Here is a 507,542-nt window from a genome sequence, read left to right as displayed (position 1 = left end):
TGTGTGTGCGTAAAGGTGTGGACTCACCGGTGACACAGATGATTGAGAGTCAGGATTGGGAGTAGCCATAATTTTGTTGACCGCTACGCTACGCCACGCCACGCCACGCCACATATATTCATTCATCACCTTATGTATCCGTTTAATCCGCTGGTTTTCATCTTTACAATAATTCATCCTTGCTGCGCTGTGATAACTCTGTGCGGTTTGTTCAATAAAAGCAACAAAAGCATATCTTGGATCTCAGCGTAGCCTATCTCTTGCCATAAATTAGTAGCGCGTCACAAATTAAGGAACCTAAGGACCCAACCTCAAACTCTGAGCGGCAAAAGGTTTGTGTTGGAAGCCGCAACATTTGTCAACAAAATCTGGCGCAAAAGAAAAAAGTGAAAATCATCAAGCCGCTCCAAGGAACCAAGGAACCAAGTCACCACAAGCCAAACAAAGGAGCCACAGCTAAGTGCCACACCACGCCATCCATTCACCTGGGAACAGGTAGGCCTGAACCTGTTAATTGTTTGTGGATTAAGGAATCCGCTTCGATTGGAATGCATTGTGTGAAATGAGGACAATGTATTAAATGGATGTTACGCTGGTTGCAAGACGCATTGATGGTGGCGCAACTTCTCCGTGTTTGATTGGATTTTGATGTCGGGACTTGGTGGCATAAGTGGCGGCTGATGTTGTCTAAAGGAAGGCCAATTGCTTGTTGAAATTGCTTGGATCGAATCTGCACTGTCAATGAATTTAAAATGCAATGTCTATGGATGGATTTAAATACGCTCTTGAATGAATTGTGATTGTGTTGCTTCATACAAAATACAATCTAAAGGAAATGAGTCAAATAAACGCTGTTGCTGAAAGTTCAAACATGGAACGTGAAAAAAGGGAAAGCAAACTGACGGTCAAAGCTTTGGAAAATAAAATCGCACGGTTGCAGCATGAGCGCAAAAGTGCCGTTAATAAAATCAAGGAGCTTATCCCGCAAATAAAAGCGCACATGAACTCAAAAGAAAATGTAACTGGAATCTCCTCACAACTGAATAACTTGACTGCACTGTGTAAAAAGGCTACACAACTGCACTGCGAATTATTGCCACTACTTCCTGATGATGAAGATAAAAAACAAAATGAGTGGTTTTCAAGTATTATGGATTACAGTGATGCATTCAAGGAACAAGTGGAAAAATGGATAAAGGAAAATCCGCATGAAAAATCAAATGAATTACCACTACAGACAAATACTTCTGAACAACCAACAAAGGAAATAAACCATGCAGTACAAATTCCTGTCGGAAAAAGCAAGGATTTGTCTGTTTCTGATCCTCAAGATGAACTACAGCCCTGTGACAGCATCTCAAATGCAACCAAGAAATCACGCTCATCTGTTCGCTTAACAACGGAAACAAATCTTGCAGTTTTGGCAGCAAAACAAAAGGCATTAAAGGAAAAGCATGCATTGGATGAAGAGGAGTTAAAGCTACGCAAAAGAAGAGAACAATTTTTACTGGAAAATGAAATTGCTGAGGAAATGGCAAAACTAAGTGTTATAAAATCACAAAGCGGTGTTGGCAGTAAAGCAAAGTCAAAGGTTTCAGATGGGATGAACTCATACTATGATAGGACATGCTCAAAACAACAGCTTAATGTCAAAGCCACTGAATTTGTTCCATCACTGCCAGTTAAACTAAAACCCAATGCAATTGAAACCACACAGACAGCTGTGAAGCCTAAAGTCACTCACTTACCTGAAATAAAAGATCTCCCAGGTCCTTCGTACATGCTCCAACGATATCTAATGGCTCCTGAAGATCCTATGACCAATGTTACACAAACTGATGCATCCCAAAATGACAGTGTACTGGACATAATGAGGAAACAAAATGAAATCTCAACACTTTTAATGCAACAACAATGCCTTTCAGCACTTCCAAAAAGGGAAATTCCCATTTTTGATGGTAACCCACTCAAGTATCATTCGTTTATTAAAGCTTTTGAAAATGGAGTTGAGCGAAACACCAATAACAACTGTGACAGACTCTACTTCCTTGAACAGCACACCAAAGGGCATGCAAAAGGGCTAGTGAGGAGCTGTCAGCACATTGAGTCGGACAGAGGTTATGTGAAGGCAAAGGCTCTCCTGAAAGAGCACTACGGCAATGAGCAAAAGGTGGCAGCAGCGTACATGGAGAGAGCCTTGTCATGGCCCACTATTAAAATGGAAGATGTGAAGGCCCTCCAGGAGTACGGCCTCTTTCTGCGTGGATGCTGTAATGCTATGGAGGATGTGCAGTATTTAAATGATCTGGACACACCCACAAACATGTTGGAAATCATCAGAAAACTGCCGTACAAACTCAGAGACCGCTGGAGGTGCCACGCATGTGACCTACAGGAAAGTCACAACAGAAGAGCAAAATTTGTGGATATTGCCAACTTTGTTGGAAAACAGGTGAAAATTCTGACTGACCCTGTGTTTGGAAACATTCAGGACACTGTTATAACAACTAAACAAATGAAACACAAACCTCACCCTCGCTCCAGCATCAGAGGAACCAGCTTCGCTACCACAGTGAATCGTGTGGAGACACATGTGAATAAAGTTACAGACATACAACCACCAGCCAAGAAGATTTGTCCCTGCTGCACTGGAGGACACACATTGGATGTGTGTGCGCGGTTGGAAAAAATGGCACACAAAGGGAAAATTGACTTCCTAAAGGAAAATGGTGCTTGTTTTCGCTGCCTGTGTATAGGACACATCAGCAGAAATTGCCAAAGGAAGATTTCCTGCTCGAAGTGTGGCCAAAGACATCCAACTGTGCTCCATAAGGACAGTGTCACTGCAGAACCGTCTGAGAGAAGCACCAAGATTACAGTGGACGACACCTTGGTATCCAGTGGGCTTACAGGGGCTGGTGAGATGGATTGTAAGCTTCCTATTGTGCCAATCCAAGTGAAGGCAAAGAAGGGCAATAAAATCATTCTCACATACGCCTTTTTGGACCAGGGAAGTACTGCAGTGTTCTGTACTGAGAGTCTGAAGCAGAAGCTCAATTTGTCTGGGAAGAAAGCCAACATTCTTCTCAGGACCATGGGACAGGAAAAGGTGGTCAGTAGCTACATCGTACCAGAGCTGGAGGTGGCAGCACTTGAAGAGGACAGCTTCATTGAGTTGCCAAAAGCGTACACTCAGTTATCAATGCCAGTACACAAAGCAAACATACCCACAAATAAGGATCTGACAAGGTGGCCATATTTAAAACACATCTGCTTACCACAGATTGAGGCTGGAATCGAGTTGCTGATTGGAACGAATGTCCCACGAGCCATGGAACCGCTGGAAGTCATCCGCAGTGAGCATAATGGACCCTACGCTATAAGGACAGTGCTGGGCTGGACGGTAAATGGACCACTGACAGGAAACGGTGGAGGGGCCAATTACTGTGAGCAGTCAGTAACTGTGAACCGTGTGTCCATTGTGAATTTGGATGAACTGTGGCAACAGCAATTTAAGATGGACTTTCCAGAATCAGCTGTGGAGGAACAAGTGGGTCCGTCCAGGGAAGATCTGAGGTTCATGGACATGGTCACAAAGTCAGCCAAACACCTCAATGGTCATTACCAGGTCGCCTTGCCTTTGAAAAATTCAAACCTCAGCATGCCAAATAACAGAAAAGTGGTGGAACAGCGTCAAAACCATCTGAAGAGGAGGCTCCAGAGGGATCCAGCATTTTACAGGGAGTATAACACCTTTATTGAGGATCTACTTGGCAAAGGCTATGCTGAAAGAGTTCCTGATTCAGAGCTGGAAAGAAATGATGGCAGAGTCTGGTATATACCACACCATGGTGTTTACCACCCAACAAAGAAAAAACTCAGAGTTGTGTTTGATTGTGGGGCCAGTTACAAAGGACAATCTCTGAATGAAGAGCTGTTGCAAGGACCCAATCTAACCAGCTCACTAATTGGAGTTGTGACCAGGTTCAGGAGGGAACCTGTGGTCATCATGGCTGATATAGAAGCTATGTTCCACCAAGTGCAAGTGCCCCCAGATGATGCTGATCTGCTGCGATTCCTCTGGTGGCCACAAGGAGACTTGAACCAAGCACCATGTGAATTTAGGATGAAGGTACACCTTTTCGGAGCTACATCCTCTCCTAGCTGCGCCAACTTTGCCCTCAGGAAATGTGCAGAGGATTTTGGTCATGAGCATGAGGAGGAGACGGTAGACAAGCTGCAGCACTGCTTTTATGTGGATGATTGTTTGGTGGCAGTGGCAACCGAGGAGGAAGCACTGACCCTCAGTCATGAGCTCATGTCTCTGTGCGCTAAAGGGGGATTCTGTTTGACCAAGTGGAACAGCAACAGATCTGAAGTGCTCAAGACCATCCCAGAGCCCCACAGAGCTAAAAGCGTGGAGCAGTTGGACCTGGACCGGGAGTTTGTGCCCATGGAAAGAGTGCTGGGTGTAGAGTGGTGCATCAAGTCAGACACCTTCAAATTCAAAATTGTATGGAAGGACAGACCACTCAACCGTAGAGGCATCCTTTCAACTGTAAGTTCTATTTATGACCCTCTGGGTATGTTAAGTCCCCTTGTTCTTATAGCAAAAAGGATTTTGAGGGATTTGTGCAGAAGAGGAGTTGATTGGAATGACCCCATACCAGAGACTGTCTCCAAAGAGTGGCTTAAGTGGGTGCAAGGGCTTTACCTTTTGGACAACTTTGAGCTACCCAGATGTCTAAAACCTCTGGAGTTTGGAGATGTTATTACTGCGCAACTACACCATTTCTGCGATGCTTCTGAGGAAGGCTATGGTACAGTCACTTACCTGCTGTTACAGAATGAGCACCTCCAAATGCGCAGCGCTTTCATTATGGGAAAGGCTCGTGTTGCCCCACTGAAGACAGTTACAATTCCAAGAATGGAACTGATTGCTGCAACAATGGCCAGCCGCATGAATGTCCTGTGGGAGAAAGAGCTACACATGAGTCTTAAGGAATCTGTATTTTGGACTGATAGTGCTTCTGTGCTGAAATACATTAACAACGAAAGCTCCAGGTTCAAGGTGTTTGTTGCTAATCGTGTTTCGGAGATACTGAAATCATCTCGCCCTGCCCAGTGGAGGTACGTGGATACAGCTTCAAATCCAGCCGACGCAGCATCCAGAGGTGTCAAAGTGGAGGCATTTCTGAAGGACAGACTCTGGTTAGCGGGACCTCCGTTTCTTTGCCAACCTGAAACAGAATGGCCTGTGAACCCTGAGCCTGTGAGCCATCTCCCCCAGGAAGATCCAGAGGTGAAGAAAAGTGCTGTTGTCAATGCTGTACAAGCTGGAGAGGATCCCACTACTCACCTGATCCATCATTATTCCTCATGGATCCGATTAAAGAAAGCTGTGGCGTGGTGGCTGAAATACAAGGAATGGTTATGGTCCTGTAGGAAGAGAAAAGGCCTGATAGTCAATCACAGTGAAGAGAGCATGCGGCAACAGAGAATAATGGAGAAGGAAAGGAGCAAAAGCGCAGCTGTCCTGGGAGCTCTTACAGTGGAGGACATTGACAAGGCTGAGCTGGCCATAATTCAGTTTTGCCAGAGGAGAAAGTTTTTGGACGAGCTTTCGTGTCTGGAAAAGGGACAAAATGTCAAGAAAAGTAGTCACCTGTACAAGTTGTGTCCAAGGCTGGAGGATGAAGTCTTGCGTGTGGGAGGACGACTTAGTAAAGCAGCACTGCCTTTGGAGTCTAAGCATCCTATTATTCTCTCAAAAGACCTTCATATTTCTACCCTGCTGCTGAGAAATATACATCAAGAGGTAGGACACAGCGGCCGCAACCACATGTTGTCCAAGCTCAGGGAGAAATACTGGATGACAGGAGTAAGCACTGCCATTAGGAGAGTTCTGTCCAAATGCACCATCTGCAGAAGACTTAATGCTACTCCAGTTTACCAGCAGATGGCAGATTTGCCCACAGACCGGCTCAAGCCTGACGAACCCCCATTCACTTGCGTGGGAGTTGATTATTTTGGACCCATTGAAGTGAGGAGCAGGAGGAGTACAGTGAAGAGGTATGGTGTCATATTTACCTGTCTTGTATTGAGAGCTATTCACATCGAGGTGGCACCTTCTCTGGACACTGACTCTTTCATAAATGCACTAAGACGTTTTGTAGCCAGAAGAGGACAGGTCCGTGAGCTGCGTTCGGACAATGGGACAAATTTTGTGGGTGCAGAACGTGAGCTAAAAACAGCAATTGCGCAGTGGAACCAGGCACAGGTGCATGATGTGTTACTCCAAAAGGGCATTAAGTGGACGTTCAACCCCCCTGCTGGATCACATCATGGAGGAGTGTGGGAAAGGCTGATAAGATCGGTGAGGAAAGTCCTGAACTCCACCCTAAAGGTACAGCGCTTGGATGAGGAGGGACTCCACACAGTTCTATGTGAAGTGGAATCCATTATTAACAGCAGGCCCATCACCAAGGCCTCTACGGATCCTAACGACCTGGAAGCACTGACACCGAACCATCTGTTACTGCTTAAAACCCGGCCTTCATTACCACCTGGAGAGTTCCAAGCAGCAGACCTGTATTCACAGAGAAGATGGAGACAAGTCCAGTACATATCTGATCTGTTCTGGAAGCGCTGGACAAAGGAGTACCTGCCTCTGTTACAGGAACGACAGAGATGGACTGGGGTCCAGAGAAACCTTGTCGCAGGAGATCTAGTTTTGCTGATGGACAGTACAGCACCTCGTAATTCTTGGATTATGGGACATGTTTTGCAAACCTTTCCGGATCGAAAGGGGTTTGTGCGTCAAATTCGGATTAAGACAAGAACCAGTTGCTTGGACAGACCAATATCCAAGGTGTGTCTGTTGCTGGAGAAGGAGGAGGCAGCACGAGGATGTTGCTGACCTCTATGGATTTTGTGTTTTCCGGACTTGAACTGGACTTTGTACTAATCGGTCATAGAAATGACCAGAAGAAGGAATATTTTGTGATGGCTTATTCATGGACTTGAGCAATTTATTAGTAATTTTTTGTACATTTTCTGAAAATGATGTGATTTATTATGTCCCCTATTGTGTTTGAAATGGGAATTATTATGTGTGACCTAATAATTCGGGGCTGGTGTGTTAGGGACATATAAGGTTAAATTTGAGGAGCACAATTAGTTTGAGTGTGTATGTTGCAGAGGGGGTGGTTCATATGGGAGTGGGCGTGTGTGCGTGCGGAGGTGTGTGTGCGTAAAGGTGTGGACTCACCGGTGACACAGATGATTGAGAGTCAGGATTGGGAGTAGCCATAATTTTGTTGACCGCTACGCTACGCCACGCCACGCCACGCCACATATATTCATTCATCACCTTATGTATCCGTTTAATCCGCTGGTTTTCATCTTTACAATAATTCATCCTTGCTGCGCTGTGATAACTCTGTGCGGTTTGTTCAATAAAAGCAACAAAAGCATATCTTGGATCTCAGCGTAGCCTATCTCTTGCCATAAATTAGTAGCGCGTCACAAATTAAGGAACCTAAGGACCCAACCTCAAACTCTGAGCGGCAAAAGGTTTGTGTTGGAAGCCGCAACACTTTAAGTAAGGCATCCATATTTAGTAAGAAACCACAATGTGCCAAGTGATGCTTATCATGGGCCCAAGTTTTGCTTCTACTGTTGTTTTTCTGCTGTTTTTTTCTTTCTTCTTTGAGGACAATTACCTTGAGTGCAAGTTACAGATACTTTCAAGGGTTTTTGGCAACATTGCCAAAGCAGCATCACAACGCGGACAAGTACAACACACACAACAGAAACCACTATTCCCATTATTAATCATTTTGAAAAAATCTATCTATCCATCCCATGTATCCACTTGTATCCTGTTGGACGTTGGAGAATATCCCTGGAGCAGATCTCCAGATCGCCTGTCAATCACAGAGCTGACACAGAACATCTATGGCTAGTTTAGAATTACTATGCATCGTTTTTGGCCTGTGGATCGAAAACAGTGCACCAAGAGAAGACTCGGGTGGGAGGGCATCAGTATAAATAATAATAATAATAATAATAATAATAAATCAAATTTGTAACGCACTTTTCATTAGCAAAAATCTCAAAGTGCTACAAAGTACAACTAAAATCAGGGATAAAATCAACATCATAAAAATCATGTGGCGGCAGAATAGGCTTGCTTAAAAAGAAAAGTCTTTTAGCCTCTTTTGAAGTCGCCCAGTGGTTGCGGAGCTCTCAGATAGACCGGGAGAGAGTTCCAGAGACGGGGGGCTGCCACAGAGAATGCCCGATCTCCCATGGTCCTTAATCTGGATCGAGGAAGGTGGAGGAGGTTGCAGTCTTGTGATCGTAGAGATCTGGTGGATGAATGTGGAATGAGAAGGTCCTTCAGATAATCTGGTGAGGTTCCGTTTAAGCATTGATGAGCTGGAACTACATCATTTATAATGATGAAACACACAAAAATAACCAAAATCACCTGAAAAACACTTTTCCCTGGTCAGCAGATTAATATAAAAAAAAAAAACAATAATTAAAAAAGCACAATGCTCTAAACATAACACGAACACGATCCATGTCAGCAGGTTGATTATTAGTTTAGTGGAAGGCTGTTGAGCTGACTGTTCTACAACAGCCTTTTTCCTGGTATGGCTGCAGTGCTTTTAGTCTTTGTCAGTCACCCACTCAGTGCTGGAAATCTGACAGCAAAGGGTTGCCATTTATGATGGAAGTCTAAACTTTCCAACATACATCTCCTCAAAGAGTTTGAAACAGTCATGGCAAGGCAGTCAAAGTCAGACATTTTTAAGTACAGGCAAAAAGAAAGAGGTGAAACGTCTCTGAGCTTCAGGTCGATAACATATTGAGAAAAGTGAAGAGGCAGCAGCAGCAGTGCTTCTTCTCTACCTTCACCATCTCTAGTGAGCATAACTTAATTATGCATTGTGCAGTTTGAAAGAGAAAAAATACTTCAAATGGCTTCAACTCTTGATGTAGAGACACGGCTTAGAAAGCAGACATTCCTGCGATTTGTAGGCACGTGGGCTTGGTAGAAAATTATGTCGATAATCCTACTGATCCATTTAGAACAAATGGAAGCAATTTTGTCAAAGTCATCCACACTTATTGACAGCTTGTTTCTGCAAACACACATCTCAGAATAGCGCATTCAGCAAAGATCCAACTATTTCTATAGATATGAAAGAAAGAGCATCAGGTAGAAAGACATCAGAACGTAAACCCCTTTAACAAGAGTATGTGAAGCTGCTCTTCAGCAGCCAAATGCCAAACTACAGTAATTTCCATCCATCCATCCATCCATTTGCTATACCCGCTTAATCCGTCGGTCGGGTCGCGAGGGGTGCTGGAGCCTATCCCAGCGGTCATCGAGGTGAGAGGCGGGGTACCCTGGACAGGCCGCCAGTCCATCACAGGGCCACACAGAGACAAAGGAGACAAACGACCACACACACGCTCACACTCACTCCTAAGGGCAATATTAGAGACACTAATTAACCTAACATGCATGTTTTTGGACAGTGGGAGAAAGCCACTTAAAAAGCTTTTTAATAAATTGCTTATTTTATGCGATGAGAAGTAAAAAAAAAAATCCATTTGTAGAGTCGAAGTTGAGAGGTTTATAGGTTTACCTTTTTTTTTTTTTGCCAACTCTTTTGAAACTATGGCTGCTAAACTGCGCATTAGTTGCAGCAGGATATATTCACACTAGGCCTAAATGTGCAGAAGGCCTGAGTATTCATAGTGCCCTGTGGCTATTTTAAAATAACATACATTTATTGCAACAATTCCATCTTCAAGCCTGATTACCTGTCGCACTGAAAAACAAATGCGACAGGTAATAAAAAGAACAGATAGCCAAGGCAGTGCTGTTTGGAGAGCACCACAACCACTTTAACTCCTCTGATGATTTATTACATCCAACATATGATGAATGTTTATTGCATTGCCAGGCAATTTGCTCACTAAGGATGGCCTATTTAACCAGCAAGGAGCGTGCTTTGCTTGATATTAGTTATCAATAATGAATTAAATTTACTAGTGCATTCTAACAGTCCTGAAATTATTCATTGGATTCCAGAGAGTTATTGATGTGGTAGAATGCACCCACAGTCCATCAACGCGGCATGAAGCGGACCCTTTTATAGCCTCATCAAGAAGACACTGCGTTGTCTCAGTTTATTTTAAATCTGAAACCATACACAGGGGGCAACAATGTCGATTTTTTTTTTCTCGTGAAAGTCATTTTGTCGTTTTAGGAGACGAGCATTTAGTGATCATACATGTCTTTCTTCAAAGCACTTCAACTGTGAACGGCGAAATAGTCAGGCTTTGTAGTTTAGGAATATTCTTTCAAACCAGCAGATCATCTAAAAAAAAGACATTTCTAAAGCTTGCATTTTTTCAATACAAGATATTTAATTCACAGGAATTGTCACACAAATCATTTCACAGAATTTGTGAAGTTTATCTTGGGTTTCTTTATTTCAAAACATAGTGAGTTTTAATTGCATTATAGACCTGCAGGGAGTTCAGTTCAGTGGTTCCCAACACAGTGGACCATAAAAATGCAAGGGGACTAGGGATGATGTTCGGAAGCGTATTGCTGCCACTCTACGGAATAAAAAAAAGGCTCCGTATCGCGCAATTCCGTGAAAAGGTTATTGTTATAACAATATCTTTTTCACGTTTTAACAATATATTTATCAAGTTATAACGTGAAACTATCACGTTATTTCAAGATACAACCATTTCACGTTATAACTTGAAACTATTACGTTATTTCAATAAACAAATGTTCATGGTATAACGCGAAATTATCACGTTATAACGTGATAAATATATTGTTAAAACGTGAAAAACAGTGTGTAAAGTGTGACATTTTATAAACTAACCCAGTATTTAATTTCTAATGTCGTGCAACATAGTAATTTGGTAAAAGCTTTTTAACTGCAGAAGATTATGATGCCGACACCAGCATGAGAATATTTAGTCCAAAAAGTAACTATAACTATCAAATAATGTGGTTAAAGGTAGAAGTAATATGTAACTAAAGTTCCATCCATTTTCTATATCAGCTTAATCCAACTGTAGGATCACAGGGGGCGGGGGAGGGGGGGGGGGGGGGTATATCCCAGCTGTCATTAGGCAAAAGGCAAGGTGTGCCCTGGACAGGTTGCCAGTCCATCACATCACGCCTCTTGCTGTGAGGCGACGGTGCTAACCGCCACACCACCGTGCCCCATACCTAAAACTCACTATATACGATATTTGAATAAATGTTCCAACATATTTAACACCAGTTTTGACTTATATTTGTCTTCCAGTGTTTTACTTCAATAATGGTCACGTGATTCTTAGCATTAACCGCAAAACCCAAAGAAAACTGACAACACCCAGCTGTCAGGGGGGATGGGGGCAGCTCGGCCACTCTGGCCCTGAACATTGGAACACTACAGGCGTGCATCCCCAGTCCTTTCCTCTACAACCTCTTCACATATGACTGCTCATCTAGTCCACCATGCCATGGCCATTGAAAACTTTGCTGATGACACAGCGGCAGTAGGACTCATAATCAGCAACAGCGAGACAGCCTAAAGGGAGGCAGCAAAGATTGATAAACGAAAGGAGATGAAGGTACTCTCCCCTCTGGATCTGTAGAGACGCGGTAGATGGTGGACTACTTCGTGGACCTCAAAGTCTAAATTTTAATTAACTTCACCTGGTCCATAAACATCTCACATTCAGTGGGGAAGACCCAGCAGAGATTAAGGGTCTATTACCTCAAAAAGTTGAAGCAGGCTTACCTTCTAGCTGAAAGCAGAGGAAAGGAAGGACCTTCTGTGAGTGGCGGGGATGGCAGAAAGAGCTTTTTGGACCAAGTTACCCCACCCCCAACCCACCCTTCACAATGACATACGCTGCCTATCATAGTAAAAAACAATGTTTTCTCAAGGTCCTCACCCACCCCACATCTGAAATGTTTATCGCCCTCACCTCAGGAAGCAGATACAGGGCACACACAAACACAAACAGACTACAATACAGCTTCTAGCCACAAGAAAAAACAAATGTGTGAACACCTGACGCGGTCACACAAGCTGCTTTTTTTCTTTTTTGCTGTTTTTTTTAACAATGACAAAAAGTCTAAGACACTATGCGGTGTAAAAAAAAAATAAGCCAACAGGATTTGGACAAAAAAACATGCCTACAGGCAATAAATGCCTTCTAAAACATCCTAATGGGTGAGATGGTATGCCCGTTCAGTGGGAGCCTGAGTGGGCCTCCTTTTATAGTAAGACATAAATCATACATGAAGTATGAATAATATAAAATATATTTTCGATAGTCATGCAACATGATGGGTTCTCTAAACAGAGCGGTGGAATACTATGACCTACAAGATGGGCTGAGCTTTTTTCTTCAACTCTCCCCCTTGGAATATAATATCATTATCTACTAATGAGTGGCTGCATCACTAAACAGGATACTTAACCAGTGTCAGTCCTTAAGGCTCAGATGTCTCTTAATAAACAGGATTAAATCACTCAGTAATGTCTGGTGTTGACATACACAGTTTACTTTTAGAGATTAGACTATCATGTTCAAGAATATGGAATCACTGATTCAATTATTTAGTTGTTTGGGGGAGGTGGGGTAATTGCATTGATCTCACCCTCTTTGAATAACGCATCTTTAAAGAACTTCAATGCATTCTTTGTTCAGGATATGAATATGTGAGGAAGATTTGCGTCTCTGCAAAAAGTTCCAATTTACAGCAGTTCATATAGGTTTATGCCTATGTCCTACTTTCTGTTGCTTCATAGAGACTGGCACAGTACGTTAATTGCTTGTGGTTATCTTAGCTGCGCCCTAGTTGCCTTTGTGTTGTACCACAAAGAATAACGAAGCCTCTTTAGATTCAAAAGAGTGTCATGATTATTTATTCTTTCAGTTTTCAACTTGTAGCTTGTTGGATCAAGTTAATTACCTGACGGCAAAAACAATTTTTGTAAATCTGTCTGACATTGCATACCATCATATTCTTCGTAGAAGTACATGTGTTTATATTCCTGGAGTTTACAGTAAAAGTAGATGGATGCAACATAACAACTGAAATCAGATTAATAAATCATAATGTTTGCGGAGACCGAGAAATATCTACAGCTCAGCAACTTTCTAACTTTGATGGTATTTTATATTCATGAACTGATGACACTTGACTGACATGCGGATTGTAGGGAAATTGTGGTTTCCTTGTTGTGGTTGTGGGTTTATTTGCTCTCACTGCATTTGCTCTTCTAGGTCAAGCTCTTTCCACTGATGGACTTGGACATGTTGGCTGAGAACACAGCTCGGGGTTATCTTCTTTCAAGGGGCTAGCTGCCAATGGACCCTGACAAGATGCTGAGTCCCACTAAGGCTGTAAACTCCCTTCTCCAGTCAAGTGAGAGAGGTTGCCAAGAACCTCTATCTGTGCGATACAAGATGTATGGGCAGCTCCGGTAAAAAAAAATACATCAAATCGTTTGCTGTTAAATTTGGGACACTCATCAGTTTGGGTTACAAATGAAATTGATGTTCTGTTAATCTAAAGATGTTTCTAAGATTGCTGCAGAGAAAATATTATACTGCTCAAAACAAAGAAACTACTGCAGGACAGGATTTGAATAAATTTGATTGCATCCAGGTGATCAGAACAGTTTATTTAGATTTGTTTATATGAGGTATATTTGCTGGTTGTGATAGGATGGCACAAAGTGTAGATTCGTGACAACATGACATGAACGCATCATGAGCTCAGCTCCAACTTCAACTTCAAAGCAGACCAAGCTTACAAGCCTGCTGTGAAGTGACAGTGGACTAAAAAACACATTTTCGCTGTTGGAGAGTCATATTTGCATGCAATCACACGGAGATTGGCTACCCAGAAATGATTTTTTTGAAAACTGAGCTTTACTTGGCCAACATGCAGCCGAGTTGTGGTCTAATCACACGTTTCACAGCTGGTATCAATACGCAGCCGAGAGCTGTTATGTTAAACTCTGGGTCTAGTTTTTGGACCAAAAAACAAAGTAAACAAACATCCATACACTCAGGATGTAATGGCACGACCGCTGACGGGAGCCTTAATAACATTTATAATGTTATTCATTCATTGGTTTTTCCCATTGTGTTTGACAGTTTTTTTGTAGTTGTTTTTGTTGAAATTTTGTTTTAATATTCTTGTTTTGCTAAACCTTTGTTGCTTTGAATGTGCTATAAAAATATATCAAACACTGATGTAACACAGTTGATTCTGTGCATACATTTAACGTCAGCAAATCAAACTTGAAGAACATCTGGTAAGTTAGTATTGTAGGATTCATGAGCCAGGGCAAAATGTCTATTTTGCATTTGGCAGGTTTTGGCAATTGAAAAAGAAAGAAAGTGACATAATAACGACGTAATACACCACTACCAAGCTTGCTATCAGATTACATGACAGCAATGAAATCCAACTGGGGAGGAGCTGTGGTGGTTGAATGGAGAAGTCTCAGGACTCTCCACTAGGAGAAAAACATAGAATGTAGGTAAACATAGTTCGAGCTGGTTAAAAATGTGAAATCACCAGCCAAACTAAGTCAAAGCCAACCTGCTTTGAGATGTGTAAGCAGGTCTGCCTTTACCGCAACGGTTACATCATCTCACCTCTGAGCTACCAGCTCACACCGGGAGTCGACCAGAGCCTCGGCCCCTATGAGCTGCAGGAGGTCAAACGCTACTTGAAACAGGAACAGGAACTTTGGGTCAAGGGAGTCGTCTCTGGGAAATCGCTGGTGAAGCTTCATGTGAAAATATTTCTGGGTCAAAGACAAAGGATAAGACTTCTGACCACACTTGACCAGCAATTTACTGTAAAAAAAACACAGAAAAGCAAATGAGATAATGTCATGAATGGACCTTCTACCTCTTTCAGAACAGTATTGTGTCATCCAACAGTGGTATTTGTTCACAAATTACTTTCTTAACCACGATTCATGATAGCTTTTATCATGTGCCTTGAATGTTGTATTTATTTTGGGGCTTTTTGCAGTTATTGCTGCATTAACTTCAAGTAGCGCCAAGGCCTATTTGCGTAAAAATTGGTTGCAAAATGCTTTCACAGTTGTACTTAAAAGCTGAGCGTTACGACCGTGAGAAAGTGTACCGCTGATGGTATTTTTTTTTTAATGTTCAATGAGTGTGACATTTTGATGTCTTTGTAAGTTTTAAGTGTGCTATGGTCTGTCGTGTAAATACGCTAACGTGGATTTTGATGGAGGAAATGAAGCATTAAAATGTTTCTTCTCAACAAAACATTTTTTATTCTTCGTGCACTTGTTCCTTCTTCTTGGGCTTCCATTTTTCATTTCTAATATAAAAAATGTCCGTTCTTCAGGTGGATAAAGCTACTCCCTGTTCAGCTGAGATTCGCTTTCTTGTGTGGGGAGTTTCCAGCGACAAAGCGTAATGTTGGTTCTGATTCTGACAGCCTACCTTCCACATACCATTTTACGAGTATTCAAATAATCTCATCTGGCTCCTTTTAATGCAAAGGTGCAGCATCGCTTCTCTGAGCTGTTGTTGAACTCCTCATTTTGTTTCTATAGCAGGATTCACACTTAGACATTTCTGCCTTCCTTCTCGTTCAGTGTAAGAAGCAAACAATTTCATTGTATTGAATTCAACTTTTTCCAAATGTCTAATAAGTGTTTTAGTGATGGGTGAATCCTCCCTGAAACACCTGACCTCTGCTCCCTTCAGGGAAGGCCAGGACTGAGGTATTCCTCCCTCCCATTGTTGAGGTCAGCAACACTTCATCCCTCGCTGTGTAGGTTGAAGGCAAAGCACTCATTACTACTTTTACATTACTGGCTGTTTTCCAAAATCTCTTCAGGGCTCAATGGATTTCATGCTCAGTAACCAAACTCTTCCCACACCTAGTTTAATTTCTGCTATCTGTCTGAGAGTTTTCCTTTAGCTCTACCTCTCGTTACCACCGGTGTCCACCACCAGCTGTGGGGTTTGTTGTGGCTGCAGGCCCTGACAGCGTCCTCAGCTGAAGGCCCAGAACAACATCATTTTGACTTACTGTTCTTAAAATACAGCAGGGGTTTTAACTAAGATGAGAGTTGAAATACCATAATCCTAATTATATGAGGAACTCTTCCCAAAATTAAGCTAAGTTTTCTGGACTTTTACTGGCCAAAGCTGAGAACAGGACATGCTGACAAAGGCATACATTGAGGATCAATTAAACTTTAAGAAGCGTCTCACTGTAATGAAAACCTTTTTGTTATTCTTTGTTGTACAACTTCATAGCCTTAGAAAACAAAAAGACTCCCCGGCACCACCTGTGATACAAAAGGAAATACATGCTAGAATCCTGCATGCTGAGCAGTGGGGGTATACACGTAAGGTTCAGTTAGCGCTCAACACACAAAAACTACAAGTTATAATCCATTTAAAACACTGTTAGTTATTCTGTGTGCAACTGTGTCAAAGCTGTGGAAAAGATGTGAATTCCTTCCAAGCCAGTAAGATGAAACCACTTTCCACAACCTTCAATTTGGGCCTTAACATACTTTGAAATATCATCCAGTGTATACATGTTGCACGGGTCTGCTGTTGAGGCTGTACTTGAAAAACATGAACAGAAATTTATATCTTCAAAATCTTAGTATGACAGGAAGTCTGTGCCCAGGACCGCTTGCAGCTGCATTTTCAACTCTGTGCCCTTTATATCATCTGACAGCCCTCACAAAAGTTTCTGTCTCTTAACATCACTGTTTCCTCCAGAAGTTTGAGTTAGCAATTAGCTGCCACCGCCCATTATACAAGGCTATAATCAGATCACCCAACTTCAAACAGATTATTTCATGCCCAAAATAAGCTTAAAGTTTCAATGAAGAGGCAGGCAAAGTCAGTTTTCAAATTTGATGTAAAAAAAAAAAGAAAGTAGGGAGGCTGAACATCAGTTTTGATTGGTTATTTGATCTTTTTTGTACTAAAGAAGTTTGAGTTGTGATCTTCTTTGCACTCGTGAACTTTGGAGGTGTTGAAATTTACTTTTCCACTTATATTTCTCTACACCTGCCTACCTGCTGCTATTTTAGGTAATCATCTCTGCAGAGAAGTTGCTTAAAGTTAGAACGATAGAACATATATGCAAAGAGAAATGTGAACAGCCAAACTAGTTTTACGAGTTATTGGAAAATATGTAACCGTCATCAAAAATAAAACATGCCTTGCCTCAGCAATGCATTCTGTTCTTTGGAGGCAGGTGTCAGTGAGAGGCTCTTATCTCTTGCTCTTTTATGATGGATGATGAACTTCTGCTAAAAAATTGCAAGTTTAGAAAGCAACCTTACATAGACTGTAAAAATCTGACATTTTCAATTGAAATTCTACATAGTTAAAAATATTTTTGGTTTCATGATTTATTGTAGCTGCTATGGAAATTAACTGCCCTGTTCAGAACTGGAATGAGTAAAAGTAGGTCATTGTCTGCATTTGGAGGTCAGAAGGGTTTGGGGGATGGAGTTACATAAACAACTGAGTTTGAGTCATGTCCCAACCACTTATGAGTTAAATAAACTCTACTCTACAAACAAACTACTTGGCCAAGATAATATTAAGTTTCAAAATAGATATGAGGGGTTGCATCATTTCCTATCACTAAATGCTAAAATGGACATACCACTAGGCAGAGTCACATAGTTGATTGACACTTTCTCAAGTCCTTGCAAAAAAGGAAATCAACACTGGCTGCAGCTAACTTGATGAACACTTTCTGTCTCGGGATGTCTGCGCTGGATTTAAATCAACATGGCAGTAAATTTTTAAACTTTCTACTAGGTTGCAGAAATTGTTCACCAGCATATGTTTCTGAAAATGTGAAAGGCCAAAATTCAGCTCTGCGGTTGCTTAATCTGACTTTATAATCGATTAAAATAATCATTTTCCCAGGGTTTCAAGACAATGTAAAAAAGTCCAAGCTGAATTCTCTTCATTTAAAAAAAGTTCTCCATCTGAAACAGTAATATATGTTCATAGCCTTTTAAAAATACATATGATTTTGTCTTGTAAGGCACAGCCTCAACAAATGGCATGCTTACAATGGAGCAAAGTATGTATAAGGAAGACAATGGGGTTGTTAGATGGTGCAGCTAAATGCTGTGCTTTTAACCATGGACCTTTGTAAGATAAGAGATTAATACCAACATACCTTTCGTGAGCAGCATGAAAGCCCTTCACTACAGCACATCTCTCATTTCCTAGCTGATTTTTGAGCTAAAATACATTACTATTTTACATGCAAACACAACATATTACAGTGAAACTATGCTACTTCCTGGTTAGCTTTAGGTTGTATCATGTAAGGATTAGAAATGGATCATGGTTAAGGCTCAAATACATTCTTTTTACAAAGTGACTCGCTGTCATGGACGACAAATTTACCCTGCATATGCATTCGCTCTCAGGTCCACAAGAGATCACATATTCTTTGAACATCATTGTAATCCGTATCTACCGAGCTACACAATGAGCCACATGGGCACATTTTGGGAAGGAGGACAGTCACCTTTAATTTGCATAAAGTAACCAAGACCTCAGTTCATACAAAGGAGCAGGGAAATCTGCGGTGTCTCAAAATATAGAGCTTCTGACTCAGACAGTGTAAAGGAAGCAGGAAATGGAAGTGTGCCAGCTAAACGGTTCTATTTAATTGTTTAATGTGCGTGGAAAACACAAAGTGTCGTGTTTTAAGGCAAACCGTATTCTTTTCCTAACCCTAAACTCCTTTCCCAAGTAGTTTGATTCTTTCAATGGAAGCTCAAGAACAAGCTGGAGGAATCTCAAGTTAAATAAAGTGTTTATTGGTAGTCACACGTCAAGCCTATCAGCGCTGTGGCTCAGTGGAACAGAGCTCCCGCAGGAAATCCGTCAGACTGAGCCTCGATTTCCGGGTTTCATTTGCATTTATAGCCTCATTGGTTGGACTCACACTCGACCGAGTATAAGTGGACATGAGTAGGTTCATCATGCTTATTCTCTGGATCAGCCAAACATGTGTGTGTGAATCTGCACCTGCTTTCCCAGGCTAATTGTTTTGTATTCCCATTCCTGGATCACTTTAGGTCATCGTGGAAAAGTACAGACACTATTTCATTCATAATGTCTAAGAACAAAGCCAATTTTAACATAGTTTTGGTTCCTAAACCAAAATATATTTTTTTGCTGACTCAATCTAATACACAGTAGTGGACAAGATTGCTCCTTATAGTTGTCTCATGATTCAAAAACTTCTAAATCCACTCAACTTTCAGCATTTCTTCCAACTAATCTTTTTGACTTGCTCATAAAACTTACCAAAATGACAGGTGTAATGAATGACAGGAGTACCTAGCATCACCACTGTCTGTGTCGAGGCAAAGATGGCAGACGAAAACTTGTGAGAATCACTGAAATGTCACCAGCTGTGTGAAAGCAATCGTATCTAGAAGCTTATGGCAAAGAAAAGGTCGAGTACCTCTCCCAAAAGAGTATTCCACTCTGTGGAATTACGTCATAACTTTGTCATAGTCCAATGTTCACTATAAGAAAGGAACAGGTGATTTACGATAAAAAAAAACAGCTCTGACAGAGAAAAGTAAGATATATCTGACTTTATATGCAGAGGAAATCACTGTCGGTAGGACAAGTTCACCATCTTTACATAAACTTTGTTGATAAAAATAAGAATATTCCCAGACATTAATACTTTAAGTAGCTTTTTTGAGAATTGAATCAGAACCTAAAACAGACACTCGATAGCTAGTCTAGATCTACAATGGCATAATTGATTTGACGTGTCTGTGAAAAATAGTTGAAGCAATAATGGTTTGTTGTTGTTTTGCTGCATATGACAGAAAAAAAAAATCAATTTGCATCCCATGTGAGCCTTTTGATGACTGTTAAATGCATCTGTTTGTGTAGTGTTGGTGCTGTTGAAGGTATAAAAAAACTGCACCGTGACCTTTCCATATCACACGTGGAGGGTGCTTAAGCTGGGATTGTGGGAGGTAGTAGGAGTACTGCTAGCTATTCTTCTTGTATTTGCATATTTATTTTAGATTACCAAGACGAGAAGGCACAGAAAGAAGCAGCGGTTTATACATACACTGTCCTACACTGCATGAAGGAAGCTTATAGCAGCTGGTGACAGGAGCTACAGTAACACCCGCCCCCGGCACTTATGCAAGTGGATGAAACATGGCAGCACCCTTCCGACTAGGTTGTGTTTTCTCTATAAAAAATGATGTCTGCTTAGAAAAGGCTCTTGTAAATCTTTTATGGGCGTGTTTATCACCTGATAGATCTCAAAGTGTGGGAGCAAACACACCCATTAGAGAGATAATGAAGAAAAAGAACATGTGTATTATCGTAATATGCCAATAAACATTTATTGCATGAGTTCAATTATTATGAGTCAAACAATAGCGCTAAGTTTTATATTACATACAAAAAAATGTAATTATTTTTTAATTCTAAGGTTTTATGTAGCAGGACATTAAAAGGATCATGTTCAGACCAGGTAAAAACAACCCCAGAAGCTCATATGAACAAGAACGCATAACATATTACACTATCTTGTTACTTATTTAACAAAGACTAAGCAACAATTCATAAGCACTTTGTGAAAAACTAACCCACGATCCAACAGCTTGTAGAACCACCTTTAGCTGTAATAATTTGAATTAATCGTTTTCTGTACAACATTATGAGTCTCTCACATCATTGTGGACAAATGTTAGCCCTGTTCTCTGTACAACGTTGCTTCAGCTCATTGAGGTCTGCAGCATTTTTTTTTTATGCACAGCTCTCTTAAGGTCCCACCACAGCATTTCAATCAGGTTGAGGTCTGGACTCTGACTGGACCATTGCAACACCTTGATTCTTTTCTTTTTCAGACATTCTGTTGTAGATTTGCTGCTGTGTTTGAGATCATTGTCCTGTTGGTGAGCCCGTTTCAGCCAAGCTTTAGCAGATTTGACTCTAGAATATTTAGGTAAACAGAGGAGTTCTTGGTGGACTCTAATGATTGGGCTGCAAAGCCCCAATTATCAGCCCTCCACCACTGTGCTTGGTAGTTGGTATGAGGTGTTTGACCTAATATGCTTCGTTTGGTTTTTTCTCAGAACGGGCTGCTGTGCATTATGACCAAACATCTCCACTTTGGTGCAGAATACAAGTATGAGTCTCTGCGGTTTTCTTGAGTATAACGACAGTTTGGTGGAGCCATTTTTCACTTCCTTGTTTTCAAGAATTTCCTTTGTTTTGGAAAAGGTTTACTTTCAATTGCTATTTGGTTATATGTAGGAACCGTCCATAATCAGTTGATCGGGTTGGGAAACAAATTGGAGTTGTATTTTAAATAAACATGTTTTAAAGTTAATGCAGTTGTCAGATAATGATAATACACCATTTTATTTTGTCTACTGTTAGAAAGAGACCTCAGGAATCCGGACAAAATGGCGAAATACACTTGGCAGGTCAGTTAATGTTGAGACTGATTGGTGAATTTTTAAAAAAAAGACTATACTACTATTTTATTTCTTCATAGTTTGTTCATAGACAGTTTAATTTTTGTTGTCTGAAAATACAATACTCTCACGTTAGACTAAAAAGTCCCAATGAATGGGAAAGATCGGGGGACTGTAGCTTTGGTGGGACGATCATCGTCTGCCATTGGAGGGTCTGCAGTTCGAGTCCCGGATTCCCGGGCCAACCACAAGTTGAAGTGTTCCTGGGTAAACTCCAAGTTGTCTCTGATGCCTCCTTTGCTGTGAATGTGTGTGGTAGAGAAAAAAAAAGCCACTGTGTTGGCTTTAACACTGTAAGAAGTGCTGTATGACTGCGTGTGTGACACATTTCATTTGTTGCATAAACGCACGTTTATGCAACAAATTAAGCTATAATTAGAAAGAAGAGAAAAAGTGAATTACCCTAACTGAATGTGTTGTGGTGAAAAGAGTAGAAAAGTCGGACTCACCTTGGTAGCCTCTAATGCGGAATTTATTAACAGCATAGAAATATTCCATGGCAGCACACACGGAATTCCCAAAGACAGTAGATTGTGGTATTCTCTTATACTTCCTGATAACATGTGGCCCAAACCCAATCTCTATCTGACACCACTGTGTCTTAGATTTCTACAGGCATCTTCTGTTGTTGATCTCACCAGAGACCACCCGGACCCTAAACAATATGTGGTGTGAGCAGTTTGTTTGCAGAACTTCATTTATTTAGTAGTTGTCAAAAGTAAGTCAAAAATTTGCACAGATTTTTCTTTAGTTTTTGAAGAGTAGATATTAAAACCTAAGAAGTGACAGAGGGTGTGTCCTTCCTTTCACATGACTGTTTATTGCCAAACATTGACTATAATGACAAAGTGAATAGAATCTTGCATCATTTCTTTTCAAATTCCTAATTTGACACACATCACTATATATTTTTAAAATCTAAACGTGTTACTGCAATCGCTACGTTTTGGGAGACAGATGCACTGAAGTGGCAATAATCTGAGAAGCAGCTGACACCATGGGTACACTTAATTTGTGAATGTAAAAATTTGAAGTGTTTTTCCACTGGAACACTTTCCTTCCAGTGATCACAGGTCGGTGTCTACACAGTTCCATAAACCCACTTACGCCTCCCTGACAACCAGCGTGTCCCTTACCTGAGTTCAAAAGGCTTTGATCTCAACTGCCCATATGAAGTGATCTAAAGGAGTAAAGACTCCAGACTTCAATTAAACACCTCCAACTATAGATTTTGCGGATGAAAGCTTCTCACAGAATCTTCACACTACTGCAGGAATTGTCAGCGGATATCATGGGAGGGCATTCAGACAGAACACAACGAGGGGTCAAAAGCACTGATATTTATACATCAAAAACCCGCAGGACTTCAGCCAGGATATATGCTCAGTGCTGGCAGACACATGAGCAAATATGCAGATGAGAGGGTTTTTACGATATTGTTAAAAAAGAAAACTAACAAGAGAAGAAAAAAGTAGGAGCTGTTACATAATCACCCTCTTTGTTTGTCTTGGAGATCTTGGTTTTGTCAATAACAAAAATTCCATCTTTTTTTAAAAATTATGACTGGAAGTAAATGACAGTTAAAGAAGAACAAATAATGATGTTCACAAAATTTGTGAAACTATTTGCTTCATGTTGTATAAATGAAATATTTTGATGTGATTTTCAACCTCCTTATGAGACATTCAATTCCCAACGAGCCAATATGATTCAAGGTCAGGACCATAGATGAAGCTGCATGAGGCTGAGTTCCTGACATAATTCATTTTGACACGCTGAGGACACTGGGCCGGAACATTAATTGAAGACTATTGTTGCTGAAACACTTCAAAGTTAAATAAAAATGACATGTCACAAGTGTATTGCATTTTCTTTAGTACTTTACATATAACAGGAAAATACAAGGGCTTGTTTTCAAGAGAATACAGGAAATTTAACAGTGCTCTGTACATTACAATAGTATAGTCAGTGTGGGGGTTACGTAGCTCAGCCAACTGAGCCGTGCATGTCGTGCACAGTTCACCGTGGGTGGGCGTGAGGGGAGGGGGTTATGATTCCAAATCTTCATTTACATGTTGTAAGAAGTCTCTATTAGCAGCTCATAGAAAACACAAAATGAGCAACATGTGAGCAAAGTATTAATACCACAAAAAAGACACAAAATGCACAAGAGAGAAGAAGTAAAATGTAAAAAAAAGGGTTTTAAAAAACAAATCAACATGTTTTAAGAGATGTTTTATGTACTAGGAGAACTATTAGATACTTACTCGCTATCTGAGAGGTCAAACAAAAGAACAAAACAGCCAGGATTTGTTAGACATTTTTACAATCATCCCGAGATACCACAATTTGAAGGTAAAAGAGATAAACTCACAGCTGGCTGCCATTTCTCTCAAATTTATAGCAGATCTCGTTGATGCTGTGGTGGAACAGTGACAGGTTTGGACTGTCAAAAGTAATGTCTCATCATCTGTTTAACAGTTAAAACAGACTGAATGTATTTAACACTAAAATCAGGCTGTGTAATAATAACCCAAATCTCTAGTCCCAGTCCAGGATTTCAGTTCATTATGGGTCTATATACATATACAGTGTCCAAAGGTATGTGTTACTGATGGCAGATAATGGCTACTTTCAAATATGTGAAGAATCCTGTGAACAAATTGTTTCACCTTCAGATTAAATTTACCTTTTGCAAATGATCAATTGTTTAATAAGAAGCTCACTTAAATAATTTTGTCAATATTCATAAAAATGACTTCTTTTAATTCAGTAGTTTTGTCCCATATGAAGCTAGTATTTATGAATTGGGTCTGCGCTAACACTGCGGGGGCTGCGAAGCTTGTAGGATGGCAGCAAAATACATATAGAGCGTCAACTCTGAGTGACAAGTGGAGCTGATGCTCATTATCACCACAGAGGGAGAGGGAGAGTGACACTTGTTTGCTAATAGGATCTCGGAAAGCAGTCAGTCAGTTAACATGAAAGAAAAATCAAACCATCAGGGAGCACAGTACAGAATTAAAGGAAACTCAGTCAGAAAGTCCTTTTTCATCTCCTGGTTGTCTCATTAGTCCAAAAAAGAAGTTGTATCCTCTGAGATCAGGGTTGGAAAAACATAAACCTTCAAAAGTCATCTCTAGTTATCCACTTCAAAACAAAAAAAAAGAAGCATATTCTACTCAAACAGGCCAACAGCACCCTGCTGTGTGGCTGCTTTGTGATGTTTTGTTGGAAATCTCTGTTGTTGAGATTTCTTAATACGCTTACAAATTTCATCTTCAGCATCAGTAACAGACCGGAATTAACACCGTCACACTTGTAAATAACATCCACAACCACACCCATATCAACTGTTCAGCTTTTCTGTCAGGGACAACATTGTTTTTCTTCTCCCAGCAGGAGCTACGGGACTCTGGCCCTGTTCATGTCGTTTAGTTTCAGGCAAATTCGTGACCTCCAGATGGATGGATTAACAAAACAGGGAATTTGTACATAAAACAATGAAAACATGAAGACAGCATGGGTTGGCCATGATGTACATGATCATGGTCAAAATCAATAATATATTACCGCAACCTTCTTTAAGGGCATTTCCTTCAAAATTCAGATGATCTTGTGCTCAGTGAGAATGTTTTTGACCGGTATATTTCTACTCTCCCAGAGGCTGGGGGCCAGCTAAACTCGGGGAAAGGAAATTAAAACCATCCTGTTACAGTTCTGATGCATAGCTAATCCACATGTTCAACAGTCAAATGTGATATGGGTGTGTTTAAAAATGCACACTGCTATTTGAGAGAGAATCTTCAACCCACCACAAGACTATAAAGTTTCCAAAACTTCAACAAGCTCTCCACTCCTCCTCCTTGGAGCGAGGAACTTGTTGAGGGTTTGTGCTGGAAATGACTCCAGCTCCATACGTTATATACATACACTATAGTGGAATGTCTTCATGTATGAAGGCTGAACATGGCATGCGTGTAATGCATGATAACATATTTAGTTTAGTAATGTGTATGAATAACTATATAATTACAATATAAACATTTACAAATTTTGGAAAAAAAGTGGCTGATTGTGCCTCAAGATCCTGTATCATGCAAAGACTCAAAGATCCTCACAATGCTCAAGCTCTTCTCACTTAAGACCTCACGCTGGGGAGCATTTGTAGAATTTTACATCGATGCTCTTACTAACACTTTCTCTAGCCTGTTTGGTGAGAAAACAGGGTGTCCATGCTGATAGGAGCAGTGAACTATAACCGCTTTTATAAGGCATTAGATTCAGCAGAACCATCAGGACTATTAGCAGAGCACGGCTTTCAACTACAAATGCAATGTAGAAATTGTAAGGAATGAACATGAGTAAAAATTAGGTGTGTGCTGCACCAAGAACAACAATGACGAATGTTTTGCCACTAAAAGAATGATTTTCCTACTTTGGCAAAAGCTAAATGAATTTTAACACATCTTTCACAAGAGTCTTTGACAGTTTTTTGTTCATCAAAGGCCTCTTTGTTTGGAATAGGTACAGTACCGTCGAGTCCCGCTTCTGCAGTCCTGTGCACATCAGGCTTTCTCTAGAGTCACATCCTGAACATAAGAGAGCTGGAGCAGCTCCCATGTGTCCATGGCTCAGCTCCCCAGTAAAACATGTTTGCCATCGCCAAGAATTACAGATGTCTCGAGAGACTGAGATCCTCTGGTTCAGTCTTTGGCTTACTTGCTTTCTCTTCTGTGTGAGCATGTATGAAATTACAGCACTGTGCAAACTAAATGGAACAAACCCTAACCAAAACAACATTTGGCCTTTTAGTCTGTGAAAGTTACCTTTCACTAAGGTGAAAAAGAGAAAAATATATAGAAAGAAACATTTGTTTTAGAAAGCTGAGAGTGGCGTCTCACCATATACCTCCTTACTCAGGCTATTTCTTTTATTCTGCGCATGTAGTTATGCAGTTCCTCTGGGTCTTGGAAACCCATATCCTGGCAGACCCACTGAATGTCTTCTTCATCTGCTATGGGGATGGAGTTGTAGGGCAGCTCCTCAGTAGGAAGGGTGGTAAACGTGGTAAACTTGACTCTCTTGCGCTTGGAGGTGGGTGAACTGGCCTCCTCGCCATTCTCCTTCGTCGAGCCACCGGAGCTGCCATCGCCCCGTCCGTGCACCTGACTGTGAACGCTGGTCTGGGAACTACCACTGCTGTGGTGGTCCCCATGGCAACAAGTCTGTACGCCTTCCAATGGGTTGCTGGGACTTTCCACCTGCTGTGGTGACAGATCACACTGGGCCCTCAGTGGCTGGCCGTTTCCCAGGAACACCCAGTGATGGGAATGGTCCATGTTGGCCTGCCCCTCAGGTGGGATGCGCTTATGGCGGTATTTGAGCACAAATACGATGCAGTTGATAAGAAACACTAAGATGGCCAGGCAGAAGACTCCCAGTAGCGCATACATGCCAATCTCAAGGTCCGTCATGCTGCGAGGTGAATGCACAAATTCATCTCCATCACTCTCAGTTGGTTGCTCTTGGTTGCTAATTGTGGGGAAATTGGTGTAATCAATGGGAACGCTGGCAGGCTGCTCATTAGATGTCTCATAAATTCTTCCACTGACATTGGGATCAATCACCGACCGCCTGGTGACAGGCACAAGCTCAATGTCGCTTTCTGTGGTTGCCTCCTCCTCAGAGTCTTCCTCTGGGCCAAAGCGGACCTTGACATTAACTGCAGCAGATGCGATGACACTTTTGCGTTTGGTCTTCTGGCAGGCCTCACAGATGGTCATCTCCACACGCACCATTTCGCCGGATCCCTCCCCTTCTGCTACCAACACAGGCCAGCGCTGTTGAGGCTCCTGGGACACAGACACGACTTTATCATCCAATGTGGAGGCGTTGAGGTTGTAGTCTTTGGGATCAAAGTAAGTCAGCGTGGCAGCTGTGTTGTCACTGAAAAGCATCCAGACAGACAGACTGGCCTCCTGTCGGACAAAAAAGAAACACACACAGATTAGATATCTGTCTACAAAAATAACTAGATAACTGGTTAGGCTGGGCTGTTAGTAAAAAAAGCACCTAAAGATACAATTTACAATTTAAAATTGGTTCTTTATTAAGATGTCTGTTGTGTGTACACATAACACCACAGAGTTAGGCTACTTTTTCATAATTGAATGTCAAAAAACTTTAAAAAACCTTTAATGAACTATTGTTTGTGAGCACTTAAAAATTACAAAAAAGTCTAGCTGCTTGGGGTGCTGTTTAGCTTACTGGGATGAGTGGGCACACCATGTAAAGGGGCTCTTTGTCCTGTCACAGCCGTCCTGGGTTCAAGGCCTGTGGCCCTTTGCTGGATGTCCTTTTTCAAATAAAGGCCACTAAAGCCGACAAAACCTTTAAAAAAGAAAGTCTGGCTGCTAGAAAGCTAAACAAAGACTTTTAAACAGGAAGCCAGTACGCATTCGTAGTTGTGCCTATCACAGAAAAAACAATCCCTTTAAAATTTTTAAAGATCCCCCTTCCATGTTTTCATAATGGTTTAGTCCACTGTCTGCCATCCCAAACAGCCCACATTTGGCTCTCAGAGCAACTTTGCAAAGATTATTCTTGCAAAAATTGTAAGGCATAGTTTTATTCTACAACTTTTATAATCTTTTTTTTACACCTTTATTGGATAGGACAGTTGAACATAGACAGGAAACAGGGGGAATGACATGCAGCAATGGCTGTCCAAGACAGGACTCAAGCCAAGGCCAGCTGCAGCAAGGACTATAGCCTCTGTACATGGGGCGCCTGCACAACCCACTACACCACCGACCGCCCCAAACCCAAAAATATACGGGGATTATAATTTAAAAATGTTTCCTGTCAACAAAGCAAAGCACATCTATAACTGCTGTGTTTATATCCCTCAAAACAACATTTCAGTATAACATATCACACTTTTTTTTTTGCAGCAATGACCGTGATTTGCATATGTTCCCCACTGCGCCTTTGAAGTCCTGGACTTGCTCCAATCCCTGAATCTCCAGAGTGTTTGTGAAGCATTCGCAGTATCTTACTCAGTACAAGCCCCGACAAACACGGAGACAGCCTGCCTCTGATGTACACGCGTGCACACTGCTTTCAAGCATGGAGGAAGAAGGGGTAGCAGAGGAATGACTGTGCTGTCCTGAAAGCTACAACACAGGCTCGCTCTACAGCACAGACAGATAAGGCACACAGCAAGCAGTGTGTGCTTCGAATGATGAGTTTGTCTCTTTGTATTTACTCTGCGTGAAGGTCTCATTTTGTATTTTCTGTCACTCTTCACCCTCTGTACTCCCCTGTGGTGGGATTGGATGAAATGCCTCAAATTCCACGTGGTGGTTACCCGACATCATTTATCTGCCGCAGACTGAACCACAACATCAGTATCCGTGTAATCAAGGCAGTCTTTTTTCTCCGCAGTTTGTTTAAACATCCCCTACCAACCATTTGGCCGAATGACAAAGTGGGAGCATTTTCTTTCTGCAACAGTCCAACAGTTTTCAACAGTTTCAAACAGATGCACACCCACTTTGCTCGGGAGGAAAAATCCCTTTGGTTCAGGTTCAGCAGAAGACTACTAAAATGTGCCAATATTTCACCAGGAGGCAAACCTCTGTGATCTCAGCATGTCTGTATGAAGGCAGCTCTTGATAAGAATTATACACTAAATCAGCCAGGAGTAGATGTAATGCATGCATTTTCTATAAAATACGTCATGTGATAAAGATTAAGTTTTCTGCCTTTGATTTCACTGCATTTTCTGATTTATGCTTAATGGGATCATATGTAAACTGAACCCAAACAGCTACGATGATAAAAAATTTGCATAAGCAAGGTAAAACATTCTTTTAAAAAAGAAAGTATTCAGGTTCAAAACTATCTTACAAAGTTGCTCATTTAACCCCTTGTGCGGTCTTAACATTGTGTTTACTCTCCTTGTCCTACAGGTCAAAAATGACCCGCCCTACCAAAGCCCCAAAATAAAGCAACTTAATTGAATTTTAAATCCAAAATCTATTTTGTATGATGAAACCACCTGTTATTTATCTATTCAACTCAATTCAATACATTTTTATCATGTATTTTTTGTTACACAATACAAAAAGACAATCACCAGTTTTCAGGATTACACTTTTTTTTTTAAAACCACAAACCAGCTGTCAGTTGGACCAACAGTTTTCTTGTTTTCTCAGTTTTCTTTTACATAATAAAGGTTTATTATTGCTATTATATAAATGTGAAGTAATTACTTCTGAATTAATTATATTGAAAGGGAAAAAAACAGTGAACTTTTTTCTGGTGTTTAAATGTTTTTATAATTCACGGGTCAAAAATGACCCATAAGACAATCTTTGTCCCCTAGTGGTGTACAGCCCACATGGAAACATAAACAAAAATAAAGTGTGACTTTTTCTAATGATGGGGTCCCTTTAGGAAAAGTCATAAAATTTCAAGTTGGAAAAAGATAGTTTAAGGTATTTTTTCTACAGCTAAACATGGTAGTGGGTCACTTTTGACCCGCAGGGCAACAGGAGGGTTAAGCAGCCGCAATGAGTTGATGATGGCAAACACAGTTGGTACGTACAGAACTTCCAAAAACTGAAGACTTTACGTTTGAAAACGACTGAACCTCGTCAAGGTAATAAAAGAGAAAATGCAGACATGTTGATTGTAAAACGCCACCCATCATAGTTTATGTGTTTCATTTGTTTCTGGAGTAGTAGAGGACATTTTGAGAGTTTTTTCCCTGTGAAACAGAATCAAATGGCTTTAAATAGCTCCAGTGGTCCTCTGAGAGCTTTGCCGGCGGAGGAATTGGCTGCCTTTTATGGCTCAGCCTTGGAGAGCACTTAGGACAATACATTACAATAATTAAATTTCAAGGTGGCCAAGAAGCGGAAAGCAGGAAAAATTGGAATTTAACGCTCGCTTCTCTCTCACTCATGCCTGATGTAGCTGTCGTTGCATTTTTAGCAACTTACAGGCCAGTAAAAGGGCAGAGCAGGAAAAGCACTCAGATGAACACATGCACACAGTTTCCCTGCAGGTCTGCCATTTTGTTCTTTGTACAGATTCTCTCTGTGTGAAAACAAAACAGCAAAAAAAAAAATTACAGATTTTTTTCCCCCACACAGGCATCTTCTCGTCTCTGGCTTGAGCAATGAAATTCATTCTGGGAAACGCATTTGGACATATCAGGAAAGTTTAATCAGGCTTGCTTGAAATGGGGCTTGGAATAAAACAGCACCACGGATACTAGTTATTAGTTCATCTCCGCTGCCATTATCTGGAGTCTTTCTCAACAATGCCGGCTGCAGCTTAAAAGATTTAGATTGGGAATCATTTTAGTATTCAAAAGTGAAACTAGTGCCTGTTTGTCAATATGAGCCGGTGAAAGGTTTCGCAAATAAACATAATTTCCCTGCTCTAAGACAGAAATAAGGAAACCCATTGACCACAAACTGTTAGTGGGACATCGGGAGCAGAGCCCCTTAACAGCTGCTGCAGTTAGTTCTTGATGATTGCTCTGTTGCCATAATTAAATGATACCACAGTGACATCTCAAATGATTTATATATAGTGGTGCTTGCTGTACACATTTCACTTCAAGCAGTAACGACTGAATGCTACTGAAGCATTCTGAAAATGGACATTATATAGATATGAGGAAGGGGCTAAAAGAAAGGAGGGATGATGAGTCTGGTTATTACTATGGGATGTCACATTATCAGCATGTGAAACATGGCAAACATGTCTTGTTAGGGTTTGTGGTTTAATGGTCTTCGGTTTTGTTTTTCATGTCTTGTTTTTTTCTGGGTTCATTGTTTCGATCTGTTTTTTTGTTACTGAATTATTAGATTCAGGATTCATTCCATTTGTGTTTATAGTCTTCAGTTAGCACCATCGCCTCACAGCAAGAGGGTTCCTGGTTTGAATCCCATCTGGGGCCTTTCTGTGTGGAGTTTGCAGGTTCTCCCTGTGTACAGTATGTGCGGGTTCTCTCCGGGTCCTCCGACTTCTTCCCACCACCCAAAAACATGCATGTCAGCTTAATTGGTGACTCTAAATTGAACCTAAGAGTGAGTGGGAGTGTGGATGGTTGTCTCGTCTGTCTCTGTGTGGCACTGTGATGGACGGGTGACCTGTCCAGGGTGTACCCTGCCTGTCGCCCAGTGACAGCTGGGATAGGCCCCAGCCCCCTCGCAACCCTGATTTGGATTAAGCGGGTATAGAAAACGGATGGATAGTCTTTTGTTGTCAGTCATAGTTACGTTCATGTTTGTCCTTGACATTTACATATCTTGTCTTGGTTTATTCATTCTCCAGTTTCCATGGCCTGGTCATCAGTTCCACTCATTCACCTGTGTTCAATAGTCTCAGCTGCATCCATTTGCTCATCACGCTCCCCACAGTATTTAAGCTCCCTGTTTTCCTTCAGTCAATGTCAGATACTTGCTGTTACAACCTCTCGTTCAGTCGCTGGTTAAAGTTTCATTAGCCTTCCGATTAGTTTTGTCTTTTCCAGTTTTGTCAGTATTCGGGTTTTTCTCTTTCTCCAGTTTGGTTTTGTGCATTTCCTGCTCCGCCATGCTTTTTCTTGGTTAAGGAATAGATGCGTTGAAGAGGGTGCGGGTACTGGGCTGGACTGTCTGCAGTCCTGACTACACGAAAGAATGTTGGAGAATCTTGAAATAAAAAACACAACACCAAAAGCATTGTTGCACACCTAACAACTTGTCAAGAAGAATGGGACAAGATAACACCTGAAATGCGTCATCACTTGTGTTTCTCAATGCAAGAATGTCTCCAACAGTTTGTCTTGTGAGTAGGAATGATAAACATCACAAAGAGGTAAAAGCTGTAGGGGCCTAAAAAGCAAAAATGGAAGCATAAAAATAAAATGGGAAATATCCTGGGTTCATATCATTTTAATTTGTATCTTCCACATTGTCGCCACTTTTTCTGATCAGGGGTTTATACAGTATGTAGTCTCTATATGCGACACTTCTTCTGTTCTCTACAATCATATTGATACTTTCCTAACAGAGCACTTCGTTCCCAAACTGCAGGTTTACTTGAGGTTCCCAGAGATTCTAAAAGTAGAATGGGAGGCAGAGCCTTCAGTTATCAGGCCCCTCTATTGTGGAATAAGCTGCCAGTAAATGTCCGGGAAGCAGACACCCTTTCCACTTTTAAGACCAGGCTTAAAACTTTCCTTTTTGATAAAGCTTATAGTTCAGGTAACCCTGAACATCCCATAGTTAAGCTGCTATAGGCCTAGACTTCTGGGGGCCTCATCTGTCACACCTTTCCTCACTTTGCTCTCTTTTTCCATATTTCATTTCTAAAAGGATATTATGCACATGTGACATTGTAGTCATTAACTCGTGTTTCCATGTTCCAACAGATATCCTTTGAATGGTGTTACAGTGTTTTTTTCCCCCCTCTTTTCTGTCCACTCTGTTTCTTCCTGTTAAAAGGGAGTCGTTCCTCTCAAAAGGTCGCCTCAGGCACGCTCAGGCCGGGAGATTGGACTGAAGACAAGTTTCGGTGCAATCTGTTGGATTCATTAGCTAAGAAATTGTTTTTCAATTGGCTCTATATGAATGAATTGGATTATTTTGAAATGAATTATGATTACAATGAATTGAACTCCAATTGGCTTGAATTGGACTTTATTATTTAAGTGCCTTCAGATGACATTTGTTGTAATTTGGCGCTATGGGAAACGGAAAAGGTTTTTTTGGGGGCCTTTGTTTTTTTTGTTTATTTGTTTGGGTTTGGGTTTAGGTTTTTGTACACACACTTTCACTTCTAACACACACCCGCATCCATGCCGCACTACATACTGACGACTGATTGCATCTTTTTCTGAGTTCAATAAATACTTTTTGTTAAGCTCAATGCCATGCGTGGTCTCCACCTTTTGTCCAGGTTCCTGGAACACGGAACATAACAGATGGTATGGGGGTGCACTGGAAACATGCACATCTGGAAAGACTCCATCATTGTTGAATGGTATACAGGTTTTAGAGCAACATATGCTCCCATCCAGATGATGTCTTTTTCCGGGAAGGCCTTGGATATTTCAGTTGAACCACATACGGTACTGAATTTTAGTTTGTGTTCCAGTTATGCTGAAGAATAAAAGTGCTAATACCAAAAAATGACTTTCAGGCTCTTTAGAATTGTACAAACTGTTTTCGAAATCATGTACTCTGTTTCCATTCACGTTTACACATATTTCAATAAATAACTGCACATATTTCCTATTTTCCTTGTAATATTTAAAGAAAAGTCTCAAGATATTTGCCCAGAACTTCACATTTTGTGATTCATTTGTATTTAACTTACTAACAAATTCTCAATGATCCAGCTGCCATTTGAAAGACTATCATATCAACTTGCAAATTACTTCCAGAGCAACAATAACAAACATGCATTGTAATACTAAGTCTTTTTTTTTTTTCTAGTCCCTGCTTAGGATACATTTTTCCCATACAAATGGAACAGAGAAGAAATCATTTACATCCGTTGTACTGTCTGCAACAACCATCCAAATTCGATAAGTTTGACAATGTGTTTGCATTTTCTTGGAAATAAAAAATGTCATGGCTTGAAATGGAGGGGACACGGTGCTTTGGAAATAACATTAGCTGCTAATGCTCGTTATTAATAAATGTAGAGTGCTGGTAATTTTGCTGTCAGCGCTCACACAGCCTCGATGAATACGCAGCAAGATTTGTGGGACAACCTGCATATCTTTATGATACAGGTGTGCACTCTGAAGGTGAAAATATGGTGTAAATATTTGTGACCGCTTACAATAAATACTGACACTTCCTTTGAGCGTGGAAGCTTTTCGAGGAGAAATTAACTGAAGGTAGATATAACACACATGTGCTTTTCTATGAATTATAGTATATTTTTCAGTAACTGATACGTTTTAGTTGATCATTACTTCCTTAATATGAAGCAGTTAACAAACGACAAAGCTGACTACCCGAACAGTTGGTTAAATTTCTGCACAGAATGATAAAGCAGGTTGTACCTGTTTCAGAGAAGTGAGTGTCTGGAGGCCGGTTGCCTTGGCCACCATGGTGTGGCTGTTGCCAGGGCTGGGCTGCAGTGACAGTGTCAGGCCCGAAATAGCGTGAATACGCAGCTCCGTTATGGAAACCTTGTCATCTGTGACTGAAAACGGCGCCTCTCCCAGAATTGCATCCACTGCCAGTGGAGACTCCACCTGCAGAGAAAAAAAGAGATGTGCTTTTATTGCATCTCAACATGGCAGAGGGGCATCATTGACGTCCAAAACTGTTTTATTGTCTTTTTGAAGCTCATAAAGTCCATGACAAGCCAATTTTGGATGAAAGTGCTTTGAGCTGTTTGTTCCAGCTCATCCCGAATCCATGTGTCAACGCCTCTCTATCAAAGTGGAAAAAAAACAAACAACAGCAAAATGAAAAAAAAAACTCACTTGAGACGGACTCACTCGTCTACCAGACTACAAAAATCTGAAGCTGTGAAGGCACGTCTCAAAGTGAAGGTTAGCAGACAACACTTGTGCCCATCAAGTGTCATCACACAAGACGCTAAGAACCATTTGAAGAATGTTTTATCACTTTGGGTAATCCTGGGACTTTGACAGGCATCTTGACCAAGACTTTTTGCTACTTATGAAATATCGTCCTTTCACTTTACTGCCGCAACTAAAGGTCAAGAGGGACAGGTAAACAGTAAAGAGCCATTCACTGTAGAGGGAGTCGGATGGGGAAATCAATCTCACCTTCATCTTAAGTGTTCATCTTAAGTGAAGCTGCAGCAGTAAAGGACTTGATGTCTGACAAGCTTCGCTTATCAATTCAACTCAATTCAGTTTATGTCAGTTTACTTTTATTTATTTGTAGCCTAATTACAACAAATGTCATCTCTGGGCACTTCAAAGATACAGTCCAATTCAAAACAATTAGAATCCAATTAATTGTAATACAATCACAATTCAATCAAATCAAATGAATTAAATTCCAAATAAGTCCAATTCATTCAGAGCCTATTAAAAAAAGGTAGCTTAGCGAAGTTAGCCGACAGATTTCACCGAAACTTCACTTCGATTCGATCTCCCATCCTGAGCGTGCACGAGGTGATTGTGGAAAGAAAAAAACAAACAGGAAAGCACCATGACACCAGGCCAGGAATCCCTGCTGAGAACTGAGAACATTACTTAGAACCTTTTTGTGCTTCCAAACAGCAACATCCAGCTGCCTGCCACCTGTCTGATCTACAATCTGAATGTTTAAAGCAGACAGGTGGGCTGACCGATCAATGATAAAGTGTTGATTAGTTTTACAACCTGAAGGATTCTTTCCATATTTCTCTTTTATTTTTTTTCCCTTTTTTCTGCTGTTGGGACAGATTTAAGTTCCACATAATTAAAGCAACAACTTGCCCTGCATAATCTCCTGCAGAACAATTTAAATAACAGCCCCTGGTTTCTTCTGTAAATCTGTAGCAAAGGAAATCAATTATGTTTTTTATTTGGTCCCATCTCCTTTATTGAATATTCTGAAGACAATAATGGGAGGTGATAGTGTTGCTGTGTTCACCATTAAGGAGCACACAGCTTTGTGATCAGTTTCAGGTTGCTATGTGTTACGTTCATCTTCTCTAACAATCTCAACTGAAGCCCCAAATGTTATCTTTTTTTCTGGAGCTTTTCAACCTCCATCTGATTATCTTTACAACCACATGGAGACGTTTCAGTCCTCCGTCTTACATGTTCTAAAGCTTTGGATCCATGTGAAAGTTCAGGTGTTAAAAAACACCCAGGACCAGGACCAAAATATGCCCTGCTCCTGATCTGCCTCTTTTGGGGTCCAAGCTTTTCTTCCTTTACTTTTAACGACAAAACCATGAAACACAATTGCACAGTGTAAATCTTATGGTTAGTGTGGCAAAAAAGAAATAGTAGTTGTGTTGTTTGACTGAACTTTTCAGACCATAGACTGTTTAAAACACGTGGATGTATAACAGCCACTCTGTTCTTTCCCGATATGAAGTATTTTCCCTTTGTTGTGTTGCTCTTTTGAAACTGGATGTCATGAGGCAGCGGTGGAGCTGACTGAGAACAGTGGAAACTAGGCCCTCCCATTGGGTAGCGACTTGTTAATGACAACACAGCCATGCCCTAATGAATACCCTGCTTTATTGTCAATTTTATCTTAAGTGCAGCCATAACATAACATGAACACAGCATGCTATTAAGTACAATTTGCAAACAGTAATTAAGACTTAGAACCAAAACCATTAAGAAATTGTTCACTGAGGACACAAATTAAGTGAGAAGTAATCTGCTTTCATGCACGCATTGGTGTCCTGAAATGTTCTAAAGATTTTTCATCCGGCCCCCCAAGTGAAATCTCTGGAATGTTAGCAGTTGGGACAATGTATGAACGTCTTGGCAAATATTCCGGAGCATTTGCTGCTGCTGTGCAAGTGAACGCCTGTGTGCTAGTAAGAGTTTGTTCTATCTATTGACCTGCATGCGGCCTTGCGCCTGCTCCCTGATATTTTGGATATGTACAGATACATGCAGTACTCATATCAACCCAGTAGGGAGCCTCGTCCGCTATGCTAAACACGTTGTAAAGAAGAGATTTCTACAGTGACACATTGCCTCTTCTCCATTCTCCCGCTTGCTGGGACATAACCTTCAACACTATTTTAAATACAGTGAACTAGGGATGGGAATCGAAAACCGGTTCTTGTTGAGAGCCGGTTCCCAGTGTTTAAATTCCTTGGAATCGTTTGGCAATTTTGCAAAGGATTCCCTTATCGATTCCAGTGGGCGCTAATAACGTCACCACGCAACGTTGCGTGGCGAGTCCAGTGCAACCAGCAGCCAACAGTAAACATGGCGCCCAAGTGGTACAAACGCTCGAAAGTTTGGTTACACATCCCTAAAAAAGACGACAACAGGGCAACTTGCAAAGTGAATATTTCACCAAAGGGAGGAAATACTACCAACATGCAATAACTATGAATGAATGTCGCGTTTTCGATCTGCTCCGGACTAACGTTGGTGAATCTGAACCCAGCAACGTTAGCAACGTTAGCATGTCCTCGGCTAACACTGCAGGTCACTAACTAACTAACAAACACTGCCTATCATGTTAGCGCCATTTGCCTCGTTGTAAAAGCTGCTGTTAGTAACGGTTAAGGTTAAATGAATGCCTTCTCAGGCATTACATTTAGATGAAATCATGAGAGACAGAGCCTGACTGGCTCAGAGCCAGAGGCTGGTGGTACTACCCCCAGTTCACCTCTACCTCCAGCTTCTCCTTTCACCAGAGCAGGGAAGAGTTCAATTACCCAGGCCAGGATAGACCAATGTGGACCTCACTGTTGTTGGGTTTGTAAGGTCATGACTCGTGTTACTTCTAAACTAAACAAAGTTGATGCTAATCAACCGGTTTGTTGTCCTTTTTCTCCAAATGAGAATCGATAAGGGAACCGATAAAGAACCGAATCGTTAAGCAGAACCGAAAATGGAGTTGGAATCGTAAAAATCTTATCAATTCCCATCCCTACAGTGAACAGATGATGCACCTGTATGATAAATTTCATCTTATTAATCGGGTCATAATGACATCTCTTGCTAAATCCTGTTGAATCGCCCCCCCCCCACCTCTCTACACTTCAGTCTCAGGTGGTAGGGACAAAGAAGAGGGAGAAGTAACAAGGATGTACAAACTAAGAGAGGGGCACATTCTCTCTGTGTGCTTTGTGAATGGCCTTTGTGGTGCTATTCAGTTTCTCATCCAGTCTCCAACAGATTGTTCAGTCACCCAGTGTGGTGCTAAAGTTATGGCCTTGTAGCTCATCCACAACTCATCCAGCCTATCACTCCCTGACCTGCTTCCCAACTCTGCCTGTTCTGCTGGCCTTCAGCACACTTGCCGCCTACTCACCAACCTTGCTCCCTCTTCTGTCTGCTCTCGCCTCTGCTGCTGCGACATCAGCTTTCCTCAGCCTTCTGCCTTCACCCACCATTACCTCCACTCCCTCCCCTGAGCTTTTGCAATAAACTGCTCTTAACCTTTGCATTTCTGATTCTGCGTCCTGCTCATGTCTTCAACCAGTTGAATGTAGCACAAAATCTCAAACCACTATTACCAGCTTTAAGGAACAAAGTCAAGCATTTACCCCGTTAGATGTCCTTATAACTCTGTCCCTTTTGCGAAGTATGTAAGCTAACTTGTCTTGTTGCAAATGATTTCATATTAAACACCATTGAGTCTCAAAATAACACACATGAAAATAAGAGACCAAAACATATGAAAACAAATACTGTAAGAGGTTTTCGTTATTTAGTGTTCAGTATGCATTTTTTAACCTACAGTCATGTGAAAAAGAAAGTACAGTACACCCTCTCCTAGTGCTGAGGTTTTATGTATCTGGACATCAGGGAATTTCAGACTTTCTGTCGTAGATTTGCTGCTGTATTTGGGATCATTGTTCTGTTCATGATAAAGTTTCAGCCAAGCTTTAGCTGACAGATGGCCTCACATTTGACTCTAAAATTCATTTGTATCTAGACAAGGTCATGGTTGACTCAATGATTGTAAGGCGCCCTGGTACTCTGGCTTCAAAACAAGTCCAAATCATCAATAATGCCTTTGCTTTTTACACTGTCACAGCACTGAACAAATTAGATTTAAAGCTAATGTACTGCACAGTTCCAAGAAGGATGTAGTATCATGTTCTTGGCTAATGCCTTCTTAACATACAGAAGTTAATGGCTGAAAACCATGCTGCTCTGTGAAAGTGTCATGTGTTGTTGCACATACTACATTATACGATATATTAATGCCACAGTAAAATCTAAAGTTACCATTATATCATTGGATATACTAATACATACTGAGAAAAAAATTGCAACTACAATTTTTTTCAGTGAGTTCCACCTCCATATGCATATTGTTCACTTGTGATGGATTAATGTGCCAGAAAGAAGAGTTATGGTATACTGGGCACAGCACAAGCATGTGCACATGCAGTCAAACACACACATACACATAGGTTTGTGTGAGTGCAAAAACCCTAGGCATGATAGTAAATGGATAAATAAAATAAGCCCTGAAGTTTTCCAGAGGAAAATGATGGATCACTCTGCAGGAGATTGTCTCACCACAACAGATTTAGCTTAAAACTTTATATTTCTAGGGAAAAGATTCAGTTTATTAAGAAAATACAAAACAGATAAAGCTACTAAGTGTATTCATGAATACTGACAGAGAGGTGAGGCGTGTGTCTGGAGCTAACAGAAGTCGGTTTCTGTGTAAAATCATAAATCCAAGTGAGGTCAGATGGAGTATGACTCTGCAAGAAAAAAAGTGTTTGCTTACAATTGATTTTCTGCTATTTCACGTTCCATTCGGCCGTGGCTGATATTTTCAAGGGCCAATTAAAGCAACTAAAAAGAAAATCTAACACTGTTAAAAATCAATATTGGCAATGATGTCCAAATGTCAAAACAAATTTTGAAGATATTCTACATCGCGTGCGTTGATTATAAAACTAAGAAATCTAATCACAGAAACCGATCTTGTGTAAAGTTGTGATTTTTTGCTTGAACCCAATTTTAAAAAAACAGAAACTCGTGTCACAACAGATTAGACTAAGTTTAGTGTCTCACTTTGAACCTCCCATAGTTTCTGTTTTTGGTTCTTGACATTGTCAATAGTCAAGATAAATCCTTAAAATCAAATAAACCTCTTTAATGCATGTGATGAAAATATACAGGACTGTGCAAAGGTTCTTATCCAGCCCTCATTTCTTTGTATTTTGCTCCAACAGCCAGACATACTTGTAATATTTTAAAGTCGTCTTGAGCAACAGTTCTCCAGGCAACGTTTCGCTTTGGACATTGGCTGCCTTTTCACTCATTTTCAGAGAAATATGTTTGTTTGTTTGTTGAGCCAAACCATCATTCAAGCTTAAAAAGGCACCTAACTCAAGGAATGAACCAGTGTTGTGTCTACACATAAAAGACTACTTGGCAAAAAAAATCATGTTAAATTGTATCTTTAGGCACTTTAAACAGCCTGTCACAAAGACACATCATTTGTATAATTTTTCTTTGGTTGCATCTACAAAAAAATGCCAAACACAACACATTTTGACAAATACCCTCTGGGCATAAAGACCTACTCTCCTCTCTGTCTGCTAGAATATGGAAAGTGGCTCATAAGGAGCAATGGCTGACACTGGTCTTCTGTGAATAATTGCCTATGCATATATGTAGGTGCTTTAATCACACAGTATCTCACTTTTTCCAGAACACTTCAGCTTCGTATTTCTTCCTAATACAGCTAACACACACATCCATACAAAATGCATATTACTGACTGACTGACTGGCAGCAGACTTAGTCACGTTTGCCTGAAATTAATCTATTTTGATAAGAAAAGTCCTATCTGGTTTCCACATCTCTGTCAGCCAGATGGTGCATAAAAGTTCATTTTCATAGTTTTCTTCACACATTATTTATTTATCATCCTTATTGGCTGAGTCACATTACTATTATTGGTATCAAAGAACAGCTACTGAAGGGCCATCTACTCCTGGATGCATATTTGAAACAATATGAATGTCATAATCACGCCTTGTGACTAAACATACTCTTTATCCATTATCAAAGAGTAATTCGATGTCAGCTGAAGCTATTCCTGCTCTCCTCAGTTCTTAATGAGTTAGAGTAATGCAGGATGTCGCCAGCCAATTGTAAAAGTGTCTGTGGTCAGAAATGAGACTGTCCATCATAACTGAATGATGAAACAATGCTTTTGAGCTCGGTGTTAAGTTTATCTGGTGGAAGTGATTCCAAAAAAAGAACCTGAGGAAGTAATCTGGCTGTGATTTGTATCAGTCTGTTAACACCCTTTTCTTCATTCAAGCAAATTTACAAATTAAATGATCAAATGATTGTGTCCACTCTTTGTTTTTTTGTCCAACACCAAGTGGACTAAAACACATTTGTCTTGTAACAAATTGTATGAGGATGAGCTCTTTTACACAGTCCAGCTCATTTCCTTCTGATCAAACGAAATTAACTTCAGATTCTTGAGGGCAGTTTAATTAAAATGAGTTAATATTTAGTTTCAAATTAATATGTTAATTGTTTGAAGGCAGAAAAAGTTCATTTGCTGGGTGGGATAGATTTAGTGGTTAACTTACTTCAAATTGTCAGCTTTAAACTTATAAATAATTGGCATAAATATCAGTTAATCTTCAATTCAGTCTGTTTAAATATTCACAAGACCAGTATTCACCAGTGGTTAAGTATCAAACTAATCATCTGGAATGGCAAAAGTGCTTTGGTGAATTTCAATATTCAGTCTATTGGCACTAATTCAGTCTTTGGATTTTAGAATAATACTGGGAAGGGAGAGCTGCAAATTTCACTGGCTGAAATTTAGCTTCAAATGAACATTTGATGCATTAAAAATTAAAACTAGGGAGAAAGACTCCCTCCCCGAGAGCTATCAATTTGTTTGCGATGTATTCCAAAGAGCATGTGCTGAGTAAGTGTAGCAATTTGGTTTTCATTTTCATCCAAATTGCCTCATTTTCTTTTACCCACAGTTACTGATTTCCCATATTCCCAACAGTGTCTCTGAACCCCCCCCCCCGAAGAATGTTTTGGGATTTGTTGCATCTGGTGAATGTAAGTGGAGGAAACATTGTGGATTGTGATAACATCTGAATAAATACTAAGATAAAATCGAAATCATGACACCAAATTAAACAGAAATGTGAGGATATTTTAGTTGGATTATTTTCTTTCTAGTTGTGGAAAAAACTGCATCGGCTTTATCTTTGACAATATCAGAGACATTAAAGTTCAAGTAGCGGAAAACAACCACAGAATCATTCAGTTATCATTGGACCGCCTGCATTTGCATTTCCAAAACAGATACCCTCACAAGCCTGGATACAGTAGGTAAATGAGTCTGCAGTTAAGAGGGAGTGTTTGTAGATTTGAATGAGCTGTTGCACCTGACTGATTGACAGGAAACACGGACTATGTTTCCTGTCAACAAAAGAGTTAAAATTACAAAACTCACTCAAGAAGGTTAATCAGTTTGGCATTTGGCAAAAGATGCTGATCGTTCCCAGTCAGGTGTGTCTAAAGTTTGGATTAAGTACAAATAAAACGGGAATGTTGTAAAAGGGAAACATACAGGTTGACTGAGGAATACCAAAACCAAAACAGTTCAGATATAGTGAATGCAGCATGATTTTAACTGGATGTTGCATGGAGACGTAGACAAGGAAGTTGCTGCTCTGATATGAACCCGCCCGCTGAATGACGGTAGAAAGGTAGCTTTAGATACCAAAAAATATATATGCTCTCAAGCACAGGAAAGGAGATTTTTCTCATGTCCCCTTCAATGCTTTGGTTGTTTTTTTTATTTTTATTAAAAAATCTAATTGCACGGGGAAAAAAGTGAGTGTGTCCCTTTGATTTTGAAAATGCTGAAATTACAATTTCATATTGTATGAAAAGTCTTCAAACCCCCCACCATAAAGGAAGATACTGTAACGAATCAGGAAATCAATTAATGCTAATGTTTGTTAATGTTTATGCATTTGGCAGATGCTTTTATCCAAAGCGACTTACAGGTGGACAGGTAGGGTAAGGGGGTCTTGCCTAAGGACCCCTACTAGAGGTAGTACCTTTCATGCAGGGGATTTAAACCCAGGTCACCTACATGAAAGGTGGCAATCTTACCACTACACTATCCAGTCATTCTTAGTTCTTAACTCCACTGAGTAAAGGTCCCAATAGTCCCAAGAAAACACTGAGTAATGACCGATGACGGGTCATCTACATGCCTGTCTGTCATCCAGGTGAGATCAGCTGCTTCCAGCCCAGCTCCCTGTTGAATTCGTCACTGGAGCGGCAGAGGACATGAAGCAACCCAGAAACACTTTATGTGGTCTTAAACGAGCAGCTTGCCTGTCACTGTGAGAAGCTGCGCTTGGCGTCATGTCTGCTGCTGAAGTTGTGAACCGAAGCCGTGGCAGTATATTACCGGTGCTGGTGGCAAACAGAGGATCAATGATGAGACCAAGCAGCAGACTGCGATGACCCGCTGAGTCTCTTCACTGAACATGGACGAATACTCCCTCATGCATCTGCATATGACTTGCCGCCCACTACATTATTTTGTCCTCATGCCCCCCTTCTGCACTTCTCTCCCGACGAGCTTTCAATAAATCACACCTGGGGTGTAAGGTGCAGCAAAACATCAGTGGGAAATTTGTTCATGCAAGCCATGGTCTTCATGGGTTCTTACCTTTGAATGTGGCAGGAACATATGAGGAAAGCACCTTTATGGCAGTGACGCATCATTACACATCTATTGAAACATACACACATCAGTTTTAAAGTGAAGGTCTAAACAGACCGTGAGAAAGGGTCATTATTCTCCACATTCTTTTTTTTTTTTTTTTTTACACACTCAGAGCTAGGCCATTTTATTGACGCTGATAGTGAATGATTCCTCAAGACAATCTAAGGCTACGGCTACACAAAAACGAAACGAGGTTTTTTTTGAAAACGGGTACGAAAATTCTTGCGACCACATGGAAACGCGCTGCTGTCCAAACGAGAACGGATGAAAACGATGAAACGATGCAATACACACGCCGCTGTGTCACGCCACGCTGTGAGACAATAGAGAAGTGTTAAAATTGGCTCCCAGCGTCAACGTGTGACTGACGCAAAAACGTTTTAGCTGTAACAATGGAAACGAAACGAGGCCGTTTTCAAACTTTCCCACTCTGGAACCCGTTTTCAAAAACTATCGTTTTGGGGTAGTGGGAACGCCGGCTCCGTGTGGCCGCGACAGCGAAACGATAAGAAAAAGTATCGTTTACAGTGAAAAACGTTTCCGTGTAGCCGCAGCCTAAACCTCCAGTTGGACTTTCATTAGTTTTTTTTTTTTACACTAAAAGAAACTCTTGCTAGTTTAAATTCTCAATTTTAACGATTTACGGCAAAGGTACATCCACATCATCAAGTTGAGCAGCAGTACGAGCATTCCATACACACTAATTGTGACACTAGATTCCTTCTATATACTCCAAAATAATGTATTTTGCCTGATTGGAAGACTAGTGGGAAATCTTATCAAACAGAATTGGACATGATATAAACCCAGAATACTGAAAGCACTTTATATTTTCTGAGAGTCAAACTGTTTTTTTTTTTTTTATTGCTGCCGCTTGGGACTCCCCCCGAGTGCGCAGATACGGTTTTATCTTAGTTTTTAATGAGCACGAATCCAGCTGGAAGTGTAAGTTGTACTGTGAATGCGAAAATAGAAAGAAATAGAAAACCCATATTTTTTAAGTCAAATGAAATGTTGTGAAAGCTAGAAAAAATGATTTTTCTATTTTTGAAGTAAAGCCCTGTTTCAAAAGGAGTATGGGTTCTGTTTAAAGTAAAAAGAAGAAAAAAAACTGAATCTGACATTTAAAAAATCATCAACAACTGAAAATTCTATGACAGAGCAAAAAAAAAAAGACAAAAACATTAGGGCATCTTATTGAGCATATTAAAAGCAGTTCATAAACATTGGGTGTAACGCATTGGGTACAAAATGAGAATCCCAGGGAGGCTGGGTCTTAAACCTCTGTTAACCTTTTTTATCAAAGACTTTACTGGCAAATTATTTAGTAGTTTTCAAAAAAATCTCAAATTAAAAGTCATGAACACCATATGATATCATTAAAATATTCAGAAAATCTTGGGAAATATAGAGAAATGGCCACTGGTGACTAGACATGACCATTAAGCAGCACTGCATTAAAAACAGACATGGTTCTGTAGTGGATATTACTACGCGTGATGAGTAACATAACTTTTACCAGCAAACAGTTCATAAGCTGGCATTCTTGATTTTTTTAAAGACGTTTTAGAGCAAAAGGCCTGGCGAACTCGTGTAGGAACCAATAATGCTTTCATGCTACATTCATACAGATTTGTTTTTCTTGTGAGACCAGAATGATTTGCAAATAATTGTTTTTCTACTTTTATTGACATTCTACAAAGAATTATAACTTATTTTTTTTGCTTTGGAGAAACAGTCATAGAAATTGCGATAAGAAGTCAACCTAGAGCAGTAAGTATGGCGTAATTAGCCTTACATAACACAGCACATGCTGTATATAGATCATCGCAACGTTTGTGTCCCTTTTTCTTTGCTACAATAGCTTTTCATGTGAAGAACACAAATTAAGCGTGTAACAGCCTGCATCCATTATCTAAATATAATATGAGAAAAGGCACGGCAAAACTTAATCAAATATTCAGAAGGTCTGCCAAAGTTAGACTTGCTTCATTTTTGTGGATTTAGATGGCAGGCCAATTTAGTCTGAGTACACTGTGACTACAAGCTCCAGCCTTCATCTTGAAAGAAATGATGGGCATTTTCATTATGCTTTCCATCAGGATAATTAACGCTGACAAGCAAAGAGATGCATCAGGCCTCTTAATGCTTGTTTGCACAAAACATGGAGCGATTCACTTCTAAGAGGATGAACTGATGAAATGCCAATGTAATACCTCTCGAAACATAGTGAAAATAAATGTTTTACCATTCTGTAAACTTTGAGATAATCACAAGACTTCCCACACTGCAAAGTATGAAGAGGCAGCAGCTGCAACATAACCCCCCCCCTTGCCTTCTTGGCGAAAATTCCCTCAACAGCAGCAGAGCTTTGCAGCCAAGCAGTCGACTCAGTGTCCCTGAATAACACGACCTTCTTGGGACACTTTCGAATTTATTGGTCAGATCAGAGTTTATAGCCACACAAAGAAGAGGTATGACGCTCCATGAATAGCAAAGAATATGGGAGTCTGTTCTCAGTTATATGAAATGATAATTATTTATATGGTTTCAGCTACAAGTTTCTAAGAGCGACACGCCAACACACCTACTTCAATATCTGAAAGGGTTAGGAAGTTGATTTTGATGCATCTTTTCACTCGTATAAATTATGCTTATGTTTTAAAATCACATATACTGTACATACTTACACACACACACACACACACACACACACACACACACACACACACACACTATATACATCCAGACTTACATATATATATATATATATATACACACGTGTGTGTGCGTATGTGTGTAGGCCTAAATATTGAGGGCAGAATCAGATCTATTGTGATTGTATAACATAAAACATAAAAAAATGACATTTCTTTGATATGCTTTCATCATAATAACACAGGCACTACAGCAGCTTATTTTTCACTAATTAATTTACTCGATTCAAGTGGATCATGTTAGGACGTGGCGTGACCCCTTTGACTCCACTCTGCCCTGGAGCACTTATCAGTAGCATCAGCTCATACATTTCTTATTTAAAGTGAACTATATACAGTACCTACAGATGAGATTTGATGTCTCAAGCAAAGCAAAAAGCGAAGAGCAAAGATTGTCAACATGCCACTTCTGAGCCACAGTGAATGCTTCATCATGGGAAGCTGAAGCTCGGTGGAGATACAGAAGAAGGAGGCTGGATCGCTTTGTAAACTGATATGAGTTTAGCCTACAAATCTGGTCGTCTCACTGAATGACACGTTGGGGCCCAAAACTAAATGCCAAGGTTTGTCTCTTTTCTTAGTTTGGAGTTGGCAGTGATCTCGGGCAACCAAATACATGCTTTTTTTTTAACATTCTGCAGATTAGACTAATTTCATTTCTCCATCTGTGATGACAAAATGTTTGTGGATATTAGCTAAATAATCTCTGGTTTAATGGACCAGCAGTGAATTCTGTCTGGCTTTTCAATTCCACAGACTTCTAATGTTCAAAAATCCTTTGGATTAATTATTCATCTCCTACCAGGTTTAGTGGATTGTTAAGAGTCCTCATCTTAGTAAAGAGACATTATTTACACCTGCTGTATGTGGAATTGAACTCCTACTGCTCAGTCATTTAGTCATTTATAAACTTTTATCTAGACCTGCGATACGGTATGTAAAATAGAAAGACTTATGTGCAGTGCTGCAATCATGGGACACACTTAAAAGAAGAGAGATCAAATGAGTGACTGAAATGTTGCACTAAGTGAAGCAAAGCTTCCTCCTGCCTCGATTCATATTCATGAGCTGGTGAACGATTTGAATGATTTTGTGCAACTGTTAGAAAATCATGTCCCTATTTTCCAGAAAATGATTGAAATTTAAGTTTGATCTGTCATTCATACTAAACGGACATCCTTTGTGGTGTTTGGACTTGGATTTTTACACTCGCTTTGCCCTTTTCAGACATTCTTTGACACCTGCAGGGCCTGAGCTGCAGTAGGTGATGTTTTGGAGCAGCTTGATTTTTTTAAATTTTGTTTCATTAGCCACTGATCACTTGACTAAGCCATAATGATTTCATGTCCTGATGGGAACTTTCACGTACGACTGAGTTTATGCAGAATCACATCCACCTGTTTACCCAGAGAAACCGTCCTTAGTTTTATTGGCCACATAGACTGTGGGACTTGACAAATGACTGTGTTTGTGAGTCCTTTACAGACTATTTCTCTGATACGAACCAATGGGTAAATGCTTTTCGCTTATGCAGATAAACACATCAACTTTTGATTGATGCTTTAGCACAAAACTTGGGCTTTCCGTTCCCCGATGCTGAATGTTGTAAACTTGCTTTAGGTTTTACATCAGGGGTTTGAGTGAAACATCAACAACTCAGATGGATTGCTGTGATATTTGGTGCGTGCTGTAACTCGGGTCCCCTCAGGATAAAAATGAATGACCTTTTAACTTCTCATCTCGAGCCGTCACCAAGTCAAACTTCAACCTGTCGAATACTTTCAACCACTAAACAGTTGTAAAAATGATGCTATTTTTTTCATCCTCAGTTTAACTTCAGCTTTTGTACTAACTGCAGCAGTCTAACGTGCTGACAATAGAATTAAGTTTAAAATGTTCTCTCGGCTCTCTCTGCCAAGCTTAGGTCCATAGAAATGAATCCTGTTGATTTTTCTTAAAGTCATTAAAGTCCTCCACTCAAAAATATATTGTTATTATGTCTATGCCTACTGAAATATCTGACATTGACTATACTGACCTGTTTTTGTGCAGAGTTTATCTCTGGAGAAGGGTTTTCACATTTGTGTTCTGAAGTGTTAAAATTTCTCGAAAAAAGCTTAGATTCAAAAGTACTCCAGCTAGAGTTGGTACCTAACATAACCAGCCGCTATTAGTGAGTCTGCATTTTCAAAGTGAAAGTTCTGAAAGCAAGCCACAGCCACTCACAAGCTAACTAATGATGCCAAGATCCTCGTTCCATTATACATGCACAGAAGGGCAGTCCATTTATTAAACAAAGTATATCCGACACCGTGGACTGGGTGGGAAAATCATCAAGACATTTTGTGGCTTCTAACGTTCTCTGCAGTGGAACATCGTAAATGTAAGTATAGCTGACTTAACTGCACAGACTTTGTCTTTAAGTTGCTTGAATGGTGTCTGCCATGAAGGCGTATGGGGTACCCTGGAATCAATCGGTGCCAGAGCACCCCATGGAGAAATGGACTGGACCAATACAGGGCTCTAGAGGGACAGTGACATGCATTTATAATTCCTTACTTCAACACCACTCTAAAGGTCTAGCAGTAGAAAGGGACTTGAACGCATTTGAACTGAAACCTTTATGGGAAAATGTATGGGAAAACTTAAGTAGTGCCTCCAAAAACCTCGCACATCAACTCATACACTTCAAATTAATACATAGAGCATATGTCACCCCATTAAGGTGTTTTAAAATGAAACTAGTCTCAAGTCCTAACTGCACGGATTGCCAAGATCAGGCACTTGGCACAACATTGCACATGTTTTGGGAGTGTGTGCCAATCAGACAATTCTGGAATGATGTATTTTCAACAATTTCATTACTACTTGGAACTTACATACAACCTTACCCTGCCCTCTGCCTTCTTAATGATGATTCACAGTTATTATATACTCTCAATCAGCTTCGACTGCTCCTAGCAGGGCTCACCGCAGCGAAAAAAACTATACTGAGACTTTGGTTCCAGCCCTGTCTGCCCTTAAAACAGTACTGGCTAACTGCCTATCAATATAACACTGTCATATCATCATCATTATTTGCCTTAATAAAACATGTTGATAAAAAACAAGTTGCTTGAATGGTGATTGTGTCAGATGACACTGCGGTTATAAAATAAGGATTTTATTAGAGCAGAGTGAAAGTTTGGAAAATGTTTTAATCAACCACAAGCAGTCAGACGCCTTTCACAGTCTGACAAAAAGAAAAAGAAAAAATATGCGAATGAGAGAAGCTTCACTAGGAAGTTTCATATGGTTTCATTCAGACTAATATATTTACATACAATTTAAAAATTCTGCTATTAACCGGACCATTACAATAAAAACTTTTTCTTTATTGTAGTGTCATGTAAACATACTGATTGGCTTAGCTAGGAGATGCAAACTTCTTATTGAGTTTTAGGCAAACAGGAAACACAATTATTTAGCTTGAGTAAGGAGAACATTGTGGTTTGGCATTATTATGCTACATTATTAATCCTTTTGATGTGATGACAGTTTTTTCTAAAATACATCAAGTCTAAAGGCAATGATTGCTAAAGGTTTCCTTTTCTGTGTTAAAATGGTAACACCAAGGGATCCCGTGAATGTAGTAGCATACATGGAGGCTACCTGAGGGAGAAGGAGATGATGACTCCTCATCTGAGTACGCTTCCTATTGAGGCTCAATAAGCTGAATTCATAGTTTCAAATTACTTAAAAATGGGAACGTGCATCAAGCACCATCATAACGCATGCTACTTGTGAGGGTTTGTGGATTTTTGGACTTTGGTTTTGTTTTTTAAGGTGTTAGTTTTTCTGTTTTTTTCTTGTCTATCATTTACGTCTTTGATCGTCATTAGGATTTATTCTGTTATCTGTGATTTGTGCATTCATTTCTCCTTTGTTGCTCTCTGTTCTTGCTCTCAGTTGGTTTTTTGTTTCTGCTTAATTTGTTTGTGTCCTTGAGTTATTCTGGGTTTCTTAAGTCTGTATGTGTCTAGTCTTTAGTTGTTTATGGTTACACTCGTGCTTTGTCTTTGTTAGTTTTCACTTTGACTTGCAGTTACTCTTGTCTCGTCTTGTCTCAGTTCCGTTTTGCTCTTGTTCCTACCTTCCTTCAATAACTTTCCTGTTTCCCTGTTTTGGTTTTGTCTAGGATTTTGTCAGTTCTTTTAGTTTTTTCTTGTTTGTGATTAAGTCGTGTTTTTTTTTAATTATGTTGTGCTCTTGTCATTAGTCTGGTCTTGATTCAGCTATGTTAGTTCCTGTTCCATTCGCTCACTCATAGTTAACTCAGTTTCCATGTCCTGTTCATTAGTTCCGCTCATTTCACCTGTGTTCCCATTGTGTCAGCTGCAACAATTCACTAATCATTTCTCGGTATTTAAGCTCCCTGTCTTCTCGTAGTCTTCGTCAGATCTCCACGTAACAATCTCTTGCGCTGTTGCAAGTGTCCTGGCTCTTGTTTCTATTCTGGTCAATCTAGTCTTTTCAAGTTTAATCAGCGTTTTGATTTTGTTTGCTCCAGTTCAGGTTTGATGTATTTCTGGCTTCACCGCGCCTTTTCTTTGTGACAAATAAGTTATTTTGACCTCCGGCTTTTGTCTGTATCAGTACTCAGTACCAATCAGTACTCCCTGATTGGTTAACCGTACCCAACCCTATGGAGGGTGGGTGAAAATCTGAAGAACAATATCTGAAAAGAACATCATGTAATACGTTTAAATAATATTCAGAAAGCAGCATATCTTTTATATCTAGATAACTTAAACCCACTTTCATTAGTTTTGATTCCAACCAAGACCTCTAAAAGACAATAAAAGTATAAGATCACTTCTTAACACAGTCTATTTATTCATTACAGCTGAGTCACTGTGGCAAGTTGCATCTGTTGGTAAATTGATGGGTAATTATTCATACCCTTCGCCACGGTATAAACGATTCAATTGCTCATTTAAAATGATTGATGGGTGACTTATAAGTCTCCTCTCTATTTTGCTTTCTACAGATGCATCTATCAGGCAACAATTCTTTTTTCTGACAGGCTAAAACTGTGATCCTTCACGGTGATCAAAACTCTCACCAACCATTCCATCTCTGTGTCCCCATAAATGAGCAGTGAAGCATCCGTAAATCACAGCCCAGGCGTGATAACTTGTGCCACTTCCTTCATAAGGACCTCTGAACCTGTCTCGGTTGATGCATTTACATGCACTTTATGTCAGGCGGCTCCTTCACTTGAGAGGAGAGAACATCAACAGCAGCAACTCTTACAGCAAATAGGTTTTTGTTTCATAATAGACATGGACAAGATGCTAAAAAAGGGAAGACAGAATATAAAAAAGTGGTACGGTTGTGAAAAGATTGAATAAACTTCACGAGTAGATCTTGCTTTTTTACAACTCTGTTTCCAACAAACTGCTTTTCATGCCATCCCTCTCAATTTAAGTCGGAACACTTAAGTCACCAAGTTAGCTCCTGAGATCAGAACAAAAGAGACAAAAGAAAATAAGCAATCAAACATGGTTCTAAGTAAAGAAACAAAAACAAGGGTGAATACAATAATTATCTCCCAAAATGTGTGTTGCAACCATTCTTCACAGCTTATCGACTGCGTTCCGAGTTCAACTTTAATCTCTCGTAGCAGATGATGTTTGTGCATGAGTCTTCCTCAGTAATGAGAGAATAACACAGACATTTCAGGTAATTTCATCAAACTGTTGCTTATTTTTTTTAAACCACTTTAACTGCTTACTTGTGTCGCCCTGTGTAACCTGTTGCAAAATCACTTTGTTCAAATATATCAGGTGGTTGTGTTAAATTAACCGATTGAGATAATGGCCAAAAGTACAAAACAAACCCGCATTTTCCATTCATCATGGGTCCAACAGCCTTCAAAAGGATGAGTCTTTCATTGCCTAAACCCCTAAAAGTCATTTCTGTTCAGCAGAATTATTCATTTAGAGGATTTTTTTTTCAGGAGAATGCTTTTAGTTCCCCTTAATGGCTTACAATAGCTTCGATGCAGTCCTACATCTTTGCCTTATTTAATATGCACACATTGGTTCTCCACTGCTGCAGCTGCTCACCTTAAACTCTGATCAACACTCGACCCTTAGGCATGGCGATGTTAACAAACAGCTAATAATGCGACGCTTATGTTTCTGATTAACAAGTCTCACCCTGCGAGTTGACAGGACTGCTTCCTTAAACTTGTTACATATCACATCCTGGCAACTGTTGTTGGAAGACTGAAGTTCCGAGATGAAAGTGCTCAGCCATGGTGTGGCACTGATTGTTTATTTCACTTATAACCTTGCATATGAAATACATCACACGGTGACATTAACAAAGCCAAAAGGCAAAAGGCATGATTTTCAAAGCTTTGACTTTAAGCTTGAAATATTTCATCCTCTTTTCCTTTCATCAACCTTCATTTTGTGTGGGCTCACTTGGAATGCATTTTCAAGGAGCACTCTGCGTGTGCTCATGCTTCTTAATTAGATGCATCATTTGTCATCCCCAAGGTTCTCCACGTTTCACTGCTGATTTATGCAAACTCTAATCACAACGTGTTAAGTGCTTTACCTTGAGTACAGTCGATCCCAGCTCCAGTCCCACCAGGATCGTCCTGTCCACCAACTCTGCGATCCTGGGGTCGACCACCTTCAGGGAGTCCTGTACCAGGTCTGTGACGTCCACCTGCCAGTCTGGCCCCAGCATGGTGATAACCTGGTCAGTGCCCTCTGTTGATGTGGTGTGGAACTGGGTCAGCACCTTGACCAGGGCCCGCTGGTACTGAAGGGTGCAGCCTCGGCTCATGCGGCGCTCGTCGTCCTCATCGTCTGCGTCACTGTCTCTGGTGCTCCTTTGGCAGACAAAAACAGAGACGTGAAATTCAGATGGAAAATGAAGATGGGAGAACCTGAGAATCTAAGCCTAATAATTCCAATTTGTCTAAATGTGTCCACAAGTTCTCATCGTTATAAAATGTGAGCAGCCGATAAGAACATTAAATAAAAACACCCTCAATCATAACTTATTTAAACCAAGCAACTGCTGCTACATATGCTCAGCACTGTGTCAGGATACTTTATCTCAATTTGTGCCGTCTGTTCTTAAGGGTCTCCACTCATATTATAATTTGACATCAAAATACTGAGGAGAAACTCGGCAGCACTCCGAACAAATCAATTAGATAGTTCTGATGCAGTTTTGATGAGGAAAAAAGTCCTCCAATCCAGCAAAGAAGGAATGATAATCACTGCAAAGCAGTTATTGGATGGATTTCCTTCTTATTTCAGAGGAGCCCGAGGCAGAAAGGTTCAACTTGCCACATACATCTCCTACCAAACTCAATCCGCTCAACAACAAGACGTATGACTGACCCAACTTCCTTCAGCAGGCTTGACAATCTGCCAGTTCCTCCTTAAAAAAACACTTTTCTTTGCTCTAAATGAATTGAGATTTGGGAGCAGGGTGGGCTATCGGCCAACAACTGAGTAAAGGATTTCCCATCCTGAATTCAAGGAATAATTATAAGCCAGTGTCTCACAAATGCTTTGAATAGACTCCCTCAACAACATGATGCATTGCTCTGTAGACTTCCAGACACGTTCCACTTATTGGGTTTGATTATTAAGTCATCTGCTTCTCCACACGCCATCAGTCCCCTCAGTACTATAGCACTCTGACTGTAACTTAGCACTGCCGGGTTACCTGATGTGGAAAACACAAAAAAAGCCTCCCATCAAGATTTCAAAAGTCTTTTGCAAATATGTGCTCATAAGTAAATCAGAAAAGGTGGACTGCCTGTGAATCCCAAAACAACTTCTGAATATTTGACAGAAATGAAGGTTTGTAGGTAGTCATGTCTGGATGTGGCAGAGGGGAAGGAGTCATTGCATCAGGACACTTGGGGATGTCTGTCCTGCGTCACCGTTACTGGATCATGGTTCAGCTTAATCTGTTTTGATACTGTGTCTGCTGGGTTAGGTTCAGACATAAAATCTACTTGGTTAGATAAAACACATATCTGAAATGTCTCCTATCTGTAACAACCATTTACAAAATGTGGGGTTACAGTGATGACACTACTGCATCTATGGAAAAACACAAAAACATCTGTAAGTTGAACCCACTCAAACAACTGCTGTGGTTGGGTGAATTCATTCTCACTCCAATCCCATCATGTACTGACGTTTAGTTAGGAACTGTATGTATACACAAAGGCAGAAATCTACACGAACATTATTTTCTCTGGACTTATAAAGGCAAGAGTACATATGTTTTTTTTTTAATAAATAAATCTCATTCACTGTAAAAACTATACACACACACAAAAACCTGATTTCCGCTTCCGTTTTCCTGGATCTTATTTCCGGCATAAAATACGTTCATCTACTCATTGATTAAAATTTTTGGTTAAAGTCGGCGTCCTTTGGACGCTATTTAGATCACTCGAGATCCGTGTATATCCATATAACGGGAGTGAACGGAGCATAGACAATACAGCCTCTAAATAAGGCATTATCTGTCTTTATTTCAACTGCTAGACTACTAGACTATTTTTTATTGACCTCATATCAAGGTTGCCAAGACTAGATGACTAAACTAAACTACAAACTGTATGTGGGGTCAGAAAAATCCAAACAATTCAACAGGTCTATACTTTCAACAAGCTATAGTATGGCTTGATTTCATCGTAGCGATTTCAGCAATTAATGTGACAATCCTACCGGTGGATTCTGTCTGTAAAGTTTTTGAGGCCATTATTAGAATTCTGCACAGTGGCATTGTAGGCCTCTACCGACTCTCCTACAAGACTCAAATCTGAAGTCCCAATTATTCACACTTGAAAAAGGTGAAAATGTTCAAAGCAGTTCAACAGCGTATAATATGAGCTGAGATGTAGGTGACCCAACCCCTGTGTAACCCTGCACTAAACAGGCACCCATTTTTCAGCTTTATATTTAAACATTTCACCATAGCGTCACTGTTAAGAATACAGAGAAATTTATCAGGATTATACTCACAAACTTGAAATGCGTTTTGATTCAAAGGACGCTAAAACAAATATGGAGCAGAAAGCCAGCCAAAATCCCCACGTGTTAAAAAAGGCCAGAATCATTGCAGAATCAAAACAGAAAATGGGCTATGAAGGTACCTTATTTGCAAATATTTGCAGGTCGATTTGAAGATCATTCGATTAAGATTTGCTCACCACGAGGATCACGGTTTTAACTGTGAGTTATATATCTTCTGTGGTACTAGAGGAGCTTTGTAAAGAGAGTAAACTCTGAAGATGTATTCGCCTTACCGGAGGTTGGGCTTTGAGACCACTAATGAGACTACTACAGCCGAGCCTCTGCATTGAAAGGTACAGAGAGAGGAAGGTTAAATAAGGTGAAGGTACTTTGAGGTTATTGTTATCTAAAGCCTGCATAACTAGAGTGAACCTACTGAAAAGCAGAAATCTGATGCACCTAATGTCCCCGCTCCGAATGATCATACTGTGGACCTCTGTGTTCTGGAGAGTGTAGCTGCAGGATGTGGGATTCTAACTCACACTCTGTTACTCATTCATTTTAAAGGCAAACAAAAACCCAATGAGACAATCAGACTCACTCTGTCTCTGTCAAAAGAGTTTCTCAACTTCAGGTCAGGGCGAGTTTACCTTCCAGAGTCTGTATTCGAAAATAAGGTTGATATTTTTTTTTTCTTCCCAAGGAGAACATTGTCCACTCTTATTAAAGTCTCTGATACAGGCATAGATGCTGAAGCTCCAGTGCACGTGGACTGCTTGCTTGATTACACTTTCCTTTTTTAGAACACGTTGCTGGATAACACGGCCAGTAAGCAATTCTGCTGCACTGTAGCAAAGACCCACTGCAGGCCAAGCGACCCTGCTGTATTCAAAGGTTAACAGTGTGTCACTTTGCAAGGAGTAAGGGGATGTAGGATTAAAAGAAAACAACATTAAGGGATGGGAGAGTAAAGAAGACGGGAGTGTAGGGAGTCAGATGCTGTGTAAAGGGGAGCCAGAGTTTTGGTGAGACATGGAAGCAAACGTGTTATAATAGTGAGTGATGGGAGGACTGAGATGAGTTAGAGAGAAGACAATAATTCAGTCTAATAAGATAATCATCATGATTAGGTGTTACTGGAGTGTGTTTGGGCTGACTAATGAGATATTACATTGTATGAGAGATCTTGTTTTTTCCGTCTTATGTCCAGGGGTTATTTACGGTGCTTTGTTAAGCCTTTTGTAAACATCAACTAATTCATTATCACGGGACACATCATGACCGATGTAAATAAACGAGGCCAAGGTCAAGACAAACACAGCCTGCTTGCTCATGCCAGAGGTATTGTCAGTGCTGGCGTAACTCAAAAAATGATTTCTTGAAAATCCTGTGACTGTCTCTTCTGGCTCAGCCTCCCTGGCATCTTGGCACAATCAAGTTTGCCAGAGTTGTAGAGAGCTATTGGCACTTCCCTTGTCGTGTTTATGGCACGTGTCCAGAAGATTGTTGTTTTGCAAGTCAAAAGATGTTTGAAAGTCTTCACACTCAAGTCGAAGTCAATTCAAAGTGATAAACTTTGGGATTGAGTCAAAATCAGCTCATCGGGTATCATGCGGTATGAAGACCAGAAATGAATAGCCTTGAAACAGACAGAATCTGACTTCATGCAAGACGTTGGCACAGCAAATTCAGCTATACTTACATGTACAATGATCTCATACAGAAAAGGTTAGAGGTGGCAGAATGTCAACAGTGTCACAGGGTTTGTCATACTTAAGTCAATAACTCGAATTCCCTCCAGTGCATGTATACTGGGACATGGAGAGTGATCCAATGAAACGGCAGAGTTAAATTACAAATGTAGCCCAACTCACATGTAACTGTTCTGTATGTCTAAAGTCATAAAAGCCTATCAAAACCAAGGATAAACAAGCTCTGGGAAGCATTACTCTGGGTGAAACAAACTCAGTGACAGTGACTGCAGGACATTTAAACATATTCTGTTTATGAGATTAAACTTTCACCAAATGTAGACATTTTTAAATCCAGGTTAAAAACATTTCTGTTCTCATGTGTCTATGCATGAAATCTGCACGCTATCTTTGAACTTATCTAGACTGTTGCTTGTTTTTAAATTAATTTGAATTATTTTATTTGTTTCTTTCTCTTTATATTCTTTTATGTATTTTAATGCTTCTTCCACTCCCTGCTGCGATGCTTTTATTTTATGTAAAGTACTTTGAATTGTTTGTACATGAAATGTGCTATATAAATAAACTTGATTTGATTTGATTTAGAAATCACAGAACTATAGCTGGTAAACTGACTGCAGAGCAAAATCAACATCTTCATGTATGTACAGTATCAACAGAAAACACTACATCTAGAGCTAAATACAACTATTCTTTCCCCAATCAGCATTAAAACATAAAATGGTGCAAAGACCACAAGAAGTAGACTCAAGTTTTTCTTCTTATTTAGGGTGAACTTATTCACGGAGGACCAAAGAAGCCTTTCATACTGATAGGTTGAACCACTGATAGTGGATAGTGAAAGTTATTTTTGTCTTGTAATAGCATAGCATGGTAAGGTTAGTGGTAAGGAGTATTTGTTTCACAGTGGTGGTGCCATTTTGCAGAGTGATGATATGCAGAATCACACAGCTATAATAGTTCATAATTGTCTTAGTTAGCTCAACAGAGATGTGGAACACCTTTATAAGTCAACATATTCATCAGATCTTAACATAATCAAACATCTCTGGGTGTGTTTTGGTGCAGCAAATAAGGAACCATTTCCCTTTGACAGGATCTGCTTGATGAATGCATTAGAATTCTCACAGCAACTGTCCAAAAATTGTAAAACATTATTCCTCAACACGTTTAAGAAACCATTGCAGCCGAGTATTGCTCCATATCAATACCAAGAAAAAAAGATATATCATAGTGTTTCCATTATCTTTTCCAGCCCAAGGTCCAACCCATGTGAAAACTTGTGTCTATATGTCAAATGTTCTAAACAAAGGCTTTTTTTCTTTATTTTTTTCCAGGCTTAATCCATAGTGATTTATGCACAAGTACATTACCATGAAATGAGATGTGGGCTGTTTTTTAAAACAAAACATATGCAACCCAATCAATCATTCAAGGAATGCAAACATAAGCAGGAATTAATTTGCTTTCCGTGAAATAACATGTCTTTACAAGCTAAAGTCATCAATGTAAGCTGTTGTGCAAACTACGTGGGTTTAGTGTATACCTCTGGGTTATTTGGCAACAACTCAAATTAAACTGATGATTATGTTTCAAAGTAAAAACATTGCATAGTTCATATCTAAATACAGTAACAATTTGGAGCCTGTCTGCTGCATCAGCCAAGTGAAAAATAAAACATGCAAGGTTACATAAAAAGATGTGTCCAACATCATCAGCTGGATATCACTGAAAACTCAGAAGTGTCTCGTGGGAAGGCTTTTCTCGTCAGTGTCAAACAACCTCAATAGTCTGTATGTGGCACTTTCTAAAATGATGCGTGCCGACTTTGTGTGTCGTTTCCTGATGTGGCAAAGACGTCATCGGAATGGGAGCAAAAAACACGTCTGCAAGTCTCAGCACATCATTTCCAGAAGTACAAGTTGCCATTTCCACAGGCACGAAAGCATTCCCATTTCCATCAGAGATACAGGCTTCTGAGAGCTGATAACAAGCTGGATGGCCCCTCTCCTTTTTAGTCCTGAGGATATAACGTCGATGATTTCCAAAAAAATATTCTCATTTAAATTCGGTTGACCATGCAACAATTTTCCACTTTGCTTCAGTCAATTTGAAATGTGCTTTGGCCCAGGGATGACAGTGGCACTTCTGGATCATGTTCACATATTGCCTCTACTTTGCATGATAGAGCTTTAACCTGCATTTGTAGATGGCACTGTGAACTGTGTTCACAGTCAATGATTTCTGAGTCCTTGCAGTTATTTCCATGACAGAATCATGTCTGTTTTAAATGTAGTGCTGCTTGGGGGCCCAAAGATCATGAGCATCCAATATTGATATTCAGCTGTGTCCCTTGAACACAGAAATGTCTTCAGATTCAAATTTTTTATGACTTTATGTATTGTAGATGTTTAAATATTCAAAGTCTTTGCAATTCACACTGAAAACCATTATTCTGAAATTGCTCCACAATTTGTAGACATGATTTTTGCAAAATTGCTGAACCTCAGAGAGGCTTTTCCCCTCTATGGTGCTCTTTCATTACGCAATCATGATACTGACTCGGTGCCTATTATCCTAATTAGGTGCAACTTGTTCCTCCATCTGGTTCTTTTCAGTTCCACTTTCAGCCTTTTCTTGCCGCCACCAAATTCGAGATGATCAAATATTTTTTCTCAGAATACTAAAATGTCTCACTTTCAACATTTGATATGCTTTCCACTTTCTACTGTGTGATGAAATCACATGAAGTTTGACCAGACCTCAAACAATATCCAAAATAATGTGGTGTAACATCTCGCAAATCTGATTCTGAAGTACATTCAGAAGGATTCTTCATCTGCTCACATGCCACTTTAATAGGCTGCTAATTTTCCAAAAATCAATGAATGGTGTGCTAAAGTGGGCATTTAAGACACATTTTGAATGGCAAAGTAATATTAGTCTGTAGCCTATCATAGCCCATTGGGGATAATTAAAAAAATGATTATATGCAATATGTTTTTCAAGTATGAGGCTTATTTGGAATTCCTTCATTCCTCAACTACTCTGTAAACATGCCATTTGTATTCAGGTTGGATAGAAGTGGAATAGGTCTGTGTTGATGTACTCTGGCAGCTACGATAGAAGCCGCCACCCATGTGAGTGTTAATGCCCCTATTAAACATTTGTTGTGGGGTTCCGGGATTGTTTGTTACTGCCCCACACACAACAGGAATGCTGGAATATTCTAATGAGTCTAGCTCCCTTAAACTCAGAGCATATTATTTACTGGGGTCCTGCCTCCAATAACCTCAATCTCCCACTGGTGCAATTCCACCACGTCTTTTGGTGTTTTAAAGGATAGATGAATTCAAAAAGATTCTATGATATTGACAAAATGGACACAACATTGGCCTTAGTTGTATATAATTTCAGGAATATAGATATAATAAAAGAATAAGCACAGGCAAACATATTGCAGTGCAATATTCACAGTAAAAAACAACTGCTTCAGCAGTGTTGGAGCTTCTCTGAGGGTAAACTGTGGCAAATGCTTAGGTTTAACCTTCATTCTGGCTGTCAAATAACAGGTATATAACTTCATTCTTACAGTTGTTTAAGAACCTCATTATCTCCCTGGCAGATCAACAAAAATGTATCCTGAAAACCTTTGCGTCCTCTTAAGTCACAGTCAAATTAAGTCTGTATCTTTGCCTTGTTGTATGAAATTGGTTCAGATGGGACACATACATGACAATCAAACAAAATGCACTTGAGAGGTTTGTTCTGCACGGTACATTTATGCTTTGTACCTGAGGCAGAGCATCTAATTGGACCAAAACAAGCAGCTTCCCGTAAAATCCTGGAGAACAGAGAGGAGGCTGGAAGACTAATTTGGAAGACTGCAGAGCTCTATGCACTTTAGATAATGAGTCCTGTGCTAATCACGTACAAAAATAAGTTATCCAAAATACATTCTGTTCTGCACTGAATGCTTTCTGGCTTTGCTCCTTCTACTAGAGGGTTTAGATCAGAGAGGAAAAAGAGAAGAGGCTTCAGATTCCTCTTGTGAAACAAACTGTTACATATCATTCATATTTAGGGAAAAGTTTTGGTTGTCTATACTTTGGGTCGGATCATTGTGTGCATGCACATGTAACACTCACTGATGTGTCCTCTAAATTCATTCTCAGCATCATTAACATGATCACAAAATATCACAAGCATTACTTCCTGTTCTGGTACTGCTGACACTATTACTATTGCAACTACTACTACTTCCTGTTGCTTGTCCAGTTGCTGGTGGTATTTAACTACTGCAACCACGATTACAGCTCTTTCTATTAATGCAGCATGTTGTAAATGATTATGAATACAGCAACTCTGGCTAATTTCTAATCTCTTTTGCATTGTCAGTCAGAAAGATTGATAAGAACCCACACAGGTTAGCCAGATTATGTTATGTCAAAACTGTGTGCGTGCAACAACAGTTGTCAGACGTGTCAGATGTTTAGTTACTCCTCTGCCTCCTTCAATAATGGTACATGTGACAAATGTAGCCTATTTGTAGTTTTGCAGGCGAGGTTATCCGAATTACAAGCTTGGCTTTGCACTGTTGAAAACCACCCCATAGCTGGCCAGGTCCCTTTAGTCAGTGCGGAGCCACTTAACGTATCTAACCTAATTAGCTGCCCCCAAGCAGAACCCGAGCAGCCGGGACCCCAGACTGGCTGGGTGGCGTTCAGGAAGAGAAGAAGAAGGACTTTTATTTATATAGCACCTTTCATAGATAAAAATCACAAAGTGCCTACCACAGTAAAACAAAATTACAAAGAGAAAACAAGTTCATATATAGATACTAACAGTGACATCGGGCCAATCAACTAAAAGCCTGTCTAAAGAAGAATGTCTTCAGCTGCTTCTTAAAAGAATCCACAGACTCCGCCTCACCAAGGGACACAGGCAGCTTGTTCCATAATTTAGGAGCAAAAGCCTGGAAAGACAAGAGGAGGCACAGCCCTAAAGTCAAGCCTGGGACACTTAGTGACACAAAAGCTGAGGAAAAAACCCTGGTAATTGGCAGCTCTATAGTCAGAAACGTGGCATTGGAGACACCAGCGACCATAGTCAAATGCATTCCAGGGGCCAGAGCGGGCGACGTAGAATCCTATTTAAAACTGCCGGCTAAGGATAAACGTAAATGCGATAAAATAGTTATTCACTTCAGTGGTAATGACACCCGGTTACACCAATTGGAGGTCATTAAAATTTATCTTGCATTGGTGTGTAATCTTGCCAAAACAATGTCGGACTGTAGTTTTCTCTGGACCCCTGCCAAATCTGACCAGCGATGACATGTTTAGCCGCATGTCGTCCCTCAAGCGCTTGCTGTCTAGTAGGTGTCCAGCAAACAACGTGGGCTACATAGATAATTGGCAATCTTTCTGGAGAAAACCTGTTCTGATGAGGAGAGACGGCATCCATCCCACTTTGGAAGGAGCAGCTCTCATTTCTAGAAATATGGATGAATTAATTAGTCATCCAAAAGCATGACAAACCAGGGCTCAGACCAGGATGCAGAGTTGTGGTCTTACACACTTCTCTGCAGCTTCCCACCTGCTGCTGCCCTCACAAAACCTCATAATGACTGTGTCTGCTGCCACACCACCCAAATTAGATAAATCAATAAACACAATAGGAGCAAATCCAGAAATTAAAACAAAACAATTACCTGAACAAAAACACAAAACTATTAAATGTGGTTTGCTGAATATCAGATCTCTCCTTTCCATGTCTCTGTTAGTGAATGAGTTGATTTGTGATCATCATATTGATATATTTAGTCTTACAGAAACCCGGTGGCAGGAGGGGGATCATGTTAACATGAATATATTAACTCTCTCTGACTATCTAAATGTTCACGTTCCACGAACCACAGGCAGAGGAGGAGGAGTGGCAGCTATCTTCAGATCAGGGTTACTAATCAGTCCCAGACCCAAGATTAGTTTGAGCTCTTTTGAATCTCTGATTCTCAGTTTTTCCCAAAGTGGAAATCCCAGAAACCTCTTGTGTGTGTTGTTGTGTAGCGTCCACCTGGCCCTTATTCTGAGTTTCTGTCTGAATTCTCATTGTTTGTATCCCAGTTAGTGCCGAGTACAGATAAAGTCATTGTTGTGTTCATGTAGATGTTGAAAATGATAGCCTGAATATGAACTTTAATTCTATATTTGACTCTATTGGATTTTCTCAAAGTGTTAATCACACCCTTGATCTTGTGCTGACTTATGGCATTGAGAGTGAACAGTTAACAGTGTTCCCTCATAACCCTGTCTTATCTGACCATTTTTTGATAACTTTCGAGTTTACATTAGTTGACTATACAGCTTCTGAAAAGAAATTTACATATAGAAGGTGTCTATCAGAGGATGCTGTAACCAGATTTAAAGAGTTAATTCCACCCTCATTTCCTTCACTGCCATGTGCAGATATTACAGAGGACGGCAAACTAAACTTTACTCCAGCAGCACTTGACTCTCTTGTTGACAGCACTATAGTTTCAATCCGTACAGCACTGGACAATGTTGCCCCTCTGAAAAGGAAGGTAATCAGTCAGAAGAGGCTGGCTCCTTGGTATAATTCACAGCTGCGTGCTTTAAAGCAGAGAGACAGTGGCATTCCTCTAATTTAGAAGAGTCTCAATTAGTCTGGAAAGATAGTTTGATAACATATAAGAAAGCCCTTAATAAGACTAGAACTGCTTATTATTCATCATTAATTGAAGAGAACAAGAACAATCCCAGGTTTGTTTTCAGCTCTGTTGAGCCAGGTATTCCTTTAACTCTCAGAAGTGATGATTTCTTGAGCTTCTTTACCAGTAAAATAGTTTCTATCAGAGGACATTTGTTGTGTATATAAAAAAAACTGAATGGAATTGTCATGGTAATTGTATTTTCAGTTAGTCTATGATATTTGGGAAACAGTTTGGGTATTCTTACACCTATAACCTGTTTTATCCTTTCATTATTCATTTTTGCTCTATCAAACTCCTTTAATGCAGCGGTCCTGCAAACACAAAAAAATCAGAAAACCTGTTTTTGGAAGTGTTTTCTTCCCCGTTCAGTTATCTGAAACGTAAAATGTTATTATCTACTTGCTTCTAAAGTCTAATGACTGCTGCTTTATATGTGTGTTCTGAAAAGTAGTTTTTTTTAAGCTTAAGCACAAGTTCACCATAAAGATCTGTTCTCTCCCACTCTGTCCCTTTTCCTTTAATGACAATGTTGCTATTGCAGCAGGTCTGTTCTCTTTATCACTTCTGCTTCTCTGCGCTGTCAAAACAACTCAAACCTCAATATTTACATCTATCTTCTGAACAAATTGTCTCATAGCCTGATTTTTCAGAGCCAATAAGCTTATAGCTCTCATTCTTTAAACATCAAGGAAATTCTGTCACTCTGCCTCCACGACCACCTTTTTGTGCAACCCTCCTTTTCATCTCTTCCTCATCTGGGTTCACTGGGGTGTTGTCTAAGCCATCTGCTGCTGTGCCACCACCAGCGTCTAGGCTCCTTGGGGTCCTGTTCTAATCTTCTATCCTCATCCAAGACATCAATTCTCATATGATGTCATTGCTTATTAGAGTCTAATAACCTAATAGTCGGAAAAGGGTGGAATGCTCTCTTCGGGTCGGGAATGAGATCCTTCCCCAAGTGGAGGAGTTCAAGTATCTCGGGGTCTTGTTCACGAGTGAGGGACGAATGGAGCAGGAGATTGACAGACGGATCGGTGCGGCGTCTGCAGTGATGCGGGCTCTGCACCGGCCCGTCGTGGTGAAGAAGGAGCTGAGCCAGAAGGCGAAGCTCTCGATTTACCGGTCAATCTATGTTCCTACCCTCACCTATGGTCACGAGCTGTGGGTAGTGACCGAAAGAACGAGATCGCGAATACAAGCGGCCGAAATGAGTTTCCTCCGCAGGGTGTCTGGGCTCTCCCTTAGAGATAGGGTGAGAAGCTCGGTCATCCGGGAGGGGCTCGGAGTAGAACCGCTGCTCCTCCGCATCGAGAGGAGTCAGATGAGGTGGCTCGGGCATCTGGTGAGAATGCCTCCTGGACGCCTCCCCGGTGAGGTGTTCCGGGCCCGTCCCACTGGGAGGAGGCCCCGGGGAAGACCCAGGACACGTTGGAGAGACTATGTCTCTCGGCTGGCCTGGGAACGCCTCGGGGTCCCCCCAGAAGAGCTGGAGGAAGTGGCCGGGGACAGGGACGTCTGGGTCTCTTTGCTCAAGCTGCTGCCCCCGCGACCCGATCCCCGGACCAGCGGAAGATAATGGATGGATGGATGGATGGATGGATGGAACCTAATAGTCTTTATTATGCATATCTGGATTTCCACTTTCTTTAAAACATTTTTTTTCTACTTGTATGTTTTCTTCTCTTTTGCAGTGTTTTATGGTTTCTTAGTTGTCTTTTTAACGATGTCTTGTTTTCAGAAATGTTGTGTAGTAGTGTCACTCTCATATTAATGCAGTACAATGCTAACATTAAAGATGATTAACAAAGGAAAAGTTACAATAATAAAGCCCACGTGGCATGTAACTGTAATGTCCTCCTAATGTCACTAGGTGTGGTAACCATATGGAGTCGTGTGTGAGCTGAGCCTCACCTTCGGTCAGGCAGAATGGGAACCCTCCAGCCTTTGATGAAGCTCAGATTGTTGTCAGAAAGTTCCACCTGCAGGGGAAGTTTTGGAACCCAAACGGTGAGCTCCAGTGGTGCGCTCAGGTGCTCGTAGCTGAAGATGACTCTGGCATTCATGGAGCCCCGCGTCTCCTTTCCATTGACAAACACGTAGTCGCAATTCATGGATACCTAGGAAAGATCACGGTCAGGAGTCAGACCATCTATATGATAATGGCCATGTCAGTGGTAGAGAATCTAAAAGAAATAAGATGATGTATGACAGAGTATGCAGAGTCCCTTATACAATACATAGCTGAGCATTTCAAGGTACAAACTTTAAGCAGAAAAAAAAGCACTTTGGCCTGTGAAAAGTGATGTCAAACACTGCATATCTTCACTCAAAAGTAATACAATGCACTCTGGAGTTGAGTAGATTTTCCTTGGAATTTCCATATTTTAAGACTTCTCTCACTATTACATATCTCTTTAACCTAAAGGGTCAGTTTTTTTTCAACCTGGACCTTATTTCTGGCATAAAATACGTTCATCTACTCAGCGATAACAGTTTGGTGAAAGTCGGCCTCTTTCGGACGCTATTTAGATCACTGGAGATCCGTGTATATCCATATAACGGGAGTGAACGGGGCATTGACAATACAGCCTCTAAATAAGGCATTATCTGTCTTTACTTCACCAATACTTTAAGACCAACGAATGAATGAACGCGTACTATTGCACTGTTAGTTCAGAGCTGCCGTGTTGTTGTTATTAGATTAGATAGATGAATGTAAAAAAATGAACTAAAGTGGATATTTTTTTCCATTGTGTTCATTAAAAAAACTTAACTTGAGAAACTCAGCCATGTTTTTTAGCTATTCTCGATAACCCTGGAACAACTTTATCATAAAGAATCTGACGAAGAGTCTGGATTATCAGATGTAATAGAGGAAAGATCTGGAAAGATTATGTGTCCACTAAACAATTTAGTGGTGTCTTTTGTTTTCCAGTGCCAAAAGTGCTGTAGTCAATTTGCCTTCCACATATTGAAAGACAACACAAAACCTATAGCAAACCTAACTTTCATTGACTTTGATCCTGCTGAAGATGCAAGAGAAAATGGTTCTCTTGCAAGGTAAGTCTGTGTTTAGCACAGTATAGACCTCATTTTCTTAGCTGTTTGTTAGTTGAGGCTCCAGTTTGCGGGATTTAATTCCATCCAGGACAACATCAGCTAATTTCAATCAGCTAATTTTAATAACCTTGATAAGAAACATGGAAGGAATGAGTGAAAATCAGCTGTTGCATTAAGTCAGAATGAAAAATGAAAACCCACAGGCTTTCCAGCCTAAACTCAATTTCATCTTGATACAGTTAAATTAGTGCTTCCGAGTAAATAAGCATTCAAATCATGCCCCAAGCCCACTGCTTCACTTGCACACCCTCATCATTATGATATGTGGACAATTACATGTAATATGGCAAGAAAAGCTTTTAGGCAAACATGTCATTCAGCTGACATTTCACATGAACTTTGCTCATAACACCTTATGCTCATAAATAAACATATTCACACATTTCACCTTTCACATGACTTTCTTGTAATGCGATATAATTCGTGTCATAGTCATGACACTGAATTCAATATGTGGGATTCTCTAAATTTAACTTGAAACAATTTTTTAGCTTTTCCATCTAGTCAAAAATCTCCAGCTCCATTTGAATTATCATAAATACTTGTCGCCCTCCATCACTAAATTATTAACTGCAACGGATCTGGAGGGCTTTGCTTTTGGGCTCCCACTGAAGATTTATCTGGTGTTGGGAGGTAGCTGGCATTGTAATCAGAGGATCTAATCTCCCGCAAATGGAGGTCGGGCTGGCCAGTCTTCTCAGGGCTGAAGATTCATCATAACTGGGAGGAGGTCTGGGTAATATAATTCCCCACATGCAGACAGGCTAGAGAGGGGGACAGGGGAGGGTGGTGGAAGAACTGCTAAAGATGACAATCTTTCTTTCTGGTTCGGTTAATGCAATTTTTCAGTTTGACCTCATGGGCTACAGCAAAAATCCAGTACTTGTATGTTATTGTTCTGCTTGCTGACTTATAATCTTATCTGTACGTTCTGAGTTACAAAAGAAAAAGAAGTAACTCGACACAACAACCCCAGCCACCTTTTATTGATCACAGCTGGTTGAATGTGGAGTTGGCAACATGTGCCTCCCTTCTACCCTAAGGGCAGACAAACACACATGAAAAAATGCCCGAGAGGCAGCACCACTTCAGCTCCAGCAGCTATTGCTGCTGATAAACTTTGCTGGCTAATTGCAAGTCAAAAGCTGTTAGCGACTCTGGGTATCAGTGGTCCTGTGGGGACTCGCCAAGGAGGGCTTTCACACACTGAGCCACCACATGCCGTCACACTGCTGCTAATGCTCTGTGGCATCTTCCATGGTGCCAGCAGATTGCCTGGGTGGCGACAGATCGTCAGGACAAGTGCAAATGCTGCCTAAGTTTGGTCGTGCACTGGTCTCGTGGTGCAGAATGAGAGACTGGTTGAGTTTATAAAGATGAGGACACCTTTCGCACATTTTTTCCATAACATTAACTTAATCAGTTTCCCTAGTAAAGGCAGCAGTGTCTGCCCTTTAAGTGAGTAAAGCTTTTGTAGCATTTTGTCGTCATGTGCCCACTTAATCAAGCAAAATCCTCTGTTCATCCACATGTATTAGTATTTTAATGCATTTGTTTGCACAGCCAGCTTGAATTTTGATCAAAGTAAGCTGATCTGGTGTCATCACTGAAGTTGCTTTAACAGTTTTGCAAAATGCTTCTTTGGAACCAATTCATCGGCTGAGCAGTAATGAGTGAAAGGACCTGTAGGGACTAATACTGGTTCAGATTGGTTCAGACCGACCCATCTCTCTCACAGACATACATTTAGACAGTATTGTGTCTGAATAAGATGAGCAGAAAATCAACAAGGCACTGATACAAGCAAGTACTTGCAATCATAATGAAAAAGGCCCAAATCTTGTTCCATTTTGATGTTTTCTCTGGGTTAATGTTGATGGGGATGGTCACTGTGTGCGGTCACTACGACTGTACTGCACATTTGGCTTTCAGCATGAAAGGTTGCTGTGGTAAATATTAAAGTCACGTGATCACCTCGAAGCATAACACGTAAGACACCCAAATCAAAGATGAAAACTGGATTCAAATGATCAAAATGTTGAAACGTTCAAAGTCATTTCTGTAGCTTCTGTTCCTGTGTTGTATCTGCAAGTGATGCTTTGCTCCTACACCCTGATTTCCTGTAAGTTTATCCAAAGACTACAGAGAAACAAGTGATTTTCACCTCCAATGGCACAATGTTAAATACTTAACGAAGAGAGGACTGGTACAGATGAAAACTAGAGCCATCCTGATGGTGCTTGCATATTCATGTGTTTCCAAACAAAACTGACAATTATCCCAGACTTTATTTTCAAATTCAATTCTGCACTAAATTAATTGCCATGACATTCTGCCAAATGGGGGCTCCATCTAGAGATAATGTATGTGTTAAATCAGCTGACATATGGCTAGCTTTGCTGGCACTGTGTCTTGAAGTGGATTATGAATTTTTTTCTTCATGTGATGAATGTGTGCTTGCTTCAAGAGCAATGCAATGAATGAGTTCATTTTGCTCTGTTAGCTAAATGAGCCAGCCCCCATTAGCCTGTTGTTGGCAGGATTGATGATGATGAGAACAAAAATGATCTGTTGTTCTGGGAAGCTGGGAGTTTGGGGCCCTTTGTTTAGATGTAATTAAAAAAAAAATCATCATGTGATAAGGATACATGAGTTTTCAACCTAATGTGCTGTGTATAGAAAAAATATATTTTCCTCATATTTCCTACTGTGCAGGTTTTAAAATGAACGAATCAGAAATATTTGCAACCTCAATTGTGAGGAGGAGGCAAGATGGTTAAGATAGCCAAACTTAACTGGATATCATAACTGCCGCCAAGTCCCTGGTTTAACCTCTGTCCCACAGCTTGTCCCACTCTGACAGGATCATAGATTAGTGTTTTTTAGGTGCACTGTAAATTGATGGAAAGGAAGCTTTTCATGTCAGTTTTAGGCTTCATTATCCAATATGCTGGATAAAACATGTGAAGGAGAGTATTTCAAATGAAACCCTGATTCTTTCCTAACCAAGTAGTTTTGATATATAAAGTGAACCAACTTGCTTTACTGCCTAAACCCAACCAAGTAGTTTTGATGCCTAAACCTAATCCAGAAAAGCCCGATGAACTAAATAGTTCATTATAGAGAACTATCTTGGAAGTCTTCTGTAAAAAAACAGCTTGTTGCACATTGTTGTTGGGGGGGGTAGATTGGAAAACAATGTGGTCAAACATTTAGCTGCCTCATGCTGGTTTTAAACGTAGGTTTCAGGAGGTGGTGTGACTTTCCACCCCCTCCCCTCCAGCCTCTTTACAAAAGCTTTTGCTGTCTGCATGTAATACTGCTGCAGTTTTTGCATTATGGCACCAACACTAAAGGGCACCTTGTGGGAATCTCATAGGGCCTTTGACACAATCTAATATTTGATACAACGGGATAAGACCAGGTTGAAGTTAATTGTGGCAGCAAAAAGTACATTAATGAGGAAAAGCATGTTTGAGGACTAGGGATGGGAATTGATAAGATTTTTACGATTCCAATTCCATTTTCGATTCTGCTTAACGATTCGGTTCTTTATCGGTTCCCTTATCGATTCTCATTTGGAGAAAAAGGACAACAAACCGGTCGATTAGCATCAACTTTGTTTAGTTTAGAAGTAACACGAGTCGTGACCTTACAAACCCAACAACGGTGAGGTCCACATTGGTCTATCCTGGCCTGGGTAATTGAACTCTTCCTGCTCTGGTGAAAGGAGAAGCTGGAGGTAGAGGTGAACTGGGGGTAGTACCACCAGCCTCTGGCTCTGAGCCAGTCAGGCTCTGCCTCTCATGATTTCATCTAAATGTAATGCCTGAGAAGGCCTTCATTTCACCTTAACCGTTACTAACAGCAGCTTTTACAATGAGGCAAATGGCGCTAACATGATAGGCAGTGTTTGTTAGTTAGTTAGTGACCTGCAGTGTTAGCCGAGGACATACTAACGTTGCTAACGTTGCCGACGTTAGTCCGGAGCAGATCGAAAACGCGACATTCATTCATAGTTATTACATGTTGGTAGTATTTCCTCCCTTTGGTGAAATATTCACTTTGCAAGTTGCCCTGTTGTCGTCTTTTTTAGGGATGTGTAACCAAACTTTCGAGCGTTTGTACCACTTGGGCGCCATGTTTACTGCTGGCTGCGCTGGAGTCGTCATTCGCGCCCACTGGAATCGATAAGGGAATCCTTTGCAAAATTGCCAAACGATTTTGAACATGTGACGAGTTCAAAATGAACAAAAAGCCATCATTATAAAATGTTCCATAATACGTTCTAAGAAGCTTAATTCTTTTTAATACCCGGATCCCTTCAAATTATTTTCAAAGTTAAGTTGTGTAAGCTCACAGCTTACATGCCATTAACGTATATCTTGTATTAAATGCTAAATTTGGACTTGTACAAAAGGTAAATTTGTCACATCAATGTGGAAGTGAAACATGCAGGAAAGAGTCTTCGGGAAGGTACAGTATGTATGCAGGATAACTACAGGCATTAGATGTGGTGTGCAGGAACGGAGCCTTATCTCTGGTTTTAGTTGGGTGACATGAATCATAACGCCACAGGAGAAGATGATCAGTAGGGAATGGTCTGTGCCTTCCGTGATGACCGTACATACCCCCTACCTCATGACACACTGTCACACTCATTTGCTGTACTTCCGACCGCGTACAGCTAGAACATGTACACACATTAAGGCACAATCTTAGACAGACAGGATTAGCGGATCTTCTAAAGGGTCCTCATGCGCAATGCAGCTTTGGTATTTACAAAGAAGAAAGAACTACATAAATAAATATGACAGCAAAGAAAAATGACAGCGTCTCACCTATTTCTACCCTTAAGAGTTAGAGAAAAAAAATGCAGCAGCCTTGAAGTTGGCAAATATCCAAATGAGAATGCCGGGCTCAAAATAAAGCTTTACTCAGATAACTTTTTTTGAATAATTTTTGTTTAAATATAGTTTTAGTTGAAGGCTTCTAAAGAGCTTTGTACCAAATGTATTTTGCACCAGTCCCCTGGATCTCGCTGCAAAAGAGGAAAACAGTGACAATAAAAATGTGATTCGAATAGACTGACATTACATTTGCCACGAGAGTAATGTGACTGTGGCATAAACAATAACAACAAAACAGTGAGGTGTTAAACCTCTCGCAGGTTCACTCTGACTCTCATTCCTGCATTCTGGGGGTCGTTTTATTGAACTGTCACGACTCATGTATTTCCCGGGCTTGAAGGACTCATTTTAAATTAGCAGAGAAAGTTCAATGGTAGGATCGGCGAAGCAAGCTCACTCAATATCACACAGTCTAGCACCTTATCTTTAATGGACCATGAAAAATGATGAATGACGTGCTGAGGCCAGCCAACCCAGTGCAACCCTCATCTTTTCTATTGACAGTGCAATACAATGCAGCACAGCTGGAGCTCCTCCCGCCCTGAAGAAACAAATCTGTACAGGAAACGTATTGACCTGAACTCTGCTATAAGTCTGATTTATAATTCAATTTGTTCTTCCCCAAGCATCTATGTTATTAATTGGTCTAAAGTTGTGAACAAGATGGGAATGTGAGCTAACATCAGGGTTGCTCCACCACCAAAGAGCCAAAATATACCAGACATATGCTTGGCTTTTCAAAGAAACAAACAGTGTCTGGTAAAAGCTGATGGCTTTCTGGCACTGGTCTGTAAAGTCCAATAATTGAACAGCTGCCCTGTCTCATATGACCTTCAAGAGCTGCTAAGTCACTCTAAAAAGATTTCCTTGGTCTGTCTTGATGTGATAGTTGGAGAGAACAGATTCAATATTCGTGAAATAGAAGAAATGCACGTGGTAAAATTGAAAGATTTCAGTAAGTGGGAGGCAATGAAGAGCCTGACAAGTTAAAGCTGATGACACTGTGACCTCCCAATCACAGATGAACGTTTCCATCAGGTGCTACTGTGTTCAAAATGTTATGGAGCCTTGGAATGAAAAGCTGGAGTTTGAAAAATGCAGAAGCAGAAACTGGCTGAGGAGAAATGTTAATATTGCTCGACGAAATTCCCTGGTTAAGGCAGAACTTAAAAGCTTGAATGAAAATAACTTTTTGTCATATTTCCTGAAACCATCTGTACACCAGAGACAGCAATAGATGAGGCATCTAGTCTGTGAATTATATCGGGTTCCGCTGGGTCCTCCTGGTGCTTCGAATGCAAGAAACCACAATAAATAAAAACAACCACTAAGAGCCAGAAGGGAACTAACTGGTGGCAATCACTTCTACCTCTATAGTTGCTGTGGTGGCTGGCGTGCAGTTGCACGACAGCCTCCTCTGCAGGGAGGGGTTTTGGAGGCTGTTCAATATCTTCTCAAAGGTAACAAATCTGGCTTTATGTCCACTGCTATACAGAAACATAGATTAAAACACCCATAGTGTATTCTGATTAGCAGGGTGACATGATGCTGTTTGAAACACTGTCAAATTATTCTATTTTTCATGAAACAAAAATGGAAAAAGAAAACCATGTCTGAACTATTCAAAGCAGCGTTTGATATATATTTCCAATATACAAGATCTAATATAATGAAAATGTATTTGGGACTTTGTATTTAAAGGAGAAAGATTTGACTTTATTGCGTGATTAAAAAAAAAAGAGATTCTTTATGCCTATGAAATTAAATATATTTTCTGTTTGGGATTAATACAAATCTCTTTGTACAGTTTGTACAGGTTTTTCACCACAGTCAGTAAGACAGTGTGAGTTTTAACAACAGACTTAGTGCAATATTAGGCTCACGTGGTTGCTGTTTTACATGTGCCTGTCTTGTCCTAAGTTGGGGGAAAAATGCTAGTGAGCATCAAGTAGCAATTTCCGATTTTTCCTGTGTGGTTATTTTGTTCCTATTTGTTCAATGCTTTTGTTGTTATTTAGTCTTAAGTACAAGTATAGTGGCGATTGCTTTGTCTAGAGAGATTGCCATTGTTGGTTGAAAACTATTAACCCATCTCGACTGGATGCATCATACGCTGGCACACATCTCCATTTGAAGCCTGATTTCATATGATATCATCATTTTCAAGACATGCGATATGAGTTCAGATACAAACCTCATTTCCAGAAAATCTGTCAAATTGTTTGAACTTTATTAAACAGACAAGACAGACAACTGCAGAGGAAATTATTTTCAACATTTCCTGCAAACAACTTGAACATTGTTTTTAGGAAATGCAAACAAATGTAGAAGCTGTTGGCTGCAATACACTAAAAAAGTTGTCATACAGGTATAGAAAGAAAAGTTTATGGAATACACAAGTAACACAGTTGTGGAAGATTCTAGTCATCAGATTAATTGGTGACAGGCGAGGGTGTCAGGACTGGGTATAAAAGGAGCATCCAGCAAAGACTTTCTAAGTGAAGATGTGACTTTTATCTCACAACAAGTTCAGAGTCTAATATTGTGAAAAGATTAATGGAGTCCGGGAAAATCACTCTGTGCGCAATGCCACCATGATCATTATAACTACAAAAGCTGATGAACAACTTACTATAAGAGACTAATGTTTAAATCGTCAAACCGTTAAATTGTTTCATGTTTCCATCTGTATCAGAAGCTATAAAATGGAGGTTAGAGAGGGCATTGACGTTCTGTCAAGCTTATTAGAAAACGTTTAGGAGGATGTTTTAAACACTACTTCGATTTTAGAATGATTGAAAAAAAAAACTTTAATAATCAAACAATAGGATCAGGTGTAGCCTGCACTGTTGGCACTATTGTATATTTAGATATAACAAGACATATTATTTGCCATGTACTTCCTCTAAAGCCAATTCTGCCATTTCACAATCATTTTTATTATTATCAACACTGTAAAACAGTACTGACACATCACTTTGGGGCCTATACAGTTGTGCAATCAGCCTATGGAGCAATCAATTATGACTGTAATTGGCTGGAGTAAATAATATCAGCGCAATCACAGCATCTAATGGCCTCTGCAAGTTGTGGTGATCACTGTTTAATATATCTAATCAGCAAACAAGACTGGAGCTTGCACTCTGTCTTTGGAAATCTTTTTGACTCATATCTAGAAGCTTATCTACATCCACTGATTTCATCTAAGAGGTAGGAATCTAATCACTAGTACATATGAAGAAGGCCTAAATGTATTTCTATGCTCTCCTGATGATATGACTGTGGTTCTGTGGGGATTTAAAGGGATTACATTTGCCAGAATTACATCTTCTCCCAGATACAGGGATTGAGGAAATGTGGTTTTCTGTACCTTTACAATGTCTTCATTTGAGGACTTGCACTGCACAAAGGCTGAGACATCGGTGACTGCCCCATTCATCTCTATGGAGACCATTTTCACAGGAATGGCCACAGTGCGTCCAGTCAGAATGGCCGTGTTGATAATCTCAGTGTCCTATGGAGAGAGGAAATAGACGTGACATTCACGAAGCAGTTAGAGGTAGAGAGTGATTTTCTTTAAAACCATTACCATGTGCCAACTAGGTGACACTTAGTGACAAACCAGAACTTATTTCTGTGTTCTCAAATGTCTTTTGTGGCATTTTCTTTAAAAGTGCACTTTTCTTCAAATGAATGTGTGGAAGTAACTGAAATGAGGATGACAAGGACAGAAAAGTAATATCCTGTACATTAAATCATTCAGGAGACTCATTTGTGATCCTACACCAGGCTTAAATTTCAGGCCATATAAAAGGCAAGACGTTAGCTGTAGCAGCTGTGATGTAACCTTTGTACAATTTGTGTTTTAGCACTGTAGTGTCAAATTAGCCTTTGATGCTTCAAGTCCCCATTTATAGTGGAAAATGCAGGAGGACGTGTTGGCCTCATGATGACATTCAAGAGTGTATTGTTCTTATAATTGCAATAATGATAATTCTGTTCAGGGCATTGCATAAAGTTCATTTTCAAGGGGAGTAGTGTCTCAGATATTTACAGTGTTTATTAGCATCAGTGCTGAGATATTTCTCTTGAAAACTGCGGTTCAAATACCATTTGATAACATTACTTTCATTTCACACTCTCTTTGTTAAAGTTAGACACTGATGCTACTTGGATAGAGTTATGAAAATGTTGTGGTTTGGTTTTAAATACACTATGTAACAACATGAATCTTGAACCTTGGAAGAAGACAACACTGGGAATGGTAGCTCAACTGGATGGCAATGGCATGTCTCAAACAGTGTTCTTCGTGCAGCTGTTTTTTTCCCCATTCCATTTAATAAGCTGTAGAACTATTGTAGTTAGACACAGTATAACAGCCTTGCTTGCCCTTGCAAATGGTCGCAGCAGTCGAAACCCGGAACAGAATGAAGTGGGTAGGAGGATGGATGGATGGCTGGGTGGACAATAGTAATGACACAGTATTCAAGAGAAAGTGGAGGCTGAAGAATAGTTTAAGAACAGCGATAACAGTTCACAATGAAAGCTTATCATGACTGGCTAATTAAGGAGAAAAATGACCGCAACAATATAATTTTCCTTTAGGATAAATAAAGTAAGCTTTCATATAATTGAATTCAATTTAGATAGCGTCAAATAGGCATGTGATAGTTGAGGTTTTTGTTCATGAAAACCCAGAAAATTCAAATTATTTCAATTAATGAAAACTACAAATGAAAGAATACTCTTTCATATATGCACACGTAAATTTGTGTGACAATTATCCATGAAATTATAGACATTTCTACCTTTTTTTGTTATAGCACCTGAGCATCAAAAAAGATTAAATAGTTCTTCACACTACATTTTTACTTCATATGCACTGGGAATGTACTCAGCCAATTAGAAATACACACAGTATAACCCAAGTGACTTCCTTTTTATTATTTTGACAATGCAGTTAGAATAAGTTTTCTCATTTATAGTGAGGAAGTAGCCCTGGAGAAAGACAGTAATCATGCAAGTCTCAAAAAAAAAATAGTATATTCAAATTTCTGCCCAGACCTCATCTTACAGCCTTAATGAAAGCACAGAGCATAAAGTATGAGACCGTCTCTCCTCATGGGTTCTCATTCTGAACTGCAAGGCTCAGAATTCTTTAGTAATCAAGGGAATATTATACACCAACACAGCAGGGAGTTTTGTCAAGGCACTTATTCTATGCAGCTTAACACATGAAACTAACACTATACAACACTTGTAATGCTTTTGTTAAACTGGGGATTGATGTCTACATCATAAAATTGCACTCTCATCATCTGCAAACATTTGATGGTACCCAACTGTAAAATAGGCACCGCCTACTGTCTAACAGTGGTGGAAAGAAATTTGCATTCATTTGCATTTTCTTTCTGCAGAGTTAAACTTTAAAATGTGCGCTACATTCGGATGGACAGTTGGCTTGCGCCTACAGGCTCGTATTCGCTTCACGGACTACGAAACATTTACAAGATTTGCAATCCCATCAGATAGCCCGGATAATCCCATCAGATTTTTTTAGTCTACATTTGCACACGTGGGGACTTCCATCAAGGTTCACTTCAGAATCATTTATGTATTAAGCATAGAATAAAAGATGAAATAGTACAGAACTCTAGAGAACACCGACAAGTCAAAAATCAAAGTTAGAGCTGTAGCACATCAAGTTACATTACATCTATAATGCAAGACACTCATTTATTGATAGGCATCTGCTTGAGTTTTCTTCTGATAAAAAAACTAGGACTCACAGATCTGTTTTTTGTCCGGGGTATCATTCATTCTGCAACAGGAAATATGCTAATTCAAAACTGATCATTAGGAATCTATCAAAAAAAACACAAAGATTGAACTTGTCATGTATGAATTTTTTACTGAGCATCTACAAAAAATGAAGTTGACATGGCTATTGAAGACATCTGTTGAACAGATCTGAGAAATACTGAAGGAGCACTGAGTGGTTGCATGTTGGGGATACATGTAGTGACGCAGCGACTTTCAGAAAATAGACATGTTGAGCGTCCACAGGTTTTAAGTCTTCCAGGAGCTCCATCAGCAACCACGTATTTTTTTTTTCCCACATCTGGACAGCAGTGGGACAGTCGATAAAAAGGAGTCAACGGAGAATGTGGCTGAAACTGAAACGTATCATTCATAGGTTGAAGCTTTCTTTACATCCATCATCGTTCCAGCTCCAAACTCTTTCCACTTGAAAGTCCAACCAGAGATTGGTTCAGTAAATGTATCGGCTTCTACATTCAGTGAACCGGTGTGCATGACACCACACATAAGTTTTTATGTCTGTTAGCAGATCCATTTTTATCTGACTGAACCAAAAAGACTAAACCAATCAAATCCAATAAGTTGTGGATCCGTTCAACAAATGAATGCTTTTCGTAACTACGTCTAAGGCACCAGACGGGATCAGCAGTTTCTTTCTCGTTTGATTCTTTTCTTTGCCTTTAGTTTTCACAAAGTGTGGACAACTTCCAAGAAGCAAAGCACAGCGGACCCTGTGGATAATTGACTGGACTCAGGGGTGAAATCTTAATTGAAAGACATCATCCCTAAGCTCCCCTTGCTGATTTTGGCATCTGGCATGCATTCACTTCGACACTTAACAATTAAATGTGTGCAGCTTTGGGAGCTCTAATTACGCTTTCTTGAATGCAGCTTGGAACAAAAAACATTCATCACTGCTCACAGATATCATTTCACGTAATTATTGTGCTCTGTTGGAAGCAGAGAAAACATTAATTAAATACTATGTTTAATAAAAACACAGAAATTAAACTGGAATTGCACATATTTCTATTTAGCTACTTGAATGGCTTGAACCACACTGTCGAAAGGGAACCCCGTGGCAGTAATGTGGGAGTGCCCGTACATATATTTAAAAATGCATGAGTTTTTTTCGTTTATCTTTCTTAAAAGAAAAGCGACAGGCACTTCAACACTCAAACTCACCTCTAGTCGAAAGATTTTTTTTAAAATCTCTCTTTTTTTTTAGTTGAGTCAAACTGATAATTCATTTAAAATATGTAAAACGTTTTCATTTTTACATTTGAGAAATTTGTGAAAATATTGTCTGTGTACATGTTTCACTCGTTTGCAAATGATCCCCTTTTAGTCTAAACCGTTCAAAGATTAGATTTGCTTTTAGTTATCATCATCCCATTTAATAAAGCCCATTACTGTGCACTGAGGCAATGTAACCACAGCCCTTTTACACACAGCCGTTTCACTTCCTATTCGCCCCATTATACAAAATTTGGCTGCAGTTCAGTTGATTTTCTCTGGGGGCGCTGGCGAGCGAGTGCAGAATGAGATTGGCCATAGCTGGCGCTAATAACTCAAAAAATGTCCCCGCTAGCGGCTGAAACCTGAAAATATTACTGTGATTTATGACAGAGGGATGTGGATTTATAGCAAAAGTACAATAACCTGGGAGTTATATCTTTCTGTTTTCTTACAGGTCTGGCATTTGCGAGTCAGTCTCCGCTAACATCTAGCTAACGGAATCTGAAGAACGCACGGCTGATTACGACCGGCTGCTTTACGGCACTCGTCCACTGATCCTGAATGAACATTAGCTTCCCGTGCAACCGACCAATCTACAACTGCCAACTGCTGTTCTTTATTTCTATTATTTGGGGGGGAGGGGCCCTTGGACGTACTTATCTTACCATATTGTATTGTAAAACAAAAATAAAGATGATTATCTGTAACTATTTGAGCTAACACCTCTCTGCTAGCTCAGCGCTAGGACTGACCATGCCGTAAAGTGATGCCACATGCGTGACCTCACTCGTGAGGCAATACTGACAATGAATGTGTATTTTAAAAAAATCTAGTGAGTCTAAAAAAATCAAACCAAGTGCCGTTTGAAAGGATAATTTATCCTGCCTTTAAAATTTAAATGAAAAAATATAAAAAATTCTATCCAAATAAATCTAAGGTCTGCATCTAAGGTGGATCTCATAGTACCACATTCATTCTGACTGCTCTGCACTGCTTCGTTGGCGCCGCCCTAGAGTGCAGTACCACCCGGAAAAAGCCGCCAGCTTTCTCTCTCCCAATACATAGAAACTCTCTGATGTAACTTTGTGTGTCGCTCACTTCACCTGCTGCAGTCTCCACATGCTGTTGAACATTGAACACCATACATTTTGCCAGATGTGTATCTTTATAAAGGCAACACAAAACATGATTTCTCATTTAACATCTGATAGTTATGGCCCAGAGAAGCTAATGGAATTGGGAGTTTGGCATGACCGGTATCTGCTGCTCTGCATCAACTACCCTACTTTCCTGCTTGTTCAGCTCTCTTCTCAAAGCAAAAGAAAGTCCTATAAAGTCAATGGTTTGGTGTTAATAGTGGTCTAAACGGTGCAACAGGCCCCTGGGTTGATTGAACCATACCATCTTGGGATTCTTCTCCAACATGGTTCTCTGAATCTCCAACAATTAAAAACCATTCTCTTCACCCGCTTCCCTTTAACTTTAGCAGCTCTTCTTTTGCCTGTTCTCTCTCCATCTTCACACTTTCCTGAGTCCAAATCAAACTGTGGGGGTTTCAGTGGAGACATTCATCACTGTTGCTTTGCAACAGGAAATGTGTCATATTTCAATTGTGCAAACAGATTTGGCCCCCTCTTCTCCATATCAGCAGTTTCACAATGTGCTGATTTGCTGTACAAGCTGTCAGCGGGTGCACACCACCAATTGAAAATGCTGTGTAATTTGCATCTGTCTTAATCTCACAACAAAGAATTTTTAAGACACAAGTGCACATTTGTATCTTTGTGAGATTCATTTTTGTGAGAACACTGTTCCTTATTCCAATGTGATGTATTTTGGCTTTAAATGTTAAAAAACCCTTAAAAAAACCCAGAGACATGATTTGATTTCAGAAATACACAAAGCTTATCTTGTCTAGGGTATGTCATTACAACAGTTTATATAATGTCCGGTGAAACAGACTTGTGCATTTTTTTCATGACACTGAGTTCCACTTCCTAAACATATTTCAGTTTGGAAGTTTTATTCTTACTTGTAACACAACTGTGTCCTTCTTTACAGATGGGGCAGGACCCATCAACTGGAAGGGCTACAGGAAAGAAAGATTTGGTATACATTGTTGTTGATCAATTCCTTGCTAATGCCCCATTATAAAACAAAGTAATTTCAATGCCTAAACTTACAGCAAAATAAACCAAAACTGAAGTTTAGTGCAAAAAAAGCTTGGCCTCAACTAGATGAAAGCCAATTATAACTTCATTGCCACACCTTCCAACTTAAAATTACAGACCTTTTTATTTGTTAAAACCCATGAACACTTCTTACATGACAGTTCCACAAAACACTGACGGACAGGGATTGTACCCCTGTACACAGTTTTAGTTGAGAAAAAAAAAGGAGTTGTGTTCAAGAACACAAATCAATAGACTTGGATGTCAAGACTGCATCAAATCTCCTGTTGGAGCAGCTGGAACTTTAGTATAATTTCACAATCTGTATTAAAGGAGCACTAGGTAGCATTTTCACCTAAAATTATAGCCTTCAGGAGTTTAACAAAAGTTAAACAAGTCAATGGTATGCGAATGAAGCCTGTCTCGCTCCCAACAGGGGTCTGTATGCTGAAAATCCCACATGTAACTTCGGCAGGAGCGACCCGCTTCTGAAGTGTCGTGATGCGCGAGAAGAGTCGTTTGTGTTTACGGCACTTAGCTAGGTATGCTAGCTGTAGTTATAGCTATGTGTTCGCTTGCGTTGAAGAGCCAACACCAAGCGTTTCATATTCTGCCTTTCACAGACTGAATATGAAACGTTCGATGTTGGCACTTCCCATCTTTGTGAAATTTCTCCAAGCGTAATCTTGTTCATGTACCATAGTGATCTGCGTTTTAGATTGCAAAGAGACAGGTGATGACGGTGCTCTAATTCCTCCTGAGTTCGAGACGTAGCCTAGCTTCAGAAATACACGGACTGACCTAATTAGAATAAGAATAGCGTTTTGATCCGAACAAGAATTGTTATCTACAAATGAAAATTGATTAATTTGTGATTGTAATCGGAATAGTGTAGAGCTAGTCTGCGTTTATTGCGGCGTGTGTTGGTAGTGCCTGCGCACATCTGTCTAAGATGTAACTTTTGTAAGTGTCTGCTAATACAAAGGAATCACTCCACAAATACACCATGATGAGGGAAGAATCCCATTCAAGATCAGCAACAGTCCATCCATCCATCCATACATCCATTATCTTCTGCTTGTCCGGGGGTCGGGTCGCGGGGGCAGCAGCCTGAGCAGAGAAACTCAGACGAGCTGTCCCCGGCCACTTCCTCCAGCAACAGGATTATAGCATATTATCTTGAGTTCTCTCTTCAGAAAATCTCTGATTATAGTATCTTACGTGGGCAGTCTACACTTGTGAATCAGATGACCTAACTGCACTGACTAAATAACACAACGGCAGCATTCGCCACGATGTTTAGTTAGTGGGTGTGTACAGGTGGGCATTTTTACGACAGTGTAGAATTTCAGTTTGACCAATAGAGATCGCTATACTGCCGCTAAACTACTTTGTATCCCTTTAAGGAAATGATTAATCAAATCTTTTTTTTCCAAGGAGAACAAAGTGAAAACCCACAGTAAAGCAGGTCGATGATGACATCTTCAAACCTAACCCAAGTAGTGGTTCCTGAAAGGTATTCACTTTAACAGTCTGTCTAGGCCAGGGCAACTGTATTCACTGGGGGCAGATGGATTAGATGGTTTAGGTACTGAACAAGGTAAATGATGTCTTCCACAGCAGTGGAACTTTCTCCAGACTCAAGCTAAGTTTGAAGAGGTGCTGTAGAATCCTTCATAGCTGTTCTGCACAGGCCCTTCAGGAGCCTGGAGCTGACACCATCAGGACCTTCAGTCTCTCCAGCTGTTTTTACAACTGACTCCTGGTGACACACAGGCTTAAGGGGTACATAGAAAAGATCTAAGGGTGTACTGTTGTGAGAGGAGATCAGAATCAGAATCAGAATTCGTTTTTATTGCCATTGTTAGTGAACAGTGTTCACTAACTAGGAATTTGCTGCGGCGTAAGGTGCAAACATGTAACAGGGATATAATGATAAAAAATAAAGAATAAAAATATATGAATACAAAATGTACAAGGTGTGTACAACAATACACAGTAACCAATATACAGAGCAACAACAGTGCAGTTTCGTTAGTGCAATTTTAATGATGGTAAAGTGAAGTAAAGTGTCTGTGGCAGGTTATGAAGTGATTATGAAGTGTTTATAAGTCTGACTGCAAGGGGGAAAAAACTGTTTTTGTGACGGGAGGTCCTAGTCCGAATGGACCGAAGCCTCCTGCCTGAGGGGAGTGGTTCAAATGGTCCATGTGCAGGGTGAGAAGGGTCAGCTGTGATCCGACCTGCTCGCCCCATAGTCCTGGAGACGTGCAGGTCATGGATCGATGGGAGGCTGCAGCCGATCACCTTCTCTGCGGAGCGCACAACTCGCTGCAGTCTGTGTCTGTCCCTGGCAGAGGCCCCGGGATACCACACCGTGATGGAGGAGCAGAGGATGGACTCGATGATGGCCGTGTAGAACTGCACCATCAGCTGGGCCGGCAGCTCGGCCTTCCTCAGCTGTCGCAGGAAGTACATCCTCTGCTGGGCCTTCCTGGTGAGGGAGCTGATGGTCGGCTCCCACTTGAGCTCCCGGGTGATGGTGGTGCAGAGGAACCGGTGACAATCCGCAGTGGTGATGGGGGTGTCAGTGAGGGCGAGGGGGGGCAGGGGGGCTGTGGATTTCCTGAAGTCAACGACCATCTCCACTGTCTTCTGGGCGTTGAGCTCCAGGTGGTTGCTGCTGCACCAGGTCACCAGCCGGTCCACCTCCCTCCTGTAGGCAGTCTCATCGCCGCCTGAGATGAGTCCGATGAGGGTGGTGTCGTCCGCAAACTTAATAAGTTTAACAGAGTCATGGCTGGAGGTGCAACAGTTAGTGTACAGGGAGAACAGTAGAGGTGACAGTACACAGCCCTGTGGAGATCCTGTGCTTAATGTCCGAGTTGCAGAGGCTGTTAACCTTCGTCTTGTGTTAGGGTCGGCACCGACCCGTTTTTAGGTTTTAAATGCATAAAATAACTATATAAATTTGCTTATTGCATCAAGGCTATATGACTTTGTCAGGAACCTCTATTTCAACAAAATAAAACAAAAAGATTGTTGTTAGGGTCGGTTTCGACCCAGTTATAATAAAAAAGATTATAAAGCAATAATTAGAGCCAAAACTGAAATCACAAGTTCACTGTCAGCCAACACACTGACAGCCAGCTCCCAATCATGTGAGCTTTAGGGGATTCTCATTTTGCCTTGTTTTAAACAACAAATGAAACCTAACCCATTTTTTTTTTATTGAAATTGAGGGGTATACTGACAAAAACAAGGCCCAGGGGCCCACACCAAAAATATTAAAACCAATAATTTTATGGATAAGGAAGCCTAACAAGGTAGCCAAGAGATGAGAAACAAATTGGATGATAGATCATTGTTTTTAGTGTATTTTACAACTAAATTAAAACACGGGTCAAAACCGACCCGTTAACATAAGGGATGGTAACAGGGAACTAACACAAGACGAAGGTTAACATTCCCAATTGAGAAGGATGACCTTATGGGTGTCTGCAATGGGAGCTGTGGGTACAAGTAGGTGGGAGGTCTGTGGAGCTGGAGGCAAGTGAGGAGCATGCTGAAAAACATGTTCAGCTAATTTGCTCCGTCCAGACTTCCATCGGTGTGATCACTCTTCACCTTAAAGCCTGTGGTCTTTTTCCATTCCTGAACACATATCTCTCAAGTATTTCTGCTGGAACTTGCTTTCCAGCTTTTTTCCTCTACAGCTCCTTGCTGGCTTATCTTATTTTGAAGCTACTTTTGAGCAGTCCTTAATAACTCAATAATTCTCCCACCCCGAAGGCATTTTTTCTTCACATTCAGCAGCCTTTTCAGGTCATTGGTGACCGGTTTGTTACAGAGGAAACACCTATCTGTTCGTGTGGCGATGTGTTCTTCACACAGCAGTTAAAGTCGTCCGTCACATTAATGTGATCTCCGGGTGGGTCACAGAGTGCATTCAAGTCTGTAGCCAGAAAGCATCACCACGGATCATCTTCAGCATCCTAAGATCCATTTTTTTCGAAGTCCATATGGTTCCCACTGAAAAAGTGGCAAAGTTGAAGGTGAGGAGAACCAGATTGTGGCCTCATTTTCGTAACAGAGGACAGGCACATGAGCTGCATATTTTACATTTGAATCCATGTTTTCATTTTCTATGGTGGTGGAATTTACAAACTGTTGAAAGGTTTGAAGTGTAGCAGAGAGGGAAGAGCAGCTGAAATCAAAAGAAATTGGCAGGTATTAATTAAATTGTTATGTTTGTTGCCTGCAACAGCTGAGCTGATGATGTTAGGGACAGTGTTGGCAGTGGCCACTACCAGAATAACACAGGTGAACTTTCTCGGTAGATAATATGGATGTAGATTCAATGACAGTTCAAGATCCTGGGTATTGATCCTCTCCTTCACAGTGACATATAAAGAATGATACCATCTGTCGTTGACAAGCACTGCAATACCTCTGCCTTTGTTTTCGCCACTGCTCCTGATTTCTCTGTCTGCCCATATTGTCTGAAGGCCAGGGAGAGAGGCATTGCAGCCCAGTACGTGCAGGTCATGTCTCAGTGAAACACATAACACTGCATTCTTGATATTCTTGCTGTTCTCATGAGAGCCCTTCCATTTCATTTGCTAGCAATCTGACATTTCCCATCAGTATCAAAGGATAAGTTGGTTTAAACGTCCTCCACCCATTTGTTCCGTCTTGCTCCTGCCCGATATCCATGGTGTTTCCTCTTCATATTGTCAGGGATGTGGGGTCTTTTTGGGCTTTAGCTGGCATTTGTTCACATGGTAACTCATCATAACAGAGGTTGAAAAGTGTCAGAAATATGGGGAGGATCCACACAAACACCACAGGTTCAGAATCTGCACAGAACAATCGCTGAAAACTTAATGTAACTGTGGCGTTATTCTTTATGTTCTATAACGCTGTTACGTTCTATAACATCTTTAACATCCAATATGTTTATATTAGCTGATTGAAGAATAAAAACACTATATACAGTAATGTAGAACATTCGGTATTTATTTGAACTCAATAGATTGCAGCCTGCCATATGATGCATAGAAATAAAAACATAAATATTAAATATAAAATGGTGATGGTGGTCACCTGTTTCTGACCCGAAAAATCAAGTGTTGTTTGTTTTTCGAGTAGCTCCGCCTCCTTCGCTGGGGCTCACGCTAGCTGCATTTGGGCTTGGGGTTGGGTTAGCTAGCTGCATTTGGGCTTGGGGTTGGGTTAGCTAGCTGCATTTAGGCTTGGGGTTGGGTTAGCTAGCTGCATTTGGGCCTGGGGTTGGGTTAGCTAGCTGCATTTGGGCCTGGGGTTGGGTTAGCTAGCTGCATTTGGGCTTGGGGTTGGGTTAGCTAGCTGCATTTGGGCCTGGGGTTGGGTTAGCTAGCTGCATTTGGGCTTGGGGTTGGGTTAGCTAGCTGCATTTGGGCTTGGGGTTGGGTTAGCTAGCTGCATTTGGGCCTGGGGTTGGGTTAGCTAGCTGCATTTGGGCTTGGGGTTGGGTTAGCTAGCTGCATTTGGGCTTGGGGTTGGGTTAGCAGCTGCAGAAGCAACAAGTGCTTTATATTCGCATGTGTTGATGTAAGGTGCTTCATTAGATTTGAGTTACTTGAGGCAGACGTGGATAAAGTTTTTTTTCCCTGGGCATTGCGTGCATGTTACATAAACATTCTTTCCTTTTATCTCCACGAGTGAGAAGTAGTGCCGGCACTTCCAGTTAGAGAACGCTACCTTTGAACTTTCCTAGCTCGTCGCCATTGTCGCTGTCTTGTGTGTGTTTAGTCGTAGTCGTCAGCGCGTCCAGTGAGACAGCGTGAGCAGGGCATCCGCCCACCCAGCCAATCATCATCGCATTTGCAACGGTGTTATTATCCCCACCCCTGCTCTCTCCAGGCAGCGTGCAGCTGATGTGTAGCCGAAAGCCTACAACCAAATTGTAGTAACGCGCCACTTTATATTCTCAATAACGATAACGGCGTTGTAACGATGGGAAAAGTAATTAATTAGATTACACCGTTACTGGAAAAATAACGTTGTTATTCTTAAACGCTGTTCCTCACAACACTGAAAACTAAAAACTGCAGCTTGAAACCACTGAAAAACAACACATAAATATACAATAGAAATTCTAACAACTATGCAATCTCGAGTGCAGGAATAACAAAAGCTTGCTTCAGAATGTTAATTTTACAAGGCAAAGTCGCACGGGCACATATATAATTCTGTAGCTCAGCACGGCACGTGGGTACAAGATGCATGCAAGTCAATAATGTCAAGAGGACAAGAGATATTAATTGAACCTTATGCTACAGCAGATGTGCCATACACAAAGTCATAACTGCAGCTCAAGTATATTTAATGGAGCTTTAGATGCAGAGCAGCTGTAATTATGCAAATGCATAACAGCCAACCAAGAGTTATTATTCTGGCTGAACTATCAGGCCTTGTAAATTGTTGGCATACACAGATATAGAATGTATATGTAGCACACAGAGATAGTACACATCAGTGAATGTGCAACCAGCCTTACTGCCTTATAAGAGTCAAGCTGCAGTGACGACCTTTGCCCACTGTCTACACAACAAAGCTCTCTTATGAAAAACTTTTCACCAATTTCTTGAAGTCCACTTTTACTGTACATACCACCGACAGACAGTCCTTCACTTATCTACTGTAAAACTGACATCACTCCCGATTTACAGTCATTATAAAATGACTTAACCAAGAGAGTAGGTATGAAAGCAAGGAACGGTTGAGTATATTTAGCATTTTTTGCTTGATTAATGTCCCTTTGTTTGGTTAATCTGTTTACCCTGCTGACTAATTGCCCCCTTTCTCAATGCAAAGACAAGAGATACTTGGACTTGTAACAATCAGCAGCTTTCTCAGACTGGGTCCGATGACTAATGTCTGTCTGGCTTGCACTTTGCATATGTCACAGTACACTCCAGAAATACTGCATGACTAAACTGAATAATTCCCTGGCTTTACGGCACAGCTTTTATTTCAAACAGTTGTATCGACATAAAGTAGTGTTGAGAAATGCTATAACACCAATTCTTAATGTAGTATTGGAAAACAACGTGAGATTAAATTCCACTGACACTTATACCTATGTGTCTCCTCAAAACAGCTACAGACATTGTTGGTTCTCAAGCATGTTTTCAAGTCTAATCATTACACTTTTTTTAACTATGAAACTATGGCATCATCTCACCAGGCCACACTCTGACCTGCCTTGCAAGGCCAATGGATAACCTCCACTGGAGAGGATAGGTTTCTCTGTGTTTCATGTCTGTTTGACCTGTGCTTAACTGCTCCATAACTGATATTTCGGTTTAATGACACAAATCAAACTGCAGTGTCTGCAGAAAGTGCCCAAAGATGGGTCCTGGTTGTTGGATTGCATGGCAGAGTTCCTGGAAAGAAATCACTTGTATACCTCAAAATGAAGAAGGGACTGAATTGGGCCACAGTCCACCAACAATGGACTGAAGATGATAACAATTCATGAGAGGTCCTGCTTACATTTGGGCCAACACATGAAAGCATACACAGATATTCACAAACGGGTATTCAGGCTGGTCAGATGCCAAATGATTCTTTTTCCATGTGTATTTTGAAGGACGAGCAGCTAATAAATACAGTATTGTTTAGGCATGTCAAGCCCCACTGTGCGTTACTAATGTCAGTGTAGACCTACTGCAAATTGAGTGTGCACATGGCAGCTGTAATTGGCAGGAAAATGACAGGTAACACTGTAAGACAGCCTGTAATTTACATAGTAACTTTGCTGTATGAATCAGGTACCTTTCTAATATCTTTCTTACAGTTCTCCACAGGTAGAAAAATGGAGGTACAAGTAACCAACAAGTGCGGACACATGATTAGGATGTTAAAATGCTAAATAATATTTCCGAAAATTAGGATTAGCTCATGATATAACATTTATATGAAAGAAGGAGCAGTTAGCTTTTAGACCAGGTGAGGCATTTGTACATGCGTATGATGTAGCTAGTAGCCACAGAATGGTAGGATTAAGTTTTTTTGAGATCAGAGCTATGGATTAGCTATGAAAAAAAACAAAACGTTTGATCCTCTCACCGTTTGTCCTTCATTTTGAAAGCTTTGAGCAAAATGGTAAATGTACAATTCTGTTAATCTGTCTGTTAGCAGAATTATGTAAAAACTACCAACCTAATTTCATCAATCCTGGTGATGGAGTGGAGCATTGGCATAGGAAGAACTTTTTTTTACATTTGGAGAAAATGGGGATTAATGTCCCAATGTCAAAAATGGAAATTGCAGTTGGCAGTATGTTAAACGGTCATGAAGAGTTAACCATTTACTTCAGATTTGGAACCAACATTTCGATACAAGATAACTATGTAGAGCAATGCAGTCGTATGGCATTTCATGTTACTGTCATGAAAGTAGTACTTGAAGTTTTAGCAGGTGTAGAAGCTGCTACAGCATGTGAAGGCTTGATCAGGGGAGTTAATCTATGATACACCACACCAGTTTTTTTAAATGTTTCAAATATTTGTTTTTGTGCTCAGATCAGCCTGCTTGGTTACTAGGTTGAGAAGTCCCACCCAGAAAGTGATGGCAACATCTGTGTGTTTTCTTTACTATCTACATGTAATATCATTTGGATCATATCCCTCTGCTGTGTTCCTTTATAACATTAAATCATTTAGAAATACAAGAATTTAAGTAAATTCTTATTACCATGAATCTGTTTTTGTTTTTTTTCCACTCACCATAGCCAGAGGGATGATGGCCTGAATATCGCGCTGCACTACTGTCAGCTCCGTCACGACCTTTTCAGAATCAGGCGGTGGGTTCTGTCCCTTGTAGTCAATGTTCCAGTTGATTCTTCTGGTCACCGAGAGGCTGGTGAAGTTCTCCATTTCAAAATCCAACTGCATCACTTCGACATTTCCCAAGAAATCCCTGCCAGACCATTAACACAAACAACAAAACAGAGCCAGGATGGAAAGTAAAAAATCGGCTCCGGCAACATATTTATGACAAACACGGCAGACTATAAGAAGACATTACAGTAATGCATTCATTTGTGGAAGTAGAATAGTTGACTTGGTACATTTTAAATATTAAGCATGCCATTTAGTGAGCTGTCAACACTCTTGAGTTTTCCTCAAGTTACCCTTGAGATGAAAAGGGGAATAATGTATTCATAACATATGAGGCACTGCAGTGGAAAAACTTCAGAGCAGATTGGATACATGTCAGTGGCACATTTTCCGTTTGTTCCTCATTCAAAGGGATATTCACATATCTGAAAGCTGGTCCTTTTCTGGAGCTTCCATTACAGTGACTGCACTTGCATATACTTATATACTGTTTAGTATGCGCACCTTAAGAAAGAAACATCGTATTTTGTTTAATTAAAGCATAGATGATCTGCACATACCTTTAACATAGTTTTAAAACTGAGTATTGCAGTTTGAACCAGTCAAAAACCTCTGCATAAACACTAAGCTCCAGGTCTCGGTGCTGTAGTGAAATTACTGTTATGCATTCAGCAAAGCTCACAGAAGTTGTCAGACACATTTAGGGAGGACATGTATTGTAACTGTCCACTCAGTCAACAGTAGTATAAACAACTCTTCAGCTTGAGCTCAGACTTCCAGGCAGATACAAGGCTGCTGATGTTGTTGTCGGACTGTAAAAGGTCACAGTGTCGTCATCGCAAACTGAGGAGTTGGGGGCTGTCTTCCCTTCTGAAAATGTAACCTTTTGCTAACAGAATTTTGACTGAATGATCAGAGATTTTATTAAAACTAAAGGAGTCGTGATACTTTTTAATGTCAACACAAAAACCATCAACAGAAAATACAGTTTCAGTTCAAAAGGTGAAGAACAAGAACAGAAACACTCTAAACCTAAAATTGAAAGTTTGGTGCCGTTATTGTTTCATAGACTTTCTTTGTCAGGTCAAAAAACTTTGACACTGATGTTTCTAGCAATTGCAGCAGTTTTTCAATAGAGGTTAAAACATTATTCGAAGATAGATTTGTCCCGTACCCATTTCCCTACACACACATAGCTTTCATGTTGTAACCTGAATTCAACACAAACATCTAAATATGTGCTGATGCATGATGACCTTTTCAAAGCACATCAGGAGGTAAAAGCACATGGTTTTGGGTAGAATGAATGTACACGTAGGGTTAGATGCTAAAAACACATGAACACAGTTAGAAAAGTGCTTTGTTGTGGGTTACACATTCTTATATTTATCGGTAAAGAATCTTGCGTGACGCTGATGCTGCCTCGTACAAAACAAATGCCACGAGCCATGTTGCCATTTCAGTTTTTTTTATCTCCCATTTGTGACACTGCTACATTTTGGACATGTGGACTATTACACACTGAGGTTGGGCTGCTTGCCACTGTTGTTTGTACAGCTGAGAAACAAACTTACAGCCATTTTACTCTGAAGATAAGGTGATATTTCATCCATTAGCAGCCAGTGCACTGGAGATTTCCCCATTTTTTCAAGGTTTTGTTACGTTTATGAAACGTCATTAAATATTCAAAAGTCAAAGCACTGGACGGAATGCACACATTTGTTAAATATCCTAAACAAATATATATATTTTTTAATCCCACCCATCCACCTCAACTTTCTACATGACTTCTGTTTCAAGGTTTTGACTTAGGTGGGCGGCTGTACTTTAAATTCAGAAAGAAGTCACATTGCCTTCATCAAAATGTCATGTCTAAATGTGCTCTGAAAGCGATCTGGCTGGGTGATTTTGTTGATGTAACAGATAAATCGTCTTGCGAGCCACGATGGTTAATTCGTGCTTTACATGAAAAAAGTCAATCTGACCTTTTTTATTCATTAATCTTTTAATGTGTCCTGCATGAGGCTGTTGAGAGGTGACAGTTTTCTAATGGCCTCCCTGCTCACTTTGTTGAGATTGTCAAATACCATGAATTAGTCAGTGATTGTCTTTAAATGAAAAGACCTTCTTGTCAATAAACAATCACTGCTCCTTAACATGGTTTCTTATTATAGCTTTCTTATTCTGCTTTAGGGCCTCTGCAAGGAGGTAGAGATTTTTGTTCTGCCTCTCGCTTTCGAATTGCATGGGCTGATTTTCTTGCACCTTTTTGGTAGGCATCCTGATTGCTCTCATTGCTGTGCACATAAAACATTTGATTTTTGTCTCATTTGCTCCTCCATGCAGACTAAAGATGGTTTTCCTTCATTCTTGCTTTTACAGTTGGAAACATGCCAGTGACTGAGGAGCGATAAAAGCCAACCTGTTGTGAAATTCCTACATGGCGGTCTTGTAATCCTCAGGTTCAACAAGCCTAACATTTAACTGTCACACTGGATGGCGAAGGGGCAAATTAATTCTCTCTCCACCCGTGACGAGAGCCGGCCTGCCCAAACCTCACCTTTAGCTGTGAGCGAAGCGTTCGCCGTCTCTTCACAAAAGCAGAAACCCACCCCTGCATTCAGCCTGAGAGGCTTTTAATGAAGGCAAGATCAAACTCTTGTGTAATCCTCCCCCCACTAAAGGTTCCTCTCGGGAACATTGTGATGAGATCTCTGCTTATTTGTTTCAACATCACTCACTGAAAACAAACACCCCCGTCTCCCTGTGTCACGCTAAAGCTGTCATCAATATGGCCCCACCGCAGTGAGCGCAGGTACAGCCGCTCAATACGGCGCTGACAGCCACCACGCTGGGACTGAGGGACGGAAAATGATGCTGACACTGCTACCATTTGGGGCTGGGGGACGTGCTTTTTTTAAATCTGAGTGACAAGTAAATTGTAGAATGATCAAAATAAGTAGATGGTACATGATTCTCCTGCTTTACACTGAATTCAAGGATCTACAGCTAAACTTCTCAACATGATTTTTAAGGTTTAAATTGAAAAGATTTCAGGAAGTATGACCTGAAATCTTTTTTTTTTTTAATCAAAATCCTGATAGATTCTTGAGGTTATTCTTTAGCTTTAGGATATCTGTTTCTTAGCATTGCCCATATGTGCACAGTGACCAGATGGAATTAGCCTTTTTTAGGTCATGCTTTCTTCTACTTAAACATCTTGGTCAACACATGAGGCATACTAGATAATATCATACTAATGATGATGATAAATGAATCTTAATAGTTGTTCTTTAAAATGACAATTATCATCCGCTGCAGCCCATTGCTTTACTATTTTTGGAACATCTGGTATCACAGTAATATACCTGATTTAGTATTTTGATGAGAAGGTCATCCTGCAGAATGTTTGCTACTTAATCTCTCGTGTCCAGGTCCCATGGTTTCGAACAAAGAGAGAAAATAAACTATTCTTAAATCATCTTTCAAGGACAAAGAGAGAAAAAAAGAATTCACAACAAAACCACCGGGACCTTTCATTTAATTAAATGTCAGATTTCTGAACAACTAATTTAAAGACAGTATTACTGATTGGGCAAGTAAGAAGTTAACCTTAAAAAGCAGTGAGTCATCAACAATTAAATGAGTGATTTTAAACCAAAAAGCTCCAGAAAGCCCGGTCTTGTTTCCACAGAGTATGTCTTAAAGGTGTACTGTGTGTAGAGGACAAAGTGTAAATTTTAAAAGCTGGGCTTAGGGATTTTTCAGAGCTAGGAGGGATTTCATTCTTTGATCAGAGGTCTGTTTGAACTGATTAACAAGGAGAGTTCAAGGGATCAAAGCACTGCGGGGCTACAAAGAAGAGGAATAAAAATGGTGAACAAAGAGGTAAAAATGATACATGTTTAAGTGTGGGGTTAAGGCTAGAGCTCTAAGGCATTATGTTCTCATTTACAGGCTCATAATCTTGTTTGGTGTACATGCTATTGCCATCTTTACAGAAGAAAAAATGAAATAAATGTCTGAAAGGGCGTTAAATCTCTGGACTTGGACTGCTTGAAGTGCCTTTTTCTGGAGTCCAAATTCTTCTCCCTTCCTTAGTTTACAATTCATCCTAGTTTTGCAAACAAAGGCACAGTTTTGCCCTGGTGCAAGTGGGCAGCTAAATATTGGTTGTGAACGCACTCAGGACGCTTTGAGGACACACTCAAATCCAAACACTTCTGGGCATATTATTCTAAAAGTGTGAACACAAATCTGTGCTGGGCCAGAAAGGTTCAAGACTAATTAGCATTTACTCGTCTGTCTGGTGAAGCCTTAGCTGATTTAATTGGATTCGCTTCTTTAATTTTGGGTGGAAAACATCAAAATAAAAAACTGCAGTATGTGCACCATGAGTCATGTCAGGGGAGGAGCTGGTGTAATGTGCTGCTGCGTATAACTATGCTGAAACAGCCCAAAAATGTATCACAAGCAGTAAAAGTTACTTTCTGTTTGTTAAAAGCTCGATAGTATGTGACTTCCAGCAGAGATTCACTCGCACAGAGCTCTGCGACATCACAAGTATGCAAAAAAAAAAAGTCAACAAACATTAACAATAAATGCGACGCAGTGGACCTACCGAAGCACTGTTTGCCTCTGACTCTGCGATGTTCGCCAGGAGTTCCTTTATAACTGACTCAATCACAAGTAGTTTTCCAGTGCACACGTGTGGAAAAGTTTCAGACCCAGGCGTGAACCTGCAAAGCTAGAGCTGTCCAGTTGGAGTCAGATCTCCCAGGACACATGATAATATTAAAAAATCCGAATAGCAATTAAAATGTGGAATGCCTGAAACAGACAGGAACTAAGATTGAGTATTTTAGCTATGTTTATAAGTTAAATTTTTTTTTTAATTTAATTTAAATGAAAAATTGACATGCTTTAATGCTTGAATATCTATACATATATATATATATATATATATATATATATATTTCATTAAGGTATATAAATCTATTCTATTAGACCTCAACCCTTTAAGAGCAGATATTCTTCCAAAAAAGTTATGAAGGCATTACTTTAAAAAAAAAGTTGTTGGTTAGGAATTAGTATTAGGGTTTAAAAAAATAAATAAATCCTGACTCTTTTTGTGCTTTTTTTTTTTGTTTTCCAAAAATCCTATTAAATCAGTCACTTTTCTGTGTTCTTCACCGTGACATTAATCTTTCCAGGGTTACTGTTTATTCCAAGGTGACTGACTGTAATCAATAATGCACTGGTTCATGCAGTGTTGTCTGTAAGAATGGGGCTGCTGCAGATGGAGGGTTACGGGGAAAATAAACATGTTGAAAAATGTCTAAATGCTCTAAAGTTCAATTTAATGAGGAGAGAATCTAAGGACAAGGAGAGAATGATAAAGAGAGGAGGAGGATGAAGAGATCAGCAACAAGCCCAGAAGGGGAAACAGTCACTTCATTTCCTCAATCTTTGGCAATTTAAAGTGAGCAGAACCAGATGTTCAAACTTAATCAGAAGGCTGATGTATTCATCAATGAGATGCAAAAATTATGCTGATGTGTGTCTGTTTGGACTCTTTAAAGGGACTCTGGCTTGATGTATGAATTTTGGCGGGTGGGAGGGATGAAGAGGGGACTAAAGTCAGTGGCAGTTAGTTTTTTTGCTGTTTTAATGTAGCACAAAGAGACATATGAGAACAATTACTGAACTTAAAAACCATATTAAAATTATACTCACTACTTAATTTAATGGGGTGATTAGGCAGAGGACTGTTTTGAGAATTTATGTATTTGGCTCATTACAGGAAAGTCTTTGAGCATTATGCTGATCCATGTTTATTTAAAATCTGAAAGGGAAATTTCCTTCAGCATCCAGCTAATCCCTTCAGAAACATAAAGCAAAGAAGAAAAATGATCAAATAGAAAGACACAGGGAATTAAATGGTTGAAGTGTAACGGATAACCAAGACAAACAGGAGTCGTTCTGAACCTTAAAAACACATGTAACACAGTTCTTTAGTTTGATGTTTCTCTTTCCCGAAATGAAAGAAGTAACACCGATTTAATCAGCCAGGCATCACCAGACAGACGAGCAAATGCAAATTAGTCTGGAACCTTTCCGGTCGATTTTTCAAACATACAGCAGGTGGAAGAAAAAGGCCCAGCCAGAAGAGGCCATGTTTTCTGCTGAGCTGCAGACTGATACTGGAAACCAGACTCAAATGAACTAAACCGAATGATCCCAAAAACAAAATCACAGTGTTGCAGTATAAACAAAAAATATTAACAATAATCATAAGCTATTATCGGACAAAGTGGCCCTTTGAACTTATCATCTACGTAATTATGAGGTAATTTTCTATTTAAAGAACTACCAACACACGGATCAGAAGAACTGATTAATGACACAACTGTATCCAATGAGACAAGTCGGGTGGGGATGGGACTCTACGGGATGTGAGAGATGTTTTGCATCGAGCAAACACGACCGGTAACGCAATAAATTGATGTAGTCTAAAATGCTTCGAGACTCAAGTAGAACTTCAGCCAACAAAACAAGTGATGCAGCACTCAACAGCATACCTCAGAATGATCTAAACCAGTGGTTCCCAAACCTTTTTGGCCTGAGTACCCCCTCACACATACAACGCGTGCGATGATTCTCCAAAAGTAGAGCAACACAGTGGTCATTACATGAAAATCATTTTATTTAATATCCTTAACTTGAACATAAAATTCTCAGGCTTTCTCTCTCTTTTTTTTTTAAACCTCAGTTGAATTCAATATAAGAATAAAAAACATTTTCTTGAAATATAAATAATGAACCAAAATAGCATAAATACTAAATCAAAATAATCTTCCTTTGTTATCTAACTTAAACAAGTGACATTTCTCTTTTTTTTTTTTAAGAATACATTAACAGGCCTAACTCATGTAACATTCATCACAAAACTGGAGTCTCCTTCATAAACAGTCCTCCATAAAAGTGTGACGCCTTAATAAATAAATAAAAAAAATTAAAAAAACTCGCCGCGTACCCCCTGCAGTACCTCCACGTACCACTAGGGGTATGCGTACCACAGTTTGGGAACCACTGATCTAAACCAATCAAAAGCTCTTACATTTGTCTTGTTCCCAAGCTGCTAGTTTTGTTTGTTTGTTTGTTTGTTTGTTTGTTTTTAGCAATTTTGCAGATTTTTACAGATAGTGTACAGTATTTGGGATGTTTAAGCTCAGGATACAAAATACAATATGTAAGATGAATGAATGAATGAATGAATGAATGAATGCCCTTTAGAGTCATTATACAAAGAAATTGTAGAGCTTCTCCTGTGCTCAGCGCAAAACAATTGAAGTAAAAACAACAAGTAAATAAAAAGGGCCGATTTGCAAAATAATAATATAAGAATAAAAAGCATAAAAGCATTTAAAACGTATTGCACACAGTGTTCAATGAGAAGAATAGCAGCAGTTTTTATGTGACTGTACATATTATTTACATGTGCGAGCTCAGGGTGTTGATGGCTTTTGGAAAGAAACCGTTTCTCGGTCTGTTTGTCCTTGCTTGTAAGCTTCTGTAGTGCCAACAGACAGAACTGGGATGTGAACTGTCCTTGGTGATGTTGCAAGCTCTGCTGAGACACCGCGTGGAGTGGATGTCCATCAGGGAGAGGACAGCCAACGACCCTCTGTGCTGCTTTGACTGGCCTCTGAAGCCTCGCTCTGTCTGCCTCAGTGCAGCTCCCGCACCAGGTGGAGACAGTACGGCAGCATGTATATTGTTAGATACTGTTCCAATATTGTCTGTACTGACACCTCTATGGAACATATCTCTGACTTTGGCAAAGAGGAAAGGAAACGAATGTGACTGAAAGGTTAATTAGAAATGGCCCCCTTCTATGGCAATTTAATTATAACAATATATTTGTTTTTACAAAAACAGCCATTTATTGTTGGAAAGATTTTATAAAAAAAAATTTGTGAAACATAGGAGAAAATAAATAAATGAAAGCTTTTTGCCAGTCACTCCCTTGTATTTCAAAAACATATCATACCGATGTTAAACTTTCTAGAACACTGTTGCCATTTTGGTATAAACTTTCCAACAACAACCAAAAAAAATACAAAAACTGATCCAATTTCACAACATTTTCCACATGGAAATCCCATGCCCGTTGTATAAAAAGATTTCAGGCTTACCGTAAGTTTAATCAAATTGATGGGAATGAAGCACCGAAACAGGAAATCTTCCATGACTTTAGATGCCCATTGTTCAGCTGTTTTGCTTTAAGGTGGTCCAAGAGTTGACTTGGTTTTTGACAAAATGCAGCCTGACAGCCCGTCCATGCTTGACCCCCAACTGGACATTTCTCAAATGTTGACAGGGTGGCAAAGATTACACGACATGGGTCACTAAATATGGCAGGAAAGGCTGCCACTCAGGGTGTGAAGGAGCACACAACAGAGACATTTTGGGCTTTTATTTTCCAGGTAAGTTGAAGTCTTTGTTATCTTTGTTATCTTTCCTTGCTTTTCTCCACAGGGATGCCAGTATGTGGACCGGCAGTTGCCAATGTCTCCAGCTAAACTCCCCGTGCTCCGGCTCCTGATGAGATTGAAGGCATCACATATTGTGATTTATGATTGCACATTTTTAGCTGCTTACCCTCAGTGACTTTAGCTCAGAGACAGGGCCGACTGCTCTTTTAAAAACCCACGAGCAAAATGTAATGGATTTTCTCAGTGTCAGTGTACAAGCACCTGCTTACAGGGTCTGTTCACTAAACTTTTTTTTCATACATATTGCTGCTATGTAATTCTAGATGAGCTATTATTTTTTTTCTGAAGGAGTAAAACGTGTCACTTTTTGTGTTTTCTATGCGAGTAAAATATTGGTTTACGAGATTTGCAAATCATTGCATTCGGTTTTTATTTCCACTTTCCACTTTATCCAAACTCTTTTAGGAGTTGGGGTTGGGCTTACTACCTCAGCAAAGTTTCCAAGCAAGCTGAGTGCGTAATATATGGTGACTTTAAAACACAGCCTTGCACTCACTTGTAAGAGCAAATTGTCAGCTGTGGGTTTAACAACCACAACACTACATCTGCGCCAAAGTCCTGCGAACACTTGGACACTCCCTTTTCTACTGAAGGAAGAAATCGTTCGTGTGTGTGCATGTATTTGTTGACACGGATTGCAAAATGTCAAATGCAGATATTTGATCCGTGTATGTATGTATCGATGTATGGATTAACACATGGCTTCTTTCTTCTTCTGCTAACTGAAAGTAAGCCGTGCAAGAGAGCAGTTCCCAATGTTTGCTACCATGTCTGTGCTAAAATCCAAGCTAATTGTATAATGTAAACCGTACATGTGTAAAGTAGCTGTATCATTGGGCACACTATCAATAAGATGAGAATATTTAGTCTCACCCAGTTTGGCTTTAAAAAAGAAAAAAAAAACTTATAGATGTATTAATTAATCTTAAATAGTTTACACGCTTGCGTCTGGTCAAACTCTGCCCCCTTGTGGTGATAAGTTTCTCATGCCCCAAGTTACCAAATCAACCTTTAAACCAATGAATCTCTTAGAAACTGCAATTTCGCTATTAGTTGCATTTTTTTCACAACGTCTGGCAAGATGGTACTTTACTGACCTGACTAATGCTAAAGGACTATCATCGAACGTGTTTACTGTGTGGCAAAATTACTGCACTTAGACAAGAACTCATCTCAAAGGTATTTTTACGCCAGTAGCAAACTAATCCACCTCTTCTTTCCACATAAACTAAATCGACAGCAGATGAAGTAAGATCAAGCAAATCATCTCTATAGTCGTTTAACGTAGTCCTAAAAAGAGGCGAATGTTTTAGTCACTGCCTATTTTATCATTACATTTCATTGTGCCTTTAAAAGCTGTCTGTAATCAGCGAACTATGACTTAAAAAAAAAAAAAGACCTGTAGACCTGTGGTCCGTTAAGTAAGACAAATATCAGGGTCTTTGTGTAGCAGTAACAGAGACAGACACATACACAGAGGCCGAGGCGGACCGTGTGTTTAGGCCCCAGGTTGTTGACTCACCCCTGCTTGACTCCTTTGCTCTTGTTCACATTGATGGTGGTGATGGAATGCTTGGCGCCGGACTGCACCTCCCAGTCCACCTTCCACTGGGCGTTCTTCGAATTGGTCTGCAGCAGGTTCACCCCCTTTTTAGCTTTGACCCTGCAGGAAATGGCAAGGGAGAGAAAAAGAATGGAACGAGTCAATTTTACGAGGGGATGATTTATATAGAAGGTCAGAGGTAAACGCCCTCAGTGTGCAGCGGACCTCCTCTTTGTATTGCGTCTTGGCAAAAGCAATTCCACAGATGGATCAATAACGGAGATGAATGAAGATGACGGTACAGTGATACATGAGAGCAGTGGGCTGAGACTGCTCCAGGTCACGGTGTTGAGTAACGCTTCCTGCAAAATCAAATCTACAAAGCTTAATACTGAACCAGCTGGACATACTGGTTACATTTGAAAGCTTCATTCGTATGCTGTGACCGCTTTCACACATGATTAAGTTTGCATCACTTTTCATTCGAATGCCAAATTAAAGAGTTTTCAAGTTCCAGAAGTTAAAATATTATTCAATTCAATTCAAAATTTATTTATATAGCACATTAAAACAGCCTCAGCTGACCAAAGTGCTTCACAACAGCAACTGCATCACAAGAGAGTCATCAATAAAAGCAATAAGAAGGACTTCATCACAGATAAAAATTAAATTTGAGATAAAATTTGCAATAAAATAACAATAACAGTAACAATAACAATAAAAGTAGCAAGCTAAGGTGAACATTATGTCTGATTCTGAGGAGAAATCTGCCTTTCCTAACCCCTTAGCCCCTCAGGGAGAATATCCTGTACAGGTGGGTCAAGGTTACAAACGGCACATAAGCCCTGCAGCTGAGCCAGACACTTTTTTTTTATTTCAAGCATGCAGCAGAAATGAGAACGTTTGGCCCTGAAATCCTGGCCTGTGCTGCCTCTTAACGTTCAACGAATTTCCTGTTAAATAGTCCGGGCTCTTAAATGCACCGAGTGAAATATAGTGAACACTAAGAATGTTTTATTGCCACAAACATGGCTTTTAAACCCAGTTTTGGATTTAAATTTTGTTCCAGAATACAGTAGTTTAACGTGTGAGGCTGATGCGATAAATGTTACATACATATAAGAAAGCCAATTAGTGGTTTCATACTTTAATCTCCCAGAGACCAGACCAGAGAGAAATATTCACCATTAATATAACGTTGATACATATGCTTGTATCCAAACACCAATAAACGTGCTTACGAATCTAAACACAGTTGCACGCATGGATGCACCGACCGATTTACGCACACACAAACGTGCGGTAAATTCATTAGTTTGCCGCCTCTGCACAGATTTGTCGTGCTCACACACTAAACCACAGCGCACACACAGGCATCACAGACCTGTGCGTAAATCTGTGGTATCGTCACAAAGATTACAACACTTTCATGCTGCACCCAAACAAATACAAATGTGTCTCAAACATCTGCTCCCATACAGTGTGTGTATGCTCATGTGTACGCAGCAAACCCTGAAAGAGGGAAGGGGGGAAACCTCATCCCGGGGAAAAAAAATGTTTACATCAAAGTCAGAGCGACTAGGGTTGGATATCATGTTATACTGAGGCTTTGAGATATAAAATGGCTTTGAATTGAATAGCTAGTCTACAAATATAGATCTATGAAACGGTTAATCTGTACATTTGTTCACAGTTTTTCTTCATGAAACATATCTAATGATGCTCTCTAGCCCACAAAACTGTACTGAGATGTCTATTTGCAGTGTGCTGATCACCGTGCATTTAGGTTTTAGCAAGTAATGTAAGGTCAAAGTGTTGCTAGACGATCAGTATTGAATAAATTAAATTTTATATAGGATTAACACAACCTATGAGAATCCTCTCTACAGTCTTCTTTCCATTTAGATGGCAGCATTTCTCTTTTAAACCAAAAAGGGAGTTCCAATCATTGTCTGGTAATTTGAGACTTTTTCGTTCAGGTGGATTACAGACCAGCTCTGGCTGGCAGACGTCCTCTCTGACTTTACTGAGACGTGCCCACTGACAGAATACCAAACAGCGGAGAGGGAAAATAAGAGCGGTCTCCTCCCGGTGATTGTGATTTTTGGTTATTTGAGCACAGAGCCACAAACAAATGCTTTCAGTGATGCATCATGAAGAAAAAAGACTCGCAGACATACAGAGACAATAGAGATTATTGATTTCATGGTTTCGTTTTCATGAAATACAAAACAGAAATAGATAATTCAAACGTTGTTTTTTTTTGTTTGTCTGCCTGCTTTCTGCCTTTGTCTCCGTTTATTACTGGCCTTTAGAGTCAGCTCAGAAACAGCGCTCACGGACTCTGTGAAAATATTTAGAATTCTGGATTAAAGACAAAGTGACACAGACGTGGACAGTTTCCGACAGTATTGGTCACACAGTGATCACTCTGGCTGTGAAAATGCAAGTGTCACTTGCTGCTCTCCAGCAGGGGCTCTTAATGGAACCTAATATATATTATTATATATATATATAATATTCTCCCTGACAAGCAACAGCTTTTTCTGGACAAACTCTCTTAGAACATTACCTAAATCATATTTTCTTTTTTTTCACTCATGTGGAACTCGGGAGCAACATCCATTGCAACATCTTTATGTTTGTTTAATCTATTTCTTAGACTTAGATTAACCTGCGAAAGAGACGACCACACATCCATGATTCGTGGAAGTAATTGGCTTTCAGCTAAAGTTGCTCCCCCGCTTTAACCAGAATAGGCACACAGCTCATATAGAATAAGTAGCAGTTTTTCTGTTTACAGCAAACTCATGAATAAAAGAAAAATACAACTAATTAAAAGTCTTTTGTCATTTTCCTATTTCCTTTCACCGATAAAACATACTTCATAGATGGGAAATGGCTCATTCGCTTCCCGTCACAGCCTTTCAAAACTATGCACACGAACTGCACATAAATATTTATTAATTTGACCTTTGACCTTTGTTACGGAGACACAAAACTTCTTGGTTAAAATGTGACTTCAACCATTTTCAACAGGTTGCTGAAATTTTTTTCCGTCAAACTCTCTTTGGCATTTTCATATATAAGGTTGCGGGGGCCTGGAGCCTTAACCACGCTGATCTAGGAAGAGAGTTCGAGCAGATAGTGGACAGGTCGCTAATCTATCACAACGCTCACACGGAGACACAGAAGACCACATACAATCAGACTTATTCATAGGGAGTGCATCGATATGAAGCAAATGAAACCCTTCTTTCACCTTCATGATACATTAAAACTAGGAACATCCTGTCTCAGAGTGATGCAGAAAAAGTAGTCCATGCATTTGTTACTTTAAAAAAAACTAACCCTAATCCTTTATTATTGGGCTGTCCAAAAAAATTCTCTGAAAAGCCTCCAGCTGATCCAAAATGCTGCAGCCGGAGTCCTGATGAGATCTAACAGGAGAGATATATATCTCTCCAGTTTGGCTCCCTGTCAAATTCAGAATAGAATTTAAAATTCCCCTCGCATACAAAGCTCTTAATGACCAAGCTCCATCATATCTTAAAGATCTAATAGTGCAATATTTTCCCAACAGAGCATTTTGCTCGTGGCTCCCACAGTTTCTAAAAGTAGAATGGGAGGTAGAGCCTTCAGTTATCAGGCCCCTTTCTTGTGGAACCAGCTGCCAGTATGTGTCCGGGAAGCAGACACCCTCTCTGACTCGACGTAAACACAACATTGTTGTTGTCATTAACTCGTTTCTCTTTCTCAGCGGGTACATTTGGCCTGGTGTTATGGTGTTTGTGTCCCTCTTTTCTCTCCTCTCAAACCCCAGCTGGTGGAGGCGGCTGGCCACCGTTCCTGAGTCTGGTTCTGCCAGAGGTTTCTTCCTGTTAAAGGGAGTTTATTCTCTCCACACTCGCCTCATGCACGCTTAGGATGGGAGATTGGATTGAAGAGAAGTTTTGGTGCAATCTGTTGGTTTCTTTAATGAGGCTACTTTTTTTTTTAAATTGACTTTGTATGTATGAATTGAACTAATTTGGACTTTAATTAATTGGATTTGATTGGATTATGGACGTATCCTTGAATAGCATTGAACTGACATTTCTTATAATTTGGCGCTATATAAATAAAATAGAAAAATTCCAGTTCATAATTCATTCATAAGCATGTTGTGTTGACATGTGTCTACAGAAACCAAGCAAATTTGCATCCCTCAAAAGAAGAATGTGCCCCACCACCCCAGAAAACTGCTCAGGAATACCTGATGAGAGGAGCCAACAGCCCTGTCTTTGTGTCTAAACTCCCCCAATCCCAATCCAATCAAGAATTTGCTAGAAACCTGATCCATGGAGCCCCCACCATGCAACTGAAAGGACCCACAGGTTCCACTGCCTTTGTCTTTATGACAAGGACCCACAGGACATCCAGAGAAGCAGCTTGACCACAGAAGGGCTCTACACAATGTAAGGTAAGTGGTTTTAATGTTGTCTATACCAGTCTATACCATGCCTGTGGCTACAGTCATGCTCTTATCAGTGGGATTTTACATAAAACTTTTAAACATGTTACACAGACATGCTTATATCAACCGTTTCCAGTTTCCTTATTCCAACGAATAGATGTTCTAGTTCAGATTTGACATGTCTCTGAGGTGTAAAACTTTAAGTTAAACAGTATGTGATACCAACTGAAATATTGACTAAACTTATAGTTAGCCTTAAGGAAACTTTTCTGTTTTCTATTTTAAACAGACAGCATCAAGAAGGAATCCTTACATCAAAGACGGTAACTCTACATTCACTTTTAAAACATTCGTCCTTGTGATTGCAGCTCTTATTTGGTTCTTCTCACACATTAGAGAAAATACCGTAATTATCTGAAAGAGTGTGTCAAGGGAAGATGAAAGAGAAATATGTAACGTTTAAGGAGCCGTCCTGATCAAGTGGCATTGTCTTTGATGTGGGTTGAAAAGGGGAAATGTAATACCCTCAGACGATCGCTAAATGAGGTGACCCAGTTGCTACTTGATTACTGTGGCTTGTAAAAATACAGATCATAAAAGATGATAATTGCGCATTATAGTAGGGCATAACCATTTCCACTGTATTCCCCAAGTTAGGATGCAACCCTGATGAGTAGTACTTGTATTTGTATTCATTAACTCTGCTCATCAGCAGCTTATAAAAGCCACTAAATATTCATCATCATCTTTTGAGAGATCCTGCAGAGAACCAATGCTTTTAATCAGATGGTCCTTTTCACAGAATATGCTTCATCTTTCCACTGCAAATGAGAGGGGATGGAGCACTCCCCATGGGATCACCACATGAATTGGGCTCCCCACGGAAATGTGTTAATTCTGATTAATGAAAGAGCATTGCTAATGTCAAAGCAGCGAAAATATATGCCCAGAATCTCAGAATCTCTGCAGGTCCTGCAGCTGCTCCTGTGCAGGGAGAGTGGCGAGGCAGTGTGAGCCACTTCAGCGAAGACGGAGCTATTACTTACTCATTCCACACAGATGCCTTCTGCCATGGCAACACCTATTACGCTCTGAGTTAGCTGACGGAATGCTAAACAGGAGAGCTTTTGGTCAACGCATTCCAAGCCAGATTTTCTGAGCTGCCTGTTAGATCCCCCTGGAGTTAGCAAGCTTTGTATTGTATAACAGGGTAAAACGAGGACTGACTTGAAACCTGAAATGGCGACAACAAACTGATCAGCCGTCAATGCCACAGCCTACAGAGCATTAAAGTTTGCAAGAAAAACTCTTCTGGAAACGTGTTGAACGTATCTGTCACAAACTCTGAAACAGTGCTATGAATATAAAGACGAAGAAACTCAGCCGAACTTTGAAATCCCTTTTCTTCAACACATTTCATAGTCTTCTCTCCTGGTCTTGTCTTGCCTTTGCAACTTGCACTCTCCATCATTTGTTGGATGTTTCTCCATGTCCCTTGACACTTGCTGCCAGAACTCCTGTCGACTGATTTGTCACACTGTGCAATTTAATCTAACTGGCTGCTGTTAATAAATAAAATATGCAAACTGGTGTTGAATTAAATCATAGCTCCCAAATCTTTAATTTTTCCTTAATGGCCCCCTTAAAGGGCATTTGTCAAATATATATTGGAAGAGAACACCCCAACTGGCAGAGCAGCCACAAAACTAGACGTTTTTCTTAAAAATCACTTTTAGACTGTAATCACTTCATTTTTTAATATTCTGGATGGGGTTTCTCTGGATTTCTATTTTTAAAGGGTCATTTGGCACACATCACACAAATGCAGTCTATGAAGAAGCGGGGATTTACTAATTCAGGGAGCAAACATGATAAAAGTGCTGCTCTTGCAGTGTTGTAGGACAGTACCGCCCTTGCATGTGATGATACATGACACGCATACACTGAGAGTATCAGGAGTGTGTGCCTTATTGTGTGTGATGAGGCGTATGTCCTAATTATGGCACAGCCCGCGCACGCAGAATCTTAAAGGTTGCCAAGAATTGAGAGCATGGAACTTTCCCATCTGTACTCAACAATATGTTGGATGTCACACACATCCCTATTGGAGAAGAAAATATTGACCTACATACATGTTTGGATTAGAATGTGCGATGATGTGTGTTAAGAGATCAGCCTAAACATGGAAAAATGACACAGTACATCCAGGTCATGCTTCTGTGTTTCTTCTGTATAATTTAGTATGAAAAAAGTTTATTCTGGGAACCCATTGGCTATAATCTAGACTCTCGTGCTTTGTTTCCTAATCTTGGCCCTGGGGATCCACTCCTCTGTTTGTTCGAGAGTTTAGATCTTCTAAAACATGAAAGCAAGGCAGTCACCAGGACCAGGACTGGGATACACTGAAAATGACAGTTCCCTCTGGAGGTAACACCCAATAATTCTGGCGTTCCAGTGGAGCTATCTGATTATCTATATACCTTTTCTTGAAAGCTGATCAAAGCAAAATCATTGTCAGGAAATAGGATACGGTGTTTCGACTGTATTTTGGCGAATATTTTTTATGGTATGTGACCCTGCTGGCTGGTGCGAGCTTCCACTGATGAAAAAGTGCAAACTTGGCTCGCTACGGAGGCGGACAACAAGGTGAATTAACTAGCAACAAGTAACACTGGCTAGTTACTCATCTAACATTTCATCAAATATTACTTTACGTTTTTTCAACGTCATGCAAAGCTGTCAAAAATCCTGACATCTTTTATCACAGCCTGCTGACTTTCTGGTGTTTTTCTGACTGGTATGCCGAGCATATGTGTGTATCTCTGTGTGAAATGAACACACAAGCAGACACACTAACTTGTGCTCTTTCTCGCTCCTAATGTGTATGTCGGCATCAACACTGATTGCGTAATGGAAATGTTTATTTTTCATTTTTTATTTTTTATCCAGACATCTCAAAATAACTTTCCTTATCTTATTCTTATTCATCATTCTGGTTTTTTTTCTGTAACGAGGGCACTGCAAAAAAGGAATTTCCCGCAAGGGATTAATGAAGTAATTCTGATTCTGATTAGTTGTCATTTCAATACTGTAATACTGTCAAAGCATCATATTTTTTTGATTGAGATTATCATACCATCGGTCCCTCACACCAGCCCATGCCCAGATCAGAGCCGGTTTGAACTCAACTGACCAATACAACTTGAGCTACAAGCGATTGCAGATTTTGCATATTCCTATTAAAAATGTTTATAGTAGGGCTGTACAATTAGTCAATTGACTCTTGTATTCAATCAATATATGACAAATAGATTTAACTGTTTGATCTTTAATTTCCCTCAAATGATATGCGGTGGTGACGATATGAAGAAGGTATGGAAAATATATTAATTCAAATTTGCTCTATTCAAATGTACTTCCCCAGTTTCATTCTAGGATAACATCAAACCAGTACAAAAATGAAATCACAGCTCAGAGGTGGAAACAAAGAGCCCATTGATGAACTCCCTCTGTCCTTCGGTGTGTAAGCAAATTTTCAGCTATGAGCCAGACTTCAGGAAACATACTCTATGGTAAAAGACTAGAGTTTATGTAAAGATTATCATTGTTAAGTAACTGGAACATGACTGTTACTTTGATGGTACATGCAATGTTGTATTTTACTATGTAAATCATTGCTAATGCTGCTGGTATTCAGGATCTTATACACCAAATCAACATCATGGCCAAGTGGTGACAAAAGTTTGTGAGTGTGTCACAAGTGACTGGCTGGGACGCATCATTTAACTCTGCGCAAGAGGACATGACTCCCCAGAAAAGAAGGGGGTGGTTGTCTAAGTATAAACCCAAGGAGAGCTGGAACCCAAGTTGATCGGTTTTTTGATGATTATCACTCCACCGCTGCTAAATCGCAGTAAAAATGTGTGTGTAATTTGAGGATACAGGGAGTAGGTGAAATCATGGATTCTCCAGCTACACTGAACAGCCAATCAGAATAATTTCTTCTCAGTAACAGATCCCATTCTGATCCAATGCCGAATCAGCTGAAAATAACACGGTCACACAGCGAAGATGTTGACCTGTTATAATCAAACTCTCAGTTTTTTTTTTTCTCTTTCTTTCTTTGTATAGAATTATATTGGCTTGTATTAATGGGATTTATTTTCTTGACAGGCATTAAAGTAAGATTCTGTTATCCCATGAAATCTGAGAGAAGTAACGTCTAGAAATGTAACATTTTGATAAACTGAAGCTTAAACTGTTGATTCATCATATAGGGTACAATAGTTACTACTGTATTTTGCAGACTGGTTTAAGGTCAGAGTAAGCTGATCGTTCCTAAAATTAACCTTCATACTCATTCAAAAGTAATCCCTTTAAATCATGTCATGCAGTATAAACTACCCAAAGTGCGTGGTGTTATATCTCTCTGACCCTCGCCCTGTATTTTCCCTGTTTCTTTATACTTACCACTTACTTTGTAAGACTTTAGAATTAGGAAATAAGTCCTCATATTTAACTTCATCCTCATCTTTTCCCTTCTGGGTCTGCTGATGGTACATGAGTTTAGCCAGAAGACCCATGGACATAAACCAACCTGGATTTGGATGTGCGAGAGGAGCCTCTGTGCCACTGATGACTGATAACAGAAAAAAAAAAAAAGATTTGGCGGCTTTATGAGCTCTTATTTCCTAATCATATTTTTGGAGTAAAGGAAGAACCAGAGAAAAAAAGGCCTCACTTTGTTCATGTGAAACGTTACAGTGTTCTGTTTTAAAACAACTCCTCTCTTCTTCTTTCATATTTTCAATGAGAGGGAGTGCATGCACTGCATGGACTTAATAGTGATGAAAACCTGTTATTACTGACGTTTGCACCTGGTTGCAATTCTCAAACTTTATTCTTCTTTTATAATAAACTTTAGCCCACTGAGTACAATTACAGTAAATGATGTGAAACTGGACACAGGCAGTTTCTTCTGCAAGTCAAATTTTTCTCCACTGGCTACCCCAGGGCCTTACATCTCACTTATTCTCCCTAAACGCATCAATAATTACTTACAAATTTCCCTGGCACCGTAATGCTTGCTTCCTGAAGACACCAACTCTCCCGTGACAAATATGGCTTCTCCCCTTGGAACACGAGCAGCAATCTTATCAAGCATCTCAAACACTTTGATATCTATGATGTTTATCTTCACGGGTAAACAGCTTTGAGGCCTTCTCGGCAGCATCACAAAGACGTACAGCTGGAAAGCCAGACGGCAGAGCCAACCTGCCAGGAACAGGATTTTTTTTTTAAATAGTAGGCTCAGTTAGTGGTTAGTGGGATTTGAGAAGCTGGGGGAATATCACAGAGCAGATAACAAATTTGAACCTGCAGCTGCTGGTGTGCACACGCTGAGTTGATTTATCTCCTGTATGTGAAAATGACTAATGTGTTGTGCGTGTGATAAATACCAAATAGTCAACAACAGAGCATTCCTCATTATTTACTCCACATTATTTTGTTACAGAACAAGCAGACCTTATGTTCCAAACACAACTAATGCTTTTCAAGTAAATCAGCAGTGCTTTGTTATTATGCATTTCTCTAATTAATATGAGACAAGCAAACAAGATACTAATGGCAGAGATCCGACAAAAATGATTAGGTAAGATTTCTGCAACCTTAATACTGATATTATAAAATTGCTCATGAGTCACAGAAGGAAGAGTTCTATGGTACCAAAGTCTTCATTCTTTCAGCATTTGAAAATGCTTATAGGTGATCAATATTTTAGTTACCCTGCAGGGTTCAAAGGATGAAGAGAAATAGAACAACTGCCCTCAGTGATCAAAATCCCAAAATCATACATATACAGACTCAATACAAAGTATGCATAAGATGTAAAGCTAAATGAAAGATAATATGATAAAGATTTCATTCTAACAGATGGCAAAGTTTGGATTGGATGGCAAAAACAACTAAATAATAGTTGCTCGTCCAAACCTTTAGGGCACTCGGGCGCTCACATATCAATTCACAATGTCTCCCTCTCAAATGTTCAACAAGTAAAAAGCTATGGATAAAGATAGATTTGTGTATGTGGGCCCCCAAATTACAGTGGCCTTATTCATTGTAATGTTTTTATTATTATTATTATTACAATGGGGCTCTGTCCTATAGAGGGAAATTGTGTAAGCTTTGGTCACAGAAATAGAGAATTCTTGCAGAACTAAGACATCAATGGTCTTTTCTTAATTACAGAATTTAATAACACTGATTTTTCCAAGGCAAAACCTTTGCTGCAGTCATCTTCAAATCACTTATTAGTCATTAAAGCCATCAAACACAGTACATACTGTACAGGCAGGTAATAGTGAAGATGTCAAAGATCCCTTTTTGTATTTCCCCATTCCTTCCGTGTCTTATGTAGCTTTTAGAGCATGTTAAAGGTCTGCCAAGTTACAAAGTCCATAAGAAGTTACTCTCTTCCACAGCTAACACTGCTCCTGAACTGCCTAAAATGACTCCTTTGTAATACAGGCTTTTTTTCCCCTTTATTTTATCATATCACCATCATGGAACACATTTGCATAATGCCCAGAGGCTAGTTTGGCTCACCTCAAAGACCAATCAGAGCAGACTGGGCCTTTTGGGAGGCAGGCATCAAAGAGGCAGAAACTAACACGAATCCTTTCAGAAAGGAGGTGACAAGAGGCGCCGCACCACTGTGAAGCATGAGAAAAAAAAATTTTTTTCATACTATAAAGCTTATAACCTCTTCTAGTGGGCCACCAAAAGAGAATTATGAACTCGTAAATGAGCTTAACATGAGCTCTATAAAAATCTTTGCTGGCCCCTTAAGTATCTACCACCTGATATTACAGCTTGCGTCAGGGTGTCAGTGAAAGCTTTCACTGGGCCTAGGGGACAATAGAAACATAAAATTAAGTATACTGTGACACCACATGCCTGAACATGGGCATTACCTTTCTGTTTCATCACCACACTCTCAGGCCGCCTCATCTCAGGCAGACATACTCAAGGGAAGGACTTCTTTTTCCACTGGATGAACCACCAGCTGGTCTCCAACATTCTCTCACTGTGACTTTGAACTACAAAGATGCTCCTTCTGCATTCACCATGCAAAGCTTGGGCTCTCTTACTCTGAGGACTAAGCCATGATGAAAAGTTCCAGTTCCTCCTTCACAATAAACCTTTGCTTACACCCCACCTATATATAAATATATATATATATATATATATTTATACTGTATATACACACACACACACACATATAGACACAGAAGGGCCCCAGTTGGGATTTGAACCTGGAGCCGTCTTGCTGTGAGGCGTCGGTGTTAACCACCACGCAGCCCACCAATTGAAGTTTGAATATTTTAAATCAATTACTTTTTCAGAACTCGGGAACTGCAAAAACCAGTCTCTGCCAAATAAGACTCTATTTATAGTAAAATTCCAGGGGGAATGTGAACAGAAGGGAGCTCTACTAGATGTTTGGAGAGTTTGAGGGATTTTGAGCAGTTTGAGATTATATTTACTTTATTTATTCAAGTATTATTTTTGTTATGTTATAGAGAGAGTCTGTTAAATAATAAATACAGCACTTTTTTTTGTAAGTTTACTGAATCAATATTTTGTTTGTTATAGATAAATAATAAACTTGTTTCGCATTGTCATTATGGGGTATTGTGTAAAGAATTTTTGAGGTAAAAGATTAATTTAATCTATTTGGGAATAAGTCTGTGATGTAGGATTTTGTAGAAAAAGTGGAGCTTTTTCCGGATGCGCCGTAAATGAGCAGGAGTTGGAGTTTCACCTGGGTCCCAACTTAAGGGAACATAGTTTGAATCAGAGTTGTTTTTCAGCTGCACTAAACCAGTGATATAAGAGCTAAAGAGAACAAAAAAGCTTGGAACTTGCTTTACTATTTAAAAGGTTCTCATTTTTGCCTCTACTGCTAAGATACCCCCACAGATTCCACATAGAGGGGTCCCTGTGCCAACCACGGCACCACTGTCCTGCCCAGCTAAGATTTAATTGAAATTGTAACTGAAAAAGAGAGTAATAATGTGCTGCCAAAGGGTTCTGTTAAAGGATTTGGCCATCGCTCAGTGTACCGATGACAGAGTACATATTGAGAATATGTCAGCCTCGCAGAAAAGAAGTCAGGGTAAAATGATGGATTGTCACAGTCTACTTTCAGTTTAAGTTCAGATTTCTGGCCTCATTGGAAATCTTTGTGGTCATGTCACAATCCTGTGCTCTCTGCTACACCAAATGTAATTCTCAGCTCATGTTTGTGTATTACATTGTGACTTGGCTGCAATTCCCATGCAAAATGATCAAATGGCAAGACCGAGACCTTCTTCTGCATGCATTTGGCATTCAATGCGAGGCTTGTTTTGTTGCCGACTGGGACGTAGTACGGTAAACACACATTTGATCATGGATGACAACAGTGCACAGAACGCCATGTAGCGCCACCGTTGGTGAACAAAGCACCAATGGATAGAGTCAAGCTTCACGGCTGTCCCTTAAGTGATGCACAGATGAAGGCAGAAAAGTAAATAAACATCTAAAATGTCAGTACTTGAATGTCTCTGAGGCATTAGCTGCACTCCCTCTTGCATCACAGCAGAAATGGGGCCTCTGCTCAACAGCTAAATTTGGCCGGCATAGACTTTTACTCATCTGTGGGGGCTTAAGTTCCTTTAGTTCCTCTGAGGGGGCACTTTACAGACAACTATGCCACTTGTGCTACTGCACACACAACCAGTTCCATTCCACGAAGGTATGCATAATTCAAAATAAGTGCAGATTTTTATCTGTCCTTGGTCTGTTGTGGTGCTTTCATGTGTCCAATGACATGTGATTTAATTATTTACTCCGCTGTGCACAAAGTTTCAGCCTCAGCAGGTTATGCCGTGTCCAAAAAAGCAACTCTAAAAGCAGAAAAAGGTTTGCTGCTTATTTGTAAAACTTCACTGACCTATTCAATCAACCACATATTTAAAAGAAATACACCCACTGCAGCACCGCCTCCAGTTTTTATTTAGTCACTGAGCACATTAGTTTAACATTGAGCTGGGATAACTGATACGGAATATGACTTTAACGTTCTGTTTTGCAGTGGTGAAGAAAAGAAAGACCCTCTGAATGTCACCTTGGCAGCCAATTAGTGAGCAAACTAAATACATTATTTGTGCTTACAATCTATTAAAAATAAAAACAAAAAAAATTAAAATATAACAGTGTAATCACTCGAAAATTTTAAAATAAAGATATCACAGTAATTGCTGAAGGACTGTGACATTTCAAGAAGTTCGACAGTTGATGCGGTAAAGAGACACTGCTGTGATTAGCTCTTTGCACACATGACAGATAAAGCTCAAGAACGAGACGCCAACCACTTTTTTTTCTACTGTGAAGCTCAACAATTACTCCTCTAGTGTGCATGCCTGATGAAAATTCCTTGCACCTCTTGACTCCCCGAGATCCCCTAACAGCTCTGCTAACTCCTACACGAGCACACAGCCCCAGCGAAAAAGCTAATGCACTGCGCTCCTAATTATGTCCCTGCGACGGGAGAGGTGTCACAGTCAATATGAGGTCTGCACAACATTGTCAGTCATGAGGACCAGATGAGCAATCTGCACAGATGTTCATTTGGGCGAGCAAAGCTCAATGCTGCAAAAAGAGCTAATGCTCATTTTCAGAGGCTGATGAAAGAATGCGCCTTTAACAGTAAACATCGAGGCCAAGGCCGCGCAGTAGGGTTCAGCCAACAGGGACGCTATCAGCAGACTCAGTAATTCAGTCATTTCTGTCCGCAAAAAAAAAAAAAAGAAAGAGTCTGCAATGTGCAGCTCACCAAGGCCCAGTTGTCAGGTTATGGCCCAATCTGACAATTCACTGGAGGAGGAAGAAAAAGAGAGAAAAGCAGAAAATAATTCTGTTGTTTTGGAGATTGGTTTTTATAGCTGCACAGGCCGACTCTGAATTGCTGATCTAATGAGCCTCAATTTAGATACGTTTTTATTCATGCAAAGATATCAGCGGACGACCCTGAGGACAGGAAATGTTATGTTTTGAAAAAAAAACCTCTTGTTACCACGCCTAGTGAGGTCCATTGCTATGGAAAACATAAAGACAGCATAATTACAGTGCACAGAAGATGGTTTTAGGAGGCTCATATTTTTCCTCTAAAGTTAATGTATCTCAGAAGTTTAAATCTCAGTCATGTTCCTGCTTGCTTTGACTGGATTCCGGCCTCTTGCTGCAAAACTTAATTACAGGCCTTAAACAGGGGATGTTTGTCTCTGTAGCAGATGAAAAGGGGTGTTGTGTTTCCGCTCAAAACGGCTGATGTGTCTTCCTCTGCAAATTCCACGCTGCTCTGCAATCTGTGCATGCGGACCTTAAGCAGAGTGGGTAATCATTTGCAGCATCTGTCATCACTAATTTTCAGTTTCAGAGAAAAAAAAACAAAAAACATTCAATAAGACAAATACAAATGTGGTAAAGTGAGGAAAAAAAGGGAGAAAAAACATTTGTTTCAACCCATGTGACTGTCCAGCATTTTTAAATTCATTCATAATGCCAAATACCAAAGTTGGCATAGCACTCCAAAGTCTTTCCCCAGTGGTCAAAGCGCACAGTCTAGTCTAGTCTGAGGTCTGTTCACTGCAGAGCGACAACAAAAACAAACAAAAAGCTTCATAATAGCTGATATTAGCCAACATGTCGCTTCAAGCTCTTTTAGTAGTCAGGCAGTCTGGAGGTAAAAGACATTAGACATGAAGCATGTTTAATTCAACCCTGAGGTAAGAGTACAGCTAAGCCAACCACAGGAGAAAAGCCTTGGAACTGCACATTTGATTAAGCTGATTGACCAGATTGTATTGATGTCTTTACCCTAAATTCAAATGCACTGAAAAGTAGAAGACCAAACTTCTTGTTTAAAAGCAATTAAAGGCAAAAAAAAAAAATCAAAAATCAATCAAATGGGTGAATAAGTAAAGAACAGCATATAGATGTTCTCGCCTGTAACTAACTCGTGTTTTTTCTCTACGGATGACTGCTTCCCTGAGGCCAAGGTATTCTGTCTTCACACTGCCTTTTTCATTTTAAAAACACACTGTTTTTTTCAATGTAAAGTGCCAAAATGTTACTTTTTTGTGAAAGAAAATGTATAGAGAATGGGATGGTCCATAACACTGTGACGGACGCTGGGATCGGAGCACCATCTTGGTTATGACGAGTAGAAATGGACAGAAACATGGTTTTAGAAACCAATCCTACAGACTGAGCATAAAAACAAGTTCCAGAAGTTAGAATTCAGAATTCAGATACCCTCAAAGCAAATGGGCATACAGTATGGTATCTTGTGACATATTCTGTCTCTTTTGAGAATGTGGTACCAAACTGCGACACGGGACTGTCAGCTTTGATCTCAAATAGGCTACTACATTCTTTTTAGGTTTATGCACCGGTCAAAACTCACATAATTATTTTTCCATCACATAACATAACATAAACCATGGCTTCACTGTCGCTCCATTCCTCAGGGTTTGAATTTTTTCAAGGCTAATGTTAAGAACTTTTGCTGGAAGGGGCTTCTTTTTTACCTAAGATCCTTCTAGTCTAGGCAGAGTATCTCATGGTGCAATTACTGACAAAAAGGAAAACAAAATGTCCAGCTTTTCGTCCAGAGAAAAAAAAGAGCAACAATTAGAAGCCAGATGTCCTTCTAATTAGACAAAGACCTGGTAGATCATTACTGGCTTTACTGTTTCTTCCTTAAGCTGATGAGAATTGATATTAGTAGTCAAACAAAAAGTAAGACAAAAGGACTTTTGACTTCCTAGGTACAGCAAACGGAGCATGATTTCAACTTAAAGTCGTATAGAGATAAAAATGACAAGGCGAACTAAATCTACTCTGAGCTGGGAATGCAGAAATAGAAATCCACACCTGGTATAAAAAGGCTTTTCCAGTGACCCTTGTTGTTTGTGCAGAGTCGTGTTGGGTGAGAAGATGAGAAGAAATATTTGTTTTATTGGTACATCCCAAGTACATTTTCACATTTCACTGTCCACTGACATCATCGGATCACTCAGGGTGCATGTGATCATTTATTCCAGCCTGAGTAGTGAATAGTCCTCTACACGAAGAACATACTCATTTTAAAGTGTAAATCCTTTAAACACAGCTCGTGCAATTTTGGGCCGTAAATAAAAATTAAAGCAGATCTTTCAGATTTACTGGCAGTTGCGCTTCAAATAGGAACCCATAATTACATACTCTGAGAGCTAATAAAGTGATCGCCAGATGCAAACTCACTGCAGATGACATCAGTGGAGAGCAATCCTCATCCATATTGCATGAACTTCTCCACATTCCCTGGAACTATATCGTCTGTTGTATAGATCAAAGCAAAGGCAACAACATACTGCTACAGCTGTCATGGCAAAATATGTTGCTGCACAACAAATACATTTAATCCGCCCTCTCAGTGCTCCAATGACACAGCTTTGGCAGAGGTGAACACGGGTTGAACAGAAATTGTGACACATAACCGTAGAGGTGGTAGTATCTCTTATTCTCCTCCCTTAGTGAGCCAAAATACACAAAATACACAAGCAGCAGTGTGGAGGCGACAGCATTGGATTGGAAGCATTCTTTTAGAAGAAAATTATGCTAAGTAGCTTTCCCATCAGCCAAAGCCATGAGCACAAGACCTTTCGGTGAGCCAGAACCTTTCTGAGGAGGCAATCGGGGAAATAACTACTGTCCAATTTATTTGATAAGGGAAGTGGGACTCAGACTTGCCAACAAATGTAGAGGGGATGAAAACTGGGGCCTTTCTGCAACCTTGTTGAGGACTTTTATTTAGCATTCATATCACTAATGCGTGGTGATTATATCTATATTTCAGCCAAGGTTCAGGGTAGATATTTAAAGTTCAGAAAGCTATGGATGACTGTTGACTTTCTGTATACTCCACTGACCAGGTGATCAAGCAAAATGTGTGGGTTTGCTACTACTCAATGGAGCATGAGATAGCAAGGCTGCCGCTACTCTGCAGCAGTGATTACAACGTAGTAAAATTGGGTAACTGTCCTTCCTTTCAAGGTACAGACAATAAGAGATTAAATTCAAAGATCCTTTCAGACAGGGTGGTGATGTCAGTGCTCCTGGTGTTCTCAACTTTTCCCCCTGAGGAACTTCTATTTCAACTTGGACAGCTTCGAGTAAAACTAGCTCTCTCTGGGGATCCTCGCCCGCTCAGAAGCCAGAGTAAAAGAAATGCCATCCTTCTCTGGGGACACACATGTGCACTCGCGCAGTAACAGAAATGATGCCTCATCTATAAATAAAGAAAAAGATTACAAAGAAATGGTTTGCACCGTCCCATCTCATAAAGCTTTAATAATTGTCATAACACATGGATTTAACCAGTCTTTAAATGCATTGAGGTCTTTAAATGCATTGAGGTTTTTAATAAGAACCACCCACGTACCTAATTCTATGCAATGTGCATCTTTATTGGAGATTAACTTAAACATTGTTGCTAGCAAATAAAGAATTCAAATGTCTAGAATTTCCAACTTTCCTATTATCAGGACTTACAATATCAAAGAACACAAGCATTTTGTCACATAATTGGCCAGGGCCCAAAGGTTTAAACTGTTGGTTAACCTGTAAAGTTCCTATATATGACATTTTAATCCTTAATGTAGCATAAAATGCCTACTAGATATGTGAATATGTAAGTATATGAGCCTCTCTCCCTCTGCGTGGCTCATATTTCCTGCTTAGTTTACACTCGCCAAGCAGGCCATGGAGACATGTACATGTGTGTGAACATGCATGTGCTTCTCTGTTGGAGTGAGCAAAGTTCTTCCTTTTCCTCAACTAAATAATAGATCTTTCCTGGTTGTAAAGTGGCTCCCGAAAAGAGAGGGAATAGGTCCAAATTAGCCGGTTTTATCTAAGACAGAAACATTTATAAGCTGCTTGAAAGGCTGTACCTTAGGGTTCACTTTTGGGTTTGTCTGTGTTTGTTTTGGTCTGAGTTGCTGATACTTACAGTAGTTTCCTAAAGTCACACTGTGTCATACAAGTAATTTTCTCACTGTGCAGGGTACATTTTTAGGCATTAGGTAGGTATTGTAGTTGCTTACAGCTTCTAACTCTATTGCAGCAGTTGTGCCTCAGCAAAGATGTCAAAATATATCTGTATGATGACGAGACACCAGAGGCTTTAATTAAAAAAAAGCAGTATTTGATGAACCAAGACTCAGTCCAGGAGAGAATTAATTCAAATAGGATTTTCAAGAATAATTTATTACATAATAAAGGCTATAGGCTTTTATCATAAACTAATGAACCACAACATACTGTTGACTCTGCAGTAGTTGGGTATATCAATGATGGCCAAGAGGATAAGTACAGGGAACTGGTCAGTCACTTTGTGGCACGGTGTGGGAACAATCACTTCATCTTAAACACAAACAAAACAAAGGAGATGCCCCTGGAGTTTTAGGAGCGCCAGGAGTAAGACAAATGTGTCCCCGTCCAATGTGAAGAGGTAGAGTTTAATGCGTCTTCAGCTGTGATGCAAAAAAGAAAGATACAGGGTTTCCTTCCTGCCATCAGCAAAAAGTATTAACAATGAAAGCTTATAACGATTACATTATGAATAAATAAAAAACAGAACCTGCAGCAATACAATTTCCCTTGGGGATAAATAAAGCATTTTTTAATTTCATTAAAAGCGCTGATAGCTTAGGTGAATATCATTTCATTACAATGCAGTGTTGTGAGGAAAAACCTGAGTTGTGACAATCATGTGGACCTTACCATAAACTATAATACCCACCTCAATATTGTCAAAGAGTCAAAGCACATCACCCCATGCAGTTTTATCACTTCTGGAACAACTTAAAGAATACAAAAATGAACAGTCAGATTAAATCTGCACCAGAACAAGGCCAGACCCCTTCTCACAGTAGCCTGACTACGTCATACTCACGATTCTAGTCAGAATGTGAGTCTGATACCGCTGGATAGAGTTTTGAGTATGGGGCGTGTTTTAACCGAACCAGGAGAAAAAATGCCTCTTCGCTCAATTGGATAGACCTACAACCAATCAGAGCAACGTAGTATGTGACGTAGATTAAGCAACACACACTTGTTGTAGGAAGGACGGCAAAAACATCTTTTCTATCGATAAAAGCCTTTATCGCGTTCCTCTGTTCGTCTTTCAAAATGAATGCAATGTGGAGATCCTGTAGAACAGACTCGATGGCAGAATCTACACACCCTAGCTCTCCAGCGGCAGCCATGTTTGTTTCAAACGAAGTCAAACCAAGCGCTCTTTAGTGACGTAGTCGATAATGTCCCTGTTGATCCGTCCATCATCGTATAAAGCCCGCCCTGGCAATCTGATTGGGTCGACCGATTCTTGGTCGGGCATAATGATTTCCCAACTGAGCAGAGCCAGACCGAACTTCCCGACCAAAACTTTTATGGGCGGGGCTAAGTTCGGCTGGCACCCAGGCTACTCTCACAGAGCCAAATGAGTACATTGCTCGTGTCCCAGTGCCAGATCCCATGGGAAACAAACTTTCCTTTTACCTTTTGGCAGCCCAAGAGAGGCTTGCACATTTTTAGGAAAGTTTATTCAATGTTCTGGCTGATCAGTTTATGTTTGCAGTCACCTTTAAAGCACCAAATTTCCTGGGCTGTTTTGAACATGATCTATCTTTTCATATCACATAATCATCAAGTAAAACATACACACTGTAAGAGTGAAATACCCTGACAGATTTTTAAGTTCCATTGAAATGACAAGTAGCATAAAAAAAGACCTGTAATTGGGGCCAACTCAGCTCATTTAAAATGCAAAATGCCTCTTAGACTGAGTAGATTAGAAGAATAATTAGACATGAGAAGAAGTGTCTCTGCATTGTCATCCAGGAAAATATCTCCAAGATGTCTGGATATTCTGAATGGTAAAGACGAGTTATCTGTTTCTGAGAGAGAATTATCTGTCTTTCCCTGGATACTTAACAAAAGTTAAGTAAAGTTTAATTCACGTCTTTAGCTGGATACTTAACAAAAGACAACGAAGAACTGCTGCACATTTTTAGTGGACCAAGTAAAACCGTTTTTTGATTTACAACAACAATATGCAGCTTCCATTTATGACCTCCACCTTAAATCGATTTTCAAAACATCTTCAGGAAACTGAGGCAAGCACAACTCTTCCAACACGGTGCTGGCAGCAGCCCCACAAATGATGTCAATTATCCTGCAACAAATGACAGCAATACACCTGAAAACAGCTCTAAGCTATCTGACATACTCCTACCTTGCAAATACAGCTCAAATCTGCCTTTTATTTTCCCTAGGAACTCCTACCTGTACACCAGAAGTATATCAAATAGGTAGACAGACAGACATCGTTCAAGAAGATGTGCTGAAGAGTATCCAATAATATGCCCAATGGGGGGCTTGAAGAAATGAAGCAAGGTGTCCCCAACAGGAGGAGTTAAACCTTTCAGGAATTAAAACTCAAAATCAGAGACATCTTAAATGTGCTTTTCAAAAAGATTACACATTTAAAAAAAAAATCACATCCCCATATAACTGTCCTTATTTTTCAAATGTGTCCGTGGTAGATAGATACGTGGAAATAGGTTTGACCTCTCAGTTGACCTCTAAAATCAATGGATTACTGCATTATCTATATAAAGGGTCAAATAGCATGATACAAATTAAAACTACTTGACCTCTATCCCCTTAAGTTCACCAAAGGGTTAACAAGCCCTTACAGTACAAAATGGGTGCTTCTTCTCTGGAACATATGCACAAACAGGATGACATTCCTGTTCTTCCATTCATTTAAACTAAAACTTAAGGGAGGGACATTTTTCTGTCTCTGTTGCTAAAATCTGTGTTTAAGAGAATGAGCATTAAATACAATACTTGAGTACTTTGCCATTTGGAATCGGCCATGTGAAACGATCCCTGCTTTCTGCTATCTAAGATGACAGCTCAACAGGTGTTTGCTTCCTTTCGCTCGGTCAAAGCTAGCAGTATCTGCCCCAGCAAAATGTCTTCCTCAACAGGCAGTTTTATCAGGTTTGCAATTTATTCAGTCCAAACATGTGCCTAAAGGAACATTAAAACTTGGATAATTGATGAGGCAAATGTAAGGCAAAGTGCAGGAAACATGAGAAACACCCTCTGGCGTTTTGGAGAAACGATTCGTTGACTGGAAAATCAATCAGAGCCATGAAATCAAAATTAACCCAACATCTAAAAAACAGTCTAAAACAATAGCGTTTTAATCCCATATCACATTTTTAACATGCAGGTCCTGGTCAGCATCAGAAAACAGATATTTTATCGTCTATGCCTCCATCTGAAGTTATCATATGCTAGTTAAAAAAGATTTATATATTGAAGTCGATGTAGAAGCCTGGATTTGATCAAACTACCAGCAGGTGGCGGTTTATGAGGCCCATTTCTGTAAAGGTCTACCAAGACCTGTTACGTGATCTGTTGCCTGATGCCGAGTTTGTTATTATCCATCTATTCTATACACTAGAATATAGGATGAGGTTGAAGCATATGGCTTAAGTGCACCCAAAGAATGACCAAGTATCAAAATCAAAAATCAAAAATGGATGAAACATTTTCAGCCACTGTGATCCACACAGAAAAACGTTACAGATTATCATTCCCAAATCATCACATATTCAGGTTTGGTTGAGAGACCTTTGTATCAATCTTCTTCGCACAGGGTAGTTCCTTTATAGTTCCTTTCTGACACACAGGGAACTACCATACAATGCCAGATAATCCCTTTGCAGCATTAAGAGATGCATCTTCGGCAGCAATTACAAGCAGCTACAGGAAGTCATCATTTTTCAACAAGTGACACGGGCCGCATAAGGTGGCTGGACAGCAGATAAGGGATTCACACCCGGCTTTCAAACATGAGTGCCTCATGCAGGGGCACTCTTTTGCACATCCAAGAGCAATCCCTTAAAAGCAATGCACCAGGCTTCAGACCAAGTGTCAGTTTAAGTGAGAACAGGTTGAAAAACATTTGGGTCGAACAATGAGAAAATTATGAAAAGGGGAAAATCGGAGCCATCGAGTGTACACATTTCTCTTCTTATTCCATATTCATTGTCATAGTGCTTATAGAGAATTATCAGCTATGACACAGCAGACTATATTAGCACTGCTGTCAGTCTAAGTGAGTTTCTTGACTTCAAACTATATCATATGGTGTCCTTTACCATTGCAAATTTAAGAAAGAATCACGTTTCTATTTTTTGTTAATTCCACAATTAACTTTAAAGAACATTAAATCCATTTACCAGCCAAAGACCCACTAATCTACCCTTTATCTTGTGCCCTTAAAGCCCACTCATCCATTAGCTCAGTTTACTGCTGCTCTAATGTCTCTTGAAAATGAGCTAATATTTAAAGTGTGTTGTGCTGAAATAAACCCAAATTGCTAATCAGCAGAACGAAAATTACCTTTCTTTAATTACAGTGTTCTCTGAGCCCAAAATGATATAATGATACAGACTTCCATGTATGAAGTAATAACTACGAAGGAGCACAATCTTCCTTTAGTGCATTTCCACAGTTAATAAATAAATAAATACTAAATTCATACCAAAGCACCATGCAAATATGTTACACTAAAATAAGTTATTTTGGATGAAAAAGCCTGACTGTAAAAGACCACCTCTACCACTGCTGCTGCCGGGGCAATTAGTTTCATGGATTGCTGGAAGGTTAGCAGCAATCTATAACTTCTAACTTCCAAAGTCAATTAGGGACAAAGCAGCTCTCACATGCAGTGTACAGGCTGCTTTGGATGACTCCCTGTGGGCATCTCATTAAAATGCAAATGCTGTGATTGCGCACCACTATCGCTAAAAAAGGCACTGTGCTTCTCCTCTCCTTTGCATTATGGTAACAGGAATCATGCGTAATGGCAGAATTATCTGAATCATAGTGGGCTTAATGCTACAAAGACATAGGAAAGGCCGTTAGCTTCTCATCCAGCAGAAATCAAGGTGTATAATATTCACAGGCTGTGGTTAACTTGAATCTTAACTCGAATAACTGAATCTTGCTCAAGAGAAACATAACTCACTCTAAAATATTCTGACTTTACTACTTTAGGTACGAGCTTCTATCTAGGAATTTATTGAGAAAAGTTAGATTGTATGACCTTTGAGTGGATTTAATAATGCATTCAAACGTGCCGCACGTAACACCGATAGAACAAAATCAAACAAATGATCTGTTATGTTTTTCTGAGAGTCTCCATAAAAGATGAGCGTTCTTGAAAATTAAATTACAAATTTTTCACACAGTGATGAAGACACTCACAGACATACTTTCTCTCCCATTTTGTCTTCTCCGGAGCGCTCGCTCTTCTTTATGGAGGAGCATTTTTGTGGTTACGCCATTGGCAAATTGCTCATTCTTCTTCTGGCACTGAGAAAAAAAAACTGAATTGGCAGTGTAAGAACATCACTATTTTCTTTAGTGCAGCGAATCAATCTTTCTTTGTTGTTCTCGCCCTCAAAGCAGACTTCCTACCAAATCTAACCTTGTGGCACAAATATCTAAAATATGGAAGAGGGTGACAGTTCACTACAGGATAAATGTGGGTTTGTGATGATTACACAAATGTCAACCTTAATGTTCCTATTGATTCAATGATGTTGTAACCTGAAATGTAGCGCGAGTTTCAGTGTTTTTGTTTGTTTGTTTGATTCATTTTTGCAAGTGAGCATTAGTTTTATTCTATATGTGTTTCCACTCAATCTGCATGTTCCATCTCACAAACTCGTATAGCAGTCTATCTACTCAGTTAAATTATTCTGTAGCTGCTGTTGACAGTTGAAAACAGGACTGCTTCTTCATGGCAGCTACAGGTGATGAAAATTGGATAGTTTTTTTCTGTGTGTGTGTGTGTGTGTGTTTATATAACTCCTCCATCATTCTTTATGTGCACTCTCGCTTCCGTGCCCTTTCACCAGAGAGCAGAGACAGTGATGCCACATTAATTTCAAGAAGATATAAATGTCAGGTTGAGAACTTTTTTCGAAATCGATGAAATATCAGATTCTCGCCTTTGCATATAGAACAGACAGAGAGGTAGAAGATCACCTTGGAAGAACAAGAACATTTTCTTTGTAAGTGCTCAAGTTTTTGATCTTTTTTTTTAGTTTTTTTTTTTCAATCAGCACGAACGAAAAGATAAAATTCTGATGTTTTGAAGGAAACTAATCAAAGACTAATGCTATCAAAAAGAGAAATAAAAATAAAACTTTTTTTTTGCGTGCTCCTGACCACAAACCTGTGTGTTTACACGGGACTAACAACTCAAAAAACACAACCCTGTCCTCTTGGTTGGGGGTCTTAAAATGACGTCAATCAGTACCCTAAGCTGTTCATCCACAACTGCACAAGGAGACATGGCTCACCTGTGCACCTACGTGAAAAAGCCAAACACAGCACGATGTACTTGTGTTTTTTGTGTACTGTCACGCAGAGCGGGTGTCATTCTTAGTGAGAATGCTCTGTTGGTCCCCTTTCTTCACTCTTCATGGCCATGTTGTTGTTTCTTTGGAGAAATGAAGATGACAGACGAGGAGACACTATGCGTGACAATTTCAGTTAACGGTTTGCTCTCGGTCATCACTACCACCTTCATTAACTGCACTCATTTGCTGTGCTTAACAGCTAATAGATGATAGCTAATGTCAACAGAGTGCAACAATGCCTGCGGTGGCGTTACACACCAAAAATAAAAGACAGATGTTCAACGATGCTCCAGATGTGCCTGACAGTTGACTGCTGGCTTAGTGTATGAGAGTCCTTGGGGTAAAAGTTTAGAGCAGGCTGTCGTTTCTCCAGAGTACATGTCATAAAATTGAATACAAAAAAGCAAAACAAAAAGAAAAAAGAATGATCATAATATCAGGCGACATGACTTGCCATGGAAACCTGGCTGTTATGTCAGTGAATTTTTGCAAGGAACTAAGAGGTTCTTACATGCTCATATCTTCATATGTTGCTGTTCCCAACTTGGTCCGCTGATGTATCAAAAAGCGACAGATGTTTCTACACGCCATTATTGTGTCTGACTTTAACACAAAATGCTTTCCTCCAGTCCAATCGGTGTCAGTAACATGAAAAACCTTTAAATGCATGTTTCTGTCTTAAAATGCTGCTGGACTTCATTCTCAGATTAAAATTCGGAGAACCTGGACATCCACGCACAATGAGCAAACCGCATACATCGCTCTGACTTTTTATAAAAACAGTGGATGAAATAAAGTGCTGCAAGTACACAAATAATCAGACGTGTTCAGCCCTGCAACCACACCCCTCAATAAACCCTCAGAACTTCACTTAGACACGTGTCACTGCGGTCAAAACATTTCCCCAAAGAAAGGTTTTGGATTGGAAAAGTCTAAAAATCGTAAAAGTGTTTCACAATAAGATTAAAGAGCCTTTAGTTGCTCTTTTTCAGTCAGTTTTGTCTATCAGTTGCACTTTAAAACTTACGGGGCTGCTGAGTGGAACAAAACGTGTCATGTCGAGAAAAAAAAAAGCAACATGGCAGCTTTTTCTTCTATATTTTCCCACTTATGCCACCCTCACTGTCGTTATCCTAATGTTTCGTCAGTTAGTAAGTTTTGATTTGCTGCGGGAGCTGTTGTCGAATGTGAAGAACACACAAAAAGAGAGAGTAAATAATCTCACAGGCCACTGAGCGTGTAATCACTGCAGCCGTATTTCTATGACCTTTTTATGCCTGGCTTTAATACTCCACGACCTGTCCTCGTGTCAACCCCACCTTAATGTACTTCCCGAGGCTCCATTTAAATCAAACCGCTCAACTCCCCCTCCAGACTCTTCCTCCTTTCCCCTTTGTCCTCATCTTGCTCGCCCCCCCTCCCCTTTCTGCCTCCCATCCGCAGCTCTAATTGCCTTCCTCTGCCAAATAAGCCAGCCAGTTGTGCCCCCAGTTAAAAGCTGACGAGGATTCCGTCCTTTCCGGCCTTCCAACTCGCTGGGCTTGGGAAGCTAAAAGGAGAGAGGGAGGGAGGGGGGGGTTGATGCTCATTGCTCAGCTCAGAGGCACTGACAACCACTGTCTGTGTCAGACAGAATACATATTCCAATACCCAACGAGAGTCACATTCCCGACATCCACATCTGTGCTGTTTTGAACTTCGTGTCAATGTCATTTTCACGGATCAACTGACGTGCACACTGGGTTACTGATACCGAGGGGAGAAAGGAGCGCTTTCTTTTTCTGCCTTTTACTCAACTCGGAGCTTTGAATAAATTCGACAGGCTCAAACAGCACCGGAGACTGCTTGCGAACAAACAGCGAGGAAGGAACAGAAAGGTTGACCCTGTTAGCCCAACAGGCAGAATTTGATGCCTCCATCTCTCTGCAGGGTCAGAAGCTGTGCAACTCGTCCCCACTCACATCTCCAGATGTCGGCTGATTATGTTTGTGTTACATTTGCATCGTGTTGTCTGAATGCTACTCTGTACAAAACAACAGGTAAAGGAAAGCATTACCATCCAACCGTTTCTGTGCCTTTATTGTGGCATTCTGGAAATATGAGCAAAAGCACCTCCGACATGCTCTTTTGTGAGACCAGGTGGATCTGTTTGATCATGCAGCAGCTTCATCGAAGATCTGCTCATCTCTTAAAAACTTTCAACGAGCTATTGAACACCCACCTTTCCTCAGAGCTAGACACCTTGATTTAATCATTCATGACTGTGCTCCATCCTGCTTTAGCGTGAACGTTATTTTACTGCTTTTGGTCGATTGTGTTTATTATTTATAGATTCCACCTATATTCCACCTAATTGGGCTTTGCTGAGCTGTTATGGAGTGATATTTTATGGCTCTTAGTTATTGATGGCATCGTTGTGGCCTCTTCAACATGACAAAAAATTAATTTTCTCACACAGATTTTTAATTTTAAATTGACTTTACAAATAAAATTGACATCGACAACTGCCTTGGTTAATATTAGCCCTGCTCTTCTGGCTCACACATGCCTCCACTGTTCAGTGTTTATCCTTATCTCTGTCCTCTTTTAAAAGCAGTTACATATACTGTGTGTCTGGGAGGCACATTGGAAACACTCCAGAAACATGACATCTGTCGATAGTTTACATGTGAGATGTCTGCCAAAGATTACTTAATTAGAGAACTTACTGTGACCAGCTCTCCAAGGAAGGGCAATGTGTGTCAGGTAAAAATAGGAAAAAACTGGAGCCATAATATTGTGACTTATTGCACCTTGAAAAGTTTAAGCTAAAAGAAAATGGAACCCTCCTTAGACATAAGGCAGCAACATTACTCTTTCCTTTATCTTTTTCTAACTAATGCAGATTTTCCTTGCTATAACTTGCACACATTATGCTCAAGAACTATAGGTTTAATTTCAAGCATGCAAAGAAAAACTTACAGAAGTTTCACATCACCAGATATCAGTATCCAGTGTTTTGATATCATCACCTGGCATTTATAAGTATAAATCCTGTTTCTATCTATAATTACTAATCAACCTCTGGTTTGTTTAAAATACCGTTTCAAAATTGGACTGGTGATATTAACGCCGCAGTTTGTGGGGAAAATGACGAACAGTGTGATCTGCTGTTTCTGTAGATAAGCTAAGAAAAGATAAGACGAGATAAGATCAACTGTGTCCCTGCACTGTGGTCCCTCCTACAGGAATTCAGAATACACTAGAGTCGGGTCAAAAACGGGGTTATGAGAGATATTTAGCATGATGAAATGATATGGTGCTTTTGTGGCTCTCTGGCTGTGAAAAACCAACGCAGTCAGAGCTAACTTATTAAATTGGCTCTAGCACCATCAGTGAAGCAGCACTGGAATTGCTTTGGTCAAAAATGGGTATAAATGAGTGTGGAGCACAGAAAACTCCCTTCATCCAAATGATTAATTTATCTGACTTTAATCCAAAAACTCTAAACATAAATGAGTGTATTTTGGGCAAAATTGGAACTGGATTTTCATTATCTTATGGGTACATTTAATCACCCATTCCTTTAGTGTCCTTTCAGCATGACTTATTAATTCTAAATTTGTCTGTATGAATTTGCCAAACTGATGCAGATTTCCCTTGCTACAACTTACACACATCCAAGCAGCAGCTGAACCCACTTCATCCCGCTGAGGTGTCCTCCTTTATAAAGTCATGCTGGTGGAAACCCTACAGCTACAGACTAGCTCATGTGCAGGTGGCTACTGTACACAGATTTTCAAAATGAGACCATAAAAACGCAGACCTGGATTCCTCACGAGAATATATTGAGCAGTTTTCACAGATGGAATGCTTCAACAAATATATTCCCTCCTGCTTCGGAATCCAGTGCCATCAAAGACAAACGCTAGCTTATTGTTGATACTGATCCGACACTACAGTGAACCTCAAACATTGATCTTCAAATATTGGTCTAATGGAAGAGGTGCTTTGTAGAAATCTGTAAGGACGCCCTCCTGCTCTCTCCACAGTATCTGACCGCAAACAGAGAAGACACTGCAGTCTGCATAGAATTTACAAAAAGATGCTCATATGGGCTAAAAACTGAAAACCACTGAAATGTGAAAGAAACAATGTTAATCTCCTTTTAATGCAATGTTCAGCTGCGAAACCATGGATCCAGTCATCTACATGGATTTTTCTTGCGGTGGATGAACCACCCACCTAAGCATTGTGTCAGACAAGGTAATTCCCAGATGCCGGGACAATCAGCGCTGCCACACAGCAAACAATGCTCAGGCTTGGTGTCCAGGGCCCCTACAAAGAGCCCATGGGGGAGGCATCACTGTGTAACCCCCAGAACAGAGAGGATGTCCTGCCAATACTCCAGCGCTGAGTACCAGAGGACATTCCCAGAGTACACAATGACACACATGCAGATGGTTTTAATGTCATGCTGATTAATGCAGGGGCTGATCAGGCCATGATTCATACATTTTCAGCAGAACCATGGACTGTTATACTGCTTATCACAAAAAAAAAAAAGACCAGGTGGCCTGTTTTAGGTTGGAGAAACATGCAGAAACAGCAGAGAAAGAGAGCAGTGTGTACAATACAGTCTCATAAAGTATAGTGCAGTATGTCCATTTGGAATACAATCTGGCAGTAAGAATGTTGAGAAACTACCTCGGGGAAGTGAGTACAACGGGAAGCTTTTAAAACTTGTGGATGCAGTGCCTTGTGGTTTAAAGAAGAGTAGCAACCCTGTAACTGTGCTGGATCCAAGTGATGAAATTGATATTGATCTTTTCATCAGACTCTGGACAACAAAATGGTGCGTTTAAAAAAGATTGTTGAGCTGTTCCTTTAAAAATGGCTTGAAGATCAAGGAGCCTTCACTTGCTTTAGGGTTGATTGAATAAAGTACTGTTTGGTGTATAAGTGCATCAGTAGCACGTAAACGTATGCAAGGCTCATCGTGTGTTGAAACTCCCAACTGTGGTGCAAGTATCGCAAGGCTGAGGTTGCATGTGGGCTACATTCATAGTTGTGCAGTATTAAACAAGTCCATCAAGGGAACCATATATGATGTATGCATCCTCATGCTGTGTGTATATGTATGCAGCTGTGTGAAGTATATTAAGCAAAGCAAAGTGTTTTCACTACCACAAGCTTGTCTTTCACTGCAGTAAATCGGGGTCAACCAGGTCTGACTCATTATTCATATCCCTTTGGTTTCTTTTTAACGCAACTGATGTGAATATGCTGTTGAAGGACATGATTTGTCAGACAGCCTCTGGTGTCAAAATAACTACGTTGTGTTTTCTGTCACACATGGAAAAAAGAGGAGGTGATTACTGGATAGATTAGAGGAGAGGAAAGGAGATAGGGGAAATGGTAGGCAGAGGGTGAGTAGAGTGGAAAAGCAGAGTGGCGAAGATGAGACAGGTGAGGAGTAATGTGTAGCACACTGATTTATCGAAAAACCTTTGCAGTTTTGGACAGTCACTGCCGCTCGGAAAGTGCACGCAATTTGGTGTTGATAAATGTGAGAATTTGGGTTGGATACAACACAAAGAGGGAGGAACAAATGACGATGCTTCTGAGAGGTATGCTGTCCAAAAACCTCTCCTTAGCAATGAAACTAAATACGTCTGAGACTGTTTTCTTCATTTGTTGACTGTTCATGCAGGGAATAACAGCCATCATTACATTACATACATGAAAAATATGCAGGTCACTCTCATAGCTTCTGGTTGTGAGGGTGACTGCAAGCAAGGTGTCAAAATTACGTCCATTCAGGTGATGATGGAATAGTAAAAAGAATGTATTTTAGTTCTTTTTCAACCCCTAACCAAGAAGTTTTATTGCCTAAACACAATCAGGAAGTGAAAAACAGTGTTGTCTTAGCATGTTATTTAGTGTTGAAGTGTCACAGACAACAAACAAAATGGCATTCGGTAGCATAAAGGTGGCGTCAAAAAACACAACGTAATTTAGCCTGCAGGATGATGGCTTTCATCCCCTAACCGGGTGGGTTTAGGGTTGGTTTTAATTCTTTAACTCAAACCTAGCATTGCTGTTGCCTCAACTCAACCTGAAAGAGACAAAACAGCTTTTTGTAAAGTGTTAAAGGGTCATTAAGCAACCCGGCGAATCTTGAATCTTGTCTCAACTTCACTCCCATGGACGAAAACTTTGCATGGACCTTGTGGAATGTGAACAGATGCACCTAAGAATGATCTCTGCTCTGAAATGGAAACATTAGAGGTCAGCCATAGGGTTCATATTTAAGGGTATGAACTCAAAATCTGAGAGGCTGTATGGATCTGAGGACTTGTTGGAATAAAAGCACTTGTCCAAATCCACCTGCACGAGCTTCCATTTCTCCTTGTTCAATATATGTTAAATTTTAAAAATCAACATGCAACAGTAGTCATCGTTGACATGGACAAATATATAACAGAAAAAAATCATTTGGGAGAGTGTAGAGTGTTGACATGACGTGTGTTACTGTTTATTCATAAAAAAATCATGAAGGATGACGAAGCGGGACCTCTCGATATATAACAGCTGATATTGCTGTTTTGTTTCAACTGTTATTGTCACTTTACAGCGAGTCTGAGTGCCTCCTTTACAGATTCAAGGCCAAATCCACAAAGGTTACAAACAGGGGCAGTCGTGTGCTGAAATGTTCTGAGGGCTCGACTATCTGAATTTCAATCTCTCTTCATAATTTCTCATCTATAGTCATAGCAAATGTAGTGAGCTCTGGAATTCTAAAGCAAAAGGATCCCAGAAGCAGCAAACCAAGTCGCAGTTACTTGAGCACAGGCAAAATGTATGTAATTGTGACTGACCCTGATGATGGAAGTGATTGCTGGTCATTAAACCGTAAAATACCTGGCAGGGTAGGAGATGATAAATCTCAGATAGGAACGTGAAACTCAGCAAAATCCACCGAGGCCACGACTGTAACGGCTGGGGTTTAGTGACAGACCAGACCTGAATTTCAATTGTTATCTGCCCAAACACTAAACGCTACACCAGAGCCCGGGAACCCATTTGCTCACACATGCAGAGATTTGGAGGGGATCTGTTCCTTGTTCTGTTATTTGTGCATAAAGCACGTCACCATTAACACGGACAGTAATAACAGCTGTGAGTCTCCCAACTACTTCAAAGCATGAAAACATGCAAGCGGTGACCGGAAAGAACACACGGAGGGAGTCACAGCAGAACAATCTGAGGTCTGTGTTCCATTAAGAATTCGCCAACCGTATATATGCGACTGTACGGTTGGCGGCCCAACGTATACTTCTCACACTACAAGTTGCATTATAGTATACAGCAGCAGTGCGAAAAAAATAGAGCTTATATTCTTTTGGGTATCCAAGACTTATACCAGAGTCAAGTTCGCAGCTCCTTTTCTTCCCACCCACACAAAGCACAGCCGAGGTGAAGGCAACTGAAGATGAAACTGGAGTTTCCGGGCACACAGCCACAGTGTCTGCATATGGCATGAATACGCGTCCATTGTTCAGCTGGACACTTGCATCTGAGGCATTCTGTGCTGTGAATGATGGTACAAAAAGGTAACACACGGCTCCTGGCATTTCAACGCATGCCAGGGCTGAGACGCCATGCTGGTGTCTGATCTACATAAAAAGGTGGCCTACTAAAAGGAATGCCAGACATAAGAGGTACACATTTGCCATTCATTTAAATGTATAAATTACAATGAGCAAAGTATTTGTTTAGATGGTTCGATTTGGTTGATTTTCTGCTCAGCTGTCTCTGTTGGCAAGGATGTTGGGTGGGATTGTCTGCAGTGGGTAACAACCAGCAGGAATTCAAATGCTAGAAAGTCAAAGCAAGAAGACAAAAGGTTCATAAAAATGCTTTCTTGTTCTCGAAAACTTTCTTTGTTTTTGTAATAAAGGTACATTGGTATTTGAATGGTGAGTGTTTAAAAATCTGCTGAGAACCAGAGGAATCAAAGAGATAAAATAAGACTAATTATTTCAACTCAGAAGCCGAGCCGATAAATCATCATTCAAGCCATGATGCTAACAATAATCATAAATCTATAAAGAGTAGATTTATGGCAGGCAGCGTGCGCTTAGTGTAACAAAACATTTATTCTGGCAACACTTAAATGCGACAGACCAATATTGGTCCCTGCAAATAGTGCAACAGATCTGTGCCATTAGTTTCATCTGGCACTGCAACACTTAAATTATCCCCTTTTAAAAACTTTCTCCTTTCCATTAATCTGACGGCAACTGAGTGTGCCAACTTTTTCTCTGAATAAGCACCCAGAGGGTTGAGCTAATCCACTATAGCATCTGCTAACAAGATAACATAATTAATATATTGCAAACAGCACTGCTTAAACGTTTCTACGCCATCATTTTCTTAACAATTATCAGGATCAGCACCAAAGTATTTCTTATACAACAACTGTGTCAAATTTACTACTTATTAAATGTTTGCAACCTTTCTTCTTCTTCGTCTATTTGTCTGAGCAAAAGACAGTGGTGGAGACAATGAATCCAGATTAAATTAACCTTGTAGCACCCGCAGTTGCAGATATGCAACAAGCTTATTTACATTATTTATTTACATTAAATTTTTATTTATATTTTTATTTACATTACATTATTTGATTTTTTAAATTTACATACATTATTTACATTCATGTGTAATATTTTTTTACATTACATTTTATGTGCCAACAGTTGTCACTCTGCTTTGCGGTGGTCTGTTCTAGTTGGTTCTGCTCTCGTTTCGAGTGGTCTGCTTTGTCCACCTTTCACAGCGGTAATGGGAGCTCAGGTCTCCAAATTGTATTATTACAAAATTAATGAGGAAAGCCCACAGTTGCAAATATGCAACATCAAAAATAGCCCAATTCCAAAAATTCCAAAAATATTGGTTTATTCCCACCCAAAAAGATGCAAGAAGAGCCAAAATTATTTTTTTCAATGATTATTCATATGCTTGGGTGCTACAAGGTTAAAAACAAGTTAAAAATGAACTGCACTCATTGTTGTAAGTACAATAAGACCTGAGTAAGAAATCTTCACATGTTATCATATTGTTTTCACCCCCACTTGTTCATTAAGTAAAGTGGAATTGATATACTTTCAACTGCTTCCACTGCTGGAATGGTTTACATGATGGCAGCAGAGTAATATTGTCATGAGAATATGACATTTTATTGAGCAAAAATCTCATGTCAATAGCAAAAAAGTACAAATATCCATGATCTCCGTCATCCTCGCAGTGTGAATGAACCTGTGATAAACACTAGAGACCAACGTCAGAATGACAAAATGCTGTTGCATTAAGGCTGATTCTTACTCGGCGCGACCTCGCTCATACTAGCTGGTCGCAAATGGCGCAAACGGTCACGTGACCCAAAATTCCGCCACGCCCCCCTTCGCAAGCTAAAAAAAAACCTCGCGCGTCGCAAGGGCGCGCACACAACTTTTTTTCTGACTTCGCGCGCGCTCAACCGGAAACAGCTGGCCAAGAAAAAGAAAAAATGAACACTGCAGAGACCGCGGTGACCGAGACGGTGCGCCTCTACAAACATCTGTACGACACGTCTGTGAAGTTACACTGGGACAACGTTGTCCCAAAGGACAACGTTTGACAATGTTTGACAAAGTTCGTCTTGTTGCAAAGGACGAACATTCCACCTTCTCTTCTGTTTTTGCAGTTCTACACCCAGAGTAAATTTATTCCTCATCAGATGTGCCAGCCTCTGCTGACGTGACACCACAGGTGGCATTGTGTATGCTTTCTTCGTATGCTTTTCAGCTTGTTTCCTCAACAGTGACGCCCGCTGATCTGGAGAGAACTGCAAATGTGACGCATACTCGGCGCAAACTGCGCTTATGAGCTGAAGGAACTGTGAAGGGGCTGGCGCTTTCGATGACGTCATTAATGGTTCTCGAGCCAGAACAGTTGCGAGTTTGCGCCGAGTAAGAATCAGGCTTTAAAGTCTTGACAAAACTCTGTGGAACAAAAATATCTATGTAGCATACAGCAGAACAGAAACAAACAAACAAAAAGAAAGTATTTTCTTTCTTTTTTTTTTTATCTCAAGAGAGGTAACCAAACTTCTCAAATGTTAAAACTTAGATTGAATGTAATGAGCCAAAAACAAGGGCAAAAGTATCTTATTCATGAATGAACAAGCCTTTTATGCTACCAGATTTTAGTCAGTTCCAAACACATTCGAAGATTTGTTACCCTGCCCCAAGCAAAGCAGCAAGGGCTGCATTTACTTCCAATTATTCCTGACTATCTTTTTTTTTCGGAACACAAGTGTGTACATAAGTGCACAAACCAATCAGTTGTGTTCACAACAAGTCAGTGATGGTTTGCTGACACTGGGGCAGGGGAGCTAACAAGCTGGACATGAAATCAATGTGAGGAACAGTGTTTAAAAGATCAGTCAGACAAATAAAACGTTTGGTGCATTCACAGCAAGTCAGCCAACAGGAATGAGAGGCTGTCCGTCTCTATGTTGTCCCACGGTATGTCCCGCTTTGGCTGACAGGTTCATTTCCAAAAAAAAGAATTCTTCCAATATAATAGGCGGCAGACACATTGGTCCCACATGTTTCGGGCTCTGGAAACACGAAGAACGCCTTCCCTTCCTCCACAACAGATAACACAGTGCCCTGAGGGAGGCAGCACACAATAGCCACACCACCATGAGGTGGAGAGCGAGGGTGTTAGGAACCTATTGTCAGTTCCAATTGGCTTGCTCCCTCACACCGAGCTCTCCGAGGTCCACTAAGGTAGCAGAATTAAGAACCTACTTGGTTGAGGGCAGATAGGGAGGAGAACTGAAAGTGAGACACATTATAAAGAGTGTTAGAGGGCTGAGCCTCCTCCATGTCCTCAGCCGTGCTGTCATTAGGCTTCAATTAACTACAGCGAGGGATAAGAGGGACATCGATGCTGCCTAATAAGATAATGCACGTGCTGTGTACTTAACAGTGCCGAAGTAACACTAACAAACATGAGATGCAGTGCTAAGATATCATTCAGCCTCTTTAACATGAAAGGACACTTCTGTGTCCCAGATTCTGTTTTTTGAATTCTGTGGCGTGACAACAGATGAGCACCTACAGTAAATGGCAATGGTGACCCTAATTGCTGCAAAAAGGCGACTCGGTGATGTTGTGGATTGCTACAGGAGACATTTTCTGAGGCTTAAAGGGAACATGAGCTGAAACCAAACAATCCTCTGCTGCTCGCTATAAATTTAATTTGATCAGTTGTGCCTCAAGATCTCAAGTTTCAGCTGGAGAGAATAATTAACCCCCCTTCTGGTGACATGCAGCAATTTCCTTAAGTAAATGTGGTGCTAATATTCTGAGCAAATGCACCCAGACGCCATGCTGAGTTGGGCTTGTTGCCTGGTAACAGTGTTTTACAGAAGAATAGCAGAAGAATATTCTGATTTGATGTGAAGGTGATATGTTTTTCTGTTCCTAATCCCATATCATCTGATAACACATCTACAAAGAAGTCCATCTCCTGTATGTGATCATATTCGAAATGATCTGTATGGAGTATTTTTGACATATAATGGAAATCCTTTTCTTTTTAAATGTCACACGAAAGATTTGTTCTAAAAATGGTCAGTATATATAAGCACTGTCCAATGTTGCAGAAGTATATTGGTCATACTGGTCCTACTTAAGTATACCTAAGTAAACAGCAGTTTTAGTATTCCAAATTTTACACTTCCAGTTGCATATTCAACATTTAGATGAAAAATCTTACCTTGCATGACAGATGTTCTCAAAAAGTGGAAAAGAGGAACAAGACGGAAATTGGAAACCACTTACAACAAGACTACAGCACTGCTGTTCACAATTACTGTATTATTTAAAAGGAAAATCAAATGACTGATTTACCTCCTGTGAGGTGCAACACTGATGTTGTCTCCTCATTTTAGTGTCTCCCTCACAGACGGTATTTCACTTAAAATATCTTCACTAAAGCAGGAGCATCAGCGGGTCTGAAATGGATTGTTTTCTTCTTCAAAAAAAAACATTGGGAATACAATATAACTTTATACAACAACACAACTGATCCCCAAATTAGAATTTCAGAGAATAACAGGGTTGATGCATTTCAGAATAAGCTAGCAGCTTTTAAAGACTGTGGCAGGTCATTTATAAGTGAAGATAAACTGCATGTCAGGATGTGATGGGCAGGAGAAGAGGTGGAGAATAGATAGAGTGGGGAGTTCCCGTCAAAAAGAGCTATACGGTACATCAAAGTTAGGCTTATTACAAAAATAAATAAATAAATCATTATTATATGTGTGAAGGGTTAAAGGGACGGTCTACACAGCACGCAGTGATACGAAGGGAGAGAAAATAGTGCCAAGCGATTGTGAGGTCTGACTTTTTCCTGGAGAAAGATTTTGTGATGCAAATGTATTACTCTTTTGAACGCATATTGTTTTGAGAAGCAAAACGCTTTATTTTTTAAGCCCCGGCCAACTAGCCGGACTACCTTCATCAACACCAAAACGAGGCTGGAACTCTGCTCACAGGACGCAGCAGGGGGTAAGAAGATGTTCAGAAATGATGTTGCTGATATGAGATGTTACACAGCTTCATGTCAAAAGAGGCGAACTATCCCTTTAATATACAGTAAGTGACATGGTAAAGTTAACAGAGAAGAGAGAGAAATCAGATAAATATTCTGTATAATTCATCTGTGAATCATGAATGATCAGAATTGTTGACAGATTTAATTAAATATCTAAGACTGACATCACAAAATGTTGCTGTTTCACAAAAAAAGCGCCAAAGAAATTGGACAAATACTGGATGTTTTCATTAATCTGTTGCCTTCATAGAGTTTAAGTTTTGATCGATCAATATGTTGATGTCCATTACTCATGTCTACGTAGTGTTTACTTGGCTACAAACACTTAGGCCACTAGTGCCTAAACAAAACCTTAAAAAAAGAATCAGCTGCATGGTTAGGTCTACAATATACAAAACAAATGGTTAGATAGTTACAAAAGCCTACATGTGATTTTAAGACAATATGATATTCACATGAACACCTCAGTCAGTTGGTTACCCTCCAAATCTTTTATTAATTTCAACAGAATTTTCAGAAAACCCGATGAATGCATGTTTCCATCTATCATTAGTATTAAGGAGTTGGTTAATTAAGATAAGTCAGGAGCTGGATTGCTTAAGACAATCCAGACTCTTCGTGTGTCGTTGGTGGAATGACCTACCGAGCGCTACCAGAACAGGGGCGTCCCTGTCTATCTTTAAGAAACTCTTGAAGACCCAGTTTTTCAGAGAGCATCTCCTATCCTAGCACTTACCCCGTACTTCCCTACCCGCTCCACTGCACTTTATCGTTTTGTACTTCCCTCTATGTCTGCACTCCACACTTGTCACCTCCGACAGAGTCTGACAAGGGACTTCCTTCTACGTAGCTTATTGTTAGCTTTGATGTTAGCTGTAATGTTATATCCTCGTTTGTAAGTCGCTTGGGATAAAAGCGTCTGCTAAATGCATAAACATTAGTTGCTAATGGCACTAACTCTCCAGCCAGAACTGCAGAAGAAGAGCGTGCAAAAAATAAATTAAAAAATGAGGTCATAAAGAGAGCAGCTCTCAAAATGTAAACAAATTAAATCTGACTGAGTGTCTGATGTGACGAAGAGCCTAGTAACAGACAGAACAGTGAACACTGGAAACTAAGACTTGTCAGCCACTAGTGGTAAAACTCTTGGATGAGTTTTTTGCTGTGGCAACGTGTTCACTCATGACTGCAGCCAATCTTTTATTTAATTAACTGACTTATAATTGTTACAGATTCCTTTTATTGGTGCAAGTATAACATCTTTTTTGCATTGTTTAGTCATTTGCAGTGTTGGGTAAGTTACTTTAAAAATGTAATCCGTTACAGTTACAAGTTACCTTGTTTAAAATGTAATTGTAATGTAACCTTTTGGATTACTTAAAAAAAGTAATGTAACTAATTACTTTTGGATTACTTTTGGATTACTTTGACCTATTTATGGTAGCCTATTATCTGTATGATTCCATCTGTATTTATCACATTTATTTATACCATGCTATTTTTCTTTTCATTGTACTGCCATAACCACATTATACATTCTCTGCACATACATGCATTTCTCTAGGTAATTGATCTATTCTGCACATATCTATTAACCATCTTTCCTTACACTAGCTGTAAATAACTGCATTTTATCTCTAAATACTGCATGCTATACAATCTGCACGCGTTACACTTGATAAGATGCCAAACTGCATTTCATTAATATTCAATTCAATGAAGTGCTCTACTTTAGTAATAAATAAGCAAAGTAAGACTTTTACATCACATTTTATCTTTCTTTGCACACCCTTGCTTGTGTGTGTGCGCCAGTACTTCCGGTGAAAACTTCCGGTGATTTGACAGCTAGCGCGTCAGGTTAGGGCCAGTGGCCGTAAACAAAGGTTAACTTATAGCCGAGAAGAAAGATGATAATATAACGTAGCTAAAAAGACTAGCTTTCTTCAGTAGCCTTGATGCTTAATGCTTACCGATTTAGCAAGCCTAGCAGCCTAGCTGCTAATGCTAGCCGCAGTAACGTTACCAACCATGATACCCGACGTCAAGGAGTTGGCTGAGCAGGGGCAAGATTATGGAGGGGCTTTCAGAGTTAACTTCATAATGGGTGAGTGCAGGTTTCATTCACTTGTTTTCATTCTTTCACAGGATTGATTCACTTCATTGGTTTATCCGATTGCTGGCCGCCGAGCCATTATGTGTCTGGGTTTGTGTAGGTTGCTGATCATGGTTGTTAGCAGTCGATAGTCAGGTTGTGTGATGTGTGTGTGAGTGTGTATTTTTTTTATGGGTACATGCCATTGACTGTATGAGCGGTCTGTGCTCGTTTTTTTTATTTTTATTTAATTAGATTGGAGATACTAATTAATACTGAGGGGGGGCTGGTCCCGGGGAAAATTGCCAGGGCCGATTTTTTTCCCCAGTCCGACCCTGCCGCTCTGTACTTCTGTCACTGCAACCTCGCACAAATTGTAATCCTGTTAAGTAACCCCCATTCTCACTGAATGTAACTGTAATCTGAGTACATCTTTTTTGCTTGTACTGTAACGGATTACAGTTACTTTTATTTTGTATCCTTTTACCGTAACGCCGTTACATGTAATCCGTTACTCCCCAACCCTGGTCATTTGCCACATTTTTTTATTACAATGAGGATGACTTTCATGCAAAGGAAAAGTATTGATTCTCATTAGCTGATACCTATTCAATAATTCTAATGAAAACACACCTTTGACACAGATGTTTGATATTTTCATGTGCTATTAATGAAGTTTCTGTCGAGGAGTTCTGCTAAACAGTTAGGAGCTTCTGTCGTTTGTGTGATCATTATAAACTATTTCACAAAGTATCATCAATTTGGCAATTGTGAGAATCTGAATATCCGAATAACCATTTAACAGAGAACAGAGAGCCCTTTGGAGACTGTAATGGCAGCTATCATGAATGATGATAATCAGACATTATTTGTCTGAGTAGGACGCAGTAATTAAGCAGCTGATCTCATCTGTTCTAAAACATTCAGGGAAAAATAAGTAAATATTCAAGAACCTTTCAAGCTGCAAACTTTGATTTGGTGTCAAATTAATTTGAAATAGCCTCAATCTGTTGGCTGTAATGATCTGTGATTATCATGCTCTAACTGTTGTTCTGTGGGTGGATAAAGAACTAATGAGGGCTTTATTGACGCAATAATTACCTTTAGTTAGAGCAAATACTGAGCAGTTGAATATTCTTCAAGTAACTTTTTTTCATGTTTGTAATAACCAGTGAAGGATAAAACCGATCAATAAAGTTCTGTGGGTGAAATACTACAAATAAAAAAATGCTATTTGTGCTATCTGTGGTGTGTCTTTTGACAAATTATCCTTACTAACCTATGATCAGCATTGACAACCTAAATGCTCACAAGGGCGTAAAGCTGCTATTATGCTTGACACAATGGTCCTTGTACCAGTGAAGTGTGATATCAACCAGTTGCACTTATACTGGAATGTGAGACATGCTGGACTTACTATGGCCCTCATCGTAAACTGCAGCCACATTACTGACAAAATGACACTGCTACACGGACAGAGTAGCGTGAGACGAGTCCTACATGTCCTGCAGGAATTTTAGGCGAGGATTCATCTGCAAACATTACAACACCGCTTAAACTGAACTGTTTTACTTTTGTGTTTTACCACTTTGGCAACCTTTTTGGGTTTTGATGGGTTTTACAGATGCATGTAGTGACAGACCTCACACTCTTCACGTTGCCTCCTCCTGTTTTCAGATTTGTCAGTCATGTAGCATGCGACAGGTTACAAAAAATGTAGGATGAGCGCAACCGGACAAAACACCAACGTTTTTCAGCCAAACAATGATTTTTTTTTTCTAACCTTTACCAAATGGTTGTCTTGCCTAAACACAACCAGGATTTAAAGGGATAGTTCGCCTCTTTTGACATGAAGCTGTATGACATCCCATATCAGCAATATCGCAAAATCGTTCTCCAGGAAAAAGTCAGACCTCACATCGCTTGGCGCTATTTTTGCCTCCCTTCATATCACTGCGTCCAGCCACCTAGCGACAGCCGCACACCGGTCTGCTCTTCGGTCTGCACAGTTTACATTGGACGCATTGATATCAAGGGAGGCAAAAATAGCGCCAAGCGATGTGAGGTCTGACTTTTTCTGGAGAACGATTTTGTGATGCAAATGTATTACTCTTTTGAACGCATATTGTTTTGAGAAGCAAGACGCTTTATTTTTTAAACCCCAGCCAACTAGCCGGACTACATTCGTCAACGCCAAAACGAGGCTGGAACTCTGCTCACAGGACGCAGCAGGGGGTAAGTCAGTGTTCATAAATTATATTGCGAATATGGGATGTCATACAGCTTCATGTCAAAAGAGGCGAACTATCCCTTTAAGAAAGTGTTCTAGTGTTAACATGCTACCATGGCAACAACTGAATAACCCCCCATCAACATGACAATGACTTTGGAAAGAATGACTTAATCTTGATTACTTTCCAACTCTAACCAAATTGTTTTGATGTCTTCTCCTAACCATTTGATGTTTTGAACAAAAAAGAAAGAGAAAAAGTAATCATATCTAGGTCTGCAGTTGCATGCAGTGGTTGAAAGCTGTGTCAAAAGTCCCAGGGGCTCATTTAATTCAGAGATTTGCCACACCTCGAGCCCCCTGCAGGTTCCCTTTTTAACTTGACACCCCATGAGTCCCATCTAAGGTTATGAACAAACCACTCGTAAGGTTGGATGTGAGGAATGTTTGGTAAGGTTGGACAAAGATTAAAACCAACCACACCAATATGATCTTTTGTTCTCGCACTTCCTTCCAGAGCTGATAAGCGTGATCTTAATCTAAAAGAAATTAGTGAAGAGCTTTCAAGCTCGATTCTGATGAAACAAAAACTCCATTTCTCCATTTCTCTGAGTCCCACTGCTGCAAGGTGCTTTCTAGTGCTTCAACAAAAACAATAGCTTTCTCAGACAAAACGCTTCCCACAGAGGGAAAAACAAAGACTACCACATTCCTTAAAACCTCACCACTGTGGGAAATTGTCTTTCTTGGCTAAGTTTGTATAAATCCACTTCATACAGTCTAGTCTGTAAAGCAAAGTTTCATATACGCCCATTTTCGCGGGGCTGTTAAATGCTGCAACATCTAGCAAAAGATTTAATGCCCACACTGCTTAGGACATAAGAAAAAGAAAAAACAAATGTGAGAGTTCATGACTCAGTTCAGAGCTGTAAGGGGTGAGAGCTAAACAGCCATTATGAAAGCATGGGAGGGAATGGCAAATGACCATAACAAATCTGCTCTAGTTTGCTGGGAGGCATCAATTCTGAGGAGTGTGCTCAAAATTATTCTAATTTAAATCAGCCTAACACAGCAACCTTCGAGCTGCGGGAACTTCCACTCTGGAGCCCACTCCTCCCCCCCAGTAAGAACAAAGCAATGAGATGAAAGAAAAGAGGTTTCTCACATGGTGGTATGAGGAGCTGGGCCTCACTGCATGGGGGAACATGCAGGTGGGCGGGGGGCAGGCAGTAATACCGCATGAAACCTGAGAAGCTATCAGAGAAGTCACCTAATTAAGACCAACCACATAAATGAAATTTACAGATATTGGGTGTCACCTCAACATTGTTACAGAGAAATTGTTACAGCTGCCCCGGGGCTCAGAGCATCACACTGTGGACTTCCATTTAAACTTGTTTGAGCTCCTGGAATACAGCATACAAAACAGACTTTTTCACACTGCACGTGCAAGCTGCTGTACCTCTGAGCCTATTCCAGCTGCTACTGGGTGAGAGAATAGGTAGGCATTCATTTTGAACAGGTTGATCGTTCACCACAGGGCTCAAACAAGGAAGTTTTTAGGGCATCAGATAAAAAGATTCTCTCATTCAGAGGCTCACATTCTTTAGCGACATTTAGGACATTTGACCATGAAAAAAAATGTATTCTGAACTCAAAGATCCAAGGTGAAAATTGGGATGCTGTCACGAGGATGTGTGCACTAAATTAATGAGATCATGTAGCAGCAAAGCTGCAGGTGCCTTTCTACCACCTACAGGATGATGAGTTGGTGCAGTGGTCAAAATAATTTCTCTTCAGGGCAACCAAGCTGGTTCTCTATTGGTCAAATCAAAGCAAGAGGGACAGAAACAGCTAAATATTCAAATCTGGAGGAAATCCACACAAGCATATTGACAGTATGCAAACTGAGCACAGAAAAAATGACAACAAATTAGCAGATGTTTGCCCAGAACCCCCTCTCCCGTGCTGGCCCCATCCTCATTTCATTAGTGCAGATTAACTTAGTGGCAGAAGAAGATTTAAGAAAACACTGAAGCAGAAAAGAAATTAAATTTATTTAGCGGAAAATACTGTATGAACTTGGAGAGTGCCAGGGACAACTTTTGAAGCTCCACAAAACTGTCTTTTTTATATATCTGTGTATTTGTGTATTAAAAACAATACTGTATTATGCCATAAAACTGGGTATATAAACATGAGCCATTCTATTAAAAAACATATACATAATGGGGATGTTAGTAATGCACTGCATTACAGTGGAGTGGTATTTCCATGGCTGGTAGCGTGTCAACTGGAAGGAGTCAAAACACAACAAACTCTCCTCAGTTTTCTAACATGGAGCTGAAAATAAGCTATTCTCCTTTAATTAGATGGAAAATTTGAACTTTGAGCAAGACAACCTCTCTCATGATGACTTGCCGAAACAGTATTGGTAACACTGCTCTATTTCAAATGGAAATGTGGGAAGAGTGAAAAAACAAACAAAAAAAAAAACTGACAAAGTATATCATGCTGACTGTGCCATCAGAAGGTGGAGGAAAAAAACCATTAATGCATTTACAATTATTAGATTAGTGGCCCTGGATGGCTGCCATGTTTAATGAATATGCATTAACCCAATCATGTCTCTATCCAAATTCTCCTTTTGAGATATTTCCATGGGACTCACAATAGGTTATTCAATCCATTAATCATCTATCATTACTCACATTAAGCTATAAGGAGAAAGACTTCCGAGATGGCATAGAAAAGCACAGCTACACAAGGGCACGACAAATGCACCACAATTATTGAACATCTGCTTTACAACTTCCATATGCCATCCATGTTTATTTCAAATAGGTTACGTGTCTATATGGTTGCCACATCGTTAAAGCTCAAAATGTATAAATTGCAGGCTATCCTTGTCTTCTCTGGACCAGTGCGAAGCCAAAGCAGCAACTCTGGCCTCATTGTCAAGTCAGTCACAGTTACTTTATGTTTCATTAATTCAAGCCAAATGGGCGTGACCTACAGAAACCGCAGTAAATAGTGCATCTCTTGATCTATATGTAGAGGATTTGATGTTCAGCTTTGCAAATAACAGCTGCAGAGAACGCTCACTCAAGGCAGAGAGTACATCATTAAAATCAGAAGTTAGTTGTGGTGGAAAGATGCAGCTTCTCCACACCACTGGTTCCTTTGAAACTGTAGCCTACTGGGCAGTACAATCCTGCACGCTGTGCAGAGCTGGGTCTATTACTACAGACTAGCAGGGCATCATAAAAAAAAGTACTGAACAGAATTAAGGAGGGAGAGTAATAAAACCCCACCGATTTCTCTCTGCGACAACATGAAAGAGGGAGGGACAGGTAAATAGAGGCTGCTTGCCGAGAAGTATATCTTATCTTATTTCTGTTCCCTAAACCCCCAGTGGTTTTTAAGATAGCCACAGAAAGGTTACATGTGGTGGAGAAGGGCTTCTTTGTGCAGCCAGGAAAATATTTAATTTGGGAGAAAGGAGGCCAGAATATTAAAAAATTGATAACCTCTAAAGGGAGTTTCAGAGCTTGCTTATATACCTTTACACATTGTCCTCCGGGGATTGTCCACATTACTGCATTTCCTTCACAGAATGTCAGCTAAAAGCTGCTCAACAAAAAGTTGCAGGGAGTGCACATGTTCTGACACTCATTTATTTCCAGAATAAAAATGTTATAGAGTTATGAAATACCCATTTTAGCTGCACAAAAGCGCAACTCCTCCGTTAAGCTCAATAACTGATTACAGAACATCTAGCAGCAGGGTCTGCAGTTAAACACGTCTTGATGGATTAATCAGTCTCTCCCAGATGCGTGGGGTAATTTGGTCCACTCTTCATGCAGTGCTGCTGTTAAGCAGTGACACTTATGAGTTTCATTTCGTGCTAAATTTTTCTTCGAGTTAATCTTCTGACTCATCTGTCCAGAGAGAGAGCTGCTGTCCACATGTGCTTTCTCGTAAATGTGACATGAACATGAGCCGCAATTCACTTTGCAGTTCTAATGGGTGAGTAAGACCCACATTATTAAGCAGAGTGAAAACTAGTTTTGGAGATGCTCTGTTGTTTTCTTAAAAATTTCATTTTAGATGATTCGGTGTGATTAATGCAGGAAGTGTGTTAGAATTATCGGAGCGACTGTGCCCCATTTAGGATCATTGCATCATCTTCTAAGCCAAAAGCAGCAACAACTATGTCTCACATTACAATAAGCATTTCCTGTGTGCATACATGAGTTGCGGTTGAAGACTGCTGAGGAAATGTTATGTTATTAGTTGACTATATTCAACAACAAGTGAAGTGATATTTTACATTTTGTCATCACTTTCATGTGATGATGAGAGCTGTAGCTCCCATCACTGTTCCACTTCACCAACAAAATATAATCACTCATTTTCAGAGTGAAACCTGATCTCGCACTGCTGGCTGTTTGTTTGTGCACCCAACATAATGAAGAACATGTAACTGTATCCTTTAAGCTTTCCTTTTCGTGTATAACAAGGTAGCCGCAGAATAGAGAAAGTCACAATTAAGAAAAAGATGAAAGAAAAGAAGCAAGGAAGGAAGTGAAAAACAGCAGCTCAAAGGCTGGTCTTGAAAATGAATCCCATGCTTGGGAGTCTAGTGAACATTCCCCTTCTCAGATGGTTCTTGTTACTGGTTGTTAGTGAGCATCACAGCTGGTGTGTCAGCTGCAGAAGGATAACTGACAGTATGCAGTTGTGAACAGTTAGCAGTGCATTAAAACCTAACGCAAAGGGCTTTGGTTATGTGTGAAAAGCTGTGAGTGAGAATGTACTGGCACAACAGATTTTGCCATTTTAAATATAAAAACACCTGAAGTGGGAGCAGTGTATTTTAACTTGAAATAAAAGTAATCCCCCAAAACTGTAAAATAACTAAAAAAAAAAAAAAAAAAAAGACAGTTCCTTGTAATTCTGCAGCAACGTGAGGCTGAATCAGCAGAGCAGCACATGACACCTGCTCCTCTGTTGCTTCCCGGGCAAAATCCATTTTTACTTCTGTCCTAACAGTGTTCTTTCAGGCTGCTACATCAAGCCAACCGATGAGCTAATTTAAGCAAGCTCATCATGAAATGTGTAGGTAGTCAAAAGACAAACAAGATGTCAGCATTGCATTCAGGTTACTGATTGACTAGGGAGGACATCTTCTATTGTTTAATAAATGAACATGTTTTGGCCGATAACAGATCAGGCCAACAGAGGATAGCTTGAGCTCCTCTTCGTCACTGAAAAGAGACCAAACCAGACTACTTAGAAGCTGGCAGAGGGTATATTGTGACTGATAGGTTATTATACCTAATAGGTGGCAACTCATAGCCTAGTCTTAACAGAAAAAGTGTAATGGGTACATCAGTGCAATTGGCCAAAGCAAAGTAGCATCACAATCTAAGATTGAAAACTGTCATGAATGTTGTCATCTCCCAATTTGCAATCAGACAGAGTTCATGCGACACGATGGGAATTGTGATGCATGAATAATGAAATGTACAAGCTGTAACCATTTAGATTTTTGTAACACGCAGACCTAACCATGTTATATCAGTTATAACCTTGTATAATATTTCTACTCCTTACTATCAGAAGAGCAAGAAATGATCGGTGAAGTAAAAACCCGAAACGACTGTGGAAAATGTTGTGCGGGATGAGCCTTAAACTATTGATCTCTTGCGTGAAGGTCTGCAGGTAAGCATCTTCCATCATTCTAAATGAATGCTAGTACGGTGTGTTAAGAGGACATCATGAAGAAACACGTATAGAGACACAGAACGCTGATGTGCTGCTGAATCAAAACTTAATCTGAACCTGTTTAGGCAACAAAAAAAGGAGAACAGAGCATTTTGAGCCTTTCACAACATTTTGCACTGTGAATCAATTCAGATATTTGATTTTATTTCCTGTCATGAGATTGAGTTGACTCACATGTCTAATTCTGCAACCAATTGGATCAACTGCTGTCTTGACTGTTTGACTTGAATGTCACTATAGTTAATCTGTGGTCAATCACAACCAACTAATTATTCTTCATTATATTTGAATCTCCCTTTTGCCACTTGTAACAGAGGAGGAGCAGCCCCGTCTGCCTCTAGAGACATTAGTAACATTCTACTAATGTACGAACTTGCAATGACAAAAGAAACTAAACTTCATGAACACAATGCTTTGTGAGGTTCCAGAGCGGATCTACAAATAAAATGCATCTCTTTTTCCTGGAGAGACGTTACAATATTTCACAACTGCAACCAAACTAAACACATTTTCTGGGAGACTGAGCGTAAACCTGTCAAGATGAGTGCAATGAAATGTGTTTGGAAAGAGAACAAGCACATTTGTTGATCGAGAGATTTAAAAGCCCCTTTAATTCAAATAGTTAGTGTAAGCCTGGACACTTAAATGAAAAACACCCTTTGAGGACTGCTTGTTTGATTACTTGCAAACTGAGGAAATGTGGAGCACTGAGCTTTTGTCAGTTTATCTCCCAAGCTCTCTACATAAACTAACACTCTGCAGGGGATTTGGTGATATTCAAATATGCATGCAAAAGTGGAACAGTGAAGAAAATCCTTTATCTTTCAATGATTATCCATCTGTCCAACATGAGGATTTTTGATCAGTTGTGACCGACAATATTTGAACATGTGAATAATCTACTGTACATAGAACACAATGATAAAGTAGAAAATAAATTAATAATGTAAAAAATGCACATCAGTGCAGAGATTACAGCCTTCTTTTAAACCGATGAAACCTACCGGCAAAATATTAATGGATGCTTCTGCCGAGGTGGCATTGTGTAATCTGAAGATTTTACTCAATCTCCAGAGCTTGAATAAATCTCGCTTGGTTGTATTATATAAGCCACGACATTAAAAACCCCGGCCTAATTGTGTTGTCAAAATGCGACTGCAGCACTGCACGTACTCCATCCTGAAGATGTCCTGTGGTATCACGATACTGAGACATTAACAACTGTAGGCCCCTTTCAGTAGCAGATAGGACTACTGTGCAAAAATAATGGCAAACAAAAAGGCTGAAAATTGTACAAGTACTACGTACTTGTACTCTTTATCTTCATGAATGCAATTTAAGTTTTGATTTGTCAGCATGGGGATGTCCTACAACTTGCCAGAGTTAAAGAGGAAAGAGAGGATCCATATACCTTCATGCAAGAGATCCCTGGTTCAAGATTTTTTTTTAAAAAACAGCACATTTTTAACTGTTATTCTGCTTTTCTATCGGTGACAAAGGGCCCTGACGGAGTCCAACTCTCACTGGAAACTCATCCGACTTACTGCCGGCAATGCGGACCAAACCGCATCATACAGAGACCGAACAGCCCCAATCAAGGGGTTCGACACTCCATACCAAGTCGAACGCCTTCTCCAAGTCCACAAAACAAATGTAGACTGGTTGGGCGAACTCTCATGCACCCTCCAGGACCCTGCTGAGGGTGTAGAGCTGGTCCACTGTTCCACGGCCAGGACGAAAACCACACCATCACATCACAATGCAGTCCATGTAAAAATCATTCAGACCCTTAAGCTTGTCCATTTTTCTGCCTCACATCGACTTTAAGAACAGACTGATGAGATTCTCCACCTCTTAAAAAGAGCCATTAAAACGAGATAGTTTTATCAGGTATCTTCTTCACCCATTTAATTTAATTTGGAGCTGAACTTTTACTTTTTCAAATGCCAACACAGTTTTAAGCCTCAAAATGCGTAGTATCATTTAATTTCACTCATTAGTCTCTGAATATGTCATGTATGTATCTAATAATCCCTCGTGTGGGTCCAGCACATTTGACAATGTTAAGTGGTAGGATAGCAAAAGGATGCATATGCAGATACGGTGCGTGTTAAACCCTAATGAGTTTTCAGCTGATTACTTGACCGAGATGAACTTTTTGGCTTGAGTTCATCTAATTTAATGGGTTGTGTTTGGGTCAGGGTTTGTTTGTTTCAAAAGAAACCGAATGCTGGACAGTATGCTGAGTATACAAGAAAAGCCCTCAACAGATTAAAAAAAGAGTTACCGAATCAAAGTTACTACGCTGGTCTATTCAAGGTTAGAAAATAACTTAATTACCTACTTCAGTGATAGCCAAGCAGTAGAGGAAACCTGCATATCTGCAATTTGCCAGGAATGGGAAGCTGACCCATGCAACTTTCTTTAAGCATAAAAAAACACTAACTTGAGCTCAAAACGGTTCATTTCATTAAAATCTTGGCACATGCAATTTGTTTCAAGGGAGCTTGAGAGGCAATCCACAAACACTGAAGTTCACAATGGGACAAACTTCCCCCTCGATGTATGACCTCAACTAACTTGGTCAAAGTTGTGAGATAAGAATGAGAATGCGGCAGTAGGTGAGTTTGAGGTGGTAGTGCGCTCAGTTTATGTGCGCTTATGTTTTGTTATGGCACATTATGCAAAAGCAAAAGCACTCTTGAGGCCTCCTTTTCTTCATCAGAGGTGAGAGCTGATAAACAGCAGCTCACTCGGTGTGGTCACATGGCACTGAAAGGATCGGATAATTGGCTAAATTACAATCAGATTGAGTTATTAAGTGCATGTCCTTAATCTGACAAGAAATTGGATCGGATCGGATTACTCGCGATTGGATTAAGACCCGAGATAACTCGGTTGAAAGTCAAATTAAACGTGTTCACAGACAGGTGAAGCACGTGGTGAATTAGACTTTGCGTTCTGCGCATGCTCGAGATTTTTTCCTGGGATCGTGAACCGGAAGTCAGAAGAGACGATATTACTGTTGTTGTTGCCGTCAGAAAGAAACAAACAACGCGATGGAGAATGCGCCGTTGTGCATCGTGAAATAAGCAGCTGATCACAAAACGAAATGTAGAGGGACGTAGCTTCATCTTGCTCTTCATTCGCCATTTTCTCGAATGCCTGAGTTTGATTCGATTCATTCACCGCCATATATCCAAGGATAATTACCCTTGCTCAACTCATTCTGATTGTAATTTAGCCAATTATCGGATCCTTTCAGTGCCATGTGACCCCACTGACTGTGTCCGTGGCAACGGCATCATTGCTCAAGTCATACGATCTGAACACCAGCATGATCCACCGTTAGAGGTGCTGACATTTCCCATCAACACGTTGCAAAAAGACGAGCCAGCTCTGACGGCAACAGTGACACACGGGACACGGAGTGACTTTGTTTTTCATTTTTGACACCCCTGATCTAGCTGCTGGGGGATGCAGCCACTGCTGCTGAATGGGGGTCGCCTTCCCTGGATTCCACGCTTTCTCTCCTCAAGCGTTTATTTGGAGCCCCAGTATTTGAATACTGCATGTTGAATAAGGGCTCTGTAAGACAACAAGCCTTTTATGCACAGAAGTGGATAAGAACACAGTCCATGTGTGTTTACTGCAACATGGATTTGTTTGCATTGGCAAAAAAGTCAGTCAACAACATTCAAACTGGCAGCCCATTGTTTACTCTATGAAGTTCTCATTGGGGTTCTATAAACCTTTCTATTTTATATCCTACAACTTGGTTTACAAATAAACCATTGAAAAAAAATGTGCTGTCTGTTCGTGCTCCACAGCCCTCTGGCAAAGCAAAGTGGAAGTACTTCTCATTTCATTGGCAGTAGAAAAAGTTGGTTGGACTAAAAAAAACACCCCTGGGTGTTCACAGATGGTAAACGTAACAATTAAAGAATGAAAACTTGTGTCGTGCCACATGGTGTGATATCACACATCATGTGCTCAGTAAGTTTTTAATGATCTGTCAGATTGTAAAGCAGCAAAAGCTGCAGTTTTATCTCATTGAAAAAGCACACTGAATTGGTGCCATGTAGACACTATCAACCCGCCCTGTGTATAATCTAGTTTCTCTGAAATTCACATGGAGGCAAAATAAGAGGAAGAGGAAGTTTTGGACAGTGACTTTTCTGGTTTAAATGATTTCTCTTTGGAATGCAGTGCACTTCATTTCATCTAAAAACCATTCAATTTGTGCAGGTCACAGTTTTCTTTTTCTTTCCTATTATTACAAAAGATACAGTATTCCCTCATTTGGTATTCTGAAGACGACAGCACGCTTTGGTTTCTGTGTCCGTGTGTGACAACAATGGGGATTCTACAGATGCACCTGTGGTCTTGCAAATAAAGCAAGATCATTTGGGTCTGCTGTGCTGAAGCCTCTCACACATAGAACTGGTCTATAGTACATCGAAAAAGGTGTGGATGATGTCAACTGTCCTGCAAAGGCACTTCTCAAAACAAGTCCCCATGTTGTTTTTCTGCTCTGTCTTCTTAGTCTGGCATGTTGTTTCACTACATGAAAATTAATCCAGGCCCATGCAGCACGCTCACTGTACACGGATAAGAATACTTGTGCTTCCTGGGTCATCCGTGAAAGGACCAAATGGATCTTTGCAGACTAGTGAAGATGATGAAATGTATGCCAAATAGGCCTCCAGTTGGTATTTAACTGGTCTGAGATCTGACTACAAAGATCATAGAACATAAGTCATATAGTTTTAATTCCCAACAACTGGCCGCTAAAGTGGGACTAAGTCAGCTAAATAATCGAGCTACCAGAATCCATCTCTGAAAGTTTTTTATTTTAACATGTCTCCCATCTGTGTATTTTCACTGCTGTCTCACCACAACATCCCTAAAAAACTCCCAAACAGACTTTCAAGAGCTGATGGAGATTTAGTTCAAAGAAAGGACACATTATATTTTGGTGCTAATCTGGATTACTTTCTTTAAAAGCACATCTATCTTCAGTCAAGATTCAAACAGTAAATATATGCTTCTGACACGCAGTGCCCAGCAATACGTATTCGTGTAGCTTGGGCTTCGTGCAGCTTCTTTTCTCGTAATTATCGTCCATGCTGCTTTGAAGTTTTGTGAACCTGTGTGAGACAATTCTTTATTAATGACAAGTCGAAAAAGAAGAAGTAGAAAAAACACTGAAAAACAGAATCTATTGGGAAACTGTGTCTTGTGAAGCACAGCACATTAGGGTCACCATCATGTGATGAATCATAATCACTATGGCGAGTATCAAGTATCTTAGATAATTAAAGAAATTATCTTTAAGTCTGCAGCAGATGCAACAATACATGCATGATAATATCCCAGCCGCACATACTATTGTATCGCCATGGTTACTAAATTTGAAAAACAACTACCAGATTCCCTGCTGCATAATGTATACTTGAGTCTACACTCACAATGTGTATTTCTCACAGCATAACTACAGCAAAACAAGGGCAGATCCCACAAGTGGCCATACAAAATGTCCTCTCTGTGCCCGCATGCCAACATCTGCAAAAACAAGTCAGAAATCTTCAAAGCCGGACAACTAAAAGGGGAAAAAATTAAAGGAATGAAGGAATGGTAAATGAGAGTCAGAGGAGGAAGAGGAAGCCATCTGATTTATCTTTAAAGACACTCCTTATTGCATCTTTAATCATCTCCGTTGATGCATGGGGACAACTCAACAGTTGGCCTTCAGAACCACTGAATTCACACTCCATTGAGACAAATCAGTCAGGAAGCTCAAACTGGGCTTTCTTCCTGCTCCAGCTCCTTTTTAACTCTCCTGCTTTATCACTTCTCTTTTCTACCCCTCCAAGGCAGCCTGTCTGGGAGCTTCAATGGTGTAGAGATGCTTACATGGTTAGCTAAATGTTTCAAGAGGTAGGGGATATAACAGCCTTCCCCATAATTTAACTTTGTCGCATCAGTTCCTGCATGAATCAGAGTAATGACACAATTTTTTAATCTAGATTTCGGATGAAGGCATACTTTACTGAGGGTCTTAAAAAAAACAGTCAGTATCAGTGTAATAGAACCTTCTGAGAACTGAGAAATTTATGACCTACACAATATAATACATTCTTCAATGTGTAAATGTGATGATTGGGATTCCTAAGGGTTGGAACTCTGATTGTAAAATGCTCATTCTAGTCGGTTCACAGGCAGGACTTTGAGGATGCATCTACCTTTAAACACTGTTCAAACTCAAGGCAACCTCAAAGCACTGTAAAACAAATTTAAAGCGATACTCCGGAGTAGATTCAACCTGGGGTCATTTGAACCGTGACATCCAGCCAAGTAGCCCACCCGCAGTTTTTCCGATATTGGCTGAACATCAGCTGAGTTACTGAGTTATCCCGAATAGCTTCGTACAAGGGTTAATGGATCCTGGTCCGTATCTCCAAAATTACCACACTAAAATCACATGCCATGACACCAAACTTCTACAGTAGTACAAATATGGTCTGTACTCACAAAGCGATGCATTTGGAAGTTTGTACGTAGTCCAGGAGTTTATTATTATCATCAACACAAGTCTGATAGCTTTTCTGCTGCTAAAGCTACGTCGACGTCACTTCCTTGATCTGGGAGCTTCAAAGTAAGATGAGGGTTGATCTACTACTATAGACAACAAAGTATATGCTATATTCTACATGAATTTTTATGTTGTAGAGTTGTGAAATTATTTTATCAATGGAGAAATTGAGCAGCCTTGCTTTGTTGTCTACAGTAGTAGATCAACCCTCATCTTACTTTGAAGCTCCCAGCTCCCTGAAGTGACGTCGACGCAGCTTTAGCAGCAGAAAAGCTATCAGGCTTGTGTTGATAATAATAAACTCCTGGACTATGTACAAACTTCCAAATGCATCGTTTTGTGAGTACAGACCATATTTGTACTACTGTAGAAGTTTGGTGTCATGACATGTGATTTTAGTGTGGTAATTTTGGAGATACTGCCAGGGTCCGTTAGCGCTTGTACGAAGCTATTCGGGATAACTCAGTAACTCAGCTGATGTTCAGCCAAGATCGAAAAAACTGCAGGTGGGCTACTTGGCTGGATGTCACGGTTCAAATGACCCCAGGTTGAATCTACTCCGGAGTATCACTTTAAGATGTTAGCAAACTCTGCTGATTTAATGAAAACATGATAGAATCAAAAAGTTTATCCCAGTCTGCTACAGATTTAAAAAGAAAAAAGAAAAAAATGAATCAACGACTGAGAAATTAGCTTTCAAAAACTACGAGTTTCCTAAGATAAAAAGGATAGGTTAAAACGGAACTTGACAACTTGAAGGAAAATAACTTTTTGTCGTTTGTTGTAACTGTCAATAAGCTCCTCCTGATGCTTATTACCCATTGGCTCTCAGAAATACAGGTACTGAGCAGGCCATGGCTCAGTGGTTTGAGTGGGTCGTCCTATAACCAGAAGGTTGGCGGTTCAAATTGTCACTCGCCACTCAAAGATCAGTGAAACTGACATCTGGAGGGGTGAATGTGCATGTGTGTGTTCAACAGGTGCCAACCTGGATGGGTTAAAAAAGCAGATAAATTTCCCTATACATGACAATAAATCTGTTCTTAATCTGTTCTTCTTAAACACATTACACGGTAAAACAAAGCTTATCCTTCTCTAAATGTAGCATTTAACATAAGTCAGTTTGCTTAGTTTCCAAGGTGTCATCTCAGACCCTATAGTTCCAAAAAACGGGTTGAGATTCATTCTTTTAGAAGCGAAAAGAGGTTGAGTTCTATTTCTGTTTTACTGTTAACGATGGTTGCCAAAACCGTATCTATTTTCCTAAACCCTTGCCTGTAATGTACATACGAGCTTTCTCTGGGGAAAAACTAGCTTTGGACACAGAGCTGAAGCACAGCAGAGAGGCAGGGGAAGGGTCCGCAAATTTTTAATGTTCATACTGGGTTTATCTTCTTTTTAGGTGGACAAGTGTAACTGTCGAGTGTTACAGAATTCTGAGGTCTTATGTGGGAAAATCCCACAGTGCTGTTCCAAATCAATCACAACACGGCAAAGTAAGCCACATTAAACGGGCCACATTAAAACCCACTAACAAGTGTACAGGGCAACACAGCCCATGTTGCCATTATAGTGCAACGTTATACTAGAAAAACCCGCATTCATTTGGATGCTATTTTCATTCACTCTACCCCCCCCCCCCAGCCTCCTACACACATCTTCAGTAGCAGCCTCCCCAAGCAGGGCAGCAGTAGCTCACACAAACACTGCTTAGGAAGACCATGTCAAGCTGTGCAACACATTTTATAAAACCAAATTCAAACAAATGCTTTGTGTGTTAGACTGTACTGTGAAATTCGTATGTGCTGGGAGAAATTACACTGGCTTTGTGATAAGATTTTATGAGTAATTGGGGCTTAATTAATACCCTGCAAATCTCCGTATTAAGGATATGTAGTAGATCACAAGATTCTTATTTACAGTGTGTTTCATCATAATTCCTGAGTTGGTTGATAATGAGTACCTGTCATTGTTTTTCAATTTTTCAAACAAGAGAAAAACTTGCTCTCCTCAAGCTCTGTCAAGTGCAAGTAAATCATACATTCTCCAACCCCAAACACTATGGAGACAACTGAGATGAAGGCAGAGATAAGCCTTGTGTTTCTTCCACTCGCACCATCTTCACATGCAGAGGGTCAAACTAGGAAATTTAACTCCGGCAACTATTATTTACATAAACGTTACAGCGAAGTGTTGATGTTATGCAGAGCATTGTGCTCTTGGTGGATAGGAAAAGTTTTAAACCTGAAATTAAGAGGTGACAAAAATGGCTGAGGTATGAGGTTACGAAGAAATTTGGCAAGAAAATGTAGAAACAGCAAATTGATAACCACTAATGGACTAAACTTTATGTATGATTGTATTATGAGATACTATGTCCTTTCACATATCCCTCATCCAAAATCTCTTGAATGCATTTGTAAAAACTATAGTTATCTATTTTATAGTCATAAATGAATGTGCATTTTATTAAAATGCTAACTGAAAGGGGCTGATATAGCTCCAAATGAGTCATTAAAGTGGCTTCAAGAGAGACTTTTTGTTTTTTCTTTAAGTATGGCATGACTATGTAAGACCTAATTTGAGACGGTTATCTTGTTGTGATGAACTATTGATATCACATGGCAACAGCTGTAAAGATTTGCCAGAGCTAGATCAAATCAGATTTTAAATGGTTAAAGGTGATTACAAGAAATATTTTAGGGATTATGAAGACATTTTGTGGTAAAATCATTTAAAAAAACATGACAAAAAGATCCATTATCAAGCAAGTTAGATATTTGTCTCTATCCTTACCAGTATATTTAGGAAAAAAACATGTTCAAAATGATAAATAATAATAATACTGTTACACATGCTCTGGATTCACTTGGTTCTCTTCCACTCTATGAGCATGAAACATTGGTAGGGCCTGACCGTGTGTGATCCCCAACCATCGCTTGACCTTTAAACACAAACCGCTCTGAGTTCATTGCCACCTGTTCATTGCAAACAATTCACATAAAAGAAAACGCCAAATCCCTTTTCACAAGTCACCATTTCAAATGGTGAATCTTACCGAGCTTCGTCACTTTAACCCTGTCTTTTCTTCTTTATCTTATCTGACTTTGATTACTGCAGGCACATGACATGGTTCAGTGAAGGGGAAATTATTGAGGATGGAAGACGTAATTACATGCTCATCTGTCTCTTTAGACCTATGTAAATGGCTATACAACTCATGTAAAATCCTAAAACAATGAATATTGCATGGATTGGGACTGCATATGCACATCGTGATATTATAAAATGCTGCAATTAATCTCGAGGCTATGTAAAAACCTTGGTCTAATTATGCACCTTTGGATGCGGTCTGAATATTAGGACCATAATGGAGAAATCCTGTCCTAAATTAATTGTTCCATTGATGCAGAGCTATTTGGACATGTAGATCTAATATCTTTTGTGAGCCAATCGTATGTTACCATCAAGATGCAACAGTGCCTGCTTTGTTTCTATGCATTATTAATGATTTAAGCCTAAATCTTGGAATAAATTGAGTGTGTTTCTGTGTGAACACAATGTTTTAAAGGGAATATAAGACAGCAGTTCATGACAGGGTGAATATTGCTAATGTTGTCAGTTATCTAAGAGGATGTAAGGATGCTAATAATTCATGTTTACATGATTCCGTGGAAAGTATGGAAATTGCATCTCGACACAGAGCAACAGTATACATTTAAAGGGAGACTTACTTGAGTGTGAACTGTTCAATAGTGGAGTTGGGCATCAGGTACAGGAAGATTCTGAGCGTCTCTCCGGGCTTCAGGGGCTTCTCAGGCAGCCTGAGGAACATGTTCTTGTCCAACTGCTTGTCCACAAGCAGCTGCTCCTGATTGGCCTGGTAGAGGCTGATACTCCCGATGCGCAGCAGAGGGTGCTGTGACAGAGGTTCTCCCCTGGACACACCAGCACCTCTGTGACCTGAACCCTCACCGCACTCCCCTTCAAGATTAGGCTCATGCAGCGTGTAGTAGAGCTCAGCCTGGAGGGTCTCACTGGTCAACCCATCTAGAAGCCCATCCCCAGAGCCTTTCCTCCGACCCAGTGGGGCCACGTTGGTGTTAAACCAGGATGGAGGCAGGTCAAGCTGGGCCAAGCACTGCGCCAGGTTGCCTTTTAGTCGACAGGATGTCTTAATTTCACGGACGTCCCGGAAGGCATGCAGACGGATGCATGGCAGGTTGTCCTGAGCCTTGAAGTCATCCCAGTCACGACCAGCAATATAGAAGAAGACCTGCACGGTGGGGTTGTTGGAGAAGACCCGTGTCTGGACAATGAACGCCCGCACCTTCCAGCTGACTGTCAGCTGGCCTGGAATATCCAGAGGGCTAGTTGGCTGGAGCAACTCCTTGGAAAGGGTCTGGTCCTGGGCAAAAGGCCCAAAGCTTATGTTGATGGCAGGCAGCTCTTTAGTCTGGAAAACCACAAAACTCTCAGAGCGCTGCAGCGGGTGTCCGGTGCTCGGGCTGCTGCTGCTCTTACTGCCGCCGCCAACAGTTTGTCCTGTGATCTGAGCCTCCCGCAAAAAGAAGGCCAGTTGTGCGTTGGACATTTTGAAATTGGCAGGCAGATATACATTGGGTGGTGAAGGACTGGCTGTCATTGCTGAGGAACTGAAGAGGGTATCCGAGCTGGTTGGAGAGACTTGACCTGCAAAAGCTGTAAGGGCAGAAAAGAGAAAGATTAGGCTAAAAATTAAGCTTATTAATAATTTAGCTTTTTTTTTTATTATTCATTTCTAATTTCAATAGAAATTGAAAAAGGGAAACATATATATATATATATATTATATATATATATAGATAGAGAGATAGATATAAAGTACAGTCAGGAAGTGTGCTAGGACTACTCTATTTAGTCAGCTGTAAGGAGTAAAAGCGGAAGAGGTTTTCACACACTAATCAGATAATCTGCCACTGTCACGCTTCCAAAGCACAAACATGTTTGTATTAACAAGGTGCACAGTATGTCACACAAGGACACTCTCACAGAACATTCATTTACACACCAAACTTTGGCCCAAAGCAACAGAATTAAAAAAAACAAAAAAAACACTGGTTTTCATTGTAACATTGTTATCAAGCATACTACCTGTTGAGGCAAAAACACCAAACAGCGAAGTGTAAGCTTTAAAAGTTAACAGAATAAATGTGACATACTTATCAAAATTACCCAAAGTTGAGCCCAAATACATAGTTGCCTGTCCCCATGGTCCAAACCATAGATTAAAAGTCCCATATTCCAAGTGGTTTTATCATAGAAATCTCATTCTTCAAATCTGTAAAAACATCAGCAGGGTCTTTTTGAATTCCCCACAAGTAAAGCTTCCGTGAAAGGTTGCGTGGCTCGCAGGAAATCCACAGAAATTTGTCCTCCTTTTTGCTGCTCTCCTTAGCAAAAAAAAAAAAAAGTGTGTGGGAAAAGTAGAATGAATAAATCAAGGATATGAACAGCAAAAAGCTCCTGCAGTTCTTCACTTGGTCATATTCTCGTCAGCGGCTGCAAAGGTTCCACTTAGCTTCTTGAACTTGTGCTCTTCTAATGCCGTGTGGCTTAGGTCTTGGTTTAAGAGTGATTCAGCCCCACACAGCGGCTCTTTCAATCCCAGACTGTGCATGGCTCCAGGACACACTCTGATAGACAGGCAGAGCCTCCTCCCGGTTGGTGGGCTGTTCGAGAACTATAGACAAAGCCCCTGACGCCGCCCCATCTTGCCACACCTAGTCTCTGGTCTATAATCACAGCTTCAGCTCCGGGGGATACTGGAGACACACGGCTCTCAGAGGACTCGGCTTACACCACACACACACATACACACCGGTGCGGGCGAAAGAAACAACACTCAACACTCTCCAGCTCAATTCATCCTCTCCCTCTGAACGTGTTCAGGCAGACTCTCATGTGAGCGCATGCGAAGTGTGTGCATGAGGGTTTTGTATGTCAGACAGAGAGAAAGAGGTGGGGGATGGATGTATTGCTTGAATGCCTTTAGGCACAGAGAGAGGGAGAAGGGAGTGAGAGGGAGAAGGGGAAAGGGAGAGATTAGGTAAAGGTTATTGATGAATTAGCCTAGCTATGCTTCTCTTCTCTTCCTCCTCCCCCTCATACACCCCCGCCTCCTTTTGGTGCGCTTTAGCCCCATGAGAATGAGGGGGTTACCGGCACAGGGGGGGATGGGTATCTGGCCTGCCACACTGCTTCACTCACATGTGCTTGGAATTCCCATAATAAAAGAGAGGAATCCGCAGATGTGTGTTTGCATGTGTGTGAGTGTGAGTGTGTGTGGGCTTCATAAACTGAATGGCAAACAGTGGGAGCAACAAAAGATGTAGCAACCGCCAGAGAAACATCCCACACTTACAAATGAGCAGCCGCAGCAACAGAGGAGGCTGGAGTAACTGCTAATGATGAGAGAGGCTACTTAGGGACTGTCTGGTCTTTATCGAACAAAAGCTCTCTAACTCATGGGAATGTGTGTGTCTCTGTGTGTGTGGTGCACGCGCGCTGAGCTGCTCTCGTCTCGATCAAGTCCCAAATATGCACGCCAAACAGCAAAACTTTCTTCAGGGCTGCTCAAGCAGAGTCCCACGTCCTTCGTGCTCCTGGGTCCAAATACAGAGCCACACTACAAATCTCTCACCATGACTGTGTATTTCAAACAACTCAACAAAACCAGGACACTCCACCTCTAATCCTTGCCTCAGGAAAGGATAGAGTACGTGACTCATATATGTGGATATATACTTGGCCTGCCTGCCAATTTCTGTGTCAATGTGGCGTATTTTTAAAGGTCCATGTGATGTCACTGCTGTGTTTAAACAGTATATTAGAAGATCAACCCCATCACGTCGGTCTCCATTTTTCTCTCCATGTCTTGAGGCAGCAGTAGCTTTGATCTCTGACAAACCTTGAAGCCCCACACCAGCTGGGTCTTTTAAATATGAACACATAATGTTATCCATAGACTCTTCAACTGCCAGTGAGCTGGCCTTGAGCAAGGCACTTCATGGAGAGTATGTAGAAGCTCAGAAAGCACATGCTGCCCACAAATCAGCCCCAAACCAAATGGATTCCAGTTTGCTGCTGTTTTTAATAAGTTTTTTTTTTAAATTGACTGCTTCTCTTTCGTGCGTCTGTTCATATAAACACAGGGAGGCTGAGGAACCTTTAGGCTCAATTGTTTTACCAAACAGCTTGCTGGCATTATGAGTTGACAAGCGGCATCAGTAGTGGTACGCTGCAGAACTTCGATCACCTCAAACAGATTCCGAGCAAGAGGCAGCAGATAAGAGAACAGTCGAGAAAATGTAAAGCATTTATCCTGCGTGTGTCTTCATTTGTCTTTGATTACGCAGTGTGTCTTGTGTCAGCTGTCACTATTTGGGACATTTTCAAATGTTTAAAGAGTGACAGAATTTTAACTTCGTAACAAATCCGATGGCAGTCCCAAAACTAATTTTCTTCTAAAAAAAACAAAGTTACACTATGAAATAATGTCTTTGCAGATGGAAACTCCCACATTCACTTCAGTTACTGAAAAAAACAACAACATTGATTTCAGTGCCCACCGCCCACTAAGTTTGTCAGATTGCTGCCCTTCATGTGGGTGACTGGAGTTCAAATCTTGACCTCCCTCCCTGCACGAAAGGTACTACCTACAGTAGGGGTCCTTAGGCAAGACCCCCTTACGCTATCTGCCTGCCTGGGATGTGAGTGTAAATTGCTTTGGATGAAAGGGTCTGCCAAATGCATGAATAAAAACATTTTCTTTAACTGTATTTTTTTGAAAAAATTTGATTTTTTTTCTTCTGAGTGTACATCAAATACACTCCTAAAGAAACTCCACAGATGACTGCAGGGTAAATGCTTACATGACCATGATTGTTCCCTGGTTGACTAGTAACATTCTGCCATTTGTTTGTGCCTTAAAAGTTTCCTTCACCTTTTATGATTGAATATGGCAGTGATGGAATATACAGCCATGTGAAAAAGAAAGACCCTTTGATTCTAAGGATTTCACATATTTAGACACAAATATCATCTTGTCCTTACAAGGGGCCAATGCACAAAACTGTGTTTAGATTCATGACTACATCTGAAAACTAGATGCTCACGCACAAACCTGATTTTCACTTCTATTTTTAGCCAGGAGTGGAAGAAGACACTCCCATAATTTTCCAATTGCCAATCGACACTTCGTTTGCAACACAACTGAATAGGCATGGGGACGACAGCAACAGTAAAGAGGAAGTACAGCTTCACCAAACATAACACAGAAACACTCATCAGTGAAGCAGAGAAAAAGAAAATCTGTTTGATTTGATGATCTCTGTCAAATACCCCGCATAGGTAAAAAGAAATGGTTGGATTAGAAACCAGCAGCCAAAACACGGATCAGCTCAACATTACATCAGACGGATCATGGTATGTTTGCTGGTTTATTAACCCTTCCTGTTGTCCTGCGGGTCAAAAGTGAGCCACTACCATGTTTAGCTGTAGAAAAAACACCTTAAACCATCTTTTTCCAACTTGAAATGTTATGACTTTTCCTAAAGGGACCCCATCATTAGAAAAAGTCACACTTTATTTTTGTTTATGTTTCAATGTGGGCTGTACACCACTAGGGTACAAAGATTGTCTTATGGGTGTCTTCACATTTATATAATAGCAATAATAAATCTTTATTATGTAAAAGAAAACTGAGAAAACAAGAAAACTGTTGGTCCAACTGACAGTTGGTTTGTTGTAAAAAAAAAAAAAAGTGTAATCCTGAAAACTGGTGATTGTCTTTTTGTATTGTGTGACAAAAAATACATGATAAAAATGTATTGAATTGAGTTAAATAGATAAATAACAGGTGGTTTCATCATACAAAATAGATTTTGGATTAAAAATTCAATTAAGTTGCTTTATTTTGGGGCTTTGGTAGGGCAGGGCATTTTTTACACACAATGTTAAGACAGCACAAAGGGTTCTGGTAAAGCTGATGAGAATATCTGGTGCCAGGAAGTTCAAACGCTCTTAATATGTGTTTTCTTTGTAAAGTCTCATTAGAGAGGTCTTCCACAACCATTAAAAAAACCAACACATGACTGTGGTTATTTATGCTATCCACAATTACTGTAAATATGAAGGTACGGTGAAAATTGGCCATAAAAAGTCAAAATCAGAAAGAAACGTCACTATTATAATGAGGAAGCTCTGAGAAAATCATTGTTTTGTTTAATGATGAATCACATAAAAACATGTGTACACATGTTCTGAAGAAGGCATGAGAGCTGCACATTCTCTCTGCACATTTTCTTGAATGATGTGCAGAGGGATGAATCTGACTTAAAGCTACCTTCTGATAGCTACCACAGACCCACTTATCACTCAAAGTGGCAACACCCTTAATTGGTGCATAAATGTAAGCTTTTACACACTTTGAATGGGTAACTTATATGATTCAATTAGAACATTTGCTACACAGTACACTGCTTTAAATATGTTTATTTCTGGATTTTAGCTTTTAGAGTCACTCTCAAGTGGTCATTTGAAGAACTGCAGTTTATGGCGCCTCCATGTTGGCTTCATTTCTCAGCTCCAGAGCTTGCCACTTTGTTAGACCTATGGAACAAACTCCAACATTTTACACGGCAAAGGAGAATTTTTTTGACAAAAACTGCAGTGGAGTTCAAACAAAATGCAAACTTACAAAAAATGCAACCACTTATTTATTGATTGATGGAGTTTTTTTATGGAGTTATTCATTCATTCATTTATCTAATTCAAAGATCCAAATTTCTAACTCTTGAGATTTTCTGTCCCTTCTTTACCCATAATTTGCGTAACTAAATTTGATAACGTTTATTCAAACGATGTAAAACACAATAAACACAGTGTACCTTTTCATCCAGCGCTGGAATACATCAATGGCTTTATACCAATTGTGTCAAAAGCAAAATGCTTGTTGTCTTTGGCAAATTGCTAGGGACTGTGAACTGACACTGATACTCTCATGCGAGGCCTGAAGGTCACCTGATGACTCCCCATGAGCCTCCTTATCCTTTTCAGATGCAATGAAACTGTACATTGTCGAAGTATGCATTGAATGCAATAAAGCTAAACAAATCTGTGGCCCTTATTCTCAACCTTGGGGCCTTATGGCATCATTTGAGAAGGTGATAACAGCCTATGATGCATCAGGGTGTGCTTGTCTCATTTCAGTTTAACAACATCACCGGGTAGGTGGGTCTTAAAAGGGAGCACGGACACAGATGGGCTTCCATTGTGAAACCTTATCGCCTTCTTCTTCCACTTGATGTGCTATTAGACCTCAGGCCAAATTGAATCGAATTCTCTTCCTGTTGTGCCCCCATTATGGGGAACATCTGCTCTGTGCTCCATGCCGGCTTGTGGCCATGGAACAAGTGGGTTCCCTGTCAGAGGAATTCTGTTTGTAGACTATTTTGTTTTAAGTGAATTAATCAAAACATTCTGGGCCACTTTTGGTGATACAGCACTTCATCACATCTAAAGTCATGTCAGTAATGTTGTGCAAAACAGAAAATAAACATTTCCCATCAGCAATCATGCCGATTTATTCTACTTCCTCATCAGTCTATTTAGTTTCTGTGAGTGTTAGAGTTGCAATTTTGCAAAACATTCAAAATCAAAGTCTTTTTCTCTTAAGAAACTAAAGCAAGAAAAAATTAGAAGCTGGAACTTTATGTTACTAAAACAACAAGCAAATATCTTTAAAGCAAGACACCTGAAAAATGTCTTCTAAACGTATTACAGATCGTGTTTGTCATAGGTGGGCAGTGTGATCCACTTTTATCTTAAATTATCCCTCAAAATACGACCATCTTCATCACTTCAACTAGGTATGTCACATATTTAAAATTTGAAAAATGTACGAGGATCCTTTTGTGCCACCGTTTAATCTGAAAAGAAGTTGAGTGACTGAAGGGAAACAGCCTTTCTCAGTAGTTAAGTCAAACACTTTTTCTGTATCTCTCGCTGCCCTTAAACAAAGCCGTCAAACATAAAAGCAGTCTTCCAAGTCAAAGTGGAACACATCCAGAGGATGTTATGAGGAGGGCAGATATTTGATCCAGAGAAAGAGAAGTGCATAAATGTCTCTTCAACTAAAAGGTCAGGAGAAATTGTTGAGAGGGTTTAGAGAGATGGAGCATCCTTACAGCATCACTAATGTTCCAGCTTGAAGGATTTCCTGATCGATCTATATCTTACCCCTCATTCCCTCACCTCCTTTACTCTGCTCTGAGTCACTACACCACACACTACACAATCCCTACAATGATATGATTTGGATTGGTCAAATGCTACCTGAAGGGAAAAACATTAGCAGGACTCTAAAAAAAAATGTTGTATTCACACATTCCTCCTGCTGCTGCCAATACGGCCTTTTTCTCCAAAGTGGTTTGCATTACTAATCAATTTGCTATGAATGCAATCTGAAATGATATGCACAAGCAGAGCACGATGGCTCCATTAAGTGCTTAAAACACTTGTCATTAAGTTTTGCCCCTCTCTCAGTAATGCCTCCGTTTTTCTGAGCCAATCCATTTACCAAAGGACCGCAGCTGCATTGTTTTAAACACACTCGTATCGTGTCTGGCTTTTTTGTTTCATAAATTTTCGTCTGCATACAAAATAAAGTTTCATTCAAGCTTCAGTTTCATGGGGGACTTTCAGATGTTTTCCCTTCTCTACCATAGTTATGTGCTACAGATTTGTGAAGATACATAGATAACAGGATTGCAGTTAACACAGAAAATAAAAACAACATAAAACAAATTCAATCCACCACTTGACTGTGATGGTGTGGGTTCCTTAGTCATCCAGTTCATAGTAATCCTAAGAGCTTGAATTTGGGCTTCAAGCCAGTGACGTGCACAGGTAATGGCCAAAGTTGCCAGGGCAACCGTCCTTTTGCCGTCCTTGGCTGATGCTGCCCTTCCGAGGGAGGGGAAAAAATAATATAGGCAAATATGATTTCATATTTCAACATGATTTTCTGTATAATTCGTAATTTTGATTGAAGTATCCTAAAATAAAGTCTTCAGAGTCAATCATTCAGATTCACCAGACATCTGGAGATTTAGGCAAAAGGGAGGGGCGCGGGCATTGCGGAGGGCAAGCAGCACGCTTCACTAGAAAAAAAAATAAAAACAAGCGCGCACGCAACCGGGCGGCGCTTGAGCCAAGCAGAGACGCCGTGGGAGTAGAGCGACTGCCTTGACGGCCTTAAAAGGTGAGCTTGAAATGTGTACACAGTGCCAAGGCTACAAGACATGATCACAATCAACTTCTCTAAAATCCAATGTCGAGTTTAGGACGTTTAGTGACCATAAATAATCTGACAGCCAGCTACTGTGCCACGTTTAGGTAAAAAAAAAAACACAGACAGCCAGCTAGCTTGCAGTCAACGTTTTACATGGCTCAGGTTGTTTTGTGGTAGGCTACCAAACTAAGTTACATGCAACTGATGACATTTCGTTTTATCAAGCAAGATGAATGATGGAAATAAAGCACAATTCGAATTATTCACCTGCATGTTGTGTTAAAATGCAGACAATTCGAAATGCCCACGGAAAAGAGACGCATACAGGAGAGAGAGAGACAACTTAAGCTAAATTAGCTGCCTCCTTAAAGGGATATGCCAGCCCCAGGCCAAATTAAGTGTATCCCCGCATTCCCTAGACATAAATAAGTGTGTGGGAGCGTTTTCCTGGCGACCCAGGCATTGTCCGAATCTCACAGTACTGACCACTGCTTGGTTGCGCGTAATACATACATGCTAGCGTCGCCAGCGTCGCCAATCGAAATATTTCGCCGAACGTCGAATTAATTTACTTGATTTACCTTCTAATTACTGTGTGAGTGGTGTACTTTCACATCGAGTGCAAATGACTGTGTAAATCTTCCTCAAACAAACCAGCGTGAAGCAGCCAGGGGGGGGGATTCCCAAAGACGTAGCGGGGAGTGTGCTTCGGCTGTGTTTTCCGCACCTGAAACTAGTTCCCAAACCGACATGAGCAAACCAAGCCTTCCGTGTAGATTTACACAGTCATTTGCACTCGATGTGAAAGTACACCACTCACACAGTAATTAGACGGTAAATCAAGTAAATTAATTCACGTTGGGCGAAATATTTCGATTGGCGACGCTGGCGACGCTAGCATGTATGTATTACGCGCAACCAAGCAGTGGTCAGTGCTGTGAGATTCGGACAATGCCTGGGTCGCAAGGAAAACGCTCCCACACACTTATTTATGTCTCGGGAATGCGGGGATACACTTAATTTGGCCTGGGGCTGGCATATCCCTTTAAGTTGTAGTCCACTGTTGCTCCACAGCAACAGTGGAGAGGTCCTTCTCAAAGCTCAAGATTGTGAAAACCAGGCTTAAAAACCAGTGTGGGCAAGAACGGCTGTCCGACCTCCTCCTCCTTGCCATAGAGAAGGACATTGAAATTAACAAGCACGAGTTGCTGAAGATTTTTGTTGACATGGCTCCCAATAGGCGCCTCCTTTTTTGAACTTTTACACTGTTAAAGTACACTGCTACACTGTTAACACCTTGCACTGTTAACACCTTACACTGTGTACCGCTACACGGTTACTGTTACACTGCTTACTATTTCAATAAAGACAGTGTGCTTATAGTGAAAAACCTGTGAGGTTGTTTTGTTGTTGCTTTTTTTTTTTTTTGGGGGGGGGTTGCCCTTTCTTCAGGTTAGAGCAACTGCCCTTCAAGATTCCTGTGCACGTCCCTGCTTCAAGCCCTAATTATTGTTCTTAAAGAACAAAGGCATTCATTTAACCTTAACCGTTACTAACAGCAGGTTTTACAATGAGGCAAATGGCGCTAACATGATAAGCAGTGTTTGTTAGTTAGTTAGTGACCTGCAGTGTTAGCCGAGGACATGCTAACGTTGCTGCTTGTTGGTTGACATTCACCAACGTTAGTCCGGAGCAGATCGAAAACGCGACATTCATTCATAGTTATTGCATGTTGGTAGTATTTCCTCCCTTTGGTGAAATATTCACTTTGCAAGTTGCCCTGTTGTCGTCTTTTTTAGGGATGTGTAACCAAACTTTCGAGCGTTTGTACCGCTTGGGCGCCATGTTTACTGTTGGCTGCTGGCTGCACTGGACTCGCCACGCAACGTTGCGTGGTGACGTCATTCGCGCCCACTGGAATCAATAAGGGAATCGTTTGCAAAATCGCCAAACGATTCCAAGGAATTGAAACACTGGGAACCGGTTCTCAACAAGAACCGGTTTTCGATTCCCATCCCTACTGACAGGTCATGTTTAAATTTATAGGGGATGTTTTAAATCTCACACGCAAAAAAGCTTCAACAAATTAAGGATCATCAATTGACTCAACACGGAAAAAGAGTAGCAGAGGAAACTCCTGGTACAGCCAGAACAAACAGCAGCATATATTGAGAGATTGATCCGGAAGAGGCAGTAAAGAGAGCCCCTGTGAGCTATAAGCTCAGTCTGCTTGCTATTTCCCAATACAATCTACCTGGGACTGTTGTCCGTTTGAAGTAGAATGGAGCGGATGAGATGGGAACAGTTTGTGGAAACACCCAGTGATTCGGCTCTACAGACCTTGCAGCTTGATGGGGGGGGGGGGGGGGGGGGGGTTAATCAACAATCACCTGTCCAGTTAGGAAGCAACACTGATTGTGAATCAATTTCAATGCTTTAATCCAGGTCTGGGAGGAGATCCCTCAGGGGAACGTCCCCCGCCTCATCAGCAGCATGCCCAGGCTTTGTAGCGAGGTCATACGGTCACGTGGAGGCCACACACACACACACACACACACACTACTGAGCCTCATTTTGACTTGTCTTGAGGAATTTCCACTGAAGTTGGATCAGCCAGTAATGTGATTTTCCACTTTTATTTTGAGTATGATTACAAATCCAGACCTCCATAGGATAATAATTTTAATTTACATTGATCAGTTTTATGTTATTTTGTTCTCAACGCATTCCACTATGTAATGAATAATGATTTTCCACTGGAATGTTTCATTCATTGAGATTTAGGAAGTGTTATTTTAGTGTTCCCTTTATTTATTTTTTAGCAGTGTACTATATACCCATGACATTCTTCATCATCAGATCTCATATCTCTCCTTTATGCTGAGAATTTTTTGGGTTTTTTTGTATTTTGCCTTTTGTGGTTCTTTTACTTTGTTGGTTTGTTTTTTTTTCAGCAGAGAGACGGCGTCTCCTTCGTCTGTAGTCAGTATACACACACACACACACACACGTTTCTTATCAAAGACACAAACCACATCACTTTTTAATGTTGAAAAAAATCACATTTTTGTCTTTCCTGTAGGACCAGAATTCAAGCAATTTTTGTCCAACTACCAATGTTTTGTCCCCATTAATGGTTTAAAAAAAACAAAAAAAAATGGAAATATGGACATGACTCATTAAAGGCGGGGTAGGGGATCTTTTTCTGGAACATTTTTTACATATTGCTTGAAATACTCTTCACACCCCCATTGCAACCAATTAATTAAAAGTTTTGACACAAATATGAAAAGTTTTAGTGGCCTCTAGAACGTACAATCTAGGAAAAACAGTATCCAATCATACTGAACGGACCGTTCACAATGATTGGATTCTGATGCCGTCTATCAAACTGCAATCTGCTCCTCCCTCCCCCTCCTCCCCCCTGTGCGCGTACCCTGCTCCGTGAACGAATTACGCGTCCAGAAGCTTGGCAGGAAGCTAAACTAGAGCCAGCTTGGCTAGCACCTAGCATTATTAAACATATAGTTAGCATATACTAAATACTAAATACTAAATACGGCAACGATCGATGCTTGCTGTCAGAACAGCGCTCGTGCACCTTCGTGCTCGTGCGCGTTCATGTACTCTAGAGGCGTGCCTTCGGGGGGAAAGTGAAGAAAAGGGTTGGGACTTTTTACCGGTGTATTTTCAAAATGCAGCTTCGCTGGACTCAAAATCCAGGATCTCCTACCCTACCTTTAATATGTGGCTCCCAAGTTATTCATAGACACTGAATGACCTTTCCAAGTAGTGTTAATTTAATCTTCAGTCCTACTGTGTAAATAATGTACAGGCGGCTGCAGATACTGAATGTGAAACCTGTTAGTCTGCATGCAATTTCACAACAAATGCCCAGATAAACACGTTTTTTTTAAGCAGACGTGACATTACCACTAAGAAAAGACTGCTTGAGACAAATTGCTAACAAAAGGAAGTGAAGGACTAACGATACGAGACTGCTAGAGACCAGCTTCCTGTGCTTGATGCTATCCTTGTGTGTGTGTGTGTGTGTGGAGGGGTTTAAAAGAGCCTCTGAAGTTCATTCTCAATTTTCAATCAATTACTCTCAGTAGACAGGAAGTACCGGACACTTGGATGTGATATGGTGAATCTGCAGGGGCTCAATTAGTGAAGATGGGTGTTTGTTTTTTAAAAAAAAAAAAAATCTTTTTAAGAAACTTAGACTAACAAGAGTACTATACTTTCAAATCAAATTCATAATGTAGCTCTAATGAGGCACGATTTGCAGATTAAAATGGAAGAATATTTAACCAGTGTGATACCATTAGGGAAAAGTGGAGCATTTCATCACTAATGCTTTAGAAGTACCAATAAAACCATCCATAATTCATAATATGAGTTGCCTTTGTGGTTCAGGAGACTGTCTGGATGAAGGAACAACTAAGCATGGTAAAATGATGTGATGGCCATCTGATTTAAAAACATGCTAAGAATCATTTACTTATGTCACCTTCCCTGCTGTGCAGACTATGACTTGACATAAAATATTTACAAACCAATTAGTCAAAAGCTCAGCTTTATAAATAAGTACTGCAGGGTAAAAGATAATACATTTTTATTCATCAACTCTTAGTGAAGACTGGAAACGCCATGACCCACACTAGTTTCTTTCTTCCAGCCTCTAGTGTCCAGAGTTTTAAAGTGGGTAGTGGAAAGCTAGTCAGTGGAAATGGACATGATATGTGTGAAATGGAAGCATGCAAAGACTGAACCTCCTGACTGATGATGCAAGGCTTTGGAAAAGAATTCTACAAGTTCAAGAAGGTTTTTGCAAAATAAACATACCACAAAGAATACCATAATTTTAGATTCTCTATTCTATACCCTATTCTAAGAATAGCTGCTGTAAGAAAGATGCTTGCACCCATGATTTTTGTAAATGAGGATATGTTACTATTGTAGATACTTATAACACTGTCATTAAATGTTTGTTCTTTTTCCACTCAAAAAAAACACATGGAACTGCTTTTTGGGAGCGAGTGTTTGATTTAGTACCAGTTCTCTCCTTTTAAACCACCAAAGCTCTGACTTCAGCCCAGAAGAAAAACTAGTTTTTAGGTGGTATCGTTTGCGAAATTATTGTGAATGTTGTTTTGACGATGAGTAATTTTGCAATATCGAGATATATATATATATATATATATATATATATATATATATATATTTTTTTTTTTTTCAATCGCCAAAAATCAATAAAGTGCGGCGCCAGTGGTCCTCTGCCCTTACCATTACGCCGCAAGCCTTAAAAAAGTAGCCCTACTGTGACTGTTTTCGCGCGAATAGACTTGGGCCAGACCCGCCACGGCGGGCAACGCACGCAGTAGGAGAAAATGCAAGCAGAGGAAGCAGCAGCATCTGTATGGGGCAAGAAATCGGTCAAAAAGAAACGTGCATCCGTGCAAGTAATCCGCGCATATTTTGGAAATGTGTGCGTCTTTGGTTGTAGTTGAGCATAAAATAAATATGTGCAATCTTTAAAAAGGAGTCCATCTGTTTATAATGGGTTGTGTTTTGATATTTGTCAAAATACGAATTGAAAAGTTACAACATCAAAAAATACATACAAGCATCGAAAAGTTACGAATCAAAAAGTTATGAATTCAAAAGTTACGAATATGAATTTCTCAAGTGCAGGAAAGGGGACAAAAATACGTCATCGCTGACGTCATCACGTCACAGGCATCACCAGCAGAAGAAAATTCGATCACCCCATCTGCGCGGCCTGCATTTCATACAAAAAAATAATGGGAAAATATCTTTAACTTACAGGTTCATCCGCTGCTGAAGCCCCTTGTTGTGTCATGCTTTAAATCACAAACGCACTCCAATAAATATTTACTAGTATAGTATAGGATAGTATAGTAAATATAGAGTAATATAGAGTCCGCACTGTGGTCAAAGTCAAAATATGTTCTAGTATCACCGGCCGCGCTGATGGGGTGATCGAATTTTCTTCTGCTGGTGATGCCTGTGAAGTGATGACGTCAGCGATGACGTATTTTTGTCCCCTTTCCTGCACTTGAGAAATTCGTATTCGTAACTTTTTGATTCGTAACTTTTCGATTCGTCTATGTATTTTTTGATGTCGTAACTTTTTGATTCGTATTTTGACAAATATAAAATACAACCCATCATAAACACAGATGGACTCATTTTTAGAGATTGCACATATTTATTTTATGCTCAACTACAACCAAAGACGCACACATTTCCCAAATATGCGCGGATTACTTGCACGGATGCATGTTTCTTTTTGACCGATTTCTTACCCCATACATCCGACCCTGAAGCTGCTGGGTCGTCCACCACTTCAGGGTCAGACGATTTAGTGCCAAGACGGGGGTCTACCTCTCTAGTCTGGAGATGGTTTGGGTTTGAAAAGAATGACGTTGTTCAGGACAATGTAATCTGCAAAATATGCCGAAAATCCGTTACAGTCAAACAAAGCTTAACAACGAATCTCTTCCACCACCTGCGCTACAACCACAGTAAGGAATATGAAGAATTTGAAAAACTCCGAGACTCTCAACAAAAAACAAGTACCGGTAGGCCTAAACCACAAGGTTCCCTACAAACGCTGGCAGAATCATTCGGCAAAAGGGTGCCGTATGAGAGGAAGAGTAAGCGATGGCAGGACATAACCGATGCGGTGACCAAATTCATTGCACGAGAGATGCTTCCGATACAGTTGGTGGAGTCCGATAGCTTCAAAGAGGTTTCATTCGTTTACAGTGTGACTGCACTACTGTACTTGATTTATTTATTTAAGACATTCTACTTTATTTCTTATTTGAACCTTTAAGACAATGTCTTTTTTGTGTGTTTGTTGCACACTACTGGAAGGAGATTAAAGTTTAATCAGCACTTTCTATTGATTGGCATCACTTAATATGTTTCTTTTAGATGTGTGGATTCATGTTTACAAGAATTTTATTTATTTTTGTTGAAATTGTTTAAGAGAATAAATGTCCTTTCCTTAAATACTTGTGTCACGGCAATTATTCTTTTAGTCATTTTATTGTGATCTTAAAGTGTTAGTTCGCCATTTTGCACATTAAGCCCTGTTTGGGGGTATTCTGGGATGAGTTAGAGATGTTCTGATCACAATTTGGACATTTGGTGCTGAAGGGAGGATTTAGGTATCCACTGCTGCAGCCCCCCCACCTTTGCATTGAGTCAATGACCACTCAAGCAAACAATCATAAAACGGCATTAAACTTTCGTTTGCAGAGACATGAAACTCACCGTGTGGTCTGTGGTGGACAGCGATACGTTGGCTCGAAAATCACCGCGAAATACGCTTCCAGAGAAGTTATATTACCATTATTGTCCGTCTTCATTGATTTGTATTGGTTTGACTAGTATTACTCCGCTGCTGCTGCTATTCAACGGTGTCCGGAAAAATAGGTCCACCAAATGCTAAAACAAATGTTAGAAGGCACATTTCGCTGCGATTTTCGGGTCAATTTATCGCTGTCCACCACTGACCACACGGTGAGTTCCATGTCTTTTCAAACTAAAAGTTTAATGCCGTTTTATGATTGTTTGCTTGAGTGGTCATTGACTCAATGCAAAGGTGGGGGGGCTGCAGCAGTGGATACCTAAATGCTCCGTTCAGCACCAAATGTCCAAATTGTGATCAGAACATCTATAATTCACCCCAGACTACCTAAAAACAGGTCTTAATGTGCAAAATGGCGAACTAACCCTTAACGCAAGTTTTAATTTTTTTTTGTTGAAAATATCGTCAAATATCGTTATCGTGAAAATCCTAAAAAATATCGAGATATTTTTTTTTTGCCCATATCGCCCACCCCTACTAGTGTTGATATTTCTTTGCCGAGCCAGAGCAAAGAGCATCTGAGTCCAACCCTTCTAAATGTTGGCAAATGTTGTAACTGCAATGTTTAAAAATTCAGAGCCAGTATAGGGTCTAGTCTGCTTTAATTTTTAAAAAAGGGGGCATAAAAAGCTGAGCTTCAACATGGCTGTGAAGCAGAGGCAGAAATGATATGCGTTCCATTCATTTTCCCACTGTTTATGCCTCATAAATACCAGCCTGCATAGGAAACGTTGTTGGTTGGCGTCAAAAAAAAAAGTTCTCCCTAACACCGACTGTTTAAACATTTAAAAATTGGGCTGGTTATATCAAGACATCAATTTGCAAATAAAAATAGAGAAACACTGTGATCTGTGAAGATAAACTGTCTCTGTGCACTGTGATTTTCAACAGAAATTCAAAATACTATCAGTAACAGAAGGAAGATTAGACATGGATTGGAGAAGATGTTAAAAATGATGCAGTGACATGTCTTGTGGTGGCTCTCTGGTTGTGAAAAATCAAACCAGTTGTTGTTCTGGCTCTAGCGCCATCCCTGAAGCAACACTGGAGCCGCCTTGGTTGACAAAGGGTATATCAGTGCCTGTTAGAGACTGTCCAACAAAAGCAACGGTAGTAGTTTTCTTCTCTTTAAGAATGTATTATGACATATATCCATATCCAACATTTCACAAACATGAAGCCTAAAACAGTCATGCAGACGAGTGCATGTGAAATGTCCTGGTGACACGCAAACAAGGAAGCTTCCAAAATGCTGTAAAACCCAATAATAACAACAGTAACTGTTTACTTTTCACTTTTATTTTGCTAATTTGGCTGAGAAGTTTTAATCAGAGAGTAACCCAACAATACTGACACAATCTGTTCTCACTTCCATGGTGTGACAAAATGCTTTTGTGACAAATCCCCACAAAAGTAGGCCTTCGGTGGCAGTTGGAAACACGCAGGTAAATGTAGTATAACAGAGAGGAACTTCGTAATTATCCAAAACATCAGATTAATGTTGCTGATTTCTGAACTAAACCAACTTATTCTCAAGGCATTACTCAGTGAATGAAAGTGAAAGTAAACAGCTGGCGAAAAGAAGAAGCAACCGAAAGAAGAGCTGTTCCAGCCAACTTGGGTCTTATTTCTTATATCTGTGACTATCAGGACTGAGAGGTTCAGGAGGTCCTTTGTTCCCACAGTCATAAGGCTTTTATACAGTGACTGCTGAGTTATTCTCAAATTGATTGATTTATTTATTTATCTATTTAGTCATTTATGATTATTATTATAATAATTATTTGTATTAGTATTGTTATTGTTGTTGTTAATATACAATTATTGTAAATATTTATAATGTTTTTGAGCTACTTGACTAATTTGAATTTCCCCTAATGGGGGATGAATAAAGTATTTTTCTATTCTATTCTATCCATCAACTTCGCTTTGACGCAATCAGGAAGACTTTTCCATTTGAGGGTTAAACTTTGTAGAATAACACTGGAAAGTTTTCTGTCACCTTCTGATATTGTCATACTCCTTGCCTTCAGGCACCTAGTGCATATCCCAGAGACACAACAAGCCTTGACAAATTATATATAACACTTTGGGAATGAGAACATGTTGATTGACCTGGCAAAATGTAGTTTGGTGCTGGGAAGGTAGTGTGCAGCTTTTATTATTTAGGACAATTGGAACAAATTCATAGGCTTGACAGCAAAACAACCTTGATACTCAATCAAATCCTAAAAGATATCATTGCATCTATCACTGTATCTTACGTAGAAATTACCGATAATTGTGATTATATCAAAATGACCATTTACTGTACAGTGAAAAATGTACAGAAACGTACAGGTTACAGTTAATGTGTTATTTATCGTATAATCTTGTCTTGCTTTGTTTCTTGATCTGGTGTGTTTTGCTCTTCAGCACTTTCTGAATACATTTGGAATCTTAAGAGGTTTACAAAGACACTTTTAAATTCAATTTCAGCTGCCATGAGACTCACCAACAACCTTAACAAGTAACAAAAAAACAAACCTCTGCGCACAAAATTGAGAGGAGCGCAGAGGCTCCAAGCAGGGTGGTGCCCTCCAACTATAATCACAAGCTGGGGCTAGTGAAGTTTCAGATGGTGTTGCCTCAGCTCACTGCAGCCCCCAACACTGCCTGGCCTTCTGCTTCTTTACAGCCAAATGGAGGCACAGTCCCTGCATGCATTAGTAGTGTATTGATGAAAAGATGCAAATGCCTTGTGGCAGCATTATCTGTACTTCAATACGATCTGAGGCTGATGCAATCTATAGGGCTACAGACAACAGGGTTTCCCATTGGGGATACTTTGTGTGTGGTTAACTGAGCCTCCAATCATTATACAGCAGCCTTGAGAAAAGGATGTTCTGCACAAAAAAAAAAAAAAAAAACGCAGAAGGTATGACTTCATCATTTTATGCATGCAACTCTAAGAAAAGCTCTCTCGTTTTGACATTTCCTTAATTTCACTTGGCTGTGAACTCATTTCTTTGGTTATTATTTCTGCCTATACATCCCATCTATGTGTCAGAATTATTAGTTTAACTTTTTTATTGCTTGTTTAAGGCCCAACTTTCAATTCCTCAAAAACATTTTACGCTCCTGCTGAATCTCAATACTCTCATTCCCCCCTGGTGATCGGTGTAGCTTAATCTTTTTTATGAAGCATAACAGACATTTTAATCTAAAATGATGACATCTCTTTAAATGAATAAGTACCACTTCTGAAATAAGCCTCACAATCGTGAATGGGGGGAAAAAAGGGCAACATCCTATAAGATGAGTGTAAGAAAATATATCAAGTTACACCCATGACGCTTGGAGCACATCTTCCATTACACTCAATTCATCTAAATGTCATTACATCATTTTGACCAGTCAGTCAATGGCTTAGCCCAAAGGACTGCAGTCGCTGACGAATGCAGTTCACCCAGACAAGATGTTTCAAATTTTTTTTTCATATCATTCCCACAATGGAGCTAACTAAATGTGGAAGGATCCTCTTTTCAAAGAGTCTGAGATTTGTGGGTCTAATTTTACTCCCTGACAGACTCCCCCTGACATTCATTGTAATCACTGTGAGTCTAATTAATGTTACATTATGGTGATTTGTTGGGTATACATTGGCAGTCTTTCATTGTATTTTACCAGATTCAGCAGCACAGGTCTAATTGCAGCCCTTTGGGGATAATAAAGCTCTGCTGAATATCGGAAAAGGATACAAGTGTGGCCCAAGATACTTATTATTACCATATATATGTTTTTAGCCCTCTGGTGTTAGCTATTGATATGCCTGGGAAAGATTAAATGTAAACTAGTTTACATATATATATAAAAAAGAGAAAATTGCAAATAATAATCTTGGACATGGGGAGCTTTTTTAAAACCCCTAAGGTTGCATGTATATTGATATTTTTCCCCACTTCCTGACTGAGAGAAAAACCGAAGAGACATCCCAGAGGAAGGAGAAGAAGCAGAAGAAAGTCAATCTTAACCTCATTCTTACGTGACTGCTACCGATAGCTTTTTATCTATTTGTGATTGGAAACAAATCCTATACAAAGACCAAAATCAACTACAGACCATCTTTACTTGTTCTTAAAAACTAGTGCAGATATCATGGGTTGTAACAGCACTGTGTAAAACAGTGCTGTGATTTTCAGCAAACTGCAGTCAAAGGTGCAGTAAGAACATGCTCAATCACTTTGTTTTTCAAATCATTATTGTATGAACAAATTGTAACCTAACTCAAAATCTAGTCTCTCCATTATTTTCTAAGTTGCCGGAGAATTGATATTTCTATAAAGGATTCTGACTTACTGCTGATTGCTTTGGAAAAAGGAGCCTCAGTGTTACCTTGTGGTTGTGTAACCCTATAATGTCCTGGAATGAAGCGATATCTCAACTTTTTTTTTTTTTTTAAAGAAAAAAACCTTTATTTGTTATCATTCTTGCTTCGAGGAAATGAAAAATGCAAAGCGACATTTTTCCATTTCTTTTTTCCACAATGAGAACATTAAAAGGGTTGAGGCAACCCCAGACTGTCACTCTGCTCCAATAAAATCCTGATTTTATAACTGCGACGTCATCTGACAAAAACGCGTAAGAGACCACAGGACAGACAGCGACACATATGCATTGTGACACTACGTTCTGGACATGTGGACAAACGTGCCCCCTAGACATTTTCTTGCAACACTATTTTGTGCCTCCTGGTAGTGAATGGATTACCAAACATTTTTATTAATCAAATATAGGTAAATCTACCTTAAAAGTTTCAGAATCCATGACTGTGTCTGTTGTTGAACAATTGGGTCATGTGAAAGACTAAGACTCATTTCAGAGTCATTTCTTGTTTTTTCGAAAAATGTTTTTCTATATAAAACTAAAATGGTTATGGGGATTTTTATCAAGCAAATGGGGAAACCGCCTCAGATGGTCCCCTGAGGCTCAAATGTGTGCAGGTATAAGAAAAAAAAAGGCGATGCAGCACAGTGGTGCACAATCACTTTTTATAACAGTTTCTAAGGTTGCTCACAACAAATTCAGAATTAGGCTGCAGAAATAAATCAATGAGATATAATAAGAATAAAATTAACAAGAACAAAACGACGCACAACAGAATGCACATCAAGCACTAATTTGTGCTTGCTTTCTAACATTTAGCACAGACCAGCTTTAAATCACATAGTTGAACAAAAAACAAACAAAATTGAAAGATTGATTCTTTTGTGGACTCATTATGTTGAAACAGTTTCAGAACACTATCTTTGGATCCCAACTGAGACCTAGTTTATGCACTGATGACGTCAAACGACTTTTGCACCTCATTTTTTGGAATGAATTGACTTTAATTTATGGGTGGTCAGCTAAATCTTCCAAAGCTTTTTCTCTAGATTATTATCTCATCTTTTCTGTGTTCTAATGGCAAAATGAAAATGAGACCTCATTCAGGCTCCAAGGGGAAAGCTGCGGTAGGGAAATAAGATCGGTCTGTAGACATAACTGTTATTGGCTAAGGAGCCGTAGGCATCATCTAGGTGGATATTCCTTCCTTGCTTTTGATTTACCTGACTCTGATCATTAAATTTCATTGCTGATGGGGATACCCTTCATCCTCTCAGTGGTGTACATTTCATTTAGTCATGCTGTTAACATTTTTCTAACCTTTGTTCAACAAAGGTAATAGTTTAAAAGCATATCCTGCTTTGCACCTGAGAGCCAGCCAGTGTGACTACAATCGTTCTCTTCTTTCTGACGACAGAACAGCTGGGAGATTAGTTCCTTGCTCAAGGCACCTTAATAGCAGTAACTTTGAGTAGGAAAGTTAGTGTCTTTCATTGATGAGATGTGACATAAAATTTAATATTGAGGAGGGCTGGTTATATTGACGAGAACTGAAGCAAGCTATCTACCTCTACTTTTGAGATGAAAGAATTGAACACTATGGTGGCGGTAATACATTTAGCTGCAGATAAAATGTTTCTTAATTATGGGTGCCAATGCCGAAGGTATTAGACACACATCTTACTCCTGTGCTGGATTATTATTCTGTTTCCGCCCTAAAGTTCGGCGCACTACTAGTCTGGCAGCGATAGTCTCACCGACTAGAGATGCGCGGTTGGCGGTTGAATCCGCGGATCGGGCGGATGACACGCCGAAAAATCGTATTTTAATTAAATTCGGGCGGGTTGCGGTTGAAGCACTAAAAAAAAAAACAAAAAAAAAACACAATTTTCCAAAGGTAACGAACGAAAACATACATTACAAACAGTATAAAACAAAACCACGTTTTAAATTTCCTGCATAGGTCTTCTCGTTGCATTCATGGCCTACAGTTAGCACATAGGATCCTAGTTCTACGTTGCTTGCTAGCAGTGTTGGGTGCGTTAAACCGTGTGGATTAAAGTGGAATAATTGCAAGAATCCTGTGATCAAGACAGCGTTTTAAGGTAGGCCATCTGGTTATTCATTTTGCCCGCCGCGACATGTTGATTTGGGCTTAGACTATGTGCTTTGAAGTTGTTTTACATTCTCTGAAGTAGGCTGGGAGCATTTGCGCTAAAGGATGGATTTATCGTGCTATGTAGACAGACTTTGTTGTCTAGATTCTTTAAAAAAATTCGTACACTCAAAACGGTGTGCCCATGCTCATCATGTTTTACTTTTTTCTTGATGGAGTGTGAAATATAGCTGCAAATAGTATTTCAATGCAGACATGTCAAAACGACAGTGGAATGCACATTTTCAAGGTGATGGAAGGGTCGTGTGATGCTTGGAAATAGATCGGTTAATCCAAAATGTAGAACTATATAGTTATATTCTGTATTAATGTTTCACATACAAGTGGGGAGACGTAGGGTATGCTAACCTGTAACTAGTGATAGAGTGAATGCCTTGGAAGGAATTCAATCGCTTGTGACGGCTGTGTGTCTTAAAGGTGTACAATTTAGCACTTGGGAGTGATTTTGACAGCACTATTATCCACTACATAGTAGTAGGCGGATTTATTGGCAAGATATAATGAACTATACTAAAATACGTCATTCGCGCATCTCTACCACCGACATAAAAAGCGCACCGTTAGATGCGCATTGATCGGGAATAGTGTGCAAAGACTGTTCTCTCTCATTAGTCAAAAGGAATTCCCACAAAATGGGAAAAATGTCGGAAAATTTAAACAGGGAATCCTCATCAAAAAGTCAAAAAAGTGGCGATTTTGGGCCTTAACGAGCCTGAAAAAGGCATTTTTAGAGGCCTTATAACTCAGCCATACAGCATAGCACAGACCTCATTCAAAGTTTGTAAGTGACACGAGACTCGGCTATAACAAAATCGAAGGGTTTGAATATATTCAATACGGCTTTCACACGACGGCAGTTTACGTTTGAGGGTGCCAAAATCTCAGATCTGGCGTCTCACGCACTCAAGCTCTCACTCTAAAAATCATTAATCACGGATTCCTCAAACAAATCTCTCTCATGTCTGAAATATCTGGCCGATCTGGACAAATTTTATTCAATCCCATTATAAATGGCTAAAATCCTAAAATCAGTGTTTAAATATGATTTTATAACTGCCATTTAAAACGAGCCCGAGGGGCTAGCCGAATGAAAATTACACCGCTGGATTCGGCCGTCCCTTGTGGCGCTCACGGTACAAAAATTATTCGGATACGAGATTTACTTTTCGAGCTGTGACTGTTTGTTCGAGAAAGTAGGCGGAAATCAGAAATTTCTGCCTACTTTTTTAACTTGTAATAGTGTGTGTCATTTGCAGCAGCTGTCAGTTGGACCTGTGCGCATGCTGACGAGCTGTCTCCTAGCAACAAGCTTAACAGCCTGCTCAGGGCTGAGACAGGCTGCTTAGGAGGAAAAAGCCAAGATGGAGCCCTTAAGCTTATTTAAAATGGCATGAAAACTGTTTTTTACACCGGACCTTGATAAAAATGACATAAATGTCTCCCCCATTTAGGGGCTGGCAGAAGTGCAAAACTGAATGGAAAAATCGATTGAAAAGCACAAAATGAGGCCATTTTGAAAATGCCACTAAAGCTGTATTTTAACCAGGACCTTGATAAAAAATGACAAAACTGTCTTCATCAGACCTCTCTTAGGAATTTTGGGTCTCACATAGACCCAAAATTCAATGGGAATTTAATTGAAATCGATTGAAATCGATTGAAAAGCACTTAAAGAGCCCCAAAATGCATTTTAAAATGCTAAAAAACCTGTTTTTTAAAACAGGCCCTTGATAAAAATTACATGGCTGTCTACAGCAGACATGTCTTTGGAATTTTGGGCCTCGCAAAAATTGATTGAAAAGCACTTAACGTGCCAAAAATGCCCCAAAAAAAAATGCCCTGTTTTGGAGGCCTCATAACTCAGCCATATGACATCACAGAGACCTCATTCAAAGTTTATATGTGACAGGAGACTCTCAACTTTATAGGGATTGTTCCAGGCATATTTATCAGGATTAAAACTCATGGTTATAGGAGAGAAAAAGAAGGCACTTTTGCCTAAATGCCAGAAACTGCCCTATTTTGGAGGCCTCATAACTCAGCCATACGACATCACAGAGACCTCATTCAAAGTTTATATGTGACAGGAGACTCTCAACTTCAACTAAACTAAACATTTTTTTTTATTATTGGGCGGGCAATAGATTGGCATCCATCAAAATTTCTTCAGGAATTTTCTAGTTACCATTCTTAGTGGTTCCTTTTTTTCCTCATTTTTTTAAAAGTTAAATTGTTCATAGAGATGCACTTTTCAACTAAAATCGTTCAAAGATTGCAATGACAACAAACTGATTGGTCAGTTAACTGTCCCTTTTAGAACAAAGCAACGGCGGCAACGCCATGCTCTGAAACGCCTTCATTTCAATGAATTTAAACAATGGCAGTCTGTCACTGCGTCGAGCCAAGTGTGCGCCCAGCTTGCCTCTCAGGGAGCTCACGATGCTCAATGGTCCATGTTCAACCTTGTTGAGTCTAGTTAAGCTTTGACCACAGTGTGCTGTGACAAAAACTCGCACAGCCAACAGACAGGAGGCCCCCATGCAGGCATAGAAGGCCAAAATTGAGGGAAAAGCCAATGGCGTGTTTGAATTTGTTGACAACTTTTCGGTGATCCCTCTCGTCCCTACAGGACAACTATCAGACAATACTTCTGGCTCGGCTGTGCGTTGCAACACAGATTGGCAAATTAAGGGTGCTCTTCTTTTTCTCACAGGGATGGTGCATGGGACAGATGGGTCTTCCTTGCTTCTAACATATACAGTACAATGCATTCAAACCAGGAGCTCCCTGCTTGCCAACAACAAAATGAAAAGCTTGACGTTTTGATAACTCAGCGTATTTTTTGTGCAGGGTCAACACATTTCATATTCAGTCTGAAAGGGCCATTGGTCACATGAGTTTGCAGGTAACACATCGGAATGACTACCCTAATTAAAATTTCCAAGTGCATTTGTCAAATGTTGCTTTTTAATATAGTTTCCATATCTAGGTACAGTCCATTTACCATTTAACAAAATACCTTTGTGGACACATCAAAAAATTGCAAATGAAGCCTCATTTTCATTTGTGCATTCTGTAGAGAACAAATAGAGCCGGTGATAGGAGGAACCGTTTTTTCGTTTCGGGATAGCTTTCAGCCAATCAGCTCAGTTGAGTGGAGCCTGATGGAAAAATCTAATTCAAGAGAAACTTGTTCCAATGGAACGTGACGCTCTCACAACACCTAGGCTAACCTCTTCAGGAACCACAATAGTGGTTTAAACCTCACAGCCATCATAGCTGCCATTATTAGATACAAAAAAAAGGCACAAACACGTACTTTGAAGCCGAGCCCAGCTGATTCTTTGGTGGTTGATATCTTCCAAAAACCACAAGAATCCAGCTGCCTCACAGGGTAACAGCTTCTTGGTATGATTTCCATACCAGTTTTAGTTTACATTAGTTTGTAGTTTTCCAACTATCCAACTATTTCGATAGAGAACTTTTTTACAACCTTTCGGTGTCATGAGCGGTGGGTTGGCAGGGTTTCTTGCGTTTCTTGCGTTTCTGCTTGACTCCTAGGTGGAGAGCTGGGCTGATCCTGCAGGTGGAAAGTTCCATGGGTGTTGTCGTCAGTGTCGTGGTGAACATAGACCAGTTACCTTGTAAAGCTGAGGTTTTTGACAACCTGTCTTGATGGTGCCTGTTTTGCATTTTTTTCAGAGTTCCTGTTCTGCTGAGCTACAGCCCGCTCACCCTGTTCTGTTGTTCTGGAGCCTTGGTTCTGATGCTTCACTCCATGCCGAGTGAAACACTCATCTGGTCTACACTTAACTGCTCTCTCCACTGTCTCTCAAACACATTTTTTAGAAAAGTGCTAACCCCAGTCTTTGACGTCCCTTTTGGATTTCTGAGCTACAGACAAAATAATACTCTCCTCTGTTCACTGTTTATACCTCTCCAGATTTACCTCTTACCAATCTCTCATCTCCAACAGAATGCCAGGAACCTGTACATAAGTGGGCTGTCCATCTGTGCTCACCTGACATCTATGCTCTTTCACTATAAATAAGTCACTTTTAACTGGTCTGCCATGTCTGAGTCTGCCCGCTGGGTTTGTCTGTTCTTGTTCTTACTCATGACATTCAGATTCTAAACCAATATCTTCTAAATATATGTTAACAAATTATTGTTTTAATTTAAACAAAGAGCTGACACTTTAGTTCCCAAACTTTTCTAAGTAGCTCTGGTAAAATATTTTCCTATGACATCATACACCCTTAATTTTCTGGTCAAAGGATCTACATAATCACCACTCCCATTTCCCTTTCACACAACTCAGATTTCAAAGCTTAGCCACTGCTCGTGATGCTTAAAGTTTTGAAAGAGAAAAAAAAAACAGCCTTTTGGTCTATTGTGATGGGGCTCTATTATATGTCAGCCCTCCATGGCCACCCTAAAGTCAGTATGGAGCCCTCTGAATGGAACGCCTCAGCACTCTCGAAAGAGAAAAAGGATATCATTGTTTCAGAGATCCTTCATATCATTGTAGCACAAAAGCTTTTAGATTTGTCCCGATGGTGATGTGTTATACAACTCATTGCCAAATCACCATGACAAACTAAAGGAGTGTTGGGACAAACACTTGCTCACGGACAAGCAGAAGCTTAGAGCTCAAGTTCAATAGATAAGCACATTGTGTTTTTTCTTGCATGGCGGATTAAAGATTTTGTTTTTTTTTCTTTCTTTTTTTTCTTTAAATCTAATGGTCATTGAGTAGAGGGACTAGAAGGAACAAATCATAATACCAACTTTAGCAAAAATGAACAAATTTGCACAGTGTTAGTGGAAAATGACTCATTCACTTAAGTGGATTCACTTAAACTAAACCTTTAAAGTCACATTGTCTTAGTATCTCCATTAAGAAGCCAAAAAATTACAAGCTTATTTTTTAATAGTACCAGAAGTCTTTCAGCACACAATTTGGGGACTTCAAATAATTCACATTGCTCTGGAAAATGCTGCGCAGAAACTGAACTTGGCCGTACAAAATTCGAACAACTTTACATCCAGCCATCATATTGTATTGAATGGGCAATATAATCACTGCATGATAACATTTCTCATACAAGATATTTCTACATAATACTGTACAGTCAGCCTCATGTGGCTGTAACATTGAAAATTGACAAATAACAATTTGACACATTAATAGTGCATACAAATGTGACAACTCATCATACACTTCTTTTGGATCATGCTGCAGGTTGAATGAAGAGAGAACACCAAAAGCATCACTTTGAGGTGTGGAGGGTTTCCTTACTTGGTGATGTAACAGTCACAGGACACGTTGCTATAGCAACGTGAAAAATGCCAGCAAAGCCGGCTTTAGTGTGTCGAAAAATAAAATGTTTTATTTTCTTTAACATCCTTTTTAGCTTTTACTTGTGTGTAGTACTTGTATGACAAACTAGCTGAGCAAAGGAAGTTTAAATGAAAAAGAAAATAAAAAAACAACTGTCTATAAACTGGACAATTAATCGCATTTGTAAGCAAAATCCAAAAATTAATTAAAAAGTAGTGTATAGCTTTTAGCATTTAGTTTTTAACACTTGGGGGACTCGACCCACCTTTCTTGTTCATCAGACAGCACTATAGAAGGATGTTATAATGTGTCGTTTACTACTGGCACAGCTGGTGCATCCCTTTACTGGTGCAAAAGGATAAGGCAATATGCTGCTGTAGAGCAGTTCCCTGTGTGTCAGAGAGTTACAAAAAATGAGTGCCCTGTGTGTTGAAGAACTGAACAGACATGGCTTAAGGGTAAAAGTTGCTCAAAGGTTCCAGATTTTTCCATCCATCCACCCACCCATCCATCAAGCCTATTTAATCCTGTGTACTGTAGGTCATGGGGGCATATCCCCTTTGACATTGCTCAAGAGGCAGGATACATACACCCTTGATATGGAGTCAGACTATCACAGGGCTAACACAGAGAGACAACCACAAACACTCAGCTGCAGCCAATAAAATGACCAAAAACAATTCAATGCATATCATTGGACTTAATGCAATGATGTAAATCAGTGTCCTAACCTGAGGGAAAAACATAAATATCAACACGAGTAGATATCTCTGTAGGCAGCTAGAAAGTCACACTGAACAAGAATGAGCACATTTCTTTTTTTAAGACCACAAGTTTCAGAATAGTCTCTTCTCCTTATCTAGGAGCATATTTTACTCCAGGCCTGTCTAAGGATCTGGTTTCTATGTAAGGTGGACTGAGCCTGCCGTCGTCTAAAATGAATACAAAAATATGCAAATGCCTTGATGAATAAGTTAATCTAATGATAAATGCTAAAAAAAATGCATTTCTAAAAATATGTTGTAGAATAAATGTATAGAATGTGAAATAATTTTTTTTTGCTTTCATTTTTAAATACCTCTGTCATTCTTAATGGTCTGTTTTTTATTTCTTTGATTATTTGTAATCCCTGTTTTTATTTCTGTATATGTCCCCTTTTAATTTTCTTGCTTTATTCAGTCCTTCTGATTTAAAAAAAAAAAATCTTAAAATGCATTATTTAAATCTAATTTTTGTCCATTATTTTATTTGTAGACATATACTTCTTTACTTCTTACATGTTCTCGCCCTATTTCTTTACCCAAGCCCATTTTTAATGTCCACCTTTTACATTTATCTGTCCCCTGTGTACATTTCTGCTTCATTTAGCGAATGAGTGGGACAGTCATGGGCTCAGCTTCTCACCTCAAGGCCTCACTTTTCTTGTTTGTAGCATTTATCATCATATTAATTCATTGAGCTTGTATTGTATATATTTCAGTATTTATTTCTTTTAAAACATTTTTCATGTTTCAGTCATCCATATCTATGGACCTAAGTTGCAGCAACAACTTTTTAAAGAAAACCATTCTGTAGAGAAAAACTTTAATCAGCTTTAATACAAAAATTACTCAAAGTAACAACATATGCGGCATCTTAATTATTTTTCCATTAACCGTAACCCTTCCCTCAACCTTTCCCTTGGCCTCCTTCTATGAAATTGCACCTGGAGATAAGATGTGAAAACACACACTAGGTGTTCAGAAACATGATTTCTGGTGGAGAGTTATTCATTTCAACAAGCTTTCAGTCAGCTAATTATTCATAAGGTCAAAGTACTGATGTTACATTGAGCTAGACATCTTACGATGACTGTAATTATTAGATGATAAACATGAAAATGGCAGTTTTGTTTTTCTATATTTCAATATATAAATATATCTGCTACCTGCAATTTCTCATTCCATTTTACAGGCATAGAGGGGCATTGACAAAGCCAATATCTTATTTGCATAATATCAAATACTCATATATCAAATTCCTTTGTTGTGACACTATATTTAATATGAATGAACCCAACAGAGCATTAATAAGAAGGCCATTTATTGTCAAATTATAACTCAGTACAGATGATGGAAACACATGTAGCAAAACCGTGAGCTTTAAAGAAGGAAAACAATGTCAGTATATATCTGTTTAGAGTTTGCAGGTTATGCAAATGACACTAATAACTTAAAGCGATACTCCGGAGTAGATTCAACCTGGGGTCATTTGAACCGTGACATCCAGCCAAGTAGCCCACCCAAAGTTTTTTCGATATTGGCTGAACATCAGCTGAGTTACTGAGTTATCCCGAATAGCTTAGTACAAGCGCTAATGGACCCTGGCAGTATCTCCAAAATTACCACACTAAAATCACATGCCATGACACCAAACTTCTACAGTAGCACAAATATGGTCTGTACTCACAAAACGATGCATTTAGAAGTTTGTACGTAGTCCAGGAGTTTATTATTATCAACACAAGCCTAATAGCTTCTCTGCTGCTAAAGCTGCGTCGACGTCACTTCCTTGATCTGGGAGCTTCAAAGTAAGATGAGGGTTGATCTACTACTGTAGACAACAAAGCAAGGCTGCTCAATTTCTCCATTGATAAAATAAATTCATAACTCTACAACATAAAAATTCATAAAAAAAACATTTAGAATATAGCATATACTTTGTTGTCTACAGTAGTAGATCAACCCTCATCTTACTTTGAAGCTCCCAGATCAAGGAAGTGACGTCGACGTAGCTTTAGCAGCAGAGAAGCTATCAGGCTTGTGTTGATAATAATAAACTCCTGGACTATTTTCAAACTTCCAAATGCATCGTTTGGTGAGTACAGACCATATTTGTACTACTGTAGAAGTTTGGTGTCATGGCATGTGATTTTAATGTGGTAATTTTGGAGATACAGCCAGGATCCATTAACCCTTGTACTAAGCTATTCGGGATAACTCAGTAACTCAGCTGATGTTCAGCTAATATCGAAAAAACTGCGGGTGGGCTACTTGGCTGGATGTCACGGTTCAAATGACCCCAGGTTGAATCTACTCCGGAGTATCGCTTTAATGAGATAAATAATTTTGAGAAAAAGACAAATCATGAACAAACTGGTCAAATGTCACTTCTCCTGGATCAAATCATCAGTTCAATAATGTGCAAATCCGGCCAGCCTGCTGTTTGACTTAATCTGTTTTCTATTAGTTGGACTAAAAACGAACGGGATTTATAAAAAAAAAAAGTGCAGGTGGTGAATAGCATTTAATTACAAATGATGTTGCTGTCAACGAGGTACAGTGATAAGGAGCTGCTACTTGGAGTGTGCAGTACAGTCAGTTTTAATATAACTACAATCTTTACGCCAGAGTTTATTTTCCAGGGATGGAAAATGGGAAATGATCGAGGCGGAGAAAAAGCCTCCCTACCCTGTGAAAGGATGATACATACTGTTGTTTACAGAGTAGAGACACATCGTAATAGATGGATCTGCTTTCTATTGTTTAGAAAGCAGAAAACAATATGCAGATGCGTAGCTTCTGGGAGTTAGACACAAATACAAGATAAATTGTATGTCTTTTATCATGTATAATCCAACATACACTAAACCTTGTTTAATCCATCCTAATCTATTATTTTGGAATTGTGCTTAGGTCTGTAACAGATCTAAGGCAATAAAAAAATTATAGAATGAAACAGTTGAAAAATAATCCCTGAGCAAGAACTGCACTACCTCACAATATCTATTGATCTTCTTCCTAAAGAAGGGTTGTAATATAGCTTCCTGTTAGTCTTTTCTCTTTTAAAGGATGAAAGAATGTTTAACATTTGGTTATGAGGATTATGAACATACAGAGAAATGATTTTAGAGGCTGATTCTACAGTTTGAGCGTAGAAACACTTTCCCAAATAGAGCAGCACTCAGCCCAATTTGTGTAAGAGAGTCGAGCTATTCAGCACAGATCACCAGCCAGTAAACTTGGCCAGGTGCTTAAAAAGATCACAGCTCATTGCCTCGAGTAGAACAATTGTGAATTCAGAAGTCACATGAGTCCCAAAGCCAGCAAAGTCTCTATAGTCTTCAATCTGTGTCTCAAAACACAAGACCCATCTCTTAAAACTATTCAAAACTAATTAATTCACTTTTTTTTTCTTCGTAAAAACACTTAATGACATTCTCAGTGACGCATATTCAGGTTGTACAATTATTCATTCAGAATAGCGAGCTCAGTCTCTGACAGTTAAATCACAAATGCTAAGAAATTAAGATCCCATAATTCTTCTGGACTGATTGGTTTGCTGTGTGTAATTTCTGTTGAATGTGCTCGGTTGTAAAGTTTAACCTCTTGTGAACATTGTTACATTTTGAGCCCTAATCACTAATTTAACAAGAACTTATATTTCAAGGAAACGTGTTTGTTAAAGAAGTTTGTGGGCTGCACGATGGTGTGGTGGTTGGCATGGTTACCTCACAGCCAGGGGGTTCCATGTTCAAAGCCCAGCCGGGGCCTCTCTTGTGCACGTTCTCCCCGTGTATGCGTGGGTTCTTCACAACAGTCCAAAAACATGGATGTTAGGTTAATTGGTGATTTTACATTAACGCCAGTTGTGAGCATGCATGGTTGTTTGTCTCTGTGATAGACTGGTGACCTTTAGGCGCACCCTGCCTCTGACGGCTAGTGATTCCAAACTATAAGAAACTACTTTGTAAAGTTCAAACAAAGGATCTGTTGAGAGTAAAACATGTTCACAGTTGTAACCGGACTGCTTTTTCGTCGCCTCCATTAAATAGCAGTTGAATAGTGTGTTTTAGTCTTTCTATGAAACATGTTGCTGGACTCAGTTGGAATAATCATAACACAATTTTTGAAAGGTTTTGCTTTGTTAGAAAGGCCAGACCTTTGTTTACAATACAGCGAGCCTAATAAAATCAGAAATGTGCATTTTCTTACCCAAAATTTTGTCTTTTGTATTTAATGATCGCAATATTTTTCTGACATAATCTTTTTGTTATTTACCCCAAAGAGTCAGGTGTTAAGCATAATATTTCTTTCTTATTGCACATTTGGCAGCTGTCATTGTGTTGTATGTGTGTGTTTGTCTATTTGTAAGGCTGCATGGTCAGCAGTAATAGCAGAAGAAGCTAAAAGAAACATCTGGTCATTTTTTTGTGCACCAAAATGCAAAGAATTTGAATTGTCCCTGAAATATTTCCTAATCCTTCTTTAGTAATTTTTTTTTCAAACAAGCAGTGTGATTAAATATTCACCAAACACGTGAAAGCACATGTTTTTATTGACTGAGAGCAAAAAAAAATACTGTCAGGTGTTTAAGGATACAGTTCTCAAAGTGAAGGGAGGTTTAGCGCACGGAAGAAGTACAGCGAATGCGGGAAAGTGATGTCGTTCTCCCTCCAGAACCATTTCCCTGCCACAGTAGAAAGGCTAAGATGAGCACTTTGCTCCTGAGGCTAATGGATGCACTGGAGCAGCCCTCTTAGAAGCATGCATGGGATAACACTCTCTGTCTGGGGAGATATTACTGCTTTTTTGTTTGAAAAATGAATAGGAAGGTTAAGAGACTGTTTGTTTATTAATCAAACAGCAGAGACAAAGAAGCGGGCAGATAGCAAAGAACCTTGCCAACATGAACATTGGTTAAGTGGATGTTGTGAATGTCAGATTGAGCATTGTTTCCTTAATGGATCTTGTGAGGGAAGAGGTCTATCCTTTTGTTTTCAGACCATTAAACTTAGCAGAGGCCTTTCTGAGTTTTTTCAACAGAGGTTGTAAAGATACTAATGGTTACTTTGTTTGGGAAAAAGCCAACATGGGAAATGTTGTTGTAGGGAAGCTGGATTACAGCTTCCCCTGACCTCTGAAACTGAGAATTTAACATTACCCCTCTTTTCATGTTAATTCTAATAAAACATAAAAACAAGAAAACTAGCACTGCATTGACCTGATTCTTAGTTATGAGTAGATTAATGCAGGGCTGCTCCTTGCCGATTGAGCCCCAAGCGAAATTTGAATCACCCTCCTTGTGTATAAACACACACAGAAAAACAGCACATCCAATAGCTACCACTGCTACGTCTCCAACATTTTCACCTGCAGGCGTGCACGGTTCTGAGCGGCGATTCGCCCTATGTTGACTGTCAATTATTGCAGCAAAATGTGGGGGTTCGGTAGATGACAGGTGTGAGACTGTGAGACTCTGCATTTAGGGAAAGGGTGGCCTTGGATTAAGGGCTGAAAAAAATAAAATAAAATCAAGGCTGCTGCTGATAGAGATGTGCCCAGGTTGACGGTGTGTGCTTTCTGTTCTAAATATGAAATTTCTCTTCGGTGCTTCAGTCAAAGGCACTGAATAAACACTGCTTACGAGTTTTGTCAAAAGGATTCCTCAGCTTGATCAGTGTTTTATCGCAACACTCTCCCTGTTATGCGTCTAAAACATTGGACACTTACTGACAAACACTTACTGGTTTTCGAGAAGGAGAGCGGGCGTGGCCAGGGGCAGTAAGTAAGTGTCATTTGTGAGATGTGAACCACAGGTCAGATTTCACCACAAAACAGTCAGTGGGGTCACATGGCACTGAAAGGATCGGATTATTGGCTAAATTACAATCAGACTGAGTTATTAAGTTCATGTAGACACCTTAATCTGACAAGAAATTGGATCGGATCGGTTAAAAGTCAAACTAAACGTGCATGTAGACGGTGAAGCACGTGGTGAATCAGACTTTGCGTTCTGCGCATGCTCCAGATGTTTTCCCGGGGTCGTGACCCGGAAGTCAAAGGAGACGATATTCCTGTTGTTGTCGCCGTCGCCACCTATTGTATCGGAGTATGACATGCTTTGTCCTGATGATCCGATTAATTTACCGCCATATATCCAAGGATGATTACCCTTGCTCAAATATGGAGCAACTCAGTCTTATTGTAATTTATCCAATAATCCGATCCTTTCAGTGCCGTGTGACAATGTGCCAATGTTTTGTACTGAAACACTAAACTGCAAATTAAAACTAAAGTGGGGATATGACAGTTGATGTATGGCAGTGTTGTCCTCCAATTTGTTTTCTCATTAAAAATACTTTTAGAACGAAATGCCATCGCAAGTCATTAGATTTCCTCTTTTACACAAAACAAATCCAGTCATGTATGATAACATCAACTTGCAGTGTCTGTTTTATCAAACTTTTGTAAGTGTGTGTACCCTTTAAAAAAAAGCTAAATCTAATGCAGTTCATATATAAGCTTCTATGATATTGCACCTGAATAGAACGACAAAAAAGTTAGATTAATCACCAGGAAGGTCTTTACTTTTCCCTTCTTTATACCTAACATATAGGGCAAAACAAAGCGATAGCAAAGTTTTTGGCTACAGCCATGTAGTCAATGTTTTATTTCTGCAACTTAACATTGCGTGGTGATAAAATGTTGACATATCCAAATGCTGCTAAAGCTGCCAAACTATATTTGAAGACCGATGAGGGACTGTGGTCAGAAAAACCGACCCTGACAAGTTAAGTCTGACATGCCCTAATATCCCCATTGTACAGAGAATAAATCCTTTGACTTAGACAAAAACATGACTGCTGCTCTAATACTGTTCTCAGGAAAAGCCCCACTTGTGCAAACAAAACAAATGTATCGCTTCATGTTTCAGTTACATATTCCCAGATTTACTAAGCATTACAGTCTCGGAGGGCTGCTACTGTAGCCTACATGTCTGTATCATTTGGAACAAAACACAGAAGCATAACATAATCTTGCTTGATATGTTAGAAATAAAAACTTCTACATTTAACATTGTGCCATTTGGAGATTGGCTCATCCTCAACACGTTTCTCCCTTTTTGGATCATGGCATCTCTAACTTTTGCATGCCATCTTCCACGAAACACTTACTTACTTACTCAACTGTATTAACATGCAACCAAATGCAAAGATATTCAGATATTGCGGTTTTCTACCGTCTGAAGCAAACGTCGTAGATGACACGGTCCTGAAGTAGTTAGCTCGGAAGCAGTGTTCCATCATTTTTTGTGCTGACAAAAAGAACTGACACAACAGCTGGTGCTGCTTTTGGAAATCAAGTACTGACCTATTTGGCAAAAAATCTTCTCTACTAAGTCTCTATACAATACTCTCTACTCTATCTCAATATGTTGTTGTCTCACAGTTCAGTTAGATTCCCCCTCGGCGGGCACACACACACACACCGTATGAGTCTGTACCAGAGGGTGCGTGAGTAACACTCAGCACAGGGTCAAAGTGCTTTTTCAACAATTATTCTGCTCCTCTGGTACCGAATAGAAAAAAATAAATAAATAGAAAACTGCTTTGCTTGCCTAATCTACTTGGTCATGGAAAGATTAGCCTCTGCTGTCTCCGTTGCCCATGATAATGAAAACTGTAACACTAGGCAAGCGAACAGCACAGATGAGAAGGCACTGACCCAAATTTGTCCCCCTATAAACGACTTTATGGCCCATAAATAATATTTGTCTTCACACTGCTACTCTTCGTTGCATTTTGAATTTGCATTACATTCTCTGTGTACATATACTGTGTAATTTTCCTGCAACAGTGAAAGTGCCACTAGAAAAAACATAGTGAGGTTGGAACAAAGACCAACCTGGTTTTTATTTTTTGCTATTATCATGATGCAAAGACTGTGATTATGGCTTCCTATCTTATCATTTTCATCATATTTCCCTTTTTTAATAAACTACTAAATGCTTCGGGCAATTCTGGCAGGAATGTCATTGTTTTTTCATGTTTCACAATAGTCATATATGTGTAGAATAGAAAAAAAAATCCCTGGTTCACTTCTGGGCAAAATTAAAATGAAAGCGTCCATGTTCATGTGACTGGAATTTCTTTCACGAGGGACATCTTATACTATAATAACAAAATACATTCACGGGCATTTATAAAAACATTTGAATTCCCAGTATACTTGTCAAGTCATACTGATTTTACAACGATTTGTCAGACTGAAACAGTCATCAAAGTTTATTCATACCCCTAAATGTGGCTCATTACAGATTTTATATATATATATATATATATATATATATAAATAAATATTCCTTTGGTCACTGCAAGAGGCCAATGTCATTTCCTGGTTGGATTTAAAGAGTGACGTCGCTGGCTTAAAGTTTTGAAAAACTATCATGGGTGACGCTACAAAATATTTGTTAAGTAATTCATCTGTCACTATCTAGAATGCCATTTTGCTGGTTGCCTTGGTTACATGTAAACAACACGTTTGCTTTCCAGGTTAGCACCGTCGCCGTACAGCACTAATAAAATATATGATTTGAGCCACCCTGTAGTATTTTCTGAATCTCTGCTGATGACCACAGTGCAGGGAGACACTGCTCCACGGATCAGGGTTTCTCATATTTCCAGTCTTCATATCTTCGTGTGTGTTTCCTATCTGTGTTATAAATGCTGTTGCATACAATAGTGGGTTGTCAATAAAACAAACTCTGGTGCCGTACTTTGTAATTGTGGATCATTTGAAGAAGTGTGGCCGCTGTCATTCAAACCTGAATGTGCACCAAACAATCAGACTGAGAGCCCCTCAAAGGGTGGGTCTGTCTGCTCCCAGACTAACTCGGGTAATGTTTTTTTCTTTTAAATATAAATGCAATTCAGACCAAAGACATACGACGCGTGAGCTTCTGTTCTTTTTTGATTGGTCACCCTTACCCTGTTTCTTGACCCTCACAAAGCCATCCCTTTGCTCCAAACCAGCAAACAGTTTTTTTTCTAGCTGAGAGCTTCTGACTGGGAAGAAGAAAACAGAGAAATATTTTTCTAACTTCGGAATACGGGCTCCAAGACAGCACTGGAGTTGCCTTGGTCAAAACAGGATATGAATAAAAACTGAGCAATTGTTAATTGTACGTGTCCTTTCCCTGCTGTGACAATTTGCAAGGCTGTTTCAGATACATTTATTCCACACTAATGAACGTGAATGTGAGGAGAGTGGAGGTTCTTTAAGTGTTTCTCTTGTTTTGGAAGCATAATGTTGATTCTGTCCACGCAGGGTGTCTACCATTTGCAGAGCTGTGAGTGTATCAGCACAATGCACAATGGGGTACAGGCATAAGGCAGTTTGAAACGAACCATAAACCTAATTACAATCATATAAATGTACCTCCCTCTGTAAATTCACCTGCAACTGACACTGCAGTTACAATCGACACAGTGGTCTTTTTGTTGGATGGAAAACTGGCTCAGCTGTGACGATTTGAGGAATGTAGTCTACAGCTGTCTGGTATTAACACTACGAGGAGGAAACAGCATCGTCGGAGCTCCAGGTGGGACAGGTACAGACAGTGCAGCTGCGGTTTGTCTGCTCCAGTCTGTCCTCACGTCAGCATGAGAGAGGCCCCCCCTGCTTCAGCACCAGCACGGACAGATGGGAACAAAAGAGCTAGCTGTTTGTTGGAATTACACAGGAGCTCATTGACGATTACTCAGGACGAAGAAGTTGGGCGCAGGGCCGGAGGAGGATGGGCTATCAATCATTTATCAAAACGGCACCAAATGGCCACAGAAGTGAATTATTCATCTATCTATTTTTCCAAGGTCTCTGTGCATTTGCAGGCAGTTTTAAGCAGCAACTTCGATCTTAAAAAGCCATCAGAATTCTTATAACAATTAGAACATATATATTTCAGAAGCAGAACTTTGCTACACTAATGCCGTCAGATGAGACATGTCATGATCACGCAATATCGTGCTGCTGCTTCGGCTCGATGCAGACGACTGCTGTTCTAACCGCTTTTAAACAAAGGTTTGCTGCTCACATAGCACAAGCAAAAATATCAGGTATAAGAAGAGTGTTTGTCTTTCTTATAACACAGATGATACTAATTTCTTTCATATGAAGGTAAAGCAGCTTGTGCTCTCGAGTTTTTGGACATTTCCTATTTTCAGACTTGGTGAAAACTCAACAATAAGGTTATTGTGAGTATAACCAATATTTTTTTGCTACTGGAGCTATAAGCATAATCCTGTTTTTTTTTGTTTCAACAAAAACACGTGATTTTTCACACCATAACATTATCTATTTAACAAAAGCTAAGCCAAAATACAGAAGCAGTCAGTGGAAATAACATCACCATTGTGGATAAATTTTGGACCAATCTTTACAAAGTTCCCCTGTGATCACTGAGGTTAGCAGAAATCAATTTATTCACAGCATTTCAATTAGGTTGAGGTCTGCAACACCTTGATTCTTTGACTGTATTCTTTGACTCAATGACTACAAGGTGCAGTCATTGAGTCCTCCTGTGGCTGCAGAACCAGCCCATATCATCAGCCCTCCACCACCGTGCTTGACAGTTGGTATGAGGTGTTTGTGCTGATATGCTGTGTTTGGTTTTCTCTAAACGCGCTGCTGTGCATTCTGACCAAACGTCTCCACTTTGGTCTGGTCTGTCCAAAGGACGTTGTCCTATAATCTTGTGATTTGTTGAAACAGAACTTTGTAACCCAAGGCTGTGCTGCCATGTTCTTATAAGAGAGGAGACTTCTGTAAAGTCTAAGATGGTTCTTTTGGATTTTTTTAAGTTTATCTGACCATTGCCATTCTGACCTTGGAGTGAACTTGCTGTGTCATCCATTGCAGGTAAGACTGGCAGTGTTGGTGAATGTTTTTCGCTCGTGAATAATCTTTCTCACTGTAGAATAATGTCTGGAAATAGTCTCATAACATCACCTAGATTGATGGGCTTAGGCAAGGCTCTGAAATATTTATTGATGTCTTTCTTCCTTGGAGACTGTCATTCTCAAGAAAATGACCCCATGGGTTGTGTGTTTATGCAGAGAAAAATTACCTTTAAATAAGTCCAAAGGAGGTTATAATTGCAATACAGCATCTGATGTGCATACGTACTAACATTGTCCACCTGGATTCAAGTGGGTTTGTTGATGCCTCAAAAGCTAAATTAATTTATGCTGATGACAGCTCTTGGCACTGCAATATTAACATTCTGCTATTGTGTGGAGGCAGTTTTAGCAGGAAATCTTTTAGGACTTCAACCATTAGTGCTCTTCAAGGCGCAAAGGAGTATTTCCAAAAGGCAGATCAGAAGCTCGCTGAAAAGATCTGCCACTCCGATGTCTGAGTGGAATATGTGGTCAGAGATTATTCTGGTTGGCAGCATGTCAGTCAAGATGCCGTCCAAATTGAGGGAAGACCGAAAACCCAGAGGAGGAAGTTCACGCTACCTTGTCTCATGCCACTAAACTAGCTCTTCTCTCTATGAGAATCCTTTATTACGTTCTTAATGTCATTCCTATACTTAGAAAAAATCAAGTACAGTATTAGGGGGTGCTCTGACAAATTCTATAAGACTTGGAATCCCATTCTTTCTTTGATCGATTCCATTCCATCTCTAGATGATTAATGATTAGGATGATTGGTGCTAATTAAGATATTGGTGTGTATATATCCTGTCAGAGTCCTGTAAGAAGCCAGTGTGTCTATGATTCAATGTAGTGGTGGTCATAGCGTATTTGTGCTGTTTGGACTCCTCTGAATGTTCCCTTTTATTATTATTTTTTTTTTAATTATTTTTCTTTGGGGTGGGGATAGAGTTGTGTTTGCTTATTAGCATTATCACCCATTGTTATGTGACTAAGTCAAGTAAATGTGACTCTAGGTTGGGGGAGGTGGTTGTGGGAGTTCTAAAAGGAGAAAAATAGGTAAAATGTATCCTTTCAGATTGATCTTGGATTGTATATTGACAACCTAATAAAGATATATATGAAAAGAAAAAAAAAAGAACGCAATAATCTGCAAGTGGTTAGGTTGCAGATGTGTGTCCTAATCCACAGAATCCAATTATTACATCAAAAATATCTCAAAATCCCCCTCCCCACTTTATACGATTATGTTCTTGGTAAATTTGCCCACTCACTTTGTATTCAAAAAATCTAGTTTGTGAACTGTGTGAAAAACCTCTTTGTGGTCTTCTTGCACTGTGTTCTCATAATGTACAACAACCCCATCAGTATGTAATTGGAAGAAGTACAAATTAGAATCAGATAAGATATAAATGGGATCATTGTGTAATGCTTGAGAATATAGAATAGAGAATAGAATAGAAAAATACTTTATTCATCCCCCAATGGGGGAAATTCAATAATGAATAAAATAACTCGTGAATATGAGAATTTATCGAGGAACATTCAAGCCCTGTAAACAGACATATGTAAGTGCTAACACCACCGTCCACTTCATGTCATTTGTGTGCATATACTCACATTTTGACAGTGACGCAGCATTTTGGGGAAGTTGCACAGACATGTGGCTGTTGTTCACATGGCCGTGGCTCATTGAAATTACCGACAGACGCATGCATTCATCCATCCCACCCCGACTCTCTCAACCTCCACCTTCACGTCCCCTTGGCTGTGTGTCAGCCAGAGTGCCAACACATTGAGATTCCTGTTAATTAACAGCAGAAGTGCCACTTCTTACTGATTTTTACATGTTTGGAAACAGCCTGCTGGTGTGAGTGCAGCGGCCGCCTATACGTCTGCTGAGTACAACAGCACTTACACCAATGAAAGCTGTCATTAGTCTTCAGACACAGCACTCTTCCTTTACTGATATATGGAGGTTTCAGGGATGTGGAAATTTAAAGGCTAAGTGGAATTAATGTTAAAATTGGTAGAGGCATCAGTGATTCAGGGGAGCCTAATCTTCATTGTAGTCATTTCAAAGCAGTCAGGATCAAATTATAAATTATTATGATCTTCATATCACTGCCTACACTAATTAGAGCGCATATCAAATTCAATTTAAACTGAGGGACAGTGGTCTTAATAGCATACAAAAGGGAGTTAGAATTTGACTGCCACTACATCATGAAAGATGCATTCCAATCAGGAATTTGGCAGCTTGCAGGTCTACATATTCAGATCTTGAATTAATGCGACCCAAACAGCAAGTGCTCCTACCTCAAACCAAGAATAAAATTGACTGAATTTTGAAATGGATGTGGAGACTCTGGATTTACTTCCTGTAAAGGTAAGGAACAAACAGGAAACATATAGTTCAGAAAAAAAAACAGGATAGGTAATGGTGCACTTAAACTGTTCAACCTGTGAAAACAGTCAGGTGATGTTTTCTTCACTGAGTCGATTTGGATAAATACGTCTGCTAAGCAAAGAACAATAAGAGTTTTATTTCTGTTCCCAAAAGGTAAAGCTCTCACAAAAGGAGCCTGGAAAACAGGGTACAGAGGTAACTACTGTAGACCTTTGTTACAAAAGCATCACCGTCAACTGAGGCCACACAATTTTACATTTATCAACCTTAAGGTAGGGGCAGACAGGCTAAACTATGGCATGGTGCACAGTGGTGCGGTGATTTTACAGGTTTGCGGTTTGAAACTCGGCTGGGGCCTTTCTGTACGAAGTTTGCATGTTCTCCTTATGCCTGTGTTGGTTCTCTCTGGGTAATCCGTCTACAGCACTAAAACAGTGATGTTAGACTAACTGTTAATTCTAAATGGATTGTGAGTGTGATGACTGTTTCCACTGGGTACATTACTGTAGCAGAAAAAGGTTTTGTCACTATGTGAAGTGGTATTGTTCTTTCAAAGGTAGAGGCAGCAGGACAAAAAAGTGTTTGTGCTGGAGTTTGTGCTGGAGTGACAAAGCAAATTAAATTTTCCTTTTTGGAACAACTGTGATTTCCTCGTGGCCTTGACAGTGAAAAGTCGCAACCCATTCTCATTCAGTGGGATTTAAACGAAGCAGATTTGTCAAAAAGCCTGTTTTGTCGTAGCAATATTGCCAAGTGCAAACACAGCAAAACTCAGACTGTTAGCTAAAGGAAATGGTCCTTGCAAGGAAGCTGGAGGGAAGGCAGAGCAAAGACACCCCCCTCCCTCTTTCCTTGAAATGTCCATGTTGATTTTTCACTAAACAGCAGTAAGTGATAACATGAAAAAAACAATCTTACATCAGTATCGGCTTTGTGTATTATTGTCCGAGCCATCTTTATGATATGTAAAGTACTTAATCTGATAGAGAGGGTGGTCCTTAAAAGCCCCAACAGAGTTTGCAACTGGATTCTCCTTTAAAGCCATTTACTGACGTCTGTTTATGTAATAACCTTCATGTCATTTTAACTGTGTTTTAAAGATGTGTTTTAAAGATTCTGACAGCACATCCTGTGCCTTACAATGGTTTAGTCCTCTCAGTCCTGATCGATGGTTGAGCTACATCAATGAGTCACTTTGCAAAGGTTCACCTAAAACAAATGTGTAACTAGATATTTTCTTGATAAGTCTTTGAAAAAATGTGTTCATAATTCTGACCATACCCATTGGTATGCTTCATTACCTCACACTCAATACGTGTCTCCTGCTGTCTGTCCTTTCAAGGGAAGTTTATCCTCAATATCCTGGTAAATACAAAACTTTCTTGAAGTCAAAATCATTTTTTAAGCTGCTCCATTTGTTACAAATTCCACGTGTATTTTGAGGTTTTTAATTATTTAAATAAAAAAAGGTGCTTCAACAACGTTAACTCACCTTTTCTCGTGTCTATGCATGAAATCTGCACGCTATCCTGCACGATATCTTTTAACTTATCTAGACTGTTGCTTGTTTTTAAATTCATTTAAATGATTTTATTTGTTTCTCTTTATATTATTTACTGTATTTTTAATGCTTCTTCCACTCCCTGCTGCAATGCTTTTATTTCATGTGAAGCACTTTGAATTGTTTGTACATGAAATGTGCTATATAAATAAATCTGATTTGAATTGATTTGATTTTTTTTACCCTTCCAAAGTGTCTTCTAAGATTTTGGCCTCGAGTGTGCTGCTGGCATGCTTGTTGGTACAAAGCAACAGGTGTATTAAGATTGCCAACCAGATTTCCCCCAATTTTATGCTGCAGCATCTGCTTATTTTCAACTTCAACGACCTACTGCATTTTGCTAAAATCTTTTTTTAAGGGCTGTTAATGACCGATCATTCTTCATGCTCTCCATCACAAAGTAATGCCGAAGAGGGAGATGAGATTTCCTTTCTCAGAAGTAGGAATATATAAAAAAAATAAACAAGCAAAAAAGGCAGAAACATTTTCCATGCGCTGCTGGATGCTGTTTATGCATGTAATGAAAATGCAGTTATTTACTTGATATTATTTGGCCATGTTGGACAGAAGCCGTTTCACTAGAAGTTTGGTTTAAAAAAGTAACAGATGTAAAGAGGTGAGTGAATCTACAACAATTTACCCGATGATGTAAAGTTTACAGAACTTTTGTTTTATAGTAACTGAGTCCATCACAACCTGCTCTGGTTGTATGCATACTATATAAACACAGTAAGCAATAGTAATGTCATGAATATAAGTCCCGGTGACAGTGCAAGAGCGTCATTATCCACAGTAACAGCAAAGAATCCTTTGTTGGATATTAATGCTAAAATATGAAAATTGAGTGTACTGCCCTCTGGAAAAGCAATATGCACCTAAAAAATTTAAACATGACTGCGTTTGGCTTTCACACTTAAAAGGCTTTGCATACATATGCAACTCTATTTGTAAGTACCTCCAGGCATTCCACCACTTCAATTTAGGATTCTGGTGAGCTCGGCAGGAGAAAGACATCACTTCGGAGGGCCTCGGAAAAAATAAACTTCTATGTTAATAAAGATTTTACGTGATTTCTTAGATTGATTTCTTAGTAAAATCATCCTGATAGCTTTAAGAGAAGTGTAAAAAAAAAAAAAAGGACAGAGCTTTGTAACTGTGAATGTCTTTTTAAAATCTTTATTAACACAAATGTTTTCATTTGGCAAACAGCTTTGAATTGACACTGGACTTAATTTTCAAATGGGCTGGAGACATTTTTTTTTTCCCATTCGAGCACTCTAATTATAAAAGTCTAATATCTCAAGGCAATCTACAGTTGTAACTGTGCCACAGATTGTGAATATAATCATGGTCGGGATCCAGATCATAAAACAGCATTATAACACTTCAACAACACTGTTCAACAAGCCATTTTATTCTTTTAATAAAACTCCCCTCAGTGCAGGGACAGTTATTTTCAGGTATGTTGTTATAAGTACAAATTGTTGGCATTATAGAAAATATTGAAAATATAAGCACAAGGATGTGATTAGTAAATTGTGATGACTTAAATGTACAGAGCTATGTATGAATAATGCAAACGAGGAATGTAATTATCCAGCCACATTAAAGCCAAACCTTTATGGCACAACTGTCGAGTACAGTAATGTTGTAAATCTTTGAAAGATTAGTTCATGTTAAGGGTCTAAAAATCCAGCCTGTTCACATACTGTAATGCACAACATTGCAGAGAAAATGTGGAAGCCTTCTGCAGAAAAGGTGGATGTGTTGCCAAGGCCAACACCAACCTGGGGAAAGCTGTCAGAAAAGTGCCAAGAAATCATGGGCTGCCTCCAAACATATTTGTGCTGTGCACCGGTGATGAGGAAACCGTGGCGGATAATGGTCAGGAGATCCATGCTTTCCGTGGAAATGTCTGTATATACAGCGGATGTGGAGCTGACTGTTTACTGAGACAGTTCCCCGGCAACATCGAGACTGTGTGACAGCTTTGATCTACTTTTCACATTCCCTTGTGGGTGTTACGGGACAAAAAAAGAAAACTTGAATGAGACCTAGGCTTGACTCCAGATGACGTGAAGTATCAGTGTCATCAGTTAAGGCAAACCCACAAAATGAAGATCTGCTAAATTTTTCTAAGCAAATACTCACAGCAAACAAAGTACAATGCAAATACAGCATTGAGCAGTGAGGCAGTCACTCTCGGGTCAGCTCAAATGGCACAGAAGATGCTGTAATCAAACCTGCATTATGCATAAAATGTATCCGTGAAGTTGCACAGTTAAGTCCAAACAACCAAAACCTTTAACAAATTCTATTCACTCTTGTTTTCCAGGCAAGAATGTTCACAGCAACCTTTAAGAAACAACAAAAAAACAAAAAGACAACAAGGTATTATGCAATGCCCACCAGTATTTCTTTTCAGTGACAGGTGGGCTATCAGGGAGTGCTGTACGGGTTGGATGGATGGCAGTTTGGTGGGTTAACGCATTCCTTCAACACTTCCCACAAGCAGAGTCAGATATGAAACGAATTAAATAATACAACATTTTGAGGTGGTGGTGTTGAATTCCGTGGGTGAATTTGCAGTTCGGTACATTACATCTTGCTTTTCTAACAAGAAGAGATGGTCTTGGTCATGGAGTATCTAAAACTGTAAAATATACATAACCTCATAACCTGGATGGGAAATGCCTTCAAAATAGAAAACTGTGTGAGAGCCAAACAAATGGCAAGGAAAAAGCCATGCTGTGCTAACAGGAAACCACACAATGCACACTTTAACATGTGAATTGTCTACATGATTTTTTTTTTAATAATATATATTTTATATATATATATATATATGTGCAACCATCAACTTTATTCACCAATTTTAAAAAGTACTTTAGCAGCTAGTCAGGATGGTGGCTGTCTTATTTTTACCTATTCTTTATTGGGGGGGGGGGGGATTATATCCGCAAACAAAGACTACTTAAGGTTAGTAAATAAAGCACCTAGTTATAGGAAAGAGGAAATAAAATACCTAGTTAGAGACAAAGACTGCAACTGGTAATGTTGCAGCTGTAATGGTCCAAATCAGGTCCACAGCATATATCGTTGCAGTGGGCACATTGGGGTTATGTTTTAGCACAACACCTTGCAATCATCAGCAGTATTGTAGTTTAAGGCACTTTCATATAGATCACTTCACGTCATTCATCTTCAGTGGACACATAATGTATGGAACCGAGTTCGACTTAAATTTGTTCATTGAAACTTCTGAACAAAAATTCTCAAAATGTATAAAATGATAAAAAATGTAAATAAATGCTAAAAAAAAAAAAATCTAAGTGACTCAATTTAGTAAAAAATGCCAGATAGAACTATATTACTCCAAGGAGACCGAGTGTGTCCTGTGTTAACACCTACAATAAAACCGCTAATCTCTTCTGAGCGCTTGTAGAAAAACTTATTAGTGTAATTCTTAAGGTTTATTCTGAAAACTAGGCTCCCATTTGAGCTGACAGACTGTCTGGAGGAGAAGGCGAGGAACCCTCACAGGGCATGAGTGATATTACAGAGTTTGTCAAAAACTGTGTATGATAGTTTGAGTGAAAAAAAAAAAACCAACTGTTTATTATTTGCATCATAGACTCAATTCTTCTACAGTTTTTCTTACACGAGAAGGAACTCGTTTCACCAGTCGGGGTATCTTTGTACGGTACATCTTTGATGAAGACATGTTGCAGGTCTTTCATTCATTTTGTGTCTTACAACATAGCACTGTATGACAAAAACTCTAAACTTAAATACCTAAAAAAAACTTTGAACTACCTCGAAAGTGTGAGGAAAAACATTTAGGATGAGCTTGGTAATAGAAATGGTGGGTGCAGTCCGGACTCTAAATTGTCCCTCGGAGTGAGTGTGAGGGTGGATTGTGGTGGTCCTGTGATGAACTGGAGCCCCCCGCGACCGTGAGTTGATTAAGTGGGTATAGAACATGATTATATGTGGTTAGATGTGCAAATTTTCAGAAAAAACTGCACTGTGTTAAACATACAGTCCCTGTATGAATTATATGTCGATTAAGTCTATTGACAGAGATGCATTGTAATTCTTAGAACTAGGAATTTATTAATAAATAATTGGTTTGTTCCCTCTGGGCCTCTGCAAACCAAACACTGGCTGACAGCAGTTCTACTCAGCAACTGTGGTTTTCAGGCAAGTGGCAGCATTCAATTGGCTGAAATTGGCAATTTGAGAGGCTAAACGTCACTACATCCCTCTTACTGGACCTTTAATGTGAATTTCAACGGGGTTTTAAATCCATGGATGAATTTAAATTCACCATTTCAGTTATGTGTATCTATGAAAATATTTTATCTGGGGAAAAAAAAGAAAGAGAAATTATGTTTGCCATCAAACGGTGATTAATGATTTTGTCTATCACATTAGTGACACGTGTTCAAATGCAATTGATTGTTATTCTCGTTCTTTTTCATTACAGTTTTGACTTTACCTTAAAGTTAATGCTCAAACAAACTCATCTTACTACATTTATAGCCATTACTGTTACCCCTGATTTTAGCAATCAACCTGTTTAACACAAATGTATCATCACTAATAGAAATATTGGCCAAAACTACAAAATTAAGGGACCCACTGTACTGTATGTGTCTGGATCATCAGGCTGATTGACACCAGTAGCTTGGTAACAAAAGGGGAAGATCAGATATTTCCCCAAAGTGCTGCAGGGCTCCCTAAAGCCTCTCCATCTTCTAACTCTTAATGCAGCTAGGTGTCGTTTATATCTCTGACTTTGAAAAAAAGTCCGGAGTTGCTCTGGACAGGCGCTCTGACAGCAGCGGACCATTAAGCCACTTTCTCCTGCTTCACCTGGTGTGGGACGAGGTTTTCCTTTCAGGCGAAGGTTAGATTAAAGCAGATGTCTGCTGGGAGGCTGGAAGAGTTGAACTGTTCCATTTAAAGCTCGCAGTACAGCAAAGAGAAGATGGATGTGATCTCTGAAACCCAGAATTTACACAGACATGGCAAAGACAGAAGCAGTTCACTGATAGTTTAAAATCTATGTCAAATTATGATTAAAACCTGTCTGGCGAACACATATTATTAACATTCTTTAATTACAAACTTATAAAACTAAACTCTTTGCATCATTTTTTTTTTAAATTCGTTGTTATTTACTCTATTTACTGCCAATTTCCCTTGTTTGTTTCCCTGTGTCATCTCTACTTTCTTTTATCCACTTCTGATGCCTTCTAACTGTCATCTTGATTGTTTTTTCTTTTTATTCATTCCCTTTGAGGTTGGAATTTTTAACAAGATTACTACCTCCATTTCTCCGACACATTCCAGCATTTCTCTGTCTCACATTATTTTTTATTTCATAGTTGTTAAACTTATAATACAGTCACGAAGCCACAAGTTTTTATTCCCAGCTTTTAAATCTTTAAACTTCCTTTTGGTAACAGACATAATTCCAGCCTGCTGAATCCAACTAGTTCAGCCAGTTCGTTCAACAACTTAACTACAGCTTCCTCAGAGAGCCGAAAAACTCTTTGCATTCTTTATATAAAGGTGTACTTTGGATGTTTGGACGTCTCAAACGCGGGAGCTTGCAGTCCTGCTCCGGTCTTGGAAAATATGTCATGTCTTATCTTTCTGTTTGTGCCTGCTGCCAAACTGCACTGTTGCATCTTTTAAGAGAGCAAAGTATTTGGAGGACAGCCAGATCTGAGACTGGCATTCCTACTTGAACTGAGAAAAATGAGAGGTAAAGCAACCCCAAAGGCAAGTTGAGTCTAATAAAGCCCTTCAGATTCCACAAGCAGAAAATAAATCTAGTGCTTTATTTCTTTATTATATTTCTTTTGTAATATATAGTTTTATTTGTTGTCTGCAGATTCAACACGGTCAAAAATTCTGGCTGCAGATAAAGAGATGAAGGAAAACAAACATGAATGCCAAAGCAATTCTTATCCACCCATATATCACGCCCTATTATTTTCACCACGCATCAACTCAGGTTTCCATATTTTTTTGTCTGTATTTATCATAAGTAGGACAGTATTCCTAAATGTCGTGCCATGCAAAAGTAACGTGGAATTTCACCGTCAGTGATAAAATGAAAACCGCTCAATTATTTTAAGACTGTAAGTTACATTTCCTTGAGAAGCAATTAACACAAACACAGTTTGTTGGATCCAAACTGGTGAGGCTGTTTTTGTACGCAGTCACATACTTGTAAGACAAATGTGCATGAGAGGTCTCATATTTAGGAGAGGTCACAGTTTTGCCCGGCAAAAGAAGAGGATTAATTCCAGATGTAATCTATATCAACACTTTTAACTAAACCTGTTTTTCAGCAGAAACTGGTTGGGTTTTTTTTTTTTGCAGCAAAATCATTATCTTTCTTTAACTATCTTGTTGATGAGACAAGTGCAGAGTTATTAATGAATTATTAACTAATTCCAGAGGGTGACGACCATAAAGATCACTGAAAAATTAACACCAATCAACGGCTAATATCTTGTCAAAACTGCCGTTTAGTAGGATAAATTCCAGGTCAATTTTGCTCAGAAAGCTTCTCTGATGTGCTGGAAGTGATAACACAGACTCCACATTCCAATCACTTGTCAATCACAACTAGCACTCTTCTTCATCAACTGTCATGTGACATGCTTTTTAGATAGATCTTTTTCTAAAAATAGCAGCAAAATACTTGTCTGGATTAAAGGACAATTTCGGTCGTTTACAACATCCAGCTGTATTGCCCAATCTACCCATGATTTAGCCATAGCAAAGACGCAAAAAAAATGTCATCCGACCCTGACAGTGTTGCTTGCACGGAGATGTCGGACTGACAACATAGCCACGTCACGTGACATTTCAAAATCCCAACCTGTTAGTAAGCTAGGCTTTGCTGTTGCATACAACTTCATTTCACTTTCGAAAGAAATACTGGACTATGTTTGTAAAAAGAACGGCAACGAAATTGTGACTTTCCAGAGCGAGTTACTCCACACTCGGCAATCAACTCCTACGGACTCACATGACGTGATGTCTCGCGTGAGATAGCCTCTTGTTGACGGAAGAGGCTCTGATTGAGAGCAGGTACTGGCTTGATTAAATTCATTCTGGACTCTCTATCCGACCACATGAAGACCTCGGGACACTTCGGTTTGGCTTTAGGGACCCTCTACTCACTACCACGTAAGTGTTATGTTGTTTGGAGCTGTAGAAGAGGTATAAAAATAGCGTTTAAAACACAATATAAATTGATCCCCCCATGGCTATGTTGTCAGTCCGAAATCTCCGTGCAAGCAACAGTGTCAGGGTCGGATGACATTTTTTTGCGTCTTTGCTATGGCTAAATCATGGGTAGATTGGGCAATACAGCTGGATGTTGTAAACGACCGAAATTGTCCTTTAAACTTGAAGATTCAAAACTAACACGGACAAAGACTCACCATAATGGTGATTTACTAGTGTCTCAACTGCCTGTATAGGGATCAGTTTTCTAAGAGCATATACAGATACACTTTGATATGACTCTGGCTGAATAATTCTGCCAAAAACTTATTTTAATTTTCTTTTTGAAAGAAAAAGAGATTTCCAGGATGAGATTTCTTTACTGTACCCTGCAGCTTCGCGGGCAGGAGACACGATAAACCACAGAGTTATGATGTTTGGCAACAAAAGCTTCCACTCAGAGTGAGCTCTTCAGAGCGCTTTTCTGTTATCTCTCAGAAGCACCTTTGTTCGAGCCACCTTTGAATGTTGATTCACCTTCATCTGGCTGAAATTTAAAATTTTTTCCCTTTTCTATGGCACTACAAAACAATTCTCCCACTATGCAGAGTGTCAATGTTCATTTATTGGACGCTTGGGCTTCTTTATTAATGTGTACAATGCACATCTGCAGTTTGTTCAACTCATTATTACTCATTACTCATTATTTTCAACTCCAATGTGTTTATGTCTCTGTCTTGAGTTGGCTTCTGGACTGTTTTAGTTGCAGCTATGACTCTCCATTTAAAGGGGTAGTTCGCCTCTTTTGACATGAAGCTGTGTAACATCCCATATCAGCAGCATCATTTATGAACATCTTCTTACCCCCTGCTGCGTCCTGTGAGCAGAGTTCCAGCCTCGTTTTGGTGTTGATGAAGGTAGTCCGGCTAGTTGGCTGGGGTTTAAAAAATAAAGCGTTTTGCTTCTCAAAATAATATGCGTTCAACAGAGTAATACATTTGCATCCCAAAATCGTTCATCCAGAAAAAGTCAGACCTCACAATCGCTTGGCGCTCACGCGCCTGGTGAAAAGAGGCGAACTATCCCTTTAAGGATGACTAATTAGACGTCAGGCACTCCAAGAAAAGAGAGATGCCGGGTTGAGAACGTCGACACACTCGTGATAGTTCATTAGCAACACAATTAAGTCATCTTAACCTAAAGTCCCTTTTGCTTCCTTTTTGTATGATTAAAGGGGAGAGGGACAGTGTTGGATTTACCTACAAGGGAGGCCTTGAAGAAAGATAATCCCTTCTCCAATCCTTCCAACTCTCTCTGCATTCTGTACAGGCTTCTTGTCTCGAACTATTACATTGCCTCAGGTTTTCTGTGTTGTAATACGATTAAACACAATTAATTAAGAAGTGCCCTTTGAACATAAGCAAAATAAGCTGACACGGTAAAGATCCCAGAGCTGCGTTTTGATAAGAGGCAATTGTTCAAGACTAAGGTGATAAAAGCAAAACCTCTTTACTTCAGTGGTGCATATCCATAAATTACTAAGCATAAACAACTCATCAAATTATCATAAGCTACGCGCAGTGAACCTGGGGATTTTCAGGGTCTTTAGGGGTTTGGAACCTTCATGTATTCTCTTGCTTTGCATAGCAGGTCATTCACGTTTTGAAAGGGGAAAAACTATTTGGAAATATGTCCTCCACATGTGTAGGTTGCCAACACCCTCACAAAATGAACCGAGTCTGTTTAAACTAAACTAAACAGAGACAAACAAAAAGCAAACAAATGTAACGGCAAAGGAAATGTCTACAGAGTTGGTTGATAACCTTTCCTTGGGTTTGCTACAATGAAATACAAAAAATACTTTATTGAGCCCAAAGGAAAATTATAACAATGCATTTTTCTTTTTTAAATGAATAGCTGGCACAGTCATGAGAACACCACAATGTCAATTTAGTTACTAGAATTCCCAAAGAACGTAGACATGTAGGTGTGAATAATGTTTACTTACTAACTTTTCGGGGGAGTTAAATTTATGATTTGATAGCGCGTTAGTGTCTGTTTGGTGTGTCAGAACCTTTATGTAAACTGTACCTCTGGTTGGGAGTCACTGTCAGGATAATGTACCTAAATCCACCAGTAAATTTGAGTACGTCAACGATGTTTACATCCAAAACACTGTGCAGAGAAAGACAATTCTTGAAGCCTCATGTTAAATTGTGCACGGAACACAAGGCTTGTTTTAAAATAGTTCATAACGCTATCTAGCATATTGACGACCCAGCATTCTCTAAATAGGTCAGAATATAAGTCACAGTAACAAATAATACACCTCTGTCAGCAAAACCATACAGCATTTGCGTGGGAGCCCTGAAAACATGTTTTAAAATAAAAGTGATGAGGTTCAGCTTTGTATAAATCCCTGAGCTGTAGCTCCTCTGGCTGTTACACATCAGGTGTCAAAGGAGTTGCTATGCAAATTCAGCATCACATCACAAAATGTTTCTTCTTCATCACACAGAGCTGGCAGTGTGTCTAATTAAATAAAAACAAAAAGTACACATCTTGCTAGGAAAATAGACAGTGTGTGCTGAAGTGGCATTAAGCGTCATTAATTTAGTTTTATTTTGTTGTTGGAAAGAATCTTATCTCTTCAAAAGTTTTTCTTTTTCCAAATCATAGCATGACTAGGCGTTATTTATATCATTTCTCTTTGGGATGAATAAAGTATTTTTTATTCATTCATTCATTCACATAGTTTCTGCAATATTTTTGTTTTCATTTAATCGAAACAGTACAGCACATAGACAACATTGAGTTTTCTGTACTATCATTTTAAATGTAATGATAATCCCCCCCCCAAAGCTAAAACCTTTCTCTACTCCACTTCAGGTAGCTTCTTGCAATGCTGAATTCAACTCAGTCAACCGTGTCAGGAGATAATACATCCCATCCCAGCTACCAGCTGCTGCCAGACTCATGAGCATAGATGAAAAGTACTGAATGCCATCAAACTGTGTGAAAAGGAAAGTAAAGCAAAGCCTGGTTATGAATCAGTTTTATTGCCTTTACTTTATAAAAACATTGTCCAAATGAGCAGCTGCCACAAGCAGACCAAATCTAAAACTGTCTGCAAAGCATGATCAATGTCATAAATCTCCTTAAATAAAAAAAACCCATAAGGATATGATTTCAAGAAGTTTAAAAGTAAAAATAAATTTAGATGAATATTATTAGAAATGGTCTGCTAGTTAAGTCAGCCCTTCTCTCATTTAACAGATTACTGAAATAGTTACATCTTTTCGGAGCTAGACTGTTTGCATTACCTTTGGTGAACTGTACTTATTTTATTTTTCTATAAAACAAATATTTTTTAGTATTTGGCTTTTAATTGATATTCATAGTAGAGATAGACCGTAAAACATTGAAAGAAAAATGAGTACGAGATGGTACAAAGGTCCCCTGACTGGGAGCTTGAATACAGGCACTGCGATTATTTAGTATGGGCTGCGTGTGTTTGTCTATCAAACATTTTTCTGTTCATGAATCCACTGGAAGCTGAAGTCAAAAGCAAAGTAAGAAGGTGGTATCATTACATATATTTTGTGCGCAAAGACTTGAAAGTGGTGCATATATAGTAGGGTGGCTATATCACGTGGCTCCTTTATATGGCTCCATTTACAGTATTTTTGAGATTACCGTAGCAGCTAACATTGATTTTAAGTATAGATACATCAGCATACTGATGATGAAAACTTACAGTAAGTCACTTTGTTGTACTCCGAGCTACGATGCTTTATGTTGTGGCAGCTTATCTGGCCATCCATCCATGTTAGTGCAGATTAATTACACATCCACAACAGGTAAAGTACTAGTTTTATTCTCCATTGATCAAACTACGTTTTTTTTTAATTATTATTTTTTGAGTATAGGACAGTTTAGAGAGACAGGAAGCAGGGGGCAGAGAGAGGGGGAACGACATGCAGCAAAGGGCTATAGCCTCTTGTACATGGGGCGTCTGCTGTACCCACTACGCCACGGACCACCCCAAACCATGTTTTTTTTTTGTGGAAAAAAAACAACAAAAAGAACATGGGACCCACATGAACACTCATCTGGATTTACTGAAATGTCCAAACTGGATTATTTGTAAATCTGAGTTTTTAAAGAGTTTCTTCATCACTATAAAGTTAATTAAAAAATAAGAGAATAAAGAAAGTGACAAAGCAAAATGTGTTTTGTGGTTTTTGAGGTTTGACCTCCACACTTTAACACTCTGGGGTCTAAAGCCCACCGGTGGGCATTTTTGACACATCTCCAAAAACACATCTGTAACTCTGTGAGTTTTTGTCATTGAAACATATAAGTGACACCATTAAAAACCTTGAAACTTCTAGTTTTCAAATATGTATATTTTAAAATAAATTATATAGCTGGCCCTTTTTAAAGAGAGTGAACAGAAATCTTTGGATTTTCTGTCCTCTCAGACTGCAGCAGCTTCCTCGGCCACACCTATCGCTATTCACATGTAAAGTACCAGGTGATTGAGTGGCTATTCACAGGTGAGAACACGCCCCATTCAGCCAGCATGTGGGGGGAGGCAGCAATGTCCTGCCAGTGACAGACAATTATCACATGGAGAGTGACAGGGGGGTGGGGGCAATCAGGGGTGTTACACACCCATCTAATTAGTATTCAACAAACAGAGACACTAACTGGAGTTACAATTACTTTTTTACAGTTTGTGTGGAAACAAAAAAACATTTCTGACTGCACTTTTTACTTTTATGCAGCCAACACTTTTGTTTACAAGGTTCAACCTTCAAAAGTCTTGGCTAGATATATTTATAGTGTGTTTTCTTTTCTTGCACTGTTTGAAGACCTCTAAAACTTGTTTTTTTGTACAGTTGTGTTTCCCCTCAATTTCAATAAAACTTGTTTGTATTACATTCACTTCACTCTCATATTGTTTTTTGTTAGGCTTTTCAGAATACAACCATATGTGTCACTTTTGCATAGATGTGTACAGTTAGTTGAAATACTTGAAAATGTCAAGGTGGTGACAACTGCCTCAAAGTCTCTGAAAAGGCCTTAGACCCCAGAGGGTTAAAAGGCACAAAAATTGTGTCATCTTTAAGAAATGTGGGGAAAAAGTGATGCTTTGAGATCAGTTTGGGCTCCTTGACACAAAGCCTTGAGTTAAGTGTCTCTCTCTATTTGTCGCTGCCTTCCCAAAAGGGAAATGACTATGACAAAATTGATTCATACACCTCGAAAATTTCGTGAAAAGTAAAGTTTAGTTTATTGCAGTGACAGAATGAAGTAGGCTAAGAAAAGGTAGTGTTGACAGTTGGTAAAACACAAGAAGACAGTGGCTATGGGTGTTGGATGCATGTCAGACACTAACATACAGCCTGACTTCCTCCTTATGAGGCTTTGTGGCACTCCAACGCTTCTTTCGCCATTGATTCTGGGAGGCAGCAGTCAACCTTTACAATGAAGGACGAAATCTTAATTGTCTGCACACACAAATGGTGATTTTATTATTCTGGGGAAGACAGAAGGACTGCGCCAAATAAGCCACACAATAAAAAGTGACACTATTGGGTGCACAGCAGTTTGAACTATAAAGGAACATATGGGACGTGAAGAATAAGGAAATTGGCTTCCCAGAGAATGATGGCATCTGCTTTATCTCAAAAGGCAGCTTGATTTTGTGAGATTCACAAGATTTAAGAGAAAAATCCATCTTTCCAGGCTAAAAGTTATAGAACAGAACATTTCAAGTTGTTTTTTTTTTCAAGAACTCAAATATCTTGTTTGTAAATTTGTTTGTTGTGTCTTTATTCAACAGACAGGAGTAGAATTTTTAGTGTCTTGACTGACCACACTGGAAAAAATCAAAGTCTTACCAAGTATATTTGTCTAATTTCTAGTCCAAATATCTTATTACACTTAATATAAGACACAACTGCCTTTTCAGTACCATTTCAGCCAGATATAGGGACTTGTTTTAATACAATACATCTGGAATATCTTGTTAAATGAAAAAGTCTAGAAAACAAATTGTTTTGAGTCACATATCATATGAAACAAGCTTTTTTTTTCATTTGAAGAGGTTTTTAAGCTAATTTAAAGATCACTTTTATCTCAAAAGTCCTAAATATCACATCTTATTTCAAGAAATCTTGACAAGCCGATTTTCACTAGTTCCACTGGCAGATTTTTTGCTTATTTCAAGCAAAAACGTCTCGTATTTGTTGGTTTTTTTGCTTATTTTTGGAGGGGCATTTTTTCCAGTGCACCTTCATTGTATTTACAAAATCTAAATAAAACTAGAATTTGATGCAGCAACACATTCAAAACAGTTGGGACAGAGGCTTGTTTACCACTGTGTTACACCAGTCTTTGTTTTAATGACACTTTTTAATGGTTTAGGAACAGACGATAAATATTGGTGCCACTTTCCAGTGGAAGCTGTGTCCATTCTTGCTGAAAACAAGATTTCGGCTGTCCAGCAGTCTGTGATTTAGTCTCCTCTTCATGATGTTTCATACATTTTCAATAGTAGATATATCTGGACTGCAGGGAGGCCAGTCAAATACACACTCTCTGTGCCTAAGAAGTCACAGTGTTGTGTAGAATGAGGGTCTGGCATTATCGTGCTGAAATACTAAAGACTTAACTGGGTGTATAAGTCATTTCAAAATTCCAATATACATGTCTGCATCAATGGTACCGTCACACATATCATGGACACTGATGCACACCTATACCATCACAGACGCTGGCTTTTGCACCTTTCTTTGATAACAGCCTGGATGATCTGTCCTATCTTTGGCACAAGGACCGGGAGTCAGTTTTTTTTTTTTCCAAAAAGCAGCTGAAACGTAGGCTCATTTGACCACAGAGTACGTGTTCATCTCTGCCAATCTGAGATGAGCTTGTGCTCTGAGAACTCAGCGCTGTTTCTGCAGAGTTGATATATGGCTTCCTTCTTGTGTAATACAGTTTCTGGATGCAGCAGTGGACTGTGCCGGGTAAACATGTTTTTTTTCAAGGTATTCCTGAGCTCATGTGGCCGTGTTGAATGTGGTGACACAACTGTTTCTCGTGCAGTGCTGCCTAAGGGCGTAAACATCACATGTATCTAATATTTAGTTTCCATCCTTGGTTTTTACACACTGTGACAATATATGTGAAACGGCTAAAGTTCTTTTGCAGAGTGTAGCACAAAGCAAATAGTTACAACTCATCCTTGCTTAGAAAGACTTTGGTGGATGCTCCTTTTATACCAAATCCTAACACTTATACCTGGCACCAGTTAATCTGCTTATTATTCAGACTTCCAGAATCTGTTGCATTTACGTACTACTGAAGAACTCAGAGAAAAAACAGGATGACAGAGTTAGTGTTGCTGCAGCTGAGCTGGTAATAACTGATGAGCTCTTCTTCTGTGTTGTGTTGCATTGTGATTGCATGGCTCTGTCGCAGAAGTGTGGGTTCATTATCATAAGACGAATACGATCATGGTCATTTCTGCCTCTGTTCTGACTGTGAATCAGAGGGAATTGAATTGGTTGATTCCTGTAATAAAACTATTGAAACGTGTATATACTCCAAAACATTTACGTTGATGCTCTCCACCTCTACTAACGGGAAATACACAACATTATAACAGCAGCGTGCTCGTCCCTGTCGTGTTGATTTTCAGAGGCTGAAACGTACGTTATAACCTTATTGTTATCGTCTCTGCCGCACAGATGGAGCCTTAATGAGACAGACTTGCATGCAATTAAATTCTTCTCATGTTAATATGTTTGGCCAGTTTTGGAAAATTCCTATTCATATTGTTCATTTTCTTATGTTGTGTATGTGAAGGTATGCAGACTTATTCTTCTTAGGTCCTGTCACATTACCCTGCCTTGTCACTTGACATTTTTGGTAGTCCCTGGGGGTGTCTTTTGTCAAAGTCACATATATAGCTGTGTCAAACTGCACAATAGCGATGCATGTGCAGGGCTCAGATGGAAATTAGATTTTACAACAGTAAAAGTAGCGGTACATCCCACAACAGTAGGGGGACACAAAGAGTAAAGAAGAGCCTGATTCCCAATTGTTACTTCAGCAAAGTGAGGCTGCACATTGGTGTGGTGGTTAGTACTGTTGCCTTACAGGAAGAAGGTTCCATGTTAGAATTTTAGCTGGGGCTTTTCTGTATGGGGTTTGTTCTCTATAGCCCTTTTTCCATCAGATTCTGTAGCGAATTAAAAGTTATATCGCATTACTTTGTTGCGATATAAGATGCGTTCGGTTGGTTTTCCATCAAACAGGACGATTCTAGCGAAATAAAATGACATCACTGGAACATGCTGATGCGCATTATTCTGACTCGACCAGATGATTTTCCATTACAAAAGTGGCGAATTGTAGCGAATTAGAATGCTCGGTAGCGGGAATTTAATTGCTCGCGCTGTTATTGTCAGCCTCCTGTTATAACAGTTGCTATAACTTTCAAGGCTACGTACCTTTTCACCACCGGCTTTCGTTTTATTTATTAGGCTAGTTACTTATTTAGAGTTATGGACCGTAGGATAGGACTAAACATGCTGCTAGTGCTGCTGTGTCAGCTTATAATAGCCGTCAGAAATTTAAGAAGGAGGATCCTTCATCCGCAGGATCCGCAGCATAATTAATTCTCGCCTCGCTCTCATCGATGAGAGCGAGGCGAGAATTAATTATGCTGCTTCAGGACCTCCCGAATTGTGTTTAAAAAAAAGCAGAGTCTCTGCTCTCGACCAGTTGTTTCTTTTATCAGCGGACATTGTTGTTACTAGTTGTTGCTGCTGTTTTGATACCGACAGGATAGGTGAAATGGGGCGGCTGAGCGGCTCAACAACAACATTCGAATCCTCGCGCTTTACCAATACCATCTGCGCATGCGTGGCTAGTCTGAATCGCATTAACCTTTTCCATCACTTCTGTAGCGATACAACTTAGCCCTGAACCACCTATTTCGAGCGAATTGATTTAATGCGACAAAACAGGCGTTCTAGCGATTTAACCGCTTTTCCATCACATGTATCGCACTAACTTCTGATGCGCATCAAATTAAAGCGAATCATGTCGTTGATGGAAAAAGGGCTTATGTGCTAGCATGGGTCACCTCTGGGTATTTGGACCTCCTCCCGCAGTCCAAAAAAACATTAGATTTATTGGTGACTCTAAATTGCATGGGTAGGCTTTGGCCACCCCTGTAAAGTAGGAATGTAAATGAATTAACAAATTACAAATGAATTTTTATTGCTTTTCAGAAGAAAAAAAAAAGCAGGAAGGTATTTCTTCTTTTTGAAGAGAAACAAAAAGGGGTCAGACTCAGTGGAAAACAGAGACTAAAATGATCCTCTCCTCTCCCTACTACCTTCTGCCTTCAACAAGAACATTTTGTGCTTATCCTGTTTAAAACATTTTTAATCAACGAGTTCCCAAAACATCAAGTTAGCGAGTCCTTGGATGAGCCTTCGCGTTCTTAATCCATCTTTGACATTTGTAGAATTTTCAGGTAAATTAGAAATTCTATTCCCTTCATTCCTCATGTAACAGGGGTAAAAGTCCAAGGCAACAGATGTAGCCCCACAAGGACAGATCAACAGACAGACAAAGCTGCCCATATAAGTGACTGGCATTGCTAATCAAACATGCTGTATGCCCCGCTGCCAGCTAGAAACTCATTTCATAAGGAAAAAGAAAAGGGAAAAAATGTGTAAGTTTCTCCATAATTCAGTTCTTATCTAGTAGTGCACATACCAGACAGCATTTTTTTTAACTGCATAATGTTTAAACAGAATTATAACGATTTTCAACGCTTATATAAATTATAATCCAATCAACTGATAATTGGCAATGGTTTTAAAACAGTGAAAAGTAGTTTTATTCCAGCAAAACCAGAACCAGTCTCTTAAGAACTTGTGTGTCTAATATCAACGCAAACTCAACTCAGTGTTGCTGTGTCATGACGTTGAAGACTGAGCACAGAGAGCATTGCCTCTGAAAGCACGACTTAGGCCATCAGGAATCCAGGTACTTTTTTTTTTTTTTAATCGCTGAGGTCTAGGGTTTAGTTCAGATGTTTCTCTCTTTGCACATTTCCTTGACAATGATGTTATTCCTCTGTAATCAGACTATGTGACATTTTTCAAATACTTTGAATAAAGAATAAGCTTTCGTGGCTCAGGAAAATGTGCCGAAATAGCCCAACTATCAATACCAAATGAGTCAACTGCATCGACATCTCCCATCACCACCCTTTTTCCATGTGGTTGATACTATTGATTCTGTCCATCACTGCATCACATTCCCCTTTGCCTACACATGAGAAAATCTCAAGCATTTTATTCATTTAGTTATTTGTAACAAGACTGAACAGACAAGAAAATAGGGACAATCAAAGCATTTTTGTACTGTATGTGCTTTCAGTCCTGGCTATTCAACTGTTGTTCTTTCTTCTAAAGAGCAAAGTTAAATAGCTTACTGGTTACATTAATATGTGATTGTCAAAGGACAGGACGAAAAGACAACATTCAAGAGGGATGCTTCAGTTAAACAGGAGAAGTGGATACATTTCACAATGATAAGCGGCACTACTAACACTTATCCAAGGTTAAAAAAGCCACTGATATGCTTGCCTTCAGTCTACTGCAGACAGCACACGTTTAGAGCTGTGGATCAAGGACTGACACAATGTTTATTCCTCATTATTGTCAATTTTAGTGTGTGAAAGTATGATCAATGAGCTTTAAAAGAGCCACAAGGATGCCAACAGCAGCTCGCTTTTGGCTTCCAGAAATTCTTGACACCCTTTGAAAACACATTTCATGATATTGTGTGAATATTCGGCTACCTGTTAAAGTAGTTTGTTCGAGAGTAATTCTGTCACGTTGCTCTCCTTAACAAAATCTTAATGAGCCCAAAAATATTCATTTTTTACAATTAAAACAACACTTAGATAATAATAAGTTATTTAAGTTACACAAGTTATTACATTTATAACTGAACAGGTAAATCTGTTTGTGACCCTCCAAAAAAAAAATCCAATTAAACTTTATTTGTTAAACTTTCTGCAGTGTGCGTATGTGCAGTCATTTTGGTGTGTTCCAGCTCTCTGCTGCACAGATAAACATCATGTTCTGCTCTCAGCCAATCTGGGTAAGCTCTTATCTGCAGTTGGAAAAATCTTGATACCTGGGTAACGATCAATGTGGCTGAGGTGAAAAAGGAGGAGGAGGAGAAATGCCGGGAGTGAGTCGATTTCTCATGTTTCATGTCAACAACTTATCCAGTATGTGATCAAAACCTGGAATACCACACCGTAATGTGCATGTAAATACTCTCAGTGGGTTTTCATATGATTCAATTTCACTTGGTTAAGCACATAGAAACACAAATATTGGATAGAGATATCTAAGAGATTTCTTTTTTTAACTCCCAAAATTAATTTCGAGACAGAATGAAGACTTTCTAACTTTATAAAGACTATTATACTTTAGAGTGGCGCCTAAAAATTCAAAGCAAATTTCTTGTTAGATAAATGAGAACAGGCCTCTGGTGCTTTGAGAGTAAATAGCATTACTTTACCGTTATTAAGCAATCGAAGTAATGCTTTCTCCGTGTTATTTTGTATTCCACAAGAGGTCAAAAATAAACCGCACTGACTGTCGAGGTGAGGTTGAACATGCTAATCTCCTACAGTCAATATCTCTGTTCAGCATGCACCTTGATCTCCTGAGCGAGGTTTATTCCACAAATTAACTGGGGGCTGAGCATTTAGTTATTTTCACAGCAAAGTGAACAAGCTGCTTCTGTCCTCTTTTCATGATGCAATATCCTTTTCCAACATGGGCAGATGTGTGTGTGTGATTTGACTGTAGCAAGTTGCTTGACACGACACTTTATTCATCAAACAAACAATGTCCAATCCCTTCACATCTGTTGCTGCTGTATGACAGAGAAGACAATTGTACAGGCTGAAATTCACACTGAAGGCAACTTAATCAAACAACAGTAATGACTGTTTTCTTTATTATTATTATTATTATTGTTATTATTATTATGCATTAATTTCCAAACTAAATCCTTCAAAATGATTCTGACACCAGAAGCATATTGTTAATTTTGTTACAAACATTAACATTTGGGCCCTGACACTGGACATGCTGACTCATCAGACCATGAGAAGATGCATATTTTAACACTTTTCTCTAGCTGAAAGACATATTGGGACTACTTGTACACACAAGACTCGATCTAACTCAGTCCCTCCTCAACCCGTGTATCATTAATTTATTTCTATTTTCCAAATAAAATTAAAAACCAAAAAAATAAAATCTAGTTTTCCCAGCTCTGAAACTAAAATGAAAAATCAGTTCTCCATTTTCTGATGTGGTGCCTAGATCCAAACCTAAACCCTGGTGTTAATGCATGTAAATTGTCAATTACAATACATTTTCAATCATTATCAGGAAACAGTCCTTACTCCTCGCTGCAATCCTCCTCTGTTTTTGTGCTTCCTCGTCCTCTCCCCTCCTCTCCCTGCTGTCAGGATGACTGTTCGGGCCCTTTGCTCCCCCAGATGTTAGCTGGCAGGATGAGGCTACATGTCTGTCAACGGTCAGGATGAGCGACAGCCACGTCAGCGGCCTGTCACAGCTGCCGTTACTCAGGTCGCTGAAGGTGTCGCCATCAAGCCTCCGCAATCCAGACAACCACAGTGACGTGGAAACAAGGGACACTGAGGAAGCCTCTGGTAAAACATGCCAGATTTTTGCAGAGTGAGAATGCAAATATGTTTGGTGGAACTTGCCATAGTTTGCCACGCAAAAAAATAACAGATCTATCCATTTGCCACATCTGGGCATTTGCACTTTTTCAGATTTCTTGTCACTTCTCATCCATACTTTATCCACCCCCATTTGTCTTGTCATTTGATAAAGCCACAGTAAGTTAAATCCCTATAAAGTGCACCCAGATGGGTTGCAGATTGTGTATAATCCTCGAACATCACGCAGCAGCAGAAGGATAACCCATTTGATATGATTCTATCGCTTCGTTATCACCTAGGACAGGACTTTTTCATGCCACATGCCCACACGTTACGTCAGCTTCGACTGACCTGTATAAATGTTCCATACAGTATGCGACCAAATGTTAGAAATCCTGCAAAGCTTCAACAAAACCGTTATTACAACCCTGTAATAAGATGTCAGAAGACATCATGACCTATTTTGTCTGAATATGAATCACAAGCTGTCTTTGAGAGTCTTATACAAAAACTATTCCAATATGCTGCACTTCTGAAGCGGTTTTTCGATCCATTTCAGTTGACCTATCTGCCTAAAATGAACCCAGGCTTAGATTTGTCTACTTCAGGCTGTTATGTGTTCTTTCATGAAGGCAGAAAAAAATTATGGAAAGGTCATCGTGTAAGCTGTTGTCTTCTCAAGCTTATTTAATCTTTTAAACCAAACAAACAAAAAAAACGAAAAACCCAACAAAGACTCAAATAACCAATGAAATTGTATATAAGAAGCGTCCACTCATGTCAAAGGCTCAAGTTGACTTGTATTTGTCACACCGCGGTGAGGTTTTGTTTTATTTTGGTGTTTTTGTCTCGTCATTTCCTGTTTTATTTTGATAAGTAACTGTCCTCTCGTTTCAAGTCACTTGCCCTTCCTCACGTGTCTCCGGTCTGATCGTCTCCCTGATTCCTGATTGTTTCCACCCGGTCCCTTTCCCCCTTTGTTCATATAGTCTGCGTCTCCCTTTGTCTTGTGCCAGTGTGTCATCTTCGCAGCCATAGACCTTGTCTTGATATCTACCCTGCTTATCAAGTCACAGTTCTATAGCCTCATTACGAGTGATTTTTGGTTTGTAATTTTCATAGTTTAGTTTCTTAGTTCAAGTAAGTTTCATAGCCGTTTATGTTGCCTCCCTAGGAGTGATTTTTGTTTGGAATTAATAAAGTCTGCCCTTCCGCCAACTCTCTGCATCCGAGTCCCCTCTTATGTCCAAGCCTGACAGTATTTAGGTTAAAAGTTGACTTTAATTGCATGAAAACATAGTTAAGCATTTGGTTAAAAGTTAATCAGTCATTTGTGGTTTAAACTGGACTTTTACTCTGAAACTCAATTGCTTTCCTTCCAGGTAGCCACACCCCAAACTCTATACACAGAACCCCCAAGGACCGCCTAGACTGCGAAAAGGAAAGGCCGTACACCAACTCTCTCTGCAGCCTGCCCAGTGCTAACTCCACCAGAACAAGATGAAGCCACCACTATCCTTCTTCCAGAGAGCAAACTAAAACTTGCAGCAAAGACTGGACACCTGAACTTGACAGCAGACTGTCTCCAGTCCTCTTCCAAGGACCACATCGTCTCTTAAGAACCATGAAAAGAAAAAAAAAAAACAGACGCAACACTGCTAAGATGTACCGCACTGTGTGCTTCTTTACTTATTTTAAGTTTGTGTTGTGAACTTGTTCGAATACTAAGGTTAATTTGAGTTGAGTTTATGTTAGTCGTGATTTTGCTTTCAAACCAACCGTCACTCCTTTGTTTAACCTGCCACCTTAAACGACAATCATACGCGAACAGTTGAAGCGCTCTGTTAACCAGAACTGGTTCCAAAGACAGGATCTAAACATCCTGCTCTGCATAGGTTTCCTTTCCTGTGCAGCACCACTTGCCCACGCCATGGGCACGTGTCCCCGATCAACATATTGACTACACGTCAGCCATTGTTGTTGTTTTCTTTGGTTATCACACGGCATCAGTAATCATTTTGTGACCTCACCACTCACATGGTCAGGGCCGCCATTTTGTTTCATGGTTCTTTCCTCCTCTTCCATACTCTCTTTTTTTCTCTCACGCACACACAGAGTTCTGCCTCATAGTATTGGAGTTTGCTTGTATATCTTGTACAGAGTAGACAATAGTGTTTATTGTCGAAAGTATCATTGATTAAACCATTGCGCTAACTTTCATGAATGATATTGTGCTCATTCTAAAAGAGAAGTTGTTTGCAGTCATTGTGTATGCGTGCTGTGATAACTGCTGGTTGCAAAGGTCAGTGGTCAGCAGTGTTGGTCAAGTTACTTTTAAAAAGTAATTAGTTATAGTTACTAGTTACTGCTCCCAAAAAGTAATTGAGTAAGTAACTCAGTTACCACATTGTAAAAGTAATTAGTTACTCAGCAAAGTAACGGTGGCGTTATTTTTTGTGTTTTATAACATCTTTAACATCAAATATGTTTATATTAACTGATTGAATTCATTCAAGGTAAACACAAGAAACTTGTGCTAAAGGGAAAAAAATGGACTCAGTGAATATTTCCCTATACTCCCTATATAGAAGATATAAAAACACTATATACAGTAATTTATAATATTCTGTATTTATTTGAATTCAATAGATTGCAGCCTGCCATATGATGCATAGAAATAAATTCATAAATCAATTCTGACCAGAAAAATCGAGTGTTGTTTCTTTTCGAGTGGCTCCGTCTCCTTCGCTGGGGCTCACGCTAGCTGCATTTGGGCTTGGGGTTGGGTTAGCTAGCTGCATTTGGGCTTGGGGTTGGGTTAGCTAGCTGCCTTTGGGCTTGGGCTTGGGTTAGCTAGCTGCATTTGGGCCTGGGGTTGGGTTAGCTAGCTGCATTTGGGCTTGGGCTTGGGTTAGCTAGCTGCATTTGGGCCTGGGGTTGGGTTAGCTAGCTGCATTTGGGCCTGGGGTTGGGTTAGCTAGCTGCATTTGGGCCTGGGGTTGGGTTAGCTAGCTGCCTTTGGGCTTGGGCTTGGGTTAGCTAGCTGCATTTGGGCCTGGGGTTGGGTTAGCTAGCTGCATTTGGGCTTGGGCTTGGGTTAGCTAGCTGCATTTGGGCCTGGGGTTGGGTTAGCTAGCTGCATTTGGGCTTGGGCTTGGGTTAGCTAGCTGCATTTGGGCTTGGGCTTGGGTTAGCTAGCTGCATTTGGGCCTGGGGTTGGGTTAGCTAGCTGCCTTTGGGCTTGGGGTTGGGTTAGCTAGCTGCCTTTGGGCTTGGGCTTGGGTTAGCAGCTGCAGAAGCAACAAGTGCTTCATATTCGCATGGGATGATGTGAGGTGCTTCATTAGATTTGAGTTACTTGAGGTAGATGTGGATAAAGTTTTTTTTTACCTGGGCATGGCGTGCATGTTACATACACATTCTTGCCTTTTATCTCCACGGGTGAGAAATAGTGCCAGTAAATACCGGAGGCATACGGCTCTGGAAATTCCAGTTAGAGAATGCTACCTGTGAACTTCCCTGGCTTGTCGCCGCTGTCTTGTGTGTGTTTAGCGCGTGCAGTGAGACAGCACGAGTAGGTCATCCACCCACTCAGCCAATCATCGTCGCATTTACAACAGTGTCATCATCCCCACCCCTGCTCTCTCCAGGCAGCATGCAGCTGATGTGTAGCCGAAAGCCTACAACCAAATTGTAGTAACGCGTTTATATTCTCAGTAACGATAACGGCATTGTAACGATGGGGAAAGTAATTAATTAGATTATTCCGTTCCTGGAAAAATAACGCGGTTAGTAACGCCGTTACTCCCAACACTGGTGGTCAGATTCATAGCCTTCGCGTCTGCTCTTTACGTGTCATATCTGTCCCAGATTGACACATATAGACCAACAGACCTTTAAGACTGATACTGGTGTTAAGGGATTAGTTTCTGGCTTTGCTCGTGGTACAAAGGCAAGGCAAGGAAACATGTTCTCACAACATTTCAAAAAGCCCAGAACTGTGTTTTACTAAATTATCGAGTTTGGCTGTTGAACAGTTCTTTAAAGATTTTTTTTTTTGCTAAGCATATAGGGCAGGTCTAAAATCACATTCCATGACACAAAGGGATTGAGCTGACCCCACCGCTCGCACTCAGATGGCATAAAGAAGCAGTAGCCTCAAACTAGCAACTGCCTAGCTAACTGTTTTGCCTTCATCACGGAAACTGGTTTTCCTGAAAACCAGAATTTGTAGATCTATGGCCACCTATTCAAACTGCAAAGGAGAAGCAGGAAGAAAAAACTGGATTATTTTTGGGATGAGTGAGGGTCAATTGCAACACCACCACAGATCTTGCAACACACCAGCTCAGAGATTTTTATGCGAGTAGAAGCAAGTTAACCATTTCATACAATGGTTGTTACAGACACGTACTGGACTTATACACCATGGATTTATTTCAGTGAAGAGCCAACACTTGACTATGGAGGTTTCAGGGCAGCAAACCTACAAAGAGCTGGTTGGTTCCTGAATCACCCAGGTCACTGAATCTTGACTCACAAGTCTGAGGTCTCCATTCTACAGACTTACAAGAGACAGCGAGACACACTCCTTCGGCGGCTGGACTGACGGATGCTGGATACACTCACTTTAGCAATGCTGATCATTTAGTTCAAAGAAAGGATGTGACTGAAATGTTAATCTGCAGACTGAGGCTGTTAATTTCACCTCAAAGCAGTTTGCTTCAGTTCAAATCAACTCCATTGTTTTCCACATTAATGATGTTCATCTGAGCTTATCTGAAACCTGTTAATCTGAGTGTTCAGCAGACATGCCACCGGTGTTTCAGAACAATCATGCTGTAATTTAAATTACAGCATGATTGTTTTGATCATTCATGTTTGGCGGAGTTTGTCTGTGACGTGACAAACTCAGAATATTTGCTAATTATGCATACAAATTAGATATGATTACAAATACTTATTATAGTGGAAGAACTGGGATATTGCAACTGACCCTAAAGCTGACAACAGCTGTTAGATGCATCCAGGATGGTTCTTGCAATCAATAAAAATTTCACTATGATGTTTGTTTGTTTGGTTTTTTTGTTCAAAAGCTCAGTTCTTGAAATCAATCATCATTCTACAATAATACAACAGTATCATTTAGGCCCATCTGTGCATTATCTGTGTCATTCAAGATGAAGATATACTTTATTGTCCCCTTGGGGGAAATTTGTCTTGTACTCAAAGTGCTGCCCTTCACAACAAATTTGAAAATAGAAAAATGCACAAGACAATACAGAGCACATATTTTTTTAGAATAAATAAATAAAACCATTGCATATAATACATTTTGCACATACATTTGTCCCACCACCACCACATGACATGAAACAGTTCAATGATCTTAAATGGCACTGGTTTGAAAGTCCGATGAAGGAAGGCATATCCTTCTTTAATGTTTGGGATCGAGGGGAATAAGACATGTGGTAAGCATCCCCAGTCTCCTTTTCTTTGAACTACAGGCGATGAATATCACTCATAATTTTACTAATGAGTCACTTTCAACTGCTTGATCTTTACGTTGGGGGGTATACTGTATGACTGGTAAAAAAAAAAGGGAACCCGGTACACCAACATTTGCAACATTTGCTCTCACTTTTCCAAGTCATTGAGAATGCGAAAAAAATAAGGGGCAGCCAGATGTTTACGGAGATTCCTCTTTTCTTCAAAGAACTGAGAATACATACAAAAAACAACACAAAATGAACAAACAATAGATCCTGTCCACAACAATGCAGTAACACTGTTAAATTGACAGAAAGTGCATCTGAAGCCATCCAAAGTGTAAGCTCAAAACAGAGCCTCAAAAAAATCTACTGTATTTGTTTTTCATTTGAGCTCATGAGTTGTTGGTTCATGAAACATCCTAAGGACACAAAAGACATTTCATTTTGGGGATAGAAAAAAAAAAGGCACTGAAACGTTTTCCATAGGCAGTAAGAAAAAGTGACAAAAGAGATCTGAAAGCTAAGCCAGCATGGTCGACTCTTACAAACTATTCATACTAATTACTTCCCAAAGGGAGTTTCCATTTTCCTCTCGGTCTGCTGTTAGGCAAAGTCACAGATTCATCTGCAAGAGTGTTCTCACTTGCATTTTCATTTTGATGTGCAGGCAAATCATGAAAAATGGCATATATTCTATCCAAATGCAAACATGACACAATTCAAAGTGTGCAGCGTATGTATATTGCTCCAACAGAGATGCAGATCACAGACACTAATCAGGAGCAATGTAACTGCAGGGGTATGCTGACACCCTGCTTAAACCAGTTTGATGTGTTTATCTATTTAATGTGCTCAGGGTTATCGTAACTCATCGATGTCATGCCCACAACCTCATCATGCTTTATGTTCCCTCCCATTCCCCCCCCTCTTGTTTTTGAGCCCACTTCTATCTCATATTCCCCTTTTTAATGTAGTTTTTCTCCTCCTCTGTTCATTCCAGTCTTCATCACTCATGCATCCTTTGCTGTTCTTCTATCTCTCCTAACACTTCTTCCTTCCTCCCTCCCTGCCTCCCTTTCTTTCTATTCAAATCACTCACCTTCATTTCAACACCACTTCCCCTCTGGAAGCGTCCATGTCTTCTCTTTCTCCCTCTATCCTATCGTCCCTCGATTTTTTTCATCCCTCCCTCCTCAAAGGCGATGGACCAAGGACATGATGGGCTGATAGAAACGTGATGTGCATATACAGGGCTTCATGTCACCAAGTGCTCTTCTGTCAGACTTGTAATGAACAGCCTCTGCTTCGACTGACACAGTCTGGCTTATACCTCCAAAAAGTCAAATTCATCACACTAACTATAAAGGCGCAGTATGAACGCTTCAGCCTTAGTGTCTTTGTGAATGTGATGAGACTACTGGCTGCTGTCTCAGCAGAGTGACATCTGGGTAATGAAGTCATGATGATCTTCTGGGAATGAAAGCGGCTCACATTGTGTGGCTAGACATAGTATAGATCCATGCTGTCATTCTCTATTGCAGCCCCTCCTGTGACTGACTCTCTTGTGATTGGTACTTATGTACCTGCAAGCTTTCAAAACCATCTGCCGCATGTGCCACAAAACAAAGATCTAGAGTAGCTATTTAATCAATCTAACATACAACCTTAGCTCACCAAGGAAATGGCCATACAGGCCAACTGTTTATAAGGGTAAAATGCCTTATGTTTTATAATGGACAAGTATAGTTATCATCCAAATTAGTAGATGTAAAATGTCTAATGTTCAGTGGCAGTCATGTTCTTATAATTGGCAAGATTTGTTATCCTGGTAAACAAGAAAATGAAGGAAGAAGCTCAGACTGCTAACATCAAAAATCATCTGAATCACGACCTTTCTCTTAAACTAGCCATAAAGTTTAGGAGATGGAAAGGAAAGGAAAGGAAAGGAAAGGAAAGGAAAGGAAAGGAAAGGAAAGGAAAGGAAAGGAAAGGAAAGGAAAGGAAAGGAAAGGACCTTTGTAATACCTCGTATTTCCAAATGTTCATAAATGTCATTTTGAGGATTAATGATCTTTTAGCTTGGATGTAAGAGCATGTTGTCACTGCTGGCATGAAGATACCGTCCGGCTGATCACATTATAACTAAATCGTGTGCAAAGGCAAGAAGCGCTGAAGATCTGACTCACTCTGAAAGGTGATCGGGTACATTTTTACTGAAGAGGAAGAAGCTTCATTGTCATCATACAAGAACACAATGAAATGACGCTTGGCAGCATCTCTTGTAGCAATCACAAAATAGTCACTTCAAAAGCAAAGTGGAATTAACTTTAATTGCAGATTCAGTGAAGAAGACAATGGAGCAAATGGCATGTTGTAACAATGGGGCGTTATTGTCACTGAGTGGTATACAACTACTATGACCACAGGTGTTCTGAAAAACAACATAAAGGATTTCAATAGCAGGCTGCTTTGGTGTTAGTAACAACACACACGCTGACACACATCACACATGGAGGAGTGGAGCACATGAATGAGGTATGCATATTTCTGCTCATATATATAGAGAGAGATTTACATAAAAGAAAAAAAACACATGAACTTCTTGTGAACCCCTCTTTCAAGTGCAGGTCGTCTATCGGAGGCCTGGGCCGGGGAGCTTGAGGGTTCTACGCAGCTGTTCCTAGAACTGGACAGAGATCTCTAATGTTGTTCTCGGGATGTGCTGGAGGCACTCTCCCAGTTTGTGAGTTACAGCCACCGAGTACTCCGATCACCACTGGTACCACTACTGCCTTCGACTCCCACATCTTATCAACCTTCCTCCTTAAGTAGGGACACATAGAAGTTTGAACTTAGGTGTTAATGTGGCTGACTAGCCTGGGAATTCCCATGCTGCTTTGCGCTCGATTTCATTCTCACTGCAAAGTCAGCCTGGAAACCACCGCCCTTATTTTTGCCTGAGTTAGGGAACCAATCACAGAACAGGGGGGGGGGGGGGCAGCAAGACGATGACGACGTCTATGCGCTACACCGAAGCTTGTAGAGCGGACACAACGTTACCGTTCAATGCAGCCTTAGACAGTGTTTCGGAGTAGATTCACCCTAGGGTCATTTGAACCGTGACATCCAGCCAAGTAGCCCACCCGAAGTTTTTCCGATATTGGCTGAACATCAGCTGAGTTACTGAGTTATCCCGAAAAGCTTAGTACAAGTGCTAACGGACCCTGGCAGTATCTCCAAAATTACCACACTAGAATCACATGCCATGACACCAAACTTCTACAGTTGTACAAATATGGTCTGTACTCACCAAACGATGCATTTGGAAGTTTGTACATAGTCCAGGAGTTTATTATTATTATCAACACAAGCCTGATAGCTTCTCTGCTGCTAAAGCTGCGTCGACGTCACTTCTGGGAGCTGGGAGCTTCAAAGTAAGATGAGGGTTGATCTACTACTGTAGACAACAAAGCAAGGCTGCTCAATTTCTCCATTATTAAAATAAATTCACAACTCTACAACATAAAAATTCATGTAGAATATAGCATATAGGCCTACTTTGTTGTCAGTTTAAGTAGCTTAGAGCGCAAGTTTACTTTTATTTTCCATTTTTTTCTTCTTCCTCGTCGAATTTCTCTCGTCATCTGGTATAAGTGATACAATTGGCTATGAATCGCGCGCAAAGCAGCATGGGAAGAACCTGACGTCATTTGATAGACATTCGTAGCGCCCAATAAACGGCTCTAGGCATTCGTAAACCACGCCTCAAATACGAGAAAATGCACACCTAGTTCCCAGACCACCATCTCATCGAGATGTGGACGCGTCAGCCAGGCTAGTGGCTGACATCTTTTGGTGCTAAATATTGTACAAAGCAAATATTCTTTTATAGCATCAAAGTAATTATGTGTTTTGTAGTTGAAGCTTATCCTAAATTCCACCAAACTGCCAACTGCTGATTTTAACACCTGCATTGTCTCTTTACTAGTAAGCTTCAGAATATAGGAATACATTATGTTTAGGCTCTTTGTAGTCAGAAAAACGACCGATAATGGTAGCCTTCCAACTATTTCTGTTGTTCTGCTGCTTTCAATACATAACGCCACTTATCAAAACATTAATTTACTAAAACTTATTGATCAAAAAATGACAGCTTTGACTGGGAACTTCACCACAACCTACGATCTGTGTGCTCAGATGTGTCACAACGCTTCCTACTGGTGCTAGTGGGGGCACGTAACATATGTCATATGATGCATCAAAGCAGCACGCCACCTGTGAGTGGAACTGTTCATTAAGCTCATTTCTGACTTACTGACCTTGACTTTGTAAACCTGCTGTGACAGCTGTGACCCTTGTTTAGAATCCTTTGAGGACCCATCACACAAACAGCTGCAAATTTGTTTTTTTTAATCAAAGTATCTTTTGGAAGTCTTCTCAGAGAGGGTGTAGGTACAGAAAAAGGTTCTCTGTGCATGCGTATTATGAAATAAGACTGGAATATTGAGCTTCACGACCACCCTGTGATGACACCATCACAAGTCTTTTAAATGTATAAAATATATCATAACAAGAATAAGAGTTGAAAGGTGAACGCATGCCGAACCTCTGACTTCACCGATGTTGACACCGTGTGGTCGGTTGAAATTGTACTCACACCCTGTCTTTATGTAGATGAAAAATATCTTGTACTGCTCTACTTCACACCTGTTCTCCTCAATAATCAACAGTGTAGCGAACCAACGCATTTTGACAACAGCAGCAGTTTCACGACCAACTCTGTTAGTTTGTCTTCATGAGTTTAGTTCATCCTGGTTCACACCAACAATGTCATCCTGATTCCTGTTCAACCCGTCATTAGCTTCCCACCGGCAAACAGACTTTAAGGTTGTAAATAGGGTTACCACAATTCAAGAATTTCTAACTCAATGCCAATACTAAGGAAAATACTCGATACCACAAAGGGAAAAATGACTCATTTTGACAAAAAAAGGTTTTTAAACAAGCCTCCAGATTAACTTGTTAAAGTTTTTTTTTAAAAACAGGCGCTTACATGCATTGTAGTGAAATACTTTCAATTCTTTGTTTTAATTTTGTTCGCCGATAACAGAGTTGGGCGTAAGCATAAAAACAGACACTTTACCGAAATGATAACGTTTCTGTTTTATTTTAGATGGAAAATGTCATATTGTAAATTTGTAGCTTAGAAGAAAAAAAGTCATTAAGTCATGCCATTTAATTTTTAAGGAAAAGAAGCTAAATATATATATATATATATATTGGCAAGGCAAGGCATCTTTATTTATATAGCGCATTTCATACCACAGGCAACTCAATGTGCTTTACATGAAGACAAGGCATTTAAAAGAACAGCATAAAGCAGCATAAAAACAAGCAATTTAAAGAGAATAAAAAAATAGAGTAAAAATCAAAACACAGATAAAAGCAATCAAAGAAGAGGGGAAAAAAGAAAAATATAAAACAATTAAGAGGATTTATAGCATTATGCTTTAAAATCATTTAAAGGAACTCAACCATAAGCACACCGAAAGAGAAATGTTTTTAACCTGGATTTAAAAGTGCTTACAGTTGGGGCTGATTTCAGTTCATTGAAACAAATAATGTTTTTGGGTTTTTTCTGCATTAATATCTCGATTAATATCTCGTATCTTGTTTACTTTATTTGCTTCACTTTCAATGAGCTGCATATGAATAAATATGAATAAATAACACAGTGTGTTTTTTTTTTTTTAATGATTAAGTAACTCTGGCAGCTTATTGTTTACAACATGGTGGGATGTGTAGTTATCCCTGCATATGCTGGGCCACAGCGATAGCCATACATGACACACAGGGTTCCCTTTTTGCAATAACTTTACCTTATATTGAGTATAGATATTTTTTGACAACCATAGATGCAAACCAGTGATTTTTTTTGTTTGTTTGTTTTACCTCTAAAGGGCTTTGCGGAAACCATGGCAGAAAAAAAGCCTGCTCTAATCTGTATGGCGAGGTTATATACAACTCATCACAAACAAGGCATAAGCAAGATGCACAATATTTCTTTGAAAAGGTTCTTCCCCATTTTACTTTGCATCCGTCTGACCCTCGCAGATGATAAAAGAATAACCAGCTTTTCAGTGCTAATAACAGAAAAATAAACCGTGACAAAACAATATCACCAGGTTCTGATTCTGCACCTGCTGCACTCAGCAGGGAATATTATAACAGACAAAACAATTTACTCTCTGCAAACCGATCAGATGTGTAGCTTTTCATTCATGTCAAATCAGAAGCAGCCTTTCAACCAGAGATGCAGCTGATGAGTTAAGGCAGAAATAAGTTTGTCTTTGAGAATACAGTTTAACGGTTCTGATGTGTTCTGCGAGAGACTGATTTATGGACTAATTTGTTGTTCTCATATTCAGATGAATGCCTACTAACCATCAAACTAGTCCACCGTGAGAAAGAAAGGAATCTCTCTGGGAGTTCTCTGTGGATCGAAACATTTCTTTTTCAGACTTACTCTCTTGTTTCCTCATTGGTGATGCATTCACCGTATGATTTATCATCTTGGGCTTTATTCTACTTAACCTTTCTTTGAGCTTCACTGTCTCAGTCGGTGCATAAAGCTATTCTGAGTGTCCAGGTTAATTGAGCCATTTCTGACGGAGTATGCCAATGCAACAGAAGGACTCTCATCCAACTAGGTGGCAGATTTTTACACCGCCAATGTAGAGGTTTCTGTCCTCTTCCTAAACAAATAAGAAAAGAGGTTGCCAACAGGGCAAAAGCAACCATCTGGATCAATGCTGCTTGTAGAGTGCAGAATACAAAGCATGACAGAAAGGAGCAGACTGTGTGAAAATAACAAACTCAAAAGGCAAGGTGATTTGAAACTGTGAAGGCTAAAAAAAGAAATGACATTACATTTTACATTTCCTCCACTAACTCTGCAGACTTGCACTGGGACATTGCTGGAAAAGAAAGGTGCTACCCAGATACTGGGTCAGGCTTCCATATGCTTTGTGGGGACTTCCTCTATTCCCTTTGCACCTTCTGCCTTAGGAGGCAGCTCCTAGTATAGAAGCCAGGAAAGATAGTGGTCCATCTGGCTACCTTTAGAGGGCATTTGCAGGGCATGAACCCAGTGTTTGCAGAACTGTATTTGCTCCCTTATTTGCCTTTTGATCTTTGACTTCTTCAGCACTAATAGGATTGTGATAAAGGCTCTGTCAGTCAGCACCAGAAAACTGTTCCTGAAATATTCAGTTGAGGGAATATTAATTCCACAGCATATGAGCAAATGGCATGATACTTCTGCACTTGTATTATATGTATTTGCAGTGACAACATTATGGGATGAAAATGTAAAGCTACAGTTTACAATTGAAATCTTTCACTACAAATATTCAATTTAGACCAAGCTAGTAGCAGAATTTCAAAAACACCGACCTCATTGGTTGGGAAGACAGTCCAGCATTTTAAAGTGAGGACTGTTGAATGGGGAGCTACTGGGCATCAGTAATTACCCAAGACTACCATTACTACAATCAAACTGTAGCTGATGCTTCTCCAAATTCCCTCCAATCAATCAATTTTTAACAAGTGAATTATGCCTCAGTGGGGCCTGAAGATGCGTTATATTATGCTGCTTTTTTTTTTTTAGGAGCTTTACTGCTTGTGAGGTTCACAGATGTTCTGACATGTAAGCAACGTTCTGCTCAAAATGCTGAGAAACTAACTCACGGCCAATAATGTAATATTGTCATTTACTAAGGAACTGGTGGATTCATGGTGAGAAAGCTGTAAAGCTAAATCTAATTGCATGTTTGTGGCCAAATTCCAAATTTCCCTGGGGATCAATTGAGTGTGCATATATACATCCATCAATCTACGTGTGACACCCCTTTCAAATGAATTTGCATATTGAGATGCAATAAAATTTTGGCCCCCAGCGTGATAATATGATTGAATTCCAAAAGCAAATGTACATCCAAAGACAGACGGATCAGGTGTCAGTATTAAGATAACAGGTGTAAACACAGCATTTGGGACACACAGGGTTAGTTGATTTTAAGCAGAGGGGGACTCTAAATAAATAAATAAATAAATAAATAAATAAATCTAATCTTGTAGCACAGCAAACTAAAAAAAAACATAGTTGGCATCATTACTCTGCACAGAAAGACAGCTACATTTTCATTCTGGTGCAGATAATTCACAGACAAATTGCATATTACCTCTGTCAGAAAAACAACATTATCTCACGGCTGTTTTCAAAGGAAGGTAGCACTGATTGGCTGCTCATATTGCCTGGTAACAAAACACAGGCCCACACAGAGGAGTTAAATAAGCAGCAAAAATCATTCCTGAAATCCAGTGGTTGTACTTGTTAATCTGAAGGAGCTAGTGCTTTGTACTCACTGCATTTGTCATGATTGAATGATCAACTAATTGCTGAAAACAGGGGAGGAGGTTTACCACCTGCGAGGCATTGCTCCGTTGGTTCATTTTTAGTTTGTCGTCTGTTTGCTAAAAACAGCAATCATCCTTTCAGAAGTAAAATGACTTAATGCTTACAATAACACAGCTGTAAGGTGAGTAAGCAGGAGGAGCATAGGTTAAACTCACAAAGTCATCTAAAGTATGTCATGGATTCATTTTATATGCCTTTCCCGTTCAGTGCATTGTATTACCAGAATTATGAGAGTATGACAATGATAGTGGTTATTCATATGGTTGACTGCGCTTCTGAATCTTCACTCACGGTTTTTGGGCATGACATACTGTATATATTCAATTGACCTATGTGTAATGCATTTTTTTGGTGAACAATAAATGGCATTTACATAATATTTCATATTATGTAATTCACAAATCTATATGTATGGAAATAATGAACTGCACGAGTGATTCATGTATTGCTGGAAAAATTCTCGTCCCATTTACAGGTGCATTTCAGACGTGGGCTCAGGTGCCAAGCACCATTTTCATTATTAGCCAGCGCGCTCGCTGACACCCTGCAAAACCAAGGTCACAAAGCTGTAAATCACCGACGGAGAGTTGACCTGCACACAGCGTTTGACTTCGCTCTGTTAGTCAGGAGCAGCAGATCATCCAGACTTAACTCAGACGAATAACTCCCCCTCACTCCCTCCATTTCAGTCAATATCGTGTTCTTCAGCTCCTATTTAGGCACCATCCCGCTCGCCTATTTTCTCTGTTTTGTCGCTCTCGGCTCCTCTCTTCAGCCGAGGGCTGTTGGCTAGATTGAGGAGCATCTCTGTGAACGTCGCAATTGTGTTGACGAGTTATCAATTTCATTTTTCAGCTCCGATTGTTGTATTTGGTGAAAAAGAAAAGGTATTGAGCCTCCCACTTTACCCAAGTGGCCAACCAACCCACTGACACTGCTCTCTAAAACCCCACTTGACTGTATGATGTAAAAAAAAACAAAAGAAAGAAAGAAAGAAAGAAAGAAAGAAAGAAAGAAAGAAAGAAAGAAAGAAAGAAAGAAACGGTGCCACTCAAAATGATTTACACAAAGAGCTGCCTGACTCGCCAAATTGACAACTGCTGTCTATCAGCTGCAGTTGTCCTAACCCGTACCAGCCCAACGCACACGGGGTCACTGAAGCACTGACATGTCAGCATAATGAAATTAGACAGCGCAGTTAGTGACGCTGCATTGTCCTTGTTCATTTGTGGCACCATTCCCACCCCACACAGCCTGTTCACTCTTTTCAGAGCTGGGGGACCAGGATATTGCTAATCGCTCACAATAGAGGGATTAGCAGGCGAGGACAATGGGGGTCTAAATGTCAGAGCCCATCACCTGCCTAACGCCCCCTCTGTCGGACAACAGTCAATGGGCAGGAGGCGTCTGGTTAACAGCATAACATGGCTGGGTGATAACGGCCTGAGAGGGGGTGGAGCTCGAAGGCTTCTGAAGAGCTGTAATAGATTAACACGGGATCAGGTTGAGCTGGAGTGCGGTCTGAATTATCGTTTCATCATAAAACTTACATAAAAATCTCTCTGTACTGGTCTTGTGTTGCAGGGCCACAGTTTGCATCAATAAAATAAAGTAAAGCCTTTCAGTAGAATCAGCACGTTGAGGATTTTGATTTGATATTCTTAAAGCCTTAAAGCGTTGAGGTTAATGGATCCAAAATATTTCACTCAACCCAAAACCGACAAAATATCAACCAAAAACCAAATCGGGATCAACTCATTCCAAATGCTTTCAGTCTAAAGTGGTCGGAGTGCTCCAAAAAGAAGAGCCCGAGAGGGATTATTGCTGAACCAACGTAAACAGGGCAAAAGAGGAAAATAACAAAGTATGACTTCACAGACAGGGAACTTACAGGCATACCATGAACCTACGTTTCTTAAAAAAAAAACAGACAAAACTACAATAAAGATCAAATAAAAATTAGTAGCTGCTCACAGTAGCTAATATCAAGATGTTTTGTTATTCTGCAACAGTGTTACATGGAAATGAGTCAAATTTGTCCATTTCATGATGTTAGATCGAGGTCTGAGGAAAATGTTGACATCGATGGTACAAATCACAGATGGGGTGAATAGCCGGTCACCCTTTTATGGATCAGCACCCTGTTGGGTGTAGACTTAACGGCTCACTAGACTGAATTTGGATGTTTTAAAGGGATAATAGAATAATAATGAATAATAAAATGCAGCACTTAATAGAAATCATGTCTAGAACTGAATTAATTCATTGAATAAAGGAGCATTCAATGTAAAGATGCCCACCTCCATTTAAAGGGGAACTCCGGGGCATTTGAAGCGCGTTTCCATTGCTAGAGGTTGTCAAATACTGATAGTAGGACACAGAGAGGTGCGTATCTGCGCTCCCTGTGTGGAGATAGCGCTGTTCGCACAGCGTGTCATGCGAGGCTAATACGTGGTGGCTAAGGGGCAAGCGCTAACCCTTCCACGTAAAACAACAACTTGCACACTGCAGAAACGTCACACCCCTTTATAAACCATCCGACAATAAAGTCACAAGCCTTACCATCAAAACCATATGCATGGTTCTCACATTACTGGCATGGGGACGTTACAAAACAACTTTATAAACAGCATGTAACTCACCGGATGGTTGTAGGCTCGCGCATGTGAAAGCCCAAAAGAGTCGATGGACGATAATCCCATATATTACTGGGCATGTATTGTTGTAATGTTTTAAATACTTGAACGCAGTTTTTCTAGAGAAGATAATTGTTTTGTATACGGGATTATTCTCCATCGACTCTTTTGGGCTTTCACATGCGCGAGCCTACAGCCAGCCGGTGAGTTACATGCTGTTTATAAAGTTGTTTTGTAACGTCCCCATGCCAGTAATGTGAGAACCATGCATATGGTTTTGATGGTAAGGCTTGTGACTTTATTGTCGGATGGGTTATAAAGTGGTGTGACGTTTCTGCAGTGTGCAAGTTGTTGTTTTACGTGGAAGCGTTAGCAGTTGCCCCTTAGCCACCACGTATTAGCCTCGCATGACACGCTGTGCGAACAGCGCGATCTCCACACAGGGAGCGCAGATTTGCACCTCTCTGTGTCCTACTATCAGTATTTGACAACCTCTAGCAATGGAAACGCGCTTCAAATGCCCCGGAGTTCCCCTTTAACATCACTCCATCATCATTTAATTCTTAATGAATGCAGACGGAGCCACTTTTATTGTTAGTGTCTCGACAAAAATGTGTTTATTGACTAAACAGCTTGCAACAGAAGTCAGCTTCTCCATGTTTTATTTTCTTCATCTCTAGACGAATTTTTTTCAACAACACTGTTGAGCACAACAGCACCCAAAAAATAAATTAGATGTCACACCACCCCAAAACGTGGCAGCTTTACACTTTTAAAATCTATTCAATGTAAGCAGGAAGAATTAACTCGTAGTATTAAATCTATGTAGACCAAGGCTCTGACCCATTTTAGATTTTGTGGCACAGTAGCTGACAATCACTCAGTTTTGTGGCACAATTACTGTTTTTCTTTTAAACGTGTGCTTCTCTATCATATTTTAGAATTTTGCAGATGCCAGAGACACTTACTCTTTTTTTAACAACCACAGATCTTAAGTGAAGTTGACGCTTTGATAATGAGTCCGTGCGCACTGGGAGCTCATTTGACAGTCATAATTTGTCTGCATAACATGATTAGCTGTCGAAACAGGCTCTAGTCGATCAATCACAGATTTACATGACAGTATCCTTCGGGGGGGAATAGGCAAACATGTATATGTATATGGCGTTAGGCATCTAAATGTCACGATAGCAGCTATGAATGAGTCCCATACCAATACTACTGGGAGGCAAAAACTAGCAATTTGAATCAGAAACTAAATAAAAGCAGCAACAATACCGAGCCCAAAAAATACAAATGCCCTGACAATAGCATCTCTCCTCTATTCCAAGCAGAATTATGGTGTTGATCATTCATTTTCCATGTAAAGAAGGCAACCTATCAAGGGCCCCTAAGCATTCGTCTGAAAAGTTCACATGGCTGACAGAAAGAGAGGGAATGGCGGGGGGCTGACTGATAGATAATATAGGCCCCCTCCCCACCGTCTGCTCGCATGTACTTATGAGCTGCCAAGCCTCGTGTGATATTAATGTCATCTGCCTTTTGTTATTTGACTTGGGAGTTCAAATCTTGTCTCTACTTTGCGTTCTTGGTGTCTGGAGGGTCTTACATCTTCCACAAAGAGAAGACAAGAGTGAGGCTTGTTGGGCTTGAGTTTCAAGCAGATGTCAGATGCGCCTCACTTCCCGCCATAAACTGGGATGAGCCTGCATCTTGCCGCAGAAAAAAAAGGGTCATTTGGCAGTGATCTCAGCATTTCACAGCAATGTGTCTCGCGTATGGAATGTTAAATGGGAGCTTTAACTCACAGATGACACACATTTTGGTGAGAGTCATAAACTGACTGCTTCCTCTGAGGGATTTGTTTATGTCAAGTTCCCGACACACCTAGGTCTCTGATAGACCTGACAGTGACTGATGATAAGTTATCTGTAGCAGCCGGAACGCATTTTGGAGTCATTCCACTTCCGGGAACTGTAGGTAATGTACAATCTATACTGTTTTCCTTATTTCTAGAGAAAACCGTTTCTGTTTCATGGCAGGTAGGGCACACCTTTAGTTTTTAATGTCAATCTTAGGTTTGAGGCCAAAAGGTATTATTTACCATGATAGTCAGCAGACAGGTTCCAGAAACTTTGCCAGCAAACTGAACAGGATTTTAAAAAAGTATAGAAAATTCAATTGTAAAAATTGTCATTTTTACTTCAAATCAAATCAAATTTATTTATATAGCACATTTCATGTACAAACAATTCAAAGTACTTTACATAAAATAAAAGCATTGCAGCAGGGAGTGGAAGAAGCATTAAAATACATAAAAGAATATAAAGAGAAACAAAATAATTTAAATGAATTTAAATGAATTATAATTGACCAATATTACTGGAAATGTCCAGTGTATCTTGACATTTAAAAATGCATCACCTTAAGCTTTTTAAAACCACGTATAGAGGGTATCTATAACAAATCTGATGTGCCACTGCTCCTGCAACTGCTTTGCTTAAGAAGCCACTGAGCTATGAATAAGAGAGGATTTTGAAATACTCTCAGGCCCCATCACCACGGCAGAGATTTAACAAATAAACGAAAAAAAAGACATTTTACATTCTACGAAATCAAAAACCGTATCGCTTTTGGCCTCATGGCAGCTGGGAGAGACTCCAGCCCCCTCGCAACCCTGAATTGCCTAAAGCAGGTATAGAGAATGGATGAGTGGATGTTTCTGTATAATTGTAAATAAACAGCAACTGAAAAGGAGAAGTTTAAAATAAAAGTCAAATGTAATTTACATGATATCTAGTTATTTTACGTTACTGAGCATAAAACCGACAAAGGGCGAGGTGAATGTAAATAGACAACCATGTTGGCCTAAACAGTCATTTTGGCCCCACACAAGGGTAAAATTGGAGAAACTTAAGCAGCAAGTATTCCCTTCAGCCTCAAAATGTGGACTTGAGTTTCAGTACAGGACTGGTTTTTTTTCTTTGGCATTGGCATTTATTTTCACATCTTTGCAATGCCAAAAAAAATAAAACTGGTAAGGTCCCCGACACGCTTTAATTTCATCAGTTTTAGAAAAATGAGTCACTGACATTATTAAAGCTATTCTGATCATTCTAATCTGAACATCAACCAAATTACACGTAAAAGACATGAAGCGCACCAAACACCACCTATTGGTCAGTCATTGCACTCCTCTCACGTCAAAAGAATGATAAATTGGGCTTTGTTTTAATAAAATATATGGCCTGATCCATGCCCGTGGACTTCAAGAGGCGATCCATCAACAAGATGTCCCTGTCTCCTAGAAGCTTCTTGTCTTTTCCTCAACTGACCCTGACCTCTGACCTCCCTGTGGAGGAAAGCATCTGTTGAAAACTGTCGCACATCAATAACAGATCACATTACCTGCTCAAAGAGCAGCCATATATGTGCTCCAACTTTCCATCTTCTTTGAAATCCGCCAGCCCAAACTCAACAGTTGAGTAAAGGCACGAGGGGTGCGGTGGGCTGCACTTTACACTGGGTTTTCATATTCCGATTCATGTTTTGGCACTCCTCAAATGAGACAGCCTGCCTACACAAAAGCTTAACGACATCAAAAGATCCCAACTTCTGCCTTCAGATGAATATCTTAGGCTGTGAGGCTGTTAGGTAGGGGGTAAGCCTTAAAAACACACACACACACACAAGAGCAAATAAGATAAAAGCAGATGAGCCAGAAGCCAATAGGAGAGATTTCCAATTATGCAGAGAGTATATGTGTGGGGGCGAGCTTGTGTTTAGACGAGAGAGGGAAAATAAAGAGGAGCCTCAGTAAATGGCTGGAGCAAGTGAATTGAATTTCAGAAGATACTGGAACTGACTATCAATTTTAGACCAAGTAATCAATATGAAATATGACCTGCATGTCACTACTTTGCCATGAGGCCGTGTTTTCTTGTAAGGTGTAATTCTGTCGGTGAGGCACAGAAGTATATCAACATCTACTGCTAAAAAAAAACTGCTTTCCATTTCACATCTTACAAAAAGCCCTCATTTAAATATGGTCATATGGACTTAATGCAGTGGGGGCAAGAATAAACTACACATTTACAGCAGAAACTCCCTTGCAGCAGTGACAGGGTAACAATAGATCAAGGGCATTTTGAGAGGGATTAAAGAGAAGCAGAGCAATCATCTATTAAGGAATGGTTTATCATTCAAAACTGTGATATACTGAACATTTTTCAGCGTTAATACATAATAGTTAAAAAAAAAAAAATCATGTTTAATTTTCTCCGACAGAACACAACATATTTCCAGTTCTGTTCCACTACAGTTTTCGCTGAACACAGGCCAATTAAGTAATTTCATTTTTATCAGTCTGACCTTAAGTCTTGAGGTGACCAACATAAAACGATTTATATCTAATATCTTGCCCTTTTGTAAGATATTCATAAAAAGGTCATATTTTAGTGGGCAAATATTCTCATTAATGAAAAGGTTTTCCTATTGCGTTGGGCAGAATTGACCTAAAAGTTGTCAGATATCTTCAAATTAAAGGGCAAAAAGCTCCTCTATCTCAGTAGTAGAACAGGAGCAACCGCCTGCACTTTCAAGAATCTCTTGAACACTCAAGTCACTTTTTCTTTATAATAGTTGGCTGTGATTATGGTGATGATTATCATCCAGCAGACCCAAGTTCATCTTCCATTCAGCGTACTTACTGAGCTTTGCTTTAAATGTCACTTGTTTTTTGTTAGGTTAGGTTTAAGCTGGAGTTACAGTTGACGCGTCTGTCACGGCGGTGGCGGACCGTGACGTCAAAATGACGTTTCAGGCCTGGCGCTTCCCTTGAAAAGATGGCGCATCGCGTTGTCGTGCACCAGTCGATTTTTGTAACTTGGCTGCGCCGAGAACGGCAAACCGGATGGACCGATGTGAGACCAGGCTCAGTCAGGAGGTGCGTTTTTACAGCAGCTGTACGAAACTGCAGTGAAACAGCACAGGGAGCAACGTAAACTCCCAAAACTTTGAGATTGAGATGGGCAGAACTTTGGGGAAAGAGGGAGAGTTCTGTAAGAATGTGTGGAAGAAGCTACGGGACAGATACGTGAAGGCAAAGAAGAGGGCAGAGACTCTGTTGATGCCGGGGGCTTCAAACCTTCACCTCTATTAACTGAATTAAAAAATTAAAATGATCCGAATCCGTTTTCTTCTCCACTTTCGTGGTTGTAGAGTAATCAAATCAAAATCAAATCAAATTTATTTGTATAGCACATTTCATGTACAAACAGTTCAAAGTGCTTTACATAAAATAAAAGCATTGCAGCAGGGAGTGCAAGAAGCATTAAAAATACATAAAAGAATATAAAGAGAAACAAATAAAATCATTTAAATGAATTTAAAATCAGGCAACAGTCTAGATAAGTTAAAAGATATTTCATGCATAGACACATGAGAACAGAAATGTTTTTAACCTGGATTTAAAAATGTCTCCATTTGGTGAAAGTTTAATCTCCACTGGCAGTTTGTTCCACTTGTTTGCAGCATAACAGCTAAATGCTGCTTCTCCATGTTTAGTCTGGACTCTGGACTGGACCAGCTGACCTGAGTCCTTGGATCTCAGAGCTCTGCTGGCTTTATATTCTCTGAACAGATCACAGATGTATTTTGGGCCTAAACCATTCTGGGATTTGTAAACCATCAGCAGGCTTTTAAAATCTTTTCTGTGACTGACTGGAAGCCAGAGTAAAGATTTTAAAGCTGCTGTGATGTGTTCAGATCTCTTAGTCCGGGTTAAAACTCCAGCAGCAGCGTTCTGGATGAGCTGCAGATGTTTAATGCTCTTTTTGGGAAGTCCAGTTAAAAGAGCATTACAGTAATGGAGTCTGCTGGAGATGAATGCATGGAGTAGCGGTACCCTTCACGTAGCAGCGCCACCTCTGTGACGGAGAAAATTGCAACTACTGGCGCATCGATTTGCGTCGCTATATATTACCGGCACGAAATCGTGACGTCATCAACAACGCTCGCGCTAGCAGACGCGGCAACCATGCTAGAGCCTTTAGGCACCAACCTTCCGCCGAAACACAATAATCTGAAAGTCACGCACTGTGTTGTGAAATAAAAAAAGCTCCATCTGTGTCCGTTGCGATGAGGTTTAGTTTTGCACTTTCATGACATGTTGACCATGAGAGGTGGATTGATATTTACTGATGAACAGCTGACCTAACAGCAAGCACAGAGACAGACACAACAAGCAACCACACACTCAGTCTTTGGGTATTTTAGAATCACCAATTAACCTGCCGTGTTTTCGAACTGTGGGGGTAAGCCAGAGTAGGGAACAACTTCATACATAAAGGCCCGAGCCAAGAATCTTCTTGCTGTGAGATGACAGTGCTAACCAACACCCCACTCTGCAGCCCGCAAGTCGGATCATCTGGTGATGAAATCTAATCAAACGTAGATCTCACGTGCACTTTGATGAAATTCAACTCTACCATCTCACAGGTGGGAGCAACATGTTTACAGAATGCGGCCTCTCACACGCAGCATGCAGAGTCCCTAAGGGTTCATGTATTCTTACTGAAGCGCTCCATTTGGAGAAAAAAAGATGGAGCAATATGTCACATAAGTGAGTAGAGAAATGTTTGTCACCATAATAATACCCATACCATACCCGTAATAATACCCACTAATAGCAGAAACTCTTTTTGAATCATGTTTTTAGATCACAACTAACAAAAATAATAAATGCAATTTACATGCGATCATGTGCAACAAATAATAGTCAGATTATACCGTTAAACAGTCACGTTTTCCTGTATCATAATCTGTTACATTTTGAAGAGCTATTTTTTATAGGAAACTTTGTGACAACATTTCATAAATATATTTCCATCTGTAGTTTGTAGAAAGGAGGGTTAAAGATGCAACAAATCTTTTTATACTCATGAGAGAATTTCCCTTTTAACAACGTAAAACTGAATTGAATGAAACTCTATTTACCCCCGAGGAAAAATTATATTGAAATAAATAAATAAATAAATAAATAAATGAATTGAAATAGAAATCAGTTAACAAACTGTTGGACAGTTGGAAGTGTAGCTGAGAGAGTCGTGGTAGTCACTCGCATCTGGCAGTACAATATCTGGAACGCAAAGATGTTCCACATTAACTTAACATGCTCAGGATAATAACATCCGCTGTTAACAGGGAAATAGCTCCCCCTTTCCTCTATCTACCGTGCCTGTCTGCCTGTGTAGTCTAAAAGCCAGGAAGGAAGACTTTGGAGTCAGGAATATGTTCCTGCAGTCATGTATAATATGAAACAAATAAACAAAGAACTCACACACACACACACACACACACACAGGGAGAACATACAAAGTCTTTTTTGGGCATTAGTGCGCAATAACTTTTAGCAGAATTCTCTTGAGCAGCACAGCATCCACAATAACATTAAAAAAGTTTTTTTTTTTTAAAGAATATACATCAGTGTTTTGATGGAAGAAATCTCAGTAGGAAAGCTAAAGAAAATACAAAGACATACACATTCTGACTGGAACTATTGCAACAGGCCGCCACGAATGTGGCCACATTCAAGAGCATCACAAAAATCACAAAATAAGGAAACCATCAGAAAGAAAATCCCAAGATAGAATTTAGACTTCTATCGCTCCAATAGCAGGAACACTTTGCACTCCTGTGACGAATTTCAAAGTGATAAAGCGCTGCTCCTTAACGGATAACATTAAATATAACCGTGAAAAAAATAACATCCTCTCTCCCGCACAATCCATCAGAGGGTTTTATTTTTGGGTGCTTTAAATAGAATGTGAATGATTGAAAAGTACCACTAAAGGTAAAGAGGGACACAGTGCAAGCATCTGTTCCTAATGGCACTCATGTAGTATTTAAAGGTGGGGGAGCGGTCCCGTGAAGCCTCCAGGGCCCTAACTATAGGGGAAACTCTGCAGGTAATGGCACTGCAACAACTGAATGGCTTCAGTATCTTTGCTCATTCACAGAAGAGAACAGTGGAGCAAGCTGCAAAGCTCTGTTCATAGTGGTGCTAATTCTGGTTTAAGTGTCAGCAGTGCTCTAAAGCTTACTGCGCTTACTTCAGTAGCATTGATGGTATAGAAGAACAAAAGTTATATGTTCCTCAACAAAATGGAAATAAATAAGTCAGCAGAACAAATGTTGTTTTGATCAACTTAAAGGGACGTACATGCAATCCCTTCTTCGCCTAAGCTCTTATTTCGCATGACAAGGCTTTGCTGACTTTCTCAAGAACCAGTGACATTTTAAAAGCCTCGACTCCATGCTGGTTGCACTACTGTTCACTGAAGAAATGGCTCAAACATGTGTCCCCTCTCCCAGTGTGGATGCTGTGGCTCAGATTCCTTTAAGCATCCCCGTCGTTCCATTAAACAAGAGATGTGAGACCTTGATGTTCAATGCATCGCAGCAAGATTTTGAAATCAGATCAGCTCCTTCTGTGCAGTTATCGTAAGTCAAGACATGACTGCCAGTTACCTTCTGAAGGCCCTTTAAAGATACAATCCACGTTGCATGATAATAAAGCACAAATGGGTAACTTTAGAATAGCTTTCTCATCCCAATCTTATCATCATTTCCCTCCTTGTTTGTTTTTCCTTTGTCCTATTACCAGTCGTGGGTCTGCTCTAATTTCAGAAACATGGACTCCAGTTTTTGGCAGGATCCCCAATATTCCCCTGTAATGATTCTATGCCGTACCCCCCATCCCTCCATCACCACACATACATATACTACAGACTCATCACACACACACACACACACACACACTGAGGTGTACCATACACTATAGTTTATAGTTTATAGTTTATATAAGTACACTATTGACAAATGAAGCACCTCTTATTGCTGAACGCTGTTACAGGCAGTCAAGTACTGATGTTCACCTTTTGGAATCGACATTGTCACAAAAAGTACCTAAGAACATATTTTGAATAAGATTATCTTATTAGAGAATAATTGAATGCCAGCATCTTTTGACATGTTCCACCCAAACAAAGGGTTAGTTTTAGAATTCTGTAGTGTAAGAATTCTCGCAGAGACAAAGTTTAAGGTTACCAAGAGCTGTCTTTTAAAGAGGACTAATATTGAATGGTAGTTGTCAAAAAAAAAGGAAAAAAAGCACTCATAATGTGCCTAATTCACCAAGGCCTTATGTTGTGTTTTTTTATGTTTTAGGTGAGTTAAGTACGATCTGTACAGGTCTCAAATACCTATTTTACAACAAGTACCGATTTTTAAAAAATTCTTTTTATCTTAGTTTTTTATTTGCACACAACCAACTTTTTTTTCCCATGTGCAATAGTCAGTTTTATTGACCCAAAAAAAGGAGCACTTTTTACGCCAGGTTCACAACGTGTGCATGTGCAGAACATGATGATTTTCAGTTTAGCTCCACAGTTAATCAATTTGAGCATCCACACTGGCAGCGTGAGACGTGTCTCAGCTGCACTGCAGCTGCAAGACATGCAGAGTTTCAGTGTGGTGCCTATTTTCAGGTGTAGGGTAAGCCTCAGGGAAGACTACAAAATACTCAGTAAAAACATTTTTTCCGCATCGTGACCTCAGCAAGTCAGAATCATTTAAAATACAGCTTACCTGCTATGATGGCAACTAGGGATGGGAATCGAGAACCGGTTCTTGTTGAGAACCGGTTCCCAGTGTTTCAATTCCTTGGAATCGTTTGGCCATTTTGCAAACGATTCCCTTATCGATTCCAGTGGGCGCGAATGACGTCACCACGCAGCGTTGCGTGGCGAGTCCAGTGCAGCCAGCAGTCAACAGTAAACATGGCGCCCAAGCGGTACAAACGCTCGAAAGTTTGGTTACACATCCCTAAAAAAGACGACAACAGGGCAACTTGCAAAGTTTCACCAAAGGGAGGAAATACTACCAACATGCAATAACTATGAATGAATGTCGCGTTTTCGATCTGCTCCGGACTAACGTTGGTGAATCTGAACCCAGCAGCAACGCTAGCAACGTTAGCATGTCCTCGGCTAACACTGCAGGTAACTAACTAACAAACACTGCCTATCATGTCACGAATGTGGACCTCACCGTTGTTGGGTTTGTAAGGTCATGACTCGTGTTACTTCTAAACTAAACAAAGTTGATGCTAATCGACCGGTTTGTTGTCCTTTTTCTCAAAATGAGAACCGACAAAGAACCGAATCGCTAAGCAGAATAAAACATGGAATTGGAATCGAAAAAATCTTATCAATTCCCATCCCTAATGGCAACTGATAATAATGAATCATTTCATCACTTTCAATTCATATAAACCACGTGTTACCAAAAAATGTGTATTTATGGTCATTACCAGAGGGATCCCCGCGTTAAAAACAACTGTGCAAGCAGCTGCAGAACTGCAGCAGAGCCCCAAAAGGAAGGTTGTTGTGAATACAAACATGGAGCAGTTCAGCAAAGCACCGGTCACATGCGACAGCCCTCTTGTGGACCTGGCCTTATGAGATAAGTGGGGACTTCAGCTGCCACCTGGGAAAACCTCATTTGACTCCTGAAAGAACATAGGCTCCTCTTGTTTTACTTGGATATCACCCCTGGCGTTTTCCCCGCTCCTATTATTTTTTTTATCAAAAACACATTTGCAACAAAGTTATTTAATTTAGTTTAGAAAACAACGTACCTGGTTAGGTTCTGGGAAAAGAAGATGTTTTGGCATTAATTGCTGACATTCTCTTACCTCGAAGACAATCAGTATGATGTATTAACGCTAAAGATTAATATTTAGGATACTTTATCCGCACATTACTAACAATTCGTCATGATGTCATATGACGACACACACAAACCTAAAATGTCAATAAAACCAGCTAGCAAAATCATCCCAAACCATGCCAGAATTTAATGGATTCTTTCTTTCAGTGCTCTAATCTTTTTGCAGTTTTGGCGACATCTTATCAACAAACATACGAGTTCAAACTCTGTCACGGTGCCATTAACCATAAACCAAAATATGCAAGGCGACATACACTTTCAACTTTTAAAAAAAAAGTCCAAATTCCAAAATTCAAATGATGATTATTACTATTTGAGTTAGTCTAACAAGACTAAAATGCCCATTTTAAGGGCAGTTCATTTACATTTCATGTGCCCCTTTATCCCAGAGGCCCAATACTTTCAAGTATGTCCGATTTTTGAGGTTTGGAAAATAAACAAAAATGACTTAAGAGCTATTTTGGACTTGCAACACCGAACATAATGTTAACCTGGAATTTCCTTTATGAGAAAAGTAGAATTTAAATCAACCACTGGCATGCACTGTGGAATAATTCTGATGATATGCAAGCTTCTTCTATTTCAGATACAGTACCATTGGCCATTTGTCTCGGATATAAACTGATTGGTAAATCAACTTCCAACATGTAAAGAAAAATCTGATAGTAATAGGTTGCATTTGCAAAAAAAAATTTTTGAGTAGTTGCACCATTGTCTGGACACTGATGTGATTTCGTGTCATAGCCTTATATTTCACTGTATCAGTGAATCTGTAACATGGAACACACAAACGGGGGAAATAAACAGCTGTCTGCTAATTCAAAGAACCAAGTCAAGGAAGAGAAGAAAATAATTAAAAGTCCTCAGTCTTATATGTGATGAACAGCTTTTACTGTTTTTGATTAACAGTATATTTCAGTGTAAGGCTTTTTTGTATATTTTAAGAAAATAAATGTTGCATGAAAATGTGAGCTAAGACTAAACTGAATTACTTAAATCCAGTAGTAAAGAAGCAAGTCTGCGGTTTTCTCCAAAGTACATCTCAATTTGGATCTTATGATTTACGATTGGTGGTGGAGCCAAGCCCACTGCAAGGTGCTGGCCAAGTCATTAGCTTCAATTTGGAGATGAGCGGTTTGCTCTGCACAGCCTGGATGATCTGTTCTGCCTGCTTCAGCTGTCTTTATCAAGAGAAAGCATCAAATATGCCAAGGTAAAACTACTCCGTCACAGGTTAAAGTCAGAAACTCACTGTCAAACTCAACCTGTACAATTGGCAACAATAACTGAAAGCAAACAAATTACAACGAGGAAATCCAGCCAGAAATGTATCGTAATTCAACAAGTCCTCCAGTCCAAACAAGGAAAGATTGTTTGTGCGTACCCTTAAATACAACTCACACCAGCGTCTAGTAAAGTATTACCCCCACAAGCAGCTGGAGGGAACAATTACTCAAACTTTTTCACATTACAGCAGATGTCCTTCTGAAGTATTTCCTCACACAAGCCACAAAGTATGCAGTGCTTTCATGAGTATGGTTTGGGTCAAAAGGCATTATTTTTACAAACCCATCGTTGCCTCTTACTAAGTGCTGGTCTGGTTGCAGCATTCTTTAACCTACATAATATCTGTAACAGCACATTATTCTCTGATCTGTAAATGAACTGGTAAAGAGGTTGTCAAATCATGTTGGTAGAAAAAGAAAGGTGTTTCTCTGAGGAAGTTTTAAACAGAATTAAATGTTGGTTTTGTGTCTTTTTCAGGTATACAGATAATTTTAATAATATATCAAACTGATAAGAATACAATATCAACAAGCAACTTGACAATCCTATCTTTTTTTCTAGCCTTCCATCTCAGAAAATGACTTTGTTTATCCCTTTACATGTCCACTTCTCTCCAACTCTGGGCTCACATATTCAGGATTCTAATGCAGCACAGTTCCCAATAAAGCTTCTTCTGTTTCTTCTGTCACACTGGGAGATGGGTCATAACATTATCACTTAAAAGTCACACCAAAGATAGCAAGACTGACAGTGTTTGTCTCATATCTTTACACTACAACATGAAAGGCTTTAGAGTTTTTCAGGGAGTGGGAAAATAGCCAAGTTGAGGCATGACGGTGTAAAAACACGACTTGTGTCATATTAAATGGAGACACGGGATCCCTGTGTGGATGACGTTGATTTACAATCAGTGCACAGTTGCTAGCACCCATCAGCATCGATAGAGGAATTGATATGCTCAATGATATACGATTCAGATCCGTAACTGGATCTCAAGTTTCCAGTTATTACCATCCCGAGCTGTCATCCACTTTCATCCCATTTTGACAGTTGCCCGTTTAAACGATGGACTTCTCATAGCTCTTGTTAAAACTTATATGTACAATGTTGCAAAGAGGAAAAAAAGAATAATAGGTCCCAATCCAGTCTCTCCAAAGCAAAATCCAATATCCTTCTGTTTTTTTTAAAAGTACATACCCATCCAAGATCTACTTGGCCAGCCTCCACTCGTGCCCAGCTGATGCTCTGGTCTGCCCACACTGCTTCATGTGATGACCACTTCACTGTAGCAGTGCAGTTGCTAAAACTATCTTGTTTCTGCCACATTTATGTTTGAAGAGAAGAGAAAAAATTATCCCACCCCGAATGAGCTTCCTGGAAAACAATCAGCGGATAAATCACAAAAATAAACAAATAGCTTCCACACTCTGCGCACAATCAATACCACTGAGTGAAGGGTTTTCAGATTGCTACTATTAGGGGCAGACAGAGCAAGTCCAGTTCATTACAATTGCACTTAAGTTGCCATTATTGTGCAGGTACTCTATATCGGAACAGTTACTGGCTGAGTATCATGTTGCTTGAGTAGTCTTCATTATGAGATAACAATTGCTGGTAAATGGTAACAAATAGAGAGTCCGGTAAGTAGAGATGAGGCCAGATAAGATATAATAAAGTTATAGAGGCCTTGTGCATTCATGACTGATTCAATTACAGCCTAATGTTACCCATTCTGTGATCAAATACAAAGAACTGCTTTCTAATAAAGTTCACCTAGTCCCATCTGTAATTGCAATGCACTCAGTGTGCCACTGTAATTAGGCCTTTATACCAAAATGAGGTGGTGGACAATGAGCACCCTACGTCCCGAGCCGCAGTGTAATGGCATACAATGTATGGCATCCTTTTGTTACTCTTGATGTTTAAGATCATCAGTCTTTCTTCTTTTCTCTGCATTGTTCATGCAGCATGTGTTCGAGCTTTGACTCACGGAGCCAACAGTAGTATAAGTTCCTTTGGACAATTGAAATATCATAAGTGCATTTCAGTGAAAATGTGGGTACATTTCTGATGGAGCGAAGACGAACGAGCATCAAACCATGCAACTCTAGACATGGCTGCTGATGCTGATACAGGATTATCCTCTGGTGGATTTTTTTTTTTACATTATACGTCTCATCTCCTCCTTGCAGAAGCTATATTGCATAATAGCAAGCTCAAGCTTAACAAACTGATTGCTCAAGCAGGGCTCTTATAGGCTGTATGCCCACCTTTTTATTTCTCTCTATGGTATTTCCCATCTTTGCTTTACTCTATGAGGAAGGATTTATTGGCTTTGAGGCTTACTGATATTTTCAGCCATTGCCATTTGAGTCTTTAAATGTCTGTATATGGCTTCCCAATAAAGGCTTTTTCAATTACTGCCACCAAAAGGTGAAACAGTAAAAAAAGGAAGTGAGCATTTGAGCTAAAAACATCTGCCTACTGTTGGGAAACCACTACATGGAAGCAGAATTCCATGTTGATACTCAAGTAAAGCACTTTTAAACTCAACATAAGAATGATGATACATGCCTTTAATATATAACTAGATCACAAGTGCATGGCTACACTTTGTTAGATGACACCCTACCACACAGCAGCATCACAGAAGCTCTAACACTGCCAGGTTGTTCACACTGTTTCTTGTGTGAAGAAATTGTCATCTCAAAAAAAGTGCCAACCAACTCACTTTTTTTTTTCTATTTCAAAATGTGTTGCCTTTTTAGAATCCACCGACAAAGACTGCAGGTTCAGTTTCCCAAGCACAGGCAAATTTGAAGCCTTACCCCTGGAAGGACTGGGAGGACAGTAAGATGCTACTGACAGGTCACCAGTACATCACAGGTCTTCTAGAACAGTGGTTTTCAAAGTGGGGGCCGGCCAGGGGGCGCTAGGGGGGCCTCAGAAAAATTGGAGTGAAGATAAGAAAAAAAAATGCTAAAATAATAAAAATAGAATTCAATTTTTTTTAAACATCATTATAAAAATTGTCACTTTTTTATAATCAGTATTGTAAAATACAATTTATAATAATATATCATATGGAAATGTTATTTGCCATGCTTGTCTTTCTGATTGGCTGCCAGTCAAAACATCGTAGACCTGGCGGTTTGCGCCTGTTCTGAAGCTGCTCTGCTCCTCAAGCTAGCGTGTAGCTAGCTTAGCCAAAATGGACAGATTTTTGACTTGGAAGAGACTGAAAGAACTGGCCGACTAAAATCAGAAAGTATGATGCAGCAGACATTAAGTTTGGCTTTACAGCCGTACAGAAAAATGGCCACGATTGCCCGAAATGCGTCCTCTGTCTGGAGACCCTCTCACATGAGTGTTCAAAACCTTCGAAACTTCAGCGTCACCTGATACAAAAACATCCGGCAGACTTCTTCAGACGTAAAGAAGAGCATTTAGTCAGGCTGCATTCACACAGCGAGCTGCTGTCCGTGACTAAAAGAAAGAAAATACGTTCTAAAAGTTGATGTTTCTTTACATATTTTGTAGCATTGTCTGTGGTTTTCAAAGGGGGCCAGAAGCTGATACTGTTCGGGGGGCCTTGGCATGGAAAAGTTTGGGAACCCCTGTTCTAGAAAACAACTGATCATTAGTTTGCTCATTATCATTACTGCAAACAAATCATCTATTATCCACCACTGGAGCTGATTCACAATGCTGTCCACAGTGTGCTCTCATAGAAAAGAAAGAAAAAAAAAACAGAACCTGTGTTTCCATAAGGAGATTTTCTGTTCAACTACAGAGCCAATATTAATCTCATGTATTAAAACAGAAGTCTAAAAAAGAAGACTCTCCTTCATAAGCCTGATCAGGAGTGCTTGCAAAGCATTATTCTTCTGCTGTAATTGTAGGAGGGCTGGAAGTTACATAAAGCAAATGATAAAAAACTAAGGTGATGAAAATGCGTGTGAGAAAGGGAAAAATGGATGGAAATGGGATCTAAAGCTCATTTGATGAAACCAGTCGTGATATAATGAGAACAGAGCCATGTAACATAATTTTTTCATTGTTGAATTCATCTTTCACCATCATATTAATAATTTAGTGCAAAAAATAAATAAAAATCTGAGTCGGTGCTCAACTCTTCAGGATAAAAAAGGCGACAGGCTACCACGTTTAACAATTTTACAAAACACACGGACTGAATGATTGCTGGAGTTCATTTAACCTCGGCACGAATCATCATCGGAGTAAATGACAATGAATAAATACCACAGTTTTACGGGAAATTTAAAGTAATGACTTCAAATCAATCCACTACCAACAGAGAGAAAGCATGCAAACCTTCTTAAACTAAACTACTGAAATCACAAACTACTGTCCCAAAAGCCACCTGGGGCAGAATAACACAGTTGTCAATATCTTTCATTTAGCAGGCTAATGTTGCTCCAGGAATTCTGCACATGGAATACACAAAATAATGTATCTTTACTGCTGCTTATGCAATGATGAACTTGGCATCACAGTTCACTTGCCTGAATGCAAACCCAATTTATATGCTCCAAAATAAATGCATTTACGGAGACAGCTTCTCAGATGCCGCTACTTAATTATGAGTGTCTTGAGGGAAGAGAAATGCATCATGTTTTGTTTGGAAACCACACAGTTTTCTCAGAGGAATTGTCTGACGGCTTTCATCACATTTTATTTTGTTCTCTCAGCCAAATCTCTGTGTAGTGAAATGTTAAAGCAAACGCTGAAGGTATTATTAGTCCTTATTTGTCTGTCTAATGTGTCATAAGGTTAAGGTAATGTAAATCCTAATCCACCCAGCCTTTGGAAAATAAGTAAAAGGCTTTAGACATTACTGAAGAGTCCCAAGATTTAATAAACCTAAAACCCAGTGGGATACAAACAAAGATAGCGATAGGGTGGCGGATAGGGTTTCTCCTCAGCTGACAGCCATCCACTCTGTTCAAACTCAACATTTCTGAAACCTGACCTGCACAACAACATCAAACTAGGTGAGGAGATGATGTAGAGAAGATTGTAAATTAGCACGAGCCATTAAAAGCCTGCTTGACATTTATAACAAGATGCAGAAATCTAATAAGACAGAACATCAGCTGTGGGTGGAAGGCAGTAATGATGGTGGGGAGGTGTAACAATGTCAGGGTTCGGCTGGTCTCCCTGTCAACCGTCTATTCCCTGAATTTCTCAGCGTTGTCAGCCAGCACCTCAGTGTGCTGATGGCTGGCCATGAATACAGAAGAAGCATATTTAGATCGCCATGTGAATGTTCTTTGTTTTTTTTTAATGCAGTTTTAAAAAATGCCAATTAATTTCAGGTCCAGACCTTGAAACAAACCATGTGTTAAGAAAAAAAGAAGAGGGAATTTAAACCACATTTATACAGAAAAAAAAATTCCAATGAAATTACTTTGCTAATAAGTTTGCCTTTCACCTTTTATGACAGCATATTCTGAGGCATTACTATAAAGTTACTTGTAAGATTGGGGTCAAAGACTTGAACTACAATCTAAAACACACAAAATGATAGTCTTCATTAAGGGAGAATCTGTTCTTCTTTATCGCTTTAATTCGACATCGAGCAAATCAGCGACTTACCTCGAAGTGACACCGTTTCATTGCAACACTGTCAGAGTCGGTCCGTCTCTCGCCTTTTAAGTGAGATTAAGACTCGGAGCCTGCAACCCTGCACTTTTCTACTTCGATGACAGTAGAACTATCATTAAAAGATTTCGAACAATCCTTTCATCCATTCACTTGCCATGAAGACATCGTGGATCACACAGTGAGTTTGAAGCTGCGAGTATTTAATGAAACTCAGAGAAACCGGTCCACCAAAGCCGCAAGCAAATAAGGACAACTCCATCTCCTGTTGAAACCTGGATTCATTATTGAAAAGTCTAAGACAGGTCTGTGTGTGAGCCTCTGGCAACTTCAGAACATGGAGTGTGTTATTTGCACACAGTGCATATATTATGTTTAGCTTGTTAAAGCTAGAAAGCTTTGTTAGTGTCGGCTGTAGCTGTGCCTTATCTTCATTTAAATACTTTATCACCGTCTCCATTATTCAGTGAACTACGGACCGTGCATGATTGGCGTGTATATAGCAACATTTCATCTAAAGAATCCAGTGGCTCCCATACAACTGTACAGATATGGCAGGTAGCCAGATCGGCACCTTCCACCAAAGGAAGGAAGGAAGGAAGGAAGGAAGGAAGGCAGACATACAGACGGACAGATAGAAAGTTAGGGGTGAGGCTGGTAATCTTGGGGAATCACTGATACTTAAAAGCTGAAAATACCAGTGATCCAAGCACCTCATCACATATGCCAAAGAAATACTGTCAACAATGGTTAGCAGGCAGGATTGAATGGAGAAATTTCTTCTTTTTTTTATTGTAGACTGCAGACTCTCAGGGAAAATATCAACAAATTAATAATTCATAGTGACCAAAAAAACCCAAAAAAACAGGAGAAAGCAAAGGAGCACTTTAAAGTCTAGTACATAGGTTTTAACTCAACAACTTAGAAGCTCCTTTTCTTTCTGTGTACATGTCAACTACTCTTTACATCCCTATCCACTTGGCCAGGGTAAAAATAAAAACAATGACATCACAAAAGGTCACTGGACGTTTTCTATTCTGTTCAAAACACAGACCTTCATTTGGAAATGCATCGTATCACATCTACCGTGCGGTACGATGTTGGCAACTAAATCGCCAGAATCCTTTTGGATGTGTGAGCACTGTAGAATAAAGAAAAAAAAATCCTTTGACTGCCGGTGACCGGAGGAGAGAAAATAGGAAATATGTTATCACTGCCCACATTTCCCACTCCCACATTGTACCATCAATATTTTGTACCTACACTGAGCTCAGAGCCTGTTGGTAAACAAGACTACTTTCCCATTCTCTCCGGAGGTTCAATAAAATTTGAGCACCAGCTCAACTCGTCAAGCAGAAAAAGGCATTTCTTTTAAGGTCTATCAACCCAAAAAGTGTTCAATTAATTGTGCACATAAGGGGACAATGTGGGGTTCAGTATCTTTCCCAAGGATAGTTTGACAAGCGGTCTGAGGAAGTTGGGGATTGAACCAGCAGTCGACCAATTGGAAGACGACCGCTGTAATTTCTGACCGTTCTACATGCTAACAGTATGCATGGCCCCGGAATGACCTGTGCACCGCGGCAAATGATTTTATGAAAGCTAAAACGGGGAGGAGGGGAAATTAGACGACTGACACATCATTCCGGGCTATCTTTCTACTTTGACCTATCTTTTTATTGAACAAAGAGTTCATCACAGCCTTTCACCCTTCATTAAGCAAAAGAAAGGAAATGGAAATATTCTAAAATGGAAGTCATTTGAATGTCTGGCACAATTTCCTCTGCCATTTATATCTCCTCTACAATCTATAATGTGAAAATGCATTTATTGCATGACTTACCTGATGGTCTAGTTTAGCGCATTAAACGCACAATACAAAACAACCATATCGTTAATGATTCCTCGGGAGTTTGTTCTGAACGATGAACATACTGAGCTCATTTTGTTCCGACACACAGAGGAAACGGGAGGTGTCCCCTGCTGTCTCCAGAGTGGTGATGAATATTGAATGTGACCTGTGGCCTGGGAAGACGCGGTAAGAGAGCGATAGGCTGCTCCTCTGAGCTTTTCTTAGTTGCTCATCACATGCACAGACACTTATTAGACATGTTCCAACAAAACAATCCTGTCACTACCTTCACTAATTACATGTTCACAGCCCTCTGCGATTCATCTCGGCTTCTCTGCTACTTACAGACATACACTTCAGGTCATTTTCTACCAAGATTATATCACAGTGTGTGCGCGCAGACTCTTTCTGTGGGTTATCCTTGCCGTAATGGAGGTCTTTATGAGGGCATTTCGAACATGTGGACCGTTGTCTGAAAGTGATTGCATGTCTGACTTACCTATATGACGAGGGCGCCATGAGTCAGCAGAGGTCGACAGCCAATGAGGAAGAGAAGAAGAGAAACAAAAACAGTTAGTTGTGGTAAAGAAGAAAAAAGAACACAGTGCAACTTCACACTCAGGGAGCAGATTTACACTCCAAAGAAACACCACCATCTTGGTCATCCACTCATGGAGTCACTGGAAAGGATTCTCTCAGCTGTCCCCCAAAAACGGTGACGGCCAACCTGGACTCAGGAGAGCGTCTCTCTCTCTGACCGAGACATTTTCAGCTTTAATTACTACGGATGCTCATTAGCTCGAAGCCAGAATCTGGTACAGCGCATCAGGGGGTGACATTTATTTCTTAACTGGACGTGGACTGTTTTAAATAAATAAATAATATTGCCCATGTGTTCAACAAACAATTTAATTTTAAGCTCACAAATTACTGTTTTAACTAGCTAAATATCTGATGCAGAATAAACAAGGTTTTTAAATGAATGAAAAAATAATTAAATGAAAAAAATACTTAATTTATTACAAAGAGAAATTATATTTCATAAATAGCAATGTAAGAATATTGATAATTAACAATAATAATAATAAAACAAATGAGAGTGACTGGCATCCAAAAAAGATTGGGCTCAAGTAAACTTAAAACATATTGAAGCAAAAACAACAATAACAGCGACAACAATAATAATAATAATATAACAATAATACTAATACACTGTTAACAAAGTCAGTTCCAGCGCTCAGCGATCCGCCACAACATTAAAACCACTGACAGGTAAAGTGAGCAACACTGCATCCTGGGACTCATGGATTTCACTTTGACCAAAACATTTCTGCAGACCAATCAGCCAGACATTATTTTATTTTATTTTAATGTTTATTTAACAGGGACGATACATACAGCATTGCCACAAAGAATGAAAAATGCGATGCATACAAGACGTCTAGCTTCAGCTAATTTGCAGTCTTTGTCCCTGGTCAGGTTAGAGAAGGATAAAAAAATACTGAGCACAATAAGTCCAATAATATAAATACAGTGAAAAATATAGTGAATGGGTACCATGAATAAATGAACACAGATACAAAATTTAGATTAAAAATTATACAAGATAAATATATTAAACATTAATAAAGTGCTGTATTGCTGTATGGCAACACCACTTCCCTAACGAGCAGCTTTCCACAGAGGGACAGCGCTGAGTCTTACAAAAACAGCCTAGGAAGCGCAACAAAGCATAGGGCTGAGGAGTTCCCTCAATATTAGGCAGGCAGTCATAACGTTATGGCTACAGTGATGTGTCCTATTCTTTAAACACCTAAAATATCCCTCATCAATAGTTCAATTTTAGCTGCATGCGCCGAAGTTAAATGTGATTTTTATTAGTTTGACAGAGGCTTAACTTTTTTATATTACATGTGGATTAGATGGGTTTACTAAGCATCAAGAGTAGTTGCTTAGCAAGTGATGGATAGATGCATCTAAAATAATTTTCTGTGGCTCACAGAAACAAAGAGAAAGTGTTATCAGTCACCTTGAGGCTCTCTCTAAAACCAAGTTAGTCAAGTAATAATCAAGTTAGAAATCTTGGGGTAATATTCGACTCATACTTTAATACTTTAACTTTAATAGCCACATTAAATCAATAACATTGCCAGAATCAAAGGAATAGAATACAATACAATACAATAGAAAATAATAGAAAAATACTATATTCATCTCCCAACGGGGGAAATTCAAAGTGTCTAAACCAGACTTAGAAAGACTGATCCATGCCGTAACGGCCTGCTCACTGGGCTCTCTAAACGGGCTGTAAGACAGCTGCAGTACATCCAGAACGCTGCTGCTCGAGTCCTGACCAGAACCAGGAAATACGACCATATTAGTCCAGTGCTCAGGTCTCTGCACTGGCTTCCTGTCGCTCAGAGAATAGACTTTAAAACAGCTCTGCTCGTGTACAAGTCTCTTCATGGTCTAGCGCCAAATCTCTGACATGTTAGAGCCATATGAAACAACTCGGGCTCTGAGAACCTCAGGGAGGGGTCTCCTGCCTCAGGGAGGGGTCTCCTGCTGGGGCCCAGAGTCAGGACTAAACAAGGTGAGGCTGCGTTTCAGTTTTATGCCCCTAAAATCTGGAACAGTCTTCCAGAAGATGTGAGACAGGCCTCAACTCTGACAATGTTTAGATCCAGGCTGAAAACAGTTCTATTTAGCTGTGCATATGACACCTGAAAGTGTTTTTAGTGCACTCTTCACTTTTAATTTAACTAGTTAATGATTGTTTTTTTATGTTGTTTGGAATGATTTTATTTGCCTTCTTGTGGTTTTATGTAGATGTAAAGCACTTTGAATTGCCTTGCCTTATGTTGAGCTAAAAGTCAGTTTGTTAGTGTCACAAAATTCATCCTAGTTAAATCAACATGGTAACTTAGGCTGCATGAAATTGTCTGGAAAAAGGGAAAGACTTTCACTGGCTTTGGTCCTGATGATATCCCAAACTCTAACTGAAACAACACTTAAATGTCGTCAAGCACGCCTGGCATTGTAACGAAAAAACAGCGCATGATTAACGCTTAACAAATAAAAGAAAGAAAATCATTAACTGAAATCACTAACTTACTTTCAAAAATTCAGCCAGTCTACATCATTTAGATGTCTGTCAAATCTGGGCGTTTTAATCATCAGATTTAACCCAGAAACGATGCTGATTCACTGATTTTTGTCTTTTTGTTGAATTAATAACGATGATGATTTCTCAGCTGAAGGAACAGCCTACTTTAACTGTTCAAACCTCTTGACCCACCAAAGAAGCTCTGTTGTTAAAGTAACACGACATGTGTATTTTGTGTCACGTTACCATGGGAGCCATGCTTTCAGTGGGTGAGAGAGTGGGCTGTGAAGAGCCAGCTAAACACAAAGAAAGTCCGACTGTGATGAACTTGCTACATAGTACACCCCTAATTTGTATTTGTCTGTTTGTTTTTCGCCTGATTGAAATTTTGGACCAGCCATGAGATGAGCTCAGTCAGAGGCTACTAAACATAAGACAAACAGTCTTGTGTTTACTAATTACTAACAGCTGAACCTTTGGACTTTTATTTTGACAGCATTTGACTGGCATGAGTTTAATTTAAAATATGATTTGGTTTAAAAAGATTCTATTGACTCAAAAACGTAAAACTGATATCAAACATAAATGAGACTGAGGTAGACTGCCCAGAATATATAAATTAAACTTTTCAGAGCCATTGGATTAAAAGGTAAAAATGAAAGAAATTAATGCCCTTATATGTGCTTTCCTCACAAAAGTAAACAGAACGGAGGACGAAGAAGAATAACATAAAATCTTTTAGATAACAGTCCAACAATAACGTGCTTGCTCAACAGATTGTAAACTGGCCCTCTGAGGAATATAATGAAACATCTGTGCGGCCATTCAACACAAAAACTCAGTTAGTCTTCGAGGCTGATGGATGTTTCATCAAAGTCTCCACACATTCAATGATAATTAGTTTTCGGAAAATCCATTGACCTCATATTGTACCGATCAGCTTTGTTCATTTCGGATTTTGAGATTTGTGGTGGCAGACCAACACCACACACACACACACACACACACACACACACACACACACAAACACACACACACACCACCACTACCACCACCCCCGCATCTTCTGTTTCTTCAAGCAACATCTGTTGCTTCTGCTTTTCTTCTTTTTTCTTCTTATTCTTTCATTTTTGGGGCATCCAAATTATTGCTCGTACTGCTTTTTTCACTGCATTTAATCAACAATTCAATTTCAGAGGTATATTGAAATAAGCCAAAAAATAATCAGAGATGCACATTAACAGCCGGAGTCAGAAATGATTTCCAGTAGACACACTTCATTGATTGACAGGCTCTTCCAGAGCAGGGTTTCTTACAGTCTTAAAGTACAGAACATGTTTTTTTGTTTTTTTTTTTACCTCATAGGCCTTTTTAACCACACCAAGACAAGGGCTACTGCAGCATTTAAATAGGTTTCTCATTTTCTTCAGTTAACTACAGTGCATTCTGGGAATGTACTTAAATAAAAGCACCACGGACCACCCATTAACAAACAAAGATTGCTATAATTGGACTGGATGCTTTTTCAGAAAGGAACACTGAGGCTGACGATGGAGTTGACAGAGGGGAAAGGCTTTGGGTGCTCCTGCCAGAGGGTTAATGAGCCTTCGTGTTCTGTACGTGGGAGTAATTCTGTAAGGAAATACATCACATCAGTGTTTGGTAAGCTAAGAATATGGGCATCTTTCGTTGTCCAGCCAGACAGAATCATGAGGTTAAGGTGCTGCTTATGTGGTTGAAAATGACAAAATAGATAAAAGTGTGCTATTGAAGACTTTGAAATGCTAAATAATCGATATGGTGGTTGTTTAAGTAACAGTAATCTTAGAGCAAGGAGGTTTGCAGGGCAAACATGCAGGGAAACAGCATTCCCAGAGAACATTCTGTTCAGTATCTGCAGCAGCGTTATGGCCCCATGCCGTCCACCCATCTATTCATCTATTCTACCATGCATTGCTGTATTCTCACAGGATGTGCGACTGTAAGTCAGGCAGTGTTAACGTGAACTGTCGGATGAGTACAGAACAAAATGAAAGAAATTGAGCCCTCATCAAATGCACATAGGAAAAATAAAGGGTTAGAGCATCATGGAACTGCAGGGTAGCGAATTACAGATAGAGATATGGCAGACCTTCCAGCTCAAGCGTCAACCCGGCTCAGTGCACACACGGATACTTTATGACCTCTGCTAAACATTGAAATTCCTCTCTGTAACCATGACAGCTGTTGGCGTGAACAGTCTAGAGACCCATCTTGGATCTTGGATCCCAGCGTTGAAGTCCCCGCAAGAGCTGATTGGTGGTTCTTACCTTCAAACCTAATCCTCCACTATCCTGGTCTGAGGTGCTCCACGGTGGAAGGAGCCATCACCTTAAAGCGTCGACGCAGCTTTAGCAGCAGAAAAGCTATCAGGCTTGTGTTGATGATAATAATAAACTCCTGGACTATTTTCAAACTTCCAAATGCATCGTTTGGTGAGTACAGACCATATTTGTACTACTGTAGAAGTTTGGTGTCATGGCATGTGATTTTAGTGTGGTAATTTTGGAGATACTGCCAGGGTCCGTTAGCGCTTGTACTAAGCTATTCGGGATAACTCGGTAACTCAGCTGATGTTCAGCCAATATCGAAAAAACTTTGGGTGGGCTACTTGGCTGGATGTCACGATTCAAATGACCCCAGGTTGAATCTACTCCGGAGTATCGCTTTAAGAGTGCAGCGACTACGCAGTCTTGTGTGGAGCTTTCCAATCGCTTTTCACCATTATCTAACATGGCCGCAGACCACCCATACGACGCTGCAATGACCTGGCTTTTGTCCGACCAGGCCACTACAGTCTTGCCTACCGGGAGCATTCCCCGGGCAGCTGATCACCTGCACCTGAAACTTGCACACAGATGCCTCTGGTGACAGCCCAGCGCCGCAGGCTCCTGATGGAAGCTGTGATCCAAAGACACTCCACAGGTTCTGCTCCATCTGAGACAGCGGACACCCCTCTGGCCATCAAGGCTCCAACTGGTGCCCCTTTATTGACACACACATATGGGATGCAAGATGCCTGACGCCTCAACCTCAGCCACTCCCCCCCCTTTAAACACCGATTATCGGAGATTCCATAATTAGGAATATATGCTATTTTAATGCAGTCACACACTGTTTTCCTGGTGCAACTGCTCACGACATTTTAAACCATCGCCAGGATTTATCGCCAACCCTCCCTTCTTCCATATCCAGAATTACAGTTCATGTGGGAACAAACAACACTTCCCTTCAACAGTGCGAGGTGACCAAATGTTATTTTAGCCAGCTGCTCAATTTCCTAAATGGTGTGGGATATAATTTGTTTCCTCTGGCCCACTCCCTGCAATAGGCTGCAGCACCGGCGGTTTAAGCAGACTTCTCTCACACTTGGCTGCAGTCTTACTGTACACACTGAATGTGAGCTTCATTCACCATCTTAATCTTTACAAAGACAGTATACACTTAACCAAACAGGCAGAGGGATGATGACGGTCATTGTGCAGCAGGCAGTGCTCACCCACCCGTATGAGTGACTGCCCAGGTCCAACGCCTCCTGTTCTGATATGTACTCCTCTTCTGTAGTTCCAATTGTATACACTGAATAGAACACCGATCATTTTAAGAACTTTCCCTTCTCATTTCCTTCCAGTGAAACTTTCTGTATCCCTGTGGTAATCTCCAGTGGACGCCCTATAAAGGAACACGTGGACAACTCAACACACATAGTCACGATCTCATTCATGTGACTGTTCAATCAAATATTTACTTACAGCCAAAACTGAAGCCTACAAACTGCTGCAACCACAGACTCAATCTTGTCCTGAGATATGGCACTGATGCAGAACATCTGTTGGTATTCCCTCAAAATCTTACAGACCTATATCTAACATAGCTTTTATTGCTAAACTTCTTGAAAAACAATTGTCCCTGAGCAACTTATTTCACATTTCATACACAGTTTGTATGAGGAGTTTTAGTCTGTTTTTTTAGAGTACACCATAGCAGCAAAACTGCATTAATTAAAGTCACAAATGACCATCTTATGGCCTCCGATAATAGTTTTGTGTCTTTGTTGGTCCTGCATGATACCACTGACCATAGCATCTTATTACATCAACTTGAACACTTTAGTGGGATCACAGGCACTGCTGTGGGCTGGTTTAGGTCATATTTATCAAATAGATTCCATTTTGTACACGTGTAAATGTAATGTTTCCTCTCCACGTAGCAGAGTTTGTTACAGTGTTTTTGTTCTCCTTATACATACTACCTTTTTGCAGAAAGGTTTGAATCCAGACAAAACCTCAGAGAAACACTGTCCAGCGATAAAGTTACTCTTGATGGTATTGCCTTGGCCTCTGGTTCCACGGTGAGGAACCTTGGAGTAATTTTATACCAGGATTAGTCATTTAACACTCATATCAAACAGGTCTCCAGAGCTGCCTTTTTTCTTCTGCACACCATTACTAAAATAAAGAGCATCTTGTCCCGAACCGTCCCGACTACTGCAATGCCATTTTAGCTGGCTATCCAAATAATTCTAAAAAGATATTTTATGTTGGTCCAAAAAGCTGCAGCCAGAGTACTGACCAGTAACTGTTAAACTCTTAATGGCCTACCTCCTAATTATCTGAAAGATCTCATCATTCCCTATCATCCCACAACATCACTCTGCCCTCAGCATTCGGATCTACTCAAAGTTCCCAGAATTACTAGGACTAGAATGGGAGGAAGAGCCTTTTCGTTTCCAGGCTCCCCTCCTGTGCTACCGGCTTGCTGCTTGGGTGGCGTATCAGTGACACCCTCTCTGCTTTGAAAATGAAGCTCAAACCTTACCTCTATTCTAATCTATTCTTAATTGATATGTTTTCATAAGCCCTGGGATCTACTTGTTTCAATATACTTTTCTGTTTTTCTTTTGTACACCTAAAACACTTGATTCACTAATTAATTTATGTATTTATTCATACATTATTTACCTCTTGTTTTTCACTGTCATTTTCATTGTTTTCACGAATAGTCTCAAATTTCCTTTTTACCTTGGCTGTTTTGTCTTGTTTTTTTTACTCTGTAAAGCCGTTTAGGTTACATGTGTGTTTAAAAGGTGCTATATAAATAAAGGTGAGGTGAGTTGAAAAACACAATTAAGAAACGAAAGTATGTGTACAGAAACCACAGCCTTACAAGAATGGAAACCTAAAAACAACTCTTTATTTTTTTTTACTTTTTATTAGAGGAAATGTGAAAACCATCACAAAAAGATACAGATATTAAATGACAAGAGCTTTAAGGGCTGCAGGGAATGCTGGTGCCCTCAAAGGTATCAGCCAGTGTGTGAGGTAACAGCAGAAAGCATGTCACAAAAGCTGGCCATATTTTCCTAAAACACTTGTTAAAAGCATAACATACCAGTTTCTCTCGAAAGCCTGAGAGTACAGATTGTGAGTCTCACTGGAGTTAAATGAATGCATCATTATTTTAAATCTTAAACAACTCGATAAACAAGTGTTATTGATTGTTTTAGTCAAAACAAAACCTTGCAGAAATGATTATCCAGCAGGTTCATTATAACTCACCGCCTTTACCTCATTCCAAATAGATTTTTCATCTCAACTGTGCTCTGATTTATTTATGTATGTTTGGCTTTGATTTAAATAACACCCACAACATGGTAAAAGAGAGCGATATGTCCACTTCTTCCTTGTAGTTTTACAAAAGTTGAATGTTAGAGTTTAACTGCAAAAATCACCCGATAAACAATCAAGTTGTGTAGGCAGCAAACTCAAACTTTCCACACCTCTACTGTTGACACAGACCCTTCATTAAAAACAGCAGAACGGTTAGCGTGTTCCTCTTGAGCTGTTGGGTATGGAAGCAGAACTTCATCTCAGCACAGCTTTTAAAAAGAAAAAAAAAAACAGAAGCCTTGGTTAGAGGTGACCATAGATGGTGTTCTGTCTAAGGTGCCCTATAAAAACAAAACATTTGCAAAAAATGGCAATGAGGAGAATATGGCTGGTTTTGAAATTACCCTGAGATTATTCTGTACGCTAAAGGTCACCCACAGGCAAATTCAAACTTATGCATCAAATTCCACCACTGAGCCTGCCTTGGACAGAGGGTTTGTCAGCTGCATCACAAATGGCCCACATGAGATCTATACTTCATGATCTTACATAGAACAGATGCAGATTACCTCTGGGTGGCTGTTTTGGGTTTTTTGTGGCAGAATCAGGCAGAAAATAAGTGAATTTAGTTTCCATGCCAGGACTGTACGAATGAGTCCCCGTACGGACACAAAAACGCCTAATGCCCTTGTAAAAGAGAACATGCAAAAATTCAAATAAACAGGATCCCAATCTAATCAGCGATTCATTGCTCATCCTGCAGGCCGTAATACACAGCACAGCTAAAGTACCGTCAGATTTATCATTCTGATGATTCCCCAGTAGTGCAAAGATGGACCTGTGCCTACAGCTATCTGAGCGGGAAATAGGAGAATCTGGTGATGTGATAATAAATAGACTTCCTGCACAGTGGAATTTATAGCTCCCTCACTGGCTCCAGCTGCACCACTGATGTGCAAGATATCATTTGTAGTTCGCTAGTATCCAAATACCAAAGGGGCAGTATGGGGACCCATGCCACTTGTGCATAAGTTACTGATCGCACCCAAACAAAAACCTGTAAAATACATTCACTATTATTTTCTACTCCAGGCACAGGAATTACCACTGACTACAGAGACAAACCAAAGGTATTCTGATAGACCTTTCACACTATCTCATTCCCATCACTGACGCTCAGTCCTGATTTGTCCAACAAGGTTCTATATGGACCAACACGCCACTCCACAGGCTCAGAGAGATGCCCGATGTCCTATTAGAGCAACTTTAGAATATTTTCATTTAACCAACTCCAGTGCTTTATTCTGCCTGATTACACACTCGCACAGACAGACAAAAATAACACATTTTTCTCAGCATGCATGGTTTTGGGGGATGTGGAGAAAAGTTTTTTTTTAAAGTAGACCTAAAAGATGTGGCTTAAGTGACCGCTTGCGCTTGCTTTGTACACCAGATGTTGCCCTACTTTGCCTTTTGGAGAGAGCCTCTGTTTATCATGCATGGCTGAAACATCATTGTGTTTGGAGAACATTCAACAAAAGCGCAAGCTGTTTCCACAATAGTTAGTTAGTGCTTGTGATATGTTGCTTGGCTATATTGTAAACAAGGCCTCTAACTCAAGTCATTTCTGAATTTGAATAAGGGTTGAATGATTCTGAGCCAATGCATTGCTAAATATCAACAAAGTAGAGTTATAGAAACACAATAAGTTACGAACCAATGGCCCCAATTTGTCTTCTATTAATAAAGACTAATGCACATTTCCTCATAGACTAGATCTATTCTGTGTCATTACCACATTTTCACTGTCTTTCACAAGCTAGGTTGGTGTGGCAGCTTTACAACCACACACAAACACACACACAGAAAGAATATCTACTAAGGCATATTTTCTGCTGTCTGCGTATTCTATATCTTATATAAACTGTCTTATATGACTTTTCCTCTTCAGTTCAGCGTCAGAGAAACCGTCACAAAGACATCATTTATCTGACAGAGATGATCATCGGTCATCCTGATGAAATTCCCACGAAGTGAGTCTCATAACCTCCTCACCTGCTCTTCACCCTCATTCTCTACCATTCCATCTTGAGGACACTACCTTAATTTGCTCTCTCTTATACGGTTCACACTTTTCTGGGTCCTAGTTTTGTGGATTGAAGGAGCACAGGCACATCTTGGAAGTGCTGGAAAAGGGCAGATCCCTTTCAAAAAATACCAACGTGCTTGAATGAAGAAACAATTTATCACAGTCAATCACAAGTACACTTCAATGAATCAGATCACGGAAGCCTGATGTCAGATCTAATACCCACTACCTGTCAATACAGGATGCTCATAACAGGTCCAAAGTTTCATATTCTAACCACAAACATATAAGACTTGTAAAGGAACAAATCGATAGATAAACTGAATTGATGGTGATTCTTTTCTCCAGCTCTGTTACAGCCTAAACTTTCCGCAAACATTTTCTGTATTTTGCATTATGCAAGTACCAAACAAAAAACTAAAGTTTGCTCATCAGGGATGTCGTTATTTCAAGATGCACAAAATCTTATCCTGAATATGCAGAACTTTGGCAACAAACAAATAAAGCTGAGATCAGCGAGGAGGAGCTGTGTGCTAAAACTGTGGTTTAAGCATGCCATAGAGTACATCATAGCCTGTGCATAAAAGGAAATGTATTAAATATATCAATGTTCAAGGATACATACACTGAGTGGTCGGTAAATTTACACATAAACAGTTAATACTTAGACGTATTCCTTCATTCCTTGTACTGATGTAGTGTTAAAGAAATATGTCACAGTTTAAAAGCTGTTCATTTATATGCAAATTTATTTTACAGCTCTATGATACAGTACAAGAGGAAAGAAATAAAGCAGCTGTGATGTCTTTCAACCGAAACACGGTGAAAATGTAATCTGCATCCCACGTAAGTCAGTGGAGGTACGCAAAAATAAAAGCAGGTGTTCAATTAAACTTGTGCTTAGTTAAACAGATGGGATGTTTTACTACAAACTCAATGGACAGGAAATGAGAACATGCATGCTTTTTTCTCCACTATGAAAAACACATCTGCTCAATCTTTTCACCATCAGTTATTACAAGCCAGCATTTGAACTTCTGCATCCCCAGATAAGCGTTCAATCAAGACACAATACTCATCATCAACATCAACAAGTTCCCCTTGGGTCTGATTAGTCCCTGGTCACGGGTGCCGGCACACATTTTTACACACTTTAAGGGAGATATCCACTGCAATAAGAAACAGAAAAACCCATTTCACAGAACACGCTGCCACACACAGAGGCCTGCAGAGGCTACACACATTCCTTCTGTTAAAAACAAAAGCAGAGGATAACACATCCCACTCCAGCCAAGTGGGACGTCATGTCTTCATCTAACCCGTGATCAAATAAGTTCAGTGATCTTTCTTTGACATGTTGGAGGAGCCCTCTAGTTTACTCACAAGGGCTGTGTTGCTGATTTCCCATGAGGCAGAAGGAGACGCCTGGCAGGCCCTTCCACCTCCCTCTCACTATCCCTTGCCCAAACCTTGGCTTTTTATAGCTCCACTTCTTAGACTTTTTTGTTCTCTCAACCATGGAGCCTATTTCTTCAAATTTACATCAGTCTCTTCTCTGAAGCTTGCTGCTCACTCATCCTTCGTCTCAGAATGTGGCTCCAACGCCCTGAGGGTGGACCATTAACATAGGACTGAGGATAAGGGACGCGCTGTCCCAGCGGAAGGTCCGAGAAAACCTGAACAACTCCTAGACTGACCTGAAAGTGTGCATAACAAAAACAGAGATGCCGCCGAGATGCGCTATGTTGGTCTAAATAAGATTTAACCTGTGTTGGTCTAAATAAGAATTAGACCAACATAGCAGTTGGCTTCTTTGAAATCAGATTATTCACGTTCTCATTCAGTAAAAATGGGATTTTTCTGAATTAATTCCTTATTAAGGACTATTAGTCTGGGTATAAGAGTTCGGAGTTCATAGCCTAATTCAGCTTTGGATATGAGGAATGTTAAAATAATTAAAAATTTGAAAAACTAAAAGTTCATACAGACAAACAATTGCTTTCAGTAATACACACAAAACATGCTGCCCCATATTCAGACATCCTTGGATGTTTCACCTTTCGAGTAATGCAGAAAGCGGAAGGTAGTAGGACTCACAGTGCGCCCCGCAGGCAAACACGCTCCCTGTCCCAATTTTTCTTTGTTAGTTTGTTTTATTAATTTTGTCCTTATTCAGGAATGGCTCATTTCGTTTCAACTCACATAACATCCGTCTGTCCAACAGCGTCTCTATCAAACAGTCTGATTCAAAGAGAAATGATGTCACTCTGAGTTCAGGAGAGCACAGCTCTGTGACAAGGAAGGCAAACCTGGACAGCACATTTCCAGACGCTGGGAAGAGCAACGTTTGGGCACAGTCATATTGCCTGTAGCAACTCTCAGGATCAAACATGAGTGCACTTTCCATCTGGGTGGAAGAGACAATAGGCATTGTTATACGCAGAATGACTTCATCTGCCAAGCCACTTTTCCATAAGGCGAGGCAAGGCAATCTTATTTATAGAGCACAATTCGTACACAAGGTAGTTCAAAGTGCTTTACAGCTACATAAAATCACAAGAAGGCAATAAAATCATTAAAAAAATAAAAAAACAATTAAAAATAATCATTAATTAATTAATTTAAAAGTGAAGAGTGCAGATAAAATACTTTCAGGTGTCATATCCACAGCTAAACAGAACTGTTTTCAAAAAAATTAAATTTAGTCCACCAATTAAGGAGTAGAAGAAGAACTTTGTAGTAAAGCGAACATAAGAAATATGGATATCACTGGTAAAACAACGTAAAGAAAAGGGTGGGGCTGAGGAAGCGAGGAAATAAAAAAAAGCGACATATAGTGAAGCCGCTAAATGCCACAAACTTACTGAAATGTTCAGCAGCAGCAATACAGCACAAGTTTATGTCAATTTTAGCAGCTAAGAAGTGAGGGGGCGATGTGATGATGAGGGACAGAGAGATGAGCTGGTTCCACAAAAGATACAGCGCAAGTAAGTTTGGAACATGAGAGAGAAGAAAGAGTGTTAATTGGTAGGGCTGATGTTAACAGATGTTATTCAAGTTGCTATGTTTTTTTATCTAAACCCAGTTTGTGTTGCTCAGTACAATGCATAAAAATGAAACTGAATAATGATTATAGTAGTTAAAACAGCTAAACTCTAAAATGTGACATACAGCCGTAATATTAAGAAATATTAACAGTAATACAAGACTGACAGGAACTGTTGTGCTTTGACTTTTTAAGGTTTTAAAGTTATTTAAGATTAATTAGCCAACTGCATAAATTAAGATTATTAAATAATAAAATTATTTTAAATTGGGTGGCATGGAATAAATTATATATGTGCTGTTATGATCGATTGGATACCTAAAACCTTTAAAAAAAACTCCATTTCATCATTTATTTATTCAGGTTGAACATAGATCGAGGGCCGAGGATGACACGTATGCGTTGTGTGCTTTAGAAACCTGTTCTGTATTGGTTCAGCCACAGGGACTGTATGATGAGACCTTCATTTCTTCAAAATGACCCGGATCACTAAGCTCTTAACTCAACATTTAGTCAACATCATTGCTATTGATATCATTTGGATGGTATAATATCATGAGCCATGATTTAAGTATTGTGAAACCTGCACCAGGCGTTGTTGAGTTTCACAGCACACCGATTGTTGTGGGCCGGGCCGAGTCAAAGTCCAGGGCTGTTTTTTAGTCCCAGTACCTGGTCATGGACAATGGGGGTTTGCATTTAAATCCCAGACATTCAAAAGTGGACAGTTCTGGGAAGGAAAAGGGGCGCCGCCGCGCCCTGTGGTGTGGAAGGTCTAGCTTCTTGTGTGGCACCGTTAGTGGCTGTACGATGTAGTACAGTAACTGGAGAAAATGTGGTTTTGATCCTTTTATAGTACGAGTGCATATTCTCTTTGTTTGTACGGTAACATAATCCTATTCTCAAACACAATATAGTTATCTGGGGGTGGACAGGAATCAAAGCATCTAACAGTGAAATTTACCTCTTATTTGAGGACACAATAAAAAAAGATTTTTGCCTACACAAAAAACAATAGGCAGACGTAGCTGTGAGAAATGCAGTGGGCAACCTTTTCAGCACAACTGGGTGGCTCCAGATCTGCCACTCCTTATTCCTAGTGTCCATGTTGTTTTCCACGAGAGGAGGAAAAAGGAAGAGCTACTGTAAATGAAATAAAGAAAGAATGAGAGAAAAATCCTTATGCATCTGAAGAGGCTGGTGAGGTTAAATGAAAAGGGAAAAAAAAACATCTTAATGGATTATTTAACAGGACACATCTACTCTGCATGGCTGCTCACCGGCTGTTACGCAGCCTGCTTTTCTCCAGTGTTACTGCCAAGTTCTCCATGTGACAGCTGGCACACCTGATCTATCTGATTGGATTAGAGCAATCAGCGGACAATGTGCTTAAAGCAAACCAGAGTGATGGTGGCCTGAGTGCTGATGATAGTCAGGTATGAAAATAACTGGAAAAGCTCCAGAACAGCGCTGCTCCTTTGAAGATTTTCACACAGCTAATTCACCATTTACTGTAAAATGTCTCCTTTAGTTCCCAGCAGACTCAGCCTAAACAGTTTGTTGGCATTTTAGGAATGTGTGGTTTAATGACCAGAATAATGGATCCATACTGAGAGTCTTTAGCATTATCTGAAAGTCAACGTTCCATTCCAGTTTTGGCACAAGATACGTGAATGTGTGCAGATACTGTAAATCCAGTCCTCACAACAACCACAGTCTGAAATCCAGTGTCAGAATCAACATGTGCAGTCAGTTAGAACCTCCAACCTTTAACCTGAGCTTGTTCAATAAAAGCATATTGTTAAGCGCTGACACTTTATCCCAGTATTTCAGACATAAGTTTGTGTTATTCATATCATTTTGAACCTGAGAGGCAGCATTAAAATCTGCCCCCAATCCATCTTCGTGGGTCAAATGTGAACACACGATATGCTCAACTCCCAAACCTCACACAGCTAATCCGCTGGACAATGGTGGATGTGTTTTATTTTCTAGATAAAGATTAAGGGAAACATATGGACAGCTTGAATCAGAAAAATAACCGCCGTAAAATGTAGAGTTTCAAAACAATGGAAATCAATATAAATAACAGCTGAGTGAACAAACCGCTGCCAGCTGTTAACTAATTAATTCAAACTGAGTGAAATAGTCAACCCAACCTGCAATTTGTTGCTCCACACGATCTGTCAGGTACTAACACAGCGTAATGAAGAGGGAGGCCCTACTTCAGCCCACACCAACAGCATGGGTGGCCTCTAGCGCAAAGGGAAAAGCCAGAGATGGAAGCTAGTGAGAGTGACACTGCCTTTACATGGCAGACATTTCTGGTGAGCTATGTGCAACTGAAACTTATTCAACTCATCCATGTCTAAAGGAATCTATGATTTTACAAATAAATAAACTCAGTCCACTTATCATATGATCCCTTAATCCTTAATAGCTTTTTTTTCCCTTTGATAACCACTTTGAAAATAATTTTGTAATTTTTGTGTCAGAGGTTTGGTATGCAGGCTGTGCTCTTGTTCTGACTAATTCTTTGTTCATCTCCATTCCTGCAGTCGTACTTTGGAGCTACCGAGGCCCATAGCTAAAGTGCATTCAGTTGTGATTTGATAAAATGTCAGAGGGTGATTTAGGACAGCCGCTCAGAGGTAATGTTACTCTTTACAGACAACCACGCATAAGTTGCCTATTTAAATGATGAAGCGATATATGCTCATACAGTGCCACACACCAACTGCTTTACACAGCAAATGCACCTGGAGGATGCTGCTGATGGCACTTTAACATGATTTGTGGTGCATTATACGCATGAGCACATGTTCCTGGCTGAAAAGTAAAAAAGGGAGCCTCCCAAGGATGAGAAACAGCAGATATTTCTCTGTCTTCTACCAGAAAAAACAACAAAGAAAAGGACTGAGCTCTTTGTAACCCCCCCTCCAAAAAAAAAAAACAAACACCTGATGTCCCAGACCCAAAAAAATTCTAGATGAACAATAAGTGATTGCTGATCAATAACTTGGCCAGCTGCCCTACAATGCATTATGGGCTGGATGATAATTTGCAATGGCAAACACTGCTCATTCCTCTTACTCCAAGTAAAGTCTGTGCAAGTGGGAAAGATGCAGTTCTTCCTTTGCAACCAAAATATAACAGCAAACAGAATATAGTAGTAATCTTTGTGGTACTATGCAACCTTAAGCACCCATTTAGTTTAATTCCAATATCAAGCAGATATGTTAGCCTGTATTGTACATGTGACTTAAATAAATGTGTCAGTCAGAAGTCTCTGCAAAACTGGTAATGCACTTGTTGATTTCAGGCTGGTAGACACATTTTCTTTCTTTCTCATCTTCAGTGGCGCCTCCATAAGCTTAGCAAATCATTCACATGTATAAAAATAAATAAATAAATAAATCGCCACACCCTCTATTGTTTCCATTAGCTCCCTAGAAGCGGAAGAAACTTTGACATGTTAAATAATGGAGGAGGGTTGAAATTTGTCCTGAAATTTTAATTGTGGTCTGGTCTGGGGATGTGCATTAGGGAGCAAGGATAGAGCAGTAGGCAGGCATGAACATTAGTGCTTTTCAACTGCCTTGGGCCTCATTATAAGGGGAGGTGGTGGGGGTAAAAGTAAGACTGCATTGTAGAAACACAGGGAACCTGGGAGGATCTCCACTAAATGTCTCCTCCAGAGAGTTATATCTCAGGAACCTGCGCTGGTCTGCCACAACCATTTCTGTCTACCACAGTATTGGTCTGAGGCAACATGTACCACCTACAAACAAAAATATCTGTAATTGGGTGCAGCTGTCACATTTATGATGACATGACAGCTGCCACACACATACTCTTCTCTTGTGATAATTAATAAATAATAACACAGCTAAATGGGTGTGTTTGACCAGGAGGCACTGATCCAGAAAGTCTTTGCAAAGTTGCAGATATTACCACTCATTAGGTATAATTAAATGCAAGTTCATAACATAACAAGTGCAGAAAAAAAAGAAAATTACTGCAACTGAAAAACACAACAATAACAACAGCAACATAAGTAATTCTAAAAATCTCAGCAGCAACTTCAGGCAGACTTTTTTTGTACAGAGCTATATGTTAATTGGCTCGTCCATTCTACTTCTGTTGCTCTGTGAAGACAGTTTGGGATTAAGTCCTAATACTTCATTATCATTTACACAAATGTAAGTGGACAGACATCTTTAAACGGCTCATCATTTATCCACAATCACTCCCCGTTAATGTTATTAAAGTACTTCCCCGTAATATAGAGCCCCTTCACCTAAAAAAATAAATCTTCTTAGCTTGACTTTGAGTGGCAAACTGAAGCGTTAATGCTTTTGTATACAGCATATCAAAATTGACCCACATGTTCATTAAATTATCTCCCTGGAGCCCCTCTCCTCTGCAATGCAAACAAAATCCATTGTTCTGTAAGCAGCTTATAAAAGTCCTCATGGGAACCTACGGTTCCTATGGACTTATTCAGAGAAGTCTTTTCCAACTTAATTAAATGGCACATTGTAATAAAAACTGGCAAGAAATACTAAGCTGATTACAAAGCTAATGTAGTGACACTGCAGATTTTTTTTCTGTCTTTTAATATAAACAAATGCTTGTTTTAAATAATCCTAAATTAAAAAATGCGGACTCAACACAAAATGATGACCTATTCCCTTACAGCACAACTTGGTAACAAGATTTTTTTTTTTAAATCTTATTTTTACCTCAAAATCTAAGCTAAGCCCATCTTCTTTTCCAGTTTACAAAGTATGTCTTTTAGGACAGTTTGTAGGATAAACTAGCTGAATTCTTCCTATGTCACACACCCTTTTGGAATATTTAGGAGAAAGTTACAGTCACCTCTGTGTGGTTCCTCCATTCTGGGCCACAAAAAAAAAACACTATTGCGATTCAAAGTGGGGGGCAGCATGGAAAACGACCAATTCTATCCCTAGATGTTAAATGGCTTATGGCTTAAGTAAACATAGTATATATATATATATCATATGCAGAATTCAAAACTATATACATATATATATATATATATATATATATATGTATATATATGCATGAAATATCTTTTAACTTATCTAGACTGTTGCCTGATTTTAAATTCATTTAAATGATTTTATTTGTTTCTCTTTATATTCTTTTATGTATTTTTAATGCTTCTTGCAATCCCTGCTGCAATGCTTTTATTTTATGTAAAGCACTTTGAACTGTTTGTACATGAAATGTGCTATATAAATAAATTTGATTTGATATATATATATATATATATATATATATATATATGTTTGTGTGTGTATAGACAAAGGTGCTCAACAAACCAGGTATGATTAGCCTTAATACTTACTGTAATCATATTAGAAGCACAACAGTGTGACAATGTGTGGTAAGCCCTAACTGCATTAAATTGAAGAACAAAACTGCCCTTAAAACTGACATAATATGATATAAAAGCCATAGTTTTTGTTGGTTAATAAGAACAAACCAAATGCCAGGCTAATAGTGTAGGGATTATATTGGTTGGTCCTTTCATGCAGAAGATGAAAACAAAAAAAAAAAAGGGTCAGGTCAGATCCAAAGCAAACTTTATCTTCGAGAGAGAACAAAAGTAAAATGTTTAACAATTCTTCTTTTGAAGGCTTACCTTCTCTATTTCATCATATGAGAGTGGAAGTTGATAGGAATGATTTTTTATCTTACTTTTACAGCAGGACCCAGCCTTGGGATGCTTTAAGGGACAAAGTGTTTCAACATTTACCACGATGGCCTTACTATGACTGTAGATATCTGATAGATTTCACATGTATTTCCATCTGATATCACTCCCAAGATAATGTCCAATAAAGCTCCAAAACACATTAAATACACCTTATCAAAGAGATTACATACTTTCATTACATGTACTGTCGCTAAAAAAAAAAATCCTATATTGCAAAAGAGATTAGATATGACATTTTCTTCAATCATACCAGTTATAGAAAGTGTTCTTTGGCAAGGCACTTCCAAAAGATTTGTATGTAACATGCTTATTGAGTGAAGTACTCGCTTGAGATTTAACTTGACTGAACATCTATGCATGTGTTGTTCAAATAATCTAATCTTTTACTTGTTTTACATGGAGGTGTGGAAATACTTATGGATGTTAAATGCTTTTAGAAATTTCAAGGAAAGCACTTAAAATGCACAATGATAATTCATCCATGTGTAATTGCAGGAAATCTATCAGTTCATACATGATTGATACAAGTATTTAGAGGTAATAATATAGAGGATTCCAGTCACAAATGCTGGGAGCAATCAATGGCGGAGAAGATGAGAAGCAATAATGGCCTGCCTGCATGATGAGGTTAACCCTGCTGTCATATCTACAGCCATAAAGTAAAAATAAGGGCCCAGAGCGCATACCTCCAACTGCCATTAGCCTCAATCATTCAGTGTACATCCTGAAGCCTTCTAAAATCCTCATGAAATTATTACACTAGTATTCAAATGTGAACCCGTTAGTAAGTCTTCCAAACGATCACAGAGAATTTCCCTGAAAGCATTTCTTATCATAGATTCTATGCTGCTTTTAATGTTTGTGACAGTGGGCCGACACACTGTAGACCTTGCAGGTTTTTTTTGAAAGTGACAAATTTGATTTGACAAGACAAATAAGTTTGTAAAGAGAAATTGCTCTATAAGACCTAGCTGTATCTAGTAGCCTTGTTGAAGCTGAGGTGACACATATAGCGGCCTTGAGATACCCAGTCTGAGACCCAAGATTAGTTTGAGCTCTTTTGAATCTCTGATTGTCTGAATCTCTTATTTCCCACCCAAAGTGGAAATCACAGAAACCTCTTGTGTTTGTTGTTGTGTATCGTCCACCTGGCCCTAATTCTGAGTTTCTGTCTGAATTCTCAGAGTTTTTATCCCAGTTAGTGCTGCGTACAGATAAAGCCATTGCAGTGGATTACTTTAATATTCAAACTTGACTCTCTTCTTGACAGCACTATAATTTCAATGCGTACAACACTGGACAATGCTGCCCCTCTGAAAAGGAAGGTAATCAGTCAGAAGAGGCTGGCTCCTTGGTATAATTCACAGCTGCGTGCTTTAAAGCAGACCGCAAGAAAGCTGGAGAGACAGTGGCGTTCCTCTAATTTAGAAGAGTCTCAATTAGTCTGGAAAGATAGTTTAATAACGTATAAGAAAGCCCTTTATAAAGATGCTTATTATTCATCATTGATAGAAGAGAATAAGAATAATCCCAGGTTTCTCTTCAGCGCTGTAGCCAGTCTGACAAAGAGTCCGAGCTCTGCTGAGCCAGGTATTCCTTTAACTCTCAGCAGTGATGATTTCATGAGCTTCTTTATTAATAATTTATTTTCTATCAGAGAGAAGATCGATGGAGTCCTTCCCACTATTATCAGTGATGTATCATCAAGTACAGCAGCTTTAGAAGTATCTTTAGAACCTGATTTATATTTAGACGGCTTCTGCCCAGTTGATCTCTCTGATCTAACAACAGCAATAGTCTCTTCTAAACCATCAACTTGTGTTTTAGACCCAATCCCAACCAGACTGTTCAAGGAGGTTTTCCCATTAATTGACACTTCCATATTGGATTTGATCAATCTGTCTTTGTTGACAGGATATGTACCTCAGACTTTTAAGGTTGCTGTAATTAAACCTTTACTTAAAAAACCTACTCTTGATTCAGAAGTGTTGGCTCATTATAGACCTATATCCAATCTCCCTTTTATGTCTAAAGTTCTTGTAAAAATAGTTGCAGCTCAGCTTTGTGATCACTTACACAGAAATAATCTGTTTGAAGAGTTTCAGTCAGGATTCAGAGTGCATCATAGCACAGAAACCGCACTGCTGAAAGTTACCAATGATCTCCTCTTAGCCTCTGATAGCGGACTTGTGTCTGTGCTTGTCCTGTTGGATCTCAGTGCTGCATCTGATACGGTCGATCACAGTATCTTATTACACAGACTTGAACATGTTATTGGGATTAAAGGAACTGCATTAGGCTGGTTTAAGTCATATTTATCTGATAGATTTCAGTTTGTTCTTGTAAATGAAGAATCTTCCTCACACACCAGAGTAAGTCATGGAGTTCCTCAGGGTTCTGTGCTTAGACCGATTCTTTTCACTTTATACATGCTTCCATTAGGTAAAATTATTAGACAGCGTGGCATAAATTTCAATTGCTATGCTGATGGTACTCAGCTGTACTTATCTATGAAACCAGATGAAACCAATGGGTTGGTCAGACTACAAGCATGTGTTAAAGACATAAAGACCTGGATGAACCAGAACTGTCTGCTTCTAATTTCAGACAAAACTGAAGTTTTTATCTTTGGACCTGAGTGCTTCAGGGAGAAATTGTCTAGCTATATAATTACTCAAGATGGTATTTCCTTGGCTTCTAGTACTATAGTGAGGAACCTTGGAGTTATTTTTGACCAGAATTTATCATTTGACTCGCATATAAAACAGGTTTCTAGGACTGCCTTCTTTTGTTGCATTTGTTACTTCAAGATTGGACTACTGTAATTCTTTATTTATGGGCTGTCCCACATATTCTCTGAAAAGCCTCCAGCTGATCCAAAGTGCTGCAGCCAGAGTTCTGATGAGAACTAACAGCAGAGATCATATTTCTCCAGTTTTAGCTTCTCTTCATTGGCTCCCTGTTAAATTCAGAATAGAATTTAAGATTCTTCTCCTCACATATAAAGCTCTTAATGACCGAGCTCCATCATATCTTAAAGATCTCATTATGAGATATTTTCCTAACAGAGCACTTCGTTCCCAAACTGCAGGTTTACTTTTGGTTCCCTGAGTTTCTAAAAGTAGAATGGGAGGCAGAGCCTTCAGTTATCAGGCCCCTCTCTTGTGGAATAAGCTGCCAGTAAATGTCCGGGAAGCAGACACCCTTTCCACTTTTAAGACCAGGCTTAAAACTTTAAAGCTCATAGTTAGGGATGGCTCAGGTGATCCTGAAACATCCCATAGTTAAGCTGCTATAGGCCCAGACTGCTGGGGGGCCTCTTATGTCACACCTTTCCTCACTTTACTCTCTTATTCCCTGTTTAATTTCTCCAATGATATTATGTACATGTGACATTATTGTGGTCATTAACTCATGTTTCCCTGTTCCAACAGGTATCCTTTGAATGGTGTTACAGTGTTTGTTGTCCCCTCTTTTCTGTCTTCTCAAACCCCAGCTGGTGGAGGCGGATGGCCACCCTTCCTGGTTCTGGTTCTGATGGCCACCCTTCCTGGTTCTGGTTCTGATGGCCACCCTTCCTGGTTCTGGTTCTGCCAGAGGTTTCTTCCTGTTCAAAGGGAGTCGTTTCTCTCCACAGTCGCCTCAGGCACGCTCAGGGCGGGAGATTGGACTGAAGACAAGTTTCGGTGCAATCTGTTGGATTCATTAGCTAGGAAATTGTTTTTGAATTGGGTCTCTAAGAATGCATTGGATTATTTTATAAATAATTATGATTACAATGAATTGAACTCCAGTTGGCTTGAATTGGACTATATTATTCAAGTGCCTTGAGATGACATTTGTTGTAATTTGGCGCTATATAAATAAAACTGAATTGACAACTGAAATGAAATAACGAGCAAATAATTAGGATACATTAGTGAAGAACCTTTATGAAAGGATACAAAGAATGTGTCAACGGAGTATCTAAAGTCCGACGGGATCAATTAAGTCTACTGTTGAAGCTCAGGTACCATGGACAAAAATAATTACTTTCAAAAACAAAGCAGTACAATATAATTAAATGATAACAAAGCGAATAAAAATGCAATAATATTTAAATATTATTTTGCAGTTAAATTGAGTTTTAGTAAAAAACTGGGGTGAAGAAAACGTTTCACTCTTTGACTCTTATCTTCTAATGAGTGTTTCCATGTTGATTAACTTCTTAATGTAATATGCATTTATTTTTTTATTGCTGAAAAAGAGCCTTTCCAAGTAAGAGAAATAAACTATTGTTGAAAACATATAACAGTTTAAACGACCTTTAAACATCAAGTGAAAATAACTGCAGCAGTAAATGCATTTGTTTTTCAAAGGATTACATGCATTAATCCATCAGACGCTGCTTTATAGCACACACTCGCTACCAGCACACAAGGTAAATGAGAGTTTGATATGCAGCTCGGAGTGTTCTGCTAACCATGACGATGTTACCTAATGTTGATAAAAATGTTTTGGTTGCACTATGGGCCAAGTAAGAGTGTGCTATGAAAAAGTATTTCAAAAGAGATAAGTAGAGACTTTCTTTCCTATTACCATTGAAAAAGCCTGACATATTTTGTGGTATGGTTTGGTGCATCTACCTGACAAGAGTTAAACCTGGTGACTGATCAAACGGAAATATCTGAGGCGTTATTTAAAGCCCTGATATTCAACATAAAAAAAATTAGAAAGTAGCAGCTAACACTGCCTGAAAAGCAGCGATAGAAAATGATGTAGAAGCAAAGACAAACGTTACTTTTGACGCTGATCCGGATCAAGGATAAAAGCCGAGCTTCATATTTAGAGAAACGCCCAACTATTTATCAGCGTGATACAAACTTGAACCCTTGCAGGCTCGTGTATTCAGCATTCACACTGCAGTTAATAACATGCGCAATGGACCTCAACTGGCACGGTGCAGAATAAACAAGAAACAAAAACAAGTCAGAAAAAGACGGCAGGAGAGCTGTTAGTACAAGAATCGGGAGAAAAGAGAGAAATGTCACCGAGTTTTAGCCTCACGTGAAGCCATCGTCAAGCTTGAGCTGTTTTTGTCAATCAATCTACGATATGAAGACTACGCTGAGTTCCTGAAATCACACTGCAGCAGAGAGGCAGATTTCCTCATGTGCCTCACAACCCTCTACAGCAGAGCCTGTTAACGTTACATGACCTTGAGCTGTGAATAATGCAACAGCAGCAGCTGAGCACAGTGAGGTGAGAGCAGGTTAATTTCCTCAGACACGTCACCCGCTTCCCTCTCAGGTTACTGCATGACAAAAGTCTAGAGTTAAAATCCTCTCTAGAGTCACGTCTCTTTGTTATAGAGGACACTTGATTTTGTGTGTATTTTCAGCACCACAGTTGAGATTAATATACTAAAAAATAGAAAATTGTTGGAAAACAACAAAGTGTGTGTCCCCGACTCTAGTTGCTACTGCATTGGTTCCCAGGCAGTTCCACGAAGCAAATTGTTGACCATCAGGGCATAAGAATATTTATGCCATGATGTTTCGCTAAAGGATTCTATTTTACCCCACAAATCTCATGACTTAGGATGTCTCAAAATTGTAAAATAGAGAGATTTGAGGCTCCCTCATCCACAGGTGTAAATCTATAGGGACTTTGAGAGTGCAAGCACAATTTTATTCGTCCTAAAATTTGGCTCAGCAGCGACATAACTCTCTGTACATAAACAATAACTGAATGTTTCACTCGAGTCCAGTGAGTGGAAGTAACGTAACGACAACATAGATTGTCAACTTTCTAAGAATAAGAAAAAGGACAAAGCTTTAGTGGAACAGATTGGTGACACAACAGCAAGAAGAAAAGCTGTCACGCTTATTCTTTTTGTCAGAACAAAAAGGAAGTTTGAGAAAAGAAATCATAATGCGAGGTCAGTGGGCTGTAGTTCTAGAGTCTCTGTCCAGCCCAAACTGAACATGTGATATTTTCTATTATGTTTATCTGAAAGAGCCTGAGCTGTGGTGTATGGATCGTCCTGCTCATCACTAACAAATTTAAAACGCACACAGTTGCGCACACAAATACACAACCGTTTGTTATGTACTTTCATAATGTCAAAGAACTTACAAGTTAACTATTTTTAGCTCTCGTGTGGGTGAAGCCCCAAAACACTGGCTCCTTAGTCATACCTTCAAATGATGCCCACTTTGTATGTGTCATACTGAGACTTCATGCAGTAAAATAATCTGAGCCAATCAAATTGACAAAAGCACTGAATCAGAGTCGATAACAAATGGTTTTCCACCAATCAGCAACTTCACAATGCACAGCAATAATGGAGCCATGTGTCTCTCTTGTTATATACAGTATGTTAGATTTGTAATTTATACTTAATTGTGTACAATATTCTGTGGTCTCATGTGACACAAGTAAAAAGGAACAACCTCGCAACTTCAAACAAAAATAGCAACAGACTGTATCTAAGTAAGTAGTTTGGCGTTTGGCTGAAGCCGCCTTGGTATTTTTGGAGATAAAAGGCGGCTATAACTGGACAAAAGGTTAGAACTTGTTCGCAAGATTTGTAGAACTAAAATACATACTGTACATCTCTGTGAATGGATCAATACAAAAAGAAAAAAAACAAGAACATGGATAAGAACAAGTGTTTCAGCACGTAATAAAGTTTTGAATGCAATTTTTTCAGCGGCAAAAATGTTTTGGAGCCAGCATCTAGTGGCTCCAAGTGGTTTTACAGCTTAAAGCACTGCTTCACCAACTCGATCCATTTTTTTAAATACACACTCCAGGATAGAAATGTGACTTTGTTTTTGTTTCTGTTTAAAAAAACAGAAGATTTCAGTAACTCAACATGACAACATGAAAAGTACACAACCAAAAAGTGTGATAAATATAGACAGGAGCTGTTTACTAAATCATTAGCTGTCACGTGTCGATGGTGGCGAGGAAGGAGGACCCAGGTGCAGACACAAAGCGAGAGCCAGGAGGCAACAATAAAAAAGAAACTATTTATTCAGAAACAAAGGCTCGGCAAAGCTGGAAACACAAAAAAAAAACTAACCAGGGAAAACAAAATCAAAATGCTGAGAAAACCTGAATTGACTAGACTGACCAAAATAGAAACAAGGAACTAGGAAGCGCATGAGCGAGAGAAAGAAACAGTGAGGATCTGGCAAAGAGTGAAGGAAAGCGGGAGTTTAAATACAGGGGAGGGTGATTGGTGAATGAGTGCAGCTGAGAATAAGCGAACACAGGTGAAGGGAGTGGAGCTGAGGACCATACTGAAGAGAGACTGAGGCCCCGTTTACACGATAGGAAGACGCAGATATTTATTTTCCTGCGGTTTGGCCTCTCATTTATACCAAAACCCCGTTTTTATCACAGAAAACATTTATTTCTAAAACCTACGGCCACATTTACACATAGCCGGGTATTTAGAGAAACGAATATTTCCCCCCCTCCGTTTTAAATAATAACATCATGCACACAACATCGTTTTAAAAAAACTTGTCATTTACATCAACCCGCATAAATACGCCGTATGCAGTAAGATGCAGTAAAAATGCTGACCTCCGTGCAATCCCTCGCCTCTGCTCCTCCATGTAGAGCAGTTGTTGCAAATGCAATACGGCCAAAATTGTTTACACAAACGTAAAAATTAGTAGAACTTTAACATCATCCATGATAATCCTGATCAGTAGCCAAACAAACTGTAAACATAAGGCGCTCGCATGACGTTAAGCATTTTCTGGCGCACAATGTGACGTTTAAGAGCCTAAAACGCCGTTTCTCCCAGTTGACACCGCAACACATAACCGGCGTTATCAGAAATCAAGTGAATGAAACAGAATGAAGAAAAAAAAAACATCAAAACAACACAGATCACGACATTAGGCTTCAACTCGTGTAACTGATGTCATTTTTTATTGTTCCTACAACGAGAAAGTTTAGCAGCTTGTTACGGTGCGTTCACACCAGACGCGGTTGGGCGAGGCGATTACATACAAAGTCAATGCAAAGACGCGATTAGACGCGGATTCGAGCCGGCGGCGCGATGAGGAGCGGTGAGGTGATGCGGTGGCCGCCGCGCGAGTGAAAATATGCGATTCGCGCGAGTTCAAAAAATCAAAAAGAGGCGTTTGAGGCGATGGAATTTAATTTACACCTGCGGCAACGATCGCGCGATGAAGGCGGTGCGAATATTCGCATCGCGTTTGGTGTGAACGCACCGTTACAACTGAACTTTCATATTTGAACCACATAGGCAAGGCAAGGCAATTTTATTTATGGAGCACAATTCGTACACAAGGTAATTCAAAGTGCTTTACAGCTACATAAAATCACAAGAAGGCAATAAAAAATAAATAAAATAATAATTAAAAAAATAATAAAAAATAAAAAAAACATTAAAAATAATCATTAATTAATTAATTTAAAAGTGAAGAGTGCGATAAATTACTTTCAGGTGTCATTTGCACTGCAAAATAGAACTGTTTTCAGCCTGGATTTAAACATTGTCAGAGTTGAGTGACAGTGTGTAGGCTGGGGTGGTATCAGTTAGGGCTGGTGGCTGAGGTCAGACCATGAAACCCCTTTATAGTGAAGCCAGACATGTACAGTTGCTCCACTGACCCCGATTGCAACTCCATTTGCCAAGTTGGTAAACTGCAGTCACCCTTCCCCTTGCATCAGCAGCAGCATGTGTACGTTAGCGGGAAAGACGTATCAGTTTACTCAACCCTCAACTTCACCAAAGAAAGCGATCCCTGTTAGTGGTCCCTGAAGCTCCGAGCCCTCGCAGAGTACGGATTTCACAGCTCTTTGATTACTCTGGAAAAATAGCTCTGCAAAATCAATAGCGTTAATAGCCCGTCTGATGGCTGGACCCCCCTATCCATTACCATAACATCACTCTCCAAGTAAAATCTGATGCTCGCTGTGGGCCCTGACACTGATACAGTCTGAACACGGGTTTCAATTTCCTGTCTTTTCATCAAAGTCGGCTGGATGATATTTATGGCACTATCATGCCTCAAGCCCAACAACCAACACATGCATGAACATGGATAAAAACTGCAGTGACGTGAACATCAATTGTGTGTTTACATTCTGCATTGTACTGGGTAACATGTCTGAGCTGTTAACTTCATAAGAATTTCTTCAAAATGAAGAAGTTGTACTGTGAAGGTTTTAGGTTGATGATTCAGCAAAATTATTTAGCAAACCAGAACCAAAATACATGAGTAAGAGGTTGGTCTATTCCAAGTGCCAGTCTTCCCAAGACAAGCCATACAGGCAGTTGACTAGGGCGCCATCTACTGAGGGGTGCCCCTGTAGTGAGTCAGATTTATCCCGACAGCTGTTCAGAAGATAAAATGGGGTGTCAGTGATGTGGTTTGACTGGAGCTTCGAATGGACCGGCACTGTCTATTTCAGTCACAAAAGAAAAGCAGCGATGAAGCTGAATAGAGAAGATGAGCCAGGTAGGAAGTTATACACGAGAAAGGCATAGAGAATTCTATCAGTTTAAAAGATAAATCAATCGATCACTATCACAACTATCACTAACTATCGCATCACCATATGAACATAAACTGGTTAGTTAGTTATTTTATTATTTGTGACAGGACTCTGCATATTAATAAACATAAAATGTAAATATGCCAGATTTAGCTCCAAGGCTAATTTCTATCTGTAGTCCTGCTGTTCACACTAAAATCAAGACAAAGACAAAAACAGGAAACAAGAAAACAAGAAAACAAAGCGTAAAACATTCCATATCACTGAACCACATCACAAGATAAAACTACCCTTCATGTTTACAGTCCTGGTTATCTGTAAGCCATGTTTTTAGTTGTTTCTTAAAAGCTACATATGTTGAATTTTCCCTTATGGCCAACGGAACTGTGTACCGTTTAGATGGTAACGGCGTTTTGGGGGCATGAAAACGCAAAAAAGTGAAACCGCCCTCCAGAGTGGAATTCTTGAAAACGCTCCACTGTCGCGCCACCGTGTAAAGGATGAAAAACGCAAAACTGCATTTCTCGTCACATAGAAATGACGTGACAAGCATCTTGGTAGTGTTGCCACCTAGCCATCTGGCGTGTTTACTGCGTCGATAAATATGAAACGTCACACACTTTTGCGTTTCCGTATGCACGCAGAGTTTCACCCTAAAACGCTCGTCTAAATGCAGATTTAAAAGTAAAAACGAAACGCCACTTTTGCGTTTTGGTTTCAGATCGTTTCCGTGTAAAGGTAGCCTGAGTTTGAAGGATTAAAAGAAGCTTTTTGTAGGAGCAGGCATACAGTATATGGTTGGTGTACCTCACATAGCACTGATACACAGTACCACAAACTACAGACTCCTCTTTGGTTTGAGTCTTTTCAAACGCATCACTTACTTCCTTCGCTCTGTGAATATTTTCTGTCACTTTAAACCGTCAAATTGTTCAACAAGTGCACTCGTTCATCGAGTGAATGACTGAAGACAGAGCGGGAGAGAGATCGCTGTAACAACAACACAAAACCCTCCCGAACCTTTCCCCCTTAACTCTTCAGATAAGGTAAATGGGGTGAGTTCTGTGTTCATGCATAGATGCAGGGATGGCTTGAATGTGTTTCCCACAGCACCATGTATTCAACAGGAGCCAAATTCAGGTCAGACAGTAAGGCGGTATATCTCACCTCATGCTGATTGATGCTCATGCTTACAGTGGCAAGTCTAGATTGGCAGCTAGCCTATGTGTGATGGTGTCACGTAAGAGTTGCAGCGAGAGGAGATGTGTTGTTTGTCAAAGCCTTCTGAAATACAGCTGTACGAAAATAGTCCCTGTATCACAAAGGAAATTCAACTTTTAGTTCTGTTGTGGTTGTCCAGCTTCACAGAGCAAAACATGGGCTGTTCAGAATAACCAGCATCAAAACGCTGGTTCACAGCAGGCTCGGTTGTGTTTCTCTTACCAGCAAGAAGGACGTCAAAGAGGCATCGTCAGAGTCTCAAATTAAAAGTATGGAAGTACAGTGACTTCAACGAAGGAATTTGGATGATGGCAAAAGTGTAGGAGGGGATAAATGACATGTAATCACATAACTCAAGGAAAAAAATGCAGAAACTAAAGAATTTCCTTCCAAGTATCAAAGAAATTAAATGTGATGATCGTTATGGGAAATATTACAGAGTGCATGTCTTTAGAGGTTTATTTAGCCAGAATGTCAATCAAAATAGTTAATTAACATTGTTAAATGAACAGACGGTACAGTTTTTATATCCAGTTACCATCACAAAGTCATAATATTTTATTCAGAGCTGCTGACACTCAAGTTGAAAGACTACACATTTCAATTCTGATATTATCAAAATGTGGTAATCTCTCCCACTATTAGAATAGAAAAATCAATTAAAAAGATGCATACTTCTCCTTATTGATTTGCCACTCATGTAGTACAGATGAATATGGGTGTTGTAGGTTTACAGGCAGGATAATATATCACATTAAGCAGCTGTAGAGCAGGTTAACTGTTTAGCACAGGTTACCGTGCTGGTTAATCCTGGTTAAAACTGAGGCAGATTCAGTCAAATCTAGTCTAAACCTCCTAAAACGCGAGGGATCCCTGAAATCCAATTATTTTAAAAACTGTTCTAAGAAACATACCATGTAGCGTGAAATAAATGATCCAGCTGGCCAATTTTACTTTCTGTATGTGTTGCAACCTACATGAAAGACTGCTAAAAAAGTACTAACAAACACTGCGATGATCACATGGAGCTGTAGAAGATCCTCATAAGTTTATTACATACCTCAGTGATGTCGGCCTGGAGGACGTACAATTTTTTCTGGCTTTTTCTGCTCTGATAAAGGTACAAGATAAGCAGATAAGCAAACCTGGTGGAGAGACTGAGTATGGGCAAAGGAAGAACCCATTCAATGCTTCTGCAGATCCTGATCTTTTTCTCTAAAACAAGATAAGGTTGTGGCTTTGGTAGAAGACTGTGCTCACCAGGCGTCCTTCTAATTTACAAACTGCCTGTGTGTGAATTTGATCTTATCATAGCGTCCACATATTTGTAACACCAAACCTGTTTAGAGAGGGTTGGTGGGGTTTTGTTCAACAGTGATTGATGCTACCAGGGGAATGAAACTGCACATTTTGCATTTTTGCACAGTTCCACTACCTGTACATACGCTATACTGTATAGGATGCACAAAGCAAGGTCCATAAAGACATGGATGAGCGAGTTTCTTGTGGAGGAACTTGACTGGCCTGCACAGAGTTCTACCCTTAACCCGATAGAGCACCTTTGGGATAAATTAGAGCAGAGACTTCGAGCCAGGCCTTCTCGCCCAACATTAGCATCTGACCTCACAAATGCGCTACTGGAAGAATTGTCAATAATTCTCACAAAAAAACACTCCTAAACCTTGTGGAAAGCTTGCACAGAACAGTTGAAGCTGTTATAGCTGCAGAGGGTGGGGCGAAGTCATATTTAACCCAATGGATTAAGAATGGGATGTCACTTAAATTCATATGCGTGTGAAGGCAGATGAGTGAATACTTTTGGCATTACAGAGGATTTGATTACCTTAGGTAAAAATAACTTTTATGAGAAGGTACACACAGTTGCATGAACTGAAGCAAGTAATGATTCTCTATGTATGCATGTTGATTGATAACTGCAGCTATCTGCAATGCAACTTTATTCATATGCAAAGGAGATCGTTTTCTTATCTTAAGTTTCTACTGACAGAGAGACAATTCAGTTGCATAGCAACCTGCAATTACGCATGCTGTCTAGAGAGGACATACTCACTCACTGTGTCTTTCTCCATTTCCTCCCAACTACACTAGAGGAGTGAACATGATAAACACATGAATTAGCCATGTCAAGAACAAGTTCACGGCAACATGTCCTATGACTGATAACACATTTGGATGCTAAATTAATCAAATTCTAAAGCATAAATTACTCAAAAGAGTATGGCTTCAGACAAAAAAGAAAGACAGTGGCAAGATCAAAAGCAGCAGTGGGTGGATTGGGATAAGATGACTGGAGTGGTGTTCAGAAGGGAGGCAAATGAAACATTCTGAAGGGTGGTGTGTGACGCCTTCGGATAGGCATGAAAACAGTAAACGGAGCTGGAAGGCACCATCTCAGGGTCCTCAAATTTGCAGTTTTTTGGGATAGTTTATTCTGCCTACTGCTAATAAAGCTGAACAATAAGGGACAGCATGGATTGCCGTGGTACTGCTTGATATGACTTAATATAAAAAAACTAAAAAAAAAAAACAGGCCTGAAAACCTTTCTTTTTACCCAATGTTTTTAATGATCTCACTTTAAATGCTCTGTCCTGTATTTATTTCGTTTTTGCATTTAAAGGACTCACTACTTTTATTTGTGTATTTTATTTGCATTTTACTGTCCCTGCTTTTGAACCTAATGTTTGTATTTTATCCCACTGTAGCACTTTGAGATTTTATTGTAAATGTAAAGTGCGTTATAAATAAAATGTATTATTATTATTATCAAGAGTATCTTCACCTTTGCTGGCTCTGCAGGGGTTTTAGACGGAAAAAAACACGTAGGAGGAAAGTGTCAGACGGCATTGTTTGCACTGATTGCAGGTTCAGTGCAAAATTATCATCATTGATTACCACAGTTCATAGACAGCTGAGGTGTGCTGGTCCTTTGAGGCTGGTATTCAGGAAACCACAGGCTAAATCAAATACATTGAACTTCTCAGTTATACCAAACACCACGTTCCTATTGGACTAATTTGAGCAAAAACCCAACTTCCCACCTGCCTCTGCAACATTCATTTGCAATTGTTCCATGTAAATGTCTTTTGCACCAATTAGTTTTTATGTTAAAGTTTTTTATATATTGTTGTCATGGTAATGAAGTGTAATGTGGTCTCTAGTCTCCCTGTTGTGAAAGCATTTTCAAACAGAAAAAAAAAAGTGTGAACGCCTCCAAGAAGAATATTTGTAAAATGTGCGTTTTTACTCTGTTAGTTATTTTAAAGAACTTTCCACACCACTGAGGGAGTTAAATAATAAGAATACTTGTGTCAGGTCAGTGAGACAAATTGTAAAATCTGCGGGCCATTGTCTTTTAAAAAAAATCATATTAGCTTAATTTTCCCATCATAAAACAGCTAAAGCCTAACTACATCTTTCGAGCTTTGATTGATTACCTTTCTCTCAATGGAGTAGAGAGTTTAAACTTTCTTTTGCAAAAAGATATTGAAATGATTTCAATCTTCAACCCATGCAGTGATTTCCACGACAGCGTCATCCTTTTTTTTGCGGCGCTGCTCGAGGGCTCGAAAGTCAGATCATCGGCTGAGCTTCTTGTGCACAGAGATGTCTCTAGATTATTTGAATCTTTTGATGATTATATGTACTGTAGATGTAAAACAGTACTGTAGTACTGTTGAATCTCTGCGCATTTTTGCCTCTGAAAGACTCTGCCTCTTGAAGGTGCTCTTTTTATATCCAATGCTGTTGCCAATTTCCATTCACCCACTTTACAGACTTTTGTTGCCCCCTTTTTTTTAGATGTTTTGCTGCCATCAAATCAAAATCAGCTAAAGTATTTTATGAAATAGTAAAATGTCTCCCTTTCAATATTTGACATTTTCTATGTTCTATTGTGTAAAGAATATGAGAATTGCAAATCATTTCATTCCGTTTTATCTTTAAATATGCAGTGTTCCAACTCTTGTGGGTTTGGCATTGTAACAAAGTTCAAAAGCAGTTGTCGACATTGAGAGTTGGAATACGGCTCTGAAACAGATGCACAGTTGAGTGTCGCTAACCCTACATGCTGTTCTCTTTTTACCTACTGATGGACACTGACACATCAGTAATTAAAACTCCTGACTGCTGTTTATTTATTTATTTCTAAGTCAATCTGATCTGCAGTTCACAGTGTCACATGCTGAGAATCCATTTCAGTGTTGTAACTGGGTGTAATGAGGCGTATTTGATAGCCCGCATACACAGAGCAGCTAATGGATGAGGCTTTTCAAGGCTGATACAGATCCCTCCAAAGTGCTTGAGTCACCAGTGGCTAATGATCCTACAGATCAAAGTCAGTGGGATGAGTGTGAAGTTTGGAACAATGATCATTATTTGATTATTTGATCTTTAGTAATGACATTCTTCTTTGCTCATTTGTTTGCGTTACAGTGGTTGTTTCATAATTTCCTCTGAAAATAAAGAAAGCACACAATACAAGTATAATTAATGAAGAATTACAGTCATTGAGGAGCTGCTGTAAATGGTGAGTCAAACCTACATCAAAGCTCATTTGTGATTAATGTACAAAGTAAACATTAAGGTTCTTATAGTCGCCTTTAAACTGTAAAATGGTGCCTCAGTATTATGTTGTCATTTGTAAAGTAAAAAAAAAAAAACATCAAAGCATACTAGTTGACTCCTAATGAACTATAACTGTAAATGAAGTGTTTAAACTCCAAATACATTGAGTTTAACGGATCCAATCAACTGACTTATTCCCACATTCCATGCATCCGAGAAGTGATATTACAGTGCTCATTATTGTTTCCGTTATTTTAGCCCCTGCTGCATAACTACCACACGGATTGGTGCAGTGAACAGCTGAACTGCAACGCAGATAGATCTGATTACATTAAAGCTGTGCTTATCCTAAGCAGGCTGCTGGAATCCTCATTTATCCTTCAGATAACACAGGATCTTCAGAGAAGGACTAGTTTAATAAGTTTAACTATTTTGCCACTCCCAAGGACTTAATGCAACAAGATGACGATGATTGCTCTCTTTGCAAAGGGCCCGTCCAACTGCTTCTTTTCTGCAGATTCCTTCCATCTCATTTTAATGAGGTTCATATGGGAGTTGTTCCTTGCCATCAGTTGGGCTGTGAGGTCAGGAATTGTCATTTTCACTGACTAAGTGGTAGTCTTGGAGAGTGTGGTAGTGATTCAGAGCTGTATAAATTGAAAGGAGAGCTACATGTTTCACGATGGTGGTATTACTTGCAGGCCATATCTCTCTGTTCTGTTTTCCAAAAGCGAGTCCCATATTAGCTTTTTCAGGAATAACCGGTGATCCTATAAATGAAACTGAATTAGGGAGTGAAGGGGGGGGGGGGGTGTCTATCTGACATATGGACAACATTTCAAGGACTACTCTTAAAATTTTAGCTCTTAGACAGCTGAAACCATTATAAATGCAGAAAAGAACTTCACACCATCTGCTTAGACTAACGCATGCAAATAAACAGAAGCTTCTTCAAGCTCTTGATGGAAAGTAATCAAGATCTGCTTAATTTTCAGCTCTCACAACACAGTCTTGCAGCACTTGCCTGGTGCCTCTGTTTACAGATGCCATATGACAATCTCAAAGAGTAATATCAATAAAGAAAAAACGCCAATCCAGCACAAATGCAACTCAACACCCACCACATGATTTGGACAACCATGCAATTGTGAAAGAGAGCATTTAAATGTTCTCTCCTCTTTATTTAAGCTTTAGTTCAAAATATATACTTGCCCTGGTATTTCAAACAAGCCCTGCGAGAAAAACAAGGATTTTGCTGCCTGGATGCAGCTCCATGACTCGAATATCTGTTTTCTCTCTTCACTTAGTAACTATGCCAACCAGCTTAGAAATATGTCATGTGAGCATGTGGATGGCCTTTCATTTTGAAGACATTCTACTTTGATTTACCAGCATATGAGTGGAGCTCCAATTTCTACAATTCATCCATGCAAAGCAGTTAATATAACCCCAGCATTAACCCTTTCTCAAAGAGCTGTTCAGAGCATTAACAAAAGGCAGCCATGTTCTCCACTGCCATTATGCGGCAGGCTGTAACCTTACAATGAGATTATCATTATTATTTATTCTACGCAATTCTTTTCCCTTCAGTCATTTCTATGCTAATTAATTCATCGTCCAAACACCTTCCTGGACCTTTCTCTGGCACTAAGCAGATGGTGCGGGTCAAGCCATCCTACAGAGCTGCCAACCCTCAAGGAATTTAATTACTCTGAGGTTTCATTTGATGGATTCAGTGTCCCATGATAGAGGACTGAAGGTATGCAGGTTTAAATTCCAAAAAGGCTACAACACCTGTTTTTTTTTGGCTTTTTCTCCATGGTTGAGGAACTGATTAAATCAACACTTTTCTTTCTGTTGAATGTAAAAAAAAACAACCTCATCAGTCGATTCTCTGTATTTACTTCAATACTTACCAGTGAAAGGAAACAAACCGGGGACTCACGGTATTTGCACGGATGTGCTATTAGTGCAGTTGAAATGACACTCTGCCCCTTTTTTTCTTAGCCCAGTTTCTTGTACTTTGCTTGCTCATGGTAATATGTCCATGTTCAACTCTAATAAACCACCAAGATGCTGGTGGAAAATGACTAATTCTCCTTCAGCATGCGCTGGGTTGTTTTTCTAGTTCAGAGAAAGGGTGTATTTTTCTGTGTTTTTCCGTATGCAAATACATGTTTATCTATAGGAGGTCACGTCAGTTTGCAACTGACGTGGCTTTAGAGGTGAAGTTAGCAACTGAAAAACTTATCTGTCCCATGGAGGTTGTCCACTTTTGTGTAACACCCTCTCTTTGTACGTATAAGTCATGAAATTGAGACTCATTCAGAGCAACAGCGACACTCTCCTTCATGAAGTACAAATTTAATCTTTTTAGAAATGTTGAGGCGCTCTCACTGATCTTTGTTAACAGAAATTGCAAGTAGGGATGGGAATTGACAAGATTTTAACGATTCCAATTCCATTTTTGATTCTGCTTAACGATTCGGTTCTTTATCGGTTCCCTTATCAATTCTCATTTGGAGAAAAAGGACAACAAACCGGTTGATTAGCATCAACTCTGTTTAGTTTAGAAGTAACACGAGTCATGACCTCACAAACCCAACAACGGTGAGGTCCACATTGGTCTATCCTGGCCTGGGTAATTTAACTCTTCCCTGCTCTGGTGAAAGGAGAAGGTGGTTGCTATGGACGCTACTATCTCTACGTCACCGACCTGCGGCGACATTCCCCGTACTTTCTGTTTATAAAAAAAGAAGAAAGAAAAATATATTTTTTACATATTTATTTATATAAAGGTTCCTAGGTCCGTAGTGAATATGGACTAACCGGCATTGGGGGAATAAAGATGCTATCTCAGCTGGTTGATTGAGTCAAACGGTTTGTAGCATACATGCGACAATAGGTGTTAAGGGGTTGTTTCTTGTGAATAAACCAGTTTCTTGTCTTACACCTGAGTCCGCATCCGTGTCCTGCCTACCCACCCATTGTGACAGTAAACAGAGAGCACTTAATGCAACCGACTGCTCCTGTTTTTTACAGTACATGCTGACATCAACCAAGCATCACATCTTCAATTTGAAAAACGGGTTTTCAATTTATCCGAAAGAACGCCCAGTATCCAAAGTCAAGTTGAAAAATCTCTGATGGTATCACCGGGGGGTTACGTTACTGACACAGCAACACAGAAGACATCATGCTATTGTTTTCACAGCATTTGGCAAAGGATTTCAAATGTGGACATCTGTTTTCAAATTCGAAACTTGTTGAACGCTCCGCAAAAAATACAGTTTGGTTCAGGTATTAAAGTCCTGATACATTAATGACAATGAGGGCTATAGTGGGACTTCTCTGTACATTATCTATGCAGATATAACAAAGGTAACAAAATCCATACACAAAACAGAATGCCAGTTGATTTTGATGGGGAGAGGCTTTGTGGCTGATATTTGGCTTTCTGCTAACTGGAGCAACATCTGCATGCATTTGGTTTTGCTGTCCACATCAATAGTGGAGAAGCTTCAAAGAGGACAGCACTATGCCAGGGGGCTCCATTGAGAAGAAATGCTGGGCCAGAAAGCATCAGGATGCATGGATCCTGACACCTATTGTGTTGTGTGTTTTGCATTTGCTCCCACACAGCAAGCAAGCAAGCATTTTTATGAACGCCTCAAATATAAAAAGAACTCTTGAAAGAAAAGCAAGGAAATGAGCAAATGCAAAGAAGACATGGCTCAATGAATACAGAACAAAATTCAAAGTGAAATGTATGTAGATACACTAATATTACTCCAGCATGGTTATTGATATATTATGCTAAATTTCCTGGTGATTAAGCTGCTGCTATATAAGTCTCTGCTGGTTGTATATTCTGCACTAGATTTTGAAATTGGGGGATTTGAGTGAGGTTGAACACTGAAGAAAGGAAATAAGGTCTGGCTTGCAGCTGCTGTTTTAGTATCAAATGTGTTGATGGGGACATGGGACAAGACAGTTGATTCTTCAACACCAAACTGGGAACACAGTAAGTATTGGACCTGGCTTTGCAAAAAGCTATTGTCATGATGGACAATACATCAGCCCTTCAACTACTACTCGATAAAGTTGGAAGGATGATACTGTCTGAAATATTTTTGTGTGTTGCCGCATATTATTCCTTTTAATTGAGAACTAAGAGGCTAAAAGCGATGTCAATATATTGCTAGGAGCTCCACTGTGCATGTGAAGAATTCTTCCACATTCGCCCCTGATCCACTCAATATTGTAGAGCCAGGGGGCCGAGGGGAGGGGTCTTCCTACACCCCTGTTGCCTGGGGCGGGAGGGGCCAGGAGGAGGAGTCAGGGGTGGCTTTCTGGAATCCTAACTGAGCACAATTCATGTAAAACCTGCATATATTTTGTATGTTCATGCACACGCACAGACTTACACACGCATTCATTCACATTCATGCTTATCATACAGTTGCTGTGTCATCCTGTGGTTTCAAACCATCCGTATCCGCAGTTATGTTATATATACTTGCTGCTGGTGTTGTTGCAGCTATTTTTTTTTTCTCTCTCTCTGTTTATCTACTTGCAGGTGCTCTTGATGGTTCTCCGCCTGGTTTCAAGTTAACAGCATACACTATATTGGCAAAAGTATTGCCTCACCTGCCTTTACATGCATATGAACTTAAGTGACATCCCATTCTTAATCCATAGGATTTAATATGCCGTTGGCCCACCCTTTGCAGCTATAACAGCTTCAACTCTTCTGGGTAAGCTCTCTACAAGGTTTAGGACTGTGTTTATGGGAATTTTTGCCAATTCTTCTAGAAGCGCATTTGTGAGGTCAGACACTGATGTTGGACGAGAAGTCCTGGCTCGCAGTCTCTGCTCTAATTCATCCCAAAGGTGTTCTAGGTCAGGACTCTGTGCATGACAGTCAAGTTCCTCCACACCAAACTAGCTAATCCATGTCTTTATGGACCTTGCTTTGTGCACTGATATACAGTCATGTTGGAACAGGAAGGGGCCATCCCCAAACTGTTGGGAGCATGAAATCATTCAGATTCTCTTGGTATGCTGAAATATTTAGAGTTCCTTTCACTGGAATTAATGGCGCATTTCCACTAGTTTGTAACGGCTCGATACGGCTCGGTTTGGTTGTGTTTCCATTTACAACAGAGTATACTTCGTGCCTCCTCGACGTGGGCGGGGTCGTCGTAACACGGCTGCGCGACCAGAACAACAACAACCACATACGAGGAGGATAGCATGGAGGACATCGAGGCGCTCGTGTTGCTGCTCACCCTGTGGCTTTTTGTCGCACAGAAGGCAAGAGAAGAGAGCCAGAGAAGACTCCTGGCCGCCAGACAAAACAGTATTGAAAAGTGACGACACTCATCGGCCAATCAGTGGAAGGCATTCGGCTGACGTCACGTTTTAGTAACGCCTCGGCTCGCTTGGAACCAGGGCTGAGGTGATACGGAAAATCCACCCGGTTGCAGGTACTGCGTGCTAGTGGAAACACGCAATAGCGCGCCGAGCCGAAGCGAGCTAGTGGAAAAGCGCCATAAGTGGCCAAGCCCAGCTCTTGAAAAACAACCCCACACCATAATCCCCCCTCCACCAAACTTTACACTTGGCACATTGTAGTCACAAAAGTACCGTTGTCCTGGCAACTGCTTAACTCAGACTCGTCCATCAGATTGCCAGATGGTGATGCGTGATTCATCACTCCAGAGAATGCGTCTCCACTGCTCTGAGTCCAGTGGCGGCGTGCTTTACACCACTGCATCGGACGCTTTGCATTGCACTTGGGGATGTATGGCTTGGATGCAGCTGCTCGGCTATGGAAACCCATTCCATGAAGCTCTCTACACACTGTTGTTTTTCAGAGTGCTCTGGTCAGATGAGACTAAAGTAATCTTTTTGGCCTACATGCAAAACACTATGTGTGTCAGAAACCTAACACTGCACACGAAACCCATGAAACATGGTGGTGGAAGCAACATGCTGTGGCAATGTTTTTCTTCAGCAGGGACAGTGAAGCTGTTTAAAGTTGATCAATCCTGGAAGAAAACCTGTTAGACGCTGCAAAAGACTGGGGACTGGAGCAGCGGTTTACCTTGCAGCAGGACAACGACCCTAAACAGCCAGAGCTACAATAGAATCGTTTATATCAAACCAAATTCATCTTTCAGCTCTTCTTCCAGTCTGACTGGACTGGGGCTATTTTGCAAATAAGAATGGGCAAAAATAGCAGTATCTAAATGTGCAAAGCTGGTACGAACATAACCCAAAAGACTTGCAGCTGCAATTGCAGAAAAAGATGGTTTGACCAAAAGTATGGACTCAGGGGGGCTGAATACAAATGCATGCCACATTTTTCAGATTTTTATTTGAGAAAGCATTTCGAACATCATGTATCAATTTGCTTCCACTTTACAATTATGCGCAACTTGGTGTTGGCCTGTCACTTAAAATTCCAATAAAATACATTTAAGTATGTGTTTGTAACGGGACAGAATGTGGAAAAGTTCAAGGGGCATGGACATTTTTTTAAGGTACTGCATGTTCAAATGTTTTGATATTTGCATTTTCTGTCCTTTCCTAACTATGGAAAGGAAAGCAAGTTAAAAACCCCAAAGGTAATTACTGTCTGAGATCTTGGTTAAATTATTATTCAAAATCTACATTATTACCATAGAAACTTGGAATCATCTGGGCTCAACATGAGGCATTTGGCCATTTTACGAGCTATTGCATTGAAAATTCAAGTAAAACAAGAAAGGTAAACCTCATGTATTTTTTATCAGGTCAGGAAGACATGTGTCCTGAATATGAGAAAGTCTTATTTCAGAACAGGAAAAATGACAAGATAAAATAAATGAATAAATACAGATAAATATATCAAAGTGGTGATGATGTCTTCTGTTAAGGTATAATTAAATGTACCGGCATTTCCACTTCAGACAATGTGAATAGAGTACATCATTACCGGAAGGAATGGTGAAGATGTTGAAAAGATTGGGGAGAAAGTGGGACGAGGCAACATGACAGAAGAGGCAAATTAGTTTATCACCTATGTTTGGCTGCAGATCTGAAAGCTTTGGAGAAAAAAGGCCTATTTCAGAATTAATTGCAATGCCAGCTGCCAAATGAGGACATGTTTGCTTTGTGGAATGAGAGGCAAAAAGACTCAATGATTACAATGCAATCACATTTGAAAATCCTCTATGGCACTGCCATGAAAAGAGGCGGCCATTTTGGCAGAGTGGGCCTGATTACAGCAATTGAGGAGGATAGAAAATATTGCCACGTTCGCCACAAGTCAGACAGTGTTCCGTTTCCCTAGTTGTTTCTACTAGCTGTTATTTCAAAGACAGACAGCACCTGAGAGATCAAACAGAAGCTAGAGGAGGATACAAGCTCTGCAATTATAATTGCTGAAGTAATTGATGCTCCAGAGAATTGGGAGTTGTTCATTCAATTTGGCTATGCAAGGATAATTTTGTTGATGGATAACCATTAATATGCCCCAAGGGTATGCAGTGATAATGTAATGAGCAAAAGTAATGTATCTCAGGATCTAGTTTTCATCAGACCTCATCCAACACTGCCAAGTATTTATGTATATATCAAATAGAGTTCATTTGTACTAGAACACAACACACTTAAGAACACCCACAAAAAAAAACCTAATAGGCTAATAAAGTGAATAGTGCTGAAGCTAGCCTGGTTCAATTTTGGTGACTTCCATGCTGCAGGCAGTTTTTGAAAATATACAGTAATGAGGCTGGTGTCAAACTGGCCTTGCATAAATGGCAATGGTAATAATGCTATTAGGACCACAATAAGAGCCAATTAATCACCAGACTTATTGCTTCTAATATCCCGGGTCATTTGCTCTTTTATGCAACCCCAACAACTTCATTTGAGTTCCACGGGTTTAAACTTTTGCTTTCATCTTCAATATTAGCATAGTTTACTTCTCACTCATTGCTGTGCACTAGTGAAAGTTAAGCTAAACGACAGCTTAATCAGTAACACATAACTCTTCTAATCTTGTTTGAATGCTTCAGATGTCGCCCTACCAAACAGATTCCTCTCATGTACCCCGTTGTTTACATGGCCTGCTTACACCCAGCAGCATGAACTCGAAAGGTTACATTTGTGTACCATCATCAATCTGGCGCCTGAAAATTCAGCTTCGCACTGTACCTCACTGTCCCATTTACAGTCTGACTTATAACATCAGCTAATAACCGCACGTCCCTGGGATACATTGGGCTATTTGACATCTTTGTGATCACAGGCGAAGATGCCTTGTCATTTGCACTCTTAAGACCCTGTAGAGTTGACCTAATTACTGCTATTCTCAAGGTGGAATTACATTTTGAAAAGCTTTACTTCTTTGAGACAATGCAGGCAAGTGGAGGGGGAGCTGCGAAGCCTGTGGTGGGTGATGACTGTAATTGGTGTTGCGCCTCACTAACCACACTGCAAAAGTGTAACCATGTGTGGTAGAGTGGCATATGATGCCAATGAGGAAAGTTAAAGTTTGTCTATAGACTATAAAGACAAAGTGCCTAACGTTGCCCGACAGGTTCTTTAAATACATTTGTTTTTAATTCATTATAGTCTGTTTATTTTTAAACAGAAAATAGAAAAGCTGGCCAATAATTAATTTTCCACGCACCAATTATTGTTTGAATGCAGATATGTTTTCAAGAATCTAAAGGGAAGCTAAATTGTAGTCAAGTTATGGTGTGCATTGGATGGTACTGTTTGATTCAATTTGACCACAATTCGTGTCCCAGGTTTAAATGAATGAAGCCCTGTACCATTGTAATCTGCACTGAGCTGGAGTCTGGACATTTTTATATGTTTTCCCTCTCCGTGTAACTTGGAAGTCGGTGAAAGTCCTCTGTTTGTACAGACTGCTCCACTAACACCACCATTAGGTTGACATCTCTATTTGAGAGTGAATACCTAGACAGTCACTTGTTTGACTCCAATAAAGTTAGTTCAGTAATTCAGTAAGCTCTAATAATCATTGATTCCTTCTCATTTCCCTTCGCACTGTCAGCAGGTCAGCATCACTATGCACCACCATGAGTTTGACATTTTGGGAGGGGCTAAATTGGAATATCTCAACAAGCTCTTACTGCTGCCTCTGCAAGTCAATCTCAAATTGGCAGCTATGAAAATCTAACTAACTCAGCATGCGGCTGACCAGTGAATGTCACAGCAGTGGTCAAATTCCACATCTTACTGACATCAAAGGGAGCACTGAGTCTGCCTCACACGTACACAGAGCAGCCAGAGGAGAAGATTGCTACTGAGAGGCTGCCTTGTTCACTGCTCGACTCGGCCTGTGTGAAAAGGGAGCACACCACATCAGATCTGTTAAATGTATCGGTAGAATAACATCGCAAAGTAAACAAAGAAGTGAAAAAATACCCATCTCTGTAAAGCATCGGGTTTTCAGTATCCAAAGCAAGAGATTAAGCCTTCATCAAACAAGCTCTAACGGTCAAAAGATGCAAAAACTCATGAACTAACCCAGACCTTATAACTGGATTGAATGTCTGTGTCAGAAAATCTTGAAGGTAGTTATTTACTGCTATACTGTCATATACTGCCAATGCATCTTCCAACACTTTCTCTAAGAATGTTTTAAGTTGTGAAAACTTGTTTCAAGACTGCCTTGTAACAACTGCTTCATAATCTCACTTGGGATTTTCTAATATTCTAATAATCTATTATTCCATAAGTCTGGTGTGTTGTGTCACATTTACTTCCTGACAGTATTCTCTTTCTTTCCTGTAAAGCAGGATTCTATATTCTTAATTTTTCGAAAGCAATAGAGAATACTTCAGTAAAACTGGACAATGTGCGTTTTTTTTTTATTCTTCTTGTTCTTGTTCTTCTTCTTCTACTTGTAAAAATTTGAAACAGTTTATTATTACACACAAAAATATGACAGCAGGATCCTCAGCATATTCAGACAAGTCAGTTAAACGTGCCATGGCATGAAAATAAATGGAGGCTTTTATTTATTTTTTATAGGCTTTAGTGGTCCCCTAATACTGTATCTGAGTTTTTTTCCCCAAAATTCTGCCTTGGTGCAGAATTACAGCCAGTCCCAAAAAATGAGCTTTCCTTAGGACCCTCAGAATAAGGTGTTTAGTGTCTGCAGCTTTAAATGAAAATTAGGAGGAGAAAGGCGGGGCAAAGATTGCTCTGGTTGGCAAAGATGCACGTAGCGCGAGTCATTTCAATCAGGGGAAAGGCAGATATCGTGCGCGCCATAACACCAACAGCAGGACGGCTATCAAAACAACAAATAAGTACACAACACTGGCGTTACAGTAAATGAGGTGTCCACTCGCATACCTCATGCTATTTACCGTTACATTAGCGACAGTGACTGAGCTATTAGCTGCAGAGCTAACGACACAGACAGACTGACCGTTTTGACTCTGGAACCCTGAATGAATCATTATCCTGATGAAACGCACTGAATTTGCAGATTCATTCTTCTTCAGGAAGCTTGAAGTCAGGGGTTTTGGTCTAAAATGAGCGAGCTAACCATCTCATGGGCATGCAAACACCTCCCACAGCCCAGTTTATGCTATTAGCTGCATAGCTAACGATACAGACACTTTCTTGTGGTAACAAGCTATGTAACTATACTGTACATACAGGAAAGCAACACATTTATAGAGCGTTAAATTACTTACTTGTCCAAGGTCTGTAGTTGGGCCAAAGAGAGTTGGTACTGATCCAGGGTTCATTTTCAGAAGTTCGGCAAGGCCAGCTCGGTATTGGCCCAAGTTCTGGAAACATTCGTTGGTGAAATGTTTGGCACACACATAAACAAATCTCTTCGGTTTCGTCGTCACTTTCCCAGAAAAAATAAAATCTGTCCACTGGCTCTTTAGAGGTTCTGATGCAGGAGCTCTAAACAGATTTTTTACATCCATGTACAGAGCAATGAGCTGGCCAAAGAGCTGTGGGCGGGGAAAGGCAGTTTTGGCATAGCCATATATGGGCTCTGGGGGGATATAACCTCGACGTCACATGAGGCGCTACATCATAAGAGGCAGCTTTCCCGATCAGGCCACCTGCATGGTCACATTACCAAAGGCGGAGAATAATTTCCAGTGCATGGTTTAGGTCTAGACTGCTGGGATAGGCTCCAGCCCGCCCGCGACCCGATCGACGGATTCAGCGGTATAGATAATGAATGGATGGATGGTTTAGGTCTATCGTCAGGCAGGCTAGAGGAACTCATATTAATGTTAAACAACCTTAAAAAGTGAAAATATCATGCCAAGGCTCCTTTAAATTAAGTGCCCGTCTTGTTTTGATATATTTCAAAAGCTTAATTTTGTTCATACATGACCAACACGTATTTTTAAAGCTCAATGAAGGTGTCCACTACAAGAGAAAAACAAATTCACATTTCTTCACGTTTCTGTGGTTGGATGATAAAGCAGGATGTCCATAAATCGCATGGTTCTTACTTACCACTGTAGGTGTGAAGTGAATGGCTGAAGAAGACAGTGTAAACTGCATTGTATAACCACAGAGGTGAAAAGGTGCTATGTAAATGCACATTTTAGTACAGGGAACTGGTCTTCCACTTTGTGGCAAAGTATGGAAACAATCACCTCTCTCGAATGTAAACCAGGGGTTGAATGTGGATTTTAGAGGGACCAGGAAAAAGCTAAACATTAATTGTATCCTGGGGAAAGAGGTGGAGGTGGTGGAAGAATACAGATACACGAGAGTTTAGCTACAACAGACCAGACTGGAAATGCGACACTTAGGCTGTCTATAAGAAGTGACACGAATGACCGTACTTCCTGAAGAAGCTTAGGTCAATAATAAATATATTTGCATCAAGATGTTGGATATATTTTAAGTTCAATCAAAGAAACTGATATAACTGATCAAGAATGCTGGCTCTGGAGCCAATTGTACAGAGAATTATACTTCACACGTTACTGAGCATAATAGACAATACTGCACACCCTGTACAAAACACAGTGATGAAAAAAATGAGTGGGTTCGGTCAGAGGCTTCCTCAGCTCCAAAGTACGGTAGAGGTAATTCCTGCCAGCAATAACCTTATGCAATGACTCCTCATGATGAATAATGAGGAAAAGAAAAAAACAAAACCACTATAACCTTCTGAAACATAAACATTAGTCCCTTTAGCATTGGTAAAGTATTTTTTCACTTGATTTCCTCTTTTAATTTATTTCGTTGTTGTTCATCTGAGGTTGTTGTACATTATTTTAAGCCCTTTTTTAGACCAGATGGTTTTCTGATATGCCCTGAAACCTAAAACCTAATCAAAGGAGGATGTTGTTTCTTTTTCAAATGACGGTGCATCTAATCTTTTGTTTTTAAGCCATACAATTTTAGCTGGTAATATTTGTCAAGCGATCTCACAGTTGGAGGAATCCCAACAGAATTTCAGTGTAACTGAAGCCTTATCAAACATAAAAGGCAGCTGTTTTTCAAGAGACTTTGAGAATAGCTCTTTTTGTTTTATTTAATCCTGTAATCAAACTGAAAAGTAGAGTGAAGCTTCTACTTCGTATTGATGGCATTAATTATCTAACACCAGTGTGATACTGCGTCTTCGGATTACATGGCCACTTGACTCAGACGAGTCGAGGTAGTTACGTTCACCTCAGAGCAACTGAGTTTCAGTTTTCAAGTATTTTCTTTTGTCCTCGTGCCAACTAACCAGTACCTCTGAAATCTTTGACAAAATATGAACCACAACGCAGTCCAAAATTCACAACTACAGTTAAAACACTATCACCCGTATTAAACAATAAATACTAAAAATAAATACAACACACACACATGGAAAAAGAAAACTATATATAACTACTAATATAGACCTCCTGGCAGGCGCAAAATAGAGGTCTAAAAAACTTAATGAAAGAGTATTGGCTCATTAATAAGCTAAAAGTCCAAACTCTATATCTGTGGAGCTGAGATATTGTCTGGGCCTTGTTTCTGAAGGAATTGTGTTTTCAAGTGTCTGTGTCCAGGCCCAAGGAGGCAGTGTTTTGAGATCAATCTAGGCTAAGCCTTTTCTGATCCTCCTCCCACCCCTCGCACAAAAAGCAGTCTCGTACACCTAATCGCAAGGGCTTTGGTGAGATCAAGGCTCCTCCATGGTTTTGGAGACAGAAGGAGTTATTTGTGTTGCAAGATAAGCCACAGCCCTATAACCTTCTGCACAATACTGGTCATTTTGTATTCATGAAAAGCTGCAGGTGAAAAAAATAAATAAAAAATCTTCTTAAATGGGTTTGATCAGTCTGGCTGTAAAGTCAAGCTGGTTTGACAACTTTACTATGCAAACTACTTTTCCATCACTTTATAGCCATCATTACAATAGTCTATTCTCAGCAGTTTAATCTTTCACTTAATCTACAAGGAATGTCCAGGTATAGCTGAAGTAAGAACACTTCTCAAATGAGATCCCAACTCTGACCTTGACGAGTGCATAAAACTGCCAAAAGCCGGTTCTACACTGAGCAGTAAATACATGACACTAGGAGCACAACAGCTGCAATCCACTCCCTCACTCACAGGTACTCAAATCTTTGGCAGAAAGCCACTTTGGATACGGCAAAATCACAACAGCTGCACTTATCTGTGGATATGTTCCCTGTCCTATCACAAAATGAGGTGAATAAAACGCCAACTGTGCCCTGCAATTTCCTTACTTTTATCTATCTATCTTAATCATGCAGAAGCAAAACGGGAACATTCTGTTGTTTACCAGAGTTGGCTAAAGGGCTAAGGAAATAAAAAATAAAGCTGAAAACAGCGTAAAACAATTTGCAAAAAACTATGGAGTCACCACACTTAAAGAACGTTCATTTTTTATTTGATGAAAAATAAAAAAATCACAGATACGACAGAAAAAATAAGTTGGTAGTTTAATTTTCTGGCATTAAAACGTACCTAAAAACAATTTATGATAAATTTATAATAATTTATAATACCAGCAGTCACTTTTGCCAAACGTCTTTCAGATCATGTAGAGGAAAAACAATGGATTGACCCAGATGTGAGGAAACATAATATGGAATAACCTTGTAATTTGTACTTCTGAACATAGGCTTGCACAAATGTAAATGTGCAAATAAGTCTGCAGTTAAAAGTGAGTGCTCGCAGAGCTGTTGCACCTGGCCGATTGACAAGAAATACAGGCTGAACAGAGAGCTGCCAGTTAAAACAAACAAAATGGATAGGTTGTAAAAAGTTGACTGTGGATGATTGGATAAAAGTGATGAATCACTAATTTGCATTGGACAAGGAGATGATGCCTGAACTTTTGTTTACTGAAGGTCCAATGAAACATATAAAGATGACTGGCTGAAAAAACAAGCTAACTTACGCAGTCATTGATGATATGTGGTTGTTTTCAGGTAAAGGACCAGGAGAGATGGCAAATATTACCTCCACAATAAATGCACAGGTGAAAATTCAATGTTTGGAAACTTTTGTCATTTCATTCACGGAAAGAAGGTTTGGTGAAGCCGAGGTCGGGATGATAATGCATATTGCAACAAAGCAAAGATTGTTCAAACTTTTTGTCAAGAAGAATACATCAATCAAGCCCATACCTCAAAGAATTAAAGCCCCCCTAAAGTCCAGAGAGGCTAAAACAATGTCAACTGTGATTTCCTTTTGGTCCATCATTCCTTATTATTCCTTGGATTTGATCTTAAAAAACATGGCCCTTTATTACAACTGTTTATTTAATCCTTATTTTAATCTTTTACAGTGTATTTTACAAAGCCACAGTGTTCTGGATTTAGAATAAATTGGTCCATATCATATCTGTGATCAGTTTTGTCAAAAGTAAGCCCCATAAGCCGTGCTGTTATGTGACACGGCTGAGACCATCAGCACCTCCAAATCTGAGACCATGGTCTTCAGCCGGAAAAGGGTGGAATGCTCTCTTCGGGTCGGGAATGAGATCCTTCCCCAAGTGGAGGAGTTCAAGTATCTCGGGGTCTTGTTCACGAGTGAGGGACGAATGGAACAGGAGATTGACAGACGGATCGGTGCGGCGTCTGCAGTGATGCGGGCTCTGCACCGGCCCGTCGTGGTGAAGAAGGAGCTGAGCCAGAAGGCGAAGCTCTCGATTTACCGGTCAATCTATGTTCCTACCCTCACCTATGGTCACGAGCTGTGGGTAGTGACCGAAAGAACGAGATCGCGAATACAAGCGGCCGAAATGAGTTTCCTCCGCAGGGTGTCTGGGCTCTCCCTTAGAGATAGGGTGAGAAGCTCGGTCATCCGGGAGAGGCTCGGAGTAGAACCGCTGCTCCTCCGCATCGAGAGGAGTCAGATGAGGTGGCTCGGGCATCTGGTGAGAATGCCTCCTGGACGCCTCCCCGGTGAGGTGTTCCGGGCCCGTCCCACTGGGAGGAGGCCCCGGGGAAGACCCAGGACACGTTGGAGAGACTATGTCTCTCGGCTGGCCTGGGAACGCCTCGGGGTCCCCCCAGAAGAGCTGGAGGAAGTGGCCGGGGACAGGGACGTCTGGGTCTCTTTGCTCAAGCTGCTGCCCCCGCGACCCGATCCCCGGACCAGCGGAAGATAATGGATGGATGGATGGATGGATGGATGGCTGAGAAGCAAATCAAGAAGAAATAATACAATGACATGGATGCGGTGGAACAAAGTAATATTGTTGACTCGGTGGGGGGGCATTGTGTCTGATCTAAGGTAAAGTAAAAAAAATAAAATTGAATTTATTTTACTTAAGTTGTATCAGGAAACATCAACTTTACACTGATGGGCTAAGAACAGGCTCAGACTCCAGCAGTTTAAAATATGCTAACTTATTATTAAATTAAAATTGAATTGCTGGTTTAAAAACTTCAAATGAAGACCTTACAGTCATACATCTACATATCCTCTTCTAGGTACATGTGTTATATGATTGAAAGTAATAATTGAGATGTTAACTAAAAGTACACTATGGAAACTGATGGAAAAAAAAAACCTAGCCTTAATGTCAGCAACACTTTGCTTCAAGGAAAAAAATCAATGATGGACGGCTGACAGTGCGGGGTAAAACAAATAGCTTTCGGTGAAGATGTTATTGGTGGTGTGCTCTGGATGTTGATTTTTCATTTCATTCTTTGCCTCCTGTGTGAGCAGAGTATTGATTCACGTGACTTTTCAAGTGCCGTTTTAAAACAGAAACATTGCTATGTGCCACCTAGTGATGTTCTCTTACATATGGAAAAATAAACCAACACACTTTACACCACAACTAGATTTATCGATCGTCTTTAACATCCAGACCACTGTCTCCATTGTCAGTCTTTAAGCAGACTCATCTTTCTTTTCATCACCAGTCCAGCTTTTGCAAGATTTACAGATCAGAAATGTGGGTCTACCAGAGGCCCAAAATACTCCACATTTTAATAAATTTCAATTGGAATATGTGTCTGGGAAAATTTGTCTTTGTTGCTGTAAGCTATGTCGGCTGTGCTAAAGGTCATACTAACATCTTTTATTTAGTTCAAACATTTGTGATTAAAACTGTGAGCTCTGCACCCTGTGTGTAAGCACAGCCGTGAGACCTTTATCGTGTTTTGGGAAACACATTTGCTACTTAATTGTGGTCTCTAATAACCTTATTCCCATTAACTCCTCAAATTATAACACGAGCAAAACACCTGATCAGGATCAGGATTACAAAAAGCGGGTTAAAGGGGCAACTTAACCATCCGTCAAAACGTCAATAGTACATTTAATTTGAACATATTTGAAGCCAACTCTAAACTTTAAGTCACTTTCTGTGCACATTTAATTGTAGAGACTACTATGTGGGAGAAATGCTAAATAGCTTATTATATCTATAGTTTGTTATGATATTGGACAATGAAAAAGTTTCCTCAGAAATCTACATACTGGTTGGAGAATATTTACTGCAAATCTACGTTTCTACGCCTGAATTCCTTGTCGTCTCTGTGAATGCTGAAATCCATTTAGCTTTCTTCTCTCTACCTCGACTTCTTTCTTAATCTGTCGAAACGGTTGATTACACGACAGCTCTTCACCATTTTAAACATGCTTCTGCTGGTCAGGTAGTTTGTGGCCTTTGGCTCTGGCCTGGCTCTGAGTCTTCATCTTTTGTGTTTTTTGTATGCAGGTGCCCAGCAGGCCTGGGCCCGATGTTCTCACTACAAAAAGGCCTCCCTGGCTGCTTTCTGATGGGTTCTGAGTAGGGAGACTCTGTTCCTCTTTACTCCATGCACTTTAAAATCCTTTTGGTTTCTGCTTGGCACAACACTGCATACACCATGTGTAATTCATGCATACAATGCAGGCACCCCCGATTAACTGACTGACACACTTCATGTCTTTACTGCCATGAGGTTAATTTGTTTGCTGGAAACTACCACTTGGGTCCACATCTACGGCATTAAGGGCACTGGAAAAAATGCCCCTCCAAAAATAAGTAAGAAAAACAACAAATATGAAACGTTTTTGCTTGAAATAAGCAAAAAAATCTGCCAATGGAACTAGTGAAAATCGGCTTGTCAAGATTTCTTGAAATAAGATGTGATATTTGGGACTTTTGAGATAAAAGTGATCTTGAAATTAGCTTAAAAACCTCTTCAAATGTCAAAAAAAGCTTGTTTCATATGAAATCCGACTCAAAACAATTTGTTTTCAAGACTTTTTAATCTTCACACAGAAACTGAGTGTATCTGAATCAGTTGATCCATCTACAGCTGACCAAAAGCCTCACCATAAATGGTCTAACATGGAAGAGAAACAGGGAAAAAAGGCTGAAATGCCAAATTAACTGAAAATCAGTGGCAGCAGGTCTGATGGAGGGATGAATCCTCCCCAGAGCCCGGACCTCGACATTACTGAAGCAGTGTGGGATCATGTTGGCAGAGAACGGAACAAAAGGCAGCCGACATCCAAAGAAGAGTTTAGAAATGTCCTTCAAGAGGCCCGGAGAACTATTCCTGAAGAATACTGACAGAAATGACAGAAAGCTTGTCTAAGAGGGTTCAGGCTGTGTTGAAGAATAAAGGTGCTCAGACCAAATATTAACATATAAGCTTTTTAGAATTGTACAAACTCTGTTTTTGCCTGATATAAGGTAATCGAAAATTATATATGCACGTCAAATTATATCACTGCACCTATGTACTGCTTTCCAGTAAATATGAAAATATGAGAGGGCGGTTCAAGACTTCTGTTGAGTACTGTGTTTCGATATACAAACAAACTAAATGTGCTGTAACAGGCGGGAACTTTTATTTTCAATTAAATGATTCTGAAGCCTTTAACATTCTCCTACCCACAACAATCTGCTCTAACAGATGGGGGACAAGCTTTTGTAAGAGGCATCAGTACATGCGATCAAGTGTCAGTGTCCCATTGTAAAGTACTTTGCGAATGATTTTCTCCCAGCTGCTTTACAACGTGTCATAAACCTGAAAAACAACAACTGGGAAAGCAGTGAGAGTTCTCCTCCATTTCCCAGCTTAAATGACTCCGGACTGAGGAGAAAATCATGTTCCATCTGCATGAGATGAGGGGGGGCTGCCGTTAATCGGCACGCAGCTCCCCTTTTAATTTGCAGTTGCTAATTTGATTAAACAAAAAAAAAAGAAAGGAAAAGAAAAGAAAAGAAAGAAAAAAGGAAAAGTATTCGAACAAGGTGGAATTTGTCATTATTCAGATGTCAGTTTGACCGCGCTGTTATCCTGATATTACTCTTGATGCTTTCAAACTGAAATGAGCTCAAAGCGGTAAAGTGATCAAGAGTAAAGTAGAACTAATTAGAACCAAGGGCTGTCAAGGTGACGCATATGAAACGGTTACGTCGCAGAAGATATGCTCAAAATGAGACAGAGCCCCAGAACAGAAGGAGTTTTTGAGTTGGTAGCGATTTGCTGGTGAATTTTCAGTGCAGTGCACCCAATAAATCTCAAAATCCCTGATTCAGAGCTCATATGAGTTTGACCAGAGGAACTAACCCCTGGATATTGGGAATAAGGCTCATCTAATGTTAACATTTAACAATACATGAGCCTTCAACGTATGTTAGCTCAAACTTATGAACTAAACAAAATCAGTTTGTTTTGCTTGCTTTTTTTTACTATTGTGTATGCACATTTCTGATGGATCTCAGTTATTATTTGTTTGGAGCGTTGGTCATGCATGTCTTAAGATATTAACACTACGGGGTAGATGCAATGGATAGCAGACAGATAGAGGCAGCGTACAGACAAATGTGACCAGATTTCTAATGCCCTTGAGTTAGGGACTTGAATATAATCTACAATGCCACAGCTGTCACTTTCTCAGCTGTGATCTTTCCCTCTGTGAAAAATCTTCTTTTTCACCTTGTTCATTCGATGTTTTATTTCATCATCGTTACTAAACATATCACAAAAAATTAAAAAATACAGATCCACATTATAGAAGATGATTTCTGCAGGGCGGGGCTGTACTCGCTGGGAGGGTCTCGAGGAAATTATAGGAGAAGCTAACACCAGCAAGGTGAGAAAGCTAGCTTTTGTGTTTCCCTCGAGTTGCTTTAATAGCAAACATGACATTTGACTTTGACTTTTGAAGCATTAAATCAGATTCGGTAAGCCTTGAAGTCTTATCCAAACATGCTAAACTGTAGCAGAACAGGATAGAGGATAGAGGTCAACAAGATACATTTTTCGGAAAGCTATTTCACAAATCTGATGAATAAATGGCTCACTTTTGAAAATAAACTAATCATAATCTGCGACACTGTTTCATTAATTCATCTGAGAGACATCTGTGTTTTTCCACAAAAAAACTGGAGCAGACTGGCTGAGTGACTCAGACACTCGTTACTTCAGAACACTCGTGTCTTGAAAGAAAAGAATAGTTTTGCGCGGGAGAGAAAGCGTCGTCACGTGTGGAGCTTTTTTACATCCGAGAAATATCAACGTGCGATGTAAGGTTAGTGAACATCTCGACTTGCTTGTTCTACAGGTTCAAAATCAATACGCTGGTTCTCAGCAGATCGTTTCGTTTGAATTTCTCCTATCATCATTTCTCATCTTATTATCATCTTATTATTACAACTGATAATGCTCTATAAATAAAGAATAAGAAAGATAATAAAGATAAAGAGTTTTGGTGTCATTGGCTAGAGTTTGAAACACGTTTTTTTCTTAAATTCCCTTGTTTTAACACAGTGATACTCACAATTTTTTTCACAAGAGCCACATTTGCAGAGCAAAATCAAGGTTAGAGCCACTTTTACCACAACATACTAAAGTCCCCTTTTGCAAATATGCATTTCTACATATAAAACATCCCACAAAAAAAGAAACAACACAGCCAATACATTTTCAATTAAGACAATTTTTTCCTTAATACTGGGATGAGCAGAAGCTGGCGTGCATGTCCTCGACTTTCTTCATGTTGTATTTGTAGTTTGTTGTTGTAATCATAGTGAGACATTCAGGATGAGCATGGTTTTTGTGCTGGTTTTTGCCCTTTTTTAATTAAAACCCGATCCATTGTGCCTGCATCTCACGGTACACCCGACGTTTGCCTGCTCGCCCCCTCTCTGGCGTCTTCATGCTGATTTTCGTTTGGTTTTTGTGCTGGTTTTTGCAATTTTTTAATTAAAAACCGATCCATTGTGCCTGCATCTCGCGCTGGCTAAAGGAGCCAGCGTGGTCTGTGGTTTAAGCGGGCTGCGTTGCCAGGTTTAACAGTGTGCCCCCTTTAGGAAACACCATTAAGCCTTAATTAATACTTAATAAAAATACTTAATACTACAAAAATACAAAATTAATGAAAATACCTAATACTGTGCAGTATTCGCAGTATGGTATTTGAAAAAAATGATTGTTATTGTTACCATGTTGTTATAAGCTACTATGCAAGTGCGAGCCGCCAATAAAAGCTTGACGAGCCGCGCAGTGAGTATCTCTGTTTTAACACATTAAGCTTTTGTAAAAAAAAATATCTGTATCGACGAAATGGCCTTAGGTTTTACTTGGTATCGGATCAGAATGAAATGAGTGGTATCGCACATCACTCGAAAAGAAACAAAAAAGCAGAATTACCCAAAGTTGATGCATATAAAGTGAGGAAAAGATAGAATTTGTCAGGTAGCAGCAAAAACTCTGAAAGAGAAGTTCTTTAGTCAAAACTAGTTAACCTACTGAGGAGGAGGCCTTCATGCTCCACGTTCTTGATTTACAAAATAAGCCCAACTTCCACTGTGTCGATCAGTATTATGTCTGCCTCAGCACTGATATACTGTGAGAGAAATAAACTATCCGTGATGTTGTGGCTGTAAGCGATGTAGCACTGAAAGCGTATCTTCATTCACCAGGCAGACATGATGAGAGTGCATCCATCACCAAGTGGAAGGATGTATTTCATAATGAATGAAATACACTACATTAGAAACAAAATAAGGAAAGTTCAAAGGAAATCAAAGTATGTTTTGGCTAAATATGCTTTTACTATACAAATACTAATTCTATAGCTAATTCTTGGCTAATAGACTTACAACATAATGTAATAATACTGCGAAACATCAACTGATTAGGCCAAAACCGACAGAACGAAACAAACATTTAAAATCAAATGTCAATATCAGCCTGTTTTGCCACGAACTGATTCATTGGTCGAAGCTTAACTACTCCTCAAATCCATCTTATCAGATGATGTTTGCTAAAACGCAGCTGACATTTGCCAGATTGAATGTATGTTCTGATATTCTGGCATCCCAGAATGATTGCCACGAGGCAACGCTGCTCTCACGCTTCATCTACAGATGTACCCTGAGAATGTTTTATCATTCCTCAGCGTTTCCTGAGCTGGATACAATGTCGAGCATTCTCCATCACACACCACTGGCTGGATGATTTCAAGCTGCTGCTTGAATGATTTTTGATATATTCCAATATACCAATATGTTCTCAATAAGGAAGTCACCAGGAGACAGACGCAGCATGTTATGATATACTTTAATACTTTGATAATGTTATGCTTTCCAAGGTTGCTGATAGTAAATGCCATTTACACCCAGGTCAGATGTATATTTTTAAAAAAAGACCTTAATAAAAGCCCCAAGCTGAAAGGCCGCCCTTGGCAAGACCATTACAGTGAGCAGGGTCCAGCTGGGAATGAATGATTTCTTTGCAAGGACACACATAAAACACACATACACAAGTTTAACAAGACATTAAAGTGTTTTTCTGCTCTTTACTGGTCCAGGTATTTAATTGCCAATGAAATCCCTCCCGATGTCAGCATCCTTATAACAGTGTAGTAATGTAAATAGATCAGTCACAACATTAAAACCAATAACAATGAATAACAATGATCATCTCTTTGAAAAGCAATAATCTGCTGGTAAATCTGCTGCTCCTGAGATTTGTGCGGTTGTTACTTCCACACAAATATGTTGAGACATCAATGTTAAGTACATGTCAAAACATGGGCTGCACGGTGGTGTGGTGGTCAGCACCATTTCCTCACAACAGGAGGCTTTGAATCCCGGCTGGGGCCTTTCTGTGTGGAGTCTGCATGTTCTCCCCGCGTATGCGTGAGTTCTCTCCAGCTACTCGGGCTTCCTCCCACTGCCCAAAAACATGCATGTCAGGTCAATCTGTGACTCTAAATTGACCCCAGGAGTCAGTGTGGATGGTTGTTCGTCTCTGTGTTGCTCTATGATGGACTGGCGACCTGTCCGGGGTGGACCCCGCCTCTCACTCAATGACAGCTGGGATAGGCTTCAGTGTCCCAGAGTTGCATTAAGTGGGTTTAGGAAATGGATGGGTGTCATAACATGATTCTAGCAAACCGCACTGAACACATGAGTGCACAAACTGCAACCTGAGATAGTTGGCATGGTGTGGACATAAATGATGGTAAAAATGGTCCCATTTTTAAGGTCCCACACAAAACTCATGTGTGTGTCTCCAAAATGGAAAGTTTCTTGTAAAGTTTTTGCCAGGCATAGAGCCAACCAGAAACTTATCTGCTTATTCTGGGATGAGCAGATACATTCAGAGCTGGCAAACTCTGTGGCAAACATTCACCATGAAAGGGACCGCTATAGGTTTAAATGGTGATAAAATATGGCTTGAAGAGTTGAAGACATGACTTTAATCTAGGGCAGAGGTCTTCAACAGGGGGTCCGCGGAGGTACTGCAGGGGGGTCGTGAAATCTTTGGTTGATTTTTTTATTTTTTTTTTCCAAACAGTTTTTTCTCAAATTGTGTGCAAACGTGTGCCTTCCACAGATGGTTTGAGGATTCATTGTTCCATCTACATGCATGTTTAAAGTTAAAATCTGTGGATTATTTGAAGAGCTCAGTGTTGTATGCAAGATGTTTGTTTATAAATGGCAGTGGCACGGCCACCCTGTACCTTGCACAAGTTTAAAATAAAAACATGAATATATTAACCTGTGTATTATTTGAATAGCTTAGTATTGAATGTACAATAACAGAGTAGCTATGCTTATACACGGCACTAGGCCCCGTTAAATATAAAACACAATTGTATGCCATATAAATAGTAGGGGGGTCCAACTCTCCATCGGTTGGGGGGTCCCTGGCCTGAAAAACATTGAAGACCCCTGATCTAGGGGATTATTGTTTGTGTCCTGTTTGACCAAGTACTTCCGACTCTTACTTAAGCTTTAAACTTCAGTTTTAAAACTGTCACCGTGCCCCGATGGTAAAACAAGAGACAATGTTTAAAAAAATGTATTAAATAAAATAAAAAAGATAAAGATTCCTGGTGACTCCTAATGAGTCATCATTTTTTTCAAAGCCGGCGGCAATCTCTAGCGTAATCATTGCCACTTCTGCAATCACTGTTGTTTGGAGGCAGAGCTGAGTGTTTTCCGTTGATCCCTGTTGGGTGATTCTGAAGGATGCTACTTCATCAGGAAAGATGAGGGAAACATGGAGAGTTTCATCCCATAAGATCCAAAGAAAAACATCAAAGTTCCATTTGTTTATAGCGTGATGGGTCAGAGCTTATTTGCAGGTGTTAATGATATGCCTGAAGGTGTGAATTACCTTAAGAAACTTAACTGTATGGCATGCCAGTGCACTTTAGCAACAGCTGAAAACACTTTTTCCTTTTCCTGACAGATTGATTGAATCTCGCTTCCAAATGCCTTTCCATCTTTCAAAGTTTTTGGTTTTATACTTTACTACTAAAATGAAGTATTCATAGCATTTTGATTTGTGTGCATTAACTACGAGAACTTGATATGTGAATGTTCTTGTTAAATATGAGTTGTTGAGATGTTTACGGACCTTGTATGTTTTCTTCATAGTTTAGAAATGTTAACAATCTTGGTAGCCTTTAAGGGGGAAATGGCTGAAAGCCAAAAATATGAAGCTGCTTTTCTTTCTTTTATCTTTTGAGAGGTTATCCAACCTTTTTTTTTTTCCAGTCTGCAGTCAGTTTTGCAGTCACGGCACGATTCTGAAAAGCAGTTTAGGAATGAGTCATAACAGTTAAAACAATCTGAGGCACAGCCAAATCAATTCAGAACATTAAGAAGTCAAACAGTGACAACATCAACCGTACAACCGGCGGTGCAGAACATTCCGTCAAATTCTGTTAAAGTAAGCTGACAGCTCAGGAGGCCTGAACTACCTGATAAATAGAAAAAATCTTTATGAGACACGTAAACTGAGAGCTATATGACATTTATATTGGATTAGTCTGGTGTGAGGAAAGTAAAGTATCATAAGAAAGAGCAGGCGAAAAAAAGTGTCAGCACTGCTGGTATTTTGCCCAGAGAAAAAAAAAAATACTCAACAAATTAATCCTCATGAGGAAAAGTTTGTGACCAAACTGTCAACAACAAAATTGATGCATGCAGATATTTAGCAACCTGCTTCTTTTATACTGATAAAGATTGATGTTGACACAAACAAGGGATGATGAAAGATGTCTGTCACGCCTGAGTTTAATACAGAAAACACTCAAAATACAAGCCAGCATCCATCACAACCTTCAGGCAAAACCTCCTGGAGTTTTAGTAGCTTAACACAAATCATTTGAGCCCAAACCTGGCAGAACGAGGCTCATAGACACCAGAAACAGCAACAAGTGGGAAAGCTGCTGCAGCTTTTACATCTGTTGGTTCTGAGCCTCTTCTTGCCCTGGGCCTTCTGTTCGGGGTCTGACAACAAGTCTCAATAACATCAGCATCCCTTACTTGTTATGAGGTGGGTGTCTATTAGTTTCTTATTTACACTTTTAAAATGGTAGCAAAAATGTAAACATTTTGAAATTTTTCAGATTTCAATTTGACTTCATTTGTGGATGTTATTTTCACAAAAATAGGCTGCAGCTTATGAGGTTGGATTTTTCTGCTCTACAAAGTTCTGCAGTCAAATGCACGCTTGTGATCCATCCATATGTTGTGAGCGTGTTAAAGTGCAGGCCTCTGCTGACAGCAGCACAGATGTTTAATCATAAACACAGCGGGGAAGCACCTGTGAGGTATTCAGTGGGTGGAGGACAAGTGAGTGCAGGATAATGAGGTTGCTAATGGAGAAAACATGTTTACGAACACAAAATACTCCATTATCATTTCTGACAATGAATAATATCGCCACTCTCTCTTCTTTTCTTGACAGAAACTAAATAGTAGTTAGTTTCTGTCAAAACCTGGAATGAAGTCAGTAAATGAAGGATGGTGTGTCTGCGTCATATCACGAAAAAAAATATCTGTTTTTACCTCCCCCAGCATTTGTAGAGCTGTTTGTTTTTGAGTAAACAGCTTTATGCAACATTGACTGGGTCAATTTTCATTAAGCATGATGCAAAGGTTGAGAGCAGAGAGCATGGGAAAAGATGGAACCCATTGCTTTTTCTTTTTTTTTTCCCTTTGGTGTCTGCATAATCAGCTCTGTAGCACCACCAATGGGTTAGTTGGGTCAAAGATATTTAGACTCAGTAACTATATCAATCTTTTTACCCTTAATGAATATTTCAACCCTGTCTGACTGTTTAGTTTAGGAGAAAAACATACCTTTTGTTTTGCTTATGTTAAGGTTGACAAATGTCTTTTTGATAAACAGTATATACAGTGGCCTGCAAAAGTATGCACCCCCCTTGGCATTTTTCATGTTTTGTTGCCTCACAAGCTGGATGTAAAATGGATTGTTTGACATTTCATTTACAGAACATGCCTACAACTTTGAAGATGTATTATTTTTTTTATTGTGAAGCAAACAACAAATAGGACAAAATAACAGAAAACTGCAGCGTGCATAACCATTCACCCCCCCCTAAAGAGCCACCTTTTGCAGCAATTACGGCTGCAAGTCGCTTTGGATAAGTCTCTATGAGCTTGCTACATCTTGCCACTGGGATTTTTTGCCCATTCCTCAAGGCAAAACTGTTCCAGCTCCTTCATGTTGGATGGTTTTCGCATGTTAACAGCAATCTTCAAGTCTAACCACAGATTCTTCGTGGGATTTGGGATTTGATTCGGCCATTCCAACACATTTAAAGGTTTCCCTTAAACCACTCGAGTGTTACTTTAGCAGTATGCTTCGGGTCATAGAATAGAATAGAAAAATACTTTATTCATTGTCCTGCTGGAAGGTGAACCTCCATCCCAGTCTCAAATCACAGGCAGACCGACACAGGTTTTGCTCAAGAATATCCCTGTATTTAGCACCACCCGTCTTTCCCTGGACTCTGACCAGTTTCCCAGTCCCTGCTGCTGAAATAAATCCCTGCAGCATGATGCTGCCACCACCATGTTTCACTGTGGAGATGGTGTTCTTGGGGTGATGGGATGTGTTGGGTTTGCGCCCGACATTGCGTTTTCCTTGGTGGCCGAAAAGTTAAATTTTAGTCTCATCTGACCAGAGCACCTTTCTCCATACATTTAGGGAGTGGCCCACATGCCTTTTAGCAAACTCAAAACGTGCCTTCTTATTTTTAACACTGAGTAATGGCTTCTTTTCTTGGCCACTGTCCATAAACCCCAGCTCTATAGAGTGTACGGTTTACTGAGGTCCTGTGGACAGATACTCCAGTCTCTGCTGTGGAACTCCTTCAGGGTTACCTTTGGTCTCTGTGCTGCCGTTCTGATTAATGCCCTCCTTTCCCGGTCTGTGAGTTTTGGTGGGCGGCCCTCTATTGGCAGGTTTGTTGTGGTATCATGTTTTTTTCCATATGAAGGATTTCATTTCATTTCACTGACTATTTTGTGCAGATCCATCACATAAAATAAGATTTGTAAATATTTAAATTACAGGTTGGAATGTAACAAAAGCCGCTTTCGGACAGACCGTTCTAAGAAAGTAGTTATCAGAACTACCCTCCTCGAATTTCGTTCTGATAACTATCCTTCCCCAGCGGAACTGTTTCAGTCTGCATTCGCACATGAGTCGGGACCTGATAGGGACTGATGCGCCGTGCGCAGCCGTCTGCGTCAGTGACGTGTTAGCCGTTAGCCGTTTAGCGCTACATTCAAACACAAAACAAAACGGTAAAAGTAATGAGAGTAGAAAAAACACCACCAAGAAGCTAATATGGAGAGCGGGGAGGCCACCGTGTTTATGGTCTGCATGATGGTGATACTAATCATGGACAATCACATCAGGCGTCTAATATCGAGGCTGGAAAAGCTCACAGAGAGAGTCAGGAGATACTTTTTCATTTCATGAAGGAAGAAAGGAGAGCAGAGCGCTGCAGACAAATGAGACCAGTGTAAGTTTAACTTATTAAACACCCGCCGGTTGTGTCCGTGTATGAGTAAACATTTCAGCCGTGATAGCATGACATGGGGCGTAGCTATCGACCACCACACACCTCCGTCAGATCGTTCTATAGAACCATGAAAAGACCCGACCTCGGAGAAGGAGCTAAATAGTTATAGGAACTAAGGAAGAAAGCCCCGAGTTCCTGTGTGTCCGAACACGGGAGAAAACGGCCCCGCGGATTAAAAGGTTATTAGAACTGCCAAAGGTTCCTACAGTCCAAAAGCGGCTATTATAGGTAAAAAGGGGGGGTGAATACTTTTGCAAGGCACTGTATCACTTTGTGATTCCTCCCATAGCAAGTGTCAGTCTCTGACTGAGAACACTTAATATTGCTAAACAAATACTGTTAACTTTAACAGACTGCGACCTATCAGAGAGATATGGAGAAATCAATTCCAGTGCTTGAGTTGAATAATTTCATTTAGAAAGCTTTGAGATAAGAACATTGCGGTACATTGGTAAAATGACAGAGTAATGCAAACATATAAATGAGTCCAAGGAGAAGTACTGCAAATAGTGGAGAATAGTAGGAATAGTGGAGGTATTACTGACGGTTTTCCTGCGCGTTCATATAAGTCAGAAACGGGTCACATTTCTCAGATTAAAATTTATTATTTATAATGTTAACCCAGGTCAGTTGGCTGGAAATGAATTTTGCTGCCCATCTCATCGTGTTGCTTCTGAAAGAGCACCTCCGAGTGCAGGAACAAGACCTCTGCCTGGTCCTATTTGGCCTGTTGGCTTTTTCCCTTTGCCCCAGGCGAATTCTCCCAACAGCAAATCCTACTGTAGCTGTTACTGCCCCAATTCTTTGGTTTTTCTTCTGCAAACTTAACCAAGTGTACTTAAAAAGGACAGTGACATCTATTTCAACTACATTCACTCGCTTACATTGACAGACAGCTCCTAATATAGTCACAAAAGAACTCAGTAATTGTGTACATTTCTCAACTTTACATAAATGATAAAAAACAACCCTGACATGAACTATTTAAATTGAATGTATCGCAGCTTATGACAAAATGCAGAAAAGCTCAAGAGTGTGAAAAATGCTGTCAAACAGGAAATTACTTGCACTCTCAGCCTGCTCAGTATTGTATGCAACGGCTTTGTGAACAAAGTTGGTAGGAACAAAATGTTTAGTGACAAATAAGAGTGAGAGCACTGGTACACGGCACATTTACTAAATAACATAAGGATGAATAAGAGCTGGCAGCAGACAGGCTACATGTGCAGATTTGATAAAGAAGAGTGACAGCGTTTATAAAAATTAGATTGAATATCACTAAAGGACTAGAGGCTCGGCGCACAGGTAAGTGTTTCCCAAATTAGATAAGAGAAAAGAGTAAGAGGAGGGTGTGCAGCAGTAGAATTTGATATATTTGATAAGACCAGGGCGGCAGTGACTTTGAACAGGCTGTCTGCTGATATCTGCCACATCACATATGAGGAAACACAGACCTGTGTGGTTAAATTTCATCTTAGTGTTCAGCCAACTGGTGACTGACTGAAATACATGGAACCTTTAAGTTAATGCATCATGTAAATGTCAGATTTATATTCTTCTGGAGTACAGCCTGAATAACAATAGATTTTTGAGGCCATGGCTGGTAATCATCATCTTCTAACAATGTGTCAGCCTATTTCCCATACTTAAAATTGTATAGAAATACAGGGTGAAGCTAAATGGGAAATAATGACTTTAAAGCAGTTGCAATTAATAATTTCACACTTACAATTGATATAGCTATGTATGAGGAGAAATCAGAGATTTGCAAGTGCAAAGCCGTTATTATCGTCTTATTTCAGCTTCTGGTTTTGGTTTTGCAGACCATATCTTTATGGCCTCGTTTACTGTCACTGCTCGGAAAAGCATCTTTCTCAGTAGCAGCTGTCATCTGCTTTGTTTTTGTTTTACAGCACATGCCCACCAACAAATGGCTGGAGAGCCAAGTCAAGCATTTAGCAGCTAATGAGGCACACGATTTTAGCAGGGAACATGAAACGAATACAGGGGTAAAGGGAAAAGAAAATTCAAATAAAGGCTGAATTTTCTCCCCATCTGCTGAATGTGTAAATGTTAGAATGTAATATAAATGTAAAATTTAATAATAATAATAATTAATACATGTTTACATGTTAGCCTGACTGAAATTCTACAAAATGAAATTACTCATAGTCAGACTAATACATGATTGGGAGTCAAAATACTACTCCGTGCATTCAGTTGGACCTGAAACTGGCCAAGGCACTCTGTGTGTTCAACAGTTCCCATCCTGAGCTTTGACCCGGAGTTAACAGAAGAAGCCCTTACACACAAGAAAAGGAAGTTAATAACAACCGAGAGAAGAGAGAACTAATAAGATGATATGTGATTCAATCAAAAAAATAAATGTACAGAGAAACTGGCGAAAGTGTTTCTCAATTGCTTTCTTCTGCTACATAACAAGTCATCCATAAAAAGCCCAAGACTTACAGGGGAGCATATCACCACCTACTGTAGTTGAGTCTGACATACTTTGGTCAGCAAACTGATTCCCATGTCCTGCTCATTGCATACTGGGAGACAGTAGTCCAATTAAACTGTCTACTCAAGCTATTACAGTACCTCAAAATATACTGACGGAGTCAGCCAGCCAATGTAACGATCTTGCCCCCCCCCCCCCCCAAGAGATAATTTCCCTGCTGTGATGCTTCTTCAAATACATTTCTATTGATATAGACCAGAGACAGATCAGTTTCACAAGAAAATGACTAATAACGATGTCTGAAACAAACTAGTGCCGCAATTCAGGGTTGAAAAATATGAGATGACAATGTATTCATAGGCAGCTGAGTGGACGCTGAATGTAAACGTCATGAGCAGCTAACCACGCTCTATAAGCTGATTCCCGTATTGATTAACTCATTAGCACCAGTGTCATAATCAGAGTTTCAAGGTCTCGAGTTTTGTATCCAACTTCACGTTAGTTTACATTCTGAAAAACAATAAAGCTTTAGATTCGAAATCTAATTTTTTTTAAATTTTATATGATAAACAGCCCTGCAAAATAATGCTTGACAAGAGCTTTAATATAAAGTATAACATGGTAAACTCATACACACACTCGTACAGCACTTCGTAGTGCTTACAGCACCATTACACATCAAAGGACGCACAGGAAGCAGCAGGAGGTGTCCAAGGACATTTCAACGTGTGGTCCAGGGGCCACAAAGATCGAACCACCGACCTACCGATTGGCACAGTCGCTCTTTCTTCTGAGCATCAGCTGCCCCGATAATACCAAACTATGCTCAAGAGATAAAGTTAAAATTGCCCTTTTCAATCCCGGCATTTGAAAAAGGTTGTCAAAATTGACGGCTTCACTGAGGTGCCAACACATGTCTCATGACTCAACAACAGCTCCACTGTCAGCACTAACTGATAAGCGGAGATTCTCCTCTGTGAAATTTAAATAAAGGAAGTCAATACGATGTATGTAACCTTGGTTTTTCTTTGTCACTTTTAGTTTTCTCAACAGATCTGAAAGACAGCAGCGAGAGCTCAAATCCATAAGTGTCTGTGTATTCATCTCAGATTTTTAGGCTTTTTCAATCACTATCCTTTGCTGTGAGAAATATGAGGAGCTGAAATTATGGGTGTGCAGCTTTAAGGAATGAGTGCTTTTAAAAGTAAGTTGGAAAAAAGAATATTATTTTTCTTTGCAGCAAGTGTCACACTGCAGCCTGTTTGATCCCAGAAGTGTCCTTCACACATAAATACAAACACAGTGTGATGAGCCCCATGCAGCTGCTCACATCTGCCTGCTTCCCAAAGCAATTAAATAGATTTATTTTGTGAATGGCAACATAATGTCACATACAGTGTGTTGCCAATCTGTTACACATTATGAAGAACATTTTAATAAAAATTGTGAATTGCTTCTTTGAGCTTCTCTACTGCAAACAACTGAATACTTACTGTAGTCGTTGTTCTTATGAAAGTTTGAATATGCTCATGCGGGGAAATGGGAGATGGGGTTGCTTCAGACAGACTCTATTAAGTTAGCTAACATTATGAATATTCATAGAGAAATATTTGGAAATTATTTGCATGTTCTACTGTGAGCTGGAGAAAATCACATGCAGAATAAACGGAGAAGATGGAAAAAAGAATATTATAAATCTGCATAAATCTTAAATCATAAAACAGTGAGAACAGAATATTTTATTGTGGAGCTGGGAGTGTCTGACTTCAGACATTGTAGGATTTATTTTCACTGTTATGTTACATAAAATATGTTGTTCCAATCCATTTCTGACATGTAATAGCTACTGGTTGACAAAAAGTCATTGTATTTTGGTAAACAGAGTAACCTTTTGTACCTTTTGTAAAAATGACACGGTTGTGTATGGATAGAGCTGCATGGTGATGTGGTGGTTAGCACTGTCACCTCACAACAAGAGGGTTCGAATCCCGGCTGGGGCCTTTTCTGTGTGGAGTTTGCATGTTCTCCCCGTGTATACATGGGTTCTTTCCATGGGTTCCTCCCACTGTCCAAAAACATGCATGTTCGGTTAATTTGTGACTCTAAATTGACCCTAGGAGTGAGTGTGAGTGTACATGTTGTGTGTCTCGTTAGACTCTGTGGACTGGCGACCTGTCCAGGGTATACCCTGTCTCTCGCCCAATGACACCTGGGTTAGGCTCCGGCGTCCCCGCAACCCTGAACTGGATTCAGCGGGTATAGAAAGTATGGCTAGTCCCTTAGCGTTCCGACATCCCCCGAAGGGACGTTGGAACGCCAAAACGACAAAACTCAGCCCCCCTTTCTACACGTTAAACATCGTTGGAAGGCTAAAGTTCTTGAGATTCAAATGATGTATGCCATTTTAGGATACAATCGTAACTGTAGAAACAGTAAACGTTTAGGTCAAACCAGTCGCCAATACAAAAATGAATGCAACTTGACTATGAAGCCTCAAAGTATTCCAACAACAGATACCAACAAAAATGGTCCTATTTAGGGTTAACCTTTTTTACGGGAACAAAATTGAAATTCTGTCGCCTTTGGATGCACAGGCCATCACTGTTTGTGTTTTTGGTACCCCGACTTCCCAAAAAGCCTCTTAGGCTGACTCCATAGTCTTCGAAAGGAGGAAAATTTAAATATCATATTTTCATTGTTTTATTTTCAGGGTTTAATGGAAAAAAGTTACGTGGTTTCAGGATGGCAACATGTTGGCTAAACATTGATACAAAGCAAAACATAATTGATAATTACCATCTCACAATTTCTGCACCTTTCTGTGAAAATACTATGTTTTGGACATGTTGACAAATGTACCTTTTCTTGTGAGACTGAACTGCCTATCAGGGAAAATTTGTTTATCATGCCTATGGGGGCGGTTGTATCCTGAATCATCGTTTTTTGCCATAAAAATCAATTTGTCTCAACAAGTATACCATAACATTTTGTGTCTGTATTGTGAGAAACAGGGAGAGGGGATCTTTGCTGCAGATGTTTTGTGAAATTTGATCCCCGCTGATAATTAGTAACTGAGCCACAGCTAACATCAAGCTGTAGTGTTTGTTTTATGAACACTTCAGAATCTGGCAAAATGAAGGTGGCTCTTGACAGAAGTTCTGCAGTGGTATTGACTTTTGAAATAAGTGATAACAGAGAGTTAGACACCCAATCACCACCCCACTCTTCATCGGCTACCAGAACACAAACGATCATCTATCGGTCAGCTCTCGTGTCATGTAAATATATGGCTGCCAACTCAAATGTCTGCTGTGTTATTCGACACCTCTGGAGTTAAATGTACTTTGTTTTTAAGGCTCATGGGCAGAAACTCTACAAATCAGTGGTCAAGAAACTAACAGTGACATTGTCATTAAGCTAAGAAGATGTGCAGAGCTAGCTCCAGTGCCAAGTCCATCAGCTGAGCACGAGACCCTTCTTCTAAAATCCTATTTTGACAGTAAGAAAGACATGAGGTGTAATTAAAGATAACACTGTGCTCCAATACTACAATATCGTCATCTTTGGTAAGTCTATACACTGTCACCTACCTGCATACCTGTACCATTTGTAATCATTAATGGCTCAAGAATAATAGAAAATCCAATAATCCCTTGTTTATTTTAAAAAGAACAGAAGTTTTTCGGCAAACTAATTCTTTAAACACAAAAACAAAAAAAATTACTACACTCACGCAGCCCTTTTTTTTTTTTAACTTAAACTGAAATCTTGATAATTTTCCTATCATATCCCAATTTACACAGGTAGCAAACCAATAGCGGTTCAGTTGTAAAGCAAGAGAAATGCTGGGTTTGATTTCTTGCTCAGGCAAACTTCAGTGAATGGTCCGGAGAGGCCAATGATCAACCTCAAATCCTATACCTCGTCTTCTCTCACAAAGCTGAGACATGCAGTGAAGCCATACAGTACAGGACATGTGTACTAAGTGATCAGAGCAGGCACAGCTTTTCTTCTTGTCCTATTATCCGTATTATTAAGAGTTAAGACTCTGTGAAGCCCGGGAGCCATACACCAGTTTGTGTGATTGCTTTTGCCTTCACTAGTTCATAAGTGAAATGAGCCAACTGCAAACACGACCTATTTGTCAGACTGTTGGGTAATCAGCCAAAGTAATTAAAAGGTTCTGAGGTTCTGTGCCTTTGCTAATTTAAGCAAACAACAACTGTTTGGAGGCACCCTTGTTTTAAGCACTCCCAGTAGAGAATAGTAAGAAAACACATTTGATTAATGGGATTAAATTATCCATTCAGGCAATGCGATGTTATCTGATTATGTTTTAAGGCCTATTTGTATCAGTCAAGAGCTAACAGCCAGTTGGAGGCCCGTATCTCTCCCAGACAGAATATTGCCTTTTTGCTGAGCCTCAAAACTGTTATCAAGATTGGGATTGTTTATCCTTTAAGAGAATATAAACCAAGCCTGTATCAGTGAGAGCTGTGGATTTCTATAGATGTTTGCATATTAAATGACACAACCAAGATTCGCTGGTTTTCAAATGGTGTTTTTTTCTGTTTTGAATCATAGTACCAAACAGAAATATCACTGCAAAATAAATAAATGTGGTTGTTGGCAGTTGGACAAACAATGCAATTTTAAGACATGACCTTGAGAGTGTGAGAAATCTATGATCCATCATTTTAGATCTGTTGGTTTGGAAAAGATAACTGGTAACAACTATATTTTTAGTCTTCTAAAACCCACCAAAAGTGAAAGAAAATGAAATTCTACAATGAAAAGAAAATGCTGTGTCACCACTTTATCATGCTGGTAATGGTCGACAGCACTTCTGTGACATGAAGGCCACATTATCCCCAGGATTACAACATTGGACAGATGTGTCTGACTTCAACATACACTCTGGACTGCAGAGCAAATCGCATTTCCCTAGAAATACATTCGAGACAATGACAGTCAATCCAAACTCTGACATTTTTTTTTTAATTCTAGATTAAATGATTTGTTTCCCTTAACATATGCCCTCACACCACTGGCCTGTCTCCTCCAAAACACATTAACTGTTGCCTGGTAACAAGCTCTCGACTGCATGTATTTCTTAATTTTCAATCAAACACATTGAAAGACTAACCATAAACTAAACTAAACTAAAATCACCATGAAATCACTATGGAAATACTGTTTTACAGTGGCGAGGCATCACTTGTGTAAAGTCAAATCAAATGTAAAAGACACGAGTACAAAAAAAACTCTGGAGGGCTGATCAAAATTCATAGATATAACGCAGCCTGCACCTCAGATTGAAGATGAATTGACCCCGCATGGAGGTTCATTTCTACACAGTTTATATTTGCCTGCACTCTGACAAGTGTCTGTGGCTGACACTGTCCCACCATCTAGCTGGAAAAGATTCTGGCTTCTGCCTCTTTGGATCCCTGTTGCTTCGATACCGTTGATGCTCATTCATTTGCAAAAAAAAAAAAAAAAGCAGAGCAAACATTTGAACTACGACTGACCTTTTCCGGGCTGTTTTTCAGAAAAGCTTTTAAATCATCAAATATAGTCACTGCTGTGGACAAATTACTGCAATCCTTTTGTATCCGTCCTTGTCAAATATTGCATTGCATAAAATCCGTCTCCATTGATGCATCTCTGCACTCGGCCCTTTTAAAAAACAAAAACACAGGCAGGTGGCGACACGTGGCATCATGGCCGAATAAGTCAGCAACACTGTGTACTCAGTCTTGCAGGCCTAAACCAGTTAACATGCCAACAGGCACTGCCTGCCGTATTTGGGCTGAAATGTGCATCAGCCCCCGCTGATGGCCTCAAACATATTTACAGTTCCCATTACTATGCTCATTCTACAGGAAGGACAGTCCAATAAAAAGTGCAATTTGTAAACCTCTATAGCCATGACCACTTATACAGTAACCATTATAGGATTGAATAATTTACACATTTTGGTTAAGAGCAAAATAATGAAGATTTGGAAGATTTGAAGAGATGGTGCCGGCGGTCAGTACAGGGAAATCAGAAATACAATTTAAAGAAAATGCAGTGTGCCGGTATGTCCCTTCAAATCAGTAGAAAGTCAATGAGGGGTGTCTGCAGCATGTTTACAACACTAACTTCTGCATATTTGTAACTAACAGACCTTCACAAACAGACCTGTACATTTTAGTACCTACAGGAAAAGGCAATTTAAACCCTTCATTTCACCTCAGCTAAAAAACAGGAAAACGAGTTCTGTCACAGTAGTCATCCCTCGGAGAATGGCTACAAATGTTTGTAATGCAACTTTGTTTTTTCTCCATCAAAATATATCTTCTCTCTCAAGAATAAGTCTTGTATATCTAAAATGTTATCGTCCTTAGTTGTAAGTGAACATTCTGCCTCGAGTTCTCACATTTCCTGTGGCTAAATGGCTTTCTGGCAAGGTGACTCTTGGAGGACAAACTTGCATCTTTGTTATGCATTTCTTCATGTGTAGAGACTCCATTTTGTCTGATTTTAAGAAATCAATTGTGTTCAGCACAAACATTTTGAACACACATACAATATGCAACACGCATAACACACGTGTTTCACAGTTTCAAACAAATACAGTCGTTAAAATGGAAAAAAATGGGGGGCTGCAAATTAATTAAGCCCGCTATACTGAGCAGTGGCTTCATACCACTAATGATGCATTTTCATTGCAACCCGCATCAGTTGGGGATGCGGGTTGAAATGTATAGTGGATCCTAAAAAGAAAAAAAAACAAAAGAGCATTCTGTAACCAAAGAAAAAAAAACATAAAAACTGTAGACAAAAGATCTCTGTTGTGTAGATCCAATAGGTTTCAAACAACACTCTATACCTTCACTCACTTTACGATCCAAATGTATTCACTTTAAATTAGAAAAATCCCAGGATGGCAAAAATGAAATCAATTAAAAAAATAAACAAAAAAATAGAGGCTTGAACATGGCAGGGGACAATCCAGTGTAGATATCGTATATATGGATTTGTTCAGCAGAAATTAGTGGATGTTTACTTCCTGTTTTACTTCCACTAGCACGTAACAATAACACAAATCTAACTTGTTCAGTTAACTACGGTAAAATTTCTTCAAAAGTGCGCAAATATTAGCTGCTATAAACTACTTCAACTTCATCTGGAAAGTTTTTCTTTTTCTGGTGAGGGCAGATAGCGAGACGGGGGATTTTTTTTTGGGAAACCCACGTAAAACAGAACAGCCAATGGCAAATTTATATAAAAAAAATGAAAATGCAATTCTAGACCCGATGACAACATATTGCAGTGAAGATGAAATCCCCCTTAAGGCTCACAAAACCGTTTTAGTGTAAAAAAAACATGAAAAACATCACATTTGTAAGATACAATGGATTTTTATCAAATAGTATAATAAATCACATGAACTGTGAAGGCATGCATGGTTAGTAGTGTTGCGTAGAGATCCATTATGCAAACCATTTTTATGTTCTAATAGCCAGGACACTATTGAGGAGCTAAGGAGTGACATCGTAAGTAAGAGAATAGGAAAACGCAGACTTGACTGCTCTGATCTGCAAGCAGCAGGGAGGTCAGTGACAGCCAGGCAAATGTAGCGTTCACGCTTCATTTCACAGGATCGGAATACGTTTCCAGTCCTCAAGAGTCATCTCTGAAATGTGTGTGTGTTTGTGCACGTGAAGTGTGATAGATACGATGCAGAGTGTCAGCTTCCATGTTTAGCTGCAAAGGGTTGTATTAAGATATGAGCAGTGTTATTCATGCACACAGTGCGAAAAACAAACTCTGATGAATGTGTTGTCCGAGATGCTGTAAATCATCAGCGTGGGCGGTGCAGTAATCAACTGTCTCGAGTAATCCGAGTGGAGTTACATCACCTTCTGCTGTCTCATATAATGCCACTGATATTACCCTCTGGGTATTGCTCTGACTGCGGCAGGGGATGACAGCTTTTTTTCTTCCTTTTATGATGGTGTCGTTGAATCTAAGCGCAGACTTCAGCTTGCAAGCGTTACAAAATAATTGCATGTTGATTCTCTTGCAACAAATCTTTCATAGATTGATCTAAATGACCCAGCTTGATGGTTAAATGTTGTGATGAAAGTGTAGCTTAAACGACAACAATTTTCTTAAACACCATTTAAACTGCAGCAGTAGTACCTGACAAAAGCAGGTGGGATGAAAATTGAAAAGAATAACTGTTTGTAAGAGAAGAATTCAAAGAGCCAGAATACAGAAACACAGAAGGACTTTAACACTATCTACAAAGCCAGATGACAGAGATGAATTTTCTCTCTGGTTCCCTCCCTCAGGCATCCTTTATGTTATACCGTAATAAGGGCTGAGATTCTTTTACCCGGTGAATTACACCAAGGTCAGCAGTGAATGACGAAAGGAAAACCATTTATCACGTGAATCAATTAAAGCAAAGAAGCCACGATGAAATGAGGAAAGTAGGCAAACGTTAGAACTTTCTACAGCTTAAAGAAAGTTGAGAAGGGGCACTTTCGTAGAAAAAGAAACCCAAAGTGGATGACTGAATGATGAAAGTAAGACGTTTGACTTTTTCATACAAAATATCAGGGCATCTTGAATTTAATGGCAGCAACACGTTTTTAAAAAAAAAACGTTGGGGCAAGTCAGTGTTTACGACTATGCAGCACCCCTTCTTCTTTTAACAACTGTTGTAAACATCTGGGAACTGAGGCCAGTTTTAGGACATTTGGAAGAAGAATTTTGAGTTTGAAAAATCAGAGATGGAGGTTTTGAACTGAGTGGTGATAGCAAGCGAGATGGCCCCTCTGCTCTTTAGTCTGGATGATGGGGCGTTCGTGATTTCCAGAAACAATTTCAGATTTTGAGTCGTCTGACCACAGCACAGTTTTCCACTTTGCCTCAGTCCATTTTAATAGAGCTTTGGTCCAGAGAAGCCTGCGGTGTTTCAGGCTCAAGTTAAAGTGACCATCCGGGATTTTGGACACAGGACATCATTTCCAAGTCAGCCAGGGTGTAAGAAATGTGTCCAGGTGGTTTTTTTTTACATTCCATGCAGTCCTTGTGAAATCTCGTGTTCCTGTTGCTAAGCTAGCGCAAGTGAACGGCTATGCTCTAGCCTGCCCCGAAAACACTCTAAACCTATTTATTTAACACTGAAAGCAACTCAATTATCATGGCAGGTTATCAATGCAAATATATGTGTTGATGGGGGCGTTTAGGAAGTTAACCAACCTTGCAATTGTGTTTGATCACCATCAATCTCTCTTGCGGCTCCCTGTTGATGACAGTGTGGTTACATCACAACTGAAGACAGCGAGGTAAAATTCCGCTGACCCCGAGAAAATAGTCCCTCAACATTCTAAAATCCAGGCAGTGCTAGGTCGGTTTTATTTCAAACCTCATTATATGAAGACAAACATTTACATTCGGAGCCTGGCATGATTACGGTTTTGTTTTGAATGTTGTTTAAACTGGATAAGACTGTTTTTGGGACAGGCTAGAGCATAGCCGTTCACTTTCGCTAGCTTAGCAACAGGGATATGGGATTTCACAAAGACTGCATGGAATGGAAAAAAAACGTTCTGGACACATTTCTTACACCCTGGCTGACTCGGAAATGAGGTCCTGTGTCCAAAATCCCGGATGGTCACTTTACCATATGGGTCCTTCTTCTTTGCATGATAGATCTTTAACCTGCATTTGTGGACAAAGACAACGATTTCTGGAAGTGTTCCTGAGCCCCTGAAGTGCTTTCTATGACAGAATTGTGTCTTTTTTAATGCAGTGCCAAATAGATTAGAAAGCCCATGTTAACCTCTCCCAAATAATTTCATCAAAGCACAAAAAAGACACAATATGGAGCACCGCGTTGGTTCTGGCAGACCACGTAGTCAACGCGCCCTTGCCTATTGGCTGACGCCGACCCAACCCCTATGGCTCCACAACCAGCTGCGCTCAATGGGTAATCAGCTCCTGCTCGCAATTGGATGCTGGCATTTGGGGCGCTTCATTTAAACTTAGTTTGCTGTCACTGCTCTTTTTGCTTTCTGCTTGCACCCACCACCTGCCCTGCTCCACCGACTTCTCATTGCCAACAATGTCATACTGTTGTTCATTGTTGCTTGCTCTGTTCTAGGGGGTTTGTTGCCTTTACAGCAAATGGAAGGCACTCAACCTGAGGATGCTGCTGTTCCCTGTCTTGGCTTCCATGGAGCTCATGGAAAAGTCGGGAACTTCCTCCGAACAGAGCCATACCGCCAAACACAAATTGTATGCATTCAGAATATGAAATTCATCTCTGTTTCTCGTCTCGTTTTGACGAGAGTGGTTCTGACAGAAGTTCATTTAACAATGACGCAAATGGTTCGGAGAGCGTAGTAATTATGTTATTTGCTCTCAGTGGCCAGCACCATGACGACAGGACTTCTATAGGCTATTTCTCCAGCCAAAGCAAACTCCTGATAATTATTTCGACACCAGAGTCTTAAGTCAGATTGGTGTTACTGTGGATGAAGTTATGTCACATTTCTTGTGCCCGGCAACTCGCTGTGTACACTGTATTATGACTCACTGAGCTCTAATTGCTCTGAGAGTGCAGGGAAGCAACATTTTCATCTCTTGGAAGGCCAGATGTTTCTCACAGCGAGTCCACTTTACCATGCTTGTGGCCTGTGGAACTACCCTTGCAAGTTGGCAGCATATATAAAGACTTTTTAATCACAATCTAGTCTAATCCAATCATTAAAAATCTTTCTAATTTCACAAGCAGACAGATGGTTAGATAATTAGTGTATTCATAATTGTAAGTGTTTGCGTCTATCCAGTTTCTGTTTGTTTTCAGCCCTTCAAACATTCATTTCACAATGTTACGAAAGACAAAGCTTTGTGCTGTAACGGAACATTAAAAGTAAAATAATTGGATCGCTTTTAATTGACAATCATTACAATTACTTAAGATCAGGAACTCCGAGTAAAGCAAATTCAGAGATTTGCATAGAAAAAGTTCTGTGTTAGACAATAGTTGTTTAAAACTGTTCTATTAATTCGTGGAGATGAAATCATGAAAGGTATTTCATCAATTATCTGCTCAATATTTTCAGGGCAGATTTAAAATCACATTTCCATGATGCAAGTGGTTGTGCATATAAGGTGAACAAAAGCCAACCCCATTCCTGACACTGAAGCATTACAAAAATGCCTAGGAAATAGCAAACAGCTAGCTAACCGTTTGTCAAATAATTTTAAGGACTAATATCATTTACTAGATTATAACATGATAATGTTGTGTTTAACACATTTGTCTGTGATGTGACGAACTCAGAACACAGATTTATTACTGCTTTACTGGGACTTTAAACTGAAGAGATTAAGAAGATTTGCTGTACTGTACTCTTAAGATGTCAGACTGAGCATGACATGCTTCGTTCACCAGGCAGTCAGGAGGATCAACTCCCTCCCTGCTCTGCCTTTCTAACCTCATCCCGTATATATTTGCACATAAACATATTTAACTTATTTTACTTACTTCTGCCTTCGCCACTTTACTCTGATGTCAATATCAGAGACCTTGTATATATATATATCCACATTGTGCTGTCACTCTGATTACCGGTCACCAAAGTTTAGTTTATTGTATTAAAGTGTTAACTTAAGTTAAATGCAACCGCTGCGCTGAACTATTGAGCTGGAGAGAAACGTCATTTCGAGCCTGTGTATGTCCTGTACGTACACAGATCTGACAAATAAAGCTGACTTTGACTTTGACATGTTGGTGTGCACTATATTATTTATGTATCATATTATTATTACAACTGTATAATTCTGTCTGGTATGCCTCAACACAGTGTGCCTTCTCAGCACACCCTGAGGGGCTTCATTCTATGGTAGCACAACGTTTCATCAGACAAGGCCAGAAGCAAAACATAGCATAATTATTGTGAAAACTAAAAAAAAAAATTTATAAAATCTGCAACTAAGTGATGAATTTCAGTGAGCAGTAATTTCTTCTCTGGGGTGGCATACATGTAAGGTTCATTTATATATTTATCTTTTGCACATGATAGACAGCAGACATCTGTGTCATTGCAAAGGATGGGCTGCCCACATGAGCTTATTAAGCTGCGTCACTGTGGCAAAGTGGATGCAGACTATCTTGGCATCTTTTCCTCATGAAAACAGTCTGCAGAACCAAATTAAAATCTCGAAATTCAAATGTTTCCCCATTTACTTTTGGTTCCTGGGAGAGGGACTGCCACCCTGCTGTCCTACACCAGCACAGTTTAGTATTTGTTCTCCAGAGGCAGCCATGATGACAGGCAGTCATGGTGACTGATTGCATTACTGGCCAGTTGTAAGTAAGAGGCATTAATGTGATTTTGGGACAATGCCCATTGATTAATACAGCCCAAGGGTCTTTGACACTAAATGAATGTGCTTGTCATTGCAGCCAAAAAGGAAGTGAGCCTCTAATATCTGCCATCGGTACACAAAGGCAAAGGAGAAAAAGTCACCAAAAAACATTTTAATCATTTTTTCCCTAAAGATAAGATGATATGAGATCTAAGCTGAAAATAAAGATAGGCAATAAAGCTTGCTGTAGGCCTGATTAAAGCCACTAAATTGAGAGTCAGACTATCAGTTCATAGAAAATACTTTTTTTTTTCGTGTGTCAGTCATGCAGGAGTATTACAGCCATGAGGAGAGCAGGTATCAACTTATCTTGACTTTCAGTCTGCAAGGTTTATGAGCATCGGTAATCTTTCTCCATCAGCTCTTGCAGGAAAGGCTGCGGCTGGTAGAGACTATCGTAAGGCCTCATCACAGCTCGTGTGTGCCATTGTGTGGTCGTGTCCACGCAGCATGTGGCCTGCTGCCTGGTGACAAGAGGAAAGTACTGAAATGCTGCCTGGAAATGTGACACCAGGCATAGGTTGCTTTTTTTTTCCTTCTCTACGTTTTACTTTATGTCCGTTATAGGAGGTTAAACATTGAGTTTGGAGTTGAAAGTTGTTTGTTTCCTGAGTGTAATGTAAAATGCAAGTCTCGATATAAAGCAATTATATGAAGATTTTTCTGAATGAAAAATTACTTAATTTACTCTTCTTTTTTTTTCTTGGTTAGGAATTGTAAACAAACCAACCACTAAACAGTTAACAAGAAAGAAAGAAAAAATAAACAAAATAATTTAAATACCTGACATAATATAACAACCGAGGGGCTGTTGAGATAGATAGATAGATAGATAGATAGATAGATAGATAGATAGATAGATAGATAGATAGATAGATAGATAGATAGATAGATAGATAGATAGATAGATAGATAGATAGATAGATAGATAGATACTTTATTGGTCCCAAAGGAAATTCAAGCATCCAGTAGCAGACATAATAAAGCGATAAAAATGTTTATACAATAATAAACACTTTAAAAACATCTAAAATCTAAGAATTTAAAAAAAATTCTTGGGGCAGCTAATTCAATCAACCCGCTAATATGCGACTATAATACTTTCCTGGTTGGGTTTAGTCAGTAATATTGCTTTGTTAGTGTCAGAAATAAAAACTACTTGCATTGGGTAAGAAAACAATAATGGTTAGGACTAAAAAACATTCGAATTACAACACGTCTGTACTGCCCTGCACTCTCAGAAATGAGGTACCCTGAGGTACAATCTATACTAATGTACCCCCTGGGGTTAATTATTGGACCTAAAGGTACATATATGTACCTTTTTTTCTACATGCTGGGGAACAATAGACAGTCTGTGTTAGGCTCTACAAATGGCAGTAGTCTAAATATTAATATGTTTTAAAAATTATTTAGTATTTTTTCAGTAGGCTAGTAGTTATGTTTTTTAAATGTGAAGGTTTCAATGTTTCCTTCAGTATTCAATGAAGATTTTATCTTGTATGCCATTTTTGAGTATCCTTGAAATAAAATAAAAAATTCTAACTGGAGAGAGCTATGACAGCCAATCACAACCTTTGTAATGTGGATTTTACAGACAAAGCTATCCAACGTGTGTCTGAAGTTCGAGCCAACAATGTCAATGTTATATTTTCTGTAATGAGTGTTATTTTCATGTATGTAGTTTTAAAGTTGGTGGAGAATGGAGTTACCTGTAATGGACAGTTTTACATTGCTTAAAGTGAAATTCTATCCATCCATTTTCTATACGGGTCGCGGGGGGGGCTGGAGCCTATCCCAGCGGTCATTGGGCGAGAGGCGGGGTACACCCTGGACAGTCTGCCAGTCCATCATAGGGCCACACAGAGACTATTTTCTGAGAGTGTGGGTGCCATCCTTCACATGCAGATCATCTTTTATTTATATTTTTGGGAGGACAGTGTTCTATGACGACATATAAGAACATTTCTGCTTTTATAACTTGAGCGATACAAATATTTTAAAGGTTAAAAAGGAAAATATTGGAAAGATAGAAAGCAGGACAGGAAAAAATAACATAAAGCAACTACTAAAAAGCAGAAGAAAAAGTTAGACTGAAAGAGAGAGCGGAAAAACAAAACCGGTTTAAACTCGTACCTTCTGGATGAATCACAGAAGAAAACAAAGAGAGATTTCACTATGTACCACAATGTATCTCGCACAGCTGTCACTGAGATGACTCATTTCATTGGCACCACTGTTATCATAACGTATGTTGTTGCAATTTAATTTGCAGCTTGGTTACCTTTACGCCATTTTTTTAGGCTCTGGAAATAAACTGGCTTGGCTCAAAACACACTTTTTGTATTATTATTATGTGAGCTGAACAAGTTGAAGTGTATTACACTGTGGTGTCAAAATGTCAGGCCAGACATCATCATAGCACAAGTTTTGAATAAGAAAGCTCACTCGAGACTTTTCACTCAAACTGACCTTCCAGCATTTTTCAAAAACAGTACTGTCAGTCATGGAGCATTTAGATTTACTAGTGAAGTGTTAGCTTATATGTCAACTGTATCATGTGATCAGGAATATGCTTCATTTCAAAAGGCTGAAGCGACAATGGGTCATTGTTCAAAATTAAGATCTTCTTCAGACTAATTCCACTTATTTATTTATTTTAAGCCACTCTCCTTCTCCCTTTTAACATGGATTTTGAGTTGTTTGATGTATTGATTCATATATATGAACATTGAGTTTGATCATTTTTAAAATTCTCTTATATTATTTCATTTGTACCAGCAATTAAATACTGTGTTCATTATACACGTTAGAAATAAACCTATCCAACTTTCATGATAAGAATTCTGACTTGCTTGAAATTTTGAAAATCACTATCAACACATAGTTCTTTAAGAACAAGAACTTGTTACTGTATAAGTCCACAGCCTGCACTCACTCTTGTTTACAGACTCAGTTTGTTTTGTATTGACTCCTGATTGAGATGTGTGCCGTATGTTAAAAAAAAACAAAAAACTTTTTGTTATTCCTCACCAAGACAATGTGAAAAAAATCTAGCAACATGACCTTTATACTGATTCCCGTGGCATTGATGTCAAGTCAGTGCTGTCACAGTTATGGTTGGACTAATGACCAGGCAACCTTGGAACATGTGCTCAGCTCTCAGGAGTTACATGCTAAATGAACAGCCTCCTCCAAGACAAACATCATTAGAAACAGCCAAGAGGCTTACAGACAGATCCTCAAGCACTTGCGGCTCCTTGCACTTCCAAACCATGTCAGTTTGTTTGATTTTCAAAAGCAAATACTGCCTTCAGGGAGGGCAGTCATTTTCAGCAACTCATTCTGATAATGACAAGGACAAAGAAAGCAAGCCCTGTCGATCAAGGCTGGTTTGAATGTCCTAAGAGGAAGGATTACACAAGCCCTCCCTGGTAATTCTCTACGGGAGCTTGAACGTGTAGCCTAAAACGTTTTGGACGAAGCAATAATTCTTTGTGCACTTTCGAGCGCCTCCAGTGTCAGAGTAGGCTTCGGCTCCAATAGAAGCACACAGGTCAACTGACACTGCACAGAAGGGCAAGACAGGGCGGAATGGGCAGGGTGATGGTTTACAGGGGGAAGTCCAGCATCCAACAAGAGACTCTGACTGTTTTAGCAGCAAATTCAACTCTAGAATGTAAATAGCAGAGTGTAAGAGTGTGGACTGTTGAGTTGTCGTCAGCAATTAGTTGCATGTCAGTAGGATCAAATATCAGGAATAGGAAAATATCAGATCACGAAATTCCCATTTCTTTTGTGCCACCTGACAAATAATCAGGCTTTTTCATCATCTCAAATAAAAACTCATTACCCAACACTAAAGGTCAAAAGTTGTCCAATGCCTTTTAGACAGATGAAACCTGTGTTGAACAAAGCAGCTGTCTGCGTCAAGGTTAAAAGAAAAACTCAATTTACATAACAGGTGCTTTTCTCTTATTTTATGCTGTGCAAAGCTATCTATTACATCCACCAGATTCAGCTGGCAAATCACTATTTCTCCACTCCTTTACAGCCATCTTCTGAAACCATCTCTTGTTTTATACACTTTTTTATTTGTCAGCTTCTGTCATGGTGTCTGTTGTGGGAATATGTGTTGGGAATGTAATTTTACACATGTTGTTAACTACATACAGTGGAAACCGCTTATAGTGGTCACGGATATAGTAATCAACCGCTTATATGGATCAAAAGGCTTGGGACGGAATCATTTCTATTCAATTCAAATGCTGTTTAAATAATTCGTTTATAGTGATCAAGAAATCCGCTTATAATGTTCATTTTTGGCCATTTTATGAATGTAAACATGTGCAAAAATTATTTTAAAACTACGTGTAGCTATTTTATTTTTTACTCCCTTGATTCCTTTCTGGACGTCTGCTTCTGCCTCGCTAGCTAACGTAACGAGTTGACACATGGCTGGAAAAAGGAAGTCATGGAGGAGCATGTGTCCGAGGATGGGTGCTGGAGAGCGGACTGAATGTGCGTGTGACCGCTGGAAGCTCCAGGCTGGTTCTTGTAAGATGGGAGGCCGGTGTTCATTCGATTTGTCCTACTTGTCGAGAATTGCTACTTTGTGGTTTTGCGCATGCGCCAAGCCGATTTTCTAAGTTTTGTTTTCACACCAAGTAGCACAAATCGACAGAACACCGGCACGGAGGAGCATAGATCCGAGCAGGGGTGCTGAAAGGCGGATTGAATTCAAACTTTATTTTCTGACTTGTAAGAAAAAAAATGCACCGGCGGCACAGCAGAGAATAAGTTACGTACTGTATTTGAGTTAGCCTACAGTATGTCTGCGCACTGCGCAGTACTGTAATTAAACTTGCATGATAATAAAATTCAGTAAATGCTGAAGCTATCCGTTTCATTTAATTTTTCTCATTAAAAAACGATACAAATGGCATTTAGATGATATTCTCCATAAAAAAATAAGTGAAATACCTGTGCTGTAATACAACTTCGGTTTTAGTAATCAACCGCTTATAGTGTTCAAATTGGCTCTGGACCAACGTGATCACTATAAGCGGTTTCCACTGTACTGCCAACCTTCCGGTTACTGGACGACCCACTCTAACCACTGAGCCACGGCCGCCCGTAACTAAGCACACTTCTGAGGAAGACCAATTTTTCCCGTGTCAAACATTCAGGTTTGAGGGTCATTAGCATATTTTATTGAGATCTTATGACAAATACAAGTTCTGAATTTTGTGTGCAATGTTCTCATCATACTACTATGTGGACGACACCTTGGTCAAGATCAAAACTCAAGAAGTGGAGGCTTTCACGTAGCACATCAACTTGATGGATAGCAAAATCAAGTTCACGAGGGAAGATGCAATAGACCACAAGCTGCCCTTTCTGGACTGTGCCGTGCACATTAAAGAGGTTGGAAGCCTTAACACTGAGGCTTACAGGACACCCACACATGCAAACCGGTATCTGCTTTTCGACTCACCTCACCCACTAGAACACAAACTGGCTGTCCTCAGAACGCTACACCACCGGGCGGAGAGTGTACCTACTAAAGCTGAGGGAAAACAAAAGGAAGATAGCCAAACTGGGCCTTTGTCAAAATAGCAAATGACAAATGGACCAAACCACACTGGTAGAGAAGCCGAGACGAACAGGGACAAACATACTGTAATTCCATTTGTGCCAGGAGTCTCAGAGAAACTTGGAAGGATCTTCTCTAAACGTGACATTCCAGTGCAATTCAAACCCAATAACACCCTCAGACAGAGACTGGTTCACCCAAAGGGCAAAATATCCAAACAAAAACTGAGTGGTGTAGTGAATGCAGTGCAGCGATATATAGGAGACCGCTTAACAGCTCCACAAGCGCATGGCACAACATAGGAGAGCCACCTCTTCATGTTTATGCATTTGACCTCTTCAGGTCAAGACTCAGCAGAGGACCTACATCTCAAGGAAAAGGAACACTCTTTTAAGGACAGCATTGAACATATTCTGGATAGAGAAGATAGACGGTTTGAGAGAGGAGTCTAGGAAGCCATCTATGTTAACTCTTTCGGTGCCATTGATGTCTATAGACGTCAATTTAAAAAAAAACTGTTGACTGCCAAAGACGTCTAAAGACGTCAATTGCGTTTTTTAATGGAGCGGGCTGGGGGACAATCTAGCGGAGTTTGTCACTAAATCTTAGGCTTGTAAACACTAAACAGAGAATATACTGGCAAAATTACCCGCTAGGTGGCAGCAGTGCCACTTTGCACAAAAAAAAGCTTGTTTTCTCCATTTTTTGGGTCAAACAGCTGTTTTTGGTGAAACCAACCTATGTTCTACTGTCTATTACTAAAGGACTGAAAATGGTAGAAACAAACTTTTTTTTCCTGATGAAAGAAGAGAGTCTACTCTTTCATTTGGTAATTTCAGTGTGTACATAGTCATAAGACACACTTTTCTGTGGGTCTTGGAAAATCATTCAAAATACTGTAAAACACTTGGCAGTATGGGTCTCTCTGCACTGAAAATGGTTGGCAGCCAATGAGTTAAAGTGGAAAAAAAAACATCTTTGAAAAGAGGAGGCAGTCTCATGTATCACCTTCTCAGCACCTACAATGTAGCACTGTCTCTCCTACCCAGGCGGTTTCACAATGTATTCACTCCTCGGATCCTTTGACTGCAACTCGCCCCTTCAGGCAGGTGGACAATTCAGAGGTGATAATGACTGTACCGCATGCACGCTGGTCAGGGGCTTCAGTGACACATGCGTCTGTAACGACCCTTTCTGTTTGTACGCTGAGAAGTCTTTCGCAGTTTATAAGCCTGTAAGAAGCCTTTTGTCTTCAAGATCCAAAAAGCAGTCCAGTTGCCTTATGATCCCCATGACCTGGATGCAGTGGCGTCGAACAGGGGGGAAAAGTCAGACTGATTCACAGGGTCCAGCCTACAGGGGGGGCCCTAAGGGAAATTTTCTTCTTCTTTCGTTTTTTAAATAATGTCAATATATGTTGGTAATTTATGCAAATCCAATTTTCTCTGGAAATCCATCTGTTGAAATGTATATCACAGCCTGCAAACAGGCTATAATCTATATCAGACACCCCCATTATCAGTGCGCAATGGTTTAGTCCGCCTTCTGGCGGACTTTTGATTGTACATGCACAATAAATTTCACTCACTTCATTATTAGGCATTAAACGCAGCAGCCGGCACATGAAAGATGTCATCCAAAAAAAAAAACAGGCTTTCAGAAAAGAAAAGAAAGCCAAGAGAGACAGAGGAAACAAAATGAAGGAAAGCAACTGACTGATTTCTTTCCCAAGAAAGGTGAGCCCAAATGTCAAAATTACAGCCTACAGTAACTGATTATCCCATTCTGTTGCATACCACTGTGATAGCAGCCGAAGTCAAATAATTCAAAAATAATCTCTCATTTTGTTGGCTACCACATAATTGTGATATAGAAGCCATATTTGTCTTAAATGTATTTATTTTCATAAAAACTATTAGCCTATACAAGTGTCCCAAAAGCCTAACATAGGGTCGATGTTGGTTCAAATATGCATGGTAGTGGTTGTTCCTGGGGCCCCAAATTTGGTGCTACGCCCCTGCCTGGATGACTGAGAATCTTCGTCAACATCATGCTACGAGTGCTGAGATATGACACATGACTTCTTTAGCATTCGTTAACTGCTTGTTATAATATAAGAGTTAATATAGGACCACATTCTATGAAAGCCAGTGAACTTTGAAGATCACTACAGATGCAAAGCTGCAGTATGTCACAGGATTTCTGTGACCTTGAGGCAGTCAGGGCCCAAGAGTCTCAGTCTTTGCTATTTAAAACCTGAAAAGCTCTTGATGTTCTTCGTATGACTTATTTTTTTTTCAAATCCCCGAGATAGTATTCATCACCAGTACGGTAATTAGGCCTATAATTAGCCTACTTTTTTTATGTACAATGTGCTATGGCATGACACTGTGTGAGTCTTCCCACTGCAATCAAAAAAGTACTTCATCAAAAAGAAAAAAGTTTCTTCGACAGAGTTTGAATGTGTGTGTCTTTCATTACTCTTTATCTGCGAATCACCTTATTCTACAGGTCAAAAAATTTTAATTATTTTTTAAAGAGAATAATAAAAAAATAATAATTAAATAATGTATGAATTAAAAAATAATAAATAATAATAACAACAATAATAATAATAATAATAATAATAATAATAATAATAATAATAATAATAATAATAGAAAATAGAAACATGAAGTCAAATTGAAAAACATATGGATCAGATCTTCTTATCTAACTGTGGGTTAATGTAATTCTGGCCATAATATAGTTTGTAGCAAATAAATAGTTAGTCTTGAAAAGATCTTCTTGGAAACATATTTTTAAGAATAACTAGATGTGATCGTTCATTAAAATCCAGGTTAATCTTCCACAAAATTATCTTTGGGATTATGATCCATTTGTGAGTGCTCAGCGAGGAATATGTACGGTCGCAGTGATTCAAATGAGTGAGCATGGGTGCTAAGCTTGCTATCTTGAGTATTATGACAAATTAGTCTCTGGATTTTCAGATGCATACAAGAAACTTTAGTACATCTCCTAAAGGATCCTGGCCCAGCACAAGGTGCTATTCCACAGTAAACTGAGATGTGCTTTTAGCCTGTAGTATGGCAGCTGCCAAACCCCCACTCATGGCTCATTCAATATAGTAAATGGGCCAGAGAAAAGCTGCAGCTATACACATACGGTGACTCTTAAATTAATCTGTTCAACCTTGAAACCTTAAGTCACTTAACTGGAAAAAAACTAAAACTAATTAGATTCTAATGTTTTGTTTCAAATCATATTGGAAATACTGTAACATATTGTATAAGCTCTGTCATGGATATTTGGACCAAGAAGCTGTTTAAAGTTCTCAGTTTCTTATGTCTGCTGTTTTTGTTTGTAGTGAGGTCTATGGTGTATATTCAGGATTAGCAAATGTATCATATCATTCAGTACATCACATTGTGTCCCCTAGTTTACCCGCGTTGCATATCTGACTGTGTCTGGCATGTCATGTTTCATTGTTAACATTAATCTAAAATGTTAAAGAGTCTTCCCTTTTCCAGACAAGGACGTCTACATAATGCGGATTGATTGGAATATTTTAACAATAAGGCTCTGCAAAAGAATGCATGCATTATTTTCCTATTCATTGGTTTCAGCCATTGTCTGTCCTCTGTGCCTCTGCAAATGTTCCTTTCGCACCGCCTTCTGTTTCTAAACTCCATTTATATACTGTAAAATTACATGTTGTCTGTAGTCTCTGCAGAGGGCAGTTTGCATTAGATGAAATCCACGATGGCAATTTCAAAAGGGGAGTCAAAAATCAAGGTCTGTTTTCAGTGGAATGTTTTCTAGATCGGATTGAAAAATGAATTCTTATTGAGTCAGATTGGACACAGCCAACATCCAAAGAAAAGCTTCATCATGTCCTTCAGGAATAGCTCTCCAGGCTTCTTGAAGACTGCTTAAAGAAAGTTCAGAGTTCAGGCTGTGTTGAGGAATAAAGGTGGTCATTCCAAACTTGTTTTTTTTTCTTCAAAACTGTATATATATATATCATAAATCACTGCATCTGTTTCCTGTTTTCCTAAGATATATATATATATCAGTGGTAGCTTAAGAGTTTTTCTCCTCCTAACAAGTAGTTTTTGTTTACTAAATTGAAACTAACGAAATAGCTGCAATGCATAAATGTATGTCCCATTTATTATTGTTAGGGGGCGAGTTTTATCATTTCTTTTTAGAAAAGAATAATAGTGAGACTATGCAAGGCGATGCTAACTGGGCGCACTGTTTAAGCTGGAGGTAGCTTGTCTTATATACAGAATACAAAGCAGCAGACCTGGGTGATGCTTTATTTTGAATTTCTTCTTGTTGGAGTCTGCATATTTGGATATTTTTTCATCCTGATTGCATTAGTCACTTATTAGTTCTGCCTCTGATGACCTGTTGACATTCTCACAGCTGCCTGTGAACAGGTTGGAGTAAACAAGAAGTTACTTTGCAGAGTTTGAGTTTTTCTCTCAATTAGTATGTAGATAATTTGGGAACAAATTTGGCTTTAAGCCTGGTCCATTTTAAGCTAGGCCTATCCCTTTTGCTGAGGACATCATTGTTGTAATTTGTGGAATTACTTTGGGCTGTGCATTTGAAAGCATACATTTACCTCCGTCTGGCTTTACATTGTCAGAATTGTTATTGTAGGTTTGTCCATAGATGTTGCAAGAGAGGTGATTTTCATGTTCCCTTTCAGGTTGTTTTAATTTCTGAAAGTGCACTGCTATGTAGCAAACAACCCCTGCAATCACAATAATGTCCCCTTTCTCCAGAGTAAAGAGGTTCAAACTCCATTTGGTGAATCTGTGTTCTCTGATAGGAGCTCCGTAACAGTCAAGGCTGATTATCAAATGCGTCTTAAAGGTTGTAATCTCAACAGTTGAACCGACAGCAACAGGAAAAAAAAACGCTTCTGGTAGGAACTTTCAGAGTCAAAATCAAGATGAAGAGATTTGTGAACGGGGCTTTTGTCCTCAGCCTGGAGTGGCAGGATTTGTATCCAGGCGACCATATGCAAAGATAACCATGAGTTCAACTAAATTTGGGAAGCACTGTGCTTCCAAAAACCTGTGGAAACTTTTGTATTGCCCCTGAAAAATCCAAAAGTTGTCTTTATTTCTAACGTATTACTATGCTGCTCGATACTAAAGAATCAAGCCACGAGTTCCCCATCATTTAAACTTCATGAACTTTTTTATTTGATTTTATTCCTTTTTTCCAACAACAACACCTATGCTTTTCCCTACCATGACCAGTCAAAATGTCTGACATGGAAAATTCTGTGACTACATAACATCTCAAAAGTATGTAACACACCTGAAATATTGGCTAAAGCCAAGTATGTGTTGATATGTTTTGGTGCACTAATATATGTTTTAAACAAGAGTTTTAATAAGCATCTAATGTAATGTATTGTATTTCTAACATTGTAGAAAACTTGTTATATGAACTTTTCTTTTGTTGACGGAGTATTATAGCTTCCTATACGGCCTGCTGTTCGGTTGACAGAGTAACCAGGTTGTCATGGGAACAGGAAGAGAAGCGGGCGAGGAGATTGTGAACGGGAGAGACATCGGACGATACGGAGTTGGAAAAGAGTTTAATGAGTTATTTTTAAGTCAACATGTCAACTACAGACGTTTAGGAGAAAGAGCAGTTCGACACACCGTCCTTCTGTGTCCGTTTGGTTTCAGGTCTTGAGTTATGTTTCGTTTGAGAAGTTTAGTTCACTTTCCACCGTTTGACAGTTGGATACTTTCTACCGTTGGACACGGACAGTTGGATAATGCTATCGAACGAACGGGCAACAACGGAGACTCCGCTAGCCTGTTAAGACCGGGTCGCGGTGTTAAGACCAACAGAGGAGGCTACTTCGTGTCAGAAAACCGTTGCCTTGGATGGTCATGGAGTCGGTACTCGGGTGACATCGGTGGATGTTGCGTTTGTGGATACGAGTGTGGATTACATGTCGGCTGTCTGTGAGTAAGCGCTTCAGGTCAATAGACGGTATGAGCGCCATCGCGCGCCATCAGGGTACCCACAATAACTTTGCTTAACCCCGGCCGGGTATTTTTCTTTTTCTTGTTTGTGTATTGTTTTGTCAGTGTCCTGCATTTCTTGCCATTGTGTTTGGGCTTATCAGTTTCAACTATGGGCTCAAATAAATGATTATCAGTTTAATATAACTTACGTAATGTTTCACTCTGTTTTATTTCTGTGTGATTGATCAGCTAAAATATGAGCAGTGTGTGTTAAATGAATCTCTGAGGTGTAATTCAGAGTGGGGGCTCGAGAGCACAACCTTAGAAAGCACAGCAGTCACCAGTAAACATTTCTACTGTTTACCCCAGGCCTCTGGTAAAGTGAGTAATCATCTCTAGACCGTAAATAGCTTAACGCCATAAAATGCTGATGAGCAGGTTGGTTACAAGTATATTTATGATAAGCACTCAATCCATACTCAGCCTATCTTGTCTGTATTCACAGCAAACTGATTAATACCTTATTCAAAAACTTCGGGGGAGGGAAACTGCCCAGCGCATCATAGGAACTCCACTCCCTGCCATCGAGGACGTCCTGAGGAAACGCTGTCTGCGTCGAGCCGGCAGCAATCTGAAGGACTCTTCCCACCCTACACATAGACTGTTTTCCCTCCTGCCCTTGAGAAGGCGCTTCAGAACCCTCCGGACAATTACCAGCACGACTAAGGAACAGCTTTTTCCCCAGAGCTGTCACCTTACTGAACCCCCAACAAGCAACAAGGAGAACTGAGAATGAAATGGAGGGAGGTGGATCAACGCCTATCTACAGGCCACTGTAATTTCTTTCGCCAAATACACAACGTTTGCATTCAGGCTTAAACAGGGTTTGGTTCCATGGCATATGAAAAATGGGAGAGAATATCCTATTCTGCCTATTATAGCCTATTTACTAAACTATCCTAGGCATTATAAATGGGTAAAAAGTGGGTAGCCTAGATTAAAAGGCTCCTCAATCAGGGGAATAACTTATCAGACCATATCAGGTACTCTTAATTTAAGATTTTGACTTTTTATTTTGCAATATTCCCTCTAGTAGAAGTATTTATTGACCGTGTTACAGTAAGATTAAAAAAATGTTCAGTACCTGGACAGAAATATGGTTCATTATTTAGTATCTGTTGATCTGTTGAAAATTGTAAAACTGGGCATACTGTGTTTTTTAGTAATATTGCCTCTTGTAAAAGGATGACTTGATTATGTTTGACATGCTACAGAAGGAGGAATTGAAAAGCTAAATGGCTGGGCTCAAAAGTGTTTTTATTTGCTTAGATAGCCTATAGTTCTGTTAAACGGATAGTTCGCCTCTTTTGACATGAAGCTGAGGTCTGACTTTTTCTGGAGAACGATTTTGTGATGCAAATGTATTACTCTTTTGAACGCATATTGTTTTGAGAAGCAAGACGCTTTATTTACTAAGCCCCAGCCAATGCCAAAACGAGGCAGAAACTCGGCTCACAGGACGCAGCGGTGGGTAAGTCAATGTTCATAAATGATATTGCTAATATACGGTTTCATGTCAAAAGAGGCGAACTATCCCATTAAACCTGTTGACATTCATGCAAATTTGAATAAATGTTCTTATACATCCAGTACAGGCTCATTTTCTGTATACAGTAAGGCAGTGTTGGTGCTGGTGTTCTGGCTGGGGGCCTGTGTCCCCGTACAGCTGTATGCCCAGCAACGTCCCTGACTTCACCAGTGCAATGGATTTGTGAGGTGTAGACTTTCTTTCACAGTGTGATGGACATTAAGGAACAACAAAAGCAATTGGACAAACTTACATAATCATAAAAATGACTTTTAGTGATTTGGATGCACATCTCTTTGGTCATTAACAAACTGAAGTCTGGATCCGGGGCCCATCGCCAAAATGCTGAGCTTTCTTTGCCCAGCCCACTGCAGCTGCCCACAGTTACTGCTTGTTTGCTGGACTCTGCGCCTTCACTTCAATCTTGTCAGTAAGTGAAAAGCATGCTCAGTCAGGTTGAGATGAGATGACTGAATCAGCCATTTGGGAATATTCCATTTCTTTGCCTTAAGAGGCTCTTTCATGGTCATTCTTGGGTCATTATCCAGAAAAGAAAATGCTGTCCTATCAGTTTTGCAGCTGCAAGAACAGCAATTTGCTGCTTTGCTAAATCAAAGCAACAAAATTTAAATTTGCACACATCAAGAATACAAGAATACAAAAATACAATGCCTCATTTCTTTTTAATTATTTTGGGCTTTTATACCTTTAATGGATAGGATACAGGAAGCCGGGGGAAAAGAGAGGGGGAACGACATGCAGCATAGAGCTGTCCGATGCGGGACTCGACCCGGGGCCAGCTGCAAACCCACTACGCCACAGACCACCACAATGCCTTATTTCTTTCATTATTACTAATCAACACTGACTGTTGGCAGCCATGCGTGTCATATAACAATGACTTTGACATGTTTGATGAGTCATCTTTCCATTTAAAGTGTTCAAATAATCTTGTTCCAGAACTCGAATGGAGTCTTACTGTTACCTGCAGTTTACATCATAAAGAAATAAAGAAAGACCTTTATTTTTCACATCTTAAACTGTGAGGGGAATCTTTTGATTGGCTTTTAAAAAGATACAGTACTCATTTTATAAGTCGGTCTTTTTCACTATATTCTATTGTCCTAACTTTTCACTATACTACCCAACCGGGAAAAGCTTTTTTAGACACCAGATGAATACTGGCAAGCTGACTAGCAGCAAATACAGATATAAGGTCGATATGTGTGTACGTCCCTTGTCTGAAGGGTCTGAATGGAAGATTGAGCATTTTCTGTAAATTTACTATGTGTGTGTGCAAATGTTTAAGGCATGCCTCTGCACTTTGCTGTCAAGTTAGTTTTGACATATCAAATCCTGTTAACAGAGACAATACAAGGTGAATGCCAGCACACCTTGTACTTTTAGCCTTTAAGTGCAGATTTACATTTAAATCTGACTTTACAAAGCCGGAAATATTCCTTTCAGTGTCGTTTTTAGGATGTCTGGAGCTCAAGGTTTCACAAGTGACAGAAATTTTCTTTGTAGCTGGTTGAATAACTTTTCAGGCACCTAAGGGTTAGATCGAACCACAAGCAACAACGTTCTTGCATTAAAAATTGAGTTTCATCATAACAATTCAATAAACTAATAACTGTATCACATCTCCACACGGAAGATGTTTTTAACCGTCCTGCTTTTTCTCACTTTTTGCCATAAGACCACAACATCTCTTTAATAGCACTGTTTTCTTCTCTGGGAGGCTTTTCCAGACGTTAATAGCGTCAAGATCTGAAAGTTGTTTAATTCGGGTTTGAAGTGGACTGCTGACAGCACTGCAAGATAAGAAACTGTGATAGATCATGCTTGTCAGGTTATGCATTTCAAATCCACCACAAAAAGAAGCAAAATCTTGTACTTTTATCCTTCCAGCATGTCTATTTTTTTTTTCTAATTGATGGGAAGAGAAAGAGGAGGTGTGTTTGCTAACCTAAGTCATTGTACCGGCATATTTTTGCTCATAACACAGATGTAAAAGCTTTTTCCAATGTTCTGTCAAAAGGATAAGAAATATCACAGAAATGTAGATGCTAATCAAAACACAACGTTTACTTTACATAAAATGAACTTTTTTTATACTCCTTGAAAATTTCATTAGACACCATGTGTATCATGTATGTTTGCTGTATTTCTCCTCTTCATGCTACTGTGTCCCATCACATCGGTCACCATGGACTGCAACGGAATAGGATAAGACCGGTCTTTTGAAGATGAGAGGAGGCCGAGAGAAATTTAAGTGAGAGGAATAATTAATAGGGCCCGGTGGCCATGTGCTGGTGCCCATGGGTTTCTTTGATCCCTCCTCTCCAACTGCAGCCGACTCCAGTCAGGGTGCTGACAAGTGTAATTTCCTTGTTGGGTTGGAGAAGAAGGTGAGAGTGCTGACTGTTCAAATCCCAGCCGGATTTACTCTTTAAAAAGCTATGCTCCATCACCAATCACACAGGGTGATTATTTGTGCACAAGCTTAAACAACCTCAAATTTGTTCCATGATTCAATTCAGAATCAGAATCAAAATCAGAATAGAAACACAAATATTCTAAAATATTTCATTCTGATTTTACTGTCTGCCAATTATTGGCTCAAATAACTGATAAATGATTTAGTTAATGGAAAAAAAATTTGAACCACGTGTATAATAAAGAACTGTAGAGGCTGAGCTGGTGAATATTTTTCTCTCCTTCAACACACAGAAACGTCTCTTCTTGCAGAGCATTGCTTTGACATCACATCTTCACCTCTATCTTCTTTTTGTGAGGTATAAAAGCCCTGCTAGGTCTTTGTAGCGATCTTATACTGATAGTTCATGGATTGCTCTGGAGCTAAATGTAGTGTAGATTTTTAAAAAAAAAATTTTTTTTCTTTTTTCCAGATCTTATAAGCCGAGGTATTCATAGGGTCTGTAAAACGTGCTCTACAATAAAAGCATACTTGTTCAACTTTAAGAAAACAATAAGTTCACTTCACATGAGGACTTGACACAGTCTCTATTATTTGTCAGATAAAATGCACTACACAAACCGTTTCTAGAGTTACAGTTTTCTCATTACATGGTTTGCCATAAAATATTTAAATATGGTCCAACAACAGCTTCAGCTTTGAAACATTTCTCCCCTTTCAATTTGGCTCAGGAGATGTGAAAAAGACGAGTTGGTGTTGCAGCTAAGTGTTAAAGGTTAAACTAAGGAGGAGGAGCGTTTGGACAGAGCTGCTGTTTATTCATTTAATAACGGGATGTGACGGACTCCTCTTAACATCTGATAGAGGCCAAATAAACCCAACTCTTTTGCAAGTGCATGTCTGTCCATTCATTTGACTGCAGCAGGTCAGACTCACAGTATATTGAGTGGGAAGTAATACATAAATGGTTCGATGCAATTTGGCCATGTCATTTTGGCATTTTGAAATATTACAGGAAAGCACCATGGAGGTCATTCAGTTGCCACCAGCTTAATGGAGAGTGGTGCATTATTGAAAGAGTCTAAAGAGAAACATAATGTGACCATTAAGTTTATATCTAAATGACAAATCTCTAAATGCAACAAATAATCTATTCCATGAATAATTCCAAAAAGTATAAAACAGTTCTAGTAATACTATTCTTGAAGCGATGTGTGACAGAAAAGTGAAAAGTCAATCTCAGATCTCAGATATTTCGTTAAGTTCAGCTTGAGCACCGTTACTGTCAATGTATCCGGGTTACCATCTGACAGCACGCAATGCCACAGCATAATCCATATTTCTAAAGCATAATCCACATTGTTTGAGTAAATAGCATCTGTATGCACTGCAACTTAGTCCTTTAGTCTGCTTCTTGATAAACCCTCAAATATATTTGAAAAAAACATCATCTTTATGTCCAGGGTTTTAAAAGAAAACTCCGGGGCATTTGAAGCGCAATCCCATTGCTAGAGGTTGTCAAATACTGACAGTAGGACACAGACAGGTGCAAATCTGCGCTCCCTGTGTGGAGATCGCGCTGTTTGCACAGCGTGTCATGTGAGGCTAATACGTGGTGGCTAAGGGGCAAGTGTTAAACCTTCCAACATTACAACAATATTACTGGGCATGTATTATTGTAATGTTTTAAATACTTGAACGCAGTTTTTCTAGAGAAAATAATTGTTTTGTATATGGGATTATCGTCCATCGACTCTTTTGGGCTTTCACATGCGCGAGCCTACAGCCAGCCGGTGAGTTACATGCTGTTTATAAAGTTGTTTTGTAACGTCCCCATGCCAGTAATGTGAGAACCATGCATATGGTTTTGATGGTAAGGCTTGTGACTTTATTGTCGGATGGTCTATAAAGTGGTGTGACGTTTCTGCAGTGTGCAAATTGTTGTTTTACGTGGAAGGGTTAGCGCTTGCCCCTTAGCCACCACGTATTAGCCTCGCATGACAGGCTGCCCAAACAGCGCGATCTCCACAAAGGGAGCGCAGATTTGCACCGCTCTGTGTCCTACTATCAGTATTTGACAACCTCTAGCAATGGAAACGCGCTTCAAATGCCCCGGAGTTTTCCTTTAAGCCCTTTTTTTTCTCAAAAAGAAGTGGAGTAGGTTCGAACTGGGGACACTACTCCACCAGGATGTCTCCTTTGATGTGTAACTGACGGTCATTTGTCTGACTAGCGCTGACAGGAGCGGACTTCTCAATGTCTGTGGACTCTTGGTCAGTCCAAGTCCATTGAGGGTAGACATTTTCAGTTGGGATCTTTTTTTTGTCACCGTAACATTTTCAATTTAGATTATTTCAAACAGCAAAAAAAAACAAAAACAGAACAGTTACAGATTAAAGTTAAATTTGGATACAAAACAAAGTGAGCTGTAAAATATTCAGGTGATAAAGCAATGCCTTCTAGAGATTTGTACACGTAAAAAGCTATAAATGATCATATATTTGGTTCCTATACTTTCCATATCTCCTGTTACCTACTATAACACTGTGTACAGAGAGCGGAATGTAAATCTTGTTTTTAAGTATTATGTCAGTGTCAATGTTAGTCAGGATATTTCCTTACAGTGTTGAACCTAATGAAGCTGTTCTGTTACATTTTCATTTATTGTCAAGGAGGGCTCATTGCTCATGCTACAACAGCATTTGGACCATAGGGACCCCTTCGTGGTTCTTTTAGCTACTGAAAAAAGGAACTCTTTTTTGTGCGTCCATATTACAAGGTCAGTCACTGATCATACTTAGTAAGAACTTTGATTGAGGGTCCTTTCTTTCGCTCTGACCTTGCTTTGCTTAGTTTACCATGAGGAATAGAACCTTCTGTGATGTAACTTCCAGAGGTGGGTAGAGTAGCCAAAAATTCTAATCAAGTAAAAGTACTGTTACTTCAGAATAATATGACTCAAGTAAAAGTAAAAAGTAGTCATCCAAATAATTACTTGAGTAAGAGTAAAAAAGTGCTTGGTGAAAAAAGTACTCACAAAATATTCATCTTTAGGCAAATTAGAGTTCATCCAATTGACAAAATAAATTAAAATGAATTAATTAATTACAAAATAGCTTAAATTAAAATAATCCAGGTAAATTCAAGAACTTCTATAAAAAATAATCTAAATGTAAAAACATTTTGATCTTGCCTTCCAAACAATGTTTTAACTGAAAAGCTATAAAAATGACAGGGATGTCATTTGACTGGGATTTCAATACTATCTGGAGGATTAATGGTAGCTGATTACAGATCTAGGAAATGTGAACAAGTTCCTATGGATTTCCTTTAAAAGACTGCAGTGGCTGATGTAACCCTGAAGCATTATGTGTTATTGTACCTTCAAAGGTACCCTTCACCCGATGTAGATCAGGACAGAAAGCTGTGCTGACTGGTATTCCGTATGGGTCTCACCTCACTGAGCACTGAAGAAAAAACAACTCAGCATGAATCTTTTGATTCTTGAACGTGTTGCTAAGTGCAAAGTAATGCATACTTTTTCTTTTTCCTTTTTTCGAGCCGTTTCTAGTGAAGATCGACATCAGCTGTGCGTGATGAAAAACCCAGGAGGGAAAGAAAATAGAGGCCTCTCTAACGCAAAGATCTGCACACGTGTACATGTTCTTGTACATTAATTATTCGCACAAAAATAAATCATTTATTAAAGAAAGCAACAGATAGTTATCAAGTTGTGCGTTTCAAAAAGTCATAAATAAATGTTCAGTCTGATTAATCTTTCTAGTATCTCGTTTTGGAGAGTTGATTTATTTTCTTTAATGAGGAAAGTTCATTTACACCATGTGTGTATCCTTATTTTACTACATTCATGTCTCCGAAGCTCAGTGCTGCAGAGACAGTTGTAGGACAGCAACAGCAGACAGTTTGGCTCAACTTAAATGTTAAAGGGGGAAGAACTTTGATAAATCATGGTCAGCTTACCTTTGTCCAGGGACAGAGAATCGAAGGACTTTTATTTTGTTGTTTAAGCTTATCATCATACACATGCTTGCAAACAGGAATCTATTTCATTTAATTGTGCTTTAGATTGCCAAATTTTTACTGCAAATTGGAAAATTGCTCCATATAAGCTACTGAATTCTCCTTTTTTTCCTTCTTTTGAAATTTCATTTGGCCTAAAGTGGAGATGTTCATATCAGATTCCATTTAAAAAAAAAAACGTTCTCAAACGCATATGCAGAGCATTGTTATCTCAAACCTGGGGCATTACTACAGCACTGCTGGCAATAGCCACTAAACAACAAAAGCTTGCTATCTGGATTTATTTGACCTTAAACATCTTTATCTATACAGCTGGATAAATATACCATCTCCAAGATCAAAACACTATTCATAAATATACTGTAATAGGTTTGATTCCAGAATTTTTTCTGTGCCTCAATCTAATCTCCCAAAGTGGTCTCGCAAACAGGTTTTCTGTAGTTGTTGATTCAAAGGTAGCAGACAAAAAGCTTTTTGGTGCTCGCATGAGCCATTTCAGTGGGTATTGCATTGACATTAAAGTCAGATACCAGGCACTTGAAGGTATGATTGTGAGCAGTCAAATCTGATAAGTACTGAATCAGAATTAAACAATGTTTTTGGCAATGGAAACGTAGCCTGAGGAGTAGATCAGGTTTCGTGGGTTGTGGACCGCTACTCATATCAGACCCGTAAATTGGAATGCCTTTTCTCAATCCAATCAAGATTTTTGTCTTGGATCGAACCGCAATCTAACCACAAGCTGTTTTCTTTTGTTCAGAACTTCTGAAAGAGTCAGCCCTTCAGCTCCAACTTCAGCAAAAATTCACAACTTCCAAATAAAAATCATTCAAGAGGATTACATCTACAGAATGTTCTGCCCCATAGCACAGCTAATTTAACCAAGTCAAGATGTATTTCCACAATAAGCTTCATTAAAAGGTCCCCAACAATCAGAGTATAGGTGCCGCCCTATTTGCTTGAGTTCATTCATTTTTGTATTAATCAATCTAGAGGGAACCAGCTGTGGTAATGGAGACTGATGAGCATATAAATGACTCAATTACTTCATAGGCACACATTTAATCTCCATGTAAGCTCAGATATATATCTGCTGCATACACATGCTACAAACTATTGGTATTGGAATTTGAATGAATTCCTTCCTGATATAAACTGTAAACTGATATCAAATCATTTCTCGTCTTCCTCTCTGGTCATTCAAATACATATGGATTCAGTGCATGTAAATGCACAGAATGTTCTGCTATGGGGCAGAACATTCTGTAGATGTAATCCTCTTGAATGATTTTTTTTTTGGAAGTTGTGAATTTTTGCTTAAGTTGGAGCTGAAGGGCTCATTGACTGCTTAATACACCTTTAAACCGACACATACTTTACTTCTAAATGCCGTGCATTAACATTATAATACAACATAAAACTGTTGAAGAAACCAGAGGACGTATGCAGCAAGAAAGGCTTGGCTGTTTTATACATGGGTCAAATGTTTTGCTCAGACATCCAAACAACAGACCTAATGGACTAACTTTACACGAAATCAAATATGTCTGTATTTACACAAACAGATTGTCAAGCTTTGTCAGACGTCTGCAGCTAAACTGACATGGCAAAGGATGTTAAAAAATTGAAAAGTTCATGCAAGCATTTCTCCCACAACTTTCACAGATGGATTATAGCTTTAGATTGCCAAGGATTATAACAGCAGGATTTTTGATGGAAGGACTCATGTGGTTGTTACGAAAGGCTGAAGGTCACAACATTCATTTCGTGACATCATGTCTAGTAAGTACTGAAAAAAACAGTCTTAAAGGGTTTGAGGAATCTTGCATTAAATGAGTGAAACTCAACAAACATCATAGCATGATGCTGCTAATGGAACGTCTTCAACTGACAACTTGACGGGGCAAAATGTCTCATGGAGTGATGGAACATCAGTGAGTTAACATGTTACAAACTCAAGACAAGAAAGACAATGATATTTAAAACAGTTAAAAACAGTTTATGGGATAAAAAGAGACCAAGGATTAATATAAAGAAGATGTCTCACCTAGGGAGATAGGAGGTATGGGCCTACCTAATGTAAGATTATATAATTTAGCATTTGAAACGTCTAGATTGATAAAACATTGGAAGGGGAAAGATCAAGAGCTGAGTTGGATCAAAGTTGAAAGGGAACTAACTAGTCCGTTTGAACTTCTGGATGTTTTTTCACACGGTATAGAACAATTCCTGGACGTAATTATTTTTCAAACCCAGTGTTGTCTTATTCTAAAGCAGTTTGGAGAGAAATACACAAGTTGTAAGTATTTCCCACTTGAGACAACCTTATGCCTCTCTATGGCATAATACAGCCATCCGTATTGGGAAGAAACCCATTTATTGGAATCAATGGCTTGTAAGAGGGATACGCAAACTGAGCGACCTGTGTGTGGATGGAGTATTAATGTCGTTTTCTGATATGATGCAAAAATATAATCTGGAATATAAAGGTAATTTTTGGAAGTATTTGCAAATAAGAGACTGTATCACAAAGGGTAAATGTAGTCATAATAAGAATACACTGATGGAAGTTTTGGACCTACCCAGTATAGCACACAAAGCAGCCATATTCTACAAAACATTTAATGGTTTACGAAAAGATACATGTAAAAATCTGAGGATTGTTTGGCAGAAAGACCTAGGGTGTGATTTAGGTGAGGAGTACTGGTTTAATATCTTATCAAATACAGGGAAACACATGAGAGAGGCGAAGGGGAAATTTATTCAGTACAAGATAATTCATAGATTTTATTTTACTCCTTCAAAGCTACATCGAATGGGCTTAATAGGAAAAAAATTATGTTGGAAATGTCAGAGTGAGATAGGGACTTTTTTACATGTGATTTGGGGATGTAAACTAGTGTACCCGTTTTGGGAGAAAGTATTGAACTATGTGAGTAAATGGCTGGGTGTGGCAGTACCTGTATCACCAAAACTGTGTTTGTTAGGGGGCCAAACAGGAATCCTAAATATATCTAAACATGAAAGAGAGATTTTAAAAGTTGGAATGGTCACAGCTGCCCGAACAATCCTCAGAGTATGGAAGAGTACAGTCGCCCCAGATGTTAAAAAGTGGATGGAAATGATGTCAGAAGTTGCATCATATGAACGCATGTTGGCTGCAGTTAACAGTGAAGAGGAACATGTTAGGAGGGCCTGGGAACGTATTTTTTTGTATGTATGGAAAATTAAAATTTGTAGATATGGTGCTGATCAATGCAAAATGTAAAAAAAAAGAGTCTATGTGCAGGAGGTCTTTGTGTACAGGGCTATAAGCTGGATATACTGTCTGTTGATGTTGGTGTCAGAGTTTGTTTTCTAGTTTGAATGTTTTGTTTAGGTGTGTATGAATAATTAAATAAAAACTTTAATGACAAAAAAAAGGCCCAAAATTGGGTTTGTGTGTGTGTCATCCATTGCACGGACATAACTATATGGTAACATAACATAACAATAATAATAAAATGATAAAAATAAAGATCATCAAAAGAACTTCAAAAATTTGAGGTACTTGCATTGTGGTATTTTAAACCGTAACAGTGCAGTCCGTCACCCTCTGGGTCTGCTCATATCCCAGTCCCAGTCATCCAGGACAGAGCCAGAAAGTTTTCCTTATTTTTCCAAACTAAACCAAACACTAGTCAGTTCTCTTAACACATGGAACGGGTACGGAGGGGAAAAAAAGCATGAGACCAGCATGACTTTTTTCTGTGGGGGAGTTCTTCAGTGCCCGCATCAGCTTTGTGTATTTCACAGCCGGGGCAGGAGTCCTCACCCATGGAGCCAGTAGATGCTGTGAGAGGGCATGTTCTGCAACATCAAAGCTCCTAATGTGGATTATTTTTGTTCCGTTTAAACTGGTAAATGCTCGCAAAATATCACAAGAACTTGGTTATTCTTATGTCCCTGTGTTGTGGGACAATTTTCAAACAACTTCCATGTGTTGACCTTTCATAAAATTTAATAAAAAAATAAATAAACAAAATGGATACCAATAGCTTCAAGGGTTCCATGATGTTTCATGATGGGTTTTGGCTGTTTTAGTTTGAAATCTTCTGCTCAAGTACAACACCTAAAGCTGTATATTAGAGCTTTAAAAAGAAATAATGACGTGCTTAAGTCAACTTTTTATATATATATATATATATATATATATATATAAATTTAGTGAACAGCTTTCGTACCTTTGTATATTTTTAATATCATTCAAGTCTACACAATTCAATGATTTGCTTTTTCTATTTCCAAGACACAATCTAGCTTGATCAAAGGAAATGTAATAGAAAGATCTGCAGGTCTGCGACGGTCCTGTCAACCAATCATTTCAGTATGCAGTCATAGCACTGGAGGCACTGGTGCACATGATTACCCCGCTACGTTGCATTAGAGGGATAAGTGGTCTTGTAGCTGTTTGATTAGAATAAATCTCATATGCTCTCCTGTTATTGCAGCCAAATCAGGTCAAAGCACCTGATTTCTAATCGACTAGCTTTTATGAAACAGTGACCTCAACAATCAAATGAAACAGAGAGGATTAAATATCCACAGTGGAGGGAAATATTTAATTTCCGAGACTAAACGCCACTGAATCTCAAGAATAAGTGCTCATCCCCTCTTATCAACAATTAGAGTTGAAGATGTTGCACATTTTTTGGGGTTAGAAAATGGCCGACGCAGGAATAATGCTCCTGGGTGTTTTGAAAATATTCTGGGTACCCTTTTGTAGCTGAAAAAGGATCTGGATCACTTTCTTCCACATTTGAGAAGTGCACCTGAAGTTTCCGTCAGTCTCTCTGTGAATGTTGGCACCTCCAGCATACATGGCTTCATTTCAAGCTACTTAGGCATTCTCACTTTTCCCACATAGCTTGCTGGAGGGAGTCTGCTGCAGATTCAAGGGCCACACACTACTTTTCAAACGTGTTTCCCATTGCAGCGAGTGAGGTGGAACAGGGAGTGGGGCCTCCCAGGTTCCCCACCAAAGGCTCACAACAGAGGGGATGACTCTCTATGCTGCTCAGAGTGTGGCTTCTGCAGTATATCAAGTGGGAAGAGGATACAACACTCTTTTTCTTTTTCAGTGACTGCAGGCAAAAAAAATCTCCAAGTGCATCCTTGCTTTCAACATAACAGACAGTTTTACCAAATGGAAAAAGGCAGGGAAAATGATTGGGGGGTTGAGATTTAAATTTTAAATTATCTTGACAAGCCTTAGAAGGGGAGTTAAAGAGCCATTGTGATGCTGAACAAAACCTTCATTATATTCTGTTTCTGTTATCAGGTCAGGGGCACATCTATGACTGAGTGGTGGGAAACATTTAATTTCAGAGTGAATTTCAAAAAGAACATGGCAGAAAATACTCTCGGGCTGTCCCTGAGGGATTTTCTTCCTTAAGCTGTGCCCCCGCACAACAGATTACAGCAAACAAGGTCAGAGGCAATGTGACTGTTCACATTTCTGGACAAAGACGCTGAATTTCGTGCAGATATTATAGGCAGTGTTCAAAAACCTCTTTAAAGATCTTAACTTTTCTGCACTTCTGCAGGTCGATGGCTTTGGATTGTCTTTTCATCCCACTTTGTGATGTTGCTTCTTCAGAGATAAAAGGGTTTCATCGCTCTGACCGGCTGCGTTATAATCTGTGCTTTCTCAAGTTAAAGTAGATTGTAATGGCAAAAATGGAAAGATTTCTCCCATTTGTGGAGATCTTCAGTCTGAGTATTAACTGAAACGAGTGAATGTGGTTGAAACATTCACTGGCGATCACGTTGAAGATGGAAGTAGAATGCAGCAGTCTGAATTCAAGTCACAACTCTGCAGCTTCCCTCAAACTCTCTGCGGTTGGTCTTGTTAGTCTGTATAACTCAGAGGCTGCTCACCTTGCTCCCAAAACAAGAGGTTCGCTCCAATTTCCACTGAAATTCATTTGAAATGGGTGGCCACTTCATTGCTCAACCTCAGTTCAGAGAGAAGAGCTGCCAAACTGGGGGCTTTGCTGTTATGGAGTCAATTTCATCTCCCTGGAGAAAAATGAGCTGAGGAATGCATTGAAGGTCAAAGTAATATCAGCTAAAGAAAGACTAAAATAATGATTGCATTAACATGCAGCTGGGGAGCCATGTGCTCTTTAAAGAGCTCCAGGGAGGAGGTGGTACAATGGTCGCTCATTCTGTATTCTGCCATCACGCTCCAGAGGGAGCAGCACACCCAAAACAAATATGAGAGTAAGTTCAATCTCTCAGAGGCGTGCACGATAGCAGCTCTGCAAACTTATGTGTGGGGTAACATGAAAGAAAAAAAACATTTTATTTTTTATTCATTATTCATTTTCATACTGAAAATTTCATGCAATTTCATTCATCCTACCTTTCAATTTGCTTTGGTTTTTAATTTTTTTTTACTTGCCTGTGACATTTTCATCTGAATACATCTATTGTACTATTCTCTATCACAGAGTGTCAAGGCAACATTGAGTCACTGTGAAAAGACTCCATGAGAGTTTTCGGTTTATATGCGATATATGCTGATGTCCTTTGTAACATCCTTTGTGATCTATATTTGTAATATCAATAACACTGCAATATATAAACGACTGTACTTTAAAATCCTTCTTTCTTCCACAAGCTCAGAGAAAAGTTTAAAATCTATTCCTCACAGATAAGCAACATAGAGCCACCATCCAACACTGCATCAACCCATTCAGTCTTTTATACATTTAGTCCATTTCAGGGTTGTGGTAGCAACAGTTGGAGCAGAAATGGATGAGGACCCCTGCCTCCACTAATTACCAACCTCCTCTGGCAACTTTTTTCCCCCCATTCTTGCTGTGTGTGTGTTTTGTGTTGATTAAAGTTCTGACAAGCTGCCTAGGTACGGTACAGTGAATGTATCAGCCCACACTGAACATTGAGCAGGACGGACACAAATAACAAAAAACAAGGAAATATTAAGTGGTTGATTACCACAAGGGGAAAGGTCCTGCATCTACAAATACACATGAATAAATAATCTCAAATTCAGTTGGAAAAAGAAAATTGCAGATCAACAAATAGAGGAAATGAAAACCATAAAGTCATATGTTTTTTGGGGGGGGAGGGGGGGGGGGGGATTCAAGGACAAAAACCACAGTAGTATTTAATCTTTTTAGCAATCTGCAGGGAGACCGCAGTTCTGACCACTCAGATGAAAAACTAAAAGATTCCAGCAATAAGTCAAGGAAGAAATTCATTCCCAAAGCTTCAAACAAGCAGGCAAACCATTTGAAATTAATTTCACATACACAATTAAAAGCAGGACAATTAAACAGCTGGTGTTAATTATTGTTTTTATCTTATGTTATCATGATTTGATTCATGCTTTATATTATTATTATTATTATTAACACTTGAAAAAAATAATTGCTTCATTTATTTTCTGTCATGTTTTTTTTAACTCACATTAAATGTTTGTATAAAACATGTCATTCATACAAAATGGAAAAATCAACATGGATATTGAGCCATAAATAACCCATGTTTTACAGTTTAATATATTGATTAGGCAGAATGCAATTAGAAATATCAGATATTAAAAATATATCTTGAAATGACATGTGAAAGCAGTTGGGTCGCTGTTCAAAGTTGAGGGGACAGCATGTAATGTGGCGTCATGGAAATATCCTTCCTTTTTTCTCAGTCTTTTAGAATGTAAATTCTGCCTATTGAGTGGATTTCCATATTCTAAAATCAGACATGAGAAAGCATAAAAAAGCTAGACGTTGTTCAAATTAAACAAGATAATAAATTAGATTAAAATTAGACAATAGAAAATATGATAATAAAGGGGAAAAGAGCACTTTGTTTTTTTTGTTTTGTTGCAGACAGACATAAAGCAGATCTGTAGGTTTACTCTGGGGAAAAGCTGAGTGTTTGTGGCACGTGAGAATCTATTTCCAGAGGAGGCAAGACTATAGGTGATAATAACTCATCCCTGCAGAGAAGTACAAATCCTGCACCTTACAGGTCAGATTTGTCAAAAAGACTCAATATCTGATTCACTTTTTTAAACATGTAAAAAAAAATGTAAACATCGTTAACGTGTTTTTTTTACATATATGTGTTACAGCTATAACCTTTAGCTGAACATTAAACATCCAAAAACTTATTACATTACGAAACATAAATATAGTAAAAGCAGGCTAATATGAACTCTGCAATGCCTGAATACATGAATATTTCATGCATCACTGTGCAGCATTAGCATAAAGCTGTTTGGCTTAGCTGAAACTATCTCCACAATGAATATGGGGCTGATTTTGGCACACTCAAACAAAGGAGAATGTTGCAGTGAAATGGGCTTAGAAGAAAAAAGACCTTCTTTACTAAATCAGCACTGGATCCTTAGTCAATGAGAGAAAACATGGTTTTGGTTGTAGAGGATCTGTTTTTGTCAGTTTTGAATGCTGACCAGACAATTGATGCCCCAATTAAGGTGACATTTCCATCCATTTGCAGCTTTTTAGTTGGCTAAATGTTGCTGTGCAGCTTGTTTGCAGCTCCTGGTAACCATGCAAAGGATAATGTGGTATGATAATGGATGGATGGAACTTGTTATAACTTGACACTGAATTAATTAATTTTTACATCACAAGGACACGCAGAGCAAGATCTCTTTTTTTTTTTTCTTAATTGTATTAATGGTAATCATTCTCAAGGTTACTATGAATGTGTGATAACTGTGTAAATGTGATCCGCTGATGAAATAAAACCTGTTTGTATTATATCTATCATATTTCAAACTACTTACAACAAGAGTGATCAGGATGTCTAATGCTTCACAAGCCGGTGTTTTTGTTCTTTCTCCTTGCTCTCGTTGGGTTGTGAACGTACGGAAGCCCTCATTGCAAAGTCTGAGCATGCTCTGTAAATGTAGAAGCAAAGCCTTCCGTCTCACCAGGGATGAAGTTACATAGTTTTGACTGAACTGCGGTTGTTTAGCCAAACACATTTCAATCATCCTCATTGGAAGTTATGATGCAATAGCCACCTCAGAGCTTTCTTTATTGGCTATTTGGGGCAGGACGGAACATTTTGGAGCCATTACCATCAGTCAAATAAACAACAGTGTCTACAAAGACCCAATTACAGGTCTATTTTCTGCTTTCACATTATGACCTCCATTCCGTATGCGGTAATTCAAGAATGCAGAGGCAAAAACAAAAACCTATATGAACCATCCAATGTCTCCTTAGGGAATAAGGAGTCAGTGATACTAGTCTGTGATGAATCAGTAAAAAAAAAAAAATCTTAATGATGGTCCATGTGTTTCTGAAAGAAACGAAAAAATGATTTAATTTGACTGTAATTCAGTTCAAATGTTTGCCTAAAAAATGATGAAGCATTTTTTTTATTTTTTAGAATTTTCTGCGACCAGCTGAAAAAAAACATTCTTTTCATTTTGAACCTTTACATGTCAAAGTGCAGAAATTTGGGGGGGGAGGGGGTTGTGTTCCAATTAAATGTGTTTCTTTGGACATTTGTGAAAGACTTGAACACATTTTTTTTTTCTTTCACTGACTTCGACATTTGTTTAAACAAATCAATCTGGGGAAATGATACCAAAGAGTAAGATACAATGATTACCAAACACTTTATTGTCACCACACAACTCAAAGCCCACCTCTGCTCAGATGAGCTGTTCGAACCATTTCAATCCGGTTTCCGTTCCCTACACAGCACTGAAACAGCTCCGCAGACTACCTCACAATCCTCATCCTCCTGGACCTCACTGCAGCTTTCGACACCGTCGACCACGCCGTTCTTCTCTCCCGCCTTGAGTCCTCCCTCAGCATCACCGGCACTGCACTCTCCTGGCTCAAATCCTACCTCACAGACCGACAACTCATCCACATCACAGCTCCTCCGCCACTGTTCCTCTGGTGTCCCCCAGGGTTCGGTAATTAGTCCTCTCCTTTTCATACTTTATCTGCTCCCCCTTGGCAACATCATTGTCAACCGCCATTGTCTCCATTTCCACTGTTATGCCAATAACGTCCAGCTTTACATCTCCACCAACTCCATCACCCCCCGACACTCACTCCTCTCTCTCTCTCCAACTGCCTCGCCGACATCAAATCCTGGATGCAGACCAACTTCCTCAAACTCAACTGTGACAAATCAGACCGGATCATTGTCGGCCCCAAATGCCTCACCAAAACCACAGACAGTTTCTGCCTCACCATCGACAACTCCACCCCGTTTCCATCCCCCCCACAGTCGCAACCTTGGAGTCATCTTTGACAGTAACCTCTCCTTTGACCATCACATAAGCCAAATCACCAGAACTGCCTTCTTTCATCTCAAGAACATTGCCCGACTCCGCCCCTCACTCTCCTTCTCTGCTGCTGAAACCCTCATGCTCTATGGAGTAGAGTGTTCCTCTACGGAACACCATCCAAAACTTTAAATAAACTACAGTCCATCCAAAACTCAGCTGCCGGTCTGCTCACCCACACCCGTGATCTCATCACTCCTGTCCTCCACAACCTCCACTGGCTCCCAGTTCCACAGCATATTCAGTTCAAAATCCTCCTCCTCACACACAAAGCCCTCCATAAACCAGGCCCCGTCCTACCTCACTGACTCGCTCCATCGCCACAATCCATCCCGCAGCCTCCGTTTATCTGATGCTAACCTCCTTACTCCACCATTCAGAACCAAGCACCGAACCTGCAGCTGCCCCGTCCCTCGAACTCTCTCCCCAAACACATCCGTGACTTGTCCACCTTCAAATCTCTGACAAAAACACACCTTTTTAAAATTGCTTTTAATGTTTAACCCTCCTGTTGTCTTGCGGGTCAAAAGTGAGCCACTACCATGTTTAGCTGTAGAAAAAATACCTTAAACTTTCTTTTTCCAACTTGAAATGTTATGACTTTTCCTAAAGGGACCCCATCATTAGAAAAAGTCATACTTTATGTTTGTTTATGTTTCCATGTGGGCTGTACACCACTAGGGTACAAAGATTGTCTTATGGGTCATTTTTGACCCGTGAATTATAAAAACATTTAAACAGCAGAAAAAAGTTCACTGTTTTTTTCCCTTTCAATATAATTAATTCAGAAGTAATTACTTCACATTTATATAATAGCAATAATAAACCTTTATGATGTAAAAGAAAACTGAGAAAACAAGAAAACTGTTGGTCCAACTGACAGTTGGTTTGTGGTTTAAAAAAAAAAAGTGTAATCCTGAAAACTGGTGATTGTCTTTTTGTATTGTGTAACAAAAAATACATGATAAAAAATGTATTGAATTGAGTTGAATAGATCAATAACAGGTGGTTTCATCATACAAAATAGATTTTGGATTTAAAACTCAATTAAGTTGCTTTATTTTGGGGCTTTGGTAGGGCGGCTCATTTTTGACCCATAGGACAAGGAGAGTAAACACAATGTTAAGACCACACAAGGGTTAACCTAATGTGTTTTTAGTGACAATTTTATATTGTTTTTCTGATTTTATGTTGTTTTTATGTAAAGTGTCTTTGGGTATTTAGAAAAGCGCTTTTAAATAAAATGTATCATTATCATTATCATTACTTTAGAACACCCACTCTTATCACCATCAGTAAAGAACATTGAAAAAGCAGAATAAATGTCCTTTGGTGCGTCAGATATGATAACAATTTACTGCCACCAAGTAATTTGAAAGTATACAAAAACAAACATTTATTTATAAACCCATATTTATCAACAGTTAATAACGTCTATTCTGCCAGTACTACTTGATAGATTTCACCTGGGATTAAACGAAACTCATCAAAATAGCTTTGATGTTCCTGTTCTGGCTCTATCTGTCACCAGCCCACAAGTGGAACGTCTAATTCAAAATGTTAATCATAGTCATCGAGAAAATTACATTACATTACAGGTAACGTAATTAGATGAGACATACAGGGTGAAAAATAACCCCACCAACAGCAACAAAGCAGTCTTATTTTCAATATGCTTCAAAACAATGTAAGTAAAACAAAAGGTGCTGGCGCTAACGTTTGATGACTTCAGCTTATGAGCACCTACCTACCTGCTCTGGGCTCAGCACAGTTTTCCCAGTTAAAACTCTCTGATAAAAACACAGATCAGTCCTGTGCAGGTTCATCACTGGAGGGAACAACAGAGAACCCGCCACACCGAGGGGAGTGAGACGAGCCGTTACTGCAGACTGTACCGACACAAACGCGGGTTCAATCAATTTCTCAAACTGCCGTGATAAAGAAATATGTTTCCTCATTAAGATGTGCAGCTTTGCATGCAGACTGTAAATCAAGCACACTGTTCTGTAGGATCTGAAATAACTGAGACATTATCCATGATCACAACTGTATTTTTATATCTCTGCAACACTATGGATAAACCAGGGAGCCAAATGAAAGAAGTATGCATCCTCAGCAAAAGCCTACCTGAGTAAACATTAATAATATGCTCGGGTCTTATCGGTCTCTTGACTGCGGGATTCTGTGGCAGCATTTTGCATTCATCAGCAGCAAAGACACAATTAATAAAATGTATTTCTAATAAATCCTCCAGGTCGACAAAAACTGCTTCTGAATCTATGCTATCATCATCAAAAAACCAGATATTTCTAGTTGCTTTAGGACACTCTGGGCAAAATGTGTTCCTTCTTTTTTATTTATTTTTCTTCATAAGTGAGTTCCGAAATGTCCTATTTATTTTGAGTTAAATCCTCATCGTTTTCAAATATTACATTTGCAATGGATCCACTTTATAGTCTTTGCACCTTAATGCGAGTAATGAGAAATGAGAAAAAGAAAAAAAGATTTGAACAAAGTAAGTTCATCAGAAAAAAAAAAGATAGAAATCATGCAGATTATGTTTGTGAGAATAACCTCCTCAGCAGCACAGACAGGAAAACAGAATTTAAATAAAAGCTGGTAACAGCAGAAACATCAAGGAGAGTTTCCTCTATGCAGAACCTCAGTGTAAGAACTAGAATTATTACCATAACTGATACTTTTTGTTCACTCCAAACCTAAATCTAACAATTTTCCCTGACTAATAATTGCTATACCTGAATTGGGGATAAAAACATGTTTGAGAGACGTTTTAATTGAACTTCAACAACTTCCCTTTTCTTACACCTGAATGTCTCAAGATGCTAATGAGCTCAGAGTTAGGTGCGTGTCCTTAGAGAGGGAGGCAATCAAAGGAACCGACCCACTACACGCTGCGGGGGCTCTCCTGCTCAGGTCTGGAAAACTGGTTATTCTTTGATGAGTAAAGACTACTGTTAGAGGTATGGATGTGGAACACTGACAACTTTATCACAGCATGGCATGTTTTGTGTGAACCCACCCACATCTCCCACAAAAAAACAACATTTTTGTTTTATTTCCAAAAGTTTAACAGGCAAAGAGATCATTGAGGCTTTTTGCAAAGTCACTGGGGATCCTGTGTTACCGAAGGCATTCGGATTCTGCTTCCTGAGCAGGGCTGAACAGAACGACAAAAAATTAAACCCATGCTAGTGTGGTGAACTTTCCTGAAGACTAGAAAATCACAGCCCGTGGATTAGACATATCTCTTTCGGTTAAAGGACAAGACCGTTTTTTTGACATTGGGCCCTTGATTTCACATTATAACATGATGTTCTACTCACCCCTGCTTGTTGTTGAACATTTGGAGCTGTTCCGAAGATATTCGCGAGGCGTCTGGCTGCTCTCTTGAGATATTCGGCCATGAAACGGTTTCCTATGGGCAAGCTCATACAGGCACAAACTATGCTTTTTATAATTTACGACAAAAATTCAAAATTACAGTAACCCGGATTTTTTTAAGTAAGCGACGCACCTCCACGTTATCAGTGCTAGTGTACAGTAATTAATAAATTATAAACAGCATAGTTTGTGCCTGTATAAGCTTGCCCATAAGAAACCGTTTCATGGCCGAATATCTCAAGAGAGCAGCCAGACGCCTCGCGAATATCTTCGGAACAGCTCCAAATGTTCAACAACAAGCAGGGGTGAGTAGAACATCATGTTATAATGTGAAATCAAGGGCCCAATGTCAAAAACCGGTCTTATCCTTTAAGTCTGAGTTTTTTTTTTGTCAAATTAGAGGTTAAGGAATTCATTCTTTTCATTTGTATTTAAACCAATTTAAAAAGTATCAGCTGAGGACTGATGTAATTCAAACTGTCAGTTCAGACAAGGTAGTCAACTGAAGCATGTTTTCTTATCTTTGTGTACAACACAGATACTATTGTATGGAGAATGACATGACATGCCCCTCAGATACAGATAACATGCCGCATATTATCCATCACTGACATGCCTGACATGCCAAATACCCAGAAGACTGGATCCTCCAGAGAGGGAAGTCATGAAAGTTACCTTGAAAAGCTGTTACCATCAACACCCTCCTGGTCCTGTGTAGGCAATAGCAGAGTTTTGATTGCCCCCCCCCCCCCCCGCCGGTGGACTTGGACCGCTAAGCGCAGAGTGGCTACATCTAGTCACATCTCCCAATCTGTAAAATGACTTCAGGGCTTTGTGCTCTCATCTGCACACTTAAGCCTGAGTGTGGCTATAGCAGCTTAATCTTGATTCAGTCAATCTCTCTGACCTCCTTCTCCCAGCCGTCCCCCTGACGAAGGCACCTGAGGCTTGGCCCTCCCAACCACAAGCATTCAACGAGGGTAGGGAGACAGCTGCTATTCATTTCTAAGGGACGTGGAAGTTACTGTCAGTGTCAATGACGCCCTGTGGATGATTCCTACCCAGCAGAAATGCTGAAAATATGGTTCGGAAGAATGAAAACTGGAATTAAGTTTTACATTATTTTTGAATACTGTGTAAATAATCATTACCATTCATTCGATTTCTGCTCAGCAATAGATGATAGACAAAAAAATAAATAAATAAATTGTAGCCTGCACTGCAAGCTTGGGGCTAAATTGCAACAGCTGGCCTGTCATCCCTCAAAAGACTTCCCAGCAGATGTAACTTAAGACCGGATGCATTAAGCATATGCATGTAAATCCCTTTAAAACTGGGTGAGACATTTGCATGCCTCGCACTTTGCAGCAACATGAATACGTCTGCTCTTTTACCCACTGACCCTTGCCTACAAGGTCAACAAACACAATTTAAGTCACAGTCATTGTTTTATTAATCTATGTAACAGCTCTGCTTTGCCTCTTTTATGGGCAAAATTACTAAGCTAGCCAAATTCGAAGTAGCTGAAATACAGAAAAAGCACCAACTTCAATGTTGAAGTCACAGCCACTTTGTCCTTGTATTTTTCATAGTCATAGTCAGGTTTTGTTTTGTCAAGTTTTTTTCAATACGTTTCGTCATAATCATAGTTAGTTTTTTTTGGTATACCGGCTCAGCCGCGCTTTTTGTTTGGTTTTTGTACATAAATCAAGTTGAATTTTTTTTTAAATATCTGCCTCCTTCCCCACGCCACGCCACACCACAACCAACGTGACACAAGGTTTGTCCACGATCAAAAAAAAAAAACCCTATCTGCCTCCATCATTAAATAAACTCCTGTTTTCAAGGTTCAGGACCACAGACAGCTCCAATGAGTGACGTGATTTAAAAACAAATGTGGTTTTATAAGAAGAACAAGGAAAATCTTCACCAACTCCTGGAAAAGGCCACATAAAATTCATTGTGTCCACGTCTATCTTACCTATCATACAACCTTATACTTCACTCTAATTTTTATTGAACGTAGAAATGAAGATGTACACCACTTTAAGTGCCTCAAACATAAGAAATCAAAAGAAAGTCTTTATCTACCGAGTGTTTCCACTCATCTTGAGTTCATCAGGCTTCCCTATGACAGCTCAATTTTCTTGTCAAAGGTGTACGGACATCTGGAGTCGTTATTTTCATTCATCATTTCCTAATGTGGAACTTTTTAGACTGCGATTGTGTAAAGGTTAGAAAATAACTAAAAATCGTTTGATGGAAACAAAATTAACTGTGACAGCTTTTACTACAACAAACCATAACATTAATCTTGCATTTAACTTTTGGCATTTTAGCTGACATAAGTTTCATTTAGCCTAACCTGCAGAGTAGACTAGAGGGAGTCCTAGTCACCAGCAAGTCATCACTCACAAAAAAAAAAAACTATAATACACATTGACAGGCAAATATGGAAAACCCAGATAGAAGGAAAGAGCTTATGTCTATATACACTGACAAAACATGAAGCCTTGTCACTCTGATGTTAATACCGAGAGCAACGAATTGTACTTACCTGATCCATGAATATCAGGACAGGTGCATGAGAGGAAAAAGAAAAGAAAACGCTGTTAGCAAGTGTGACATCACAAACAAACAGCTCACAACTCGAGTCATTTCAAATAATAACGACTGTCTTTTCAATATTCAAAGATCTTGACAAAAGACAGTAAAACAAATGACAGAGCTTTGACCTTACTGATTAAACTGCAACAATCTACATCCTGTAAAAGCTTTCTTAGGTATAAACATCAAAGACGGCAAACAAAACAGAATCCAGTCAGATTCTGCTTTTGAAGCATTTATGGAACATCTCACCTGAATGTATGTTGTTTGTTTTTCTTTGTTTACGATGAGCTGCGTTTACATTCTTCAGAGTATACTATTATAGATAGTTACATGAAGCAGTAATGCAGACTCACAACAAAGACACTGGGCAGGGATATAAACGTACTTATGACTCAGATTCATCATTCTGAATAGAAATGGTGTTTCTTTGGGATGCTCTGTAATTGTAGCAATTATTATTACAATTGTCATACTTCTTTGTCAATTCTGTTTTATTACTTTCAAATTCAATTTAAAAAACAAAGCGTTTGAGATGTTTGTGTTAAAAATGTAACCATGCGTAACTAATGCACCATCTTACCAGGAGCTGATATTTAAATAACGCATCAGTCAGATGTCAAACTGAAGTTAAATGATTGATAAAGGTCATATGAAATTTGGTTGCGACTGCAAATTAGATGTACACTCTGAAGTAAAACACGGTTGTTGGGTTTCGTGTGTCCGTGACTCCATCGTTTTCCATCATGTAAAATTGAGGGTCATCTGTTGGCAGGAATTTAACAGTTTAAATCAGTCTGGTATCCCAAGAAATATAAGCATTGCTGTGTTCTTATTACTTCAGACTAAGCTATTGAAATTGCAATAATCTGCACACTTATTCTAACTATGCTACCACAGCAGATCAAGAAGGGATAAACCAAGCACAACAGTTTCTACTATACAATTATATATATAAAATTTGTGATTACAGATGAGAGAAAAACCAGATTCATTCATTTTCTACACCAGCTTCATCCTGTTCCGAGGCCTGGAGCACGTTCCAGCTGTTACAGAGTGAGATAGAGGGCATATCCTGGATAAGTCACCAGGCCATCACAGAACTAACACAAAGACAAACTAGATAAACAACAATGCATACTCACACTCCCCCCTAGGGTCCATTTGCAATCCCCTGTTAATCTAACAAGCTTGTTTTAGACTGTGGGATGAAGATGGAGCACCTGGAGAGAACCCCTCCAGGCAACAGGGGGAACATGCTAGCCCACACAGGCGAGATGCAAACTGGGAACCTCCTGTCATGAGGCAACAGCACATGTGGTGCCCCCATTGAAGAACCACTCTTGGCTTACTACACCTTCCAACACCCCAGCTCCTTAGATCATGGCCAAAGCTAAATCAAACAGCAACTTTAAACCATCAGAGCTTTACAGTCAAAGAAGAACAGATGAAGAATTTATCTTCTAAACATGCAATTTGTAAGACTGGATAACTTAAAAAAAAAAAAAAGAAAACTTTAACTTTATCAGCAGTAAGCAAACAATGTATTTGTGTAGTGTTGGACAGATACGACCAGCCGCTACCTGCATGCAATACCACACTGTGATCCAAGATGGGATAGTGAGTCAGTATATAGGCTAATCAGCCTGCAATCAAACCTGAAAAGAAGGAGAAGCAGTGTTGCCCAGAGCGAACTTTTCCTCTTTTTAATCCTTGCCGTCAACTTTTTGTCAATGATGTTGTCAGTGAGTAAGGGAATGACACGATAAACGCAACAATGGCCGAAGCTCTTGGCAAATGACCACTGGATATCCATGCAGCTGAGATCGTGTAGCTTTTCCTGAAAATCAACATGCGGTTCATTGTTGGATAATCTCATTTCTGTATATAATATAAGACACAAATATGGCCACATTGTGATAAAAGTGGCTTCACTATCCCAGGGCTGAACAGAAGAAACCACATCAGTGTTAATTTCGTCAGCTTTTTTTTAATTTAGTCTTAGTCACAATGACGAAAATCAATTTTAGTCTTAGTCATATTTAGTCATTTTAGTCATTTTAGTCAACACTGTACATAATAGAACTTCTCTACACACGGCGGCATGATCAATCATTATCATGCAGGTTGTTTTGTTGTCCTTGTTGTAAACGAAATGGCTCCAGCTCCAACAAACCGTATACCGGCAGGTGAGCTAAATGCTACAACTAGCATGCACATGGCGAGTTACACATCAAAGCAACAGAAGCTACGGCTGCAGCAACCTGAATACATTACAAGAACAATATATACAGCCATACTCACATTTCATTTACGCACACACCACTTGCCGGGACATTAATCAACAGCTCGATCTTCCCTCTGTCGACTCAGAGCACACACCTGTTCTAACCGAGCACCGACAGTTACGCTACATGACCAGCAGGGGGCCGCTCCGCTCTGAACTGACCAACACAACTTTGGAGCCTTTTCTACATCAAGAAACACTTATATTAACAATTACAAATTAATTATAAACAATTCAATTTGTTAATGTCCATTCGTCCATGGCTTGTAAATTTCGTCTTGTCTTAGTCTCGTTAACGAAAATCATTTTTTATTCTCGTCATATTTTTATTTTCTCGAAGCATTTTTGTGCGTCATCGTCTCGTCATCGTCACGGGTAAAAGGGGCGTTAACGAAATATTTTCGTCATCGTCCTAGTTGATAAAATTAACACTGAACCACATGCATCAATTTAATGACAACATTTTCTGTTAACTGCACCTTTAATGTCTACTATTCGCTGAAATTTTATAGAAAAAAAGTTAAGAAAATTCAATATTGCACCAGCAATTTGTGGCGTGAACAAGTTAGGCTTAATTCATAGATCCAGAAACCTCTACAGTGAGGTTTATTGTGTTCTTTTTGTAATCACATTCTGTTTTCTCACTGAATATCATCATGGCGTCATGCACCGGGGACAATGGAAATAAGAGGTCTTTGTAACACAGTGTGCAAAGAAATCTCTCTGATCAAGTGAGCAAGCTCATGTTGTGAGGATGTCAGACATCTGCTGGCAGACATTATCGTGTTTGCCATGTAGACGACTGAATGGTATCGGCCTAAAAAGGTCAGCAGTGGGAAAAGCAAGCATCAGCGTCATAGTTGTGATGGAGTGGGCCAGCAAAAGTTCAGCTTCTCCTGAACTTTGAATCTTTATGCACTTATTGACAAAAGGTCAAGTTAAGTAACGATCCATGGAAAAAGGTTGTACCTGTCTAACGACTACGCCTCATGTCATTTGCATAGTGTGACGGCATGCATAACCACAGAGCACACGTCACTCATTCTGGTGTACTATGATAGAAATATTATAGCTTAAAGGTTTGAATAATACAAATCAAAGTTTTGATAGTGCTCCATTTAGCGTAAGCACAATTTTTACATAACCAACAGTCAGTTGTTATTTTTGTTAATCAATTTCTGTTCCCTGCACGTCTTAGCGGTCAAATCTATATCTATCCACAGTCTGCTGCACAATGCATTAACAGTTGTTGCCTGTGGTCAGATTTAACTTCGAAATTTACTTGTTAACAATGCTTTGAAACCAGAAATGAGGCAGGATGTGCACGTGGGTGACACACCAGAATCCCAAGACTGACGCTAGGCGTCCACTATTCCGGCACGTCAAGCCGTATCCAACGCATTCAATTCATTTTCAATGAAATCCGGCCGATCGTTGTCGCCGTGCTCGCAAAGCATGCTGGGATTCCGGCACGGCGAGCGGGGGACTTGCGGCACGTCAAAAAGTTGGGCTCGCTCGAAGTTTATGCAAATTTGCCACGGCAGCCGTAGTGCGTTATCTAATGACTGTAGATCATGTGATCTCCTGTGTCGGCTCAGCAGCAGCAGCAGCAGCTCTCCTCGCTCGCAGATCCACAGCCATGGTGAAATACGAAATAATTTTCCATTGCTGACGATTTATACACATTAATTTCCCTCCAAAACTCAAATTTTTAGAGGGAGAAACTTTGGTTGGTTAAAATCACAAGTTATTTACTTTCCCCCGGAGCCCGTATGTTCTATCTACAACTTCGTATACACGCCCCTCTGTACACGCCCACTGCAGCAGCAACACGGCGACACTAGGCATCCGATCCGGCGAGTTACGTTGACGTGCCGGAATAGTGGACGCCTAGCCTGAGGCGGCGCTACGTTGATGGTATAAACTACAGCTTCCTTCCCTTCAGAACACCTGACAGGAGTTGACTGCAGGCCTTCTTTATCATGCAGGTGTGACTGAATATTCCCAATTGGCTTGACATGAGAATATTCTTCTTATGCTCACAATTTAAGGCCCCTATCGAGAAGCTGTTTCTCAGTTAGCGAATGAGAATCGAGCCAGTCTTGGAGAAGCTTTTCATCTCTCACATAAATAGACCTAAAGGTATTCTGCTGGAAACTTTCTCCCTCTGGATTTGTCGCTGCGTGTTCCCCTGCATTTTTCCCCTAGCTAAATGAAGAGGAGATGTCTTATTTGTCTGGCTCGTAAAAGATAATAGTTTTATTTCAAATTATTAGAAAAACACAGCTTTATAAGAAAAAATTTAATTATGCATTTAAGGACTGAGCATTTACAAGAATTGTGAAATCTTTTAATTGCAGAAAAATAGTAATATGACAACATTGCTTTTATGCTGGAAGGATGTGCTATTATCAAGATTTGCCTACATACAGTTTACAGATACAATGTGGTTATAAAGGAAGTGCAGTGTACTGACTGCTACACGCTTTTGTTTTTACCACCATTACCTCGTTGTGACTGTGTGTGTGTGTGTGTGTGTGTGTGTGTGTGTGTGTGTGTGAACGCACTTATGTGAGAGACAGATTTGTTATGAACTATAAAAAAAACGGCATCCGAAACATACTATACAGCTGCAGTCCAGGATACAGCAGAAAATATAAAGATCTGGCATCTGCAATGCTTTCTATCAAGAGCCAGGTGGCACACAGTTCTTGTTAATCTTTAAACATATTGTGCCAAGTCAGGTCAAAGAGTTTTAAGCACCTAATGAAACACCGTTCAAATAATGGACTGTGATTCTACATAGAAGTGACAACGCCTGCTGGGTCTCTGTCCTTAAGTATGTGTGTGTGTGTATATATATATATATATATATATATGCTTCGTCTTTCACCAAAGTGGAAGGTGAATGAAATTATTTGCAAAATTTAAAGCGCAGTCTGTAATTGTTACAGTCTTTAGAATGGATTTGAATTCAAATGTATCGTACATTACATGCAAAGGCTGCTCAAAACTGGGCCATGAGGCCAACGTTGGCCCCCGGTGACCTTAAGTGCAACTCGCAATCATGACATAAAGTGTAGATCATTCAAATGCCCAACTACGTGTTATCACGCAACAGAGCAGGGTGAGACCTGGCAACACTGTTCCTGTGGGAACTATAATGTGGTGTAGTTTTAAAGATGGCATGAATGGATTCTTAGTAAGAGAGGAAATGTATCTGGTGTCAGAATCTAGTCATGTGGCCAGTGGGGGGAAAAAAGAAAATGTAAAAGCAATGCTGATTATAACCCTTTTAAACACACGTTACTTTAAATTGTTTGCATTTTGAAAGAGACAATAGAAGTCTTTCTACGTGATTATAATGACAAAATACGCAACATAAGACAATAATCCCTGCTCATCACTTTCTGTATGATTTACTCTGATTAAAAAAAGAAAAGAAGCAACAGTGACCTCATCTTATTGCTGTTTTAGTAAAGATATTTAAAACAAAATGATAAAGAGATAAATCGCGTGCCAGATCTCCATCATGTACTGGATCTGGAAGTGCCAAACCTCACTGAATACCATGTGGAGTCCACTTCACAGGGGACGAGAGGCTCAGAATTCACCCTGCCAAAGTAGCGCAGGCAGAGCGGAAAAAAGGTCCACTGCCTCGGCCCGCATTTATTTCACTTCCTCAAATACTGTGTCAAACTGTGCACCCTAACAAGAACGTGTCAGGTTAGGAATAATGACTTACAGAAAGTAATGTCAACCAGTGGAGTCAGTTCAAATGTGCTCTATTGGCATGAATATCTCAATATTGTGGTGAGGTAATTACTATCTGCCAGGGGGCTGTTAGCTAAAGTCAGCGATTTCAGTGGACAACTTAGCTTTTTAATGTGTAAGCGGGAGGGGAAACGTCACTGCAGAATCAGGAGATTGAGAGGAGAATGAGGATAAAATCTAACACAAAAACAACAGATGAAAAAAGATAGATTAGATTAAAATTAAAGTTATCAAGGTGATATGAAGTAGCACAGAAAATAACAGAAATTAAAATCGCTGAGAATGATTTAATAATAGACGGCAGTTGGAACTAAATTTTTCTCCTTAAATCTTTTGAAAAGTTGAAAAAGAAAAGACAAAAAGCTCTGCAGAACCTCATGAAATTACAAAGCATCATCTATAATATGATCATTAAAGCTCTGCGATCCCCTGGTTCACACTCTCAGGAGTCAGTTTACAATGTAATGTCTTTTGCAAAGTGCTTTGTCAGGCTTTCTGCAAGTAAAACGTGTCAGAAAAAATAGATAAACAGTATAAATACTGGCACTGGCAAAATATAACTGTGCTCAATGGGTACACCCTCCATCTGACAGATTTTTCTTTTTTCCTATAAAAGGTTGTGAATGATTCCATCATTTTGGACACTGATGATACCAGTTTTGCATAAATTTAAAGAGATATAGAGGAGTTCTATCCTTCTTTGAAGATTTTTTTAAAGGGATAGTTCGCCTCTTTTGACATGAAGCTATGACATACCATGCAATATCCTGTATCAACAGTGACTTACCCCCCCCGCTGCGTCCTGTGAGCAGAGTTCCAGCCTCGTTTTGGCGTTGAAGAAGGTAGTCCGGCTAGTTGGCTGGGGCTTAAAAAATAAAGCTTTTTGCTTCTCAAAACAATATGGGAAACTATATCCAGGAAAAAGTCAGACCTCACAATCACTACGAAGGGAGAGAAAATAGCGCCAAGCGATTGTGAGGTCTGACTTTTTCCTGGACAACAATTTTGTGATGCAAATGTATTACTCTTTTTAACGCATATTGTTTTGAGAAGCAAGACGCTTTATTTTTTAGCCCCAGCCAACTAGCCGGACTACCTTCTTCAACACCAAAACGAGGCTGGAACTCTGCTCACAGGACGCAGCAGGGGGTAAGAAGATGTTGATACACGATATTGCTAGTATTAGATGTCATACAGCTTCAAGTCAAGAGGCGAACTATCCCTTTAAGCTACTTTTTTCATATTTTTTTTAATGGTTGCTTTTAGAATGTGTAAACCGTTACTGGCTTTGTAATTTAATTCAATTTGATTTGAAAAAAATACATAAACAATTTGATACATCTCAAGATGCATCTCAGTGTCTTACATTGTGATGCCGCAGCATAATCTTTCATTGAACACAATCGGTCAGAACAGTCTATTCATTCCATGAATCAAACAAAGTGGATGCTCTACTAACTTTAATTACTGGATCCTTTCCCTGACGGTAAGGGAAAGGGAAAGTGAAGTCTGTGACAGGAGCTCATACTGCAACCTCGTGGTCTTTATCAGCTGGTGAAACTGAGGTTCTCTAAAACCAAATAGGTCTGTAGCGCTTTGCCTCTAAAACTTGCCACATATTTGAAAATCCCTCTCTCAGAATTGGAGGACAGAGTTGGCAGTGCTATGTTCATTCGTGGCTGATAATTGGACGGTCTTAGCTCCTTCAAGTTCCTCACATTGGTTGTGATGTAAAAATAGAGAATTTTTGCAGCAGATTCTAAATATGGCGTGCTTCTTATCTAGTCTGTGTTTCCAGTAAGTTCATTAAATCCTATGTGTGTTCAGATGTCTGCTTTCAGAAACACTGAAGTGCTTCACTAAACACCAAACACAGTGTGTTTTTATCACTTGTTGCTCTACATCCGCAGAGACAGCAGAGCAACATCGGCATAACGTTAGAGCTACTTAATGTCACTTTTTCTCCTTGTTCTTCATTGCTGTATCACCTCTTCGTCTTATTACAGTTGATTGTAGCATAGCGCTGGAACTGCATGTTTATTGCTCTGGTTTCTGTTGCTTTACAGATGTATACAATAATAATGTTTAAGCTGCAGATGCAGAATCCTTCACATCCGCATTGGGAAGGCATCTTAGAAACGAATTTCTACGGCTTTAGTTGTTTTAGCTGCCACTTTAAATTGGATTTGAGCCAGGTAACTGTGAGGCCACGGATTTTACTTTTTATCTTTTAAAACCCCCTTTTTTTTTTAAGTGTTTCTGATATTATCAGCATGTGGAAGAATTAGACTGAGGTTTGTTTATTCATGCAATAAAAAGTAAAAATTGGATCATGTCAGAATAAAACCTACCCCCGTCTTTAGCTGTGGTTTGTACATGTTCTGTAACCTGCTTCATGTGTCTACTGAAATCTTTATGGGGTCACACAATTTTTTGGGGGGCCAGGACGTTGTTGGCAACCACTTTACATTAAGCACAATCAAGACCAGAACGGATAAAGAAATGGGGCTTAGAATGGGCTTACCTGTAAAGTTATGCCAAGTTTTTGATTTGAACTGAAGTGAAAATTTGCACCAACCGTGAAGCTAAAACCTTAATAGACCATCAGCAGGACTGACTACTTTGTTACAGATATCACGGGTTCCTGAGGTACACCCTGCCATTATTACAGTGAGAGCACCGAGATGCAGCAGGGAAAACTACATGTTCAGGAAACAGTCCAGTTTATAATGTTTTTTTCATGGTTGTGTGTGTATATGAGACCAGGCCAGTGTGGAGGAGGAGGAGGAGGAGGAGAAGTTGGGCACCGCTGGAACTTGGCCGCAGACTGAAAGGTAGAATTTGTTATAAGAGAAAGAAACATTGCTATCACTACCATTTGTTGTCCACCGAGATTCCTTCATTAGCATTTCTGTCCTCTACTTTCAACTGATGCCTCCCACAGAATGCCCTGAGTAGCAATAACCAAGGCCTGTGTCAGTCTATCTTCCACAGATCTCATTCCCATAGGCTTAAGTTTCCTAGGAGATGTCATAAAGGAGAACACGAGATGAACCAGAAATGTATGTGAATTATTAATTTCTTAAGTCCCTGGAGGAAGTTCGTGTGTGTGTGTGTGTGTGTGTGTGTGTGTGTGTGTGTGTGTGTGTGTGTGTGTGTGTGCGTATTCACACACTCCTGGCTACTGCTCTGAACCTCATAAAGGTTGATTCACAATTTATGTTGTCTGCTCTTTTGGCACTGAAGAGTTATTGCAAAAAAGTCATATGAAAGGCTGCTGTAATAGTGAAGCAGCTGAAATGTACAGCCACCACTTGTCAGCCATCACATGATAAAACAAAGGGGTGACGCAAAATGGAGACCAGCTGCTGAATCCTATCTACAAAATCTGAATAATTGAAGGATAGAACAGCTGTAACAGCCCTGTGTACACTGGAATAACCGCCATAAGCAAAGTCAGATGATTTTTCTACATTAGCACTAGTTACCCATGTAGGCTGCAACAACATACCTTATTATCTGAAGGTGAAGAATGTTAAACTGAAAAATAAAGCTGGTCATCTGTTAACATGTATGGCCTCTTTCCATTTTAATGTCTCTGTATGTCTGGTGGTCATCCAGATAAAACAGCCCTGCTGCATAAGCTGCATAATTAATTAGTCTAACTTTCATGCATTTGCAGCTCACATTCACTTGTGCGCTTCACACTCATTGTCTTTTTATCTAGAAAACAATTCAAACAACACTACGTAACCCACTACCTTAAACGAGTAGACTTAAGGAACTTTACTTTTTAAAGTGGATTTCATGGAGGATTAAAGGGTCAACAAAACATCTGACTGACATATAGTGAGGCTCCTTTCCCTTTGGTTGGACATTGATTTCTTTTAAACCATGAAAGCTGTAGTATAATGTAGTTCAACTGTGACTAAATTTAATTATTTCATTCAACTTATTATCCTTTTGTCAGCTAAAAATATAAATGTTTCTACATCGTCAAGCTCAAAAAACAGTAAATTATTCAATAGTGAAAGTTTAACAGTGTTACAGTAACAATGCAGTTGGTGTTAACATGAGAAAATATTTTTCTTAAATTGTAGACGTCATCTCTGATGTGTGTGACATTATTAAACATCTCTCAAAACTTTGATGTCATTCTAGTGTAAGTTTTTTTCTCACAAATCGCTTTACTACAAAAATTCTTATCACAAACACCCTACTTTGAACATATCGGCACATGGTCAGAAAAAGCAGTCTTTTCTCTCACTTATTTAAGCTGTGAGAAGAAAATAACAAAAAAAGAGCCATTGCTAATTATTATAGGGAAAAAAAACTGAGTTTGACAAGTTAGAAAATGCAGTCATTAGTTCGTCAGTTTCCTCTGAACAGCTGATCAGTAGCCAGATTGATCCTCTGCTACTCTGCATGTCTGTCTGTTAATGTGAGCTGTTATAAGTGATCATATATGTTACTCGTGGGCCTCTACTACGAAGCCGGTTCTACGTACCCAGAGTCTCTTCAGACGTTATGGCAACAGTGGAGACTTAGCTTCCCTCTAGCTTGTATTTCAGTTATGAATTCAGTAATATAAAAAAAAAATGTTTGTTCCAAATCTTTAAAAGTCAGCAGCAACAAACTTCAGAGTAATCCTTCTGTGTTGAAGTTGCATAAGCATTTGTTTCGGATTACATATTCCCGACAAAGATGAAGATCAGTGAAAGTCAAACAAGTAGTCGCCGGCAGACATTCCACACACAAAGCTTCTCAGGGCTCCAGACTAACTTTTTACACTGGTTGCACTGGTGCGCCTAACTTTTTTTCTTAGGTGCACCAGCACAAAAGTTAGGTGCACCAAAATTTTCAAACGCATTGCATTTAACACCGCAGTTTTACAGGTTCACTTTATTTATTTTAAAATCGCTGTCCATATATGTCTATTAACTAGCAATCTGGTCAAAATAAAGTTCTTTATTTGAAGCACAATTCTACAAACTTACTGAACATAACTTATTAACTACTTATTGAAAAAGTGTTGGTGCTTAAAGTGCTTCACTGACCTGCAATTTAATCTTAAAACCTTCCAAGATAAATGAAATAAACTCTCTTTCCTCTGACGCATGATTTAGCTACCAGCGGGGCTAACTGGTAGATTAAACTCTTACCAAAGCCAGTAGGGAGCAAGGCGAAAACGTCTTTCCTGTCAAGAAACGATTCAAGGGCTGTTCTTTGCTCGATTTTTAACGAGAATCTCCCGTCGAACACTTTCATTACAGCATCTACAGCAGTGTCAAAAGCTTGACGCTGCTCCATGTTGATATTGAATGAAGCGCTTCCGTGTACAATCCATGGGTTGAGTGGCAGTTCAACCACGTCACTACCTTGAACACACCTCTACCCTGGGCCGTTGGCGCTGCTCAAAGTTGATTGCTTCCCGACAAAGTGGGTGGAGTTCCCATTTTTTTCGGGAACTCGAATCCACCTGAATGAGCAGTTTGCCTGAGTAAGTGTAGTAGAGCCGAAGGTGCTGCGTCACTGCGAGGGCGGAGCCTGGGTACAGGTAATGTGTTTCATAGATGGGTTGTGCTTTTTCAGCGTTTCAATTCTAAATGTGTTAGAACCAGTCATAAATGCACTATTGCCACACTTTACAGTAAATGCAGTTCATTATATTATCAGCTTTACTGCATCTTAGCCAGGGAAACTGCTCAAGCCACTTTTTTAGAAATGTATACACTTTAGCCCTTTTAATTTCAGTTGGTTCTGGCTCAGAGTCGATCGTTTGTGGCTCATTATCTAATGCTAGCTCCCGATGCTAGCTCCAGATGCTAGCTCTAGACCTGGGCTTGACATAACGTGGGAGGTTGATGGGTCCGTGTCAGAGCATTGGCTGCGAGTATTTTTGGACGTATTAGGCCTTAACTTAACCAAAAAGTTGTCAACCGTTCTTTTCACGTTATCACCCGCGGCTACATCCACTGTTTATCTGACGGCCGAGGTTCATCACCTCTCTGTCTGACTAGCAAGCACGTGTTCAAATGTACACGGGCCAATCAGAGGGGGGTCCCGCCCTTCACTATCTCTGATTGGTTTAGACCACGATATGGGTCTAACGTGTGTCTGTTTAGTGTTTCCCGCAGGAAATTGCTTAGTCAAGGTGGTATGTCGTTGCTGTTGTTGAACCACAGGGAGACTTTCAGTCGCGTAGACTTTTTTTTTCTCCCTCAAACGGGTGGTTGCACCGGTGCACCCTGAGATTTTTTTTAGGCGCACCATTGAGAAAATAGGGCGCATGTGCGACCAGCCCTGACTTCTACTCTATTTTTCATTTTTATCACGGAAGTGATTGTTTGGGAGGTGTTAGGTTTCCAGCGCGGGTTGCCATGGTGAGTAGTAAGAAGGGAACGAGCATCGTGATACTGAAAATCCAGGGTTGAATCTGGAGGAATGTTGTTAAGCCACTGCCTTGAATTCATGGCCTCTGGTCTGACCAGAAAAACTACATGACCCACACACATTCAGTTGCTTCCAAATTAGTTAAGGCCCTGTCACACTGTTGCGTATGAGAGAAGCATATGAGTTGCGTATGAAAATTATCAATCATACGCTGGTATACACTGACATACGCCAGGGGAACGTTAGGCATAGGTTGTATACGTTTCAAGCACGTTGGCATACGTTGGCATACGCTGAGGCAGAAATAAATTTTTGAACATGCTCAAAACTTTTGTGTGTATGGTTAATACGCTAAGCATACGCTTGGCATACGCTGAATACGCTAGAGGTACGATATAGGTACGTTACTGATAGGTCGAGAACGCTGGACATAAATTGCCAAACGTTGGCATGAAGGTGTACCGTACAGCTAGCGTATTTATAGCCTCCGCCCGTCTGCCGCCTCCATCTCCGCCCAACTGACATATCTGAGGCAACCGACGATTCACGGGAGCGGTCAGGAGGAGGAGTTGGGGATCTTGATCGCTCAGAAGCATGTAACTCATCAGCCGCAGGTGCACCAGGCATTTCAGCAGGTTTGGGTGAGAATGATTCTTGTGTTTTTTTGCCTTTTCCTCGGCCCAGGGCCCGGGCAAACTACGATTGCTTCTTGGGAGGCATGATCGAGATGAATGTCTCGAGAGATGTTGATAGCGCGTCGTCTACTGCAATAATGGAGCAACGTGGAAAGGCTGCTGATATAGGCGCGTTGAAACGTACGCTGGGCATGCGCAGTTCATATGCTACTCATACGCTAGTCATTCTTTATTTTCAAGGACTTTTCGTGCGTATGAAAATTATATTATTAATTTTCATACGCAACTCATACGCTTCTCTCATACGTAACAGTGTGACAGGGCCCTTAATTCATTTACTTTTATTTTAGTTAGTTTCAACAATATTTTCCACTTAGGGTTATTAAACACCAGGACAAGTCTCAACCCCTTTATACCTTATACTAATATCAAATCAAACTTTATTTATAAAGCACTTTTCATACTAAAAAGCAGCACAAAGTGCTTTACATAATAAAATCAATAATCAATTCAATTCGGGCATAAACTCACACACAACATCACACCAACAACCACACTGCACACATACAACATGAGCAACACCAATATCAACAACAATCAACATTAAAATCTGACCAGATCTGACCAATATGTTCTATAAGGTCTTAATGGATAGTTATGTATTTGTCACTATATCTTGGAAATGTCAGTATTGACCAGAGTGAGGACTTCCTGCCCATCTGCAAACACCATTTAACTGGATGCAGGCACAGAATAAACCTCCTGCTCAGATACATTACTTTGACAGCTGTGAGTGTAACAGACAAAGATGCACAGTTCATTTACATTTGCTTGAATAAAATGATTTTCTTTTCATGCTTGTTTTACGACTTACCGTCAGAATGGCCTCATCCGTCACGGGTAACAGATTTGAAAGGCAACAATAACACATTTCCCGTAAATTGGAGCGTCAGTTCCAACAAAAAAAAAAAAAAAATGTGTTTGTTATTTATGTGGGGACGGAAAAACAGGCGTACAAAATTAGATTTTAACACTGCGATCATTGCTTATCACATGCCCGCATAGTAAATATCTGTTTCTTTTAACTTTCACTTTGAAGCTTTAGATGCACAAGCTTAAGCAACGCTGAGCAACAGAGGTGGCAGAGAGCAAAATGTTTGATTAGCAACAGTCATATGCACTTCTGAGGAAACGGTGAACAATGTCATCCCGCCACCTCATCATTAAATGCTCATTTAAGCTCATTTCAGAGCCAGTGGCATGATCAAATCAAAGATGAGTTGGCCACTAAATGTTGATCTTTGAACCGATTATTAGTGTTGTTAAAAAACTACAATGGTAAATCCTGATTTAGAATCTCCATCCACACATTTTCAGAGTAGCCAGCTTCAATATGTTTCTGTAAATATCACGGCTAATTGAGGTAAGCAAACAGTAACAAATAGGGGTTAAGAACTGGGTAAGGTTCACAGCAAGAGAGTGCTTATTTAGAGAGCCACACGCACGCCTGAATGCAGCCATTAATCATAAGCATTGGCAGTCCAATCAGTTATCCAACAGAGAGAGAAGAAACAAAAATCCATGAGCTCTGAAGTCAATGCAGTCAATGAACTCTGGCCTTTTCATCAATCTCCCACCACCCACACCAATCAGACAACTGTACCTGCATCAACAGATAGACCGAGCACAAGAGAGGGAAGTGCACTAGTCATCTGGTACAAACACCAAAACTGTTCAAAAGCCTCCCAAAGTCCCACATAGATTAGAGTAAAAAAGAAAAGCCAAGGATAAAGGGCTGGGTGTGAATGAGCGATAAGGAGTACAGGAAGGCAGAGGGTGTGCAGACACTTATCTGCTACTGACGCTGTGTTCACCTCTGCCAAATAGAACTGTCAGACGAGAGCCTCTCAAGGCTCCTGAAGGAAAACTCGATAAAAAAAGCCAACCGGGGCGTCTCCCAGTTTTCTCGGGCCAAAGTAAACAGACAGCGAGCATGACATTATTGATAGACCATAAGCTATCACCGATGTTGCTTTTCAGAGTCACTGACAGCTGTCGGAGCAGTCAGTGTGACTGTCACTTCCTGTCACTGTACTGGAATACTTCCTTGAAACAGGAAGTGCAACGTTAGGAAAAACAAGCAGACATGTTGAAGTAGGAATGTGTGCAGGATGTGTGTCTTTGTGCGAGTGTGTGTACGCGAACCGTACCACAAATGTTAAGAGAGCTTTTTACACGGACGACAATAGGACTGACGTAGCGTGTTATTGTGCCTTGTGCTTGTCAAACCTCAGGTCGGAATGAGCTTACAACTGTTCAACCATCAACAAAACAGTTACCACTCAGCTGAGCGAAGAATGTTTGGCAATTTTCTCGTTTAGCAAAATCTAAATCCCTAAAAAAACAAGTAAATAGAAAAATTATAAAAAATAAAAATGCATAAAAAATTAAACCGCTCATCGTCTGCAAACAAGAAAAAAGCTTTGAGTATGCTGTGTATGGTCTACCCAGGAAAAACATTCATACCGGGGGTCAAAATTCACTGCTCTTCAAAGAAAATATATAGAAAAATAAATAAGATAAGCACATCGTCTAACATGGCCAATGTTGTGTTGGCTAAAATCGGCTCTTATTTTGTAAATGATCAAATTATCCAAAGGGTGGGCAGGTAGGCAGGTGGGTTGGTATTGGTATGGTCTCTATAATCCAGCATCCTACCAGCCATGAGAATGAGATGCTGCAAAAGAAAAAAATCCCAAAATCATATCAAATCAGCTTCAACCGGTAGACACCACAGGCTGGCACAAATCCGAATGTCTTACTTCAGAGTAAACTCAGTATGTTGCATTAGAAAAAGGTCAAGTCTCACTCCAAATGAAAGTTCAGTGACCACTCAGACACCATTCTGCCGACACACTCTTTTTGTTATTCACGCTCCCCGTCTTTATGACAAGCTAGACGACTGCTACCTACTAATCAGCTTCCACCATTCTTATTCTTTGTTTCCCTTCCCAGACTTAGACATGTAACATGAATGCTTGTTGAGGTTCTTTCTCACGACAGCGCCACAGCCTACTTTCATTACAACCGCTCTAATTTGCTTTTGCTTTTTTGGTGATGAAATTATTCACGCATGAAGGGCCCTCACAAATTGGACTCTCACCACTCCCTGCGGCTGCTTCTTCATTGTAGCATTACTCTCCTGTGCAATATGTGACACCCGATTGAACTGCCAACACAAGAAAAAGTGTCATTAGAGTCCGGAGCGTGATGCTGCCACCCTCTGAGTGCCACTGTACTTGTTGTAGCTCTGTCACAACAGCAGTGACAGATGAAAGCAAGAAAACACGTTATTCTTATTTTATCTTAAACGGGCTTCCCTGTGGGAGGTGGAGCTGCCGTGTTTATAGCTCGGTCAGTGTCTCCTCTCGATGGGAAACCCTGCACTGCTCAGCATTCTCTCCTTATCTCAGTTTGACTGCTTGATCGATGAATGTTGAACGAGCTCATCTCCCAGCCAGGCCAACCCTATTGCTTTCGTCTGCAGACACAATCAAGGAATAGTGACTGGCAAATAAAGTTTAGCCAGTTTAGCAAATATGCTGAGACTCAGGTGAGGTGCAAATATAGCCAGAGTACAATTGTATTACACCCAAGTAAGGAAAATGGAGAAATCAATAAAAGGAACATTTGCATTTATCACTGTGTGTACAGCTTGTATTTTTACAGTACTTACAACAGTACTTTGCGGCTTGTTGTGCATGCAATATGTTGAATGTATGCTTTGTGGGAAAGGCCCTCCGTTAATCCCTCTAAGAGACCAAGTTATAAAAGCATGTTATTAAGTCGCACTATCCTAACACAAACCTGCATATTGCACGATGTTTGCTTTATGTCAGAGCTAAACACACGTCATTAATGTACAATGCGAAATCAGTAATTCTGGTCCTCGGCATGTAATACTTTCTGTATCACTGGGCTTAAGAAAAGAAAAAAAAACACGACTAACACAGACCGCAGGCTAGATTATGAATTTACAGGAAAAGCAAAGGAGCTCTACACCTCATTTAGACTGACCACGCAGTCAAATGAAAAAAGAAATCCTTAAACCCACAAACATTACACGAGCATTAAAACAATAAGCTTTGAGCAGCTGGGAGTTATTAATTTTCCCTCCAATCGCTTTAGCGGCACCAGCTGGATGCTGTCAAATCCACGACGAGTAGAGTTCACGGTGCACACAAAAACTTCTCCTAAGTCGGCTAGCGGCTCATAGACGGTCATGGCTTTCCGTGTGGTCTTTCCTAATGGCCTCCAAGATGATTAAGAAACATTTCTTGTTCTGTCGCATATTATGTTGCTGAACTTTCTTTGTTTCTTTTTTATTATTTCTACAAATGCCCTTTTTGATGATTTACCAAACTTGCAAACACAATCCCTGAGACTGACCAACAGGAGACGCTACATCCCAAAATGACAAACTAAACTGCTGTCGGGAAATATTCAACTGAGAATTTAATCTGAATGATTAAAATAAATAAATGTGAAAAAAATCCTTCTCAATAAGAAATGAGTATCGCTCTGGCCATGTTTTCATTAAATATAAAAACGGTATAATATTGTAATAGGAATCACGAAAATCTAGCTTTTTTAAAGTTTTTCAGGGCACACAGAAGCCTGGAAGCTCAGAAGGGAAACAGCTGATCCCCATTAAATAAGTAAGCATCTTCATTCATGTGGATCACTGGCATTAAAGTAAGTTAATCACATAAATCCTGTCATCTTGCAGCCTTATTGCTCCCCTTGTTGTATCTTGTAGATTGTGCCGTGCCAGTCGAACTAGAGATAATAGAAAATTGCAGCACTGAATTGTTATTAATTTATACTTGTGTTATTATCATCTGCTCATTAGTGGAGAGAGACACCAGAGTGCATTCTGACCCACTTCCACTCACATTAGCAAAGCAGCTGCTCAAACTGCCAGCACAATGTTTCCTTCCATATGTGAACAACGTCTTTAACGTGTTCAACCTCAAAAACACGACGAGACGTATCCTGAGAGAGAACAGTCAAATACAATGTTCACCGATGGAGTTCGGACATTTGATGACAAAGACGAGACAATGGCAAGAGGGAGAAACAGAAGTCGTTTTTCTGCATAAAAAATCTGCTTTTTTTTTGTTTTATTCACTCTCATACATGAAATTAAATTTATTTATTGAATTCATTCATTAAAACAATTAAAACAAATAATTTGCACACAACCATTCATATTTGTATGCCCACATAATATGTAAACCCATACATGCGCAACACCCATTTATACGTTGTATGCACACTTAATTTTTGCAATTTAACAAAATATTTGCATGTATATAGTAAAACAAAATGAAAGGCAGCAGAAAGAAGATTTAAAAACTTATATTATCTGCCCCTTTTTTCAATGTTAGCTCACAACAGAAAGAGAAGTAAATAAAAAAGGAAAAGGAAAAAACAAAAAAAACAACAAAAAAACAAAGACACCGACCATTTCCTCTTGTTGAAACAGAACAATTTTCTCAGTTTTTATCTTGTAGACAAGAGTTTGACAAAAATTTGTTTGCTATTTGTTGGTTTTTGACTGCCTTCTGTTTACAGCGGCAAGATAACTAAGCTGAAGTAGAAACAATCAACAAAGAAAGAGTTCAAAATCTAACACCATCCGTGCATGGTAAAAACAATCTCCATCTTCACAATAAAGCCTCAGAAAATGTAATGATGTGAACTGCTTCTGAATAAATCTGCTGCACATCATAGCTCCAGTCAAAATAAGGCAAAAACCGAGTGCCGGAATACTTAACCTTGGCTGCTTGTTCCGTTATCTTCATTCTCTGCTTCACTTGGGAATTGAACTCAATTTAATGAGGAATTCTGATTAATGGGAAACGTGACACACCATGTGTGAGGCTTTATCGGGAGCTCTCCTGAAGCACGGGAGGGGAAGGGGAACGTACGTCTGTCTCCAAAAGCTAGAACTAGTGCTTACTGACATTAGAAAGTGACCAAAACATCTTTCTGGCTTCAGTTGGCATTTTCAGCATATTCTGAATCTTTGCGTCGTCTTTAAATAAAACAAAATAAATGGAAAAAAAAGCAGAAAAGAACAGGCAGATTTGGAAAGAAAAAGAGTTTCTCTGATCTCTATGTTTCTACTAGTCGGGGAAGAAAAGTGACTGCACAATTTTGTTGTTAACTTGAGTAAATTCTAAGGAACATCCGACCTGTTATTGATTTTAAGTGGCACCATTGCTTGCTCGTCTGCTGCAAAGCAGCTCTAGCAGACTGGAGGTCTATGTTTGCCCAATCAGCACAACCTCGTATATCACACTCCACCCCTGACAGCTTCGGGGCCGTTGGGGAGAACTGTTCTCGGGACTGATTTTGAGCAGAAGAAAGTTAGACTTTGGTTTAGTCGGTGAAAATGAAGGTTAAGTTCCTAAAAGTGCTAAAAGAGCTGCTTCAGGAGCCAATGCCAATATAAATGTATACGATGATAATGCAAAACTCAAAGTAGCTCTTGCAAAATATGACTCCACCACAGTTATATTTGGTACATAAATCTGAAAAATTTAGTAAAATCTTTTGGTAACTGAAAGCTTGATTGGAAAGCTGATTCCGAATAAGCGTTTCTTTGAGGTCTCATAATAAAATTTTTGGGAAAAATAAACAAATTTACAAATCCAGCCGTTTTCTTTTCTCATGTGTCTATGCATGAAATATCTTTTAACTTATCTAGACTGTTGACTGTTTTTAAATTAATCTAAATGATTTTATTTGTTTCTCTTTATATTCTTTTATGTATTTTAATGCTTCTTGCACTCCCTGCTGCAATGCTTTTATTTTATGTAAAGCACTTTGAATTGTTTGTACATGAAATGTGCTATATAAATAAATTTGATTTGATATAAAAGCGTATTTTTAAACTAAATGGACTTGTAGATCTAACACAATCTGATCATGTTGGATAGATTCTGCAGCTAATTATGCCATATTCCACCCTACAATCATTTTCAGAGTGGGAACTTTTGAACAAACTGATGCGCTTCAGTGGTCATTTCAAAACTAAACTCACAGTGTCAGAACCTGCTTCAGATTTGTTAGTCTGATTCACCAAGTTTTGCATCAAGCTAAAGGTCCTTATGTCCATAAGGTGGCTATAAGTGTTGTTAAATCATACTGACTGGAAATAGTTGATCAAAGCCTTTTTCACAGACATTAGGAATTCTATTCAGGTCATAATTCAACCACATTTTGTTAGTACCACTCCAAAATAGTGCATTTTTTCTATTCTTTTCATTTATAAACATTGTATGATTTAACATCTCTGTGGCACAGCACTTGGTGATATAAAACCACTGTTTTTTTGTGTGTTTGTTTGTTTTCATTGATTTAATCTTACATTTATTCTGAGATTCCTAGTTTTATGTGATTCACATTTAGTAAATGAATAAAAGATGACCTATTCCCAGCCCCTTTAATATAGCCACTCAATTCACCATCTGTTTCTTGAATTGTTCAAATGAAAAAGAAGACGGCGGTTGACAGTCCGCCACAAGAGTGGAACGTACGCGGCAGTCTGAAGCCTGAACTTCTGGCTCACAGGGATTACACTTGCATTTGTTTAGTTCTTTATCTAAACCCTTGGCTACTTCTAATATGAAGATCAAACCTTTAATTTGAAAGAAAATGAGGAATTGCATAAACAGGGTTCGTACGGTCATGAAAAACCTGGAAAAGTCATGGAATTTTTAAATGGTCATTTCCAGGCCTGAAAAAGTGCTTGAAAAAAATAAAATCGCAAAAGTTTTGGAAAAGTCATGGAAATTTGTAACATTCATATTTTCAGGTCGTTCATTTATGCTGAGTTTGAAATAATGTATATGCTTTAAAAATAAATACTCGCAAATTATAAGCAGGCATACGCTGAATACTACTGAAAAGTTTGTTGCCCATAGCAACCATAGACGGCCAGCAATCGGATAAACCAATGAAGTGAATCAATCCTGTGAAATAATTAAAACAAGTGAATGGAATCTGTACTCACCCATTATGAAGTTAACTCTGCCAGCCCTTCCATAACCTGCTCAGCCAACTCCTTGACGTCGGGTATGGTTGCTAACGTTACGGCGGCTAGCATTAGCAACGAGGCTGCTAGGCTTGCTAAATCGGTAAGCATTAGGCTACTGAAGAAAGCTAGTCTCTTTAGCTACGTTATATTATCATCTTTCTTCTCGGCTATAACCTTTGTTTACGGCCACTGGCCCTAACCTGATTGCCTAGAAATCTAGACGCCCCTAGCGGCCGCAAATGGATTTTGCTCCGGGGCTAGTCTAGTCACTTGCGGTCGTTTTGCAACGTTCCAAATCAAAACTTGATCGAGCCAATCAAATCGTGAGGAGCGGGGTCGGAGGCCGGGCTACATAGTGACGACAGAGGTGCGACGTTTCAGTGTGTAGTTCCAGAGAGGTAAACAATGGCTGCGCCCGGCGAACAGGCTTATATAACAGCTACATTGCCTTCCATTAGCTAGCTCTCTTTAGATTCATAAGGAAACGAAGTAAACTTACATCTGAGAGCAATCCCCAGTCAATTGCGAGCATGATGTACCGAAGACGGCGGGCCGAACGGCAAAACCGGAAGTGCGTTGCTCACTGCGGCTAGCTTTAGTAGCGACAAATTTGTGGGAACAAAATTGTAAATAGCTGGTACTTTGTCAGATTTTCAACACCTTGGGCGTCTAAATGACTACTTTCTCGCCTGAAAATGTTTCAAATGTTGCTAAAGTTATATATTTACAGAGTTTATAGCTTAAGAGTAATCAGCTTTTCAGGCCATAGACTACAAACCACGATGTACATGCCGTCGCGTTGACTACATAAAACTTCTTCATCGCTCTGATTGGTTGTTGCGCCATCCTATTGCGTGGCGTTAAACTTGACAGACAGCCGTTTATCCCGCCCACACTGCTATCCAGCGTCACTAGACCCCTGTACAGCTTTTTGCTGTACGGGTCTGGCTTGCTAGGCTACTAACCTGACGCCCTAGCTGTCAAATCACCGGAAGTTTTCACCGGAAGTATTCACCGGAAGTACTGGCGCACACACAAAAGCTCTCTCCAGACATATCTTTCTTTCATTCCGCCCAGATGAAATTTAATGCCACTCTTCGAAAATCGGCGAAATTTAAGACATTTTAAGACCTTAAAAAACGTATTTTTTATTTAATACTTTTTAAGGATCCGCGGAGATCCTGTAATGGCGGTATGGACAGATCCACTTGAGGGATGGGGGCAGGGGGCGCAATCGTAAGACGCACCTGCTTCTGAACTTGAATCTATAAATGTTTATTCTTTTAATCAAACTATTGTCTCTCATTCATTTGTGTCATTTGAGATAATACTGTATGCTTTGGAATTCTCATTGTTAGTTTTAATACTACATTTGATCACTTTTTCATGTATACACCGAGTTTTCACCAAATGTTTGGTCATGGAAATTTTGTTTAAAGTCATGGAAATCTTTTGGTCAAAATGTGTATGAACCCTGATAATAGGTCCTCTCTCAGAAAGAGATTTAAAAAACAAAGTTCTTCAGGCCCTGTGTCTGCTCCTCTTGATACAATCTTATGCACATGACATCGATTCAAATTTTTACACACAGTCTTTGCCATATCTGCCGATTCGGTGCAATGATTATGATGCCAAGTAGACAACAATGTCAATTAAACTGTGCACAAGCGTAGCTGAACAGCTTTATGGCAGCTTTTATGTCAGTTAGGTGTCATTTTATCATCTGTTTAAACTAATTAGTTCCATATTTCACTCCTGGCTTCAGTTCAGGGGTAGGCCTACTGGGAGCCAGTTCAAGATGCAGTGCAGTGTTAGATGCTGCTGCCACGTGTCATGTGATATTTAACTTGGCTCAGTACTGTGCCGACTCCTGCAGTCAGCTGTCGGACCACTGCTGTCTTTACACAAGTATGTGGAATATGAGAAGCATGAAGGGGCTCAGAGGGTTCAGGATTTCACTCTTGTCAATGACTGTGCTTGAAGATTTCAGTGATTACTTACTTCTGTAGTTGGTAATCAGGGAAAACACTTTGGGGAAGCCTGGCTGTGACAACATCTGCACACTGTTGGATCTTCTAAGGAAACTGTCTTTTTTTTCCCCAAACAGATGCATGTGCCAGATGTTGATAAACAATTAAGTTTTAAGTTGCTTTAATGTATTGCGGTAACTACATTAACCCATTGACGCCGGATGTTGCGTAGCGCAACATTGTCCCTAACGCCGGTTGTTGCGTAGCGCAACATTGTTCATCATTATTTTCAAGACGCATGCAGCATGTAATGCACAATAATTGGTTCAAATACACATGAGGTAGGTGTTTTCGATTAGCCTGTTCTGCAATAGTGCGTTTGTAGCTAATTTGACAGCTCGGCTACAATGGCTGCGGTTAACGAGACATACTGTGACAGCGATGGAAGTGATGTGGAGTTGGAAGGGAATGATCAACAGAATTTATTAGAGGAAGAGAGGCAGTCCGCTGGATTTCGCACCCGACGTCAACAAAAGTTTACTCGTACACCGGGGCTGAAGGTGCCAATATCTGAAGATGCAAGTCCTTTAGTGTTCTCGCATATTTTCACTGATGAAGTTTGGGACATGTTGGTGAAACAGACAAATTTATATGCGGATCAGGCGCGCGGCCACACACCATTCAACTCGAAGTGGAGCCCCGTGTCAAAGCAGGAGATGAAATCTTTCATCGGTCTCTGCCTAACTTTTGGAATAATCAAACTACCAACTCGCCGGGATTACTGGAGGCAGAGCAAGTGGCTGTATCAGACAAATGTCGCCCGAGTGATGGCACGAGATCGTTTCGACATGATGTAATTATTTATTCTTGCGCTGCATTTGACGACTTCTCATTCTTATTTGAGTGGCGTTGCCCTTATGTAAAAAAAAAAAGAGAGCCCGGTGCGAATTACTGCAGTGTGACAACTATGATCTTTTAGAAGTCGTGTCACTGAAGTATACAGTATAACTGCACAATGCAAGATATATTGCAGGGTTTTTTTTATCATTCATTATTATTGCTGATATTATGATTATGATTTAGTTATAGTATAGTAACAGTATAGTAATAGTAGTATAATAAATAGCAGCATTGGGTATTATCCTGAATCATAAAGCAAAACTACATGAACCAAATGTCCAACATTGATTTTAAAAAAAGTAATACAATCCAGCCAGCGAAAAATTCTTTAATTTTTCTTAGGCGTTTTCAATTAATTGTTTTTAGTTAAAAAAAAACCTCAGGCATTGGGGACCTTTTCTAAAAACTGGCTTAGGCATTGAGCAGCCTTTTTTGCAGGTGCTTAATTACATTGATTTCAAATTGCAATTTTAGATTCCAATTTGAAATTCCTAGAATTAAATAATGACTAAAAAAGGTTAATATACCTTTTTTCCCCAGCCAAATTGAATTGAAGATTCAAGTTAATGCATGATGTTTTCAAAATGTTTCAGTCGTAATTTCATCAAATATTTATGATTCTGATTAAACTACTGCAAAATGCATTTCAGCTGAGGGGATTTCATATAAGCACAAACAGACCATTTAAGGTCCAAAAGTTACAGCAGGAAAATTCACGGGCATGGCAGGCTTGAACTGCAAGACGCATTTCTAAACATGTGGAAGAGCTTCACGTAATACACAATATGGACAACACTAAATGACTCCAAAATTTGGCTCAAATGCATGTCTACAGCAATGACTTATTGATGAGTCATTTAGTTAATTCAGTTTTATGCTCCTAAAATCTGGAACAGCCTTCCAGAAGATGCGAGACAGGCCTCAACTCTGACAATGTTTAAATCCAGGCTGAAAACAGTTCTGTTTAGCTGTGCATATGACACCTGAAAGTGTTTTATCTGCACTCTTCACTTTTAAATGAATTAATTAATGATTATTTTTAATGGGTTTTTTATTTATTTATTTATTTTTTTTATATTTTTTAATGATTTTGTTGCCTTCTAGTGATTTTATGTAGCTGTAAAGCACTTTGAATTACCTTGTGTACGAATTGTGCTCTATAAATAAAATTGCCTTGCCTTACACATAATGGGATTTTTATGGGATTAAACCGACCATCTTTGAAATAAAACTTGATTTTCGACAAAAGTTCTCTCATAATTATTGTGAGCCCACAGATGTATGTAGTGATAACAACATACATGCTAAACCAGTAAGAAGGTACATTTAAACTACAGTCTTATCTCGCAAATCCCAGTGGATTGTACTGGCAATGAACAAATCACAATCTAACCTCCTATCTGTTTACAGTCTATCAAAATTAAATAAAAAAATCAATTCTCATGAATCGTTTCACGCCTGCACACATCAACACCAACATGATGTGGCAGTGACACCTCCACATCAACGCTTTGGTATTCTAATCTGATATAAGCAGAAAACAAACAGAAGATTTTGTTGCACTGAATAACTTTCAGCAGAGTCGGTTGGATTAACTGTTGCAATCATATTCATAAGAACGATTGCTACGGTCTGCTGAAACACTGTGATTTAAATGCTAAGGAATGACAGCACAGTTTCATTTTGCAGGTCTATGTAATCAAAAACAGAAAAACAAATTAGTAAAGACAAACAAAATAAAATATTGGCTTAAACTGTGGGATTGATACACATAAATAAAAACAGAATAATGCTGAGTCTCGAGGACAGAAAACAATCAAGCGTCACCAACTGAATGGCCCGTTGCAAACAGTTCACAATGGAACTGGGACCTTCCTGAGCTCCGCTTTCAGCCAGAAAAACAGACATTACATGTTTCCATTTTATCATGACCACTTGGCGTCACAAATCATCTTAAAGGAAAGCCTCTTTTTAAACATGGCAAAACTATTTTCATCTAATAGTCACGCGTGCTCTGGTTTTTAAACCAAACCTACTTCTGCCTAAATGTAATCAGAAATCCGTGGTGCCCAAGCCAAACAAAGTTGTTTTGAAGCCAAAACCTCAAAGAAATGTCCCACGTTGGTGTCTGACTCAGGTCTCACAATTCAAAATGATGGGACTGTATGCCAACCTAACCCCCGGCTCTCTAATAAGAATACTGCTCGTTCATTATTCAACAAGTGTTTACTGGCGGTGCCTATTGCTGAAGCCCTGTGTGATTCTCAAGTTGTTTTCACACATATAGCTTGTTCATATTGATCAAACAAAGGAGACGCAGCGTTGTATTAACGTGTGCTTTCAGAATCAGACGAGCAACTAACAGCGTCGATGCCTCAAACGTGGAGCTTTTCCATGTGCTTTCGATTCCTTTCACACCCACATCAATTTATCTCTGTGGCTACTTCTGCTGCCAACTGAGAAGTGTGTCAATTTTGACGACCTTAAAACGTCCGTGTCTGAGGTACACAACAGTCACAAATTTAGTGTGCCAAGTGAATGAATCAAAACAGCAGACCTCCAGACCTTTCCACAAATGACTTTCAAACCGGGACTGATGCGCATCACAAGTGCATCGAAGGTGTCGTGCGTGAAAGTAAAGACGCATTATGGAGGGTCAAAGCTGATTCACCACTGAGACGCTTCTGAGCTGGCAAGGAAGCCTCACTGAGGGGAAGTGGGTTATGAGTTTTAAGGGGAAAGCCAGCATCTTGAAACACATTAAAGGGATAGTAAACACCATAACAGGTGCGGCCATCGCTAGGTGGCTGTACGCATTGATATCAAGGGAGGCAAAAATAGTGCCAAGCGATGTGAGGTCTGACTTTTTCCTGGAGAATGATTTTGTGATGCAAATGTATTACTCTTTTCAACGCATATTGTTTTGAGAAGCAAGACGCTTTATTTGTTTAGCCCCAGCCAACTAGCCGGACTATCTTCGTCAACGCCAAAACTCGGCTGGAACTCTGCTCACAGGACGCAGCAGGGGGTTAGAAGATGTTCATAAATGATATTGCTAATATGGGATGTCATATAGCTTCATGTCAAAAGAGGCGAACTGTCCCTTTAATGTTGTTGTTGTCACAGCTGATTCTGCAACTTCGGCTTGATTTGCGTATGCACAACAATGAACGAGCTACTTTTCTATTGAACAGTGCTGACTCTTACCTCCTGAGCCAATCTTTCAGCTTTGCTTATCGTCGTAAAGTGCAACGGAGGCTGCCTCAGAGTCAGATACACACAAATCACAAACTAATAACCAACGTAAGCCCTTTCCAAAAAAGCAGACGTCAGTGTTTACTGGTTCCGTTTTCTTTTCTGAAACAGACCAACTAAACACTGACACATTGAACATTGAGGCCTACTGACTAAACACTAGTAAATGAAAGGTTGTGGACCCACTGAATAAACACTGGCCCATCAGACACAGAGGGACCCAACAGCCCAGCATCTGTTCGACATTTTTGTTCTCGCTGACGGGGAGGCAGTTGCTGCTTGACCCAAGAAGTGCCACCACTATCATTCCAACAGCCCATTAAGTGGACCACACGCTGGTTACAAGATTTTGTGGGATACTGCGATGTGAGGTGTGCAATTTTTAAAACCACAGGTCGCTTCCCTTTTATCCTGTAAAAAGGGTGTTTAACACACTCGGACCACCTAATTTCACCATACAACAGAAGCAACTGTTCACCGGGTTTGTGTGAGTGACCTTTGATGGCAGAATGAGTAACCACTAATGTATACTACTGTATTTGATCTATGTTAGAAATGCCAGTTATCGCTTTTCATGCAGCAGCCATGATTAGAATAACAACGCAAGATTATTCATTGGATATGATGAGGAGGGAAAATAAGTCATAGAGAGTATAGAGAAAAAAATGGAGAGGACCACTGAAAGAGGTAGTTTGGAAAGGGAAAATATATATAGGTGAAAAAGATGAAGAGAAACGGGCAAACTGAAGTTTGACGTGACATCGGTTCAGTTTGGATTTAGGAGCCCAGAAACTTTTCAGTTTTAGAGCTGGTTTCAGTTGCATCAATGCTCTTGTTATGTTATGCTTTGACATTTTTCACACCAGGATGGGGAACCACTTACATGCTGTGGAGAGCTTCAGTCAAAATGAACACAATAAAAGGGCCAGACAACTGTTAAGATCCTTGTGATTTTTGCTCTCTCAGCCTGAGCAGCGTGGGGCTTTAAGGGCAACGCCAGCATGATAACTTGTGAAGATAGAAGCTAATTTAAGTCCAGCCTTCAGGGACGTGAATGCAAGAGGAACGCTCATTTCAGCAACCCAGAGAGCTCAATGAACTGGGTTTACTACAGAGGAACCGCAAACTAAGCTGTAACTCAAACCGGGGATGGGCTCTGCGCTGTCCCTGAGGTAGAGTCTGTAATCCATAATCAGAAACCAACACACACAATGGGTTAGTACTGGCCAAACACTGCAGGCCTTTTGTTGGTTTGATCAGTATGTAAGGGTTTGTGTTTGTGTGTATGAGATTAGTTTAGCGTGTGTGAGAGGACTCATTTCTAACTCTTCTGTCGGCTTTGGGCTCTCACAACAGCCTTCACCTCTCACAAGGATGGACGTAATCTCTTCAGAGTTAGATCTTGGCAGTTATGTTTCACGTCAGCCACTGATATCAGCACAGCGGCACTCATTACTAGATGTGTGATTAGGACGTAAAGCACTTTTCCATGGTGTGCATAAAAAAGCCATCATTTTCAATAACCTCTACCAGCTTCAATAGCATGTGGGAAGGAACATCACCAGAATAAGCTGAGAAAGTTCAACTCAGCCATGAGTTTCTTTGAGTTAAGTTGGTTCCACAGAACCTATAACTCAAGCCAAGATAATAGTCTAATGAAACTTCCCATTTCATTAAAATTGCACTTAACTCTGACCCTGGGCCGTTTGTATCAAGGACCTTCAGCCTCAGCACGTGGAACAACTGCAGCCTGGTACCCCATCACTGATCAGCTTTACAGCTTTAATCAACACACCACATGGGCAAGAATTCTGTTCCTGCAACTGCCGACATATTCAGTCTAACCACTGACTAAAATACTTTGGTTTCAGTGACAGAAATCAGATTTAATCCCTCTGTCTGAGGACATTTAAAAATGGATGATTTTACCATTGGGATATCATTTGGAAAAGTTTGTAGTGAGAATGTGACGCTTCTACAGCCGATTCATCAGAAGCTCTGAACATAACCTACTCCGGAGCAAGTTCTATTTAAAATTAGTTATCGACAAGGTTTAAAAAGAAATTTCGGCATCTCTAGTATGAGCACATCAGTTATGATGAGGAGTAGTTCATTCATAAACACCCTGCTTTAAGAGGTGCCAAAAGGAAACTCAAGACAGCTATAATAATTATTTATTCGAGAAATAATTTGATTACACAAAATACGATGTGTCTGTGATGCCCGTCTACACATTAGTGCAGAGGGTTAAGATGGGTAGATATTTCTTGAACCAAAACCGTTTTCAAAGATATCAAGCTGATTTTTGTTCAATACAATAAGCTTCCAAGGGCTCATAGTAAGAATAGTGTCTTCATACTGCATGAAATAACACGCACAAACCCATCCATCCATTCACTATCTATACCCACTTAATCCTGTTCAGAGTCCTGGCAGACTGGACCATATTCCAGGTGTCATAGACCATCTCAAAATTCAGGTCATTTCTTTCAACTGCCGAGTTACAAAAAGTTAAGTGTGTTTTTTTTCTCTCTCGCCTTGGGAACTGTCAGTCGGGGTTTCCCTACGTCATTTCAAGTGGATTCGAACTGCTGCAGCTAGACATGTTACTGAGACAAAAAAAAGCACATACAGATTACCCCTGTGCTCTTTGTATTGCTTTTAAATTCATACTGCTCACCTTAAAATCCCTCCTTAACACTTCCCTCGTTGTGAAAGCCTTTGGCAATGTGTGGTATATTTATCTCATATTCTATAATTGCATTCTTGTGAACATCAAACTAACCTCAATCATCCTACTTCTTCTTAAAAAGTAACATTGTAACATTATTATGAAAAGTGCTCTACAGAAGATACTTTAGAATTCATCATTGTTATTTAGGCAAGAGGTGGGTATACACTGTACAGGTCAATCTGTAAAAACAGCCAGGCAGGATCCGGCCAGTTTATAATTAATTGCAATTGATAATAATGAATTAATTGTAGATTAATTTAATATTTGTAATATATGTGAATATCTAAACAGAAATGTCTGGGGAAAAAACACACAGACACACACAAACAAACTCTTTAGAAAAGAAGTCCCCAGTCAAGAATCTATCCTGTAACCGTCATTAAGTGAAACTTGCAATGTCAGCCTATTGGAGCTATAAAAGCTTTTAGGGCAAATTAGCAATTTTAAGACATTAAAAGATGTAGAAACAAATAAAGGAAATAAAACCTATGTTGTAGCTTGTAGGCAATGACTTGTGGGTAATGACTAATTTTGTTTAATGTAAAGCGGTATTTTATAAGAATGAAACCAGCTACTTGGGACCGAGTATAATCAGGAAGTGGGGAAAGGAAATATCTGGCGTGAAACAAAAAAAAAGAATTTATATTGGTTGTGTTGTTTGGGATTTTTTTAAATAGTCTGAGTGAGTGTATCAAAGTATGGCAAATGGCTCAATTGTTTGATCAAACTCCAGCTGGGTCAGTTTTTTTTTTACAAATGCTGCATACCACAACTAACTTAATGAAAGAGCAATCAGAAGGGACAGAGAGAAATTCTCAAATATTGATTAAAACCGAGATAAAAGAGGATGATTAACCGTTTAAATTGTACTTCAGCAGGTCTGCTTCCTCTTCATTTTTAATCAAAGTCTGTGTAAAAAGACACAAAGCTTCTTTGGTCCATGTCGCAAAAAAAAAACGTTACATAATAAGAGTGCCCAAACCAAGGTTATATTTTTAATCTACGTATTTCTCAGTTAGATTTTTGAGCCTTTTGTTTCTAAATGTGTCACATAATGGAAGTTCCTATCTCTGTGTGCACTCATAATAAAAATGCCACCAAGTTCAAGTTCACAAGAAGGATTATACAGTATGTGGTGATGCATAACTCACATGCATTACTTTCACCCAGTAAATTGGGATTTGAAATAGCTTTACCCCTCTAATTTTTCAAGTCATTTTACTTTATTTTTTATTTATTTCTTTATTTTCAGTGATGTGTGGTGTCACTATTTACTCTCAGACTTATGTTCGTTGTTTGTCCAGGTTCAAGCAACATAAAAAAAGAAACTTGAAAAAAAAGTCCTTATAGTCTTTGACAATAGAGCCAACACACAGGCTGTGACCATTTCAGTTCGAACTTGAATTTAACTGCTTCTTTATGTTTGCTGAGTGGACATGGACTTAAATCTGACGACAGACTGCAGTTTTCAGAAAATATGATGCGCTCCACTTGCTCTCAACAAGGACATAGACAAAAAGAGAGTGACAATGTTCAATCTGGCCAGTCCATTAGAGGGAAGCGGGGGAAGCGAACAGGGTGAGACGAGCCTTAAGGTCTCAAGTCTTTCTTTAGAAATAAAAAAGGGCTGAATGAAAAGACTTTTATTGTGGCCTTGAGAACTTGAGGTACAACTGGAAAATTTGTGAACAAAAAGAATAGCGTAATTGTTTGTAGTGGTGCACTTAGTAAGTATACAAGCATGTAGATTTGCCCTATGAGGACATGATGCTGAATGGAGTGAACTGAATAGGAAAAAAAGGGTTAAGAGAGTTAAGAGGTTGAGTAAAGGAATTAAAAACTCCTAAGACCCATTTGATGACATCTGGTGTCATTTTAGCACTTTGAACAATTTTCAATGTCTGCATGAAATGAATTAATAATTCATGTTTCCTCCATGTGCGTTCTACGTGCTCATTTGGCTAAAGCTGCCTTATATAGATGTGTTAGTTCATTACATTTAAGACTCTGACCCAGCAGCTTCAAAGAAGAGAAAAGCTGGAAAAAGGCTTTCGTATGAAAGATTATTCAAGAGTAAGCATTTTTCTAAAGGCATATAAAGAAAAATAAATATATTTATCATTTACTTCTAGTAAGAAATAAATTAACTTTCTGTCAATTGAGCGAGTTAAAGTCCAACATAAAAGTGCAGTTTAATGCTCAGAAATTTGTCGCAGAAGGAGATACAGCTTATTGAATATACAGTGAGCTGCTTAACCCAGTTTTCTCGACAGAGACGCAACAATGTCAAAGCCAAACCTACACAACACACATTTTATTTTAAAATAATAATCAAAGCAAATTGTGACTTGGACTTCAGCTACATGTTGAAATTGTTCAGATTTTATGATTTTTTTCTTGAAGACCTACATTAAAAAAAACTATGTTAAAGACACAGAGTCATTATTTAAACAAATGGAACACGTCGACACCAATCACTTTAAAAAATATAATCAAAAAAATCATAAGGGTAAAAACACTGAGTCGTAGCAATAGTTAATCTTTATATTCTATAAAATTACATAAGACGAAAACCATACATTTTCTCATATCAGAGTTTTAAAAAAAATGTAAATCATGAGGATTTCCACAAGTTGATAAACTTAAAGATTCATAATGTCTCTGGAGTAAGTATGAGAAACAAAATAAAAACTTGGAGAATATCCAGCACAATTAAATGGGATCATAGTTTAATTTTCTTAAACTGACAATCTCTGTCAACTGGATCTCCTGCCTGACATGCATGTGAGGGAAGAGAACCCCATGTCACCATTTACTCCAGTTTTAGCTTTCTCTGCAGAACTCATATGAGAACTTAAGTTAATTGCATCCTCGTCAAAATCCAGAGAACTACTTTCTGTGCAGTCACTCCACAAGTTCATTTGCTGCTTCATTTCTGACAAGTGAGACTAATATTTGCTGATCCAGGCACTTTAAGTTACAGACCGCATTGAAGGGCGCAAACAAAAAGATCCCGTCTCTACACATGGTGAGAATGTAGATGTCTCTAACTGGATTCTCAGAGAAGATGAACGATTAATACTTAAGTGAAACACATTTTCTTTTTTACTGAATGGCAGACCTAGATAAGGTAGGTCATCTTTACAGTTTGCTGCATCTCTGCAGCATATCTATGAGGGGTCAGAGCAGATAAAAACAGCTTCAAATCCCCACCAGAGGAGATGCAAAGAAGCTGGCCGATATAATCAGAGAGGTGTGTAAAGAACATTAGAGAGGGCATTGGTGGTGAAGCTGCACCATGTCAATCTCCATTAATCCTAAAGACCAAAAGACTCTATGGCATAAACACATTCACATGTTACATCATGTCTTAATGGGTTAAAAAGGGAGGGGGCGTCTATGTTCAATATTTAAACTGCGAGTTGGTAATCCAAGATTGTGCTGGGAGTTGTAGCCTGAAGGTTGCCGGTGCCGGTGCCTGTGCCTAACCGGAGGACCCGCTGGTGGACGCCAGCGGTGAGGGAAGCCGTCAAGGTGAAGAAAGAGACCTTGCGACCATCCAGTCTACATGTGTTTTGTAGACTTGGAAAAGGCCTACGACCTTCTGTGGGAGCTGCTGAGGGAGAATGGGGTACCGGAACCTCTTTTAAGAACTATTTGGTACCTGTATAACCAAAGCAAGAGCTGTGTCCTGGCACGAAGTCAGACTCGTTTACAGTGTGTGTTGGACTCCGCCAGGGTTGCCCCTTGTCACCAATCCTGTTTGTAATTTTCATGGACAGGATCTAAAGGCGTAGTCGTGGAAAGGAGAGTGTCTGGTTTGGGTACCCTCAGGTTCGCATCGCTGCTTTTTGCGGATGATGTGGTTCTCTTGGCTTCTTAAAGCCAGGACATTCAGCACACTGAGTGGCTAATGGCGCTTTTCCACCAGCTCGCTTCGGCTCGGCTCAGCGCGCTATTGCGTGTTTCCACTAGCACGCCGTACCTGCAACCGGCAGGATTTTTCCTATCACCTCAGCCCTGGTTCCAAGCGGGCCGAAGCGTTACTAAAACGTGACGTCAGCTGACTGCCTTCCACTGATTGGGCGATGAGTGTCGTCACTGCAAGCGTCATAACGCGGATAATAAAAGCTAGCATTAGCAACCGTTAGCTTACCTCCAAACGTCGTCTTTTTGAAGCTCGTAACAAAACTCTCCGGTACTTTTCAATACCGTTTTGTCTGGCGGCCAGGAGTCTTCTCTGGCTCTCTTCTCTTGCCTTCTGTGCGACAAAAAGCCGCAGGGTGAGCAGCAACACGCGCAGCCGTGTTACGACGACCCCGCCCACGTCCAGGAGGCACGAAGTGTAATAGAAACACAACCAAACCGAGCTGTGTAGAGGTAGTGGAAAAGCGCCATAAGTGTGAAGCACCCTGAATAAAGGTCAGGTCTTCCAAATCCGAGGTCATGGTTCTCAACTGGAAAAAGGTGGAATGCTCCCTCCGGGTTGGGGATGAGTCCTTGCCTTAGGCGAAGGAGTTTAAGTATCTGGGTATCTTGTTCACGAGTGATGGCAGGTTGGAGCGAGAGATGGACAGAAGGATTGGGGCTTTGTCAGCGGTAATGAGGGCGATGCTCCGGTCTGTTGTGGTACAGAAGGAGTTGAGCCAACAGGTCCATCTTTGTTCCAACCCTAACCTATGGTCACGAGACCTGGATAGTGACGAAAAGAACGAGATTGTGGATAGAAGCGGATAGAATGGGTTTCCTTTGGAGGGCGGCTGGGCTCAGCCTTAGAGATAGGGTGAGGTGCTCGGTCATCCAGACGGAACTCGGAGTAGAGACGCTGCACCTAAGCTCCTTCCACACATGGTTCGAGCATCTGGTTAGGATGCCCTCCTGGTCCCCTCCCTTTGGAGGTTTTCAGAGCACCTCCTACTGGGAGGAGGCCTCGGGGAAGACCCAGGACTCACTGGGGGGATTATATGTCCTTTCTGCCGTGTTAACACCTCGGGATCCCCCAGGAGGAGCTGGAGAGTGTCGCTGGGGAGAGCAGTGTCTGGGTTTCTCTCCTGGATCAGTTGCCTCTGCGACTCGACTTCAGATGAGTGGATGAAATGGATGGATGGATGGTAATCCAAAGCCTGGATGTGGTTGTTGCAGTGTGTTTAAAAGCAACTTTCTCCCCAGACGAGTAGACACAGCATGGGCCTTTTTCCTCGCCACTTGTTCTTGATGTAGGTTTGGTCAGGGCGTTTTGAAGTCACTTCACAAATGCTGCCCTTTCTCTTTTACATAGTTGACACTACTTTTTATCTGTTGTTGATATGTTGCCTATATTCCTAACTTAAATAGAGTTCTTTAGTCTTCTGCATCACCTCCACATTGGAGTAGTTTGTCTTTGCAGTGGACAAGCTGTAAGCCAACTGTCTGAAAAAATATTTTTCGTTCTTTGAAAAGGTTCCCAAGACTAAAAGTTCCAGGTACTTTGATTGCATACTGCAATCGCATTGCACTGACATAGTCAAGCGATAGCATACACATGCTGGAACTGTAGTTCATTATATATTCCAGTCGTATTTCTGGCCACCTGATTACAGCCAAGTCTAATAATCATATTCCTTTTAAAAAGCAAAAATGCCTGGCTATTATTTTTATTTTTTTCTTTCAATGTGGTTGGGTGAAGTATGAGAGGCCTATTTTTACATACAGTAAACCAAAGAAGGCGCACTCTCAGTTTGGAGAAGCAAGTGGTTGAACCAAGCTAACAGCGACTCAGAACGGGGACATCAGGAGAGCAAATTGTCAGCATCTAAAGCAACTCAAACCTTAACAAATTTTGTGTCAGTTCAACTACTTATATTGTGAGGTTTTACACTGCTTCACATATGCACATCATTGCCACTGATCAGCTTTGACTGACATGTATGCCCATCTTATCCAGACACAACAACTGCTCTTCTCCCTTTACACCAATGACTCCACCTCCACGGACCCCTTTGTGAAGCTGCTGAAGTTTGCTGACGACACCTCTGTCATCGGTCTTATCTATGACGAAGACGAGTCAGCAAATAGACAGCAAGTGGATCAGCTGGTGCTCTGGTGCAGTCAGACCAATCTGATGCCCCTCACAGTCCTCAGCAGCCCTGTGGCCACCGTGGAGAGCTTCAGATTCCTGGGCACAATTATCTCTCAAGATCTAAAGTGGGAACAGAACATCAGTTCCATCCTCAAAAAGGCCTAGCAGCGGATGCACTTTATTCGGCTCTTAAGGAAATACGGCCTGCCCCAGGAGCTGCTGCTGCAGTTCTATACTACAGTCATCGAGTCCGTCCTGTGCACCTCCATCACTTTTTGGTTCGTAGCTGCAACCAAGAAGGACAGAACAAGGCTGCGGCGTACTTTATGGACTGCAAAGCACATTATCGGAGCCCCTCTGCCCTCTATCTAGGACCTGTACTGCTCCAGAACTCGGAAGAGGGCAGGGAACATTGAACTGCTTCCGTCTGGCAGGCGCCTCAGAGTCCTCCAGACCAGGACTAAAGGCTGATTTATGGTCGGAAACCAGGTCGTCTGCGTATGTGTCGCAGTTAACGCAGACATGCTCCCCCCCCTACGCAGACACTCTGGTGCACCTCCCCAAAATTGTAACTCACCGCAGACAGTGCCGCAGACATCGCCGCAGGGAGGAGAGAAAGGAGGCCTCTGATTGGTCAACTCTACATTCCGCTCTACACTATGCGTATTTCCGGTTTGCTAACCGGCTAATGGTAACGCTAACCGTGACGATTCTTTCGCCTCTCTGCCAGCTCCAGTAGTAGCAATATTTCTTCTATGTCTAGATCGATCAGCTGCATCTCAATCAAAGTGCGTATTTGTCCAGTCGCCACCCACCACACCCACAATCCTAGCTTGTTCGTGATTGTCCCTCTTGCGTTGTGGTGTGGGATTAACATAGCGCAGACAGCTCTTCAAAAGTAGGCATAAATCAAAAATAACTGCGTCGTGTCTGCGACAAGCTCACTGCGACACACTGCTGCGAAGTATACACAGCCCTTATCCAGGACACAGTGACAGTCTGTCACTTACAGTTTTCATGTATATACAAAACAATTTTTATTTCCTTTTTAATATTATTCATGACAAATGCATGTGAGAGACAACAACTGCCGGCAAAGAATCCCTTGTATGTGCCTACGTACTTGGCGAATTAAAGCCAATTCTGATCAAAGTAGAAAGGAAAAAACTAAAAATGTGTAATTATGCCACTTATAAATCTATTGAGACCAAAAGCAGTTGCAGAATTTGGCTTGCTCACCTGAAATGTGGGAACAGTAGTGATCAGTAAGGGCAGATCTGTTTTATCAACAGATGCTTTAACAAAATGCTCGTCCAAAACAATAACAAAAAGAAATAAAAATCACTGCGAATGTGGAATCACCTTAATGCAGCAGGCAAAGTGTTGACATCTAAATGAAGTGCCATAACATATACTTCTGAAGGGAAAAATCCACACCTCTTAAAACACAATTTAATGGAGGTTTATGTTAAAGCAAGGGAGTGCAGTGAAATCTAAGGCAAGGCAAGGCAATTTTATTTATAGAGCACAATTCGTACACAAGGTAATTCAAAGTGCTTTACAGCTACATAAAATCACAAGAAGGCAATAAAATCATTAAAAAGAAATAAAAAATAAAGAATAAAGAACCCATTAAAATAATCATTTCTTAATTAATTTAAAAGTGAAGAGTGCAGATAAAATACTTTCAGGTGTCATATGCACAGCTAAACAGAACTGTTTTCAGCCTGGATTTAAACATTGTCAGAGTTGAGGCCTGTCTCACATTTTCTGGAAGACTGTTACAGATTTTAGGAGCATAAAACTGAAACGCAGCCTCACCTTGTTTAATCTATACAATGAACAGCATATTGCTTTATTTGAACAGCCGAAAAAAGCCACATAAACACTCCATTTGGAATCTTTGCAATTGAGATGCTTAGCAGCTAATTGAGAACTTAGTCCCTTGCTTGGTGCTTGGTTGAAAGATTACAAAACACACAGAATTAGGGTTTGTGTTGAGGGACCCCATACAGTTTGTACCAATATGTGAGTCATGGTTTGCACAAAAAGTAAGTTTGTTTTTTTTCTTTTTGGAGCTAAGAAACCTAAACCAATTGCTGAAATAATGCTTGAGAGCATGTGGTGGAGCCATGTTAAAGTGTTTTGTTTCATTTTGAGCTAGAGAAGCTTCTGAAGGCTCTCTACCTTCACATCCTCACATAATGGCATTACTCTCATACTTTAAATAACACCCAGTCTTTGCACAATAACTTCAAATTATATTGTATGTCACTGCCTTCTGCACTGCTTGGAGGTTCAATCTGTCTGAAGTGAGAACTTAAGTACCTTTTTTAGGAGAAAAAATATATATTCAAATGTAAGAACAATACCAAGGAGACACTTTGATAACCCTAATCCTTTTTTCATTCGAATGCAGCTCTCAAATTCTTCCTACCTCCAAGTCTTTCACTAAGGACGAGCAAATTGTTCAAAAGACTGTTCTTAAGAAAAAAAACAGAGCAGAAGTCGTGAAAATCTATTCAGCTCTTTCTGAAGACCTACGGTGTAGCGGATGTGTTGCGGTTTCGCAACCCCACCTCCACGGCATACTCTTACTTTAGAATTAGACAGGTTGCATAGCCATTCTCCATTGGCAAACATACCCAAAACCACTTGTCATTACAGACAGAGTTTGATCTCCTGTCCACCAAACAGGCTGAATACCTGATTTCCAAATCAAGACATCGTCATTATGAGCATGGGGAAAAGTCCGGCCAAGCACATGCTCACCAGCTGCGCCAAAGAACCTCTAATCAAACCATCCCTGTAGTTAATGATGAATGTGGTATAAAATGCACTAACAATGAGAAAATCAATTCCTGTTTCAAGAAATTCTACCAATTATTACATACTTCAGATGTGCCCTCTGTCCTAGACGACTTTTTTTAATCCCTGAAAATGCCTGCTGTAAGTGTAAAACTCTCGGCTGAACTGGAAAAGGATTTTTCAGTTGAGGAGATAGTGTCAGCAATTGGTGCCATGCAAAGTGGAAAATCTCCTGGGCCAGACAGTTTCCCAACCGAATTTTTCAAAAAGTTTTCCGACCATTGTTAGTGTTTGAAGAATCTTTAGTCACCAATTCCTTGCCCTAAGTATGCGTAAAGCAGTCATCTCTTTATTACTTAAAAATAATTAAAAAATCCCCTAATTGCAGCTCATACCGCCCTGTCTTGCTGCTGAATACAGACGCAAAGATTGTTGCCAAAATTTTGGCGTGTTGTCTGGAAAACATTATTTCATCCGACCAGACAGGATTTATAAAAAATAATAATAATAAAAAAAATTATTTTAAAATAAAAAAAAAAAAAGATGATATATTAAAATATATATATTACAGAGATCTCGCACGATGGGTGGTATGGCACTTCCAAATTGTATGTATTACAACTGGGCTGCCAATATAAGAGCCTTGTTGTATTGGTTGAGAGATGATAGCTCGGATGCTAATAGTGCTGAATGGACAGGGCATGCATCGGATCTTCCTTCCCAGCTCTATTTTGTTCCAAATTACCTTTGGAACAGCCTATCTTAGCCTTCACTACTAATCCAGTTGTTATCCATTCAATTAAAACCTGGAACCAGTTTAGAAGGACCTTTAATCTCACTGTTCTTTCACTTGCTACAACATTGATAAAGAATCATATGTTTGTTCCGTCAATAATGGATGAAGCTTCTAATGTCTGGGCAAGAAGTGGAATAGGTACACTATCTGACCTCTACATTCAAAATAAGTTTGCCTCTTGTGGAGTTACAACAGAAATAAGGTATATGGTAGTAATAATAATAATAATATGGTCTTCACAAATCACACTTCTACAGGTATTTGCAGCTTCCAACTCGAACTTTTACCGACTGAGTCCTCCAGAATCTCTGCTTCAAACAATTTTAAAATGCAAAGTTAACATGAAAAAAATAATGGGCAGAATTTATACATTACTCAATACACATAACATGAACAGTCTGGATAACCTTAAAATAAAGTGGGAAACTGACCTAGATTAAACAATTTCAGAGGAAATATGGCAAAAAAAAATTTCAGCGAAATTATTCTTCCTCTGTATGCCTCAGACACACTGTGGTTCAATTCAAAATAGTCCACCGTATTGATTGGACCAAAGATAGATTGTCTAGGATTAAGACGGGTATGGACCCTACATGTGATCAATGAAGACAAGCTACTGCCACATTACTGCACATGTTTTGGTCGTGCGCTATGCTTTTGGCATTCTATCTTTGAGGCATTCTCCGAATTATGTGGGAAAACAGTGCACCCATCTCCTCTGATATCACTATTTGGGGTGGCTCTGCTGGGTGCCACTTTTTCTGGGAACCACCTGGGCGTGATGGCCTTCTGCTCTTTGTTGGCCAGGAGACTTGTCCTGTTGAAATGGAATGCTTTGGGATGGGATGCTTTCCCCCCAACATATGGCCAGTGGATTAGGGAGGTCATGAGTCATGTTCATTTAGAAAAAATAAGATATTCTGTAAGAGGGACCACCAGGAAATTCTATGTCATTTGGCAGCCATTTATTTCCTTTTTTAGAAGGCTTGGCAGCTATTAACATATCTATGTAACTTAAATGTATATATGTACCTGTTTGTTTTTTAGGGTTTTTTCGTTTTGTTTGTGATGGTTTTCTTTTTTATTTACCTAGTTTGTGTATGTGTCGATATCTGAATGTATTGAAATTTGCTTGAGGTCCAGTACATGTGGGTGGGGGGGCATTGGGAGGTTTATTTGAATGGGCAGAAACTAGACATGATTGTCTTATGTGTGAATTGTATTTGTTTGTTATATTTGGAAAAAAAAACAGCCATTCAGATAAGATAAGCCAATAGAGCTGTGAATGAAAGATAAGTATAATCCACATGTCTTGGGGGAAGAGTTCCCACAGAATCCCAGTAGGCTGACCTGAAGTCGAAGCTTCCTGGAATGCTAAAAGCTACAAGTGATCAAAGGACACCAGCTCATGGCTTCACGATACAGGGCAGATAATTTGTACAAAGTGAAGCGGAGGTATTTGTCCACTGAAGTTACTTGTCTTAGATTAAGAATAATTAAATCTTTGCATGTTCCAAGCAAGGAAGCCTAATTACACATTAAGCCAGCATGGTGCAGTCCCAATCATAGGAGGTAAAGATGGGGATTTCTCCGTGCTGATTCCCATACAAAACACGCTTCCCTTGCGAAAGCGCGTTTGGAAGGGAGTTTAACTGAAGCTGACAACACGGGCACCTGTCTTCAAGATGGCAAATAGCAGAATAGGAGAGATACGGGACACCTGCTGTGTGACGAGCAACAGAGAGCCGGGAGGAAGCTCTTCATCGGATTGAAAGCAAAGGCAAAGCGGCAGCATCAATGGAACTCCGGGGCTACATCTTTCCGAAAAAAGAAACAAACAGGAGGAACGATATGTGTTTTCAGATCAAACACATAACAGACTTAGAAAGCTGGTGGATTAAAAAGCTTTTAAGCCAAATGATGACAAATGCATCAATCGACCTGTTTTATTGAAAAGGGAAAGCTAGCAGGCATGTATTACTTGCCAAGAAAGTGATCATGCATCACTCATGCATTCACTTTTTTATTTCGATCTTTTTTTTCCTTTTGGATGACACGCTGTTCCACCCTGACAGCCACGTGTCACAGTCTTCTGAAGGAGAACAGTTTCAACTGAGTGTCAAACTTGGCAAAACTAAGACAGAATGTCAGCTACACATTCATTCATGTTCCTTTGCACACAGTTATGCCACCGTCTTCTAATGCCCAATAGTAAGGGCGCATTGTAAATTGTCAAGGCATGAACAGCTCTTGTAAAACTTTCTCTGACATGGGAAATGGGAATATGAAACAGAGAGCGTTCATAAATATGCAGCGAGTGTTCTTTGCACTGACGTTGTCTGTGTTTTCTCATACAGATGTCATGTCATTTCACATCTGATGGGGCTATTTAAAGCATGATATGACACCTCTGAAAAAAGTGTAACAAAAAGCCCTGCAGAGCAGCACAGTCAGAACACAACATCACATTCTAATCAGGCCATCCAGCTCTAAAAGCACGTGTTGTTTTTAAATGGCCTTTACAGTTCAAACAGAGTACAAAATAGATGAAACAATATGGGATGCAGTGGGATGAACAGGTGAAGGAGGGGATGGTATCACATAGATAAGACACAGAGTTAACATAGTTACCTTTGTCCCACAATAGGAGCAGAGACTCTGAGACATGTAAGATGGGTTAACGTTAAAAAATGACTAAATTGAATAAAAAATTGAACTGTAATGAAAATAATGTAATGAATATATAATATATTATGTCTACACAAAAACTACTGTGTTACTGTATCCTGTGTCTAATTTGTTTTACTTTCAAGTGTTTTTTAATTGTTTTTTAACATTTCTGATAGTTGCATCTTCTTGGATTTTGATGGGCTGTATGGTAGCCTGTAGAGACAGACATTTTCTATACCTACTTAATCTAACTCAGTCCATCACAGGGCAAGTCCAAGGGACAATTTAGAGTCACCAATTAACCTAATATGCCCCTTTAAAAACAACACAGTTGACTGTGCACAGATATAAATGCAAAGGGAAACAACAAAACCATAAAAATAATAAGAAAATTTGAGGTACTATACTTTTCAAGAGTAGGATTATCTGTGAATTTCCCCATTGTGGGACAACAAAAGCTAATCTAATCTAATCTAACCTAACTAAAACTAGTAAAAGTACTTTCAGGTGTTTCTACTGGAGTGAAAGGAGGAGAGCCAACAGTAGGTGGATTGATAACCACAATGTTGGCAGAATGTAGGAAGTGTACCGTGCCCTGAAGCTATGGGTCCTTTTGAAGTCAGTACTACGGTTTTGGATTAAGTAATATTTGAAAGAGAGCTGTGGAAAGTGTGCTGGAAGAGCATCAGATAACTGTGGTAGGCAGCAGCAGGAAGTTGGCTTTGTGAGATGACTGCAATCGAGTACGACAAGATTGTGTCGTCAAAAATATAGAAGCCCTGCAAACAGCACTAATAGTACAAGTACTCTATGACTAAACATTTCCTTTGCAACTAATTAGGCATTTATCATTCTTGTCGACATAGTCTAATGCGTCTTGTTCAGAAAGAGCCATGACTAACATATATCTTAAAAGGACTATCGTGATGAACCAAATGAATCCAATCCATTAAGTAAATTTATAAAACATAACTGGCAAATACGTTACAATGATCCAAAATGTCAGTTGCAATCCATCAATTTTCTGCTCAAATTAAAGAGGGGAGATTGGCATTGTTCAAAATTTACTTCAAACTCCAGAGCAGTTTTCTCTTTGAACAGCATTTTCATTCTCTTTCATGTGGAACAACCCTCCTCTGGGGTAGAAAATTGAAATTTCAACAGCAGCAAATCACTGCCATCCTTTGCTGCGCCTCTTCATTTCCTCGTCTAAAATAATACAGTAATGTGACAAAGTGAATTGAATGCAGAGAATGGACTCGTACGGGATAACTCGCAGATTTCACATTGAATTTAGCAGACAGCAAAACACAAAACGTTATACAAGTCCAGCTATCAATACCAGGGTGCTGTAAAGGGCTCATAGGTTCCATTTATAGATAACTCATTTAACATGACAAATATGTTATTGACTCTTCTCCTCATAAAGAAAGCCCTGACGATGGTAAAATATGGTGAGCGTCACACGGTTGGACCGACACAGCAGAAAAATGGCTCTCTTCTCTTGACCTCTAATTCACAGCATGTGGGAGATTGAACTATCGGCAAAACAGAAGCAGTGTGTAAAAAAGGAGCAAAAGTGGGAGACTCGGGAGGAGGACAGTGCCACCTCCTCTCTCTAGATTAGATGATATCTTGTTTCGCGTTCCTGTCAAGCCATGCCACCCAACAGCAGGAGCTTTCAGTAGCTGTAGAAATAAAACTGTGTACTGTCAAATGTCCTTATCTCCAAACTTGTTCTGGGTAAGGGTTAAGGTGCACGCCAACATAACGTGTTGAGTTTCAGGTGGTCATTCATGCAGGGAGATCACACGTTGCATGTTATCGATGTCACATAAATAAAACTCGTCATTACCTTGTGTTACCATATATTACCCCACCAACCGTGAAATCAAGCACCGCCACTGCCGCCTTTTGCCGACATATTGTCAGTATAATAGCCAGCCCACTTTGGTCAAAAGGTCAGAGACCGCTGTTTTACTGCAACATCATGACAGATATCGATAAATTTGGTAAAAAAATTCTGTCTTATAGGTCCCTTACGGGTGTGTAGAAAGGTCAGCCAATCTTTGTATTTGGGCCAAATGCCAAAACTGGACCGAAACTGAAACTGGACGTTACCTAAGTTAGCTTCAGGGACAGGGAAAGAAAGATGTTACAGCCAATGAACTGACATTGTGGGTGGGGGGGGGGGGCATTTGTGCACACAGTGGAGGTGCATGTTAGCAGGGCAGAAATGCTTAGTCTCAGTCAGCGAAAGTTGAGATGGTATTTGGTATTACTGGTGACGGTGATGAATCTCTCTCTCATATCATCTAAAAACGTGGGTGAGAAAGGTAGAATAAATGTGACGAGAGAAGAGTGACAACAAACCATTAAAATCTCATTTACACTGTTTTAATTAAATTCTATGTAAATTCAACAGTTTAAAAGCTCTTTAAAAAAAAAAAAAACTATTTTTCATGACGTACCTAATTCCTTATAAAAACACATAAACAGTTCTTGCATGTTTGGAACACATTCCAGCAGACATCCAACAGCTGCTGCATTGTTCTCAGCTGTGATAACTCTTTGCACAGATGAGAGCTACTGCTTTGGTGGCACCTCACAGCTCATCTGTTAATAATACACCTTTCTGTACAAACAGGAGGTCGAATACACTGGTTAATCAAATAAAACACGAGCAAACAAACTGTAAACATAACAGAACCGTACATAGCCACCCAGTAAAACGTCAATAAATAGGGCTGAAACTGATGAGGAACATCACTGACACACCCACTTAGGATGCTGCGATATAAGCACGGCTGTCTTTGCATCAATCAAAATAAGGGACTGAAAATCGGCCCTCTGTAGACTGTAGTTAAGTAGACTTTAGTGTTGTGTATGAAAGTAAAGATGTAAGCACAAGCCTCAGAAATGGTGACACGGGAATGACACATTCTACACTCGACTCGTCTTTGAAAGAGTTGCCGGACTGACATCGGTGTGGAACCGTGATGCAGTGAATGTGACTGAGGTTATAAGGGCTCTGCTGCCATCTGTGTCTGAAAGCAAACATCCACAATGATCTGTTCTTCCATTCTGTTATTGTCATCAAGTCCTTTACTAAAACCAGCAATTCATGGCTCCTTGAATACTTTCTGACCTTTTTCTGTATCACTCAACACCAAAAGTGTTCCTCGAAGACATGAAAGCTCAATAGCCACTACTCATCTCGGAAGGTTTTGTAATAGTGCGTTTGCTTTTCTTTCCTTCAAGAATAAATGCTTCAGAGCAAAGTTTAAACAAAAACTGATCAATAGCAACGCGGTTAGAGACACCAGATGTGGGATTCACAGAACATGTTGGATCAATGATGCTGCGGCATCGACATCTTATTTACAACGGTTGGGTAGCAAAGATCACAAGGCAGCGGCAGTTCTAAAAACAAAAAAAAAAAACACAGAGCGAACTTATTAAGTTAGAACTAAAGCTGAAGGTGTCCTTTTTTTTTATCTCCTGCCCTTTTCCAAATAATTGCAACATATGTGAAAGAGATACTCAGCACCTGTTTGTTCCTTTATCTTCAAGACAGGCTTCTATGATTGTGATACACGGCGTGCAAAAAATAAAGCAACCCGGTCGATGAACTAGAAAGACCAAAATGTGAAGCACAAAATATAAAAATCCTGAAACAGGCAGGAACGGAGACAATGAATATGGCATAGGTAGGTCAATCAATACTAACAGGATTCAGCAGGAAGCACAGACCTTTGATGTTAGTCACCTTTTCAAATTGTGCCATTAGATGAAAAGCTTGTCCCTTCCGGCTTTCACTCAGTGACTACATCCTGCTAATTCAAATGAAAAACCGTGAAAAGAAATTAAATGAAATTAAAAAAAAAAAGACTCTTACTGACCTATTGTTGAACTCTGTTTTACACTTTTAAAAGGAACACAAACCTGCAGACATTGGCACAAGGATCAGATCTCAATGAGTTGAGCCAAATAAAAGCTTTCCTTTCTGTAAAAGCCCCCTCGTGGTAAGCTGAATAGTTTGTGCTCCTTCAAAATGGGGTCCTGATTCCATGTGTTGTGGCCACACTGAACACTGACAGAAAATGCCCTCCTGTCTGTCTTTATACTTTTACTTGACTTCTTTGAAAAAAAAATGTTGGGTTATAAATGGTAAGAAAATGTGTTCGGACTTAGGAATTTGTCATATTTGTACAATAAGCTGTTAATAATATGAACTGTTACCTTGTAATTAAGGTTGGTAATTCAGATAAGGAAAGAATAAAACCAAACAGGTGTGTAATGAAGGTAATGTTCATTACTGACTTTTGGTCTTGGAGGTCACATGAGTAATATGTTAAATAACGAGGCACAAACAAATTGTCATGTGTTTATTGAATGTGTGTATTGACAACATGTGGGTGTGCAGGTCCTGTGTTGCCCTCAGCGAGGAATGAGGGGGGACCAGGCCTGTTCGTTAGTAGCCTGAAGGCTCTGTGATAAGTGTACATTTAGCTAAAGGATGTGATAAACTGTGACTGTGCTGTCTGGTAATTGAAATACATGTGTGAAGTCACTCACCTATGTCTCCTCTCCAGGGTGCTCAGGCAAAAGAGTCCCTACATTCAGTCTCCAGCATTTGAAGGTTCCGGGTCATACCATGTGCTGATTGGTGTAGGGGGGAGTGCACCAGAATTAGTTAGGGGAAGTCTTTTTTTAGATTTAGTACTACGGTTTAGACATGCTAGGAAGTATAATTGATTGATTTTATAATAGAGGGTAAATGTATTTTAAGGTTTTTGTGTGTTGTTCTTATGGGGATGTGTAATGGGAGGAGCAGGAATCCCCCAGGGGTTTGGTTGGTAGAGCCAGAGTAGGATATAAGGCTGCCAGTTGTACCACACTCGATAGAGCTTTCCTATTGCTAGTAATGCTGCTAGGACCACAGTGCTCCTGGTCTGCAGTATGTGTCTATGTCAAAGTCTGTCTGCTGTGAATGTTGGTGAATAAAACACCCGGTTGGGTCATCACTACCTCTGCCTCAAGCCTCCTACCTTTGCGTATCCAGCCGCTACATGCCCATCCTAACAAGGTGAAAGACGTCTTCAGGTTGACCACCTATGCTGGTCACCCTCACCCAGTATGTTTATTCGTATGAATCCCTGTTAGTATGACTTGAAAACCATAGAGCGTTAAATGTTGCGGCTACAAGGAATTGTGGGTGAGAATTATCTCTTCTCCTTTCATAAAGGATAGTCCAGTGTTTCCTGAGCTAAAAGAAATACTATAAGGCAGCAATGCAACTCTTGTTTGTTTTGTTTTTTAATTTAGTGAAGCTCTTATCTTGGCTGCTACTGAGTCATTTCACTAAGTTAGGGACCTTCTCCAGGAAAAAGAAAAAAAACAGGAAATTGGAGCAGTGATGTCAATTTCACTTCCTGTTTCTCAGTTTCGCTGCTCATTTCAATCTAGATTTGGAGAAAGTTGTGTATTTTTTTTCACTTTTTCACAAAACGTGTTCGGTGGAAAATCTGATATGGTTGAAAATGTGGCAGAAGTTGACAAATGAAGTGTACTTGATCGAAGGATTGTACCACATTTGAGAAAAAAAATTGGATATCTTAAATTTCGATGCATGTAATCCAACTATCATGTGAATCAACCGCTAACAGACTGACTGATGTTACTCAGAACAACAATCGAAATAGCAACTCATACCCAGCACTGCAGCTAGGTGCCCTGCTCGCCACTTTAAAATGTCTGACTGCTGTGATGCGACAGTGGCCCAGAAGAAACAAAGAGTGTTTTTTGTTTGTTTTTATTTTATAGTCGCCATAGTTTTGCCATTTTTAGTTTATACCGCTGCATCATGTCACTACATCGTACACATCAAACTTTTAAAAACAACAAGACCGAACCCCTGCTGTGTTAACGGCCCTAATAATTTGCTAATTAAAAGTCGACTTTTTCCTCTAAAACCAAACAAACTGACAAACAATTCAATGAAAAGGGAGGAGACGGGGTCCAATTGCATGTTGAGGAATTCTTAAATGCTCCAATCAGGTAAAATAATGTTTTTTAAACACTCAAAGTAATTGAAGTAATATGTCTCAATCTATCAGTGTTGTTAAATTAAAGCCATGATAAAAAATCTTTCATTTGCTGATTCTCTTACAATGCCCAACCTTTCTTACTCTATGTTAATTCAAACAAAAGTCTGATTGGTTGCAACTTCAATTGACACACAGACATCTTGGAACTTTAACAGCAATCTTATGAACAGAGGTCAGCTGGTAGATGAAGGTTTGGTGACCAAAAAGTTAAGATGTTAAGCAATTAAATATTGTTCTGCAAAGTTTAAAGGGGAACTGCTTGGAAGAATTAACATTGTACAACTTTTTTGTTTACTTAACTATCTCCAAAGAAAATGAGCACAGTTTTAGAAGATGGTAACAACCAAGGCCCAAACAGATCAGCTCTGTGTACTGTTTAAAATATTGTCACAACTTCATTATAAAGCGGTACAAGAGTTTTGAAACTTGTTTGACATTATTCATTTTATAAGGCCCATAAACTGATAACAACAGAACAATCACAACTATTGACATATGCTGTTTAGGTCAGATCGCCCAAGAATTGATGCCAGAGAGTGCCATCAGTCTGTCAAAACAGTTTGATTGTGTCTACTGTGGCTCTGTCGCCTGAAAATGTCAGAAATTTTAAAGGACCCCATTGATCTAACCATTTCAGCAAGAGAGAAGTATTCTAGGTCAGTTATTTGATATACTTCAAAAGAGTAAGCTGTCAGAACCTAGCTGTTCACAGCATGACTTAATACAATATTTCTTCGCTTGCCTACAGTGGGATGTTATTTGATCTCTTTAACTTTTCCCCACGTCCTAACTTTACTAATACAAGAGAAATTAGTTCCTGTCATGATTTAAAAAATGATTTACATGGCAACTCATTTTGTTGTGTCTATTTGCTGTTCGTGTAATTCACTGTATCGGTGTCCAAATATAGACACGAGAGGCTTTTTTTTTTTTTTTTTTAATCCAAGTGTAACGCCAGCCTCTCAATCTGTGCTTTTTAAAAAATACCATTTTTTGTTTTTCTCTTTGTGGCCAGCACTTAAGCTATTTATACAACTGATTGGAAATACAGCTTTCTTTAATGCTCCATAATTTCGATTAGATTCATCTTTCATTGCAGTTTTTCTACCAATAGTATCTACGCTCCAAATGATGCACTTATCAAGCCACTGAGGGAATGGATTCCCCTGCTCTATGAAACATACATTTTCACCGGGCACGCTTCCCCAGACTTGTTTTGGAATCTGTACATCTTGTTAATGCAGATCAGTTAGCATTTATTCATATCCTATCCTGCTGAGTTTAACTGTCTCCAAACAACAAAGGCCTGCTGAACAACAGGCATTTCAGCAGCCAGATGTTCTGCCGTAATCAGCACAGCACAGTCAACATAGCCACTTACCCTGATGAGTTAATTAATTAAACAAATTAATAGATTAATCATAGGATTTTTCAATGTCATGCGTACTTGTCTGAACAGAATTCATGAAAAAAGCAGTAAAAAGAAAACACAACAGACAGAATATGCAAATAAAAGCAGCAAAATGCCACAAACTCTCAGCAGCTCACCCAGTCTGACAGAGAATATGTGCCATAACCAGTACTGTCAGCGTGACGCATCTCATGTATTATTTTCCAGCCCTGCTCATAACAACGTGTCTACACACAGATGACATCATGACAAAACAAGTCGTGCCTCCCGAAACCCCAAATACCCAGCGGGACATTAAACATGGATCATGTCCTCAAAGTAGGCCACCGCAGCTCCAGAAACCTCCAGAATAACTCTTCATACCGATGCCTCCGCACTTCAGCTCTTCGTGATGGAAATGTGAGAGATTTCTGCCAATGTGTATGTAGTCTGTGGGGCAGCAAACTCATTTTTTTGAGCAACACAGCCGTGTCTGGAAAAGGTTCCAAGTTGGTAAATCACCTGCCTTCACTTGTCTCTTGGCTACTCAACTGCCACAACTTATTATGTATTGTATCCATGACTTTTACTTTTTAACTGCCACAAACTGGAGAGCATCCCTTTAGAAGTAGGTTTACAAGTAATCGAGGAGTAATGATCGTGTTGTACAGGGGTCGGCAACCCGCATGCAGCTCTTTCATCCCTCTGCTGCGACCCCCTGGGGCTTTGGAAAATAATTAATCATTAAATATTTTTAATTATTTTAGAGTGTTTCATTTAAATTTATTTCATCTTGGTTTCTTTGAATGTTATTGTACATTTAAAGATTACGGTGATCTTGTAATGTTAAAAATATATCCCGTTTAATTTTTTTTGCCGCTCTGAATATGCGTCAGAACCGCTGATGTGCGACACGTCATTTATTGAATGGCTTTTCCGTCTCCCGGTAGGCCAACCCTGAATAAATCCAAGAAGAGGAAAGTTTCTGAAGAAGACGGAACGTTTAATGCCACATGGGCAGATTAATTTGTTTACCTGGTTTGCCGGTCTGCGTAATATGTGGGGAGAAATGTGCAGACAACAAAAAGTCAAATGCTGCAAGAAATTTCCAGAAGAGACACTCAGCCTTTGCTGAAAAATATTTCATCACAGTTCAAAACGTCTTTTCTTGCATGCAGAAATAAAATGTTGTTTTCTCTGTAGCAGTTCATTGATTTCATAAAATGCAACACACTTTTGTTTTTTTTCATACACAGCATAAAGGTCAAAAAAACGATGCAGCGTCATCTTAATTTTAGATGTCAAAAGGGCTCTCAGGCTCCGGGTGTTTTTCTTTTATGTGTGAAACGGATCCAAATGATTTCGTTGGGTGTTTAAGGTGATCTAGTAATTAAAGGAGAATTCCGGCCATTTTACAAACATATCCCATCTGTTGGAGACCCAGGGAAGTTTGCCAAAGGCGAAACCGCGAGAAATTTTCATGCCCGCTGCGCAAAGTTGTCCGATTGCGCTGATTTCCATGAAAGCGGGCTCTATCGGGCAAGCGTTTAACCTTTCCTGAGGCTGCTTTCATGGAAATCAGCGCAATTGGACAACTTTGCGCAGCGGGCATGAAAATTTCTCGCGGTTTTCCCTGTGGCAAACTTCCCTGGGTCTCCAACAGATGGGATATGTTTGTAAAATGGCTGGAATTCTCCTTTAAAGGTGCTTGTAGGGCTTTTGTAGGAATAGATGACAACTACTACTCCATCCCCACAAGAAAAGGTATAACTGACATGACAGCATGCTGGGGAAGGGACAAATGGTCGGGCCAAGACTGGGGACGACTGGTCCATGGTGTTAAAGGGGAAGTTCAGTTTTCTTTTTTTAAACCTGGACCTTGTTTCTGGCATAAAATACGTTCATCTACTCACCGATAACAGTTTAGTGAAAGTCGGCGTCCTTCGGAAGATATTTAGATCACTCGAGATCTGAGAGTTTGTGGCATTTTGCTGTTTTATTTACATATTCTGTCTGTTGTGTTTTTTACTGCCGTTTTCATGAATTCTTGTTTAGACATACGCATGACATTGAAAGATCCTATAATTAATGCATTCATTTGTTTAATTCATCAGGGTAAGTGGCTATGTTGACTGTGCTGTGCTGATTACGGCAGAACATCTGGCTGCTGAAATGACTGATGTTCATCAGGCCTTTGTTGTTTGGAGACGGTTAAACTCAGTAGGATAGAGAACATTTAAATAAATGCACAATGATCTGCATTAACAAGATGTACAGATTCGAAAAAACAAGTCTGGGGAAGCGTGCCCGGTGTGGTAGCTGGTTTCCATATTTGAAAAAATATTTGGAAACCATTCCCAATGAAACAGAAAATGTATGTTTCATAGAGCAGGGGAATCCATTCCTTCAGTGGTTTGATAAGTGCATCATTTGGAGCGTAGATACTATTGGTAGAAAAACTGCAATGAAAGATTAATCTAATAGAAATCATGCAGCATTAAGGAAAGCTGTATTTTTAATCGGTTGTGTAAATAACTTAAGTGCTGGCCACAAAGAGGAGTTTATTTAGAGGATAGTGGTGTGAAAACTGAAAAATAAAAATTCAAGACAGATAACCCGCCCGAAATATGTAAAGCATTGACAAAATGCTCTGCTTCCGTTTAAGAACAGCAATGTGCATGAGCAAACAGCTCTTTCTCAGGTTTCACAGCTTACTCCTTTTGTGCCACTGAACGAGCGGAACGAGAGACGTCAGCCTGCAGCAAGGGAACATTATCGCAGAGCTATACTGACAAGTGTCAAAAATAATTTGGGGGGAAATCCTACAATGGGCTTCTTTATGAAAAGGAAAAAAAAAATACTACAAAAGGGACTGAAAAGCCTTCTTTAGGCTTCTTCTGTCATTAAATTCAGCAAAGTCGTGAAATCCAGTGGTAAAGTTGCCAAGTAGACAACGATGAGGTGAACTGAAGCGTGAAGTTCAAAGCTGAGTGAAACGAGCTTTCGGCACCAAAGCTCAGATGTTGTTTACAGTACATGAAGGCCTGTCAGGATATTATTCTATTTAGACAACACCATGTTCAACAAATAATTGCTATAATCACTCTTCCTGTCATTTGAAGGTGATTGATAACACATAAAATGAGTCTTTTTCTCCATTTTTTTTCCCCATTGAAATTAATGCTAGTATAAATCTTGCAGTAAGAACACATGTAAGAACACATGGGCAGAAGTATTTAACTAACTTTCTGAAGTCCTCTTGAAGTCATCTTTGAAATGTTTGTGTTTTCACCACAGCTGACCATGCACATCCAGATTTCCTTTGCTCCATGATCGCTTCCTACAAAGGAATTCCTCAGAAAAAGTCATCTTCATGTCACAGGCAGATTAGCAGAAAAAAATTTGATATAACAGCAGAATGTGATTAAAAATTATTTTACTTTTTTCCCCCTTCTCTTCATTTGGTTGTATTTAATCAATACATTTTTTTTTCAACAATCCATCTGAACTAGTCCCCCTTTACACCCATCACCCAATTAAAGTGTGAGCTGCCATTTTGAAGCCTCAACTTCAGCATTTGCAACACAATTAACAAAACTAATATTACAAGGATTTTTAACCAAACACTAAATCCTACTTTCAACGACTACTGCAGTCTCTAAATTATTCTCAAAAGAGCACACATTTGCAAATCAGGTGTGGTCTCAAGATCACCTGATGCAACCAATCAAGGGCTTCAGGTGTGCTTGAGATAGACCACCTCAAATACCTGGACTGTTGATGGTGATGTGTCATTGCATGTTACAAATATAGCTAAGTCAAGAGAATTGTCCAAAAAGTTTAGAGAAGGGATCATTGCCTTACACAAACAAGTACAATTATACAAAAAGACAGCAAAGGCACCCAAAGATACAGTTGGAAGCATAGCTTGCAAGTTTAAAGTTAAAGAAACAGTGACTACACAACCTGGAAGAGGAAGCTGTAACTGGTTGAGTCGTAAGGAGGCTGGTGGTCAAAAACACACATATACACTATATTGCCAAAAGTATTCGCTCATCTGCCTTCACACGCATATGAATTTAAGTGACATCCCATTCTTAATCCATAGGGTTCGATATGACGTCGGCCCACCCTTTGCAGTTGTATGACAGCTTCAACTCTTCTGGGGCAAGCTTTGCACAAGGAGCTTTAGTAGTGTGTTTATGGCAATCTTTGACCATTCTTCCAGAAGCACATTTGTGGGGTCAGACACTGATGTTGGAAGAGAAGGCCTGGCTCGCAGTCTCTGCTCTAATTCTACTGGTTGAGGTCAGGACTCTGTGCAGGCCAGTCAAGTTCTTCCGCACCAAACTCGCTCATCCATGTCTTTATGGACCTTGTTTTGTGCACTGGTGCGCAGTCATCGCTGTCATTTTACGTGGCATACCACTTTGTATGTGTGTATATATATATATGTATACACACACATATATATGGATTCACACTGAATTAAACACTACTGAACCAATTCTACAACCAAGAGCGGACTGGCCATTGGGAGTACCAGGAGATTTCCTGGTGGGCCAATAAACAATTGGGTTTTTAAGTAGGGTTAAAATAAGGATGAATGACATGATGCAGTTTAAATCTATTGGTTTGTGAACAGGCGTTGGATATTGTGTGATTACCGGTCCAAGTTGTGTCAGTGGGTGATTTCAGGAAGGGGATATTTTTTATCATTGTTGGCTATGGTCTTGTCTGTCACTAACTTGTAGCCAAATAACTTTGGTCCAAGTGAGTTCGTCCCAACCTCTCTCTAGTGCTCCTGTCAATCATTCAGATAATCCAGAATAGCATCAGAGAAGTCATGGACAAAATATTTCTGACAAAAACATAAAGATGGTGCAGAGAATTTAAGAGATGAAAAAAGAAAAAGAAAGCGCTTGAGGCAGGTGCATCAAAATGCCAAACAGTCACCAACTTTTCTCTTGGTGCTGTTGCTACTTCCGCCATCAAATGTGGAGATGGCAGGAAGGATGCTGGTGGCAGTGCTGGAGGTGACATGCAGGGTGAAACAGATGACAGGGATGAGGGCAACCATCAAAGTAAAGAAAAAGCAGCCAAGTCAGCAGCAGGATTACTATTGCAACAACACATCATCAGTAGGGTGAAGCTAACCTGTCTTACGATGGTCTAAACCCAGCTCACGTTCCCAATTAGTGGGTGAACAATCCAATGCTTGGTGAATTCTGCTTTGGCTTAGAACCAGAAGGGAGAAAGTTTCCAGGTGTAATGAAACAAAAACCTTTTAAATGATGATCCTTATCCTCATCCTACTGTAACATCTGCTTACCCGAATCACTTGTGCCTGCCTTGCATAATGGTAAAGCCACTCCTAAGCAGTACTTTAAAGGCTAAATAGATGCAACATCTTGAAGGAGCATAAAAAAAGCATACAAATGTGAAGATATTAGATGCTTTGAAATGAAGCACCACAGGGAAATGTGGAACAGTTTGGCCTTGCATAAAAATGCTGCAAAAACAAAGCTGACGATCCCACTACAGTCTCAATGCTGAGGGCATAAAGGCAGCATTTACAGATTATGTCTCTATTTCACTTAAGTGGTACCTCATCACACCTGCCCTCTTGCTTACTCGTTTTTAGAGAATGGCAGATGACAGACTGCACATTAACCTGGAAAAGTGGGTGACATGCACCTAAACAAATAGACCAACTCAGAACAAACTTAATCACACACACTTTGAAGAGCACCACAACACTCATACACTGTACTTTCAAAGACCAAGATAATGTATTCCACTAAAGCAAAGCAGTTCGGCTCATCAGTTCAGGCGTGACTTTAATGTATAATCTCAGTTTCTTGATTTTCTTCTCTCTCGCTGGCAGTTCAGACGGCAGCTGGAGTCTCTGAATCCCAAGACGGCTTCAAAGCACTGAACAGACTGGCCTCTTGAGATAGGTTGCTGTTTCACAACACACTGGATACCATGTCACACTCCCTGCGGCAAGCGTGGAAACACGCTTCCGCTCTGCCTGTTTAACCATGCTAAATCGTGTTCCACTCCTGGCTGTTTTGACACTTCAGTAATTAACCCATTTCCCCCTTTCTATTTGTGGCTCAAAATACTATCACCATCACGTTACATTGCTTTCTGTAATGCCACACTCCACCTGACATGGCCCATGGGAATTTTTTTAAGCCACACTTCTGCATTCGGGTTACTTAATACCTGGTGAGAGCAAGAAAGCTTCTGTGGAGAGGAAAATGCAGTTCAGAGTAGTGACAGAACAACTGAACAGTCATATTCAATACAACTTTCCGAACAAGCGAAATGATCACCAGAATCTCTTATACACACACACACATAAATATATGTATTTGGTGTTGATTATAAATATTGTTTCTGGAAAAAAATTAGCAACATCCAAGCAAAAGACTGAATTTCTTCTGACAGACATAACTCAGGGCGTATTAATATGATTTTATTCCTAATGCAGATGTCTCATGCCATTTCACACCAGCGTGTTGGCCCACAAAGATTGCAGGCTCATTGGTCCCCTCGTTACTGTACCTAAGCTTCTTAAGAATGAAACAGTAGGGGAGTATTATAATGGACATGTACATAACCATCAAGAAATAAATACTTCCTCATTTAGCTTAATAACTGAACAGTCTTTCAAAGTGTCACATGAGTATTTCTTTGTTCATAACTGAAAACTGCAAAAGCTGGAAAAAAATTGAACTACCTGCCAGTCAATAAATAATTGGCTGTTGTATGCAAGCAGACTGAGGCATCCCGCAGGGAAGCCCTCATTAAAAAAACAAGGCAGATTTGTGGCATCATAACGCATCAAATGAAACCTACTTTCAAAGTAAAAGTTTTGAATTCGTGCATTAGGACTAAGTAACTATTCAATAGGCATCCTGAGTTCTCTGAGCATGTATTTTTGATTCTTTGCTTATACTGTTTTCTGCTGTCTTCTATATTAATATATGTATATATACATAGACATAATACATATACAGGGTTGGGGAGTAACGGATTACATGTAACGGTGTTACGGTAAAAGGATACAAAATAAAAGTAACTGTAATCCGTTACAGTACAAGCAAAAAAGATGTACTCAGATTACAGTTACATTCAGTGAGAATGGGGGTTACTTAACAGGATTACAATTTGTGCGAGGTTGCAGTGACAGAAGTACAGAGCGGCAGGGTCGGACTGGGGAAAAAAATCGGCCCTGGCCATTTTCCCCGGGACCAGCCCCCCCTCAGTATTAATCAGTATCTCCAATCTAATTAAATAAAAATAAAAAAACGAGCACAGACCGCTCATACAGTCAATGGCATGTACCCATAGAAAAAATACATATTCACACACACATCACACAACCTGACTATCGGCTAACAACCATGATCAGTAACCTACACAAACCCAGACACATAATGGCTCGGCGGCCAGCAATCGGATAAACCAATGAAGTGATCAATCCTGTGAAAGAATGAAAACAAGTGAATGAAACCTGCACTCACCCATTATGAAGTTAACTCTGCCAGCCCCATAATCTTGCCCCTGCTCAGCCAACTCCTTGACGTCGGGTATCATGGTTGGTAACGTTACGGCGGCTAGCATTAGCAACGAGGCTGCTAGGCTTGCTAAATCGGTAAGCATTAAGCATCAAGGCTACTGAAGAAAGCTAGTCTTTTTAGCTACGTTATATTATCATCTTTCTTCTCGGCTATAAGTTAACCTTTGTTTACGGCCACTGGCCCTAACCTGACGCGCTAGCTGTCAAATCACCGGAAGTTTTCACCGGAAGTACTGGCGCACACACACAAGCAAGGGTGTGCAAAGAAAGATAAAATGTGATGTAAAAGTCTTACTTTGCTTATTTATTACTAAAGTAGAGCACTTCATTGTCATTGCACATGTATTAATGAAATGCAGTTTGGCATCTTATCAAGTGTAACGCGTGCAGATTGTATAGCATGCAGTATTTAGAGATAAAATGCAGTTATTTACAGCTAGTGTAAGGAAAGATGGTTAATAGATATGTGCAGAATAGATCAATTACCTAGAGAAATGCATGTATGTGCAGAGAATGTATAATGTAGTTATGGCAGTACAATGAAAAGAAAAATAGCATGGTATAAATAAATGTGATAAATACAGATGGAATCATACAGATAATATACAGATTATCCTATACCATAAATAGGTAAAAGTAATCCAAAAGTAATCCAAAAGTAATTAGTTACATTACTTTTTTTAAGTAATCCAAAAAGTTACATTACAATTACATTTTAAACAAGGTAACTTGTAACTGTAACGGATTACATTTTTAAAGTAACTTACCCAACACTGTACATATATATTAGGGCTGTGACTCTTAACGACAGGCTTTGAAATTAATTAATCGAAATTAATCGCATTTTAATCGCATATACTTTATCCTTTAGAAAATTAACATTTTCAACAATATTTCAACAAACACAGAACATATCCCTATTTGAAATCTGAATGTAGCATGCATGAAAACACAGTGTATAGAATCTTGGATGTTAAGCGATTTTTCGTTGGGGTTGCTACGCAGTTGCTGCATGAATGTGAGGGGTTGCGAGTCAAAACAGCACACACACCCCCGCGCGCATCAACGCAACAACGTTACCTTGCATACTGTAAACTTTAAGTTATCAGCGGAGCTTACTGCTCACAAGCAGACAGTTTTGATCAACTTCATCTTGGAAAAAAAGAGCTGGGAGTGAATGAGCTACAGTGCGGACTTTCTATTTCATCTCATCTGACGCACAACAGTTGCAGGCGACAACTTTTAAGAGATAGTTCTACCCGGCGGGCTTCCAACAGTAGCCTCGCACAGTGCTAAATCACACAGGCACAACATTACGGTCAAACTTGTTGCTCACACCAGTCTGTCCGCTGCCACAGCGGACACATAGCCCACTCAAGCCAATCTACTCGCATCACATTATGGCAGAGGAAGCACGCTGGCAACCTAACATAAAGTAAAAAGTGTGTCCGTTATTTTCAAAAGGTGGTGCTAACGGCACTGACACTAGGCTACTTAGCAAGTAGCTCCAGATAGACTGCAAGCACCTAGAGTCGACTAACAAACCAAGTTACAAGAAGACTATTTGATAATAGTGTTTCGGCGAGCATATGAAAAACAACTGGGATTTCCTACCTTATTTGTGTTACTTGAGGACGGACATTCTCAAAATCGCCATATTCCAGTTAGAATCGCCAAATATCCATTTAGAATTGCAGTTTAGCTATGTTATGAGTGAATGGGTGCTAAAATGAGAGGAAAACTGTAACATATGACTATTCAAAAACAAATTAAACTGAGAATACAATTAAATATTTCTATTTATCTCCTAAATCTGCTTTATGGAAATATTATTTTAGACCTCCGATTTCCCCGGGTAATTTAGAACAGACCTGATTGGCTGACTGTAGAATGACATCACCACAGCTACTGTAGATCTAGGAACAATGTGGATCGCCGTTTCACCAGTAAAGCTGGTGTTTTATACCTTTCCATTTGTATATTTATCAGCTAAAGAACGAAAAACGGGGATAGGCTACCACGCAGCAACATACGTGATTCTTTACTTCTTAATATTGTTGTCGTTGTTGCACTGCATTTCTGTTCTTTGTGAGCAGTAAACCTGCCTCTAGCCCCAAAGTTGGGGTAGCTATGGGGTTGCTGACCACGCTCTTGTCGACGCTTCCAACCGTCTGTATTAAAAAAAAAAAAAAAAAAAAAAAAAATTATAGTGTGCGATTAAAATGCGTTATTTTTTTAACGCGCTAATATGTGTGTAGTTAATTAATCGAAATTAACGCGCTAAAGTCCCAGCCCTAATATATATATATATATATATGTATATATATATAGATCTAGATACAGTTTATTATATTAGGGATGGGAATTTTAGGTCATTTTTTAGGTCTACTAATTAAGCCAATTAAAGTCAATTAGTCATTAAGTTGTGACGTCATTATTGTTTGTTCCTGACGTTTGCTGTCACATGAGCATTTAGCTAAAACAAAAAGAGTAATTTTTTGTTGTCTTTTCCATCTGGCCTTTTTGCTCCTGAAGAGCAACATTTTTGTGACGGTTTAGTAAGTAAGTCCTTCGTTTTGCTTCGTTTTGTTGCCATTGCAGACATATGGTAAATGGACTGTACTTGTATCGCGCTTTTCTAGTCTAGTGACCACTCAAAGCGCTTTTAATCCTAAATGCCACATTCACTGACACACTCTTACAGCACGTCTTAGTCTATACATAGTTATGTGCTTCCAACTCCATTCACACACATTCATACACCATTTGGCTACCGATGCACCACATGCATCAGCAGGCAAAGTGGGGTTCAGTGTCTTGCCCAAGGACGCTTCGACAGGTGGCCGGGGGAAGCCGAACCACCGACCTTCCGATTGGTGGGCGGACTGCTCTTCCTCCTGAGCTACACCGCCACCCCCCCCCCGGTCTATTGCTTCCGTTATATGCTTAAACTCCGGAAGAAACAATTACGTAAACATTAGTTCTGCGTCACTACGTAGCGAAACATAAGTCTCCTCCTGCCCCAAACAAAAATTAGTCTGCTCTTAAAAAGGAGTCGACTATGTGCACCTTTCGTGGACAATCTGACATTCCTGCAATGCTACTATTCCAACAATCCCAATAAGAGGGGAATTATTCAGAGGATGTGGGACCAATTGATACTTCGACATCTAAACTAGCTAAGAAACTATTCTAACCCAGTGTTCTTAAATGGAATCTGTTTTCAGAACAAGAGATCAGTGAGGTACAACAAAGATGCTATGCTAAGGGGCAGCCAGGACAGCAGGTCAGGGGGATACATCATCATCATCCCAACCCAAGAATGTGTACCAAGCCCAATTAGAAAGCCCTGATAGCCTTAACAGAAGGGCAGCTGACCTGAGATGAAAGACAATGAACAACCTGGATACTTGGAGCCATCTATAAAGGATAAACTTGTAAGAAGCTACCTACCGGCCCCCAAACAAAAAACATGGCTACAGACAGAATTAAGGGGAACTTATAAATGTGGCTCTTGCAAACATTGTGAAGGAGTTGTCCAAAGTAAGAGTTTTCATGACCCGAGAACACAGAGAGAATACAAGACAAATGGATTTATCAATTGCAAATCTGAATATGTGGTGTACTGTCTGAAATGCCCATGTGGATGTTTTTATATAGGCAGGACGAAAAGAAAACTTAAAGAGCGTTTTTATGAACACAAGTATGCAATTAGAGTTCAGAATGAAGACTACCCCATGGCCAAGCACTATACGGATGTACACCACAGTGACCCTTCAAGCCTGAAAATTCAAGGGGTTGAAATAGTTAAAACATCAGTACGTGGTGGTGACAAACTCAAGTTATTACTACAAAGGGAAACCTTTTGGATTTGGAAACTAAAAGCAATGGAATTTCCAGGCTTGAATGAGGAAATAGATTATGTGCCTTTTTTGTGACTGTTTTTAATTTTCCATGGTTTTGTAAGAAAATATAGGGCCTAGATCTATTTATATTCTATGTACATATATGTAGGTTGTGTAATCTCACACCAAGTGTAATGTGTATATTTTCTTGATTGAATTTTGTGAATGTTTACCGTCTTATGCTGGGAACCGTGTGAGAGGCGGGCCCAAAGTTGTTTTGGTAGTTTGATTGACAGCTCTCGGCTGCTGAGAGCTGTGTTGAGAGGCGGGCTCAGCAGTGTGGAGAAGCTCAGCACTAATTGTATAGTTGTCTGCACCTGTCCTTACCTACACCCTTAACAAATGCACTACTCTGTTGTTTTGTGTTACTGCCCTGAAGAAGGCACTCATGCCGCTACACGTGGGCGTTGTTTTCAAGATGTCCAAGTAGGACTTGTCAAGTAATAAAGACATTTTAATTGGGAGTGCCTTAGTCAGAGAATTTCTTTTTTATTCATTCATAGTTATTGCATGTTGGTAGTATTTCCTCCCTTTGGTGAAATAGTCACTTTGCAAGTTGCCCTGTTGTCGTCTTTTTTAGGGATGTGTAATCAAACTTTCGAGCGTTTGTACCGCTTGGGCGCCATGTTTACTGTTGGCTGCTGGCTGCGCTGGACTCGCCACGCAGCGTTGCGTGGTGACGTCATTCACGCCCACTGGAATCGATAAGGGAATCGTTTGCAAAATCGCCAAACGATTCCAATGAGTTGAAACACTGGGAACCGGTTCTCAACAAGAACCGGTTCTCAATTCCCATCCCTATCGCGGGGTGTAAAATGCAGGCAGGTACGGCATACATAAAACACCATAACCAAGTGGCAGGAATAGTGTACAGGAACATCCGTGTCGAGTCTGGATTGGAAGTCCTAAAGTCAAAATGGAAGACACCTCCAAAGGTGGTGGAGAATGACAGAGCTAAAATCCAGTGGGACTTCCAGATCCAGGCTGATAAGCATGTGATGGCTAACTAAACCGGACATTTTGGTGGTCGACAAACTACAGAAGAGTAGTAGTGATAGATGTAGCAACATCAACAAGAAGGAACTCGAGAAGCTTGATACATACCAAGGACTGAAGGAGGAAGTTAAAAAGATGTGGGAATCGAAGGCAGCAGTGGCACCAATGGTAAAAGGAGCTCTCGTGGCTGTGACCTCCAAACTGGGAGAGTGGCTCCAGCAGATCCTGGGAACAACGCGAGATCTCTCTTTCCAGAAGAGTGCAGTTCAAGGTACAGCTAAGATCCTGCGTAGAACCCTTGTGCAAGATACTGAACCCCACACGGCCCCCTCACCTCAATTGAGAGCTGTTAGGCAAAAGAGCTTCTAAATTAATGTGATGTAAAGTATGTATGTATGTAAAGAACTGTGTATTAAATCTTTAAATAAGCACTAATTGTATGAGTGAGCTGGTAGATGTAAGATGTAATTTTCTTTTAGAAAAGATCTAAGCTTATTTTGACAGTGTATAAATACAAATGATCTGTGTATGTGAGAGGCTCTCTGCTTTTGAGGAAAACAATACATCCTGTCCTGGCCTCATGCCAAAATTAATGATTGTTCAGAAGGGGAAACTTGTGCAAAAAAAGGAAAAGAATATCACACCACCTTCATTTCATATTGTCACGAGAGAGGCTGTTAATTGTGCTGGGATTAACAGCAGACATCACTCAGGCAAATCATGCGTGATGAGTGTAGGAGAAAATGAGAAGTAGCTTAAGAGGGTGGATGACTGAGCGAACAAGAGTGTGCAATCGAGACAAAGTGAGAGATGGGGGGGTGCAGTAAATCTAGGCCAGGCACTGACTGCAGGGTGAGGGGTAGGAGGGAAAGTGAGCAAGAGAGGATTTCAGAGAGAGAAGGCAGCTGATGAGGGAGGGATGTAAAAGCAGCCAGAGAAACAAGAAAAGAGGCTAAGACATATTTCCCATTGTGAGGTGGTGGATTTGATGTATATTAATCATGAAGATGGGAGGGAGCTGCTCGCTGACGTTAGAACACTGCTGTTTGTGACATACTGCGTGTTTGCCTGGGATCCCAAAGTGCTAACAATAGCTTGGCTATTGAGATCACAAAGACAGTATCTTTACTTTTTGTGTGTTTTTGTCCACTTTTCTTCATCCTCAGTCTGGTGGAGAGCATCTTACTCTCTCTGTGAAAGCAAAAGTACTGCACTTATCAATAAAGACTTTTCATCTCCCAAAGTATGATGGATCCCTGTTTGAGATCTTTCCACTCTCATCAAAGTTCCTGAACAGTAGAAAATAAAAGGTCAGTCAATACTGACTACTTGGATTCATAAACAATAGCAATGATTTTTGGAAACACAGTGTACCATTTTTCATGAAAGTAAAAGTCTATCTGAAGCTTTTTTTTTTATCCCAAATAAAGGTAAACACTGAGAAAGGCTATATCACATCTTAAAACTCAAACAATCAAAACATGTATTGAATAAAAATCCAAATGTAACCAAACACACTGGCAATCAATACACAATCAGATTTGTAATCATGTTCACTTACTTACATTTATCTAGAAGCTGTGATGGCTGACTGCCAAGTTAGGAAGCCAGCATATGATTGAGGGATACTGTGTTTAGCAATTTTTTGCGCTACCACACATGGTTGCAGCTTAACTGTATTTAAGAGACTGTCCTGTTCACAAATACAACCTTATGGTGCTTTTGTTCACGCATTTCAAAACGATCTATAATTATGTTTGGCGAGAATGTGACCTCTAGTGGCCGTAAGAGCAACTGCACCTGCATTGTAGCATTGTAAAAAGAATGTATTTCAGTCCAAATCATATTTGCTTTCTTACCCAAAACAAGTGATGTTATAGCCTAAACCCAACCAGAAACTAAGTAAATTTTGTCATAACGTGTTGTGTTTACATGTAACCATGGCAATCAGCAAAATGGCATTGGTAAGACTGACAGTCAACTTGCAGAAATAATGTTTTTTATCCCTAACTATTATAATAATTTCACCCTAACCAAGTAGTTCATCTTTCTAACTCAAACCAAGTAATGTTATTTCTTAAACCAACCATAAAGTGACAAAAGTATATTAGTGCAGCTTTGCTGTGGAAATCAGTACGTTGTACATATTAAATTGCATGAGAAAACGTTTGAGTGATTCTTTTGTTTCTCACTTTGTCTGAAATTATATTTGTGTGTACATTGCACATGCTAACAAGGCCAAATTCACTGCAGAAGTATTGTCTGTATAAAAAAAAAACAGCATGTTGCCAGAGGAAAAGAACAGTCTCAAAATGCTTTGAAAGTGATTGCAGTTTGACACATTGTCTTGATGGGCTGCTTTTCATTCCTGAGAGACTTGTTTCACAAAAGAAACTAAAACATGTGAATTAAAATGTGTTTTATTCAATGAAAATGAAAAGCAGCTCTATTGGAAATGCAGTCGTGATAAAATACAGAATATGAGTGAGCCAAGCCTTCTTTCTTCTTCACTGATGTTTTAAGATGCATTTCTACTGGAAATGACCTGATCCATGTCTTTTTTTTTATACAAAGTGCCACATGTCTCCTCTGGGCACGATATATAGATTATTGATATTTTTTGTATTGATAAAAAACATTTTAGGAATTTCAGAAAGGTTTAATGCGTTGATCAAATATGTTAGATATATATCAAAATGAGCTGTAGAAGTCAAATCATTGCGTAAACTGTGCCATTTACCCAAATTCATGCCTCTTTTTTTCAAAGAATTAAAAAGATTCCCTCAGAGTTTCTGTCTCCAAACCACAGCGTACTGTTTCACAGTTCAAATGTAACTTTCGAACTGTGTCTGTGATTTGTGCATTCTGAAGATGGTTAATGTTAGGCCTTATTTTTGTGCTGGTTTAAGACATGTCAATAGTTATTGTGCTTGCTATTACATTTGACACCAGATGTAATTCACATTTTATTGAGCACACCTGCATGTGACATGTAAAAAAAACTAAGCAGAGCATTGATCCCACAAAGAGAATGTGTGACAGGTCCACCCGTCCAAACCTCACTTCACTTGTTTACTGGTTTATATTTCACAAGCATTTACCAAAAAACCCAGATTATGTCCTTTAAAAGGTAATGGGAAAAAAATATATATTTAAAAAAATAAATAGATTAAAAAATAAATAAATAAATAAATAAAGCTAAAAGAACAAAAAAGAGTGGTAGAGCATGTGTTTGACGGTTGTGTAAAAACTTGGGGTTTTGTCAATATAGTGTTTACGGCTTGTTTCTGCTGCCTCAAGTGGATATAAAATCTGCTCTTTGCAGTAGCAAGCTGTTGTAATGTTTACTATTTTGGCCAAGGAACAAAAGCCAGATGCTTTCAAGCCTAACTTTATATGCTACTTGATGATATACCATATAAGAAAAAAAAAAAAAGCTTTCAAACGTTCTTTTCAGTCCAGCTTCTTTAAAACCTTCAAACTTTGAAAGTGAGTGAGCCGACATTTGAAATAATGGTGAGTGGCGGGGTCGGGGATGACGCTCGTGGAGCTCTTTCCTTAGGGAACATAGTGCTCTAAAATGCACCTCTTACGTGTAAACGGCTTCGGTTTCACACAGCGCTATTAGATTAAGCTCCATCACCAAAGTACCTTGTTTCGAGGTGTCCGCTCCTCTGCGGTCTCTGATTGAAATCGATTTGTTTCCTCATCTTAATGTTGGTCCAGTTAATTTAATAGTAGCAGTTGACGATGAGTGAAAAGGTTGCCTAGTTGACGTTCAAATCAAGCTGACAACAGTCAAAATCTCCAGAAACCTGAACCCTGCTGACTGTTTTGACTTTGAGCTAATTCCCTTTGGTATGACCCAGTCTTAATCAATGAGTTTTTAAATTATGTTTTAAACAGTTTTGCGTACTCAAAGCTCCTTAAAGCTATATGCGATGATAAATTGTGCGTTTGTGATTTGACGTTTAAATGATAAACGGTTACATTTATATCGCACTCTTAAACAATAATGAAAAAATCCACACGGAACTGGGAACATTTAGTGGTATTTTCTTCAAGGACACCTGCAGGATGGGCATCAAACTGCCAACCTTTACTACTTTATACTTCAGTAGAAATATGTCTCATAGTAACATTTGTGAAACACAACATTTAAAGTTCCCATGGCATGGTATAGTAGTGGCGCTTTAAATGGGCTTTCGGAGGCTTCAGGATGTTGTACCCCCAGGCGTTCTCAAAATTCACCCGGAAAACGCAGATTTGGCCTCTTAGAAGAAAGCCGCATTTCAGCGCTCTCTCCAGTGCCCTGTTTTCCTAATGAGAAGCAAGGAGGAGCGCGAGGGGTGTGTCATGGCTGAATGGGGGCGTGTCTGATTCTCTGTTTTGGCTCCGCGCATGTTAGCTGCCTGCTAATAGGAAAAAAAAATAAAAAATAGAAATGGCAGGTGAGCAAACCATCGTACCGTTCGCCTTCGACCCGGAATCGGACCCTGAAGCCGAGGCTCAGGCAGTTCAGCAACAAACTGCAGATCAGCAGCGCCTTCAGCAAAACGTCTCAGAATGGTGAGTTTGAAATGTCATGTCTGGAAACTTTATGGTTGGGTCGGTCCGAACCACTGAGGTGCGCAGATATAGCAGTCGCTTAGCCTACGGTAGCCTAATTAGAGCAGAAATTGTAGTCACTACATCAGGACTACCTAAAATATTATTTTTGCTTACAAAACGTATAAGTTCCCAACTTATTTTGTAATGTGGGCACGTATTTGCAGTGCTAACATTAGTGAGTATGGCTGCTGGCATCTCCAGTCTCTACACCAAGTAACTTTCTCAATGTCGCCTTGCATTGTACAACAGTAACACTGCCAAAGTATTTCCCATAGTACACATTGCCAACATGTTATGAAAAACAACTGTAATAAACGCCGGCGGTGGGTAATTTCATGAAAATTGCAATTGCAATTACCCCCACAAACACTGTCCTGTTTGGCAAATGATTCTCCACCCAGTGTTGACATAAGGGGAGCGATTTATAACCAAGTTTGCTAGACAAAAAGGTTTACATGCTATAATATACAAAAAAAAAACATACCTCATCATATCCTGACCAGGTGCTGGATCCAAAGTGTAACTACACAAAGTTAAACTTATGCTACATATTTCTGTGTACACCTTTTTAGTAGCCTGTCTTCACTGGGAACAGCCAGCTGTGCGTTGCCCATGTAGTTATACAGTAGCCTATGGCATGCAAAAAACATGATAGTATTCTGACCAGCATGTAATTATTATCCATGCTCACCTGTTAACTCATTTACTTGCCACTGAAGATGTTTCATTGTTATATTTGCCGGCATTACCTGAAAACAGAATATCATTACACTGCCTTTTTTTTTTTAAAATAATAGGTGTCAATGTGGAATTTGCGAGATAATGCCCACAGAAAGGGAGAATAGATGCTGCATGGAGATCCCTCAGGTAACACTGTAAACATTTGGATCTACCTGTTCCTGAAATGACACTTACCATGTCTAGTTCTAATCTTTATTTGGTCACAGCACTACTAGAAGTGGCGGCAGAGCCAGCATGTATGCTGGATCATCCAGGGGGTTTAGCCGGTCTGTCTCAATGTATATTCGCTACAAACCGCTGGGCGAGTCTACAGGCACCATTTTGGCAGTTTACGCCTGAGAAGAACGCATCGGTAAGCGCTGTAAAATAATTACTCATAGCCACATACATATAGTTCACAGTATACCCACCCAATAGAGCCTGATAATTCAACTATGCAGACAGTATGAAGAGTGTTTGTAGATTTATTTACAAGACATTATTAAAACACAATCAAGAATAATCCATAGGAATATGTAAATATGTACAACATAGCAATAACAGAAGAACAACAACATTCTCTTCAAGTGTCATTTTTTCTATCTGTTCTTCCAGGCGCTTCAGGTATTTGGCCTACAGGCAGTTCGTGGCGTGGTGCTGGGGCTTTTTGGGTCGCCGGATCAGAGTGGTCATTCCTGCCTGTGTGGTCCTGCGTATCCGTGCTGAGTACCCCGATGATGAAGAACACTGCACCGGGTTTAGACTGCCTCACGTGTGAAAAATTAGGTCCATCAGGACATCCACATACCCTTTTCACACAGAACATTCATACACACTGTACACGCACAACATTTGTATATTTCAGTTAGTCATTTGTACATTTCAATGTTTATTTATATATTTATATTTGTTCTATATATATTTATGTTTGTTTAGATTTCTATTTCTCACATTTTTTGTATTCCTATTTGTTGGAATTAACCTCAGTAAATTTGATACAGGCAAAAGTAGTTGGACTTGAATTCTTGAACTTTTGAGGTCTTACCAAAGGTTGGCTTAGTCTTTTGACGTTTGACTGTGCACTCTCCCTTCTTGGATTTGGGAAAGGAGATTTTGAAGAGAGGTACACCGTCTGCTGTCTGGGCCTGTGGTCGGTTCGCATTTTCATTAAAGTGGATCGCCGCCAAGAACAGTCTGAAAGTACAAGAAACAATGTGTAAACAGTGTTTCTCACAGAATTTTCATTTGTCATGGTGGTGGGGATTAGCTGGTAGAGACACATGCATCATCATGGGAGAGCATATGAAAAGCTCTTTTCCAAAATGCTATGAAAGCCGTTCTCATTACTTTTTTAAATCTGATTTCAAGCATCAGGAAAGTGATATTAGCTGAGATTTACATAACATGTTGAAACATTTAAATGCTGCTTTTAATGGTAGTAACAAATAAAACAACATTTTTGAAAGAAGGTATAAAACATTTTGGAAAAAGCTTTTCATATATTGTGAAGTTTCATAGGAACTATGATCTGAAAACCCCCTAAAAGTATACATTTTTTGGTAAATCAAATATAAATTACATTCACAAGACAATCTTTTCAGGGGACCTGGTCTAGGTGTTTCGTGCCTTATAGTGCTGGAGAAACCCGGCTCAATAATGACATTTCAGACAAAAACTCAACAACTACAAGGTAAAACATCTCACCTGCAAAGCATTCCAATATAGAGAAAGACAACATTCTTCTGTGTGGCTGCAGTCCTATTGACAATGGGGTCAGTCTGGCAGGCAGCATCCCTGGTCCGGGATGTCTGGACGTGAGCACTTGATGTGCTGGCCAGTGAAGAGTGAACCTGATGCAGACAGAGAGCACACATCTCATGGTTCGAAAGCCGAGCATTACACTCGTGATAAACTGACGAGTCACGACAGATTTGAAGTAAAACTGTGTTTGAATTGACAGATACGTAATGATGTATGTTCGAGGGAAGTCAGCAAACGTTTGCTAAACACCCTTCACCTAGCCACAACACCCGATCGCATATCACACACGAAAGACGCAGAAACGACTCGACGTTAAAAAAAAAAAAGTCACCAAACCGTAACAAATGCTTTCAAAATATAAAGTCACCAATCTAAAGAAAGGCTTACAAAATATGAATTGTTATCGTCGGGCGTCATTTTCCGTGTAACAGACGTATCTAGCCGCAGATCATAACTAGACTTGCTTACCTTAGTATTCATGCTGTATGTAGTCCCCTACACGTAAGATACTTGCTCAAAAGACAAATGTCTTGTTTTACAACCAATTTTCCAAATCTAACCAGTTTAACAGAGTATTGGTTTTGTAGCGCAGTGTAGGTTTCATGGATAAATACCTCCACAGCTAATGTTGGCTAGTTAGCTGTCACCCATAAAGTGCTAGCGGCTAGCAAATAATTATGACTTACTTGATCGGTGTGGGTAGCTGATGGACCGGCAAGGCTTGGCACTGATCCAGGCTTCAACTTCAGGTGTAGGGCAAAACCAAAACCTGCCCTGTACTGTCCCAAGTTGTGAAATCATTCCTCTGAAATGTGTCGCGCAAACACTGACGCTCTTTGGAACATGCATGGGCACCCGTCCCTCTAAATGAAATTAGCCATTCCGTTTTCAAAGGGACAGAGGGTGGCAGCGGAAACATATTCTTCTCTTCATCTTCACATCCTGGCACAGTACATTTCGCATGGTAAAGTCGTTTGGAAGCCGTTGCTGTATCTTCTGTGACTGTCTTCAGTCGTGGCGAGTCTCGGTCTACTCCACATGAGTTGGGCGGGTAAGATACAGGTAGTTTACCAGCAGTGGGTGGAGACAGAGGGCGTGGCGGAGAGAGGGGGTGGGAAATTTTGATGAGCTCTATCCTGGCATGACGTCATGCCAGGAGCCTTGAGTCAACGAGACAATTCGAGGCGCTCTGTTCAACACACGGAGGAAATGCTGTACTGCTCTGTGAATACATTTCGCAATTTCTACTAACTGGGGTGACTTAAGGAGGCTAGAGAAACTCATTTTAAGGCTCAAAAACCTCTGAAAGTGAAATTTTCATGCCATGGGACCTTTAACATGTGCTATAGGAATTTTGTACATAGGCATGATTAAGATCCTTGCTCATTAGAATTTTACATGCACATTTAAGATGTCGGAATCAACAGGTTACAACTGTAGATTTCAGGTTTACTTGTTGCGTCTTGGACTGGGAGTATTTTTACAATTTAACCAACTATACTGACAATACATAAAGGAATTGTTTTTCTTTCACTTATTTTGCATGAACAGACTAAAGAGCTGTTGCAACTCTCAAATCTTCATCTTTTTCTATGTCCAGATACAGAAATAAAGCGGCAAAATGCCGATATGTATTCTGAGCTACTGTATATCTCACAAGCACGTCAGGTACTTCAGAGGATACGTCTCAAACTAAAGCATCTGACCGAGTGGAGACTACTCGTGTGATTTCAGTTTTAATTGAAACCGTCTCCCAGGGTTTGCATTGTTCAGTTCACATGCTATCATTTCTCTTGTTTGTCCCAATTACTGCAATTAATCCGAGCATTTTTTTTGTGCAGAACAAATATCTAAATCTAGATGTATAAGTTTTTAAGTGAATGTTTGACACTTATCTGGTGGAGAAATTAGAGTGGGTCTTCTTTTTCAGTCTTCAAGATGGCAATCAGCAATGAGAAGGCAACCTCTTTTAGTTCAAGAACAGAGATTACCAAAATCTAATCTTAAAAAAAAAATGCTTTTAGGTACTAAGAAATCTTTCTTCTTCTCGTGAGCCCCTTTGTGTTTAGCAGGATGGAAAAAGTTGCAAAAGCATCTTTAAAGAGTTTGGACTTCCTGCCAACTCATAGTCAGAGAGTTTGTGTATGAAGAAGAAGAAGAAGAAGAAGAAGAACTTTATTTATAAATTCATAGATAAAAATCACAAAGTGCTTTACACAGTAAAACAGAATTACAAAGAGAAAACAAGTTCATATACGGATACAAAATAAAAGTGACATCGGGCCAATCAACTAAAAGCCTGTCTAAAGAAGAATGTCTTCAGCTGCTTCTTAAAAGAATCCACAGACTCCGCCTCACCAAGGGACACAGGCAGCTTGTTCCATAATTTAGGAGCAAAAGCCTGGAAAGACAAGTCTCCTCTGGTTTTAAAGGAAGTCCTTGGGACCATGAGGAGGTTCTGGCCTGAGGACCCAAGGGAGCGGCCGGAGCTGTAGGGACACAGCAGGTCAGAGACATAGGTGGGGGTCTGCCCGTGCAGGGCTCTAAAAGTCAACACCAAAATTTTAAAATCTATACGATATTTGATCGGCAGCAAATGCAAGGAAGATAAAATTGGCGTAATATGAGTCCGTCTGCTTGATCCTGTTAAAAGTCGAGCTGCTGCATTTTGGACCATTTGAAGACGATTTAAAACAGATTTGTTAAAACAAATGAAAAGAGAATTGCAATAATCCAAACGTGAAGAGATAAAAGCGTGAATCACAATTTCCAGGTCAGAGTTGGACAGGATTGGCCTTAACTTTGCAATATTTCTTAAATGATAAAAGCAGTTTTTCACTAAGTGTCTAGAATGGCAGTCAAGAGACAAAGACTGACCAAACCAGACACCAAGATTCCTGATGCTCGACTGAACGGACGAGCCCAGAGAACCGAGGTGGTTCAGGACACCATTTTACCCTCCCATGGAGTGGCTGATGGCCAGGTAAGCGTTAACCAGGACTCCAGCCCTGAGGCCTGATGGCATAAAGGGAATGAGGGGCTCACAAAACGAGAAAAAGAAAAAAATCTGTTTAACTGACCCATGCCAGACTAATTCATGTTATTTCAATATGCTAGAACTTCAGCCTAGCATTAGATATCATAGCAGATAAGGCTCTAGTTTCATGATGATTTAATAAATCACTTAATGCAGGATGTTTTATGAGCTCCTTTTTCTCAGCAAATCATTAAGACAGTTTAATTTAAATTTGTTAGATTGCACTTAACAAGAAATGTTTATTCTGCTGTTCAATTAGAACTATTTCCCTAATGATTCTGGCTAAATGAAAAGTAATAGTGAAAATATAAACTCTTTATAGACATTTAAAACCTGGCGAGTGGAGCACGAGTTGTTTTTGTTCTTTGAGAAAAAAAAAAAAGGTTTGTTGACAGCAGCGAATTGTTGCAAAGTAGAGACATCAGCAAACCACAGAAGTGTCAAACATTAATAACTCTTAATGAGACTTCAACCTATGGTGCAAAGTTGCTCTCTAACCTGGAGTTCAATTCAGAAATCGTAGAGTGTGTTTGTGTATGTAAACATGCATTTAATAATGGGTAATAAATGACACCTTAAAGCAGCCCTATTGACAACTAGCAAAGATCCCTCCAAGAAAAGTCTGAGGTCACAGAGGAACCGGTTGTAACTTTCAAGCCACTAAAGGCCTCTCTCAAACTGACATAAATTCATGAGTCCTCCATCAATTTTGGAGCGAGGAAAATACTCCACCCCAGCATAACCAGCTCATTTAACCCTTTGTGTGGTCTTAACATTGTGTTTACTCCCCTTGTCCTATGAGTAAAACATGACCCGCCCAACCAAAGCCCCAAAATAAAGCAACTTAATTGAATTTTAAATCCAAAATCTATTTTGTATGATGAAACCACCTGTTATTTATCTATTTAACTCAATTCAATACATTTTTTATCATGTATTTTTTGTTACACAATACAAAAAGACAATCACCAGTTTTTAGGATTACACTTTTTTTTTTTATGACCACAAACCAGCTGTCAGTTGGACCAACAGTTTTCTTGTTTTCTCAGTTTTCTTTTACATAATAAAGGTTTATTATTGCTATCATATAAATGTGAAGTAATTACTTCTGAATTAATTATATTGAAAGGGAAAAAAACAGTGAACTTTTTTCAGGTGTTTAAATGTTTTTATAATTCACGGGTCAAAAATGACCCATAAGACAATCTTTGTACCCTAGTGGTGTACAGCCCACATGGAAACATAAACAAAAATAAAGTTTGACTTTTTCTAATGATGGGGTCCCTTTAGGAAAAGTCATAACATTTCAAGTTGGAAAAAGATAGTTTAAGGTATTTTTTCTACAGCTAAACATGGTAGTGGCTCACTTTTGACCTGCAAGACAACAGGAAGGGTTAAAAGTGAAATATCAGGACAAGTAATAAACTGATTTTTTAATTAACAAAGGCTTATGAAAAAAGACAGCAGTTCATCTTTAACTGGAGAACAGTTGATGTTCATGTAGATGTTCTGGTGATGTTTTTAGGTCATATTTTTATTCACGCTGAGTGCCGCTGTTCATCTGCAAACCGTAGAAGCACATACTGTAAATGCGGTTTGTTGGGCTGTTGCATTGATCCAGACACAGAAATAGTGCTTCCAGGGTAATTCTTAGAGGTTGATTATAAATCAGCGGTAAGAGGGAAGGGAGAGAAAAGTGCTGTGGAAAGAAACTAGCTGGTCATTTCTATCCCGATGGCTGCCTAACAAGATAAGCACTGCTGATTCTGAAGAGAATATGTTTGATTACAAGCTCATTAAATCTCCACCAATTATGACAAAAGAAAGAAAGAAAGAAAGAAAGAAAGAAAGAAAGAAAGAAAGAAAGAAAGAAAGAAAGAAAGAAAGAAAGAAAGAAAGAAAGAAAGAAAGAAAGAAAGAAATCCCTCACAGATCCACTGCAATAAGTAAACAACACAGTGGAAATTGCCCGTGTGTACTTCTACAGTATCTCAATTGTGTAAAAATCCCGTTATATGCACATATGAATGACCTGAAACTGACCAGCAAAGCCACAAAGAACTGTAAAATCAGCCCTCAGAAAAGGTTAATCACTACAAATGAAAATGAAAATAATGTATAAAAATGCCCAACCAAAGCTAAATTAAATCATATGAAAGGAACTATAATCATATACAGCAGCAGTACAATCATGTACACTACAGTATACCAGTATGATATAAATAGTGTATAATATAATATATACAGTATAATCATGTACTGCAGCATGTGTGCACGCTAGTAAAAATAAATACTGCAGAGAAACAGTAAATAATATGGAAAACAGAGTTTCTTTAATATCATAAAGGAAATGTTAAAAACTTTTTTGATGCTCCCCAATTTAAAAAACAAAAGAAAGACAAAAGAAAAATTGAACATCCTTAGCGGTTAGAGTTGGGCTTCCCTTGCTGTATACGCTGGGCTACACATGGCTGTAGTCAATTTAAGTGGCAAAACAGCCATTGTTCAACCAAATAAATCCCTTTGCAGTTTTTCAATATCAGAATGAGCGGAGAAAAGGCACATAAAAGAAAAAAAAAATGGCTTGTTAAAGTCCGCGTGCTCAGTAAAGCACTGAACCATCTCCCCTATGAGTTTACAGAGTGACAATCACGTCCTCTCAGTGGAGCTTTGTGGTGACTTTGCCTCTTGGAGAGTGAACAATGCCCACCCCCTCCCCCTCCAAAAGATAAATACATGGATCTAGTTTGTCTATAAAATGTCTTAAAATTACAAAGACCAACTAAATTCAAACAGTTCAGCTATGAAGCTTTGGTTTGTGGAATTTTTGACGATGTTGACTCAGTTACTGACAAAGAGGCCCACGGTTGTTTCTTGGGATTTGGACCATTTTATACGGTGGCCGAGAAGGGCAAAACAAAATTACAAACTCTGAAACACTTTTACATTTTGGAAAACAAAATAACATTTCCCAAAACAAATTAACATTTCAGAAAACAAATTAACATTTCAGAAAACAAATTAACATTTCAGAAAACAAATTTACAAAGTCGACAATATTACGGAAAGGGAGGTTCCAAACCTCCAAGCTCCGAGGTTGACCCGGAAGTGATCCAAGATGAACAGCGATATAGCAGCTATGAATTCAAATCGAAGGCTTCCGTTATAACTTCCGGGTCAACCTCGGAGCTTGGAGGTTTGGAACTTCCCTTTCCGTAATATTGTCGACTTTGTAAAAGTGTTTTGTGAAATGTTAATTTGTTTCGAAACTTGTAAAAGTGTTTCGCGAAATGTAAATTTGTTTTCTGAAATGTAAATTTGTTTTCTGAAATGTAAATTTGTTTTCTGAAATGTTAATTTGTTTTCTGAAATGTTAATTTGTTTTGGGAAATGTTATTTTGTTTTCCAAAATGTAAAAGTGTTTCAGAGTTTGTAATTTTGTTTTGCCCTTCTCGGCCACCGTAATTTTACAAGTTCAAATTCAGCATGATTAATCAGAAAGGTTTCAAAAAAAGTTCTTTTGCATCTGCCACTCCACTGCGAAGAAACTACATGCTGCATATCAAGTCCAGAATGTTCCCCATCTCTCTTCATTTTGAGTGACTGCTTAATGGATTGTAGCCTGATGCGATCGCACTGAAGCAGGCCCCTCTTTCATTAGTTGATTTGACAAACACACAGAGCAGCCAAACAGTCGGGTTTTTGAAAAGCAAGAAAAGAGACGCAATATCCATGAAAGGGACCATTTATTGCTCGTGAACAAATACAACGCATGACTGAATAGCATTTCGAGCACCATCCACGGTTTATAGCGGTTCTATTTCAACTAAATAGTCTAATACCTACTTATAATGGATCAACAACCGGATTGAGCTACAGTGGATCAGCATTCTGCCAGTATGTGGATCAAATGTCACTGATCGCTCTCTCAACAATCATGAGACATGTGGTCCTACCCAGTGGTTAGCTCCAACTCAGAATCCATTCATGTGTGTTTTACTGTTTTTTGTTTTACTATTGTCCCTCATCACACAAGGGTGGAAAGGACGAGGTTTGTGAAGTGGCAAGCACAAAGCTGGTGTAGCCTGCGTGTTTGATGGATGGACGGCTGGCTGAGGGGTTGAAGGTTTGCAGAAACTCTGCCAAAACGCCCTAAATTGAATGACTTTCTAAGACAAAGCACACGGACAGGAGGGAGTTGCAGAAAAGTACCAGAGAGGGTCGGGAATTACCATGATGCACCAAAATATAATAGTATAAATATTTCATATATCTATATATATGTATAATCAATGTAACTGTAAATTTAACTGCAGCAATGCTACTACTTTAAGGTAGCATGTTTACATCACCCGCAAAGACTCATTTACAGCAGTGCAAGGGGAGCACATAGACATGAATACGGGGGAGCATGCATGGAAACAAACAAAAACATGGCAAAGGCGGAGAGTTTGGTGGAGAGCACGATGGAAAACAAAATGGAAACAGAACCCAGAGAGGAATTAGTGCCGAAAAGAGGGAACCGGAATTCCATAGTTTGGTTTTGGTTTGGATTTAAACGGCAATTTGCAAAACATGCCGCCAACAAGTCGTTGCTAGCGACTCGAACACGTCTAACCTGTTCTACTACTTAAAGACCACGACATGAAGAACAGTACAGAGACAGCGTGAAGATGCGACAAACTACCTCGAAACCATAAATGAAGAAAAAAAAAAACGCACCAAACGAGCCTAAACGAATCGTTGCTATGACAAGCAGTCCCGCAGACACCACGAAATAACAACTGATTGCACTACCAGATATTCTGAATGGTATTTGTCCACTGGGTATTTGTGTTTTATTTTGTTTTTTATTTTTTTTATTTTTTTTAATTCATTTTATTTTGTTTTATATATATAATATGTGTTAAATAAAAAGAGAAGAGAAATTGCCATTCATTTCATTTATACATATATACAATTTTAATAAAAAATACTATATCAGGATATATATCGTAATCTGGATATAAAATTTTGTCCATATCGCACAGCACTAATCCACAGAGCTTGAGGTTGTTGAGGAAACTTGTTGAAATGGAAATTTTAAAACAAAAACCAGTGAACCTGAACCGAACCATAACAGGCCTATTCTTGTTTTTGATTTATTTTTTTTCCCCTTTCTTTTTTCTTTAGTTACAGGAAAAGTTTATGCTATGATGAAATAAACATTAAACACAACAAACTTTAACAGCAAACTGCGGCGCCGGAATATCACAAACCTTCTGTTCATTCAATAGTGAATCGAAAAATCATTTTAAAAAAAAGCAAGACTCTGTATGAATGCATTTTTCACATATGAATGCAACAGATTAATTATCAGCTTAAAATAAAGGAATATTTCTTCTACAAACAAAATTAGAAATCAAACAAAAATTTTGATTTATCTGTGCCACAGTAACATTTCGAAGTGACATGTTGGGCATCGAAAACTCCACAGATTATCAGCTCTTCCGCCTCTCTCCTCTGCAAGCAGACATACACTGCACTAGAGTGGAGAAATAAATAAAAATAAATCAATAAAGTGTAAACAATCTCCGGGGTGTAAACGACCTCCTGCCGTTGGTCTCTCTCATGGTGTTGATCTCAAGACTCGGACTTTGTACTGAATATGCATCTTCAGTGGAATATTTGCTCAGCTGAAGGCTGAAAAGTTGAAAAATTTATCTGAAGCTCCGTCTTTTGTCAAATAGGCGCTCGGAGTTCTAAGCACTCACGATACTTTGAAGAAATACTTTCAGAAGGTAAACATTTTCTTTTTTTATCTTTGCATAACATTTACAAAATCTGCTCTCAGTTCTCCTTCTCGAAGAGAAAAAAACTCTTAGATGAATTAATAAATAATAATATTCTATTCATTGATCTACGCAGCCATAGAAAGATGAATAAGTGAGCTTAATTCCCTCAACAATACATCTGCTCAAACTAGAAATGTTTCAACCTCAGCAATGATGTTATTTCCTGCAGTGTTGAGCTCATGGACGTACAGACAAGACCACAAAGAAGTGTGCCTTTAATGATATAAAACAGTTTGGACATTATAATAAACCAATAACTGCATGTTCTTTTTAAGAACATAGTCCTCCTTGTTCCTCCAGTGATGCACAGTGAAGCGCACACTCTCAGTTTCAAGCACAATAATGTTATTGTGAAGATGAGTTTGCTCGATTGCTCCATTTTATGTGTTTTCCACTTTTGTTCTTGGAAATCTTCCTCATTACCTACAACAAACTGGCTGATATTCAGCTGGATGTTTCCATGAATTAATGAATTGATGATTCATTGGACTAGCTTTTGTATAGCTCATTTTGTAGCACAAAGAACAGCAGATCAAAGCACTTTAGAAGCAAAGTAATAACCAGGAGAATCAGTAAAAGAAAAACTAATCAGGCAATTGTTGATACTAAAACGTTGTATGCAAATCAATGGATATTTGCAACTGTCTCGACAGCAGTGGTACAATTTTCACCTCCTCCCACACAATTTTACACAAGGCTCACAGCTCCACCCAACTCCCGTAGCTGAGCACATGATGAGTTCACAGCACAGAGCTGGCTGCTGTCGCCAGCATAAAACTAACTCAGTTAACTTTTTATTGTTCTATGAGATTCAGAATGCGATCGTTTGGTTTCCATCTGAAGAGATGGTGCGACAGCTCGCCAGTGTGGCTTGGAAACATACTCAGATTTTTTTTTTTTCTTTAATCGCCACCATACCAGTAGTAATTGATTTTGTGCACATGCATCTAGTGTGAGCGAGAGGACGAAGAGTTATTTTGAGTCTGCTATTAGAGAAGCCCTTGAAGATTCATCTCCTCAAAGCATCTCTTAAAACTTAAAGGGATAGTTCGCCTCTTTTGACATGAAGCTGTATGACATCCCATATTAGCAATATCATTTATGAACATCTTCTTACCCCCTGCTGCGTCCTGTGAGCAGAGTTCCAGCCTCGTTTTGGTGTTGATGAAGGTAGTCCGGCTAGTTGGCTAGGGTCCTGAAAATAAAGCGTCTTGCTTCTCAAAACAATATGCGTTCAAAAGAGTAATACATTTGCATCACAAAATCGTCCCTCCAGAAAAAGTCAGACCTCACATCGCTTGGTGCTATTTTTGCCTCCCTTGATATCAATGCGTCCGATGTAAACTGTGCAGACCGAAGAGCAGACCGAGCAGTAAACACCGTAACAGGTGCGGCTATCGCTAGGTGGCTGGACGCAGTGATATGAAGGGAGGCAAAAATAGCACCAAGCGATGTGAGGACTGACTTTTTCCTGGAGAACGATTTTGTGATACAAATGTATTACTCTTTTGAACGCATATTGTTCTGAGAAGCAAAACGCTTTATTTTTTTAGCCCCAGCCAACTAGCCGGACTACCTTCATCAACACCAAAACGAGGCTGGAACTCTGCTCACAGGACGCAGCAGGGGGTAAGAAGATGTTCAGAAATGATCTTGCTAATATGGGATGTGATACAGCTTCATGTCAAAAGAGGCGAACTGTCCCTTTAACACCAACTAACCTGAACTTGCTAACACATCTGTACTTGGACTAGTCATGATCTGTCCATCGTATTGATTTAGCAGACAATGTATAGGGTCAACCACACTGCATATTGTCTTTTCACCTGAAGGCCGCTTTGAATAGCAGCATCTGCTAAATGCAAATGTAAAGTATAATATCATCACACCAACACAATTAAAACTGTGCAGGTTGTCATCCCCCTTAGTCGGATCCTGTCGCTCTTGCTCTCCCTCTCATTTTGCTCAGCTCTTTGAACTTTGTTGTATTCATTTCTAAAACGAAACAAGCATTCAGACCTGTAAAAGTCCTGAATTAATGATGAGTTTAAGGATGTGGGCAAAAGATTAGCAGGCAGAGATGTGCTCCTTCCAAACGATAAATACAGTTTATATGGTAAAGATGTGCAAAAAAAAAAAAAGGAAGTCCGTGTAATTCATGTACTGCTATCGCTGCGGCCCAATATTTGCAGAGATAGCATATTTGCTGACTTGCTGAAACTGCTTGTGAAGTGCAACGATTTCATGACGCATAACCCGCAGCAACAGACGCACTCATGAACTGCAGCGGCTCTGCCTGCTGTAGCTCAAAGACGGAAATCAACTTCTCACAGAGAAGACACATCATGTTTACAGCTCACTGGGAGTGACACTGACAAGTCCAGTAAATAACACATAAGTCAACATGTAACTGAACTGTGACTCAGAAATACCAAACAGCTGTTTCATCTTAAAGGAAGAGAAACATTTATTTATTTGGCCTCTTGTTTAATTTAGCGATTTTCATCTCATACAGTACGCATTTACTCTGCGATAGTTCTCCTTTAAAATGCAAGTTTCGCACTTTTTGTAAATTGTCTGTTTATTGATAAATACCTTATCATTAATGCATTCAAGATGAAAACGTGTAAAGTATTCCATTAAAGCCAATTTAAGTGGTGCTGCATTTTGCTATGTTTTGCGGGTTTTTTTTTTTTTAGCTCAAAACACTTTATATCTCATCAATAGCGAATTTTTTGTGTTGTGAAGACCTCATCCTTAACAGAAACTAAGGCCAAAACAAGCTTTTCAGCATTTTACTAAGTCAGTAGAGGTCTCATTTAGTCTCTGTTGTGCAGGGCAGTTAAGATCAAAGAATTAAAATGGGCTGATAATTTAGTTTCGAATCGAATTTAAATGACGAGAGTTTTCTTACTTGTGGTTGTGTCTGTGAGGCTGGAAGTTACAAAATGGCCCACTTTTTTTACTTTTTGTATCAGCTATGTGGACAGTAGTCTTCTCATTAGGGTTATACAAAGTTCATCCTCATCCACTCATTAATTAAGTATTCGGGTCATTTGGCTTTCCTTTCGCTTGCAGCTACTTGGGAACAGCATGGAAGAGCAAACCAAGACGACCTATGATCAATCTCAGTGTTCAGCACGTCCATTATTACACACCAAGATGCAAACAAGCACTTCTGATAATGTTAAGGATCTATTCTTTGTATTTATGGAACGATGTCTTGGGTAAATGGAAAAAAAATAAAATAAAATAAAATCGCTCACTCAAATAACATCAACAGTTCTCAAAATAAGAGAAAAACTCTTTTTGATTTATTCATAAGGTGGAGTAACTTTCAATTTACCCTGGTCTATTGACATTATATGAGACATGAATAGAAACATAAGTGGTAAGGGCATTGAATTTCCTCAGCTTCCAAAGTGTATTTTATTTATTGATCATCACCAGAGGTCAACCCGAAGCCAAGAAACTTTACAGCAAGCAAAAGGTAAGAATGCATTTCAACCCATTTTTAACAAGTCAACCTTGTAACACCGCATTATGTAATAACGCCACATTATGTAATAATGTAATAAATTTGCCCGCCATTATGTCATAATCTGCCGCATTATGTAATAAACTTCTTGAACGCAATATGTAATACATTTTGCCGGATTATGTAATAAGTTATTACATATTGTGGTTGTTACTACATAATGCGGGTGTTGCGATTTTTTTCTTTAGCAAAATGTAACAATGGGTGCATTATGTAATAACCAACCGAAATTGACATTTTCATTGATTAAAAACAGCACGATAATGTGTATTTTACTCAAAAATAATAATTAAGAGGACAGTATGTCAACTATTGCTCAGCTTACATTGTAGCAATCCACCTTTTAACTTTGGTTGTGCTCATTTAAACATACAAGGGGTTAATTCATATTTGCAGTTAGATTAGCCATGAGATCAAGTTTGGAGGTAAGTGCTTCTGATAGTTAACCAATTTAGAAAATTGTCAACTAAATCTCTGTCTATGCTCAAGCAGCAGTAAAGAAAAGACATACAACACCAAATAATTAAACATGGGCTGTGCACAACAACACCATGTAGTCTAGCCTATTCAATGAAGGTCATGTTCCTTGTAACCTTAACCTTCCTTCATAATGCATATTTCCAATAACACCTACAGTAATAGTACCTGCATTAATGTAGCACTGGCAGTGTCACAAAATTATACTAAGTATTATTCTGACACAAAAATGTAGGATAGCCTATATCATGCAAACCCAGAGTAAGAGACAAAAAATAGTTGCAGAACAAATGACTGATGTCGAACAGTTAATTATTTCAAATTATTTATTCTCTAAAGCCCAATACTATACCATCCTGTAGAGGTACAGACGTCATGGATGAGCAATGTGTTATGAACAGCAAATATTATGGCAATCTTTGATAATAGGCCTAATATCTCAATCTACTAAATGAAAAACAATCCAGCCACAGCATAGAGCCTAACACACACACAATGGAACTGTAGTGGATAATAAAGTGGAAACATAAAATTTAACAATGTTCTAGACCTATTACAGGCCATGGCACACATGTAACCACACAACTAACCCATCTAAAAATCTACATTTGAACTCGGGAGACTCAAGAAAATCTACCTACAATGCAAAACAAAATATAGCCCTAAGGTTTCCAAAAAATGTCCTTGATTTTAAGAGGACCATGGCCAATGTGCTTTATCAGAAGCCAGGCCATCATCCACCTGCTATTTTGGCTGAATAGTTCCCTCAGTCTAATAGCAAGACCACTACTGTGTCCAGCGGATTTATAGAGCCTCATTATGCTTATGGAATTGTCATGATCATAATCCAAGTTTAGGGTGTCAGCTAAAGTTTTGTCTGATGTAGATTTGCGGATGGAACGGATCTGCAAGATCTCGAAAAAGTTTAGAAACTCTATTAAATGCCCAGAGCATTGAGGAGTCGGCATTAAAGGTCAACTGGATGATAAATGACAGCAATTCTGTAGGCAAGATGGGTGTGCCATGCATTCTGTTTTCTGCATCATTAGCTGGAGGTCCACACAACTGGACATCATCTTGGTCTCGTTGAGCATCATCGTTGGACTGATCATCTAGATGAACATCATTTTGGGGTTCATCTAGTTGGGAATCATTGTGAGGTTCATTCAGTGTGGCATCATCGTGTGGTCCATCAGTAAGAGTTTCATTGTCTGTGTTGTCGTTTGGTGTGAGTTCTTCATTATCACTCTCTTGGTCTGATTCATTTTTATGCTGAATTATCCTTTCTCTCTCTGCTTCTAAGATGTTTTCAATAAATGAAGAGACTGATCCTTCCAGATTTAAAGGTAGGGTAGGAGATCCTGGATTTTGAGTCCAGCGAAGCTGCATTTTGAAAATACACCGGTAAAAAGTCCCAACCCTTTTCTTCACTTTCCCCCCGAAGGCACGCCTCTAGAGTACATGAACGCGCACGAGCACGAAGGTGCACGAGCGCTGTTCTGACAGCAAGCATCGATCGTTGCCGTATTTAGTATTTAGTTTATGCTAACTATACGTTTAATAATGCTAGGTGCTAGCCAAGCTGTCTCTAGTTTAGCTTCCTGCCAAGCTTCTGGACGTGTAATTCGTTCACGGAGCAGGGTACGCGCACAGGGGGAAGGAGGGGGAGGGAGGAGCAGGTTGCAGTTTGATAGACGGCATCAGTATCCAATCATTGTGAACGGTCCGTGTTTTTCCTAGATTGTACGTTCTCGAGGCCACTAAAACTTTTCATATATGTGTCAAAACTTTTAATTAATTGGTTGCAATGGGGGTGTGAAGAGTATTTCAAGCAATATGTAAAAAAAATGTTCCAGAAAAAGATCCCCTACCCCACCTTTAAGTAATGTTCTCCATGTCCCTCAGCAATGTGTCCAAGGGCTAACAAAGGACAACTGTCACAATATCTATTAGACTGAGATATAATGGAAGATGCATCAACACCTAGTGAGGAGACAACGAGAAACTGAACATTGAAAATCTCAGCAGCCCTTTGTAGAGTTATGTGGTCGCCATAGGTCCCACATTGTGACATACTAGGATCATTCATTTTGAGAAAAATACACATTATTTTGCTGTTTTAATGTCAATTTCGGTTGGTTCTTACATAATGCACCAATTGTTACATTTTGCTAAAGAAAAAAATCGCAACACCCGCATTATGTAGTAACAACCGCAATATGTAATAACTTATTACATAATGCGGCAAAATGTATTATATATTGCGTTCAAGAAGTTTATTACATAATGCGGCAGATTATTACAAAATGTGGCAGTTATTACATAATGGCGTGCAAATTTATTACATTATTACATAATGCGGCGTTATTACATAATGCGGTGTTACAAACCTTTCCGGGTTCTGAAAAATGTTTCACCTCTCGTCCAAAATCATCCTCGGTTCTTCCTGCCCGGTGGTGAATGATTTCTTTTTTGGCAACACTGGTGTCATGATAGTGCCATCTATCATGTGGTGAGTTAACTAACCACGCCATTATGTGAGTTGTTGGGGGTCACAGAAATTCTACAGTTTAAATAAAACATAGAGAGGAATCAGGGCAGCATTGTATGGTAAACATGCTGCATTCAGCCAAGCACTTTACAGTACACGCTACATTCACAATCATTCACAATCATTCACACAGCCCTTCCTACTTCTATGTATGTTGAGCACTTCACCATCCTGCATGCATTTCCCCACAGATGAGCCCATGGGGGTTTCGTTATCTTGCTCAATGACATCCCATCGACCAAAACAAACCATCTACCTTCAACAGTTGAGGATAATTGTGCTACCTCCTGAGCCATAGGCACAAAATTGCCGTAGCAATCAACGGAAAGAAACTGCCATCAGGCCAGCTAATTATATATGATTGAGAGGTGGTGCTTATCCAGTTCAATACAAAAAAAAAAGGAGCTACAGGTTTTTTTAGGCAGTATAAATTACTTTCTTTCTCTCTTTTTTGCTGTGTCCCTCTTCTGATGGACTGTCATGTCTTGACCAGAAGAGATGGGTCACATGTGTTAAGCAGGCATTTCGCCTCCCCCGATATTAAGCTCTGTGCATTCTTCACGGCACTCGACTGCATATCCAGCGTTGTTCAGCTTGTGTTTGGTTATTCTATTGTTAGATCGATTCTTTCATTGGAAGCTCAAGAACAAGCCGGAGTAATCTCAAGTTAAATAAAGTCTTTATTTCTGGCAACAAATGGAGTATTCAGCGCTGGACTCGGTATGACAGAACTCTCGCAGGAAATCCGTCAGACAGAGCCTCGATTTCCGGTAACATTTTGTATTTATATGCTTCATTGTTTCACATAGGTTGGACCCCTTATTGACCAAATATGATTGGATATGAGTAGGTTCAACATGCTGCGTCATATTCTCTGAATAACCCAAATAATGTGTGTGCCTCTGCACCTGCTTTCCCAGGCTAATTGTTTTGTCTTCATATTCTCTGGATCAGTGAAGGTCTCAGTTAAGGTCATGTCTCGTGTCCATCATGGAAAAGTACAATTAATAAAGCCAATTTTAACACTATCTTTACGGTGAGCCCACTTTTGTCTAAATTTGTTGATGGATGCATCATCAAATTTGTGCTTGTAAATATTCCTCAACTTTCCCAGAACGTGAGAGATGACAATTGCTCACGAGCCCAAGCGAGTCCATTGGGCTTCTATTTAAGCACTTATGATTACAAAAGCCTGCATGAATGGGGATCTGTACAGACAAGAGATTACATACATTGACTATTAATACTGTCAATCTCATTCTAGGGAAGTTTAAAGTTATTTGTTTTTCAAGGAGACTCTGATGGCATGACTATATGTATCATATTCGCCACCAAATAAATATATTTTAAGAGTGGGTGCTTCATTACTAAAGCAATTAATTCATTCATTCATATTCCTTTTTCTCTGATTGAGGTCTTGCTCTGGAGTAAATCCTGCCATCTGCCATCGGGTAAGAGGTAGGGCCCACCCAAGAAAGGTCACCAGTCCATAACAAAGCTACCAACATTCCCTATTATTCCTATCAAATCATCTCGTACACATAATCTTGAGAAGATAATTTCATTTCATTAAAGGAAATTGTTTTTTCTGTTTTGCCATTTGATCATTTGATCAGTAGAAATGCTTTAAAGTTAGAAGTGCGTTGTTAGGACAACACTGAGGGAATAGTTTAAACCCCATTTTACTTCTCAGATGTGAGTTGGAATATTGCACTATCATGGAAAGCCTTTAAAGCTGGCACTTGATGAATCCCATCATGCATTTCACAGAGAATTATGGGACCTGTGGGAGGTAATTATAGTTGGCAGCCACAAACCCAGGTGCTCTAATTAGTGGTTAATAAAGATAATGACATAATGCATTTCCTATAGATTGTATGCAGCCATTTTTCTTTGTTCCACATTTACATTTGTAAGTCTCAAAAAATCCTATTGAATGAGTTGCTTCTGCCGTCACAATTCAAGATCTAATCGTTGTTGTTGTTGTTGTTGTTTTCAAACAATACACATTAATGATCTATGACAACCTGTCAGCGCTCACCCTGCAGGAGCTGGTAACCTAGAGATAAATTCAACACTAAAATCACATCCCAAACACGGTGCTCCTGGCAAGTGGACCCATCTGGAAGCACCCCCCCTCCCCTAAATGTTCACACTTACAAACACTCTTCTGCAATGATATTGACAAACAGCAGTTGAAGCTGAAGATATCATTCACGTCTACATGAAAGTAAGAAGACTTTAGAATTCTCGCATTGGCCAAGAGAGCCAATAAAGCAGTGGTTAGCTGTGAAAATGGGGTTCAAATTTACTGCCTGAAACAGCAGAATACACCAGCCTTTGTGTTCAAGGTGTTTTTATTCGTCTTAAATGTTGGCTCATTTCAGCACTTGCATCTTATTCTCGAATGTTAGTCCCTTCCAAGCATAACAGTTGATGTGACTGAGGAGATCTGTACTTTTGCAGACAGCAGCATAAAGGGGATTACAAACTTCCACAAAGGGCGGCGGCCTTGCCTGTCCTCGCTCATGTGTCCTCAAGGCGACCTCCTCACTCCTTGACCTTCGCTCCTCTGAACAGCAATAAGGGAATTGAGACATCACTCATGATGTGCAGACAGGAACTATTTGCAGGTTTCCCAGGGAGCTAGAATGTGAAATAAGGTAATCGGTGTCTTTGGGAGGGAAGCCAGAGAGGAACCTTTTTCTTTCTTCTTTTTATTTTTTTCCTTTTGGATCCCCCAGTTTGGTCAAAAGACACTGTAAACTCTGCCCTTTAAACTAACTTTATTCAACCATTGTTTCATTTGTAAATGCGTGAATAACATGACCAGCAGCTAAATGTGCAGTTATTTTTTCATTGTTTCTAAACGGATCGTTATCTACATTTCCTGACCCGTTTGACCACAAAAGCAACTCTCTTCTCCCAAAAGCCCCTGCAGATATTTGCTGTTGAACAAAAAACGCAATGTGATCAACAAGCAAATGTCTCGTCTTAAGAGGGTTAAATACTCTATAAATAAATTCGACTGACTTGACTTACATTCATAAATTGGGACACTGCATTTGCGGTCAAGGCCCTAAGGCTCCGGAACAATCTGGAAATCAGGCTGGATGACTCAGGAACTCTTAAAACTTTTCTTAAAACGGGATTTTCCTGAGAGCTCGTATAATTGCCTTATCTGTTCACTCAGCTTCTGTTTGATCTTTTTCCTTTTCCACTGCAGTGATAGGATAACTAGAAGAGTTGAAAATTGGAAAAAGAAATTGGGTTTAAACCCTTTTTGCTGGAATTACCTTTATTGTATTTATGTCATATCTTTATGAGAACACTTAACCCACATCATGGCCTGGTTCCATTGGGACTGTCCATAGAGTCACTGTCTGAAGTCAAAGCATCCTAATCAGAATAAGTGATATCAGCAAGGCTGGAAATCTGTTTATTTGCAGGGAATCAGTTGAGACAGATGTTAAACTAAACCCTGAGAAATCCCCAAAGAGACCTCTTGCAAAGGCAAATGCCTATGAGCTTTCAAATGATTGGGCGGTTTGCATTTAGCTGACATCTAAACTAATTCACTGCAGTGGTGACTGAGCGATGGCACAGCTGGCTGAAAACTGGATCAAGCCAAATATCTAAATGTTGTGGTGTCGTCATATATGTGAGTAGCATTGGGGATTTGAGTGGCAAATGATAAAAAACAGCAGGAAAATACACTGAGCACGGAATAAAACCTGCATACACAAATCTATCAGCCTGCTATTTTATGGCACATGATGACGCAAAGTTAGAGACGTTTTTCAGACTGAAAATTACAGTATAAAATCCTACCAGAATCAATACTGTCAATGTTACAGTCACTAATACTGTAGCTTTACCGTATGTCAGGGCCACTGGTTTTCCCACTTCAAACTTTGATTCTGAGACACATTTTACTTTAATCTTCCAGATGGCGGTTAATGTCCCTGAGCCTCAGCTAACATGGGAGTACAGACATGAAAAAACACTGCTGCTTTCTCCGTCTAAATGAAAAAAGACAGCAATCTACCTCAATTCTGTACTTTTCAAAGCATTTCATATTACACTTAATTTTTCTTTTTAAACTTGCTTTCCTTTTCCATCTCTCATTTGTATTTTTGTAGCATCACTTCCCAAACATATGTTCACCCAAAAATTCTTGCCAATGACAGGAATTCAGTTTACCATTGGCAAAAGAATGTAAGACATACCAGAGAAAAGGCACTCATCAAAATACCAACTTCTCTGCTTACATGTGTTACGCCAAACAACTTTCGCATAATTCTCTCACAAACTCCACGCGGCAGTTAATCCTACCAGCCTCCCCGCCCCCCGTAATACTCATGCATTTCACTTATTGAAGACAAAAGTGAAGGCAGATATAAACACGTCTGCAGTAAAGACCCGACGAAGCGCCATAAAAGGAAGAACCCCATTCTTTGGTGATGATCTTAATTTTCAAACATTAGAAAGTTATTGTCTAGAAAAGCATTCCCAACAAAATGTGAGCCTCTAGAAATAGGCCAATGCAATTTGACATGACTGTGATGTGAAATCTTTGTTCAATCCCCTTGCATGACAGCCAAATGTCAACAAATGCGTTTCCACTGCTTCATTTCAAATTCATTATTCAGGTGTATAAAATAGTGAGAGTCGTGTCAGCGTCCACATATTTCTGACCTAACAACAGATGCCAGGTCTACAGTTCTGGATTTTATGACTATTAATCTGTTTAGAATTATGCGTGAGAACTTGTTAATGGTTACATAAACACTTGCACTTCAACATGGAGCTGAATTTGAACCTGGATACATTATGTTCATCAGTTCTAACACTTGAAAACTTATGACATGATTTTAGAATCCATGATATACATATTATAAAACTTAAGAGTAATAGACATGACGTTAACAGGGAGTGTATAGCTCTGCCTGATTAAGGCAGGTCAAATATTAAGGTCAGAAAATTTGGAATAAATCCGTGAATATCTCTTCCCTGATAAAAACGGAGCAGCACTCCCCTTTAATCCTCATTAAAAGCATACAAGTCCCGATGAGTTCACTTGGTCGATTCCCCCAGAATACAAAATTTGTCCAGAGAACAGCCTCAGCAGGGGCCCGTTTGGGCAGAGGCATCAGAGTGGCGATATGAAAAATGATGTCCTCAACCACACAGAATGTCACACTGCAGTTGCAAGGCAGTTTGGCTCCCTCGGTTTGCGCCTCGTTTGATTTCCCAGGAGGGGTTGGAGGTACTTGTTTCAGGCAGTTGGACCTCCCATCATTCATTGAGCATCATGCTGTCAGGCCCTCACACGACAAAACAACGACGAGGACGGCTCGCGGGGTTGCCTGTTGCTGCTCGGTGGGATTTTTTACGACCGACTTCTCGCACACAAGGAAAGCCACTCTGCAAGGCCCATTTCATGAGGTGCAGGAGGGTTAAAGACACAATTCTGTCAAAAATATATTCAGCGTCCTTTGCAGTTCTGAAAGACTCATTACATTGAATCTTTCGTCATGTAGATTAAAATATAAAAGAATATACTTTTAGTCCACTTAAAGGTGGGGTAGGGGTTCTTTTTCTGGAGCATTTTTTTTTACATATTGCTTGAAATACTCTTCACATCCCCATTGCAACCAATTAATTAAAAGTTTTGACACAAAAATGAAAAGTTTTAGTGGCCTCTAGAACGTACAATCTAGGAAAAACACTATCCAATCATACTGAACGGACCGTTAACGATGATTGGATTCTGATGCCGTCTATCAAACTGCAATCTGCTCCTCCCTCCCCCTCCTTCCCCCTGTGCGCGTACCCTGCTCCGTGAACGAATTACGCGTCCAGAAGCTTGGCAGGAAGCTAAACTAGAGCCAGCTTGGCTAGCACCTAGCATTATTAAACGTATAGTTAGCATATACTAAATACTAAATACGGCAACGATCGATGCTTGCTGTCAGAACAGCGCTCGTGCACCTTCGTGCTCGTGAACAAGCCTCTAGCCTTCGGGGGGGAAAGTGAAGAAAAGGGTTGGGACTTTTTACCGGTGTATTTTCAAAATGCAGCTTCGCTGGACTCAAAATCCAGGATCTCCTACCCTACCTTTAAGTTCTTTTTCCCCACTGATAATGACTAAATGATCATCTTAAAGACTAAACTCTATCCTCACAAAATGATGTGTATATCATGATGTGATGACACGGTCAGTCATTTATTGCTTTGTAAAAGGTTATGGTCATCTAGTTTTATATTTCTCAACGGTGTAAAACTATACACATCTCTGACAACTGATAATGTCTCAATCAGCGAGAGGTCAGGCCAGCAGATTTTGACACCCTATTAATCACGAAGCCCCAGAAAGCACAGCAGTAAGTTAGTCTTCAACACAGGACTCTGAGGTTGTTATGAACTCATCAACTGTGAGGGTCATATATGATGGCTATTTTCAACCTCTTTTCTCTTGTAAACCATTCAGATGCATAGAAGTTTCCTTGTTGTAGATGTTAAACACCAAAAATAACCAATTTTTATGCACTCCACACACTGCTTGTTACACTAAAATACACTTAAAAGAGTCAAAACTTGCTTTTTTTCGCGACCTTGAAAAACACAAACAGAACTGTCTCCCCACCAAATTGATCAATTTGTTTGGTGGACAGTAACTTAGAAAAGAATTTCCAAAATGCCAGATACTGACAGAAAAAGGAGAAAATGGTTGCGGCTTCCATCTTTGATACCGCGAGAGAGCCGTCGCAGACAACATAATTTCCTTTAGCTGCAGTCAGTGGTGTCAAAGATGCATGTCATGCAAACATATGCTGCAGCCCCCCCCCCCCCCCCCCCCCCCTCAGGGCAAACAGTGCAGGCCGCCAGATGAATGAGTGGATGGACGACAGTAGGACAGACTGGGGACTGTTCAAACCACTCCTGCTTTTATTGTGGGCACAAAAAAGTGCATAATAACAGTAATGAAACAGCAGAACATGGCAAACGATGCGTCTAGGCTTAGTCACAGAACTATTTTGTGCAATGAAATTTTTTTAAACAAACCACAAAATAAGGACACCTCAGTTTTGACACTCCCCAACTCACTGAAAGCCAACAAAGAGCACAATGTAGTGTGAAAAAGACGGAGGCAGCTTGTGGTTTGAAGACAGCATGACGCATAAAACTGTAGAGCTCCTGCTTAAAAAAATGATAGAAAAATAAGACCGTTCAGAAGAGGCCACAAGAAGATTTGGGGAAAACAGACGGACTGCAGAGGGTAGATATGACGGTTTTCTTTGACTCAAAAAACCCCCCAAAAGAATACAAATTAGGTATGCTTTAATATACTTTTGCTCCAAAGGAAAACAATGTGCTTTTCATTTATTTGACAACTGGAATGAATCATTTTCAAAAATAAGATTCTGACAAATAGAAAAAGAAATCTAGCTCTACTTTTTGAATGTGTGCCTCCATAATTTTCTTTTTAAATTTTGTCATTTGTACAAAACAAACCATTGCATGGGAGTCTCTGAGCTCAAACTTTGTTCTGCATGATGTCAATCAATTAATTAACAAAATAATCATCTAATTAAGTCATGCTGAACCTAATAAAATGCAGCGAACAGCGAAAGGATTTCCAGCCCTGTCAACACCCAGCAAAATAAAATGTAAAAAAAGAAAAAGATGATTTCTATTTTTTCCGAACATCTGTTGTTGATACCAAATTACTGCAATGATCCCATAATTACTCAGAAAACATAACCCCACAGTTTGGCAATCATCGAGCTGATTTTGGAATCAGGATGGATCACGGCATCTGGAGGCAGCTGCAGGAACAGCTGATTGGTTCAACAAGAGATGTGCTGATTAGTGACTGGCTGCAGACCAGAAAGAGAGGAAGAGACGTGCTTCAACTGATTGCTTAGTTAGAACCAGGAATAGTCTGTCTTTGAGTTGGTCCATTGGTTTTTCAAATGGTGATCAGAAAAATATTGACGGGTTAATCATGGTAGTTAAGAGATCTTATTTAGCTTAGTTTCTACTGTATCAGCTAATTTGAACAAAAACCGTCAATTCATAAAGGTGTGGTAGTTTAAAAAAAAAGCTTGTTCAGAGCAGAGGAGTGTAATTATCTGCAGCCTATCATAAGATTCCTCACAGGCTTCACCAGTTCTTGATAATATGTACTGAGGAGGGAATGCAAGGTAGCTGTCACCAATTCATTGCCAGTATATATTACATTTTGTCAGTCTCCCCTTTAAATCCCTGAGTTACAAAGTGCTTTTCATTATTCTAACATGCCTCCTCGCCTACCTAACTCACATCTTAGCTCCTCTGTGAGGATTGAGAGGCAGCTTTGAGGGAGAAAAGTAAAGGCTTGACCCGGACAAATCAGAAATTCTTAATTCTCTTGTATGGGTCAACAATAAAATCTGTGCCACATCTGGAAGCACAGGATTTATGCATCACACGTCACTGGATAAAATCCCATATTAGATTAGTTTGTTTTCTCCTCCAGAAACCTCTTTGATTTTCTGCGCCCTCTATGTGCATTTTCAGCATTGGAACAACCACAGGGATGCTGGAGGGGGTACAATTTCCAAGAGAGGACAAAAGACGAAAGAAGTTAGTGTAACAAAAGTCACCTGTAGTCACAAATTATAATGGGAAAAGCGTTTTTGCAGAACATTTTAGGCCAGTCTTCCCTTCTTCCTTTTTATCCTTGGTGTCTTTTGAGGGAAATTTCTCTAATGATTAGAGAACTGATCGATTAATTAATTCAGTTATAGCCAAAAATATGTTGTGCAACATCTCAATATCTTTATGGGTTCAGTCTTTGAGTTTAGGTGAACCTGTGGGCTAAATTTGAGAATATTCCCTTAAGGGGTTCAAATGGTATTGTAGTCACAAGGAGGGGATGGACGGACAGATGGACAGGCTGAAAACATCCTGATGATGCTTGTCATGGCTGTAGCAGAATTACAAATATGTACATCTGGTTCCTTTTACTCGGTGACGGAGTACATGAAGATGAGGCACTTGATGAGAGCCATTAATGAAGAAGATTTTTGAAAGGCCTGCTGTAATGACACTGCTCACTGGGACAGATAAACCTTTCATTTACTAGCTGTTTGGGCTGTAACCTACAGCTTAACATAAATAATATACAGCTTATTAACTTTTATGATCCCATTAAAAGTGAATGTCAAGGGCCGAGCGATACCGACTGTTATAAAAGTCTGTGAGGAGTTTCAATGTTAAACCGTAACTAAGGCAAAGTTTGAATTAAAAAACAAACACCTTCAGCATATCATTTGTGTGTCGGGCCAATGTAGTTTCAGTCCATAGGCAAGAAGCCAGTGTTGGCCTGAAATTATAATGATTGGCCATATAAGTGAAACAGCAAGTCTCATCCAGCCAGTATTGGCCCAACTTTATCTTTCAGTCAGTCTTTGTTTCACCTGCCAGTGATAAACTTCAACTTTCTGAATAAATAAATGCACCACACACAGACACATATAAATACCCCACAAAGCTTAATCCATTATAAATCATCGCGTGAATTTAGTATTTGAAAAAAAAAAACAGTCTAAAACAGAGCAAATCTTCACAGTGCAGCAAAATGGGTTTCAAGTATTTCAAAATGAATGAAGTCTATGTCAAACTTTTAATTGTGTGCACTTTTATCTGCTGCTGATAGGCTTGTGCATTTAGGCCAAACCCTCCTCCCTCACGTCCTCGGAGATCTCTATGACTAATTCATTAGTCTAAGCCTCTTTAAAGGTTGGCACTCAAAGGCTGTGTGATCACTGAGAGCAGATACAAGGAATCTGGAACTTAACGACTTGGAGTCCAATTTACCAATCTGTTTTACCCCACTGCGAGAAAATAACATATGCCTCACTCAGTACATTAATATGCAAAACAAACACTGGCACTGGTAACTGTATAGAGCTGATGGAGTACTAAACCTGTACTAAACCTATAAGTGCACCCATAAACTTGTTGGCCACCACCTTATCTTGATATTTGACTATAGAGTAGGAAAGTTAAAGTACCCTGATTAAATCAAAATGTATTTCATTGGTTCGCGTTCATTTTTATACACTTGTCTTTTTTTAATTAATGGCAAACAACAAACCACAGAGCAGTGTATTATTTGAGGAAGAAATAAGATTTCCTTGTCTAGTGGTGTGTTACAATAATCTATCCGTGTGAGCTGGATATGGTTTTAATCAATACTAATAACTCAGTGATTACCTGGGGAGCAGCTGAGATTCCTGGCTTCCAAACCAAATGTTACATCTCCAGCTCCTCTTTTAGAATAAACATTCACCAACCACAGGAACTCACCTGTATGACTCTTTAAAAGCTCAATTAGATCTGTTGACAGGATGAACAATTCAGCCGCTTAGTCACTATTTCTACCCCCACCCTTCTTCCGCTGTCACATGCTTTAAGTGCAGATTCTTTCTATGAATAAAAAAAATAATAGAATAAAAAGCCTATTTCATTCAACTGCTTCATTTCTGCTGTATGTTCATGGGGTCACGATGTTCCCTTACGGTTCTAAATACTTGTTCAGAAGCTGCATTTAAAGCACACATGCAGCGATATAAGGACCACCCATAATACCCAGCCAAAATAACCTAAAGCAGCCTCACTCCTCCTCATTTTTCAGTTTGTACATCCCTTTTTCTCCCTGCACATCTGCAATGTGTGCAAAGGAGACCAGGAGGAATTGAGGGAACACTCGTTTGTCGACATCTCATCATTTTAAGCCAATCAAATATGACATGTGGCACAGCTGCAGCATCTGTCCTTTGTTTTGCAACAGCCCACCGATGCATTTTATTATTTCTGTCAGGTGGGCATTACCAGCTTTTATGCATAACACACGCAAGATCTCCTTATACGTACGTCCTCTGGCAAGCGTCCTCCGTTCATCAGGTTTATTTTAGGGCTGAAGGCCTTCTTCGAGATTTTATGCACAGATTGATTTCTGGGTAACAGGCAAGAGGAGAGAGGAGACCATGAGGCATGCTCAAGAAACCTTCCCTCCCTCCAACTCATGTGGAGAACTATCAGCCGGTCTCTCTCCTCCCGTTTCGGTCTAAAACCATTGAAAGGGCGGTCTTTAAGCAGGTCGCTCAGTGAGGTTATATGGCACTGTAAAAATTTAAATTACAATAAGACTGAGTTATTAAGTTCATGTAGACACCTTAATCTGACAAGAAATTGAATTGGATCGTGCGATCGGATTCAGACCCCGAGATACCTCGGTTGAAAGTCACTCTAAACCTGCTTGTAGACGCTGAAGCACGTGGTGAATCAGACTTTGCGTTCTGCGCATGCTCCAGATTTTTTCCCGAGATCGTGACCCGGAAGTCAAAGGAGACGATATTCCTGTTGTTGTCGCCATCAGAAAGAAACAAACAACGTGATGGAGAATGCTCCGTTGGGCATCGAGTTTGTGCAACAAGCAGCTCATCACAAACGAAAATGTAGAGGGACGTAGCTTCATCTTGCTCTTCGTTCCCCATCTTTCTCCAATGCTCGAGTTTGTTGTTGTTGTTGGTGGTGGTGAAGAGGTCAACAGGAAGTGGCTCTATTAGAAATGGTTGAAATGTGTACAGCGCCACCTATCGTGTCGGGGTAAGACATGCTTTGTGCCAATGATTCGATTCAATTAATCCAATCCAACTATCCAACTACAATCGAATTAATCTCATGTAGACCCACTGAGTGATTACCTCTCACAAAGCAACCTCCTTGATCCAAACCAATCTGGGTTTAAAAGTAGCCACTCCACTAAAACGGCTCTGTTGGCTGTTACAGAAGCCTTAAAGGGATAGTTCGCCTCTTTTGACGTGAAGCTGTATGACATCCCATATCAGCAACATCATTTCTGAACATCTTCTTACCCCCTGCTGCGTCCTGTGAGCAGAGTTCCAGCCTCGTTTTGGTGTTGATGAAGGTAGTCCGGCTAGTTTGCTAGGGTCCTGAAAATAAAGCGTTTTGCTTCTCAAAACAATATGCGTTCAAAAGAGTAATACATTTGCATCACAAAATCCTCCCTCCAGAAAAAGTCAGACCTCAATCGCTTGGTGCTATTTTTGCCTCCCTTCATATCAATGCATACAGCCACCTAGCGATAGCCGCACCTGTTACGGTGTTTACTGCTCGGTTTACATTGGACGCATTGATATCAAGGGAGGCAAAAATAGCGCCAAGCGATGTGAGGTCTGACTTTTTCTGAAGGGACGATTTTGTGATGCAAATGTATTACTGTTTTGAACGCATATTGTTTTGAGAAGCAAGACGCTTTTTTTTCGGGACCCTAGCCGGACTACCTTCATCAACACCAAAACGAGGCTGGAACTCTGCTCACAGGACGCAGCAGGGGGTAAGAAGATGTTCAGAAATGATGTTGCTAATATGGGATGTTATACAGCTTCATGTCAAAAGAGGCGAACTATCCCTTTAAAAGAAGCCAGAGCGACAGCTAAATCATCAGTACTTATCCTGCTCGACTTATCGGCTGCGTTTGACACAGTCAACCGTTGTATCTTTTTGTCCATACTCTCGAGCATGGACATCACAGGGAGAGCACACTCCTGGTTTGAATCATACCTCACTGGTCGGTCATTCAAAGTATCCTGGCTTGGTCACACTTCTACAGCGCACACCACCTCACCATAGGGTTCCCCCAAGGTTTAGTACTGGGACCTCTTCTCTTTGCCAAAAACTGGCCCACCTTACTGGGCCAGATCATCCGATCACATGGCTTCTCAAACCAATGTTATGCTGACGATACCCAGCTCTATCTGTCATTCCCACCTGACATATCAAAATGGATGAAAGCCCATCACCTCCAACTAAACCTTTCTACAACCAAACCAAACCTTAAACTGCTCTCCCAGCCTGTGCTGTGAAACCGCTGCAGATGGTCCAGAACGCGGTGGCGCCTCTGGTCTTCGATCAGCCGAAAAGAGCACACGTCACCCATCTGTTCATTGAACTCCACTAGCACTCACCCTGTACTTCCCTACCCCCTCTACCCCCGCTTACTCTTTCTGTACTTCCCTCTATGCCTGCACTCTATCTCTACACTGTCACCCCTGTCACCTCTGACAGAGCCTGACTAGTGGTTTCCTTCTATGTAGCTTATTGTTAGCTTTGATGTTAGATATGTTATATCCTCATTTGTAAGCTGCTTTGGATAAAAGCGTTTGCCTAATGTATATTGTACCCCGCCTCTTGCCCGATGACAGCTGGGATAGGCTCCAGCCCACCCCCCCCCCTCTGAGCTCTCGTGTTATTTGACAGAATTCTCACGTTTATTCCACATCATTGGAAAATAGAAGTTTGGCTGCATTTCTGGACTCTTTCTGGTCTGCAAGAATGATGTGAATGTCTTACAGGCCGACAACTCACAACAAAAACAAATCACCTGCACAGTGCTGTTAAAGGCAGGCGGCTGATCTGTAGGCACTGCAAGCAGTCCCACACACAGCCCCCACATGGCCTTCTTCCATACAACACAGATTAGCATATTTTTCGTAATCTCCAACTGACATATTTTCCGGCGATGTAAACGAAAACAAAATCAATCCAGTTCTCGTTTTTTGGAAAAGTGTACCACAGAGGCCTCACTGAAACCTCATTATAAGAGCTAAAAAGTTTAACTAGCTTAATTGATCAGGTTCTTCATGCACACCTATCCCTCGCATGTGCACCTCACTCACGTTACTTCATCGGTCAAGGTGAAACATGTATTTTGCATGGTCGATGTCAGCTACTACAAAATCAGGTTAACAGCCGAGTTGCTACAAGATTGATAGGCACCAAAGTGATTCCTCAGGCAGCTTTTCTAAGCAAGGATGCAAAAAGTGAGAAAAAGGAATGTTACTAATTTAGCACTTGTGCTTCAGGAGAGGTCTAAGTGCAATATGTCATTTTTTATGAATCAATGGATGGATGATTAAAATTCTAAAATGTTAGTCAAACAGTAGCCGAAGCCAGAGTAGATGTGTGAAAGACCTAGTTTTCTTTTTCTTTTTTTACTTTCTGTGGCTTGAATCCTGTTTCATAGACTTATAGTAAAATCATTAAAATGTCATATGGACCTAATATAGTATAGCAGAGGCTATTACAACAGACAGGGATTTGTTTTCTCCTAAAGCCTATGTAACCTAATAAAATAATTGATTGCATTGTTCAATCTGGTGGCAGCTCTGGGCAGAGAGCACACAGAAAAAGTAGAAAAGTGAAATCAGGACAAAACCCTTCATTCTATTAGGGTAGAATAAGCATATCCATAATATTTTGCAAACATGCCCATGAGCAGTATTCATTGACTGATTCTGTGCCAGCAGTAAGTGCAGTGCTTGTGTTATTTATGTATGAAAGATTCAGCCACGGTCGCAGATGAAAGAATATTTGAGATCAGTTTCCTTTGTTCCAAAAGAAAAGTACTCACGGTGACTGATTGAAGTTTTCATCCCGCTGCCCCCCAAGACTGGTCAGGCTCACTCACTGGTACAGTACCTTCAATATATGTTCTGTCATAGAGAAAGCTGCATGGGATATTATGCAAAATAATCCAATTTCTTCCAAAAGAAGAAGGAAAAAAAACTGATGTGCATGATGTGACTTTAAAATTTGGTTTGAATGTTTCAGTTTCAAATTGTTAATCTAATAAACACTGGTTTCAAGGCTCAAAGGTGGAAGTTCTTGTGCACCCCAGCTTGGAACAGATGAACACTAAAGCACACAATGCACATCGAAGTTTAATTCTCATTTTGTCCCACCACTTTAAAACAGCGGTTTTTCTTTCTCGGAATGTGAATGTTGAGTGAGTATCCCATTGTCACCAAGAATAAATGTTTGAATTAAACATGAAAAAAACAACCCATTCTCGTCTGGGATTTTTTTACACAATATGATCACTGAAGTCGGGCAAATCCAGTGCATTCACTGTTATGGTGGCCTAATTTGTACAGCAGTTTGTTAAAATCAATACGACAAAGATTTGAACTTTCGATCAGCACAATCCACCCTAAAAAGTCCCAGACTATATTATTGACTAACACATTAAATTGTGGAATGTACTTCTCACCAATTCATTGATTTTGGCTTTTTTCGGAAAGTATCTGGCTCAGCTGCACATGTGCCCACAACACAGGCACGACAACTATTTCACAGCTTTTTTCTTTTGATCATAATCTTGCCTTTTGGTGCATCTTTTAATTCTCTGAGAACGCTACAATGTTGAATTCATAAAAAATTCTAAAACAAAATATAGAAAAACTAAGAATAAAAAAATAACAATTATCTGGCTATTTAAAAAAAAAAAAAAAAACGAAACACTCAGTATAAAGCAGCTACCTGCAAAGCAGCTTTTGCAGGCCAAGGTTAAAACACTGAAGCTTGCAGGACAGGCAGCGCTGTATCCAAATAAGGAATCACTGCCAAACCCCAGTCAATCCGTGCCCAAATGTTTTCTGCGCACATAGAAATTGTGTCACACAAAATGGGAAAATGGACAGAAGAGATGAGAAAAATGTTGACGTCCTGTCATGTTCAGGAGATGAACAAGAGGAAATGAATGCTACATTCAACGTCCTCAGGCAGGTAATACATGCATCAAAAATCCCAATAGAAATGTCAGTGTTATCTGGCAACCGCTTTCACTGTTCATATACGTCTTTGGTAGCAACTCAAAATGGAAAAAGTAACAAATCCCCAACCTTGCGTCACACAACTGGAACAGTACAGAGAACTGGGATCGCTGTCGAGCTGCAGCCACTTCACTCACATCGGAATATTCAACTGTTTTTCCAAACCTTTTAAACTGCATGCTAAATATTCATATGCAGAAAATAACACCATGAATGGCAACTGCTAATTAGCTGCAACGTGATGTAAAAAGGTGCAAAAACCCCTGAAAAATAAATGTGCTTGTTTTTAAAACCTCAGACTGTTAGAACGCATGCCTACAGAACACTGATGACAGAGATTTGACCTGACCAACTACTGAAGTGATTATAGCATCCAACGTGATTAGGGTTTCCACGAATTTGTTTCCACCTGCCACAGCTGCAATTTTAAGTGATTTCTAAGTAATTAGACGGAGCATTTAGATTTAACCCATAAGAACCCACCGTGACACATGTGGCACACGCCCTTTAAATGTTCTGGAAAATTCCATGAAAAACTTTATCCTTGATTTCAACTCATGAATTGCCAGAGTGACCCATACTTAACATCCTGGTGGGTCATGTGACAGGTCATGTGATTTAGTCTTCCCATAATAACATTTCCAAGATGTCTGTGTGCCAGGTAGCTAAATTTAAATCGCTTGTTTTTGGTTGCTAAAGGGAAGATTCAAACCATTTAAACCATTTAACACCCATTGACACATCTAGGGAGTGTTATTTTGAGAAAAATGTCAGACATGTGTTCTATATAGTCTGTTTAATGTCCCCCATAATTTTCCTTGATGGAGAAATTATCCAGGTTCTTAACGCCCAATGTGACAGTGGGGGGTGGTATTTTGAAAAAAATGTCAGAAATGTGTTCTATGTGGTCTATTTAGTCTGTGTTATGACCCCCTTAATTTTCATTTAAGTAGAAATGGGTCCGAGTTCTTATGGTTAATGGTCATCCATGTTGTTTTCATATCAGAGCTTGGAGAGGATGGCCTCCAAGACTTAATCAGCAGGACAATGACAAGAAGAAAGAGAATACCAACAGCTGGTGGGGGTTGAACATGAACAAATAAATTCACTTTCGCTGTCTTCAGCACACCTCTGCTCTCGGAATAGTAGTTTTCTTCAGGAAAAAGGTGCTTGGTTGCGGGATTTATTCTACTGTTGGATTGACAGTTGTCATATCGGTAAAAACACTCACTACAGAGTGGCTGCGTTTCTTTTTTTTCGAGCATAGCTTTATTTCGTCTCTGTGTGAATCAGCTGAGCAAAGCAAGGCTCTACATTTTGTTGTCACAATTTGGGAAAAGCAAACAAAACCCTTGTCTTTTTTTTCAAAACATTTTTTCTCTTTTTACCATTTTTTTTTATGAGTTCCAATTCTGTGACATTACTCCACTCCTCCCGGGGCGACTGCCTCTTCTCTCACTTGTCCACATTGCTGTCTTCCTTGCAGTTAATCACCTGCCAAACGATTTCAGAGCAAGGCTTTTCAGACACTGAGAACAATTTGAGCCTGTCAGTTGCAAAATACAGCATATTTCAATGTGCCATGGACATCTGCCCCGTTACACGAAAGTACAATGCAGCAGTTTAACGGTTGCCAAATGTGGGGTTATCAGTCAATATTTGTCTAAGCGGAAAGATTTTGGGTTCTGTCGATATTTCGTACTCAAATTAAATAAAGTATTTTTCTATTCTATTCTATTCTATTCAAATATTAGGGAAAATAGGGCGTAGGCTGAAATGTGGGACATTTCCTTTCTTAACTGGGTCTATAAAAATGTAGTCAGTTCACACACTATTCAATTTTCCTTAAATATGACCTCTCCTGTGAATTAATCAATTAAAATAAAGCTCCAAGTTAATTCTGTGTTGTTGCAGTAGTTAATTAACTCAAAACATTTCTACTCAAACTCCACCCAAAGTTAAATGTTGCATTCATGTAGGCTAATTTAAGGACAAATGTTGAACTACTTGCATTAATACTTATTTTTAGTTCTGTAAATGGAACATACATAACATGAAGAGTTTGCTTCGTCCAAGCAAGACCAGTCGGTGGACTGCAGTTTTTGCAGAATGTGTTGACGCTTGGGCGATTTTTGCATATAGCAGGAAATACCAGAGCCACATGTTTAGTGTGTAATTACCACTAGGAGAAGAGAGGGGCAGTTTGCGGTTTATCTTCACAGCCACTCTTACGTGTAATGATGTAACAACATAAGAAGTTGTCACAAACCATTGCCACAGAAATGACTGACAAAGTCAAGCTGCAAGACTAATCTACAGGAACATACAGCCCTGCTAAAGTACACTTCCCCTTCTGCAGTGCTGACCATGACAAACAGTCACAGAAGTTTAAGAGCACTAGTCAGGCTGAACTGCAGCAGGAAAAGCAATCCCACATCTGAAAACAATATTGTGCTGAGAAAGAATTAAGTGTTGGCCAGTGGTAGAAGAGGAGGCTGAGGTTGGCTGCCAGACTGGAGCGTTCATCCCTGATTCCTTCAGCAGACTTGCAGTACTGGGAAATCAGTGTGGGGAAGAGGAGAGATACTGCAAGATATACTGAAAGATAAAAAAAAATCTGGCCACATTTCTTCCGTTTCCACTGCACTGATTGCAGATAAATTGTTCACATGGAGCCCGATGGGATATAGTGCTGGTATGCAAAGCAGGAGCGCAAACGTTTCTGTACTAGATGAGTTCTTTGTTCTGACTTTTTAGTCTCTGACTTTTTCAGCTTGACAACTGACTCATAATAGATTCATATATCGAATGTTGAGCATCAGGATTATCTGCCTCTGACAGACTCCCCTTCAAAAGGTAACCACTTTTCCCATGAAATGCTAAGTGAGGATCGTTTCTTGTGCGGAATCATTCGCTGAACTCAGACATTCTGATCAGTGTCTTATCCTCCCCAAAAAAAACATATTTCTATTGATTCAGGTTCAAAGGATGACTCTCCAGCTCTACCCTCTTTTCTTGTATGGTCACCACTGGCTCTCTGAACATATAAGTCAATGTTCCTTGAAGCTGCATTCACTATTTTTTTAAAAGATGTATGTTTGATTGGTGCTGGGATAGGCTCCAGCCCCCCCGCGACCCGACCGACGGATTCAGCGGTATAGATAATGGATGGATGGATGGATGCTTGATTGGAGCAAAGCAGAGGGAAGCTACTGTAAGATTGTGGTTAAAATGAGATTTAAAGCATTACTATGCAACATTTCTACCTTAAAATAACAGCTTGAAAAAAAATGTGCGGCTAGAATGAGTTTTAATATTACGATTGGCCTGTCCTATGCCCTTCGGGGGTCTGAGTTGGAAAAACTGCGCTATGTAACTTTGCTGGACCGGCCCGGGAGCTGAGCGGAAGTACTTCGACTTGCTTTCTGGCACACCAACCGCAAAAACAAATAGACCCCTCTCACGCTCCCAGGTACATTTGATTACTCTTACCTTCTCGGTCGACATAGCTTGCACTTTCAGACTCCTCGCCGGTTCGTCAACAAACGTGAAAAGTGAAAGCGAAAGGGTGTTGTATTTACGACAGTGTAACCGTACATTACCTCCAAGCCTGTAGGGGGAGCTCCATAATGGGCTTTTTGAGAAGTTACATTGTATTGCTTTAACAGCAGGTTTCCTTTTTTTTTTTCAGGCTATGATTTAGTTTTTTAGTATGTAAATAGTAAGAACCACATTCTCCCACAATAGCTTTAAAATGTAAACACAGCCAAAAAAATAAAAAGTAAATACACAAAAAAAACATTTGGATTTAATCTATCAGAATTTGGAGTTATGACTAAATATATATATATACATATACACATATACAGATTAATAGAAATAAAAATGAATTTCCTGAACGGCATGCCATAGTGTATATATATATATGTATATATATATATATATATATATATATATATGTATATATATATATATATATATATATATATACGGCATGCCGTTCAGGAAATTAATCTTTGAATATATTGAATGAAACTTGAATATATTAAGTGAATCTTAAATATATTGAATGAAACCTTGAATATATGGAGTGAACCTCTGAATATATTGACTGAATACTGAATATATTGAAGGCAGTGCCTGCGGCCATCTTGTATAACGTGTGGATCCTGCAGCAAAAAGTGAATGACAATGAGTCTCGTCCGCTCGGAATCTCGCAGCAGGAATATTAAAGCTGCAGTCTGCAACTCTTTTTCAAGCATAATGCCTGGAACTGTCCGGGGATTCTGAAAGTAGTACATTAAATACCCCAATACAAAAAAAAATTAGTTCTCTAGGTCCCCTATATGTCCCGCTAGGTCCCTCCAAAGCCAGCAGGTTTGTTTACAAAATTGCAGACCGGACCGGTAAAAGGTAACCAATCAGGTTTACGAGCTGGGCTCTGCTGCCTGTCAATCACCGATTGTGCACGCGCGATACAAGGTAGGCTCGTCCCCACGCTTATTTATCTGGACTATTGAACTTCATTACGGGCTAGTCTGCTTACTGTGTCTTCCATGATCGCAAATGACAGGTGAGTTGATGAATGAGGAGCCGTGTACGCGCATCTACGTGCACGAGTTCTCATGTGTTTTGATGGGGCGGGACAGGAAGTTGAATAACTTTTTATTTTTCGGTTAAAAAATAAGCATTTCTTGCATTTCGCGACTACGAAGGTCACCGTTTTCAACTTCAAGCGTTCTGATAGATCATGTAAACTCTTAAAATGCCAAAAAGTAGGACTTTACGTATGACAACAGCAAATCCTGCAGACTGCAGCTTTAAACAATGAGGACATCGTTAAGACACTGGCGAATGCGTGTACGGGCCAAAATCCTCCCGATACCTCTGCCCAATACCGTTCTTCTGACGAAGAAGTTCGCTCCTTTTTAATCGTGGCAGACCTACTACAACAGGCCGAGGGAGCGAACTTCTTAAAGTGTTAATGATGTCCTCAAAGGCACTGATGTGACTCTTCTACTCCTTCTGTAAGATTATACAATCGTGGCTCCCAAAGTGTCATCTGTCCTACTTTGACATAATGCCACACAACTTTTGTTCTAATCGGTTTTAAATGGAGAGCACAGATTTCTTAGAAAAACAAAAGAGGGCTCTTTCAGAGCAACCTTTTCTTCTTTCAGAATCTTCTTCCTCCTTTGGTGTGTCAGGGGAGACATTTACATAAAGCCCAACTGGCAATGGAGCTAACATCATTTACAGAATGTTTCCAAGAGGCAGCCGTTTCTCTGTAGCAGTGACCAGATATATTACAGTGCATCCTGATGCAACTGATTTTTTACATTTTTTTTTATTAATCAATGATGATGTGGAATTTAGATGTACCAAAGTTGAATAACAATACCAAAGGTAGCAAAGAAGGGAATCTGTGTGAGGTGCATGCGAACAGATTTCAAACCAAGGATGAGATCTAATGTCCAATAAAGACAACGCGCTGCTTTCCAGGCCCAAATATGGTGCTCGTCTTTTTCTTCAGGCCTGTGTTTAACCTTGAAGGACAGCTTTAAGTCAGGCCCAGTGTGGCTCCCTGAACTCAGCCATGGTTTCCACATTAAATGGCCCAAATCTGCATTTTCTTTTTCCGGCCTTAATAACACTTTCCCTAACCCGTGTCATAAACCAGCTTTAAGGGCTTTTAGCCGTGTCTGGCACACGTAACACTTACAAACGCCATAACTGAGCCGTAAATGCCAAAAGTAGCCCAGATTAGACCGAATGTGCATTATATGGGATACTTTCACAACTTTTTAGATTACCAACGGATTTGGTAAATGTCCATGAAATCCAAAAGTGTTCTATCCCCTTCAGTCCCTGAGTAAACCAGTCATTTCTTTGCCATTCTGAAAACATTCTGTGTAAATGTCATGGGTAAATCATCTGGTGTAGAAAAGCAGATTTTAAAAACAACACTTCAAACCCGAGAGTTTAGAAACTTTTGGAAAATGAAAGTTGCAAGGTGAAAATAACTTTCGTCAAACTCGACGTGTCTCTGCATCTGCTGTGTGCGCATTATGCAACATCACACTGATCACCTGCCATTTCAAATGAATAATTAGCCTGTGCCGTCTAATTATCTTGTCCGACGTCACCGCACGCGAGGCAGTGAAAGCCAAGCAGGTGGCGGATTATGTCTTTCAAGTATTTCCGGAGAGGAAACCGAATGAACAACAAAAGAACAACGTCTGACACAATGCTTTACAGAGAATGAGCAGATTGGGCTCATTATGGATAGGGAAACTGTTCAAATAAAAAAAACATCCACGACAGAGTTGTGTGGCTGATGTGCAGCAGATCTATTGCTTAGACAGAAATGCACAAGTAAAAAAGAAAAAAAAAAAAAAATCAACCTGTACTAACTGGTTTTAAGTTTGATTGGTCAAAACCAGTACCCAGATGATCAGTCTCATATATCCAATTATAAGCCACATAATGGTTAATGTCTCGCTCTTAGTGACACTGACAAGAAGAGAACCATGCATACACCCAACCTAAGCCTAACCTGCAACCAAGTGAAAGATATTCACAAATTGGTATTTGAATTTCCCATCAATCACGTTTCTTGAGTGATTGATCACTCAAATGCGAAAGATTGTCGAAACACAAACTGTGAGCATCCAGCTGTGAGACGAGTACACAGGGACCGTCTAAAAAGTGGAATACTGAAAATGAGAAGCCTAGATAGTGTGGGGTGTGCTGAATGGATTTTGGGTTGGATAGTATTTGTACAGAGAAGCTTTGTCGTGTAACCTTGAGCACTTTTTATGGAGATTTGATTGGGTGAAAGTAAGTCCACTTCCAGTCGATGCTCTTCTTACCTAGATAATGCACTTCCTGCTCCATTAGGAGTCTGCATCTGAAAAGGCTCCATTGAGAGGGACCATTGGAGAGCTACATAGTGCCAATCTCCCCATCCTCAGTAACTGACTGCTACCATGAGTTTGTGGGTCTCTGCCACTTCTTACATTTCTTGTACACACATAAACCTGAGAAAGAGCAACACGGCTCACTGCGAGGCTCCACTTTTCAACACCACTCTCCTTTTGTAAGACCAAACTGCCGAGACTATCTTTTCACAAATAAACCTACAGAAGCAGTCTTGTGAAAATCCCTTTATATAACATTTAATTTAACAAAAAAACTGGGGGGGTTTCCCCCCCCCCGATACCATGAACAAGCAACTGTCAAGACATTGTGAAAGTTAGAGCAAATATAACTCTTCAAAAACATCAGCTTTTATCGTCAATATTTGAAACAGTAAATTCTACATTCAAGAAAATTAGCCAAAATATGACATCGGTTTTAGTTTCTTCAAAAGAAGCTCAAATTGCAAAACAAAAATAATGCAAAATATTATTATGTTTGGGGGTATGCTCAACAGAGTAAACAGACTGCTAGTGAGGCATTCACCCCTGGCAAAAAGCAGAAAGAAAAACAACAACAAAGAAGATGCCTGCTTTCAGGATTTCAAGCATGAAACCACTGGCTGGAAGCTCTGCCATGCATTGGAAACAAATGTGCACTAATTCAGGCAACTCTCAAGAAGCCCTACAAGCCCATTGTAGAGGTCTTGCCTATCACGCTAAATCTTTAGCAATTGGTGCTTCACAAAAGGTTCCTTTCACCACTGATAAAGGATGACATCATTGGAATTCACGAGCCAACAGCCACTCCAGAGCCACAATGCCTCAGAAGAGAGAACCTGCAGCAATAAATCCGCCCAGAGTGTCGAAAAGGATTCAAGCATTGCTGGGCTTCAACATTTCAGACAGTTTTTGCAATTAAAAGGTGGTCTAGTTTTGTCTTGTTGCTATTTTTTGAATGATGGGCCCATCTGGAAAACGTCTGACTGTAAATACAGGACAAGACTGCAAGTAAAACAAGCAGCCAGCTTCTTTGTCTTACTGCTATTTGTTTGCCTCTCTGTTCTCAGAGTCCATCTGTCATCAAAAACAAATTCCTAAAAGAGATTAGACACACACACACACACTCAAACTCGCAGCAGTTGGACATATTCTTCAAGGGTTTAGCTTTTTCTGATGGTGGCTGGCAACAAATGCCAAAAAAAAACAAAAAACAAACACAGACAGAGAGGTGATGGCTAAATATAAAAACAATACGCTTCATGTGTGCAAACAGAAACAGAAGTGGTGCACAACCAGCAGTTCAGCATCTTGACATTGATGCTGTTAAGACAGAATAACTAAATAGCAAACGCTGGCTCATTTGCAGTCAGGAGGCATTGATGAATACAAACATGCAGCCAGGTTACTACAACCCACAGAGCCGTGGGTTTTTTTTTTCATATACAGAGGCAGGGGGAAACAGAAAACCACCACACACAGCAAAGACTTCATTTCACCACATGTAAATCAATTAGACTTAAACATGAGAGATGCTGTGTCACACTGGCTCTTTGTCCAGTGTGTCCTCTCAGAGAGAGGCTGGTGCTGGGAAGGCTTCCAGCTACATCCAAGTCATGACTGGGCAAACACTGCTCCTCAGGTCAGCTGACTGCAGACGCAGTCCCGAGCATTCAGCGGTGCTTAGTCACTACATCAGTCACACCTAGTCCAGTGCTACACAATCCCTTCAGTCCATTTACCTAAATGAACCGCAATATAGTCTCCATGGCTGTCATCCAGTTTGTAGTTCAATCGGGAGTGGTAAACCAAACAGATTCATTTTACATGCAGAGTGGTGATAGACCAGAGGTTTCCAGTCATTCTCACAATAGGAAGATTTGTTATTTTGCTTCACCTTCGACACACCGGTTAACCGTCTATCTTTTTCTGGACTTTTTGGATGTACAGAAATATCAAACTGAAGGCAACAGTGAGAGCCTGAAGAACAGAATTTGTTGTTTAACATTTCATTAATTCGATGCATCAGGAAAGAAATAAACACAATTATCTCTAATAAAACTAATCATTACTTACAGCCCTAGTAAACATTCTCTGCTTCACTGCCTGAAGGTTAATGTTTAATTTCATGTAAGTGCATTCATTTGACCACAACAGCAGGGATGGTTTTTTGTTTCAAGTGCGCTGACCCAGAATGCATTAATCAGATTCTTTTGCACGCATGTGGACAGCTGGATGTCTCATCGACACAACATCATATCAATTAGATTTTTTTTTGTTGGTGTTGTTGTTAATGTATTCTAAACAACCAAATCTGAAATGTGTAGGGCTCTCACTGTTTCTCAAAAGTTTAAACATCAAAAGGAAGTAAACTTCAAATGTTAGTAACCTGTTTGAATCAAATCATTTCAGTCTGTAAGTACTTCAGGCCACTAAAAGCAGTTTGCACTGCGACTGAGCAGAGGGGGCTGTGGTTTAGGTTTGTTTACTTTGTCTTTATCTACAACAGAAATTATTCAGCGGACTCACCGGCTAGCCTGCCCCCCAAATGAGACTGCCACAAATAATAAGAGTCAACCGTGGGTGTTCAGTGTCATCCGACTGCCTGCTGTTCAGCACAATCACCTACAGCAGGTTCTTTCTAAAAGTTTATAAAAATGCCTTCACTGACAAGATAGCTAGATTCATATACATATATCTGCAACCCATTACACTGTTTCAGGGGTTTAAGGAAACTATGAGGGAGCCACAATATGAACTACAATCCCATCAAACATAGTCCAGCTGAACGACATTACATGGGAAAACGTAAACTAAGCAACATTCTTCTTTGGCTGCTTGAGTCTTGATAAGAATTTTTAACAAAAAAAAGTTGTCAAAAGACATTATTTTCCCACCCAAACCCTCCAAGCATTAGCATCATCAAAACAACACTCAACCCAAGATTAGACTTCAATTCTAAATTAAATCAACATAACATCACAAAGACCAACCAAAAACCCTCATTTGAAACGTGCTTATCTGCATGCATGCCAGGCTAAAGTGTCCTTGAGCAAAACCTCTTCATTCCTTTCAGCCCTAAGAATGCTGCTCTGCCCCTGACCTCCTTCCTTCATGTGGACAGGAATGGTGGAGACAAATAATTGACAATCCCTCTGCAGAGCAACACATATAATTCCATCTCCATAACAAATCCCTGTGAGACTTTTAGTAGATCAGCTCAAACGGGGAAAAAAACTTCATATTTTGTTCATTTACAACATTAAATGTCAGCAGAAACTGTACATATGAATTTAAGTTGAAAAGAATGAGTAATAATGGGATCAGTATTGTGTATATTTTCCCCCAGAGCGGCCATAAAGTCGGCAGAATTTCTTTTTCACGCCTGGGGATCTGTTTGCTTTGCTCTTCATTCAGCACGTGTACTGCACTTCTCTTGGGGTGCAACTTGCAAATTGTTTACTTAGCAAATGAGTGTGACAGAGGTGGAGAAAGGCTATGAGTGGCAGGGTGGGTGGAGCAACAGCTGTGCACGAGTGAGAGAGAAAACTTGAGGTCCCTGGGGGGGCCAAGGCATTCTCAGAGTCATCCAATGCTCCAAATCTGTGACTGCGTTTCCATTTGACAGCATCACCTCCACTGTCCGGGAAGGTGGGTCTCCCTGCGCTTACCAAAGCTGACCACGGGCGTTAGAGGGATTTGTGTAGGCAGATTATTGCAGCACGCAAGCTTCACGGCCTTGGTGAAGCCATCAAGGAAAGTATATGCTTTAGTGCACACGTAGGCGTTTCTTTTGTGCCGTAATGGAATTGAAGCAGTAAAAAAAAAATAATAATAATTATAATAAGTAGGAGAGGAAATATTGTGCAAAGTGTTTTATACTATTGGATGCAAAAGGTGGTTATGCAGTAAATATTGGGATCAATTTGCACCCTGCCTCCATGCAGCTAATTTATGGGAAGCAACCTTATTCTGACTCTACAAGTTAACCTCTTTAAAATGCAACTGAGAAATAATAAACTCAGACTGTGCTGTGAGGTGCGACTGCTCAGTATGCCTCGCAGCATTGCGCCTAATCCAAGCATTGCAATGGCACTTCTTGCTCAGTGCAATAAACTGTACTGTGTTGCAGCATCATTTAAAAAAAAAAAAACGGTGTGGCATATTAAGGGGGATTAGTGTTTTTTTTTAAGAGTCCAGGTCAGTGAAACATGTCAGAAAACCATCTTTGAGATGTTGCTGATGGATTTCACACACTTTGCTGAGCATGTGTCAGTCAGTGTGGGACACACTGGGGTGTGTGTGTTTGTTTATCTGTCATTTCAGAGCCCTCTCACTTAAAAGAGAGGCCTCTAAGCACACACTGAAGAGGAAATCAAAAGGAGATGGTTGACAGCTGCGTAAAGTTGTCAGCCAGTGGTTCTCCAGACTGTGCAGCATGTAAATCCCTATTCCAGCTCCAATCTTATCTATGCCTGCTGGATTTCCTAATTTGCTAAAACTGTTGCTTTTTCTGTGTGCCTGTGATGAGGATGTTCATTCAAAGGTAAGCGTTTATCTGTATCAGATAAGCTAATCATTCCAATTATATTGCCATGATGATGGTTATCTCATGTGGTGCAGACTCCACATTCTTGTGGCAACCTGTAGTGTCTCTAATATTCTTGATTTTGAACTAAAGTGTTACCTTAAAAGGAATTAAAAAAGCCAAACGCGGGCTCAGACATTTTGCACTGCCTCCTGTAAAATGTATAACTGCATTATGTTGGCTTTTGCGTCTTGAGTGTGTGTGTATAGGTGGGGGGGTCATCGTGCAAGATGACCAATCACAGCAGCCGCTACCCCCGCAGCTTCACGTTACACAATTAGCACCATCACGTTCTGTGCAACACAGTTATGATACTGAAACCCTGCTGGAGGGTGGGGGCAGGACGGGAGAAGAAGGAGAGTGGGGGGGGGGTCACTCACCACATGAAAGCGCCGCCACACAGATGAAGGGAGTCCATCTGAAATCCCGTACACCTGACATGGTAGAAATCCCAGCGGCGGACGTTAAATCCCAGTTGTTCCAGTAGTTAGCCGAAGGAAAATAAATCTCTGTGCGGGCACAAGCCTCAACACGATGCCGTTGCAGTTCTTCGCGGGTTCTAAGTTGGATGATGCGCAATAGAGAGATATGTCTCTGCACACGTATGTGCGCGTAAAACGCTGTCGAGGTCTTCCAAAAATGTTACGACCCAGCTAAGATCTTCCCAGAGCCAGCACCAAGGCACGGCCAAACCACGTCTTATCCGGCCAGAAGTGACAGGGAGTGTTGTCCCCCCTCCCCAGAGAAAGGCGACAGAGAAAGTTCCAAGTATCCTGATCCGAACCGGGGAACTTTGGAGCGATGAAACACTGCGCTCCAGAAACGGCTCCGCGTCCTTGCGCGAAACCCGGTGAATGCGTCCAAAAAATGATCAATCAGTTGACATGAGTGGAGAGATGGCGCGCGCTAAGCCCGCGCGCTCTCTTAACAGAGCTAGAATCAATCACTCAGAAATATATATATATATATTAATTGTCAGTTCGGTTTGTCACGCTCCAGTTAAAGATTTTGAAAAAAAAATGAATTTCTCGCGCAGATCCTGGACACACCAGAGGAGAGGAAAAGGCGTCCGCCGGATCCGCGCGGCTCTGGTTCAGCGGTCACCGACTTCTGGGCTTTCTCTAAGAATCAACAGCAGAGACGAGAAAGTGGAAATACATTCTGAGTGATAATCAGTGATCTGAATGAGCTGAATCAATCCCCTAAAGGTCCGGCTTGACTGCAAAGACCCGTTTTTTTTCTTCTTCCAGTGGTTCACCTACCGCAGCGCGTTGCGACAGTCAGCTGGGAATCATTACTCTGCATTTAAAAGACCAAAGAAACAAACTGACAACTCCGCTAGTGTCTTGTCTCCTTGTGTACTTTATGATGTTAAAACAGAGAGCCGAAGCGGGGCATCTCAAGCGCTGCTCACCGGAGAGTCTGAAACAGCGCCAAGTCCAGAGAACTCCCCCGTTTTACAGTTTTGATTCCAAAGAAACCGACTTGATCGCGAATTTCTGAGAAGTTTCTGCGGGATACGGAACTCAGGAGGACGCTGCGTTCACACAGCAGCTCCGGTAAAGGTGTCCAAGTCCGCTCCAAACTGGACACGCGCACCTGAACACGTCCAAACGCCGCAGCTCGCGGTCATTCGCACATCTGCAAAACCAAAAGCCACATCCGGGGATTTCTTTCAAAATAAAAACGTCGTGCGTAACCATGGCCATGGTGAATATTTTTTTTATTTTATGTTAAAAATAAATTAGTTGGCTTAGTGGGGTTTTTTTTCTATGTCTAGTAGTATCAGCAATAATAATAATCAGAACGATAAACACAACTTTCTGTGACTGCAGCGCAAATATTTGTACTGAAGCCAGATGAAAGCATCAGTTAGAAAAAAGCGATATGAAAAAGGCCGTTGTGGCTGCATGGTGGTCTGAAAATAAATAAATAAATAAAACGTCATAAACGTTGATTGGTGGCTCTAAATTGACTGAAGGACGCAAGTGTGCGGGCGCGGTTGTTTGTCTCATCAGTGCGGCCCTGCGATGGACTGGTGATCCAGGGTGTGCTCCACTTTTTTCCCCCAATGTATTTAAGATACAAGCTCCCTGTGACTGAATAGGATGAAACAGGTATGGGAAATGAATTAACTGATTAATCAAATTGAATGATTTATGAATTAATTAATTAAAGGCAGAGGCTATATTTATTTTATTCTATTCTATTTGCTTGTTTTTACTTTAATTGTTTTCATATCTTTTACTGTATGCTGCTGCAACAAAACAATTTCCCAAATTGGGATGAATAAAGTATTCATCTATCTATCCATCTATCTATCTATCTATCTATCTATCTATCTATCTATCTATCTATCTATCTATCTATCTCTTGCCAAGAAATCCAAATTCCAACGTGTAAGTGTCTCGGAAATCAAACCTAATTCCAATCTGATTAAGGTGCCACATGCTTAGGTTTTTGGCAGCACAAATATATCTTCCAGCTCTATCTTTTTTTTAAAAAGTAATTCTAGTTCGTCTATCAGGTTGGCAGCGCTTAAAACTAGAGTTTTATTTTCAAATCAATACCGCTAACTTCCGGTCTTGTCCACATTAGATACGGTAAGCTTGACACAGCTCAAACCTGGCATGACAGACGAATATTAATCACGTGAGTGTCCATATCGCCTCCTCTCCATCAGAAGGGAAAACTGTCCTGCATGGTCACGGTTTCTCTTGGGTTTCTCAGCAGGACTGACCCCTTACTTTAGATACCTTGGCTTTTGTTTATGCCTTCACAATATAAAGAGTAACGTTTGATATTAAGCGAGAAATCAATTGTGGGATTTCACTTTTTTTTTGGTGGTGGAAGCTCTCTAAAAGCTTTATTTTTTTAAAACATAACAGACACAGATGCAACTACATAATGCCATTTAAGGTGCATCAGTTCTTTCAGGTTTCTCATTGGTAAGTTAGATGGACAGGGGGAGTATGGAGATCATGTTCTGATCTGTAAGAAGGTCAGAAGAGTTGTTCAAACATTTTAAAGCTAGATAAGTTAGTTTCATACATGCAGGGTGAGAACGGAAAAGAAAACCTTGTAAAAATCAAATTCCCTATATCATGAAATAATGGTACAGTATAGAAATGTAACATTTAAAAAAAAAATCGTATTCCTTATAATTACTGATTATATTGTTAGATTTTTCTCATCAGTTAAGCTTCAGTCATTGATATACATCCAATGTTTTTCCACTGGAATGGGAGCAGTGACAGACTAAAAGAGAAAATAAAGAGAAATTATTATTTCAATCCAAACAGGTGATGCCGACAAGTGATTTTAATCACGATTTGGCACATATATATACATTTGTATATAGCGAATGTTTATTCACTATTTTTATTTTATTTTATGTTATATTTATTTTATTCTATTCTATTTGCTTGTTTTTACTTTAATTGTTTTCATATATTTTACTGTATGCTGCTGCAACAAAACAATTTCCCAAATTGGGATGAATAAAGTATCTATCTATCTATCTATCTATCTATCTATCTATCTATCTATCTATAAGCAGCAACCAGAAAAAGCTGAGTCTGGAGCCGCTTTCACACGCACTACTGAAAAGTTCTAGAGATGTTTCAGAACAATGCTACGTGATAATGCAAATGTCTGTGACATTTTACAGCCAGCCCCTTTGTAAAAACTCTGGAACATCTGCAGATGAGACAATGTACGACTGTATCAGCAAACATTTTCAAACGCAGTGATTTTCCCAGTGTAATTTCTTAATCACATGCTGCCTCCCTATGAACTCGAGACATCCACCCCCCTCCGACATTTCCCGGTAGAGTGTATCTACAGTGGAAAGCCTCCTGCTGTGATGTGCTTGTGTGAACAGTAACGACGGAAAAAGATAGAATCAAACTATTCACACCCTCTTGGTAACCACTCCAGTGTTCATGTTTGAAAAGAGTGCATGAGTACAGGATCTCTAGTTTGTCAAGAAATATGTCAAAAACCCATTGAAAAGTTTACAAACAATGTTTCTCAAAGAAATATTGAAGGGACTTGCATATTTTTTCCTTCTAGTCTTCAGAATATCATTAAAAAAATTCAGTTCATAAAGCTGGACACCCATGATCGCTGATCCCTCAGATGGCACTGCAACAAGAAATGTCATTCATCAATAGCTGATAGAACCACATGAACAAGGGATTACTGTGGGAAACCTTTTTCAAGCACTACAATACTGAGTTACATTCACAAAAAGTTTTTTTTTGCTGTATTGGCCCCTGTATTTTGGAGGTGTGGTCCCCAGCTCACTTAAACATACTGTTGTTGAACCGCTGTTGAAAAAGTGCAGTTTGGATCCCTCCCAGCCCAAAAACTACAGACCTATTTCCAAACTCCCTTTAATATCGGAAATCAGATTTTTTTTTTTTTTTGGTTTGGTTTCCGTAAACAGCATCTGCTTAAAGTCTCAGGTGACATTATGATCTCAGCCGACTCCAGGAATTTCACTGTTCTGGTTTTATGAGACCTAACATCTGCCTTTGACACTGTTGATCATAATCATTTTGATCAACAGGCTTTGTGATGTGATCGGTATATCTGACCTGGCTTTAAGATGGTTTCATTCGTAACCTTCTGGCAGAAGCTTCAGTGTTTTTTGCAAATCAGATCATGTCAGAACCTACAAACCTGATGTGTGGTGTACCTCAAGGTTCAGTCCTAGAACCTATCCTGTTTCTTTACGTTCTACCTCCAGTACCAGTGGTGTAGTCCAGGGTATACGCGGGTTTACCCACTTCTGAATCCCCCCTGATGCGGCCAGTATTTGCTGCCAGTGCCTTCACTGATTACACCGGTTAATTTTAGGCACGAGGACTGGTGAGATAATCAGAGGCAGTGGGGCGGGAGATGTGCTGGCCACCTCTGGAACCTGATTGGACACCTCAGGTGCCACTCCAGTTGATTGACAGGCATGTCTACTGTCGGCGTGAACCTACTTTCGTGGAATACCTCATTTTGAGTTAAGTTTTAATGTGATTTCCAAGTGAGTCATTGTTTTTTAAAGACACTGCACATTTAAAGAAGACATTTTGCTGCCAATTGTTACACTGCACGAGTAGGCTAAAGTTATGAAAGGCTAACGTCACGTTAGCATGCAGCTATGTAGCACAAAGAAGTGATACCTTGAGCTACGAGTGTCCCTACATACGAGTTTTTTGAGTTACGAGCCGTTATTCTGTCTATTTTTATTTTTTTTTGCATTGATTTGCGAGCAGAAATTTAAGTTACTTGTTATGAAGCTTCAGGAACATCGCCGCTAGTTGGCTCGGTGAGTGAATCCGGCCAGCATCCCGCCTCTTACTCGTTCACATGGAAGCATCTCGTGTTTCTTCTGGACTTCTTAAAAAAAGGGGTAAAATTGAGAGTATACCCACTTCTCCAGGGACCATTACACCACTGTCCAGGACTGATAATCCTGCAGTACCCTGACATTTCAAATTAATTCTATGCTGATGATGTACAGCTGTATTGTTCTTTGAAGCCTAATGACTATCTTAAGTTGTCATCTCTGATGAAATGCTTAGCAAGCATTAAACAGTGGCTATGTAACAACTATTTACAGATAAATGCAGAAACAACAGAAACCCTTATTGTTGCCCCTGACAGCTGCATCCCTGACATTGAGAAACACCTTGGTAAATTAGGCTCGTCTGTCCAGACGAGTTGCTGATCTCTTAGATATCTACACCTCTTCTCGCAGTCTGAGGTCAGCTGGTCAAAGACTCCTAGTGGGTCCACGGACCGATTTTAAGTCTTGAGGGGACAGGGCTTTTAAAGCAGTGGCCCCCAGACTGCGGAACACTTTGCTGGCATTTACGCTGCCTTGAATCTATTGAAACTTTTAAAAAGCAGCTACAGACCCTTTAGGGCTTTTAATTAGACAAGGGCTTGTTTTTTTATGTTTTTATGTCTGTTTTGTTTTATGCTAAAATGTTTGCTCTTATCTTCCCTCTGTCTTATCTCTGATCTCCTGTGCTCTTATGTTTTTATACGTGACTATTTTCATTCTTTGCTTTCATTTGATTTTTGACTATTGCAAAACACTCTGTGCATTTAACCTAGGAAAATAGTGCTAATAGTGCTATATAAACAAACTTTACTTACTTACTTATAAATGTCACTTTCAACTTTATTGTGCATCAAAGAAGCTATATGCTTACCTTGTCCAGAGGCAGCATCAATTTCTTTGGGCTCTAAGGCATCTGGGATGGACCATTACACAGTGGAAACATGTATTGTGGTCAGACCAATCAGTATTCAAGACTTTTTTGGAATAGATCTTGGGTTCATACTTTCTGCAACTGTTCCAATTTTTGGAGAACAAGAAATGTTTTCTACACAGCTACAACTTTTTATTTTTTTTATTTGCGGTTGTGTTAAGGTCGGCCAACTCAATAGATTTGAGCTCACATATAACTTGTCAAGGTCTCTGATTTGATCAGGTTGTTGAGTCACAATCATCCTTATCATTAGGAAAGGCCACGTGAAACACATTTATAAATCCTGCGACTCCTCAAAGCGTGTTCTAACCTCAAACTGAATGGAGCTCCAACAGTTCACAGTATTGGTTTCCAGCTGCTAATGTCCTCAAAGCAGAAGGCAATAAGAAAACAGCAAAGCACTTTCAGGTAGCTGTTCCTCAGTTTGTGATGTTAAAAAGCAGCAGTTAAAAGGAACATCAGGGCTAAGTGAACGGAAAAAAAAAGCTATCCAAAATGATAGGTGGATTGGAGAAAGAAAAATCTAAACCCTTCAAATCTAAAATGTTCAAAAAGATTTTGCAAACTATCAAATGGGTGGGCTTGTTTATAATTTGCAGCCTTTTAAATCGAAGGAACACCTCTCCATCTGTTAAAGGATAAGACCGGTTTTTTGACATTGGGCCCTTGATTTCACATTATAACATGATGTTCTACTCACCCCTGCTTGTTGTTGGTCATTTGGAGCTGTTCCGAAGATATTCGCGAGGCGTCTGGCTGCTCTCTTGAGATATTCGGCCATGAAACGGTTTCCTATGGGCAAGCTTATACAGGCACAAACTATGCTGTTTATAATTTATTAATTACTGTACACTAGCACTGATAACGTGGAGGTGCGTCGCTTACTTAAAAAAATCCGGGTTATTGTAATTTTGATTTTTTTGTCGTAAAGTGGGTGTTACTGACGTCATCGTCGTGCTACTGCCACAGACAGCCCACAGACCTGCTGCCTATTTTTTCATTCGGCTAAAATTCAAAATTAGTAACCCGGATTTTTTTAAGTAAGCGACGCACCTCCACGTTATCAGTGCTAGTGTAGAGTAATTAATAAATTATAAACAGCATAGTTTGTGCCTGTATAAGCTTGCCCATAGGAAACCGTTTCATGGCCGAATATCTCAAGAGAGCAGCCAGACGCCTCGCGAATATCTTCGGAACAGCTCCAAATGTTCAACAACAAGCAGGGGTGAGTAGAACATCATGTTATAATGTGAAATCAAGGGCCCAATGTCAAAAAAACGGTCTTATCCTTTAAGCACCGGGGTGAATCAATTCTTTGGGTTTGTGTTGCTGTCAGAGGCAGAGTCAATGTTTCGCTGGTAGAAGAAATAATGATTTCAATTAAATACCAACTAAATCTTAAAGAAAACATCGTACAACAATCTGCAGATGAAGAGGGTGACCTCCACAACAGGATAATGATGCAGAACACTCATCCAAATCCGCTATGGATTTCCCCAACAGGTGAAAACTGAAAGTTCGATATGCACCTCACAGTCCCTGACCTACAAATCATCAGATCGGAAAAGCAGTGCATGCAGGACGGCTCAAGGACCTCACCGATTTATAGGCATTTTTGAAAATCTCTCTAAAGAATCATCAAAACTTTCCCAAACAGAAAACAAGACTCTTCAAACTTCTTTTTTTGTTATCAAGATGGAAAAATAAGGGTACATTTTCTTAAAATATGAAAGAAATATGTCATCTTTGATGTAAGACTTGCTCCTCCATCTGTGAGTTGACAAAGTTCTCAGATGGTATAGAACTTGTGTCAAATCAAGGACCAACCTGCAAGAATCTGAGTATCTGAATCCCAATCAGATAAAAGAGCTCTAACAATGCTGTTTTCCTACCCCCTTGTCCTTTATCTTATGTTAGTTCTTTCTTTCTTTCTTTCTTTCTTTCTTTCTTTCTTTCTTAAGGAAATATCTGCTTGTCTTCAGTATAGCATTTGTATGTCTATCTGTGTGTTTTTCTCTGATTTTCAGTCTGTCTATATATCTGAATGTTGTGATTGTTGGAGGAAAAGGGTAAAGAAGGGTATTGTATCCCTTTTCCACAGCAGACAATTTACATGTTCATAACAGGAGTATCAGTAAGCCATGATGGCGAACCAGTGTTTGTCGTGGTCTTGAATGGATTAAAATCAGAAAATTAAAATGATCACCGAAGAGAAAAAGAAAGGAAAAACTTTGGAGATACATCTACTGCTCTGACTGTTAGTGATAAAAAAATAAACATGTTGTCACCTATGAATGGCATGATGCATTCAGACAGTAGAGGTAGCCATTAGATGAAGGTAAATGTGCCCATATGTGCTAACAACACTTAAGGCGTGGCAGTCATGACTGATTAGAATTACTGGGCCCAAGGTGTGCCAAGAAAACTGTTCCTTTCCCATGATATCATGCATGGATTCATGTTGCTTACACCCACCTCCATGCCAAAACAGATAAGAAAGACTCAAGCTGTCAGATACCATAATGATCAAAAAGTAATTGTGACCCAAAAGTAGAGCACAACCTCAAAACAAGGAAAGTATTGGTAGACTGGAGAAAGGCGGAGATGAAAGGAGATAGGGTGGTGGTAGATGGAGTCTGAGCAGGTTGATGTCTCCCACATTGAGAGGCTGGCAGAGAACAGAGCACAGCGAGCTGGGAGGCTTGGCATCACAGTTAAGATCAATAAGGAGAAGCAAGGCAGAGTGAAGCAGAGAAAGCAGGCTGGTTGGCCGACAGTGAGCTGTTGAACTGGAGCTCCCGAGCAACGAGGTGAAGGTCTGAAAAAAACAGCAAAAACTACAAAAAACTTCTTGCAAAAACAAGAACGCTGCTGCTAGAGTTTTAACCCGGACTAAGAGATCTGAACACATCACACCAGTTTTATAATTTACTCTGGCTTCCAGTCAGTCACAGAATAGATTTTAAAAGCCTGCTGATGGTTTACAATCTGTGATGTGTTCAGAGAATATAAAGCCAGCAGAGCTCTGAGATCCAAGGACTCAGGTCAGCTGGTCCAGTCCAGAGTCCAGACTAAACATGGAGAAGCAGCATTTAGCTGTTATGCTGCAAACAAGTGGAACAAACTGCCAGTGGAGATTAAACTTTCACCAAATGGAGACATTTTAAAAAAAAGCAAAAAGCAAATAACTCCACATTTTTAAAGTTCTGTTATTGGAATATGTGGCAGGACCCATGTTCTGGAGAATGTCCAAATCTACTCTGTTAGATGTACAAGTTTCTAATTGAGTGCTTTGTAAGGGTTTTTCAATATTTGCACTTTTTTTTTTTTAATGGCATAGGCTTGTTAAGTCAAGAAAAATTACAATAAACTGACAATCCCATGCAGTGGTGATATTTAATTCCCTCTTTGTTGCCTGTTTCTAATGCAGAAAGATGCAGAGCTCTGTGTCTTTTTTAATAAATGCTTGCTGGAAGAAGCTAACAAGCACCGAGTCTCACTGTGCCCAAAGGCTTAACTCATCTAATTTATCACGGCCACTTATACAAATCAAGTCACTTGCAATTTTCTAGTTAGATCACCTGAGTTGCAGCGCTGCAGGAAGCAGCCAGGTGAGACAGCAGTTTCCCCCTGCTCCAGCTGGAGGCCCGGAGAGGGCTTGTTTCAGAGCCGACATTCCTGTTAATGGCTTGCCTGACTCTGATACTTCACTCTGGCATTTAAAAAAAAAAAAAGCATAAAAAAGACAAATTGTCAGACAGAGGACTTTTTTATGCTTTGTAGTAATAAACTTAAGTTATGATTGTTAGCTCAGTGAGTTGAATCATTCTTTGGATTATGCCTTTGAATCGACTGCTTTTGTAGAAGAAGAAGAAAAGAATGAAGAAGAATCTGGGAAAAAAAAATCTTTTGAATCCTTCACATTGTTATTGTTTTCTCGATTGCAATACATTTTTATTTTAAAAAATGTGCCAAGAATTCTCCTGCCAAGTCTGAAGCTCATATTTTTATTTGTAAACAGGATTGCACCACAGATTTGTTCCTTTTGATGCAGCGTAATGGATTAATATCGCAGCTTGCTGTCCTGAGTACCCATTTGTATTCCTGGACACTGTTGAGGCTGGTGCTAATGTGTTATCTATTACATTGTCATTTTGGCAACACTTCCTCAGTCTATGCAGCTGTTTGACACATCTTTGTCTTTGTGCCGTCTACATCATAGCACGGCTACTGTTTGATGTTCCGAAGCATGAATAAAAAATGTTCTGTACAGTGTGCAAAAGTGGGCTTTTGTAGCGTGTGTGCTTCTTTTCTTCTTCAAATCTAAACCCAGTTATAAAATTATATGTAACAATTTAGTTTAGATTTCCCTCCTTTGTCCCGTTTTCATTCGTTTTGTATTTTAGAGATTTCATTCACACAAGGATCTCTGCCTTAAACCAAACTATCCGATATGTCCGCCTCTCCTTTTCTATTTAGATCCCAATTAGCTCTCAAAAATACTAGAAACCTACTATTTCTATATGACATACGGTATGTCTCCCCCAGTTTAAACCACTTAAAACAGTGTTTGAGCTCACGTGCACCAAGTGGTCTTGAGCAACAGCTCTCCTGGCTTTCTGAAGGTCTGTCAAATTTTTTCTTTAGATTTTGAGTTCTTTTTCACACGTTTCTGTTTAAGCCACTTAAAACTGACATGTTAATCAATTAAGCATTGAAAAAAAGCACCTAACTCCACAGATGAACCAGTGTTGTGATGATATAACAGACAACCAAGCAAAGAGCCCATTTTAAATTGTATCTTCTGGCATTTCGTTACTAGCAGCCCGTCACAAAGACACAATTTCTTCCCATCTCTTTAGCTGCATCTATGAAAAAGCTCCTTGTTGGTGCCAAAGATAGTTGTGTTATCTTTGGCACCAACAAGGAGCTGCTAAAAAGAGCTGTTAGCTGAAAACTTGGCATTAGTGGTATGATGTTAAGAAATTAAAGGGGAAGTTCTTTTTTTTGTTTGTTTGGTTTTTTTTAAACCTGGACCTTATTTCTGGCATAAAATACAATCATCTACTCACCAATAACAGTTTGGTGAAAGTCGGCGTCCTTCCGATATATTTAGATTACTCAAGATCCGCGTATATCCATGTAACGGGAGAGAACAGGGCATTGAATTCTATTTAAATTGCTTTGTTTGGGTCCTTTTAAAAAAGAAAAAAAATACTCTGTCTGACCTTGGCATTATTACTATCTATATACCCAAAGTGTTTGTTTTGTTTTATTTTATTTTACTTTCTAAATACTTAAGGAGTTTTTTTATTTACTGTCTGTATACCCAAGGTGTTTGTTTTGTTTTTACTTTATTTTATTTATTTATTTATTATTACTTCTACTCTTTATGCTGGATGTGCCCTCACATTGCTGTTGATGTGGAACATTCAATAAAATTATTTTTGAAAGAAAGAGAACAGGGGTCCGTTTCACAAAGCAGGTTCAACCAACTCTGAGTCTGTTCCTGATCTCTGAGTTGATCTACTCTGAGATAGAAAACCCTGAGTTTTCGGTTCCAGAAACGCTGATTTGAGTGAGGTTAATCAACTCTGAGTAAGTTCACCTTGAGTTTAGCGCGTGCACCACAACTTTAAAAAGCCAGCATCAATGGAGCCCCGATTCGACGAGTCACCTTGGCAACGGGGAAGAGGAGGGGCTACGTTTTTCACCAACCTCGAATTGGAAATCTTAATGCGCTCATACGGCGAGTTTCAATACCTTTTTAGAAATAAGTGCAACACCGCTGCAGCAGCAAAAGTGTAAGTTTAAATGTAGTCCTTTGCAATCACAATAATATTACAGGGAAACTGCTTGAATGGTAGCCCATTCATTTATTTCATTTAGGTGCAATCCCGCAGGGGAGAAGCTCTCTTGGCAGCAGTTTAAGATGAAATATAAAAACATTGTTCAAACAGGTGAGACCTCGGCATGGAGGTACCTCATTTTGATCATGTTTTACACTGTAAAATAAATATTAAGTGGCTATTTGACTGTGCAGTTATTTTATTCCCAACATAATGCTGTTTTCACACACATAAACTATGTCTTCTCATCTATACCATCCATCCATCCATTATCTATACACCGCTGAATCCGTCAGTCGGGTCGCGCGGGGGGGCTGGAGCCTATCCCAGCGGTCAATGGGCAAGAGGCGGGGTACACCCTGGACAGGCCGCCAGTCCATCACAGGGCCACATAGAGACAAACGAGACAAACAACCATGCACACTCACAGTCACTCCGAAGGACAATTTAGAGTCATCATCTATATCATGTTCTGTTAAATAATTAAGCCTATTTAAACTAACACAGACTTCTACTGAGCCAACAGAAAGAAGGCAGATGCCCGTAAAACGGGTGGTGGCCAGCACCGCCACCTCTAACGGGAGGGCAGTGGCTGAGGGAATCCCCGGAGGGAGTCCACCCCCAAGACACGAGTGCCTTTATAAAATATAATAGGCTTATATATGTCTTTTTTAAGCCTATTCATACAAATATTTATTTGTCTTTTATGTCTTTTTTTTCTTTTGTCCCAACACATTCTGATGGTGCCGCTCAAAAAGATAATGTCTGTAAATGCAAAAATCTATGCGCGGTCTGATAACCATCTCCGACGAATATTTATTTCTCTGCGCAGTAATGCTGCACCTTCATCCACGGGATCGTTGTCAAAAGGACATGTTCGTGGAAAAAAGTTGCCTCCTACTGTATCTAATGGACTTATAGAAGTAGAAGAACTCGCTCTGCTGACTGAATGAATGAGGAAATCAAATGGCGTGTGTGGCTGAAAGAGGGCGGAGACAGAAAGAAACTCGAGGTTTCTTGAATAAAACCTGGTCCCGACCAGGTTAGGTTCAGAGAGTCTGTTACTACGGTAACTGACCGAGAGGTTAAGTTACCTCCCTTTGTGAAACAGGCTAGAGTTACCCCTCTTTCTCGGGGTTGAGTTACCTCCCTTTGTGAAACGGAAAACTCAGGGTTTCCCTCATTTCAGGGTTAACCAACTCAGAGTTTTCACTAAACCTGCTACGTGAAACGGACCTCAGGACCTTGATAATTCAGCCTCTAAATAAGGCATTATCTGTCTTTATTTCACCAATACAAATGAATGAATGTAGTGTACTATTGCACTGTTAGTTCAGACTGCCGTGTTGTTGTTGTTGTTGTGGCTGCTGCTGCTGTTGCTGTTGTTGTTGTTGTTGTTGTTGTTGTTGACTATCTCGCAAGACCGGCAAGGTGGGAGAATCAAGTCAGTAGCAACAGTGAGTATCTGACAATGACTGAGAGACTAGCAGATTATGTACTGTGGGGAGAGTGATTAGTGAATGAGTGCAGCTGAGGATAATGAACACAGGTGAAGGTAGTGGAGCTAATAAGGAGGGAACTGAGGAAGCTATGGGTGAATGTGAAACAGATTTGAGATAAGACTAATCTGACTCAAAGAAAGAAAACTAAAGACTAAACATGAGAGTAACTATGAAATCAGGAAACTGAAGACTAAATTAGTACAAACCGAAGAAACCAGAAAACAAACTCAAGAGCACAAACAAGCTTAAAGAAAATACCTATTAAAAAGAAGAACAGAGAGCTACCAAAGAGGAAATATGCACAAAAAGACAAATCAAGAGAGAAAAACAAATGAATAATAATCCAAATAAAACTTGATTTATTTGCATTCATACACACAAAAGGCGCAGCTGAGCCGGTGTACAAAAAAACCTAACTATGACTTGAAAGAAAGAAAGAAAAAAAGAAAGAAAGACAAACAAAAAAATAATAATAACCTTGCTATGACAGAAAACCTGACACAGACAAACCTGAAACCTGGAGACTAAACACTGAGGAGGGTGACGTGAGTGAAGCTGATGGCAGGCTAGAGTGACGGAGGAAATCATGGCAAAGACTAAAGACTAGACAGAAACCTAAAACATGATCAAAAAATGCAATGCGTGACAGTATCTGTGACTCAGCTGTTTGCTCCTGTATGTTTAAATGTGCCCTGTTAAAAGGGAAGCTAAACTGATTGTGCTCTCCCCAAAAAGCCTACATTTGCTTTGGCTGAGTACCTCCAGCAGCGGGATCATGCACCATTAACTGTACTTAATCAACTCAATTGAAAATCAAAATTCAAAAAGCGTTTCATTGGGTGCAATAAACCCCACTGACAGTAAGATGAGTCATCAGCATTTTCCAATGGTGTGAAAACTTCTAAAATACTATAAAGAATGTCAATACTGATGGACATTTCTAAAATACCAAGAAGACTATCAGTAGAAGAGTGTTAAAGTGAAGTTTTTGTCATTCTTGGGAAAGTCACTGGTGACATATTTTGGATATTCCAAGGCAGATCAAAGAAAAACACATATACGTCACATTTGACTTCACGGGGGCTATTATTTCCAAAAGAATCGCCGGCATAGATTCAGAAGGAGTAGCGTTTGGTAATGACAGGTAATTGATAGTTTTTTTTTTTTTTTGGGGGGGGGGGTTAACCCCAGCAGAATTGTAATCTGAATACCGTTTATGCCAAACACATTTGCTATGCCAAGGGAAGCTTTATGAATGTAAAGCTCCCCTTGATGCCCATCAACTCCTTATTTATTTATTTATTTATTTTTGTTACAATACTTGACATGTGATAGTGCCGAACCGGACCGGGGGACAGAGAGAGAGGGAGAGCGAAGAAGGGAAAAAAAGGAACAGAAATATGACATTTTTACATCTGTAAAAACGAAACTGAAGACAATGCACGGCTTTTGTGGGGAAATTGATAGTTTTTGTAAAGGATAGCGAGATATCTTTTTTTTAGAGCCAGCACCCGGCAACTGTTTGCAGTTAAGGAGATATTTCTTTTTTTTCGGGGGGGAAAAAGTGAAGTAGTCAATGTCTTATTTGCTGTAGACTGCAGTCAAGTGCTCTCAGTTTGGAGGATCTAATGGTTTCCTGAGGGAGGAGCAACAGCTACGCTGAGGGGAGAGTGAGAGGAGCACATTTTTCTCCAAAATCTAAAAACAAAAGCTCAAACCTGTGAATCATCAGACAGTTACACGGGTCCACATAACACAGTCCATGTTGCAACACAGCGCCGTGCGGACGGTGTTGCGTACCTGGATGTTTTCTTTTTTCTTTTGGAGAAAATGTAGTGACAAAGTCAAAAGAAGAAAAACTGGTGCAAAAGTGATGTGGTATAAAAATACACAAAATAGCTCTTGCTTGGACTACTATGAATTTTCACAAAGAAAAACATTTACTCCTCTCACGGCCATCGCCTGACTATTTTTTTTTTTTTAACTTGAACTCTCACCTCTGGGAACCTACGGTTTCTCCAACCACAAGCACCCTGACAGCAGTCCATTGCAGGTATCACAAGTATCAAATTAAATCAAATCAAATCAAATCAAATTTATTCATATAGCACATTTCATGTACAAACAATTCAAAGTGCTTTACATAAAATAAAAGCATTGCAGCAGGGAGTGGAAGAAGCATTAAAATATATAAAAGAATATAAAGAGAAACAAATAAAATAATGTAAATGAATTTAAAAACAAGCAACAGTCCAGATAAGTTCAAAGATATCGTGCAGATTTCATGCATAGACACATGAGAACAGAAATGTCTTTAACCTGGATTTAAAAATGTCTCCATTTGGTGAAAGTTTAATCTCCACTGGCAGTTTGTTCCACTTGTTTGCAGCATAACAGCTAAATGCTGCTTCTCCATGTTTAGTCTGGTTCAAGTACTATTCAGGAATACGTTCACACAACCCTACTCCAAGAACAAAGAAATGTTTTAGCTGTGGTTATCTCTGGGGTCAGTTTGCTGTTCAGGGAAGTGAGGAAGGATAGCAACGAATAAGAGCAGATTTAAGTTTGACTTTGCATCAGATATTTCACTAATAATTGCCTTATCTTGTGATTCTGGTAATTCAAACAAACAGCAGTTTTTCTAATGTTTTCTAGTGCTGGTGCAGGAATTCATTGTCATGTACATGTCGATGAAAGCTGGCTGCTTTTGTGCACTGAAAAAAACAACTCGTAAGATTTACTTAAAAAACCCTTCGTAAGTATTTGCACTCAAATGATTTAAGTAATATTTAATGCTGCAATATCAAGTAAATTTTACTTACCATAAAACACAACAGTTTTGAAGATATTAAGATATTGAAGATATTAAGTAACATTTAATTAATTACATCTAAGTTTTAAGTTATATTTATTTAAACAAATTAAGTAAAGTCTACTTGTTTTTCATAGGCAGGAACATCATCAACTCATGCTTTATAAGAGCCACCGGCCACAGACTTCTAGCTTTATTTCTAAACTTTGAATTAGATTGTTGCTCTTTTAATCAGCAATGCAATAACAATAAGAACTCTGTACGAACAGATTTGCACAGGGTTACCAGTATGCACATTATTTCATTTTAATGTCTTGGAAGAAAGAAATCGTAAAGGCTCACTTCGTGTATAAGAAGTAAAATGAATGAACAAAAGTCTTGATTTCTACATTCTTCATAAGCATTCTGGGACTTTTCATGAAAATGTTGGCCTCTGTAGTCTGATACGGAATTTGCCGCAGTTGAAGTACTTTCAATACTCTTTCATTTATGGTCAGTCATATTAAAGACTACAGTCTTTAGAGTAAAATTGTCCTCAGAGACACTTTTACTGTCAAATCAAAAACTTAATGATGTGGGAACTAAATGTCTGTCCAAAAATCATTACTCCTCAGTAAAATAGCACTGCCTGCATTTATGATATGATATTTCATGACATGTTCACTCTTTGCTGTCTCTACAGGTATGCAAGTTCTGGTACATCTGTTCTTAAGGACTTGGACACTAAGTTAAGAAATAAATGTGACACAGTATGAGTGGCCTGCAAGACTCGCCAAGACTACACTCACACAACGGTGTGTGGCCAATGACCCAATGTCCACACTGCTTGGAATCAAAATGATCTAATCACCAGGTCCATTAATTCCCCGCAGAGCTGAGTGCCCCCAGTCAGTGTGCAAACTCTCATTAGGCACAAAGTAAGGAAACAGGAAAAAGAGAGTAACCAAGGATTTTTCTGCTCATATTTCTTTGCTTCTCTTCTAATGGGATTTAGTTTTGCCTTGTACGAGTGAAACGGATAAGAAAAAGATTCCCCCTATATTCATCTGGGATAATTCTGATGAATCTCAGGCCAGATATTAAAATACAAAATTTGGATGTATGTGAGTGGCAGGGAGTTGCATTTAGACACTCTTGGTCTTATATTTTATGTGACATATTGAGCAAATGTTCCAAAGTCGACTTCATCTAACAAACCATTTGTATTGTTAGAAACATGATGATATCTTCACTTGAAACTGAGATGAATATCATTACAATGTGTTGTGATCAGAAAAAGAATTGTCTGATTACAGCAATTCGAGCTGTGACTTAACCCTTGTGCGGTCTTAACATTGTGTTTGCTCCCCTTGTCCCGCCCTATCAAAGCCCCAAAATAAAGCAACTTAATTGAATTTTAAATCCAAAATCTATTTTGTATGATGAAACCACCTGTTATTTATCTATTCAACTCAATTCAATACATTTTTATCATGTATTTTTGGTTACACAATACAAAAAGACAATCACCAGTTTTCAGGATTACACTTTTTTTTTTTTTTACCACAAACCAACTGTCAGTTGGACCAACAGTTTTCTTGTTTTCTTGTTTTCTCAGTTTTCTTTTACATAATAAAGGTTTATTATTGCTGTTATATAAATGTGAAGTAATTACTTCTGAATTAATTATATTGAAAGGGAAAAAAACAGTGAACTTTTTTCTGCTGTTTAAATGTTTTTATAATTCACGGGTCAAAAATGAGCCATAAGACAATCTTTGTACCCTAGTGGTGTACAGCCCACATGGAAACATAAACAAAAATAAAGTATGACTTTTTGTAATGATGGGGTCCCTTTAGGAAAAGTCAGAACATTTCAAGTTGGAAAAAGATAGTTTAAGGTATTTTTTCTACAGCTAAACATGGTAGTGGCTCACTTTTGACCCGGAAGACAACAGGAGGGTTAACAACACAATATACTTCCCAGAGATTTCAGCCCAGTGATAGAAGAAATGAAAAATTTATGAAGATTTCCAATGGAAAAAATAGTTTTAGTGAAGGATTAGACTTAATCTATGTCTTAGAAGCTCAGGCTTTGAGTGAATTTGAGGGAAAATAAATATATATAAAATGCATATAGTTTCAAGCAGAGTTTCTGTGTATTAGGAAATCAATAGTGAGACTCAAATAAACAACATAATTGGTGAAACACTGCCCATTTCAACTAGACTGAAGAAAAATAAAAAAAACACTACGGACATCAGAAGCAACATGGAGCAATTAAGATAAAAATTTAAAACCTCACGTGAGCCGATTAGGAAAGAGAATATTAAACTTTTTTCGAAACAGTGGCCAGAAATCAGCCCTGTTGTGCAGAGATTATTTTGATACGTCACTACTTTTTTTTTCAATTTCATTGGCAGCAATTAGCTGGATTGTCTCTGAAAGTTTTTTTTTTTAATTCTATTTCTTTTTGCTTTTCATAAACAGATCACAGCTTCCATAATCTGCATGGAGACACCAGAGGTTGCAGAGGGTGGGCTTGGGAAGTGTACAACTCTTACATCAAACCAACTGTTCAGCTTTAACTTTGGATGAGGCTCGTGAAAAATTATAGTTTTGGGTTTCATTTAGATTTTTCCCAAAAACCTTTGCTAAGTATTACAGGTGGCCAAATATTGCAGTGAAACATTTTCTCATTGTTCGGCCATAAAAACTAGTCACATTTACCCTCAAAACATATCACGTCATGTCTCAGAGGCAGGAGTGACTGAAACGTGACTGCAAATTAACTACAATTCTGCTGCTTGGAGAGTAAACAGGCATTCTTTTCCAATCGGCTTCATACTGTGATGATATGTTGTTTGCAATATAGTAACTTTTGTTTTACTGGATATATAACTTATCTCACTCTCCAGTAAAGCTGTGTATCTGCGCCTGGGCCATGAACGCGTGTCTTCATGGTTGAGCGGCTGTAACACAACTGGAGAGGAGGAACGAGTATAACTGTATAAGTTCACAGATTGAATTTCTCCAGACAATTAAAGCAGAACCGAAGTGCCCAAGGGACCAGTGTTGGATTAGTGGTAAAACTAACTATCTCAGCAGATTCCTCCCCCTGTGGGCATGAATCTCTGCAGCTGCAGGATGATAGCCAATGGAAATCTGTTGGACACCGTTTGAAGCTGAACAAAGATGTGAACAGATTGAAAGACACTTGCAGGCAGGTGGACCTATGAAAGTTATTCTCTCTGAGGTCCCAGTGCTCATCAGTTTTGACAAGAAACTATACATGTGGCCTATAAATGCTGGTCGCAGCTGATCGACTCTCAGTCTCCCAGCAAAGAAAACAGGTTCAACATCCATTTCTCTGATCACATAGAAACATTAACATAGTATTAAATATAGCTCTAAATATTGAGAAAGAAATCATCTGAAAAAGTCCAGGAGGCTTTTCTGTCATGGGAAATTTGGGATGGAATTAACCTCGTACGTTGAAAGTTTTTTGGTCAATGACAATAACAAACCTGTTTCCTGTCTGATTGGCTGTTTCTGTAGCCTGATTAACATAGACTTTCAAATCTCTTCGAGATTCTGGTCTGACCAAGACCATAACGAATACGATTCGAAATGGCCTGGTCAACCCGCCTCCCTCGGGTTGCTACTGGTTGAGGCCAGAAAAGGCTGTGCCTAAGCTTAAGCCAATCACACCACTCTTTCCTCTGACGTATGATTTAGCTACCAGCGGGGCTAACTGGTAGATTAAACTCTTACCAAAGCCAGTAGGGAGCAAGGCGAAAACGTCTTTCCTGTCAAGAAACGATTCAAGGGCTGTTCTTTGCTTGATTTTTAACGAGAATCTCCCGTCGAACACTTTCATTACAGCATCTACAGCAGTGTCAAAAGCTTGACGCTGCTCCATGTTGATATTGAATGAAGCGCTTCCGTGTACAATCCATGGGTTGAGTGGCAGTTCAACCACGTCACTACCTTGAACCCGCCTTGGTTGGCGCTGCTCAAAGTTGATTGCTTCACGACAAAGTGGGTGGAGTTCCCATTTTTTCGGGAACTCGAATCCACCTGAATGAGCAGTTGGCCTGAGTAAGTGTAGCAGAGCCGAAGGTGTTGCGTCACTGCGAGGGCGGAGCCTGGGTACTGTTTCTGTAGTATAGATGAAAAATGCAACCCAAACTTTTTTCGTATTATTATATCAGACATGTCTTTTTGAACGTTTCAAAGCAAAACTGAAATGTAAATATAGTTTTGAAAGATTAATGCAATCACTTGAGACACAAACAACAACAGCAATCAGCATAAAAGAAGAAATGCAGTTGCTTTGCAAATAAGATGAAAGTGCAATTGATGCTTGAGCATCAGTCTTGCCCGTCACTGTGAGGCCTTTTAGACTGTACGGCATGTCAAAAGAGACTTGCAGGCTTCATACTGCCTCTCTCAGTTATACTTAATAGTGAGCTTTGATCTCAGCTTTGAGGTCAGCAGAAAACTCAGAGAGACTAGATGTGGCAAAGGGGTCTTGGAGTGGTTCATCCCTGTTCACAGAGAAACAGATTTTATTGAGATGTAAACCAGAGGCTCAGAGATGGATAGCAGTCGTCTCAACAATGTTTCCTTCTACGGTAAGCTGTTTGTGCTGATTTAACAAAATCTGTGCTTTCAGTAAATGCATTCATGTTTGAGTTATAGAGGCACCCAAACACATAGTTGATTTTGAATTGTGTTTAGGATCCTCCTATTGTACAAGCCATCCTCTCTCATTGTCAGTGTTTTTTTACACATTGTGATGTCTGTTCTCAGAATGTGCTGGTATTTATTTGAATCTATTCTTCCCTCTACTAGTGAAATTCCACAAATCCGAAGCATGATGGACTTAACACTGTGCTCAGCAATGAAGAGTTGTTCTTTTCATAAAATTCAAGTGCATCAGACCTGTTCAGATGTTCACTTCAATATTTATGACGAGGACTTTTGGGGTGAGGATGCAGACCTTATCACGAAGGTCATTGTAGTGCACAGCAGGGTCTGTCAAATCGTTCTGCAGTCAAACAGGTGTTTTGATTTGGGCTTTCTTCTCTAAAAGTGTTGTTGGTCATCCACTTGCCCTCCACTTTTCCTTTTCAGTGTCATTTCTTGATTGCATGTCAAAATCAAACAGCCACTCGACAACACTGTGCTGCCTCCTTTTAACCCTCTCCTGCTTTGCATTCTTCAGTTGCATTCATTTTTTGTGTCTGCTTTGCAGCCGCTAAGAAAGCCTCAAGGCTGCTTCTTTGGAAGAGGTTTGAGGATTTGCAATATAACTAAAAACTTTTTTCATAGATTCACCTCACCACACCAAATGCTGTGATCAAACAAATCAAATCAAATCAAATTTATTTATATAGCACATTTCATGTACAAACAGTTCAAAGTGATTTACATAAAATAAAAGCATTGCAGCAGGGAGTGGAAGAAGCATTAAAAATACATAAAAGAATATAAAGAGAAACAAATAAAATCATTTAAATGAATTTAAAAACAAGCAACAGTCCAGATAAGTTAAAAGATAGCGTGCAGATTTCATACATAGACACATGAGAACAGAAATGTTTTTAACCTGGATTTAAAAATGTCTCCATTTGGTGAAAGTTTAATCTCCACTGGCAGTTTGTTCCACTTGTTGGCAGCATAACAGCTAAATGCTGCTTCTCCATGTTTGGTCTGGACTGGACCAGCTGACCTGAGTCCTTGGATCTAAGAGCTCTGCTGGCTTTATATTCTCTGAACACATCACAGATTGTAAACCATCAGCAGGCTTTTAAAATCTATTCTGTGACTGACTGGAAGCCAGAGTAAAGATTTTAAAGCTGCTGTGATGTGTTCAGATCTCTTAGTCCGGGTTAAAACTCCAGCAGCAGCGTTCTGGATGAGCTGCAGATGTTTAATGCTCTTTTTGGGAAGTCCAGTTAAAAGAGCGTTACAGTGATGGAGTCTGCTGGAGATGAATGCATGGATGAGTTTCTCCTGGTCTCTTTGGGAGAGGAAACCTTTAATTCTGTTGATGTTTCTGAGGTGGTAAAAAGTTGCCTTGGTGACAGCTTTGATGTGGCTGCTGAAAGTCAGATCTGAGTCTATCAACACTCCGAGGTTACCAACTTGGTCAGTGATTGTAAGGTCCCGAGTCTCAAGATATTTACCAACGCTGACCCTCTTCTCTTTGCTGCCAAACAGAATGATCTCAGTTTTGTCTTCATTTAATTGTAGAAACTCCTCTCTCATCCAGGTGTTTACTTCCTCCAGACACTGACACAGTACGTCTGCTGGGCTGCAGTCGCCATGGTGACAGAGACACATAAAGTTGTGAATCGTCTGCATAACTGTGATAATTGATGTTAAAGTTCTGCAATATCTGACCCAAAGGGAGCATATACAAGTTAAACAGAAGAGGTCCAAGAATTGACCCCTGGGGGACTCCACAAGTCATGGCCACTCGCTCAGATTCATAGCTGCCAATTGTAACAAAATAACTCCGGCCTTCTAAGTAGGACCTGAACCAGTTAGGGACCGCTCCAGAAAGTCCAACCCAGTTTTCCGCTCGGTGCGGGAGTCGAACCGGGGCCCGCTGCAGCGAGGACTAAGCTTCTGTACATGGGGCGGCTGCTTAACCCACTACGCCACTGACCGCTGCCCAAACTTTTGCATGTCATCATATATGAGGCTCCAGTTTGCAGTCAGTCCTCTTTGGGCAATTTTCTTGTAAATTCAGGGTCAACATGTAACTTATAAC

At 39.7% G+C, this 507,542-nt stretch overlaps 1 protein-coding gene across 2 annotated transcripts; it reads right to left on the bottom strand.

Moving 5' to 3' along the window:
• Positions 1-23,499: 23,499 nt before the first annotated feature.
• Positions 23,500-485,943, bottom strand: tmem132e (transmembrane protein 132E). 2 transcript variants are annotated; one of them, XM_075487420.1, is made up of 10 exons: positions 485,602-485,943; positions 484,720-485,460; positions 158,702-159,668; positions 100,530-100,670; positions 90,336-90,528; positions 75,702-75,845; positions 66,213-66,418; positions 53,419-53,698; positions 34,723-34,917; positions 23,500-27,622 (listed from the first exon to the last, which is right to left on the bottom strand). In XM_075487420.1, the coding sequence occupies exons 2-10, from the start codon at positions 484,778-484,780 to the stop codon at positions 26,561-26,563; spliced, it is 3,249 nt and encodes a 1,082-aa protein (XP_075343535.1). In that variant the 5' UTR covers positions 484,781-485,460; positions 485,602-485,943; the 3' UTR covers positions 23,500-26,560. The 2 variants fall into 2 exon arrangements, with proteins under 2 accessions (XP_075343535.1, XP_075343534.1); XM_075487419.1 differs by lacking the exons at positions 484,720-485,460; positions 485,602-485,943 and adding an exon at positions 160,169-160,830.
• Between the last annotated feature and the right edge of the window lie 21,599 nt (positions 485,944-507,542).

Source organism: Odontesthes bonariensis, chromosome 16 (genome assembly GCF_027942865.1).
Source record: "Odontesthes bonariensis isolate fOdoBon6 chromosome 16, fOdoBon6.hap1, whole genome shotgun sequence".
In the NCBI taxonomy this organism is placed as follows: domain Eukaryota; kingdom Metazoa; phylum Chordata; class Actinopteri; order Atheriniformes; family Atherinopsidae; genus Odontesthes; species Odontesthes bonariensis.
The sequence above is the reverse complement of the archived record's forward strand: the minus strand, read 5'-3'. Positions and strand labels throughout refer to the sequence as shown.

Coding starts and splice junctions, on each gene's coding strand:
- tmem132e (XM_075487419.1), bottom strand. CDS start 160,247: ATGGGACTTTTAATCTATGGTTTGGACCATGGGGACAGGCAACTATGT. Junction 90,529..100,529: donor AGCAAAGGAGTCAAGCAGGG/GTGAGTCAACAA, acceptor ATGGTCTGGCAG/GGATTTCTTGGGAAATGTCG. Junction 75,846..90,335: donor CCATCATCCCTCTGGCTATG/GTGAGTGGAAAA, acceptor CTCTCTCCATAG/GACACTGAGATTATCAACAC.